The 576,716-nt window shown below is 41.7% G+C and overlaps 5 protein-coding genes and 1 pseudogene across 5 annotated transcripts; 3 read left to right on the forward strand and 3 right to left on the reverse strand.

The window, feature by feature from the left end:
* Nucleotides 1–21,903: 21,903 nt before the first annotated feature.
* On the forward strand, nucleotides 21,904–370,976 carry TENM1 (teneurin transmembrane protein 1). Its single transcript, XM_070952054.1, is given in 31 exon segments — nucleotides 21,904–22,120; nucleotides 94,656–94,916; nucleotides 155,337–155,574; nucleotides 185,224–185,462; nucleotides 197,804–197,956; nucleotides 204,479–204,684; nucleotides 210,066–210,276; nucleotides 213,098–213,199; nucleotides 214,466–214,660; nucleotides 216,629–216,829; nucleotides 229,366–229,551; nucleotides 241,256–241,402; nucleotides 252,876–253,092; nucleotides 260,934–261,053; nucleotides 264,562–264,823; nucleotides 267,743–268,010; nucleotides 287,282–287,425; nucleotides 301,625–301,874; nucleotides 302,821–302,841; nucleotides 307,707–307,939; nucleotides 316,048–316,202; nucleotides 325,556–325,922; nucleotides 330,124–330,634; nucleotides 337,698–337,870; nucleotides 345,946–346,181; nucleotides 358,261–358,557; nucleotides 360,843–361,230; nucleotides 362,838–364,058; nucleotides 367,599–367,741; nucleotides 370,217–370,570; nucleotides 370,572–370,976. Coding segments are annotated over 31 exon segments (8,121 nt in total).
* A 13,922-nt stretch (nucleotides 370,977–384,898) lies between these two features.
* On the forward strand, nucleotides 384,899–415,147 carry LOC139322602 (ras-related protein Rab-6B-like). Its single transcript, XM_070951749.1, has 8 exons — nucleotides 384,899–384,997; nucleotides 390,149–390,207; nucleotides 392,113–392,166; nucleotides 398,705–398,810; nucleotides 399,570–399,681; nucleotides 402,051–402,144; nucleotides 402,651–402,717; nucleotides 411,086–415,147. The coding sequence occupies exons 1-8, from the start codon at nucleotides 384,916–384,918 to the stop codon at nucleotides 411,148–411,150; spliced, it is 639 nt and encodes a 212-aa protein (XP_070807850.1). The 5' UTR covers nucleotides 384,899–384,915; the 3' UTR covers nucleotides 411,151–415,147.
* A 4,548-nt stretch (nucleotides 415,148–419,695) lies between these two features.
* Nucleotides 419,696–446,209, forward strand: LOC139322641 (START domain-containing protein 10-like). The gene is made up of 6 exons (XM_070951801.1): nucleotides 419,696–419,994; nucleotides 430,912–431,059; nucleotides 435,827–435,930; nucleotides 437,403–437,520; nucleotides 439,578–439,630; nucleotides 445,895–446,209. Exons 1-6 carry the CDS (start codon nucleotides 419,839–419,841, stop codon nucleotides 446,114–446,116), a joined length of 801 nt encoding a protein of 266 aa, XP_070807902.1. The 5' UTR covers nucleotides 419,696–419,838; the 3' UTR covers nucleotides 446,117–446,209.
* Nucleotides 446,210–451,075: 4,866 nt separating this feature from the next.
* LOC139322542 (fibronectin type-III domain-containing protein 3A-like) lies at nucleotides 451,076–522,670 on the reverse strand. Its single transcript, XM_070951669.1, has 26 exons — nucleotides 522,560–522,670; nucleotides 502,257–502,396; nucleotides 496,604–496,679; nucleotides 494,550–494,626; nucleotides 489,408–489,642; nucleotides 486,860–487,144; nucleotides 482,933–482,988; nucleotides 481,472–481,626; nucleotides 481,030–481,089; nucleotides 479,860–479,998; nucleotides 478,604–478,657; nucleotides 477,070–477,191; nucleotides 476,781–476,955; nucleotides 475,866–475,952; nucleotides 473,941–474,079; nucleotides 473,059–473,127; nucleotides 471,782–471,900; nucleotides 471,012–471,117; nucleotides 468,795–468,970; nucleotides 466,863–466,976; nucleotides 465,051–465,200; nucleotides 461,841–462,121; nucleotides 460,395–460,607; nucleotides 457,905–458,071; nucleotides 455,343–455,464; nucleotides 451,076–454,076 (listed from the first exon to the last, which is right to left on the reverse strand). The coding sequence occupies exons 2-26, from the start codon at nucleotides 502,350–502,352 to the stop codon at nucleotides 453,759–453,761; spliced, it is 3,591 nt and encodes a 1,196-aa protein (XP_070807770.1). The 5' UTR covers nucleotides 502,353–502,396; nucleotides 522,560–522,670; the 3' UTR covers nucleotides 451,076–453,758.
* A 20,998-nt stretch (nucleotides 522,671–543,668) lies between these two features.
* LOC139322746 (large ribosomal subunit protein eL6-like) lies at nucleotides 543,669–545,018 on the reverse strand (annotated as a pseudogene).
* A 27,234-nt stretch (nucleotides 545,019–572,252) lies between these two features.
* Nucleotides 572,253–573,263, reverse strand: CYSLTR1 (cysteinyl leukotriene receptor 1). The gene has a single exon (XM_070951955.1). The coding sequence runs from the start codon at nucleotides 573,261–573,263 to the stop codon at nucleotides 572,253–572,255; it is 1,011 nt and encodes a 336-aa protein (XP_070808056.1).
* Between the last annotated feature and the right edge of the window lie 3,453 nt (nucleotides 573,264–576,716).

Genomic DNA, 576,716 nt, shown 5'->3' on the forward strand with positions numbered 1-576,716 from the left:
TGCATTAACGTGCGCACATGCACGCTTTGGGCAGTCGGCACCAAAAAGATACTAAAACATGAAATGTTAATTCGAAAAGAGTTTGTTGGGGCATTGTCATTTCAAGGGACATAGATTTGTATTAAATATAATTTTATACTTGGTAGGAAAGGGAGAAGTCTACAAGGAAAGCTGACATGGAAAACATATACCTCTATCTTGCCATCATGAACATTTAGATTTAGTGAGGATAAAAATTCCTTTGTTAATCTGCTAGGCAGAGAAGAAATGCAATATAACCAAGGTAACTCCAGTAAGTGGCTATGTCCCAAGGACATCGTTTAATTGGTATTCAACTGATAGGGTACTTTCTCTTGACTGGGTTCATACATCAAAGTATGTTTTGGCTTGGTTTATCCATAATTAGTGAAATAGATCATGATGAATGGGTTTACATGTCATCCTAAACCATAAACAATGGTTTACAAATTGCACTAATTAGGTTTACATGTTATGTGATGATAAAACAAAGCAAGCTACATATTGAATGTGCAACCATGACTTAGCTTTTTTCTTTCTTTGATGGACTACAAGAAGAAGCATGAGTTGGTTAAAATGGGGAAAACTTAGAAGGTAGTTTTCCCAGATTTTATTAAGTCTCCCATGTCAATTCCCTATTATTTGAATCAGAGTTAATTCCTCATCAGTTGGGAGTCTCAAACATCTTCAACCCACTTACAGAGATTGGTTACTATACACTTTCTACTTGATCACGTTAATCTCTAGTTATGATTTGTGAAAGTTGACATTATTCCCCTGCCCAATGGAAAGCATAATTACATGAATAATTACCTTGATATTAAAATTTTCAACATAGACATTGGTTGGATTTACACATCACATTAAGCCAGGGATGGAACCACACTTTCTTGAACAAACCACAATAGCTTAATTCGCTCATTGTAGATGTCTCAGTGTAGGTTTGCACCATATGTCAACTCAGCTATTGACTTTGGATTTTGACAATGAAGAATGGCGTGTTACTTTCCAAAATCTGGAAACTCTACTTCTATTGATTCGGCCTTGAATTTTGTTTTCCTTTTTAGCAACCGCATCACATTACAGATCTATATTTGACTTGTAATTGACTACTCTTCTAAGATTTTTTTCACAGCACTTTTGTGAAACCAAGTGCCTCTTATTCTTTACTTGTGTTTAATTTATATTTCCTAAGTCAAGATTTTTACCTTTGTCTGTTAAATTTCATCTGATGCATTCAGCCCGTTTCTCTGTGATCAAAGTAATTGAGACATTTGTTTCTGTCTTCTAAGGTATTAACTATTCAACTCAACTATGTGCTTGTCTTTGCTTACTGAAATGTGACAATATCTAAAGTACTTTATTGGACTGGATGCAACTGTTGATTTATGTTAGTTTTCCTAGTCTACTTGTTAAGTGGGAACATTCAACTATGCTTGACAAGGTTTAATTTCCTACCCTTGCTTATAAAGTTGTTTTAGTGTAACATAAACTTGGGTGTAACAACATCAGCAAGTTTATAGTACCTGGTTGGTCACATTTGTTAGGTTGATGGCAAAACATCTCACTTGTTGTTCATTTTCTCAGTTGCAAAACCTTTTTCCATGGATAATATTATCCGAGGAGAAACCTCCCTTGTAGACAACATCTGATCTTGATCTGGGGTGAGGCTTAGATCAAACACTTGGATTTAAGTCTGTAAGAAGGACTGCCTCATCAAGGCTACCTGGTCACTCAGGTTAACGAGTTTTTAACTTCCCATTTCGTGTCTTGTTTTTTTCCAAACAGCAAAGAGTCTTTTGCTATTTAAAGAAAGCAGGGGTGTCAAACTCAATTTCATTGAGGGCTGCATCAGGGCTGTGGTTGACCTTGGGTGGGGGGGGCAGGGGGCGTGGCCAACTGGGTGGGTGCAGCCAGCTTGACGCCACTCCCCAAACGGCTGACATGTTTCCTCTTCGCATTGAGTGGGCTGGGCCGAAGCTACGTTGGCCCGATCTTTCCTCTGTGCACTGGGAAGACCAGGCTGAAGCCATGCTGGCTCAATCTTTCCTCTTTGCACTGGGTAGACCAGCCCAAAGCCACGCTGGCCTGATCTTTCTTCTTCACATTGGATAGACCAGGACAGCCTCGCGGGACAGATCTTACCACATTGCGGGCCACACATTTGTTACCTAAGGTACCATATTTTTCAGACTATGAGACGCACCTAAATTTAGAAGAGGAAAACAACAACAAAAAGTTTTTGGCCTCCCTTTTTAAGGGCCTTTTCCAGTCTTTTTTCGGCCTGTTCCTGTTGCTTTTTTATGGCCCATTTTCGAGGCTTTTTGTGACCCATTTTTGCGGCTTTTTTTGGGCCGTTTTCAAGGCTTTTACAACCCATTTTTGAGGCTTTTTTTGGCCCATTTTCGAGGCGTTTTTCAGCCCATTTTTAAAAAAAAACAGGCCAAAAAAAATGCCTCAAAAATGGGCCAAAAAAAAAAAAAAAGCTCTGAAAATGGGCCAAAAAAGCTCCCCAAACAGGGCCAAAAAGTCCCTAAAACAGGCCGAAAAAAGCCTCGCAAATGGGCCGAAAAAAGGCCCGAAAACAGGACGTGCAGAGGCCGAAAAAATGGCCAGCGGGTGGGCAGAGCTTTGGCAATATTCGGTCTATAAGATGTGCAGACATTTTTGCCCCCTTTTGGGAGACAAAAAAGTGTGTCTTATAGTCCAAAAAATATGGTACATCATAAAAGAAAAAAAACAAACAGAGATCCAAGGCCTTTGAAGGCCTTGTTTGCTAAGTTAACGCCGGTAGGATGCTCAAATGAGCATAATTTGCAACACAATTTAAAATATATTTTTCTGGTAGAAGACGTTTAATTATACTACCTGTCACGCTTACTGTTGTGGCTCCGTTACCTGAGCCTGTGTCATTGGCAGGAGAGGACTCCGAGAGTGAAGAAGAGGAGTTGGCTCTCCAGGACCCTCCTCTCTGGCAATGCCTTCGGTGTCTGCCGAAGGGCAAGAGATAGGGCCGGGGCCAAGCACGTCCATGCAGCCACAGATGGACAGTGGTGAGGGTAATGAGTCTTGGCTGGATCCACGCCAGTGTCGCAGAGATAAGCACGTGCAACAGAAGAAAAGGCGTGCCCGAGATTAGGCTGAGTCACTGGACCACACCCCACAGGATATAAAAGGGAGTGTGGTGGCCAGTCAAATCTTGTGACGAACAAAGCTGAAAGCTTCCACGCCATTCGGCATTGCTGGACTTTTGCTATAAGACTTAGCTGGACTATCTCTGGACTTGATTACCTCCGTAATTATTGAGCTGTTTCTTTTGATGTATCAGAAGTGGGGAGAAGTTATCTCTCCTCTTTGTAAATAATAAACTCTTGGCAGGCAGTCACTAGGTTGTTGCCAAGTTCCGTTATCTTAAGGAAAAGGATTTTGCCGGCTGGTTTGGTCTTTAACTCCTGAACATCTGTTGGTGTGTGTGCGTGTGGTTGGGGACAGAACACTTACACTGATAGGTACTGCTAAGCATTGGAGGGACAGGTGGTTATTGTGAGATGGTGGCGGGGATGCTAACATCAAAGCTTACCTTTGGAAAGGGCCTAAAAGGTTCTTTCTAATTCCTCCCATTGTTATATTTTTAGTTTCCCAAATTATACGACTAGTGCTTTAATAAAGACAGCGTATAAAGATAAATATCCTGTGCTATTTTATGTGTTTGTGGGTTGCATTGGTTAGGCTATAGTGAAATGCGGCAGTTGTCCAGAACTCGTAAATGTAATTGGCTTAAGTAGTTTCTGCCAATTTGACTTGGACAGTGTGGGAAATAGAGAGAACGTTTGGAGGAATTTTGCAAGACTTCCACCACTGATTAACTAACTGTTTACCAAGGCAGAGTATATGTCTGGTTTCTCATGAACCGCACTAAATTATAATCTGGCGTAGTATGTTGTGCACCACAGCTATAAATCATAATTTATGCTTTGAATTTATGTGTGAACTGGGACACCGTGGCTTGTTCAACAAACTGATGAGAACAAACTGTCATTCGGTTTGCAGCTGCCTTAGAAGCATGTCATGTAATCTGCTCACTATTTTATTGTTTAGCTGTTTTTGTTTAAAGGCGTGTTGTTTTCTCTGTGTTTGTTGTTTGGATTTCATATGCTGCCAAAGAGTCATACTGTTTGAATTGGGTGGTCCTGTAAAATCCCCTGAATAAATAAGTAAGTTGGAAGGTAACAGGTTGTGTAGTTGAGTTTCAACTCTTGTCCTAATTTTTAACTACATTGGATCTCCATGGAGCATTACAAATGGATTTTTGTTGTTACTAGTCAAAATGTTATTCCTTTCAGCTCAATGTTTTCTACAATCAGTAGCTTTGAAACGTCTCTGATGGCTTCTTTTCTAGTCCGACTTAATAGACCAGGAACTGAATTTGGGTTTGTTTGTTTTTTTGCATGCAAAGAATATAATCTACTTTTGAGCTAGGCCTGGATCAGCTAATACACAGGTAGTCCTCAACTTATAACAGTTCATTTAGTGACCGTTCAAAGTTACAACGTCACTGGAAAAAGTGACTTACGACCATTTTTCACACCTATGACCATTGTAGCATCCATATGGTCATGTGATTGAAATTCAGGCTCTTGGCAATTTATTCCTATTTGTGATGGTTGCTATGTCCCAAGGTCATGTCATCCCCTTTTGTGACCTTCTAATAAGCAAAGTCAATGTTGAGTGAAGCCATATTCACTCAACAACCATTTGAGTTGTTAGTAACCATTAGTAATTTAACAGCTGCAACAACTGCAACAACCATGTTAGTAACTTAATCGCTGCAGTAATTCACTTAACAACTGCGAAAGTGAAAGAAAGTTGTAAAATGGGACATTTGCTTAACAATGATTTCACTTAGCAACAGAAATGTGGGTCTCAATTATAGTCGTAAGTTGAGGACTACCAGAAGCCTTAAAATATTCTAACTCAAATCTGTTCTTAGATGTTTATTGTAATCTCATGCTCTCTTATATTTTCACTAAATTATCAAATGCTTTACCCAATTTGTAATAATTCTTCTGCCTCCGAAAGATCAAGATATAATTGTTTGCGTGGAGGAGAGGCTGTTCTTATTTTTATTTCAAGAAAAGTTCCAGATTCTCCCTTAGATGGTTGTTATAGGATGGAAAAGATTCTAGCTATTTCCTTTGTCACGACTGAATTTCTTCCTCCATTCTTTCCCCACCAAATTGGCCTTTCCCTGAAGCCAGACCTGGACTGAACACATTTCTGCCTGCTGAACTCAGCCTTCACCTCTAAGATATCATTAATTTAAAATCCATCATCTTTCATTCCGAAGTCTAGCTCTGTCAGACGTCTTGTGGTGAATTTGAAGATGCTGGTTTATAATGCTGCGTTTTGCAGCCTTCTGACATTTCTCTTCTTTTAGAGCCAATGTTCCATAAAATTGAAGTTTTCCATAAAATCTTAATAACATGATTTTTTTCCCCCTCTTTGGTTTTTCAGAAAGTTTCCCCAGGAGATACAGAATGACATATTTTTGGAGCACTGGAGAAAAGAGGTGCTACTAATACGTAGTTCACAATTACTTGAGAAAAGAAATAGCGATTTAATGAAGAGGGATATATATATATATATATATATATATATATATATATATATATATATATATATATATATATATATATATATAAATATTTTTCTGTTGAAGCACCTGGTCTATGGGAGCGAGCATACTGTTTCTCTTTTGCCTTTCAGCTCCAATCCAGGAGCCCTCAAGCAGTCGCATTCACGACAAACCATTTTATACCAAATTTATATTTGCTGATAAAGAAATAAAGAGGTTAATACAACTGCCTAATATGCAGGCAACCAAACTATTCTAAAAATACGAGTTCCAGGTATATTTGTAAAGAAAGAAACAGACATTCTGCGAACGCTGGAACTAAAATAATGAAAATTTTATTCTACTGAGCTTTCGTCAGCCATCTGCTGACATCGTCAGAGTATTAACTACCATTACAGAAATCTCTGCCTTTATATGCCATTAATCAGTTTGGCCATTGTGCGTGTCATAGGCCCTTCCAGCTGAACTGTTGGGCTCCAACTCTTAGCTCTTGCTCATCATGGTTGGAGATGATGGGTTTTGTTCTGAATACAGAATAGCAGAATTGGAAGTGACCTTTGATAGTCTTCTAGTCCAATCCTTTGCTTGAGCAGGAGGCCCTGGTCAACTGGCTGTCCAATCTCTTCTTTAAAACCTCCAGCGATGAAACACCCACAACTTCTGAACTCAAGCCATTCCATTAATTAATTGCTCTAATTGCGTCTTAGTATTTAACTGCTAGGGTTTCTCCTTAGTTTTAGGTTGCATCTCTCTTTGATGGGCTTCTGTCCATTACTTCTTGTCTTGCCCTCAGGCGCTTTGCAGAATAACTCAGTGCCCTCTTCTCTGTGTCAGCTGCTCAAATATTGGAAGACTGCTATCATGTCACCCCTAGTCCTTCTCTTCTCTTTTCTGCAGACAACTTCTAAGTACAGCCATTTTCCTACCCCTCACTTTCTTGAAACAGTTAAGAACCCATTGTTCTGTCCCGTCTCACACACGCACACAAACAGTCAGCAGGGGTTAAATAAAACTTGCAGACAATAAATTCCTTCGATAACAGGATTGGCAGCAACCCAGTAGCTGCTTGCCAAGAACTTTACTCACAGAGGGAGATGTTCCTCCTCCGTCAGATAAACCAAAACAAATACACAAAATCAAAGAATTGTCAAGTCCAGTCCATATTAAATCCAAGGCAGGCAGATAATATAGTTTCAGAGATACAATGTGACTCGCTAGTTGTTTAGTTTTGTCCGTCACAGAGCCTGAATGGCCACCACACCCCCTTTTATCCCCTGTGGGGTGTGGTCCAGTGACTCAGCTTAATCTCTGGCACGCCTCCTTTTCTGCTGCGTGCACTTGTCTCTCCGACGCTGGCTTGGATCCAGCCAAGACTTATCTCCGTCACTGTCCGACTGCGACTGCTCGGCGATACCTGGCTCCTGGCCAATCTCTTCTCCTTCGGGAGACATTTGAGGCATTGCCAGAGAGGAGGGTCCTGGAGAGGGAGGCCTGGCCAACTCCTCTCCTTCACTTTCGGAGCCTTCTCCCTCCGATAAGACGGGCTTGGGGGTTGGAGTCACAACACCCATGTGGGATATTACAGCATTGGAATAATATCTGGGGATTGCCAACCTCAAATCTGTTTTGGACTGGTATTTGAGATTATCTTGGATTCATACCCCTTAATTTCCCAGTCTAGCCTACTTTTCAGGTGTTTTAAAAAATAAGGGAGACAAACAGGATTGCTATTTTGCAGAAAGAGTGATACAGTGATATGACATCATTTTTGAACGGGATCAATACAAAATTAGTTGAGAGGTCCATTTTACCCAGACCCTCCTATAGCATCATAAGTAATTAGGATAGGAACAGATTTGTCCTTTCACTGTGATCTTAAGCAGTTTTTGACTGCTGTACGGCAAATTGTTACACATACTGCAACTGGACAAGTATTGTTTGTTTAATGATGTCCAACCTGCCTAAAGGAATTGCTTGTATATGGAATCCCAGTTGAAATAGAATGAGGCAGGTTTATTCCAAATATGTAGTCTAGAACGTGCTTGACAAAATAAAGGATAATAACTTCAAAGGTATATCCCCCACTTAATATTGTGATTTAAGCCATGGTGATGACATATCTTCTTTCAGGATTCTTGAAGCAACACAAATAAGACAATTTTCTATCCAAATATTGTTTACTTTTAAGACCTGCTTAGTTTTAATCTGTATTTCTACCCTGTCATCTACATCTCCAAGGACAGTTTGACATTTTAAAGAGGAAGTAATAGTAAGAAAAAAAGATTTTATCAGCTGGTAAGGCCAGTGAAACCTCTATTAATGTTTTGAAGTAGCAAACAATTCAGAAAAGACAGGCATTAGTAGAAGAGAATATTTGTAGTTTGGGATTGAAACGAGGGGTCTTTGGTGTTTTCTGAATTTGGTGGTTTTCCTGCAGAGGTTTCATTACCCAAACTAGGCAACAACCTTTTGGCTTGCCTGAACCTCATTTTCTTTTAATTTATCATTTTTATTTTATTATATAAAATACAGAAAAGAAAAGAAAATAGGAAATTAAGGGAGGGAAAGGGAATGGGGAAAAGGGGGTGTGAGATACAAGGGGAAAGAGAAAAAGAAAGAAAACTCTCCTTAGCATAAACACATTCGAACTTTTTGCTTTTAAACATTAATAACATTAAACTAGCCATTTCTATGACAAATCTTTCTGATCAACAAAACCAAGGTCAAAGTTTCTTTTTTTCTTCTTCACATGCACAAATTCCAGAAGTGATATCCAAATAAGAACATATTTTTCTCTTTGAATAAAATAATCAATTTAACCATTCCTGCTTTATCTTCCTTGCTATGGAAATCATGTGTGTTTCTATTTGCACCTAGTAATCTTTGTGAACTGTCACCATTTTTATTTACAAAATTTATTGTATTCTTTGGCCTTACTGAAAAAAGGGAAACCCCCCTTTTTCCCCACTTTTTTTTCCCTTCAAAGTACTAAACTTTAAAAAAAACCACCACTTTTTAAAAAATCAACACTTTCTAATACATCTTTTTCTTCGACTTCTTAACATACAAGCTTTAAACTTGTGTTTACTGCTTGCCTGGACCTCATTGAGCGTAGAGGAATTGTCTTGAGCCTCACTTAGCAATAGCACTTAGTCTTATATACCACTTCACAGTGCTTTACAGCCCTCTCTAAGCGGTTTACAAAATCAGTATATTGCCCCTAACAATCTGGGCCCTCACTTTACTGACCTCGGAAAGATGGAAGGCTGAGTCAGCCTTTAACCAATCATGATCAAACTCCAGGCTGTGGACAGAGTTTGCCTGCAATACTGTAGTGCGCTACCATGTCTCTTTTATATTATCTATTATATAAAATATATAATATAGATCAGTGATGGCTAACCTTTTTGTCAACACGTGCCAGGAGCGGGGGGGAAGGGGGTTGCACGTGCACGTGCCCACACCCATAATTCTATGCGCCCTGCCCCTGCGCATGAATGCGCAACCACCCCTGCTCCCCCCAACCTCTTTGCATGCGATAGCATGGTAGACCCATTTATTGCTCTCCCCTCCTTCAGAGCATTTCTAGGAATCTGGTGAGGGCGAAAACAGCCTCCCCCCCTCCCCCCGAAGGTGCTCTGGAGGCCGAAAATGGCCCATTTGCCAACTTCCAGTCCCATCCTAACCCTAGAAAGGCTCTGGAGGCTGGGGAAAGAGAAAACGGGTGTTCCCCACCCCAAGGTCCTCCGGAGGCAGGAAAAACAGCCTGTTTCCCTATTTCTGATGGGCCCAGAAGGCCCGAAAATCAGCTGGCAGAGCTGAGCTCGCGTGCCCACTGATATGGTTACACATGCCACCTGTGGCACGCGTGCCATAGGTTCGCCATCACAGATATAGATTTATAATACAAGTTCACATAATAATGTTAAAAGTTTACAATCTTTACAAGCCGCATTACTAGCTGTTCATGGCTGCATGTGGCCTTCAGATACGTTGGATACACCTGGTCAAGGACCTGACTCTTTAAGGGATTCTCCCACCTGTTATAAACTTCCTGTCTTAAGCTTACAAATGATGATGATGATGATGCTCTTCAAAGCCCCAACTTTCTGGTATGGTGTGAGGAAGGAAAGAGCACCTTTGCAAGTTGCATTTGTCCCCCTTTATCCTATCACCTAGACCAGACCCAGCTCTTCCCCCAGGTTTTAACAGATGTTAGGATTCCTGTAGGTCTTAATCTGTGTTTTTAATTTGTTATTTCCTGTTTTTGTATGGTTGGTTAGTTGCCTTGAATGTCCATGGACTAGAAAAGCAGGTAAATAACATTTTGTCTCCCAGACAAGACAGTTTGGGCAAAACAAGTGCTTCTCATTGTATTGTTAGTATTGTGAGGATGTTGGCCGGTTGAATTCTATACAAAAGGATTCTGATTTTCAAGAAGCGTTTTCCGTCTGCCTGTCTCTGTCTCTGTAGAATTCAGGGAACCAACCTGAATCTCTTTTATAACACTAAAGAGAAAAGGTGGCAGGCTGAATCCAAGCTAAATTACTTCAGCTTTCATCCCCCGGAAATCAGCACCGATAGAAATTACGAAGGGTTGGGAGATAGAGTCTTAATGGCACCATTAATTCAAGGGCACTTAAAACTCTGTTAACGGATGTCCTGATTAAAAAGTGTATTTCTTTTGGTGACAAAATCAATATCATATTGGGGGAAAGGCTGCTGAATCCCTAGCAGCCAAACTAGCATAACCAGTGGTGAGAGATTTGGGGAATTGCAGAGAAGCCAAAAGATAGAAGAGGGCAATAACCTCGTTCAGATGTGGCCTTTCCATCTTGCAACCCAGAGGTGCCAAACTCAATTTCATTGAGGGCCACATCAGGGTTGTGTTTGATCTCGGGGGGCCAGGGTGGGCATGGCCAGATGGACATCATTTGTGTTGGGGGTGCCTGTGGTGGCCCAAGCACCTCTGCCAGCAAAAACGGAGCTTGGGCACCGTGGGCCGGTCCTTCGCTGTTTCCAGGGCCACCCTGGGCCTTGAGTTGGACATCCCTGTTACAACCTGAAGGTTGCACATAAATAACTTGTGGTATTTGTGTGTTGATGTTATCTGACATGCTTTGTCATTGGATCCCAACCTCAAGGATGCTTAAGATGAAAGGTTCCTCTTTTCATTTACAGATAGCCCTCAAATCATTCGTTTAGTGACCATTTAAAGTTATAACGGCACTGAAAAAAGTGACTTGCGATAATTTTTCACATGACCATTGCAGCATCCCCATGGTTATAGGATCAAAATTTGAATGCTTGGCAATTAGCCTATGTTTATGACAGTTACAGTATCCCAGGATCATGTGATCACCTTTTGCGACCTTCTGACGAGCAAAGTCGTGGTGGCGCAGTGGTTAGAATGCAGTATTGCAGGTTAGCTTGCTGCTCATTGCCAGCAGTTCGATCCTGACCAGCTCCAGGTTGACTCAGCCTTCCATCCTTCTGAGGTTGGTAAAATGAGGAGCCAGATTGTTGGGGGCAATAGGCTGATTCTGTAAACATTTTTTAGAGAGGGCTGTAAAGCACTGTGAAGCAGTATATAAGTCTAAGTGTTATTGCTATTGCTACAAAGTCAAGGGGAAGCCAGTTTCACTTAACAACCTGTTATAACTGCAGTGATTCACATAAAAACTGTGGCAAGAAAGGTTGGGGCAAAGCTTGCTTAACCACAGTCTCACTTAGCAATATAAATTTTTGGCTGAATTGTGGTCATAAATCGAGGACTATGTTGAGAATTGTGGCTGTAAGTTAATAGCTAAGTTCAGTGGTGGGATTCAACATTTGTTACTACCGGTTCTGTGGGCATGCTTGGTAGGCATGGCATGGCTTGGTGGGCGTGGCTTGGTGGGCATGGCAGGGCAAGGATACTGTAAAATCTCCATTCCCACCCAACTCCAGGGGAAGGTTACTGCAAAATCCCCATTTCCTCCCGATCAGCTGGGACTCGGGAGGCAGAGAATAGATGGGAGTGGGGCCGGTCAGAGGTGGTATTTACCAGTTCTCCGAACTACTCAAAATTTCTGCTACCGGTTCTCCAGAACTAGTCAGAACCTGCTGAAACCCACCTCTGCTCAGTTCCAAACTCAGAAGGTTGAGAGTTTGATCCTAGGTAGCAGGAAATGTTTCTCTCCCAGGGCACAAAGAAAAAATATCTGCTGCTAACTTTGCATGGCATCAGGAAGGGCATCTGGCTAGTAAATGCTCAGCTCCATCCAGTCCTAACTTTAGCCTGAATTAAGGGATTACAGGGTCATAAACAGGGAGTTTTTAAATTTATTTTTTATTTATATCCCACCTCTATTATTTTTATATAATATTTTTATTATTACTCAAAATTTCTGCTACCAGTTCTCCAGAACTGGTTAGAACCTGCTGAATATCCCCTCTGGCTATGTTAAAAATGAGCAACTAGTTGTTTGGATATTGCTAAATTTACTAATATCCATCCATCACCATTTCCTGAGCTGAGTTAGGCTAACAGGAATTGTAGATGGCAGGATCACCATTTCCTTGTCTCCACCTGGCAATTAAAAGTTAGGCTTTCCGTCCCTTGTAATACAGTGATATAAAGAGGACCCCCTGTTTATCGCAAAGCTATTTGATTCTGCATTGCGACATTCAGAATGTATACACTATAAACATCTGGAACAATGTCCCAAATGTGCTTTTTTCCAAAAGTCTACTGAACTTTCTTGGTTTTTTTTCCTTTGAAAACATTTCGCTTCTCATCCAAGAAACTTCTTCAGTTTCTGAAGAACTAAACTGAACTTCTTCAGAACTGAAGAAGCTTCTGGGATGAGTAGCTAAACATTTTCAAGGGATAAAACCCAAAAAGGCCAGTTGCCTTTTTGGAAAAAAACATCCTTGGGACAACCATGACCTAGATGATTGAGAATCTCCATAGACATCCAGAATAATGACAGCTCTGAGGAAATGGTTTAAGGTTTATTTGGATTTATATACCGCCCTTCTCCCAAAGGACTCAAGGCGGTGAACAGCCAAAGATAAAACACATACAATATAAAGTTTAAAAAACAATTTAAAACATATTAAACAAATTTGGCCCATACTAATTAAAACACCCTTTTTTAAAAAAGCAAATTAAAATTAAGCAATTAAAAAGAGTTAGGCCAGCCCAGCTTGTTGGAATAAAAAAGTCTTGAGGGCACGGTGGAAAGTACGTAAATCTGGGATCCTCCGTATCTCCGAGGGGAGCTCGTTCCAAAGGGCAGATGCCCCCACAGAGAAAGCTCTCCCCCTGGGGGCCGCCAGTTGACACTGTTTGACCGATGGCACCCTGAGGAGCCCCTCTCTGTAGGAGTGTACTGGCCGGTGAGAGGCTACCGGTGGCAGAAGGCGGTCTCGTAGATACCCAGGTCCTAAGCCATGGAGCACTCTAAAGGTGGTAACCAATACCTTGAAGCACACCCAGAAAACCACTGGAGCCAGTGCAGCTCGCGCAGGAGAGGTGTTACATGGGAGCGCCATGTCGCTCCCATAATCACCCGCGTGGCCGCATTCTTTACCAGTTGGAGCCTCCAGGTGCTCCTCAAGAGGAGCCCCATGTAGAGAGCATTACAGTAGTCCAGGCGGGAAGTGACGAGGGCATGAGTGACTGTGCATAAGGAGTCCCGATCCAGAAAGGGACGCAACTGGTGAATCAGGCGAACCTGATAGAAAGTCCTCCTGGACACAGCCGTCAGATGTTCTTCTAAAGACAGCCGTGTATCCAGGAGGACACCCAAGTTGCGAGCCCTCTCCATGGGAGCCAACAACTCACCCCCAATAGTCAGTGATGGCACCAACTGGCTATACCGGGACGCCGGAAACCACAGCCACTCGGTCTTGGATGGGTTGAGCCTGAGTCTGTTTCTTCCCATCCAGATCCGCACGGCCTCCAGGCACCAGGACATCACTTCAAGGGCATCATTGGAGTGGCCTGGGGTGGGGATGTACAGCTGAGTGTCATCAGCATACTGGTGGTACTTCACCCCGAAACCACGGATGATCTCACCCAGCGGCTTCACATAAATTTATTATTATTTATTTATTATTTATTATTCAAATTTCTATACCGCCCTTCTCCTTTTGGACTCAGGGCGGTGAACAGCCAAAATAAAACATTTATACATAAAGTACAATTAAAAATAGATTTAAAATAATTAAATTTGGCCCATAGTTTAAAATTTATCAATTTAAAATCCATATCACAATTTAAAACCAACCATAAAATCATAAAATCAAGAGAGAGCGGCTAACTGAAAGAGATGAGTTTTTAGGACCCGACAAAAAGTCCGGAGGTCGGAGATCACTCGTATCTCTGGGGGTAGATTGTTCCAAAGGGTAGGTGCCACCACAGAGAAGGCTCTCCTCCTGGGGGTCGCCAGCCGGCATTGTCTAGCATTGTCTAGCATTGTTCAACATTGTCAAATGTTGAACAGAAGGGGCGAGAGGACCGACCCTTGTGGCACCCCAGGGCCTCGGGGTCGACCTCTGCCCCCCTGCCAACACAGACTGCGATCGGTCAGAGAGAAAGGAGGAGAACCACCACAGCACGGTGCCCTCCACCCCCAACTCTTCCAATTGGCACAGCATGATACCATGGTAGATGGTATCAAAAGCCGCTGAGAGGTCTAATAGGACCAGGACAGAGGAACAACCCCTGTCTCGAGCCCTCCAGAGATCATCAACCAACACGACCAATGCCGTTTCCGTGCTGTGCCCAGGTCTGAAACCCGACTGGAATGGATCTAGATAAAACGTTTCATCCAGGTACTGGGGAAGCTGTCGCGCCACCACACTCTCAGCAACCTTCACCACAAAGCGGAGGTTGGAGACTGGACGATAGTTTACTAACACTGCCGGGTCCAGGGAAGGCTTATTTGGTAATTTGAAATTTGCCTTTAAAGAGGTGCCGTTAAAATACCATCCTTGCCTTGTTAAATAAGATTGTCAGATCTATGTATATACGAAGTGCGTACAATAGATGCTAACATCTGCAGCTAGCATAACACAACATTAGCATCCTCCGCTGAATGGCTAGATTCAGAGAATTCCAACTATGAGCTTCTGCCTGGAGAACCCATAGGTTGAATTCACAGATGTCCTTTTCAGTTCGTTCAAAGATGTCCTAATTTAGACAGGAGTCTGCTTGTTTTGTCAATCCATTGTATGATTCCAAATTGTAGCAGTCAAATAAATAAGACATTGGCAAGATGTCAGGCAGTAGATGGCTGTATGTAACTTACAATCATATAACTGCTGGAAGAGACCACTCTCCCCAAAATAGGCAATGTATAAGGAAGGAATGAGTGCCAGAAACGAAATTTGATTACATTGAAACATGTTCAGACTGGACTGAAATCCAGTCATTTTAATTGCTCCTTAAATACTCCTTCTAGCCCATTTAAAATTGTGATTCGGCACCTGGCTACTGTATATGTCCTTTGGATTGCCCGACCCTAGTTTGATATGATTTTAATTTTTTTTCCTTAAAGCAGAACTAGAATTCACACTCTCCCAGTTTCTAGCCTGGCACCTAACCATTGACCAATCTGCCCTATGGATAAGTATGATACATGTTCGATTTTTATTTGACTGAATTCCTATTCAGTAGTAATTGCTTAATGGTGCCGCCATTTAAGGCTTGCCATATGGGATTGATCTGAACTCTGTACCTTATGCTTATGTTTAAAGTAAGTGTCAACCTTGCTAAGTATGTTCACTTTATAAAATAATTTATAGGGTTGACAATAATTACTGTAAACTGAGAGCTTGGCCACAACTAAATTCAGCAAAAATATATTTAGGATTTTGGCAACCTGGTCATATGCTACTTTCATATATCCTTAAAAAGAAAGCATTTCTACTTTTTACTCATTTTTGTGTGAGTCTGTTTCATTCTCTGGGATTTCTTTTCCAAATGCACTTGAATTAAAAGGAAGTCTGCTTTAATTCACCTATGAGCTAAAATTAAACTCCATCTTGGTTCCTTTCTTCCTGTTAGATGGTAGTTTAATATTAAAATAGAGGTTGTCTATCTTGCCTACCGTCAAGATAAAAAAAAAAATCTACATATGTGAATGTGTTATCCGCCTAGTGCTTTATGACTACGAACATCCTCCGAGGATAGTACGTCAAATCCATATTACATCTAAATGTTCTCTGTTTTTGTGTAACTGGTGTCATCAAAGTGTACTTAAGAATCCAAGCAACATATTTGCCATTTCATTTATGCATCATGTCTCAGTATTATGCATTCATTAATCCACCTCCAGGCAAGAATAATTCATTTAAAAAAAGAAGAAGTTTTTCAAGTTTTCTTGGTTGGCAGAAGTTACAAGTATCTGCAACATTAGCAGAATAATAAAAACCACCATGGATGCCAAGCTGCTTCCAGAATATTTTCTGTCTTATTTAATAGAGATGACCTACTGTATTTTTGGAGTGTAAGACACTCCTGAGTATAAGATGCATATTAATTTTTAGGGAGGAAAACAAGAAAAAAAAATTCTGCTTCTGCCTACCAGCATCCATTGGTATTCATCTGGCTAGTATCCTTGCAGCAAACAGCAGGTTATTGCAGCCTAATTTAGCATGAACAACTGACTGGCAGTTGGATCGGCCTCCCAGAATACCGCCAATCAGCTGTTCCAGGCTGCGGGGATCGCTAGAGCCCATCGCCGCCTCCACGCGTCTTATTTTTGGCCTCCACACATCACATTTTTGGTCTTTGCACACTCCATTTTAGACCCATTCCAGGCTGCGGGAATCACCACAGCACATCGCTGCCAATCGCTGCCTCCACGCGTCGTGTTTTTGCCCTCCGGACACCCCACTTTTGGCCTCTGTGCGTCGCATTTTCATCCGGTTCCAGGCAGCGGTGATTGCTGCTGCCGCCTATCCCCGCTGCCTGGAAGCAGACGAATATGTGATGCACAGAGGCCAGAAACGGGGTGTGCGGAAGCCGAAAATGTGACACACGGTGATGGGCAGTGATGTGAATGGATCTAAAATGGGGTGTGTGGAGGCCGAAAACATGATGCGTGGACAGCAAAAATGACCGAAGGGTGAGGGGCAGTGGGTGGGTGGGGCTTCGGCAACATTCCCCGTAATTTTCACCCACTTTTTTTGGCGGGGGAAAAGTACGTCTTACAATCCGAAAAGTACAGTATTTTGACCACATGTCCGTCTCCATCCCTCTGAACTCATGTTTCATCTCTCGTGGGTTCCCTGAAAGCTGGCCCTATAATCAGAGAGAGTAGGACACCCTACCTTAGATAGGTCCCCAATGCCAAGGCAACAGATTGCTGTTTAATATGCTATCATTTGTGCTTTTGCTGTAGGATTGGGGGAAATATTGGTGGACATTTCAGACTGATTGGGGTGCTGTGTTTTGTGTCATGGGCTGTGGTGTGTGTGTGGAGCATCATTTGCTGTTCTTCCTCCCCATCAAATAGCAAAATTCCTCATCTCAGCTTGCTCCTTTTTAAAACTGTGTCACCGTATCTATTCTTGGAAATATTTCAATTGATTCTTTGTCATATATTTTGTCTGTTGGAAACCACAGATTATCCCAGGCAAGGGGTTTGTTTCTGAGGTACCAAAGCACAAAATGTGCCAGTTTTAATCCTAAACTCATTAAAAAGAGTTAACAGGTTTGGGGAAGAAAATTGGGGCTAATTGTTTAGATGATTACGCCCCACTTGCTTTGATGATAGGCTGGAAAAAACTGAAGGAATAATTTTCTACTTAAACGCAGCGTCTTGCTTAGAACTGTCTTTAATTCTCCATCACTACCACTTTTGTATTCTCTTCAAGGGCTAATACCCAACTGCCATTTTTTAAATTAATAGGTCAATTCTAATTTCTGGAACCTGGAGTTTTGTGTCAAACTGTTCCAATGATAGAAGGGCTACGGCTTTTGTAATAAAATAAAATAAAATAAATAAATACACACAACAGTGAATTTTTGTGAAACGCACAAAATGCACTCTATAGGCAATGCCCATGTTAATTGTCAAAATATATTAAGAAGATTGGGAGTGGGTGTCATTCACTCTCAAGTTCCTAAATGTTTCTCTCAATCTCCACATATGGTTTGAGAAGGTGCAAGCCAATTGTGTATCTGCCTTTTTGTGATGAGTTGTTGTGCTCTGAAGTGAAACCCTCATATAAACCAAAAGCATCTTCACAGTCTATCTCTAAATCTCTAAACTAGCTGTAAATAACAGCCTAAATCAAGGAACCATCAAATCACTCCTACCAACACTGACAGGGCTAGTATATAAAAAGAAAGCAAACCCCATTCTCTTCTAGCACTGATGATGTTACCTAGTTTGGTAATAAAACGTCTGCAAGAAAAACCACTAAGCTCAGAGAGCACCAAGGACCCTGCTATCTCTAAATGTATGTTGGGGTGACATCCTGGGGTCCTCCAGATGTTTTTTTTTTTAGATTTTTTTTTTATTTTAAAACAAAACTTAAAACATAAAACATATCATCTATTACAATTATAGAAAGTGTATTGATTGGTTACAGATCTTTTGGGCTTAATCCCTTATCCAACATTTTCTTATTTGACAATTTATTACATTATTATTCTCATTTACCAATTATTTAACAATAACTTATCTCCCATAAAGAAAACAAAGAGAAAAACAAAATATTTCATTTCCATGCTTCGTTGTCTAGCCAGTGATAAAATAAATCCCATATCAAATAATAATGTTTATCTTCCTGTTCTCTAATTTCAAATGTCAATTTGCTCATTTCAGCACATTCCAAAATTTTCTTAATAATATCATCATCAGTAGGTATCTTCTCTCCTTTCCAGTTTTTGGCAAATACAATTCTAGCTGCCGTTAAAACATTCACAATTAAGTATTTCAGTTCTCTATTATATGTCTCTGGTACAATCCCTAATAAAAATATCTCTGGTTTAAAGTCAATATGTTTCTTTATCATTTTTTACAGCCATGTGTGGATTTTAGTCCAATATCTTTTAGCTTCTGCACATGTCCACCACATATGGTAATATGAACCTGGAATCTGATGACACTTCCAACACTTCTCTGATTTGTTCTTGAACATTCTGGCTATCAATGCTGGGGGTAGATGCCACCTGTAAAACATCTTAAACAAATTGTCCTTATATGCTGTTGACATTGTCATTTTATAGATGTTTTGTTTTATAATGCCAAGAAACTCAAGGTAGCAGGTCTAGAAAAAAGAACATTTGTCCCAAGTTTGTGAGTCATAATTTTCTAGTAAAGAATCAGATTTTTTTTTTCTGCTTTGCTTTGGCATTCCTTAAAGCTAATAGAGCCGTGATGGCAGACCTATGGCACGCGTGCCACAGGTGGCACGCGGAGCCATATCTGTGGGTACGCAAACATTGCCCTAGCTCAGCTCCAGCGTGCATGTGCACACCGGCCAACTTATTTTTGGGCCTTCTGGGCCCACCGGAACTTGGGAAACGGGCCTTTTCCAGACTCCAGAGGGCCTTCAGGGGGGTGAGGAAGGCTGTTTCCGTCCTCCCCAAGCTCCAAGAAAGCCTCTGGAGCCTGGGGAGGGTAAAAAATGGGCCTACCAGGCCCACCAGTAACATTTTTGCCATCGCGTGCCAAAAGTGAGGGGAATATGAAGTAGGGGGTCACACATGCATGTGTGGGGGGGGCGCAGGGGGAAATTGAATTATGGTGTGGGCACATGTGTGACCCCCCCTGCGCTCCTCCCACTTTGGGCACACGACGGCAAAAAAGTTAGCCATCACTGTGATACAGCATCAAAGAATTGGAAAGGCAATCTAATTTATCGAGTCCAAGTCCCTGCTCTATGTAGGAATATAATTAAAATGTCCAGAGAGGAGAAGAATTGAACTGTGGAGTCCTTGGTGCTCTTTGAGGTTGTTTGTTTTCTTGTAGTCCTTTCATTACCCAACTAGGTAACATCATCAATGCTGGAAGGGAGTGAGGTTTGCTGTCTCTTTATATACTAGTGGCTTGCTTTATCAGTGTTGGTGGGGGAGATGTTTTCTCCTTGGTAGTTCTTGGATTGAATTGTTGTTTACTGCTTGATTGCTTGTCTAAGTTGTTCCTTGATTAGGGTATTGTTTACTGCTTGATTGTTTGTCTGGTATTAACCCCTGCTTATCTGGGCATCCGCAACAGATGACTATCAGTTGAAGCTGATTCTTAAATCTTCTTGGCCAATGGTTCCACTATGGAAGTGATCTTATGGTTAGGAATTTTCTTGCCTAATATTCAACTGGAATTTGCTTTCCTCTCTTTTTCTTTTTGGCAACTACTGTATTGCACTTGGTTAATTTTTAGATTATAAACCAGGATTTCAAAAGGAAAAGAAGGTGCTGCAGTGCACTGATTTGATCTGGTAGATATATATCTTCCTTTGTCCCTCTCTCCTTCCTGGTTCCTTTTCTTTCTTTCTTTCTTTCTTTCTTTCTTTCTTTCTTTCTTTCTTTCTTTCTTTCTTTCTTCCTTCCTTCCTTCCTTCCTTCCTTCCTTCCTTCCTTCCTTCCTTCCTTCCTTCCTTTTCTCTCTTTCCTCTTTTCTTCCTTTCTCCTTCCCTTTCTCCTTCCGATCCTTTCCTTCCTTCCTTCCTTCCTTCCTTCCTTCCTTCCTTCCTTCCTTCCTTCCTTCCAACTTAAAAAAAAATATACTCCATAAAGAATCTTGCTTTCCCCTAATAATTTACATTTAGTGCAGGAATATGCAGGAGGGCCATTAAAATAATGCAAATTTTTCCAATGATTATGATAGATTAAAGTTTTTGCCCTTTATATAGATTAGGCTTTAAACTGAAATAGTATGATTTTTCTCCTTTTTTCTTGACACATATACTTTTTATTAGCAGTCAGAAAAAATGTATTATCAGTCACTGTTAATGTTCAGAAGATCACTCAGAAGAAGAAACTTGAACCAAAATTATTTCACTATCCATGCCTGTCCTCATTTTCTCAATACATTTAACCAAGCAAGTCTTTAGTATGATGTGTGCATAAGCCAATAGCAATTTATTCACTGAACTGTGGTTAAACAAGACATGTCTCTGGATATGTGAACATGGTGTGTGTGTGTGTGTGTGTGTGTGTGTGTGTGTGTGTGTGTGTGTGTGAGAGAGAGAGAGAGAGAGAGAGAGAGAGAGAGAGAGAGAGAGAGAGAGATTGACTATAAAATTAAAATTCACTAAGAATGTGAAGTAATTGAGAAAAACCATGTTACTTGATGTCACCTGATGTGAGTTATCTTTTTAATGTACTAAGTATTATAAATATGACTATTTATAAAATGGGAATCTGTATCTTTTGTTTCAATATGAACCGATTCCCTTCCCCCAGTGTCAAAATGAAGTTGATGCTGGTAATGTAGGAGAAGATTAGGCAGAGCTGGAGGAGTGGAGTTAAGCACGTCGTCAGCTTAGAGTCATTGTGTTCCCACAAGCGTTTCCATGGCCAACCCCTCTTGAATTTCATTGACCCTTATCTGATGCCAATTTAGTATGGGGTTTTAGTTGACCGGATTATTGTGTATAGGCTTGAATAAATCTTCCATCCTGAAACTTTATGAATAGTCCTGATTCTTCATACCTGACAGGTGCCACATAAATTACTTTGAGGATACAAACACTGCTAGAGAAACTCACTTTTGGTTCCATCAAAGATGGTTTAGGAAGCTTAGAATGGGAAACCTAAGTGGGCCATTATTGTTTTGCTATAACATTAATTCATTTTAGTCATTTCCTAGTGGAGGATGTCTTACTGATATTATTTCTTTCCTAATAATTAAAAGCTACATTATTTCTATGCACCGTTATCTTCTTGTATTTTCTTTAGCTGAATGGACAAGACAAATCACCTCTCATTTATCATTAGAAAAATCATGGAAACTACACCATTGGTTCTGCCAAGCTTTAGGATAAGATAGTTGCAGAGTGTCTGTGGTTTTGATTTTTTTTATTGGGATAGTATAATTTCCTGGTCATGATATATTCCACATATGCTTTCTATATATGTTGATTTTTAATTGCAAGCTGCCCGTAGTCATTTGAGGAGTTGGGCGGCCTCAAAATCGAATTAAATAAACAAAAATCGCTTGAGACTTACACTGTTTTTGTCTCTTCCAGGTGTATAACTTTAAGAAGCCTTACTCTGTTGTTTTCATGACCTTGCTGGATCAAAAATGGAGCAGATGGACTGTAAACCTTACCAGCCCCTATCCAAAGCTAAGCATGAAATGGATCTAGCTTATACGAGCTCTTCAGATGAAAGTGAAGATGGGAGAAAAGCAAGACAGTCCTACGAGTCGAGAGAAACCCTAAATGAATTTGGACAAGATCTCAGACTCAATTACAACAGCCATAATCGAACAGGAAAAGGAGTTGATGAATCCACTCAAGGTACATTGAACCATATGTTGTGACAAGTAGTATGTCCACATTAACCTCAGTAGTTTTTCTTCTTGTACAGTGGTACCTCAGTACTCATCAACTGGTTCCAGGAGGTACAATGAGTACCAAAAATGATGAATACCAAACAAATATTTCCCATAAGGAATAAAGTAGTGAGTCACAAGGCAGCCAACACCAACAAGTGCTTGTGTTGTCTATGTGTTGAATACTAAACAAACAATGAGTCCTCATCATCTTTTAATGACCCCATAATCCCTTGCAAGGTGGAGTCTGGGCAACTGAATGGAGCTGAGTGTTTACTGGCTGGATGCCTTTCCTGTCGCCAATGCAGAGTTATATTCAGCAGATATATACTCATTGTGCCCAGAGAGAGAAATATCTGTCTCTACCTATGATCGAACTCGCAGCCTCCTGATTGTGAGGCGAGAGCTCCACCTCTAGGCCACCGCACCACTCTAAACAAACAATGAGTACGGGACAAATTTCCACATTAAAATGCATTGAGTATCACATTTGATGAGTTTCAAAACAGTTGAGTACCTAGGTACCACTATATTTTACATGACCACCTGTGGAAATTGCTTTCTGTTCCAAATCATACTGAGCACCTGATTCAGTTTTATGCTAAAAGTTGCCAGCCTCTAGGGCTAAAGTTATATGCAAGAATGCTGCTACAGACCTCTGATAGTCCAATTGCATTTTTAGACAATGTTGCAGCTCAGGGCTTTCTTGGGAAGCATGGACATCTATCTAGAAAAACGGGAATGGAAGCTAGGGTGGCAAAGTTGAATCTCAGAGCTCAAGAATCTGGCAGGGATCATCTTTAGTAGTTTCCCTTCTGACAAACGTTCATTTTGATCGTTAGCCCTACCGTGCACATCAACCTTTTTGAGAATGGGCATCCCTTCTCCCTGCTTGATGATTTTGTGAGAACATCTACAGCCTGCTTACAAAACTCCTAATTTGCTTACTAATGTTCAATGGAAACCTTCCCTCCTGGATGTGTGGGTACGCCATCCATTGTCAAAAGTAGAGTGGACAACCATTTGACTTGGAGGGTATAAGGCTTCATGACTTGAGCAGGAGGTTGGACTGGAAGACCTCTGAAGTTCTTTCCAACCCCACGATTCCATGTTCTTTACTAGTCCTCAAGCCTTGTTATGTTAGTTAATTAGTTAATTAGCTAGCCTGACTAGGTGGTTCAGTGGCTAAGACGCTGAGCTTGTCGATCAGAAAGGTTGGCAGTTCAGCGGTTTGAATCTCTAGTACAGGTCTCCTGCATGAGCAGGGGGTTGGACTAGATGACCTCCAAGGTCCCTTCCAACTCTGTTACTGTTAACTGTTAGGATTAGAATCTTTCCAGTCATAGTATCCCATGGAAGGTCAGGCTGATTCAATCTTTATCATGTTCTCAAAGGAAATGAAAAATTCTATGAATTTGAAAACAATTCTGTATTTATTATTTTGTCTTGTTTGGATAATGTCTTGATTATTTTGTAATGTTGATTTTTACACCACTGGTTCAAACAATATCTTGTTTCAGAAAATCCTGGCAGGCAAAGAAAATTATGAATATATATAGGAATAGAATAGAATAGAATAGAATAGAATAGAATAGAATAGAATAGAATAGAATAGAATAGAATAGAATAGAATAGAATAGAACAGAACAGAACAGAACAGAACAGAACAGAACAGAACAGAACAGAATCTTTAATATAACTTTGAATGTACACCAAATTTGGCATACATTAAAATGAAATTTCATTGCATACAGCTCTCAAAGGGTCATCACCTCCAATACACTACATAACCATGACAGAATAAATAAATAAATAAATAAATAAATAAATAAATAGAAATTATGCATATACTCGATATATTATATGACCCAGAGGAACAACACAGTCTAGTTCAGATGTACATGGCGAGAAAAACAAATCTTGCGAGTTTACCAGATGGATGGCATAGGGAACAAAACTGTTACAGAATCCGGTAGTCCTGCTAGAAATACTTCGAAACTTCCTCCCAGAGGGCAGCAACAGAAACAGACTGTGAAGTGGGTGTGTGAGGTCTCTAACAATGCTTTGAGCTCTAAGCACGTAGCGCTTATAAGCAGCATCCTGAATAATGGGAAGAGAGCCTCCTATAATCTTCTCGGCTGTCCTTACCTCTCTCTGTATGGACTTTCTATCTGAGGCTCTGCTGCCACCAATATTGATATGCTTTTGGCATGATATTTTTCCACTAAAAGAAGGTGCAAAAATTCTATTTGATCTATACTCTCTACTTGAAAGAGATTTTTGTATCTCATCTTCTGTTTTGAGAAAACATTGAAATGTGTTTCTAAAAAGAGGATTGCTTTTTGTTTTCCTAGCTGATTTCTATCACATTGGTTTGTCAGCACCTTTTAAAAAAATGACACTGAATACAGAATAGATTTATTGGGAGACCATTATTTAAGTTAACATTCTATACAAGTGTTGCAGAAAATCAAATACTGGTTGTTGGTTTTTTTTTTTTGTTTTTTTTTTTCTGGAGTGCTCGATGCATGATAAATTGCAGCTCTGCAGAAGCTTTTGTTAGAAACTTATCACTATGAAGGAAACTAAGATTGAATTAATACAAATAAATGGGAAAAAAGAATTTTTCCTTTAAAATGTAAAAATTTTCCCAGGGTGATTTACAAGTAGCATTTAAAACTAGCCAAGCTAAATGTGTATACAATTATAAATGCCAATATAAACATTAAAAGAGTACCTTTGAACCACCAATCAAGCATTTAATGAAAGAGGATCACAATGTGTGTGTGTGTGTGTGTGTGTGTGTGTGTGTGTGTGTGTGTGTGGTCTTAACCCAAAGGATTTAAATTATCTCTGATTTCTTTCCTTTTTATCCTACCCAGAGCCTAAGACTGAAGCGTAGGTGGGATTTATATTATCATGACCTGGAATGCTGGAATGGGGTATTTGCAACCCAAACTATAACTAGTTACCTATGGGGGAAAGAAATGAAGATGACCATCACCCACTAAAACTGGCTATGACTTTTTTTTTCTTTTTACAACCTTGTAATCCTTGATTTGGGGTGGAGTTGGGGTGACTGGGTGGAGCTGAGCATTTACTGGCTGGATGCCCTTCCTGAAGCCTACACAAAATTCACAGCAGATATTATCTTTTTGTGCCCTGAGAGAGAAACATTTGCCAGTACCAAGGATTGAACTCTCAACCTTCCAAGTGGGAGGTGAGCATCTTCACCACTAGGCCCCCACACCACTAGGCCCCCACACCTCTAGCAGAATAAAACCCACAGGGACTCCATTACTATTCTTTTTTACATGAACAATACCAAATTGGAGAAGATTAATCTTTTCCTGTCTCTCATCTTGTTGTTACAACTTAAAGATAATTTCTGATAGAGGACATTGTTTGACAGTGAGATGTTTTGGACCCTTTATTGAAATCTTCCCTTCAATTCTGTTATTTTATGTTACTGGTGTCCAAAAGATTAAACTATATGATAACTACAGTAATTCTGGATTCTAGAAAGGGGAAAGAGAGAATACTGCCAAATTATAAGGTGACTATTGCTCTTAATGGCTCCCACTCCAATTACAGAGTGAATGTGAGTTTTATGGGTTTTAACCATGTAAGGGATGCAGTGGCTCAGTGGCTAAGATGCTGAGCTTGTCGATCGAAGGGTCAGCAGTTCAGTGGTTCAAATCCCTAGTGCTGCGTAATGGGGTGAGCCCCCGTTACTTGTCCCAGCTTCTGCCAACCTAGCAGTTTGAAAACACGTAAAAAATACAAGTAGAAAAATAGGGACCATCTTTGGTGGGAAGGTAACAGCGCTCCATGCGCCTTTGGCATTTAGTCATGCTGGCCACATGACCACGGAGACATCTTCGGACAGTGCTGGCTCTTCGGCTTTGAAACGGAGAGAGCACCGCCCCCTAGAGTTGGGAACGACTAGCACATATGTGTGAGGGGAACCTTTACCTTTACCTAACCATGTATGTGAGTTTAAATTCAGCCTTATGACCGAGGAAGGGAATTAGGACATGGTAAAACTGCAGCCAAATAGCAACTTTGGAAAAACCTCATTTTTGTTGATTTACTGAACAATGGAGGTTAGCTTTTCTTATCAGATTCGCATATTTTTTTTTGCAGTTTTTGAAGCCCACTCAAATCTGAGGACTCTGGGAGGCATATGACAGAATAGAAAAGAAAAGGAAGTCAGTTGAAAACAGTATATAAAAAGAAACATTCCTTGTAAATGGGGGTCACAGAACAATTTTTAATAAGGTTAAGAGGATTTACAAAGTTGTAGATAACTTTCTTTTTTTAATATCGTAATATGGGAACCAATAATGGAAGAAATATTTGGGTCCCCCCCCTTCAGTGTAGTGTTAATTTGATATCTTGAGCTGAGATACTGATCTAGCATTAATGAATGAATAAATAACAAAATAATTTGGAGCAGGCTGTAGAGGGAATGGATTTTGATATTATCAAATAATTATACACTGGAAGCATGTTATCCTGATGAAATTAATTCCATAATCTGACTTTTTTTTTTGTATTAGAGCACCAATGAATAGGAAAATTCTTGAGTAAGTGCACTTATGAATTGGCACTTTAAACAAAAGAATAATATATTAATGTGTATTTCAGTACATTGTTAAATTGAATAGTGGATAAGTAGCAGTATATAAAACAACAAACAGCAACAGCTGGGTAGTTTACTAATCAAGCTAATGAATACAGTGTTTGGAGGAATAAATAGAAGGGCCGTTGATTTTTTTTTGTATGTGTTATTTGTTTGTATTTGTATGTGAGCGAGCGAGAGAAAGAGAGAGAGAGAGGAGAGAGAAGAGGAGAGAGTACATACCTATTGATACAGAGCTAACGTTTAAATGGGTTATCTATAAAATTCACCAGGATTTAGGAGTGGCTGGTTCAGATAGCTAGTTCATTAATACAAAGCGAGCTGAGGAAAGAAGGCATAGTTGTAGATCAGACACATGGATGGTTATTCTGTCTCTTGGATTTGTGCATTTATCCAGAACTATACAGCATGATATAAAAGGGATGAGGTGGCTCAGTGGCTAAGATGCTGAGTTTGTCAATCAAAAGTTCGGCAGTTCAGCAATTCGAATCCCTAGTGCCGCGTAACAGGGTGAGCTCCCGTTACTTGTCCCAGCTTCTGCCAACCGAGCAATTCGAAAGCACGTAAAAAATGCAAGAAGAAAAATAGGGACCACCTTTGGTGGAAAGGTAACTGTTGTGGCCCCGCCCTCTGAGCCTATCTCATCAGAGGAAGAAGGCTCCGAACATGAGGGAGAGGAGTCAGCCAGGCCTCCCTCTCCAGGCCCCTCCCCTCTGGCACTGCCTCAGGTGCCGGCCGAGGAAGAGGAGATTGGCCAGGAGCCAGGTGTCTCTGATGAGGGCGAGGAAGGAGAGCCGTCGTTCCTGGATGCACGCCAACGAAGGCGTGATAAATGGTTGCAGCAGTTAAGGAGGCGTGCTAGGGATTATAGCTGAGTCACTGGACCACACCCCAGAGACTATATAAGAGAGGGTGGTGGCTGGTAAAACTCTGTGACGAACAAAAACTAACTCTGGCTAGTCACTTGAACAACGTCTGAAGCTGCCGAAGGGATATTGTTTTGCTGGACTATTTGCAATGCGTATGTAATTTTATGTTATCTGTTGCAGTAAAGCTCTTGGCAGACGGTGCTTATATTGTTGCCAAGTTTGAGATAACGACCTGTGTGCGTGCCAAGTACTTTCTTAACCCTCGGCTGGCTGTGTTTGTGTGTGTGAGTGTAGATGGGGACAGATCAGGTAACAGTGTTTCGTGCGCCTTTGTTGTTTGTTTAGTCATGCCGCCCACATGACCACAGAGACATCTTTGGACAGCGCTGGTTCTTCAGCTTTGAAACGGAGATGAGCACCGCCCCCTAGAGTCGGGAACGACTAGCACATATGTGCGAGGGGAACCTTTACATACAGCATGAAGTAATTCTGGATCCAAATCATAAGATCTATTGGAATAGGATGGAGAGTCCAGAGCTGCCTTCTAAAAGAAAGAAAATAAGATGGAGAACTCACACTCTTCTAAGAAGCCATAGTGGAACAGCCCTCAGATAGCACATGTAACACTCAAAAACTCTCTCACGCACATATTACAAATATTTAAGTCACACTGGATAACCAAATCCCATCCTCACCAGGTATTGTGACCCTCTCTTCAACCATTGAGCAATTGCCACTTGTAGTTGATAATTCTCTCCAAATTAGTAATAGAATGGTATGGAAAAGAGCTTTGTAGCATTTAGCCCCAAGTTCTTCTCTCTTCAGTTGAACCTTTCACCCAGCTAAAGCTTAAAATCTACACACACACACACCATCAGACATAGAAGGAAGCCTTCCAGACAGGTTGGGTTATCAAGAGGAGATCTGTTGTGTGTGTTAGAGAGGGAGAAAAGACAGTTCAACAGAACTAGCCAAGAAAGTATCCTGAACCAAGCTGGCTCGGTGAGGACATTGGAACTAGAGACAGATTTCAGAGGGAGGATGAAGGCACCAAAAAAGCAGGAGCTTTTTCAGAAGCTCATACAGGAAAACCAACCTAGAACTAAGGAGAAATTTCCTGACAGCGAGAACAATTACCCAGTGGAATGTCTGGCCTTCACAAGTTGTGGGTGGTCCATCACTGGAGGTTTTTAAGAAGAGATTGGACAGCTGTTTGTCTGAAATGGTATAAGGTCTCCTGCATATGCAGGGGTTGGACTAGAAGACCTCCAAAGTCCCTTCCAACTCTGTTATTCTGTTCCGTTATTCTAGTAGCTGGGAGCATCAGTAGTGCTAAGAGGTGAAACCAGGCACAGAGCCCCACATCATCACAGGTAGCCAGCCCACACTGTTTAATAACGTTGACTCTACCCAACGAGAAATTGAAAGAGAAGCCAAAGTTGCCACGGAGGATGAGATCAGAGGCAACAGATCCTGGCTGAAAACATTCTGAAATGCCAGCCAGCCAGCCACCGAGGGAGCTAACCTGAGTGGTTAGGCCTTTGGTCGAGGAGAAAGGAAGCTTCGTTTCTCTGCACTCCACAGTTGGGAGATCAACCTATGTTAGGGTTGGACAAGCTTTACTGCAGGGGTGGGAAGTCAGATCTACCTGTAGAAGGTACAATAGAGAGAAGAGGGGAAAAACCTAGGCTCCCACAGAAAGAAGATAAATTTCTACTGGTAGTCCTTGATTTAAGACCACAACCGAGCCCAAAATTTCTGTTGCTCAGTGAGACAAATGTTAAGTACGTTTCACACCATTGTATGACATTTCTTGCCACAGTGGTTAAATGAATCACTGTAAGTTATTAAGTTAGTATCATGGTTATTAACTGAATCTGGCTTCCCCATTGACTTTGCTTGTCAGAAGGTCGCAAAAGGGGATCACATGACCTCCCTGGACACTGCAACCGTCATAAGTATGAATCAGTTGCCAAGCATCTGAATTTTTGATCACATTACCATGAGGATGCTGCCACAGTCATAAATATTAAAAATGGTGAGAAGTCACTATTTTTCAATGCTGTTGTAACTTCGGTCACTAAATGAAGTGTTGTAAGTCGAGGACTAGCTGTATATTGCTATTGGAAGCTGAGAGAAGGGGTGAGAAACCCACAAAAGCCTGTAAGAGCAAGGTACATAATGTATAGAAATAAGATATAGAAAGCTTTAGAGAGAGAGAGAGAGAATATATCCCCACTCATAGATGCATCCCAAAGTAATACAGATGATTGATGTGTAAGTGAGAGCCATGCATATTTATAGGAAAAAACACCTGTGTTCCCATCCTCCATCCTAGAAAACAAATCTTTATTTTTGTACCATAAATCATCCCCTTCAACATAGGGAGGGGAAAAAAAATTCCTTGCTTTCTTGTCTGTACACTTTTCCAAAAGGAACCCATCGCAAGCAGGAAGTTAAATGATTGTGACAAGACAGGAAAACGTAGTCTTCACTTGGTGACCTCCTAGCTTTTTCCGCATCCTTTCAAATTCAAATTCAGAATACAGCTGGAAGGGACCTTGGAGGTCTTCTAGTCCAACCCCTTGCTGAAGCAGGAGACCCTATACCCGTGATGGCGAACCTATGGCACGCGTGACATCTGTGGCACATGGAGCCATATCAGTGGGCACGCGAGCATTGCCCTAGCTGAACTCCAGCACGCATGCGCGTGCTGGCCAACTGGGCCCACCGGAAGTCAGGAAACAGGCCATTTTCGGCCTCTAGGGGGTTGGGGAAGGCCATTTTTGCCCTCCCCAGGCTCCTAGAAAGCCTCTGGAGCTCGGGGAGGGTGAGAAATGGGCCCACTGTGCCATCACGTGCCAAAAGCAGGGGGAGCGCAGGGGGGGGGTTGCATGTGTAGGGGGGCATGGCACATTGAATTATGGGTCTGGGCACGGAAGCGCGTGACACCTCCCCCCCGTGCGACCCCCGCTTTTGGCAAGCGACGGCAAAAAGGTTAGCCATCACTGCCTTATACCATTTCAGATGAGTAGCTATCCTGTCTCTTCTTAAAAACCTCCAGTGATGAAGCCCCCACAATTTCTGAAGGCAAGCTGTTCCACTGGTTAATTGTCCTCATTGTTAGGAAGCTTCTACTTAATTCCAGGTTGCTTCTCTCTTTGATTAGTTTCCAACCATTGCTTCTTGTCCTGCCTTCTGATGCTTTGGAAAATAGGTTGACCCCCCCTCTTCTTTGTGGCAGCCCCTTAAATCCTGGAATACTGCTATCATGTCATCCCTAGTCCTTCATTTCTCTAGACTAGCCATACCCAAATCCTGCAACTGTTCGTCATACGTTTTAGTCTCCAGGCCTTTAATCATCTCAGTTGCTCTTCTTTGCACTCTTCTCTGCACTTCAAATAACAGTTAAGAGAAACTATGCTCATTTTCTAGGTAGTTTTAGCAACCTAAGTCCTATAACTTAGCATCTTTTTTCAAAGTCTTCCGAAGACTGTATTTGAAGTCTCCTTCTGGATTGTTGCCATTCTTAGATTAGAATTGAAGCAGGGGTCCCTCTCTTCTGCTCTGCAGTGGCCTTTAAGGAGCAAGCAAGAACCCTTCCTTCCTACTCAGGATGGAGCTGTAATGTTCTAAATTGAACGACCAAGCCACTCCGGGCTCCGTTCCAGGCAGTGGCGAGAATCAATAAGAAATGGCATCATTATTTTGATCTTAATAACACTCGAGTCCCTTTTACAATTCAGTTATACTTTGAAAACCATCAAACATGGAAACAGAACTGACTTTTCTGAATAAAGCAGTCCTTATTTAAAAGATGATGGGGAGGAAGGGAAGACGGTGGATCAATGCAAGAACAGATTTAGTGAAAGCGATTGGCAAGCTAGACGCTAAGCACAAAATGGACAGGTAATGTGCCGCATTACGATTACTGAAGATAACGGGAAATAAATTAAACCTGAAAGATATATACCAGACAAAAAAAAGGGGGGGGGGAAGGATTAATGGAAAAGACATGGAGGGTGGGAATTCTCCAAGCTGGTTAGATGGCGTGCAAGTTAAGTAGGATGCATGTATTATTTCCTAATGCAAAGGATTTAAAAAGTGACAGAAGAAATGAGCAAGAGTTTCTGAATTTTTAAAGAGGCAATTTGAAGTTGATGTTCAGAGTTTCTGACTAGCCTTAATACTCCTAAATTAACTCATTAATCTAAACAGATTGTTCTGATATATATATCTGGGCGGGTTTGAAAAGAAGATAAAAGAAACATTATAAAGAATTTGCTTGAATCTTATCTTCGTATTTTTTTAAAAAAAAAAGGTTAGCTTTTTGCATTTGGCATAGGTTTATTTTTAAAGCTAAAATTTATAACACCTTTAATCTGTAAAGAGAACAAAATGTTAGATAAATACTGATTCTAATTGACCCAAAACTTAATTAAATACAAATTAGAAAATATTACCCACAGTGGTTTTATCTCTGAAATAACCATGAAATATTTCCAATCAGATGAAGCAGGAGCTGTTTCTGAAAGGAAACATTTTGATAAGAGATGAAGAACAATTAAAATGATTAATAGGGAATGAGGGTCCCAGAACTATAGCTGGTTAATAACTGAATAAAGACCAATAAAAATGATACAAAAGAGGGATTTGGGTTTCCAAATTCTTCCAAATTCTTTTATCAAGAAAAAGGTTATAAAATGCAAAAGCCTGAGTAAAAACTGTAGGAAGAAATATCCATCTGGTTCAGTTCCAAGCCGGGAGAAAGGCACTGGAGACAAAATGGAGGATGGAGGCTGATTGGAAAGAGGATCCATTTATTGATGAACAGAAGGACATGTTTGTAGTTCTGGTGCAGTTGACCACATGGAGTTGCGAGTGGGGAGTATTTATACCTTCTCTTGGGCTTTGCACTTGAGCTTCCTGTTCCTGTACAAGAACATGTATTCTATTGGCTGTTGTCAGACTTCCATGGGGCCATGTACAAATCCTAGGAGTTTGTCTGAGCTACTTTTGGTTGAGGTTTGGGCTGATACAATGAAGGCTTGTGTTGGGCAATCCCTATTGTGGCTGAGGGCTAATCTTACCTTTGTTCAAAGCTTGCTGCAGGGAATTTCCTTTTGAATAGAGCTATCTATCTCTTTATCTATTAAATGCTGACATGCACAGAAAGGTGGGGGCTGCTTTCCAAGAGCATGTTTCTCCATTTCTCCCTTTAGGGAAATACAATATTCTGCCTTTTTAATATTTCTCAAAATATTCCATTCATTCATGAGCCATGGTGGTGCAGTGGTTAGAGTGCAGTACTGCAGGCTACTTCTGCTGACTGCCGACTGACTGCAATTTGGCAGTTCAAATCTCACCAGGCTCAAGGTTGACTCATCCTTCCATCCTTCCACGGTCGGTAAAATGAGGACCCAGATTGTTGGGGGCAATAGTGTGACTCTAAACTGCTTAGAGAGGGCTGAAAAGCACTGTGAAGTGGTATATAAATCTAAACGCTATTGCTATTCTTCTAGGAGAGTGGTGGGTGCTAACTTTCTACAAACCAAAAATAATTCCACAAAAAAGACTAGATATAATTCTGCTGTTCAGGTTCAATTCTAAGGAAGTTTTTGCATTTTGCAGCTATAGCTAAGGCACTTGGCACTGTAGAATGGCTTTGTTTCTTCATAACTGCTGTCCTTTCCCTCCTTCACAAGGCTCTCATTAGCAGCTGATCTATAGGTCGCTACCACCACAGCTCATTTAATTCGTCCAATATTATCTTTTTATGTTTTGGTTATCTATTTTGATTATCAACTACTGCAGGTAGTAGACTCCTGAGTCAGGAAAGATTCTGTCTACACGTGTGAAATAAAAAAAAATCATTTTACAAGAATAGCAATAACACTTATATACTGCTTCATAACACATTTACAGCCCTCTCTAAGCAATTTATAGAATCAGCATATTGCCCCCAACAATCTGGTCCTCATTTTACCGACCTTAGAAGGGTGGAAGGCTGAGTCAATCTTGAGCTGGTCAGGATCGAACTCCTGGCTGTGGGCAGAGTCAGCCTGAAATAGTGCGTTCTAACCATTGCACCACCACGGCTCCTAATGCAACATCCAATCAGTTACAGCACTAGCACTAGCACTTAGACTTATATACTGCTTCACAGTGCTTTTACAGCTCTCTCTAAGTGGTTTACCAAGTCAGCTTATTGCCCCCAACAATCTGGGTCTTCATTTTACCCACCTCGGAAGGATGGAAGGCTGGGTTAACCTTGAGCCAGTCAGCATCGAACTCCTGGCAATACTGCATTGTAACCACTGTGCTACCACGCCTCTTAAGAATCACCAGGTGTCATTCTTGGGTTTGGGGCAGGAGTAAAATCCAGCAGGTTCTGAAGAACCCGTAGCAGAAATTTTGAGTAGTTCGGAGAACAGGCAAATACCACCTCCGACTGGCCCCAGAGTGGGGTGGGAATGGAGATTTTGCAATATCCTTCCCCCAGGAGCGGGGAGGGAATGGGGATTTTGCAGTATCCTTCTGCCACACCCACCAAGCCACACCACGCCCACCAGGCCCCGCCCACAGAACCAGTAGTAAAATAATTTGGATTTCACCACTGGTTTGGGGTCTGACAGATAGTTATATTTAATTTAATTTATCTGAAGTCGTATTGATTTACACTTAGTTCAACTTAACTCTGCCACTTCTTCTCACCCGCTCCCCATTTATTTAATAACATTCCCCTTCTGTCATATTATAAGCTGCAGTCTCTCAGTAACTTTTGCCAAGTATGAAGTGGCGCTTCCAAGTCCATATTGAGGACTATGCAATGGCCTATGATCTTACAATGTGCTTCTCTATTACGAGAAAATGATGGCAAGGCTGTGTATATTGGAAAACATTATTAGATTCTGTATAATGGTTCCAGAGTAGATTTCACATAAAAGTGTGCTATGCCTTCTTTCCTTCTTTGGTGCTATGTTACTCAGGGTAACAAAATGTGCTTATTTACAGATGAATTTCCAGGAAATGTTAATCACTTTGAAAACTTTTCATTTATTCAATTGTACTAGGAAAACAGGACATTTTTTTTCTTTTGCAAATTAGGTAGCCAAACAACTTTGAGGTTTTCACGGAGATCCTCTGCTATATAATAGCTTTTTTAATTTGTTCCTTGTATTTCAGATGTATTTATTGAATTTATTTCTGGCTGCAGATATTTATTCTTCAGCACTAGGAAAGAGATGATGAGATCTCTTTTCAGAAAAACAGATCCAGGAAAAACATCATGTACTGCATGCAACATTAAGTATGGGAGAATTAGACATCTAATACACAAGTTGGAACAAAATAAAATAGAAGGGGTCTTTGGTGCTCTCTTGGTGTTTTCTTGCAGAAACATCATCAGTGCTAGTAAGGAGTGATGTTTGCTCTCAGTTTATATTCTGGTGGCTTGCCTGTCAGTGTTGGTGGGGGTAGTCCTAGATCAGGCCAAGTCCAAAAATCAGCCATTGGTATACACACAGACATTAAGAACATCTGTAGACTATGCAAAAAGAGATAATCAGCTAACCAAAAGGGAACAAAAAGGCACAAGAGCCTCTCCACCGGCAATCAGCACCCAGATCACCATAGATTAACTCCAAGGTCAACATCAGACCAACAATCAAGTAAACAAAACCCCAATCAAGGAACTGCCAAAGAGCCAACAGGAGACCAGTGGTGAAATCTAAAATTTGTTACTACCGGTTCTGTGGGCGTGGCTTGGTGGGGAGGGGGGGTAATGTGACTGGGTGGGCGTGGCCTTTTTTAAAAAACTTTTAAAACCATTTTTTCTACAACCTCTTCGGTGAAGAGACTGTAAAAAAATGCTTTCAAAAGGCTCTGACGATCCCAGCTGAGTTGCCTACTTGGCAGAGGCTTTTTTTCTTTTAAATGCCTCTGACGATCAGGCAACTCAGCTGGGATCGTCAGCGGCATTTAAAAGAAAAAAAAAGGTTTTTTTCTTTTAAAAGCCTTTGACAATCCCAGCTGAGCCGTGCGATCATCAGAGGCTTTTTTTTTTTTACTTTTAAAAGCATTTTTTTCGGCTGAAGAGGTTGTAGAAAAAATGCTTTTAAAAGTAAAAAAAAAAAAGCCTCTGATGATTGTGCGGCTCAGCTGGGCATGGGGGGTGGGGCAGGGATTTTTGCTACCGGTTCTCCGAACCACCCACCTCCATCGCTACTAGATTGGGCGATCCGGTTCAAACCGGGAGCATTTCACCCCTGCAGGAAACAGCTCAACCAAAGAACCTCTAAGACCGCCCCCCACTGACCCTGACAAGGCAAGACACCAGAATATAAACTGAGAGCAAACCCCACTCCTTACTAGCCCTGATGATGTTAGCTAGTTGGGTGATGAAACGTCTGCAAGAAAACAAACAAGCTAAGAGAACATAAAGGACCCCTCATTTCAACCCTGAGCTACAAGTATTCTCCTTTATTAATAAAATAGAACGTCTAACAGTTGAATTATTTGAGTTTCTCAATCAGAGTAAACACTGAATAGGGAGGGGCATATAATGTCTACATCTACCGTGTTTCCCCGAAAATAAGACTCCGTCTTATATTTTTTGAACCCCGAAATAAGCACTTGGCCTTATTTTGGGGCGTGTGGAGCAAGATGGGGCTCCTCTTGCCATCTTACCTGATTTCCAGCTCTGTGTTTAAATATTTTTGGGGAGGGCTTATTTTCGGAGGGAGGCTTATTTTAGCTCAAAAGCACAATTGGGCTTATTATCAAGGGATGTCTTATTTTCAGGGAAACAGGGTATCTAGAATGATATGAAGCACTTTCTGTTGCCAGAAATGTCCTTGTTATCCTTTCTGAACAAGGACATTCAATCTGCAGTGGTTTGCACACTAGTAACTCACTAGATTAGTGTAATACACATTGTGAGGAGCTTCATTAACTCATGGATTGGAAGTTATAGATGATGCAGAATGCACAAACCAGGTTATAAAAAAATATTTCTGATTTCTGATGGTTTATTGTTAATGAATCAGTAACATTTCCAGTCATCCACCCGACCAAAATCTTGTTCTGCTATGGACATCAAAGGCCCTAAAGAATTAGAAACTAAGATGGTCAGCAGGCTGTCTTCAGTGTTTTATCACTGGAATAATCTGGAAGGTTCTACTCCATTTTTTGAGACTGACAGCACCATTTTTGGATTACTTACAGTACATGGTTCTCTTTGTGGTGTCCCCTTCTCTGTGTTGCTGAATTTCCCCTGAAACTCATAAATTCTCTGCTATAGTATTTCTCCTCGGGACTTTTCATATGTAGTTTTATATTCTTATTCTCTCCTGTATTTTTCCTCTTCATCTAATTTTTATTTCTTTCATTATTTTTAATGAATTTAAACCATTTTTATTTTTAAAATCTCTTTGGGAATAGATGCAGTATAGAAATACATAAAAGAAGTAAAGATGAAAATTAGCTGATATAAACAAAAGAGGTTATTATGCTTATTAGATTAGGGATTAAATTGTTAGGAATACAAAAGGACCTTCTTTTTTTTTAAAGAGAAAAATTGAGATGAATTGAGGAAGCTAAACTGACTTTATTACAAATCAAGTGGTTTGAAATATTGTATTAATATCAATTGTTTATTAAACAAACATACAGTATACAATATACAAATATTGTACATTGATTTTTATAAGTATGTGTATGATAAGGAAATATTTACAACATAATGGTATCCCTTAATCCTGTAAAATCAATTCTAAAGAGGAGAAACATTATTTTTCTAAAACATTGTTGTGTTGTGTTTTGTTTTGTTTTGTTTTGCTTTTGCTAGATTGCTACACTGGCAAACCATATTGACATTTGTATTATGTATACCACCTGCTTAAAAAATTCCAGAGAAACTTCTTGGATTCTATCAGTTTCTTATATCTTGAGGTGTATTCAAGATAAAACAAATCCAGTTGTCATTTTTTTCCAGGTTCAAAAATAAGAGCATTGTGGACTGACTCAAGATTAGTTTTTATCTTTATAAATACCGTGAAGACATGGTATTAAACACCACTGAAAGTTAAATGTTCTAATGAATAAAATAAATAAAAGTGTAGGCAAGATAATATTAAAACTGGAGTTATTTGCAGATTGTATAAACGAGTGCCCTTTTGAAATTAATTTGTGAAGTTGGTGGCAATTTAAATTGCAGCATTTATTTAAGTGGAAATCAAGAGGGAATTTAAGTTGGATGCATCCCATAGTTTCCACAGGGTTTCCTGAGTTCATTAATACAATCCAGAAAATTCATTTATTTGTTCATTCGCTTGCAGTATTTACATATTGTGACTCCCTATAGGTTTGCAAGAGAGTGAACAGAGAACCCATAAAAAGAATTAAGATTAATAAAACATCATCATTTAATTTTAGTGTCCATATTAGGTAACCATATCGCAATGCATAATGGCTCCATGGTTAAAGACACTGAGCTTGTCAGCTGGAAAGCTGACAGCCTGGGTTTGAGACCTGAGCACCATGTGACAGGGTGATCTCCTGTTACCTGCTCCAACTCCTGCCCACCTAACAGTTCAAAAGCCTACAAATGTGAGTAGATTAATAGGCACCACTTTGGTGGGAAGGTAACTACATTCCATGCACCTTAATGTATAGTTGTGCTGACCACATGACCATGGAAGGGTCTTCTGACATCACTGGCTCATCTGACATCACTGGCTCATCTTCGTTTGCTAAGAAATGGAGATGAGTACCGCCCCGAGGGGCAGACATGACTGGACCAAACCTCTTTTTTGAAAATTTCCAGTGATGGAGCACCAACTTCTGAAAGCAACTAGCCCTTTTTGGCTAGCTGATTATCTCTTTTTGCACAGTCTATAGATGTTCTTAATGTCTGTGTCAGATTTCGAGGCCGTCTCAAATAAATTGCATTTCAAACAAAGTCTTTGATGAAAAACTCCCATTTATTAAGCACGACATTCTAACTCTGACTCCATCGTAGCCAACACTGACTTCCTGACCCAAAACCCTCCCTTTCCTTTCCCCACTCCTCTGCACTCATTGGCCATCTTCCAAGTCACTCTAGCCCAATCTACTGCTCCAGCTCAAAGGAATTTCCCCCCTCCCATCCCATCTCCTAGGGGATATTATCTCCAGGAAAAATAAGTAGGTGAAAAGTCAAACGTCCCTTTCCAGACGCCTCCGCTTCTCCTTCTTATGTCAGCACTAGAGTCAATGCAGCTTGAAGTGCTGACATCCTGTGTGTATATTGTTCCATTTGTTCATTTCTCTCACCATTAGGAAATTTCTCCTTAGTTCTGGGTTGCTTTCTCTCCTTGGTTAGATTCCATCCATTGTTTCTTGTCTTGCCTTTTGGTTCTTTGGAAGATAGTTTGACATCCCCCCCCTCTTTGTAGGAGCCCCTCAAATATTGGCACACACTCCCACAGTCCTTCTTTTCATTAGCAATAACACTTAGATTTATATACCACTTCACAGTGCTTTACAGCCCTCTCTAAACGGTTTACAGAGTCAGCCTATGGCCCCCAACAATCTCAGTCCTCATTTTACGGACCGCGGAAGGATGGAAGGCTGAGTCAACTTTGATCTTGGTGAGATTTGAACTGCCAAATTGCAGGCAGCCCGCAGGCAGCAGAAGTAGTCTGCAGTACTGCATTCTAACCACTACAGCACTGCAGCTCTAAACATACCTATTAGATTAAACATACCTATTTCCTGTAACTGTTCTTTGTATGTTTTAGGCTCCTGACCCTTTATCATTCTTGTTGCTTTTCTCTGTACTCTGTACTCTGTACCCTTTAGAGAGTCTCAACATCTTTTTTTATATTGTGGCGACCAGGACTAGATGCTGTATTCCATGCTGTATTGTTTCCCAAGTAAGCCGAATTAATGTCTGCATATAGTTCTTATTTTCTGGTAGAACGAGTGGAAGAAAAATAGTTAAAAGTGGGGTTTTTTTTCTCTCTCTCTCCTCTTCGGGCGATAATATTAATGTCATACATTGTTCATCATACTTGACAGTATCAGAGAAGCTGGCAAAGAATGATCAGTTCTATTTGCACAGGAAAAAAATAAGATTGATGGTTTTTCCGCATCTGAGGAAAATTCAGCAGGAGTTCTGAATGTACTATTGTATTAAGCAAAAACTGACACTCGAGATAATTCTGTGGATTGATATAGAGAGAAAGCAAGAGAAATGGAAAATGAATGTAAACTGAAGGATTAAATGTGCATAATCTATAAATGTCTCACAGAAGATGTTTTCTAACAGTTCTATAATGCGAGTATTCTATATTTTCCAACAAATGGACCATGAACCGCCTGGAGCTTTGTTTTTTGTTTTTCTTTTGGTCCCTGTCTGTAAATCCAGTAAGAATAAATAAGTTACAACTTAAATGAATGCATATTAGGCATGGTAACAGCAACAAAAAGGACAATGAAGCAACAATTTGAGATTTGCTATGGAATTTAATGCATGCAATAGACGTCAAAACCATTCTCTCTCTCTCTTTTTTTTTAAATTTTATTTATATGCCGCCCTTCTCCGGAGACTCAGGGCGGCTTACAATGCGTTAAGCAATAGCCTTCATACTTTTGTATATTTATACAAAGTCAGCTTATTGCCCCCACAACTGGGTCCTCAATTTACCTACCTTAGAAAGGATGGAAGGCTGAGTCAATCTTGAGCCTGGTGAGATTTGAACTTACAGTAATTGCAGACAGCTGGCATTAATCACAATGCTTTTAGTCTGCTGAGCCACCAGGCCCTTTTTTTCAATCCTAATCATATTCAATCAAATGTATTGACAAATTTTGATCTAGCCATTTCATAATGGAACCTTGTTGGTATTTCTTAAGGGAAATAATGGCATTTATTTATTTTTAAATGGAAATTTTAAATTCGGTCTTAAATTATTGGGGTTTTAAATTTTCAGCCAAATTATTTAATTCGTTTTATTTTATTTTAAATTTTGTATTCATATGTTTTATTCTATGGCTGTTCACCTCCCTGAGTCCTTCGGGAGTAGGGCGGTATACAAATTGAAATAATAAATAAATAAATAAATAATAAATATTCATTCATTCATTTATATATTTATGTATTTACTGCCTTTATTATTTTTATAAGTAACTCAAGGTAGAAAACATATCCAACACTCCTCCTATTTTCCCCACAACTACCCTGTGAGGTGGGTTGGGCAGAGAGAGAGGGACTGGTCAGCTTTCATGCCAAAGGCAGGACTAGAACTCACAGTCTCCTGGTTGCTAGGCCAGCACCTTCACCACTGTACTCCTCCTCTCAGTCTTCTCACTCAGTAAAATGCACAACAAATTAGTCATACTTAATGATTTTATATCCTATCTTCTTAGTATGTTTGCATCTATATATATGTACATCTCTATGTATGTGTCTGTGTGTATAAGTGAATTTTGCCTCATTTTACAACCCTTATTGCTACAGTTGTTAAGTGAATCACTGCAGTTGTTAAACTAGTGACTCAGTCGTTAAGTGAATCTGGCTTCACCATTGATTTTGCTTGTCAAAAGGTCACAGAAAATGACCTACAGATAGTCCTTGACACTGCAACCGTCATAAATATGAGTCAGTTATCAAGCATCCACGTTTTGATCACCTGATCACGGGGATGCTGCGAAGGTCGTGCTGTTATAACTTGGAACGGGCATTAAATGAATTGTTTTAAATCAAAGAATACCTGTATATTGTTTTCACTTTTGGGAGTACCAAACCAAAGTCAAAAATACACAGAGGGGCCAATTCGAGGATAAAGATAAAGTTATCATATTTTGAATATGAGCTTTGCACAGCGAAATGAAAATAGTTGAGAGGCGGCATTCCTCAAATGTGGGGACAGGGAAAATAACTCCCATTTACAAAACGGCTCCCAATTTTTGCCAAGCGTGAATGCCTTGTCAAGTTTGGGGGAAGGGGAAATTAACTTTCATTTTTGGATGCTTAAAGCTCTTTATTATGTAAAAAATTATAATGGTTTTTAGAGAGCTTAGATCCCACGAGAGCCCATTTGGGGGAACAAGAGTCATGAATGATGCAACGCGTAGTACAAGGTTGTCAGTTACTAAGCACAAAAGGCATATTTTGTGGCCTAAACATTAATGAAAAAAGGTGAAGAAAATTGAAGCGGAATGAATAGGAAATGGAAATGCTAATTGTTCTGAGACAGATAATTGACACATAAAGCTATAATGAGTCTTTGCTGAACTACTCAGGAAGCTTCAATAGAAGCTGGTTTTAAGGTTGTTACCAGGTTGGGTTGGGCTGAGAAAGCTGGATATGAACAAATGAAACTATAAGAAGGGATGAGACACTTAAGGCTGGAAGATTAAAGCAGACAATAAAAATAATTCAGAGTTGTTGCTTGAAAAATAAACTTCATGTTATCACCAAATTCTCACAGATCCCCTTCTGCTAAAGCAGGGGTGTCAATCTGGCCTGTGGGGTGCTTAGATCTGGCCCGCAGGTCCATCCTGGAAACAACGAAAGGCTGGCCTGCAGTGCCTCTGCCAGTGAAAACGGAGGTTGAGAGGGCTGCATGCGGCCCTCTGCCAGTGAAAATAGAATGTGGGGAGGCCGTGCACAGCATCTCCGAGCTCCATTACACTGACAGAGCCCTGCAGGAGGCTGGCAGAGCACTGCAGGAGGCTGTCGTAGCCGAAAACGGAGCCTCGACGAATGACATCGAGCTGGCCATGCTGCTGCACGCCCCCCCCCCAAACAAGGTAAAACACAACCCTGATGTGACCTTCAGTGAAATCGAGTTTCACACCCCTGTGCACTCTCCTGGCCTTCTGTAAAATGGGTCAAAATATGGCTGTGTGGCCTTGTGTGGAACTTGATAGATAATACTCACTTAAAACCATCTCATCTTCTTGGCCCTCTTATCCAGACTATATTCCAGGAAGAAATACCAGACTTTCTACTGTGCCATTAACAGAATAACAGAGAAGGAAGAGACCTTGGAGGTCTTCTAGTCCAGCCCCCTGCTCATGCGGGAAGATCCTATACCATACCTGACAAATGGTTGTCCAATCTCTTCTTAAAAACCTCCAGTATTGGAGCACTCACAATTTCTGGAGGCAAGTCGTTCCACTGATTAATAGTTCTGTCAGAAAAAGTTTTAACTATCAGAAAATCAGAACTCTTTCATTATTTCCGTGTCACAAAAATCAGTGTCGGTGTGAGTTTGGGAAGGTGAAAATAAAGTGGTCCATCTTCTAAGTTTTTATGTTGACCCTGGGAATTGCAGTTCTAACCTGGGGAATTCCTGTTTGGGATGGCAGGTTGATTTAACGTGATGATATTAATTCTCGTATTTAGGTTTATAGCCTCTAAAGATAGAACTCTTAGGCTGTGTTGGTTGGAGAACTTATAAATACATAATGAATAAAGTAAATGTGACTACATGCTGGGTATGATTATGTCTGATGCCATGACTGTGAATTTCCTCCAGCTTTTGTTATATCTTTGGACTGGCCTGAACTCTGAATTCTGCATGTAACAGCATCATGCCAAAGGAGACTTGACGTTTGCAAAAAGTCTCATTTCAGTCAAAAGGTAGAAACATGACATCCAGGCTTCTGTGCATATGAAAGGATTAATCTTACAATGCTTCTCCCTTTCCCATTCGATGTCTATGGAGATTCTCAGTCATCCAGGTCAGAGTTGCCCCAAAGGTGCTTTTTCAAAAGCCAACTGGGTTTTGTTTTTTCCTTGAAGATGTTTCACTTCTCATCCAAGAAGCTTCTTCACCTCTGAAGAAAAGCTGAAGAAGCTTTTTGGATGAAAAGTGAAACGTCTTCAAAGAAAAACCAGAAAGTCCAGCTGCCTCTTGAAAAAAACACCTTTGGGGTTTCCCATTTGATATTGCAGATAGCTGGAAAACCCTTGCACATCCCTAAGAAATTCAATAGCACAACACCTTAAACATCATTGTTTGAACACTTTAAACAAGATTCCAAAACAAATAAATAAGGAGGAGGAGGAGGAGAAATGAAGAGGGATAGAAAAACCGAGCTCTGTTTGTCTGCTTAACAAGATGGCATGGTATATTAACTAAATCTGGGAAACCACACACAAAAAATCCCATAGTGTATCTTTTTGACATGTGTGAACATTTTAGGCCTAGGATGGGTATTGTCAATTATTTTCACAGCTTTGTTTTCAAAGGAAGTTGGGTTTTAAAAGGCAGGGAGCTCCATAGCCAATTATTTTCACAGTTTTTCAAAGGATGGGTTCTCAGAAGATAAATTTAAAAACTAAAAAAATATTGGGTCACCTAGGAGAAACAGTCTTATTTATTACAGGGAATCCACCTGCATATTCTCAATAAGAATATACTCTTCGTTTCAAAGACACTCTCAAAAAGGACAAAATACCTTGATCAGATTGAAATTACAAGCTATTGTAAAGTTTTATTTTATGTCCCTTCACTGTACCTTACCTTATCTCATTTTATTGCATTTTACTGAGGCTGATACTCACGCTTTGATATGGCCAATTGATTAATCAATCAAATGTATTGTATGATATCAAGAGAGGGAGTTTCTGCCCAGCTAGATAGTGGGTGTCGTGCTTTGTGGGTGTACTGTGCATTATCTAATCGCTTGTAAATTAGACCATAATACGAAAAGTTAGCATGCAAATCAATTGTTATTACTCAGGTATTTTGCTTAGAGCTCATTTCTTTCTCTTTTCTAAATAGTTTCTTTCTTTTTTTAAATAGTGTTTATTAAACAATTTTTACCTTTAAAAACAAACAACAACAAAAACAGAAAAAACAATAAAAAACAAGACATACAGTCAGGTCCAGAAATATTGGGACATAGACACAATTCTAGCATCTTTGGCTCTATACACCACCACAATGGAGTTGGAATGAAACAAACACAATGTACGTTAACTGCAGACTGTCAGCTTTAATTTGAGGGTATGTACATCCAACTCAGGTGAACGGTGTAGGACTTACAGCATTTTGTTCATTTCTGTGAGTTCATTTCTTTTTCTTTTGCATGTCCAAAGCATATATTATACATTCCAGTCTTTAGGGGACATAGACTTGGTTGTACAAGTTGTTCTCCACTTACGACCACAGATTTCTGTTGTTAAGTGAGACATTTGTTAAGTGAGTTTTGCTCCATTTTACAACTTTGCTGCAGTTGTTAAGTGACTCACTGAAATTGATAAAGTAGTATCACAGTTCTTAAGTGAATCTGGCTTCCCCATTGATTTTGCTTGTCCAAAGGTTGTATGACACAGCAACGGTCATAAGTATGAACCATTTGCCAAGCATCTGAATTTTGATCACCTGACCATGAGGATGCTGCTGTGGTCATAAGTGTGAAAAATGGTCATAAATCACTTTTTTCAATGCCGTTGTAACTTTGAATGGCCACTAAATGAACTGTTGTAAATCAAGGACTACCCGTATTAGGATGAAGTCAGGAAATTCCTACTATTGTTTCATTTTGAACTCTTCTGCTTTGAATTACAACATTTTGGCTTATTTCTGGAATTATTTTTATTCCAGAATTGGAATAATTATTTTTATTGCCTCTATATTGCTTGCTTGCTTCGGCTGCCATTGTAATGGGGGGAGGGGGGAGCTGTCTGGGTAGTTGGGAGGGGGGAAGCGAGCTGGTGGAGATGTCTCGTAACAGGGAGTGAATTGGAGAAATTTTTCCTCAGCGCTTTCTCTGCAGTTGGGAGGCGTGCTGATAACCAGTCAAGGTCAACCGTCCTGGCATACCAGAAGGATGGAGCCATCTGAAGCTGCGTCCCACATGACACCTTGGGGGGATGTGGATTGGATAATTCTGACTGGACCCTTGGGGGGGGAGGGTTTTGGGGATGCTTTCTATATGTGATTTTCGTGCCTATTGCCTCAGACCTTGCTTTTCTTTGGTTGCATTCAGTTCATACTCAGTAAAAGTACCTTTCTCTATGAAAATGGAGTTGGGGTTTTTCCTTTCTTGAGTTCTGAAAGGAGGCATACCTGACAAATAGCCTCGTTTCATTCCATAAATGATCCCAAATGTCATAAAGATGCATATTTCAGTTTGAGCATGGACTATCCAAGACCATCTGTTCTGTGTAAACACTGTTTTTCTGCACAGCTCTCCTAACTACGAGAACATTCTGGCCAAATGTGTTGCTCACTTCACCTCAAGGGAAATGTGATTTATGGGTGGTGTTGCTTCAGACAGATTTCAGAATAATTTGTTAGATCTTTTTTGAATAGGATGAATATTGTGAATTTGTTGAGGGTTTTTTTTTTTTAAAGGCAGTCGTTAATGTTTGGAATTTTAGACAAAAATTACCTAGATGAATTCAGTTAATAAAAAGCTGAATGGTTCATCAGGGATCAGAAGACCATTTCAGCTGACTGGCAAGAAGTTCATGAACAAAAGCAACTTGGAATGACACGGAGGTGATAGCCTCTATTCCATAAAACATTACAAGCCATGCAACAACCATTTTGAGCAAATGTCAGCCCATTTTTAAATAATTCACTGTGTAGTTTTGCAAAGAAAATCTTTAGGCCGAATGACCCACGTATTTTGCTTTTAAGCTGTAGGTCATCACTACTGATAGCTACTGAATATAACCTAGCCCAGGGATCAGCAACCTGCGGCTCTGGAGTCGCATGCAGCTCTTTGGGCCCGCTGTTGTGGCTCCCTGTTAGGTGATCCCACCACTGGCTGGGCCCGCCCCTCGACCTCCCCTCCCAGTCACTCCTCGCCTAGCCTGAGAAGGGAGACGGTGGGGGATGGAGAAGTGGCCAGGTCAGACAGAGAGATACAGAGAGAGGGGGAGAAAGAGAGACATAGAGAGACAAGAGAGAGAGGGGGAGGGAGGGAGGGAGGGAGGGAGGGAGGGGAGAGATATGTCAAAAGGATTTTGTGGTTCCTGGTGTTTTTTAACAACTGGTTTTTTGCCCTAATGACCGGCTGGGTAGGCGTGGCTGGGGGGGGTATCATGTGACTGGTGGAAGTGAGTGACATTGAGTTGGCCACGCCCACTCAGGTTTTGTGGCTCCCGGTGTTTTCTTTTCTGTGGGAAACGGGTCCAAATGGCTCTTTGAGTATTTAAGGTTGCAGACCCCTGACCTAGCCTAACTATTCATGGGAAGCCAAAATGAAACATGATTCCAAATTCAAAGAAGGCTGTCATTCAAAAACTGGTGAATCTGTGTAGGCTGGTCCTTTAGATCAGCGGTCACCAACTGATAATCCGTGAACCACTGGTAATCCGTGAGAAAATTTTGGTGGTCCGCAGAAACATTATTTGCATTTTTTATATTGCACTAAATCAAGGGTCCTCAAACTATGGCCCCTGGGCCGTATATGTGCAATGAACGTTTGTGTTTCTGCAGAGAGTCTCCCCCTTCGGGGTCTTTTTGTGCGGGTCAGAGAGGGCAGAAATTCTGACTTGGGGTCTGTTTCAGCCTCCTGGTGTGGGGCTTTGGGCGAAGGCTGGAGGGAAGCACTGCTGGTGGCGAAGAGCCGGAGGGCCTTGTTCGAGTGGGACTGCCTCATGGCTTGGAACTGGGTGACCATCTCAGCCTGCTGAGCCTCCAGGCGCCAGTATCTGGCCTTGCACTTCCACAGGTCTTCCCTCTTCTTGGAAAGCCTATACTAGAAGTCCTCAGTGCGGTGCTTCTGCTGAGCCTCCTTCTCGATCTGATCCAATTTGAACTGAGCCAGCTGTTTTGCCAACTCTTTCTCATGGTGGCTGCTTAGCTCCAACAACTGCTTCCTGTTGGGGCCCTAAGGAGTCTGGGTGGGCAGGGGAGGAGGGGCTGGGAGGGGAGGGGCGAGTAGAGGCTGACACTCAATGTGAGTGACATCAAGTTGGCCACACCCTTCCAATCACATGACCACCTAGCCATGCCAACCCACCCAGTCATTAGGCAGATCATATTAGTGTTCCGCGGAATTTAAAATTATGAATTTGGTGGTCCCTGAGATCTGGCAGGTTGGTGACCCCTCCTTTAGATGACCAAATTTCAATCATCAGATTTTTCTATAACCTTTTTTTTTTTTTTAATTTAATTTATATGCCGCCCTTCTCCGGAGACTCAGGGCGGCTTACAATGCTTTAAGCAATAGCCTTCATACTTTTGTATATTTATACAAAGTCAGCTTATTGCCCCCACAAACTGGGTCCTCATTTCACCTAGCTTAGAAAGGATGGAAGGCTGAGTCAACCTTGAGCCTTGGAGAGATTCGAACCAGCAGAAATTGCAGGCAGCTGTGTTAATAACAGGGTGCACTAAACCCCTGTACTATCAAGGCTCTTCAAAGTTCAGTGTGAAAAGTCCTTTTATTTGTGCCTGGAGAATGAGGGTTTATTTTAAATTAAAGGAGGGGAAGGGAGGAGACCTTGAATTCATTGTAAATGAATTACACATATTTCTTCTCTTAAACTGATTTTATTTTCTCGTGCTACACTTCTGTACATGAAGAACACCTATAGAGGTGAAAGTTTGTGTATCTTTTGGAAATGACCTTTTCCTGCTCTGCCGTCATCCCTCCAAAAAACCCCCCCAACAAACAATTAAATAAAACAAGAATAATTTTCCAGTAGACCTTTCTCCTCACCTGTGAGGATGTCTGAGTCCTTTAAAATGTTGAAAAGATAGCTACAAAGTTTCTTCATTCCCATTTATGAGATTAAGATATTTTTATGATCTACATATTGTTTATATTGCTTTCATTTCTTTTCTTCTCACCCCAACATATAATGAAAGGACAGAATTCATAATTCAGTAGTGATGGCTAGACTGAGGACTAGTATTTATTAGTTTTAGATAGAATTTATAAAATTCTTTATTGGCCAAGTGTGATTGGACACACAAGGACTTTGTCTTTGGTGGATATGCTCTTGGTGTACATAAAAGAAAGAAAATACTTTCATCAAGAATCCTAAAATACAACACTTAGTGATAGTCATAGGTTACTAAATAAGCAATCAAATCATACTAGGAAACAAATAAAACAATATAAATCGTAGAGATACAAGCAACAAGGTTAAAACCATAAGTGGGAGGAGATAGCTAATAGGAAGGATGGAAGTTTTAAAGTTTTCCTATAATTTGATACAATGATTTTTCTATTCCTGAACACAGAACTGTAAACAATCACTTAATTCTCAGGTTTGTGGATAATATAAGAAAATAGATCTTTTTAAAATGGTTTTTTTTTTTTTTTTTTTTTGCCATTCTCAATAGATATTTCTCAATGTTTGCAGTAATAGCATCACTGTTTTTCAGGGAAGCCATGGAAATCATTCTTGGCAAAAAATAAAAATAAATAGAGGATATAAAAAAACAGTATTTCTTTGTCTAATGTTCTTTTGGAGCCAATGTAACTTAAGATTGTGTTTAACCCTAATTGATGATCACTGTGATATTTTGTTCTCTGGCTGAACCTCATATGGAGCTGATTTGTCTTCCAGGCAAGATCAATAGTCAATTGAATTTAAAGGAGTTAACTATATCTTTGGTAGACACTTTTAGCACCTTGTACACAATTTCTGATTAGTTCGTTGTCTACTTAAATAAAACTGGTAAGGCCACACTTGGAGTACTATGTCCACTTCTGGCTACCATGTTATAAAATATATGTTGAGGAGAACAACAACAAAGAAGATAAGGGGTCTGGAGGCTAAATCCTATGATGAATGGTTGTGGGAACTAGGTATGTCTAGTCTAATGAAGAGAAGGACTAGGAGTGACATGATAGCAGTCTTCCAATATTTATGGGACTGTCACAGAGAATAGCAGAACAATAATGGGTGAAAGATTGGTAAAGAGAGATCCAGCCTGGAATTAAGGAATTTTTTCCTGACCAGTTGGAAAACAATCAGTGGAAGGGTTTACCTCCAGAGGTGCTCCATCTCTGGAGGTTTTCAAAAAAGAGACTGAACAACAAGAGCCTTGGTAGTACAGGGGTTTAAGGCACCCTGTTATTAAGCTGGTTATTAAGACCAGCTGCCTGCAATTACTGCAGGGTTCGAATCTCGCCAAGGCTCAAGGTTGACTCAGCCTTCCATCCTTTCTAAGGTAGGTAAATTGAGGACCCAGTTGTGGGGGCAATAAGCTGACTTTGTATAAATATACAAAAGGATGAAGGCTATTGCTGAGCACATTGTAAGCCGCCCTGAGTCTCCGGAGAAGGGCGGCATATAAATCAAATTAAAAAAAAAAAAATTCTGAAATGGTATAGGGTCTCCTGTTCAAGCAGAGTTTGGACCAGTGGTGGGTTCCTCCCGGTTCGGCCCGGTTCCCCTGAGACGGTAGCGGTGACGATATGATGTTACCGAACCGGTTCTGCCCGCCCCACCCCCCCCACCCCCACGTTATTCTTACCTTTTATTTGGCCCCACCCCCAATCTATTGCTGCCTCCTGAGTCCCAGCTGATGGCTAGAGGGAAAAAAACTGTTTAAACTCTTGCCGCGGGGCTTCAAAGGGCCGCCCGACAGCTGATCAGTGTTAAAAGAAAACAAATGAGTAGACCAGTGCCTGCAAAAATACATGAGTAGATCAGTGCCTACAAAAAAACCTTGTTGTTCTGCCAGGCCGGGCTATCAATGTAAAGATTTTAATTGGTTTTAAATATGGGATTTTAAATTTGGGGGTTTTATAATTGAGCCAATTATTTAATAATTTCAATTATTTTAAAATTGTCTTTGTGCTTTTAATCAGGCTGTACACCGCCCTGAGTCCTTCGGGAGAAAGGCGGTATAGAAATAAAATTAATTAATAAATAAAATAAATAAAAAGAAATGGTAGACCAGTGCCTGCAAAAAATAAATGGGTAGATCGCTACAGCTCTGCAAGCAGTTAAAAGCCTGATAGACCAGTACCTCTGCTAAATCCTAAATAATTGTCACATGACCATCAAGCCACGCCCACAAAATAAGCCACGCTCACAGAACCAGGAGTAAAAAATTTTAGAACCCACCTCTGGTTTGGACTAGAGGACTTCCAAGGTCCCTTCTATGTGCTACTGAATGTTCTACGTGGTCTATCTCTGTTTATCTGGAAGTCGTTTAGAGAGGTGCGTTCCAATTTAGAGAGACAGTTTGATGTGGTAGTTAAGATGCCAGGCTAGAAAATGGGAGAGTGTAAATTCTAATCCAGCCTTGGTCATGAAGCCAGCTGGGGTTACCTAGGCAGTTTCTCTGAGCCCTCTAAGAAGTAGGTGATGGCAAACCCCATCTGAAAAGCCTTGCCAAGAAAACTGCAGGGACATGTCAAGGCAGTCTCCAAGAACTGAACACAAACAAATCCCAGAGCTGAGGTGGCACAGTGGTTAGAGTGCAGTACTGCAGCTACTTCAGCTGACTGCTAGTTCAGCAGATCAGTGGATCAAATCTTACCGGCTCAAGGTTGACTCAGCCTTCCATCCTTCCAAGGTGGGTAAAATGAGGACCCAGATTGTTAGGGGGCAATATGCTATTTAGTATACTGTCTTTGGTGTAAACCGCCCAGAGTCCTCGGAGAGTGGGCGGCATAGAAATATGACTAATAAATAAATAAATAAATTTAAATCTTGTTCATGGGACAAGAGTTATTTTAGCATGAATTTGGGTGATGGATCAGATAGCTGCATAGAACATATATGGAAAATAAGTGGTAGTGGTAGTGTAGATTGTTGGGGGTGAGATGCTGACTCTGTCAACTGCTTAGAGAGGGCTCTAAAGCGCTGTGAAGTGGTATATAAATCTAAGTGCTATTGCTATGTAGAAAATCTAATCATCTCCCTTCCTTCCCAGTTCATGTATTTTTTTCTCATGATCTTCCTTCCTTCCACCCTGAAGCAAGGACCTAAAAAACAAGGACACCCTTGCCATGCTGGGGGTTATATTAGATGGAAGCTATAGGTGAAGCCAGATCAAAATCTAAATTAAATGTTTAATTAAATATATTTTATAGGATGGTTTCCATCTGCAGATCAATTTGCCCCTTCTGTAATATTAAAATTGTAAATTAGGAATTAGACTTTCTTGTTTTTCTTTCAAGACATTTTGCTTCTCATCCAAGAAAAGAGCCTTGGTAGCACAGTGGACTAATGCACTGTTATTAACATCTGCTGCTTGCAATTACTGCAAGTTCAAATCCCACCAGGCTCAAGGTTGACTCAGCCTTCCATCCTTTCAAAGGTAGGTAAAATGAGGACCCAGATTGTGGGGGCCAATAAGCTGACTTTGTATAAATATACAAAAGTATGAAGGCTGTTGCTTAACGCATTGTAAGCCGCCCTGAGTCTCCGGAGAAGGGCGGCATATAAATTAAAGGGATGGGGGGGAAAGAAGCTTCTTCAGTTCCAACCTGGATGACTGAGAATCTTCATGGGCATGTAAATTAGGAAGCAATTCTGGGAGATATTTGTGAGGGGTGGCAGGCTGGGAAGGAACTGTAGCCATAGGAATACACAGATTGTCAGCAGTCAGCCTAGAATAAAGTAGGGACTGGTAGCCAATGAGTTTTGATTGCCAAGGTTTGTTTGTGGAGAGCTGAGGACCATGAAGTGAACAAGGCCAAATCAGATCATCTAGGGCTTAAAAAGAGGGTTTATGGAGTCATATGGACCTATAAATTCTGCCCCCCATTCAAACTTTCAGAAAATCTTCACACCATTTAAAAAGCATGTCCAGGCCAGGGGAAACTAAATCATATAAATTGAAAGGCAACTCGACATATCTTACCAGCCTGTCGTAGTTTAAAATTCTTTCAGTAACCTTCACCCACTTCCAAATGAGTCTCTCCAATAATCCTAATCTTGTGAACGGATGGGCTTGGAGCCAAACTGTACATCTTGGTTTAGAAAGTTTTCTCTGAGTTTGTCAGTGACCTCAGAAAATCTATAGTGTACCATTACTTAGCCAAAAAGTGTGCAGACATTTTGACACCTCTTAAGTGCTTTGGGAAGAGATGTCAGAATGAAAGAGGATGTCTGAAGTAATGTAAAAATAGAATGACAATGAACTAAGTAGTTCAGAGTGTCTAGACCATAGGGGGAAAAAAGGAGGAAAATGTTGGGTGCATTTTGTTCAATTACTTCACACATACTGAAGTGTGTGTCTAAAGTTAAATGTATGAAAGTTTCTCTTTTGTCAAAAGTCTGTGGACAAAGACGAGTGCAGACCTTTTCATGAAGCTTGGATGAAAAGCTGATGTGTTTATTCTGAGCATCACTTATGTAGCTGCACTTATTCTTCATTATGTAATTTCTGAGAAATTGGGTATTATCTGTTATTAGAGTTTTGCTAAAAAGGGGGGAAAACGTCCAGTTGAGCCTCTAAGTGCTCATAGGAAGAGTAGATTCATGTTTGTCAGCCCTCTTAAAATTCTCACCTGGATTTCAAAGACCATTGTTAATGGAATGACTCAGCCCAAATTGTTTATAAAAATGTCAGTATATTGTTCTGTCAAAAGACTAGATACAGAGTGTGTTGATGGATGAATCTCTGATGCTATCCTTTGAATTATCAAATATAAGTTGGCCATTGATTTAATTCCTAATAATACCAATAATAATTGCAATCTGAACATCTGGATGACTGTGCAAGAAACTATAATAAATGGTATTGACAAATTCACCATCAATCAATTGCAAAAAGCAACTTTACTTGGAACAGCTTACATCCTGTGATGATACCTTTAACTCATCAAACGACAACATCTGCCTGTCTCAGGTTCTTGGGAAGGATTCAGTAGGTGGAAAAAAAATACCCAATCCAGTCTGAACTTCTGGCTGAGTGTGCAACAAAAAACAATAATAATAACAGCAACATCTGCATACCACAATTATTCCAGATTCCTTAAGCTTAAAGTTATATTTTTTAAAAAAAGAGTAAAATTTTCTTGATAAGAAATGAGAAATTTAATCCATAATCCCAAATAATATCCTCAAACAATATACCCTAATAAACCAAATAAAATAGCAAGTATAAATGAATAAATATAATAAAGCTAATAGTGAAGAATCATTCAACAAAGTTCATCTTTAGTAACTTCTAGAAAGCCAGTACTGAAAGAGGCCAAATTTTGCCTGCAGGATATTCCAGAGCACTGATGTCTTAATAGATAAGCTTCACCTTCTTGTGTCAGCCTTTCTCACATCATGAAAGTGGAATACCATGAGCAGCATTTCTCGGAAAGTCTTCCTTGGATGAGTTGACTCTGGTTGGCGTATATAGTCCTATAGGTACCAAAGTGCCAAGCAATGTAGACTTTATAAGTCAAGACTAGCATTTAGAATTGCATTCAGAAGCTTAGTGGTTACCAATGCAGGGCCTGCAAAATAGATGTTATGTGATCATCATAATAAGCATCCTTCAAAAACAAGGCCACTGCATTTTGGAAAAATGTCAAGGACAATGGTCAAAAGAAGAGTAGGTTATCTTAAAGAGTGGATGATGGAGAATCATGTTTTCCAACATGTGAAGAGCTACCAAGGAAAGGGCCTGGTGGCTCAGCAGACTAAAAGCATTGTGATTAACACCAGCTGTCTGCAATTACTGTAAGTTCGAATCTCACCAGGCTCAAGGCTGACTCATCCTTCCATCCTTTCTAAGGTAGGTGAAATGAGGACCCAGTTTGTGGGGGCAATAAGCTGACTTTGTATAAATATACAAAAGTATGAAGGCTATTGCTTAACACATTGTAAGCCGCCCTGAGTCTCCGGAGAAGGGCGGCATATAAATCAAATTAAAAAAAAAAAAAAGGAAAGTGGGCATGGATTTACTCCCTGTAGTGCCTGAACATAGAAACTTGGTGTGGTAGTGAAGGCACAAGGCTAGAAACTTGGTCCAAATTCCAACTTTACATTTTCATTCACATTCAATTTTAAATCTTTAGTTGGGCTTTCCTATAGAGCGCTTGTCACTTCCGTAGTTTCTGTCCATTGTCTCCCCCGTCGCTATTTAGCCACTATTGCCACACCGGGGTAACTCTAAAATTTTCCAAATTTTCTTTTATTACCTGTGAGTTGGCCAATCACTCACCCAGTACCAGTACTCTGTCCAAATCTTCACTCCTGCACAACACTTATTCCAGATGCTCCGGCTTCATGGCGATTCACACTGATCGCCGCCCCCATCACCGGATCAAAGAGCTTTTCTCGGGCTTTCCAAGGAACTTGCCTGTTCCTCTTTAGCTACCGAGCTGCCTCTCCTTCTTCACTGTCCCTACAGGACAGATCCAGTCTGAAGACCCCCTGGCGATGGTTCGTCTGGCTGGGTTTCGCCAGGCTCATCGGAGCCTGGTATTTTCCCAATCAGTCACGCCGCGTCGCTTCCGGAAAACTCCCCAGGCTAGAAACTTGGTGACTGTGTATTCTAGTCCTTAGACTTGAATCCAGCTGTATGGCTTTGGACTAGTCACTGTCTCTAAGTCCTCAGAAGTCAATGGCAAACCACTTCCAAACTCTTGTCAAGAAAAGAGCAAGGGCTTTTATGGGCAGCCTCCAGGAGTCAACAATGAATTGAAGGCATAGGAATACAAAAACAATATATAAATAGGAAGATGCTTGAAGATAAGACAAGAATCAATGCATGGAACACATAATCATGAAATAAGAGGCAATTTCTTGACTGTGGAAACTATTAAATAGTAGAACAGCTTACCTCCTGGAGTTATGGGTACATCAGTGGAGGTTCTCAAATATTGGATAGCTAATTTTCTGGGATTGTCTGAAGATTCCTGCCCTCAGTAGGATTAGAAGACCCTTCCATTCCCCATTATCCTGTCAGAGCTGAAGAAACTACTCGGATGAGAAGCGAAACACCTTTAAAGAAAAAACAAGAAAGTCCAGTTGCCTCCTGAAAAAGCACCTTTGGGACAACCATGACCTGGATGACTGAGAATATCTACATACTTTAGGATTAGAAGACTTCCAAGATCCTTTTGTAATGGTACAATATACTATACCACCAAATGAATTCTTCATATGGGGGTTGTACAGGAGATGGAAGACAATCTTCTCCTGTAGGACTCTGGAAGTAGGCCAACTTTTCTCCCACCAGGAGAGTACAAATAGAATGAATGCAGAATGCTGTTCCCAAATGGAATATTGGGTCCCACAAGGAGTCCTGGAAGATACATGGTTGATGGTATGCCAAGATTTCTAGAAGGACCAAGAGAGGTGTGTTATCCATCTCACCCATCAAGTTGCCAGTTTATTGTCTGGGTATAAACCTTAATTATAGGGGTCTAGATAACCCATTTCCTCTGGAATGTTCAGTAACTGAATCCACAACAATAAGTTTTTCCTGGAATGGAAGGTTGCAGTCTGATGGGTAAAATATTAAATACTTTAGGATCCAGGGAAGGTGTCTTGAACTAGGGGCACATTGGAACGAGCTGCCCCCGGAGATACGGTGGATCCCGGATCTGCGCACTTTCCGCCGTACCCTAAATATGTTTCTGTTTCATCAAGCTGGGCTGACCCGACCTAACTTTTTTAAATTGTTTTAATTTTAAATTGTTAAACTATGGGTTTTAATATAGGGGTGTTTTAACTGTGGGCCAAATTAATTTAATTGGATTTTAATATTGTTTTAAATTTTGTATTTTTTGTATTTTATCTGCTGGCTGTTCACTGCCCTGAGTCCTTCAGGAGAAGGGTGGTATACAAATATAATAAACATAAACATAAACAAACACACAAAGTTTTCTTCCTGATTAGTATCACTAAACCCCAAGACCTAGATCATCACTACACAAAGGAACTGGGAGGATAGGGCATGGCATGAACTGGCAAGCGTCAAGGTAATACCCCATTTACCCGGATGAATGACACTTAATCACATCATGCCAACTTCTTCAGTTGAGTTCTTATCATCAAAATTCAGCCAAGATATGAACACTCCTCCAGGTAATGGTGCAGATCAGTGTACAGGTAGTCCTCAACTTATGACCACAATTGAGCCCAACATTTATGTTGTTAAGTGAGAAATTTGTTAAGTGAGCCTTGTCCTATTTTATAACTTTTCTTGCCACAATTGTTAAGTGAATCTGGTTTCCCCATTGACTTCGCTTGTCAGAAGGTCATATGACCCCGGGATACTGAGACTGTCATAAATGTGAGTCATTTGTCAAGCATCCAAATGTAAATCACCATGGAGATGCCACAATGGTCATAAAGTGTGAAAAACGATCTTAAGTCATCTTTTTTCAGGGATCATTGAACGGTCATTAAATGAGCTGTTGTAAGTTGAGGACTACCTGTAGTTGCATATCTGCAGATGGAAGATATAGTTCCATTTGGGAGCAACACTCTTTATCTTTTGAGAGGTACATCTCAAACCTATTAGTTGCATAACATGATCAATGCAATGTGTGAAATGATCCAGCAAAATAAATAAATAAAAAGATGATACATATTTCCATTGACTGTTTTATTCTCTGAGAATTCCCCCTCCCCCTTTTCCTGGCTGCTAGGTTATGCGATGTTGAAGTGAATAGTAAAAAGAGAATATCTAAAAATCTATCTCTGTTCCTGCTAAATTTCTGAAATCAATTCTTGCTACAGCTAACCTTTGTTACTGAGACAATTCCTGAATCACATCACACTGGCACCTACATTGCAATCCTAAATTGCCAATGTGAATTTGACTCTTTTTTTTTCTTTTACAGCATCTGAAATATAAAGTTTTGAAAGTCAAAATAATGTTCGTGACTTTTTTTCGCTTTTAAGTTCTTCAGATCCTTCAATACTTAACGCATTGTAAGCCATCCTGAGTCTCCAGAGAAGGGCGGGATATAAATCAAATTAAAAAATAAATAAATACTGGCTTTGTCTTTTCTATGGCCTCCTTAGCCAATTAGTTCAAGGGATGTGGTGGCTCAGTGGCTAAGATGCTGAGCTTGTCGATCGAAAGGTCGGCAGTTCAGCGGTTCAAATCCCTAGTGCTGCGTAACGGGGTGAGCTCCCGTTTCTTGTCCCAGCTTCTGCCAACCTAGCAGTTCGAAAGCACGTAAAAAAAAATGCAAGTAAAAAAATAGGGACCACCTTTGGTGGGAAGGTAACAGCGTTCCATGCGCCTTTGGCATTGAGTCATGCCGGCCACATGACCACGGAGACGTCTTCGGACAGCACTGGCTCTTCGGCTTTGAAACAACTAGCACATATGTTCGAGGGGAACCTTTACCTTTACCTAGCCAATTAGTAATTGGAGGTACACAACATAAAGACAACATTATACAATTAAAATAGGGGTTTTTTTTAGTTCCAGAATGTAATAATTAATGTTAATTATCAACTTGCTTCAAAATACAGCTTAATTTTACTTTTAGACAAAATACACATTTTCACTATTTTGAAATATTTTAACTTCTCACTGTAGTATTATTTATTTATTTATTTATTTATTGGTTCGATTTATATGCCGCCCTTCTCCGGAGACTCAGGGCGGCTTACAATGCGTTAAGCAATAGCCTTCATACTTTTGTATATACCTGCTTAGTAGGGCTTTTGGCCCCCCCCAAGCGGTGTTCTTCTTTATACAAAGTCATCTTATTGCCCCCACAATCCGGGTCCTCATTTTACCTACCTCGGAAGGATGGAAGGATGAGTCAACCTTGAGCCTGGTGAGATTTGAACTTGCAGTAATTGCAGGCAGCTGGTGCTACTTAACAGCACTTTAGTCTGCTGCACCACCAAGGCTCTTATTGGTATTAAGTTTCCAGACAGAAAACACAAAATTGCAAGACTTCTTTTCTCATCTTTTTAAAGGACTCCTAGACATGCAAATTTTGAAAATTGTGATGAACAGTCATTTATTGGTATGTTAATTTAAAGATGCACCAAATTTATTCCTAGCAGGTTTTTCCCTAATTATAAGGTTGAAAAATCTGATTGTATTTTCGCAGATGAGTTGTAGAAAATTACATTACATGGCTTCTTTTAGTCACATCCATTAATGTAAATAAACAACTTACTGTAAGAAGGATAATTTTAGCAGCTTTCGTTATCATAATCAACTTTCAAAAAAAAAGTTGCTTCAGGTATGCAGATGTGGATATATATAGCCTTTAGTTTTGACAAATGTCTGAAACAATCCATAGTAGCTTTATTGGGAATTCAACAATGTTTATGCCAAGGAAGGATGAATGAGGCCACACTTGGAATACTACATTCAGTTTTGGTCGCCACAATGTAAAAAAGATGTGGAGACTCTAGAAAGAGTGCAGAGAAGAGCAACCAAGATGATCAGGGGACTGGAGGCTAAAACATATGAAGAACGGTTGCAGGAACTAGATATGTCTAGTTTAATGAAAAAAAGGACTAGGGGAGACATGATAGCAGTGTTCCAATATCTCCGGGGCTGCCACAAAGAAGTGGGAGTCAAACTATTCTCCAAAGCCCCTGAGGGCAGGACAAGAAGCAATGGGTGGAAACTAATCAAGGAGAGAAGCAACCTAGAACTAAGGAGAAATTTCCTAACAGAACAATTAATCCGTGGAACAACTTGCTCTATTCTATTCTATTCTATTCTATTCTATTCTATTCTATTCTATTCTATTCTATTCTATTCTATTCTATTCTATTCTATTCTATTCCATTCCATTCCATTCCATTCCATTCCATTAATTCTAAGCTTGGTTAGATTTCCAGAGAATTCTATAATGTCTTTATTAAGAAAAAAAAAGCAAACAAACAAAAAAGCCATCCAGATCTTCTTTTCATATGCCCCTTTTGTCCAATTTAGGTGGCAATGCTATCTGAGCTTGCTTGATTTCATAAGCCAGAATTGGAGCTGGTTAGTTCTGGGTAGAAGTTCATCAAACGCTGAGTAACTCCTCTCATATGTATCTGCCTGGACTTAAAGAAGATTAACTAAAGCCCACTTCCAGGCCTCATCACTAAGAGAGGTCAGGTAAACCTCTACAAGAAGAGCTATTTCTGTGTTGGCAGCCAACTCAAGTTACCAGAATGCCCTCAAGTTACCTGAAGGAACACCTCCTCCAATATGTACCTACCTGGACTTTTAGACCTTCTAATGAGGCCAACCCATCAAAAGAAATGAGGTGGATAAGAATAAGAGGGAGAGATTTTTCTGGGCTGGCACCCCATTTAGGAAATGCCTTCCCCAGAAAACCTCAACAGGCATCCATCCAGGGGTGAAATCCAGCAGGTTCTGACAAGTTCTGGAGAACCAGTAGCGGAAATTTTGAGTAGTTTGGAGAACCGGCAAATATCACTTCTGGCTGGCCCCAGAGTGGAGTGGGAATGGAGATTTTGCAATATCCTTCCCCTGGAGTGGGGTGAGAATGCAGATTTTGCAGTATCCTTCCCCTGGAGTGGGGTGGGAATGCAGATTTTGCAGTATCCTTCCCCTGCCACACCCACCAAGCCATGCCTACTAAGCCACACGATGCCTATTAAGCCACGCCCACAGAACCGGTAGTAAAAAAAATTGGATTTCACCACTGCATCCATTTTAGCATATTTTGGCACCAGGTAAATATGTTTTTAATTGCATGCTTTTAATTCTAAGCCTTTGAATGACTACCATACCTAGTTTATAGGGCATTTTGATTTTTTTTTTCATTTTATTCAGCATGCCTATTACTTTAGATTGTATTTATTTAGTGTGCTTTATTATAAATTGCCCAGAAGGTGTTGGCTATTGGACAGTTTAATTCTTATTTTAATGTTTGTTTTATTTGTTTATTTCGTTTCAATTGTGGAAGTAAAAATAAAGAATCACACTGAGAGAATAAAATGAGATAAAAATAAAATTATTGACATAAAATTACAAACTTTAAAAATTACAACCCAGAAGAGAGTGACCTATAAAAATGGAATCAATTTTACAATCAATAGTCTGAATGCTATAAAGGGGCATTAGAAGTACTACTAGGTAGGATTTGTAAAATGCTATGTGAATGTAAAACTATACCAATTTATATTGAATCTAATACAGTGTGAAGCCAAACAAACCCTACAAGCTTTATAATTTTGTGTTAATAATTTTATTTTTACTTTAGTCTATCAATATTTTTTTTTAAAAAAATGCTTTTATTTTTTAAATATTTTTATTCAAAGAAAATGTTACATAAGGTTTTAACAACTACAAAAACAAAAAAGGAAAAGTGGAAAAAAAGAAATATGAAAGAATAAAAGACAAAATGAAAATAATAAAAGATATGAAAAGAAAGATATCTAAAAAAGTGACTTCTGATCTTTTTTTGCAAGTAGATACAAGCATAGTAATTACCATTTTATCCTTCCAAATTATTATAATTTTTAATTCTAATGTCATTAGATTTCTGCTGGTCTGCAATCAAAATAAAATCAGCATACTGCATTATTTTTATATCAAACAAACAATCATAAAATGAGCCCTGGTGGCCCAATGGTTAGAGTGCAGTACTGCAGGCTACTTCTGCTGCCTGCCGGCTGCCTGCAATTTGGCAGTTCAAATCTCATCAGGCTCAAGGTTGATTCAGCCTTCCAGAGTCGGTAAAATGAGGACCCAGATTGTTAGGGGCAATATGCTGACTCTGTAAACCGCTTAGAGAGGTCTATAGAGTACCGTAAAGCGGTATGTAAGTGTAAGTGCTATTGCTATAAAATTGCAAGCTAGGCTAAGGTGTCAAATATCCCAAGAGAGTGGTAAATTATTTTGCCAGCAAAACTGACATCTTCATTTAGTCCCGTTTAACTCAACTTTAAGCCTTTATCTCTTTATACAATTTCCCTAAAGGTTGCATTTTGCACCCAGCTTTCTATGCTTTCCGTATTGTTGTTTTAACCATTTAGTTGTGTTGAACTCTTGGCAACTTGGCAAGTGCTCTCCATGCTACCTTGTCAAGCACAGCTTCTTTTAGTGGTATGTTCAACTTGGCATCAGATTTGAATAATGGAATAAGAGTATAGGAAGGCACTTCAGAGGTCTTCTAGTCCAACCCCCTGCTGAAGCAGGAAACCCTATACCATGTCAGACAAATGGTGGTTCAATCTCTTCTTTAAAAAACTCCAGTGTTGGAACATCCACAAGTTCATTCTAGATGCAAATCATCCTATTGATTAATTGTCCTCACTGTTAGGAAATTTCTCCTTAGTTCTAGGTTGCTTCTCTCCTTGATTAGTTTCCATCCATTGCTTCTTGTCCTGCCTTCAGGTGCTTTGGGGAATAGGTTAATCCCCTCTTCTTTGTGGCAGCTTCTTAGATATTTGGCACATTGCTATCATGTCAATCCCTAGTCCTGTCTGCAAACTGTGTATAGCATTTTTATTCTTACCATGTATTTACATGAAAATGAGACCATTTGCACACACAACCCAGCTTGTCCAGCAATCAATTTTTAAAATGAAAGATGATTTAAATACAGTGAAAGTAACAATAAGGGGACCAGATTATTTACTTAGTTTCTGTTTAATCTTCTGCAGAATGTCCTTCATTTTAAATTATGGATCATCTTCATTTCAGATGAATAGGTGTACTCCCAGTGTTTCAAATTGAGTCAGTTCATTTAAAAGATAGACCCAACATTCATAATAATGAGCACCATTGTATATATGCCATCTCACCAAATTAAATTGATTTGCCAAATTGTGTCTTTCTATCTTCACTTCCCTACTTGGCTAAAGGACTAAAAAAAAAAAAAAAGGAAAGCTTTCTCACTGATTGGAAATGATTGCTGCAGAGTTCTTTAAACATTTAAAACAAATTAGAGGCAATGCATATAAATCTCTTCTCCCCTTTCCTCCCCTTCAAAGACATGTTCACAGATCAGATTAGCTGTGCCCTATTTAAAATGTTGAGTTCATTGAGATATTTCCAGCAAGGCAAACCTGTAATTTAATTTACATAAAATTGTAGGATTTAGTAAAGTGACAATGTATTTATTCATGACCCCACTCACACAGGGGGACACACTCTGGACTTAGTTTTTGTCTCTGGTCAGTGGTTGAGTGGCCTTGATATAGGGGATATAGTCATCGAACCCTTGTCATGGTCTGACCACTCGCTCCTTCGACTGGACTTTCTAACCGCTGCACCCTGCCGCAGGGAGGCGGGACCGACAAGGTGGTTCCGCCCCAGGCGCCTGATGGACCCTGACAGGTTCCAGATGGAGCTTGGGCCATTTCCTGAGATTCTGGCTCATGACTCGGCGGAAGACCTGGTGGCCGCCTGGGACAGTGCGGCTGCCGGGGCCTTGGACCGAGTCGTGCCTTTGCGGCCTCTGACCCGGCACCGAACTCACCTAGCTCCTTGGTTCTCCGAGGAGCTTAGAGAGATGAAGCGCCGGAAAAGACGCCTGGAGAGTAGCTGGAGGACCAGCCGCTCCGAATCTGACCGAACACGGGTGAGGTCTCATATTAAGACCTACCTAGTGGCGATAAAAGCGGCGAAAACTAGCTATTTTGCCGCTCTTATCGCGTCATCAGATAATCGCCCAGCCGCCCTGTTTAGGGTGACCCGCTCCCTCCTCCATCTGGAAGTGCGGGATGACCCCTTGCAGGGTCGAGCTGAGGATTTTGTGCAATATCTGTATGACAAAATCGCTCAGATTCGAGAGGGGCTGGCCTCTGACTGGGTATGTCCGGACGGGATGACTGAGGCAGGTCTTGAGAGTGTTATCTGGGGGGAGTTCGATCCTGTGACTCCCGAGGACATGGACAGGATCCTGGGACGGCTGAACGCGACCACATGTTTATTGGACCCGTGTCCCTCCTGGTTGGTACTGGCCTCCCGGGAGGTGACGCGAGGCTGGCTCCAGATGATTGTTAACGCTTCTTTGGGTGAGGGGGTCCTGCCGGCCGCTTTGAAAGAAGCGGTGGTGAGGCCCCTCCTCAAGAAGCCCTCTCTGGATCCGGCTGTTTTGGCTAACTATCGTCCAGTCTCCAACCTTCGCTTCGTTGCGAAGGTTGTTGAGAGTGTGGTGGCGCAACAGCTTCCCCGGTACCTGGATGAAGCTGTCTATCTAGACCCGCTCCAGTCCGGCTTCCGGCCTGGGCACAGCACGGAAACGGCATTGGTCGCATTGGTGGATGATCTCTGGAGGGCCCGGGATAGGGGTCATTCCTCTATCCTGGTCCTGTTAGACCTCTCAGCGGCTTTTGATACCATCGACCATGGTATCATGTTGCACCGGTTGGCGGGGTTGGGGGTGGGAGGCACCGTTTTGCGGTGGTTCTCCTCCTACCTCTCCGACCGGTCGCAATCTGTGTTGACAGGGGGGCAGCGGTCGACCCCGAGGCACCTTGCTTGTGGGGTGCCACAAGGGTCGGTACTCTCGCCCCTTCTGTTCAACATTTATGTAAAGCCGCTGGGTGAGATCATCCGTGGCTTCGGGGTGGAGTTCCATCAATACGCTGATGACACCCAGCTGTATATCTCCACCCCAGGCCACCCCAATGATGCCCTTGAAGTGTTGTCCCAGTGCCTGGAGGCCGTGCGGGCCTGGATGGGGAGAAACAGGCTCCAACTCAACCCCTCCAAGACCGAGTGGCTGTGGCTTCCGGCGTCCCGATATAGCCAGCTGACGCCATCGCTGACTATTGGGGGTGAATCACTCGCCCCCACGGAGAGGGCTCGCAACTTGGGCGTCCTCCTGGACGCACGGCTGTCCTTGGAAGATCATTTGACGGCCGTGGCCAGGGGGGCTTTTTATCAGGTTCGCCTGATACGCCAGTTGCGTCCCTTTCTAGATCGGGACTCCCTACGCACAGTCACTCAGGCCCTCGTCACCTCCCGCCTGGACTACTGCAACGCTCTCTACATGGGGCTCCCCCTGGGGTGCACCCGGAGGCTCCAGCTGGTCCAGAACGCGGCCGCGCGGGGGATCATGGGGGCGACGAGGCGCTCCCACGTGACACCTCTCCTGCGCGAGCTGCACTGGCTCCCGGTGGTCTTCCGGGTGCGCTTCAAGGTGTTGGTGACCACCTTTAAAGCGCTCCATGGCTTAGGGCCGGGGTACTTACGAGACCGCCTTCTGCCACCAATAGCCTCCCACCGGCCAGTACGCTCACACAGAGTGGGCCTCCTCAGGGTGCCGTCCGCCAGGCAATGTCGGCTGGCGACCCCCAGGGGGAGAGCCTTCTCTGTGGTGGCGCCTACCCTCTGGAACACCCTCCCCCCAGAATTACGCATAATAACAGACCTCCGGATTTTTCGTCGGGCCCTAAAAACTTATTTATTCCAACAAGCTGGGCTGGCTTGACCAAATTTTTTAATTTTTAAATTGATTTTAAATTGGAAATGGTTTTAATTCGGCCAAAACATTTAATTATTTTAAATAGTTTTTTTAGATTCACCATGTTTGTATATATGTCTTGTTTTTACCTTGGCTGTGCACCGCCCTGAGTCCTATTTTGGAGAAGGGCGGTATAAAAATTTAATTAAATAAATTAAATAAATAAAATAATAAATAAATAAATTTATGAACAGCTCGAGGGAGGAGGGGGATCTTACAAAAATATCAAATAACCTTCTGTCGAGTTTAGCCTTCTAACCAGCTCTCCTTGGCAAGCTCTCAAGAAGACAGTTTCCTATCACCTGGTCCTTTTATCTAGAGAGGCAGCAAATTAAGAGCATGTGATTGTATATTAGACTAAGTCATTTAAAAAAAAAACTGCCTGCCCCGCTACAACCAGCTACACATGAGTAGAATAATTTGTGGATTTAGCCATTTTACCTGGAAAATCAAGGTTGGTACTTGGTCCATCCCTGAGATAAATCTTCAAATCAGGCAGGATCTGCATCTAATGACATCAGAAGAAACAAGGGTGTTGGGATGGAAGTTAAGGTTGAAATTTCAATTTGGAAATGTCACTGGGAGATCACTAACCCCGCCCCAAATCTCCTAATCCAACATTTCACTGCTAAAATGTGACCGTTTTTCCAAATTTCATCAGCATCATTTAGGGGCCATTTGTGAGGCTAGAGGTTTGAAGGATTGAAATGGGAGTGGGTTTCTTCTTATGGACCTCTTGGTCCACCCTAACCCTAAGTTCAAAAATGGGGACAAGATAGGTTATGAGGTTCTACAAATGTGGTTCTGTGGATTGATTATTGCTATTTCCACTGGAAATCTTGGGTGTTTGTTGGGAATATGTTTTGTGTGTAAACTTGTGCTATGCTATGTTCTCTTTTTAAATTCTACTACTTCTGTTATGTACTTGGGAACAGTTCTCCATGAGTTATAATGGAAGGGTATTTCCCCCCCTCCCCACACACAAGCCAGTTATAGGCTAAGGAGAAGTTCTCTGAATGTAAGTGTGTATGTCTTGCACAGAGTGTGTTGATTGACCATTACTGTCTTAGTCTTATAAAAGTCCCCGTTGATTCTGGCAGAATAGAAAATGCACAGATTTGGATTCTGCTACTTTCAGGACCCTGGAGAGCTCACTGCAAGGTACTGTGCATAGACCATGTTAACCTCAGTTGAAAATCTATTGTTCTAGCATCTCTTTGGTCAACATAAACCTTAAAAAAAGGATTCAGTTAATATTTCCTAATCTAAGCTTCCAGATGCATGGACTTCAATTCCTGGAATTGTATAAATAGCAGGGTCATTGAAATTCTGGGATGTCTTGATACAGCCCAGGTTGTGAAATGCTGAATTAAGATGATTCCTCATCTTCATCTCTTGCTGCTTCTCTTTCTAGATTTAAAGAATTTGTTGCTGTTTCTGAAGCCTTAGACTTTTTGATAACTAGAATCCCTTAGAGGTTATAAAAGAATTATTTTAAGCCTGTGCATTCAGATGCAGAACAGTTAATTCTCATAGTCAGAAAGCGTAAAAGATAATGCTCAGTGCTTCCTTTGGATTAAAGGGATCAAGAATTCATCATAGATTCAGTCCAAATTAGTTTTGGCCCCAACTCTGCTACATTTCTTCTCCTCCAACATTGCATTCTTTAGGCTGAAAGAATTATATCAGCGTTTCTCACCCATTGAAAGCAGAACTCCGAGGCAGGTAGATTCTTCAAAGAACAGGTTTATTGGATACATGATATTGGCACAGCCGGTGAAAACCAACTGTGAAAGTTCCCACAGTTTTCACTTAATCAAAAGAGTAAAACTTCCCCCCTCCCAGATGTCATCAGTCATATTGTCCAATGAATACAGCTGGCAAGCTCCTCTCCTCCTTCATCAGCCACCTGTTACAGTGGCCTTGGTTTCCACAGGAAACACTTTTTATTTTAACTGTTAGCTGGGCTATCTACTTCCTCCCTTCCTTCCCTCTCTCAGGCTCCGTGGCAACTATGAGGCATCACAAAATGGCTTCAGCCAGGTTTGCTTCAGAGTTGACAATTGTTTTCATTGAAAAAAAATTGCATTAAAATATACTTCTGTATATGGTGGACAACTCAATCAATGTGGCTATCAAATTTCTTTTTTAGAGGCATCCTACAATCACACTTCTGAAATTTGGGTCAAAAACCTGCTGAAAATTAAAAGATTAGAAATACTGATCTATACAATTCAGAAAGTTTTATCTAAAAAATATGAACTCCCCCCTCCAACTAAAATATTTATCATCATCATTGACAACCTTTAAACCTCTAAGTAGAAACAATCCTTGACTCCATTGGTTGACAAAGGTATAGTTATATTGGAAGTCAAGTGCATTGCAGTAATGCATAGCCAGAAATGAGAATTGTGTGCCCAAATCCCTAAATTCAACTTGTTCCGCCCTTAACTGCCTCCCAATGCTTACCCCCTCGCCTATGACCAATCAGGTTCAAGCAAGATGTTTTCAGAATGGTCACTTCAAACATAGGTTGACATGCAGTTGCTTTTCTTTCCCAGCTGGTTGACCTTGAAGCAGCCTCCTGGGGAGATACAGCAGTACTTTCACTTTCCCCCAAGAATTGCCCCTCCCGTCCACCCACCCTAAAGTTCATGGCAGAGTGTCACCATACAGCAAAGCAGAAGCAAACATCAGGTGGTAACTGACATCATCATCATCATCATCATCATCCCTAAAGGCTAAAAATTCAATCCATGTTGCCCCATCCAAGTTGCTACCGTGTAAAATGAATAAAGTATTGCTGTCCCAGTTTATTCCATTGAACAATTTACTGTATGAATTAGGATTTTAAGTCTTCAGGTTGATATCTTATTAAAGCTTCTCATAGCTTTATTAGGAGAAATCTCCTGTGTCACATTATCAGTGGTAATGGGAAAACAAAGTTATTTAGACTCCTTGATGGAATGGGGTAATATTGCCAGCAAACACATAAACGTATCTCAACATTATTGTATGACAGCCTCAGAGAAAATTCAGAGTATAAACTTTATTTTTTTTTTAATGCATACTACATTTCTGAAAGTGGAAAAAAAGAGTAGTAAAGTTCCTTTGTGTAAATGGTGTGCTACCAAGATTAATAGGATCTATAAATTAAAAGGAATAGTAAAAGCAATGCCATTGCTAAACAGAGCTCAGTCGTCATATATGAAAAAGCTAGCAAGTCAATATAAACATAATCTAGCCAATTTATTATTTTCTTTGTTTGGAATTGTTTTGTGTGTTTGCTGAAAATCATAATCACAGTACTTTTGTATTTGATTCTTCTACCTTGCAAACGTTTATTGCAAATTTCCTCATATGTTTACAAAGCTTATTTTATTTACTGAAGCAAATGAGATAAATGTCCTTGTTAAAAAAAAATCTTAAAACTAAATGAAAGATACTTGGAAAGTGGAGAAAAAAGCATATAAAAACATCTGAAACTGTGTCTGAAGCAGATGATACAGGTAGTCCTCAAATTACAGCTGCTCGCTTAGTGACTGTTCTAACGTTCATTTACAGCCGTTTGCAGCATCCCTAGTCACATGACTGCATTTTACCATGTTTTGTCAAGAAGAGGCATTTAGTTCTGGTTTGCAGCAAAGCTGTTTTGACCCAGCTCCGAAAACCATGACAAACCTTCTGAAGTTAACTCAAAGATTCCTTTGTTAGGAGCGCCACCAGTCTCGGCAAAAACGTTTCTCTCTCACCGCAGGTAACAAGTCTTTCCGGCAGGGAGATGAATAGTTGTCAGCCACATTTATTCATGTCCACCCCTTGCCTTTTATCTTCAGATCTAGGGTGGGGCTTTGCTAGCAGTGATGGCTCTTCCTTCCCAAGGGTCGGCCCATAGATTTCCACTGCTCTCCTCTCCTCTCCTCTCCCTTCTGCACATACACGTCTCAGGCACTGGGCGCAGCTGTTCCTCCTCTTCCTCATCAGCCACCTCCAGACCTGGAGGCTGTTGACTCTCCATCTGAGGGCTGACAGAGGGCCCAGGTTCCGTCTCTCTCTCTCTCTCTGTCTCTGCCAGCTCCATTCCCTCTTCCCCCTCAGAGCTCTGAGGTTGCCTTGATGCTGATCCTGACTCCCACGCCTCCTCCTCCTCCTCTGATTCGGCTGCTGGAGGAGTTGGCAGCCGACAGGCCACAACAGAAGCCCATAGCAATCCATTGGTTTACTCAATGACTGCAGTTTTCACTGAATGACTGCAGTGGTCACTTTATAACTGTTGTATTTACTTAGTGTAGATACAAAAAAGGCAATAAAATCAGTGAGTGACCCACTTTATAACACTCATAACTTATGATTATGACTATCATTCACAAATTGAGACTATCCATTTAGCAATATAGGTAGTGGTTGACTTACAACAATTTGGTTTATTTGACCATTCAAAGTTACAACGGCACTGGAAAAGGGGGCTTATGACCATTTTTTAAACTCATAACCATTGCCGCATCCCCATGGTCACGTGATCAAAATTCAGATGCTTGGCAACTGACTCATGTTTATGACAGTTGCAGCTTCCTGGGGTCATGTGATCCCCTTTTGCAACCTTCTGACACGCAAAGTCAATAGGGAAGCCAGATTCACTGAGCAATTGTGTTGCTAATTTAACAGCTGCCGTAATTTACTTAACAGCTGTGGCCAGAAAGGTTGTAAAATGGAGCAAAACTCACTTTTTTAAAAAAAAAAATTTGATTTATATGCCGCCCTTCTCCGGAGACTCAGGGCGGCTTACAATGCGCTAAGCAATAGCCTTCATACTTTTGTATATTTATACAAAGTCAGCTTATTGCCCCCACAAACTGGGTCCTCAATTTACTTAACAAATGTTTTGCTTAGAAATTTTGGGCTCAATTGTGGTCGTAAGTTGAAGACTATCTGTAAAAGGTTATATTCTATCTTGTACTAGAAGGGAATCACAAAAATATTGCGATAAATTTCATAGATCTATGTGACTTTGTATTAGGCCACTTTTACAGACAATCGCTACTTTGGGCATTCAAAAATTGCATGGATGTTTTCACACAATGCAAGAACACACATCTCCTATCATAAAATGTGGCAAGCAGGGCCAGTCAAATTATTCATTCAAAGAAGAGAGAATTAGTGATATTTCTCTTCCTCTGCCAAGCAATAGCAATAGCACTTAGACTTATATACCACTTCACAGTGCTTTGCAGCCCTCTCTAAGCGGTTTACAGAGTCAGCATATTGCCTCCAACAATCTGGGTCCTCATGTTACCAACAATGGAAGTCAACCTTGAGCCGGTGAGACTTGAACTGCCAAACTGCAGGCAGCTGGCAGTCAGCAGAAGTAGCCTGCAGTACTGCATTCTAACCACTGATGTTTGAGAATCTCTATATACATCAATCAGGAAAGTGCCAGGTTGGTTGTCAGTATGCTCTGTTAACTCAACAATCTTCAGATTCAGTTCTACATCCATGTAGCAACAACAAATGTAGCAATAACAAAACAACACAAAAATATGTGTTATAGTTTTCAGAAGTCATACCTCTGCAGTGAAGATTGTGTCAACTTTCCCAGTCAAAGCTTTTGAGAGCCTTCTGCTCCAACTTAATACACATTTGCTCATCCTTATTAACAAAGGTCACTTTTGGAAGTGGCTTTGAAGTTCTTGGTGATCTCCAAGCATTCCTTCTCCCACAGATTCCCTTTGCTCATCACTCTTTAATTACATTTTGAAATCCCTTCAACGTCGCTATCTTCCCTTCTCAATTAGTTCACCTCCAGCTGTGTCAAATTTTTATGAGGCAGGACAAAATATTGCTCCTGATAACGAACTCTGGATTTTGCTTATCTGCTCACAGCAGACTGCCCTGCAGGCATGAATGAGCTCACAGGACCAGTACCGTTTAATTTGTTGGTAAGCTCTTCTACTCTTTTTGGTTCTGATTTATTTTCTTTGGAGGACCAACTTGGCTTGTCTGCTGCTCCAAGGAAGGAGATTAGCTCCCCATCTTGTATACGTGTGACAGTTGGACGTTTTATTGATTAAGGACGACTGTTGCTCAAGTTAGTTGTCCTATTTCTCTGTGTTTTTTTACTCTCTTGCAGGCCCAACATTAACACTTGATGTAGGAGTACAGCCACTTAAAGACAACATGATGGATTGGGACTTATTTCTTGGAGATTTAATGTTGTTTGACTTTTGTCACAATCAATTGTCCATCCCATGTTGTCCTTATTTGATAAATTCTAGGAAAACATAGTTCCTTTTTTTTTAACTCACCTTAAAGCAATTTCACTCTTACTCTTAAAGTTTTAAACTCGCTTTTCCATTTCCCATTCTACTTCAGTGGCGCTGGTGGCTGCTTTCAATCCTACCCAGCACTATGTTCCACCAAGGCAGCTGAATTTCTGAATGGCCAATTGAATGTTTTCAGAATATCTCCAAAGAAGACTAGACGTCAGTCTGCCATTTTCAGATTGAGAGTTTGGGAAGCATATCAGAGTGAGGTATTACGGGAAAATTGAAAACAGTGTCATGCAATGACATACTGTTGCCATTGGCATTAATCATGGTCACATTTATTGACCCCTTTTATGAAAACAAACTCAGTGTCAAGGTTCCGGCTAATGAGCCCAAGCAAATCAAAACTCCAATGCTGGAATCTTCCTCAAAGAACTTCTTGTTTGGGTACATCATATAGGCACACTCAAATGGAAAACCAACTCTAAATATTTCCCAGAGTTTCAGTATAATTAAAATAGAAAATGATTCCCCCCCCCCAGTGTCACAGGTCACATTGTCCAATTAAATTAATTGGCGGGCTCCTTAGGCACTCCCATCCTCCTTCATCCGATACCTGTGGAGATGACCTTGGTTCCCACGAGAAAGATTGTGTTGTGGCCCGCCAGCGGCCAGCGGAGCTGGTAGCAGATTTGGACAGTGAGGAGGTTGGGGAGGAGCATGGGCCAGTCCTGGAGTCTGGGGAAGGCTCTGATGAGGGCTCTGCATCACAGACAGAGAGGGGGCCAGAGCCGTATGCCAGTTATCAGCTTCCTTTGGAGTCAGACATCAGTGGGGCAGACAAACAGCTGGAGCCTGTTCCCAGTGTGCGCATGCGCAGAGTTGCCAGATGAAGGGAACAGCTAAAGAACAAGGGTCGACTTGGGAGTAAGACCACAGGTGGACAGTGAATGGTCCCTCCCAGAGGGAATAAAAGAGGAGCGAAAGGGGAGTGGAGTTTTCAGGAGACAATTAGTTCATTCCTGCATTCTTGCCAAGTATTGTGGCATCTGAAAGATATCGGCCTGGCCACTCTCCAAGCCTGATAAAGGTCGGTAATTGTGAACTACCTTGAAAGACTGTGGGAGAGGAAAGACTTTGCTGGAGAGGAATTCACTGTAAATTAAATAAAAGGGGTTTTTGTCGGGACAAGGACTCGGCTTCGTGCTGCTGGGGAAGCCTAGGTCAGAACAGATCGGTGTTGTGTCTGGCAATGCTTTCCAACCTCTTTCCCCTGCCCCAATAGTGTGTGGCAACTGAGAAGCAAGAAAATGGCTCCTGCCAGTTTCGGGTCGAAGTTGACACTCAGATGTTGCACACTACTGCATCTAAGGAATATAAAAATGCTATATGGAATTCTTCCCTTAGAATTGCAAGAAATTTAAAGCAGGGTATTTGCCTTCTTCCTAACATTATCTGGCCAGCAAAAAGTGCAAAAAGAGGAATCGAGCTGCTGGTGCCAGCAGCTTCCAGATGTTTGGCACCTGTCTATAGCTTCTGTGACTATTAGAACAGGTTGTCAGCACAGCTGGGATAAAAACCTCTCTGACTTTACCTGCTGACCGAAGGAGGTGGTATAAGATGCCTTGCAATTTAAGGATTACTGGATTAATCTCAGGAGTTTTCCAGGACTAAAATTTGGAAACAGGTCTGGGCTATAAAATTTTATTGCCTAAGGTAGAGCAACAAATTGCTTTTTAAACATGCCGGTCAAGCTAGTTTTTAATGCATAGAATAGAAACCCCCAAAGTTACCTCCTCATTTCCTGAATAGCAAACATGCAACAAGGGTGTTCATATTTTCTGCTTCTGACAGAGGCAGTGTAATGTTGTGGTGAAGATGTTGGACTAGGGGAGGTTCATGATTAGGGTTAGAAATGAAAGTTCATTTGAACTAGTCACTTTTATCAGACCACCTCAATTCACAGGGCTCAAAAATTGGAGAAATACTATGTAGAGATTCTCAGTCATCCAGGTCATGTTTGTCCAGAGGTGCCTTTTCAGGAGGCAACTGGACTTTCTTTTGAAAAACGAGAAAGTCCAGTTGCCTCCTGAAAAAGCACCTTTGGGACAAACATGACCTGGATGACTGAGAATCTCTACAGACTTTTAGCTATACAATTTGGGATGGACACCCTTTGAATGGTGTGGGAGTAGAATGGATTTCCAGAGAAAAATTGTAGACTACAGAAACCAGGAGTACTACTCAGGTAACCCTGAGGACACAGATAAACCTCCAAGTGCTTCAATGACCCACTAAAAGGATGCAAATGACCAGCTGTCTGCAAGGAATATCAATCCTTCCATTCCTCACTATTCTGTCAGAACTGAAGAAGCTTCTTGGATGAGAAGTGAAATGTCTTCAAAAGAAAAAAACAAGAAAGTCCAGTTGCCTCCTGAAAAAGCATCTTTGGAACAGAATGACCACAGGCAAACAAAACAGCAGTTGGAGTGGAAAACAGTGGTTCTCAGCTTCCTAATGCCGTGACCCTTTAATACAGTTCCTGAAATCTAACATTTGTTACTGCTGGTTCTGTGGGCATGGCTTGGGGGGGGGGGTAATGTGACTGGGTGGGCGTGGCCAACTTTTTAAAAAAAACTTTTAAAGGCATTTTTTTCCCTACAACCTCTTCGGCTGAAGAGGTTGCAGAAAAAATGCTTTTAAAAGCCTCTGATGATCAGGCAACTCAGCTGGGATTGCCAGGGGCTTTTAAAGGCATTTTTTTTTCTACAACCTCTTCAGCCAAAGAGGTTGCAGAAAAAAATGCTTTTGGAAGCCTCTGACGATCCCAGCTGAGCCACGTGATCGGACCCGCCTGGAGACGGATAGAGGAGTGGTGTCTCGGTTCCTAAGACCATCGAAAATATGTGTGAAACCCCTGTGAAAGGCTCGTTCGACCCCCAAAGGGGTCGCGACCCACAGGTTGAGAATCACTGCTCTAAAAGGATACAGATTACCAGCTGTCTGCAAGGAACATAAATCCTTCCATTCCCCACCATCCAGTCAGAGCTGAAGAAGCTTCTTGGATGAGAAGCGAAACGTCTTCAAAAGGGGGGGAAAAAACCACAAGAAAGTCCAGTTGCCTCCTGAAAAAGCATATTTGGGAGAAGTACTGTGTGTTCTGGCCGGAGAGAAGGTGGAACATGAATCTAACTCGCAAAGACATTTATGTTCCATTGTTCCTACAGGAGGTCAAGATAATGCACACAAACATGTATGCATAATGCACGAAATACAACTTCTCCAATCCCCCCCCACCAAAAAAACCCCCATCACGTGAGATAATTTAGGTAGAAATTATTGAACTTCCATGATTGAAATCTCCATGGTTGAAGGTAGATATTGACTTCGGTTCTTCCTCCTTGTCCAACACCTCTTCTACACAGTAATTATCCAGGAATAACCCGATCAAATAATTTGAAATGTATTGCCTTTCCTTTCAAATGTTTTGCACAACCACCAGTATTCTGTGTGCATCTTCCTCAATAGTCTCCAGGGGTGGTGTAGGTGATGATTGGTTTAATTTGCACCTCCTGCTCATTCTGGGATTTTTGCCAGGCTAAAGCAGTGACATTTTCTAGCTTTTGTTCCTACCTTACTCCGTACAACTATCCTGCTTTGAATCTCCTTATCTTTCTGACCATTTTTGTTCCAAGTAAGTTTAATCATAAGTAGAAGAACCCAGTGTTGAAATCTAAAATTTGTTACCTCCGGTTCTGTGGGCGTGGCTTGGTGGGGAGGGGAGTAATGTGACTGGATGGGCGTGGCCATTTTTTTTCCTTTTAAAACCATTTTTTCTACAACCTCTTCGGCGAAGAGGTTGTAAAAAAATGCTTTCAAAAGGCTCTGACGATCCAGGCTGAGTTGCCTGATTGGCAGAGGGTTTTTTTTCTTTTAAAAGCCTTTGCCGATCAGGCAATTCAGCTGGGATCGTCAGAGGCATTTAAAAGAAAAAAAAAACCTCTGCCGATCAGGCAACTCAGCTGAGATAATCAGCTGACGATCCCTTTGACGATCCCAGCTGAGCCGCACGATCATCAGAGGCTTTTTTTTTATTTTTAAAAGCATTTTTTCGGCCAAAGAGGTTGTAGAAAAAATGCTTTTAAAAATTAAAAGAAAAAGCCTCTGATGATTATGTGGCTCAGCTGGGCATGTGGGGGGGAGGCAGGGATTTTTGCTACCGGTTCTCTGAGCCACCCGCCTCCATCGCTGCTGGATCGGGCGATTCGGTCCGATCCAGGAGCATTTCACTCCTGGAAGAATCTCCAACAAGCCATCATTACAGGTATATATCTACATATGACAGGAACCGGAAATACCTCACAGACGCAGCTGAAGGCAACTCCTCGAGAGTCAGGGAATACATCTCAAACTAATCCTGCCAAGACTGCAGACATAACCCTTGTAACATCTTCCCTTTTTCATTAATACAACTATCACGTTTTAAAACATTAAAAAACCCCACTAACCCCATAAGCATTACATATATACATTAAAATGATATAAAACACTGGATTACTACAACACCACAAACACTATACTGTGAAACATGCCAAGTTCCGATGCAAGCAACTGTAACATCTTCCCTTCATCTTAACAAAACTATCACATAATAAAACATTATAAAACATTGTGAAACATGCAATGTTCCGATGCAAGCAACTGTAACAATTTTATTTTGATTCATTGCAATGTGCATGTTTGTGTGGATCTGTCTCTATTGTGTCTGTATTCCCCCAGTGAGAATGCATTAAATATCCCATAATAGATAATTTTAGAAAGCCACATTTAAAACAAATAAGCTAACTTATGGTAAAAAAAAAATCATTGCATTTGCCCATTATTTATATACTGGATATTTTGGAATAATATACTTAAGGATTTTTAATATAATAAATAAATGCTTTATGGCAAAATATTAAGTCAGTCCAAAGCACAGTATAAAATGAATATACCAGTATAGGAGAAAAAATGAATCGGGTAGTATAAAATGAGTATGAATATAAATACTTTCTTTTCTTCTTTTAAGGAGGTTTAATCACAGATGTTCCAGCCATATTTAAACTCTGTAGTGAGTTGTGTGATGCCACGGCCCTTCTATATGTTTGTGAAGTTCAGTTAGCCAAAATAGTGCATCATGTGGCAACAATTTTTGAATCGGAATACCTAAAATCTGTTAACTTAAAGAATGCATAGAAAAGCCAGGACCCATTGCTCCTGTGTAGCTGAAATTTCAAGGAACTTCCCACCAGTTGTATTTGAAAATGTGTGGCTAATGCATCACCACTTTGGTCATTTTTCTTCATGTGTGATTTACAATACTCCCCGCCAGCTTCCCACAAGCAAAGTCAATGGGGAAGCCTGCAGGAAGTCAGAAGTTATTTCCACTTCAACTGCTGTTTTGTTTGCCTGTGGGCATTCTGTCCCAAAGGTGCTTTTTTTCAGGAGGTAACTGGACTTTTTTTTTTTCTTTTGAAGTCATTTTGCTTCTCATCCAAGAAGCTTCTTCAGTTCTGACTGGATACTGGGGAATGGAAGGATTGATATTCCTTGCAGACAGCTGGTCCTTTGCATCCTTTTAGTGGATCGTTGAAACACTTGGAGGTTTATCTGTGTCCTCAGTGCTGAGGACTGAGTGGTGCTCCTGGTTCCTGTAGTCTACAATTTCCCTCTGGAAATCCATCCCTACTCCCACACCATTCAAAGGGTCTTCTTCCCAAATTGCATAGCTAAAAGTCTATAGACATTCTCAGTCATCCAGGTCATGGTTGTCCCAAAGGTGCTTTTTCAGGAGGCAACTGGACTTTCTGGTTTTTTCTTTTGAAGACATTTTGCTTCTCATCTAAGAAGATTCTTCAGCTCTGACAGGATAATGGTGAATGGAAGGGTGGTCATTCTGTGGTCATTCTGTTTATCTTTTTAGATAAGGAAATAATAACAAAGAATGATCCAATGGGTTGTACATTGTCTAGTAGTTCCTTAAGCCTAGAAGAAAGGAAAACTTTGAGTTACTAGTCTTATTCTACACTTGCAGATTGGACTCAATAAATTTGACTAGATGTGTGATATATCATTCCAAAATTCTGGACTTACCAGGAAAGTGCAGTCTCATCTGAATGAAATAATAAAAAATGAATGCAGTGTTCATATTTATGCACATTTTCGTATATGTATATATGCACTTCTTCATCGTCGTCATCATCATCATCATCATCATCATCATCATCATTGAATTGACTGAGGATTGACTACAATGATTTGGGTCCTTGCCAAAAACCTAAGAATCATAGAGATGCACCCATAAAATGTATGTGATTCCGAGAAGGATTGTGTTTTGCAGAATTAATGGTGCCCATTGTAGTAAGTGTAAAATTTCTAAATATTTGATGAATTCTTTTAGCATTTCACCAAGGGCTACAATTAAATTAAATTTACCGTGTTTTATACGATTAGCACTGTAATTGCATTAAGAATGGAAAATGTTTTCAGATAGACTGGAATGATATGAGATTTGTTTCATGTGTGTAAAAGCTCTTGCTGTTTATGGGCATCCTTGCATTACAGCTTGCTTCAAAGCGAATGATAGAGGAGGTCAAATGAAGAAATGTGTGTGGAATTAGGAACAGCATTTATAATCAGGGAGAGCTTTCCCAGGTTGTATTGTGAAAAGGGTTTTAAGTCAAAGGTGGACTTGATCCTTCCTTTTTCCTGTTGATTGACCCTCCCTAAAGTAAGGACTGTCATAGGCCAGCAGCCATTATAATGTCTTTGTCAACCCTGAAGCTGACCTAGCCGAAGCCATCTTGGAGTTTCAGTGCTGCCACACTGGAGTGAGGGATAGGGAGGGGGGATTACGGAGAGCTGGGATTGTGTAGTCAAAATAAAATACTTTCTCTTGGGAAGCAAGGACGTTCTCACACCTGGCCAGAGGAAGGAGGAGTGATGTCACCAGACCAGCAGATGCTGCCTTGATTGGGCCATGTGACCGATTGTTTGGGATTGGGGGGGGGCTTTTACTTTAATTAGGCGAAAACCACGGGGCCCCTCAGAGTTGGTTTTCACCAGATACGTGCCAATATGATATTTCCAATAAAGCTATTCTTTGAGGAATCCACCTGCCTCGGAGTTTTTGCTTGCAGTGGATGTATTACTTGGAATCCTGACAGTTTTATTTTGGTTGTGCACCACTCTGAGTCCAGCAGGAGAAAGGCGGTATACAAATTTAATAAAATAAAAAATAAAATAGTCTTATTGAAAGGAGAGTGTGATCTCCAACTGCAAGAAGATCTATCTACCCTTTCTGATCTAATAACAAATATTAATCAAAGATTGCTGACATGAGCAATTCATGTTATCGTAAAGAAAAGCTTTTTAAACGTGATGCATATTTTTCAAAATATGTTTATCAGATTTAACGCCGTCTGCTTCTCTGAAACTTAGTCCCCTCAGTTGGAAAATTGCAGCAGTGACCCACTGAAATTTCTTTTGTGCAATAACCACAGATCCCAACCAGACAGATAATGAACTAATTACGTTGTGGTAGAAGCTCAAATAGCATAAGGCTTCGTCTATAAATTTGCCTCTGTCTCTACACTTCGGAGAAAAATCTTCACTCTGTAATTAAAACAAAAGTATGAACATCCTTTTCTAATCAGGGCATTGGAAATTATGGCATATTATCTTTTTTTAACAAGTCTTTTGTTAAACTACTCAAAGACTTCATCCGGTCCAAAGTCAATAGTTAAATAGAGATTCCCAATGTTTGGGGACTAGAATACCAAGATATTGTCCTTTCTGTACAAAGGTTAAGTTCCTAAATACAGGTAGTCCTTGACTTATGACAACAGTTGGGCCCAAAATTTCTATTGCTAAGCAAGGCAGTTTTTAAGTGAGTTTTGCCCCATTTTACAAGGTTTTTTGCTACAGTTATTAAGTGAATCTCTGTCAGCTGGGAATGTGAATGGTAATGCCAGTTGTCAAAAAACATTCCAGCACCTGAACTTGATCACATGACCATGGGGAAGTTGCAGTGGTCATAAATGTGAAAAATGGTCATAAGTCTTTTTTTCAGTACCCTTGTAACTTTGAACAGTCACTAAATGAATGCTTGTAAGTCAAGAACTATCTGTAGTCAGGCAAGGATCAAGACAAGTTCAAGGCAAGGAACTTGAAAAACAGAGTATCAAAGAAGTTGTTCAGATGCTGAGGACTTTGTGGTGGAATCACTGGTTAAAGGGGGAAATATTTTTTTAGCATGGAATTCTTCCATGGGAGGGAATGACAGAGGATGACATTATTGAAACCTTTATTTGCATCCCATGAAGAGATTGCAATCAGTCTGGCCAGCTTCTTGTAAATAGGTGATTAGCAATAAAGAAACAGCTTAGGCCAGTGACGGCTAATCTTTTTCGGACCGAGTGCCCAAAGCGTGCATGCAAACCCCCAAAATACAATGTGTGCACAGACCCTGCACATGCGCCCCACCCATGCATGCACATGTGCCCCCCATATGCACCCTATCCCCCGTGCATGTGCACGTGGGCCCATGCATGCACCCCCCTGCATGCGTGGCAGAGATCCGCAGACCAGCTGGCCAGCAGGAGGCACACATCCATGCTCAGTGGAGCTGAGCTGGGGCGACAGCTCACGTGGCCATAGAGAGGGCTCTACGTGCTATTTCTGGCACGCATGCCATAGGTTCTCCACCACTGGCTTAGGCTTATTCATGGAGATGTTTTGGTTCCTTGTGCCTGCCACTTTTGTCCTGGAGATTCACAGACACACTCCAAAATATGGTCATCCTGATTAAAGATGGATTTTCCTCCTCCTTCTTTTCCCCCTCCTCCTCCTCCTTCTCCTCCACCTCCTCCTTCTCCTCCTCCTCCTCTTTTACCACTTCAAGTGTTGAGAGAGATAAAACAAATTCGGTTCTTGCACTTCTCGCGCCCTCAAACATTGTTATTTCTTGCTGCTGTAGTTGATGTAGAATTCCACCTCCTTCTGGGTCTGCCTCACGCTTCTTTCCTAACACTGACAGTCTTTAATTGCAAGTTTCCTTTCCAAGCATTTCTTGGCCTCTCTGTCTTTTCCCTGCATAGTTGAGTCTGAGCAGTGGAAGGAGAACTGATGAGCCAAGAATGGAATATCATCTATTCTGCTACAACTCTGGGGTTCGAGGCCAATTCCTCAGAATTGAGCCTGGGGATACTTCATCTGATCCTTGCTCCTTCTCCTTGGATGAAGAGCCACCTGAGAGGACCATGACAATGCCTTCCAATTTTATTCCCCTTTGTTCTGAGAGAATGAGAAAAGGCCGCTGGATCTACTAAAAGATCCATTTTCTCTAGCTTTCCGTTCCCAAGTGTACAAGGGGAAAACAAGCTGCAAATAAATGAAACAATCAGTCCCTCACTGCGGTAGCTTGAAGCTGAGCATGAAATCCTCTCTTGCAGATAATCAACTACATTATGAATGTATTTTGTGCATTATTTCAACACAAGGTTGGATTGTGTTTTTTAAAAGCCTATTTACACAAAAAACTGAGATCATTTTTTTTTCTTTTCCCAGATTACATGCATATAGGTTTTTTTGGAAAAGAGCTGCCATTCGGACGTGCAAATATTCCCATGCGAACTTTCAGATTCATGGGTTGAAAGGATTGGGCAAATTAATCTTTTTCTGTATGTTGCTGGCAATTGGAGGAATGGCAAAATCCTGATGCCTTCAACAAAGCATTTCTTGATTGGAAAAGAAGAAATGTATTTCTTATCTGAACTGTTAAGAATGGCACTTGAGCTTATTCAAGAAAGAGCCAATTTAGAATGAAGGAGAAATTTCCTGTCAGTGAGAACAACTAACCAGTGGAAGAGCTTATCTCCATAAATTGTGGAGATAATTGTGCTTGATCACTGGACGTTTTTAAGAAGAGATTGAACAGTCATTTGTCTGGAATGGTAACAAAATAACAGAGTTGGAAGGGACCTTAGAGGTCCTCTAGTCCAAACCCCTGCTCGAGCAGGAGGCCCTATGTCATTTCAGAGAAATGGCTGTCCAATCTCTTCTTAAAAGCCTCCAGTGATGGAGAACCCACAACTTCTGAAGGCAAGCCATTCCACTGATTAATTTTTCTCACTGTCAGGAAATTTCTCCTTAGTTCTAGGTTGGTTCTCTCCTTGGTTAGTTTCTATCCATTGTTTCTTATTTTGCCTTCTGGTGCTTTGGAGAATAGGTTGACACACACACCCCTCTTCTTTGTGGCAGCCCCTCAAATATTGGACCACTACTATCAAGTCAGCCGCATCCTTCTTTTCACTAGACTAGGCATACCCAATTCCTACAACCGGCCTTCATATATTTTAGTCTCTAGGCCCTTAATCATCTTTGTTGCATTTCTCTGTACTCTTTCTGGAGTCTCAACGGCTTTTTTTATAATGTGATTATGAAAACTGGATGCAGTATTCCAGGTGTGGTCTTACTAGAGCTAAGTGTGATATAGGGTTTCCTTCTGGAGATAGTTGGTCCTCTGATTAATTGTTCTTTCTGTCAGGAAATTTCTCCTTAGTTCTAGGTTGCTTCTCTCCTTGATTAGTTTCCACCCATTGCTTCTTGTCCTGCCTTCAGGTGCTTTGGAGAATAGCTTGACTCCCTCTTCTTTGTGGCAGCCCCTGAGATATTGGAAGACTGCTATCATGTCACTTCTAGTCCTTCTTTTCATCAGACTAGACATACCTAGTTTTGGGCAAGACATCCCAAGACTTTGGGAAAGTAACCTAATGTGTTACCCATCAGCAATTCAGCTGGGCAAAATCTCATTCTTGTTTTGAAGAGATAGTAAATATTTCATTCCTAATTAAAGCAAAAGCATTAGTTTGAAAGATGAGATTTCTTCTTCCCAAATGGAGTCACCCATATTTTATTTCTTTTCTTTCTCTGCAAAGTAGGAGACTCACAGTGCCGAGCAACTACTCACCCATATATTTTAGGGGTGATCAACCCCAACAATTGGCAATTCACGCTTAGCAGTGTGATTTCTGCACATTTGTTTTCTTTAAAAAAAAATTCAGCTTTCACGAAGGCACTTATTCCATATTTCTGTTTGGCAAATGCATTTATGCTTTTTTTTTTTCCCCAAACAGTGAAAACCACATTAAGTGTACAGTTAAATGCAAAATGGAATTAAATGCCAAGAAATGAGAAAATGCTGAACTGTGACATTGCTGTAATATCAGATAGTTAAAAAAAAAATTGTAGTTCACTCCAGGATTCATTAATTGGATGCTACATTTCGGTTCACAGCCACCTCTGGCTGGATAAAAATTTTATTGCTTGCTTTCTTACAACATATTCATTATGCTAAATATGGTTCCTTATTTTTACATCACCATACTGTGTGCGTGTGTGTGTGTGTGTGTGTGTGTGTGTGTGTGTTTAGATAGATTTAGGGCTCAGAGACGATGCCTAGAGAATGGGCAGATAAGAGGCAATATAGCCCATGACTGGGTAGTGGACAGGCTAAGGGTCCCCAAAGAGACCCTGGAGTAGACATATAAAATTGGGTGTCATCTCAATATTAATTATATCTTACCCCAAATGGATGGATCACCTCGTTTAATGGCCTCATGTAGATATTAAATAGGGGAGAGAGACCAAGCCCTTAGGCACTCCTCAAAGTATAGGTCGTAGTCTGGATCTCTCCTCGCCTATCAACATCAATTAAAATCAACCCCAGAGGAAGAAGGATATTGGTCTATCATCTGTCTATCTGTCTGTTTAGCTATCTAGCTATTATCTAGCTAGCTATCATCTGTCATCACCATCTATCTTCTGTCTATTATCTCTACCTATCTTCCTCTCTCTCTCTCTCATCTATCTTCTATTACCTGTCTACTATCTATCTCTACCTTCCTACTATCTCTCTGCTCTCCTTCCTTCCTTCCTTCCTTCCTTCCTTCCTTCCTTCCTTCCTCTTTTTTTTCTTTCTGGGTGAGGCCAAGACAGGCATCATGAGACACAGATGCCATATTGCTTACTCCTTTTCTAGTATCATCCATTTTGGGAGGAGTTTGCTTGAAAAACAGCTATTAATTGAACCAATGTCACAATGAAAGCATAACTGGAAGTTAGTTCAGATTAAGATTGAGCTGAAGTCCTTACTCCTAGCAATAGAGCCCTAGACCCTGCCTGTAACCTGAAGCACTGAAACATTCTATTTTTAAATATTGATAATGGAATTCTGAGAAGCTGCTAAAAATATTTATATGGAATCACTGTAGCAGGCAGGCCATGTTATTATCTGGTGTACTGGGTGAGTCATGGTAGGTGTGTGGAGGATGCAGATGTTTTCCACGTTGTTGGCATCTCAACACAAACATTTCCCAGCAGTGAAGGATTACCTATAATGAATTGGAGCAGGATCTTGCGCATATGCCTGAAACTAAAAGCAATTCCTTTCCTGACCAATTTTCACAGCGACGCTTTAGCAAGATTGATTAAGAAGAAAAGGACGTAGTTGCAACTTAACTCATTCTTACTAACTAAAATGAAATATATCTCCAAGTACATTGGACTGGAACCTCCTTGTCTGCTTTTTTGTGAACCATCAACATGGCAGATACAACATTGGCATTTGTAGCAGGGTGTTTCCTAAACCACTGCCCAAATCTTGATCAGATTGAGAACTGTCATATCTTGTACACCAGAGCAGGCTCATGGGAGTAAGAATCATACTGATTTCAATCAGGAGGCTTAATGGTACAAGTTATTGTAGAAACAAAAAAAAAATTATGGAAGTGGTACAAAATCTTGGAAGCTGAGATAGCAATAGCAATAGCACTTAGACTTATATACTGCTTCATAGTGCTTTATCACCCTCTCTAAGTGGCTTACAGAGTCAGCCTATTGCCCCCAACAATCTGGGTCCTCATTTTACCAACCTCGGAAGGATGGAAGGCTGAGTCAACCTTGAGCCCGTCAGGATCGAACTGCTGGCAATGGGCAGAGTTAACTATAGCAATAGCACTTAGACTTATATACCACTTCATAGTGCTTTATGGCCCTCTCTAAGTGGCTTACAGAGTCAGCCTATTGCCCCCAACAATCTGGGTCCTCATTTTACCAACCTTGGAAGGATGGAAGGCTGAGTCAACCTTGAGCTGGTCAGGATTGAATTGCTGGCAATGGACAGAGTTAACGATAGCAATAGCAATAGCAATAGCAATAGCAATAGCAATAGCAATAGCACTTAGACTTATATACCGCTTCATAGTGCTTTATCACCGTCTCTAAGTGGCTTACAGAGTCAGCCTATTGCCCCCAACAATCTGGGTCCTCATTTTACCAACCTCGGAAGGATGGAAGGCTGAGTCAACCTTGAGCCAGTCAGGATTGAAGGAGTCAAACTCCTGGAACTGAGCTTGCAATACTAACTTACGCAGAGGTAGGAACTTCGAGCTCTCTTTTATTAGCAGGGGTGAAAAAAATCTCTTTGGAAATTTCTCATCAGAGAAGTCCTATCAGTTTTGTCTTAATTGATGGGTCTTTGAATAAGGTTGAGGAGGAACAAAAGTAGACCTTCCCTCTCCACCCACCTGTATGAGAGCAAAGCACAGCATGGCCATTTTCTACTTTAACAAAAGTGCCACCTTGTGGCTGCTTTAGCCAAAAAAGGCCTTTTCACAGATTAGGCAAGTGAAGGATCTGACGTTCGTTGCAATGAAAGTTGAAGTTGGCGTGGTGGAAAACAAAGGGTGTCAGAACACACAAGACTGCTGTGTAAACCCAGTGCTGGGACTTTGCATGGTCCTGTCTGGAAGAAAAGCAACAGCAACAAAATCTGATATCATGAAAAGGTAGAATAACAGAATAACAGAGTTGGAAAGCACCTTGGAGTCTTCTAGACCAACCTTTTGCTCAGGCAGGGAACCCTCCACCATTTCAGACAAACGGTTGTCCATTCTCTTTTTTAAAAACTCCAGTGTTGGAGGACCCACAACTTCTGGAGGCAAGTCGTTCCACTCATTAATTGTTCTAATTGTGCCTTAGCATTTAAATGCTTGGTGGAGCAGCGAACTAAAGCACTGTTAAGTAGCATTTAGCTGCCAGCTGCTTGCAATTACTGCAAGTTCAAATCTCACCAGGCTCAAAGTTGACTCAGCCTTCCATCCTTCCGAGGTAGGTAAAATGAGGACCCAGATTGTGGGGGCAATAAGCTGACTTTGTATAAAAAAGAACACTGCTTGGGGGGGGGGGGGGAAAGCTCTACTATACAGGTATATACAAAAGTATGAACACTATTGTTTAAAAGCAGTGTAAGCCGCCCTGAGTCTCCGGAGAAGGGTGGCATATAAATCGAATCAATCAATCAATCAATCAATCAATCAATCAATCAATCAATCATAAGAATGAATGAATGAATGAATGAATGAATGAATGAATGAATGAATGAATGCATGCATGCTGGGGGTTCCACCACACACCCACAAATGTGAATGATTGGATTCCTGAATCATCAATGGATCTTCGGCATAAAGCTGATTTTTTTTTCTACTTTTGCAGCAAGTCTTTTTTCTAATGGATGAAGCCTTGAAGTTTCTTCTTGCTATGACATCTTTTAATTTTTGCATCTCCTTTTGTGATCTCTATTGCTGGGGTAGATTATGTCTTTCAGCTTGCTAGCTCAAAATCAAATAGTAGAAAACCTCACCCTTTACAATAATCCTACACTACAGGGTTTTTTTAAAAAAAATCAGGTTGCTGATAAAAGAGATTTGCCTCTTTCTGATATGGAGGAGTAGAAGGACTTGTCCCTGGAGTGGGAAGTGGTTCTCCTGATCCTGATGCAACCAGATTTTTTACAAAAGTTTACTTTTTCAGAGTTACTCAGCCACTTTAAAGATGTGTGGATTTTAATTCCATGGCTTTCCGGGGAGTTCTGAGAGTTAAATCCACACCTCCTAAAATTGCTGAATTTTAAAAATATGGATTGGCAGTTATCCTGTCCTGTCTTATTTTTAAAAAAGATATGGAAGACATGGCAACTCTTCCTTAAGGTGGCTGAGGTTTCCATGTGGTCTTCGTGGCTTTTGGGATGAGGGAAGCAACTTTCAATAGAAGTTTAACATTTTAATGTACATCCCTCAAGGAATTATCCTTTGCTAATGAAGAATATGACTCTCAGATCCTCTAGTGGTGCTCCTGTTGTAATTTTTGGGGTTAGGGGCTGTCAATCACAAGTTTGAACTCTGCATTGGCGACAGAAAGGGCATCTGGCCAGTAAACACTCAGCTCCCTTCAGTTGCCTTGACTCCACCCTGATGCAAGGGATTACGGGGTCATTAAAAGACAGAGATAATGGCTTGCATACAAGTTATCAGTTTTTCCAGCATTGCTCAGGTTTTTACTACACTGTCTATCCTAAATTCAAATGACTCTTAATCCTTATCTCTCCAAAACTCCCAAAAGTTCAGATGGGAACGACAAATCTTTATGGAAGATACCAGCTTAGATCACATTCAATTTTTGACTTGGGTTTGGTCTTAGATGCTAGGCAACCATTATCATTCAAGAAATGGAAGATGAGTTCTACTAAATTGTCTCCCTTTTGTTCCTAGAAGCTCTAAGAACTGCTTCCATATTCTAGCCTTAACTAGATACAGATACAGTGTCAGCACTCCAAGCTATATTCACTCCAGTGCTGACATAAGGAAGAGAAGAGGACACTTGACTCTTCACCTACTTATTTTCCCTGAAGATATTATCCCCTAGGAGATGGGATGGGAGGGGGGACATTCCTGTGAGCTGAAGTAGTAGATATGGGGAGAGTGACTTGGAAGATGGCCAATGAGACACAGAGAATTGGGAAACGGAAAGGGAGAGTTTGGGGTCAGAAGGTCAGTGCTGAGTACGATGGACTCGGGGACAGATTGTTGTCCTCAATAAATGAAAGATTTCAAACATAGACTATTTGTTTGGAAATGCAATTTATTTGAGACGACATCGTAACCTGACATACAGATTAACAGCGTTGGAAGGGACTTTGTAGGTCATCTAATCCAATCCCCACCCCAGCCCAAGCAGACCCTACATGATTTCAAAGCCTTCAGTGATGAAGCTCCCACAACTTCTGAAGGCAACTTCTGTTCCAGGGGTTGATTGTTCTCACTGTCAGATTACAAGAGACTCAACTTAATGCTTGTAGTTCTTACCATGTTAATCCATCATAGAAGAGGCCCCAGGCATCAATACTGCTTCTTTCATATTGGGAGAGAAGTATAGTTCGGATTGGGTTTTTTTTTTTTCTTCCAGTATTATTAGATGTGTGGACTTCTACTTATTCCATTGATTTGCTGAGTGCTAATGGTTAGGATGTCAGCAGAGAGCAGAAGTAATATTGATTACTCTTTGCTGGCCCAAGAGACCTTGGTTCACAGATCTGATTAACTGATAATGTCATAGAAAAGGTGTAGTTCCACAGTTATTGGATCTTCTGTTCCAGGAATAGTTTTCAACATCTGAATCTCAGATGGTTATTATTTCACACCTTGAGATCGTGTAGGGGCCAACCAGAATTATTATAAAATCTTTGCTCAACCTATACTTATCATCTTGCAGGAATTCATAGCCCATGGTTATTTGCTAATTTTATTTATTTATTTATTTATTTATTTATTATTAATTAATTAATTAATTAATTAATTAATAAAATTTATATGTCGCCCTATCTCCGAGGACTCAGGGCGGCTCACAACAATAAAACAACCAGTTAAAATTATAAAATACATAATGTATGTATATAATTTATATTAAAACCCCCAAAATCTAAAAAACCCTCTCAGTCCAGGCTGGGCAATGTGAACAACTACGTTTTTAATTCGCGGTGGAAGGTGCGAAGGTCAGGAGCCAACCGGAGCCCCAGGGGGAGTTGATTCCAAAGGGTGGGTGCAGCCACAGAGAAAGCTCTACCCCTGGGGGTCACCAGACGACACTGTCTAGCTGACGGCACCTGGAGCAGGCCCTCCCTGTGAGAACGCACCGGGCGATGGACAGCTGTTACTGGCAGCAGATGGTCCACCAAATATCCTGGGCCTAAGCCATGTAGGGCTTTATAGGTCATCACCAGCACCAGCAATTTTGCAGAGCTTTTGAGCTTGATATAAGTGGAAGGAATGCCTATTGTTTGGTTTAATAGGAACTTATTCTTAAGAGGAAGTCTTTGCTCTTTCCAGTGCTTTTGATGGTATTTTGGAGATCTCTGAAGCTTCCTATCCACATATTAAAAAGAGCTTTAAACCATGGTTGTGGATAGGTGACATCATGGGATTTGCAGTTGCCTTTTTGCATCTACTGCTTAAATCACTGCAGCCCTTTTGGTTTCTCTCCAAAAGTGGTTTGGTTTCTCTCAAGCACTTAAGCTGAAAAATAGCTGAAGGTGTCAGGTGAGGGAGTTTTTCAGGCTGAATGTCATAATGAAATACTTTTCAGATGTTACACCTTCATTCCAAAGGTAAATTCTTCATTCCACAGGAATCAGAACTGTATGTTTTTTTTTTCTTCCTGTTCAAAAACTCAAGAGACTATTAGAGAAAGAAGAGGAAAGAGCAATTATCTAGAACTCAGGAATAAAGATGAATAGTGTTCTTATTTGAATCTTTTAACCTTAAGTTATAAAGCTTTGTTGGGCATCCTTTCCAGATGGATCAGTGGACACATCTCTCTGGTTTATAAATCTCAGTCTATTGTGGTTAAGGCTGATATCATAATCTAGTTCATGGGGAATTTCTCCACTTCTTTAATGTCTCCACTAAAACTCCTCTGTAGGACTTCTGTAGGGTTCTCTATTTCAACTTTCAAAGGCAATATAGGCTGAAGGTCTCAAGGGCTTCCTTTGGCAAGGGAGATCTCCGACAAGATATTTCTTCTCAGTCATAGAATAGAATAGAATAGAGAATAGAGAATAGAGAATAGAGAATAGAGAATAGAGAATAGAGAATAGAGAATAGAACAGAACAGAACAGAACAGAACAGAACAGAACAGAACAGAACAGAATTCTTTATTGGCCAAGTGTGATTGGTGCATATGCTGTCAGTGTACATAAAAAGGCAAGATACATTTGTCAAGAATCATAAGGTACAACACTTAATGATAGTCATAAGGTACAAATAAGCAATCAAATCATATTAGGAAACAGTCAGTATAAATCGTAAGGATACCAGCAACAAGGTTACAGTCATACAGTCATAAGTGGAAGGAGATGGGTGATAGGAACGATGAGAAGATTAATAGCAATGCAGACTTAGTGAATAGTTTGACAGTTTTGAGGGAATTATTTGTTTAGCAGGGTGATGGCATTCGGGAAAAAACTGTCCTTGTGTCTAGTTGTTCTGGTGTGCAGTGCTCTATAGCGTCATTTTGAGGGTAGGAGTTGAAACAGTTTATGTCCAGGATGCAAGGGGTCTGTAAATATTTTCACAGCCCTCTTTTTGACTCGTGCAGTATACAGGTCCTCAATGGAAGGCAGGTTGGTAGCAATTGTTTTTTCTGCAGTTTTAATTATCTGTCTGTCTTGTTTGGTTGCAGAGCCAAACCAGACAGTTATGGATGTGCAGATGACAGACTCAATAATTCCTCTGTACAACTGGATCAGCAGCTCTTTGGGCAGTTTGAGCTTTCTGAGTTGGTGCAGAAGGAACATTCTTTGTTGAGCTATTTTGATGACATTTTTGATGTTAGGTGTCCATTTTAGGTCTTGAGATATGATAGAACCTAGAAATGTGAAGGTCTCTTCTGTTGATATTGTGTTGTCTAGTATTGTAAGAGGTGGTAGTATGGGAGGGTTTCTCCTAAAGTCTACCACCATTTCTATGGTTTTGAGTGTGTTCAGTTCCAGATTGTTCTGGTCGCACCACAAGTTTAGTTGTTCAGCCTCCCTTCTCAGTCTTAGTACATGTTTTTTCATCATTGAGGTATGAATGGCTATGTCTCCCTTAAAGTGTCCTTCACCATTACAAAATAGATCATTGGACTTAGTATGAGGGCTCCTTTTCAAGAGACAGAGAACACCCAGACCTCCTTCTTTTCTGATACTTGAATAATTAGGAAAGACGGAGTTTGTTCTTTTCTTTCCTGCTTTTTTTCCATTTTCTTTTTATTGGGACTCTACTTATCATGGCTTAGGACCAGGGTATTTACGAGACTGCCTTCTGCCACCAGTAGCCTCTCACAGACCAGTACGCTCCCACAGAGAAGGGCTCCTCAGGGTGCCGTCAGTCAAACAGTGTCAACTGGCGGCCCCCAGGGGGAGAGCCTTCTCTGTGGGGGCACCTGGCATCTGGAACGAGCTCCCCCCGGAGATACGGCGGATCCCGGATCTGCACGCTTTCCGCCGTGCCCTTAAAACTTTCCTTTTCCAGCAGGCTGGCCTGGCCTAACCTCTTTTTTAAATCATTTTAAATTTTAAATTTGTCTTATAAATTGGGATGTTTTAAATTTGTTTTCGGGCCATGGTTTTTAATATATTTTAAATGGTTTTTAACATTTGTATTATGTGTATTTTATCTTGGCTGTTCACCGCCCTGAGTAGGGCGGTATATAAATTTAATAAATAAATAAATAAATAAATAAATAAATAAATAAATAAATAAATAAATAAATAAATAATAATCTGGAATTGGAACTGGAACGTTGCTGCTCCCTTCCCATTAAAACTCAATGTTCTTTTTCTGCCTTATCATAAAATAGGAAGAGGGAATCAAGCTATTCTCCAAAGCACCTGAAGGCAGGACAAGAAGCAATGGATGGAAACTAGTCCAGGAGAGCTCCAACCTAGAATTAAGAAGAAATTTTCTGACTGTTAGAAAATCAGTAGAACAACTTGCCACCACAAGTTGGTGGGTTCTCCAACACTGGAGGTTTTAAGGAGAGATTGGACAACCATTTGTCTGAAAAGGTTTCCTGCTTGAACGGGGGGGGGGGGGGGGGGGTTGGATTAGAAGATTTCCAAAGTCCCTTCCAACTCTGTTATTCCTTTATTCTGTTAAGATGCAATCTGCTGTAAAATAAAATAGATCTCCGTGTTATGATAAATCCAGTGCTCCATTTTTACACATTGGCTAAACGCTGAGGATGAGAATAACTGAAGTTTAGAAATCACCACCCTTGCCACGTGAATCATAAAGTTCATATGTGTAATCTTGTCATCAGTCTGGAGACTCAGTCTGGGTTTTGCGTACGAGTATCTACGTGTATGTACAAAACAAGCGCCTAAATTACCAATGCAAAAACCTGCTTTGAGATGTCTCCCCTCTAGGGAATATTCGGGAGTGGAGCTAACAAGATTAGATGTGCATACTAAGCTCCACCATTTAGGCTACTTTGAGAGCTTCAGAGAAAACGCATCCAATTGGGAGTTGGAACACCACACTTAACAAGTGTTTGTGATGGAATGTTGTCGGGATTCCCAGGAGGGAGGCAGTCCATTTCAGAGTAGCAAAAGACAGTGTAGCTTTTATAGTTTGTGTGGGAGAAAAAGGGTGAAGATGGCTCCTCTCTAACAGTTCCACAGTTTGTGTGTTTTATGGTGCAAGTAGTTGGCTTTAATTTGGCAAGATTCCTGTCTATGGGTGAGGCAGAGTAGAGAAAAACTGTCTCAACGTGTCTTTCTTAATTTTTGGAGCCCAGCAGTGTTTCACAAAGGGAACACAAACGTACCATTTTGGAAGGCACGAGCATGTTGGATCACCCAGACAAGTTTGCAAAAGTGTTATTCACAAATGTACAGGCAATCTTTGACATAAGTTTAGTTTAGTTTACTTTATTGTCATTGCACATCGTACAATGAAATTAGAGCCTTGGTGGCGCAGCAGACTAAAGTGCTATTAACTAGCACCAGCTGCCTGCAATTACTGCAAATTCAAATCTCACCAGGCTCAAGGTTGACTCAGCCTTCCATCCTTTCGAGGTAGGTAAAACGAGGACCCGGATTGTGGGGTCAATAAGCTGACTTGGTATAAAAAAAAGGAACACCGCTTAGGGGGGGCCTAAAGCCCTACTAAGCAGGTATATACAAAAGTATGAAGGCTATTGCTTAACGCATTGTAAGCCGCCCTGAGTCTCCGGAAAAGGGCGGCATATAAAACAAATGAATGAATGAATGAATGAATGAATGAATGAATGAATGAATGAATGAATGAATGAATGCCATCTTCCGTGTACATTATAACTATAAAAATCAAAACACAAAAACACATCCTTCACATTCTATATCATTGAAAAGCCAATATTGCATTAATATTGCACTATACCGTAGAATTCAATATGGTTATTGCTCTGGGATAGAAGCTGTTTTTCAGCCTATTTGTCCTTGTTTTTATTATCCTGTACCGTCTGCCAGATGGTAATAGTTCAAAAAAAGGGTGCCCAGGATGAGATGGATCCTTAAGAATGTTTTGAAGTTTCTTAAGGCAGCGGGAGCTATAAAGCTCTTCCAAGGAGAGGAGAAGGCAACTGTTGATCCTCTGGGCAATGACGTTGACCCTCTGGAGTGCTGTCCTATCCGCCACTGTGCAATTGGCAAATTTGTTTAGCGTCCGTTCAAAGTTACAATAGCACTGAAAAAAGTAATTTCTGGCCGTATTTCGCACAACTGTTGGAGCATCCCCATGGTCATGTAATCAAAATTCAGGTGCTTGTCAGTTGACTCATATTTGTGACGATTGCAGAGTCCCAGGTCAGTGACCCCCTTTTGTGACCTTCTGACAAGCAAAATCAATGGGGAAGTCAGATTCACTTAATAACGGTTTGACTAACTTCACAATTGCAGTGATTCACTTAACAACTCTGGCAACGAAGGTCGTAAAATGGGGCAAAACTCACCAAAAATGTCTCGCTTAGCAACAGAAATTTTGGGCTCAATTGTGATCATAATTCGAGGACCATCTGTATCTGAAAATAGCAAATTGTAAAAATAAAAGTACAAATGGCTCACCACATGAATATGTGGAATATGATATCTTGGAATATGACATCAGGAGTCTGGAAGATGGTGAGATAAGATAGCAAGGGCTCCACCTTTTGCTTCTTGTCATCATCTACATTTTTAGCTCCAGAGTTAGTTTCCAAACTAAATAGGAAGAGAAGGTTGTTTAAATAATCTTAAAAATCATCATCATTAACATGATTCAAATGGAAAGGAGTAGTAATGTCCACGATAAAGTATAAAAATATTCAAATAGCAATGAGTTACTGGGGAAAAAAGATAGGAGAAAGAGAAAGAAAGAGAGGAAATACTTTATAATTTTGTTTTTAAAATGTGCATTATTTTTATTTGCTTTTTTCATTCCCCCCTGCCAAATCTGTTAAATATGCACATGCATTTTTGCTTTTCATTTTGCTGTTTCTTTTTGCACATTTTACTGAATCAATAGATTTTTTTTAGATTATATCCTTTTGGACAAGAGATAGTATTTCAGAAATGACCTTGTTGCATTGAGGTTGTGGGAGATGCAATGAAATTAATACTGTATTTGAATATATTGTACCATTTGGATAAGAAGCAATTACATGGATTAGCTCAACTTTGAGATTTAATGTTTTCAGAGGTTTATATTCTTTTGAAGTTGATCTCCATCACATGGGAGTTGACATGAGGACAAAAAAAAAAATAGACTTTCAGGAAAAAATGTTAATATTCAGTATAAGGAAGACAAATATGTGGCTCTCATTATTCAGTGGTTTGCAGAATTAATTTATATAGATCAGCTATAGACCACTGTACTGAATCATGACTCATTATATAGTGCTGATATATGTGTGTCTGTGAATATATATCCGTATCTTTTTGATTCCTACTTTATTTTTATTTTAGTGTTTTTATCTTTCCTTTATTTTTATAAATAACTCAAGGTGATGAATATTCCTAATTCTTCTCCTTTATTTTCCTCACAACAACTCTGTGAGATCACCCAGATTTTTGTGGCTAAGGCAGGACTAGAACTCCCAGTCTCCTGTGATTGGCCCACAGTCACCCAGTCAACTTTCATGCCTAAAGCAGAACTAGAACTCATAGTATACTCATGATTGGTCCAAAATCACCCAGCCAGCTTTCATGCCCAAAGCTGGACTAGAACTCACAGTCTCCTAGTTTCTACCTGGTGCCTTAACCACTAGACCAAACTGGCTCCACTTTAGCCTTTTTTTATATATATAATTGTATGTGTTTTTTTTCTTTGTTCTTTTCTTATATTGAGCTTATTTAAAATCAACACAATTCTAGAACATGGACGGAGAAGGGTATGTGGTCCATACCTATAACCACGGGGGGCATGAATCATGCTATGTGAAAATTTAAAAAACACACATCCTAACCATGTTCGGTTTTTTTTTTCAATATGTTACAGAGCTGGAATTCTGTGACTCTTCCCACATGTTGTGTGCTGGCTACCAGGGGGACCTGCATACAGTTTCTCAGCACGGCTATCCTATCGAGATGGGGTCGGATATGGATACCGAGACGGAAGGAGGTGCTTCACCAGATCAGGCCTTGAGGATGTGGATGTCGGGCATGAAATCCGAACACAGCTCCTGTTTATCAAGCCGTGCGAACTCAGCCTTGTCCCTCACCGATACCGATCACGAAAGGAAGTCTGACGGAGAGAACGGTAAAGAAGTAACCTTGGTGATCATTTTTAAGAGATCCAGATTGCTTTCCCTTTCAGTGTCCGAGTCCATAGACTTCTCCCAGCCATGGTTTCCTTGAATCTCAGTATGTTGAATAAACCATAGTTACTTGGCTTTATGCAGTGCACTAATCTTCAAACCATGCTTTATAATTCATAGTGGCGCAGTGGTTAGAGTGCAGTACTGCAGGCTACTTCTGCTGACTGCCAGCACTTTGGCAGTTCGAATCTCACCAGGTTCAAGGTTGACTCAGCCTTCCATCCTCCCGAGGTCGGTAAAATGAGGACCCAGATTGTTGGGGGCAAATATGCTACCTCTATAAACCGCTTAGAGAGGGCTGTAAAAGACTGTGGTATATAAATCTAAGTGCTATTGCTATAGTGGTTGTATCTCTACATGGCATTAATCATAAACAAACTGTAGTTTAGCTTAGAGCAGAATTCTCCAAAGTGGTCAATACTGACCTCCTAAGGGTCAGTCAATGCTGTTACTTGTAGCATCACAGGTAGTCCTCGGCATACAATAGTTCATTTAGCGACTGTTCAAAGTTACAACATCACTGAAAAAAGTGACTTATGTCTGTTTTTCACATTTACAACCATTAGAGCATCCCCATGGTCATATCATCAAAATTCAGATGCTTGGCAACTGACTCATATTTATGACGGTTGCAATGTCCTGGGCAGGGCCTTCTTAAGAGCATTATGGGCCCCGGGCAAAACAGTGTACTGGGGCCCCTATGAGAACTACTCACAGGAATAAAAATGTAAATGGTCGATAAAATTAAACATATATTTTCATGTTAGTATTAATTTAAAAAATGCAGTAAGATGTAATAAATACGTTGCTGTATTTATATGACACAAGGTGCATTGAAGGGTTAACAAACACAGATTAATATGGGCCCCCTATGCTTGTGGGGCCCATGGGCAAGTGCCCATCAGGGCCATGCGTTAAGACAGCCATGGTCCTGGGGTCATGTGATCCCCTTTTGCAACCTTCTGACAAAGAAAATAAATGGGGAATCTGGATTCATTTGACAACCCGTGGTACTAATTTAACCGTGGCTGTGATTCACTTAACAACTGTGGTGAGAAAGGTCGTAAAATGGGGCAAAACTCACTTAGCAAATGTTTCACTTAGGAACAGAAATTTTGGGCTCAGTTGCGGCCATAGGTCGAAGACTTATCTGTATTAGTGAAAATATTAATTTATTAGCTGCGCTCATCAGCCCCGCTTGCACTCATCTCATAAGTCCTTCTTCAAAGATCTGGAAGGCCTTGAAATCAGTGGTGAAATCCTCCGAGGTTTGCCACTGGTTTGCTGAGCGCGCTCATGGACATTGAACACCAAACGCATGCTGCGCATGGGTGCATGCACAGTGCACACCAAATGCACGCTTCACACAGAAAAAGGAGGCTTATGAAGGTAAGTAGAACAGTGTGGAGGGGGGGGGAATAGCTGTGCCGCGCAATTTAGATTTGCTAGAAAGCAGGATTTCCTGCTTTCTAGCAAATATAAATCATGTGGCACAGCTGATCGTTGGAAATACCAATTTGGACGAACCGGTAGCATTTTTAAAGGACCGGTTTGCCCGAACCGGTGCAAACCGGTAGCATTTCACCCCTGCTTGAAATCATGCCTTGGCCCCGTCTTCTTGGTCAGGCAAAAGTGGGTGCAGCTTGGGCAGAGAAATCAGCCTTTGTGTTGTGTCTTTGTACTGCCAAACCTTTGCAGTAAAAGAGGAAAGGGTTTGCCTTCTCAATCCCTTTTCCTTTCCAGTTCTCTTTTTTGAAAACAAAGTAGGCAGAAAGGGTCAATTAACTGGGTTTTCCCTGTAGCATTGCTAGCTTGGTAGAGTTAGGTTAAGCTCGCACACAATTGGGTTGACTTTGGGCTGTTAAATTATCCGGGAGGTTAATTGACTGGATTAATTCTTGTTATTTTCACAACACATTAATATACACACTCCATTAACCCAGTTAAGTGTTCTGTGGGAACCAGGCCTGTGCTCCTCTCGCTTTTCCTCATGCTTGCACACAATCAGTGTTTGAGGAAGAAGGGATGCTATAAACTTGAAACCAACATGCCTGAGAAAAAAGATGAAGGCTCAAGGGAATAAAGTCTGCGAGAGCGCAGAACATTCTAAGCGCAGTGGTGGCAAAAGAAAAGAAAAGAAACCGAAGATACCATTCTGCACGTAGATGTTTATTTCCAAAGCACAAGGTGTCAACCCCACCACAAGATCACCTCTACAGGGAGGCTAAAACTATATTTATTGAGATTGGCTGCAATAACAGAATCTTGCGGGTCTGATTGTGTTGTTCCTCCTCCTTCCTATTCTCCAGGGAATTAGTAACACATCTGCCTGAGCAACTTCTGAATAGTATTGTTCCTGACTGAAATGTATATGTATATCTCTTTACTGTATATCTATATATCTAATCTATATCTATACCTATTTATACCATCTATGTATCTATATCTATATCTATATATCTATATATTTCAAGCCCTTTTACCAATATTAATAGTTCATGCCTATTAGCATCAAGGTTATTTTCCTTAATGTCTACAGTTGGCGACTGAGAATGGATCAGATGAGAATGGATGAGATTATTGGGGACTAAAAAGGGTTTTAAAAGGCATTGGAAAGAATAAGACGACAATTACTTGAGCCCTGGTGGTGCAGTGGTTAGAATGCAGTATTGCAGGCCAGTGGTGGGTTTCAAATTTTTTTACTACCGGTTCTGTAGGTGTGGCTTGGTGGGCATGGCAGGGGAAGGATTCTGCAAAATCCCCATTCCCACCCCACTCCAGGGGAAGGATACTGCAAAATCCCTATTTCCTCCCGATCAGCTGGGACTTGGGAGGCAGAGAATAGATGGGGGCGGGGATAGTCAGAATTTTTACTACCGGTTCTCCGAACTACTCAAAATTTCCACTACCGGTTCTCCAGAACTGGTCAGAACCTGCTGAAACCCACCTCTGTTGCAGGCCCTCTCTGCCCACAGCCTCGAGTTTGATACTGATGGCAGTTCGAATCTCACCAGGCTCAAGGTTGGCTCAGCCTTCTATCCTTCCGAGGTCAGTAAAATGAGGACCAGATTGTTGGGGGCAATAGGCTGACACTGTAAACAGCTTAAAGAGGCACTGTGAACCAGTATATTAAGTCTAAGGGCTGTTGCTATTTTTTCTTCTTTTCTGTCTTTTTTCTTATATTCCTTTTCTTTTTTAAATACTTTTACTGCATTGCAAAATTCTAGTAAAATATTTAAGAGGGAGAGAGAAAATTAGATCATTTGGGAAATGAGAGGAATAGAAGGCAGATAGTTAATCTTTTCCACAACTACTGTTTTCTCCTCATAAGTGGCCACAATGATAACTTTCTTTTTACTGGTGAGGAAATGCCCAACCATTACTAGGAAGACTACACCAACCTCTGTTTACTCACTGAATTCCCCCCTGCAAACTTTCTTCCTCCCCATATTAACGTTTCAAATAAAACGTTGGTAGAAAAATGTATATTGCCTTTGCAAACAACTGTTCCATTCTTAGAGAGAAGATGACATAAAGAGGGATATAAAGAAAGGGTCTGGGGATGAATTGAAAACTTTTCAAAGAAAAATAATACACAACTTTAATAGCTTTTGCCATCCCTTAACTTCATTATTGTCCGAGGAGAGCTTTCAAAATTTAACTAGTACTGTATATAGTCAAATGCTTTGGAACTCTATATTTTGATGAATAGTTGAATAGCAATAGCACTTAGACTTATATACCGCTTCACAGTGCTTTTACAGCCCTCTTTAAGTGGTTTGCAGAGTCAGCCTCTTGCCCCCAACAATCTGGGTCTTCATTTTACCGACCTTGGAAGGATGGAAGGCTGAGTCAACCTTGAGTCAGTGAGAATCGAACTGCTGGCAGCCAGCAGTCAGCAGAATTAGCCTGCAGTATTGCACTCTAACCACTGTGCCACCATGACTCTTATTGGGATCCTATTGGGATAGTTTTAATGCGTAAGTGTAGGCTTCTCCAATGGATTTTGTTTCTTGTTTCTTCCCCCTGTTTACTGTCACAACTGTGAGAAGGATATCCATACAAACTGTTTTAAAAATGAAATGATTTGTTCCTGTTAGACATGCTGAACTTCGCAAATGGTAATATGGGGAAAAGCAAGGAAGCTAATTTAATGCAAAATCATAGAAGAAAAGATTTGGATGAATTGCTATTTACAGCATTAATGGAGAAACTAGTCCACATTTGTTTCTTGTCAGTTTCATCTTTTCCCCCATTTTTTGGGTGCTCCGGCCTATTCTGCAATTTATCTATGATTTATGCAAGGAAGCATGCATTATTTTAATGCCCTGCCGATAAAATACTTTTTTCCCCTCCAGTCTTTTATTCTTTAAAAAAAAAAAATCTCTGGCACATTTCCTCCTAAAATATGCATATGTGCTTATTTGAGCCTAAAATACAGCCTCATACACATCCTAGTGGCTTTCTTAATTAGCCAAAAACAGCTTTGCAAAATTCTCAGGAGGACACCTGAATATTCACAAGGATACACAAAATCTCATCAGCCTATTTCTGTGAAAAGCAATAAACAAATCCGCTTGCTTTGAAAAATTCACTTTTAAGACGAGTTCTGTTTTCAGTCCTTTTTCCCCAATCTGTAGCATAGACACTGTTTTGATAGAAGATAATATTTGTAGCTCAGGATTGAATGGTGTGGTTCTTAGTCCACTAAGAGCTTGGTTGTTTTCTTGCATGCACTGATGGCATTACCTAGTTTGGTAATGAAATGTCCGAAAAAAAACCACCAAGCTCAGAGAGCACCAAGGAGCTCAAAATTCACTATTTTGGTTTGGTTGAAATGGAAGAGTAAAAATGAACGCAACTAAAATAGAATTGTCAGAAGAAAAAAGGAAGAAACAAAAGAAAAAGCTCAAATGCAAAAAGAAAAAAAGCTAGAACAAAAATTGAAAAGAAAGAAAAGGTTGTAGATCTACCATTTTCTCTAAATTTCCGTGATCCTCTTCTTTCTAGACAATCTAATCGTCAAAACCATAGATCATAAGTTCATTTGTTTCTGTTTTATGCAAAAAAAGTCCATAAGGTACTGTGCATTTTCTTTCTGACGGCTTACAAAAACCCTTTTATCTTTAACATCTGTACATCTGCAGTCCTTTGTCTAACACAAATAGCTGGAGATTTTTAACGTTTTATCAGGGGTCAGAAAATGCCGTCGTGAGCTGAGCAAAAGACAATTTGATTTTTTTGCCTGAGCTTTGCCTACCGATTGTGGTGAGAAAACATTCCTCTCTCTTTGTTTCATAGTCTTGAGCTTAAGATAATTGTCTTAGATAATTAGTCTAAGATAATTTAATTGGTTCTTGAAAATTATTTTTGTCTGACTTTACAGAGGCGTGAAATGTGGTGGGGTTTTTTTTGAAAAGAAGGTTTCTACATGGTAAAATAAAGTACTTAATTCAGCTAAGCACAGAGAAGAAACTTACAGAATGATATTAATGATAAGTTTAGTTTAGTTTAGTTTAGTTTAGTTTAGTTTAGTTTAGTTTAGTTTAGTTTAGTTTAGTTTAGTTTAGTTTAGTTTATTGTCATTGCACCTGGTACAACAAAATTAAATGCTGTCTTCAGTGTACATTATAACTATAAAAATAAAAACATACATCCCTTACATTCTATATAATTGAAATTGAAAATCCGATATTGCACTATACCATAGAATTCAATATGGTTACTGCCCTGGGATAGAAGCTGTTTTTCAGCCTATTTGTCCTTGTTCTTATTGTCCTGTACCGGCTGCCAGATGGTAATAGTTCAAAAAAAAAAAAAAAGGATGCCCAGGATGAGATGGCTCTTTAAGGATGTTTTGAACTTTCTTAAGGCAGCGGGAGCTATAAAGCTCTTCCAAAGAGGGGAGAGGGCAACCGATGATCCTCTGGGCAATGACATTGACCCTCTGGAGCGCTGTCCTTTCTGCCACTCTGCAATTGGCAAACCATACACAGATGCAATAAGTTAAAATACTCTCTATGGTGCAGCAGTATAAGGCCACCAGCAGTTTTTCATTCAGTTGTTGTTTCCTGAGAAGTCTCAGGTAGTAGAATCTCTGCTGGGCCCTTTTAACCAGTGCTGCAATGTGAGCGTCCCAGCTCAGGTCCTCTTTTATGATAACACCCAGAAACTAAAACTAGCCACTTGCTCCACTCGGTCTCCATTGATAAGCAAGGGCTGGATGTCTGATCTATTCCTTCTATAGTCCACTTTAAGCTTTTTATAAGGCCTCTTGACAAGTGATGCAGATAACATGGGATTTACTGAGTAAATAAATGAAAGCATCAACACGTGCCCTTTTTAGTATGCTTACTGTATGCTATATTCTCAAGTGAATTTTCTTACTATTAAGCTGTACAGCAGCCCATAATATTCAACTTCCACATCAACATTTCTGATGTTGTCTCTTAGGCGATGTAAATTCCTTGAAGCCACAATGAAGCTCGATACCGCGTTATTTGAGGCAGGGGGATACTGCATACGGCTGAATTGTGCACACACATCATTAATCTCATAAATAACTATTATGCATGCAGAAATAATAACTGTATTTCCTGTAGTTTCTGCAGAGAGTTCCTTATAAATCTAGATAGTGGCTCTGAAATCAAGCTGAGAATATTTAGTAAAAAATACAGTACTGACTTCAGCTCCGTTGATTTGCATAATTAAAAAATCACAAGCTAGGACTTGCCGAATTGGACTTAAAGGTTGCTTCTTCCAGCATTTTCCTCTCCCTGTATGACTAGCTAACTTGTTTTTAGAAAGGTGACAATAAGCCATCTCTTTAACAACCGTTAATGAAAGGTGTGCTGCCTCTGAAAGAGGAGATTTTATTTGATATAGTTATTGTGGGCTCCTTAGTGCTCTCTGAGCTTGGTTGTTTTGGAGACATTTCATTACCCAAACCAGGTAACTGTCAGGTTCCAGAACGACATGAAATAACACACTTCAAACAGGTTTGCTGTGAAAGGTATTTATCCTGCGATCCGGCACGCTCTGACAATCACCCGTGAAAGTGAAACATTGTCAGCACTATTCACGCTGTGCTCCCCACCACCTTTTGAAGTTTCCCGCTTCGCTTCCCAGCTCCACCCCATTGCTCCACCCGTAGCCCAGTTTCCACCCCCCCCAACTGGCAATTATTCTTGGTTTGTCAGTCTCGACCGCCTGCAAGGGCGGAAGCTTTCACTCCCAATGGGCACCTGGCTCCGAACATCAGCTGTCCTTCCTCAGCTGTGAAGCAGCAGCGAAAATAGCGGTGCCCGCAGCAGCAACTCCACTGTCAGATCCTGGGGTTCACTGCGGCGACAGTGGCAGGCAACCTCCCAGAAAAAAGGTATCGGGGCTCCAGGGTATCACGCCGGTCCCACTGGTGGTCAGGATAGAAGCGGCCATGTTGGTGGCAGGTTCGGGGTAGCTAGGCTTGCGGGCTGGTAGTCTCCCCCTCCGGAATGGAAGCCCAGCGGATCGGAGCTGACAGTAACATCACCAGGGTTAGTGACTAACACTGATGAGGTTACTTAGATTGATAATGAAATGTCTGCAAGAAAAGCACCAAACTCAGAGAGCACCAAAGACTCCACAGTTCAAACCTGACCTACTTCTTATTTTCTGTCAATATAGTTATTCCTGAACTGGGTTCAGGTTAGCTTTTGACGGCTGGGTAATCTCCCAGTGGACCTAAAATTTCAATGGTCTTAATTAGGTACCAGCAAAATTTAACAGAATTTGCAGAAATTCTGGTAGTCTCCATGTAACATGGCATAAAACACCACAACCTAAATTTAAATGGATGGTAAAATGAACATTACACATAAGTAAATTAGATCAAGATAAAACCAAGGCAAGAAATTAAGAACTTCAAATGGCCACCTTTTAATAATAACAGAGCAGTAGTAGCCATCTGTCTGCTAACAGCTGGAAAGACATCTGCAAGAAGATAACTGAGTTACTGTATTCAAGTAATTTGGCCTTGATCTCATCATAAATGAGGCCCACTAGGTGATCAGAGACTACAGGGACTAAGACGCTTCTCAAGTTGCATTTACAAAATCTCCCTTCATGATATACTAAAGACGTATACGCTGGTCTGCAGCTTAAGGACCCCTTTTCAATAGGGCATTCCCGAAAATAAGCCCTACCCTGAAAATAAGCCCTAGCCTTTTTACATGTATGCCTAATATAAGCCGTACCCCCCAAAATAAGCCCTAGTGAGGGTGGGCGGGCATGGCCAGCATAGGAGGCAGCAAGTCTGCAGGGACCGATGGTGTCTGGCAACATAGGTGAGTTGAACACCTGTGCAGGCAGCAGATGGAAGCCGAGGTGGGGGGAGGCAGGTGATCCAGATGTGCTGTGCGGTCTGCGAGAAACCCGAGTGTTGGTGGGCTGGAGCAGCGGGTGGCTCATCTTTGCATCTCTCAGTTTACCTGCAACCCATGTGGTGCATCGAGATAACCTGCCTTCCGCTCTGTGCCTTCCTCTCTGCACAACCCCAGAGTGCACTAACCAAGGGACCAGTGGGCTGCAGTTGCTGCTGGATACCGTCAGTCCCCATATGCTTTCTAGCTCTTGTGTGTGCACCGGGGGGGGTAGGGGTGGGGCACCCATTCAGGCTGAAATCATGTTTCCCCAAATATAAACCCTAGTGCTTATTTTATGGCCCAAAGGAAAATAAGACCGGGTCTTATTTTCAGGTAAACACGGCATTAACTAGATAATAGGAAAAGCTTCTGTGTTTTTTATAATAATGATACCACACTGAAATTTTAGATGATTATATTACCATAACATCCTTATTGGTGTCCTTTTCAAGGAACCCATGTCCAATTTTTCTCTGTTCAAGGAACTGAGTTATTCTAAAGGGGTTAGGGAATACTCCAGTGGTGAAATCCACATTTTTTTAGTAGTAGTAACCGGTTCTGTGGGCGTGGCTTGGTGGGCATACTGGGCATGGCTTGGTGGGCGTGGCAGGGGAAGGATACTGCAAAATCTCCATTCCCACCCCACTCCAGGGGAAGGATACTGCAAAATCCCCATTCCCTCCCCACTCCAGGGGAAGGATATTGCAAAATTTCCATTCCCACCCCACTCTGGGGCCAGCCAGAGGTGTTATTTGCCAACTCTCCGAACTACTCAAAATTTCTGCTACCGGTTCTCCGGAACCTGTCAGAACCTGCTGGATTTCACCCCTGGAATACTCTCTGTCTGTCTGTCTATTTGCCTAGCTGTTTTCCTGATTCTCTATCTCTCTCTGTTATTCTCTGTGTCGTCGTCGTCCCCCGTTTCTCTCTCTCTCTCTGTTTCTCTTTCTGTTATGAAAAGTCATAACATGAGGCAAAACTCCTCACTTAGGAATATAAATTTTGGGCTCGATTGTGTTCGCAAGTCGAGGACTACCTATGCTTGCACACATATCTACACATGTATTTCTAATTCAGTACAGGAATATTACATTCCAACTAGGAGGATCTCCCAAACATTTATCTTCTCTTTTGAAAGATGCAGTGAAAAACAAATTGTGTGGCCAACCATATCCGGTCTTGGAAACCAAATGTATATTGGATGAGAGGCTGCCCAAGGGAAGTCAGAAGTCACCCTGTGAGATGCTTTCAAGGATGAACCACTTCCTTTGCTGTGGCTGTGTCCATGGAGGCACCAAGAATTGATTGTAACTTGAGGGGATCTTTACTTTCTGTCTTCAGAGAGTGAGAGAGAGAGAAAAAATCAGCTTTTTTTCACCCTAACCTGGATTCTCAGATAGAGACATTAAAGCCTCCAGTCCCTGTGCTTTTTCCCTTTGGCACAGATAGCTAATAAATCGTGTATTTATGCTCAATTGGTGCAGTGACAGAGAAGTTCAGTACTTCTGCAGCAAATAGCTGCTGGATCACATGTGTCCTTTGCCTACTGGTATAAATACTGGGTTTTGGGATTTTGTGTGTGTGTGTGAGAGAGAGAGAGACAGACAGACAGACAGACAGAGAGGAAGAGTTACGGAGAGAGAAGGAGACATTTCTTTAATCTGATGTTAAAACATCTTAAAATATTAAGATGTCCTTAATATTTCCCAAAGCACCAGAAGCAGGGGTGAAATCTACTTACCTTCCTTACCGGTTTGGAAGCGCACGCGCCCTGCGTGTGTCACATGTGCACGCAGACCTGCGCATGGGCAAAACTACCTGTGCATGCCTGCATGTGCAGAAGGTTTTACCTGTCGCATGACCTGCGACACCCAGGTAGGTGGACGGAGCTTCGCTCTGCTATCACTACCGGATCGCCGAACCACCAGCCGAGATTGCTACCGGATCGGGCAATCCGGTCCGATCCGGGAGCATTTCACTCCTGACCAGAAGGCAAGATAAGAAACAATGGATGGAAAGTAATCAAAGAGAGAAGCAACCTGGAATTAAGCAGAAATTTCCTAACAGTGACAACAGTTAAACCAGTGGAGCAAGTTGCCTTCAGAAGTTGTGGGTGCTTCATCACGGGGGGCTATTAAAGAGACTGGACAGCCCCTTGTCTCAAATTGTATAGGGCCATGATGGTGAACCTATGGCACGTGTGCCACAGGTGGCACGCGGAGCCATATTTGTAGGCACACGAGCGTTGCCCTAGCTCAGCTCCAGCGCGCATGCGTGCACCGGCCAGCTGATTTTTGGGGCTTCCGGGCCTACTGGAAGTTGGGAAACAGGCCATTTCTGGCCTCTGGCAGGCCATGGGGGATGTGTGGAGGAGGCTGTTTTCGCCCTCCCCAGGCTCCAAGAAAGCCTCCAGAGCTTGGGGAGAGTGAAAAACGGGCCTTCTGGGGCAGTGGTGAAATCTAAAATTTGTTACTACTGGTTCTGTGGGCGTGGCTTGGTGGGGGGGGGTAATTTGACTGGGTGGGCGTGGTCATTTTTTTTTTTTTTTACTTTTAAAACCATTTTTTCTACAACCTCTTCAGTGCTTGCTTTCAAAAGGCTCTGACGATCCCAGCTGAGTTGCCTGATCGGCAGAGGCTTTTTTTCTTTTAAAAGCCTCTGCCGATCAGGCAACTCAGCTGGGATCATCAGAGCCTTTTGAAAGCCTTTGATGATCCCAGCTGAGCCGTGCGATCATCAGAGGCTTTTTTTTTCTTTTAAAAGCATTTTTTCGGCTGAAGAGTTTGTAGAAAAAATGCTTTTAAAAATAAAAAAAAAGCCTCTGATGATTGCACGGCTCAGCTGGGCATGGGGGGGGGGAGGCAGGGATTTTTGCTACCAGTTCTCCGAACCACCGGTCGCCCTCGCTACCGGATCGGGCGATCCAGTCTGAACCGGGAGCATTTCACCCCTGTTCCGGGCCCACCGGTAACCTTTTTGCCGTCGTGTGCCAAAAGCGGGGGGAGCGCAGAGGGGAGTCACACGTGAATGCTTGGAGGGTGGGGTGCAGGGGGCATTGAATTATGGGTGTGAGCATGCTTGCGTGCGATCCCCCTACGCTCCCCCCGCTTTTGGCATGCGACAGCAAAAAGGTTAGCCATTACTGGTATAGGGTCTCCTGCTTCAGCAGGCAGTTGGATTAGAAGACCTCCAAAGTCCCTTCCAGCTCTATTCTGATTGAATATTAATCTGTTTATGACAACTTCTTTGTCATTGTTCCTTACATTTTGATTGCTTCTTCCATTTTTTGATGGATGATGATGATGATGATGATTGGACTGACAATTTTATTTCTATTTCCATTCCGAGGCTCGAAATGTTTCTCCATCTCAGTTTAGCTGGGTGTTTATCATTCTCTTTGCTGGATGGATTTCTCTGTAGGACCTAATGGAGTCCCTTTCTGTGTGTTGGTGTGTTGGCTTGTGCTTGTGTGTATGTTTAATAGACAGTCTTCTTTCCTCCAGCATGTTGTCTGATTAATGTACTGCAATTTGAATATTATTGAATCATTTTAGAGTATAATTTATTTCTGATCCTTAGTGCTTCTTAGCCACGGCTGAAACAGCCTCCATTACTTCAATCACTCGTTTTTGTTTACCTTTTTTCTTTCCCATCAGTTTCCTTTCTTTCCACTCCTCCCTACAGGTATTTTTTTAGTTTTCACGTCTATTCAATCTTGCAGCATCCAATTTTCTTTCTAATACAAAATAGCATATCATTTCAAACCTTTTAACTATATAGCCCATCTCCATCCCACTCTCCAAACCTGGTTTGATTATGGGATAAAGATTACATGCACTAGGTCTACTTAAGATTTAAAAAAAGAAAAAGGAAAAAAAAAGAGCTGTCCAGTGAATACATTAAAATTCCACAATTGTAAGTAATGTAGCAAAGATACATTTCTGTGAAATTGCATTTCACTGCTTTATACTGCGAGATACACATTGAAAAGACAAGAGGGGAATTCAGAATCAAGTCAGCCAACTAGGATAGGGTGAGTTGTATTTATAATGCACATTTCAGTTATCTGGAGATCTTTACTTTGTCTGCTTTCCCTAGTTTTATCCCTCAAGCCCATTTCCTAATAAACTCAGTGGTGGGTTGCTCCCGGTTCGGTCCGGTTCTATAGAACCGGTAGTAAAACCAGCTGGAGGGCCCGCCCACCCGCCACGACATCATCATGGGTGATCTGTGCATGTGCATTCCCGCTGCGAACCAGTAGTAAAGGTAAGTGGAACCCACCCAGTGGTGAAATGTAAAATTTGTTACTACCGGTTCTGTGGGCGTGGCTTAGTGGGGGGGAGTAATGTGACTGGGTGGGCGTGGCCAACTTTTTTTTTTTTACTTTAAAAAGCATTTTTTTTACAATCTCTTCGGCCGAATGCTTTTAAAAGGCTCTGACAATTTTTTTTTTTTTTTTACTTTTAAAAGCATCTTTTCGGCAAAAGAAAAAATGCTTTTAAAAGTAAAAAAAAAAGCCTCTGATGATCGTGCGGGTCAGCTGGGCATGGTGGTGGTGGGGGGGAAACAGGGATTTTTGCTACTGGTTCTCCGAACCACCTGCTGCCATTGCTACCAGATCGGGCGATCCGGTCCGAACCAAGAACATTTCACCCCTGAACCCACCCCTGAATAAGCTGTTAAGGTGCAGAGTTCAGAAATGTGAGGTGAAGCTAAATACCCTTCTTGCAGCCCTAATATTATGAAACTGGAATTCCTACCTCACTTTAAGGGAATTATTTTTACCTGGTGCAGGAGTAATGTTTGTAATTATAGACCAAGAATGCATTTCCTATTTTGGTACCATGAAGGTCTGCTTTGAAAGGAAGTAGTATGAGCATGGCATTCGGTGCTTGTGATGGCATGTGGGAACGGAATGGGATAACTTGGTGTGGCCAACTCAATGCAGGACAACTCGTTGGGACAATTCAATTTAAGTATTTAAAATAAAATTATTTTGATTTTTGTCATTCACATTTCATTTTGTCCCTCCATTTGCATTCTTTTTTAAATGGTTTTATTCCATTATATTAGTGTAACTGTTGTCCTGCGGCAAATTGTCCTGCAGAAAGTTGACCTTGGCATGTTGGCAGCAGCAAGTTGGCCATGGTGAGTTGGCCTAGAACCATGTGGGAGACGGGAGGGGAGACAGGAGGAAGAGTCACAGACTAGGCAAGGATCAGATGAGAGATAGCTGAGTCCACAGGGGGAATCAGGTTATAACAAATGTCTCATAAGGGACCATACATCCCAGAGTTTGTTGGACTGAGAGCAAGTGTGTGTGGGGGGCTTGAGAGGGGGGGGGGGAAATGTAGTTTAAGATTTGCAAGATTCTTGTTCTGACCTAGGCTTCCTTTATCTTCTTTGACACACTGCCAAAGACCTAATTGGCAATTATCTTGGCGAGGTCACACGGAAACACAGTCAAAAACGGAGCTTCAAAGTACAAACCGACACCATCCACAACGTTGCTTCCTGCAAAGGCCCACGTGCCTTTGCTCTTCCTTTATGTCTTATGGGAGGGGCCAATCATCTCCAAGCCTTACTCCTGAGTCGTCCCTTTTGTTTTAACTGTTCTTGCCTTCTGGCAGCTCTGCGCATACGCATACTGGGAACAGGCTCCCCTTGTTCCTCTGCCTCTCTGATATCTGACTCTGGAGGCTCTGGAGTCCGCACATAACTCCCAAATGGCCCTGGCCCCATCTCTGCCTCTGACGCAGAGCCCTCGTCCGAGCCTTCCCCAGACTCCAGGACTGGCCCGTTGTTCTCCCCAGACTCCTCACTGTCCGACTGCTGCCAGCTCTGCAGGCTGCTGGCAGACCACAACAATTCTGTTAATTTAACCTTGCCATAAAACTACAGCTTGTAAGGTAGTCTAGCAAGAAGCAAGCCCAGAAGTACTGGGTTACCTTACATGGCTGTCATAACAACTACGTTTACATTTATGCAAAAATGATAATTAACAAATCAACAGTTCCGGGGCACAGAATTTGTCCTAATGATTCTGGATTTCCTTACGCTTTTCTTTCTATTCATACATTACAAATGTAAAAGTTATGACATTTATAATGCAATATTTTTTTTAAAAAAGCAAATCTCACTAAAAACAATGCAAACAGTGTGGGAGCCTCAATATGGATGCTGCCTTATGTTAGTTCAGATTGTTTATTTAGTTCAGAATGAGATCTGGTTTTTGGCAAGTGCTTTCAGCATTTTGTTAGCCAATTCGCATTTTTCATAAAAATGGCAAAGACTAAAACTGAATAATACAATTTTTAATCTATTGAGAGGAAGCTGACAAATTGCAGCTGAAAACAAAGAATGATATTTGAGTTACCTACGTTTGTGTAGTCAGGCCCATCCAAGTTTCAGGCCCCCAATTTAAATCTATCTCAGCATCTACTTCTGTCCTACTATTGCAGCACCATTGAGAGTGCCCTGACATAGGGCATTCTTGCATGGTATGGGAGCAGCTCTGTAGCGGACAAAAAAGCTCTAAAGAGAACCATTAAAACTGCCCAGAATATCATCGGACTCCAGCTACCAGCCCTGAACGACATCTTCAAATCTCACTGTTTGAGAACCATAACATTCTGAGAGACTCTTCCCATCCTGCTTACAATCTTTTTGGATTGTTGCCTTCTGGCAGAAGATACAGAACAATTAAAACTCGGACCACACGTTTTCTGAATAGTTTTTATCCCAGAGCTATAATTACACTCAACAATGAACTAAAGGGCCACCATCAGTGAGCTGTTGGACAGCATTACTTGGTCTGTTGTGTGGATGTTTGGGTGGGTTAGGGGTGGAGAATTGTGGTGGGTGGGAGTGTTTTTGGGGATTGTTATGTGTGTTGGACCTGGTCTTTGGGTGTCAAGTAAATTTCGTTGTATGGGTATACTGTGTATACATGTACAATGACAATAAAGTTATTTATTTATTAAAGGGCATCAAAATACCACAATTGTCTTGGTACTGGAGGAATATCTGTCCAACACTTTTTTGGGGTTTCTACATAGCTATATCTCCAATGGTGTCTTTCCTCTGAAAGGTGATTGCCCCATCTCTCTATTGCAATCATGATACCTTCAGTTTCCTGTCAACCTTTCAAATATTTCATAAGTCAGGAGTCCTACTTAGCTTTGCAGTTCTTTACATCTGAACTGATTATGTCTACTCTAATGAAGAGAAGGGCTGGGATGACATGACAGCAGTCTTCCAATGTTTGAGGGGCTGTCACAGAGAAGAGGAGGTCAATCTAGTTGCCAAAAAACCTGAAGGCAGGACAAGAAACTAATCAAAGAGAGAACCGACCTAGAACTAATGAGAAATTTCCTGACAGTAAGAACAATTAACTAATGGAAAAACTTGCATCCAGAAGGTTTGGATGTTCCATCCTTAAAGGCTTTCAACAAAAGAGGGGATAGCAATTTCTCTGGAATGGTATAAGATCTCCTGCACATGGACAGGGGACTGGGCTCGAAGACTTCCAAGGTCCCATACAACTGTGTTATTTATTTATTTTAAGAAATGTATATTGCCGCCTATTCGGACATGGCAACGCAAGGTGACTTAAAAGGTGATGTGCTAGTCGTTCCCAACTCTAGGGGGCGGTACTCATCTCCGTTTCAAAGCTGAAGGGCCAGCGCTGTCCGAAGATGTCTCCGTGGTCATATGGCCGGCATGACTAAACGCCAAAAGCGCATGGAAGGCTGTTACCTTCCCACCAAAGGTGGTCCCTATGTTTCTACTTTCATTTTTTACGTGCTTTCGAACTGCTAGGTTGGCAGAAGCTGGGACAAGTAACGGGAGCTCACCCCGTTATGCGGCAGCACTAAGGATTCGAACCACTGAACTGCTGACCTTTCAATCGACAAGCTCAGCGTCTTAGCCACTGAGCCACCGCGTCCCTATTCAAGGGGGCTTACAAGAATATAAAAACCTCATATATAAAATAATAAAACTAATAATAGAGAATAATCATATAATAAAATAATAATAAAATAATATATTAAATAAGCCCCCGCCCCGGCAACAACACATCATACGAGCCATTTATATTTATGGGCTCCATGGCTTCATCCTGCCATGGGCTCCATCCCGCTCTATGTTCCCCAGGCCTGCTGGCAGAACCAGGTCTTCAGCACCTTCGATAAGAGTGTTAGAGTGGGGACCAATCTAATCTCTGGGGGATGATGTTCCAGAGAGAGGGAGCCACCACAGAGAAGGCCCTTCTTCTGGATCCCACCAAGTGTATCTCCCTAGGGCTGTGATGGCGAACCTACGGCACGCGTGTCACAAGTACCACGTGGAGCCATATCTGTGAGCACATGAGTATTGCCCTAGCTCAGCTCCAGCGCACATGCGCACACCGGCCAGCAGATTTTTGGACCTTCCAGGCCCAATGGAAGTTGGGAAATGGATTGTTTCTGGCCTCCGGAGGGGTGGGGAAGGCCGATTTTGCCCACCTCAGGCTCCAAGAAAGCCTCTGGAGCCTGTGGAGGGTGAAAAATGGGCCTACCAGGCACACCGTGCCATTACATGCCAAAAGCGGGTGGGAGAACAAGGAGTCACGCACGCATGTGCGGGGGGCAGGGCACATTGAATTATGGGTGTGGCCACGTGCATGCGTGACCACCACCATCCCACGCTCCCCCGCTTTTGGCACGTGATGGCAAAAAGGTTAGCCATCACTGCCCTAGGGGATGGGACTCGCAACATTCCTTGCCTCCCCTTGGTGGGTTGGGTAGATATAACCGGCAAGAGACGGTCTCTCAGATAACCTCATCCCAAGCCATGAAGGGCTTTAAAGGTGACAACCAGCACCTTGAATTGCTAGTTTATTCTGAAATTCCTTTCAATTATTACCAGATCTTTACATCTGAGTTCTATCTGATTTCTGCTCTTTCACCACTTCCTAGTGGCATTTGCTACGTGATAAGCATTTTCTGTACCAAGGGGACCACTGCGTACAGAGTCATGCTGTTGGATTATCTGTCTAATTTGCTACAGAAGTGCTTTCCAATCTGAGCAATTTCCACATGCATGGGCTACAGCTCCCAGAATTTTCTGGAACAGAAAGTATCGTCCCACAATTGATGTGGAGCAGTCATCAACTGCTCTATTTTTTTACTAGTTTTTTTTTTTAACTGCACTTTGGGACCATAATTTGAATTGGAGACTTTGTGCATGCAAAGCTGTAATCCATCCATAATTTCAGAATCAGCATCCAGCTGAAATACGTAGGTCTGATCCTGATTAATGGAGAAATTTTGAATTTCAGGGCTATAGATTGATTGAAAAAAATTAAAATAATTCCAGAAAGCGGCAGTGACAAGCCGCTTCTGCACTATGGCCAAGAAAACTGCCTGGATATATCCATATAGCCACTGGAAACAGAGCTTGACTTGAAGGCATCTTTTTAATAATTTTCGCCAAGCTCTGATCTCTCCAGACCCCTATTAGCTCCAAGGGCCCACATACTCTTTCAAATAAAATGATAAAAGAATTGCGCCGAATCAGCTCTATCTTATTCAGCACATAATTGCGCTCTTATTTCTATCTAATAGATATTTCACCTTCAGGAAGTACATTTTGGAAGTTATTTGATTCTGTATTCATGGCATACTTCCAGTTTGATAGCTATTTTCTCCCTCCTTATATGTTCTTGCAATGAAATCTGTCTTCCCTCCATTATCCACAGGTTCTTGTCCAGCACGTACAAATTTCTTTTATGTCCCCTGAATTTGTAGAAACTTGATGCTACGTCCACTTCTTTGATTTGTGGCAAATGCCCGCTATGAATATGAAGATGTGTTTTCCTCAACATGGCCGTATTATCTTCACATAATTCTCACCCATTAAAAATAATAATATTATATTGTGTCCTGTTTCTTACGGATTTTCAAATAGATTCATAGAAAGAGAACCTGCAGATCTAGGATCTGTATTAGGATTGGGCTAAGCAGGCATTTATTAAAGCCCAGATTTGTGTGTGGTTGTATATATATACACACACACACATACACATCAGTGATGGAATTCAATTTTTTACTACTGGTTCTGTGGGCGTGGCTTGGTGGGCGTGGCAGGAGAAGGATACTGCAAAATCTCCATTCCCTCCCCACTCCTGGGGGAAGGATATTGCAAAATCTCCATTCCCTCCCCACTCCTGGGGGAAGGATATTGCAAAATCTCCATTCCCACCCCATTGGGCCAGCCAGAGGTGGTATTTGTTGGTTCTCCGAACTACTCAAAATTTCCGCTACCAGTTTTCCAGAACCTGCTGAATAGCACCTCTGACACATACACGCAAGAACAAAGAACTAAAGAAGACATGGGAAAAATGTGCATTAAAAAAAGGCTCATACATATAAATTGTCCCCCCTAGTTGAATCCTGAATAAATATATTTCAGCAATAACAGTTTCCTCCCCCACCCCTTGTGAAACAGGGCCATAATATTATGAACTTCTACAACTCCGTTGTAGAACCAACCAATTTGACCTAACATCTATCTCCTATATATAGAAAAATAGTTAAGAGGCAAACTCAACAACAAAGTTAACGCTTCAAAGCCTCTGCTAACAATCTATTTATTTTATTTATTTATTTTATTTGTCAAACATGTAAAAGATAACAGGTATAAGCATAAACATAAATATGAACATAGTAAATGGGTACGAATAAATGGGGACACTAGGACAGGGACGGAAGGCACGCTGGTGCACTTATGCACGTCCCTTATAGACCTCTTAGGAATGGGGTGAGGTCCATGGTAGACAGTTTAAGGTTAAAGTTTTGGGAGTTTGGGGATGTAACCCCGGAGTCAGGTAGTACATTCCAGGCATTGACCATTCTGTTGCTGAAATCATATTTTCTGCAATCAAGTAGTAGTAGACTACTGCTGAAGTAGTCATTGACAGGTAGGACGTTGTAGCAGATAATTTTGTGTACTAAGCTTAGATCAGACCGAAGGCGGCATAGTTCTAAGTTGTCTAAGCCCAAAATTTCACATTATTTCATATAAAATTTCATATAAAATATTATTGTATTTAACTCGCAGAAATTCCACAATAGCTTCAAATTTACCACAAACATTATCCAGGATCAAATATCCTCTATTGTTTCTTAATTGTAAAACTTTTTCTTAGAATATTAACTGGGATCTTTCCCAACAGTTGCATCTCATGTCCCAAAGTCATAAATCTCCGTTGTAAATATCTCTGCAGCATTTGTTGTTCAACGAATCTTCCTACAACACAACTTTTCTTGGCAATTGTTTGAATTCTTCCCTTCTTTACAGCCTGCTCATTCCTTTTCTCTACCCAAAATCAGGACTATTTCATCATGGTTGGCTAGGTGTTGCCTCTTCCACACAAGAAATATGACCAGCAACAAAACTTCAAATCACCAGAATTCATATACCCCTTGCAGGAATAGGACTCTCCTGATAACTTAATATTTATATGGTAGATGGGCATACTTCCAAGCAAAGCACTGGACTTCAGCTTCCCATTATTTTTATTTTCCAATAAAGCCTGTGGGGTGCATTTGGAGGCCAGAAATATTCTTGCAAAGAAATATGATGCTGGAGGTCGTTCCTTCGCAGCATGCCAAATGTCTTAGGTTTTAAATTTGGAAATGATTATTTAAAAATGCACAATAAAAACAGGAAGCTAGGAGGCTTTAGTGGGCACCAAAGAGAGCTTGTCTGGGCCTATTGCTACCCCTGGGAGCCATACTGTGGATTCCAGATTTAGCTCTTAAGGCGGTTTATGTCTGCACTCAGAGACTGCCTGCCTGCCTGCCTTCCCATTTAAGGTCATTTTGAATGTGGTTTATGAAACATGGGTGGGATTAACCCATTTTTCAGAGAGCATGTAACTCCTGAATATAGAATCAGGAATGTGGAAGAGCTTCACCAGCAAGAGATTTCTGTTTTAGAGAATCCAGGTATACCTACGCAAAATTCTAACCATTCATTCATTCATTTCATTCATTCATTCATTCATTCAAATTTACAGTATATGCCACTATCTCGCTATGAAGCAACTTTGGGCCTGTCATCAGTTGAGGACTGCCTATACAAACCATTACTTTTCATAAGAATTGGCAGATTATAACAAAGTGTGTTTATCTGTGTGAATTGAATGTCAGTATTCCTAACCTGTCTTTTCTATCACGTGTCAGTATTTTCAGAGACAAATTAATGATACCGGCCATCGTAATTTATGAAGAGAATTTTGATGAACATTTAATATTAAATACATGCCAAATGTGATGTCTTTTTATAAATTCACCCTATTGAATTATTATTTCATCTTCTATCTCTGATTGCATGCCTTCTCTATGTTATGAAGTTTCCTTGGGAATTAGTCGAAAATGTTCTCTAAGGTCAACTTCGCTGGTCACCTAAAAAACAAATTCAGTAGGAAGATGACAGTAGTTTTGATTTCAAAAACAAGAATTTCATATTGTCATGCTATCCCTATACTTTCAAAATAGGCCTAGTTTTCTCTTGGAAACTTGGGAATTTTTCTACGAATTTCCCTGGCCTGGCAGTAATTTCAATAGTATTTCTTAATCCTCCTCCTCACTACTACTACTACTACTACTACTACTATTACTACTACTACTACCACCACCACCACCACCACTACTACTACTACTACATAGTTCCTCCTTTTTCTTCTCCCCTGATGGCAAACTTAAGACCCTTCTTATAGCCTCCAAAGATTTTCCTCTATATAAAGCGTACAAAAAGTTCCCTGCCTGTTGAAGTTAGAAACGCACAAAATTGATGTCAGGAAAACCCTTAGAAAAGAAAGCATGCTCATGAAAAAAAGTGTTTATTTTAATTACTAGAAAATAGAAATGTGACTCTTGGCCAGCTCCCAAAGATTAAATGCAAACTCCGTTTTCCTGTGTTCTGATTTTAAAAATAAAAACAGGCTGAAAGTGTTCCAGATCAAAAAATCTATCTCTAAAAAGTGTCCTATATAATGCAGAGCAGGCTTCGTTGATTTGCTTTGCTGGTGTATTTTTGCAAACATGTACAGCAAGAACGTTAGCAGAATGTATTGCCGTATATTTCAGTAACGCAGCATATGCATCATTACCTTCCTGCAGTCTAAATCACTTTGTGTGATTTTTGGAAGCTAAGAGTCTGTTATTGAAAAGGAAGGGCCATAGCTCAGAGAAGAGTACACGTTCTGCATGTTGAAAGCAACAGAATCAGTGCATGGTCTCTCCAGGCAGGGCTGGGAAGAAGGCTTCGTGCTTGTAACCTCTGCTGTTGATTGCTCTGCTTCCTCCATAGCAATAAACCAGAATTCCAGGCAATCCTGGCTTATTGTTAATGAGCAGGATGAAAATGTGTAGAGCACATCAAGTCATTATCAGTGATTCATTCTCTCCAATATTGGTGAATAAGTAAACCAGAAGGCAACAGGAAGAAGCTTATAAAAAGCTTACAGTTGTATAAATGCACTCAATTCTCCATTTTACAAAATAATCCAGAAACATAACTCCTTCCTTTCAGATGTTAATTCTACCACATCAGTAAGTGCATATAGGGTTTGCATAAGGGGGGAAAGCCCCACCCCCAAGTATAGCAATAGCAACAGCACTTAGACTTATATACCGCTTCACAGTGCTTTACAGCCCTCTCTAAGTGGTTTACAGAGTCAGCCTATTTCCCCCAACAATCTGGGTCTTCATTTTACCGACCTCGGAAGGATGATGGAAGTCTGAGTCAACCTTGAGCCTGGTGAGATTCGAAATACCAAATTGCAGGCAGTCGGCAGTCAGCAGAAGTAGCCTGCAGTACTGCACTCTAACCACTGCACTACCAGAGCTCCTAATAGCACTAGCAATAACATTTAGACTTATATATCGCTTTACAGTGCTTTGCAGCCCTCTCTAAGTGGTTTACAGAGTCAGCCTATTGCCCCCAACAATCTGGGTCCTCATTTTACTGACCTTGGAAGGATGGAAGGATGAGTCAACCTTGAGCCTGGTGAGATTTGAAATACCAAATTGTGGGCAGCCGGCAATCAGCAGAAGTAGCCTGCAGTACTGCACTGCACCACCGTGGCTTATAAAGTATGGAAGAGAAGGACCAGATTTTAGCCTCATTTCTTAAGCGAAGCATCAGTCCATCTGTTCCAGATGTTAGGGTTCCAAGTAACACACCCGTAGCGATCAAAACTCCGAGGCAGTTGGATTCCTCCAAGAATAGATTTATTGGATATGTCATATTGGCACAAGCTGGTGAAAACTGACTCTAAATGTTCCCGCGGTTTTCACCTAATTAAAACTAAAAGTTATTTCACTTTCTCCAAACGATCAGTCACATGGTCCAATCAGGATACAGTCCAGTTGTCAGATGGCTCCAGTCCCCTCCTTCTGGACACCTGATGGGAATGTCCTTGGTTCCCAAGAGAAAGCATTTTATTTTGGCTAAAGCACCCCAACTATCTCTAGTTCCCCCTCCCTTTCCCATAGCTCCAGTTGTGGCAGCACTGAAGTCCCAAAATGGTCAGCTTCAGGGTTGACACCAGAGATGATAAGAAAAAGACTCAAACAAGTCATAATATAACTACCGTATTTTTCAGAGTATAAGACACACCTTTTTCCCTCCTAAAAGGGGGTGAAAATTTAGGTGCGTCTTATACACCGAATGTAGCCGCGCCCATCCATTGGCCCCCACCCTTTGGCCTCTGCCTCCCAGCAGTTTACCGCCTTGCAGAAAGAAGAAACAGCTCATTTCAGCTTCAGCACAGCCTAATTAGCACAAGTTGATTGTTGAATCGGCCTCCTGACTCTCAGCTGTTTTGCACGGGCCTCTGCTGCTTGCTGCAAGGAGGTAAATTGCTGGGAGCAGATTTTTTTTTTTTCTTGTGTTAATCAAGCTATGCTGAAAACGAAAATGAAAGTAAAGCAGGCTGTTTGCTGCAACGAGGCAAAATTGCTGGGAGGCAGAGGCAGATTTCTTTTTCTTGTTTTCCTCACCAAAAAAGGTAGGTGTGTCTTATAGTATGGAGCATCTTATACTCCGAAAAATACGGTACTCATAAATTAAGAGATGGTGGCTTTCAAAAAGAGACGGGACAACCATTTGTGTGAAATGATATTGGGTCTTCTGCTTGAGCTGGGGGGGAGGTGAACTGGAAGACCCCTGAGGTCCCTTCCAACTCTATTATTCTGTTCTCCCTCCCTCTCTCTCTATTGCTCTCTCTCTCTGTATGTCTCTCTCTGTCTCTCTCCCTCCCTCTCTCTCCCTCCCTCTCTCGTGTCTCTCTCTCTCCCTCCCTCTCTCTCTCCCTCTCCCTCCCTCCCTCTCCCCCTCTCTCTCCCTCCCTTCCCCTCTCTCCCTCCCTACCTTCCTCCCTCCCTCTCTTTCTTTCTCTGTCTCTCTCTCCCTCCCTCCGTCTTTCTCTCTCTCTCTCTGTCTGTCTCTCCCTCCCTCCCTCTCTCTCTTACACCCCCACTTATCTCTCACATTTAGAAACTGCCCATCTCCCTCACAGAGGGACTCTGAGCAGTGTAGAAATAAAAGGTTAAAAATATAAAAATTGACTATAAATACTTAAAATAGACACAAAAATGTTTAAAATTTGATGATAAATATCAATTAAAGTTGAAAACTTCACCAGGATCAGACTGATCCGCTTTTTTTTTTTTTTAAATCTAGTCATCTCTTAAATTTCTTCTAACTCTGGGGGAAAGACCCAGAACCTCAGTTTTAAAATTTCCAGGCTACAGGTTAATTCTCCCGACTTAGCACAATGTGGAATCTAATACACTTTCTTTCTTTCGATCGTGGCTTGTCTAGCCCCACTTATCTAGCCAGGAGAGTCCCAGTATGACCGCGTCTGTCATTTGGGGGGCTATTACGAATCAAATTGCTTCCTAGTGATTCTTTAGCTGTAGCTTCACTGGTTCGGTCAGGTGGGTGGCATAGGCTCCTCCCAATAGGGACCCATCGACCTGTTCAAACCTGATCGGGTAGAGCCTTTTCGCTCTAATCCCCAGTTTCCGGACTGTGGTTAGGTTGATCAAGCATCTAGTGCAGCCTGACTGTATTAGGGCTTGAAAAGTCCCCTGGGTTCCTGTTTTTGGGGCCGCGAGACGTATTGGGAAAACAAAAGTGTGAACCGGTTCACTCACCATGTTACGGTAGCAGCAACCTGGGAATCCTAGTTTAACTTGACTGGAAGGATGAACACAGGAAGAAGGGAAGAAAAGAGGAGAAGCTGTTTAATCCTGCTAAAGGCAATTTTCCTCCGGGTTCTATTGCAACATGCAGATGGGACCAAAGTTGAGAAGAGTAGATAACACCCAGAAGTTTTTTGACATGGTAATACAACTGCTTTGTATGCCCTTTTTTTTCCTGACCCATAAAAATTCATCAGTTCAATAGAGAGATGTTTGGTGTAGAAGGGAGCTTTGCACTCTCTGATGTACGTCTGCCTTTGTCTGTCTATCTCTATGCTAATCTTTAACTTTCCTTTTGACATAAATTCAGTCTGAAAACTGCGACCTTTACTTTTCCAAAACCTTATGGGAGGAAAGAAAATCAAATGCTAATCTTCCCTGTCTGTGTTCTTCTCCCGCGTCTCTATGATCTGGCAGTGGAAGAATTTAAATCACCTTGAAACCAACACAGCAAATCAGATGCAGCTTTTGTTCTGCTCCGGGCTGGGGAAGTAAAACTCAAATGTGAAAGGGAAATGGCATATTAACAGCGCTGCGGCATATTAATGTTGAACTGAGTTTATACAAGTGACTGGAATACATCACTGGGCCATTTGTTCTTTTGATCTTCTTTGACCCGTCTGGGGTTTGCTTTTCTCTTAACTCTGGTGAGGCACTTAAGTCATTGGCAAGGAAACTTGTCAATGGAAGGTCTTCCTCAACTCCCTGAGCCCAGGTCAATTGTGCAGTTGAATGGCTTCCACGAACAACAGGATAAAATTCTCTGCTTGGAAAAAGTCTAGCAAAAACATGTTAGAGTATTTATTTGTTTACTCATTTTTTTTTAATTTGATTTATATGCGCCTTTCTCCGGAGACTCAGGCAGCTTACAATGTGCTAAGCAATAGCCTTCATACTTTTGTATATTTATACAAAGTCAGTTTATTGCCCCCACAAACTGGGTTCTCAATTTACCTACCTTAGAAAGGATGGAAGGCTGAGTCGACCTTGAGCCTTGGCGAGATTAGAACCTGCAGTAATTGCAGACAGCTGTTCTTAATAACAGGGTGCTTTAGACCACTGTACTACCAAGGTTCTACTCAAGTACTACCAAGTACTACTCAAGGCTTTATTTATATCCCACCATTATTATTTGTTATAAATATCTCAAAGCAACCAACATAGCTAATACTCCTTCCCTCTCCTATTTTCCCCACAATAACAAATCTGTGAGGTGGGTTGGACTGAGAAAGAGTGATTGGGCCTATCTATCTATCTATCTATCTATCTATCTATCTATCTATCTATCTAAATAACTTTATTGTCATTGTACGTGTATACACAGTATACCCATACAACGAAATTCACTTAACACCCAAAGACCAGGTCCAACACACATAACAATCCCCAAACACACTCCCACCCACCACAATTCTCCACCCCTAAACCACCCAAACATCCACACAACAGACCAAGTAGTTCTATCCAACAGCTCACTGATGGTGGCCCTTTAGTTCATTGTTGAGTGCAATTATAGCTCTGGGATAAAAACTATTCAGAAAATGTGTGGTCCGAGTTTTAATTGTTCTGTATCTTCTGCCAGAAGGCAACAGTCCAAAAAGATTGTAAGCAGGATGGGAAGAGTCTCGGAGAATGTTATGCAACTTCTTCAAACAGCGAGATTCGAAGATGTCGTCTAGGGCTGGTAGCTGGAGTCCGATGATATTTTAGGCAGTTTTAATGATTCTCTGTAGAGCTTTTTTGTCCACTACAGAGCTATCTGTAGATATCTATCTATCTATCAACTATCTATCTATCTATCTATCTATCTATCTATCTATCTATCTATCTATCTATCATCTATCTATCTATCTATCTATCATTATCTATCTATCATTATCTGTCTGTCATCTATCTATCTATCTATCTATCTATCTATCTATCTATCTATCATCTATCATCTAGCTAGCTAGCTAGCTAGCTATTTATGAAAATAAATTCAAGAGTATTATATTAATTGAACAAAATGTCTGCAAAATTGTATATGTTGAAAAAAAATCTATATTTGAGTAGAAATAGAAGGCACAGACACACTTTTCATACTTTTTCTTACAAAGGGGAAATTCAGGCGAAGGCAGAGAAAATAAGGAAACAATAATGCAGAATAAAAACAAATTAAGATACTCAAAAACTTAAGCTATTCAAATCATGAGATGGTATAAACAGTCCATTGTTCAGCACCTTCTTTTCATAACGACAGTTTTACTATGCAAGAATTCATAGCACAAATAACTTAAAACAATGATTGTTTCTTTTGATCTCCTCCCACCACCACCAACAGCTATAAATAGAGATTTATGCGTTGCCAAAGGATGCTTACTTACCAAAGATACCTTATCTTTATTGCAGAATCAAAAGAAAACATTTGATTTACTAGAGTTGTGCAAATCAGCCAAGTTACATTTCAGATTTTCGATTGGATGGGAAGAAAAAATTTGTAGAATCAAGTTTTTTTAATTTATTTATCTAACTAAAGAAGATTGGAGAAAATAGACTGGTGCATTTGAGATTATCCATATGACTTTCTAAAGGAAAAACAGAACGAAAAGGCAGTAATGATTGAGTAGACTTTGGTGACCTTCCTGGAAATCTTCATTCAAATGTTTGAATATAGAAAATGGACAGTTTCTATTTCTATCCCAGGAATGCAGCTAGTAAGACATAGGTAGCATATAAGGGCTGCCAACCACTTATCATAAAGGGGGCAATGGAATTAAAAAAAACAATACCAACCCAAACTTATACAGATATTTGATTCAAGCAAAAGGAATATGCACTAGTGCCAAAGTCCGAATCAATAATAGAATGGCACTCAACTTAATTTGATGCATCCAATCAAATTGATGGTAACCCTTTTGAATTGAAGCTTCATTTCTCCCTGTTAATTCTATACAAGACTGAAAGGAAGGGCAGATGGCATCACTAGTGTCCTCATGTCTCGCTTGTGGGCCTCTCTCTTCCATCTGCTTTGTTGTTAGGAGAACTAAATGCTGAACTAAAGAAATCTTTGGCTTGATCAAATAAACTCTATTTTCTATTTTTGTCTTCTCTGGTTTGTGTTCTTTTCACTTTGTTTTCAACAGTTCATTTAAAATATTCTAAGGTGATTTGGCTGATTACCCCTATAGTAGAGTCTATGCATTTTTTGGGGGGTTTTCATCTAAATTCTGCTTTTGAAATCAGTTTTATTGTCTAAACTCTTGCCTTGTATGTGCTATACCATATGTGCCCAAAGCATGTATTCCAGTAGACAGAAATTCCCTGAAGATGGGCTCCAGCATGAGTCCGAAAGCTCGGAAGAGTAAATCTGTGGTTCCTATCACCGACCCAAATTCGATCTCGCATCATTATCTTCCAGAAGTTGTGAATGTTCCAACACTGGAAGTTTTAAAGAAGAGATTAGAAAATTTGTATGAAATGGTATAGGGTTTCCTGCCTGAGCAGGGGGTTGGAGTAGAAGGTCCATTCCAACTCTTCTATTCTACTTCTACTTCTACTTCTACCTTCTTATTCTATTCTATTCTATTCTATTCTATTCTATTCTATTCTATTCTATTCTATTCTATTCTATTCTATTCTATTCTATTCTATTCTATTCTACTCTACCCTACCCTACCCTACCCTACCCTACCCTACCCTACCCTACCCTACCCTGCTCTATTATTTGCCTTCATTTTACATGCTATCTTTATACTACCCCAAAAGCTCCTAATTAAGGAGCAGGCAACAGTTCTGTACAGCTTTATGCAACTTCATTTTGTGTGCTAGTTGTGCCCTTTCCTAGACCAGAGAGCTCTGCTTATGGTCACTCATGCCTTAATCGTGCTGCAATTGGACTACTACAATGGTGTCTACATGGGGCTACCCTTGAAGAGCATCCAGAAACTCTAGCTGGTGAAGAATGCTTATTTTGGTCACTGTCCATAAATATAAAAGCATAAATATAAAAGCAGACCTCAAATACAATCAATCCAGCAATTGCAATGAACTTAGAAGCCTTTCTTCATATTTATCTATGTCTTTGCTAATAAAATCATCTTATGTCGAATCTTAACTCACTGCTTGAGAACACTTAGCAGCATTTAATGGTTCTGTATCATCTGATTAAAGATAGTTTACTTAAAATTTCTCCATCCCTCCTGGATAGCCCCTTCAGAAAATGAACACTGAGTACAAATGTCTTATTAGATGTTACAGAGCAATATTACATAACAGTGAATTGCCATTGTTCACTGAACATGTTTATTTGGAAATAAGACTCATTGGTTTTTAATAGGCCTCTTCCCCATTTTAGTGATGTGTGGAAAAATATCCAGAAACAATCTTTCATTTAGGACAAATAGTTGTGCAAATATAATGAAGTGAAAAGAAGCACGAAGGGTGACATGATAGCAGTTCCAATATTTGGGGGGTTGCCGCAAAGAAGAGGGGGTCAAGCTATTCTCCAAAGCACCTGGAGGCTGGGCAAGAAGCAATAGGTGGAAACTAATCAAGGAGAGAAGCAACTTAGAACTAAGGAGAAATTTCCTGACAGTGAGAACAATGAATCAGTGGAACAGCTTGCCTCCAGAAGTTGTGAATGCTCTAAACCTGGAAGTTTTTAAGAAGATTTGTCTGAAGTGGTGTAGTGTTTCCTGCCTAAACGGGGTTGGACTAGAAGACCTCCAAGGTCCCTTCCAACTCTGTTATTCTTTTATTCTGTTAAGTGTGATACTCCATTATTAGGGGTCAGGAATAAAGAATAGACGTATAACATTGTATTTATTCTGTGAGAGTTGCAGTTTTATGCAGTTAGCATTCCTGAAGTTTTCCTTTTCTTTAATAGTGTATTTTGCCTTAATACCTGCCATTAGCTTGAATTATTTAGGTAACTGAACAAGACCAATGATTCCCATAATGATTTCCTGAGCCTTGAAATAAAATTTGGAGACCTAGCCCATTGCCTGTGGGTGCTTTGGGGGCTAGAATTGCTGTTGGCTAGTTACTACATTCATTTCTCTAGCTGAAAATAGATTTTAGTGTCTTTTTAGCATATTTATGACCTTTCTAGGGAAGAATTCCTGGCCATCTATGAAGCCACGGCTGCTCTACTATTCAAAACCTCCACAAAGGTTGTATTTTGAGTAAGAGACTCTTAGAATATGAATTTGGAGTGAGAGAGAACCAGAGAATTCTCTGTATAGCCCAATAAATTGTCTGTGGCTTTCTTTAGTTAAAGAGTGTTGTATTTAATGTAGGAATGCTTACTTCAGTGAGGAAATATGGAATGGGGAAACCCTGGAAGAATGAAAGGAGAAACGGTGAGCAACATTGCATGCATGTCTCCATCTTGTTCAAGTGTCAACCACACTCACTTAAAATTCTAAATTATCCAGGTTGAGGATCCAGGTTGAGGATCTATTTCAGCTCATAATTTTACAACCCAAAGTACATTAACCTAGACCATTTCATTAGTATGGGAGATTGGTATTCTTGTATTTGGTTAGAATAACAGAGTTGGAAGGGATCTTGGAGGACTTCTAGTCCAACCCCCTGCTCAAACAGGAGACCCTGTACCCGCGATGGCGAATCTATGGCACACGTGCCACAGGTGGCACGCGGAGCCATATCGGTGGGCACGCGAGCTCAGCTGGCCAGTGCATGCGCGCACTGGCCAGCTGATTTTCAGGCCTTCTGGGCCCACCGGAAGTAGGGAAACAGGCTGTTTCCTGCCTCCAGAGGGCCTTGGGGGCTGAGGAAGGCCCGTTTTTTGCTCTCCCCAGGCTCCAGAGCCTTTCTAGGTGCCTGGGGAGGGCAGAAACACCCTTTCCCACCCCCCTGGAGGTCCTCCGGAGGCTGAAAATGGCCCATTTGCCAACTTCTGGTGGGACAGTTTGCCAACTTCTGGTGGGACACCCCCCCACACACACACTCCCCACGCTTTTAGCATGCTATGGCAAAAAAGTTAGCCATCACTGCCCTATATCATTCTGGATAAATGGCTGTCCAGTCTCTTCTTAGAAACCTCCAGTAATGCAGCAACCACAACTTCTGAAGGCAAGCTCTTCTACTGATTAATTGTTCTCACTGTTAGGAAATTTCTCCTTATTTCTAGATTGCTTCTCTCCTTGATTAGTTTTCATCCATTGTTTCTTATCCTGCCTTCAAGTGCTTTGGAAAATAGGTTCTTCCTTTCTTCTTTGGGGCAGCCCCTCAAATATGGAAACAATGCTATCATGTGCTCCCTGGTCCTTCATTTCACTAGTCTAGACATATCCAATTCCTGCAACCGTTCTCCATACTTTTTAGCCTCCAGCCCCTTAATCATCACAGTTGCTCTTCTCTGCACTTCAAATTACAGCTAGGAGAAAGTATGCTCATTTTCTAGGTAATTTTAGCAAAATGCTTCCCTATAGTATATCTACATTAAATAGTTATTCTGCTCTGCCCGTTCTCCATTTCAGAATCTTCAGAAACTCTATCATGAGTTCTCACCTATTTGGTATGAAACATTAAACACAAAACAGTCAAGAAATGAACCACTCCTGACTGATGATCCTTTCCCCACTTTTATCCACTGAAATAAACTTTCAACCGTTAATACTTTGTTTTAGGACAAATGTCTGTTCAGAAAAGCTGAAATATTTTGGGTGCAATGGTTGGGCAGGCAGGAAAGGACTATTTCTCTTTCTTACATGTAACTGCTCCTACTTTTATCTGTGACCTGTGGAAGAGAGTTATGGTTTTAGTGTCATTAGCATTGCATTTCTTATGATGTTTCATCCACAAAGGTATTATGAAGATACAGTAGTGGCCAAAATTGTGGAAACCTTTTGGGAAAAGTGTATTTTCAAAAACTAGCTAATAACACCACTTTTTTTCTTTCTGGAGTAGTACCAAGAACATTAGTATCAGTTACCACTGACGTTCAACTTTCTCTGATCACAAATCTGCATAAGTGGTATGAAAAAAACGTATGCTATTGCAAGTTGCACACAAACAAATGTATTTGTTTAAACGAAGCTTACATAGAGGAATTTACATTCGAGAAACTTGGATCAAAAAGATTAACACAGCAATGAATGAAAAAGGGTGAGTTGAATTGAGTTGTCATCAAAGCCTCCATAGGTTTCAAAATATCACAAATGTAAATGGTTACACATTTTTTCCCCTGTTGTTTTAATCTGGAGAGAGAGGGGGGGAAAACAGAAAAAGGTACTTTACTATAATAAAAAGTATATCAAAAATCCACAGATCCCTACTTTTAATCCCAGCTTTTGATATCTATGCTATAGTATAAAGGCAAAAAGAATGCCCTTTAAAGTTGACTTTACATACATCTTTGTTTTCTTTCCCTTTAATTATACCCGCCCTCCCAAAAAGTGAATTTAAATGATTTAAATCACCCACTGGTTGAGCCACACTGTAAACCATAATTACGGTGCTTAGGAAAATAGTTTAAAAAATTCATGCTGTTTGCATCTTTTATTATACATAGTGACTTCAATATTTTATTCTTTAAACAATAAAGGGAAAATGTACATACCTTGCAAAAGTGTAAGTGTTTATAATGGAGCAACATGGTAAAATGGCTTGTTAGAAGATCACAATACGGGTTGTTTATTTTTTTTTTTTAATTTGATTTATATGCTGCCCTTCTCCGGAGACTCAGGGCGGCTTACAATGCGTTAAGCAATAGCCTTCATCCTTTTGTATATTTATACAAAGTCAGCTTATTGCCCCCACAACTGGGTCCTCAATTTACCTACCTTAGAAAGGATGGAAGGCTGAGTCAACCTTGAGCCTGGCGAGATTTGAACCTGCAGTAATTGCAGGCAGCTGGTCTTAATAACAGGGTGCTTTAGAGCACTGTACTACCAAGGCTACACAGTAAGATGAAACAACTTGGATTAATCTTTGTTTCCCAAACTTCTGATAGCTAAAGTCACATTTTCCCCATCCATTTTAAAATGTGGAAGTCTACCACTAACTCTTACAGGTGTCTATATATTTCATATGTCAGGTACCATATCTATTGATTAGAAGGATAAACTTCTGGGGAATTCTGGGAGCTGAAGTTTTAAGGTTGTCGAGGTTGGAGAGTGCAGGGAGTCAACCCAGCAACCATGGACCATTTTCTGTCTATTAGGAAAAAAAGTGGAATGAGAATAACAGATTAACACAGTTGGAAGGGACCTTGTAGGTCATCTAATCCAACCCACCCAAACAGGAGACTCTACACCATTTCTGACAAATGGCAGTCCAGTCTCTTCTTGAAAGCTTCCCGTGTTGAAGCTCCCACAACTTCTGAAGGCAACTTCTGTTCCACTGGTTGATTGCTCTCACTGTCAGAAAATAAGCTATGTAGGAAGTTGACTTGGCTGATAAAAACATGACACAAAATAGTTGAGTATAAACTTGAGCATTTTTTTACAAGTACATTTGTATGCACTGATTAGACTGACCAAATGTTTTTCAGCTTGGTCAAAGAACAAGTTTTTCATTTATACAGATAGTCCTCGACTTATGACCACAATTGAGCTCAAGATTTCTCTTGCTAAGTGAAACATTTGTTACATGAATTTGTCCCATTTTACAACTTTTCTTGCCACAGTTGTTAAGTGAATCACTGCAATTATTCAGTTAGTAACACAGTTGTTAATATAATATAATTCTTATATTTGCTTATAAGACGGTTGCAAAAGGGGATCCCATGACCCCGGGACACTGCACCCGTCATAAATATGAACCAGTTGTCAAGCAGCTGAATGTTGATCATGTGACCATGGGGAGGCTGCAATGGTCTTAAGTGTGAAAAATGGTCATCCGTCATTTTTTTTCAGTGTTGTCGTAATTTTGAACAGTCACTAAATGAACTGTTGTAAGTCGAGGACTACCTGTGTATTGAGGGGTGGGGAATGCAATGAATTCCTTTATTTTTCACCCAGGATATCATTCCATGTTGCTGTGATAGGTTTGAGGACTATGCATTTTAGGGGATTGGAGGCTAAAACATATGAAGAACGGTTGCAGGAACTGGGTATGTCTAGTTTAATGAAAGGAAGGACCAGGGATGACATGATATCAGTGTTCCACTATCTCAGGGGTTGCCACAAAGAAGAGGGAGTCAAGCTATTCTCCAAAGCACCTGAAGGCAGGACAAGAAGCAATGGGTGGAAACTAATCAAGGAGAGAAGCAACTTAGAACTAAGGAGACATTTCCTGACAGTTAGAACAATTAATCAGTGGAACAACTTGCCTCCAGAAGTTGTGAATGCTACAACACTGGAAGTTTTTAAGAAGATGTTGGATAATTATTTGTCTGAAGTGGTGTAGGGTTTCCTGCCTAAGCAGGTGGTTTGATTAGAAGACCTCCAAGGTCCCTTCCAACTCTGTCATTCTAAATTCTAAATTCATTTTGCCAGTATCATCTAAGAAAAACAAGAAAGAAAATCCACCTTTTTCACTTCATGTTTAATGGCTTAGAATTGGAGATATTATCTTGTCATCTCTGAATGAGAGCCAGGGATTTTTTTTAGTGAATGAGCATAAGGGATGACTTGGTTCAAGGTAATAATGAAGAGACAGAGATGGGCAAGAAAACTTTTGCATATAAATGAAATTAAAGTGGCAATGGAGTTTCTCCTTTGTAGGGAGTTTTATCTGTAGTTTAAATTCAGGTTTTAAAATGTGTTTTTCAGATATTATCCGATGAATTCTGCTCCATTGTTTTCTCTGTACAATTGTTTAAAAAGTGCGATAGAGTTTCTTTACATTTTGAAGCTGGAAAAATACAGAACTTGTGATAGAAGCCTTATATGAGGATTTTTTTAATGCAATTAAAAGAAAAGAATTGTTTCCAAAACTTTGTGCCAAAAAATGGCATTTTTAAGTCCAAAGAGGAGCTTTAAATCAGTGACAGAAACATTATTCCCTTCCCACCAAAGGTGGTCCCTATTTTTCTACTTGCATTTTTTACGTGCTTTCGAACTGCTAGGTTGGCAGAAGCTGGGACAAGCAACGGGAACTCACCCCATTACGCGGCACTAGGGATTCGAACCGCTGAACTGCCGACCTTTCGATCGACAAGCTCAGCATCTTAACCACTGAGCCACTGCGTCCCTCACCTCACTTTATCTCACTGTAAAGAAGCATTTTCTGATCTTCTTTGCAGCACTTATAGGCATAATAATCTCCATTCTTCCAAATTACATATCTTAGTTCTTCTTATAAACAACCCCTTTCAATTCGGAAATTCCAAAATCCTCTTTATTTTTCCATTCAGTGGACATGACAACCTTCAGTGCACAATGATTTATTCTTCCTTTCTGTGCAGCTGTCCCAATATGTACCTATATTAACACGGAGTCCCCACTGAGAGCTAACAAGAATACTTGGCTCAAATGAAGGCGATCCAAAGTGAAGTCCTCCCTCAACATGAAAGAAAGTGGAACATTCTTCCTTTCAGCTCAACTACTTCTTGGGATTATTGCTATTCCTTAAAGTAATGATAGGATGTTGGTAGTGTAAGAATGACTTCATACAGTAAATTCTGTTTTTGAATTTTAATGCATTTTTATGCATTTCCCCCAGACGGGCACTGATTTTTGCAAAAAAATTCTTTTCAAGGCTGATGGATATTCTGTACTGTGAGACAACAGAGGCAGCTTTAGCAGATGGCCATTGCTTATCGTTAGAAAAAAGTGGCATGCTGTTATTATATCTTCACTCTGATACACACACACACACACACACACACACACACACACACACACACACACACAGAGTGTCAGGGTTCCAAGCAACACCCCCAACAAAAGAAAACTCCGAGGCTTGAGTTTCCTCAAAGTTCCATTTTATTAGAGATGCCCTGTTGGCACATCTGAGAAAACCCGAATCTGAAAGTTTCCAGGTTTTCCCCATCCAAAGGAAAATTCAAGTCCCTGCCCAACACCCAGATGCAGTGGTGGGATTCAGCCAGTTCGCACCACTTCGGGAGAACCGGTTGTTAACTTTCTGAGCAGTTTGGCAAACTGGTTTTTGGAAGAAATCACTAGGGCAGAGAACCAGTTGTTAAATTACTTGAATCCCACCACTGCCCAGATGTCCATCACATGTCCAATCCCAGCACAGTCCCAACTGGAGATGCCTCTCAGTTCCAGCCGTCCAGGTGGAGGGCAAGATGTCCTTGACTCTCTGAGAAAGGAATGTTATTATGACTATATATCACCCTGGCTCCATACAATCCCCCCTCCCAGTTTTCCACAGTAGTAAATGTGGCAGACCTGAAGATCCAACGAAAAAAGGCTTCCAGGTCTGACAGCAAGTCACCCCCTTTCTCTCTCTCTCCCCCTCTCTCTCTCTCTTTCTCTCTGTCTCTCTCTCCCCCTCTCTCTCTGTGTCTCTCTGTATACATACTGTACATGCATATATGTACAGTACACTGCATTCAGAAAGTATTCAGACCCCCTTTATTTTTGTCATTTTTCTTATGCTGCAGCCTGATTCTACAGTTGTCGAAATTCATTTTTTTCCTTATTAATCTACCCTCCGTACCCCATAATGACAGAATTTTAGAAATGTCTGTAAATTTATTAAAAAGAAAAACAAAACCCTCAAATATCACATTGGCATAAGTATTCAGATCTTTCACTCAGTACTTTGTTGAAGTCCCTTTGGCAGCAATTACAGACTCCAATCTTTGGGGGTATGATGCGACAAGCTTTGCACACCTGGGTTGAGAGATTTTCTGCCATTCTTCCTTGCAAATCCTCTCAACTCAGTCCAGTTGAATGGCAACTGTCAGTGGACAGCCATTCTCAGGTCCCTCCAGAGATGTTCAATAGGATTCAAGTCAGGACTCTGGCTGAGCCACTCTAGGACATTCACAGACTTGTTCCTAAGCCACTCCTGTGTTGACTTGGCTGTGTGCTTAGGATCATTGTCATGTTGGAAAGTGAACCTTTGGTCCAGCCTGAGGTCCTGAGCACTGTGGAACAGGTTTTCATTGATGATATACCTGTACTTTGCTCCATTCATCTTTCCCTCAACCCTGACCAATCTCCCAGTCCCTGCTGCTGAAAAACAGCCCCACGGCATGATGCTGCCACCACCATGCTTCACTGTTGGGATGATATTGAGTAGGTGATGAGTGCTGCCTGGTTTCGTCCAGCCATAATGTTTAGCATTGAGGCCAAATAGTTCAAACTTGGTTTCATCAAACCAGAGAATCTTGTTCCTCACAGTCTGAGAGTCATTCAGGTCAGGGGTAAAATGCTCCCAGTTTGGACCGGATTGCCCGATCCAGTAGTGATGGCAGCGGGTGGTTCAGAGAATCGGTAGCAAAAATCCCTGTGCCCACCCCACCCCCCATACCCAGCTTAGCTGCACAATCATCAGAGGCTTTTTTTTTTTAACTTTTAAAAGCACTTTTTCTACAACCTCTTCAGCCAAAAAAAAGCTTTTAAAAGTTAAAAAAAAAAGCAGCCTCTGATGATCGCGCGGCTCCACTGGGATCGTCAGAGGCTTTTCAAAGCATTTTTTCCTGCAACCTCTTGGCCGAAGAGATGGTAAAAAAAAAAAAGCTTTGAAAAGTCTCTGACGATTCCAGCTGAGTTGCCTGATCATCAGAGAGGCATTTTTTAAAAAGCCTCTCTGACGATCCCAGCTGAGTTGCCTGATCGTCAGAGGCTTTTCAAAGCATTAGAAAAAACTTTAAAAAACTTAACTTTGAAAAGTTAAACAAAAAAAAGAGTTGGCCACGCCCACCCAGTCACATTACCCCCCCAAGCCACGCCCACAGAACCGGTAGCAACAAATTTTACATTTCACCCCTGGTCTGAATACTTACACCAATGTAATATTACTGTTATTCTTTAAACGGTTAAACATCTGCTGCAAACTTTTACGTTTAACATATAACCAGTAGATTTAACGCTAAATCCTAGAGGGTTATTTGATCCTATATGACAGCTGACATTTAATCGTGTTTAGTATCTGATCACTTATGACAGATATTCAATAACATTTAGGGACTGACAATTGACAGTTGGTGGCTTTTTATCTTTGATGTGTGTCAAAAACAGTTAATTTTTATGACATGTATGCACCCTGAAACGATAGCCAGTCAAACGCCCAATTTCCTCTGTTCACAAGATTCTTGAATTACACCATTGTTTCTCCTATTCCCATCTACCTCCATCAGAGAGAAGTGAATAATATTCCCAATGATCACAAGTTATTCATGCAATTCTCCTAATTTCTTTGTTGCCCTCCCATCTCTTCAGCTTTCAGCTTTGCACAAATTGTTAAAGATCTGGGCTAGGCTAGGGTAAGCCCAGCAGGGACGTGGTGGCTCAGTGGCTAAGATGCTGAGCTTGTCTATCGAAAGGTCGGCAGTTCAGTGGTTCGAATCCCTAGTGCCACATAACGGGGTGAGCTCCCGTTACTTGTCCCAGCTTCTGCCAACCTAGCAGTTCGAAAGCACATTAAAAAATGCAAGTTGAAAAATAGGGACTATCATTGGTGGGAAGGTTTTCCCACCAATGATAGTCCCGTGCGCCTTTAGCGTTTAGTCATGCTGGCCACATGACCACGGAGACGTCTTCAGACAGCACTGGCTCTTCGGCTTTCAAACGGAGATGAGCACTGCCCCCTAGAGCCAGGAACAACTAGTACATATGTGCGAGGGGAACCTTAACCTTTACTTTTAGGGTAAGCCCCTGTGTGCATTTATGTGCTTGTGTTTGTGTGTGTTTTGGTTCGGCCTTCTGGTCAGCTATATTCCTTTCTCTGTGTTGTTTTCTTATACATTTCTTTTAATTGTTTTTCATGTGTAAGAGCTGTCCAAAATTGCTGTGGAATCAGGCAATCTTGAAATGAAATTAAATAATAAAACAACTATTGTCAGCTTATCTTTTTTTTTCCCCTACGAGATCTGTTGCAGGAACAACTCTCACTGTGTCAAATATTTTTTTTCCTTCCACCCATGACATTTTTCTTAAACTTCGGCCTTGTATATTTGTAATATTGCTTTTGTCAGGGTTGATTCCAAATTTTAAAAATAGCTTTCCGTGAATGGGGCAGGGAGCACTTTACTACATATCTGGTGGCTGAAATGTTGCGTTTTCCTCTTTCTGATTTGAGTCTGAAATATTTCCAGATAAAGTTATTTCCTTGGAGGGCTGAAATGTATTTATATACCTCAAAGAGTAAATTTCCAGAGAGCACTATGATTGATTACTGTAGCCTTCCATAAGAAATAAAACTACATATAGGACAGTGATGGCGGACATGTGCATCTGGGCCACAATCTGGAAGAGGAGCAGCCCAGCGCTCGAAAATGAACAAGCCCGAAAATGAACTTCCAGTTTCAGCTCCTGGACTTCTGGTTTAAGCCAGTTACTCTTCCGGGTTTCTGGCACACATGCGCACATGACGATCAGCTGGCCGGCGTGCATGCTCACGCAGGTAAATGGAAGACCAACTCTTCAAGTTTCTGGCACTGACGCATGCAAAATGGCTAGCTGATCATCGCACGTGCATGCGCGCCAGAAACCCAGAAGAGGAACTGGCGACACCGCGCTCTACCCCTGGACGTCGCCAGCTGACATTGTCTGGTCGATGGTACCCTGAGGAGGGCAGCCCTGTGTGAGCGGACAGGACGGTGGGAGGCGAGTAGGAGATGGTCCTGTAAATACCCCGGACCTAAGCCATGTTTAAGTCCGGGGTTAGCCTTGATTATTGTTTACTGAGTTGGTAGCTCAGATAGTAATAACTCAGACAATTAAACAACAACACTGACGGAGCAAGCCACTAATATATAAAAAGAGAGCAAACCCTACTCCCTTCTAGCACTGATGATGTTACCTAGTTGGGTAATGCAACATCTGCAAGAAAACAACCAGCTCAGAGAACACCAAGGACCCCACAGAACATGCTCAGTAGTACACCTTCATTCTTCAGGAATGGGATATTTTATCACTCCATTCCAGGATCATGCTGAAGAATGCATCTTCTCTTCGTTTGGCATTTCCCAGCTTTTTTATTCTTACCCTCCTCCTGACAGAATAGAAAAAATAGTTCTGGTCACAGGCCAAAAATAAAGTGATTTGATGATATTTGACTTGACTGATAGAAAAGCAGATAGATTGATGAAGGTTTCCAGGCTTCCTTCTCAGAAGGCTCATCAACCTTTTACTGCTCACTGTCCAAGGTGTACTGACAGTTCATTTTTCTGTCAGACAGACATGCTTGGACTTGATTGATTGCATTGTTCCCCCAACCTGGGTGTCCTCTAGAACTGTTGACTTCAACTCTTGAATAACCAGCAATGGTCATGCTGGTTAGAAGGGGGCTAGTTTTGGAAAATCAGAATTGGTGTGATAACTGAGGGCCCTGATGTGCTGAGATTATGATGCAAAACGGGATGCAGATATTTATTTATTTATTTAATTTATATCCCGTCTTCATTATTTTTACCAATAACTTAAGGCAACGAACATATCTAACACGCTTCCTATTTTCCCCACAACAACAACAATCCTGTGAGGTGAGTTGGGCTGAGAGAGAGGAACTGGCCCAAGGTCAACCCAGCTGGCTTTCATGGTGGGGCTTGAACTCATGGTCTCCTGGTTTCTAACTGGTGCCTTAACCGCTAGACAAAACTGGCTGTGATGAAGGCATAAATGATTTGATGTTGAGGAGAGTTCCAACTCTTTTTAAGTCAGTTTCTTGTAGATTAGTAGATTAGCTTATTTCTGTCAGGTTTCAAGTAATGTACCCATCGCAAACAGAACTCCGAGGCAAGTTGGTTCATCAAAGAACAGGTTTATTCAGAGACATCTTCTTGGCACAAACGGGTGGAAAGCCAGTTCTGAAGGTTCCTGTGCTTTCCACCACATTAAAAGTAAAACTTTCCTGTTTTCTCAAAACAACGAATCACATTGTCCAATCTGGATACTGGCTGGTTGCTTGGCAACTTCTCTCCGCCTCTGGCCGGCCAGCCATTGGAATGTGTCTGACTCATAAGAGAGCTATGTTGTATTTATTTATTTATTTATTTATTTATTTATTTATTTATTTATTTATTTATTTATTTATTTATTTATTATTTATTTATTTATTTATTTATTTATTATTTATTTATTATTTATTTATTTATTGAATTTGTATACCGCCCTACTCCCGAAGGACTCAGGGTGGTGAATAGCCAGATAAAATACATATAATACAAATGTTAAAAAAGCATTAAAATACAATTAAATAATTGGCCCGGAAAACGAAATTTAAAACACCCCAAATTCTTAAAAGAAATTTAAAATTAAAGAAGTTTAAAAGTTTAAAAGAGAGGTTAGGCCAGGCCGGCCTGCTGGAAAAGAAATGTTTTGATGGCATGGCGAAAAGCGCGCAGGTCCGGGATCCTCCGTATCTCCGGGGGGAGCTCGTTCCAGATGGCGGGTGCCCCCACAGAGAAGACTCTCCCCCTGGGGGCCGCCAGTCGACATTGTTTGGCCGATGGCACCCTGAGGAGCCCCTCTCTATGGGAGCATACTGGTTGGTGAGAGGCTACTGGTGACAGAAGGCGGTCTCGTAAATACCCCGGTCCTAAGCCATGGAGCGCTCTAAAGGTGGTAACCAAAACCTTGAAGCGCACCCGGAAGACCACCAGGAGCCAGTGCAGCTCGCGCAGGAGGGGGGTCATATGGGAGCGCCCCATCACTCCCATAACCACCCACGCAGCCGCATTCTGGACCAGCTGGAGCCTCCGGGTGCTCCTCAAGGGGAGCCCCATGTAGAGAGCATTGCAGTAGTCCAGGCGGGAAGTGACGAGGGCATGAGTGACCGTATTTAACGAGTCCCGATCCAGAAAGGGACGCAACTGGCGAATCAGGCGAACCTGATAAAACGCCCTCCCGGCCACAGCCATCAAGCGCTCTTCTAAAGACAGCTGTGAGTCCAGGAGGACTCCCAAGTTGTGAGCCCTCTCTGTGGGGGCCAATGACTCACCCCCAATAGTCAGTGATGGCACCAACTGACTATATCAGGATGTCAGAAACCACAGCCACTCGGTCTTGGATGGGTTGAGCCTGAGTCTGTTCCTCCCCATCCAGATCCATACAGCCTCCAGGCACCGGGACATCACTTCAAGGGCATCATTGGGGTGGTCCGGGGTGGAGATGTACAGCTGGGTGTCATCAGCGTACTGGTGGTACTTCACCCCAAAACCACGGATGATCTCACCCAGTAGCTTCACATAAATGTTGAACAGAAGAGGCGAGAGGACCGATCCTTGTGGCACCCCACATACAAGGGGCCTCGGGGTCGACCTCTGCCCCCCTGCCAACACTGACTGCGACCGGTCGGAGAGGAAGGAGGAGAACCACCGCAACACGGTGCCTCCCACCATGTGTTGGCTACAAAACCCCATCTATCTCTACTCTCCAACTCCAGACTGTGTCAACCTCATGTGAGAAGAAACCCCGATAGAAACAGAAGCCCCAAAGAAAAGGAAATGGCCATAGCCAGGTCAGCTTCAGGCTTGACAATTTCATGTTTTTCAAATCAAGGCATGAAATTGTTGTGGCCCACCAGTGGATCTGGCAGCAGATTTGGACAGTAAGGAGGTTGGGGAGGAGCATGGGCCAGTCCTGGAGTCTGGGGAAGGCTCTGATGAGGGCTCTGCATCAGAGGCAGAGAGGGGGCCAGGACCGTATGCCAGTTATCAGCTTCCTTTGGAGTCAGACATCAGTGAGGCAGACAAACAGCTGGAGCCTATTCCCAGTGTGCACATGCTCAGAGTTGCCAGACAAAGGGAACAGCTAAAGAACCAGGGTCAACTTGGGAGTAAGGCCACAGGTGGACAGTGAATGGCCCCTCCCAGAGGGAATAAAAGAGGAGCGAAAGGGGAGGGGAGTTTGCAGGAGACAATTAGTTCATTCCTGCATTCTTGCCAAATATTGCGGGCGTCTGAAAGATATCGGCCTGGCCACTCTCCAAGCCTGATAAAGGTCGGTAATTGTGAACTATCTTGAAAGACTGTGGGAGAGGAAAGATATTGCTGGAGAGGAATTCACTGTAAATTAAATAAAAGGGGTTTTTGTCAGGACAAGGACTCGGCTTCGTGTTGCTAGGGAAGCCTAGGTCAGAACAGAAATAAGAAAGATAAATAAGAAAAAACAACAACATTAAACTGCTGAAAGAGTTAAACTATTTCTTCTAATAGGAACGGAAATAATCATAGTCAAGACAATGTGTGCTCATCTTTTTCGTTTCACTAATGATGGTGATCTATTTTTTAAATTATTCTGTAAAACAAAACAACATCCTTCCCAGCTGAATAGTTCCTAGCGACTGGAAAGTAGCATCAGAGAGGGGAAAAAGAGAACGACTCAGATGTGGTTTATAGATGGGGATGAAAGTCATTAAAATTGATTTCTTGATGAACAGCACTAGGGAAGCCTTCATCTAGATGTTTTATCAATTTTCAATTACTTAGTTCCTTCAAGACACTTTCATGTTCTATTCTGAAACACCATGTTTCCCAAAAATAATTCATAAAGTAAATCAAACTCATTAGATGTAAGAGACCAGCAGCCAAAGGATGTGAAAAGCAACAACTAGAACAGGTTGGTGTACGCTTAGAATATTATATCCAGTTTTGATCACCATATCATAAAAAGGATGTAGAGACTCTGGAAAGAGTGTAGAGATGACAACAAAGACAATTATTATTATTATTATTTATTATTATTATTATTTATTAAATTTTTATACTGCCCTTCTCCCAAAGGACTCAGGGCGGTGTACATCCATATTAAAACAACATATACCCACAAAATTTAAAAACAGTTTAAAATATATTAAAAATTTGGCCCTTATATTAAAAAACTGCAAACACCCAATTAAAATTCATTTTCTAAATCAGCCCAGCCTGTTGTAAACAAAAGAGTCTTAAGGGCATGGCGAAAGGTACGTAGATCATGCGAATCTCCGGGGGCAGTTCATTCCAGAGGGCAGGTGCCCCCACAGAGAAGGCTCTTCCCCTGGGTGTCGCCAGTCAACATTGTTTGGCCGACGGCACCCTGAGGAGTCCCTCTCTGTGGGAGCGTATTGGCCGGTGGGAGGCTATCGGTGGCAGAAGGTGATCTCGTACATACCCAGGTCCTAATTATGGGGGTTGAAGGCTAAAAGATATGAAGAACAGTTGCAGGAACTGGATTTGTCTAGTGAAAAGAAAGACTAGGGGACACATGATAGCAATGTTCCAATGCAACAAAGAAGAGGGGGGTCAAATTATTCTCCAAAGCACCAGAAGGCAAGACAAGAAACAATGGATGGAAACTAATCAAAGGGAGAAGCAACGTAGAACCAAGGAGAAATTTCCTAACAGTGAGAACAATTAATTAGTGGAATGGCTTGCCTTCAGAAGCTCCATCACTGGAGACTTTTAAGAAGAGACTGGACAGCCATTTGTCTGAAATGATATAGGTCTCCTCTTGAGCAGAGGGTTGGACTAGAAGACTCCAAGGTGCGTTACAATTCTGTTATTCTGATACTGTCCTTTTGACTCAAAGGAAATAATTTATTAGGAACAGAGACATTCTGTTCTCATAGCAGAATTTACTTGGTTGAGGAAACTGCACCTCCTCAAACAAAATCTTTGGACTCTCATAGTTAACTCAGTTCTATTTGCTCTTTCATAGCCTACAGATCAAGCGTGAAAGTTACATTGTTGTTTCACACACCCAGGTCTGTTGCTGAAAACTTCAGAAAAAGTAATTAAAGGATGATATATATAGATAGATAGATAGATAGATAGATAGATAGATAGATAGATAGATAGATATGTAGATGTAGATGTAGATGTAGATGTAGATGTAGATGTAGATATATAGATATATAGATATAGATATAGATATATATAGATATATATAGATATATATAGACAGATTCAAATTAGATTTCTGAAAAAGTGAAGTTGGAGTGCTAAGAACATTTTTCTTTTCTGCATTGACACTTGAATTGAAATAAGATTTTCATTCATTCATTCATTCATGCATGCATGCATGCCTTCAATCTGTATGGCCGCCCATCTCAGAAGTGACTCTGGGCAGCGATCAATCATAAAATAAATTAAAAATCCATTTCCATCATAATGCAAAAAAATAAAATAAAATTAGAAAATGTTTTATAGCATTCATAAATGATATGGGGATTTCTCTGTGCAATTTTGATATTTCTCCTTGGTCCTACTTGAATAAATGGTGTAATTACAATCAGTTCTGTAGTTCCAGATTCTAAATATCATTCAAAAATTGCCCAAGGTACAAGAAGTTGCCTTATTGTCCTTCTATTATACAGTAGTCTGATTTGAAGGTTATTAAGGCTTGTATCAAAGGCATGGCTCCTGCATTCTGATTCTGTACAGAGGCTCAAATTTCATACATTATAGTAAAAAGGTTAGTGGAATGAAGGTAAACCATGCTGCCAAAATCTCTATAGGTCTCTTCGCTCTTATATTCAGGCAGCACACATTTTCCCAGTCAAGGACAAAATTGAAATTTCATGCAATTTCCATTTAATTGTAGTTAATGTAATTAGTATGATTACTCTCCAGCCATGAGTTTGACAATTCCATCCCTCAGATTAAAAAAAAAAGATTGGCAATTGGATAGACACACCCGGAGATTTTTTTGGATGCTGTTTACCAGGTTTTTCAGAGACCCAACGTAGCCATGAGAGTGATGTATTTACATAAATGCTAAGATTTGAAACAGGTTGATGAACACATGTATTTAAAAATCTTAAAACATTTTCTCAAAGTGAAAAATTCTAGTAAGATTGAGATTCCAACTTGTCAAGAGTCTTGTAGCTAAATGTGGATACAACTCTGCAGTCCTTAATATGACAGTTCTACCCAAGTGAATTCTGGAAGTTGTAGTCACAACATATCTGGGGATAACTGGTAGGGGAGTATTGGAGATCTACCAAAGGGAATAGTCTGGATTTGATTTAGTCTTCAGTAATCCACGTGTGGATCTTGAAATGAAATCAAGCATACATTTATCTCAATGAAGTTGGCATTCTGACAAGACAAAATAATTAAAGAGACATTACTGTAAACTGATGTTGGCCTGTAGTCTTTGCAGTCAACGGGAGAGTTGATGCTTGATGAACAGTCCAATTAAAACTAGCAACAAAAGAACTAAAATGTCAGCCAAATTGCTTTTTAATAGTCAATGCAAACATCACAATACATAAACATGAAATCTCTACAGAATTCTAGAGCTTCATGGTGAAACAATTATAGAAATAAATAATAATTACAATACCCTGGGAATTCTTTTAATAGATTCATGTTCATTATAAATATTTTCTTGGCTAATTTTTTTTTAAAAAAAACTGAATGTTTCCCTGGACATCTTGTTTATGCATTTGTTATCCCATTTGTGTTTGATATTGAATAGAAGAAACATCTAACATTTAATTGTATTTTTTAAAAAAGATTTGTAAGTTTGTTTCACTAATAGAAACTGCTTCAAGACCGTCAGGTTTTTATGGCATGGTGAGATGGTTCATTATAAATCATACTTGAATGGATCCCCAGGGTTATATTTTTATTTATTCAATTTATATCCCACCCTTCTCCTAGTGGACTCAGGGTGGTGCACAGCCAGAACTAAAACACATATCAATACAAAATTTAAAAATATGTCCTGGTGTGAGTGTTTGTATGTTTGCTTAATTCTTGTATACTACTCAGACACTTTAAATGGGTGACCATATAAATAATAAAAAGGAACGAAATACTTATATCTCCCGTCAAAAACTATAAGTTAACACTTAAATACTTAATTCAACAATCTCCCAGTAACTGGCAAGCAAGTTTACCATACAATTATCATCAGCATCCAGATAAATTTCTGTATTTAGGGCTGAAGTAAGAATGTTGGGGTGTTACAATTTGGTGTCTATGCCTCCAGTCTTGTAAAGCAGGCAGTCTGACAACCCCCTCTGTAATATATTTCACAAGTAATTGCTAGAGTAAAGAAATTCTCATCCAGATCTAAGAGTTTTAGGTTTGTTTTTTTTTAAATTACATGGCTTTGAAACTCTCCTTTAGAAATAGGTCATCAGGAATTGCTCACAGTCTGTTTGAGGATAAGCTATGCCAACACGGTAAATCAACTCTGATGTCTAAGTCAGTACATCCATAAGAGTGGAATAAAAAAAAAAGTAAAGCTATAGAATTTGTTTATTAAAGCATATCCAACATCGCAATTTCAACTTGTAAGAAACCATACGTCAGCATCGAAACCTGACACCATAATCTTTGACCACATATAAGCAATTACTCAACAAGAAGATTCTCAGTCTTAGATGATTATTTTTGATATAATTTAAATCTCATATAAATTTCTACAAATATAAATCTTGGAGGAAGGCAATTACAGACAAACACACAAAGCACAGCTCCACATGGATGTGTCCATTTGATCACCAGAGATCGAGCTTACATTGAGGGTTATGTTATACTTACAAAGTGATTTTCTGAGACTTCCCAACAAGATTACACTTTGCTCTTCACCCCTTGAAGGCAAATTAAGGGGGCTTTCTAAGGGGATGGTATTTGGCTCAAACTGACCAGTCATCTTACCTAGAAGAACTACTCAGGTATCTTTCAGGGGATTCCCCAAAGTACTTTTTAGCATAAAACAAGATCATTGGAAAATCAGCCTGGAGTAGAGATGCATATACTGTATGGTAACCCTCACATACTGGACATAAATTGTTTCAACTTCTACCCTCAAAAAGACGCAATAGGGCACTGCACACCAAAACAACTAGACACAAGGACAGTTTTATCCCGAATGCCATCCCTCTGCTTAACAACTAATTCCCACAACACTGTCAAACTATTTACTAAGACTGTATTACTATTATTCTTCTCTTCCTTACTAGTATCTATCTCTTCCCACTTATGACTATAACCATGTGTCTTTCAATTATATTGTTTTTATTTGTTTCCTAGTACGATTTGATAGCTTATTAGTAACCTTGACTATCACTAAGTGTGATATCTTTTTATTCTTGATGAATGTATTTTATCATTCTTATGTACACTGAGAGCATATACACCTAAGACAAATTCCTTGTGTTTCCAATCACACTTGGCCAATAAAGAATTCCATTCCATTCTATTCAATATGTACATCAATCTATCAGAACAGAGCTGGAAGGAACCTTGGAGGTCGTCTAGTCCAACCCCCCACTGCTGAAGCAGGAGATCCTGTACCATTTCAGACTGGTATAGGGTCTGAAGTGGCTGCCCAGTCTCTTCTTAAAAGTGTTGGAGCACCCACAAATTCTGAAGGCAAGCTGTTCCACTGGTTAATTGTTCTCACTGTTAGGAAGTTTCTCCCCTAATTTCAGGTTGTTTGTCTTCTTGATTAGTTTCCATCCATTGATTTTTGTCTTGTATTTGGTGCTTTGGAAAATAGGTTGAGGCCCTCTCCTTTGTGGCAGCCCCTCAAATACTGGAACACTACCATCATGTCACCCCTAGTCCTTCCTTTCTCTAGACTAGCCATATCCAATTCCTGCAGCCATTCTTCATATATTTTAGTCTCTAAGCCCTTAATCCTCTTAGCTGCTCTTCTCTGCACTTTTTCCAAAGTCTCAACTTCTTTTTTGTTTTTTATTTCCAATCCATGTTTCTTGATTAGAGGAAAGCCTCTCACATGAAAAAGACACGTTGCATCTCTAGATGTGCAGTCCTGTAAAAAAAAACTCTGCCATATTTTAGAACTGCTGTGATATTTGCTCTTAGGCATTCTGGCAAACGAAATAATAGCATTTGTCTAAGTGCACTAGATATTGCAAGAAATTTAAATGCAGTTCCAAGCCAACAGAGTGCCCGGGGGACGAGGTACAAGATTGGGAAGAATACTTGTTGCATCTCGGATGACATCCAAAAATGAAATAAAAATTATCTGTATCTATATCTATAGACACAAAGATGTGAACACTGCAATTGCACCAGCCTGTGAGACCTCGGGAGATTTTTGAGCTACTTGTGTGAAGTTTCATGAAAATTTGGCTGTGTTTAAAAACTGGAACCAACTGTGAACAGAATAATAGCAATTGTATTGATTGAGACCAGTTGGGCTCAAAAACCTGCTTTCTAAAAAACAGCCTTTGAGGAGAAGAAAATAAGAAGATTAGACTGACAGTGAATCGTTGATATAATTTTAAGTATAGCCATGACTTACTTTCTGCAGAATTTGCAGATCTCATAACAGCACTGAACAATTTTTAAAGCTACTTGAGCTCCAAAATTCCATAACATTTTATTAAACTTTTACAATGAGTATTAAACTCTTGATTTGCAACAATAAATGTAATAGTGAGAAATCTAGTGTCCCTTTAAGACACATTAAATTCCTCATTCCTGAAAACGGTTATTGTTTTTCATTAGCCACAATGTTTTATATCACCTTACCCCTAGAAAGAATTTGTCTTTAATTATAAGTACAGTTTGTAAATTTACCTTGTTTCAGCAAACCAATTTCCTTTTCTCTTTTATCTCTAAAATGTTACTCTTTTGAAGACTGTTTAAGATCTGTCTTAATTAGGCTATTTACATGCTCAGATGTTATTATTGGATTAGTTCTATGGAGAATTGCATATATTTAATGCCAAACTTTTTTTGTTTGAATCTGGAATGTTGGTTTTGATGTCGGAATAAAGGTGAGGATGAGTATACTTGGAAAAACAGATGATGTGACTAAATTTTCTTTCATCTGTTAAAATGTCATGGATCTGTATCTTTGCATCTCTGTCCTAAAATAATTTCGTGATAATATGTGAGGTGAGGCACGGATGAATCAGAGTAGTAGAAGAGTAGGGAAAATAGAATTTCTACAGAAAAGCTTGAAGCAATTAATAGTGTAATGGAGGCACTATGATTTCTGCAATACAAAGTTATTGTTCAAAGTTTATTGGAAATAGCTGAAGTTTGGTTCTTAAGAGAAAAAAAAAGATAATATCCTGCTCAGAGGAGCAATTATGATTTCTAACAATTGGTGTTATCAATTCTGTCCTCCTTTTATTGTATAGGGAATACTTCAATAACAGTTGGGAAACGGGTTCCAGTTCTGTATCAGAACATATTCAAATATGATTTTCATAGGGGATACCGATGTATTGTATTTACCATTTCACTGATTTGGGCCAAGGTGAAGAATCTTCTATCTGACATACGTGAAATGTTACAAAACATATATTATTATGTTTTATATAACTATTTAACCTTTTTGGGTACTTTTGACTTGGATGATTGAATCTTCATTTACATATTGCAATACATTTTGGGGAGAAACCCTTGCAGTTCATGTGGCAAGATTTAGTACATTCCAATGACTCTCTGACACTATTTTTTTATTATTATTATTATTTTGACTGTTGAAGTTACTTGGATGGGTAACTTCTCAGATTAACAGTTGCATGATTTAAACTTTTTAGTTATAAAAGTATCTAGAAATGGAACAGGAGAGAATAATTATTGGGCTATTATGGAGGTAGGGAATTCTGGATCTATTTGTTTAGAAATCTAAGTTCTAGGTTCTCCGCTGAAGAGTTATATAATTTTCTCAAGAGTAAGACTAAAAGAGCCTTGGTGGTGCAGCGGACTAAACTGCTGTTAAAGTAGCACTTAGCTGCCAGCTGCCTGCAATTACTGTAAGTTCAATTCTCACCAGGCTCAAGGTTGACTCAGCCTTCCATCCTTTCGAGGTAGGTAAAATGAGGACCGGGATTGTGGGGGCTATAAGCTGACTCCGTATAAAATAGAACACATCTTGGGGTGGCCAAAAAGCCCTACTAAGCAGGTATATACAAAAGTATGAAGGCTATTGCTTAATGCATTGTAAGCTGCCCTGAGTCTCCAGAGAAGGGCAGCATATAAATCAAACTAAGAAAGAAAGAAAGAAAGAAAGAAAGAAAGAAAGAAAGAAAGAAAGAAAGAAAGAAAGAAAGAAAGAAAGAAAGAAAGAAAGAAAGAAAGAAAGACGGACCAGGAAATGCTGCAGAAGAAGCCAAAACAAGATAGATTGAAAGATTCATGTATATCTATCTATTTATCTATCTATCTATCTATCTATCTATCTATCTATCTATCTATCTATCTATCTATCTAATAAGACGAGGTGTAACACTTAAAATTAATAATTTATCATATATTGGATGGGTTGATCCTAATTGGAAGAAGCACTCCTGAAGGTACCAAACAATCAAGCCATATAGGATTTGATAGATTAAATCTAGAGCTCAGAAACCTCCAATACACCAAATCCAGATTCACAAATCCAGATTTATTCACCAAAAGATAAGTCATCACATTTTGCACCAGCTTCTTAATAAAGGCAGCCCCATGTATGTTGCTATAGTCATGGTGGTACATGACACCGTGTGGCCAAGTGGGCCACAACTGATGTACCAGGTACAACTGTGCAATATTTCCTCCTTCCACTTGGCTATCTAGTAGTGATCCTAAGGGGACTGTCAAACATATGTTGTTTCAGGTAGAGTGCCGTTAAGATCCATAGTTAACTCAGAGTTTAAGCAGCATAAACAGTGAGCAAGCAGCAGCTTTGTCTTCTATGATTCTGTGTCAACCATCACCCCAGGGAGGTTCTAATACGGCAATGATACCACTATAATGACTCTCAGGAACTATGTATCACCAACATAGTGACAATTCCTTATTCTAAATGTATGGATGACCACTCCCAGCCTAATTCTCAATCCTATAGATCAGGGGTGTCAAACTCGATTTCAGTGAGGGCTGCATCAGGGTTGTGTTTGACCTCAGGAAGGGGGGGCGGTGTGTGCGTGTGGCCGGTAGAGCATGGCCAGCTCAACGTCACTTGTCGAGGCTCCATTTTCGGCTGTGATGGCCTCCTGCAGCCCTCTGCCAGCAAAAACGGAGCCTGGGGGGGCCGTGCACAGCCCGGCTAGCCTCTGTTTTTAGCCATGATGGCCTCCTGCAGCCCTCTGCCAGCAAAAACGGAACCTGGGGGGGACGTGCACAGCCCGGCTAGCTTCTGTTTTTAGCCGTGATGGCCTCCTGCAGCCCTCTGCCAGCAAAAACGGAGCTCGGGGAAGCCACACGTGGCCTGCCCGAGCTCCATTTTCAGCTGCGACAACCTCCTGCAGCCCTCTGCCTGTAAAAACGGAATTCAAGCTGGCTGGAAGACGGATGCAGGAACCCATCATGGCTTGGGCATGGCCTGGGCAGTCTGTGCGTGGCCTCCCTGAGCTTATTTTCTCTGGCAGAGGGCTGCAGGAGGCCATTACGGTCAAAAACGGAGCCTGGGAGGGCCATACGCAGGCCTCCCAAGCTTTGTTCTCGCTGGCAGAGGCACTGCGGGCTGATCCTTCACTGCGGGCCAGATCTAAGCACCCTGCGGGCTGCATCCGGCCCACAGGTCTTGAGTTTGACAGTCCTGCTATAGATCGTAAGAATGGATTTCCTCCATACTTTGAATCTAACTGCTCACCACTATCCTATCTTGATCTCAGAATGGGAACGGAATAGTGAAGATAGATGACAGATCTTCAAATGGAATTTGAGTTTCTGTGACCACAATAGACTGGTGAGTCTATATTAATACATTAGTCATACATTAATGGTAGAAATGTGAAAAGTAAGGTAATTTAGAATGCCAGGTTTTAAAGGGAACATGGATACATCAGACATTATGTCTGTTTGTGGGGGAAAGTAGCAATGAGTAGGACCGAAATGTTCTGAAGCGAAGTCATGTGATAATAGCATTCTGTCTGGCAAAGAAGACAATGCAATAAATTAAAAAAGAACAAACACACTTCCTGAAAGGTTTTGAGCAGTATCTGGAAAAATACATACTAGAGTACTAATGAATTTTGGAAGAAAAGAAGCTCTCCCAACCCAAGCAAACCCAACTCTGAAATGGAGGGGGTCACCTTACATTCCCTGTTAAGAATTGAAGAAATTATCAAAAACAAGGAAGTGGTTAAGAGATGCAAATGATTGCAAGCATGGCTTCTGAAAAGCTGTAGATATATTTGAAAATGAGCCTAGGTTTGTGAGAGAGAGGTTTGCTTTCTTCTGTTGTTGCTGTTGTTTGTTTTTATGTATACTGCTGTTGTATATGGAAATGAGGGCTGAAAATATGGAACTCCCTATAGAAGAAGGGAGGAGGAGGAGGAGGAGGGACAGAAAAAGGGAAGGGAAAAGGACAAGAAGAAGGAGGAGGAGGGAGAAGGAGAAATCCTACTCTCAGTAAACCAGATTATTTCATATTTTTTGAGTGTGGCTGAATCCAAAACCCAGTTCATATTGCAATTCGGTGCATTGCTTTGAATCCACTTGAGTTGCCAAATTGATTTGATTGGAAGAGTTATTTAAAAAGCATATGTTGACATATGGAAAAGTCCACTGGAATTTCTAATCCATTCCACAGCCCTCACTTTGCAATGATCTCATAAAACCAGCTGATAGTTCGGGGATTCAATCTGGAGAGGTAATTAGATTGCATTACTTTCCTTTTTTTTTTTAGTAATTTTTTTTAATTTTTTAAGACAAACAAACATTTAATACATCAATCCTCCCTTCCTTGTGACGTCTCAGTGTTATCTTCTAGGCTTCTTCTCCATCTTCCATAAGTTTCTTCTATCTTCATATTCATCCAAACCATTCTAACATTTCATTTCTAAATCAATATTATTATTAATAAAATTTTATTATATATTAGAAACATAAAACAGAATAAAGACTACAACGAAACACAATCACATACATACGGCTGAGATTGATTCAACCCCCATATATCTACAGTTTCTAAATAACATTACATATCATCATACTACAGCTTCAATTTGATTTATCATACTGCATCTTGCATTTGTTAATCTTATATCTAATATTCCCTTATTTATATTTAGCTTGCTGTTTATGTATCTGTGCTACATGCTTCCCTAACATCTACCTCATGACATTTTTACTTCTATTCATTGGTACCATTTATCCCAGCTTTGATTGAAAATTGATTCTTGTCTATCTTTAAGTATATATGTTAATCTATCACATTCTGCACACCACAAAATTTTGTTGATAATCATCTGATCCGATGGTATTTCCTTCCCTTTCCAAAGTTGCGCATATGCAATTCTAGCTGCAGTGGTAATGTGTATGAAAAGGTACCAGTCTGCTTTCCTTATGCCCCCAGGGTTTATTCCTAGCAAGTAGACCTCTGGTCTCAGTTGAAAACTGACTCTGTAATCTCCATGAGCCAAACTTTGATCTTACTCCAATAGTTTTGGGCTTGTAGACATGTCCACCATTGGTGGTAAAATGTACCCCTGGCTGACCCACATTTCCAACATTCTGCTGAGGTTCCAGAGAACATCTTTGCGATTCTTGCTGGTGGTATATGATTGCATCACTTTCCTATTGAAGCTTTGCGCGTGCCTCATAGTTTGAAAGAAAAGGAAAAAAAGTTCCAACTGAAAGCAGATCTTTAAAGGGAACAAATGAGCATGTTTCGTGGAGCCTTGCATGTTAAATACAAAATGTCTAAGCTTCATCACTTTTTAATGCATTGCTTTAAATGTGCAATTTCAGCAGCAAACAATATAGTACTACAGCGTTGTCAAAAAATGATGGAACAGTTTGATTATTTTCTCGTTTTGGGGATGGAGAACATACAGTAATTTGTAATTTCTTCAAATGTGCTATGGAAATGCTTCCATTTTAGCTTTAGCCAAGCTTACAAACATGTTTGCAGTCAACTAATAGCAAGGCAAGTGCAGAAGACTTATTTATGGACAAAATGACTCTTTTTCAGACTGTATATTAATATATATTTGGAGGTGGGTGAGTTCTGTTAGAGAGCCACTGTGTCCTGTTTATGCTGTTGGATATAATCAGTGGTGGGATTCAAATAATTTAACAACCGGTTCTCTGCCCTAATGACCAGCTGGGTGGGCGTGGCCATGGTGGGCGTGGCCATGGTGGGCGTGGCCAGGGGGTATGACAGGCAGCACTCGGCCTCCTGCACCCCTCTGGGAGAAAAAATGGGCCGGGGGGGTGCCGCCCCCTGTGCCCCTTTTTAGGCCTAGTAGACCTTCCTGAAGCCTCCTGGGAACAAAAACGGACCATGGGGGGGCACTGCACCCCCCCCTGTGCCCCATTTTGGGCCTAGTAGGTCTCCCTGCACTTACCTGAGAGCCAAAATGGGGCACGTGCGGACTCCTGGAAGATATGGGGAGGGGAGGGGTGCAGCCAGCCAGCAATTTAACTACCGGTTCGCCCAAACCAGCCCGAACTGGCTGAATCCCACCACTGGTAACTTTTATTGCCACAGCTGCAGTTATTAAGTTGGTAACACATTTGTCATGTGAATCTGGCTTCCCCATTGACTTTGCTTGTCAGAAGGTCGCAGAAGGTGATTTCAAGACCCCAAGATATTGCAAACGTCATAAACATTAGTCAGTTGCCAAGTGTCCGAATTTTGAATCACGTAACCATGGAGATGCTATAATGGTTATACATTTGAAAAACAGTTATAAGTCACTTTTTTTTCAGTACCATTGTAACTTCCAGCAGTCACTAAACAAACTGTTGGAAATCAAGACTACCTATATTTTATGATTATTACTCTAATATATTTTACGTTATTGTCACGATACTACTCTTAACAAATAGGGTTGGCTAATAAATATGATAAATAAAACAAAAAGATAAATAAGTAATTAAATCCTTAATTTTGAGAGAGACTGAGGTGTAAAAGAGGCTTCAAATGTTATAGAATCCTGCATTCCCATTCGAAGAATTTCACCCAGGACCTCATATGCTTTGGACTAATTTCTTTTTTTTCCTTGTTAACATTTTTATTGAGTTATAAGATAAAATAAGATACAAAATAGGAAAGAAAACAGGAAAACCATGGGGAGGAAGGGAGGAAGAGAAGAGAGGAAGGAAGGATAAAATATTCTGATTCCTCTCTTTCTTTAATTGTCAACGTCAATCTACTCATTTCTGCACAATCCAATATTTTCTTAATTACTTCTCCCTCTGTAGGGATTATCTCTGTTTTCCATCTTTGCGCAAATGCTATCCTCGCTGCAGTTATACTGTAACATGTATAATCAAATATATATTTTCTTTACTAAATTTCTCTGGTAAGATACCCAATAGGAGCAGTTCAGGTTTTAAATCTATATATTGTTGTATCATTTCTTCTAACCATGTTTTAATTTTAATCCAATAATTTTTCGCTTCTGGACAGGTCCACCACATATGATAATACAAACCTGGTATCTGATGACATTGCCATCATGACCTAGTTCAGAGGTCTTCAAACTTGGCAGCTTTAAGACTTGTGGACTTCAACTCCCAGAATTCCCCAGCCAACTACGCTGGTTTGGGGACTCCTGACCTAATTCTTCAGTTTTTTAATAGTTAAAATGTATATTCAGAAGACTCAGTAAAGTGGGAATATTGGGCATTTGTGCCTGGTGGTGGCAAAATCTTTCTGCCTCTTATCTTAGTTTTCATGTTTGTGACTTAAAAAGAGGATTTTAATTTTTCTTCTCCAATAGCTGTGGAAAGGATCCTGCTAATGCTTCCAGTTAATCTAATCTACCAGGTTCTGATTATACTGCTTATTATTATGCATTAATATTAATAGCTTCTCAAAGAACATCTTCCAAATTAATTTAGCCTGAGAAAGATTTCAATTTCTGATACCCACTTTCTCTTTTTTCCCATTCTCTTGGTCACTGATTCTCTTTCTCTCTCCTTCTCCCTCTCTTTCATTTTCAGAGAGAGAAAGAGACTGTGTGTCAGTAAAACTGTTCATTCATTCAAGAATGCATTCATTCCTGAAAAAAAGTTTCTTGGGAGGAAGGGTGTTTGCTAGAGCTAAATAGTTTCTCCTGTTCTATCTTAATTTTAAAGATATCGGTGTTTGCAACATGAATGTTCCTTTCACAGCTTGATTTCCCCCTCAATTAAATTCAGCGTTGGTGAAAGGAAGTGTTGGGTTGACTGAGTGGCAGCATACTCTCAGGTTATGACTAATTTGATAAAGCGTGGTGGCTTAATGATGCTAGAGTCTCAGCTGCAGAGGTTCCAGTCCTAGCATTGTGTGGCAGGGTGAGCTCCTGTCACTTGCTTCAACTTCTGTCCACCTAACAGTTTGAAAGTGTGTTCTATGCAAGTAGATACATAGTGCCACTTTGGTAGGGAGACGAGCTGGTGCTCTGTGAAGGCAGGCAGATTCCTGATGGCTCTGAACCTTCCAGGTTGTGGGGTCCACTTGTGAGGCAGCTTTAGGAAGGGAGGGAGTCTTGGGTGACACTTCAGGAAGAGCCACTCGTCTTTTTCTCTAGTGCGAAGCCAGCTCACCCTCCTTGGGAAGTGTACAAGTGTGTCCTATAACAGAGCTGGTACCTTGGAAAGCCAAATACTATTCTGCAATAGTATTGTGGTCTCCTGGCTACTGTAAGCATGCCATACAACAACAACAACAATAATAATTGATCTGATTTTATTCCAAAACCTAAACAATACCATAAAACCTTCAACAAACTCCACCATACATTTGATTATTGCGTTGATCCCTGTGGTTTGCTGTAAATTCAGATCCGAGCAAGATGGGTTGTTCTCCGCAGGTCTTTTTGGACCTTTTAACGGTACTCCTAAGCATCTTTGGTTATCTGCATGAGGTCATGTTTCAATAGAAACTCTAAGCCAGGTGTGTCCAACCTGCCCTGGACAACTAGTAATGTGACCCCAGAAGATCATAAAAAATTAACATTATGTGATTCATATACTTTAATATAGTATATATTTTATATGTGGCCCAACACGATTCTTCTTCACTCATTGCAGCCCAGGTGAGCCAAAAGCGTGGACACTCATATGCTCCTATTCTACTCCATCTACAAGGACTCTAAACAGACTTTCATTAATTTGATGCTAAGAAATTTCTGGGTAGGGAGCATGATTTTTGATTAAGGGTACATCTTTCAAAGAAGGACTCAAAAATGTGTCTTCCCACGTCACCCAGTTTTGTGCTGCCATTATACAAAATATGCCGTACCATTCATTCCGTTTGGAGCTTCTTACAATACCATTTTTATTCTGTTTTATTTTATGATATCTGTTATTGATTATTTTTAGATCTTAATATACTTACTACTTTTCTGTTGTGGAAAAATTGAAGAACTAGGAGTTCTACTACAGATAGTCCTTGTTTAAAGACTGGTTGCGTAATGACCATTTAAAGTTAAAGCTCCCCAGGGCTAATTAGGACCCAATTTCAAAATTCCGACAACCAGTCTCAGGCAGTCATGTGGTTGCATTTTGGGCACTTGAAAAGTAGCTCACATTTATAGCTGTTTATAGCATCCCAGCTTGTTTTTTTTTTGTTGTTGTTGTTGTTTTGTTTTGTTGTTTTTGCCAGTTTCTGGCAATTACTTTGAGTTTCTAGCAAAAACACATCTGTTGTGGGAAACTTAATGACCATGGTGTTTGCTTAACAATCATCACAAAAAAGGTCACAAAAGGACATGACTTACCACCATCATTCCAGGTTCAATTGTGATTGTAAATTTAAGGACTATCTATATTAGATATAAGGGACACGGTGGCTCAGTGGCTAAGATGCTGAGCTTGTTAATCGAAAGGTCGGCAGTTCAGCAGTTTGATCCCTAGTGCTGCATAATGGGGTGAGCTCCCGTTACTTGTCCCAGCTTCTGCCAACCTAGCAGTTCGAAAGCAGGTAAAAAATGCAAGTAGAAAAATAGGGATCACCTTTGGTGGGAAGGTAACAGCGTTCCGTGCGCCTTTGGTGTTGAGTCTTGCCAGCCACATGACCACAGAGACATCTTTGGACAGCGCTGGCTCTTCGGCTTTGAAATGGAGATGAGCACTGCCTCCTAGAGTTGGGAATGACTAGCACATATGTGCAAGGGGAACCTTTACCTTTACCTTTACCTTATATTAGATATCTTCTTGGGTCTTCCCTTAGTGCTGTAATAAGCTGATTTAATTTGATCCACGCAAGAAGAAACAAGGTTTCATAGGAATACATTTTGTGAGTGTTTCAATGGGAATTGAATTAAGCTCACAGATAGTTGGAGAGCCAGCTTGATCTAGTGGTTAAGGCACCGGGTTAGAAACAGGGAGACTGTGAGTTCTAGTCCTGCCTTAGTCATGAAAGCCAGCTGAGTGACCTTGAGCCAATTCTTCTATCTCAGCCCAACTCACCTCACAGGACTGTGTCAAGGTTCCGACTAATGAACCCAAACAAATCAGAACTCTGAGACTTGAATCCACCTCAAAGGTCTTCTTTATTGAGTACATCATATTGGCAGAGATTAAAGGAAAACCAACTCTAAATAATTCCTACGGTTTCAGTATAATTAAAAGAAGAAATAAACCCATCCCCAAAGTGTCTAGGGCGGCTGGATATTCCCGGCCATAGAAAATAGTGCCAGCCATGTTGAAGACTGGCTCCTTCAAATGTCAAAAGTCGTCTCTTTTGTAGGGTCATCCATTCTTTCACCCAAATCAAGTTCGCTGTTTGGTGATAGAGCTCCCAATTTGGGAGTCCAAATCCTCCTCTATTTTTGGGTTCTTGTAACATTTTAAGTCTAATCCGCGGCCTCTTTCCCTGTCAGATAAATTTAGATATATTCCTATCCAAATTTGTAAATAACTCTTTATTCAACCTTACCGGGGCTGTTTGGAATAGAAATAACCATTTGAGTAACACGCACATCTTAATGGTTGCCACCCTTCCCAAAATTGATAGCTGGAGATTTTTCCATCTTTCTAGACCTCTGAGCATCTGGTTGAAAAGAGGAAGACAGTTATCCTCCTTTATGGAGGAGCATCTGGCAGTCAACCATATACCCAGATAGTTAATTTTATTTGTTATTCTTAAACCCATTAACTGTTCCATCCCCAAGTGTCACAGGTCATGTTAGCCAATTGGCGGGCTTTCCAGGCACTCCTTCCCCAACCTTATCCTTCTCCATGGAGATGACCTTGGTTCCCATGAGAAAGTTCTTTGTTGTGTCTAATGAGGTATTCCAACCTCCTTCCCCGCTTCCCCTTCTGTGTGGCAACTGAAACAGTAAAATGGCTTCTGCCAGGTTCAGTTTGAAGTTGATAGACTGTTGGTGCGGGGAAAATAGGAGAAAGGTATGTTGGATATGTTTGTCACCTTATGTTATTTGCAAAAAAAAAAAAGGTAGGATGCAAATAAACAAAATGTGACATCTTTGATATATTGACTTAAATTTCCAGACAATGTTGTAATCCTATGGGACCAAGGCACTCTGTTCTTTGTTGCTTAAAATAACAGAATAACAGAGTTGAAGGGACCTTGGAGGTCTTCTAGTCCAACCCCTGCTCAAGCAGGAAACCCTATACCATTTCATACAAATGGTTGTCCAGTCTCTTCTTAAAAACTTCCAGTGTTGGAGCACGCACAACTTCTGGCTAATTGTTCTCACTGTCAGGAAATTTCTCCTTAGTTCTAGGTTGCTTCTCTCCTTGATTAGCTTCCATCCATTGCTGGAAAATAATAATTTGGCTTCTTTGTTTTGTTTGCTTTCTCCCTGAATGCAGAAATGCCAGGAAGCCCACGCAACCAGTTTACCTTCAGACCACTGCCACCTCCGCCGCCACCTCCCCATGCGTGCACCTGCAGCCGAAAGCCTCCTTCAGCAGCCAACTCCCTCCAAGCCAGATCGTTGACCACCCGCAGCCAGCCGAATCCAGCCGCCCCATCGCCCACAAATACCCAGGACTCTGTGCATCTTCATAACAGTTGGGTTCTGAACAGTAACATACCACTGGAGACCAGGTAAAGCATTTCAAAATCTGTCCTTGAACATGTCTGCAAGCTAAGAGTCGGCAGGAATCAAAGAAAGCAGCACAACAAGATAGAATAACAGAATAACTGTTCTGTCCCCGTCTCACACACGCACCCCCACAGACAGGCAACAGCTAAAGAACTCAGCCAACAACAGTTTTATCTGGTATCAGAATTGGCAGCAACCCAGTGGCTGGCTGCCAGGTATTCTTTACTCACGAGGGGGGAGTTTCTCCCTTCGTCCGGGAACAAAGCCAAAATACAATAATCAACAAAGTCCAGTAAATACAAAGAAGGTCGTCCGATATCCGTTTTTTGCTTGTCACAGAGCTGAACCGGACACCACACCCTCTTTTATACCCTGTGGGGTGTGGTCCAATGACTCAGCCTAATCCCTGGCACACCTCTTCTTCTGTTGCACGCACTTATCTCTGCAACGCTGCCGAGGATCCAGCCAAGACTCATCTCCTCATTACTGTCCACCTGTGGCTGCGTGGACGTGCTTGGCCCCGGGCCTATCTCTTGACCTTCGGCAGACACCGAAGGCATTGCCAGAGAGGAGAGTCCTGAAGAGGGAGGCCTTGCCAACTCCTCTCCTTCACTCTCGGAGCCCTCTCCTGCCAATAACACAGGCTCAGGTAACGGAGCCACAACACTAACAACATTGAAAGGGACCTTGGAGGTCTTCTAGCCCTACCTCCTGGTCAAGCAGGAGGCCTTGTACCATTTCTGACAAGTGGCTGTCTTGCCAGAACTTTTCTTGAAAGACTCCAGTGATGGAGCACCCATAACTTCTGAAGGAAAGCCATTCCACTGGCTAATTGTTCTCACTGTCAGAAAATATCTGCTTATTTTTAGGTTGAATCTCTCCTTGATCAGTTTCCATCCATTGTTCTTTGTCTGACCTTTGGTGCGTTGGAAAATAGCTTGACCCGTTCCTCTCTGTGGCTATCCCTCAAATATTAGAAAACTGCTATCATGTCTCCCCTGGTCCTCCTCTTCACTAGACTAGCCATGCCAAATTCTTGTAACCGTTCTTCAAATATATTTTAGCCTTCAGTCCCCTAATCACCTTTGATGCTCTTCTCTGCACTCTTTCTAGAGTCTCAACATCTTTTTTATTGTGTAGTGACCAACACTGGATGTATTTATGGTCTTCTGCAGCATCCTGCTGTCACATTACTGCATTTTATGACAGTTTTGCCAAAAACTGACCTTGATTTCTGTTTTTTTGGCAAAACTGTGCCAATAGTAAACCATTGGTTTGTTTAATGACCACAGTGTTCACTTAATGACTGTGGATTTGCTTAACAACTCTAATGATTTACTTAACGGCCATTGTGAACATGGTCATAAAATTGGGCTAGTCATGTGTCCAAACCATTTTACAACCATGATGGGCAGGATCCATTATGGCCATAAGTCGAGGACTACTTATAATTACAACCTTGTATTCCAGGCAGGGATACTGTATATGTCCCCCACTTTCTTAGCTTTTCTGGGCAAGTTTCAAAAATATAATAGATGATCATACAAACATGAAATGTAGACCAATGCAAACTAAAAAAAAAAAGGAATGGCTTCATATTATAATATTTTGAAAATCTAGGTGATTATGTTTTTAACCACTTTCTGGTTAACCACTTTAACCACTTTCTGGGATTCAGATGCTTCAGATCAATAGACAATTAGTTCCATGACCTGAGTTACATACAGAAAGCAGAATTAATTATTGATCTCAGACACATCTTTAGTTGTGGGATCAACCAAAGATGCCCCATTGATGGCTTAGTAAACCACAGGAAAGTAGACATTTCTTCTAATTAACTTAGGTGGCTGAGTGACTAGAACGCTGAGCTTGTCGATCAGAAAGGTCGGCAGTTCAAATCCCTAGTATAGGTCTCGCGCGTGAGCAAGGGGTTGAACTAGATGACCTCCAAGGTCCCTTCCAACTCTGTTACTGTTACTTTGAAAGAGGAGAAGGAATCAGTATTTAATATAATATAATAACAGAGTTGGAAGGGACCTTGGAGGTCTTCTAATCCAACCCCCTGTTTAGGCAGGAAACCCTACACCACTTCAGACAAATGGTTATCCAACATTTTCTTAAAAACTTCCAGTGTTGGAGCATTCACAACTTCTGGAGGCAAGTTGTTCCACTGATTAATTGTTCTAACTGTCAGGAAATTTCTCCTTAGTTCTAAGTTGCTTCTCTCCGTGATTAGTTTCCACCCATTGCTTCTTGTCCTGCCCTCAGGTGCTTTGTAGAATAGTTTGACTCCCTCTTCTTTGTGGCAGCCCCTGAGATATTGGAACACTGAAATCATGTCTCCCCTAGTCCTTCTTTTCACCAAAGTAGACATACCCAGTTTTTGCAACCATTCTTCATATATTTTAGCCTCCAGTCCCCTAATCATCTTTGTTGATCTTCTTTGCATTTGTATATGTTGTATCTCAAATACAGCAATATGCTGTCAACCTCTTACTTGTGTCAGTTTTATTTTCTTCAAAAACTTTGATAAGAAAGCATGTGTAAACCCAGGTCAATTTTTTTTCCTTCTCTTTTCTTCTTCTATGCGCTATAAAGAGTACTGTAAGCTTCTAATTTCCTTTTAAGCAGTTTACCAATCTCAAAACGTGATGTTTTGTTAAACCAGTGTTAAAAGAGATCAGTCAGATATCCTGAATCTGCATTTACTTAAAAGCCGCTACAATAAACATTTGTGTAATGGTTTTATACCTTCAAAATGAGTTGAAAGCTAATTGCAACTTGTACATTAGGGAAACAGTGCAGCTGTAAAAGTAACATATGGATAAGCTCCTCTGAAGTGTTCAGCAATCCTGGCTTCAGAAGAATTATCCTAATGCTGCTTAAAATAGCAAAAAAAAATCTGTCTCTTGGGTTTTGGAAAAGTAGATATAGTAACAAAGAATGGACAACATCTTTGAGCATAGAATTGTTGTTGTTGTTAGTTGCGAAGTCATGTCCAACCCATCGCAACCCCATGGACAATGTTCCTCCAGGCCTTCCTGTCCTCTACCATCCTCTGGAGTCCATTTAAGCTGACGCCGACTGCTTCAGTGACTCCATCCAGCCACCTCGTTCTCTGTCTTCCCCTTCTTCTTTTGCCCTCAATCTTTCCCAGCGTTAGGCTCTTCTCCAGTGAGTCCTTCCTTCTCACTAAGTGGCCAAAGTATTTGAGTTTCATCTTCAGGATCTGGCCTTCTAAAGAGCAGTCAGGGTTGATCTCCTCTAGGACTGATTGCCTTGTAGTCCAAGGGTTTGATCGCCTTGCAGTCCAAGGGACTCGCAGGAGTCTTCTCCAGCACCATAGTTCAAAGGCCTCAATTCTTTGGCGCTCAGCCTTTTTTATGGTCCAACTTTCACAGCCATACATTGCAACTGGGAAAACCATAGCCTTGACTATACTCACTTTTGTTGGCAGGCTGATGCCTCTGCATTTTAGTAAGCTATCTAGATTTGCCATAGCTTTCCTCCTCAGGAGCAAGTATCTTTTAATTTCTTGGCATAGAATAGAATATAGAATAACAGAGTTGGAAGGGACCTCGGAGGTCTTCTAGTCCAATCCCCTGTTTAAGCAGGAGACCCCCTTTCATTTCAGACAAATGGTTGGTTCTTAAAAGCCCCCAGTGATGGAGCACACACAACTTTTGGAGGCAAGCTATTCCATTGGTTAATTGCTCTCGCCATTATGAAATTTCTCTTTGATTCTAGATTGGTTCTTTCTTTGTTAAGTTTCTTTCCATTGCTTCTTGTCTTGCCTTTTGGTGCTTTGGAAAATAGTTTGACCCCCTCGTCTTTGTAGAGTCATGGTGTCATAGTGGTTAGAATGCAGTACTGCAGGCTACTTCTGCTGAGTGACAGCTAACGGCAGCTCGGCAGTTCGATTCTCACCGACTCAAGGTTGACTCAGCCTTCCATCCTTCTGAGGTCGGTAAAATGAGGACCCAGATTGTTGAGGGCAAGAGGCTGACTTTGTAAATCGCTTAGAGAGGCTGTAAAAGTATTATGAAGCGGTATATAAGTCTAAGTGCTATTGCTATATAAGAGCCGTAGTGATGTAGTGGTTAGAATGCAGTATTGCAGGCTAATTCTGCCAACGGCCAGGAGTTCAATTCTGACTGGCTCAAGGTTGACTCAGCCTTCCATCCTTCCAAGATTGGGGACCCCAAAATGATGGGGCAAACCCAGATTGTTGGGGGCAATGTGCTGACACTGAAAACCGCTTAGAGAGAGCTGTAAAGCACTGTGAAGCGCTATATAAGTTTAAGTGCTAAGTGCTAGGAGCCTCTCAAAGAGGGATGAGAAGAGGGATGCAACTCAATATGCAGAGGAATATTAAAATAATGTCCTGTGAAGAGATTGGAGAGCCATTTATCTGCCATATAGGGTCTCCTGCTTGAGCAGGGGGCTGGACTAGAAGATCCCTTCCAACTCTATTATTCTTTTATTCTGACATAAAGAGAAGGCAAAATTGTTTAAGATCTGTGGGCTGAAGGTTCTAAAAACATGACAATAAAACTGTGAATATACAACGTTGCGATGATTCCGGTGTATTTACCAAAATATACCATCTCAAGAAACAAAGATTGTAAACCCTGGTCTTCTCTTATCACCCATTAATTGACCTTTTAATTAGCATATTTGTTTGTTTGTTTTTTAGATGCTCATCCAGCTTTTATTACCTTGTAAGTAACTCAAGGAAGCAAACATGCATAAATCTCCTTCTGCCTCCTTTTTTCCCCCACAACAACCATTTAACATGAGTTGGGTTGGAAGAGAGTAACTCATCTAAGCTGATCAGCTTTCATGCTTAAGGCGAGACTAGAACTCATGGCCTCCTGCTGATTGGCCCAACATCACCTAACTGGCTTTCATGCCTAAGGTAGGACTAGAACTCACTGTCTCCTGGTGATTGGCCCAACGTTCCCCAGCCAGCTTTCATGCCAGAAGCAGGACTAGAACTCCCAATCGCCTGGTTTCTAGGCCAGTATCCTAACCACTATAACAAGCTAGCTAGAACATCACAAACAAAGTTAAAAATATGCAAATAAACTACCATCCACAGCTTGCAAGCAGCCAGGTGTGAATAAAAGTTATTTCTAATGGTTCTCAGCAAACAGCTTGTTGGAGTTTTATCTCCTGCACTTATGATGTTACTTAGTATGCTAGATAGATAAATATTCTTTATTACAGTCATTGATCAAGCAATATTTAGTATGGCAAGAAAGCCTTTGCAAACCCAAACCGCTAATTTGGAGAATTAAACTCTCCAACACATATTTTTAACTATTCTCTGTCATTGCCTTATCTTTGCCTAGATCATGACAATAACACCCATTTTTCGTACATTGAGTGACTTCGTAGAAATATTATACAGTGGATGTTTTAATAGGCAGGTGCTTACCAAATATCAGTAAACTGAGTGAAATGTTGATGTTACTTCTTTTCATTTACAAAAGCATGCAAATAACAAACCACATAATGTCTGAATGCAAAGATCTGTGGTTTATTGCAACTATAGTAGTAGGGGACAACCAGCTTATAGAGCTCAGGATAATTGGTGGGCAGTTACCATTTAATAATTTAAAAGAGGCTGTGGTGGCTTGTCGATCGAAAGGTCTGCAGTTCAACGGTTCGAATCCCTAGTGCCGCATAATGGGGTGAGCTCCCGTTACTTGTCCCAGCTTCTGCCAACCTAGCAGTTTAAAAGCACGTAAAAAATGCAAGTAGAAAAATAGGGACCACCTTTGGTGGGAAGGTAACAGCGTTCTGTGCGCCTTTGGCATTGAGTCATGCCGGCCACATGACCACGGAGACGTCTTTGGACAGCGCTGACTCTTCGGCTTTGAAATGGAGATGAGCCCTGCCCCCTAGAGTCGGGAACGATTAGCATATATGTGCGAAGAGAACCTTTACCTTTACCATCTTACCAATAAAGGAGAATATTTGTAGGGTTGAAATGAGGAGTAGTTGAAGACATTTCACTTCTCATCCAAGAAGCTTCTTAAGAACTTAAGTCCAGTTGCATTTTTTTTGGGGGGGGAAGCACCTTTGAAAGATTCTTGGTGGTCTCTGAGCTTGGTTGTTTTCTTGCAGATTTTTCATTATCAACCAAGCTCAGAGACCACCAAGAATCCTTCAAAGGTTCTTTTTTTTTTCCCCAAAAGGCAAACTGGACTTTGTTTTTCCTTGAAGACGTTTTGCTTCTCATCCAAGAAACTTCTTCAGTTCTTAAGTCCAGTTTGTCTTTTTTTTTAAAAAAGCACCTTTGGGCAACCATACCTGGATAATGGAGACTCTCCATCAGTTACCATCTTGCCCCATCTTCTGTTCCTTCCTTAAGGAAGGCACTTAACCTAATCATAAGTCTGGCCTTAAATTTAAGGCGGAAGAGACGATTGCCTTCTTCCATCGCAAACTCAGCTTCACATCAGGCCTCTGAGATGAATCAGACCAAGAGAGGCTGGTGGTTATCCAATACATTTTAGGTTTGTTTTGCAAAGATGAGATTGGCTTCCTTAAATCTAATCCAGGGGTTTGCAACCTTAAACACCCAAAGAGCCATTTGGACCCGTTTCCCACAAAAAAGAAAACACCGGGAGCCACAAAACCCTTCCCATGCCTGACTATTTCCTGAACGGCTACAAAACTAGCTTATGTAGTTGAATTAAAACATTCTGTTTTCTTCTGAAACTTTTCTTTTCTTGGATTTATCCATGGTTGGCCTACCGGGGGTTGAAAAACTCAATAAATCACATGCCGGCGGGTGTCGCACTTTGGTGGTTGTGACGCGTATTTTGAGTGACAGAGAGCCGCAGTAGAGGGGTGAAAGAGCCACATGCGGCTCCAGAGCCACAGGTTGCTGACTCCTGGTCTAATCCAACATTATAGAGCAAAAATAGCATTATCTATTACTTGATCATCTGAGTCACCTTAGATAACCTATAATCTCTTTCCAGAGGCTGCCTCTATAGTTTCTGCTTAAGCAGAATGCTTAGAGTGTGTTTGTGGGGGAGGTGGATGTTTTTTTTTTGTTTTTTTCTACTTGAACATAAACAAAGTTTTTTTTTTTTTATTTGATTTATATGCCGCCCTTCTCCGGAGACTCAGGGCGGCTTACAATGCGTTAAGCAATAGTCTCTCTTTTTTCTTCTAAAAATGATTAAATGAGACTCACCCTAACAATTGATCTGAAGACAGGTGTTTTTTCCCCCCTTTTGGATAGCTTTTTAACAGTAACACAGTTGGAAGGGACCTTTGGAGGTCATCTAGTCCAACCCCCTACTCACCCAGGAGACCTGTACTAGGGATTCGAACCGCCGAACTGAATGAAAAGGAAGAAAGGGAGGCTGGGGGAGGGGTGGGCAGGATCCTTACACCATCAGACACATGGGATGGCAGCTGTTTTACTGTTTTAAATCTCTGTTGTGTAATAAACTGAAATCTATCTAATAGCTATAAGCTGGGTATTTTTTTTTATTTTTTTTAGGGTCTGTTTGGATGATTTGTAATCTCAAAGAAGATTTAAAGGCATTTATTTCTGTCCCCCTCTTAATACAGAAGAGAGATAATTCAGAATGTACATGTTGTGTGCTCCTAGGGAACCAAATCTACTTCTTAAAACGGATTGGTTACCGTTAGCTTTAGATATATTAAAATATTAAATATTTATTTTTTAAAAAAATAAAATCAGGTCAGGGCTGTTTTTCTTCCAACTGATTTCATTTGTTTTTATAATCACTTTAATATGTTCCTACTCCATCCTACAGTTCTGATGATATTCAGCATGGCTCATGATATCTATCATTATTATTAAGTATTTTCACATGGTTTTATCACAAGGTATTATTTTTTTTAAAAGATCACATGTCTAAATAATTCCTGGACTAAATGGGTTATACTCTAATATAGATTCAAGGAAGTATTTATTTATTTATTTATTGGTTCGATTTATATGCCTCCCTTCTCCGGAGACTCAGGGCGGATTACAATGCATTAAGCAATAGCCTTCATACTTTTGTATATACCTGCTTAGTAGGGCTTTCGGGCCCCCCCAAGCGGTGTTCTTTTTTATGCAAAGTCAGCTTATTGCCCCCACAATGTCCTCATTTTACCTACCTCGAAAGGATGGAAGGCTGAGTCAACTGGTGAGTTGACTCAGTCTCACCAGTTGAGCCTGGTGAGATTTGAACTTGCAGTAATTGCAGGCAGCTGGTATTACTTAACAGTGCTTTAGTCTGCTGCGCCACCAAGTAGCAGAAAAAGAGGGAATTGACAGTAGGATAGGAAACAGAAAAAAAAAATACATCCACTATATATTAATCATCTTTGTTAGGGTAGGAAAATATTGTATCTAGGACAGACTGTATGATACTTGGTCCCTTCCAGCTTTATAAATCTATGATTTTTAACCATCAGAGTGAATTTGCAGGTTGATAATCTGTAGAGATTCTCAGTCATCCAGGTCATTTAACAGATTAACAGAGTTGGAAGGGACCTTGGAGGTCATCGAGTCCAACCCCCTGCCCAAGCAGCAGACCCTACATCTGCCTCTACCTAGGATCGAACTCACAACCTCCTGATTGTGAGGCAAGAGCTCCACCTCTAGGCCATCGGGTCTTGGTCCCAAAGGTGCTTTTTCAGGAGGCAACTGGACTTTCTTGTTTTTTCTTTGAAGATGTTTCGCTTCTCATCCAAGAAGCTTCTTCAGCTCTGACTGGATGGTGGGGAATGGAAGGATTTATATTCCTTGCAGACAGCTGGTCATTTGCATCCATTTAGAGAGTCATGGAAGCACTTGGAAGCTTATCTGTGTCCTCAGGGTCACCTGAGTAGTGCAAATGGTTCCTCTAGTCTGCAATTTTTTCCCTCTGGAAATCCATTCCTACTCCCACACCTGTTGTGGCCCGCCAGTGGCCTGCGTCGATTGTGGCTGATCCCGACGACGAGGAGGCTGGTGTGGTGTCTTGCCAGCAGCCTGCGCAGCCGGCACTCACATCGGACAGTGAGGAGGCTGAAGAGGATGTGGTGCCAGAGGCAGAGACTCAGCCTGGGCCTTCAGAACCTCCAGAGGCTCCTTCAAGTGGAGAGAGCGAAGTGGAGGAGCCTCTCCTCAATGCTCGAGCACGCAGGGCTGCCAAAAGGCAGGAGTGGCTACTCAGGAGGAGGAGGTCTCCTCGAGAGTAAGGCTTGAAGATAATTGGCCACTCCCTTAGCCTATTTAAGTCACACGCTGTTAGTAAGTTTCTTGCTGGAAACAACTTGTAATTATCATCAGAGCATTTTTGGAAAAGTCTTATCGTATCTTGTTTTCTGGGCTGGTTGCCAACCTTTGCCGGACTTTGGTTTATCCTTGCTACTTAATAAATTTGATAAGGACCGTTGGTGTGTGTCAATATCCTCGGGAATCTGGAGCTGGGGCAGAACACCACCATTCGAAGGGTGTTCATCACAAATTGTATAGTTAAAAGTCTGTAGAGATTCTCAGCCATCCAGGCCATGGTTGTCCCAAAGGTGCTTTTTCAGGAGGCAACTGGACTTCCTTGTTTTTTCTTTGAAGACGTTTCGCTTCTCATCCAAGAAGCTTCTTCAGCTCTGAGAGGATAGTGAGGAATGGAAGGATTTATATTCCTTGATATTGCTGTCTTTTAAAACCTCTGGAAGGCACCCACACCCACTTCTCTTGGTCTAGACCAGTGTTTTTCCACTTCGTCAACCTTAAGTTGTGTGGACTTCAACTCCCGGAGCTCATCAGGCATAATGTTTTAAGATATACGAGAGCCCATTTGGACTAGTGGTTAAAGCACCAGCTAGAAAGCAGGAGACTGTGAGTTCAGGTCCCACCTTAGCCATAAAAACCAGCTGGGCCAGTCACACACTCTCAGCCCCACCCAACTCACAGGGCTGTTGTTTTGGAGAAAAGAGGAGAAGGAAGGAATATTAAGTACGTTCGGCTGCCTTGAGTTATTTGTAAAAATAATAAAGGCGGGATACAAATTAAATAAGGTGTGGACTTCAGTTCCCTGATTATTCCAGAATTTGGAATTCGGGAGGCTGACGTCCACACATCTTAAAGTTGCCAAGTTAGGACAAATACACTGCTCAAAAAAATAAAGGGAACACAAGCAGAAGACATCCGAGATCTGAATGAATGAAATAGCCTTATTAAATACTTTGTTCGTTACATACAGTAGTTTTGTGTTCCCTTTGGGTGTTTGAGCAGTGTATAAACTACTGTATGTATGTCAGGTTTCGAGGTCGTCTCAAATAAATTGCATTTCAAACAAAGTCTTTGAAGGAAAACTCCTATTTATTAAGCACGACATTCTAAATCCGGCTTCCATCGAAGCCAAAACTGACTTCCAGACCCAAAACCCTCCCTTTCCATTCCCCACTCCCCTGCACTCATTGGCCATCATCCAAGTCATTCTACCCCTAATCTACTGCTCCAGCTCAAAGGAATTTCCCCCCTCCCATCCCATCTCCTAGGCCCTAGGGGATATTATCTCCAGGGAAAATAAGCAGGTGAAAAGTCAAACATCCCTTTCCAGACGCCTCCGCTTCTTCTTCTTATGTCAGCACTAGAGTGAATGCAGCTTGAAGTGCTGACATCGTAAAGAACAAAGTATTTAATAAGGCTATTTCATTCATTCAGATCCCGGATGCCTTCTGCTTGTGTTCCCTTTATTTTTTTTGAGCAGTATACCAGTTTAGAACTGTGTTTTCAGAGAAAACCCAAAACTGACTCTTTATAGAAGGAAAGATTTTGATGGTGCCCTTTCCATTTATTGTATAAAAGCCTCGGAATGGATGCTTGGTTTAGCATTAGTGATGAAGCAAGATCCTCCATTGCTTCAAAGATAACTGGCTAGCTTAGGGGATGGAGCATAAAAGGCATAATGCATAACATTCTCTTCCAGTTCTTTGCTGCCCATCATTTAACATTAGTAGCCTGCAGTAATTGTTTCTCTTTGCTTAATCATAACACTGGCTTCGCTGGCTCCCAACTCGTTTCGGGGAAAGCTGACTTTAGCCGAGTATTAAAAAGGAATTTGGAAGACGGAAGCGCTATCTTCTTATAGAGGCATAAGAAAGGGGAAACTGAAAACCTTGGTTTGTTTCAGGATGCAGGGAAGCTTTATCTCATGGACGATGGTTTTGAAGATAAGGGATATAAAGCCTTTTACAAGCTTTGAAATAGACAGGAAACCAATGCAAGGATTTAAAGAGGGGCACCAGGTGGTCAGGATAACAAGAGAAGGAAATCGTAGCATCGGGATAATCCTTAATAGCAAAGGTATTTTTTAAAAAAAAGATGCAAGGGAAATGGAAAAAAAAAATGTTAGCAGAGCAGATTTAAAAACTGTAACATCATAGCACATAAATACAGGCAGGCAGCATTAATGAACAAATACATGGAGAGCTTTTCTGTCCTTTGAACATTTGGGATAATAAAATGTGTTTAAACTAATACTTAAAGAGCGATAGAAAGTAGCCCATCTCTCTCCAGGTAGAAACGCATAAACAAGGTCCAGCAACAGAAAAAGCTCTAATTCAGCCATTATCCACCCTAACTTTGAAGACAATTAACATCCTGGAGCAAAGTCTTGCCTAACCTCTTCCAATCCTATTGATGATACCAAGACCATCTCGTTCTTAAACACAATGTCACAACTGTTTTAAGAAGATAACGATTGTGACAAGCTGCAGGGAGAATGTCAGACAATAAAGGATAAAGAAAAAGCTCAATTTTGCACGTTCTTCTTGCCACTTTATACAGGTAGTCCTCAATTTATGATCACAATTGAGCCCAAAATTTCTCCTGTTAAGTGAGACATAGGTTAAGGGAGTTTGGTCCCATTTTACAATATTTCTTGCCACAGTTGTTAAGCGAATCGTTACAGTTGATAAATTAATAATCTGGTTGTTAAGTGAATCTGGCTTTCCTATTGATTTTTGCGTCCAAAGGTGATCATATGACCCCAGGACATAAGTATGAACCAGTAGCCAAGCATCTGAAATTTGATCACATGATCATGGAGATGCTGCAAAGGTCATAACTGTGAAAAATGGTCATAAGTCACTTTCTTCAGTGCCGTTGTAACTTTGAATGGTCACTAAATGAACTATTGTAAGTTGAGGACTACCTGTATAAATTTATTCCCCCCCCACCCCACATGCTGTAGAACAAAGAACTCAGATTCTGTTGTCTCCATTCTCCTACGCATGTGTGGTTGGCACATATGATTTGCCTTGTTGTTCTGTCCCCATTCCACTTACGCACCCCCACAGACGGCCCAGAGTTAATAAGCCACACGACAAAATTCTTTGAAAATAAAGCTGGCAGCAACCCAGTGCCTAGCTGCCAATTCAGACTTTACTCACACAAAACAAAGATTAGACTGCCAGCATTCCGATAAAACAGGCAGAGTTTTCAACAATACAAGGATTAATCCAAATGCAGTCCGATAAAGCAGGCAAAGTCCAGTAACGCAGAGATCATGGATTATTTCTAGTTTTTGCTCGTCACAAACTGAACCAGCCACCACACCCACATTTATACCCTGTGGGGTGTGGTCCAGTGATTCAGCTAATCTCTGGCACGCCTTCCCCTCTGCTGCGCACGCTTCTCCCTGCGCCTCTGGCGAGGGTCCAGCCAGCACTTATCTCCTTCGTCGCTGTCCACCTGTGGCTGCAGGGACGTGCTTGGCTCTGAGCCTATCTTTTGGCCTTCGGTGTCCTCCGGAGGCATTGCCAGAGAGGAGGGTCCTGGAGAGGGAGGCCTTGCCAACTCCTCTTCCTCACTCTCAGAGTCTGCATCTGTCGATAGCCCAGGCTCAGGCAACGGAGCCACTCGTCCACTCTGGCTTATTGTCTTTATAGGATCTTTAAACCATCAGTTGTCACTGATTGTCATTCCATTTCCTTAGTCGCTAGCCAATTGCCTGGGAGAAACTCCTACAGAACAGTAAACCTTCTGTTCTGACCCAGTTTCCCAAACACGATAAACCCTCTGACATGAACTCAAAAGATTTCTTTATTAGGAGTGCTGGCAGCCCCGGCAAAAAGTTTCTCTCGCAGTCTAACAAGTCCGTTCGTCCGGGAGATGAATAGTTGTCTGCCACATCTATTCATCCCTGCCCCCTGCCTTTTATTCCCAGAGCTAGGGTGGGGCCTCGCTAGCAGTGGTGGCTCTTCCTTTCCAAGGATCGGCCCATAGATTTCCACTGCTCTCCTCTCCTCTACCTTCTGCGCATCCATGCATCAGCCACTGGACCCAGCTGTTCCTCCTCTTCCTCATCAGCCACGTCCACACCTGGGGGCTGTTGACTCTCCATCTGAGAGCTGATGGATAGCCCAGCCTCTGTCTCTCTCTTTGCCAGCTCCATTCCCTCTTCCCCCTTGGAGCTCCCAGGTTGACTTGATGCTGATCCTGGCTCCCACACCACCACCACCACCTCCTCCTCCTCCTCCTCCTCCTCTGATTCGGCTTCTGGAGGGGCCAGCGACCAACAGGCCACAACAACTTCCTTCTGAATGGAAGAGAATTGGATTGTATTTTGAAGACTTGTGTAGATGTAGTGCTAAAATATCCTTCAGAATTCTGACTTGCCAGTTATGGGCAAATGTGTTGACGACACAGGAAATCTTTAAGATAGCAATAGCCATGGGAATGGCTGAACCAATCAAGAATACTGTTCCTAGTTTTGCTATTGTGGTTTCAAATCAGTTGTACTTGAGGTGCTGAACTAGGAATTGGACAATCTGTGTTGTGTTCCTGCCTTTGGCCACGGAAGCCAACTGGATGACTTTGGGTCAGTCGCAGCTTCTCAGTGCGAGGCAGAAGGCAGCAACAAACCACTTGCAAAAATGTTGTCATGAAAATTGCAGGAACATGTCTTTATAGTTAGGACTAACTCAAAGCCATGCACACAAATGTGTGTGTGCACCCCCACCCCAAGGGGTGAAATGCTCCTGGTTCGGACCAGATCATCCGATCCGGTAGTGATGGTGGCAGGTGATTCAGAAAACCAGTAGCAAAAATCCCTGCCCCCCCCCCCCATGCCCAGCTGAGCTGCACAATCATCAGAGGCTTTTCTTTTTTTATTTTTAAAAGCATTTTTTTTACAACCTCTTTGGCCGAAGAGGTTGTAGAAAAAATGCTTTTAAAAGCCTCTGATGATCCCAGCTGAGTTGCCTGATTGTCAGAGGCTTTTAAAAGCATTTTTTTCTGCAACCTCTTCGGCTGAAAAGGTTGTAGAAAAAATGTTTCTTAAAAAAAAAAAAGCCTCTGCTGATCAGGCAAGTCAGCTGGGATCGCCACAGGCTTTTAAAAGCATTTTTTACAACCTCTTCAGCCGAAGAGGTTGTAGAAAAAATGGTTTTAAATGTAAAAAAAAAAAAAAAAGTTGGTCATGCCCACTCAATCATATTACCCCACCACCACCAAGCCACACCCACAGAACTGGTAGAAACAAATTTTACATTTCACCACTGCCCCACCCCCATTGACTTACTACATTTTTTTAAAAAAAATAACCATCAACATCTCGCCCATCATATTCTATGAGAGTCCTAATTCACTAGAGAAGTGGCCCAAGGTAAGTGCAGTTATATAAAACTATATATTTTATGCTTGACTGGGAATTATGTGATGGGTCTGATCTTCTCCAAAATCCATTGCCGTACCAGACTGATGGCCAGGATTGAGTGTATAAAATGAAACATCAAGTGATTTATTTCCTAGGGAAAATAAAACAACTTAGACAGTGGCAACACACTCCTGAACTAGAAATTTTGAAGGTAATTATCAGGCAGATGTGACACTTAATGAGTCGTTACTTTCCTATTTTGAAATAAAAATGATGGCGCTGCTTAATTTTGCACTGCTTTTGGCTCTATATGTGTTATTCTGACATGCTTCTCGTACGTGGCATTTTCTGTCTAATTAAACAATAACTCTAACCTCACTTGGGGCACATCACCTTTTTAAAAGGCATGCTGAGACTTAGAAGCTCCATCTGACAATCCTGGTATTGAGATTTTCATGGTGCCCCGTTGGAAGAAGGAGACTGAAAATAGTTCAGAAATCTCTACTCTAAAGCAGGACCATTAAACCTGATCATTACCCCGTCAAACTCATTTTTTTTTTTCAGTTGATAAATGTATTGGCTTTCCCTCTGACTTAAGCATTCATGCTAGAGCAAGTTGTCATTTGAGTAGTTCATTCTATTTATCTATTTGTCTTCTCTCTCTCTCTCTCCCTCCCTCCCCATCCCTCCATCCCTCCATCCATCTATCCATCCATCCATCTATCTATCTATCTATCTATCTATCTATCTATCTATCTATCTATCTATGTAACATTGATACCTATCTAGCACTGATGATGTTACCAAGTTTGGGTAATGAAATGTCTGCAAGGAAACATCCAAGCCCAGGAAGCACCAAGGAACACATCCATCTACCTACCTACCTACCTACCTATCACCTATCTATCATCTGTGAATCTGTCTGTCACTGATATCTGTCTGCAAGAAAACAACCAAGCTCAGGGAGCATCCATCCATCCATCCATCCATCCATCCATCCATCCATCCATATCTCTCTCCTATCTATCTATCTATCTATCTATCTATCTATCTATCTATCTATCATCTATCATCTATCTATCTAGTTATCCATCTCCCTCTATCTCTCTGTGTTTATTATCTGTCTCTCTATCATTTGTCTATTTCTTTTTCTTCTTCATCTTCTTCTTTTTTTTTTTAATTTGATTTATATATCTTCTACTACTACTACTACTACTACTACTACTACTACTACTATGAGGAGAAGGAGACTGTGGGAAAGAAATAGAGAGGAAAGCAAAGAGGCAAAAGAAATGGTCAGATCTGTGTATCTGCCATTCTTTGTGGAAGAAGGGGTGGGTGGGGATTTGGAGTTATCACATTTAGTTATTTTCCTATGTGTCCTAAGTATCCAATTTCCTGTCTGGTCTTCTTTGTATAAACTTTAACCTGATTTATAACTGTTGCCTGTAGCCAGGAATGCCTGGAGAATTCTCACACCTCGGGAAGTGAAAGGGAAGTGGGGAACGAGTGGATTGTAAGATGACCCTGAGAAGCTCTTCTTATCTGTTTCTCAGAGAGGCTGGTACAATTCATCTTCACAATGATGGATTGGTCAGAATCCACATCGGATGGTGGGGAGGGGGTTCCTAATTTCCTTTATCCTGAACTGCATGCCCTGAGGGACCCCAGAGCCTGCTTTGAGTTTTGACTTGCTTTCATCCCTTTCAATAAAAGGCTCCTTTTGAAACACAAAGTTCTCAAGAGTTCCGTACTTTCTTGGAAGGAGGGGCAGGGAGAAGCTGGTCCTTACCAAAACAGAGACTCACTTGATAGCTTTAGCTCATAAACAGGAACTTGGTCCACGGGATGAGATGTTTCTGGGAAGAAAGATTTCAGATCAATCAAAGAGACTCCATCTGAACAAATTCATTGTACATAAGAGTTGGAAATTGTTCTTGCAGTTTCCAGGTTTTTGTATTTATTCCCCAGACTAGCATGAAAGATATTTCACTGATGGTGTTCATGTGGTCATCAACATCATCATTTAGAGAGGTACAGGCTAGGAATAACACATATGTTAAGCTCAAACATAATTTGCTAATACATAAAAGCTTAAAGTTGGCTTGAACTGAAAACTGGAGTTCAGAGAAAAATATGCTTTAAAATTCCAACTGTTTCTGGCGTAATTATCTCTAAAGGAGGCAAAGGCATAAAGAGAGAAACTGTTGGTAAAATAATGCAGACAATTACTGAGACTTAAAACTGGAAATAAACAGTTCTCCATTGTCTTGTATGGTAGGTAAGAGAAAAGGTAGACTAACGTAGCACTGCTGTTTTCAATCAAATCCTTTCAAATTCATATACCTAGACCGGGTTTGACTTTTTAAAAAAACTACCTCCATTTTGTTACAAGGAAAACAAATCAACTCCACAGGTTTTTTTTTAGAGTCCTCAGTTATTCTTGTGTTACTTAGAAAATCCTTTCACAAGAAAACTACAATGAGAAAACAAAAGGCATACTATTGACGGCAGTTTAAAAGTAGCAACCATATCATTGCATTTTCATATACAAACTTATCAAACTGAAAATTGAAGAAGGAAAAATATTGTAAAAATAATATCTAAAACAAGCTAAGCTTTGGGTGAAACGTTACTTACAAAGTCAACACAGAACACATGGATTCTATGGATTGAGGATATGGTAATTTTACAAGAAATATCCCAGTAATTTTAAATACCTATTGATTTGTTTGCATTGGCAAAAGACTCCTGCATCTGACATGGTCAACCTTATAAATCTAATAAATAATTTCTTATTTTCTGTATAAAAAATGTACCTATGTTGTTGTTAGTTGTGAAGTCGTGTCCAACCCATCGTGACCCCATGGACAATGTTCCTCCAGGCCTTCCTGTCCTCTACCATCCTCTGGAGTCCATTTAAGCTCATGTCTACTGCTTCAGTGACTCCATCCAGCCACCTCGTTCTCTGTCGTCCCATTCTTCTTTTGCCCTCAATCGTTCCCAGCATTAGGCTCTTCTCCAGCGATCCTTCCTTCTCATTAGGTGGCCAAAGGATTTGAGTTTCATCTTCAGGATCTGGCCTTCTAAAAGAGCTGTCAGGGTTGATCTCCTCTAGGACTGACCGGTTTGATTGCCTTGCAGTCCAAGGGACTCGCAGGAGTCTTCTCCCACACCAGAGTTCAAATGCCTCAATTCCTCCTTATGGTCCAACTTTCACAACCATACATTGACTATACACATTTTTGTGGTCAGGGTGATGTCTCTGCTTTTTAGTAAGCTATCTTGATTTGCCACAGTTTCCTCCCTAAGAGCAAGTGTCTTTTAATTTTTTGGCTGTAGTCCCCATCTGTGGTGATCTTAGAGCCCAGGAAAATAAAATATGTCACTACCTCCATTTCTTCCCCGTCTATTTGCCAGGAATTGAGAGGGCCAGGAGCCATGATCTTAGTTTTCTTAATACATCCACCCATATATACACAGAGGGAGAGAGAGGTCATTCTTTCTATGAAGACAATACATATTTAGTTATTTACTCTTCGTTGTTTACTTATAATCTTCTGTGGGAAAGTTTATCTGAAACCCTTTGGAATAAGTAGAACTTTCAGGGTATGAAAAAAACCCATCATTTTGCTGGTTTTCCTGTGTTTATAGATGCTTTTGTCCCTTACTTCCTTGCATTCTCCACTTTTGGTGACAATGGACACAAAGCTACCATTTCTCCTCTTAAAGGAAGAGTCTCCTTCAAGTCAAGCTTGACTCTTGGACATGCCCTATGCTACAAAAGTCCATTTAATAGCCTTCTTCTGATATGTTTTTTGATGTCCTAGTCCTAGAATTTTCTATGGCCTCCAATTCAGGTACTAAACCAGTTGGACTTTGTTTAACTCCTGAGCCATGACAAGGTAACCTGATGCCACCATCTTCTGAGGCTTATTCCCACTGTCAACCTCAGCCCAAGGAGATGAATCAATGGACTGAAAATCTTTGAGATCACTTTTTTTTAATGAATTGCCAAATCACTCATTCCCCTTCCTGGGGCTTGCTTTCTGCTCCCTAACTTGGAAAATATTATTTATACCAGTGATGGAATTCAAAATTTTTTACTACTGGTTCTGTGGGCATGGCTTGGTGGGCGTGATGTGGCTTGGTAGGCATGGCAGGGGAAGGATACTGCAAAATCCCCATTCCCTCCCCACTCTTGGGGGAAGGATATTGCAAAATCTCCATTCCCACCCCACTCTAGGGCCAGCCAGAGTTGATATTTGCCGGTTCTCTGAACTTCTCAAAATTTCCGCTACCGGTTCTCCAGAACTTGCAGAATAGCACCCCTGATTTATACCTATTCTAGCCTCTGACAGATAGCAGTTGTTGCCAGTTGTTTGTCATCACAAGAATGATAAGTCCTGTAAAACCTGGAGTTATCATGATAACCATACCATACTCTTTAATAATTGATATGAATTAACTTAATTCTAGAGCCAAATAACTTTACTATTAGTCGCTTAATCATTAATAGCATTACTATCAGTTGCTGTTTATACTTATTTCTTTTGTAGATGTTTTAATTATAATTTTTGAATTGTAAACCACCCAGAGTCACCTGGTTGAGTTGAGTATATAGAAATTGAATGAATGAATGAATGAATGAATGAAATTGTTGCAAGAGGAATTGCAATTTTCTACAAAATATATATTTAAGCTCTGAAATAATAAAATATTGCAGAATTCCATTGTATTTAATGTGATAAATACTCTTCTGATTTGTTAAAAGAGCTTTTTTTTAAAAAAAAAATATTGGCATATGTTGCCAGAGTGGTGTGTAAGACTTATGGCTTGCCATAGCACAAACATTAAGAGCAATTAATTCACAAAAACAATGTTGAAGAGTTAAATACATCTGTTTCATGCCCAGATTGTCATGCTTAAGAGTTTCCTGCTATATATTCCTATGAGTGTCACTTCCTGCTCCCCTCATAACAGAATAACAAAATAATAGAGTTGGAAGGGATCTTTGAGGTCTTTTAGTCCAACCCCCTGCTCAGGAAAACCCTGCTCAGGAAACCTGCTGTCTCACTGCTCAGGAAATCCTATACCAGTGATGGCTAACCTTTTTGCCATCGCATACCAAAAGCGAGAGAAACACAGGGGTGTTGCGCGCATGTGTGCCTACACCTATAATTCAATGCCCTCTGCCGCCCCGCACATGCACGCGCGACCCCCCCCCCCCTTGCAACCCCTGCTTTTGTCATGCGATGGCACGGTGGGCCCAATAGGCCTGTTTTTTGCCCTCCCCAGGCTCTAGAGACTTTCTTGGAGCCTGGTGAGGGAAAAAATGGCCTTCCCCATCCCCCCTGAGGCCGGAAATGGCCCATTTCTCGACTTCTGGTGGGCCCAGAGGCACCTGTGGCACTCATACTATAGGTTCGCCATCATGGTCCTATACAATTTCATAGATAACAGATGGTTTAATCTCTTTGTAAAAACTTCCAGTGTTGGAATATTCACAACTTCTGGAGGCAAGTCATTCCACTGCTTAATTGTTCTGTCAGGAAATTTCTCCTTAGTCTAGGTTGCTTCTCTCCTTGATTAGTTTCCATCCATTGCTTCTTGTCCTGTCTTCAGGTGCTTTGGAGAATAGGTTGACCCCTTCTTCTTTGTGGCAGCCTCTTTGATATTGGAACACTGCTATCATGTCTCCCCCAGTCCTTCTTTTCACTAGACTAGCCATACCTAATTCCAGCAACTGTTCTTTATATGTTTTAGCCTCCAGTCTTCCAATCATCTTTGTTGCTCTTCTCTGCACTCTTTCTAGATCTAGAGTCTCCACATCTTTTTTACATCGTGGCAACCAAAACTGGATGCAGTATTCCAAGTGTGGCCTTATGAAGGCATTATAAAGTGGTATTAAATGGTATTAAATCAATGGCATTATAAAGTGGTATTAAATGGTATTAAATCAATGGTATTAAATATTTATAATATAAATTATAAAGTGATATTAAATTATGTTCTCATGTTTATCAGAGATTTCCAATTGCAATAACGAGCAACAGGGAGAAAGAAGGAAAAATAGCAGAAAAAAACACCCCTGTATTGGATTAGGGAATGCAAAGTTTTCTATCACGGTGTGTTGCTTCTTTATCTACCAATAGGTTATATTTGTAAACCATGGAAGAAGGGGGAAAAAAGGTTCCGTTGGATAAATTGGAATCTCTTCCCTTCCAGGCACTACTTGCAGGGAAAAAGTGTTGATTTTGTTATTCATTTTTGCTGCGTTTGTAGACTGTATATTTAAGTGTTCCAAGCTATGCTTACATATATAAACTCCTGAACTGCTATTTTCAGCATTTTTGCTCTTGTATAAAGATTGCCCCATTTTATCAGACAGATAGCAAAGGCATCATTGATGTGTTAAAATAGAGCTATCAACTCTGCATGTATTCATCCAGATTGATAAAGGTTGGATTTATGAGACTATTGTTACTATCTAAGCACCACCATTTTACAGCACTAATACTCAGAAAATAAATAACATTGTCCTGGCAAAGGAATGCTAATACTCTTGTTGAACTAGCAATTTAAAGCAAATTGTAACCAGCAGTTCCTTGAGAGGCCTTGCTTAATGACCATTTTAGCTTTTCTAAAAATAGTCCATTTGCCATTTCTTATCGACCCATTCAAAATCTCTGGTTTAAAAGGACAAATGGAACTGATTTCTGATTGACACACTTCCTTAGTCATTTTTACACTGCTTTTTTCTATGCCTGAACTGTTGTTGTTCAGTTCTGGATCATTCTGAATCAATTTTGTAATTATTGTTCGTTATTGCGTGCACACCTGAGTGGCAAATATATTCAGAATTTTGTGACTTCTTAAAAAAACACAACCTCTGATTAACATGTTTGATTGGTATGTGACTGGCAGCAATCTACTCTGGACATTTGTTAGCAGAAGAATAGGTATCCACATTTTGAAGAAAATGGGGAATAAAATCAAATTGCCATCTTTTCTCCAAAAAATTGTTAAGACAATTCTTGGAATGGGAAAGAAAGCCCAAACAAAATTTACCATAATCTCCTTTTTCCACATTCTGTTACTGGTGTTGGTTCCTTAAAGTGAGTGAGGGATTTGCTGGCTTTTTCTTTCAGAAATGCCTTCCATCAGATTTCAGGTCAACCATTTTTTCCCCATTGTGCCAAGTATTCCTCCACTTACAAATTTTCAGTTAGTGGCTATTTGAAGTTACAATAGCACCAAGAAAGTGACTTATGACCATTTTTCACACAATTGTTGCATCATCCCCATAGTCATATGACCAAACCTAGCATTTTGGCAACTGGCTCACATTTATGAGGGATAAAGTGTCATATGACAGTTGCATGATCTTTTGTAACCTTCCGACAAGCAAAGTCAATAGGGAAGCCAGATTCACTTAACAACCTACTAACTTAACAACTGCAGGGACTGACTTAACAAATATGGGAAGAAAGAAAGAAATGGGGCAAACTCACTTAACAAATGTCTCGCTTAGCCACAGAAGTGTTGGGTTCAATTGTGGTCATAACTTGAGGACTACCTGTAAGGTGAGATGGCCGGCGTAGAAATTTAATAAATAAAAATAAAACAGAACCGATGCAAACGAGAATCAAATTCTAGAATTGGCATTGCAAGCCCTCACAGCAGGCTCACTATTAACAATTAACGTGAACAATTAATAAGGGTTCAAGTGGTGAAAATCAAGAAGGAAATCCTTCAGATATAACAAAAGCTCTGACTACCGTATCTAAACCCCTCTTTTTGCAAAAGTCTGCTTTCAATATTGTTTCTGGAGAGCAGTTTTACATAAGAGTCTAGACCGGCCTTTATTTAATAGCTTCCAGGTATTTGAGACGGTCCCTGAAGATGAAGCCCAATGCTTCTGGAGAATACCAAATTGGAAATAGTTGTCCTAATTATTCAGCCTGAAAGCTTGAAACCTGAAGAGAAAGTTATATGGTGGAATGTAGTTGGAACCAGACCCGTGATAGGCTCTTTATCAGGGTTCCAAGTAACACCCCCAACGAAAGAAAAGGCTTGAGTTTCCTCAAAGTTCCATATTATTAGAGATGTCCTATTGGCACATCTGGGAAAACCCGAATCTGAAAGCTTCCAGGTTTTTCCCACCCAAAGGAAAGTTCAAGTCCCTGCCCAGCATCCACATGTCCATCACATGGTCCAATCTAAGCACCGTCCCAACTGGAGATGCCTCCCAGTTCCAGCCGTCCAGGTGCAGGACAAGATGTCCTTGACTCTCTGAGAAAGGAATGTTATTATGACTACATATCATCCCTGCTCCATACAATCTTGATGGTGATTTACATTTGGATGTTTGACAACTGACTCACATTTATGATGGTTGCAGTATGACCATTTTCACACTTACATCCGTTGCAGTATCCCCATGGTTATATGATCGAAATCCAGATCCTTGACAACTGGTTCATATTTATGACGGTGGCAGCGTCCCAGGGTCATGTGATCCCCTTTTGGGACCTTCTGACAAGCAACGTCAATGGGGACGCCAGATTCACTTAACAACCAGGTTACTAACTTAACTGTAATGGTTCACTTAACAACTGTGGTAAGAAAGGTCATAAAATGGGACAACACTCACTTAACAAATCTCTCTCGTAGCAAGATAAATTTTGGGCTCAATTGCAGTCGTCCATCAACTGTACTTTCATACTTGCAAGATTTTGGAAATGTAAGCTTACAATAAAGTAGAATGAGTTCATACAGATGCGCTTCTTTTCTGGAGAACATCACAAATCAGTATATTTCTGAATATATGCTTTTGCTAAAGGTTCAGAGAACAGAAATGTGTTAAGAATTCGTTCACACAGAAAAAAATATTTCAATCTAAAAGTCAAAATTACTTCTTTCCCTTATCTATTCACTGGTAGTTTATTAACCCATGAATGTCAGGCCCAAATCCAAGAATGATGGATGATGATTCTTCCAAACTGAGTTCTTTATTACTTCCCACCAATAGACAAAATTTTATCAGACTGAGGACTCTTATTCATATCTACAATGTATTCTGGGAATTACAGTATTAGGGTGTCTTCATCCTCTTTCTCTCGCACATAATATCTGGGCTGACTTGTCTCTTGCTCCTCTGGAATGGACTTCCTCCTCCTTCCTCGTAATCCACTTTGTTACTAATACAGATTAACAGAGTTGGAAGGGACCTTGTAGGTCATCTAGTCCAACCCCTCACCCAAGCAGGTAGCTACATCATTTCTGACAGATGGCAGTCCAGTCTCTTCTTAAAAGCTTCCAGTGATGAAGCTCCCACAACTTCTGAAGGCAATTTCTGTTCTATTGGTTGATTGCTCTCACTGTCAGAAAAGTTCTCCTTATTTCCAGATTGAATCTCTCCTTGGTCAGTTTCCATCCATTATTCCTTGTCTAGCCTTCAGGTGCTTTGGAAAATAGCTTGACCCCCTCCTCTCTGTAGCAGCCCCTCAAATATTGGAACGCTGCTATCATGTCTCCTCTGGTCCTTCTCTTCACTAGACTAGCCATGCCCAGTTCCTGTAACCGTTCTTCATATGTTTTAGCCTCTAGTTCCCTAATCATCTTGGTTGCTCTTCTCTGCACTTTTTCTAGGGTCTCAACATCTTTTTTATAGTGTGGTGACCAAAGCTGGATGCAGGATTCTTAGGCTTTATAGAGTGATATTAGTACCTCACTTGATCTTGATTGAACCCCCTCTGTTAATGCAATTTAGGATTGTGTTGGCTTTTTTGGCTGCCACCTCACACTGTTGGCTCATATTAATTGGTTATCCACTAAGACTCCAAGATCCCTCTCACAGTTACTGCTATTAAGCCTGGTTTCACCCAGTCTGTAAAGTATATTTACTTTTCTCTACATTGAATTTCAAAGGAAGCCTAAATAAAAACCTTTTGATCTAGGAATCAGTGATCAAAATCTTATGTCACATATTCCTGCTGTGTTAAGGAAGCCACCAAAATTACAAGCACCTCATCAACCTGGCCAAACTGTAGTTAATTTAATTATGCTATGCTGAATAAACCACAGTGTCTAGGTAATGGCTTACTGTGACTGTGGAACCCTGAATTACAGACCTGACCTACAATGTCTGTTTCAATGCTACATTCTGAGAATTTCTGAGTGACTTATCAAAGAAAATAACCACTTCTCAAGTTTTATTATATTAGCAGTGCCTCAATTTTTAAATCCATTCTCATGAAGCCATCATTACAACAAATCCCACATGGAATAAATGCTATTTGATCAATAGGTTCACTTTTGTATACTTTTATAAAGTTAACAGTATAGTTATATGCATTTGTGTTATATATGTTAATATATAGAGCTGTATCCTACAAAAATTAAGTAACTATGCACAAGAATATAGAATCACTAGCTGGATGCCCGTGCTTCGCTACGAAACTATGTGCTCGGGGTTGATAAATTGACACTTATAGCCTAAAACTTAATGTAGAATGTTTAACTCCGTAGCAACAGAGTGTGTTAATATAATGCAACTGGCAGTTGGAACAGAGGGGGAAGGGGAGTAGAATGTCCCAGCCCGCAGGCCAGATGAGTCACACGCTGGCCACGCCTGGTTTAGTGAAGGGGTAGCATCAGAGCGTGTTAATATAAGGCAATTGGCAGTTGGGACAGAGTTCCTTTCAGGTTGGGAGGGGGGAGTAGAATGTCTAGCTCCATAGCATCACAGTGTGTTAATATAATACTGTATATGAAATACTAATGATCTGATGGTCATTTCGAAATATCCTTTCTTAAAAATCTGCCTTTGTCTACCAGCATCCATGGGTATTCATCTGGCTAGTATCCTGTCAGTGTGTGAGAGAGTTGAGGGGTGTTTGGAAACTCAAACAATATTTGCTGTGTGAGCAAGAAGGAGACAGGAAGGAGGCTGGGCATGGTTTAGCTAAACTGTTCTGTAGTAAAGCTGCTTGCTGCTGTGAAAGTAAAACAGAGTGAAACTCCACTCCTCTGCTTGTGTTTTGCATTTGGAACAGATTTATTTTGAGGTGGGGAGGGGAAGTAGAACTTTTTAGCATCAGAGGGCTGTTTGGAAAGTGAAACAGTATTTGCTGTGTGAGCAAGAAGGAGACAGGAAGGAGTCTGGCCGTGGCTGAGCTTAACTGTTCTGTAGTAAATCTGCTTCCTGCTGTGAAAGTAAAACTGAAAGTGAAACTCCTCTCCTCTGCTTGTGTTTTTTATTTGAAACAGATTTTTTTTCAGATTGGGAGGGGAGTAGAATTTCTTAGCATCAGAGTGTGTTAATAATAATGTAGGAAATACTAATGCTCTGATGGTCACTTTGAGAAATCCTTTCTTAGTGAGCACCTAGAAGCGAAGAGGAACATACGTGGCAAATTTCAAGTTTGTAGGCTTTACGGTTCTGGAGATTTTGTGATTACGGTGTGAGTGGTTTTCGCTTTTATATATATAGTTTCCCCTGGGAATTACCATTATTAGTTAATATCTTTTTAAATAAATGTTTTAGGGTTGTAATATGAAGCATCTAATGCTTCGAAATGTTGAGATTTACTCTCCCCGAGAATGTGAGTTAGAGTATTTCAATAACTGTTAGGCATTTTTGTAGTTTTTGAACTATCCCGTGAAATATAAGGGAATATATAAAATTAATAAAGTATAAGGCATAATATAGCGGAAGTTAAGAACTTTTAAGTCTCGTTGATTAAAGTGGAACAGGTAAAAAGCAAAGGCTTGTGTTTTTCAACACATTGATATCTGCAGGTTTAAATTCTTTTTCATGGATTTTGAAAGAAAATTCATGTATTAAAATATGTAGATATTGACATTTCAATACCCAGATTCACTCTTTTAGTGTGTAAATGGATGTGTTGGTTTCAAAACTGCAAAGGTAATTGTTGAAAATATAGATTAAATCTTTATGCAATATTAACTTCTTCACACACACACAAACACCTCTACTGGGTAAATAATTAATCAAATAGCTGCAGTTAATATTCTGTTACATGTATTTCTCACACTTAAGTTCCCAGTAATTTCCTGTCCAAATTGTTGATGAGAACTTCCCCTTACAATGTTAGTAACATCTTGTGATCTCTCAGTAGATAATGATTCTATTTTTAATATTGCTTTAATTAACATTATCATGATTACATAATAACATTGTCATTATTATGAGTTATTATCTCACAATAATGGAATCCAAGACAAAATCTAGTTAGCCCTGTTTATAGGGCTATTCTAGATTTTAATACCTCTTTGATACATTTTGATGTAAATATGTAAACAAGCCAGAAAACTTTGAACATAATGTATATACTACTAAAACTCTTGTATCTATCATTTTAACTAGGGAAAACAGTGCATAATAGGGCAACAATTTTTGAACCAAAGTATCTCAAATGGGCTAATTTACAGAATGCAAACAAAATCCAGGTTCCATATGCCAGAGAGAATAAAGTTTGGGGAAATTACCGTACATTTGATTGATGAATATAAAAAAATAAAGTGGTAGCGACTTCAACTCTCCTGAGCTGCAGCTGCAGTTACGTGATGCTCAGTTTGATTGTTCTGTGACAGTTTCCCAGCCACTCTTGCAATCCCTTGCTCCCTCCATCCAGCAGCAGCCAGTTACCTGCTTGCTAGGAAGGGAAGGGAAATACCTTCATTATCTCCGAAGGTACTGTAAAGGTAGTCAGTGTTCTGCTTTAATTTTTTTTTAAAGAAATAGTAACTATTATAAATTATAAAACAAAGTATATACTTCTAGACATCCACAACATAATTTCAGAGAAACATGTTTAGAATAGAATTTCCTCCAGAATTTGGTGACTTCCAAATATGTTGGACTCCTTCAGAACTTAGCATCTATTATGCAATAATATTAAAAGGGATGTTGAAGCTGGCACTTGCTCGCATTCAAACTGTACCCCTGCAAATTGTCAACATGTTGTGTATGCCTAGAATTTGCATGCCCACAGATGCATATGTTCTCAAACTGATGAGATGCTTCTTACAGCATATTGATAATAAATCAGCATCTAAAAGTAAATCTAGCATGAAGCACAGCTGGAGTACCACCATGGAGATTAAGAAGCAGTTGGCATTTCTTCTGGGTGAAATCCAAAACTGCCCTGAGGATTAGATCACATCTGCAGATATATTGAATGGATTGTGCAGAAAGATATGATGAAATGTTACATGCTGTATAAATAAAGCACTTAATATTTCCTCACTGGTTTGATCAGTGCTATTCTCTTGCACCATTAGTGTCCTGCAAAAGAAAACCAACAGCAACCATCCTTTCTATTGTAAGATTTGTAATTGTTATTAATTCATCATTGGAAATGATTTGCGTTCATTGAATAAAGAGCATTCTGGAGTCTTGGTTTAGAGGTCAGTTAGCTTGTGGCACTTGAAAGGGACAGCGCACCCATGACGCTCTTAGAGAAAGGATTACAGAAGAAATCAGAAATTGGCAACGTTCTCTGTGATGTTCAGTGTTCTCATATGAGCTCTAGCAGGGCTTGATTAGATTTTATTTTTTTATTTTATTTTATTTTATTTTATTTATTTATTTATTTATTTATTTATTTATTTATTTATTTATTTATTTATTTATTTATTTATTTAATGGGACTTGTATGCCACCCTATCTCCACTGGACTCAGGGCGGCTCACAACAATTAAAACCGAACAAACAAACCATTAAAACAGAAGTCCAAGTTAAAATTAAGAAATTCAATAAAATGCAGTGGCGGAGTGGCTTAATGATGCTGGAAATAGCAGCCAGAAATGGCCTGCACTCCAGCAGTTTGAGTCCAGCTCTGCAAGATGGAGTGAGCACCCGTTGCTTGTTTCCTGGCTCCTGCCCACTCAGCAGTTTGAAAGCATATTGTGAGTAGATAAATGGGTACCACTTCGGTGGGAAAACCCTAGCTGCATTTGCGTGTGCAAGAGAGCGGAAGCCAGCTCTGGACCTGGCCCAGACAAGGCAAGATGAGACCGGCAGAGGAACTGAGAAGAGCCAGCAACCTGACCACCACTAGTGGTGTAAAGCTGATGTAAAGCTAGTTTGCTCCCTGTGGTGCAGCAAGGATAGGCGTGCAAATGCCAAACAAAATGAACTAGCAATTAGGTTATCAGGACTGCACAGAAATCTGACTTTTGTAGATTTCCCTATAGGCCATACATTAAATAAATAAATAAATAAAGGACTTGATTGCTAAAGTTTGATAAACAATTATTGTCTCTTGAAATTTGGAATTATTTTTCCATGGAGGAAATTACACTTGAGCTATCAAATATGAGATTGCCCAGTGTTTGAAGACTGTTCATCACTAGCCAGAAGGATCTGTCTCTTCCTATGGATGCATCGGAAGTTTTATAAATTCTAACACAGCCTTATGAAAATTTATTGAATGAAAGAGTCTACGGAATGTGAAATATGCATTTGGTCTAATGCCAGTTAAACAGATTTCTCAAAATCTAATTTAAAAAGAAAAGAGTAAAATGCATACTCAGTGTACATAGGCTGCAGCTTATGTTTATTAAAAAATACATAATGAATTGGAAAGGATGTGTTTTATACTTTAAAAAATGCAATCAGAAACAGATTTTTCTGTTAGTAAGCTCTATTGAATGGAATTAAATTAACTATTAAGGGAACATGTCTAGGAATGTGCAGTTCATATTCCCGTGCATTTTCTCTATGTGAAACCATTTGACCTGTGCAATGTATTTCCAGCACCATGGACAGCAAACTGGACCTAATAACATCATCATTTAAATGCTGTGATTATGAACTTGAATCTGCATTTCTGATTTGCATACCGAAGTCACAGCATTTGCACAACGATGTTGTCATTACACACGTTTCATTGTTGGCCGGCTCTGCAAATGCCCCCCGTATTTTTTCTGCCTTCCTCTATCTGCAAGTGAAACTGGTTTTTCCAACTTAGCTCTTGGTCTTCTTTTATCTAGACATTTCCTGTTTAAACATGGATCTGGATCTTCAGCCATCTTCAGTGCTGCCAGTCAGAACTATCCGCTGACTTCTAACACAGTTTACTCACCGCCTCCCAGACCACTTCCTAGAACGACTTTTTCACGACCGGCTTTTGCTTTCAACAAGCCTTATAGATGTTGCAACTGGAAGTGCACTGCCTTGAGTGCTACAGCAATCACAGTCACACTGGCCTTGTTGCTTGCTTATGTTATTGGTAAGTCCTGTTTAGCTTTATTACATCTCTCGTTCCCACTCCTGTTGATGAGATTTTGGAGGAAGAATTAGATGCTTAGCTCATTATTGAGAAGCAAATCTTATCAGCTGTGGTGGCGCAGTGGTTAGAATGTAGTACTGCAAGCTACTTTCTGCTGACTGCCGGCTGACTGCAATTTGGCAGTTCAAATCTCACCAGGCTCAAGGTTGACTCAGCCTTCCATCCTTCCGAGGTAGGTAAAATGAGGACCCAAATTTTGGGGGGCAATATGCTGACTCTTAGAGAGGGCTGTAAAGCACTGTAAAGCGGTATATAAGTGCTATTGCTATTGCCATCAATAATTGATAATGCAGTTGTGATGTTTTTCTTGCACTTATTGTTCCTTTTGCTTTAATGAGTGTTACCGAACTGTTTGTGTACTGATATGAATGTTATGTCCATAATGGCATGTGGCTTTAGGAGACAGGTCAAAGAGATACTACCAGTGGGATGGTCAGATAAAAGTAGTGGTGAAATGTAAAATTTGTTACTACCGGTTCTATGGGCGTGGCTTGGGGGGGTAATGTGACTGGGTGGGCGTGGCCATTTTTTTAAAAAAAATTTAAAAGCATTTCTTCTACAAGCTCTTTGGCCAAAAAAGTTGTAGAAAAAATGCTTTTAAAAGGCTCTGACGATCCCAGCTGAGCCACGTGATCATCAGAGGCTTTTTTTTTTACTTTTAAAAGCATTTTTTCGGCCGAAGAAAAAATGCTTTTAAAAGTAAAAAAAAAAAGCCTCTGATGATCGCGCGACTCAGCTGGGCATGGGGGGGGGAGCAGGGATTTTTGCTACCGGTTCTCTGAACCACCTGCCGCCATCGCTACCAGATTGGGCGATCCGGTCCAAACTGGGAGCATTTCACCCCGGATAAAAGTCAATTTAACCCACATCAGAAATGTGGACAGAGGAAGAAGCTCAGGGAACACCCTCCCTAGTTTCTTGGAATGTGTAGAGGATAGGCGAAAGATATACAGGTAGTCTTCAACTTACAACAGTTCATTTTATGACCATTTGAATTTACAACAGCACTGAAAAAAGTGACTTATGACCATTTTTCACACTTATGACCATGGCAGCATCCCCATGGTCATGTTATTTACATTTGGATGCTTGACAACCAGCAATACTTACAACAGTTGCAGTGTCCTGGAGTCATATGTGCAACCTTCTGACAAGCAAAGTCAATGGGAAATCCAGATTCACTTAACAACCATGTTACTAATTTAACAACTTCAGTGATTCATTTAACAAATGCGGCAAGAAAAGTCATAAAATGGGGGCAAAACTCAATAACATAAATGTTGGACTCAATTGTGGTCGTAAGTTGAGGACTACCTATACTTGCAGACTTGCAAGACTCATGTTAACTTTGTGAGATAGGCCAGAGAGGAGACTTAGCTTAATGAGCTAATTATAATTCGTGTAAAGTTGTAAGGTTTCAATAACAGAATCTTGTACTTCAGAAAGAACATTTTCTCCCATCTCTTTTACAGGAAGATTCAGCATCTGTTCGATTATAACCAGTTTAACATTCAATGACCTGGTAGATTTGTTTTATTTTATTTTTAAAGGATAGGGTCTACAACCAAGGACCAATCAATAAAACAAATACAAGGGCAGGGAAAAGTGATGATCTAAACACATGTCAGATAAAATATAGGCTTATATGTTGCAATTAGCATTATTGTTCTTTCTTCATTTTATTGATCCAATTTCCACTGACTCCAAGAACCTTTGTAGGAAACAAAAGTTTACACTAACAAGTAAGCAAAATCAATCCAAAATGTAACTTCTCTTTATGCAGAGAGTATTCAAGAGTTCAAAGAACATGTAATATCTACATATACTTTCAAGAGCCTTCTCTAACACCACAATTCAAAACAACCTCAATTGAAGAGGAATTGAGAGTGAACATGCTTGTCTTGAATTATCAAGACTATTGAGAGTGCCTTGGACCACAAGGAGATCCAATCTGTCAATTCTAAAGGGAATCAACATTGACTCTCCTTTGGAAGGTCAGATATTGAAGATGAAACTCAAATACTTTGGCCACCTAAGGAGAAGAGAGGATTCCTTGGAGAAGACCCTGATGTTGGAGAAGATGGAAGGCAAAAGGAGAAGAGGATGGCAGAAGATGAGATGATTAGATAGTGTCATCAGTGTGAGGGTTCCAATGGATGCCCTAATTAAATCATGAATCTCAAGTCAAGCTTCAAAAGAAATCCAGATATTTATTAGGAGCTTCATGTCGGCAGGTTCCCAAATGAAGCCAGCTCTACCCTATGTAATTTACGCTCCAATTATGACCCTGTTTTCCCCCTCCCCCCAGAGTGTGTCATCAATCACATTTGCCAACAGAGAAATTTTGTGGGTTGTAGAGGTCACTCCCCTCACTACTGTAAGTAACCCTGGGATACAGCCTTGAGAGAGATAAGCATGGAATGTTATGCTATGGTCCATGGGGTCAGACATGACTTAGCAACTGAATAACAAAAGCAACACTTATCTCGACAACCTTCATGAACAGATGGGAAGCTATAGAAGTCTGAATCCTAAACATTTACTAAGAATGGCGGTGAGAACATGAAAGGAAAGATAGGACTGAAGACCGTTCACTCATCTTCATTCCATGTGTTTGAAAAGGTCAAAGGCACATTGATTATCTGAAGAATAATCCATTCCCTGGATTATTTTTAATGAGTAATCCTTCCATTGGATGCTACAAAATCCAATGGGCCTGGTGGCTCAGCAGACTAATAGCATTGCGATTAACACCAGCTGTCTGCAATTACTGTAAGTTCGAATCTCACCAGGCTCAAGGTTGACTCAGCCTTCCATACTTTCTAAGGTAGGTAAATTGAGGACCCAGTTTGTGGGGGCAATAAACTGACTTTGTATAAATATACAAAAGTATGAAGGCTATTGCTTAATGCATTGTAAGCCACCCTGAGTCTCCGGAGAAGGGCGGCATATAAATCAATTTTTTTTAAAAAAAATAGCCATCGCCTTACAGGGCAAGATTCCAATTAAGGTCCAATTTACTAAAATACTTTGGGCATCATAAAGAAACTATAGCCAACTTTTTATTGGTTTCAGAAATCTCTAGGTAGCAAAAGATTTTCTTGCAAAAAAAAAAAAAAAGGCAATACAGAACTTGGCAGACACCAAACAAGTGATTTAAAAAAAAAAAAAGAAGAAGAAGTCATTTCAATCTGCCAATTATTTCCTGTCTGTTTCTCACTATTTTAATTAGGATCCCACTGTAGCTATTATTAATAGCTTCGGTATTATCTTTATCTTGGTTTGTATGCTTTAAAAGAAACTAGCCAAGATATAGTAGTTTTTAATATTAAATATTCCGCTTCCGCCATCCAGAGAACAAATCCTCATTAACACAACTTGAAGCATTGCAGATGAAAGAGGGAGGATGAAAAGGGAGTTGTGCTGTGTGAGACATTTACTGTCACCACACCAAAGAGTTTGTTTACCTAACTTTGATACACTTAACACTGATCCATTACTGTGTTTCCTTAGACCAGTGTTTCCCAAACTTTTGACATATGTGTACCCCTTCTATAATTTTCGTAACGCTGAGTACCCCTCATAAAAAACATATGGTACCCCTGGGGGTACGCGTACCACACTTTGGGAAACACTTAGATAACACTGCAATTCTCCGGCGTTTAAACAGCTCCGCGGCTCAACATCAACTGTTAATGTTCCCGCAGTTTAAAAATGGCTGAACCCGAGCTGCACGAAGGATGCGCAGAAGTTCCCGCCATAATGAGTTGCGATACGATGTACGATGGCCCCAGTTCCCGTGTAAAAACTGCGATACGCGCCTATTTCTTTCCTTGTTCTGTGGGCGCAGCTAAGCACGGTGCAGTGGATATTCCCACGTGATCCCCACCAAACTCCGGTGCAACGCGTACCCCCACCAAACTCTTCCCATACCCCTGGGGGTACGTGTACCACATTTTGGGAAACACTGCCTTAGACGGTTTTAGATCTGTCTTTCCTGAGGTTGATCTCAAAATCAGCTGATAGGTTTGGAAAATAAAAAGGGTGCTATTTTATCTATGTGATGTGACAAGGTTATTTATTTTATTGCGTAATTTATATCCTGTTCTTAATGAACATATTTATAGAGGAGGGAATGTCACATAAACTAAGCAATGAAAGCAGAAGAAAGAACTATATAGCAAAATGGTCCCTGGAAAGTACCTGAAGCTGGGTGGAAAAAAGAATTGTCACTATTTTAATTCATCCTTTAGAAATTAATAGTGACAATGAAACTAAAGAAGGTTATTTTCAGGTGCAAAAGGAGGATTTATTGCTTGCGCCTAGACACAAAAACCTAATCAGCTGATGAGCAACACTAAATAGGCACTAGATAAGGGTCAACAGAATTCAAGGGGGACTGGACTTGAATTGCTTGCAGCATTGTAATGATTCTAGACTCAGTGCCCTCTTGACTCCTTCCCCCAGGCTCTTCCTCTGTTCATGAAGCACTGTTCATTGCAAGACTACAGGTAGCAGCCATGGAGAAGGAGGGCACATCAGGATTATGCAGACAGGGTTTGATCCAGCTGCAAATCTTCTCAGTTCTATTTACATTGTCAAAGTTGCCTCCACTGGCATTGTTTCCCCCTCTTGATTGCAAGTTTGTGGATGATGTTCATTGAAGGTACAGCAGGGAAAAATAGTGAAACCTCCCATAATATTGTTATTCTCATAAAAGAAACCATTTGTCCTCTCCCCTCGAATCCAGACAGGCTCTTAAAAAGTATTTATGAAGCTTCAAGTGTCAGAATTAGAAAAAAAAACCATGCAATATTTTACAGATGAATCTTTTTGTTCAATTGGATTGCCAGGATGAAAAGAAGGCTAGCTAGTTAAGCCTTGGCATTCACAGAGTGGAATATTTTTTCTTTTGTTAGGCAGAGCGAAAGCCAAAGTTGTATATAAGTGATTAAAGTCAAATATTTAAGGATCAGTCAAAATGTGGCGTATAATCCCTACATATCCTTACATATAATTTAGTCCATTTGAATCTCATAACTGAGGATGGATTTCTTCAGCTGAAACCAATTTTTTTTTTATCCAAACTCTTCATAAAAGCGCTGAAGGGGGGGGAAAAAAAACCATTTGACATATTCACAGGCTTTTTTGCTCTGTATGGCTAACATCTCGTTTGATTAGAATGTTTGATCTAATCTGACGTTACTTCTCTATAGTTTAAATCCTTTTCATCTGTCTGCCTTGTAGCCGAAAGGAATTTATCTCTTTTGTGGAAATCTTTTAAATGATTTCACTCTCTGAATTTAACACCATCTTAAAAATCTGCCTTGGCTGATGGCAGCAATGCCTAGCTAGAGAAGGGAAATGCCATTTTACTAAAGCCTTTTGGTTAATCAAATACATCTGAACCAACTGATCAGTTGATCTTGAATGACTGATCAGTTGGGTGCATCAACATGCGTGATGTATATTAACATAATAATAAAAGTTTGAAAAATGAAAGTACAGTTTCCCTTTTCTCACTTCTTTTTTATGCATTACCAATGGCATTTTCCCTAAGATGGTACTTTTGTGGACTCTAATTGTAAATTTTGTATTAAATATATATATATATATATATATATATATATATATATATATATATATATATATATATATATATATATATATGAAAACTTTTTCTTCTGTTGACAGCTGGAAGCTCTCTTAACGTTTTTGACTTTGAAGTCATAACGAACAGGGTTGTAATGCAAAATGGCAAGGATTGGGATTTTGGGGAGAGGTACTTTTATATTATTCCATATTATTCTTATTTGTTTATTATTAAATTTATATGCCAACCATCCTATATCATTATTATTATGTATTTTTATTTACTTATTATCAAACTTATATGCCACCCATCTTGTTATTTGGGGTGACTCTAGATGTATGTTTGTGGCTTATGGTACAGGTTTTTAATGTTTCCAAGCAGGAAATTATGGCAAAGATTTTTTCAAGCTGTAGTTAGAGAGGGTTCAGAAGGACTCCTACCCATGAAATAGGACAGTCAGTGTAGTCTAGTGGTAAAGCTGCTGGACTAGGAGTTGGGAGCCCTGAGTTCTAGTATTCTCTCAACCATGGAAGATCCCTGAATGGCTTTGGGTCAGGCACCCCTGTCAGGTATAAGGAATCAGGAACCAGGTTGTTCAAATGACTACAAGTTTATTCCATGCTATCTCTAAATAAGAATCTGAACTACTACTAAATTGGCAGTAGATAAGAGTCAACATTCATGGAATTCATGGAGGGCTGGACTTAGAACTCTTGTTGGCATAAAGGGACTCAAGACTGATGACATGCTTGACCCCTTCATTGGCTCAACCTGGTCATCTCCTACAACCTTCTCTCAGTCCAAGAGCCAGTATGATGTCATGTTGAAGGTACTAGAATAGGAATGGAGAGATCCTGGGTTCTAGGCCCCATGGAGGCTTCATGATGGACTTCTCTCTCAATCCAGTATTCCTCTAGAAGGGAAAGTTCAGGGAAATAGCAATAGGGACTTGTCTATAGGCTGCCTTGAGTTCTATATGGAAAGGTGAGATAGAAATTTAACATATAAAAAAGGCAGCAATTCTTTGATATTGTAGAGCAGTCATGATGGAATCCATAGAAAGTGACTTCAGAACAAAGCGGCATAGTTCTATCCAATCAGATTTAAGGACAGGAAAGAGCGAGAAAGAAAATAATGAAAGCAAAAACCATAACTGCTAGTCATTAAGTCCCCTTAAGTATATATCATTAATCCCCATGCCTTGTACTTCTCCTCCTCCTCCTCCCCTCCCTCCCTCCCTCCCTCCCTCCCTCCTCCTTCTCCTCCTCCTTTCTTTCCATTTGAACTTTTAGGACCTCATCCTAATTTGACATTTCCCAATTATATTTCCTAAAGTTATGGGAAATTTAACTTTAGACTGACCAAACCAATCCATGAAAACGAAACACCCCCCCCCCCCCCAAAAAAAAACCCACCACACAACACGACCCAGATTTGTAAGCACTTCATTCTGGTTGTGCTTCCTTTATTCACCTGAAGGAGAAGCCATCTGGGTTTGATAAATATATATTGTAGAGGCTGTTATTATTCAATTCAGCGATCCACCACAGGGAGTCCCTTGTGTTTCAGCCAAGCGTTATATTTTGTTCTCTGCCAAAGTTTTCAAAGCAGAAGTTGACAGGCTGAGCCGACACAGAAGGTAGATAAGAATAAATTCAATTTCATCATTGGCTTTGTAGCAGATGGTGGGTTAATCCAGTTTATGAAATGTAATCTGAAAAATCATGCAAACATCCATTCAAAACTAAAATCCTTTTCAACCGATCCTTTCCCCAAGTATATCGCTCACAATGTAAGAGAAATAACCTATTATCTAGACATGATAAGGGAGGGGAATGATTAAAATAGAGAGAATGCCAGGTAGCACCACTTTTCTTAAATTGTCAAGCTGTAGTGCTGTCAATTCCAACTGCATTCCTCTATCATGTTAAAGGCAACACAAACTAAAATAACAGGTAGCATGGAAATAGAATTTTGCAGCATCTAGTTTCATTATTTCAGTAATGAAGAAATTAATGAAGGAGACTTGAGTCTGGGTTGTTGTTTTTTGTTTTTATTTTTTGTTGGTTTTTTGTTAGGTTTTTTTTTTTTTTGCATTCAGCCAATGTGCCAGTTTTCACAATTTTGGGGGGCTTTAATGGTTCAGAGTAGGAACATTAGATGTGTGACCTTCCAAAAATTTCTAATCCATAACTTCCAGCAATTTTATCTAGCTTGGTCAGCAATGACACTGCTGTATAGTGTCCTTCACCAGCAGTTTTCTACCTGTGCTTCAGAATAGCAATAGCACTTAGACTTAGACTTATATAACCCTCTCTGAGCAATTTACAATGTCAGCATATTGATCCCAACAAGTGAGTCTTGGAGGTGTCTTTGACCAGTAGGGTTGGCCACATCCCATAGTTTTAATCTTGTGGGGAGACACAACTCTTTAAATTCTTTCCTGAATCTCATGGTATTTGCCTTTCTGAGGTAATCTTCTAATTCTACAAAGACAGTTTTTCTCACCTGACGCTCTCTAGATGAGGCTCGATGGCAAATCTTAGAATTCCCTGTAACCATCCACCTCAACTTCTAGTATAATGTTATATTATAATTGTAGACCTCTGTATGACATAAATTATTACTCTCTTTTTTTCTAAACATAAGCGAACTCACATGTCACAATCTGTCCAAGGTTAATTGGGAGACTATGAGCCGGGAAACTGTTTTTACCAAATCTGTTGTTTTCTCATCAGATCCATATGGTTTCACACTGTTGGTGTCCATTTTATTTCAGTGTAGCTATTCAGAAAGCCAAACTATAGGTAATATGTTAACAAACAAGCTTTTGTTTTTGATAAACAGCCTTATTGTGTAATCAGATGCTGGTCGAAAAAGGCAAAGTGGGAAAAATGCCATTTTATTAGGGGAACAAAATATAAAGATGCTGAATAAAAACAGAAAGTGATCGTGATGGGAAACTGCACAAAGCAATAACAACTGAGAGCATGCAAGCTCTAAGTCTAAATTCATCCAAGAAAGAAATGGTAGAGATAAGTAAATGGTTTATTGAAAAGCTGAAGGCACCACAGTCACAAGAGCTGCTGTGTAAAACGGCATTTCTAAATGGCTGTTTAGAAATAGCAACTAGCCACACCTAATGCAAAGAGGGAAAGAGAGAATAAGAAAGTAGGATGCCTGAGTCATCCTTTTTATACCTCAGCAGGACTGCTAAAAATATTAATAGAAATAATGGCAACTGTTAAAGTCACACTTGTGTTACTCAAAAATTTGGATTTTTGATTAGCAAAGAACAGATCTGCTTTCTAAGGCAGAGCTGGGAGTATCTGTCTATTTCTGCCAACCTAGAACTACTGTAGCTTCTGGGGCATGCCAGGCTCTATGTGTATATCACAACTGTGTGTGCATCACAATTTCTGATGGCTTTTAATATAGTCCAATATTCCTATGTTGGAATCAGCTATGCAATCCCCAACCATTTGGAATAAAAACCTTCAAAATTTCCAGAGACTAAAGGATATGGCTATGTTTTTGTTATTTTCTGTTGTTGCTGTTGTTGTTTAATTTTTGAATTGCCCAGAATTGCAGAGAGTTGTGCAGTGGAATATATTCACATACTCTGTTTAATTTAAGTACTGCTATTACAATAAGCATTTTTGTAAAATTTATTCTTGGTTTGGCTCTTGAGTTTTCCTTGGTAAAGCAATGATATACACATCGACAATTACATCGTTATATTCTTCTGGACCTCTTTCAGATGTCCAGGTTTGTCCCTTATTTTTATCCAAGAAAGTGTGTTTACTGTATTCCCCCTTCCCAGACTGGAAACACAACTGGATGAGTTAGCTCTACTTTATTGTAAGGCTTGTCAGGCATGCAAAATCAGGGCCACACATTGACTTCCAATTAAACTGATTTATTGCTCATTCCTATGCACAGGAATCTAGTCAACTGACAGTCAGTACTATTTTGGCCCCAGATAAGGGTTAATGGAATTCAAGAGGAGTTGGACTTAGATCACTGTGGGACCGTAAAGATTCCAGGCTGATTCCCCTCTTGATGCTGTTCCCAGGTTCTGCCACTCCTTTCTCAGGGTTCCAAGTAATACACCTATAACAAATAGAACTCTGACGCAGGTAGATTCCTCAAATAATAGTTTCATTTGGACATATCATATTGGCACAGGCTGGTGAAAACCAACTCTGAGTGTTCCCATGGTTTTCACCTAATTAAAAGTTTTCTCCCTTCCCCAAACAATCAGTCACATGGTCCAATCAAGGTGTTGCCCGGTTGCCTGGTAACTTCACTCCTCCTCTCTCCAACCACCAGTGGAAATGTCCTTGGTTCCCAGAAGAAAGTATTTTGTTTTGGCTACAAAACCTCAGTTATCTCTATCCTCCCCTCCCTATCCCTCAGCTCCAGTGTGGCAACTATTTGTTAAACTATTTACCAAGTCTGCACTACTATTAATCTTCTCATCGTTCCTATCATCCATCTCCTTCCACTTATCTGTATGACTGTAACCTTATTGCTGGTATCCTTACGATTTATATTGATATTGTTTCCTGACTGCTTATTTGTAACCTATGACTATCATTAAGTGTTGTACCTTATGATTCTTGACGAATGTATCTTTTCTTTTATGTACTCCAAGAGCATATGCACCAAGACAAATTCCTTCTGTGTCCAATCATACTTGGCCAATAAAAATTCTATTCTATTTAATTCTGTTCTGAAGCCTCCAAATGGCCTTGGTCAGGTCAGCTTCAGGGTTGAAACTTCTCCTCTACAAAGCTACATAAAACAGAATCCTGCAAATCTGAAGCCACAAACTTCCCATCTCCACTTTTAGCTGCTTGATCCATGAGGGCAGATCCTTCCTAAATATCTTTCTCTGACTATTAAGAGACTGTGGGGGCTCCTACCTCTCTTATCTGATGGTTTCCTAGGCAGCATCTACTCTCCTCTGTCTTCAAGGTTATCCATGCATTCTATTACACTGCCGGCAATCATACAGCCAATGCAAAACATTAGGCTAGAGCATCATTCTGGCTTTCTAATTTTATGGCAAACAGCCTTTGCAGAATTGTGATGCTTCAGACCAGGAGACGTTTGCATCCATTTCCTTTCTGCTTAGCAATTCTGGGGAAATTGTTTGTGGAAATCGCTTCTTTCGCTTTGCTTCCTATTTATTCAGAAGACTGCCAGGGGAATATTTAGAGAAGGAGCAGCCAGTCTCTTGGGAATTAGCAGTAATGGATTGGTAGCTTTGTCACATGTCAGTGTATTGGAAATAATGCAAAATTAATATTGAAAATACTGAAGTCATCAGCTTTCAAGCGCTGTGTTAAGTTGCAGAAGAAACGATATACAAGGTTTTTGTCTGTGTGCCTTTTAAAAAAGGCTCCCTAATCCTGTATTAATTCTGAATATTTTATTCTCCAGAATTGTGTATAGTCCCCCAGAGTAGTTCACCACCCTTTTTTAACAAGCCCAAAAAGAAACAAAACATTAAATATATGTGGAATAATTGTATAAATTCCAATTATTTCACTTTGGTTTATTGCATTTAAAGCAAATATATTTATTTACATGTTGGATTTACGCCCTGCCCAATAACTACCTATTTTACCTCATGACACTAATGATGATAATTAGAAAAATAACTGGGCAGCAGTTAATTCTACATATTGTAAGGGATGTGGTGGCTCAGTGGCTAAGACGCTGAGCTTGTCCCCCAGGCCTTGAGTTTGGCACCCCTGGGGTAGAATATAAGGTGGAAGAAATTTATATCATAGTTATGCACCTGCCAAAGCTTCTTCAATGCAACTTATACCCCATTGGCTCCTATTCACTAAGGAAATGTAGTTATGGATGTACTAATATCCGCACAAAAGAAGATGGCACCTGGAAAGTTAAAAATAATGGGAGTAATTTTCATAAACATACGCTCTCAACATGGTGAGAAAATGGCTCCTCTCCTTTTTACGTTTCTCCATTCTTAACAGTAGATTCCAAGTTTCTCCTCTGTGCGGCTTCTCTAGGGCTCTGTTTGCACATTATATTAAACCATGGATTATTTAATTAGGAATTATTTGTTATTATTGTGTCCTTGGACAGATCTGTCCAAAATTTGTGATTTGTCTATCAGAATAATTGATTTTGTGCTCCGTGTTGGGCCCACCCTAGGTAGAACCCATCTTCTGTGCAGGAGAAGCACTAGATTTGAATGATGCAAAATTCAGGAACGATGTGTCTCTTTTCATTTTTACTTTCCCGTACAGTCGTCTTCTCACAAAGCCCTTGTCCTTTGAATTGCAAGCATTCCCGCTAACTGCTGAATAAAATTCATCATCCAGCATTGGCTGAGCTCCAAATGAAAATGAGGAAACTAATTACACATTTAGTTTAAGGTGAAATTAGCATACTTAGAATTTCAATTTCTTATAAACAGAGGCATGGGATAATTGACTTCTTCAAAGCTTTCTACTATCTTATTCTGGGTGGGTAATGAAGGTGGGCATAAATTAATAAGCTGAATCTCTCTTTCTCTCCCTCCCTCCCTTCCTCTCTCCTTCCTTTCTTTCTTTCTTTCTTTCTTTCTTTCTTTCTTTCTTTCTTTCTTTCTTTCTTTCTCTCCCTCTCTCTCCCTCTCTCTCTCTCTCTCACTCTCTCTCTTTAACAGCAGTACATTTATGTGGCCTGACTTGGCAGTTACAACCAGTTGATGGGCAGCTTTATGAAAATGGACTCAGTAAAGGAAACAGACTCACAGAATCTGTGGATACAACATACGCTCCCATTGGAGGCAAAGCGTCAGATAAAACAGAAAGGAAAGGTATCTCTTTTTCTATCTTTTTTCATCAAGTGTATAAAATCACCATGGAAGATGCACTGACATCACAGGAAAGGCCAGAAGTCTCAATGGTTTTGGGTAGCAAGGACATGCAATTAACCCAACTGATATCTATGGAGATTCTCCATCATCCAGGTCATGGTTGTCCCATGCTTTTTCAAAAGGCAACTGGACTTTCTGGTTTTTATTTATTTTATTTTTTTTCTATTTTATTTAATTTGATTTATATGCCGCCCTTCTTCGGAGACTCAGGACGGCTTACAATGCCTTAATTTCTGTTTTTTCTTTCTTTTTCCTTCATGTCATGGGCCCAGGGTACTTGCAGGATCACCTTCTGCCTGCCTCCAACCATCCAGTGCGCTCACATAGGATTGCCTTCCTCCGGGTGCCATCGGCCAGACAATGTTGGCTGATGGTGCCCAGGATGAGGGTCTTCTCTGTGGGCGCATCGACCCTCTGGAATGGTTTACCCACTGGGCTCCGGATGGCCCCCGACCTCCTCTCTTTCCGCGGTGACCTGAAGACATGGCTTTTCCAACAAATTTGCTGATCTGATGGGAGTTTTAACTAATCTTTTGGGGATTTTAATTGAGTATTTTAGTCGTAATTTTACTGTTTTATTGTTTTATCTTTGTGAGCCGCCCCGAGTCCTTCGGGAGAAGGGCGGCATATAAGTATAAATAAACTAAACTAAACTAAACTTTGAAGACGTTTCGCTTCTCATCCGAGAAGCTTCTTGAATGAGAAGCAAAATGTCTTCAAAGAAAAACCAGAAAGTCCAGTTGCCTCTTGAAAAAGCACCTTTGGGATGACCCAATTGATGTGCATGTTGCCCGAGTTAATATTATCGATTGATTTATTAGATTTTTATCCCGTGTTTATTACTTTGAAATGTATTTGATTATTATTTTGTATGTAACTCAAGGTGGTGAACATACCTAATGCTCCTTCTTCCTCCGATTTTACACACAGCAACAACCTTGTGAGGTGGGTTGGACTGACTGAGTGAGACCATCTCCTGGTGATTGGCCCAAAGTCAGCCAGTCAGCTTTCATACCTAGGGTGGGACTTGAACATGATTGCTTCAAAGCCATCTTGTCAGCTTTTTTTGTCTAAGGCAGGACTAGAACTCACTGTCTCCTGGTGATTGGCTCAATATCCCTCATTCAGCTTTCTTGCCTCAGGCGGGACTAGAACTCAACTTATCTCAGTTTCTGGGCTAGTGTCCTAACCACTAGGCCAAGCTGACTCTCCTATTGTATTTACTATATTGTAAGGGTAGAACAATGTTAGTCTATTTTAACCAAAAATCAGGAACCTGGGTGAGCCTAATACATTTTACTAAAAGATGTAAGCTTTTCTGAGCTACAGCTCACTTCATCTGATGCATGATGTTTCAGAAGATTGGTTTCAACAAGTCCTACTACATTCCTTCTAATACATGACTTAACCGTTTCATTTCGGCATGGTGGTAAGAATACCATTGCTGTCGTTCCAAGGATTTTTGCATAAATCTGGAGGTTGGAAACAGATCAGATCAAGATATGCTCTCATGTTAAATGGCTTGCTAAGTATTAACTGACATGGTGATCATTTTTGTATATCTCATTTTTTCTATGGTGGTCATTTTTGTATATCTCGTTTTTTTCTACGTGTTTCACTTTTCTTCTTTATACTGTAACTGCTATTCTAATAGCAAATCCTTCATAAAAGTTATTGCATTACATTCTTGATTAAATTATTTTTCCATTAATATATCATTTTATGGTACTACTCCCCCCAAAAAAGGTGGTGTTATTAGCTAGTTTTAGAAAATACACTTTTCCCAAAAGGTTTCCACACTTTTGGCCATTACTGTAAGCACATTTGGATTGAATCTCCTAATTGAATTGAATTTTTTTTCAATCAAATGAAAAAATTGAATTGAATCAGTTAATTCTGCACCAGGTTGGTTCTCAAACTGTGTCACCTCAGTACTATATCAAATACTTTAACCACTATCTCTTACAGGTTTTCTGGACCAGTGTTGGACTGGGAAATAAATGCTCAGGATCTTTTTATTTCCTCTCAGCTCTCATCCCATTGGACGAAATAAATGTTGGTTCTGAAATTTCTTTTAAAGAAAAAATGTCTTAGAAGAAATCCCTACATATCATGTGCCATTAAAGGAAGGGAATGTGGTTCGGAACAGGAAATATAGGTAGTCTTGGACTTACAACCACAATGGACCCCAAAATTTCTGTTGCTAAGTAATACATTTGTTAAGTGAATTTGGCCCCATTTCGTGACCTTTCTTGCCACAAAAGCTAAGTGAATCATTGCAGTTGTTAAGTTAGTAACACGGTTGTTAAGTGAATCTGGCTTCCCCATTCTGACTTTGCTTGTCAGAAGGTCTCAAAAGGTGATCACATGATGTACACTACAACTGTCATAAATGTGAGTCAGTTGCCAAGCATTTGAATTTTGAACACATGACTGTAGGGATGCTGCAATGGTCATAAGTGTGAAAAACAATCATAAGTCACTTTTTCCAGTGCCATTGTAACTTCCAACGGTCACTAAATGAACTGTTGTAAGTCAAGGATTACCTATACCAAGAGTCGGCAACCTTAAACACTCAAAGAGCCACAAAGGTCCTAACCGGAAGCCCCCGTTCAATTCTGGAGTTGACCGGAAGTCCGGTTCCCCCATCATAGTCTCCTCCTAGCACAGCATCCTTTTTCCTCTGCTGACCAGAAGTCTGGTTCCCCCACCATAGAGTCTCCTCCTAGGGCAGCATCCTTTTTCCTCTACCTGCCCTAACCGAAATCCCTATCAACTGTGGAGCCGACCAGCAACAGGGAGCCAGAGCAGAGGGATGAAAGAGCCACGTGTGGCTCCAGAGCCGCAGGTTGCTGACCCCTGACCTATACATTTGCAGCTGGCTGAGACTAGCTCATCTAAAACATTTTTGCCTTTCATTATACCATAGCAAAACTTAGAGTCAGTAAGGGATATTTCTGCCTAGAAGGAACATTTCTATAATGGGATTGTGTCACGTTGAAATTATATCTCCCAGTATAGTTTGGCATATGAATCCACACACGTTTATTCATTTCCCTGAAGACTGGGTCCTTCTGTTTTTGAAAAGTGACAAAGCAGTTGCATCCCATTTAAAAGTTATCCAGCTGGACCGACATTACATTCACTTTAAACATATACCTTGTATCTTTGACCTTAGAGTTCCTGCCCTCTACCCAGACAGTATAATCAGTATGATAACGAGACTATGTCGGTATCAGGAAAATGTTTTTAAACATCCTCTTGGCCTATTGGGCATTGGCTTATAAACAGTTCCAGACAATATCTGAAATGTCTTGTCATCTTTCAGCTTTTCTTGTGGCTCGAATTAAATTCTCTGAAGAGAAACACTGAAGTAATTTCAGACAGTGCTCGGGGGTGGGGGGGGAGAGAGAAACTGTTTACGAGCTGGTACTCTTAAAAATAACCATCAGTCTAAAACAGATGGGCTTAGCCAATTCTCTTGGACCTTTAATTCAGCCACCTAAATGTATCTTACACAGTTTAGGTGCTAGAACTAATCTTTGCTCTCCGGTCATAAATAGTTTATCCTAAAGGAAATCCCCCTTGACTGCAATTTGGAAGGACAGTTTTAGAAACTGAAGCTCAAATACTTTGGCCACCAAATGAGAAGAAAGGACTCACTGGGGAAGGTGGAAGACAAAAGGAGAAGGGGACAGCAGAGGATGAGATGGTTAGATAGTATCATCGACGCAATGAACATGAATTTGAGGAAATTCCAGAAGATGGGAGGACAAGGGAGCCTGGCATGCTGTGGTCCATGGAGTCGCGAAGAGTTGGACATGACTTACCAACTGGATAGGGATGTGGTGGCTCAGTGGGTAAGATGCTGAGCTTGTCGATCGAAAGGTCGGCAGTTCAGCAGTTTGAATCCCTAGTGCCGTGTAATGGGGTGAACTCCCGTTACTTGTCCCAGCTTCTGCCAACCTAGCAGTTTGAAAGCACGTAAAAAGTGCAAGTAGAAAAATAGGGACCTCTGTTGGTGGGAAGGTAACAGCGTTCCGTGCGCCTTTGGCGTTTAGTCATGAGGGCCACATGACCACGGAGACGTCTTTGGACAGCGCTGGCTCTTTGGCTTTGAGATGGAGATAAGCACCACCCCTAGAGTCGGGAACAACTAGCACATATGTGCAAGGGGAACCTTTACCTTTACCTTACCTTTTACCAACTGGATAAAAACAACATAAATAGTTCCTTTCATGGGGTCCTCAATGATCTCTGAGCTTAGTTATTTTCTTACAGATGTTTCATTACCCAGCTAGGCAACATCATCAGTGCTAGAAGGGAGTGGGGTTTGCTGTCTGTTTATATACAAGTTCCTTCCCTACCACCATTTCCCACTTCTCTGCTACTTTAGCAGAAGCAGCATTCCGTAGAAAATGCCCTAAAACTCCCAAATTCTGATTCTGAGATGAACAATAAGTGCCTCTGTTTTGCAGGCAGCTAATTACTCCCAAAGAATTAAAAAAATGTTTCCCAAAATATATCTTCTTTCCCTGTTCATTTACAGTATTAATCAGTGAACGTGTTCAGTCCTTTTCTCCCCTTTTTTCTTTGTTTCTTTCCTTGTTTTTATTTTATTTCAAAGGCTGATAACCCAGGACCAAGCTGGGTCAAGAATGTGATGTGGAGGAAAGGAAGTGTAAAGCTTAAGAGATGTGTTGGTATGAGAAGCACGATAGAAATGTGTTACATATATCAATAAGAAGGTATTTGTTGAGCCCAGTGAATTAATTAACATCTATATAGTGCTAAAAGTCCTTTGTCCTTGTTTAATCTCTGTGGAGTAATGTCAGAAGTCAACGCTAGCTTAGCTGTGTTGTTGTGAAATAAGACTCTTGCCCAGGGAAGAGTTTTCTAAAGCCAGTAGTGAAATATTCCTTTGCTAGATAGAACAGATTCATATTCACTGTGACTGTCAGTCTGTTGATCTGTCTGTGTGGATGTGGATTTGTGGGTGCGTGGGTGTAAGTGATGGGAGAAAGAGAGAATGAGAGAGAGAGAGAGAGAGAGAGAGAGAGAGAGAGAGAGAGAAACTGGTTCATTTGTGTAATACAGAATCTTATCTTTGGTTCTCTCTGAGCTTGGTTGTTTTCTTGCAGATGTTTCTTTACTCAGACTATCTAGCACCACCGGTCTAGCACTGATGATGTTACCTAGTTGGGTAATGAAACATCTGTAACCAAGTTCAGAGATCACCAAAGACACCTCATTTCAAATCTAAGCTACAAATATTTCCTTTTAAGGGTCTTTTCTTCCCAATCACTGACAATATTCAAAGCAGAAAAATGATCAGGGGAATGTAATTTAAAAAACATTAGATTGTGCAGAAATGGATAGATTAACACTTGCTATTAAGGATATAGAGCCTTGGTGGCGCAGCAGACTAAAGCACTGTTAAGGAACACCAGCTGCCTGCAATTACTGCAAGTTCAAATCTCACCAGGCTCAAGGTTGACTCAGCCTTCCATCCTTTCGAGGTAGGTAAAATGAGGACCTGGTTTGTGGGGGCAATAAGCTGACTTTGTTTAAAAAAGAATACCGCTTGGGGGGGGCCGAAAGCCCTACTAAGCAGGTATATACAAAAGTATGAAGGCTGTTGCTTAACGCATTGTAAGCCACCCTGAATCTCCAGAAAAGGGCGGCATATAAATCGAACCAATAAATAAATAAAGAAGAAACTGAATATTTTTTGATACGGGACGTATTCTATCCATGGCTAGATATCCATGGCAACAGAAGTTAGAAAGGAGGAGATATAAATGGAGGAAATGGGATAGAGGAGAGTTGTTAAAGATGAGGAGGTTAAATGTTAAGTATTAATGCGATGATATTATTGTATTATTAATAATATGATGGTGATGACTTATCACAATAAAGATGTATAAGTGTGACTATTTAAACATAATTGTACCCAGAACACACACTGTTTGATGAAAATTAAATGTTATATAAATAAAACAAATAAAACTTGACAATATTCAAAGCTATCCTTTAGGCCCGAGGTCCACAATCGCTGGGCTGTGATTTATTTGGTATCGGGCCACACAAGAGGCAGGCCGGTGTGCAGACTCACGCAGCTCCACTCATATGAGCGGTACCCCAAAGGCTTCTCTTCTCTCCATGAGTGGAACTGCATGTGTGTGCATACGCACCAGCCTACCACTCGCACAACCCAGTTCCCCTCTTTCCCTCCCCCAACTGGGCTGCCAAGCCGCAAAGATTTGGGACCGCCATTTTAGGCTGAAAAGATTCCTCCAGCTACCTGAGGTTTTGTATTATATGCCTCCAGTCAGTGCATTTTCCCTTTAAGAGGCAAATTTGTCTCGAATTGCAGGCTGCTCATTTCATGCCTTTTCAATGCCTTTGGAAAGCATGTTCTCTTCGTAACTTTTGTCTTTTTGTCCTTTTGTTTTTTTGGAGATATAGTATTTCAGAAAGGACAGGCAATAGACACGGGAGAAATTGAAATCGGAGATCAGGTGATGCAGACGATTCCACCGGGCCTCTTTTGGCGGTTCCAGATCACGATCCATCATCCATTGTACTTGAAATTCAATGTCTCCCTGGCAAAAGATTCCCTGCTTGGGATCTATGGCAGACGCAATATTCCTCCCACTCACACCCAGGTATTGTCGTTTTGTCTACCTTTTAAAAAGTTAGCTATTTCACAGTGCATTGTGCTCTCCAAAATAATAGCGAGGTTCACTCTTAAATGGCTTATTCAAGAACAACCTTGCTTTTCAGTTTCTTCTGAACTAATGGAGTCTTCTTTTTTATTATTCTTTATTAACAATTGAGATTTTTTTCCCCTTCATTTTATGTAAGCATGCAAGGAGGAAAAGTATTTTTCCAGAGCTATGAAGCACAGTAAACATTCGAACTATAATTTTATTAAACAGTAGACAGTCGCTTGATTTGAATTTCAATTCAGATAGAGGTGTAAGGGACCTTAGAGGTCTTCTAGTCCAACCCCCTGTTCAAGCAGGAGACCATATTCCATTTCAGATAGGCTCTTTTTAAAAGCCTCCAGTGATGAGCCTGGAACCCACAATTTCTGAAGGCAAGCCATTCCACTGGTTAATTGTCCTCAATATTAGGAAGTTTCTCCTTAATTCCACATTGCTTCCCTCCTTAATTAGTTTCCAACCATTGTTTCTTGTCCTGCCTTCAGATGCTCTGGAAAATAAGTTGAACCTCCTCTTCTTTGTGGCAGCCTCTCAAATACTGAAATACTGTTATCATGTCACCCCAATCCTTCTTTTCTCTATTTTTTTTCTTTACACTTTAGAGAAAAGTCTAAAGAAAAATTATTTTTGCTCCCATATTTAGAATACCTTATGATAGTTATCACTACCTGCTGGGGTGAATTGCAAACAGTCCCAGAAATATCTACAACCTAACTTTTGTTCATAGATAAACACATATAAACTTTCACCAGAGCAGTGAATCATCCTCATTTAATTAACACTTTTTGACAGCCTTTTGAAAGAATATCTCATAGCATTAAAAAGAAAAAGAGATTTGTCTTTGTTGTTTGTTTTTGTGTTAGAAATAAAGGATAAAGATTCATACCCATCTTTAGATTTGAACTCTCTGAGGGTGAGAAATCTTTGTTCCCTGAATATCTACATTTATCTTTTTGTGTCTTCATAAATAAATAGTTTCCATGTTGTCCTCCAGCTGCTTCTCCAAGACAATATGCTCTTCTGCCTTTTGGGCAGTATGTGTGCCCAAGAAAAATCACTTGATGTAAATTGTTAATTGCCAATTCCTTTTTTTCTGAAAAAATAGCCATGGAATGACAACAGTGATCAGGGAACAGTTTAAGGACATACAAGCTTTGAGCAAATTTCCCCAAAAATGTTTTTAAAATGAAACATCCTGGTTTTTCATGTTTTGCTTCTACGTTAGCAAGTAAAAAACGAGTCGAAGCTTCTGCCTGACTTAATCTGTCTATTTTTAGGAAATTAAACAAAAATTGGGGCACAACACAAATTGTCCTTGCTAAATCATCTCACTTTTCTCTTTATCCCAGCCCTACGGATGAAATGATAAGCAGTCTGGTGTTACATAAATGTTGTGGAAATTTGCTCATGGATTGTTATGCAAGCAATATCTGCCAGTTTGCATCTGGCCGTGTCTGCTGTGTTTTCTGGACTACAGTTTCTCAAAGAGAAATGCAAAGTTTCCAGAATGTTTGTGAACCTAAAGCGTTCAGCATGGAAAGTTCCAAGCTTTATTTCCTTCTAAGATAAGAGAGGAAATCAAATTGGTTTATTACCCCACTAAAGCCATATACAGCTAGTTTTTTAGGTTTTAACCCCTTAATGCAGTGATGGGATTCAAATAATTTAACAACCGGTTCCCTGCTCTAATGACTGGCTGGGTGGCCGTGGCCATGTTGGGTGTGGCCAGGAGATGTGACAGGCAACACTAGGCCTCCTGCACCCCCCTGGGAGCAAAAACGGGCCGGGGGGAACATGCCACTCCCCTACGCCCCGTTTTGGGCCTAATAGGCCTCTCTGAAGCCTCCTGGGAGCAAAAACGGGCTGCGGGGGGCACCCTCCCACACACCTGTTTTAGGCCTAGTAGGCCTCCCTGCACTTACCTGGGAGTCAAAACAAGGTGTGTGGGGCTCCTGGAAGGGGAGGGGAGGGGCCAGCCAGCAATTTAACTACCAGTTTGCCTGAACCGGCTGAATCCCACCATTGTCCTAATGGAATGGGAATTTCTGAACTGAACAGCAGGTGTCCGTGAGTCGGAAGCTGCTGAACCTTCATGATGCTTTGCAGGAAGAAGTGAGCAGAAGACATGCAAACCTTATCAATATTGGGCTTCCCTCCACTTCTCACTAAAGCTCTTTGAAACTATATTGTACATAATAGATCTGGAAGGGACCTTGGAGATCTTCCAGTCTAGCCCCCTGCTCCAGCAGGAGATCCTTTCAGACAAGTGACTCTCCAGGCTCTTCTTAAAAGCCTTCAGTGATGAAGCCCACAGGTTGGTTTTCCAGGAGCCTTTCCAACATGAGCTGCCAAGTATGTCCTGCACTTTTAGGAAGCCCTTGTGCATCTGCTTCCTCCAGTTCCACCATCACCCTGAACATCACTTCCTGTACCACCACCACCACCACCCGTAAGGCCCTGCCTCGCCAGTCTTCTCAAGAAAGCAGAACTCTTGAAACGAAATCCATTTCAAAAGAAAACTTTTATTAGAAGATTGTGACAGCAAGAGATCTTGGCAGGAAGTAACTTTTCCCGCTTAAAGCATTAGATTAAACCATTGCAGACAGAGCCCCTACCAAAGTCCAATACATCAATACATCATCGAGCCAATCCCAGTGAGTGAAGATGTTATGAGAAACTCAGGCCAGTAAGGTGATAGACGCCAGTCTCCAGGGCAACGCTGCTGCTCTTCTCCAGAGGTGAGATAAGGCAGCTGCTCAACGTAAAGCAATGCAAGAAATAGAAACAGAAACCCCATACAGAGACCCCTAAGCCCCTCCCCCTCACCAGAATGACAGTGTCCCGATAGGAATCTATGGGACCTGACACCACGTTTGCCAAGGTAGCCTCCACTCCTGCTTCAACTATCATCAGAATGCACTGTGCCTTGTCAGTCCATTCCCTTCTCCATGGTCTGCAGACTGTCCTTTCACCAACAGGAGAAAACAGGACTTCTCTACCCATCTTATCATAGAGTAACTATGGACGGCTTACAGTTACATATACAGTTAAAGCATAAAAAGACATTACAGATTTACAGATTAACAGAATTGGAAGGGACTTTGTAGGTCATCTAATCCAACCCCCCCACCCAAGCAGGAGACCCTACACCATTTCTGACAAATGGCAGTCCAGTCTCTTCTTGAAAGCCTCCAGTGATGAAGCTCCCACAACTTCAGAAGGCAACTTCTGTTGCTTTGGTTGATTGCTGTCACCGTCAGAAAATTTCTCCTTATTTCCAGGTTGAATCTCTCCTTGATCAGTTTCCATCCATTATTCCATTGTCTGGCCTTCAGGTGCCTTGGAAAATAGCTTGACCCCTTCCTCTCCATGGCAGCCCCTCAAATATGGGAACACACTGCTATCATGTTTCCCCTGATCCTTCTCTTCACTAGACTAGCCATGCCCAGTTCCTGCAACTGTTCTTCTTATGTTTTAGCCTCCAGTCCCCTAATCATCTTGGTTGCTCTTCTCTGCACTCTTTCCAGAGTCTCAACATCTATTTTATAGTGTGGTGACCAAAACTGGATGCAGTACTCTAGATGTGGTCTTACTAGGGCTTTATAGAGTGGTATTAGTACCTCACTTGATCTTGATTGTATCCCTCTGTTAATGCAGTTTAGGATTGCATTGGCTTTTTTGGCTGCCACCACACATTGTTGACTCACATTTAGCTGATTGTCCACTAAGACTCCAAGATCCCTCTCACAGTTAAAACCACATTAAAACCAATGATAAATGAAGGCTGGTCATGAAGCATCCAGATTTTTATCATGTGACCATGGGAACACTGCAGGGGTCCAAATTTCAAGAATTGGTTGCAACTACTCTTTGTTCAGCCCTGTCATAATTTTGAAAGATCCCTGAATAAATGGTTCTAACCTGAGGACTACCTATACAGTAAAATATCTAATGGTAGAACTGATACATAAAACAGAAATACAATGAGCAAAATGAGATCTAAAAATAAATGGGAACATAAGTCATAAAATAAAAATAGTCTTATTAAAAGTGACAAATAACTAAGTGCCCGAACTTAATTGATAGTGCGAAGGATTGTACAGATGGTAGCACAAAACTGGACAACTTGGGAGGATATTTTTGAGTTCGGATCTGAAAGAAGTAGAATAACAATAAGTAGAAATCACACCCCATGTTGGGAAACTTCTTCAAGACTGGATAAATGAATGTTTCTCTAGAATCCCTATGTAGAGAGCAGAATGTTAGAGTTAGATAAAAGAAGAGCTATGGTGGAGCAGTGGTTAGAATGCAGAATTGCAGGCTAACTCTGCCCATTGTCAGGAGTTCGGTTCTGATCAGCTCAAGGTTGACTCAGCCTTCCATCCTTCCAAGGTCAGTAAAATGAGCACCCAGATTGGTAGGGGCAATACGCAGACTCTGTAAACAGCTTCTAGATTAACAGAGTTGGAACGGACCTTGTAGGTCATCTAATCCAATCCCCCACCCAAGCAGGAGACCCTACCCCAGTGGTGAAATGCAAAAAAATTTGCTACCGGTTCTGAGGGCGTGGCTTGGTGGGAGAGTCATGTGACTGGGTGGGCATGGGCAACTTTTTTTTTTTTACTTTTTAAAGCATTTTTTACTACCTATTCGCCCAAAACGGTAGTAAAAAAATGCTTCAAAAAAGTTAAAAAAAGGGTTCCGACAATCGTGCGGCACAGCTTTGATCGCCCAAACCGGAGCGAACCAGTAGCATTTTACCCCTGCTGTACACCATTTCTGACAGATGGCAGCCCAGTCTCTTCTTGAAAGCTTCCAGGGATGAAGCTCCCACAACTTCTGAAGGCAACTTCTGTTCCATTGGTTGATTGCTCTCACTGTCAGAAAATTTCTCATTATTGATGGCTGCAATGCACTGTGAAGTGGTACAGTATATACTGTAAGTCTTAAGTGCTAGTTGATTGTAGAGCAAGAACCTTTATTGATGACCAGCACAGAAGGTTTGTACTTTCTGGTGGAGGATAATGTTCTATGCCCAAATCTGTCAGCTGATTACAATATTTGTACAAATACGTCCATGGTTCAATCAAAGTCAGGTCATTCGTCTCTAATTCACAAAGCACTAAAACAGCCTCTTTTTAATGGTCGTGGAAGGAATTGGTGAACTTAAACTAAGTTTAGCTTGGGTTTTGGAACTAACTTTGAAGAGGCAACGCTTTGTCAAGGAGAAAAGGAATGGAATATAAATAAATAAAGGATTCCTCTGAGATGAAAGGCAATAAGAATTCATTTGATCATTTCTGTAATCTGTGCTGTTTCAGTTTGACTTTGTAAAACTAATGGATGGAAAACAGCTAATTAAACAGGAACCAAGACATTTTGAAGAATCTCACCAGGGGCCCAGAAATCTAATTTTAATGTCCATGCAAGAAACCGGTTTCATAGAATATATGGACCAAGGAGCGTGGCACATGGCATTTTACAACGATGGCAAGAAAGTGGAGCAAGTGCTTATGCTGACCACAGCAATTGGTAAGAGGTCTTATATTGTTTTTTCTCATAGATTTGATGGAGACAGTAGGGTCTCAGCACATCCATGTTAGAAAGCATGAAACAAAGTCTTAGTCCCACAAAACCTCTTTTATTTATACGATTGTAAATTACTTTCATTTACAGTCCGCAAGGCTTGATAAACAGTCTATCAGGGGAGTGTTTACGAACACCCACCTTATCTCCCTTGGAATGCTGCCAGAGAACTAATTGACACACGCAGGACAAGGCCAAACTTAGCACAGAGTCAAACCGAACTTTCCCAGAGCTTTAGCAACCAGATGAACTAATTGCTTCCTGCAAAAACTCACATCTCTTTTGCTTCTCTTTTATGAGTTATGGAAGGGGCCAATCATCTCCAAGCCTTACTCCCAAGTCGACCCTGTTTTCTTAATTGTTCCTACCAGATGGCCTTGGCTCCCTCTCTGCCTTCAACTCAGAGCCCTCGTCCAAGCCTTCCCCAGTCTCCAGGACTAGCCCACGTTCCTCCCCAACCTCCTCATTGTCCGAATCTGCTGCCAGCTTTGCTGGCCACTGGTGGGCCACAACAATGTGTGTGATCATTATTTCATCAGCTCCACATATTTGGGATTTATTAGGTTGGGAAAGGCACTGAATCAGTTTATATAAACAAGATTAGCATGAATAATTACAGTTGGCAGGATTTATACTTTGACTAAACCAGATTGTTTTTAAAAAAACAAATTGAAATGACCTAGCATGATATATAAACTCGGTTACTTTTTCACAGAAGAAAGAGCCCACCTGCCACTCAGAATTTGATTTTCTTTCCAGATTAGTTGGGGACATGAAATTCTGAAATGCAATTATACAGTAGCATGGGAACATTCACATTTTTCTGGTGGTCTCAGTACCGTGGAGTTTAAGATTAATTTAAATAGGAATGCTTGGTTGCAAAGACAGCAGGATATGTTCAGATGAAATGTGAAGCTTCAATTCTTGATTATCTGCGCTTTCCATGAACAAGGATGCTTAAAATTTCAGTTGTATCTGAAAATCATGGATGGTGGCTCCCAAGCCAAGCAGAATTCATTATCCAAGAAATCCTGGTTTATGATTCTGGCTTGTAAAAGACCCCAATAATGTTACATGCTGTACCTGAACCACTGTAGTGAATCAAGCTGGCTTCCCAAACGTCTGGAGATTTGCAACTGTAGTCATTGTAGTGATATCATTAGAAAGTGCATAGGTGGGTTTCGTTGGCTTTTTGGAAAAGTGAGGTAGCTACTAGATCTTTGAAAGGCAAATTTCCAGTCTTAACCTCTGAAATTAATCTGAAATTCATTGGACTACTTCAGGGTATCAAACTCAAGCCTGCGGGTCTTTTCGAACAAAGAAAATAAGAAAATCAAAATGTGACATGGGTAATACGCACACCAGGCACTTATGCCTGTCCCTTTAGGGACCTCTTAAATATGGAGCGAGGACCGAAGTTAGGTTAGAATTAGAACTGCAAAAGTTAATGGCTGAGACAACCAAGCCATTATATGCAGGGGTGGGCTTCGAAAATTTTAGCAAGGGGCTCTCTTCCTGGTTGCTGGGTGGGCGTGACCATGGTGGGCGTGGCCTAGTCGGCCTCTTGCACCACAGTGGGAGAGGCATTTTTGCCCTCCCTGGGCTCTGGAGGCTTTTTTTGAGCCTCCAGGAGGGCAAAAATGGCCTCCCCAGATTCCGGAGGCCCTCTGGAGGCCAGAAACGGGCCCATTTCCGGCCTTCCCGAACTTCCGGTAGGCCCGTTTTTCATCATCCCTGAGCCTCCTTCCGCACCTTGCACTTACCTGCATCCAAAATGGGCTGTGTGGGGACTCCTGGGAGGGAACGGGTAGGCGGGGCCAGCCAGAAGTTGGATTTAGGAGTTCTCTGAACTGCACAGAATCTTAGCCAGAGGTTCTCCCGAACCCCTACGAACCCCCCAGCAGCCCATCCCTGATTATATGTTGAGACAATATATTTACCCATTGTTGGAGAGATACCTTAATTCAGCATTTCCCAACCTTTCTGGGTTGGTCAGAGAGGGAAGAGGAGATGCTTTTGTGTGAGGGGCAGGTGCCCACTGCTTGAGTGAGTTGGGCTGGGTGCTCCCGCCACTCATGCGGCCTAGTTGCGAATAGGCCCGGCCTGGTAGTGGATCACAGCCCGCAGGTGCGCATGCATGCATGTGAACAGCTTCATTTGTGTGAGCGGAGCTACGAGCATGTGTGCCCCCCGCTCACACAAGTGAGATTGTGAGCTTATGTGCCCGCCACTCTCCCATGCACCTGCCTCTCGCACAAGAGCCTTGATAGTACAGTGGTTTAGTGCACCCTGTTATTAACACAGCTGCCTGCAATTTCTGCTGGTTCGAATCTCTCCAAGGCTCAAGGTTGACTCAGCCTTCCATCCTTTCTAAGGTAGGTAAAATGAGGACCCAGATTATGGGGGCAATAAGATGACTTTGTATAAATATACAAAAGTATGAAGGCTATTGCTTAGCGCATTGTAAGACGCCCTGAGTCTCCGGAGAAGGGCGGCATATAAATCAAATTAAAAAAAAAAAAAAAAAGTGGGTCACCCACCATTCCTGCGGCCTAGTTGTAAACAGGCCACTGTTTGGTAGTGGGCTTCAGCCCACAGATTGGGGGCTGCCTGCCTTAATTTACAATGGTCCAGAGTACTAGGAATGACCATTGCCTGCCAAATGATTGTATGGTGTGCTATGCCTTGTTTGGGAAGATAGCTTTCACACCCAGTATGCATTTCTTATTTGTTTTGTTTTGTTTTGTTTTGGTCTTTCTGTGAACAGAAGTCATGGATGACTGTTCTACTAACTGCAATGGGAACGGAGAATGCATTTCTGGCCACTGCCACTGTTTCCCAGGATTCCTCGGTCCTGATTGTGCACGAGGTACGGCTCTGAAACTGAACACACTCACCCAAATACACAAACATTCCTACGTGTCTCTGGAGATGCTCCATCATCCCTGGATAGGAATAGAATTACCTCCGAATATAAGATTTATTCTATTAAGAATTAGAATAGAGGTAGAAACTAGAAAGGGGTAAAATATTATTATGCATAATATTTTAAAATTAATATGCAGATGTAAAGATTAGAAGTTGAAAGATGATTTTATTATGTATACTTAAATAATATTACTATGGTTATTAGTATTGTGTTATTAACATTTTGTTATTAACATATTGAATAATTAAATGATGAAGGATTATATACATGGTGAAGCAAATACTAACATGTTAATAACTTTAATTTTAATATCTATAATATTATTATAATTATGTGAGTACTCTGTTTCCCCAAAAATGAGACATCCCCGGATAATAAATCCAATCGGGCTTTTGAGCGCATGCGCTAAAATAAGCCCTCCCCAAAAATATTTAAATGTATGTGCAGCCAGTCCCCGCCATTTCCTCTGGTTAGGGTTAGGGAGACAGAGCTGGAAATCAGGTAAGATGGCACGAGAAGCCCCGTCTTGCACCATGCGCCTAAAAATAATAAGACCTCCTTGAAAATAAGGCCAACTGCTTATTTCGGGGTTCAAAAAAAATATAAGACAGGGTCTTATTTTCAGGGAAACATGATATGATTAATGTAACTATCAATATTATTTTGTGTCAAAACTAGCAATACCCAGATATCACACTGTTCATGTATTCAATACTTATGTATATTTATATATCATATACATATACATATACATATACATATACATATACATATACATATACATATACATATACATATACATATACGTGTGTGTGTGTGTGTGTGTGTGTGTGTGTTTTCTGAGGTTTTTTGCGGGTGTTTGTATGTAGGTCTTTGGTTATTTGGGTTTTCTTCCGCGTAAAATTGGAAGTGTCTTGGCGATGTTTCGACGAAGTCTCATTCGTCATCTTCAGGCTGGTGTCTTCGGCTTCGTGCTTCTAGAGGCAATTGCAATTGCTCCTAGAAGCACGAAGCCGAAGACACCAGCCTGAAGATGACAAATGAGACTTTGTCGAAACGTTGCCTAAGAAGGAGATGCGGTGGTTTATTTTTTTTTCCTTTGAAAATGTTTCGCTTCTCTGTGAAAGTTAGAATTGCAGAAGCTTCTTGGAGGAGGACATGATCTGATGCAGATGATTAACGTCGAGTTGCATCTTCCTTCCACAGATTCCTGCCCAGTTTTATGCAGCGGAAACGGGGAATACGAACAGGGTCACTGTGTTTGTCGCAATGGGTGGAAGGGAGCAGAATGTGATGTCCCAGAGGAGCAGTGCATCGACCCCACCTGCTTTGGTCATGGCACATGTATCATGGGAATCTGCATTTGCGTCCCAGGTTATAAAGGAGAGATATGCGAAGAAGGTTGGTCTCCTTTTTGTTCTTGGAACAAAAACTACTTATAAAAGTGTCAAAAGGATCAGTACTTAAAAAGCCATCTCGCTGAGGGCCAAAAGGGGTGTGCAAAAGGCTTTCCCATAGGATGTTCTTCAGCGGGGGTGTCAAACTTGATTTCATTGAGGGCCACATCAGGGTTGTGTTTGACCTCAGAGGGCCAGGGTGGGCGTGGCCAGACTGGGTGTGGCCAGCTCAACATCACTCATGTCGAGGGCACCTGTGGTGGCCTGAGCTCTCTACCAGTGAAAATAGAGCTTGCAAGGGCCACCTGCGGCCTTCCCATGCTCCATTTTCACTGGCAGAGGCACCGCGGGCCAGTCCTTCACCAGGGCGGCCCCTCAGGCCAGATCTAAGCACCCCGTGGGTCGAATCTGGCCCTTGGGCCTTGAATTCTACAGATAGTCCTTGACCTAAGACCACACTTGAGCCCAAAATTTATGTTGCTAAGCGAGAATTTGTTAAGTGAGTCTTGCCCCATTTAGTGACCTTTCCTGCCTCAGTGGTTAAGTGAATCACTGCACTTATTAAGTTAGTAACACTGTTCAGTGAATCTGGCTTCCCCAATGATTTTGCTTATCAGAAAGTCACAAAAAGTAATCACATGACTCCGGGACACTGCAACCATCGTAATTACGTGCAAGTTGTCAAGTATCCAAATTTTGATCACATGACCACGGGAATGCTACAATGGTCGTAAGTGTGAAAAATGGTCATAAGTCACTTTTTGCAGTGCCGTTGTAACTTTGGATGGCCACCAAATAAACTGTTGTAAGTCAAGGACTGCTTGTACCTCCCAAACATGCTATTCTGAATGTAGAATGATTCTTGCTGGAAACTTCTGCCCGCTGATAAAATCCAGCATCCTGTTCAATCGTGACTTTTACTGCCTTCCTTTTTTTCTTGTTCTTAAAGGAAAGAAAGTTAAACATTCACTCCACTTACATAGGATACAAAAAATGTTTGAAAAATGAATTAGCAGATAAAAATAAAAGCAATATTTGTTAATTTAATTTAATTTAATTTAATTTAATTTAATTTAATTTAATTTAATTTAATTTAATTTAATTTAATTTAATTTAATTTAATTTATGTATTAAATTTATTTGCTGTCCATCTCACCATGAGATGAATATAGCTAATATGGAGCCATTATTTATTTGGAATTAAACATGTTAATTCCAAAACTGTATGAGTGTTAAAATTCCTCTTGTATGATTTCCAGCAACAGAGAAAGTAATTTTCTAGCTGAAGAATTACTGTGTTTCTACTGATAGCAAAAACTTTACACAGATTAATCTGTTGGGTAAAAGACATCAGCAATCTTAGAAGCTGTTGTAATTCCTTCAGATCCACCCAACTGGGTGGGGTTTGTGAGAGTTAATGCTATGAAAGTTCTGACTGAATGTCTGGACCCTACTAAATACTGAAGGGTAGAGTAGAGTAGAGTAGAGTAGAGTAGAGTAGAGTAGAGTAGAATAGAATAGAATAGAATAGAATAGAATAGAATAGAATAGAATAGAATAGAATAGAATTTATTGTCACTTTGAATGTACACTAATCAGCATACTTTAAAATGAAATTTTGTTGCATACAGCTGTCAAAGAGTCAACAGCTCCAATATACACTACATAAACATGACAAAATAAATAAATACAAAATTATATATATATATATATATATATATATATATATATATATATATATATATATATATATATATATATATACTGTATATATATATATACAGAAGGTCTGGACTCTGCTAAACCTTCCTTTGTCCCTTAATTGTAACGTAGTTTGCTTTACAGTTTGACAATCTGAAGCTTCAAAGGAAGGGTGTGTTTGCCTTCAATCTTATCCTTGAAAACGTAAGAATATTTTTACTTGATTTCTGTTGGCTATTTCATGTCCTTGCTTCCCTATTTTATCTTCCAGAGGACTGCTTAGACCCTATGTGTTCTGGTCACGGAGTCTGTGTCCAGGGAGAATGCCACTGTTCCATGGGCTGGGGTGGAGTCAACTGTGAAACATCACTTCCCATCTGTCAAGAACAATGTTCCGGCCATGGCACGTTTGTCCTGGAGACAGGACTGTGTAGTTGTGACCCAAAGTGGACAGGCTCTGACTGCTCATCCGGTAAGGTTTCTTGGCTCTGATCCATCTCAAATGCATTAAACAGTTTACTTTTGGATAAAGGAGAGTAAAAAGGTAAAGGTTCCCCTTGCACATATATGCTAGTTGTTCCTTGCTCTAGGGGGCGGTGCTCATCTCCATTTCAAAGCCAAAGGGCCAGTGCTGTCCAAAGACGTCTCCATGGTCATGTGGACGGCATGACTCAATGCCAAAGGCGCCCAGAACGCTGTTACCTTCCCACCAAAGGTGGTCCCTATTTTTCTACTTGCATTTTTTTATGTGCTTTCGAACTGCTAGGTTGGCAGAAGCTGGGACAAGTAATAAGACCTCACCCCGTTACATAGCACTAGGGATTCGAACCGCTGAGCTGCCGACCTTTCGATCGACAAGCTCAGCAACTTAGCCACTGAGCCACCACGTTCCTCTAAAAGTAGAGTATTTTCCTCCAGATATGTGTGTTGCTAAAGTGGTCAACTTTCAGGGAAAGTTTAATAGTCTGATTCTGGATATATATAAAAAAAAAAAGGAACTGCAAAAGAAATTTACTTTCTCATCTGCACTGGCAAAATTTCTCTGACTCTCTCAAAGTTCCTGAGATTGAAGATTTCCTTGGAATCCAGGTGGTTCCCACTTGGATGGTGTTTCAGAGGGTCTTAAAAACCTGACTCTTCTCCCAAACTATGAGATAGAGTGATTGTAGCCCCTGTTTGGTTTATATGTGAGTGAGGGGTCCTTAATGTTCTCTGATAGCTGATGTCTAGTATTAGCACTGATGATGTTAGCTAGTTGGGTAATGAAACATCTGCAAGAAAACAAGCAAGCTCAGAGAGCACCAAGGACCCCTCATTTCAACCCTGAGCTATAAATATTCTCTGTCATTGGTATATGTTTTACTCTTTTTTATATATAAAGTTTTTTGTTTTTGATATATGTTTTACTCATTGATTTGGATCTGCTACCTGTTTATTTGTCATATTTTTAATGTTGCCTTGTAGACCATGGCGGCTTGAGTGGTTGGGAGGCTGGGCAGGCGATTAGCAAGCCCATGTTTGAGACCCAAGCATTGCCTTGGGGTGGGGTTGAGCTCTTGTCCTTCACTCCAGCTGGGGACATGAAAGGAAACCCTAACTGGGCGTTCCCAGGGCAACAGTGATGTCAATGGCTAATCCTTTCACAGAATAATAGTGCAAAATATTTTGCTTTGTATTGTGAGCTATCTAGAGTCCAGCTTGATTCAGGAGTTTAATTTAATTTAATTATTTCAATTTATATGCCGCCTTTCTCCGAAGACTCAGGGTGGCTTACAACACATTTAAAAACCATTATAAAAACATTTAAAAATTAAAAACATTAAAACTCATTCACACCATTCGTGGCCGGAGATCACATGATTGCAAGAGCGAGATCAACGGCCCCAGGCCTGCTGGAAAAGCCAGGTCTTCACCGCTTTTCGGAAGGCCAATAGGGTGGGGATGGTCCGGACCTCAGGAGGTAACTGGTTCCAGAGAGCTGGGGCAGCCACAGAGAAGGCCCTCCCCTGCAGGCGCGCCAGCTGGCATTGTTTAGCTGACGGGACCCGGAGGAGACCAACTCTGAGTTGGGTAGCACCTACTCTGAATGAATGAATGTTAAAATATAAAATTTTGTCTGGGTGTAAATATAGCTTCAGTATTGGCTCATTTTCACTGAGGTGGGAAATAAAAGAAGTAAGAAGAAGACAATCATATGAAGTCAGAATCTTTCATTTCCCTGGGCAATTAAGCACATGTACAAGATTGATAATCGGTATTGTTCTCTAAAACTTATTGATATAAAAGCACAAACGTACAACCATACATTCTATATCTACTGCAGTTAATGACATTGTAGATAACAAAAATGCAGATAGCATGGCAACCTAAAAGGGAATTGTTGGATGACACAGTTTTCCATCTCACTACAATAATGCATAAATTAACCAGCAGTGACTAATGTTATGAATTTAATTTATATAAAAATGTACTTTAGCAAATGTTTTGGTGGAGAGAGATCCTTATGTATGGATTATAAAATATTTAGCGTTAATTTTACTTTTCATATATTGCACAAGTCAGAAGTTATTAAGGGAAGAAATACCTTAGAGAACTGTGTTGGTTTAAGTAATTAAAATGAAGGATCCAAAGTGAATTCTTAATGCTTCTTAAATTAATGTAGGTTCAGTTGTCTCCTTTTGAGAAAAGGAGCAGAACAAACCAAGCAAGAACTCTTCAGAATCAATATTTATCACGGTGATAAAAATTAATCAGCTTCCAGAATTCAAATATATACGTGAAATCATAATGGAACGGCAGTAGAACATTCTGTTTTTGTACTTTCATGTCTGAACTTAAGTTAACTTTGAGAAGACTTTTTTTTCTTTCTCTCTTGGAAAAGAAAAATATATCTATGATGGCTCAATTTAAGTCATGCAGTGGAATAAATGCCTCTTGAGGATATACAGCTAATCCTCGATTTATGACCACAAAGGAGCCCAAAATTTCTGTTGTTAAGTGAGACATATTACAACCTTTCTTGCCTCGGTTCATAAGTTAGTAACCCGGTTGTTAAGTGAATCTGGCTTCCCCATTGACTTGCCTTGTTAGAAGGTCACAAAAGTGGATCACATGACCTTTGGACACAAAAATGGTCATAAGTATGAACCAGTTGCCAAGCATCTGAATTTTGATCCCGTGATCATGGGGATGCTACAAAGGTTGTAACTGTGAAAAACTGTCATAAATCACTTTTTTTCAGTACCACTGTTACTTTGGACGGTCACTAAATGAACTGCTGTAAGTCAAGGACTACCTGTTAACAGTCTCATAGTGTGAAAGGGGAAGAGCAGCAACAGAAGAGATTTTATGTGTTTATTGGTTCTTATTTATTTATTAGATTTATTTGCCGCACATCTCGCCACGAGGTTTACAAGGTTAAAAACAATAAAACAGATAGATAGATAGATAGATAGATAGATAGATAGATAGATAGATAGATAGATAGATAGATAGATGATAGGTAGATAGAAGATTAGATAGATAGATAGATAGATAGATAGATAGATAGATAGATAGGAGTGAGAGATGGTTGGATTGATGGATGGATAGATGGATGGGTGGATGGATGGATGGATGATAGGTAGATAGAAGGTTAGATAGATAGATAAATAGATGAGAGTGAGAGATGGATATGGAGGGATGGATGGAGGGATGGATGGGTAGATAGAAAGATAGATGATGAGAGAGAGATGGAGAGAGAGAGAGAAGAACCACAGCATGTCTGAGTCATGTAACTTATACTTTTTCCCTTCAAAATTGGGTCTTGTTTTAAATTTACAAGATTTGGTCCTTTAGGATCCCATCTTTCCCTCAACCATGCCAGTTTCCATGGCCAAGGAACTGTAGCCACCATGTCCCAGAGGTGTTTTTTTTTTTTTCAGGAGCCAACTGGACTTTCTGTTTTTTCCTTGAAGTCATTTCACTTCTCATCCAAGAAGCTTCTTCAGCTCTGACTGGATGGTGGGAAAGTCAGAGCTGAAGAAGCTTCTTGGATGAGAAGCGAAACATCTTCAAAGCAAAACCAGAAAGTCCAGTTCCCTTTTGGAAAAACAAAAAAAGCACCTTTGGGACAACCATGACCTGGATGACTGAGAATCTCCATAGACATGTAGCAACCATGATGTGGTTACAGGTTACCTGAGGAACTATCTTCTCCCAATGGGATTGGCCCAGCCCACCTGCTATCATTTTCTCTCCCCTCCCCAGGAGTGGGCTTCAAAAATTTTAGCAAGGGGTTCTCTGCCCGGTTGTTGGGTGGGTGTGGCCATGGTGGGTGTGGCCTAGTCAGCCTCCTGCACCACGGGGGGGGGGGCGCTTTTGCTCAAAGGCACCGGAAGCTTTCCTTGAGCCTTCAGGAGGGTGAAAACGGCCTCCCCAGGCTCTGGAGGCCCTCTGGAGGCTGCAAACGGGCCTATTTCTGGCTTTCCCAAACTTCCGGTAGGCCCGTTTTTCACCCTCCCTGAGCCTCTGCATGTGCCCTGCACTTATCTGCATCCAAAATGGGCCGCGTGGGGACTCCTGGGAGGGGAGGGGCAGGGTGGGTGGGGCCAGCTGGAGTGGGATTTGGGGGGTTCTCCAAACTGCACAGAATGTTAGCTAGAGGTTCTCTCGAACCCCTGCGAACCGCCAGCAGCCCACCCCTGCCCCTCCCCCAATGTCTTTTTTTTTTTTTTTTAATTTGATTTATATGCCGCCCTTCTCCGGAGACTCAGCGCGGCTTACAATGCTTTAAGCAATAGCCTTCATTCTTTTGTATATTTTATACAAAGTCAGCTTATTGCCCCCACAAACTGGGTCCTCATTTCACCTACCTTAGAAAGGATGGAAGGCTGAGTCAACCTTGAGCCTTGGAGAGATTCGAACCAGCAGAAATTGCAGGCAGCTGTGTTAATAACAGGGTGCACTAAACCCTTGTACTATCAAGGCTCTTTGAGGTCTATCTACCCACAATGTACTTTTGTTCCTACTGTAAGCACTAGAATGAAAATGGTTGCAGTTGCATTTCTTACTGGCAGGTGTCACTGAAGAAGAAATAATCAGGGAGTGGAGTTGCCAAATGTATAGGCGAGTGATGGCTAACCTTTTTGCCATCACATGCTAGGAATGGGGGGGGGTCGCACATGCGTGTTCCCACATCCATAATTCTATATAATTCTACATAAAAGTAGGCCTGTATTTTGCTCTCCACAGCCTCCAGAGCCTTTCTAGGAGTCTGGGGAGGGTGAACTCTGTACAACTCTGAACTCTCTTGTACACAATAACTATGCGACAGAAACTCTGCAGAAATTATTTCAGCAAATATCACCTCAATCTTTTTCTGACTTCTGAGGAAACAAATCCACTTTTCATCACCCATATCTTTCCTAAACTTGTTCCATAGCCATCCTGCCCTGAATACTAAAATGTGATAGTTAGCTAAGTTGGGAGAGAAATATTTGCCTCACTAACTTTCTGGTAGGAATAACCATTTTGCTCACCGAGCATATGACAGCAGTGGCTAGGGGGGCCTTCTATCAGGTTCGCCTGATATGCCAGTTGCGCCCCTTTCTGGATCGGGGCTCCCTACGCACGGTCACTCAAGCGCTCGTCACTTCTCGTCTGGACTATTGTAACGCTCTCTACATGGGGCTCCCCTTGGGGTGCACCCGGAGGCTCCAACTGGTGCAGAATGCAGCTGTGCGGGGGATTATGGGAGCGACGGGGCGCTCCCATGTGACTCCTCTCCTGCGCGAGCTGCATTGGCTCCTGGTGGACTTCCGGGTGCGCTTCAAGGTACTGGTGATCACCTTTAAAGCACTCCATGGCTTAGGGCCGGGGTACTTACGGGACCGTCTTCTGCCACCAATTGCCTCCCACCAGCCAATTCACTCCCACAGAGAGGGCCTCCTCAGGGTGCCGTCGACCAGGCAATGTCGGCTGGCGACCCCCAGGGGGAGGGCCTTCTCTGTGATAGCACCTACCCTCTGGAACAATCTACCCCCGGAGATACGAGTGATCCCAGACCTCCGGACTTTCCATCGGGCCCTTAAAACCTATTTCTTTCAGTTAGCCGGGCTGTCCTGAATTTTATGATTGGTTTTTAAATTTTTGATACTGATTTTAATTGAAATGTTTTAAATTTTGGGCCAAACCTTATTTAATTATTTTAAACCTATTTTAACTTTTGTGTACAAATATTTTATTTTGGCTGTTCACCACCCTGAGTCCGAAAGGAGAAATTTGAAAAATAAATAAATAAATAAATAAACAACGGCCTGGAAAGGATGCTTTATGGCCTGTAAAGCACTGCCAGCCATTGTAAAACGTGCTGTGCCCCCTCCCTATGGTCACACGGTCAGTTGTCAGGAGCTTGGCAGCCAGATCACATTTATAGCTGGTTGCGGCATCTCACATTCATATGAATGCGAGTCATGATGGTTTTTTTGCTGATTTTCAGCAAAAAAATGCTCATTTGGGACAATAGCATTGCATTTATGACTTCATGAAGTCATAAATTGTTCTCTTAACAATCATGTGTTTCACTTAATGGCCACCGTAAAAATGGTTGTAAAATCAGGTCTGCTCACATGGGTGCCTTTTCCCTTATCTTTCTTTCAATGCATTCAAAATGAATTTCTGGATTAATGTTCACCAAATTCAGAAGTCATGATAAAATATGTGCAAATGAAACCTTGGTGAGCAAAATGGTTATTCCTACCAGAAAGTTAGTGAGGCAAATATTTCTCTCCCAATTTAGCTAACTATCGCATTTTAGTATTCAGGGCAGGATGGCTATGGAACAAGTTTAGGAAAGATATGGATGATGAAAAGTGGATTTGTTTCCTCAGAAGTCAGAAAAAAGATTGAGGTGATATTTGCTGAAATAATTTCTGCAGAGTTTCTGTCGCACAGTTATTGTGTACAAGAGACTGTTTAACGAGTGAAGTTGTATATTCTAATACAGTATTCACACTTGGAATACAGCATCCAGTTTTGGTCACCACAGTCTAGAAAAGATGTTGAGAATAGAAAAAATGCAGAAAAGAGCAACAAAGATAATTAGAGGCTAAAACATATGAAGAAGGGTTGCTGGAATTGGGATGTTTAGTGAATGGAATGGAATGGAATGGAATGGAATGGAATGGAACGGAACGGAACGGAACGGAACGGAATGGAACGGAATGGAACGGAATGGAACAGGAGCTGAAAGGGTCCTTGGAGGTCTTCTAGACCCGTGATGGCAAAGCTATGGCACGCATGCCACAGGTGGCATGCGGAGCCATATCAGTGGGCATGCAAGCTCAGCTGATTTTCGGGCCTTCTGGGCCTACCAGAAGTAGGGAAACAGGCTGTTTCCTGCCTCCAGAGGGCCGTTTTCGCCCTCTCCAGGCTCCTAGAAAGGCTCTGAAGCCTGGAGAGAGAGAAAAACAGGCCTTCCTGGCCCACCGGAAGTTGGCAAATGGGCCATTTCTGGCCTCCGGAGGGCCTCAAGGGGGGTGGGGAAGGCCATTTTCACCGTCCCCAGGCTCCTAGAAAGCCTCTGGAGCCTGGGGAGGGCAAAAAATGGGCCCACCATGCCATCGCGTGCCAAAAGCGGGAGGAGTGCGGGGGGGGTCGCATGCACATGCACAGGGGGCGGGGCGCGTAGAATTATGGGTGTGGGCACACACGCGATCCCCCCCCTGCGCGACCCCCGCTTTTGGCACGCAATAGCACAAAGGTTAGCCATCACTGACCTATAGCATCTCAGGCAAGTGACTGTCCAGTCTCTTCTTAAAAAACTCCAGTGATGGAGCGCCCACAATTTCTGAAGGCAAGCTGGTTAATTGTCTTTACTGTTAGGACTAGGGAAGGCATGATAGCAGTGTTCCAATATCTCAGGGGCTGCCGCAAAGAAGAGGGAGTCAAGCTATTCTCCAAAGCACCTGAAGGCAGGACAAGAAGCAATGGATAGAAACTAATCAAGGAGAGAAGCAATCTAGAACTAAGGAGAAATTTCCTAACAGAATCAGTGGAATGGCTTGCCTTTAGAAGTTCTGGGTGCTCCATCACTGGAGACTTTTAAGAAGAGACTGGACAGCCATTCGTCTGAAGTGGTATAGAGTCTTCTGTTGAGCAGGGGGTTGGACTAGATGACCTCCAAGGTGCCTTCCAACTCTGTTATTCTGTTTCTGTGTTCACGGAAAGGAATGGCAAGAACGCTTTTATCTTCTGTATTTCCCCTTTTTACACAGTGAAATCACTGTACCTGCAGACAGGTGTCTTCCTTCTAGCCAAGCAACAACCAGCCAAGAGTGAAGCAGAGCCTAGCAACGCTTCATATGTTAGTACAGCAAACATTGCATTCCGTTAGTGCAGCAGGTGAAGGGAAAGGGTCTTACAAGTCAACAGCAAACTTGCTGACATAACCAAGATAGAAATCCAGAAAAAATGAAATCATTCTGTGTCAGGAAACAGGCAAGGTATGCTGATGCCGCATTCATTTCCTCAAGTTTCGAATTATAAAGATGGTATAGTCTGCTAACAGAAATGACTAATATAGGATGCATTTTTAAAAAGAGTAAATTTCCAGTCCTGTCCATGTTACTTCAAATAAAGTCCATGCTTAAGGTTAGTGTTTTCCTGTATTTGATTGCAGGTAATCCTTGATTTTCAACCATAATTGGGATCTGAATTTCTGTTGCTAAGCAGAATCGCACTTAGACCACTTCATAGTGCCCTAAGCGGTTTACAGAGTCAGCATATTGCCCCCAAACAATCTGGATCCTCATTTTACTGACCTCGGAAGGATGGAAGGCTGAGTTCCTTGAGCCAGCCAGGATCGAACTCCTGGCAGTGGACAAAGTTACCTGCAATACTGCATTCTAACCACCGCACCACAACAGTACTCACCAAAGTAGTTGCACCCAATTTTACAAGCTTTTTTGCCCTGGTTGTTAAACAAATCATTGCAGTTGTTAAGTGAATCATGTGGTCATTAAGCAAATCTGACTTTTCCCCCACTGATTTTGCTTCTCAGAAACTCACAGGACACTGCAAGCATTGTAAAAGCATAGCAGTTGTCAAGCACCTGTATTTTTATAATGTGAACATGGGGATATTACTATAGTCGTAAGTGCAAAGACCAGTTGTAAGTCACTTTTTTTCAGTGCTGTTGCAACTTCAAATGGTCACTAAATGAATGATTGTAAGTTGAGGACTAGCTGTACAGTGCATTATATTAATGCAGTTCTGAAATGACATTTATTTATTTTATTTTATTTAATGACATGAGGGATCTTGGAGTCCTAGTGGACAACCATTTAAATATGAGCCAGCCGTGTGCTGCAGCTGCCAAAAAAGCCAACACAGTCTTAGGCTGCATTAACAGAGGGATAGAATCAAGATCATGAAGTGTTAATACCACTTTATAATGTCTTGGTAAGGCCACACTTGGAGTACTGTATCCAGTTTTGGTCACCACAATGTAAAAAAGATGTGGGGACTCTAGAAAGAGTGCAGAGAAGAGCAAACAAGATGATTAGGGGACTGGGGGCTAAAACATATAAAGAACTGTTGCTGAAATTGAGTATGTCTAGTTTAAAGAAAAAAAGGGATGTGATGGCTCAGGGGCTAAAACACTGAGCTTGTCAATCGAAAGGTTGGCAGTTCAGTGGTTCAAATCCTTAGTGCCGCATAACGGGGTGAGCTCCTGTTACTTGTCCCAGCTTCTGCCAACCTAGCAGTTCGAAAGCAGGTAAAAAATGCAAGTAGAAAAATAGGGACCACCTTTGGTGGGAAGGTAACAGCGTTCTATGCCCCTTTGGCATTTAGTCATGCCGGCCCCATGACTACGGAGACGTCTTCGGACGGCGCTGGCTCTTCGGCTTTGAAACGGAGATGAGCACCACCCCCTAGAGTCGGGAACGACTAGCACATATGTGCGAGGGGAACCTTTGCCTTTACCTAGTTTAAAGAAAAGAAGTACTAGGGGTTCCATGATAGCAGTGTTCCAATATTTGAGGAGCTGCCACAAAGAAGAGAGAGGTCAACCTGTTCTCCAAAGCACCTGAAGATAGAACAAGAAGCAATGGATGGAAACTAATCAAGGAGAGAAGCAACCTAAAACTAAGGAGAAATTTCCTGACAGTGAGAACAATTAACCAGTGGAACGACTTGCCTCCAGAAGTTGTGGATGCTTCAACACTGGAGGTTTTTAAGAAGAGATTGGACAACCATTTGTCTGAAATGGTATACGGTTTCCTGCCTGAGCAGGAGGTTGGTCTAGAAGAGGACTATTCTGGTTGGACTATTCTGTTCCGTTCTGACATATCAAATGATATTTCTCAAGTTCAATTAATGTTGCTGCTTATGATCCCTAAAATCCAAATGAACCCCAGCGAAAGCTACAACTGTCAGCGTCTTAAATATCATTATCACTTTTCATTTGCTTTGCAATTGAGCTGCCTTGTTAAAAAAAAAAAAACTGCACCCGATAACAGGTTTTGTTGAAACATCTAACAACAAAGGGGTATGCATATGAGTTTTTGCTCATGTAAATGAGAAAACGTAATTGTGATCCCCTTTTTGATGAGAAGGAGAAAGTTCCTAGAAACTGCCTCTTGAAACTAACAGATGTTGTTTTTTTAGCTTGTGTTTTACAGCTGTATCTGAACATAGTTTTCTGACAGTTTAAAGTTTTAAAAAACCTGATAATTACTGGGAAATGAAGCTGAATTGTGCTGTGAAGCTTATTTAGGGTTGTTTACTTTATATTTAACATTGCATGCATTAAGCTTTAATCAGCTGGTTAATCAACTAAACATTTGCTTTCACTGATTAAAATACTGGATTCACCGACTCAGCCCCATCGCAAGAAGTTTTAGTACAGCAACTTGATCGATTTAAACCAGTGGTGAAATCCAATTTTTTTTTACTACCGGTTCTGTAGGCGTGGCTTGGTGGGCGTGGTGTGGCATGGTGGGTGTGGCAGGGGAAGGATATTGCAAAATCTCCATTCCCTCCCCACTCTGGGGCCAGTCAGAGGTGGTATTTGCCGGTTCTCCAAACTGCTCAAAATTTCCGCTATCGGAACCTGTCAGAACCTGCTGGATTTCCCCCCTGGTTTAAACCAAAAATATAACGTGCTCCGGGCTGCAACTTTATTCACCTCTCTTTCAGATAATGGGCAACCTAAAAAGTGGGCAATGCTTCTTTTTTTGAAGGGAAGGTTGTCTTTAAAACATTTTAGCTTGTTCCCTTTTAAGTAACAAAGAAGAATGGCCTCCAAAGTAAAACAGGAGGGCCCTTAATTCACAAACATCCAGACCAAATTGCCCCCTATTGATTAATCACTGTAAAGTTTTAATGGAATAATCAATCATTCAACCAATTAAAGCTTCCTACCATGCTAATAACACTGACAGGAACCCTACATGGTGGGATCCGAGTAGGCCTCCCAGAGGCAAAATAAATTAAATTTCAGGATCAGCGACTAGACTTACACCAACAAGGAGGTTGGCGAAAACAGATTTGTTTTTGAACATAAAGGATACATTTATGCTTCACCTTTTAAATTGTAATAGGGATTTTATATCCCACTGATTTTTCTGCAGGAAATGTTGCTCTGAAAAGGCCATGGATCTTGCAAATCTTTAAGTTAATCTTTATTTTTTTTAAGATATGTTTTTACCCCGCCTTTATTTTTTTTATATAAATATATTTATATAAATAATTCAAAGTGGCAAGCATACCCAAGATATCTTTTTCTCCCTGTCTTCCTCACAACAACATCCCTGTGTTGGGCAGAGAGGCAGTGACCCAAAATCATCCAATCAGCTTTCAGGCTTAAAGTGGGACTAGAACTCACCACCTCCTGGTGATTGGCCCAAATTCACCCAGCTGGCTTTGGTGCCTAAGGTGGGACTAGAACTCACCACCTCCTGGTAATTAGCCTAAAGTCACCCAGGTGGCTTTCATGTCTAAAGTGGCACCGGAACTCAGTTTCCTGGTTTCTAGCAAGGTAGCTTAACCACTAGACCAAATTTATTTCCTTGGAGGTTAGGACATCAGGCATTTACCAGCATTCTCATTTTAATAGTTCCATTACACCCAGTTTTTAGAAACGTGGGAGTCAGATTTTGGCTGGATTGTGCCCATAGATGGTTGAAAGTGTGTCTCATCTTGTCTGTTTGTTAGGATGTGAATGTGAATTGTTAGGATACAATTCACATTTACTGAAACAACTTCTTTATACAATTCCGATACGCAATTTAGTCAACACTTGACTAAATGGAGATCAAGGTTCGGTCCAGTATGTGTGATTTCTGTTCCTTCTCTCACTATCTGAACATGAAAATGTGTTAACATTGTTTCTTTTAAAAGTGTTTAAGACTGAGGTATGTAGAGTTCAATATAGTGACATTATTTTTGTTCCTGAGAATCCCAAGGTCTGTTAGATGAAAAACAGCTTCCTTGAGGCAGGTGAAAAGGGGGAAAACATAATGCAAATGTTCAAGAAGTAGGATTTTTTTTTCTGCTACAAAGTATGAATTATAAACTATAATAATTTGCTTATAGATGATGTTATCTGATTTTTGGTCACTCAAAGAATCCTATACAGATGTAAATTGACCTGTAGACCTCCTAGAGAGCTGGTTAAATGAATCAACTTCAGAAACATCCCATACTTGTTTTTCTTATTCCAAGGAAACAACCTATTCAATATTTTATTTATTAGATTTTTATCCCACCTTTTATTACTTCATAAGTAACTCAAAGTAGCAAACATATCTAATACTCCTTCCTCCTCCAATTTTTAACCACAACAATAACTCTGTCAGGTGGGCTGAGAGAGGGGGGCTGGCCCAAAGTCATCCAGTGTCTAAGGTGGAATTAGAATTTAGAGTCTCCTGGTACCTAAGCTAGCACCTAACTACTACACCAAACAGTCCCAATTTTTAAATATTTCTTTAAATAACTGGATCTCCTGTTTTGTCTTTCTCACAGAGCTCTGCACACTGGATTGCGGCGCCCACGGTGTTTGTGCGAAAGGAGTGTGCCAGTGTGAAGAAGGTTGGATAGGCCCCACTTGTGAAGAACGGACGTGCAACTCTCACTGCACGGAGCATGGAAAGTGCAAAGATGGAAAATGTGAATGCAGCCCTGGATGGGAAGGAGACCACTGTACCATAGGTGAGATCTGCGTGTACCTGACCCAAACTGGGATAGCTCAAGAAAGGAAATTACCCGAAAACAAGCTAGTAGCCACTCATGATTGCAAACTTGATGCATTTTTGCTCTATTCAGTCTGGTTTCAAGAACACTAAACTCTACCGCATTGAAAGCAAAAAGCTTCAGAGTTGCAATTAAATAGACAGTTTGACTTCTGCAAGATGGGGCATGATTATTTCATGGCTGTCAAACTATTCTCTCAGGCCTTCAGCCTAGAAGGAGCAGTGGATGTAATCAGGGCGAATCTCTTTGGGATACATCAAACTAAAGGCCTTTAAGCAAAGTCAGGACCATAGACAGCTCCCTGAAGTCTTGCTGGCTGCTGGACCGTTCAGCCTTTAATACCCCAAGAGAAGGAAGTTCTCTGAAGTCTTATGTAAGATGATGCTGTATTATAAATGACACAACTCCCTAAAGGAATTGGCTTAGTTGTTTGAAAGGCCTTCGCCTGATTTCATATCCATGCCCTTCTGAAAGCTAAAAGATGTGGTGGGTGCTCGCTCAAACAGCTTGCAAAACTGGAAGTGATAATAAGGCCAGTGAGGGAAATGGAGAAGATGTGTGAAAAATTTGATCCTCTTCTGAGTCTTTCTGGGGTGGGGGTGGGGAGCCATGGCACTGTAACTCAGCTTAGTTTCTCGTTACGCATCTGGAACTAACATGGCATTAAGAAGAGGAGGAAGTGTCTCAGATAAAGAACCACAGAACTGCAGAGTGGGAAGGGACTTCAAAGATGTTCTAGACTTCCAGCATTTTAACTAGTTTCCACATATTTCCCGAGTCTCAAACTCTTAACTAATTGGTGCCCATCACCTCTTCTAATTCCCTTACAATATAATTATCTATTTCATGTCAGTTTCCCAACATACTTTTTCAAATTGGTTCTCAATATGTTTCATGATAATCATTTCCAGCATATTTTAAATTAAATCACACTTCATTACTAAGATCTGTGTATCTTCTTGTTTCATTCAATAAAACCATAATTAAACATATTTACCAATCTAACATTGCTTACAAGTTAAAGTCAAAACATATTACATCAAACATTTATTTTTCTTAAAGTTTTCTCATATTTATATATATTCTTCTTTAATATTTTTAGCCACCTTTATCTCAATCCTCTGTTTTAATTACCATCTCTTATTTTCTATTTTTTTTACTCCAAAACCCCTCCAATTTTTATTTAAAAATCATTTATACCTTTAAACTTTTAAACATTACATTTCAATTTAATTACATTTAATTTTATTTTCTTTTTCCTTCCTTCTCCTTTCTGTCCAGTTGTTCCACTTCAAAAGTCTATCTGCTCAATTTAAAAAAATTATATGTGTCACTTTAATGCATTTTGAATGTCTGCTTCACATGTGATGCATCAACTTCCTGTCTTTGATCCTGCGCCGCACCCAATTTTTTTGCTAGGCTTGTTAAATTCCATTGTAAAAAGTCCAAAATATTTTTTCTTTCTTCATAGAATCTCCCAGGGACAGAGTAAGAATCTCTAAAATCCATAAATTTAGTGTTAATTTCAAAATAGTCCAAGGTATAAAGTCATTTACAATGTTTCTTTTCCAAACGAAAGGGAAATCTCTTTAATCCACTCTCCTGCTTAGTCACCACAGACTCCATGGCAATTATGTAGCCACCCATCTGTCACTCTTCATTAGCCTCGTTAACTTTCAAAAGGTATAAATTCCAAAAGAAACATTTCTCCAATCAACTCCAAATAAGTAAAAGAAGAAAAAATCCACTTTTAAAATTGTTAAATGCCAATTATTCCAAATCAAATTTCAAAGTCTATCATGGGTCTTTGTCTCCAAAAGTTTTTTTTTTTCTTTCCTTAATCTTCAAGCTCCGTAAATTTGCAGCCGCTGTTTAAGGCTTGGGGTCTTTTTTTTTTTTTCCAATCCATTTAATTCTGTTACTTTGCCTGGGTCGGTGTCACTCACCCAGCTTCAAGGTATTTCTCTCTCCTCTTCTCTCCAACACAATCTTTTTCCCAGTCCGCCGCAGCTTTGCGACAGCCGCCATGGCTGCCTACCCCCATCTCCGACTTAGAGGATTTCTTCTGGCCTCCGAGGAACTTGCCTGTTCCTCTTGGCCCAATGAGTTTTTTTTTTTTTAATTTGATTTATATGCCGCCCTTCTCCGAAGACTCAGGGCGGCTTACAATGTGCTCAGCAATAGGTGCTCCTCTTCTCCCCCCATCCCTACAGGATGGGGTCGGTCTAAGATCGGAGAATGGATCGTCAGTCGGAGTTTCCGCAGGCTCGTTAGAGCCCTCCATTCCCCCGACTGTGTCGCCGTGGTTCCAGACCGGAAGTCAAAGTTAAATAATATTAAAAACCAATTTCAAATCCCCAAATCCCCAAGTTCAAATCCATGGCAGATCAGGGAAGTTGCTGAAAGAGCCATGTCTTTAGGTCAGCGCGGAAGGTGTGGAGGTTGGGGGCCATCCGGAGCCCGGTGGGCAACCCATTCCAGAGGATCGGTGCGACCACAGAGAACGCCCTTATCCTGAGGACCGCCAGCCGACACTGTCTGGCTGAGGGGACCCGGAGGAGGGCAGCCCTATGTGAGCGCACTGGGCGGTGGGAGGCCGATAGGAGGTGATCCTGCAAATACCCCGGGCCCATGCCATGAAGGGCTTTATAGGTGAGTACCAGCACCTTGAAGCAGTGTATAGGAAAACCAATTGAAGTTTCAGTTGAAGTTGGCGAATTCAGCCTCTTACAAATCTTCAGAGATGCAGAACCCACAGCCTCCAGAGACAAAATGATCTGCAGCTATACAGATCTTAACAGTACCAAAAGTTTTTCCTTTATCATTTAACAAAATTTAGGTCACTGCAACTTGTACCCATAATTTCTACTTCCAGTTTCGAGGGCCATGAGAAAGAGTTCTTGATGAATCTCTCTGCTGTTTCTTTGTAAGTTTAGTAAATCAGTTTCTTTCAGAAACATTTGTTTCCTCTCTTAGCTGTCTATACTTCTGCGAATAAAATGTGTGTCTGATCATTGTGGATGAGAAGGTATTGGCTTTTACTTCCAAAACAAAATCAAATCCCCGTGAATTCAAATCATAAGGCGAGATGGCTGTGGAATGAGGAAAGAAGTTGAGCGGACCTGTTTCTTTAGAAGTCAGAAGATACCTGTGGAAAATAATTTCTGCAGAGCTTCTGTCACTTAGTTATTATGGCAAAGAGAATGTTTAATGGGTGAAGCTGCTCATGGAAAAGCATAGGAAGAAAACTTTCAACAACTAGGTTTACGCCCTTACGCCCCACAAAGAATCTGTGGCATTTGCAGAAAATTGTTTTCCTTCTAGCCAAACAACAACCATCCAGGTGTGAAGCAGAGTTCCAGCAACAGTTCAAAGATCAGCTGTAAAAATGTTTCATGTGTGAAAAGATTTAGGAGAAAGCAAAGTGAATCAAACAATGCAACGAAGATTCTAGCTGTTCCTCACAAGAGGACACAGAATGTTGCTTCCCACAGAAGGTCATCTCCACTGGCCAACTTTCAATCTCAGAGTTCAAGACTCTCTCCTAAACCACCGAATTGCATTGGTTCAGAAGGTCACAGAAGCTTCTGTTTTTAACCTTCTGAATATTTCGGCACTCTGGATCTTAACCTATTATCTTTCTCACAGAATTGAATGATACTCTGGAGTTACCCAGGTAAGATCTGGGATGCAGATTCCCTGCTTGGGGTTTTTTCCCTGCTTGGGGAAGCAGCTCCTGATCTCATCGGTCTCTTCTGCTATTGGTTCACTTTTGGAGAAAAAAAAATCCTCACTAGACATCCTGAAAATTAAATGCAGTAGCCTTGCTTTGTTCCAGATCAGCTTAAGTGAGCTGCTTTGATATAGTGAGTCCATACAAAATAATATCAAGAGAATAGCTAAAAAACATATATCAACTTTAAATTAATTTAAGGAAATGAAACAGTTTAAGTACACTAATTCTTATATTCTCTGCCTTGATAGGATTTAAATATTAGCCAAGTTATTAAAACTGTTCATTTATCTTTGTTTCCTTTATCCCCAAGGCTAATTTCTAATTATATTTCTAATACAAATCTAAAATTCTCAGATCTTTTCAGAAGGCATTCCTTAGCTGTGAAAATGCAATTGTTACATTTTAATGAAAAATAATATCTTTCTCTCAAGTCAGTTACTAGTAAGTCTTGGCAAATTGTTGTTCAGGAATTCCCAAAGTGTTTTTGTCCATAAATATTTTAATTGAATGCAGGAAACTTGGCTCTCTAATATAATAAGAACATGTCAGCTACGTACCAAAATTTTATCAAGAGAATGGAGTTTGCTCAGTTTAGTTTAAGGGACCTTTTTGGTTTAATTTCTGGATTTCCATTTTAAAAAAAGCCCTACATTTTCACTGCTTATCTTCTTGGTTCAATTTTAAACAGGTTATCAAATTTAGGTAATGTCCATCTCACACTGAGAGTGACTCTGACTGTGTACTGATCTTCTTCTTCTTGTGCCATATCCGACATTGGACATTGCCAATCATGTTGGCGAGCCTATTTTTATCAACAGCCACACGAAAAAGTGCTGTTGAGTTTTGCCCAAACCGGTCTCTTAGATTTTGAAGCCATGATGTTCTTCTTCTGCCTGGACCTCATTTGCCTTCAATCTTTCCTTGTACTGATAGAAGCACAAAAGCTTAAAACGATATAATATGGTTTCTTTCATGAGAAGCAGGATGCTGTCTGGTGTTTTCTGGCAGGGATCAGCAGTAAATTGGCATTAGATAAGAGTTAATGGAATTCAAGAGGGTTTCGACTTAGGCTGTTTGTGGGAATGTAATGACTCTAGGCTGATTCCTCTCTTGACTCCACCCCTCTCAAGGGTCTGCCTATCCTTCTCCTACATAGAGGGATCTCTGTTTGGTTCAACACTTATACATTCTGGTAGGCTTATGCCAAAAAAAAAAAAAAGGCTAATAATGCACAGACGTATAGAAGAATTGGAGCCCTTATATATCTGGAGCACAGTCTGTATTTCAAACTGACAATACAACACCCTTAGACAGATAACAATGATGATTAAAAACACTGTACTTATTGTTTCTACTGGAAACCCATTCTAATGGCTACTTTGGTAACAGGATTAGATTAATGGTAGCTTCCATTCATACACATCGTAAATAGCCTGTTTAAACCACAGCAGAAGCTCTTAATCTCAATCAGTTGAATGGCAAATTAATACAGAAAGGTTTATTTGTTTTCGTTTCAGTACATAAATGCAGTATGTCATTTTGCTTCCTTCTGTGTTAAATTCACCAATTGTTAAAAGGATGCTGTGAATGTGAGAGCTGCAAGGAAGAAAAGGCCAAGTGGAAGATATATTTCTTTCTCGCCTTTTCAGAGTTTCAAATCAGCAGTTGTAGAAGAGAGAGCCATACAGGTAGTCCTTGACTTACGACTACAACTGAGCCCAAAATTTCTGTTGTTAAGTAAAATATTTGTTAAGTGAGATTTGCCTCATTTTACGACCTTTCTTGCCACAGTTGTTAAGTAAATCACTGCAGTTGTTAAGGTGAAACAACACAGTTGTTAAGTGAATCTGGCTTCCTATTGACTTTGATGATCAGAAGGTCACAAAAGCGGATCACATGACCTCCCCCCCACTCGGGACACCTCATAAATATCAACCAGTTGCCAAGTGTCCATATTTTGATCTCCTGACCATGGAGATGCTGCAATGATATGAAAAACAGCAATAAATCACTTTTTTCAGTGCCATTGTAACTTCAACTTATTCACTAAATAAACTGTTGCAAATCAAGGACTACTTGTAATCTGAAACTTCCAAATTTGATGGTGCCCCCCCATGGAGTTCCTCTAAAAATCAGTCACCCAATCACAATGTTGATATGAAAGAAAGGGAGAATTAATGGGGGGGGGAGATTAATCTTACACACAAATTTTAAATTAACTTGATTGTCATTAAATTTCATTTGGATGCAACATGATTCAGATTAACAGAGTTGGAAGGGACTTTGTAGGTCATCTAGTCCAACCCCACCCACCCAAGCAGGGAATCCTACACCATTTCTGAAAGACAGCAGTCTAGTCTCTTCTTGAAAGCTTCCAGTGATGAAGCTCCCACAACTTCCGAAGGCAACTTCTGTTCCATGGGTTGATGGTTCTCACTGTCAGAAAATTTCTCCTTATTTCCAGGTTGAATCTCTCCTTCATGAGCTTCCATCCATTATTCCATGTCTGGCCTTCAAGTGCTTTGGAAAATATGTTGACCCCCTCCTCTCTGTTGCAGCCCCTCAAATATTGGAAGACTGCTATCATGTCTCCCCTGGTCCTTCTCTTCACTAGACTAGCCATGCCCAGTTCCTGCAACTGTTCATCGTATGTTTTAGCCTCCAGTCCCCTAATCATCTTGGTTGCTCTTCTCTGATCTTTTTCTAGAGTCTCAACATCTTTTTTTATAGTGTGGTGAAAAAAACTGGATGCAGGATTCTAGGTGTGGTCCTACTAAAACTTTACAGAGTGGTATTAGTACCTCACTTGATCTTGATTGTATCCCTCTGTTAATTTAGAATTGTGTTGGCTTTTTGGCTGTCGCCACACACTGTTGGCTCATATTTAATTGGTTGTCCACTAAGACTCCAAGATCCCTCTCAGAGTTCCTGCTATTAAGCCTGGTTTCACCCAATTTATATGTGTACTTTTGGTTTTTCTTGCCTAAATGTAAGATTTTACTTTTCTCTGCATTGAATTTCATTTTGTTAGAAAATTCATTGATTTGTTTCAACCACTCCAGGTCTGGGCATCTGTAACTGCCAACTTCAAGAAAAATTTGAAAGATTTGTTTCCTCCACCAAACTGTAACTGTGTTGAAGTTTTAGAACAGTTGAATATCATCATGTGTTCTTTTCTTCCCATGTAGCTTGGATTCTCTTTATATATATATATATATATATAAAGGCATAATGTATCTTTTTTCTTTTTTCATAGGCTTTTATGTGCATATTCTCTCTAGCCAGGCTTTACCTATGTAAACTTAGTTGTTCTTCAGCCCTAGGTTCTGTGAAATCTCATTCACAAGTTCCTGGGCCCAAACCGCAACCCAGGAAGCAACACAGAGTTGCGGTTTGTCAGCAGAAAAAGGGCCCAGGAACTTGTGAATGAGATTTCACAGAACCTAGGGCTGAAGAACAACTAAGTTTACATAGGTAAAGCCTGGCTAGAGAGAATATGCACATAAAAGCCTATGAAAAAAGAAAAAAGATATATATATATATATATATGCATATTCTCTCTAGCCAGGTTTTACCTATGTAAACTTAGTTGTTCTTCAGCCCTAGGTTCTGTGAAATCTCATTCACAAGTTCTTGGGCCCTTTTTCTGCTGACAAACTGCAACTCTGTGTTGCTTCCTGGGAGATATATATATATATATATATATATATATATATATATATATATATATATATATATATATATATATGTTTTATCATAGAAAATAAATTATAAAACAGTCGAACAAATGAACGAAATGAAACAAAACAAAAAGATACATTCATCCTTAACAGCAACAACAGCAAAGAGGGTACAAAAAAAGGAGGAAAAATTTTTCAGTTAATTGACCACGTAGTTTGGTTTCTCATCTGCTCCCAAATGAATTTGTGGGCCCATGTGAACTCACAACCTATTTAGAATGTGTATTTAAATTGTCACAACCAAAGGCGCTGCCAGATAAATTATTCATTCTAAGGTGTTTTTCAGGTTCAGAAGATATGAAACAAAGCCTCAGGTGCTTCTCACATTAGTGGGATGGTGAGAACAACATTCAGCACTCTTGAAAAATAAAGTTTACAGTTCCCCTCCTATAAACTCCATCATTGACCTTACAAACTGCTAGTGGGTATACAGTATATCCTTTGTCAATAATGAGGCATGCGCTAGCAAAATTTATGGTGCAGAAATGCAGTCTATTAATCACATATCCAGTTATTCTGTGCTTTGGTGTGTTGCAATTATGAGTCTGTCGGATTGAAACTATTATCATACAACTCTGGAAGGAGTACTATACTTTGAAATTGGATTGGATGTTGAAATTGAAATTGGATTCTTCTATTTATTTTTTTTTCCTACGAAAACAAAGAGGATGACTTTTAAACAATTGTGACCAAGCTTTTTTGAATTGTTCAGTTTCTAATAATTTCCAGGCCACTGTTTCCTTTTCTTTCTTTTTTTTTACTGCTATGCTTGTTTCATTATTGAGTTCATCTAGGAATGCTGTTGTGTGGATTTGCATTTTTATAGTTTAGATAGATAGATAGATAGATAGATAGATAGATAGATAGATAGATAGAGATAAATACTGTAGATAGATAGATAGATAGATAGATAGATAGATAGATAGATAGATACTGTAGATAGATAGATAGATAGATAGATAGATAGATAGATAGATAGATAGATATAGATATAGATATAGATATAGATATAGATATAGATATAGATATAGATATAGATAGATATGTTTATATATCATCCAGACCAGTAAATAACAGTACTCAGTGGTTTTAAACATTTATGTTCATAGCAACCCCTGCCCACTCCAGTTGTAATAAGAAATAGAATGGTATTCATTGTGTGTATGACATTCAAAATGAAGAAGAATACAGATGAAGAGGTTTTATCAAGTTGATTCAAAGTCTTTTGATTTCTAGATGTAGCCAAAAACCAAACCAATTCATAATACTAGAGAATTCCTGGAACTTTGGCATTCTGACAAATCAGCCATCAACAGACACATAGAGAGAAACCTACCTAGATACTGTAGAAAAGACAGAATCAAAAGTCAGAAAAAGGAAACACACAGAGCACATTCTCCCTAGCAAAAACACATGGAGAAGCAGGAAAAAGCACCAGATATCAAAGTACCATCAAGGAGGAATCCACACCTTCAATAGGATTGGCAGTGCAGACTATTACATATAAATTGGCAGCAAATGCCATTTTCACTCTCATCTTACTATATGATGATGGCCCAAAGGTGATTTTTCAAGAGGCAACTGGACTTTCTGGTTTTTCTTTGAAGAAGTTTCACTTCTCATCCAAGCAAAACTTCTTTTTAAAAAAAAAAAATGGCAGAAAGTCTAGTTGCCTCTTGAAAAAGCATCTTTGGGACAACCATGACCTGGATGACTGGGAATCTCCATAGACAGTTAGTTGGGTAACAAAACGTCTTCCAAAAAACTATGAAGCTCAGAAAACACCAACAGATGTATTTATTGGCTCAACACCAATCTCACAATGTTTTTTTCTATTTATATGATGTTTGGATCCTGCATATGCACCATATGGGGAAGGGAGGGGGAGGAGGAGGGGGAGGGGGAGGAGAAGAAAGAGGAGGAGGAGGAGGAGGAGGAGGAGGAGGAGGAGGAGGAGGAGGAGGAGGAGAAGAAGAAGAAGAAGAAGAAGAAGAAGAAGAAGAAGAAGAAGAAGAAGAAGAAGAAGAAGAAGAAGAAGAAGAAGAAGAAGAAGAAGAAGAAGAAGAAGAAGAAGAAGAAGAAGAAGAAGAAGAAGCTCTGCCATTTCACACAGAAAAAAACCCAGCAAAATTAAGGTGAAATCCTTGAGACGTTTCTAGGGCTGTTCTAGAGAAGTGATAGGAACAACTTTACCTAGTAAATGGGTGTTTTATGACTGGCCATTAGTAAGAAAATATTGGTAAGAGTGTTCAGACTTACTGTCTACTAGGATGAGGAACTGAGGAGTGCAGTAGGCATGCTAAAGTACATATTTTATTTTATTTTTATTTGCTTTTAGATGTAGCTGCTGACTCACAGTTTATTGTCAACATTCAGACATACTAATCAATATAGCATAATTAAGGGCCTTCCGAACACTACAAGCAACTCCTGTTTATATGCAGCTTCTTGAATTGAAAATCAGGCTGCAATGAGTATAAGATGGAAAAAGGAAAAAAAACAAAGCATTGAAATCATGCTTCCAAACTTAGCAGGCTGAAGATAGCTTAGAACTGCATGGCATCACTCAAAAATTTGCAGGCAGCATTGCCTGGGAATGTTTTTTCCCTTCCTTTTTATTGTGTTCTTATAAATGTTAATACATTGCATTGTTTAAATAGAATTATATTTATACAGGGAATTTTGGAAACTGTTCTTCGAAGGCGAAAGGTTGGAAAAAGGTAATTTCTACTATTGACATGCTTCCTTGAACACACAGATTATGGATCATGCAATTTGTATTAAAAAAATTGTAACCTACTTTTATCTGCGTGCACCGTCCATGATGGCTAAGAAAACTGGAAGCAGTAGAACATGTCAATAATTTTTAAAAAAACAAACAAAATAGAACTGAGCTACCAAAATATGAAGACGCTATGAAAAACAACAGATAATATAAGCAGAAATTTGTCTAGGAAATGAACTGCTTCATAGGCAGAAAAGTCATAGTTAATGAAGACACAACAGAGAAACAGGAAATGCTACAGTTTAAGTCAGGGGTGGGTTCTACTTACCTTTACTACGGGTTCACAACGGGTCTGCGCAGAAGCTTCCTGATGACGTTGGGATCAGTGGGCAGAGCCTTCCTCCAGTTGTACTACTGGTTCTATAGAACCGGTCCGAACGGGGGGCAACCCACTAGTGGTTTAAGTGCCAGAAATCCAGAACAGGTTCTGAGACTTTACTAAGTAATGATTTTACTAAGGCATTACTAAGGGAAGAATGTGTGAGAAACTCTTATTTGATTATTACAACCATTTTGATACATTTTTCATAAAAAGAAGTTTTTTGATATGGTGTGGGATATAATCCATTTTTCTAGATCTGTAAACCTCTAGGCATTCAGTGTTGGATTTTCATATCCAAAGAGTTAAATGAAAAGATTAGCTGGATCTCTAATGAAAGAAATGACTTTAAATCCCGTAAAAAAACAAACCTGAGCAGTGTCTGAAGACGCATTCTCAAGAAACCCTTAGATGCTGACACAAATATTTTAGATGATATCTTAGACCAGGGGTCAGCAACCTTAAACACTCAAAGAGCCACAAAGGTCCTAACCGGAAGCCCCCCATTTAATTCTGAAGCCGGCCTGAAGTCCAGTTCCCCCACCATAGAGACCCCTCCTAGTGTGGCATCCTTTCTCCTCTGCTGACCGGAAGTCCACTTCCCCCACCATAGAGTCTCCTCCTAGCACGGCATCCCTTTTCCTCTACCTGTCCTAACCAAAAGCCCTGTCAATTGTGGAGCCGACCAGCAACGGAGCCAGAGCAGAGGGATGAAAGAGCCACATGCGGCTCCAGAGCTGCAGGTTGCCGACCCCTGTCTTAGACAATTTGTGGCTTTAGGAAAAGCAGTTTAAGGGGCATTACATTCATGATGTATAGAAAGAAAAGGACTAGGAGAGAGAGAAAAAATCCTGTGAAATATTCTGGATAAATATACAGTTAATGGTATGGCAAAGGCCAGAGAGTTTTTGTTTTTCTTTGCGTATAAAATTCATGAACAGCCTTGAAGAATAGTGATCTCATTTTATCCAAAGAGAGGACCTAATGCAGTCGTTCCCATTGCAAAATCCCAATTGCCTGCTGGTGCATTGTTTTGCAGGACAGATAATGCACGATGCTTTCTTTATGTTGTGTCTTTGCAGATGGATGCCCTGGTCTCTGTTATGGAAATGGAAGGTGCACCCTTGACCAAAATGGATGGCACTGTGTCTGCCAAGTGGGCTGGAGCGGAATGGGATGCAACGTTGTTATGGAAATGCTTTGCGAAGATAACATCGATAATGATGGAGGTACGGAGACAGTTATTGCCCGAGAGTGTATATTTTTATTTATTATTTTTATTAGTCCAATTTATATGCTGCCCTTCTCCGTAGACTCAGGGAGGCTTACAATGCATTATAGCAATACCCTACATACCTTTTTGTATATACCTGCTTATTAGGGCTTTCGCCCCCCCCCCCAAAGCGGTGGTGTTCTATACAAAGTTGGCTTATTGCCCCCCACAATCCAGGTCCTCAATTTATCTACCTCGAAAGGATGGAAGGCTGAGTCAACCTTGAGCCTGGTGAGATTCGAACTTGCACTAATTGCAGGCAGCTGGCAGCTAAGTGCTAGCACTTAACAGCACTTTAATCCGCTGCACCACCGAGGCTCGTAATATGTCACTCTTGTGAATGAATGAATCTTCTATAGGGCTTCAGTTTCAATGGACTCTAAGCATCATACAGCAATATACATAATACAAATAGTCCTTGACTTTGTTTAATACATTGATAATAGCAATAGCACTTAGACTTATATACCTCTTCACTGGGCTTTATAGCTTTATATTTTTGTAAATGAATAAATGTTCTATTGGGCTTCAGTTGCAATGGACTCTAAGCAGCGTACAGCAATATGCACAATACAAATCGTCCTTGAGTTTAAATGATTTGTTTAGTAACTGTTGAAAGTTATAACAACACTGAAAAAAGTGACTTACAATTGGTCCTTACACTTAGAAACATCACAGCATCTTCATTTCCATATATATATGGTTTTTAAATGCATTGTAAGCCGCCTGGAGTCTTCAGAGAAAGGCGGCATACAAGTTGAACAAATAAAAAAATAAATAAATAAATTGCAGGGGTGAAATCCAGCAGGTTCTGACAGGTTCTGGAGAACCGGTAGCGGAAATTTTGAGCACTTCAGAGAATCAGTAGTGGAAATTTTGAGAAGTTTGGAGAACCGGCAAATACCACCTCTGGCTGGTCCCAGAGTGGGGTGGGAATGGAGATTTTGCAATATCCTTCCCCCAGGAGTGGGGAGGGAATGGGGATTTTGCAGCATCCTTCCCCTGGAGTGGGATGGGAATGGAGATTTTGCAGTATCCTTCCCCCAGGAATGGGGATTTTGCAGTATCCTTCCCCTGGAGTTGGATGGGAGTGGAAATTTTGCAGAATCCTTCCCCTGCCACTCCCACCAAGCCACACCCACAAAACCGGTAGTAAAGAAATTTGGATTTCACCACTGCTTCATTGTCACATGATCAGAATTTGGGGTCCTGGCAACTGACATGTATTTAGGGCAATTGCAGCATCCTACCACAACATAAGAGCCGTGGTGGCGCAGTGGTTAGGATGCAGTATTGCAGGCTAACTCTGTCGACTGCCAGCAGTTCAATCCTGACCAGCTCAAAGTTGACTCAGCCTTTCATCCTTCCGAGGTTGGTAAAACGAGGACCCAGATTGTTGAGGCCAATATGTAAACTCCTAACCACTCAGAGAAGTCTGTAAAAAACTGTGAAGCGGTATATAAGTCTAAGTGCTATTGCTGTTGCTATCCCAATGTCATGTGATTGTCATTGGCAACCTTCCCAGCCGGCTGGCTTCTGACCAGCAGAGTTAATGGGAGAAGCTAATTCACTTAACGATTGCATGATTCATTTAACAACTGCACTTAACAACCATGGTAAAAGAAGGTTATAAAATTGGGTGTGATCCACTTAAATAACCGTCTTGCTTAGCAACAGAAACTTTGGTCCCAGTTGTGATCAAGGATTGCCTGCAAATAGTACAGAATTCCAACAGTCCATCAAATACAATTTATTGTTGTTAGTCGCGAAGTCGTGTCCAACCCATCGCGACCCCATGGACAATGTTCCTCCAGGCCTTCCTGTCCTCTACCATCCTCTGGAGTCCATTGAAGCTCATGCCGACTGCTTCAGTGACTCCATCCAGCCACCTCGTTCTATGCCGTCCCCTTCTTCTTTTGCCCTCAATCTTTCCCAGCATTAGGCTCTTCTCCAGGGAGTCCTTCCTTCTCATTAGGTGGCCAAAGTAGTTGAGTTTCCTCTTCAGGATCTGGCCTTCTAAAGAGCAGTCAGGGTTGATCTCCTCTAGGACTGACTGGTTGGATCGCCTTGCAGTCCAAGGGACTCGCAGGAGGCTTCTCCAGCACCAGAGTTCAAAGGCCTCCATTCTTTGGCGCTCAGCCTTTCTTGTGGTCCAACTTTCACAGCCAGACATTGCAACTGGGAAAATACAATACATGGTGCCATATCTCACTCAGGTGACATTCTTATTCTAATCCCTTAAACCCATCTGGAGCATCCAGGTTTTAACAGGTTTCCAGTAAATTACAAGAGAAAGAGGCCATTCTCACCTCTTAAAAAATATTGCATAAAAGTAGTCCTACAGACAACATTCACCTCCTTGGCCCTCCCAACACAAATCCTGAAACCAGATAACTTACATCAGGAGTTTTCTGCTTAGATTTCATTGCACTGATAGATTCTACCCTCAACAGCTAGTATCAAAGATACCCAAGCTCTGAGCCACGTAGGGCTCTATAGCTGCCAACCCTTCAAGGTAGATCAGGCTAGCAATTCAATGTCATGTAGGCAAAAGTGGAATGGGACTTTTCGGCATGGTCTCTTCGCCTTGCCTGTTTCACCTTAAGGTTTTCACCTCTGGGTTATTAGCCACAAATTTTTCTCCTCGGCTGACCTGCCCCCAGTCTTTCGCCATGGCACATCAGCCACGGCCCCTCCATCCCAGTCCCTTCGCTGGAGCCCGATGGAGGGACCGTGGCTGATGTCCCGGGGTGAAAGACTGGGGGCAGGTCAACCAAGGAGAAAAGTTTGTGGCTAATAACGCAGAGGCAAAAACCTTAAGGTGAAACAGGCAAGGTGAAAAGACCGAGCCGAAAAGTCCTAGACCCGGGCAGAAGTGGTATTCAGCCGGTTCATACAGATTCAGGCGAACCGGTAGCGCCGACTGCGGACGTAATGCAGTCCTATTTAGCCACATCTTTGAGGCCGGGCACATGCGCGGAAGGTTGGGCGTATGTGTGAATGGTGCACATGTGAAGCAAGCGTGCACTCACATGGTGAACCAGTGATAAGAATATTGGAAACCGACCGCTGCATGTGGGCCAATATTACAGGCAGTCCTTGACTTACAAGCTGTGCTGCCCCATTGACACACAGTGGGGCAGCACAGCGTTGGTTTAGAGAGAGCTTTTTTTTTCTCCCCCCCCCTCCCCCAGCAATTCTGTTTCAGGTTTTCAGCTCACCCACAGCTGCCAGATTAGAGCAGCAATTTGGCTCGAGACCCAAGTAGATAACAAAAGGAATGAACTTACGGCAAACTCAAAACAGTCATGGAAATGCAGGCTTTGCCTGGGTAGTTTCAAAAAGGAGAAGCCAAAATCCCACCTGAGGTTTGGAGCCTCCCGTTAGGTTTGTCAGCCAGTCCAATGGTCAGAGTTACAGGGCTTAGAAGTAGAATTCACAGGAGTTCAGAGGGTCGTTTCCAAGGGAAGCCAGCCACAAACAAGCCCCAGACTAAACTTCCAGGCAATGGCCAATTAGTCCATCAAACAGATAACCAGCTGCTCAAATAGGGTCCAAAACACAAACGCAGAGTCTCCTGGCAACTTAAACTGCAGCGTCTCACAAACAAACATCTGGCCACGACCCGCACATATTGCTTGCAGCAACACCTCCTTCTCCCTGCCGTGTTAAATAGCTCCTGGTGCTATTTTAGAGGGGTGGGGCCTTTTCCCTAGCAATCTGGAAGACCTCCTGTCAGGCCTGGAATTCATCTTTTGCATTGGGCCTTCAGGCCTGCCACATTTACTACTGTGGAAAACTGGGAAGGGGGATTGTATGGAGCCAGGGTGATATATAGTCATAATAACATTCCTTTCTCAGAGAGTCAAGGACATCTTGCCCTGCACCTGGATGGCTGGAACTGGGAGGAATCTCCAGTTGGGAGGGTGCTTTGATTGGACCATGTGATGGACATGTGGGTGTTGGGCAGGGACCTGGAGTTTCCTTTGGGTGGGGAAAACCTGGAAGCTTTCAGATTCAGGTTTTCCCAGATGTGCCAATATGACATCTGTAATAAAATGGAACTTTGAGGAAATTCAAGCCTCGGAGTTTTGTTTCATTGGGGGTGTTACTTGGAACCCTGACACCTCCTCCTCTCTGCCCTGCATGCTCTGGGAGCTACCACAGCAGGCAGTTCCTCCCCGTCTTCCTCACTGGCCTGCAAGCTCTCTCCAGCTGAGGCCACTTCTGCTGGCAGTTCAGGGTCAGTAAATTCTGACATGCCAGGAATGATCTCCTTCTCCCTCGAGGCCTCTGAGGAAGAAGCGGAGGAGTCGTCAGTCCACAGGATACATCACACAAGCATTCATTCAGTGACCGTTCAAAGTTATAATGGCACTGAGAAAAGTGTCTTATGACTGTTTTTCACACTTATAACCAGAGATGGGTTTCAGCAGGTTCTGACCAGTTCTGGAAAACCAGTAGCGGAAATGTTGAGTAGTTCGGAGAACTGGTAAATACCACCTCTGACTGGCCCCGCCCCCATCTATTCTCTGCCTCCCGAGTCCCAGCTGATCAGGAGGAAATGAGGATTTTGCAGTAACTGTCAGGGTTCCAAGGAACACCCCCAACGAAATAAAGCTCTGAGGCCTGAGGTTCCTCAAAGTTCCAATTTATTAGAGATGTCATGTTGGCACATCTGGGAAAACCCGAATCTGAAAGCTTCCAGGTTTTCTTCACCCAGCTGACAGTTCGCAGCCCTGCCGCACACCCACAAGTTCATCACATTGTCCAATCAACTCTTCACACTCAACTGGATACAATCTTCAGGCAGTCTCCATCAGATGCAGGCAAAACTCTTTGAATACGGAATGTTGTTATGACTAACTTTCTACCGCTCCAACAACAACTCACTCCCAAATTTCTCAGCTAAAATATGTGGCAGTTAAGAAACAAAAAAAGAAAATTGTCTTCCAAAACTGACAGTAACCTTCCCCTGGAGTGGGGAGGTAATGGAGATTTTACAATATCCTTCCCCTGCCATGCCCACCAAGCTACACCCACCAAGCAATGCCACTCCCACCAAGCCACGCCCACAGAACCGTAAAACAATTTGAAACCTACCACTGCTTACGACCATAACTGCACCCCCATGGTCACGAGTTCAAAATTCAGGCACTTGGCAACTGACTCATATTTGTGACGGTTGTAGTGTCCCAAGGTCACTTTATCATCTTTTGCGATCTTCTGATAAGCAAAGTCAACGGGGAAGCCAGGTTCACTTAGCAACTTTGCTGCTAACTTAACAACTGCAATGATTCACTAGACAACTGCGACAAGAAAGGTCATAAAATGGGGCAGAACTCGCTTAGGAATTGTCACGCTTGGCAACAGAAATTTTGGGCCCAACCATGGTCGTAAGTCGAGGACTACCTGTATTTATATTATAACAGAATCTTGCGAGTCTGAATGGGCTTCCCTTCTCTCTCCCTTTATCTTTGTGAGAACTAAGGGAGGTCTTGTCTAAGACATTTTATTCCGGTTATATTTCTACTCCAGACTCCGTTCTCTTTTATTTGGCTGTTGTTTTGGTAGGATCTCTTCCTTCTGTCTCTCAAGGCCATTTTCTCCGCCTTCTAAAACCGAACTTTTATTTTTGTTCCTATATCCGCGGATCAGTACTCAGAAGTACTACTTCCTTTAATTCTTTAGTTTCAAAGTCTTACATATAAACCTTTTCCAATGTTCAAAGGATACTATCATGCTGTCAGGGCTCCAAGTAACACCCCCAACAAAATAAAACTCAGAGGCTTGAAGTTCCTCAAAGTTCCACTTTGTTAGAGATGTCCTATTGGCACATCTGGGAAAACCTGAATCTGAAGGCTTCCAGGTTTTCCCCTCCCAAAAGGAAGTCCAAGTCCCTGCTCAGCACCCACATGTCCATTACATGGTCCAATCAAAGCACCATCCCAACTGGAGATGCCTCCCAGTTCCAGCCGTCCAGGTGCAGGGCAAGATGTCCTTGACTCTCTGAGAAAGGAATGTTATTATGACTATATATATCACCCAAGTTCCATACAATCCCCCCTCCCAGTTTCCCACAGTAGTAAATGTGGCAGGCCTGAAGGCCCATTGCAAAAGATGGCTTCCAGGCCTGACACATGCTTCCCTTCACATCCCCATCAGTTCCTTCAACCTTTCTTCCCGTCCTTTGCTTTCCATTTCCAGACTGGACCCCAAAAGGTAACATAGATAGATACTAAGGAATTAATGAAATGGGCATCTCATGATCTACTTCAGGGCTATCTAACCTTGGCAACTTTTAAGACCTGTGGACTTCAACTCCCAGAATTCCCCAGCCAGCCCTGCTCTACACTTTTGGTTCCCGTTTGTTTTCTGAGGGACTGACTGCCTTTACCATTTGATCTCTGAGCTTCCTTCACCTTTCATATCACAGATGTCGTATTAAAGGCACATTTTGTCTGGCTGAAACGTCTCCTCGGCAGATGCAGCGCCACGGAGAGCTGATTTCAGCTTGTGGTGTCCATCTGTGCCAGCTTGGCAAGACTGAGCAGAACCAGCCATGTGATGTGTCAAATCCTCAGCAGATGCTGTTTCTCCTATACCGCTCACATTTTGTATTAAGATTGCCTCTGTCCCTTCTGCTGCGTTCCTCTTGCTTCATGGGGGTCTGCCTATTTCCATTCTTTCTTTCCTAGATGGCCTTTGGCTGATCTCAAAGAGCTCCAGGCTCCCCTTTTTTTTTCTCTCTCTCCCTCCCTCCCTCCCTCCCTCCCTCCCTCCCTCCCTCCCTCTCTCTCTCTCTCTCTCTCTCTCTCTTCTGCCCACCTATGGATCAAGAAGCATCAGCAATCAGTTGTTAGAGGAGACTGTGGGGGTGGTTTGCAACTCTCTAATTAAAGCTTTGGGGTACAGAATAACAAGGCAGCTTAAAATCCAACAGCAACGTAAGGATAAACTGCATATGGGCTGTGAGCGGGGATCATGTCACTCTCTCTGTCCCTTGCTGACTGAATGACATATCTGTGCCTCCAAGCAGAAGTGCGTTGCGCTTCTCTTTGTTTAGGCTGTGCCAAGTAGCTTCCAGTAAAATCTGAAGCATTCTAATTTGGTTCTCTACTCCAGTGCTGTTGATGCTGATGCTGATCTAACTGCAGACTCACAGCCTCATAACAAGAAGCTAGAAACCCACATATGCTTAGTCGATTGTCTTCTTGGGCATGTTTGAACATTTCCACCATAAGGACTGTGACCAAAATGATAGTCTTTATGATAGTCTTTTCTTTCAGGAAGCTGTCCTTTGGATTTATTTATTTTTCAAAAAAACTCACATTTGTCTTTTATTGAGACAAATATTTGACACATTTGTCTTTTAACTGAGCCTGGATAGCTCTGCAGACAAGGCACTGTAATTTAACACCAGCTGTCTGCAATTAAAGTAAGTTCGAATCTTGCCAGGCTCAAGGTTGACTCAGCCTTCCATCCTTTCTAAAGTAGGTAAATTGAGGACCCAGTTTGTGGGGGCAATAAGCTGACTTTGTATAAAATATACAAAAGTATGAAGGCTATTGCTTAACGCACTGTAAGCCACCCTGAGTCTCCGGAGAAGGGTGGCATATAAATCAACTAAAAAAAAAAAAAATTGGCCGAGTGAACTTAGGGTGTGCGATGGCCCAGCAGTTAAAGACACTGAGCTTGTCAGCTGGAAAGCAACAGGGTGAGATCCCGTTCCTTGCTCCAGCTCTTGCCCACCTAGCAGTTTGAAAGCATGCAAATGCGAGTAGATAAATAGGTACCACTTTGGTGGGAAGGTAACAGTGTTCCATGTGCCTTTGGCGCTTATAGCCATGCTGGCCACATGACCGTGGAAAGGATCTTGGGACAATGCTGGCTTCCTCGGTCAAGAAATGGATATGAGCACTGTGCCCTAGAATCAGACACGACTAGGCAGGGAAACCTTTACTTATCTTTTGCAGTATTTTGCATTCATGTAAAGAATACAGAAATGGAATCTTCTTTTTAAAATTAATTCAGAGGAGCACAGTTCTGATCTTGAGCCACTGTACTTAACCCCCGAACCAAATAATTCAAGAGTCTTCAGCCTTTGATTTCATGGTAATGATCCGTGTTTTGGTATTCCACAGACAGTCCTTTAAAGTTTCTGTTGATGGTCCTCTTTTCTGTCTTCCTCTCCCGATGTGCATTCAGATTTTTTTTTCTCCTTGTCTGGGCTCTTGTTTTTCCACTGATCGTCTCATCCTGCATTGTTACCTGGATCAAAGCTGGGATGTAATTTTTTACTCTTCTGCGCATTGATGATGTTACCTAGTTTGGTAATGAAACAGTTGCAAGAAAAATGCCAAGCTCAGAGAGCACCAACCACCAGGGGTGGGCTTCAAAAATTATAGCAGGGGATTCTCTGCCCAGTTGCTGGGTGAGCGTGGCCTAGTCGGCCTCCTGCAACATGGTGGGAGGGCGTTTTTGCCCTCCCCGGGCTCTGTAGGCTTTCCTCGAGCCTCCGGGAGGACGAAAACAACCTCCCCAGGCCTTCCCAAACTTCCGGTAGGCCTGTTTTTCACCCTCCCCGAGCCTCCGCACACGCCCTGCACTTAACCTGCATCCAAAACAGGCCATGCGGGGACTTCTGGGAGGGGCAGGGTGGGGTGGGAGGGGCCAGCCAGGAGTAGGATTTGGGGTTCTCCTAACTGTACAGAATCTTAGCTAGAGGTTCTCCCAAGCCTCTGTCCACCCCTGACCAACATCCTACGTTTATTCCTCTATCTTGAGTCAAGCATTGCCCTGCCTTTTAAACCCTTTTTCATTTCCTCTCTTTTTCCTTCCATTATTCTACTTGACCTTCCTTCCCTTATTTGTTTCCCTTGTTTCAAATGAAATTTTAATTTAGCTTAACAATTAGATCCATTCATACTGTTGTATTCGGTTACTTTCTGGTTTGCCTGTCCCGCACTGCTCACTGACTTTGCAGAACAATCCCAAAAATATTTCTATATAGAAAATGAAATGCTACTTTTTTTTCCTTCTCAAAGCCTTGCCTATTGTCTGCCTCATCTTTCACTTTCTTCCTTCTTGCATTTCCATTCTTCAAACTGAAACCCGATGGTTAAATCTTCTGTTCCATGCACAACCTTGGTGGTACAGGGGTTTAAAGCACCCTGTTATTAAGCTTATTAAGACCAGCTGCCTGCAATTACTGCAGGGTTCGAATCTCGCCAAGGCTCAAGGTTGACTCAGCCTTCCATCCTTTCTAAGGTAGGTGAAATGAGGACCCAGTTGTGGGGGCAATAAGCTGACTTTGTATAAATATACAAAAGGATGAAGGCTATTGCTGAGCACATTGTAAGCCGCCCTGAGTCTTCGGAGAAGAGCGGCATATAAATCAAATTAAAAAAAAAAAAAACCCTCGTTTTTCTTTTGTAAGGTCCCAAAATACACTTGAGTCACCAGAATGCTAAAGAGAGAGACTCAAGACGAGGCTTGCAAAAAAGCAGATTTTATTTATGGCCAAAAACAAAATACTGGGTGGAACTATATCCAGAACATACAGATACAATGCATGCGAGGAAATAGCCACACCTTGGGGAAGGTATGGCGTCCTTTTATACCCTCAGAGACGTCAGTTTAGTACCCAATTCTGGCCTCCTAATTTAAGTTTGTGTATTCCTTGTTGCCCTGCAAGGGGGAATAGAAACTTCCCAATTAGTTTTATCTTAAGCATTTCTTTGTTTACTCAATTGGCCACTTAGCCCCCTGGCTCTGGAAGACAGGAGTTTATCCAGATCAAACATAAATTAGGGCTGAGGTGTAAATTATCCCTTTGTTGATGGCTGTAGTTTCAACTGAGATACGTACCATGCTTTTAGATAGCACAGAAAGAAGATTGATATGAGTTCAGGTCAAATGGCAGGGACATACGTTTGACAAATACCAGATACATTACGGAGGCCTAATAACAATATGTTTGTAACAGGAGATACAAATATAAAGGCATAATATATGTGATACAAATACTAAGGCATATATGTATTACAGGAACCTAATGGTTACAAAATCTAGTATACCAGTATATCATATTCTAGTATTATTTAGTATATCCTTATTATTGTTTCCCTTCACTTTCTCTATCATACGCGTGGAATGCTTTGCCCATAATCTTGAAAATACTGCTATTGCAAAATATGCTTGCAGTTTCTCAAAGCTCTCTTCCCTTGGTACAGATACAGAATAGAATATAAAATAACAGAGTTGGGAGGGAGCTTGGAGGTCATCTTGTCCAACCCCCTGCTCAGACAGGAGACCCTATGCCATTCCAGACAAGTGGCTGTCCGGTCTCTTCTTAAAAGCCTCCAGTGATGAAGCACCCACAACCTCTGGTCTAGACTATGACCTTAATGAAGTTTTGATTTGATCTGAATTGAATTAGCATGTAACTGAAACACATTTAATTTTGTAAACTCAAGTTTAGGTCTCCGCATGTTGTGTTAATATAGGCAGTGTGAGTCATAGCATGGGCTTTGTGTTCTGCAGAAAATAATAGCAATAGCACAAGACTTATATACCGCTTCACAGTGCTTTACAGCCCTCTCTAAGCAGTTTACAGAGCCAGCCTCTTGCCCCCCAACAATCTGGGCCCTCAGTTTACCGACCACGGGAGGATGGAAGGCTGAGTCAACCTTGAGCCTGGTGGGATTCAAACTGCCAAACTTCAGTCAGCCGGCAGGCAGCAGAAGTAGCCTGCAGTACTCCACTCTAACCACTGCGCCACTGCAGCTCATATTGGTTCTAGTCTACCACTAAGATGAACATCTATGGATCTGACTACAGCGTAGTTTACACTTGCTGCAGCTTATTCATACTTGCTTCAAGATGGGAAAAGTCCATATCCTGTAATTAAGAATGTCTAAAAAGTTCAAAGAGGATGAGAAACAATTGCTGTAGATGGAGAGGTCAAGGGGATGTGTAGTGCAGAAATATTTTATGTCCTCCTGCTGGTTTTAATTTAATTTGAAGTGTTTGTCAGAATAACATCAAAGGAAAAAGCAGTTTTGGCGACATTCTCGTAGGTGGAGCCTGGTGTTCTTACACTTATTTAGCAATGAGATAGGCAGAGGTTGAATGTGAACAAGCTGACTTAAACCCCAAGAGCACATCCTTATTATGTGCCCTTTTCCAATAACACTCATCCCTAAGGGAAAGTCCTGCCTTTGAGAAATGGTTTAGATTTGATGCACAAATTTAGAAAGCCGTTCATGTCCAGCGGCTTGAATCTTCTCCTTGAACTTCATCCAGACACACAGACTTGCATTTTGCACACTTATCGTTTGATTAACAATTTTCTGGGTTACGTTTCCGAGCGTCCGAGCATTTTTATCTCTTCTGCAGCGTCTTTCTGATTTTCCCCCCTTTTGCAGATGGTTTGACAGACTGTGTTGATCCTGATTGCTGTCAGCAGAGTAATTGCTTCTCCAGCCCTCTCTGCCAAGGGTCCCCTGATCCTCTGGACCTCATTCAGCAAAGCCAACCTCCTTTCTTGCAGCACTCGCCCAGGCTCTTTTATGACAGGATCAAGTTTCTGATTGGCAAGGAGAGCACTCATGTCATTCAAGCCGATGTCTTATTTGAGAGCAGGTAAGTCTCACCTCCCTCCTTTCTTCCCTCCCTCTTATATCACTATTAGACATTCTTTTTCCTGGATTCTTAAATGGTACAGTTGATCATCTATGACAGGGATGTCAAACTGGATTTCTTTGAGGGACGGATCAGCATTGTAATTCTCCTCCATAGGCCAGCGGGGGGGGGGAAGTGGGGGGGAGGAGATGGGACAGACACCTCCTGCGGCACCCTGCCAGCCAAAACGGTACATGGGGGGCCGTGTGCAGCCCCCTGTGCCCCGTTTTCAGCCTGGACAATCTCCTGCAGCACTTTGCCAACCAAAACGGGGCACGGGGAAGTCCTGTGAGGTCCCCGCGCAGCCCGTTTTTGGCCTCCCCAACCATCTGCAGCACTCTGCAGGCCAAAACAAGACCATTTTGGCCGGCAGAGGCACCACATTCCAGTCCTTTGATATTTCCAGGCTGGCCCCGCGGGCCAAATTTAAGCACCCTGCGAGCCACATCTGACATCTGGCTTCAGTTTTGACACCCCTGATCTATGGAGATTCTCAGTCATCCAGATCATGGTTGTCCCAAAGGTGCTTTTCCAAAAAGGCACATGGACTTTCTTGGTTTCTTTTCTTTGAAAATATTTCACTTCTCATTGATGAAGCTTCTTCAGTTCTGACTGAATGGTGGGGATTAGAAGGATTTACATTCTTTGCAGTCATCTGCAAGAGCTGCGGTGGCGCAGTGGTTAGATGCAATATTGCAGGCTACTTCTGCTGATCACCAGCTGCCTGCAATTTGGCAATTCAAATCTCACCAGGCTCAAGGTTGACTCAGCCTTCCATCCTTCCAAAGTGGGTAAAATGAAGATCCAAATTGTTGGCGGCCATAGGCTGACTCTGTAAACTGCTTAGAGAGGGTTGTAAAGCACTGTGAAGCGGTATATAAGTCTAAGTGCTGTTGTTATTGCTATCTGGTCATTGTCCAGAATGTGAAGAGTGGTCCGCCGGTTTGACCATCTATCAAAGACCTAAAAGAAGCCATCTACTGAACCTTCTCTCAACAGAGGGGGAGGGATACGACATCACCTATCTCCTATCTACAGCAAAGTCCTTTCAACAATCCCAAGGAGGTTTCACACCTATTTGCACTGTGATTCAGGTGACCCTGAGAATACAGATAAAGCCCCAAGTGGCCTCGGAAAGCTAATGAATTTAAATCCTTCTATTCCCCACCATTCAGTCAGAACTGAAGCAGCATGTTGGATGAGAAGCCAAATGTTTTCAAAAACAAAACAAAACAAGAAAGTTTGGTTGCCTTTTTGAAAAGCATCTTTGGGATACAGTTGATCAAGATTTGTTCCTGTGTTGTTTCCCCCTTTGTGCTGTTGGTTCAGGGAGTCTTGGGAGCTGCTGTTCGCACATATCTGCCAGATGGAGAAAAAATGTTTTGACATTGTTATGTCTCTACATCTGTTTCACTTTCTTCCATACTGTGGATGTGCAGGAACTGTGCAATCTAGTTCAGTGCCCTAATATGGAACTTTGGTCATTACTTGACCCAGATTGCTAGAATGATAACCTGATCCAATTTGTTGCTTGGACTTAGGGCAAGATTTGGGGGGGGGAGTATTTTCTCCTCCTGTAACCTAGCACTAGAAAAATATAAATGCCTGTTTTTGTTTCTTTGCTTTGTTTTTCCAATTCATTCAGTTTCAGAGGATGTAGCGTTGAACGGAAGGGAAGGGAAGGGGAGGGGAGGGGAGGGGAGGGGAGGGGAGAGGAGAGGAGAGGAGAGGAGAAGAGAGGAAGAGAAGAGAAGAGAAGAGAAGAGAAGAGAAGAGAAGAGAAGAGAAGAGAAGAGAAGAGAAGAGAAGAGTCAAACTCACAGCCCGTGAGTGAGATGCGTCATGCGCTGGCCATGCCCATGCCCAGTTTATTGAAGGGGGGAAAGGTCCTGATTTGTCACATGATGCCACCGTGACAATACAAGTTTGACACCCCTGGAATAGAATATAGAAGAGAAGAGAGAAAAGAGAAGAGAAGAGAGAAAAGGATGCAGTCTTCATTGGCTTAGAGTAGAGTAGAGTAGAGTAGAGTAGAGTAGAGTAGAGTAGAGTAGAGTAGAATAGAATAGAATAGAATAGAATAGAATAGAATAGAATAGAATAGAATAGAATAGAATAGAATAGAATAGAATAGAATAGAATAATGTGTTTCAAACCAAATGTGGTGTTTTGACTTCTTTAAAATCTGAAGTTCTCTCAACTTTGAAATTATCTGTAGCCCCAAAACACCATGATGTGGTTATAATCCTTAGCATCACTTTGATTGTGAATATACCTTTCAGTTAGTCTTTCTTTTACTTCTCTACTAGTGATACATAAATGACAGGTATTGTTTGGTGCAACTGCCATGAAAATACTACTTCATACTTTCCCAAATCAAGACAAAACCCCTATTTTATGTGCACACAATAAAATTATAATGTTGAATAACTTATTCAAGGTAATATTCTTAACAAGAGAAAATGAACAAATATCACTAAAGCTCTTACCTTGAGTTTATCTGTCTGGAGTGGTTAATGCAGTAAATTATATGTTTTTAAGCAAAATGGTCTTGTGATAATTTCCCTACCAGAAGTGCACTTCAGAGATTAATATCTCTTCTCTTGATAGCTGATGAATGCTGGAAATGTGTTCGATATCAAACAATGAGCAAGACACTTTGAATGCCACACAGTAGAACTGGGGTGGGTGGATGGGTGGAGAAATGCATTAATAAAATTAATGCGTTACTACTAACAATAAATGAATAGACATAAACAAATAAATTGTGTGATTTGGCCAACACTAAATCACTTCATTTACCATGATTGCCACAAACCTGCATTTTCCATTCGTATTACAATCTACTCTGGAATGTGTTGGGCAGCTCTGTCTATGATATGAGGTCTTACTTTAGATAGTCCATCATATTATATTTTAAATGTTTGTACCAGCACCATCTGTATAAGACTCACATCTCCATCATTTTCTAATATGTTTTTTTTTCATGAAGAGGTCAAAATTTTGTAAGCTTGAGGGGAAAATTAGAAGGAATCTAACATAATTAGTCATAATTATATTGTGGTGACCAGTTGAGACTCTAGAAAGATATTGAGACTGTAGAAAGAGTACAGAGGAGATCAACAAAGTTGATTAAGGGACTGGAGGCTAAAACACACGAAGAACAGTTGCAAGAATTGAGTATGTCTATTGTGACAAAAAGAAGGACCAGGGGTGATATGATACCAGTCTTCCAATATTTGAGGGGCCACCCCAGAGAAGAGGGGGGTCAACCTGTTCTCCAAAGCACCTGAAGGCAGGACAAGAATTATTGAAATCAAGAATCAAGAAGAGAACCCATCTGGGATTAAGGAGAAACTTCCTAACAGTTAGAACAATTAACTAGTGGAACAGCTTGTCTTCAGAAGTTGTGGATGCTCCAACACAGGAGGTTTTTAAGAAGAATTAGACAACCATTTGTCTGAAAAGCTGTAGTTCCTGCCTAAGCAGGGAGGTTGGACTAGAAGACTTCCAAGGTCCCTTCCAACTCTGTTATTCCTTTGTAATATTTGAGGGTGGCAGCAAAGGAATCTTCCTTTCTCTCCCCTGGATTGCACTGCCCATTTGCAGGTTCAGGGGTGAAATTCAGCTCGTTCTGGAGAACCAGTAGTGTAAATTTGGAGTAGTTCAGAGAACTGGCAAATACCATCTCCGGCTGGCCCCAGAGTGGGGTAGGAATGGAGATTTTGCAATATCCTTCCCCCAGGAGTGGGGAGGGAATGGGGATTTTGCAGTATCCTTCCCCTGCCACGCCCACCAAGCCACACCCACAGAACCAGTAGTAAAAAAAATTTGAATTTCACCACTGTGCAGGTTTATTTATTTAGCATTTGATAACACATTTGTGGAGCTTGTAGGCACTTGGCTGAATTTCTCTGGCTGGCCCAGTTCTTCTTGACCTCTTTGTGATCTCTGAAACTTCATTGTTCTCATCCGCTCACTTACGGGACCATGGATGTGTTCTGCCTCTTCTTTTTCAACAAGATTTAAAGACATATATTTATAGTACCCTTCGCAGCCTATTTCCCAGGGTGGTTTTAAATGCAAATTAAAATGTGTTCTCCTGTATGTTTATGTAATTGTCTGTTTATTTATTGCTTCCCCACCATCTTTTTGCTAAAAGATATCAAGGCAGCATTCAAGGAAGCGAACAACAAATGATGAAGCGATGAGAGCCTCTAAAACGAGAACGCCGCCCAAAATATCAAGAAGGGAAATAAATACTGAGAGCTCTTAAATTGGCCAAGTTAAAAAAGATGTGCCTTGGTCCTTTCTAGAGAAGGGGATTTCAGAAGAGTGGGGGTCACACCACCTTTTGAGGTGGGATGGCTGAAAGGCAACCTTATAAAGCAAAACCAGTTATTGAAGGTAAAAGGTAAAGGTTCCCCTCGCACATATGTGCTAGTCATTCCTGACTCTAGGGGGCAGTGCTCATCACTGTTTCAAAGCCGAAGAGCCAGCGCTGTCTGAAAACGTCTCCGTGGTCATGTGGCTAGCATGGCTAAATGCCAAAGGTGCACGGAACGCTGTTACCTTCCCACATTTTTTTCTACTTGCATTTTTTACGTGCTTTCGAACTGCTAAATTGGCAGAAGCTGGGACAAGTAACGGGAGCTCACCCCGTTACGCGGCCCTAGGGATTCGAACCGCTGAACTGCTGACCTTTCAATCGACAAGCTCAGCGTCTTAGCCACTGAGACACCGCGTCCCTTAGTCACTGAAACATGGGCTTAAATAAGCCCTTTAAAAATCGAGAGCAAAAAACTTCCCACCATTTTAAATCCAACCTCCATCCAGCACTTAAAATAGAAACTTTTAAAGTACTAGAGAGAGTAGAAATTGCCTTAACTTGATCTATAAATGATGATCTACTGCATAAATATAAATTGAAGGTGAAAAATTTCATAAGCTTCCTGCATATTGGTTTTTTTATTCCTCCCAACGAGTTACCTGGTTTTGCCCTATTTCTAGCACTCTGCAGAAGCAGTCCGTGTCAGTTTGAAATGCTCATGTGTCAACTTGTACTTCGTATATACCCTATTAGACACCAACTTGTGATTTTTGTATAGGTGCATGGGTGGGTGTCTGGCTCAGCTGTGAATGCTACAGCAATCACGAGACAGAGAAAAAAAACAAGACAAAACTTACAGTTACCAGTTGCATTTTATGTATTTATATTTATAGTGGGAGACCAAATTTTCAAACAGGACAACTCTGTTCTTTTCAGAACCACAAACAAGGCAACTTTGACAGCAAGGTGTCAAAACTAAAACAGCAATAACCTTGTACAGAAAAGGCTGAAATAGTAATGTCAGGAACACACCAGGGGGCTTCTATAAGCCATGATTATTACTAGAAATGGCTGCCAATGATCCTGGTTCACAAAAGCAATTAAGCATTTTAATCATTAGCTTATAGGTTTTGTCCTTCATTTAGTGTAAGTGGACTCTCTAACAGAACATGAGAATTAGAACGTCTAGATATCCTTTTTGTAGATGCTGGTTTATTTGCCAGTTGTCACCCTAATAGTAATTGTGGTTTCCTAACAGGTACAATACGCACACCAATCCATTCTCAAAATCCTGCTTTAACTTCCAAATTGATAACACTGCATAGCTCCACTACCTATAACAATGACTTTGAGGCAGTGGTGAAATCCATTTTTTTTTACTACCGGTTCTGTGGGCGTGGCTTGGTGGGCGTTGCAGGGGAAGGATACTACAAAATCTCCATTCCCACCCCACTCCAGGAGAAGGATACTGCAAAATCCCCATTCCCTCCCCACTCCTGGGGGAAGGATATTGCAAAATCTCCATTCACACCCCACTCTGGGGCCAGCCAGAGGTGGCATTTGCCAGTTCTCTGAACTATTCAAAATTTCCGCTACTGGTTCTCCAGAACCTGTCAGAACCAGCTGGATTTCACTCCTGCTTTGAGGGATCTTTGGTGCTCACTGAGCTTGGTTGTTTTCTTGCAGACATTTCATTACCCCAGAAGGTAACATCATCAGCACTAAAAGGGAGTGGGGTTTGCTCTCTGTTTATATACAAGTAGTTTGCCTTGAATAAATAAGTAACTCTCCGATTCAGTCCCAGGTAAAAGGTCTTCTGTGTGAGATGTGTGAAGTATTAAAAAAATATCTGGAACTCAACCAAGGAAGGATATTTATTAACCTATGATGCAAATGACATACTCTGGGGTCTACCTGTTTAATGATCTTATGTTCCAAATCCTCTACTAGAGAAAAACTGTGATTTTTGTCAAATGCTGGAAAGGGAAAATCACAATGAGGCAAATTAAGATCCATTTGTCTTAAGAAGGACTGAAAAGTGTTATCTGACCAACAGCTCTTCCTAAAGTAAAAGTTGGATACCATGGTGATGAGAAATGAGCTGTTTTGGGAAGTTTGCAGAAAATCTATGGGTTAAAAAGAAACTTTGTTGTTAAAGAGAGAGATCTGTGGCCAGAAGAAGGAGAGAAAGCAAGAAATTGGAGAAGTGAAACATGGGATGAATCATGCCCCACTCATCATCATCATCATCATCATCATCATCATCATCATCATCATAGCCTTTATTGTCATTGTACATCATGTATACAATGAAATTGGTTTAGCCTCTACTGGTGCAATCTATAACAGAAAATACAAGAGAACATGAATAGTATAGAGAATAATCCTTACACAAGTAATTGGGAAGGGAAAAAAACTAGTATTACCAGGGGTGAAATTCACTGACCTTCCCTACCGGTTCGTAAATATGTGCACGCCATGCACATGCACACTTTGCTTGCATGTGCCATTGTCCACGCATGTGCAAATCCTGCGCATGCACAGAGGCTGAAAATAGTTGCAAAAAAGGGACCTCATGACGTCCATGCGGATGGGCAGGGATTCGCACAGTCAACCCTACCGGATTGCACGATCCGGATAGAACCAGCTGAATTTCACCCCTGAGTCATACGTTTCCAGATGTATGTGGAGTGATTGTGATTGTGATGTTTAGGAGTCTGACAGCCCATCGGTAGAAGCTGTTTTTAAACCTGTTTGTCCTGATACCGTGTTTCCCCATAAATAAGACCCTGTCTTATATATTTTTGAACCCTGAAATAAGCGCTTGGCCTTATTGCCATGCGCTCAAAAGCCCAACTGGGCTTATTATCAGGGGAGATCTTATTTTGGGGGAAACAGGATAGCTATACTTCAGTGTCTTCTGCCAGATGATAAAAGTGAAAAGAGACACTGGCCAGGGTGTGAATCAGTGGTGGGATTCAAAATTTTTTACTACCGGTTGTGTGGGCATGGCTTGGTGGGCGTGGTAGGGGAAGGTTACTGCAAAATCCCCATTTCCTCCCAATCAGCTGGGATTCGGGAAGCAGAGAATAAATGGGGGCGGGGCCAGTCAGAAGTGGTATTTACCGGTTCTCCGACTACTCAAAATTTCCGCTACCGATTCTCCAAAACTGGTCAGAACCTGCTGAATATCACCTCTTGTGTGAATCATCTCTAAGCATCTTCCTATGTCCTATTTTTTTAAAAAATCATTTTGTTGCATTTTGTCCTGAGCTTCCGTAGCTGACACCACTTTCAGAATTAGATGAAAAGAGAGGGTAGTCCAGGGAAGGACAAAAGTACTGTATGAGATGTGCTTCTTGTAGCCTTATAACATACTGATTGTGAAATATATTATACAGGTAAAGAGTGTGTCAGTTGTGACTATCTTAGTATCCTTCTTCATGGCCAACTCATTCTTTTATTCACCTAGACGTGCTTGTGTTATCCGTGGACAAGTGGTAGCAGTCGATGGAACCCCTCTGGTTGGAGTCAATGTGAGTTTCCAGCATCACAGTGATTACGGCTACACCATCAGCCGGCAGGATGGAAGGTAAACAATTGTTGCTTTCATATCTTCCTCTGATGTTTATTTTTGCAGATGAATTTTTTTTTTAATTGAAAAAGTTTTTCAAATACAGATTTTTCCCCCTTTTTTCCCCCCCTCCTCCCTAACCCCCCCTCCCCCTCCCCTCCCCCTGTGGCTTCTCCAGAATAAAACTCAAATTAATAACAGATTATATAATACTTTACCATCCTTTTTACTCCACCCCCCATATGCTGACCCTTTCTTTCTAACAATATTATTATATCCCCCTTATACTATACATTTCAAAGCAACATTCAGCTGTAAAATTATATAATAAATCCTAATTCTAATCCTAATTTCAACTCATAATCTATCCATTTCCTCCTCCCCCATACATATATCTCTTAATTCAAATCTTTTACGTATATTAATATAACATAACATCCCTTTTCCTAAACTAAACAATCAGTAAGCTAGCCTATCTCCACCCACTTTCCTGCAGGTCTACCATACATAATATTTTCAATATCTTTGTTCTTCTGCCCACACCACTAAAAAATATTTCCATATATAGATAAAATCCTCAAATGACTTTAAGCTTGTAGCAGATGAATTTTTTAATTGCGGAATTAGGGTAATAGGTTGAAAGTAAAGGGACGGGGTGAGATTGAAACCCAAGAATGCTTTGTTCATGAATTAAAAAGCCACCAAGAATCTGAATAATTCAATAGCACCACATACAACAACAACACTTGAACACCATCAGCACTGACAAAATCCTCATCAGTCAATTGCAAAAGGCAGCTTTACTTGGAACAGCTTATATCCTGTGATGACACCTGTAATATTACTAAAAGAAAAACCTGCCTCTTTCATCAGGAAGGACTTGATAGCTGGATAAAAATGCCAGATCCAATCTAAAAGTCTGGCTGATTGTGTGACCGACCATCATAACAATTATATTAAACTTGTGTGTAAATGAAACTTAAATTAAACTTATGCCACCTGATCTCTAAAGTGTCTGAATCATAATAATAATAGAGGACTCAATTGAATGGAACTGAATGAACTGATTAATGAATGGATTACATGTAAAAGATTCTGTACATCCAAAATTCAGTACTGTAAAATAGATAATAGAAGAGGAAGGAGGAGAAGGAGAAGAAGGAGGAGGAGGAGGAGGAGGAGACAGACAGACAGACAGACAGACAGACAGACAGACAGGGATGATGGATGGATGGATGGATGGATGGATGGATGGATGGATGGATAGATAGATATGGATGGATGGATGGATGGATAGATAGATAGATAGATAGATAGATAGATAGATAGATAGATAGATAGATAGATAGATAGGATGGACAGATGGATGACAGATAGAGAGGGGGAGATAAATAAGCAAACAGAGAGACAAACATGGAGTATAATAAGTGCAAATGACACCACAGCAGAATGAAAACCTCTTTAGGTTGTGGATTGTAATCTGTCAATCCAGTATTGTTAGATGGATGTTTTTGGACCACAAAGTCTAGGGCTGAGAGCCAGGGACATGCCCAAATTCATTCAACTGGCTTCTATGCCTAGCACGGAATAAAATTTGGTTTTCCCACTCCTAATCCAGCACCTTAACTGCTGCATCATATACATATACATAATTACACATGTGCATAGACATATATACACACACGTATGTATGCACACCTACAGAAGCATAGACATACATTTTAATAGACTGTTTTTCCTTCTTTCCCTTGTGCATTAATGCATCTGAACCAAAGGAAGTAAATAAAACCTCAACCCAGCCCTGAGATTAAAATTGGCTGATTAAAAGAGGGACCTACCAATTAATCAGTTCAACCAATTAAAGCTCACAGAAGCAGAAAAAGCTCATGTTCAGAAATTTCATGCTTTCGTTCCTGCTTATTGCAATGTAAATACTCTAAATCTGAGAGTAAAAAATTCATAGCAGTGATTGTAAGCAATGAAGCTAGTCTCTCTCTCTCTCTCCCCCCCGCCTTCCTCTCCCTCTCCCTCTCTCCCTCTGTCTTTCGCTCTGTGTGTGTGAGAGAGAGAGAGAGATTTTGAAGGATCTAAGTTGCAAGTAATCTTTTTGTTTTTATTCCTCACTGTATATAATCTATGTAATGTTTGAGAAATTTGGTGGATTATACATAATTAAGTCTAACTCCTTATCAGAATTCATTACCATGGAAGATTTCCATACAAAGTTCATCTAGTCATAAAGTAAAGAAATCTTATTTATGCCACCTTACTTTAAATGACAATATTAAAATTATAAGACAGTAGCTCTTTATCTGCTCTGTACTTTTTCTGGAATTCAGAAGACTTCTTTCTATCACTACCTACTGACCCTTAATAAAAGCAGAGTGCATTTATTCTTTTCTTTTTTTGCGTGTCTTGGTCATACAGTTTTGGCTCCACAAATAGCACTTATATATCGCTTCATGGTGCTTTACAGCCCTCTCTAAGCGGTTTACAAAGTCAGCCTCTTGCCCCCAAACATCTGGATCCTCATTTTACCAACCTCGGAAGGATGGAAGACGGAGTCAAACTTGAGCCAGTCAGGATCGAACTGCTGGCAATTGGCAGAATTAGCCTGCAATACTGCATTCTAACCACTGCGCCACCACATCGCCTATCCATGGAGGCATTCAGAGCCTGATCATCAAGAATATAAGAAATGACATGAAAAGTCATGGTTGAGATGATACAGGGAAAAGTCTCTTCCAATTTACCTTCAGGAATTAACCTCAAAACTATATAGCACAGAGTTCCCATTGATTTTTGCTATGCGAGCAGCCTACCAACTACTAAAAGGCAGAAGTTTACTACAAGTAGCACCAGACTTTCCTCATCAGCTTCTTCCCAGAATTGTTGGATTTAATTGCCTAAGTCAATTTTATTTTGATCAATACTCAAGAACTTGCGTTAAAACATAATTAGAAAAGAAAAAAAGCACTCAGGCTTACATCAGCCGTTGCCTCGCATTCATTGTGACAGCACAGAATTGGATATCTAAGAGAAGGAGGCTCACATAAACACTGTCTGTTCTTGAGTGATGATGCAGTAAAATGATATTCAAAAGGTCTTTTTAGAAATTACAATAGTATGTGACGAACTGTTTCTGTCCTCCTAGATCGTCTTAGTTAGTTATGCCCAACTAGTAGGGTGCAGAAAATATCTACGCAGACTTTCAGTCATCCAGGTCATGGTTGTCCCAAAAGTACCTCCCCGCCCCCAAAATAAAAGGCAACTGGACTTCTTTTTTTTTTTCTTGAAGACATTTCGCTTCTCATCCAAAAAGCTTCTTCAGTTCAGAACTGAAGAAGCTTCTTGGATGGGAAGCGAAATGTCTTCAAGGAAAAACAAAGAAAGTTCAATTGCCTTTTGAACAAAAAAAAAGCTCTTTTGGTACAGAAAAATACTTAATAGAAGAATTAAAATCATCATGGGATAATTTTGGTATCCAGCTAAATCAAAAGGTTTGTCTTCTTTTTTTTTTTTTTAGTTTCGATCTAGTGGCTGTCGGAGGCATCTCAGTCACCCTGATCTTTGATAGATCACCGTTTCTTCCCGTGAAAAGGACACTTTGGCTGGCCTGGAATCGATTTATTGTGGTCGACAAAGTGGTCATGCAAAGAACAGAGGCGGAACTGCCCACCTGTGATATCAGTAGCTTCATCAGCCCGAATCCAATTGTCATCCCTTTTCCTCTGACGACATTTGGAGGATCATGTCCTGAAAGGGGAACAGTCATACCTGAATTACAGGTAAGAGAGATGTAAACAGTGTTGTCATGTTATTGAGAAAAGAACAGAAATGGAGGCCCTTGGATGCTTTCTGAGCTTGGTTGTTTTCTTGTAGATGTTTCATTACTCATTGTCAGATCCCTATCCAGGGTGAAGGGAGGACCCTGGATATAGCATGTTTCCCTGAAAATAAGACCCTGTCTTAATTTTTTTTGAACCCCGAAATAAGCACTTGGCCTTATTTTTGTGAAGGTCTTTTTGTTTTGGGGTGCATGGAGGAAACCAGAGGAAATGGCAGGGACTGTCTGCGAATGTGTTTAAATATTTTCAGGGAGGGCTTATTTTCAGGGGAGGGCTTATTTTATGCATGCGCTCAAAAGCCCGATTGAGCTTATTATCAGAGGATGTCTTGTTTTAGAGGAAACAGGGTATTATTTAGTTTATTACTTTTTTCCTTATATCCCTCACACCCTGTACCCTATTGATTTATAACCTTTATCTTGGCACATAGGCGCCCTGTGATTTCCTCACCTTTTGGGGAATGTAAGGGGAGGGAGGGCCACTAATAATAATGTGGGTTGAATCACTTCGAAAGCCAGCAGAGGATAACCTTGAGAAAGTTCCCTTATCAAGTTCTCAGGATGGCCGTTACAATAACATCTCCATACCTGCAGATTGGCTGAATCCACGTTGGACTGAAGGAAGGGGTTTCTAATTCCTTTATCCTAATTGTATTACCTGAGGGAATTCAGAGTCTGCTTTTCTTTCGTCTTGCTATCACTCCAGTTTAATAAAAGGTTCCTTTTGAAATGCCAAAGTTTCAAGAGTCTTTACTTTCTTGAATGAGGAGGAGAGGCCGGACCTTACACTCATACTCGGTGACATCATCAGTGCTAGTGGGGAGTGGGGTTTGCTCTCAATTTATATTCTAGTGGTTTGCCTTGACGGTGTTTGTGGAAGTGGTCTTTATTGGAAGGAGTGGGAAAGTGTCGAGATAGGCTTCTTTATCTATCTAAAGTTTGTGTCTTATTATTTATTGATTAAAGTTATTTATTGATAACATTTAGATCCTGCCCATCTCACTTTCAGTGTGATTCTGAGTAGTGTGCAATTTAAAAAAAAGTTAATTCTTGACATTAATTAATCCATCGTAAAGGTTAATGAATTACTTTAGTGTCTTTAATATGTGCAGAAATATAGTTTGTTTATTTTATTTATTAATTAAATTTATATGCACCCATCTCATTGTATGAAGTGAGTCTGGATGGCTTCCAAAATTCCTAAATTCATCAGTTCTTAAAATGCTAGGTCAGTCAACCATAGCTATTCACTACTTATTGTTAGCACAATGTGATTTATTAAGTTCTTCTGATTGGAAGGCAGTTTGATCAAACCTCTGAATTGAATCCATTTAATCTGAAGATTCTGTGGACTTTTGTACGTGCAGACATGTGCTTTTATCAGGCTGACTTTCTCAAACAATTCAATTTCACAACTGCAGTTGCAAATCCAAACAGATCAGATCAACTCAATTTTAAATAAATTGCAAATCAGGATTTGGCTGCTTTCAATTGCCACAGAAATTATGGCTTGGAATTCTAGGAATTACAAGTAGTCCTTGACTTACAACAGTTTGTTTAGTGACGGTTCAAATTTACAATGGCACTTTAAAAGTGACTTATGACCTTTTTTCATGTTTACAGCTGTTGAAGAATCCCCTCGATCACATGATCAAAATTCAGATGCTGAGCAATCAACTCATTTTGATGACCGTTGCAGTGTCTCAAGGTCACATGATCCCTCTTGCGACCTTCTGACAATGGGGAAGCCAGGTTGACTTCACAACCGTGATGCTAACTTAACCACCTCAGTAATTCACAACTGGGGCTCGAAAAGTCGTAAAATGGGGCAAAAAATTCACTTAATAAATGTCCCGTTTAGGAACAGAAATTTTGGGTTCAATTGTGGTCGTAAATCGAGGATTAGATGTACAGTCCCAATTTATCTGGAAGATGCCAGATTAAATTAGAAATCTGGCCCAGAGCAGTAACTCCAAGCGGTTAGGATCTTCTGCATGAAAAGCCATAAAGCTTTTGGAAAGCAAAACTCTACTGCAGTGGTGAAATTTAAAATTTGTTACTACCAGTTCTGTGGGCGTGGCTTGGTGGGGATGGGGGTAATATGACTGAGTGGGCGTGGCCAGCTTTTTTTTTTTTTTTTTTTACTTTTAAAACCATTTTTTTCTACAACTTCTTAGGCTAAAGTGGTTGTTAAAAAATGCTTTTAAAGCCTCTGACGATCCCAGCTGACTTGCCTGATTGGCAGAGGCTTTCTTTTTTAAAAAAAAAAGCCTCTGGCGATCCCAGCTAACTTGCCTGATCAGCAGAGGCTTTTTTCCTTTTAAAAACATTTTTTCTATAACCTCTTCAGCCGAAGAGGTTGTAGAAAATATGCTTTTAAAAGCCTCTGATGATCCCAGCTGAGCCGCGCGATCATCAGAGGCTTTTTTTTTTTTTTTTTTACTTTTTAAAGCATTTTTTCGGCCAAAGAGGTTGTAGAAAAAATGCTTTTAAAAATTAAATATAAAAGCCTCTGATGATTGCGCGGCTCAGGTGGGCAGTGGGAGAGGGGCAGGGATTTTTGCTATCGGTTCTCCGAACCACCCGCCTCCATCGCTACCGGATGGGGCGATCTGGTCCGAATCGGGAGCATTTCACCCCTGCTCTACTGACTCCCAAGATTATTAACCATTGTTGAAACGTTTCCTGCATGGAATTGTCTAAACTATCTTTAAAGCTATCTGTGAACACAGCCTTCTTTATGGCAGTGAACTCCGTGTGTATGGACATTATCTCAGTCACCAGAGAAACCCGACATGGTAGATTCTGACAAGATTTGTTGTAATGTTAACATGCACAACTCTTTTTTTTTTTTCTTCAGGTGGTCCAGGAGGAAATATCATTTCCTTCCAGCTTTGTGAAGCTGAGTTACTTGAGCAGCAGAACCTCGGGATATAAAACTTTGCTGCGCATCATTTTGACACATTCTACGATCCCTCCCGGCATCACCAAAGTGCATCTCACTGTAACAATTGAAGGACGGCTGGCTCAGAAATGGTTTCCTGCTGCAATCAACCTCATCTATACTTTTGCATGGAATAAGACGGATATTTATGGCCAGAAAGTATCCGGCTTGGCAGAGGCAATAGGTATGGTCTGCTTTAACAATACTATTGTGGGTGTGCTATAGGAGTAAGAGCTAGCTCCGTTTTGATGCAAGTTATCCCTTCCAAACATTAATCATGTTCATTTCTATAGCCAATGTCAATATCAAGTGCGAGGAAATCAGGAAATCCAAGGAATTCAAATGAATGTATAGATTTATTGCAAGCTTAAGCTCTCTATTTAATAGATTAACTGAGTTGGAAGGGGCCTTGTCCAACCCCCCACCTAAGCAGATTCTCTACAAGAATCTGAGCTATTAACGGTCAAAGTGAATTGGCTGTAGCTAAGAGTCAATGGAATTCAACGTTGTTTGGACTTAGATTTCTTGTGGACATGAAGGGATTTGAATGTCAGACCCGCCAACCATTTAAACCTTTAAATAGAAATGATCCTTGGTTCCATTTGTTGAAAAAGGTATAGTTATATTAGAAGCTAATTCCATTGCAGTACAGCATAGCCAGAACTGAGAACCGTGTGCCAAAATCCCTAAATTCAACTTCTTCCCCCCCACTTAAATGCCTCCCATTGCTGTCCCCTCCCCGTGACCAATCAGGTTCAAGCAAGATGTTTTCAGAATGGTCAGTTCAAGGCTAGGTTAGTATGCAGCTGCCATCTTCTCTCAGCTGGGTGACCTTGAGGCAGCATCTTGGGGAGATTCAGAAGTTACTTTCGCTTTCCCCCAAGTATTCCCCCGTCCCATCCACCCTCCCCAGACTGTCACCGCATGGTAGCGAAGTGCAAGCAAGTGTAAGGTGGCAGCTGACATCGAGACTGATGATGCACGTGACCCCTCCCTCAGGCTCAGCCTGGTCAACTCCTACAGGTAGCATATCTAGATCACAACAGCACTGAAGATGAGGAACTCAAAACAGGGATTTGCACATTTGGAAAATAATCTCTCTCCCAGTTGTTTCAATTAACCTCTCATTCTAGCTCTTTCACATAAAAAGCAATGGGACCCCTGCAGCTGAGCACCAGAACACAAAGTCAGTTTTTGAAAGCAAATGAGGAAGCTTTGAGTTTGAAATATGTCCAGCCCCAAATGGATTGCTCTAGATTTACCAGTAGTGTTTGGAAATTATTCCAGAAAGGATCTGATGTGACCTTGCTTCAGTCTCAAAAGAGCACATTCAGAATGTCTGGGACAACCTTAGAATGCTACCGGTAAGACATCTGGTCCTTGACTTACAACTAGAACTGAGCCCAAAATTCCTAAACAAGACAGCTGTTAAGTGAGTTACACCTCATATTATGATATATATTTTTTGCCAAAATTGTTAAGCAAATTGTTGCTGTTGTTAAGTGAATCATACAGTCACTAAGCAAATCTGGACACCCCTATTGACTTTGCTTGTTGGAAGCTGGCAGGGAAGATTTCAAATGGTGATCACATGACTTCAGGACAGTGCATAAATGTCTGTCAAAAATACATTCCAGTTGCCAAATGCCCAAATTTTGATCACGTGACTATGGGAAGGCTGCAACGGTCATAAGTGTGAAAAATAGCCCTATGTCATTTTTTTTCAATGCCATTGTAACTCCAAATGGTCACTGAACAGAGAGACAATTGTAAGTCAAGGACTTCCTGTATTTTGAATTCAGACAGGGGAGGCCTAGATAGCATGCTTTCTGAAATCTTTTCTGACCCCTTCATAGGCAGTGACCCCTTAACAGGGGTGGGATTCAGTGGGTTCGGACCGGTTCGGGCGAGCCAGATGCTAATTTTACATCTGGTTTGCCGAACCGGTAGTTGCAAGGACTGGCTGGCCCTGCCCACCCCACCCCGCCCCTCCCAGGAGTCTCCACGTGGCCCGTTTTGGATGCCAGGTAAGTGCAGGGCCCATGCGGAGGCTCTGGGAAGGCAAAAAATGGGCCTCCCGGAAGTTCTGGAAGTCTGGAAATGGGTCTGGAGGGGCCTCCACAGCCTGGGGAAGGTTGTTTTTGCCCTCCCAGAGGCTCGAGGAAAGCCTCCCGGGCCTGGGGAGGATGAAAACACCCTCCCACCATAGTGCAAGAGGCCAAGTAGGCCACACCCACCATGGCCATGACCACCCAGCAACTGGGCAGAGAACCGGTTGCTAAAAATTTTTAATCCCACCCCTGCCCCTTAATATGTTTGTGTGTCTAGGGGGTGTACCAAGGAAACTCCAAACAGGCTGAATAGATTCTACTGTGGGTCACATGAGGGGAGAAGGGGCTTTAATACAGAAATCTGTGATTTTATAAGCTTCTGCCCAGTTTGTTTGTTTATTTATTTATTTATTTATTTATTTATTTATTTATTTATTTATTTATTTATTTATTTATTTATTTATTTATTTATTTATTTATTTATTGGTTCGATTTATATGCCGCCCTTCTCTGGAGACTCAGGGCGGCTTACAATGCGTTAAGCAATAGCCTTCATACTTTTGTTGATTATTCTATAGGGATGCATTAGAAAATTTGTTTCTGAAATGTTTTTCTTCTTAACTCCCAGCGAGATGTGGTTGCCTATTTTCAGCTTCTACGTTTCTTTTCCTGGGTTTTTCCATGATTTCAGAGTTTCTCACATTCTATTCAATTTTGGGAGAGTTTTCACATCAAGAAATAGACAGGCAGAGTTCCCAAGTCACTTTCTATCATTTTTCCAACATCCGTTGAGTTGCAAAAAGAAAGAAAGAAAGGAAGGAAAGGAAAGGAAAGGAAAGGAAAGGAAAGGAAAGGAAAGGGAGGGAGGGAGGGAGGGAGGGAGGGAGGGAGGGAGGGAGAGAGAGAGAGAGAGAGAGAGAGAGAGAGAGAGAGAGAGAGAGAGAGAGAGAGAGAGAGAAAGAAAGAAAGAAAGAAAGAAAGAAAGAAAGAAAGAAAGAAAGAAAGAAAGAAAGAAAGAAAGAAAGAAAGAAAGAAAGAAAGAAAGAGGATACTTAGAAACTGGAAAGGGAAATTTTGCGCTTAGAAATGTTCAATTTGATTGTTTGGGGCACCCTTCAGAAAGAGTCATTGCCCATGTGGGCAGCAGGAGACCGATTAATACTTCTTTAATATTTTATGCAATTTATTTTAATATTGCATGCATCTTCCACTGATTTTATGAAAGCTTCCCACTTCATCCTCATGATTTTTGTTGGTGTTGCCTCTCATCCATCACAGTAGTTGCCACCCTGTGAAATTATTATTGATCATAAGCACACCAAGCACTTTGTAAATGAAATGTTCCAATTTTGGATCTTAGCATAGCTGTCTCCAACTCTCAAAATGAATCTTTCTGATTCCACTCAATGTATTAGATCTATTCCATCGAACGGCCTGGTGGCCTAGAACTGGGGTTCTCACCTCACATTCAGGAGGCTGTGAGTTGGATCCTAGGTAGCGGCAGATATTTCTCTCTCTCAGCACAATAAGTAATTGTCTTCTGTGAACTCTGCGTAGGCATCAGAAAGGGCATCCAGCCAGTAAATACTCAAGGTCCTTGTCATGCCCCTTTTGGAGCCTGAATCTGTAGGGGAAGACAAGCTGGAACTGGAGCAGACAGAGATTGAGGGGGTGGCTTCGTTGGCTTTGGAGGAAAATGGGGAGGAGCGGGGCCTGTCAGGCCAGGGCCTTTCAGGATTAGGACAGTTTGTAGGAAGAGATGAATAGGGGCAGGATGACCAAGAGAAGCTAAGCAGTGAACATGAGAGACAGAGCTCAGGCAATGAGCAAGGACCACCCCCTCCTGATCCTCAAGCATGGAGAGGGGAGAGAAGGCGAGAATAGTACAGACTGAGCCAGCTACTCGGGAGGAGAGCGCCTGCCCCTCTTCACAAGGCACATCTGGGGACTGAGACATAAGGGGACGCTGTTGGGAAGGGCATTTGTCAGGAACAAACGCTGAATTCCTGGAGTGTTGAGTGCTAACAGTTGAACTTTCCTGGATTCCTTGCATTCTTTTTGGATTTTTGGATTACTTGCCATGCTCTCTTGCTTCCTGGACTCCTTGACTTGCCCTGCTGGATTTCTTGCTGTGCAGCCATGATGTTCATAGCGTTGGACTGGACTATTTGCAATCAGAGGCTGCTTGAGGTGTGTGTGGGTGTTTGTCATCACTTTGCTCTGGGACTTTCCAGAAGCATGGGAGCGTTTGGGGAAATTTGGAGCAATAAAGGGGCGGTTTGAACTGCCAGCTGCCTGTGTTATCTCTGTGCCGTGCCCTTTGTCATCACAGTCCTTTCACCTGTACTGACACCACCAAGGGATTAGAGGATGGTTAAAAGAAAAAAAAATAGATATATTCCATCATTGCACCTGGAAATAGAGGTTGGAATGCCTATGCCAAAGTAGGGTATTGTGAACACAATACATTTTACATACAGGTAGTCCTCGACTTACAACAGTTTGTTTAGTGACCGTTCAAAGTTACAACAGCACTGAAAAGAGTGACTTATGACATACGACTTTTTTTCATGTGTACAACCATTGCAGCATCCCCCATGTCACGTGATCAAAATTCAGATTCTTGGCAAATGATTCGTATTTATGACGGTTGCAGTGTGCCAGGGTTATTTAATCCCCTTTTGCAACCTTCTGTCAATGGGGAAGCCAGATTCACTTAACAACCATGTTAACTAACTTAACAATTGCAGTGATTCACTTAACAACTGTGGCAAGAAAGGTCGTGAAATGGAACACAATGCACTTAACAAATGCCTCGCTTAGCAACAGAAATTTGGGGCTCAATTGTGGTCATAAGTGGAAGACCACATATGCTTCCAATGCATGAGTACATATGCAAAAACACACACATACACATAAAATTCTCTTATAGCTGAGGTAAAGGTAAAGGTTCCTCTCGCACATATGTGCTAGTCGTTCCTGACTCTAGGGGTCGGTGCTCATCTCCATTTCAAAGCCGAAGAGCCAGCGCTGTCCGAAGACATTTCCGTGGTCATGTGGCCAGCATGACTCAATGCCAAAGGCTCACAGAACGCTGTTACCTTCCCACCAAAGGTGGTCCCTATTTTTCTACTTGCATTTTTTATGTGCTTTCGAACTGCTAGGTTGGCAGAAGCTGGGACAAGTCACGGGAGCTCACCCCATTACACAGCACTAGGGATTATATATATATATATAATATATATATATTAGACCCACGTCTAATTTGAAGTGAGTTGGATTGCTTTGATTTTCAGACAGGCTTCTCAGTTCAGTAGGTGCTCGACATAGTTTTCTCCATCTCTTCTCTTCAAACATCCCTGCATTGACGAGCAGATTTGATATCCAGCTGCTGAATGCCATTCTTCAGTTCCTTAGATTAACATTTCTAACTGGCAGCCAAAGTTATCGATGTCTGGAGAACACACACACGCAAATACACACACACACACACCCTCACCATGCTGTGCCTTGCAGTCTTATTTACCTGTTTCTTACCTTTGAATAAACACACTTCTTGACCTATATCTTAGAGGTATTTGAAAAACAGAATCAAGCGATATGCTGCCATCTGGGGGAGACTGCGGATAATTTCACAGGACCGTTTTGGAAAGCAATAACGGCAAGGAGGAAGGAAGTCAATCAGACCAGAGATGGAAGGGACCTTGAAGGACTTCTAATCCAACCCCCTGCTCAAGCAGGAGACCCTGCTTTCAGACAAGCGACTGTCCACTCTCTTCTTAAAAATCTCCAGGGATAAAGCACCTAAAACTTCTGAAGGCAAGGTGTTCCACTGGTTAATTGTTCTCACTGTTTGGAAGTTTCTCCTTAATTCCACGTTGCTTCTGTCCTTGATTAGTTTCCATCCTTGTTTCTTGTCCTGCCCTCTGGTGCTTGGGTAAATAAGTTGACCCTCTCCTGTTTGTGGCAACCTCTCAAATACTGCAATACTGCTATCGTGTCTCCCCTAGTCCTTCTGTTCTCTAGATTAGCCAAACTCAAATCCTGCAACCGCTCTTCATATGTTTCAGTCTCCAGGCCTTTAATCAACTCAGTTGTTCTTCTTTGCACTTTTTCCAAAGTCTCAACATCTTTTTTGCAATGTGGTGACCAGTGGTGGGATTCAGCCAGTTCGCACCTATTCGGGAGAACCGGTTGTTAACTTTCTAAGCAGTTCGGAGAACTGGTTGTTGGAAGAAATCTTTTTTTTTTTTTTTTGCTTTAATTTATATGCTGCCCTTCTCAGGGAGGCTTACAATGCGTTAAGCAATAGCCTTCATACTTTTGAATATTTTATACAAAGTCAGCTTATTGCCCCCACAATTTGGGTCCTCATTTTACCTACCTTTGAAAGGATGGAAGGCTGAGTCAACCTTGAGCCTGGTGAGATTCGAACTTGCAGTAATTGCAAGGAGCAGATGTTAATAACAGTCTGCTTTAGTCCACTGTACTACTAAGGCTTTTCCCACTTTACAGGGCTAATCCTGTAAGGAAGGCAGGAAGGAAACATTCTGGTGGTGTTTGTAGCCTAATCTTTATTGCCCTACTTACAGAAACTGCCTGTACGGTTAACCCTTATTACATTGTAACAGCTAAAATGAAGCGCCCATCGACATGAGTGACGTTGAGTTGGCCATGCCCACATGGTCACATGACCACCAAGCCATGTTACCCAACTGGTCATTAGGGCAGAGAACCGGTTGTTAAATTATTTGAATCCCATCACTGGTGGTGACCAAAACTGGATGCAGTGTTCCAGGTATGGCCTTATTTAAGGCTTTATCAAGCGCTACTAATACTTCACCTGATTTTGATTCTATGCCTCTGTTCATACAACCAAGGATCGTATTAGCTTTTCTGGCTGCTGCTGCACACAGCAGCAGCCAAATAATCATATTTAATACATTTGCTTGCTCTTTGCTTTTTTTCTTTTTTAAAAAAAGGAGAGCTTTTTTTCCTTCTCTGCTGCATCAACGACTATCAAGTTGTTGCAAATGGAGAAGGAAAGAAATGCAAAGCGAAACCAAGAATCCTTTACCCCAGTGTTTCCCAACCTGGAACCACTTTAAGCGGCGTGGACTTCAACTACCAGAAATCCCTAGCCAGCAGGCTGGGGAATTCTGGGAGTTAAAGTCCACCCCGCTTAAAGCGGTCGAAGTTGAGAAATACTATTTTACCACATTTTTCTTTCACTTTTTTCCCTTTGTTTATTTGTAATTACATCATGTTGTTTTATGTAACAGTCACAACACCACTATAAATGCTTTATATATCTCGAGTCCTTTCTTGCCACAGTTGTTATGGGAATCACTGCAGTTGTTAAGTTAGCAACACAATTGTTAAGGGAATCTGGCTTCCCCACTGACTTTATTTGTCAGAGGGTCATAAAAGGTGATCACCGTAACCGTCATAACTATGAACCAGTTGTCAAGTGCCCGAATTTTGATCATATGACCATGAGGAGGCTGCAATGGTCGTAGGTCTGAGAAATGATCAAAAGTCACTCTTTTCAGTGTCATTGTAACTTCCAAGGGTCACTAAATGAATGGTTGTAAGTCAAGGACTACCAGTGTAACCAAAATGGTTGCTCTACAACCGTGATGGCGAACCTATGGCACGCGTGCCATGGGTGGCACACAGAGCCATATCTGTGGGCACATGATCATTGTCCTTGCTCAGCTCCAGCGCGCATGTGTGTGCCGGCCAGCTGATTTTCGGGCCTTCCGGGCCTACCGGAAGTCGGGAAATGGGCTGTTTCTGGCCTCCAGAGGGCCTCTGGGGGGTGGGGAAGGCCGTTTTCACCCTCCCCAGGCTCCTAGAAAGCCTCTGGAGCCCGGGGAGGGTGAAAAATGGGCCTATCAGGCCTATGTGCCATCGTGTGCCAAAAGGGGGAGCACAGGGGGTGGGGCACATTGAATTATGTGTGTGGGCACGTGCACGTGCAACCCCCCCCCTGCACCCACTTTTGGCACGTGACAGGAAAAAGGTTACCCATCACTGCTCTACAACAACTCAGGTTGAGAGCCAGCCAAAATACAGACCATGTTCTAGATCAGGAAAGACACTGATGTATCCTCTTTCCAGGTTTCTCAATGAGCTTTTGACTTCAGTTGCTCCTTGTACTCATCTTCTGGTCCTCACAGTTGACATTTAATCAGTGCTTCCCACCAATGTGTCCTAATCCCAGGGGAATAAATTATAATTAGCCAGCTGCAATGTAGAGCTCTGATTGAATTAAGGAAGTTTTGACTCAGCACAGTCAGATTTCTAGTGCAGATGTGTGAGATTGTGGGAAAGCTGGAGGCAGATGAGTTGACAGATTAACTCATAAACAGCAATTCAGCCATCTGGAGAAAGTGTTCAGAGAAACCCCACCTTAATTAACTCATTATGAAAGAGGCTAAGAAAATTCTATCGCAGTTTGCAGGATTCTATATGTACACCAGAGTAGCGCTAAAAAGATAGATAGTAGATAGACAATGGATGGATGGAGAGGCAGACATGTATGTTAGCTAGATTCCTTCCTTCCTTCCTTCCTTCCTTCCTTCCTTCCTTCCTTCCTTCAAGACAGACGTTATATGCTAGCCAGATTCCTTCCTTCCTTCCTTACAGACAGACAGACATATGTTAGCTAGATTCCTTCCTTCCTTCCTTCCTTCCTTCCTTCCTTCCTTCCTGACAGACAGACAGACAGACAGACAGACATATATGCTAGCTAGATTCCTTCCTTCCTGCCTTACAAACAGACATATATGTTAACTATATTCCTTCCTTCCTTCCTTCCTTCCTTCCTTCCTTCCTTCCTTCCTGACAGACAGACAGACATATATGTTAGCTAGATTCCTTCCTTCCTTCCTTCCTTCCTTCCTTCCTTCCTTTTCCTTCCTTCCTTCCTTCCTTCCTTCCTTCAAGACAGACATATATGCTAGCTAGATTCCTTCCTTCCTGCCTTACAGACAGACATATATGTTAACTAGATTCCTTCCTTCCTTCCTGACAGACAGACATATATGTTAGCTAGATTCCTTCCTTCCTTCCTTCCTTCCTTCCTTCCTTCCTTCCTTCCTTCCTTCCTTCCTTCCTTCAAGACAGACATATATGCTAGCTAGATTCCTTCCTTCCTGCCTTACAGACAGACATATATGTTAACTAGATTCCTTCCTTCCTTCCTTCTAGACAGACAGACAGACAGACATATATGTTAGCTAGATTACTTCCTTCCTTCCTCCCTCCCTCCCTTCCTTCCTTCCTTCCACACAGGCTTTGAAAACAGCCTGTACATCTTTCCAATTCTTGTCTTCAGCTAAAATATCAGAGGACAGTATGTCAAACTTTACTGTGATTCAGTGAAGCAAGCCTATTTCCAAACGTTTCACAGCTAAGAGCGATTACCATTCTATGTTGAAGAGAGATAGGGAGTTAACCTAGAACAGAAATGAAATGTCTAATCCTCCTTTTTGTAACTGAACCAAAGGAGGGAAGAGCACCATAGACCCACAGCTGGTTATTTCTCATTTCAATAAAACTTACACTTGTTGCAATTTATGGGCTGATGGAAGAGATGTTTGACTGAAAAGGCAAAAACATAAATTGAATTAATAAGTAAATTAAGCACGACTAGATACTCTAGTTGCAGGATGGAAGGAGTGCACCCAGGGGTGGGCTCCTGGGGTTTCGCCAGGGTTCGGGAGATCCTCTAGCCAAGGATTGTGAACCCCCAAATGCCACCCCTGGCTGGCCACACCCTCCCTGCCCCTCCCCTCCCAGGAGTCTCCATGCGACCCATTCATCATTCCAGGTAAGTACAGGGGCCGCGCAGAGGGTCTGGGAGGGCAAAATACAGGCCTACCAGAGGTTCAGAAAGTCCAGAAATGAGCCTGTTTCAGCCTCCAGAGGCCTCCGGACCTCAGGGGTAGCTGTTTTCGCCCTCCCGGAGGCTCGAGAAAAGCCTCCAGAGCAGTGGTGGGTGGCCCCCGTTCACACTGATTCTATAGAACTGGTAGTAAAACCGGCAGGAGGCTCCGCCTACTGACCCCGATGTCACGAACCGGTAGTAAAGATAAGTAGAACCCACCCCTGCTCCGGAGCCTGGGGAAGGTGAAAAAGCCCCCCACCCCCGCTGTGTTGCAGGGAGCCGACTAGGCCACACCCACCATAACCACGCCCACCCAGCAACGGGGCAGCGAACCGTTGCTAAAGGATCTGAAGCCCACCCCTGAGTGCACCGAAAAACTGGGATGCACAGCAACCTTTCAATATTCATTTATAAATTAAGCTAGTGGAAAGCCTTCTTAAATTGCCCTCTCAGATTGACCAAGGTCTCTTTTTGCATGCAATAACCCTCACATTCAAGTTGAAGGCAGTTTTAAAAGTGCAAACACAATTAACTAAGCAAACATATTTTGCAGATGATGTGAGACATAAGCGAGAGCACAGACTCCTGTCTTAGATGCCAACTTTCATTTTTTTAATATCTTGAGCCAAAGTCTCAGGTTAGCCATCCGTGCCTCACACTAGAAATTGAATGATCTTGAGCGTGTACTCTGTGGAAACGTCTGCTGTGCCACTATCAGCTATATCGAACTGGGAGAAAATAGTCCGAAAAGGCCTCTATTCGTGAAGAAAATAATACTGAAAATTCTGTAAATATATTGTTGTTGTTAGTTGTGAACTCGTGTCCGACCCATTGCGACCCCATGGACAATGTTCCTCCAGGCCTTCCTGCCCTCTACCATCCTCTGGAGTCCATTTAAGCTCACACCTACTACTTCAGTGACTTCCATCCAGCCACCTCATTCTCTGCCGTACCCTTCTTCTTTTGCCCTCAATCGTTCCCAGCATTAGGCTCTTCTCCAGTGAGTCCTTCCTTCTCATTAGGTGGCCAAAGGATTTGAGTTTCATCTTCAGGATCTGGCCTTCTAAAGAGCAGTCAGGGTTGATCTCCTCTAGGACTGACCGGTTGGATCGCCTTGCAGTCCAAGGGACTCGCAGGAGTCTTCTCCCGCACCAGAGTTCAAAGTCCTCCATTCTTTGGCGCTCAGCCTTTCTTATGGTCCAACTTTCACAGCCAGACATTGCAACTGGGAAAACCATCGCCTTGACTATACGCACTTTTGTTGGCAGGGTGATGTCTCTGCTTTTTAGTATGCTGTCTAGATTTGCCATAGCTTTCCTCCCCAGGAGCAAGTGTCTTTTAATTTCTTGGCTGCAGTCCCCATCTGAGGTGATGGAGCCCAGGAAAATAAAATCTGTCTCTACCTCCATTTGTTCCCCATCTATTTGGCAGGAATTGAGAGGGCCGGGAGCCATGATCTTAGTTTTCTTAATGTTGAGTTTCAAGCCAACTTTTTCACTCTCCTTCTTCACCCGCATCAAGAGGCTCTTTAGTTCCGCTTTACTTTCTGCCATTCGAGTGGTATCATCTGCATATCTGAGGTTGTTGATATTTCTCCCGGCCATCTTAATTCCTTTGTAAATATAAGCCAAGTCTAAATATGGCTAGTCCTCAACGTACAATCATTTGTTTAGTGACTGTTTGAAGTTACAATTTGTACCTTTTGCAACCTTCTGACAAGCAAAATCAATGGGGAAGCCCGATTCACTTAACAACCATTTTACCCTTAACATCTGTGTCAAGAAAGGTTGTAAAATGGAGCAAAAATCACTTAATTGTCTTGCTTAGCTACAGAAATTTTGGGCTCATTTACAACTCTGTACTGGTAGTCCTTGAGACAAGGACTGCCAGTATAGAGCACCAGCTTCAGGCCAATTCTGGACCACTCTGAAATATTTGTGTACCACTTGGGGCCTTGTTTATGCCTTGCCATTTTTAAGGTCTTGTGCATGGTTATCGAAAGCCCCATTCCTCATTCTTTCATTCATTCTGCAACATGAACAATGAACTTGGCTTGTTTTTGAGTTTTCACTTAAATGTTTCACGCCAAGTATTGAGCGGGGCAAAAATTAAGTTAGTGATGAAAAGGTTTTTGTGGCCGGAGGAATGGGAACGAATATAATGGTGCTCAAAATCGGCTCCATTAAAATCTTGGAACTTTGTGGGCTTTTTTTACAGAAGCTCTTATTTCCCTACCTAAAGTCATTTAGATGACCTCTCTTGTGGATCAATGGATTTAGCATGACATACAGCCTGGTACTTGAGAGACTGCCTGTCTCCCAAACTATCTAGCCAACCAACTTGATCTTGAAGACTTGATGTGCTCTGATGTGCTTCACTTAAACAATGTCATTGTTGTTGACATGCCTTTTCTGCTGTAGACCCCGCCCTTTGGAGTAGCCTGCCTGCTTGCCTGCCTTCCTTCCTTTCTTCCTTCCTTCCTTCCTTCCTTCCTTCCTTCCTTCCTTCCTTCCTTCCTTCCTTCCTTCCGAGATTAGGGTGGCCCCAGTCCTTTTAGTCTTTCCTAAGGCTTTATAATGGTATGCGGTGACTCAGTGGCTAAGACACTGAGCTTGTCGATCAAAAGGTTGGCAGTTTAGCAGTTTGAATCCCTAGTGCCACGTAACGGGGTGAGCTCCCGTTACTTGTCCCAGCTTCTGCCAACCTAGCAGTTCGAAAGCACGTAAAAAATGCAAGTAGAAAAATAGGGACCACCTTTGGTGGGAAGGTAACAGCATTCCGTCCACCTTCGATATTTAGTCATGCTGGCCACATGACCACAGAGACGTCTTTGGAGAGCGCTGGCTCTTCGGCTTTGAAACGGAGATGAGCACCGCCCCCTAGAGTCAGGAATGACTAGCACATATGTAAGAGGGGAATCTTTACCTTTACCTTTAAGGCTTTATAAACCTGGTTATGGGCCTAGGCCTGGAGCCCTGAATGTGTTCAGGGCTGTATTTCTTGACTATACTGACTATTATTATTATTATTATTATTATTATTATTATTATTATTATTATTATTATTATTATTATTATTATTTTCTCAGCTGCTGTATATATTTTTCTGCTGTTTTCAATTATTTAAACTGTCACTGGGTTGAAGTGGGTAGCTGAAGAAACAATATAAATAAATAAATAAAATAATGCTTGTGTTGGATTGTTGTGATCCACCCAGATTCCTTTCACATCAGGTGGCATGCAAGTTTAATTTACATACAAGTTTAATGTAATGATGATGATCGCCAGTCACACAGTCAGCCAGAGGTTTAGATTGGATTTAGCATTTTGGTCCACCCATCAAGTCCTTCCCATCCCATCACAGGATGTCAGCTGCTCCAAGTAGAGCTGCCTTTTGCAATTGACTGATGAGGATTTTGTCAATGCCGTTGGGTTCAAGTGGTGCTCCAGATGTTTTGGGATTTCACCCAAGGTGGCTATTACTGTTGGTCTAGGTTGCCACATATTGTTCTACTTCTATTTGCAGGTGTTTGTATCTTGTGATTTTCTCCCATTGTTTTTCTTCTATTCTGCTTTTTCCAAGACTGCAACATCCACTATACATATATTTTTTTTGTCTTTCTTATCGACAATTGTTAGGTCTGGATTGTTATATTGCAGGTGCTTATTGTTCAGTTTCTAAAGGTGCCTTAGCTTTTTCATTTGCTGTTACTTTGTCTAGTTTATATTATTATTCAAGAAAGAAGGGGGCCAGGAGGGCCTTCCATTTATATATTTCCATACTTCTGTGTAAGTCTCAGGCAAGAGATTGAGAGAATTGTTTACATATGAACGTATATAAACATTTTCGTGCAGCCCAGAAGCCAATGTTCTCAATACTGGGTTAACAAGATTTTTAAAAATTGCAGGGCTCTTATTTATCTAAGCACTTTTCATGTCATCCAGTGTATTTTATGTTCAGGCTGATTCTTCTCTAAATGCTTTGGCTTAGGCTCCTGTCAAATACGCAGTTATTCATATTAGTTTCCTGAAGATATTTTCAGCTTTTACTGCCATCAGAAAAAGAAATAATTAACATTTTCAAAGAAAATTCCTCATGACTCTTCCCCCCTCCCCTATCTAAAAAGATACAGGACAATCATGTAATTCTATTACTGTTGAGGACTTCTGTTCTGCCCCAGCTCCGGATTTCCGAGGATATTGACACACACCAATGGTCCTTATCAAATTTATTAAGTAGCAAGAATAAACAAGACCGGCAAAGGTTGGCAACCAGCCCAGTAAACAAGATACGATAAACCAAAATACTCTGATCATAAATACGAGTTGTTTCCAGCAAGAAAGCACTAGCTGCGTGGGGCTTAAATAGGCTAAGGGAGTGGCCAATTATCCTCAAGCCCTACTCTTAAGGAGACCTCCTCCTCCTGAGTAGCCATTCCTGCCTTTTGGCAGCCCTGCGTGCTCGAGCATTGAGGAGAGGCTCCTCCACTTCGCTCTCTCCACTTGAAGGAGCCTCTGGAGGTTCTGAAGGACCTGTCTGAGTCTCTGCCTCTGGCACCACATCCTCTTCAGCCTCCTCGCTGTCCGACGTGAGCGCTGGCTGCGCAGGCTGCTGGCACGACACCACACCAGCCTCCTCTTCGTCGGGAGGCCGCTGGCAGATCCGGAGGCCGCTGGCAGGCCACAACAAGTTCATCCCAAAAATGAAATCCCTAATTTCCTGCCTAGTTTTATTCTTCTTCAAGGAGAGGGGTGGGTTTGTTTGTTTTTTTAAAAAATGGAGAATTATGTCACTTCTCTCTATTTACTTCCAGCGAGAGCTATTGACTTTACAGTGTTAAATTAGAGCACGGGTGTCAAACTGGATTGCGTTACGTGATGTATCGCAACGTATCGTGACATTTTTTTGCCTTTGCGGAGTCGGGGTGGGTGTTGCCTGCGCATGAGGCATCTGGCCCACGGGCCGCCAGTTTGACACCCCTGGATTAGAGCGAAGAAGGACGCAGGGGAGCTAGCTCTGTGACATAAATGAAACAGGAATTACAGAATAACAGAGTTGGAAGGGACCTTGGGGGTCTTCTAGTTCAACCCGCCTGCTCAAGCAGGAGATCCTGTATCATTCCAGACAAATGGCTCTCCAATCTTTTCTTAAAAACCTCCAGTGATGGAGCACCCATAATTTCTGGAGGCAAACCATTCCACTGACTAATTATTCTCACCATAAGGAAATTTCTCTTTAGTCCTAGGTTGGTTGTCTCCTTGATTAGTTTCCATCCATTGCTTCTTGTTCCGTCTTCAGCCTCTTTGGAGGATAGATTGACTCCCCCCACCTTCTTTGTGTCAGCTCCTCAAATATCAGGATGCTGCTATCATGTCACCCCAGTCCTTATTTTCATTAGACTAGACCAGGAGTGTCAAACTCAAGGTCTGTGGGCTGGATCTGACCCACAGGGTGCTTAAATCTGGCCTGCATGGCGGCCTGGAAATATGAAAGGACCAGCCCACGATGCCTCTGGTGGCTAAGATGGGCCGTGTGTGGGTCATCTCCCCCCCACCTCATTTTCACCCTCCATGGCCTCTTGCAGCACTCTGCTGGCTGAAACTGGGTCGAAAAATGGGTCAAAAACGGGATGCCCTGCGCACGGTCACTCATGCCCTCGTCACGTCATGTCTAGACTACTGTAACGCTCTCTACATGGGGCTCCCCTTGAAGAGCACTCGGAGGCTCCAACTGGTCCAGAATGCGGCCGCGTGGGTGGTTATGGGGGCGACTCGGCGCACCCATGTAACACCCCTCCTGCGCGAGCTGCACTGGCTCCCAGTGGTCTTCCGGGTGCGATTCAAGGTGTTGGTCACCACCTTTAAAGCGCTCCATGGCTTAGGACCGGGGTATTTACGAGACTGCCTTCTGCCACCAACAGCCTCCCACCGGCCAATAAGTCCCACAGAGAGGGGCTCCTCAGGGTGCCGTCGGCCAAACAGTGCCGACTGGCGACACCCAGGGGGAGAGCCTTCTCTGTGGGGGCACCAGCCCTCTGTAATGAGCTGCCCCTAGAAGTCCGTCTTAGCCCCGACCTGCGTACCTTTCGCCGCGCCTTGAAGACCCTTCTGTTCCAGCAAGCTGGGCTGGCCTAATACGAATTTTATAATGGGTGTATGTGTGTTTTAATTTGTGGGCCAAATTTTATATATTTGATTTTAATTGGTTTTAAATTTTGTAAATCTATGTGTTTTAATATGGCTGTACACCGTCCTGAGTCCTTCGGGAGAAGGGCGGTATAGAAATCTAATAAACTCAAACTCAAACCCAAAAACAGGCCAAAAAATGGGCCCAAAATAGTCCAAAAAAGGGCCCGACAATGGGCCATGCAGCCCATTTCTGGCCAGCAGAGTGCTGCAGGAGGCACCTGTCCCACCCACCTTGCTGCCCTGGCCACTGGCTCGCAGAGGAGAAGTACAATGCTTATCTGGCCCTCGAAAAAATCCAGTCTGACACCCTTGGACTAGACATACCCAATTCCTGCAACCTTCCATCATATCTAGTCCCCTAATCATCTTTGTTATTCTTCTCTGCACTCTTTCTAGAATCTCAACATCTTTTTTGCATTATGGTGACCAAAACTGAATGGGCAAAAGGCTTGGGGAAGACTAGTTTCATGGTCAACCATAACTGTTTTGGTGACCACAAAACTATCCTTCCCCAAATGTCTGTGGAGATTCTCAGTCATAATGTTGTCCCAAAGGTGCTTTTTCAAGAGGCAACTGGACTTCCTTGTTTTTCTTTGAAGACGTTTCGCTTCTCATCCAAGAAGCTTCTTCAGTATTGACTCGATGGTGGGGAATGGAAGGATTTATACTCCTTACAGACAGCTGGTCAATTGCATCCTTTTAGAGGGTCATTGAGGCCACTTAGGAGATTTATCTCTGTCCTCAGGGTCACCTGAGTAATGCAAATGGGTGTGGAGCCTTCTTGGCTGCAGGATGTTTTCTGCCCTGTGACCCTTCAGGCTGTTGGGGATGAGTCTGTGTTGTCTGCATCTCAAACTGAAGTTCAAATGGTTCCTGTAGTCTGCAATGTTTTGTGGAAATCCGTTCATACTCCCGCATCACTCGAAGGGTATTCATCCCAAAGTGCGTAGCTAAATGGCTATGGAGATTGTCAGTCAACCACAGTCATGGTTGTCCCAAAGGTGCTTTTTCAGGAGGCAACTGGACTTCCTTGGATGAGAAGCGAAACGTCTTCAAAGAAAAACGAGAAAGTCCAGTTGCCTCCTGAAAAAGCACCTTTGGGATATCCTTTCCCAAGTATTTATTTATTTATTTATTTATTTTATTTATTTAACTTTTTATACCGCCCTTCTCCCGAAGGACTCAGGGCGGTGTACAGCCATACTAAAACAACATATACCCATAAAATTAAAAACAGTTTAAAATATATTACAAATTTGGCCCTTATATTAAAAAGAACTACAAACACCCAATTAAAATGCATTTTCTAAGCCGGCCCAGCCTGTTGAAATAGTAAAGTCTTAAGGGCACGGCGAAAGGTACGTCGGTCGGGGATCATGCAATTCTCCGGGGGCAATTCATTCCAGAGGGCAGGTGCCCCCACAGAGAAGGCTCTCTCCCTGGGTGTCGCCAGTCGACATTGTTTGACCGATGGCACCCTGAGGAGTCCCTCTCTGTGAGAGCGTATTGGCCGATGGGAGGCTATCGGTGGCAGAAGGCGATCTCGTACATACCCAGGTCCTAAGCCATGGAGCGCTTTAAAGGTGGTGACCAACACCTTGAATCGCACCCGGAAGACCACCGGGAGCCAGTGCAGCTCGTGCAGGAGAGGTGTCACATGGGTGCGCCGTATGATGGACTGGACCTGGCCATTTGTTCTTTTAGCCTGCCACTATAATCACCCTGCTTCCAGAAGCAACAATGGGGCAGCATCCTGAACCTCTGGATGAGCACTGAGGTTTTCATCCAGGCATGCCTTTCTGCCTTTGCCCAGAGCGATGCTGTGTAAGTCCCCTGCCCTCAGGAAGACAGCACCGCTGTGACAATTTCAGAGCTGATACAAATTGGTGGGTAAAACAAGGAAAGAAACCTCAAAGCATCATTTACCCTCTTAAAGATGATTGCTAGATACCACTGAAACAACCTCTCTGTTCAGCGGAAGGAGGGCGGTGGAATCCCATCGTAGGCCATGAGTTTTGAGTACAAAATATCCAAGGTTCAATCTTTAGGATTTCCAAAATGATCAGGAGGAATGACTTCTGCCTTAAGTCCCAGGAGAGCCATTGCAAGTCAGAAAGCATTCATTTATCTTCGTAAGCCCAAGGTTGTTCCATTATTGTAATGTTTTCGGCGTGCGGTACAGTTCTTCCTTTTAAATTTGCTACCTCTGCCTTCCATGTCTGTCTTCCCAAGAAACATTTTTTATATTTACAACCCGAGCTGTTCCCTCCAGCAGCAGAGAGCAATTATATCTTTTAGTTGGGGAATTTTTTCCCCCTTCCTCCCTTCTCATATACTCTTGAGCCTCTGCATTGCCAGCAGGCACTCAGTGGTCGTCCCAGAGAATCCGGGAATCAGCTCCAGCGGCAAAAGAATTGACTGTATTTGTCATGATAATGAAACAGAGGAAAAATTGCCACTGCAAAAAGCTATTTTCTCCTCGTTGCTGTTGTTACTATGGCATGTTTTATGGCTTCTCCTGTTCCTGTTGACTTTTAAGGTTTGAAAGAGTTACTCTGAGTTATCTTTAAATTGCGGGGTTTAATCTCAGCCCCTTTAATAAGAATGTCATAGATTGAGTACCTGATTACCTGGTTCACTTTTTTTCATTTCTTTAAAAAGAAAGTAATCACCAACCAAATACGCTTACTCAGACTAAGCAGCAATGCAATTAAACTCTTGGGTGGTTATTTTGGGGGTAGGCGGTAGTGGTGGGGAGTCAAAGTTTAAAAGAGCTTGCTAGACCATGGCTTGATGTCATGATTAGCAGCCCTGCAACACAGAAGTTAACCTTCCTAAGTAACTTGGCATCTCCTCCTCGTATAAGAGCATAGGAGGCTCTTGTACTTAGGGTGCTGGGTTGGTTAGCAAGCTCACATTCGAGACCCGAGTGCTGCCTTGGAGCAGGGTGAGCTCCTGTACTTTGCTCCAGTTCTTGCCAGTGACATGAAAGTAACCCCCAATTGGGCATCATCCAGGCAACGATGATGCCACCGGTTAATCCTTTCAACCTGGAAGCGCCAACACAAGTGCAATGTGATCTCTTCCTCATCCTTCTAAGATGGCTTCTACTCCATTGCTACTAGACCAGGTCCTTCTCGAAAAGAATGGATGAAATATGAATCTTTTTTACCATATTCAAAATCGAATACGCAAAGACACTAATGTCGTAAGATGGTTTTCTTCTGGAGTACCACTTTGCTACCAGTTGCCTGCTCTTAGACCCACCCTAGGCCATGGATGAAGTAGTAGCTATGATCTGTTGTATTTTATCTCTCCACAGTCTCGGTAGGTTACGAATATGAGAGCTGTCCTGATTTGATTCTCTGGGAGAAAAGGACAGTGACGTTACAAGGATTTGAGTTGGATGCTTCAAATCTAGGAGGCTGGTCCTTGGACAAACACCATATTTTGAATACACAGAGTGGTGAGTATAATCTTTATTCCTTTTACTATTATTATTATTATTATTATTATTATTATTATTATTATTATTATTATTATTATTATTTTATTAGATTTTTATGGAGCTCAAAGCAGCTTACATGAGGATTATATGAGGATATATGAGGATTATATTGTGAGGTAAATTGGGCTCAGATTTACCTCACAGAAAATGACAACCCCAAACTTAGGTCTCAGGTTGGGTTTGAATCTGGTTTACAGATTAACAGAGTTGGAAGGGACCTTGTAGGTCATCTAGTCCAAACCTCCACCCAAGCAGGAGACCCTCCACCATTTCGAACAAATGGCAGTCCAATCTCTTCTTGAAAGTCTCAAGTGATGAAGCTCCCATAACTTCCGAAGGCAACTTCTGTTGCATTGGTCAAAAGAATTTTCCTCATTTCCAGGTTAAACTCTCCTTGTTCAGTTTCCATCCATTATTCCTTGCCTGGCCTACAGGTGCTTTTGAAAATAGCTTGACAACCCCCCCCCCCGTGGCAGCCCCTCAAATACTGGAAGACTGCTATCAAGTCTCTCCTGGTCCTTCCCTTCACTAGACTAGCCATGCCCAGTTCCTGTAACTGTTCTTCATATGTTTTAGTGTCCAGTCCCCTAATCATCCTGGTTGCTCTTCTCTGAACTTTTTCTAGAGACTCAACATCTTTTTTATAGAGTGGTGACCAAAACTGGTTGCAATATCCTAGGTGTGGTCTTACTAAGGCTTTATAGAGTGGCATTAGTACCTCACTTGATCTTGATTGTATCCCTCTGTTAATGCAATTTAGGATTGCATTGACTTTTCTGACTGCCACTTCACACTGCTGGCTCATATTTAGCTGGTTGTCCACTAAGACTCCAAGATCCCTCTCACAGTTACTGCTATTAAGCCTGGTTTCACCCAGTCTATATGTGTACTTTGGGTTTTTCTTGCCTAAGTGTAGGACTTTGAAGACAGCATTTAATTTCGTTGTACCATGTGCAATGACAATAAAGTAAACTAACTTTACTTTTCTCTACATTGAATTTCATTTTGTTAGATAGGGCCCAGTGTTCAAGTCTGTCAAGATCCATCAGGATCTTGAACCTGGCCCCAACCCTACTCTAAAGCTTTAGCATCTATGCCACACACAGAGGTGGATTCCCCCTCCCAGACAGAAATTATGACTGTTTATATATAGATTGTGCTAAATTATGATTGATTTTGAAGTCTTGTTTCAATGAGCTATGGAAATCAGTAGAAAACTGATACATCTGTATCAGTGGTGGGTTTCAAAATTTTTTACTACCTGTTCTGTGGATGTGACTTAGTGGGCATGGCATGGCTTGGTGGGCGTGCCAGGGGAAGGATACTGTAAAAACTCCATTCCCGCCCCTCTCCAGGGGAAGGATACTGTAAAATCCCCATTTCCTCCTGATCAGCTGGGACTTGGAAGGCAGAAAATAGATGGGGGTGGGGCCAGACAGAAATTTTACTACCGGTTCTCCAAACTACTCTAAATTTCTGCTACCAGTTCTCCAAAACTGGTCAGAACCTGCTGAAACCCACCTCTGATCTGCATGGTTTGAAATCTTGATTTTTAATCTCATCTTGAGAGTCCTAGCATTATAGTCTTGGGGAAAACCTTGAAAGCCTTTTACTCCAGCCCACATTTCCATGTACAGAATCTGCCTTTTGATGAAGGTCTGTTTAGTTTTTGCTTCAGCACTTTCAGGAAAGAACATATAGGACATCCCAAGGAATTTGCTGCAGTAGCAAACAAACCTTATTGGTTAAAAAAAAAAATCTTTCAATGATTATTCGAAACAAATTTTCTTACAATTTCTATCTCTGGGTTCAATGAAACAAATCGAATTGGAATTACTATGGAATTATGACATTTGAAGACATCTCTTTCATTTTATCAGAATAACAGAATTGGAAGGGACCTTGGAGGTCTTCTAGTCCAACCCCCAGACAAATGGTTGTCTGATCTCTTCTTTAAAATTATGAACCTCTTGAGGCAAGCGGTTCCACTGATTATTTGTTCTAACTGTCAGGAAATTTCTCCTTAGTTCCAGGTTGGTTCTCTTCTTGATTAGTTTCCATCCGTTGCTTCTTGTCCTGCCCTCAGGTGCTGTGGAGAACAGGTTGGCCCCCTCTTCATTGTGGCAGCCCCAAATTTTGATCATTTGATCTTCTGGTAAACATAACCTGGTTCTTCTAGCCATTGCTCACAGATCCTGCTTTCATTCTAGATGTCTCATCTATTCAAAATCTCACCCTCCTTTGGACATATTCCAAGTTATAGATATCTTGAAAGTGTGTTTTAGTTAGGTAACTCTTGCAACTTTGTCTCTCTCTGTTTTTTTCTTACCATTTTTAACAGGAATATCTCATTTCTGAAAGGAATTAAATATTTGCTCAGCAAGATTGAAATATTGCTGTGAGCACTTACCGAATAGAGTAAACCTAAGGCGGGGAAAATGAAGTGATGTAGTTGTGAAATAATTGAACCCATCATTTTTAGTTCCCAAAAGTGACTCCTACTTAAATTAGTTCAGAGAGACAATTCTGCTACTTTCTGCAATGCCCACCCTCAACTATTTTTTATATTAGGAAGAGGATATCAAAAGTTATAATCCTACCCAACTCTTCCCCCCTTAATTTGACCACAAGAAGTTCTTAAATTTCATTAGCTGAAAAGTCATGAATTATTCACTACTTAATCTGTTCTAAAAGAGCAAGGCAAAGTGAGGGAAAACAATCTTTTTTTTTTTATTGAAAAAGTTTTTCAAATACAAATTTTTCCCCCTTTTTCCCCCCCCTCCTCCCTAACCCCCTCACCCCCCCCTTCCCCTTTGACTTCTTCATAATAAAACCCAAATTCATAACAGATTATATCATACTTTGCTATCCACTTACTCCATCTCCATATACTGACCCTTTCTTTCTAATAAAATTATCATACCCCCCTTACACTATGCTGTAATATGCATTTCAAAGTGACATTCTATTATAACAATATCTAGTAATTCCTGATTTAACATAATGATATTATTATATCTCCCAATTTAACAATTTCCGCTCGTGATCTACCCTTTTACTACCCCCCATATGATATAACATTTCAAAGCATACTTCCACTCTAAAACTATTCAATAAATCCTAATTTAACACTTATTCAATTCAACTACCCATTTCCTTCCCCCCCTTCATTACATACATTCACATCTAAACATAATATCCCTTTTCTTTAAACTAAACAATCCGTAACCTATCCTATCTCCACCCACTTTCCTACAAAATTACCATAATTATTCTTAATATCTTTATTCTTCTGCCCATTCCCCTAGAGGAATATTCCCTTATGTAAATAAAATCCTAAAAGAAAAAAAAAACTTTTTGCTTGTAATCCATATAACATCTTCTGTAATATCCTTCAACTGGATGATAAATTCCATCACCCATGTTAGGGTAACATCGCATCCTTATTCCAACAGTATTTTCAGAATCTTCAATTACCATCTGCCCCCATCAGTAACGAATATCTTCATATTGGAAGAAAGAAACAAAAAAAGCCCCCAACAACCACCCGAGTGACTTTATAATTATATTCCGTATAATGTTTATGGAGGTGTCTTTTATCCAGATTATTAATTCCAACCATCGTAATAGGGTAACAACCAGATCTTCTGCGTGCCCCAATCCAGTAAATCTCTTGCCATATAACTCGACATACACGTAATATATTTATCCGGAAATCCAAAAATCAAACAAGATGTTTCCAACCATTCAATTTAAGGCCTTTTTCACATCCCAAAATAATTCAGAAAACAATCTGTTTTTGATCAATGCCGTGATTCCGGCTTTGAAAATATCACTGCATTTAAGTTAGGCTGACCCGTATTGACATGAAGGAATACATTCGACGTGATTTTTTTTTCAGTTGCAAACACTGGTGGGATTCAGCCAGTTCGCACCTATTCGGGAGAACCGGTTGTTAACTTTCTAAGCAGTTTGTAGAACTGCTTGTTGGAAGAAATCTTATTTTGTGTTTTTTCCACTTTACACGGCTAATCCTGTAAGAAGGCAAGAAGGAAACATTCTGGTGTTGCTTCTAGCCTAATCTTTATTGCCCTGCTCACAGAAACTCTGCTTAACCCTTATTACATTATAACAGCTAAGGTGAAGTGCCCATCGATGTGAGTGACGTTGAGTTGGCCACACCCACACAGTCACATGACCACCGAGCCACACCTACCCAGCTGGTCATTAGGGCAGAGATTAAATTAATTGAATTCAATTAATTGTTAAATTAATTGAATCCCACCACTGGTTGCAAATGTCCTTCCTTCCAAAGTTTTCAGCTGCTTTATCTAAACCAGTGTTTCTCAACCTTGGAAGCTTGAAGATGAAGACTTCAACTCCCAGAATCCCCCAGCCAGCGCTGATCTAAACGATTTCCTCTGTCAAGTATATACAGGTAGTCCTCAACTTACAATAGTTCAGTTTGTGACTGTTAGAAGTTTCAACTGACATGACCGTTTTTCACACAACGGTTGCAGCGTTCCCATGATCACGTGATCACAATTCAGACGCTTGACAACTAACTCATATTATGACAGTGTTCTGACCCAGCCTTAGCAGACGCAAGAAACAGACTCCTTGTCACGAAAAACCCCTCTTGTGAATTAATTGTATTTACCCACCAAAAAATCCAGGCAATAGTCCTTCAAAAAGTTAACGGCAGCAACAGACCTTATCAGTTCCTTGCGACAATTGCAGGGCTGTGAGCTCCCAACCAAAAGGCTGCAAATTAAGTTCTGGCAAGCAGTCTCTGTGGCACGAAACACGATGAGCAAAATCTTCAGAAATACAAACTGTTGTCTCCTACGACAACCATCCCCCTTTCCTTCTACTTATTCGCCAGCCAGGGAGGGGCCATTCAGCGTCCACATGTGCTTTGCTTCCCGAGTCAACTCCTTATTGTCCTGTTGTGGCCCGTCAGCGGCCTGTGCAGCTAGTAGCTGATTCAGACAGCGAGGAGGCTGGTGTGGTGCTGCGCCAACAGCCTCGACAGCTGGCACTCGAGTCAGACAATGAGGAGGCTGGAGAAGATGTGGTGTCAGAGGCGAGGATTCAGCCAGGGCCTTCAGAACCTCCAGAAGCTCCCTTAAGTGAAGAGGACGAAGAGGGGGAGCCTCTTCTCGATGCACAGGTGTGCAGAGCTGCCAAAAGGCAGGAGTGGCTCTTCAGGAAGAGGTCTCCTCGAGAGTAAGGCTTGGGGCTAATTGGCCACTTCCTTAACCTATTTAAGGAGGAACGCCGACTGAAGCAATTTGCAGGGAACAACTTAGTTCACATACCTTCGTGTTTTGTCTTGCTTATCTTATCAGCTTCCTGCAAATTGTTTCTGGGCATTCTGCCAACCATAGTAAGCTTTCAGTTATTACTCTTTGAATTCTTGGCGGCTGTTAATGCAGTTAATTAACAGCCGTTGTTGTAAAAGACTGGTTTATTTAGTAAACTAAGGTTTGAACGGCCTTTGTGCTGCGTTCTTTGGGATCCGTAGCTGAGGCAGAACATGTCCATTGTTCATCTCTCCTAACAGCTCTGCGCATACGTGCATCTGGAACAGGCCCCAGCTGTTCTTCCTCCTCACTCATATCAGCCTCCAAAGACAGCTGCCTCTCCTGTGGCTGGGAAATGTCAGATGGTGCTGGCTCTATCTCTGCGTCCGACACAGAGCATCCATCAGACCCTTCCCCAGACTCCAGAACTGGCCCAAGTTCCTCCGCAACCTCCTCATCATCTGAGTCTGCCACCAGCTCTGCCGGCAGCTGGTGGGCCACAACAGACAGTTAAAGTGTCCTGTGATCCCCTTTTGCAACCTTTTGACAAGCAAAATCAATGGGGAAACCAGATTCACTTAACAACCGTGTTACTAACTTAACTTAATGAGCCTTGGTAGTACAGTGGTCTAAGCACCCTGTTATTAACACAGCTGCCTGCAATTTCTGCAGGTTCGAATCTTACCAGGCTCAAGGTTGACTCAGCCTTCCATCCTTTCTAAGGTAGGTTAAATGAGGACCCAGTTTGTGGGGGCAATAAGCTGACTTTGTATAAATATACAAAAGTATGAAGGCTATAGCTTAACGCATTGTAAGCCGCCCTGAGTCTCCGGAGAAGGGCAGCATATAAATCAAATTTAAAAAAATAAATAAATAAATAAATAAAAACTTCAATGGTTCACTTAAAAAGTATGTCAAGAAAGGTCGTAAAATGGGGCAAAATTCATTTAACAACTGTTTCCCTTGGCAACAGAAATTTTGGGGCTCAGTCGTGGTCATAAGTCAAGGACTACCTGTAATTTCTAGGAAAAGAAGCTGAGAATGCCATCTTTGTTTGCAAACAAGAAATTTCCCCACAAAGTATTTTTGCAGTTTGCAAACAAATTGCTTATTTCATTTGGTCTTTAGTATCAAATGGAAGTTTTCCCCCATTTTATTGGCATTTGCCAGCTTTCGGGTCTCCTAATTATATGCTGTTATGGCTGAGACAAAAATAGAAATATCTTTATTCATGTAGCCATAGAGGACAGCCAACTGCTCCTATCATTTCTGTGGATTTTTTAGCACCAGGGAAGTGATCTCTGTCTAACTTAAGCACCCTGGCCTATTGCCAAGCTGCTCTTATACATTTGGAAGAAATTCCAAGAGGTGTACACTTTCTCCTTGTTACTCATCCATAAGTTGAAAACTTAATGTAAACACTTTAAACTTGATTGTAAAACAAAATAAATCAATTTTTAGAACAGAGTTGTCAAAATCTGGAATATCTTCCCCGGTTCAGTAGTTTCAGCTACTAACTTTCACAGTTTTAATTCTAGCTTAACTTCCGTGGACCCCCACTCATATTTAAGAGAGGGGGGGTGTAAATGCACTAACATGCCTGTTGTCCCTGTCACATTTATTTATTTATTTTTCATTTCATTTTATTTATTTTTTTATTTTTATTTATTTTATATGCCACCCTTCTCCAGAGACTCAGGGCGGCTTACAATGCGTTAAGCTAAAATGCATTATTTTGCTCCTTCGAATTTGTAATTTTCATTTGGTGAATAAATAAAATAAAATTATGTTATTTCTGCGTTTAGTTCTTTATCTCTGACGTTAAATGCCAGCCAGTCTGTAACTTTCAGGTATGATGAAGGCAACGACGGTGATGTATCTATAGGCTACAAAACAAGGAGCCGGCATTTTAAGTTTTCTGCAATGAAAACTTGATGTGCTTAAGAAGCAACTTGGGAGTTTAAAAGTTTTCAGAACTCCCTGTTTTCAGAACTTCTAGGCAGCTTTTCAAGACTTTTGGAGAGGCCCATGAAACATTCATAGTCCTAATTCATCAATGTTCCTGCAATGACAGTCCTAGTGTAAGACAATGATTGTGATAAGCCTAGAGAACGTTGATGCATCACTCGTCTGTAGCCTGCAAAAGCCACGGGCATATTATTGTGGAGATCCCTTGGGATTTCATGCTTTGGAGTTGAAACTATTCCTTGTTACCACTAGTTGAAAAGAAGAGCTAGGCAAGGCTCAGGTAAATAAATAATGCACCTTGCTGGTGAAATAATAGGGTACTTTACAGCTCTAAAGCTAATAAGCATGGTTCATCCATCCTTCTTAATGGCAAGGATGTACTGAAGGCAAAGCTACATCCTAACAATATATGTCAAGAATTTTTATATACCGTTCTTGTTACAAATTTTTGAGCTCTTTAAATACTAAGCAGTTTAGTGTCATACAGGCCTTTTGAGATATACGGGGAGTATAGGATTAGAAGGGGTGGGGGGGAAATGATGAAAAGTGGGAGAAAGTTTTATCTTAATAGCATAGTCATATTTACCTGTGATTACACACATTATTTGATGGAGAAGCTTTTTAATACGAGCCCTGCAATGGGAATCTTACTTTTTATTTCCCTCGTGAGAAATCTTCTAATGAGTTTAGAAGGAAATGGAAGATTTCTCACTGAGATTTTGGGTCTGGATTTTTTCAATCTGCAGTAGCCACAGTTCTGGATAAACTTTTCATAATTCTCATTAGCATTATGAGGGAGATAATTTGTAGTGCTGAAACAAAAGCAATATTTAGACAGCGAGCAGGACTTTTGATAGATGTTACACGGGCTTTTCTGTGGTCATATGTAATCGCTCAGGAGTGGATTCGATCAGTCGGGCTGCGAGAGGAGAATGAATGCAATTATTATCCCTCAGACTGTGAAGAGGAACAAAATATCAGATCAAAGGGTGTCTTTGTCAGCACTAGAGTAAATGCAGCTTCTGCATCAGATCTCGAAACCTGACAGTCTTTTTCCTCCAACGAGAATAGCCACAAGAATTAGGAGAGTAAATGCAATGAAAGAAGGGAAACCACTTGCAAGCCAACAAAAAAAGTAGAGTACAAAGCAAGCACATTGATAAAAAGAAGAAAAATTGTTGCATGTTAATCTTTTTGTCACAAGCACTGGAATTTCTTTCAGTTGGTTACCTTCATAAGGACAACCCATTGTTTTCATCTGGGACATAACCAGGATCACCAACCAGCATCTCCTACAAATGTTCAATTGGCTAGCTATTCTGACCATTCATTTCAAGTCCTTCCCAATCCCAATACGCAACAATCTCAATTCTTCTTCTTCTTCTTCTTCTTCTTCTTCTTCTTCTTCTTCTTCTTCTTCTTCTTCTTCTTCTTCTTCTTCTTCTTCTTCTTCTTCTTCTTCTTCTTCTTCTTCTCCTTCTCCTTCTCCTTCTCCTTCTCCTTCTCCTTCTCCTTCTTCTTCTTCTTTTTCTTCTTCTTCTTCTTCTTCTCCTCCTCCTCCCCCTCCTCCTTTCTTTCTTTCTTTTTCTCCTTCTCCTCTTCTTCTTCCCCTCTTCCTCCTCCTCCTTCTTTTTCTTTCTTTTTCTCCCCCTCCTCCTCCTCCTCCTCCTCATCTTCTTCTTCTTCTTTCTTTTTTCCTTTCTTTCTTTCTTTCTTTCTTTCTTTTTGTCTTCCTCTTCCTCCTCTTCTTCTTCTTCTCAGTCTCCTTTTTATCGGTCTCCTTTTTTTCCTTCTCCTCCTCCTCCGCCTCCCTCTCCCCGTAGTACCAATGACAGATACAAGTATGTTGTCACTTGCTTTGGAAGTGTTAGTCATACTGAAGATTTTTAATGGTGAGAAAATGGATTTTCCAGAATATTCTTTCCATCATGAACTGCAACCTTAGAAGATAAAGACTTTGAACAATAAAAACAAGAATTCCAGTATTTTCAAAAAAAAAAATGTTTTCTACTTCTCTCACTCACTAGTGAAAAGGGAGCACAATCGATCGGAGAATTGTTCATCCCAGAGATAAATACACTATAGGAGGTGTTGGAGTTTTCATTCACATCTGTCAGCTTTCATTCCACGATGAATATTGGATTTGTACTGCAGCTTATGGTCCTTTTCTGGAAAAAGCCAAATTAGAAAACGTCTCTATTTACTTCTGTTACAAAGAGCAATGTGTTCTCACCTTTCTTTTAAGATTGATTAGTTCTTAAGGTGCTTTTTTCACACAACATCCCCCCCACCAAATTAACCGCGCAAGTAGATTCCAGATAGGTGTTCTTTACTCATAGAGAAAGAACATTTTCTCTATGAGTAAAGGGGCCTGATGGCTCAGCAGACTGAAAGCATTGTGATTAGCACCAGCTGTCTGCAATTACTGTAAGTTCGAATCTCACCAGGCTCAAGGTTGACTCAGCCTTCCATCCTTTCTAAGGTAGGTAAATTGAGGACCCAGTTGTGGGGGCAATAAGCTGACTTTGTATAAATATACAAAAGTATGAAGGCTATTGCTTAATGCATTGTAAGCCGCCCGGAGTCTCCAGAGAAGGGCGGCATATAAATCAAATTAAAAAAAAAAATTAGCACCTTGAAGGATTATTTGCTAGCTGATTTTTTTTTAAAAAGCATAAAAATCAGTGTTAACCAGTGATTTTTCTAACTAGTCTTAGATAGGCATAATCCAGGGGTGAAATCCAGCAGGTTCTGACAGGTTCTGGAGAACCGGTAACAGATATTTTGAGTAGTTCGGAGAACTGGCAAATACCACCTCTGACTGGCCCTAGAGTGGGATGGGGATGGAGATTTTGCAATATCCTTCCCCCAGGAGTGGGGAGGAAATGGGGATTTTGCAGTATCCTTCCCCTGCCATGCCACCAACCCACACCACGCCCTCCAAGCCATGCCCACAGAACTGATAGTAAAAAAAATTGGATTTCACCACTGGCATAATCTATTTGGAAACGTACCCTGTTCAGACATCAGCTTCATGAATCAGTCCACGTGGAAGGGTTGAGATACCCTCGTCTCTCCAATGATGCCACAATGTAAAACAGATGTTGAGACTCTAGAAAGAGTGCAGAGAAGAGCAACAAAGATGATTAGGAGACTGGAGGCTAAAACATATGAAGAATGGTTGCAGGAATTGGGTATGTCTATTTTAATGAAATAAAGGACTAGGGGAGACAGGAAAGCAGTTTTGCAATATCTCAGGGGCTGCCACAAAGAAGAGGGAGTCAAGCTATTCTCCAAAGCACCTAAGGATAGAACAAGAAGCAATGGGTGGAAACTAATCAAGGAGAGAAGCAATTTAGAAACCAAGGAGAAATTTCCTGACAGAACAATCAATCAGTGGAACAACTTGCCTCCAGAAGTTGTGAATGCTCCAACACTGGAAGTTTTTAAGAAAATGTTGGATAACCATTTGTCTGAAGTAGTGTAGGGTTTCCTGCCTAAGCAGGGGATTGGACTAGAAGACCTCCAAGATCCCTTCCAACTCTGTTATTCTATATTCTAAATTCTTCTTCAAATGGCACTATAGAAGAAAGATCAAGAGAGAGATAACACAGGAATTGCAAAAACTATTGTATTGTTATAAGGTATTATAACAGAATCTTGAAAGCCTATCAAAATTTCGGACCCAGCTTTTATTAAACAAAATCAAAGTGAGGTTATTTTGAGTTTCTTTCTCACACTTCCTTCAATCTCTGGAGGGTTAAATCTCTTTATCCAAGTCTTCTTCAGCCATTTGTACCTTCTTTCTACCCCCAATTATTTTAACAGTTTTTTTTCATATCTTTACCAAGGTCAACTCTAAAGATCCTTACACCTTGCAGCCTGGTTATCTGCAGTGAAAAGCTTTCCACATTACAGGGGGGGAAAAACCATTCCCACGTAAGCCAAAACCTCAACCATCATTGGAGCATAAACCTGGAAAACATCTCTTCACTACATCACTAGTTCAACATGGAAGCCCAAAAGTGCTCATTCTTGTTCACACGTTTGATTTCTGGGCAAAGTTAATATCTGTGTTTGGTAGAATATCATCAATGCCTTTCTGGAATTAGCTCCACTACCGCCCTCAAAATAAAGTGTGATTTTTCTCTTAAGAGATCATGACAGGTAATGAAGCAAATGACCAATCAGCTCCAGCTTTTCAAATATCCCTCTAAATGTCTCCACTACAGGTAGTCCTCAACTTATAACACTTCATTTGGTGACTGCCTGAAGTTACAACGGCACTGAAAAAAGTGACTGTTTTTCACACTTATGGCTGTTGAATCATCCCTGTGGCAGGGGTGAAATGCTACCGGTTAGGGCCGGTTCGTGTGAACCGGTACTAATAAAAGCTACCAGTTCAGGTGGACCGGTAGTAAAAAATGCTGCGGGTTCCGGCGAACTGGTATTTCTGACGATCAACTGTGCCGCACAATTTTGATTCTCTAGAAAGCAGGAAATCCTGCTTTCTAGTGAATCTAAATTGTGCGGCACAGCTGTTTCCCCCCCACCCTTTGCTGTTCTATTTACCTTAGAAAAGGCTTCTTAAGCCTTCTTTTTTAGCGCTGTGCGGTAGCGCATGCAGTGCATGCAGTGCACATGCACATGAAGCGTGTGTTTGGCATGCACCGTGCATGCGTGTACGCAGCAAACCGGTAGCAGGCCGGATTTCACCACTGCCCTGTGGTCACGTGATCAAAATTCTGATGCTTGGCAACTGACTCGTATATATGACAGTTGCTGTGTCCCGGAGTCATGTGATCACTTTTTGCAACCTTCTGACAAGTAAAGTTAATGGGGAAACCCGACTCACTTAACAACCAGGTTGCTAGTTTAACAGCTGTAGTGATTCACTTAACAACAGTGGCAAGCAAGGTCGTAAAATGAGGCTTCCCCTTGACTTTGCTTGTCAGAACATTTCAAAAGGGGGTCACATGGTCATAAACATTAAAAACAGTCATAAGTCACTTTTTTCAGTGCTGGTGTAATTTCAGATAGTCACTAAAAAAAACTGTTGTAAGTCGAGGACTAGCTGGACCATGGAAGCTGAGATTTGGCCTGATCTTCTGTCAGCCTTTTAAAGTAGACCACCTCACAAACAAGACACCAAATTTTTAAAAAACCCTCCCTTTTTATGACCCTGTACTCCCTTAATTTGGAGTATTTTGAGTCGGAGTGATTGGATGGCGCTGAGCATTTACTGGCCGGATGCCCTTCCTGACTCCACGCAGAGTTCACAGCAGATATTTTCTCTTTGTGCTCTAGGAGAGAAACATCTGCCGCTATCTAGAATTGAATTCTCAACTTTCTGAGTGGGAAGTTATTATCTTTACCACTAGGCCACCATGCCGCTCTGTATCAAATGAGATACTAGAATTCAGTTCTAGTGATAATTGGCTGTAGTAACACAGTCTTGAAAACCTGACAACATTTCTCTTATTCCAGTTAGAGTCAAGATAGGGAAATCTGAAGTCTATTTTTCCTGCTTTCCTCTTTTTCCAAGCTAGGTTCATATTTTACTCACAGTTGCTGCTCATTTCTTCATTTCCACATCCTTCTACATTCCTTTGACTTTCTGGAAGCTAATTAAAATGGAGCTGTTCTGGAGGGCTTTTTTTAAAATAGTTAAGAAAGAGCTATATATTGCTTAAGCAAACTCGTGGTTTTTTATTGTTGTAATTACATTTATCGTAATGCCATGGATGTTTTGTTTTCTATAAACTGCCAAAATTCACAAAACTGAAGTGGGCCTCAAATCTAATGAATAAGCATGCAAATAAACAAGATGATCCTATTTAATTGTGTTGTAAAACTACAAGGAGTTTTGTGGCCTCTTAAAAACCGATTTATAACAACACAAATTCCTCTGGTAGTCTGGCTGTTCGGATAGATACACAACCAGGAGGTTTATTCATATTTAAAAGAATGCTCATAAAGCTCTTTCTGAGCTCTTCTTGTTCGTTGTGGGGTTCTGAGAGTGTGAGGCTATTTCACACCCCAAGATATAGGCGAAAACAACAACTTTTGTCAGGTCTCCCCAATTTGAACTCTGATATGGTCAAGCAAATGGCCATCTTTCATATCACTTGCTTTAGTTGTGCTTTTTTAAAAAGAAAACATTAATTCAGGTAGTCTTCAATTTACAACAGTTCATTCAGTGACCGGTCAAAGTTGAATGGCACTGAGAAAAGGAGTTTATGACTGTTTTTCATACTTACGACCGTTCCCTGCGGTCATGCGGTCAAAATTCAGATGTTTGGCAGCTAACTCATATTTATAACAGTTGCAATTTCCTGGGGTCACCCAAGCCCCTTTTGCAAATCTTCTGACCAGCAAAATCAATGGGGAAGCCAGATTCACTTAACAACCAGGTTACTCACTTAACAACTGCAGCAATTCACTTAACAAATGTGTCAAGAAAAGTCGTAAGGGCGGGGCAAAACTTGTCTTACTTAGCAACAGAAATTTGGGGTTCAATGATGGTCACAAGTTGAAGATTACCTGTAAAAGCCATGGTGGCGCAGTGGTTAGAGTGCAGTACTGCAGGCTACTTCTGCTGATCACTGGCTGCCTGAAATTTGGCAGTTCGAATCTCACCAGGCTCAAGATTCACTCAGACTTCCATCCTTCCAAGGTGAGTAAAATGAGGATCCAGATTGTTGGCGGCAATAGGCTGACTCTGTAAACCGCTTAGAGAGGGCTGTAAAGTACTGTGAAGCCGTATATAAGTCTAAATGCTATTGCTATTGCTATTTACTGCAGAAGGAATCAAATGAATTCTTATTGCACTGTCATGACAATGGGTCTATGCGTGTATCTTTATTTGTTTTGTAAATAACAGGGATTGTCCATAAAGGCAATGGAGAGAACATCTTCATCTCACAGCAACCAGCAGTCATCTCCACCGTCATGGGCAATGGGCACCAGAGGAGTGTCTCCTGTACCAATTGCAATGGCCCTTCTCACAGCAGTAAACTGTTTGCGCCTGTGGCCCTTGCATCCGGCACCGATGGGAGCATCTACATTGGCGATTTCAATTTTGTTCGAAGGCTTCTTCCTTCAGGAAACTCTATTAGCATCCTGGAACTAAGGTAAAAATATCACAGGACTGATGCAGTAAAATCCTCAGCAAGGGGTACAATAAGGTGTCTTTTGTATCATCTTTTCCCTTTTCCAAAGCAAAATAATAATAATAATAATAATCCTTGCATTCAGAAAGTAACAGGTCAAAACACTTGGCACCTTTTGCAACCTATACATTTAGCTGATTCCAGTTATGAACAGAATTGGAACAGAGTTGGAAGGAACTCCTGTTCAAACAGGAGACCCTATACCCGTGATGGTGAACCTATGGCATGCGTGCCAGAGGTGGCACATAGAGCCTTCTCTATGGGCGTGCACTGTCACCAGATGCTCTTCTGGTGCGCGCCAGCCAGCTGGCACTGGAGTGCCGGAAAATGGCCTGAAAACAGCCCAAAAAAACGCCAAAAAACCAGGCTGTTTTTCGGACCATTTTCCAGGCTGATTTTTGGGCCGTTTTTGGTTTCCAGCACTCCGGCACATGCATGTTTGGGCACTCTGTGCCGAAAAGGTTCGCCATCCCTGCCCTCTACCATTCGAGACAAATGGCTATCCAATCTCTTCTTAAGCACCTCCAGTGATGGAGCACCCACAACTGCTGGAGGCAAACTGGTTAATTGTTCCCCTGATTGATTATTAATAATATAATAATTACTCATGATTGTCACTTTTTTGCACATGTATTTAGCAAGATAAATGTGAATCACGACACAGAGAAATAAAACTAGGGCTTGTATTTAAATGCTCACCCTACTGTTTCCTTAGGAACTTTTTTTTTAAGTAGAATTTATTACAAAGTTAAGTTTATTATGCAGATTCAATAAGATGCATGATGGCAAATATGTCACTTGCCTAAATAAATATTTATGATCGTTCCTGTTAATACATTTATGTTATTGCATTTTCTTTCACCTTTTTTTTTTTTTACTTTTACCTCTGCGTGAATCTCCATTCAAGAAACAGAGACACCAGACACAGGTATGAAAATTATGATTTTATGACTGGGAATTGGAGTTATTTGGATAAATGCACAATTCTTCTCCTTCTTCTCCTTCTCCTTCTCCTTCTCCTTCTCCTTCTCCTTCTCCTTCTCCTTCTCCTTCTCCTTCTCCTTCTCCTTCTCCTTCTCCTCCTTCTCCTCCTTCTCCTTCTCCTTCTTCTCCTTCTCCTTCTCCTTCTCCTTCTCCTCCTTCTCCTTCTCCTTCTCCTTCTCCTTCTCCTTCTCCTCCTTCTCCTTCTCCTTCCTCTTCCTCTTCCTCTTCCTCTTCCTCTTCCTAGCGTATTCCCGCAGATGCAGGGTCCAGAAAGCAATCAAAATTATCACTATCTCTATTGAAAAACCATATAGCAATCTGCGTTATAAAAATGGCAATTTTTATAGGTGGCTTTCCATGCAACTCTTCTATAAAACTGATGATAATTTTGAATTATTTATAATTAGAATTTTACAAAATATACACAAATAAGATAGAAGGCAACTGAAAGTCACAGCATTTAAATTTGGAGAAAAAGATAAATTCATATATTGAGGGAAAGAGTTAATTGCTTTACTCTTTTAAAAAATGCATATAATTCTGGTTTGTTTGACTTGTTAATGATATGAAAGCTTGGTCCCCACCTTCTCCTAAAAAATACAAAACATGTCTAAAAAATACAAAACATGGACATTTCCATGTTAGAGAACATCTCTACCTATTGAAATTGTTCACTAGAAATGGATGAGAGCATTGGTCACTTACTTGTAAGACTGTGCTAAAGAAACTTTACAATTCTTCGTAAGTAGAATGATGAGAATTTGACAGTTAAAATAAATAAGTGTGGGAAAAAGCAAAATTGAAAACTTTTCCCCAGTTCTATCTTCAGGGGCTGATACAGCTGAATAAATCCTTAGATAAATGTGTGAAAGGCAACTTCTGAACAGAAGATTATAATTGGGTCTTCCCATTACCAGTAGAAGCAACAAAACACTTTCTCTGGCTGGCTATTTTCCAGCATAATTTTTCTTCAGAGTTTGACTCAGAAGCTTTAGCATCTGTTGCCTCATGGCAGTGTTTTTTTTAAAAAATGTATACTTAGTGGTGAATTCAGGGTTTTTTTTTTTCCAGTGGGGGACAAAAAGGGATGTGTAGAAAATGGAAATGAAAATAAGTGGAGGAATTCATTGTTCAAAAAAAAAAACCCAAACCCATTTTGAATTATACTCTTATCACAAAGTGGATTCTAGAGCATCTTGTAATACAGGGATGTGAAACCTGGGTAACTTTAAGACTTGTGGACTTCAGCTTCCAGAATTCCCCAGCCTAGTCTACCTTGACATCAGTTACTTTAAGACACAGCCTTCTCCTATTTGACCTCAGCTCTATTAAGATGTTTCCATGAAATTTGACTCTGAAGGTTCACTTAATACAGGGATGGGCAACTGTGGCCCTTTTACAACCTGTGGACTTCAAGTCGCTGGCTCAGGAATTCTGGGAGTTGAAGTCCACAGGTCATAAAGGGGCCATATTTGCCCACCCCTGACTTAATACAAGATACAGAAAGCATTGAATTTATAATTGATCAATATCTGCTGTGAGACCTCTAGCCTTTGAATTCCAAAATTGCAATACTCTGTTAAAAATGTATGGGTGTAGGCTTTCATAGGTGTCAAACTCTCGGCGTCACGTGACGTTTCGTGGCTTTTTTCCTCTTTGCGGAGCTGGAGTGGGCGTGGCCTGCGCATGACTCATCCGCCCCGCAGGCCGCCAGTTTGACACCCCTGGTCTAAATGATCATGGTCTACTTATCTAATATCTTTGAGGGCACTTTAAAAAAAAACAAAATCAAAACCTCATTACAATGTGTTATAAATATTTGGCCCTTGATTAATAATATTGTTCAAAATGGATAGATGAAACGGTCTCCACCTGGGTCAAATAAATATTCCATTGTCTTGCTTTCAGTAGAATCTCCTGCCCCTAATTATGATTGTGTTTTCCTGCCTATGAAGATTCTGAGTCATCCAGGTCATGATTGTCCCAAAAGTGCTCTTCAAAAGGCAACTGGACTCTTTTTGTTTTGTTTTTTTCCTTGAAGATGTTTTACTTCTCATGGCTTCTCATCCAAGAAGCTTCTTCAGAACTGTGGAAGCTTTTTAGATGAGAAGCGAAACGTCTTCAAAGAAAAAAACAAAGGAAGTCCAATTGCCTGTTGAAAAGCAAGTTTGGAACATAGTGTTTTCTTATTTTTTTGTCCCGCATTCGTTTCTACTCAGTCCAATCATGCCGTCAATGCCTGTCCCAGAGTAAAGTCACTTGTAACCAGCTACTTGAAGGTGCTATGATGTCAGTGGAAGATAATAGGCACCTTCCAATATCAGCCTCTAATTAGCAACTGATTAGCAACCTCCAAAGATTCATCTAATCCCTCTTCATTAAGAAAGTTCAGATTGGCTACCTGACCCTCTATTAAAACTCCCTTGGCAACCATATCAACTTACACACTGTCAAAAATAGCTGTAAGAGAACTTGAAGACCTCAAATAAAAACAACAGAAAGGAGTTTCTCACGTAAGCGATTCTTGGTAGACCTTCCTTTCTTCTTTTTTCAATCCCTAAAGGAATCAGTCTAGTGAGGAAAGGCCATCTAACTTTATTTGTTACTCGTTGATTAACACTAAGATCCCACGTGGATGAAATATGAATGTGCTTTTCAAGGACTGCATAAAGTAGATTCTCACAACATTTTTTAACTGCAAAGTGTTCAGGACTGCATTTACACATGCTAAACATGTAGTCTTAACCTTGGTTTGTTGGAGCTTTTTGTTCCATGGAAAGGCGCTTTGACATTTTCTTCTTACGTTTATCCTACAACTTGTCAACTCTCTAGCTTAATATGAGAGAGAGAGAAAGAGAGTGTGTGTTATCTTATTTATTTGCTTCCTTATTGTATCCTGCCTTAAATGTTGCTTCAGTTGTGAATTGCTCTAAGCAGCTTACATTCCAGTTACAGTAAACAGATCAGAACTTTACACGCGCACACACACAAAAAAAAAAAACCCAGTGGTAATCCTGTCACACCAAGAAGCAACCATCCAAAATCCGTTTGCTCGAGGCTTCCCAATCAGATCGTGCTCCAAAGGCTTGCTGGAATAAGCAGGTCTTAGTAGCTTTTCTAAATGGCAAAAATGTGGTCCAATCCTGAAGAAATGAGATTTCAGGCGGACATAAGGAGTGTCTTTGGGCCACACCCCTCACCTGACGTAGGTCACAGGGCTGCTGTGTGGAAAAAGATGGAGATCCTTTGAACTCTTGGAGGACAAACAATATAAACATAGAATCTGAAAGGTTTTCTAATCTAAGCCCCTGCTCACAGCAAGAGACTTTACACTATTCTGGTCAAATAGCTGTCCAGTCTATTTTTGAAAACCTCCAGCAATGGAGCATCCAGAACTCTGGGAGAAAAGCTATTCCATTGATTAATTCTTCTCACCGTCAGAAAATTTTCCCTTAGTTCTAGGTCTATCTTGAACAAGCTTTCACCCATTACTTCTTGTTCTGGCCTCATGGGCTTTGGAGAATCAATGTGACAGACCCTCAAGTACTGAAAGACCGCTATCATGTCACCTCTAGTCCTTCTCTTCACTAGACTGGACATACCTAGCTCCCTCAACCCTTCCTCATACGATTTAGCCTCCAGACCCCTTATCGTCTTGATTGCTCTTATCTGCACACTTTCTAGCATCTTCTTGTATCATAATAAACAGAACTGTATGCAGTATGTCCTCACTAGTGCAGTATAAAGCGGTATAATCACTTCTGAAGGGATGTGATGGCTCAATGGCTGAGCTTGTTGATCGAACAGTCGGCAGTTCAGCAGTTCGAATCCCGAGTGCCACATAACGGGGTGAGCTCCCATTAGTTGTCCCAGCTTCTGCCAACCTAGCAGTTCGAAAGCAGGTAAAAAATGCAAGTAGAAAAATAGGGACCACCTTTGGTGGGAAGGTAACAGCATTCGGTGCGCCTTTGGCATTGAGTCATGCCGGCCACATGACCACGAAGACATCTTTGGACAGCGCTGGCTCTTCGGCTTTGAAACAGAGATGAGCACCGCCCCCTAGAGTCGGAAACGACTAGCACATATGTGTGAGGGGAACCTTTACCTTTACCTTTTATCACTTCTCGTCATCTTGATATTCCAATGAATATTTTATTAGAATCCAAGTCCAGATCGTAAGTGTTAAATGACCACCTAAATTTTGAGAATGCAATGAAATGTCATTAATTAAATCACTGTCAGATCTTCCAGGTAGTCCAGACACAAAACCAAGACCGGAAGTACTAACACTACCTTTATTATAAAGTTAAAGTAATAAAATATTGCAAGTCTGAAAGCATTTTTCTCTCCCTTGCTTTTACTTTACTCTCCAAGGAACTAGGCGTCTTCTGATCCAAACCCATATTTCTGATTTTACCAAACAACAGTAACAAAGTTCTTTTAGAAGATACAACAGCAGAGTTGGACAGGACCTTGGAGGGCTTCTGATCCAACCCTTGCACAAGGAGGAGACCCTATACAATTTCAGACAAATGGCTGTTTCCACATCCTAATATTAGGGACGATGTGCAGGGAAAAAAAACATGGTTACACAGGTTTTTCCATGTGCATTGAGAATGTTTAGCATGTAGCAGATAATTGCTTTTATATGTGATGCATTTTATCTTGAATTATACCACTTGCATAAAACGACCACCTTTTTTTAAAGAAATTAGAATAACGTAGCAATTTGAGTCCACAGGAGAACAGATGAAGATTGCTTCGTCATCAGTTACTTTTATCCTGTCTTTCTCCTTTTCTGTTTTTTAGCACGAGTCCAGCACACAAGTATTATCTTGCCATGGATCCAGCCTCAGAATCCCTTTATTTGTCAGATACAAACACCAGAAGGGTCTACAAGGTGAAATCTCTCAGCGAAATCAAGGACTTGGCCAAAAACTATGAGGTTGTGGCAGGTACCGGGGACCAGTGCCTTCCGTTTGATCAAAGTCACTGTGGAGATGGAGGCCGGGCCTCTGAAGCAGCTCTTCACAGCCCACGAGGTAGGAAATATACAATAGAATAATAGTGGTGGTTATTGAACTACATCTGCTCCCTTTTGTTCATGTCACTACAAGAAATCCCAAAGAATAACAAAAAAAAAAGCACCTTTGGGATGACCATGTCCTGGATGACTGAGAATGTCCATAGAGACATTGCAAGAAATGTTTTAGGAGTTGTATGGCCTCAACTTACATGAGATACATCAATTTATCATGCATTAGTTCTCCTCAGACAGTTGTAGTATTGGATGCATATCAGGGGTGAAATTCAGAAGGTTCTTGAAAAACGGTAGTGGAAATTTTGAGCAGTTCTGAGAACCAGCAAATGCCACCTGAGAACCACCAAATGCCACTCTGTGGCTGGCCCCAGAGTGAGATGGGAATGGAGATTTTGTAATATCCTTCCCCCAGGAGTGGGGAGGGAATGGGGATTTTTGCAGTATCCTTCCCCTGGAGTAGGGTGGGAATGCAGATTTTTCAGTATCCTTCCTCTGCTACACCCACCAAGCCTCACCATGCCCACCAAGCCATGCTCACAGAACCAGTAGTAAAAAAAAAAAAAGAATTCCACCACTGGTGCATATACTCCTTTGGGTCATGGATTCATTTATTCATGGATTATCTGATGGGGCCATGTTAGAAATGACAAAGGCAGTGGGTGGGACCAGAGCCAAGGGTGAATGAAGACACTTTTCTCTCTTTTAATATCCTTCCTTCCTTCCTTCCTTCCTTCCTTCCTTCCTTCCTTCCTCCCTCCCTCCCTCCCTCCCTCCCTCCCTTCTTTCCTACTCACCTTCCTTCCTTCCCTCCCTCCCACTCTCTCACCCATCTTCCTTCCTTCCTTCTCTTCCCTTCCCCTCCCCTCCCCTCCCTCCCTCCCTCTCTTCCTTCCTTTCTTCCTTCCTTCGATCCACTTGTCATGTTTGGGATGCAAGGCTTTTGCTCTTATTTAGTTGGATACCCAATGTTTTATTACGTGGTCTTGCCTGTTAGGTCCTTGGCATTCCAATTCCATTCCATTCTGCAATGTTTTGCACTTATTTATTTATAAAGTGTCTGAGGGACACATATGAAAGTTTGTTTCTCATTAGAGAGAAAAAAAATCCCCCCTAGTTTCCCCCAGATCAGTCAAATCTCAAGAAAAAGCCACATTCAGAAACACTCCCAAGATAAATCGCAAAGGAGTTAGCAAGCTCTTTGAAGATAAACTAGAAAATAGGAGGGAAAGAAAATGTCTGTGAATTCCAAGGCACATTTTAGCACAGCATAACTGAACTAAAAAATGGGTTTGCATTAAGCTTTTTTGGGGGGGTTGTTTGTTTGTAATTTGTGCATCTTACAGCTTCAGAGAATCTGCAAAAAGAAACAAAACAAATCCTCACTCCCATATATAAAGCTAAGTCCACTGCCTGCAGATGCTGTGAAATACATTTTCTAAGAGATACTTGTGGAAGTTAAGATTTACGCAACTTGTTAGCAAAAGAAGCCAACTGCTCTTCCTGCAACTTGTTTGTGCTCCTGACTCTCCAGCAAACATGCCCACTTTCATCAAATAGATGTTGAAAGGTGTTAATTTTTATAGTCTGTGTCATTCACCTACATGCAAAGGGATGTTAATGTCATAAATGGAGCGTTGAAAATTTTGTTGTGACTCGATCCATCCTGAAAGCCAATTTTTAAAAAATCAAAACTGATAAACTCAGTTTTTAAACTCTAAATTAGTTGCATGTTATTTTTAAGTGTGCATTATGGAAGTGTATAAATATAACTAATTGCATAAAATTGCCTTAGCGGTTTCTACAGAGCAGTTTTAATTAAAAGGACCAAAGATAAATTTAAAAGTTTGGAATTAGATGGCAGGCAATTTTCTTTTCTTTTTTTTTTTTTGCAACCGTAACATTAACCAATTGAACTCACTCTTCCTTTTGGAAAAAAAAATGTAATGAAAAAGTGTGCAATATCTCCAAACACAGCTTTTCTTTTGATCAGATCTGTGCAGGAGTTACGAAGTGCGTTTAGGTGAACATTTTTGGAATGCATACATTTGTCAGTTAACTCACAAAGACTTCAAAAAATCATGGGGCAAATTTTGGCAGCAGATATACAAATAAATTATCTGTCAAAGACTGGACAAAGTCTTCAGAGCTTTTTTCCAGAGATATGAAGCAGGCAAAAAAAAAAAGAGGGGGGGGATATAAATTTGAAAGCTAATCCAAAGTAAAAGCGTTGTTTTGCTTATTGGTTTCCATTTCCATATATCAAGAGTTGGGAGGGTTAATGATACTTGCATGGAATTTAGTTTTTCTTGCTCCACAGTGAGGTCTGCAGAAGATACATAGGTAGTCCTCAATTTACAACAGTTCCTTTAGCAACCATTCAAAGTTACTGAACCATTGGAACCCCACTGGAAAAGGAAACTTACGACCCTTGTTCACACTTACGACTGTGTCTGCATCCCATGGTCAAGTGATCAAAATTCAGATGCTTGGCAACTGACTCATATTTATGACAGAGTGTCACGTGATCCCTTTTTGGGAACCCTCTGACAAGCAAAGTCAATGGGGAAGCCAGATTCAAAAAGTCAAAAAGATAAATATAAAAACAGTTATAATTAAGAAGTTTTACATCCTTATCCACCCTTTGGGAGAAAGCTGTTATAAGCCACGTGCCTATGTACATTTGTGTAAATCTGTAAATTGGTTTAAATTGAATAAAGACCTCAGAAGGAAAGAAGAAGTGACCTACTGACCCTTTCTCTCCTCCGATTGTACTTCTGCTGACCCTCGTGAACTCAATATTCGCTCCAGAGCAGATTACAATCCATGAGTCATGGTGGCACAGTGGTTAGACTGCAGTACTGCAGGCTGCTTCTGCTGGCTGCCTGCAATTTGGCAGTTCAAATCTGACCAGGGTCAAGGATGACTCAGCTTTCCATCCTTCCGAGGTGGGTAAAATGAGGACCCAGATTGTTGGGGGCAATATGCTGACCGCTTAGAGAGGGCTGTAAAGCACTGTAAAGCAGTATATAAGTCTAAGTGCTATTTCCATTGCTATTGCCCTTCCTTCCTTCCTTCCTTCCTTCCTTCCTTCCTTCCTTCCTTCCTTCCTTCCTTCCTTCCTTCCTTCCCTCCCTCCCTCCCTCCCTCCCTCCCTCCCTCCTTCCTTCCTCTCTTCTCCTTTTCTTCCTACTGAGCTGTGGTGGGGCAGTGATTAGAATGTAGTATTACAGGTTAATTGCCCAATGCCAGGAGTTCGATCTTGACCGGCTCAAGGTTGACTCAGCCTTCCATCCTTCCAAGATGGGTAAAACAAGGACCCAGATTGTTGGGGGGGGGGGCAATAGGCTGACTCTGTAAACCACTTAGAGAGGGCTATAAAACACTGTAAAGCGGTATATAAGTCTAAGTGCTATTGCTATTAATACCACCATGCCAAATTTAGCTCTCCCGTTAGGGAAGAGACGATATTGATTAGAATGTCAGTAGCAAAAAGAAAAAGAAAATTGTATCGGTATAAATTGTCTATTAGCACATGGGGATTAAAGGGGGAAAAAGGCAGCCCTGCCTGACGCTTTAGGCTGCACTTCATAAAACAATTGCACTTCTGTTGACTGAGAGAGCACATGGATAGCTTCGGGCAACGTTCCTACATTAAATACTTTATGGATTGCACTGCATACCTAAGTCAGGGAAATTTGTTTGACATCTCTTGGTGCTGAGCTTTATTTCATGTCGTGCTGTCTTCTTTTTAAAAAAAATCAAAGCAGTAAGCGTTCTGCCTAACATAAAGTGTTAGAGAAGGCCCCGTTTTTTGCAAATATTCTGCTACTATGAGGTCAACCTTGGGACCACTGCAGAGGTGGGTTTCAGCAGGTTCTGACCAGTTCTGGAGAACCGGTAGCGGAAATTTTGAGTAGTTCGGAGAACCGGTAGTAAAAATTCTGACTGGCCCCGCCCCCATCTATTCTCTGCCTCCCGAGTCCCAGCTGATTGGGAGGAAATGGCAATTTTGCAGTATCCTTCCCCTGCCATGCCCACCAAGCCACGCCCACCAAGCAATGCCATGTCCACCAAGCCACGCCCACAAAACTGGTAGTAAAAAAATTTGAAACCCACCACAAAAAGACTTAGATAAAGGGTGTTCCTTTTTAACACAGAGAAAGTACACATGCATATGCAACAAGAAATTGATGCCGGAGGCTTTATACGTTTCCATTCCTTATTGAATGCTTATTGATTCAAACATGTCTCTATCACGCTGGCCCTTAATTGCTAATAAAACATTGATCTGGCACTTGTGATTACCTTCTGCATGTCACCTCCTCTATGTTCTTAGCAATAGAAGTGTCTTTCTCACCATTTTTACATGAGATTGCAGACACTGAAATCTAAAGATAAAGTTGAGTGGCAGCCAAATTTGTTATTCTTTGTTCTTAAGGTCTCTTTCTAAGTTCATATCTTGAATTATTTTTGTCTATCATTTTTATATTTTGGTGTCATTCTAAATCCCTTGTGGTATCACACATTCAATGAATCCATATTTCAATTTATGACACTTTCTGGAATCTTCGTTTAAACCAGCGTTTTAGAAGACTATTATTGCTGAAATACTATGTACTTCTCATTATTCAACTAGGGGACAATATTTGGTTATGTTTTCTTTTTCTTTTCTTTTTCTTTTCTTTTCTTTTGTTTTTATGCACATTATTCTCAATTTTGTTTAGTATTGCTTTGTTGCTTTGTTCTTGTTTTCTTTTGAAGTTTGTATTTTAACTAAAACTAAAAAGTTAATGATAAAAAGGGAGGCTATGACTCCATTCGTTAAGGTTTGCTTCAGTAACAGATTCAGAGATGTTAAATGAAGACCTAGCCCTCTAAAGAAGTATTTAATGCTGAGAAAAGACAAAAAGAAATAAAAGGGAAGGATGACCAGCAGTTAGAATGATGATGGGTTCAGTGCTGGAACATCTGAAAGACGAGGTTAGGGACAGATCATCATGGAGGAAAATCTATCTTTTGGTCACTAGGAATTGATGGTGACTTGGTTAATTAATTAATTAATATAATTCTTTATTGGCCAAGTGTGATTGGACACACAAGAAAATTGTCTCCAGTGCATAAACTCTCAGTGTACATACAAGCAACAAAGTGATAACTCATAGATTGTAAATCATAAAATACAATCATAATCATGAAATGCAAACAATATGTGATAAATCATAAGATACCAATAGAAAAAGGTCGTAGGAAAGATGAGACGGTGAGAAAGATGAGAAGCTGAGAAGATGACAAGGATAACAGCAATATAGCCTACTACATGGGTAAATATCTTTAGAAGACAGTGTAGTAGTAGGTGTTTAGCAGAGCGATGACATGGGGAAGGAACCATCTTTGTGTCTAGTTTTTCAGCTTTCTAGAGAAGTTTTAATTCTCGGAAAGGTAGGAAAAAAAGAGAAGAGAAGGGTGACTAGAAGTTATAATCATGATAGGTGCAATTCTGGAAGATCTGAAAGACAAGGTTAGGGACAGCTCATCATGGACAAAATCTATTGTTTAGTCACTAGGAATTGACAGCGACTTGATGACACATAATCAATAATAACAAAACCTTGCAAATCTCATTGTGCTAAACCTCTTTCTCCATTTCATAGTTCGGTGAATAAGGGATATGTCTGAGCTATTTCTAAAAATTATCTGGATATTCTGGGTTTTAAAAAATGCTTTAGTTCTTGTTGCCTAGGAAACAGACCCTACATATCTCCGTCAAAGTCATCTTCTTTATTCTCTACACCTTCACATCTGGGACTCGAATGTTTGGGTTCATCAAGTTAAGCTCTTTTGACTTTTGTTGGTTGCTTCACATGTTCTCTGAACTCCTGTGTGAAGCTTGGCAAATAATAGTTTATGACTGTTATGCAGACTCAGTCAATGGTAATTTAAAAAAATAAATGATAGTTAAACAAACCATGCCTTAGTATAGTCGTATATGAACCATTGTAATCTATACTGCTTTAAAGAATTAGTATAATTCCAGTATAGCAGAATTTCATATATCAAGTAGATAATTGCCATATTTCTAAGCCATTCTGATGCTTTCAAGCTGAAAAAATGATTCTTTCTACCTATCATTTTCTTCTCAATATTATTTTATGTCACTTTCTGGGTCTATTTCTAAACCGTCTCAAGAGACAAAATAAAAATATATTTAAGGCAGATGGATGAAAGATTACACAATTTTCAGTCTCATTGGACCTAAAATGCGGTATGTATTTAGAAGTCAGCATGGAACGCATATTATTCTGTACTCACTTTTGGTAAAAGTGTATCAAATCTACATTTGTTAAATCAATATGGAAATCAGAATGCAGTTATCCTTCAGTATTTGATCTCCAGATTTGGAGATAACAGTTCTTTGCATCGAACGTGCATAATAGTGTAGATATTGGGGAAATTATATGCACTCAAAATTTTTGTACGATTGGAAAAGCGTATCAAAAAGAAATACTTGGAAATGGCTATGTGCTTTTTTATAGCATTTCTAGGCCTCACTTCCAACCGACAGTGTGCAGCAAACAATAAAACAATAGCAGCACAATTGAACAGTTACAATAGGATTCCTATAAAAAGCATCAGGATGCCTTCTATTCAATTAGGACCAAGGGCATGTTAGAATAAGACTGTTTTACAAATAAACCAATGGGGGTGCCCATTAGATGGAGCTTCAGAAAGAGAAAATTCCATAAATTTTCAGCAAGTACTGAAAAGGATGGTTACCTTGTCCATAACCCTCCAAAACTCAGAAGATGGGGAGGCTCTCAAAAACATCTTGTATTGGTTGGATCAACCAGGAACACTTATAAGCTGTTTTCTGACCAATACAAAACTGAACGTTTAAACTGTTTAAATCAAAGTTTGGATAGTTTTAGAAACATTTCAAACCCATTCCTGTTCAGTATTGTTGTTGTGTTGTGTTCTGTTTTGTTTTTTTCTACAAAAGACATCAGAGTGATAAAGAAATGGGGTGGAGTGAATTTGGAATCAGGCTCTTTTTAAAAAATGAGAAACTCAGAGTTGACAGACCCATCCATCGTTGTCCAGAAATAACTCCTCTTGACTTACTTCCTCAATCAGCTGATGTCCAAGTGCAGTTTAATCGACTAATGTCCAGTTTGTGAAATGTTTTGTTTTGACCTCTGCTCCTTCAGGGTTACTTCATACATTCTTCATGATGGTAAAAAATATTGATAAAAATCAAGAATGTTTACCGTGCATGACAGGCTCATACATTTAAAAGCACAGCAGACCAGTAAATCACAGTAAAAAACAAGGAAGGGCTTCAGAACCAAACTTACCACCTCCTCCTCCTCCTCCTCCTCCTCCTCCTCCTCCTCCTTCTTTCTCGAGATCAAAATTTAAACTGCCAGAATGAAGCCACTATTTAGCCTTATTGTTGGCCAAAAATAAGCCATTATCGGTACATGTTTCTGGTAGCAGCTGACATACAGAAGATGGGCCGGGCTCTGTGTCTCTCTGCATTCACGTAGCATGTTGTTATTCATTAAGACCAAGGATGAAACCCAGCAGCTTTTGACAGGTTCTGGAGAATCGGTAGCGGAAATTTTGAGTAGTTCAGAGAACCGGCAAATACCAACTCCGGCTGGCCCCCACGTGGGGTGGGAATGGAAATTTTGCAATATCCTTCTACCAGGAGTGGGGAAGGAATGGGGATTTTGCAGTATCCTTTCCCTGGAGTAAGGTGAGAATGGAGATTTTGTAGTATCTTTCCCCTGCCACACCCACCAAGCCACGCCCAGCAAGCCGCACCACACCCAGCAAGCCACGCCCACAGATACGGTAGGAAAAAAAATTGGATTTCACCACTGTCTAAGAGCCTCCACTTGAGCATATTGTTGTTGTTTTTTTTCATTTAGGCATTCCAACTCTCAACCTATTTAGGGTCTTCCAAGTAGTATAAGGGAGGTCAGATTCTTCAGCCATGTCCTCCGTTAATGTTATTCCTTGCTTGGTGGTCGCCTCCCTCCGTCTTGCATTTATAGTCCTATTCTCTCCTAGTCCTGCTGCTGAATTTTCTTTCCCTTTTCCCAACAGGTATCACCGTGGATAAGCATGGCTTCATTTACTTCGTAGACGGCACCATGATTCGTAAGATTGATGCAAGTGGGCAGATCACGACGTTAATAGGCTCAAATGGCCTCACGTCAACTCAACCTCTGCGCTGTGATGCCAGCATGGACATATCTCAGGTCACCACTCACTGTTTCCATACATCATTACTCTTCAGCCTGGAAACCGGTTCCATTTCGCATGACAAAATTAGGCATTAACAAATACTTCTGTCACATTGGCTCGCGGAGCTTACTTGGAGATTGTTTCTGATATCTCCCGAGCAAAGATGACAAAACTTTCACATGCATTTAGCAGCGTATTTTATGTATTGTACAGTGACTTCAGCTGAAATCTCCCAAGACTCAAAATAGGGCAGTAAAATCTTGCTTGGGATAAATCTGAAAGCAAGATAATTTTTCATTCTAATTAGTAATAAAGGAGAAGATTTGTAGCTCAGGGTTGACATGAGGGCTCCTTGGTGCTCCCTGAGCTTGCTTGTTTTCTTGCAGACATTCCATTACCCAAACTAGGTAACATAATCAGTGCTAATTCATCCTAATTCACTTTAATAAGATTATGGGAGAATTAAACTTTAGTAGAATTCTGAAGGTATTCCCTGAGCTTGGAAGCCATTCCGTAGCCGGTAAATTCACCTGAGAGACAGTGTAATAGCAGATTTAAAGGTTTTTCTGTAGGTATCCCATCTGTGAGTTTAGTATTCTTATTCTGAATACTGGGTATGTCTTGAATCTGCTGTAAAATATAGCTTGATGATAAAAGTTCTGACTCACAAGAGTTGTTCCAGAGTTGCCTCTGTCTGTATAAAATACTCCTTTGGGTGTATGTAGCCATAAAGGTAAAGATAAAGGTTCCCCTCGCACATATGTGCTGGTTGTTCCTGACTCTAGGAGGCAGTGCTCATCTCCGTTTCAAGGCCGAAGAGCCAGCGCTGTCCAAAGACGTCTCCATGGTCATGTGGGCGGCATGACTAAATGCCAAAGGCGCACGGAACGCTGTTACCTTCCCACCAAAGGTGGTCCCTATTTTTTCTACTTGCATTTTTTATGTACTTTCGAACTGCTAGGTTGGCAGAAGCTGGGATAAGTAACGGAAGCTCACCCCGTTACACAGCACTAGGGATTCGAACCGCTGAACTGCCGACCTTTTGATTGACAAGCTCAGTGTCTTAGCCACTGAGCCACCACGTCCCTCTACGTAGCCATAGAGAACATAATTATCCAGGTGGCAAAGTTATACGTTCATTTGAAATAGGGGAAAAAGTGAAAGTTGCATCCCAGGTCAAGAAAAAACAGAGCAAGGTACATCTACCCTGAGGACTTCTTAATGACCTGCTTCTTCACTCCAGAAATCTTTCCCAGTCTGGTACCCAATCTTGGACTTCAACTTTACAATTGTTGTGACCTAGGCCCAAGTAGGTGTTATCAGATGCAATCAGTTCTAAAGGAACAGACTTTATTAGAACAGCCGAGAATTAACTCATTCTCAGCGTAGTCCGAACGAAATTAAAACAAATTCTTCATAACACAATTCTTCAGCCTTATCACCAACCTTGGTCTAATTAGGAAACCTGCCGAAGGCTTCTCTTGGCAAAAGTTCAGAAGCAGAAGACGCTGACCAGAGATAAGTGCAGCAAGGCAAGAACAAGTCTATCAACGTTGTTTTTGGACAAAGAGCCCAAGAGCCGTTGCTGGTCTTTTAAGCCTTGTAGGAGGGACCAATCATCTCTTGGCCTTACTCCTTAGTCGTCCTTTTTGCTTTAGTTGCTCTTGCCTTCTGGCAGCTCTTCTCATACATGCACTAGGAACAGGCTCCTCCTGTTCCTCTGCCTCTCTGCTGTCAGCCTGGCCCCCTCTCTGCCTCCAACGCAGAGCCCTCATCCAGGCCTTCCCCAGCTTCCAGGACTGACCCATGTTCTTCCTCAGTCTCCTCACTGTCCAGCTCCGCTGCCAGCTCCGCAGGCTGCTGGTGGGCCACAACAACAATCATTCTTTCCATTGAACTTCTTTTTAGGACTCCTTGGTGTTCTCTCTGAGCTTAGTTCTTTTCTTGCACATGTTTCATTACCCAAATTAGATAATATCAGTGCTAGTAAGGAGTGAAGTTTGCGCCCGGTTTATATTCTAGTGGCTTGCCTTGGGGTCATCTTAGAGGTTCTTTGGTTGGGCTGTTTATTGTTGGCTTGTTTGGCAGTTCCTTGATTGGGGTCTTGTTACCAGATTAACATCAGACCAACAATCAGCTAAACTATTAGAATATAAACTGAGAGCAAATCTCATTCCTTACTAGCACTGATGAAGTTACTTAGTTTTGGTAATGAAATGTTTGCAAGAAAAGTTCCAAGCTCAGAGAGCACCAAGGACCCCTCTTAAGTGTCTGTCTGTCATCTATCCATCCATCCATCCATCCATCTATCCAGCCATCCACCCATCCATTCATCCATCCATCCATCCATCCATCTATCTATCATCAATCTATCCATCCATCTATCATCTATCTATCTATCTATCTATCTATCTATCTATCTATCTATCCATCCATCCATCCATCCATCCATCCATCCATTCATCCATCCATCCATCCATCTATCTATCATCAATCTATCCATACATCTATCATCTATCTATCATCAATCTATCCATACATCTATCATCTATCTATCTGTCTGTCTGTCTGTCTGTCCGTCCGTCCGTCCGTCCATCCATCTATCTATCTGACATTGATATCTATCTAGCACTGATGATATTACCTACCATGTTTCCCCGAAAATAAGTCCTCCCCGGATAATAAGCCCTCCCCTGAAAATAAGCCCTCCCCGAAAATATGTAACCACATGTGCAACCGGTCCCCGCCATTTCCTCTGGTTAGGGTTAGGGAGACAGAGCTGGGAATCAGGTAAGACAGCAAGAGGATCCCCGTCTTGCTCCACGCGCTCCAAAATAATAAGACTTTCCCAAAAATAAGGCCAAGCACTTATTTCGTGGTTCAAAAAAAATATAAGACAGTGTCTTATTTTTGGGGAAACATGGTAGTTAGGTAATGAAATGTCTGCAATAAAACAAGCAAGCTCAGAGAGCACCAAGGACCGCTCCCTGTCAACCTTGAGCTACAAATAGTCTCCTTTATTAGTTCTTTTTAGCTGGAAGAAAGGTCATCTTGAGCCTATGAAGATATAACATGTTATTCACTTTTTTTTTAACTGCAATTATAGTGTTGTTGTTGTTTTTTCTCAATTGTACTCAAAGCTACTCTTTTCTAACATAAATTTTGCTTAACCTTGAGTCAGGGAAGGAGAACTGGCGACCTTCACATGATGAGCTCTACATCCCATCATCTCTGACCACCAGCTATTCTGTCAGGGACTTGAATTCCAAAACCATCAAAAAGTACTCAACAGTTTACTCACACAGTTTTTTTTAAAATCCTGTTGTGCGTTTTCAGATATCGGCAGTCCTTGAAATTCAAGTGAGCTGACAAAACAGTTTAAAACCTTGTTCACACACCATAATGGGAATCTGTCCTTGGAACTTTGTTGTTAATAAAAAAAGGCCTTTTTTGTGTTCAGAACTCCAGTTTAGAGTTTATGCATGGAGTTATGTAGCACGGATATATTAACATTTGTACTACAGGTTTTCATTCCCTGCCTTCCCCCCCCCCCCCCCCCGGCTTCTCCATTTCTACCACATTGTCAGATTGGATTTAAGTTCCCTTGAGCATTTTCTTCTGTGAAATTTGTTTGAGCTTACTTGGTGGTTGCAAGGTGGCAGATGATGCTGGTGTGATTTGTTTTTATTTATTTATTTATTATTTATTTATTAATTCAATTTGTATACCGCCCCTCTCCGAAGACTCAGGACGGCTCACAATGCATTTAAAATCATTATAAGAAACATTTAAAAATTAAAAACATTAAAACTCATTCACACCATTCATGGCTGGATCTCGCCGGATCGCAAGGGCGAGATCAATGGCCCCAGGCCTGCCGGAAAAGTCAGGTCTTCACCGCTTTTCGGAAGGCCAATAGGGTGGAGATGGTCCGGACCTCAGGAGGTAACTGGTTCCAGAGAGCTGGGGCAGCCACAGAGAAGGCCCTCCCCCATGGGCCCACCAGCTGGCATTGTTTAGCTGACGGGACCCGGAGGAGACCAACTCTGTGGGATCTTACCGGTCGTTGGGAGTTATGCAGTAGAAGGCGTTCTCGAAGAGTTTTGGTTTTGACTTCGTCCTTCTCTTTGTCACTCCTACTTGGCTGCCCCCAAATCATTGTTGGGATCGTAATAATCATAATTGTTATCAGATGCAAGGAAAAGATTCCAACTTTATGGCACCCCTTGGGATTTGTGTGAAGAATTGGAAAATAGGAAAATCACAGAGAAGGAGAATTGTACAAAGGCAGAACACTCGCTGAGCTTGGTTGTTTGCTTGTAGACATTTCATTACTTGACTAGGTAACATCATCAGTGCAAGTTGCTCTTTATTATGTAAACAGGTAAACAGTAACAGAGTTGGAAGGGACCTTAGAGGTCATCTAGTCCAACCCCCTACTCACGCAGGAGACCTGTACACAGGATTCGAACTGCTGAACTGCCGACCTTTCTGATTGACAAGCTCAGCATCTTAGCTACTGAGCCACCTAGTCAGGCTCATGTACAGTAACTTGCACTCCCAGTTTAATGGAGGTGTGACTATCTCCTTGGTAGTTCCTTGATTAGGGTATTCTTATCTGTTTGATTGTTTGTCTGGTATTAATCTTTGTTTATCTGGGTGTTGGCTGTTGTTGGAGATAAGGTATTTTGGTCTTTTTGTTTTCTTCTTAGCTTTTTAATTATCTCTTTTGAACGGTGTGTAAATGTGGTTTATTTCTATGTGTCTATTGATGTATGATTTGACTGAATGCCAAGGTTCTGTGAATTCCTTTGCTTTTTTGGATTTAGCTTGGTCTTGGATACTCACAGTGTTCCCAGTGAAACTCTGGTTCATGTGTTGTGAGATTAATGAGTTTTTATTATGTCTTCTGATTGTTAGTTGGCGTTCATGAATGTGCTCTGCTAATCTTCTGCCTGTATGCCCTACATCATGGCTGTCATAGTCCATATGTTGTAGATGAACCTACAGTCGCTCACACTGATGATGTTACCTTGTTAGGTAATGAAATGTCTACCAACAAACAACTAAGCTCAGAGAGCACCATAAACTTCGCAATTTCACCCCTGAGTGACAGACATACCCTTCTATTGGCACAGGATCCTACCTTAAACTTGATATTTTTGTAATTGGGGACAGCACAAGAAGCCTAATTTTCTTATCACATCGAATTGCAGTTGTCAAAAGAATTATTGAATACATTTTCAGTTCTGGCTGAGCAAAAAAAAAAAAAAAAGCAGAAAACTCTGCCCCCCAACAGATTTTTACATCCGCCAAAGCAGTGGTGAAATCCTCCACAGTTTTCCACCAGTTCACTCCCCGTGCCTGCACAGTGCGCACCAAAGGCATGTTGCGTGTGCATGCATGCACAGTGCGCACCAAACCCATGTTGTGTATACACACATGCGCACTTTGCGCAGAAAAAGAAGGCTTAAGAATAGTGAGGGGGGGAACAGTTGTGCCGCGCAATTTAGAATATAAATCATGCAGCACAGCTGATTGTCGGAAATACCGACAATCAGCTGTGGCGCAGCTTTGCTTTTATTACTACCGGTTCACCCAAACCGGTGCGAACCGGTAGCATTTCACCCTTGTGCCAAAGCTTCCAGATTCTTATGACCAACAGCTCTGGAATGTATGCAATCAAATTCAAATGGCATTACTCTTATGCGGATGTGTGATTTGAAAATATCTGAGTTGCTGGTGTTCAGAAAGAAAAAATTTCATCAGTGTTAATTTGCAATTCAATCAGCCTCTTCTGTCACTCCTCACAGAAGGATGTGGTCTGGTTTGTTCTCTGGAGTTGGCAGCTAACCTCTCCCTCCCTATCCCCCCTCTACGTCTGAATCACTCCTCAAACGCATTATTACCAAATAATACATAGTTAATAAATGCTGGATGTTGCTAGAACCACAAATTACATTATAATAACTCGAGTGCGTTCTTGACCTATTTAAATAGCATAAAGTATGCAGATAAATGTCTAAATTTGCATCACGTTACAAGCCAGCAACTAAGTTTTACAAACAGCACTTTCCCTTCTGGAAAAATCTGCCAAGGGCTTCATTTGGCTATGCCACAAAATACATCAGAACTTTGAAAAACATGGCTTTTTTTTTCTCTAGAAGGACATTTCTGCAAAATTTCTGATTGAAAAAGAGGACAGGGCCCCACCAGAGTTGAAGGAAGAAGATATTTTTTTGGTCATGTTTGCCAATTCCTCTATTCTTGAAATATTAGTGCCACTTTATAAAACCCTTGTAAGACCACACCTGGAATACTGCAAACCAATTTTGGTCACGATACTACAAAAAGATATTGAGACTTTGGAAAAACTTCAGAGAAGAGCAACTAAGATGATCAAAGGCCTGGAGACTAAAACATGAAGAACGGCTGCAGGATTTGGGTTTGGCTAGTCTAAAGAAAAGAAGAATTAGGGGGTGGCATGATAGCAGTATTCCAGGATTTGAGGGGCTGCCACAAAGAAGAGGGGGTCAAATTATTCTCCAAAGCACCAGAGGGCAGGACAAGAAACTGTGGTTGGAAACTAATCAAAGAGAGAAGCAACCTGGAATTAAGGAGAAGCAATGAGGACAATTAACCAGTGGAATAGCTTGCCACCAGAAATTGTGGGTGCTCCATCACTGGAGGTCTTTAAGAAGAGAGTGAACAGCCACTTGTCTGAAATGGTATCCTGCTTGAGCAGAAGTCTGGACTAGAAGACCTTCAAGGTCCCTTCCAGCTCTTCTCTTCTCTTCTCTTCTCTTCTCTTCTCTTCTCTTCTCTTCTCTTCTCTTCTCTTCTCTTCTCTTCTCTTCTCTTCTCTTCTCTTCTCTTTTCTTCTCTAAACTAATGAAGACTGCATCCTTTTAGAATGAAAGAAAATAATCCCTACTGCCCCTGGGATCTTGGTGGGAGGCAAAAATCTTCCAATGTTTTAAGTTATGCATTTAAGCAAAGTTGAGCCTGCTTCATGGTTAATACTGGGTAGGAAGGTTAGGGTTGTTTATTTCATATTTAGAAGGAATGTGACTAGGTTCCTACCAGCTCTGCTTCTTCCCACCTGCAGCATTTCAAGAGTTTTGTTTTTGTGCATATAATAATTATGTTGCTTTCAAGCTGTGATTACCAGCAAGTATTCCTTAAGATGCCTTTTGGATAAGAGAGCTTGATGGCACTTTGAAACTAGCATGTCTGTATAACTAAGACATTAAGGGCCTCAAAGTCACAGGAGAACATGAGTTTAACTCCCACTTTAGCCATGAAAGCCAGCTAGGTGACTTTGGGCCAGTCATTCTCTCTCAGCCCAACTCACCTCACAAGATTGTTGTGAGGAAAATTGGAGGAGGAAGCTGTGATGGATTTGTTTGCCCACTTGAATTATTTGTAAAAAAAAAAAAAAGGAAAGGAAAGGAAAGAAAGAAAGAAAGAAAGAAAGAAAGAAAGAAAGAAAGAAAGAAAGAAAGAAAGAAAGAAAGAAAGGAAAGAAGGAGGGAGGGAGGGAGGGAGGGAGGGAGGGAGGGAGGAAGGAAGGAAGGAAGGAAGGAAGGAAGGAAGGAAGGAAGGAAGGAAGGAAGGAAGGAAGGAAGGGCTAATCCTTCAAGAGGAATTAATACCAGAGAAACAATCAAGCTGGAAACAAATGCTAATCATGGAATTATCAAGAACTCCACAGTTCAACCCTGAACTACATATCTGGATTTGGATATAAGAAATTATATGGAACTTTTGTTTGCTTCACTGCTTCCCAACTTATTAGTTTCATCTTCAATACTTCCATAGTATTATTGGATTATAAGAGAGTTGGATCTAAATTAAGGAAGAAAGCAAAATAAATGACCAAGGGCTTCAGAATGTCCCCAGATAAGTTCATCCTATCCATCTTCTCTGTACAAGAAGTCCGTTTCTTGCCACAGTGATGAATCCAGCCACATCCATCTTAATGCCAAATAGTCAAATATTTTTAGAAAAAAATGATTCAGTGAATCATATTTTCAGCTTTGTCACTCATTGATGCACACAGATCTGTTACCACTACATGGTGGTAACCATTTAATTTTTCCAAATTTGCCACATTAACTAGAGTTAATGTGGCAAATTAATTGCAGCATCTGACTAAGATAAACAGACCAAAAATCCATTTAATTTTGTAATGGCACTGAAGGGCTCCCTAAGCAGTTTTAAACCTAACTTTCTTAGTCTCCTTTTTATAAAATATATGAACATAACAATGGGTCACACTTTGTATTAGGTACCCAAAAGGTGCTTTGGAGAGCTCAGGAATATGAATGTAGCACATGTTTGCAACTCTTTAAAGCAGCTGCGTCTTTTCCTAGCAGCGAAAAATTTCTGATACTAAGAATTACAGTTCAAGATCATATTTGCTCCCCTCCAAGCTCTGAAACATATTTTGAAATTAAATCCAAGGCATTCCTCAGTCCTGGTAAGTACACATCATCTTGAAGAATAGATGGGCTGAAGATATTGTTTCTTCTTATGGAAACATTACATTATTTTCAGTGGATATATGCATAATGGTATGCTGATTAGTGTACATTTAAAGTGACAATAATTTTTTTGTTCTGTGCTGTGCTATGCTATCAGAGGTGGAATGCACATACTGTAGCAACCGGTTCACCCAGCAAATGTGTGTGATGTCAAACAACATGGCAATTTGCTCACGCACGCCTTCCACACATGCATGCAGCATCAAAAACACAGCGATATAGGATGGGATTGCGCCCGGGCGGGTGAGCACACCCGCAGGTCACCACTACCTGTTCACCTGAACTGGCTGAATACCATCTCTATGCTGTGCTATGCTACACTATGATGCACTATTCTACACTATACTGTTCTATTCTATTCTATTCTATTCTATTCTATTCTATTCTATTCTATTCTATTCCATTTTCTGTTCTATTCTATTCTACTCTATTCTATTCTAAGCTAGTCTAGTCTAGTCTAGTCTAGTAGTCTATTCCTATTCCTAATCCGATTCCAATTCTGATTCCTATTCCTACTTTATTGAACGCCAATCTCAGCATTTCTGGATGAGAAAACAGTGTTTGGCCCCTCAGACAAATTACAAAAACTCTTTCCTGAGACACCTCATGCCATGAATCAGTCTGAAGTCTGCAACAATACATAAAATATGTAACCATTAGGACCCTATTTGCTGTATTGCAATCGATAAAACAACTTAATTGTCTATTTAAAAATATCTATCCACAACCGCTTAAAGAATAATTGAATGAACGGGAAGGCAACATCATTCTTTTGTGCATAAAAATCATTTGAATATCTTTTATTCCTTTTCACATTGCAGGTTCGTTTAGAATGGCCCACAGATCTGGCCGTCAACCCCCTCGACAACTCCTTGTATGTGCTGGACAACAATATCGTCCTTCAAATCTCTCAGAACGGACGGGTTCGCATCATCGCAGGGCGCCCCATTCACTGCCAGGTTCCAGGCGTTGACCACGTGCTGGTCAGCAAAGTGGCCATCCATTCCACCCTCGAATCGGCCCGTGCTGTTGGCGTCTCTCACAGCGGCGTGTTGTACATTGCCGAGACGGACGAAAGGAAGATCAACCGCATCCAGCAGGTTACCACCAATGGAGAAATCTCGGTCATTGCTGGGGCACCGACAGATTGTGACTGTAAGATTGATCCCAACTGTGATTGCTTCTCAGGCAAGTGATGATGAATTCTCCTGTTCTGACCCAGACTTAGCAAGTAATGATAAGCCACTTACTCGTGAGTAAAAACAAACCCCTTTGCAAACCAGGGCAGGAACAGTCTTTTATTCGTGTGGATAAACAAAAATCAAGGAGCCTTGGTAGTACAGTGGTCTAAAGCATCCTGTTATTAAGACCAGCTGCCTGCAATTACTGCAGGTTCGAATCTCGCCAGGCTCAAGGTTGACTCAACCTTCCATCCTTTCTAAGGTAGGTAAATTGAAGACCCAGTTGTGGGGGCAATAAGCTGACTTTGTATAAATATACAAAAGAATGAAGGCTATTGCTTAGCACATTGTAAGCCGCCCTGAGTCTCTGGAGAAGGGCGGCATATAAATCAAATTTAAAAAAAAAAAAATGTAATTAGTCCCAACAGACTTGGCCAAGAAATCTGAATTGCTTGCTGTATTCTAGAAACAAAAAGTTGTCTGCGACAACCGGCCACTCCCCAAACCCCGCCTATTTATTTCCCAGCCAGAAAGGGGCTGACTAGTGCCTACATCTGTTTTTCCCTGAGAGCCAGCTTATTGCTTTCCTTTGCTGTCCTCTCCTCTCTATGCATACGCGCATCTGGCGCATGGGCCCCATCTGTTCCTCCCCCTCACTCAGTTCAGGCCCAGAAGACAACTGCCCCTCCATCTGGGCAGAGGACGGAAGGCCCCCGGCTCTGCCTCTGTCTCTAATCTCCTCCCCAGGGGTGGGTTCTACTTACCTTTACTACCGTTTCGGAATGGGATCGTGTGCACGCATGCGCAGAAGCTTCTGCACATGCACAGATCACCGATGATGACATCCGGGGCGGTGGGCGGGGCCTCCCGCCGGTTTGACTACCGGTTCTTGCGAACCGGTCTGAACCGGGGACAACCCACCGCTACTCCTCCCCGAATGTTAAACTTGTTTTTTGATGCCAGTTTAAGCCTCACTTTGGAATGGATGGAAGCATCCCACCCATGATCAAGCATCCTATTTTGAAACCGGGATGCCTGAAAACAAAAACGATGAGGTTTTCACAAAATCATGACTGTATATTCAATTTTACAGCTTGTAGAATGCAAGCTTTCACCCCTCCAAGTCCCTCTTGTCTACTCTTTGAATGCAAACGTTGCTCCTGGGTTTCTAGAGTTGGAAAGGACAGTTGTATTACCAACATTAATGTAGACTTCAGTTCCACCCAGGGCTGCTTTGCCTGGTAGGAGGGCAGAGGTCACGTGCTTTAAAAACAAGAAGGTGTGCCGGAATGAATGACATTATCTTAATTGCAAAATTGGCTTTTTTTTTTTTTTTCTAGAAGTGAAATAATTAGTCAGCTTGAGGATTGCTAGCATTTTGATTCTTCTATGTCAATGCAATGATTCTGCCCTGTGCGAGAAGAAATAGGGCAACTGTGTTCCATTATCAATAGGTGGTATAAGGACTCCTGCCTTGGACTAGAAGACCACTTTTACTTTTTACTTTACTTTTATTTGATTTATATACCGCCCTACTCCCGAAGGACTCATTGCGGTGAACAGCCAACAATAAAATACATATATACAAAATTTAAAAAGCAGAAATAAAATCGAATTAAATAGTTTGGCCCAGACAAATTAAAACCCCAATCAATTTAAAACAAATTTAAACTTTGAGTATTAAAAATATTAAAAAACATTAAAATTATTAAAATTGTTTAAAAAGAGGGAGAAAGTTAGGCCAGGCCCGCCTGGTGAAATAAAAAGAGCGCGGCGGAAGGTGCGCAGATCCGGGATCCTTCGCATCTCCGGGGGGAGCTCGTTCCAGATAGTAGGTGCCCCCACAGAGAAGGCTTTCCCCCTGGGGGCCACCAGTCGACATTGTTTGGCCGACGGCACCTGGAGGAGCCCTTCTCTATGAGAGCGTACCGGTCAGTGGGAGGCTATTGGTGGTAGTAGCGGTCCCGCAGGTACCCAGGTCCTGAGCCATGGAGTGCTTTAAAGATGAGAACCAAAACCTTGAAGCGCACCCGGAAGACCACCGGGAGCCAGTGCAGCTTGCGCAGGAGGGGTGTTACATGGGAGCGCCATGTCGCTCCCATTACCACCCACGCAGCCGCACTCTGTGCCAGTTGGAGCCTCTGGGTGTTCCTCAAGGGGAGCCCCATGTAGAGAGTGTTACAGTAGTCCAGGCGGGAGGTGACGAGGGCATGAGTGACTGTGCATAAGGAGTCCCGATCCAGAAAGGGACGCAACTGGCGAATCAGGCGAACCTGATAAAAAATCCTCCCGGTCACGGCCGTCAAGTCCTCCAAAGATCCCTTCCAACCCTATGATTTTATAATGCAAGTGATGAGGGAGACCCAGTGCTATTAATGCACTTAACAATTATGTGGAGGAAGCCCAGACAGGGGAAGTTAAAAAAAACATTCCAGCTGAAGAAGCTTCTTGAATGAGAAGCGAACCATCTTCAAAGAAAAAACAAGAAAGTCCAGTTGCCTCCTGAAAAAGCACCTTTGGGACAACCATTACCTGGATGACTGAGAATCTCTACAGAATTCCAGCTTTGAGTCCATTGAGTCCCATAATCTGGGTCCTCATTTTACCTACCTTGGAAGGATGGAAGGCTGAGTCAACCTTGAGCCTGGTGAGATTTGAACTCGCAGTAATTGCAGGCAGCTGGCAGTTAAGTGCTACCTTAACCGCACTTTAGTCCGCTGTGCCACCAAGTCTTCATGTTGTGTATGTGTGTGTGTGTGTGTGTGTGTGTGTGTGTGTGTGTGTATATATATATATATATATATATATATATATATATATATATATATATATATTAAAAATAATAATCTTAAATTATTCTGCTGTAAATGCTTAATTTTATTGATTAAATTGCACATCGCCCAGAGCGCCTCTCTGAGTAAGATGGGTGATTAAGAACCATGATAGATAAACAAACAAACATCAACTATGATACTTATCTAAACTTCCTGTTCGTATTAATCTAAATCAGAGGTCTCGAATGAAATACAATCATTTTAGCATATCTGTGTTCTCGACACTTACAGCATAAAAGGATTTTGACTCAACATGTCATTGCATTTCTGGATGACAGTGTAATGCTGCCAACGTAATGTTTTCTGCTGTGATTGTCGTTGTGTTTTTGTCAGCTTGGATTGTACGAGGTTCAAAAACAGCAGGGTTGTGCGTGCAACAATCAACATTCAAAGTTGGATGTAATAGTAAATCACAGCACAATCGTTTTGTTCGGCGCTTACCATGGGTCCTGTATCTACCCATTTCTGGGTTATTGTTCCATGGAGACCAAACTATTGTGGCATGTTTTAAGGATGGTTTGAAAAATCCCTGGCTCACCATCATGTGGGAATGCAACCAAGGACTAAATGAAGTTAGGAAAATATTTCCCAATACTAAAAATATTTAAAGAGTGAAACAGAGAGGTGGAGAACACTCTTCTTTGGAGCTGCTCAAGTGGGCTAGACAACTTGATTAGAAGGTTGTATTCAATGGCGGTGGCTCAGTGACTATGATGCTGAGCTTGTTGATCGAAAGGTCGGCAGTTCAGCAGTTCGAATCCCTAGTGCCACGTAACAGGATGAGTTCCTGTTACTTGTCCCAGCTTCTGCCAACCTAGCAGTTCCAAAGCACATAAAAATGCAAGTAGAAAAATAGGGACCATCTTTGGTGGGAAGGTAACAGCGTTCCATGCGCCTTTGGCGTTTAGTCATGCTGGCCACATGACCACGGAGACGCTGGCTCTTTGGCTTTGAAATGGAGATGAGCACTGCCCCCTAGAGTCGGGAACGACTAGCACATATGTGCAAGGGGATCCTTTACCTTTATTTGATGGTGACAATGTTTTTTTTTAACTTTGACTCCATAAAGTAGCATTTCTCAATCTTGTCAACTTTAACATAGCTTGCTGAGGAATTCTGGGAGTTGAAGTCCACACATCTTAAGGTTGCCAAGGTTGAGAAACAGTTCTATAAAGTATCAAACAGGACATCGCTACTATTCCCCTCGAGTCCCCTATGCATTCATACGCTGAATAAATTCATACTTTGAGGAAACTCCAGGCCTCAGAGTTTTGCTTGCGTTGGGTTTGTTATTAGGAACTGTGACACCTTCTTTATTTTGACTAGCCGTTGCAGATTTGCAATGGTCCACACTGTTCTCTTCCTATTTTTCAGGTGATGGTGGATACGCTAAAGACGCCAAGTTGAAAGCTCCCTCTTCCCTCGCTGTGTCTCCTGACGGTACTTTGTACATCGCCGACCTCGGGAACATCCGCATTCGTGCTGTGAGCCAAAATAAGCCTCATCTCAACGATGCCAATATTTACGAGATAGCCTCTCCGGCTGATCAGGAACTCTATCAATTCACGAACAATGGGACTCACCTGCACACCCTCAATCTGATCACGAGAGACTTTCTGTATAACTTCACGTATAACGGGGAAGGTGAACTGGGCACCGTTACCAGCAACAGCGGTCACTCGGTGCATATTCGCCGGGACGCCAGTGGCTTACCGCTTTGGATGGTGATGCCAGGAGGGCAAGTGTACTGGTTGACCATCAGTAGCAACGGCATTCTCAAAAGAGTTTATGCTCAGGGCTACAATTTAGCCCTAATGACCTATCCTGGCACCAGTGGACTTCTCGCCACCAAAAGTAACGAGTATGGATGGACAACAGTTTATGAGTAAGTGCTTTTACCAAACCTTGAAAAACCACTGCTTCGCTTATTAAATTATTTCCCCCTCATTCCATCACCAAAAATCCATCTGGTCCATAATACAGGTAGTCCTCGACGTACGACCCCCAATTTTATTTATTTATTTATTTATTTATTTTTCATATTTGTATACCGCCCTACTCCCGAAGGACTCAGGGCGGTGAACAGCCATAATAAATACAAATACATATAGAAGTTAAAAACTATTAAGAAACAGATTAAGTAATTTAGGCTCAAAGATTAAAAAAACATCCAAATTTATCTAAAGAGGTTTAAAACCCAATTTAAAAGCCAGTTTAAAAGCCAATTAAAAAGGGAGAGTTAGGCCAGACCAGCTTGTTGGAATAGAAATGTTTTCAGGGCACGGCGGAATATGCGTAAGTCTTGGATGTTTCGTAACTCCGGGGGAAGCCCGTTCCAGATGGTAGGTGCCCCCACATTGAGCCCCAAATTTCTGTTGCTAAGCGAGACAGGTGTTAAGTGAGTTCTGCCCTATTTTATGACCTTTCTTGTCACGGTTGTTAAGTGAATCATTGCAGTTGTTAGGTTAGTAACACAGTTGTTAAGTGAATCATTGCAGTTAAATTAGTAACACAGTTGTTAAGTGAATCATTGCAGTTGTTAGGTTAGTAACACGGTTGTTAAGTGAATTATTGCAGTTGTTAAGTTAGTAACACGGTGGTTAAGTGAATCTGGTTTTCCCCACTGACTTTGCTTATCAGAAGGTCCCAAAAGGGGATCACATGACACCCCCCCCAGGACACAACACAGCAACGGTCATAAGTACGAACCAGTTTCCAAGCATCTGAATTTTGATCATGTGACTTTGGGGATGTTGCAAATGGTCGTAAGTGTGAAAAATGTAAATGGCTTTTTTCAGTGCCATTGTAAGTTTGAATGGCTACTAAAGGAACTGATGTAAGACAAGGACCACCTGTACTTCCCAATTTGCAAGACGTGCGATATCATGTATTCATTCAGAAACCTTAAAACGCCTTGACTGAGTCTGCACGTCACGTTCAACCTTGTAAGGAATCCATCCATTCGAAAAGTTGATTTGATCTGGATTAGGCGTCCCTGCTCACCTAATCAGAAACCTCTGTTTTATGTCAGATATTTAATGCAATAGTTTTACCTGTTCATTTATTTATAAGATCTATATGGCCCCCTATCAGCTCCGTGTCTGTATCGAGGAATGCAGCTGTTATTTATTTATATATGCATTTATTTATTTATAAGATTTATATAGATACCCGTTTTATACGATGTAATCCTGGACAGTTCACAGCAAATACAAATAATATAAGAGTCTAAAAAGACCCCTTTTTATCAAAAAGACTGTCAAAATCGATTTTGCTGACTGCTTACAACCATCGTATTCTTCTCATGGACGGAAGCGGTAGGATGAAGCTAAAATAGCAAAATCAATTAGAGGGATCAGTTTGGTTACAAAATGGCAGATTCATTTATGACTTGTGCTTTTACTTTTTATTTATTTTAAAATCTTGCCCTCAAGGTGCAAGATGACCAGGAATGATTGTTCAGATATTTTTTTTTTAAAAGAGCTATATTAGCTAACAGAACATTGGAAATGATCAGACCAAAGCTATCCAGTGATATCTGTTGTTAGTTGCGAAGTCATGTCTGACCCATTGCGACCCCATGGACAACGTTCCTCCAGGCCTTCCTGTCCTCTACCATCCTCTGGAGTCCATTTAAGCTCACACCAACTGCTTCAGTGACTCCATCCAGCTACCTCATTCTCTGCCGTCCCCTTCTTCTTTTGCCCTCAATCCCTGTTTCCTCCCCACTCCTGGAGGAAGGATATTGCAAAATCTCCATTCCCACCCCACTCTGGGGCCAGCCAGAGGTGGTATTTCCGGTTCTCCAAACTGCTCAAAATTTCCACTACCAGTTCTCCAGAACCTGTCAGAACCTGCTGGATTTCGCCCCTGGTTTCCTCTCTATTTATTTACAATAGTTTGTCTTCTCAGTGTTGATGGGGTGATCGTTCTCCTTGGTAGTTCCTTGATTAGGGTATTGTTTACTGCTTGATTTTTGTCTGATGGTAATCCTGGATTAATTCCTGTTTATGTAAGTGTAGGGTGCTGGCAAGCAGGTGTTCTGGTTTTTTTGTTTCCTTCTTAGCTTTTTACTTGTCTCTTTTGTATAATGTGTAAATGTTGTTTATCTCTATGTGCCTGTTGATGGCTGCTTTGTCTGAATAACAGAGTTGGAAGGGATCTTGTAGGACTTCTAGTCCAACCCCCTGCCCAAGGAGGAGACCCTTGACATGGTCACTTTCCCCTAAAGTTCCCACAACTTCAGCCCCTTCCATCATTTCATCTGTCTTAGTAGCTATAGCAATAGCACTTAGATTTACATACCTCTTCCCAGTGCTTAATAGCCCCCTCTAAGCAGTTTCCAAGGTCAGCCTCTTCCCCCAACAATCTGGGTCCTCATTTTACCCATCTTGGAAGGATGGAAGGCTGAGTTAATCTTGAGCCTGGTGAGATTCGAACTGCCAAATTGCAGTCAGCCAGCAGTCAGCAGAAGTAGCCTGCAATACTACACTCTAACCACTGTGCCACCACGGCTCATAAGAATTATGAGTAAGAATTCCTCAGAGAACTGAGTGCCAATCTTCCAGGCATTCCCTAGCTTCTTGGATGTAACATGATCCAGTTGAAACTATGAGTAAATCTGCATATGTTATGAAATGAAGGAATTTTCACTGTGTCTTCTAACTGCTATGGGTAGCTGATATTCAAGGATGCCCTCTACTAATCTGCCTCTCTGTCCTATATAGTGGCTGTAGTAGTCTTCATACTATGTGTTGTAAACAATTCCTTTTTTTTTTTCTTAGACTACTGGCTCTTGTGATTTACTCAATATGTTTTGGAGGGCTTTAGCCAGTTTGTGTGTTACAGGGATGAAGTGTGGTTGTAATAATCGTGTTTCTGAGATGTTTTTTTTGATGTATGGCAGTGTTATCCTTTTCATATCCCATGTTGGTTGTTCTATAGTGGTTGTAGTGGTATGTATTTTTTGATAAATTGTATGGCTACTCATTTTGTGTGTCATCCTGAGAAAACATCCCTTGAATCTCAGGATGTTTTCTGCCTCTTAATGGCTTGTCTTGATCCTTTCCTGAGTCAGTGGACGTGAGCCGTGGTGGTGCAGTGGTTAGAATGCAGTATTACAGGTTACTTCTGCTAACTACCGACTGCCTGCAGTTCAATTCTCACCGGCTCAGCCTTCCATCCTTCTGACATTGGTAAAATGAGGACCCAGATGGTTGGGGGCAATAGGTTGACTCTGTAAATCGCTTAGTGAAGGGGTATATAAATCTAATATATTGGAGGAGGTCAGTTGTAATTTGAATGGCGATTAGTTATTAAGCAAGGGCTACCTATATTAGCAGACAGTTTATTATTTTGCTGTGCTCTCTTTTAAACTAAAAATAATCTCTTTATGCTCTAAATTACAGCACAGGTTTCAGTGTCATTTAATTTCTTTGGATGTCACACCTCTTGTTATGCATGCTGCATTTCTTTTCCTCGCTATTATTTTTCTTTTGATGTTACATCGTGCTGTTCCAATCCATGGTCACAGCAATAACTTTCTTTCTTATTAGATTGTTGGCCATATGCTGGCTCTGTAAACCTCTTAGAGAGGGCTGCAAAGCACGGAAGCGGTATATAAGTCTAAGTTCTACTGCTATTTTCCAACAAGATTCTAACCTGCTGCCGCTACTAGTTGGTTCTCTTGTTGTCAAGATGCTCAAGGGGTTCACATGGACCTACAAAAATGTCCTTGGAAACCAATGATACAAAAAGTGTCCTGGAGAACCTTCACAGGTAAAAGGGACCAAAGGTTTGTCCCTTCTAATGCATTCGGATGGAGGTGGGTTTTAAGCAGGGATGGGATTCAGCCGGTTTGAACCGGTTCGTGCGAACTAGATGTTAATTTTAATCTGGTTCGCCGAACCAGTTGTTCCAAGGACTGGCTGACTCCGCCCACCCCACCCCGCCCCTCCCAGGAGTCTCCACGTGCCCCATTTTGGATACGAGGTAAGTGCAGGGCCTGCGTGGAGGCCCTGGGAGGGTGAAAAAACGGGCCTCCAGAAGTCCGGAAATGGGCCTGTTTCCAGCCTCCGGTGCCCGGGAGAGGCCGTTTTTGCCCTCCTGGAGGCTTGAGGAAAGCCTCTGGAGCTTTGGAGGGCGAAAAATGGACCTACCAGAAGTCCGGAAATGGGCCCATTTCTGGCCTCTGGAGCTTGGGGGAGGCCATTTTTGCCCTCCTAGAGGCTCGAGGAAAGCCTCTGGAGCCTTACGAGGGCGAAAAACGGGCCTACCAGAAGTCCAGAAACAGGCTCATTTCCAGCCTCCAGAGGGCCTCTGGTGCCTGAGGGAAGACGTTTTTGCCCTTCTGGAGGCTTGAGGAAAGCCTCCGGAGCCTTGGGAGGGCAAAAATGCTCCCCATCCATGGTGCAGGAGGCTGAGTAGGCCACCCCCCCATGGCCACACCTATCCAGCAAGCGGACAGCAAACTGGTTGTTAATTTTTTCAATCCCATCACTGGTTTTAAGAGGTGAAATAGGTGCCTTAATCCTTGTAGCTGCCCAATGTATCTATCGCACCAATTCAAACACTCCAAATCTTGTCCGAAAACAAACCAACCCTATCCCTAACTGTTCTCGCAGTGCATTTCCAAATAAGACAGGGATGAAAAGCCCCCTTAAGCCAGACAACGTTGCACACTTTTCTCGAAAGCGAAGACTGGTCATTACTCAACGTAGTCAACTTCCCTTTGATGTGATTCCTCTGTTGAGGTCATCCCTGAGGTCAAGTGGGATGGAGAGCAGTCAGCCAAAACAGAAAGATCTGAAGGCCTCTAAATATACTCAACGGCATCCGCTTTGACAGCCTCTGGCTCAAAGGGAGTCATGTCTTCATGGAGAAATGAGTGCAGAATTGGGGAGGGAATTGCACAGAATCGCACAGAGTTACCTTCTGGCCTTGTTATCAAGGTATCAGCTGTTCCGATCAGCTCCTGGTAGACCAGTAAATGCTTGAATCCCCAGTTGTGGGGAGTGGGGGAAGCAGCTTTGGCAGCCTGGCTTTAAACCAACGGAATAGGAAGGGGGGACCCTGAACAGCTGGAAATAGACAGCTGGATTTCCCATTAGGAGGCACCGAAGAGCTGTCATCGCTTCTCATCAGTGCTGTGAAGGCATAAACCATGCCAGCAGCACACCCTAGACATGTAGAGCTGATGGGTCTGCAATGCTGCAGTTCATAAACCTGGATACTCCTGCATCTGGGGCATTGTCTAAAACCCTCAATATGTTTTTTGCAGCATTATGAAACCCGTAGAAAACGTTAAAACATTTTAGAGAAAAGAATGATACTGAGCTCCAGTAGCTCAGTTTTCTTTTAAATTCCCTTTTTTCTTAGTGCAGAGTGCCCTCTTGTGGCCATCTCTTAGGTCACATCAAACTCCAAGGTTTACTGTGCCATTACTTCGTGGCTGTCCATAAATTCATCATCATTATTCATGAATTACTTTTTATGTACCATGATTGCCTTCTCCCCAGTGAGTGAAGCAAGGTGGCTTATAAAACAAAGCATCAAAAGTGCCAATAAAATCTTGAAAGTTGCAACCAGGGTGTGTTAAATCTAAACCTAAATTGAATTGGCCCACAATGAGAAAGGGCTCTTTTAAAAAAAATAATAATCTTAAAGTACAGTTCTCTATACTTTTAATCAGTCCCTTGAACTCTGTGATCTTATTTATGTATAGAGATGCCCAGGGATGAAAAATGTCTTGAGTCAAACAGTGTGGCACACATTTCTCGAAAAGTGAAGAGGGTCACTAAATGAACTGTCCTAAGTCAAGGACTACCTGTGTTGCAAAGCAAAGCTATATGGCTTCTAACATCATCATGATTGCAAGTGGGCCTATGAGTCCATCTAGTATTGCGCTCTTCTAAAAAAAATGGCGAAAGCTTCATTTTTGGAAAGAGGTCTCTCTGGCTATAAAGAAATATAAAATTAAGCTGTGATGCTACAGAGCACACTGGGGTTAAAAAAACCCTTGCTTTCCAAAAGTATTTGTTTTGCAGTTGGCTGCACCAGCTGTGAAAAGCCTCCACAGGGCAACTTTAGTCCTGGGAATGCAAAGTGACTTTTTAATCACCGTATAAAGATTAGCCATTCAAAGTAGGAGGCACATTTTGACCCAGCTCTTCAGCCAAAACAGGATCCCAAAGCAGCTTGTAAAATGTCTTTTGGAAAGCCAAAGGCTTTATGATTGCAGGCAGCTGAAAACAGCAGGTAAGTGTAAATGCTATGAGCTTACTCTGGGCTAGCCAATCCAGACTCTCTTGATAGCTAGGGAAAGAATGGGTTGCTTTTCAGCGAAATTATCACTGGATGTCTCTCAAAAAGAGAACAAATACTGATTCGTGCCAGAATCTTTGTGTGTGTGTCTGTTTGTCGGTCTGTCTGTCTATATCTCTATTCCTCTGCCGATGAACATAATAAAATGTTGATTTGATATGGGTACGCTCAGTGGTGGGATTCAAATAATTTAACAACCGGTTCTCTGCCCTAATGACCAGCTGGGTAGGCATGGTTGTGCGGGCATGGCCAACTCAACATTACTCACGTCGATGGGCGCTTCGCCTTAGCTGTTACAATGTAATAAGGGTTAACCAGAGAGGCAGTTTCTGTAAGCAGGGCAATAAAGATTAGGCTAGAAACACCACCAGAATGTTTCCTTCCTGCCTTCCTTATAGGATTAGTCCTGTAAAGGGAAAAAAGGAGATTTCTTCCAACAACCGGTTCTCCGAACTGCTTAGAAAGTTAACAACCAGTTCTCCTGAATAGGTGCGAACTGGCTGAATCCCACCATTGGGTACACTTCCCTCCTTCTATTCCTCTTCCCTCCCTCCCTCCCTCCCTCCTTCTTTTTCAGTGCACTGCATTGTATATGCCATTTATCTGTGCTCTTTCTATTTTCCTAGGTATGATTCCGATGGTCATTTAACCAATGCAACTTTCCCCACTGGGGAAGTCAGCAGTTTCCATAGTGATGTTGAAAAACTGATGAGAATAGAAATTGACGCTTCAAATAGGGAAAATGTGATTACAGCAACTAACTTTTCAGCTACCTCAACTATTTATACTTTAAAACAAGGTAGGCAAAATGCATCCTCGTTGTTGTTGTTTTTTCCCGTGTTTGATCTCGTAGTTTTAACGTTCCTCTGAATATATTTTTCAAAGCCCTGCAACAAAGCGAGGTAGCTCATTATATTGGCTCCTACAGGTTACTCAAAAGATCTGATCAAGCAAGTTCAGAATAATAAGATGACAACTATAGGAAGCCTTGAGATCAGAAACGTATTTTTTTTTTTCTTTAAAAGCCAGCATAATCCAGTCAAACTTATTCTCTCCAGTGGGAGAGACTGAACCAAGTTGTGGTTTAGTTATCACTAAAACTGGCCTCTTTGGAAACTAACTGTGATGACACCACTTTTAAAACAAGAGACATAGAATGTTACAGACCATCAACCTAATGTTTGTCCCAGATAAGCCGAACAAGAGAAAGAATAATAAATTTATGAACAGCAATAGAGGGTAGCTCTACTATAATATCATTAAACTACCTTTTTATGACCCTGTAATCCCTTAATTCGGAGTACAGTCAGGGCAACTGGATAGACCTGAGCATTTACTGGCCGAACGCCCTTCCTGATGCCATGCAGAGTTCGCAGCAGATATTTCTTTTCTTTGCACCTTAGGAGAGAAACATCTGCCACTACCTAGGATTGAACCCTCAACCTTCCAAGTAGGAGGTGAGAGTCTTCACCACTAGGCCACCACAACGCTCAGCTCTAAAACATAATATCATTGAATGCCACAAACTAACCTGATACCAAAAACCAGAGACTACATTTTAACTTTGTTCAAGCCAACTAATACGGGGTAATTCAATAAACCATGTTTAAACCATGCTTGGCTTAGCATTTGGACCACCACACCAATTGTGACTACTTTGGCGTTTGTTGATCCCTTTGCATTTTCTCTTATGATATATATTGGCCAAGTGTGATTGGACACACAAGGAATTTGTCTTCGGTGCATAAGCTCTCAGTGTACGTAAAAGCTATGTGATAAATCATGATCATATAGCTTTGCCGATGTCAGAGCCCACACAGCTGCCAAGATCCAATGAAAGTGAGAATCCCATAAACTTTGGTGAACTGTCCTTTAATGATAAACTAGGGAATTTCCAAGCCAGCCTGCCTTGCTTGTTTTATTCATTTGCTTATTTATTATTTATTTATGGGATTTGTCGACTGCCATAGGATTCTAGGTAGCTACATAATTTACATGTAAAACCCGATGCAAGTCACTATAATAATTAATTAGAACAGTTGTGTAATTAAATCTCAGTTTAAATGAAGGCTAAAAGTAGTAAGTTAAATGTCTTGAATATAGCAATATTGGCTATAATTAATCCCCGAAGCCTTTCTGGATCAGCCGTGTTTCAGCATCCAAGCCTTAGGGAACAATTATTCTAAAGACGTAAGAACTGCTTCAGAGAATAACCACCAGTGGGGGCCATACTTTCTGATTCTTAACTAGCTGGTACTATCTAATGGTATGTCCTAGTTCTTTGAGTAGGACAAAGAGAAACTATTGCAGAAAAGCAGCTCCTAAATTATCCGATCGTGACTCTTTTGTAACTAGTGTCCAACATCTTAAATTGCCCTCAGAAACCTACCGTGTTTCCCCAAAAATAAGACCCAGTTTTACATTTTTTTGGCCACCAAAAAAGGCACCAGGTCTTATTTTCAGGAGATGTCTTCCACTGACTCACCTCGTGGCAGCAGCAAAGACAACCCTGCCCAACAGGAGCCCGCTGCCAGCCCACTTCTTCTGTGGCCGCTTGCCTCCGCTCACATGTGTTGCCCCCGGCCTCCTTTTTGCCATCAGAGGCCTTCAGGAAAGGCCTCTGCAGCCAAGAAATGAGCTCCGGATAAATCCAGCAAGGTGAGGCAGGTGTTGGGGTGTGCGAGGCCTGGCTGCACCTGTCTGAAAGTAAGCAGCTCCACCCACCCCCATCCCCACCCTCATTTGATTTTTACCCGTGCACCTCGCCCCACCCTGTGAAACCAGGTGCAATGGAGTGGGAGGTTCTTAACTAGGGCTTATTTTGTGGATAGGGATTATTTATTTTATTTTTATTTATTTTATTTTATTTCGAATTTATATACCACACCTTCTCCCGAGGGACTCAGGGCGGTGTACAGCCAGATAAAAAATACAATACAAACATTAAAAACAATTAAAAGAATATATACTAATTTGGCCCCAGCTTAAAATGACAAACCGATTAAAAATATTTTAAAAATATGTTAAAAAATATGTTAAACCAGCCCGGCTTGCTGAAAAAAGAAAGTTTTAAGGGCACGGCGGAAGGCACCGAGGTTTTGGATTCTCCTTATCTCTGGGGGCAGCTGATTCCAGAGGGTAGGTGCCCCCACAGAGAAGGCCCTCCCCCTGGGGGTCACCAGCCTACATTGTTTGGCTGATGGCACCCCGAGAGGCCCTCTCTGTGGGAGCGCACAGGTCGGTGGGAGGTCATCGGTAGCAGCAGGCGGTCTCGAAGATAACTAGGTCCTATTATATTGGGTGCACATGTAAAAATCAAGCTAGGGCTTATTTTTGGGATAGGTCTTATTTTGGGGGAGAACATGGTACTTATAACCAGTACAACTTTTGCAGTGAAGTGGGAAAACCCACTTTCCCAAAGGCAGGAGAAAAGACCACAAAAGTTGGAGAACACAGGTTTATTTGCTAGCAAAGGTTCGGAGCATTCACATGTCAGATTCCGAGGTGTACCCGAGGTGTATGCCCAAGGTGTACCTTTTATACATTTTGCAATTCTAGCCACGCCAGAGGCGTTACACGTCTGACTCTATTTCCATATATGGATACTATCTTACACAGTCCGTTACTTTCCGTGAACTCTTCTGCTAATATGTTTCTTAATATAAGTTCGTTACATGGATGATATAGAACATAGGTCATTAAACTCATCAGTACATTTAACAAGTTCCTTATTTCTGTTCCTTGTACGTTTCTGAAGTTTGCAACATAACTCCGCCGTGCCCTTAAAACTTTCTTTTTTCAGCAAGCCGGGCTGGCTTAACATATTTTTAAATATTTTTAATTTTTAATTGGTTTGTCATTTTAAACTGGGGCCAAATTAGTATATATTCTTTTAATTGTTTTTAATGTTTGTATTGTATGTTTTTATCTGGCTGTACACCGCCCTGAGTCCCTCGGGAGAAGGTGCGGTATATAAATCCGAAATAAAATAAAATAAAATAAAATAAATAAACTTCTGCTCCAACGTCAGTACCTCAGAAAACAATATAATACTGTGCATGATACAATACTTAGATTAATATGATTTATAGTATAAGACCCTTCTGTTTCAGCAGCAGAGTATACCATGGTAGTATCTTGACTGACCGTTAAATATGCCTCCAGATGCATTTCTGGACTACTTGAAATGGTCTTCAAGCACAGATCCATATACAGCAAGTTACAATAATTTGTGCTAGAGATGATAGTAAGGGAGGTGGCCTTGATGGAAGCATTCAATACCTGTTACCAAAAGGAGGAGGAGGAATATCTCCATCAGACTTAACAAGATTCTGCTATTGAATTCTGTCTCAATCAAAGTATTGTTAGCTTTCCTGCAGAGTTCATTTTCTGACCTAGTCTATCTAGCGGGGTGGGCAGGTTAACAATGACATGGCTGACCATCTTCAACACATCTGATTTCAAAGAGAGTTGCAGATGGCACACTGGCTAAAGCCATGAAAAGTCTTCCCTGCCCATAGCCCATGGAGCAGGAACTGCTTCCAGGTGGACCCCTAGATTCTGATTGTGTTTTTTCTGGGGAAAGCAGACCCCAAGAGTCAAAGATGGTGCAGCCTTGGAATCAGACAACTTCCACATCAACCGCCTATCCATCTGTCTGTGGCTGTTTTTCATGAGACCCTCCAGATAGGTGTCAGGATTTTCGTCGTATCGCCCAATGAGCCTAGAATGCCTGTTTCAAAAAGAATAAATTGGTTTATCCTACCCACTCATCCAAGGCATTGGATCCAGGAGTGGTTGGATCTGCTATTGTTCTGACTTAGGCTTCCTTAGACAGTAAAAAGCACAGAATTATTCCCCAAATCCCTCTTTTTATTTCAACGGCTGTGAATTCTGTTCATTCACAGCCTGTGATGAGTCACAAATAGTTTGTAAAGAGTCCGACAGAAGTCTGCCACAGTCCTTCAGGATAAGGCTGATAAGCACCCACCTTTATCTCCCTTGACACGCTGCCAAAGATCTAATTGGCAATTTGCAAGGCCACACGAAGTGCAGAGTCAAAACGGAGCTTCAGAATTTAAACCGACTAGAATGAACAAAGTTGCTTGCTGCAAAGGCTCACGTGCCTTTGCTCCTCCTTTATGTCTTATGGGAGGGGCCAATCATCTCCAAGCCTTACTCCAGAGTCGCCCCTTTTGTCTTAACTGTTCTTGCCTTCTGGCAGTTCTGCGCATGCATGCACTGGGAACAGGCGCCTCCTGTTCCTCTGCCTCATTGACGTCAGACTCTGGAGGCAGCACATAACTTCCAGATAGCCCTGGCCCCATCTCTGCCTCCGACACAGAGCCCTTATCTGAGCCTTCCCCAGACTCCAGGACTGGCCCATGGTCCTCCCCAGCCTCCTCACTGTCCAACTCTGCTGCCAGCTCCGCAGGCTGCCGGCAGACCACAACAGCTATATGACTGTTTTCTCCAATACTTCTCTTCACAGGCTGCTTTGTAGATTGCATTTTTTATATTTTATTCTATTACCTGCTTTCATTTTTAGTTATTTTTTTTTTAGGGGTGCGGTGGCCTAGAGGTGGAGCTCTCACCTCACAATCAAGAGGCTGTGAGTTCGATCCTAGGTAGACGCAGATATTTCTCTCTCTGGGCACACTGACAATATATCTTCTGAATAAAACTCCACATTGATGACAGGAAGAGAATCCTGCCAGTAAACACTCAGCTCCATTCAGTTGCCCAGACTCCATCCCTCAAGGGATTATGGGATCATTAAAAGAGGATGGTGATTTTTAGTTGTTGTTTTTTTATGTTGGTCATCCTGAGTCACATGCTAAGTGGAATATCCATATTTGTTGTTGTGTGGAAAATAAGAAGAGGTAGGAGTATTATGTATGTTCATCACCTTGAGTTCTTATAGTAATAAAGGCAGGATAAAACTCAAATAAATAAACAAAATAAATTTGATTGGGTATCATCTGTGTATTGATGATGCCCCATTTAAAACGGACAGATAATCTCTCCCAAGTTTTGTAGATCTGAATAGGATACAGCAAGGATTGAAACCAGAATAATTCCATACCGAAGGTTTTTTAGCGTTATAGACACCATCAATATTTGTGTGCCTGTTTGTGTGTTTTAATGATGAAGCTTGTGGAAATTTGCAAAACTGACAGATTGGACTCACTGTGATCCATATTCCTTTACGATATCACTACAAGATACTCTTCAGCTATTATAATAATTGCATTTATTTATTTAAGAAAACAGTAACATAGCTTTTATTTCAGCTGTGCATAAAAGCCAGAGATTTGGAGGAAGTGGGGGTGTTTCACCCTCAAAGAGGGAGAGAAAGATTTCCAGATGCTACAGAAAGTATTATTTTATTGCATTTCAAATACAAATATTTCCCTGGGGCTTAGAAAATAGAGAGAAAGACAATAAACAGAAAGACAAAACAAAACTTAAAGCTCTTTTATTTTCGGGGGGGGAGTGTTTTGCAGTAATTATTCCACACTTCAGCTTCTCTCTGTCATGCTAGTCAATTTTAGTTACATAATAAAATTAAGAACAAATTCAGGGCCCATATGCTAATAAACTCAATTGTCACAGGGTAAAAAGTCTGTTGAATAAAATCTTAACGAATGCCTAATTATAGCCAAGCAACTCAGCATAGATTTTGTTTTGTTTTGTTTTTTTAAAAAAAACTTGTTTACCAAACATTGATAACTATGTTTTGTTTTTCCAAAAAGTTCTCAAATGGATTTTCTCCATACAAGAGTCGGAGTTTTAAATCCTGTGGAAGCTTCAAGCCTTCGGGTGCTGCTTTTAATGAGCCAGATTGTGAATTTTTTAAAAAAGCAATATTTGCAGCGAGGATGCAGAATTCTTTTCTCCTGCACTTCAGGGTGCAATTGCTCCAGGGTTACAGTTCCCCATCCTGGACTAAAAAAATATAAGTTTGTACTTTAGCAGCAATTCTAGAGTACAAATTATTTTTTTACAACTGGGGATGACAATTCATTTCCTCTTTTAAGACCATAAGTTTCTTTTTCAACTTCCCACTCTAAGCAAAATTATTTAATGAGTATTCCTCGTTTGCAAAAAATAATAATAATAATAATGCAGATGTTAGCAAAAAAAAAAAAAACTAATTTTGCCTCTATGTTTTTAAGCGATTCAGTGCTCATTACAATAAAGAGAACATTGCTATATTATCGTTCTATTGTGGTCCTTCTGAGCTTATATAACTAAGTTTTGTGTGAGTATGTAGAGTGAAATCCATGTTTGTGTGGGATCAAAATCTGCACTATGGCAGACCAAGCCCTGCCCCTTAACACGCCTTAATAAAACAATTTATTGCAATCCTAAACTCACCATTCTATAATGAAGTAATCAAACTACCCTGTTTATTTTATTTTTTATTTTATTTTATTATTCATCTTTCTATGCCGCCCACTCTCCGAGGACTCTGAGCGGCTTACACCAAAGACAGTATACTAAATAGCATATTGCCCCCAACAATCTGGGTCCTCATTTTACCCACCTCGGAAGGATGGAAGGCTGAGTCAACCTTGAGCCAGTGAGATTTGATCCACTGATCTGCTGAACTAGCAGTCAGCTGAAGTAGCTGCAGTACTGCACTCTAAGCTCTGTGCCACCTCGGCTCAAAATAAGACATCCCCTGATAATAAGCCCAATCAGGTTTTTGAGCGCATGGCAATAAGGCCAAGAGTTTACTTCAGCATTCAAAAAAATATAAGACAGGGTCTTATTTTCGGGGAAACACGGTATAATCGGTAGTCAAACTATATTTTCAATAGCGCTGGGAATTCTTCCCTTTTCAGTGCTATTAGAATCATATCTTCCTTCAGTATTACTGTGGGAAATTCTTTTCTTTGGCATAGAGCAGGGGTATCAAACTCAAGGCCCAGGGGCGAGACCCGGCCTGCAGGGCATTTAAATCTGGCCTGTGGGGCCACCCTGGAGACAGTGAAGGACCAGCCCACAGTGCTTCTGCCAGCGAAAATGGATTCCCGAGCTCCGTTTTTGACTGTCAGGGCCTCCTGCAACCCTCTGCCAGTGAAAACGGAGCTCGGGAGGGCCGCATGCGGGAGCCCATTTTCACTGGTAGAGCGCTCAGGCCGCCACAGGTGCCCCTGACAGGAGTGATGTCGAGCTGGCTATGCCCACCCTGGCCACACCCATCCCAGTCCTTGAGGTCAAACACAACCCTGATGTAGCCCTCAATGAAATCGAGATTGACTCCCCTGGTATAGAGGATAATACTAATAAGATATATTGAGGTTTGAATCGGGTGAAATACTCCCGGTTCAGACCGGATCGCCCAATCTGGTAACGATGGAGGCGGGTGGTTCGGAGAACTGGTAGCAAAAATCCCTGCCCCCCCTCAATGCCCAGCTGAGCCATGCGATCATCAGTGGCTTTTTTTTCTTTTAAAAGCCTCTGCCGATCAGGCAACTCAGCTTGGATCGTCAGAGGCATTTTTCTTTTAAATGCCTCTGCCGATCAGGCAACTCAGCTTGGATCATCAGAGGCATTTTTCACCGAAGAGGTTGTAAAAAAAATGGTTTTAAAAGTAAAAAAAATAAAAAATAAAATTGGCTACGCCCCACCCAGTCACATTACCCCTTCCCCACCAAGCCACGATCACAGAACCAGTAGTAACAAATTTTAGATTTCACCACTGGTTTGAATGCAGTATCATTGCAACCCCCCCAGATGTTTCCAGTTGTGGAACCGCTGCAAATGCCATTCCAAGACTAGATCAGTAAAGCCTTCCCGCACACAACTATTAACTCACCAAGAAGAAAAGCTGAGCTCTTTCTCCTCTGTTTTGTGTGATGACAGACAATATTCAGAATATTTATCGGGTCAGTCCAGACGGGTCCCTCCGAGTCACCTTTGCGAGCGGAATGGAGCTGACGCTGAATGCTGAGACCCACATCCTGGCTGGTGTGGTGAACCCCACCTTAGGAAAATGTAATATCTCCTTGCCTGGGGAGCACAACTCCAACCTTATCGAGTGGAGGCAAAGGAAGGAACAAACTAAAGGCAATATTTCCACTTTTGAAAGAAGGTTACGGGTAAGTTTTCCCACTGAACAGACCTGTATTTCTGGCTCATATTGCAAATCTTCCAGCACAGTTCTGTTTGCATTGTCAATTTTGTCTTTATGTCTCTTTCAAAATGAGAGCCAGTTTGATGGTATTGGTTACGGTACCAGGCTAAATAAAGTCCCGCCAGAGGCACAAAGTTAGCTAGGGCCAGTCATTCTCTCTCAGCCCTAGAATAATGTAATGGCAAGCCATTTTTTAAAAAATCTTGCTTACAAACCTGCAGGGCCTGATATAAGCAGTTTGCAGAAGTCAAAAACTGACTTGAAGGGACACACACATATTTCAAAACAACGGGTGACATTCTTCTAAAACTAAAAAAAAAAAAATTGGCTGGGGGATGGGGGTGGGAATGGACACATTAGAAATTTTGACAATGAATTATAAGCATTCTTTCAAAATGGTTGCCTTAGTGAACAGCTTAATATCAATACCCGGGAAGATACTGGAAAAGATAATTAAAAAATAGATCTTCCAACATCTAGAAACGAGTAAAATACCATATTTTTCAGAGTATAAGACACACCGGAGTATAAGACACACCTACCTTTTTTGGTGAGGAAAAGAAGAAAAAGAAATCTCCCTCTGCCTCTGAGCAATTTTGCCTCATTGCAGCAAACAGCAAACAGCCTGCTTTACTTTCATTTTCGTTTTCAGCATAGCTTGATTAGCACAAGGGGGAAAAAATCTGCTCCAGCAATTTACCTCTTTGCAGCAAGCAGCAGAGCCCTGCGCAAAACAGCTGAGAGCAAATCAGTTGAGAGTCGGGAGGCCGATCCAATCAATGTGTGCTAATTAGGCTGTGCTGAAGCTGAAAGGAGCTGTTTTTTCTTGCTGTTTGCTTGTAAGGAGGTAACTGCTACGAGGAAGAGGCCAAAGGGTGGGGGCCAGTGGGTGGACAGGGCTACATTCGGTGTATAAGACGCACCTAAATTTTCATCCCCTTTTAGGGGGGAAAAAGGTGTGTCTTATACTCCAAAAAATATGGTAATAAGCAGTCAGCATGGGTTTCTTAAAAACAGATCATGCCAAACAATTTTATTTCATTTATTTCATTCTTCAACATAGTGACTAAATTAGTAGACCAGTGAAATACTGTGGACATAATATACTTAGACTTCAGCAAGGCATTTGACAAAGTAGATCGCAACCTGCTTCTTTGTAAGCTAGAAAAAGTGGGATAGATAGCATCACCACCAGATGGATTCGCAACTGGCTGACAAACCATACTCAACGAGTAGTCCTTAATGGGTCTACGTCTACATGGAGGGAAGTAAACAGGGTACCACAAGGTTCCTTCAGTACTCTTCAATATCTTCATAAACTACTTAGATGAGGGAATAGAAGGGGAATTTACCAAATTTGCAGATGACACTAAGCTGGCAGAAATAGCTAACGCCCTGGATATTAGGCTCAAGATCCAGATGGAACTTGGCAGACTGGGCCTTACCTAACAAAATGAAACTCAATGTAGAGAAAAGTAACGTTTTACACTTAGGCAAGAAAAACCAAAGTATACATATAGACTGGGTGAAATCAGGCTTAATAGCAGTAACTGTGAGAGGGATCTTGGAGTCTTAGTGGACAACCAGTTAAAAATGAGCCAGCAGTGTGCAGCGGCAGCCAAAAAAGTCAGTGCAATCCTAAATTGCATGAACAGAGGGATGCAATCAAGATCAAGTGAGGTACTAATACCACACTATAAAGCCTTCTTAGTAAGGCCACACCTAGAATATTGCATCCAATTTTGGTCACCACACTATAAAAAAGATGTTGAGACTCTAGAAAAAGCGCAGAGAAGAGCAACCAGAATGATTAGGGGGCTGGAGAGGCTAAAACATATGAAGAACAGTTGCAGGAACTGGGCATGTCTAGTCTAGTGAAGGGAAGGACCAGGGGAGACATGGCAGCAGTCTTCCAATATTGGAGGAGCTGCCACAGAGAGGAAGGTGTCAAGCTATTTTCAACCTGGATAGATTCAATCTGGATATAAGGAGAAATTTTCTGACATTGAGATCAATTAACCAATGGAACAGAAGTTGCCTTCGGAAGTTGTGCGAGTTTCATCACTGGATGCTTTTAAGAAGAGATTGGACTGAAATGGTGTAGGGTCTCCTGCTTGGGTGAGGGGTTGGACTAGATGACCTGCAAAGTCCCTTCCAACTCTGTTTATCTGAAACTATTCTGTAACATTTGGCTTTTTACAAAATGGAGGAGGGAGTATCCAGCTAGAAACTTTTCAAAAATGGCTAACCTAATGAGAAATAAAGTCATTGCTGTGACCATGGATTGGAACAGCACGATGTAACATCAAAAGAAAAATAATAGCGAGGAAAAGAAATGCAGCCTGCATATCAGGAGGTGTGATATTCAAAAAAATTAAATTAAAACCTGTGCTATAATTTTGAACATAAAGAGGTTCTTTTTTAATTTAAAAGAGAGCATAGCAAAATAACAAACTGCCTGCTAATACAGATAGTCCTTGCTTAATAATTGATCACCATTCAAATTACAACTGTCCCCTTCCAATATTTTACCAATAGCACTTAGATTTATATACCGCTTCACAGTGCTTTTACAGCCCTCTCTAAGCGCTTTACAGAGTCAGCCTATTGCCCTCAACAATTGGGGTCCTCATTTTACCGACATTGAAAGTTTGGAAGGTTTGTTCAGCCGGTCAAGATCGAACTCCCGACAGAGTGCAGAATTAGCCTGCAATCCTGCATTCTAATCACTGCGCCACCATGACTCTTATGACTTACGACTCCTTGGAGTTACCACCACTGTACAAACACACACGCACACACACACATAGTCACTCCATCGTATTTCATGCACTTGGCAACCATCTTGCCTTTACGACTATTTGTTGAGATCTATGGTCACTTTATTGCGATTTGTGATTATTTTTGCCGATAGTGACCTACTGTGGGTGTTACAGATTCTTTTAATTATGAGCTATTTTAAGGCAGCAGATAGACCAAGTTTGTCTCTGAAGATGAGAGGTACACTGCTGTGTTTCACATCGCTCAAGGCTTTAATTACAAGCCTTTCAGTCTCCATATTTCCAATGGTATTTCCAATCTCCGTGTTTTACTTGGAAACAAATAAACAGAAGAGGAAGATGAACCAAGCTAGTTATGATAAGCACAGCTGGAAGGCTGCCTGAAGTTCAGTTTTCATCACCAGGATTCCTGAGAAGACCCAACCTTCTGTAATGAAGAAAAAGATGGATTTTCCTATGTTTTAACTTAGTTATGAAGATTTGGCTACGGTCATCTGTGCCGCAAAAGGTCAAACACTATCGCGTGTCTGGGTACTGTCCATATTGTTAACTTATCCTTTAGTTTATATTTATACTTTTTCCAGACACGCAGTAGAGCATTTCTTAATATGTGTCTTTTAAAAGTCTTATCTACTTTCTTGTCATACAATAGATAAGCATGCCAGCCGTAGACCAGACCATATCCTTCAATATTCAGTATCTCTTCCTCCGTTAAATTTATCCAATCTGTAATTGCTGAGAGGGTAGCGGCTTCATAATACAGTCTTGAATTGGGCATTTTAAGACCACCTCTTTCTCGGGTGTCTTGCATTATCTTTTGATTAACTCGTGGTTTCTTCCCTGGCCACACAAACTTGTTTATGCCCTTCTGCCATTCCTTCAGATTTTCATCTTTTTTGAGTATAGGTATCATTTGAAAAAGAAATAAAAATCTTGGTAAGATATTCATTTTTACAGCGGCTATCCTACCCAGCAAAGACAGTTGCAATTTTTTCCAATTTTCCATCTCTTTCTGTATTTTTTACCATAACGGTTCATAATTATGTTGATATAATTTCGTATTTGCAGTCATAATATAAACCCCTAAATATTTAACCTTCTTAACTATTTCAAATCCTGTTAACCTTTCTATCTCTTCTTTCTGGCTTCTGTCCATATTTTTAGCTATTATCTTTGTTTTAGCTGTATTTATTTTAAAACCAGAATAAGTTTACATATAAGGAAGATAAGTTTACATATAAGGAACTCCTTTATAAGGAAGGAGTTAGATTACAATTAAAATCAATTAAGAGAATTAATTAAGCAATTAAGAGAAGAAGGAATTATTAAGACTTGGTTTCAGTATGGTCAGCTGCAGGCCAGATGGAGAGAGGATCAAAAAACTGGTATTTTGCAGCAGGATGAGAATTTGATAAAGCAAATAAGAGATAAAGGTCAAATGCATATTAAAAGGCTGTATAATGTATTAGTGGAAATAGATTCGGAAACAGAGCTAGTCAAGGATTATATGATAAAATGGGCACAAAATATAGGTGAACCAATAATGTTGGATACATGGGAAAAGATATGGGTTAGAAATGTAAGATTCATACAAGCTCAAAACTTAAGAGAGAGCTTTTACAAAATGTTTTATAGATGGCATTTAGACCCAAAAAAACTAGCCTGTATGTATCCAAATTTACAACCTAAGTGTTGGCAATGTGAGTGTGAAGATGCTACATATTTTCATATATGGTGGACATGTAAAAAAATTAAGGCTTTTTGGATAAAAATATGGTGGATTATTCAAAATATTTTAAGGAAAAAAATTAAATTTACACCACAGTTTTTTTTGTTGGGAATAGTCACGGATTGTACTGTAATAGAGACAAAGTTGGTTTTGAATTTAATAACAGCTGCCAGGTTACTGGTGGCACAGCACTGGAAGAAGGAAGATCCACCCACCATTGAGGAATGGACATTAAAAGTTGTGCATTTGGCGGAGATGGCAAAAATTTCATCATACCTTAAAGATCATTCAAATGAAAGATACATATCGGAATGGAGAAGATCGATTGACTATATACAAAAAAAGTATCTGAACAAGAAGATTCATATAGCTTATGAATGAAATATTTTTAAGTAGTTTATGTTTATAGTTTTTGAGTTATAAGGAGTTAAAGATTTAGGGAGAATATGAACGCAATAATTTGTTAGCATATTTTAGCTTTATGTTTGTGAATGCTATACCCTGTGCCTGTTCTGGGAAGTCTAGGGAGGGGGGTGGGGGGGGAAGGAGGGGAAAGGGGGGTGGGAGGGAGGGGGGTTGAGGGGGAAAGGGTGGGCGGGGAGAAAATGTTTGTATTTCCTATAAAACTTTTCAATAAAATAAAATAAAAAAAAGGTCAAACATAGACTTAGGCAGGAAATCCATAGATAAAGCTCTGAAATTCTCATGCTGTCCACTGGTTGTTTGGATTTTATTTTATTTTTTTTATTTTTTTTTGCATTACAGAAAGGTTGTCCTGCCCTTTTCCATTAGGTAGAGTAGAGTAGAGTAGAGTAGAGTAGAGTAGAGTAGAGTAGAGTAGAGTAGAGTAGATGAGATGAGTGTAGAAGAGAGTGTAGAAGAGAAGAGAAGAGAAGAGAAGAGAAGAGAAGAGAAGAGAAGAGAAGAGAAGAGAAGAGAATTCTTTATTGGCCAAGTGTGATTGGATACACAAGTAATTTGTCTTTGTGCATACACTCTCAGTATACATAAAAAGACAAGATACATTTGTCAAGAATCATAAGGTACAACACTTAATGATAGCCATAGAGAACAAATAAGCAATCAAATCATATTAGGAAACATTCAATATAAATTGTAAGGATACCAGCAACAAGGTAACAGTCAAGGTCTTAAGTGGGAGGAGATGGGTGATAGGAACGATGAGAAGATTAATAGTAGTGCAGACTTAGTAAATGGTTAGACAGTGTTGAGGGAATTATTTGTTTAGCAGAGTGATGGCGTTCAGGAAAAAAATTCTTGTGTCTAGTTGTTCTGGTGTGCAGTGCTCTATAGGGTCGTTTTGAGGGTAGGAGTTGATACAGTTTATGTCCAGGATGTGAGGGGTGTGTAAATATTTTCACAGCCCTCTTTTTGACTTGTGCAGTATACAGGTTCTCCATGGAAGGCAGGTTGGTAGTCATTGTTTTTTCTGCAGTTCTAATGATCCTCTGAAGTCTGTGTCTGTCTTGTTGGGTTGCAGAACCAAACCAGACAGTTATGGAGGTGCAGATGACAGACTCAATAATTCCTCTGTAGAACTGTATCAGCAGCTCCTTGAGCAGTTTGAGCTTTCTGAGTTGGTGCAGAAAGAACATTCTTTGCTGTGCTTTTTTGATGACGTTTTTGATGTTAGGTGTCCATTTTAGGTCTTGAGATTTGTTGAAGGCAAGGAGCAAGGAGTGCATGGCAAAAGCATGCTGTTTCCTTGCAGATCTCCGAGAGTGTACTTCTCTCCAATTTATTTTTATTTATTTATTTATTTTTATGCTGCTCATCTTCCGTATGGATGGTGATGTGGTGGCTCAGTGGTTAAGATGTTGGGCTTCTCAGCTGGAAAACCAGCAGCCCAGGTTCAAGACCTGAGCACCACACAACAGGGTGAGCTGCCGTCCTCGCCTCAGCTCCTGCCCACCTAGAGTTTGAAAGCATGACAATGAGAGTAGATAAATAGGTACCACTTTGGTGGGAAGGTAACAGTGCTCTGTGACATCACACTGGCCACGTGACTGTGGAAATTCTCTGGACAGCGCTACCTCAATGGCCTTGAAATGGAGATGAGCGCTGCCTCCTATAGTTGGCAACGAATAGTGGAGTAAAATCTGCAAGGACTCCTTTACCTTTACTTTTACAGTTATTGTTGTTAGTTGCGAAGTTGTGTCTGACCCATCGCGACCCCATGGACAAGGTTTCTTCAGGCCTTTCTGTCCTCTACCATCTCTCGGAGTCCATTTAAGTTCACGCCAACTGCTTCAGTGACTCCATCCAGCCACTTCATTCTCTGCCGTCCCCTTCTTCTTTTGCCCTCAATCTTTCCCAGCATTAGGCTCTTCTCCAGTGAGTCCTTCCTTCTCATTAGGTGGCCAAAGTAGTTGAGTTTCACCTTCAGGATCTGGCCTTCTAAAGAGCAGTCAGGGTTGTTTTCCTCTAGGACTGACCAGTTGGATCGCCTTCCAGTCCAAGGGACTCAGAGCAGGAGTCTTCTCCAGCACCAGAGTTCAAAGGCCTCAATTCTTTGACGCTCAGCATTTCTTACAATACATCTTACATCTTACAGTACATTTACAGTACATCTCCCCTATAAGGTGGGAGCTTATAACTCTGGGCAGCTTAAAGGTTATAAAACAAATAGTATAATTAAACTATATTAAAAATATTAAAACTGCATAGATTAAAATTTTAAAAACTCCACAGAAACCAAAACTAAGAAATGGATGGCACAAAGATAAAGTCTCCTTACTCTGCAAACCACCTCCACCTCCCTCAGGGCTCCAAGCCAGCTGGCAAAGCCAAGTTTTAGTACCTTTCTGGAAGGCCAAAAGGGAGAGGACAGTTCTCAGCTCTTGTGATAAAGAGTGTTCCACAAGGATGGGACCACTGTGGAAAAGGCCCTTTTCTTTGACCCCACCTGCTGGAATTCCTTAGCAGATGGTATCCATAGCACGCCTCGTCCACTGGCATGAATAGAGAGCGGGCAAATCCATTGGGCAGAGATAACTCTCCAGATCGCCTACCCTTTTGCTAAAGAGAGATGGATAGGAACTCTCCCTGAACATCTGGGCAGAGAAACAAATGTCAGTTTGTTACTCTGATGGAGGCCATGCTGCCTGCTTTCTTTCACAAGCCACTAACCACTATCAAACCATGTTACACAATCCCTCTGGCTCTGGTGCAAGCTCACACTGGGTATCTCTTCTCTCTAGTCTGTCTAGTCTAGGGGTCAGCAACCTGCGGCTCCAGAGCCGCATGTGGCTCTTTGGGCCCTCTGCTGTGGCTCCCTGTCAGGTGATACCACCATTGGCTAGCCCCGTCTCTCACCCTCCCCTCCCAGTCTCTCCTCGCCTAGCCTGAGAAGGGCGACGGCAGGGGATGGAGAAGCAGTGAGGGCAGACAGAGAGATGCAGAGAGAGGGGGAGGGAGAGAGAGAGAGAGAGAGACATAGAGAGACAAAAGAGAGTGGGGAGAGGGAGGGGGAGGGGGGAGGGGAGAGAGAGATATGTCAAAAGGATTTTGTGGTTCCTGGTGTTTTTTAACAACTGGTTCTTTGCCCTAATGACCGGCTGAGTAGGTGTGGCTAAGGGGTCATGTGACTGCTAGAAGTGAGTGACATCAAGTTGGCGACGCCCACTCAGGTTTTGTGGCTCTCGGTGTTTTATTTTCTGTGGGAAATAGATCCAAATGGCTCTTTGAGTATTTAAGGTTGCAAACCCCTGGTCTACTCACTCTGGCCTTCTCTCTGGACTGGGCCCATAACCTGTCAGAATATTTACAGCGTGACTACTATTTTGAGACAACCCAGGAGCAAAATACAGGACACAGAGGTTTCTCTTACAAACAGTGGTTTATATACAAGACTTCTATATACAGACATACAAGTGATAGGCATATACCAGGCAATCAATCAATCTTCAACTCTACACGGAGAACTACAATGCAGATAGAACACCACAAGGAGAAAGATACATGAGGAGAGAACGAGATGCCCTCTAATGGCCTCCCTTATATAGACAGCTTCTTAAAGGGCATGACTGCTGACTCATCCTCAGTCTTAAAGGGTTGGTCAGCTTTAAATCATCATTACCCTGACAACAAAGTGTAAGAGTCTGCCTTTCCTCTTCATTTAAGAAAGTAAAACTTTTGAAACAATTAACATTTCAAAAGGAACCTTTTATTGAAAGAAAGGGATTGCAGGACAAAAGAAGCAGGATCTGAGGTTCCCCGCGCAATTCACTTAGGATAAAGCAGTTAGAGACCTCTCCCCTCAGTCCTGCGTTGAATAAGCCAATAAGCCAGGTGTGAAGTTGTTTTGAGAACCGCAGGCTGAAAAGGATATAAGAAGAAAAGAATATATTAACCTCCCAACTTGTCAGATTAGTTTGGAGACAACTGGCCTGATTTACAGGTAGTCCTCAACTTACAACCATTTGTTTAGTGACTGTACGAAGTCACAATGGCACGGGAAAAAAGTAATGTATAGCTGGTCCACACACTTACAACCTTACAACACAGTTTACACACTTATAACCTTACAACACACTTACAACCTTAACAACTGGAGGCTTTCAAGAAGAGGCTGGACTGCCATTTGTCAGAAATGGTATAGGGTCTCCTGCTTGGGCAGAGGTTGGACTAGATGACCTACAAGGTCTCTTCCAACTCTGTTAATCTGTATCTAAATTGTTCTGAGGCATCTCTTGCTGGAGGCTTTGGAACTGAGACAAAACAGATGGCCCTCCCCCCACTTACATTCCCAAGAAGGTAAATCAAAGTACAGGATACATAGGCATCAGGAAAAAGATTATGAACTAAGGAATGCACCCAGGCCAGGGGTGAAATCCAGCAAGTTCTGACAGGTTCTGGAGAACCGGTAGCGGAAATTTTGAGCAATTTGGAGAACCAGTAGTGGAAATTTTGAGCAATTTGGAGAACCGGTAGCAGAAATTTTGATTAGTTCAGAGAACCGGTAGTGGAAATTTTGAGCAGTTTGGAGAACCGGTAGTGGAAATTTTGAGCAGTTTGGAGAACCGGTAGCGGAAATTTTGAGCAATTTGGAGAACCGGTAGCGGAAATTTTGAGCAGTTTGGAGAACCGGTAGCAGAAATTTTGAGCAGTTCGGAGAACCGGTAGCGGAAATTTTGAGCAGTTCAGAGAACTGGCAAATACCACCTCTGGCTGGCCCCAGAGTGGGGTGGGAATGGAGATTTTGCAGTATCCTTCCCCCAGGAGTGGGGAGGAAATGGAGATTTTGCAGTATCCTTCCCCTGCCATGCCCACCAAGCCACGCCCATCAAGCCACACCACACCCACCAAGCCACGTCCACAGAACCAGTAGTAAAAAAATGTGGATTTCACCACTGACCCAGACCGTCTCCCCACCAGAATGGCAGCACCCCGATAGGGATCTATGGGGCCTGACCCAAAGAGAGCCATGAAATTTAAGGAGTGATTAAGGGGCTGAGAGAGTGTTTTGCATACTGTGAGGGCTGCCATACAGGCAAGAAGGAAATCCTTGCCCTTGGCTGTGGTTCAGACTTTATTTCAGGCCAATAAACAACTCATCTCTCCTTCAAGATGGGATTTTGCCTGTCTTAGGAGTTCATTTTCAAAGCCACTTTTGGTCTCTCCAGTCCTGCATTTACACAGAATGATCCGCTGTCATTGTATCAGGTTGGCCTTTATGGCTTTCATTCAACAGGAGTATTAACAGATCCCTCTGGCAGGTGAGTCAATACTTCTTTCCCCCTCAACTCTCCTTAATTAACAGACTTGGGGTTTAAAAGCGAAGACGTCAATAAACTTACAGGGTGAAGAAACTCTGTAGGAAATCTGTTTTCAATTTGACGGAACTGCTCCTCGGGGAGGTCTTGATTAACAGGGTGCATTGAAACTAATGATCTTTTTTTAAAAAAAATGGCCTACAAACAGGGTAATCATTATAGATCTGTCAAATTTGATGGAAAATGGGAGAACAGAATATTCCAAGACTTTCTTCAAGCTACCACAGCAGATGGACAGCAACCATGGCTTGAGAATCCTAAGAAGGGTCACACCCAGTGATGGGATTCAGCCGGTTCGGTCCAGTTCAGGAGAACCGGTTGTTAAATTGCTAGCTGGCCCGAGTCTCCCCGCCCGGCCCCTTCCAGGAGTCCCTACACGGCTCATTTTGGCTCCCAGGTAAGTGCAGGGAGGCCTACTAGGCCCAAAAGGAGCACGGGGGAGGGGGGCAGCATGTCCCCCCGTAACCTATTTTTGCTCCCAGGAGGCTGCAGGGAGGCCTACTAAGGCCAAAATGGGGCACAGGGGTTGCAGCACCCACCCCCACCCCCCAGGGCCCGTTTTTGCTCCTAGGGGGTACAGGAGTCTGAGTGCTGCCTGTCACACCCCATGACCACGCCCACCATGGCCACGCCCACCCAGCCAGTCATCAGGGGAGAGAACCAGTTGTTAAATTATTTGAATCCCACCACTGGTTAGACTTGATTAGTAGTTGGTTGGGAGGCATACGGAAACCTTGCAGTTTTAAGATAGATTGAGAAGCAAAAGCCAAAAAAAAAAAAAAAAAAAAAAAAACCCATCCTGTAAGAAGATAATAGCAAATCACTTCCATATAATTGTCAACAAAATTACAAAGACATCTCCATGAAGTCACTAGGAATCAAGCTTGATTTGTCGAATTCCATTCCACTCATTTCTTTTACTGAGATTGTCATATTGAGTCCGAGTGGAGACTTGGATTCATCCATCATTTGGAACCAAGTTTAATTTGACCAGTTTAGAATGGAATTGAATATGGAATATGGAATAATGAATGGAATATGGAATGCAGTGGTGGGATTCAGCCGGTTCGCACACTTCGGGAGAACCGGTTGTTAACTTTCTGAGCAGTTTGGCAAACTGGTTGTTAGAAGAAATCATTAGGGCAGAGAACCGGTTGTTAAATTACTTGAATCCCACCACTGATGGAATGGAATGGAATATGGAATGGAATGGAATATGGAATATGGAATATGGAATATGGAATGGAATGGAATATGGAATGGAATATGGGATGGAATTAGGAAGGGAATAAAATGGAATACTTTATTTGGCTAAATGTTATTAGAGACAGGAGGAATTAGTTTCCAGTGCAGAAGCTCTCAGTGTACATGCAAAGCAACAGAGTAATAATAATAATAATACCAATAAGAGGGAGTAGTAAAGAAGGTAAGAAGCATAATAATATTACAGTGATACAATGTGGGTAAATATACTTAGACATAAGACAGTATAGAGAATTAGGTGTTCAGCAGAATGATGGCATGAGGGAAAAAACTGTCCCTGTGTCTAGTTATTTTGGCATGCAATGCCTTACAAAGGCATCCCAAGGGGTGAAGTTGAAGTTGAAACCTCTATAATTCTGTAACCAATTTTTTTTCTTGTGGTCATTGCAGCAGCACAGAATTTTGCCACTGCACACGTGTTAAACGGGTTTGAGTCCCGGAACTTATGTGCCATGCCTTTCTTCTTATGTTCTTTAGGCTCACAACAGGAACTTGTTGTCCATTGATTTTGACCACTTAACAAGAACAGGGAAGATCTACGATGACCATCGCAAGTTCACCCTTCGGATCCTCTATGACCAGGCAGGCCGTCCAATTCTTTGGTCGCCCATCAATAAATACAATGAAGTGAACATCACTTACTCCCATTCCGGATTAGTAACATACATCCAGAGAGGAACCTGGACTGAAAAAATGGAGTATGATCCAAATGGGAAGATTATCTCCAGAACGTGGGCGGATGGCAAAATATGGAGCTACACCTATCTAGAAAAGGTTATTAATTGTTGTAACTGGGGAGGAGTAGAGAAAGGAACGATAGCATTTTTGTGTGTTGATTAAGTCAAATGGTGGGGTTGTTCCAGAGGTGAAATTCAGCAGGTTCTGACAGGTTCTGTAGAACCGGTAGCGGAAATTTTGAGCAGTGTGGAGAACTGGCAAAATACCACCTCTGGCTGGCTCCAGAGTGGGGTGGGAACGGAGATTTTGCAATATCCTTCCCCCAGGAGTGAGGAGGAAATGGGGATTTTGCAGTATCCTTCCCCTGGAGTGGGGTGGGAATGGAGATTTTGCAGTATCCTTCCCCTGCCATGCCCAGCAAGCCACACCAGGCCCACCAAGCCATGCCCAGAGAACCGGTAGTAAAAAAAATTGAATTCCACCGCTGAGTTGTTCTCTCCTTTTAGAAATACTAATGAAATGGTTATTGAAAGGCAGAGAGTAGAGAAGGTTTAATTGTCGACATCTTGGTTTAAAATGATCAGGCGGTGGGAAAAGACCATTCTTTAAGATCACAGAGACCTTTTCCCAGTTAGGATTTCCATTAGCCTACAAAACAAGTATATTTAAATGTTTATGGAAATTCTCAGTCATCCAGGTCATAGTTTTCCCAAAGGTGCTTTTTCAAAACGCAACTGTTGTGGTCCGCTAGCAGTCTGCGGAGCTGGCAGCAGAGTCGGACAGTGAGGAGGCTGGGGAGGAACATGGGCCAGTCCTGGAATCTGGGGAAGACTTGGACGAGGGCTCTGTATCGGAGGCAGAGAAAGGGCCATCTGGGAGGTACATACTGCCTCTGGAGCCCAGAGTCAGACCTCAGTAAGGCAGAGCAACAGGGGGAGCCTATTCCCAGTGCACGCATGCGCAAAGCTGCCAGAAGGCAAGAACAGTTAAAACAAAAGGGACGACTCAGGAGTAGGGCTTGGAGATGAGTGGACCCTCCCATAAGACTTAAAAGAGGAGCAAAGGTACGTGGGCCTTTGCAGGAAGCAACATTGTTAATTCTGTGCAGTTTAAGGAATGAAGCTCTGTTTGATTCTGGACTCCGTGTGGCTTTGTCAATTAGGTCTTTGGCAGCGTGTCAAGGGAGATAATGGTGGGTGATTATCAGCCTTATCCTGAAGGACTCTTTACAACTATTTGGGATTCATCTGTGAATGAATAGAATTCACAGCTGTTAAAATAAAACAGATTTTTGGGACTACTCATGTGTTTTACTGACTCAGGAAGCCTAGCTCAGAACAGCAACTGGACTTTCTTTGTCTTTGAAGACATTTCACGTCTCATCCAAGAAGCTTATTCATTTCTGACTGAAGAATCTTCTTGGATGAGAAGCGAAACATCGTCAAGAAAAAACGAAGTCCAGTTGCCTTTTTGAAAAAGCATCTTTGGGACAGGAATGTTTAAAGCTACAGTTCCACCATATTTGGAAGATCCAGACTGGGATAGGTGGACACATTATTTACAATTGAAGCAATTCTTAGAAAAAAAGATACTCTCAACTGCATGCAATCTATAAATAAGCCATCAATATCCTGTAAACTCCAATATGATGTTTTGGTTATCACCTTTAGAGCGCTTCATGGCTTAGGACCTGGATACTTACGGGACCGCCTGCTACCATTAATAGCCTCCCACCGGCCGGTACACTCTCATAGAGAGGGGCTTCTTCAAGTGCCGTCAGCCAAACAATGTCGACTGGCGGCCCCCAGGGGGAGAGCCTTCTCTGTGGGGACACCTACTATCTGGAATGAGCTCCCCCCGGAGATACGGAGGATCTGCGCATCTTCCGTCGTGCTCTCAAGACTTTTTTATTCCATCAAGCCGGCCTGGCCTAAATCTTTCCTCTTTAAAATGTAAATTTTAATTTGTTTTTAAAATTATTGGGTGTTTTAAATTTGTCTTGGCCAAATTGTTTAATTCGGTTTTATTTTGTTTTTAAATTTTGTATTTATGTGTGGCTGTTCATCGCCCTGAGTCCTTCAGGAGTAGGGCGGTATACAAATCCAATAAATGAAATGAAAAAATGAAAATGAAATGTTCTCCCATATTCTCCTGGGAATATGATCACCCTGAGATCTCTTGATATATTCGATGAAATGTCTTACTTCAGTCTAGTTCCTTATCCTCTCTACACTATCTAAAAAAATGCATTTGTGTGCCCTCTTGAAGCAAATCCCCTGGTTGAAATGGCGTTTGCAGTGTAGGTATCCTGATTTATGCATCCCACCAAGGTCCCTGGAAAGGCTTATTTCCTAACGTTTTTGATTTTTTTTCCCTTTCAGTCTGTGATGCTTCTTCTGCATAGTCAGCGCCGCTACATCTTTGAACATGACCAGTCGGATTACCTGCTGTCTGTCACCATGCCAAGCATGGTCCGACACAGTTTTCAAACCATGCTCTCTGTTGGCTACTATCGAAATCTTTACTCTCCGCCAGACAGCAGTGCCTCCTTCGTCCAGGACTTTTCCAAAGATGGTCGGCTCTTGCAATCTTTCTATCCAGGAACAGGCCGCCGAGTTCTTTACCAATATACACCCCAGTCCAAGCTCTCCGAGATCCTTTACGATACCACACAGGTCTCCTTTACTTATGAAGAATCATCTGGCGTTATTAAAACCATACACTTGATGCATGATGGATTTATTTGCACCATCAGATACAGGCAAACAGGTGGGTTAAGATTAGGTTCCTACTAGGTTTCACTTGTTCTTGGCAACTATTCACCATTCTCATGAAGACCTGCTACCGTGAGGTTCAACTTTTCTTTTATACAAAGACGCTATTTTTAAAGCTTTTGGATAAATCTGTTCTGGATTCCATTTAGTTATCCATTAAACCTTTTTATTTGTTAGAGTGACTAAGTAAACAAATAACATAACGATAGTCTCCGGTGCCTATAGTCCCTGATGCAGTGTTGGAATTCAGCCAGTTTGGGCTGATTCGGGCCAGTTAACCGGTTGTTAAATTGCTGGCTGGCCATGCCCAGCCCCTTCCAGGAGCCCCCACGAACCCCATTTTGGCTCCTACTAGTCCCAAAACAGGGCACAGGGGGTGCGGTATGGCACATCCGTGCCCCATTTTTGCTCCCAGGAGGCTGCAGAGAGGCCTACTAGGCCCAAAATGGTGCACGGGGTGTGTGGTGCGGGCCCCTGCAACCCGTTTTTGCTCCCAGAAGGCTACAGAGATGCCTACTGGGCCCAAAACGGGGCACGGGGGTGGGAGGCGTGCCCCCGCTCCACAGGCCATTTTGGGCCTAGTAGGCCTCTCTGCAGCCTCCTGGGAGCAAAAACAGGCCGCGGGGGGGCACATCCCCCGCCACTCGTTTTTGCTCTCACGGGGGTGCAGGAGGCCGAGTGCTGCCTGACACACCCCATGGCCATGCCCACCATGGCCACACCCACCCAGCCAGTTATTAGGGCAGAGAACTGGTTGTTAAATTATTTGAATCCCACCACTGCCCTGATGTCTTCTGATTTGCCAGATCTTTGGACAACTACCTAAAGTATTTAATTTTGTAATGGGATAGGATTGGAAAATTATAGTGAAGCAATATTAGATGTATGTAAGTAGCTTAAAAAGATGTGTGTTTTTAATTTTTATTATAGCAGTGTCCTAGTATTTCAGAATTAAAACTCCAGAATTAAGAATGGTGACTGGAATTCTGTATGGCTAGAAGATGGTTTAAGATATCTGTTGCAATGTATATCCTGCTGTTTCACAAACCTATAAGTTATGCAATAATGGCATCCATCAAATTTAGTATAGGTTTGTTTGGGTAAGATACGGTTTAAACTGTATAATTTTAAAGCTAAAATACCTTTAAAAAGGTATTTTAATCTTCATCTGAGAAGATGAAGATTATGATAGTGTGTTGGATAGAATATGGTAGTACTGCCTCTTGTGTGGCACAATCATTTCATATAGTATCACTAAGAAATGCTTCCAAGAATATATGTAATATATATTAACTCTAACATAGTTAATAATTAAATTCTAAGTAATAATTCCAAAATCTATAGTGTCTTAACAAAGTTGTCCACTCCCCACAAAATGAACAACTTTTAAATGGTCTGAAGAACTTGAAAGTTTCCTGACAATTGTGCGGGTTTTTAATTAGGCATAATAAAGATACATCTTTATGATAATTTTTGAGATCTTTTTTCTCCTAGTGGATTCCCCCGGTTGCTAACTTGTTGGTTACCTAAATGTATGTGTCTCCCCCAGTATCCTTGGGCAGCTTTCTCTTCTTAACTACCCATTTTACTTTTTATCTATAGGACCACTAATTGGCCGACAGATATTCAGATTTAGTGAAGAAGGGCTCGTGAATGCCAGATTTGATTACAGCTACAACAACTTTCGGGTAACCAGCATGCAAGCAATGATCAATGAAACTCCACTCCCTATCGATCTGTACCGTTACGTGGACGTGTCTGGGAAAACAGAACAATTTGGGAAATTCAGCGTAATCAATTATGACTTAAATCAAGTGATTACCACCACCATGATGAAGCATACCAAAATTTTCAGTGCCAACGGCCAAGTGATAGAAGTGCAATATGAAATTCTGAAATTCATTGCCTACTGGATGACCATTCAGTATGACAACATGGGACGTATGGTGATATGTGACATCCGAGTAGGAGTAAACGCCAACATCACAAGGTACTTTTATGAATACGATGCTGATGGACAACTTCAGACTGTCTCTGTGAACGACAAAACTCAATGGCGCTACAGCTATGACCTCAATGGAAATATCAACTTACTCAGCCATGGGAACAGTGCACGGCTCACTCCTTTGAGGTACGACCTTCGGGACCGCATCACAAGGCTAGGAGATCTTCAGTACAAGGTGGATGAAGATGGCTTCCTTAAACAAAGAGGGAATGACATTTTTGAGTACAACTCCAATGGTTTCCTGAGCAGAGCTTACAACAGGGTTTCTGGTTGGACAGTCCAGTTTTGCTATGATGGTTTGGGACGACGAGTGGCCAGCAAGTCAAATCTAGGTCAACACTTGCAGTTCTTCTACGCAGATCTCTCCAATCCAGTAAGAATTACTCACTTGTACAACCACAGTAGTTCAGAAATCACATCCCTTTATTACGATCTCCAAGGTCACTTGATAGCTATGGAGTTAAGCAGTGGCGAAGAGTACTATGTAGCTTGTGACAACACAGGGACACCCTTAGCTGTCTTCAGCAGCCGAGGGCAAGTGATCAAAGAAATCCTTTACACGCCTTACGGTGAGATCTATCAGGATACCAACCCAGATTTTGAAGTTGTTATCGGTTTTCATGGTGGGCTGTATAATTCTTTGACTAAGTTGGTGCACTTGGGACAAAGAGATTATGATGTCATTGCTGGACGTTGGACAAGCCCAAACCATCGCATCTGGGAAGAACTGAAGAATGTCCCCAAACCATTTAATCTGTATGCATTTGAAAATAATTATCCAGCTGGCCAAATACAAGATGTGGCGAAATATACTACAGGTAAGACATGACTTAATTTTCTGGCTATTCATTTGGTTAAACTGAGGTTAGTGAGCTTCATTGTAGATTTCTGTAGACTGGCTATAGAGAGTCCCAATTGTCCATGAAGCTTGTTGGATGAGAAGTAAAACGTCTTCAAAGAAAAATCAGAAAGCCGGGTTGCCTCTTGAAAAAAGCACCTTTGGGATTTCTGTACACTGATCGAAGTGGATCTTCTCTGAATCTTTTGTTTCATACTTATATAGGTCACCGTTTCCCCTAAGGAGAACAAATCAGTTATCCATGCTGTTCTCATATGATAGTCATATGCACTGGGTTAGACTGGAAGAATGTTGCGTGCTCAATTGTATTCAGTTCCATTACCCAACTAGATGGCATCATCGGTGCTAACATCTGCTTGAAAATCATCAAACTCGGAGAGCCCACAGTTCGATCCTGAGCTACAAATGTTCAACCCTGAGCTACGCTGCACCAGAAAGAATGCAAAGAGCAACTAAGATGATTAGGGGACTGGAGGCTAAAACATATGATGAATGGTTGCAGGAACTGGGCATGGCTAGGGAAGAGAAGGACCAGGGGAGACAGGATAGCAGTCTTCCAATATTTGAGGGGCTGCTACAGAGAGGAAGGGGTCAAGCTATCTTCCAAAGCATGGAAGGCCAGAAAACGAATAATGGATGGAAACTGATCAAGGAAAGATTCAACCTGGAAATAAGGAGAAATTTTCTGACAGTGAGATCAATCAACCCATGGAACAGAAGCTGCCTTCAGAAGTTGTGGGATCTTCATCACTGGAAGCTTTCAAGAAGAGACTGGACTGCCATCTGTCAGAAATGGTGTAGGGTCTCCTGCTTTGGCGGGGAGTTGGACTAGATGACCTACAAGGTCCCTTCCAACTCTGTTAATTTGTATCTGTAAATATTCATTGGTTCTTAAAACATATCAGCAAACACATAAGTCTATAAAATATACTTTAAAACCCTGAAATCTCATGAGTTTTCTGGGATATTTGGCATTCTCACCTGAAGCCTGGTGAGATATATCCATGTTAAAAAAATTAATATAATTTGGAAAGGGTCAATTTATTGAGTAATGGTTATCTGGAGCCTAAAGAGGCTCTTTCCAGGGTCTCAACATCTTGATCTTGGTGACCAAAACTGGAGCAGGTATTCCCAGTGTGGTCTCACCAGCATGATATAAAGTGGTACGATCACTTCTTGTCCTTTCTTGGCACTGTCCTTCCATTGAAGACTATGATTGCAGTGGTTTTTTTGGCAGTTACAGCACACTGCTGGCTCATATTTAAGCGGTGATCCGCTAGGACAGTGATGGTGAACCTTTTCAGCACCGAGTGCCCATACTAGAACACACGTATGCCAGAGCGCTGGAAATCCAAAGATCAGCTGGCCGGTGCACATGCACCTAGTTTTTGGGCACACGCCGGCCAGTTGGTCTTTCCATGCGCCGGAGCGCCAGAAACCAGAAGACAGCTGGCCGGTGCACATGCACCTGGTCTTTGGGCGTGCGCCAGCCAGCTGGTCTTCATGTACGCTGGAGCACAGGAAGCCCGAAGATCAGCTGGCTGGTGCCGCATGCACACTGGCCAGATGGTCTTCGGGTTTCTGGCGCACACGAAGACCAGCTGACCAGTGTACATGAGTGCGCAGGAAATCAGAAGACCAGCCGGCGATGGCACGCATACCATAGGTTCACCATCACGGCACTAGGACATATAAATTCCTTTTGCAGTTACTTCTGTTGAGCCAAGTACCACCTATTTTATTCCTATGTGTTTGATTTTTCCTGCCTAAGTGAAGAATGTAAAATGAGGTGAAAAAGAAGACATTTGCTTATAGTTTCATCCTTTGCATATTATCTGGCTGTAGATCAGAGGAGTCCAATCTTGGCACCTTTAAGGCTTGTGGACTTCAACTCCCAGAATTCCCCAGCCCCCACGGAATTCTGGGAGTTGAAGTCCACAAATCTTAAAATGGCCAAGGTTGGAGACCCTACCTGTAGATCTTATTCAATTCAGTTAGTGCTGATCAAGACAGGTAGAGCGTGGGGGTATTTCAGCAGGGACGGGAGTGGCTGTTGAAGATTTTTAGGATCGTTGAGAAATTCCACTACTTCCTTTCCTCTTACGAAGGAGCTGAAATGGAAAGTAGGTAGCCCTGCCGTTTTCCAACTGAGAAGCAATCTTCTCCCTTTCTTTTCTAATAAAAGCCTCCTGCAGAATTAATAAAAGCACAGCACAAGAGTTGGAGCCGCCAGACTAATTATTTAGAAGTCATGATCCCAAAGGAAGAAGAGGTGAAGAAGGAAGATGAAAACAAATGTACCTGCACTTTTCTTAAAAAGTTTAAATAGTCGTGATGTCCTGCTGTACTTTTTAAATATTTTATCAACGTTACATAATTTAAAGAGGCAAGCAAAGGAAGAAATTGTACAGCGCAGGACGTATTCCATCCTTAGTACAGGTCAGGACAATTATTACAGGGGAGAGCTGCAGTTACGATGTGGGGGAACAGCCCTGGGAGACAATGAGGAAAGCAGCAGGCAGGGGAACAGGTAAGAGGCAGATGTGCCCACAGCAGGAATAGGACGTGGCAAACATCTCAAAAGGGACCTTCCCTAGTTTTTTTACTGTAAAGGTGAGGGGAAAGAAACATTCTTTCAGACCTGAAAGGTTCTGTTAAGGTAACTTTACGTTAAAGTAGAATTAGTTCATCTGTTAACAATCAACCCATGGAACAGAAGTTGCCTTCGGAAGTTGTGGGAGCTTCATCACTGGAAGCTTTCAAGAAGAGACTGGACTGCCATCTGTCAGAAGTGGTGTAGGGCAATGTTGGTGAACCTTTTTGGCACTGAGTGCCGAAATGGGAGTTTGTGCACGTATGGGAGAGACCGAAAGACCAGCTCCCTGGCGCGCGCACACGGGAGCACCGAAAATCAGAAGAGGAGCTTCCTGGCGCGCATGCGCGGGAACACCGGAAGAGGAGCTGACCCTCTGGTTTCCAGCATGTACATGTGCACCGGTCACCTGGTTTTCTGGTTTCTGGCACACATGTGCACACGAAGACCAGCTAGCCAGCATGCATGTGCACTGGAACCCGGAACAGCAACGAGCAACGTCTGGCGTGCCTGGAGAGATGGCCCTGTGTGCCACTTCTGGCACGTGTGCCATAGGTTCGCCATCACAGGTGTAGGGTCTCCTGCTTGGGTGGGGGGTTGGACTAGATGACCTACAAGGTCCCTTCCAACTCTGTTAATCTGGGCATGCTTCCTAATTGGACTACCTCACAAGGCTGATACTGCTGCCCACTCTTCCAAACATTTCTAGTCGGATTTTTCTCACTCCCCTCACTTCCCAAACAGAAATATTTAAGAGACTTTTAATATTTGGGAAAATTTGTTTCACCACAGTGTTTCCAGTATACGGGTTTCATAGAGATCTTAATCAAAGAAGATGCTTTTTTAATGTTCAGAAATTCTTTGCTGTTATACAGGTGTTTGTCCTCTTCTTGGTTTCCTTGATAGATATCGGAAGTTGGCTTGAACTGTTTGGGTTTCAGCTTCACAATGTGCTTCCTGGGTTCCCAAAGCCAGAGATGGATGCTGTGGACACAACCTATGAGCTTCTGCAGCTTCAAACCAAGACCCAAGAGTGGGATCCTGGAAAGGTAGGCCAAAGACTTCTGAAGAAATTAAGTTGGAGAAAGCTGATGACACCCAATGATAGGAGTAATAATATCACAAGCGGGAGAGGGAATTCACAGGGCAAATACAAATCTGTGCACAAATCACGTAGAGCTCTTTGTAGTCTTATGAAGCCAGAGTATTTCAGTAAAGATGGAGAAGATCGTTTTTTTTTGTTGTTCTTTCTCTGATGGAGAAAGGGTCTTGGCTGATGTCCCCTTCTTTGAGTGGGTTATTGATAGCAATAGCAACAGCACTTAGATTTATCTACCGCTTCACAGTGCTTTACAGCCCTCTCTAAGCAGTTTGCTCCCAACAATCTGGGTCCTCATTTTACCCACCTCGGAAGGATGGAAGGCTGAGTCAATCTTGAGCTGGTCAGGATTGAACTGCTGACAGTGGGCAGAATTAGCTTGCGATACTGCATTTTAACTAGAGGGAGGGAGGGAGGGAGGGAAGGAAGGGCAATACCAATAGCAGGTAGATTTATATACCACTTCACAGTGCTTTACAGCCCTCTCTAAGCAGTTTACAGAGTCAGCATATTGGGTTCCTCACGATGAGGATCCTCATTTTACTGACCTTGGATGGATTGAACCTTGAGCTGGTCAGGATTGAACTGCCGAACTGCTGGCACTCGGTAGAATTAGCCTGCAATACTGCATTCTAACCACTGTGCCACCACGGCTCTAGGTGTAGGAGATGAACAGGCTGAGCTCAAGAGAGGAGTCAAATGTGTCATCAGTCCCCTCGCACCCACAAGAGATCTAAGTTCAGTCTGTCGAAGCGTGAATCAGCCTCATTCCCCCCCTGGGGAAACTGTAATTAATTAGAGGTGAATGGATTTTGTTTTCCATGCTGTATACTTTTAAAGAAAGAAAACCCAAATGTATTCTAAGAAACGTTTTATTATAAAAGTAAAAAAACTAGCTAACTACATTTTTACCGGCAGTTATCTCAGAGATGAACAAAAAAAGTAGAAATCAGGAAGTTAGAAAAGAAAGAATGTAGACATGTGCAGTAGCTCAGAAATCACAAGACAGTCTTATCTCAGTTGCTACAGATAAATTCTCTGGCAGACTACCCTACTGCTCAGAATGGAAGCTCAGCTGGCAAACACTTAACGCAGTGACACAGCCCACCTTGAATTCCTTCTATCCTTAACTATCACCAATTTCCTTTGTCTGTTAGTAGTTCAGATTCTTGTCGAGAGCGTAATCTTGCAATAAATCTTTATGCCCACTTGAACTGCCTGGGTCTCCTGATTTCCCTGGTGCTTGACAATTGATTAAGGTTGGAAGTATGCAAAGATTCTGTGAATATAGTGTGTGGAATCTAGCAGGGCACTGCTTATCTTCCTTCCTTCCTTCCTTCCTTCCTTCCTTCCTTCCTTCCTTCCTTCCTTCCTTCCTTCTTTCCTTCCCTCCCTCCCTCCCTCCCTCCCTCCCTCCCTTTAAAACTTAATAGCACAACCAACCTAAACATAGTCCAAGTGCTCAGAGACACAATCTGTGCCTTCCAACCTGTAAGAAATGTAATACATTACATTGCCTTTTGGTTATGAAGAATTATTAATAGTAATAATTAATAATTGTAACCCCGTTTCTTCCAACCTGAAATATAGGAGGCAGAAGATTGCATTGAGCGACAGTGGGGCATTTTAAAATGTTTTAATCACATTCATACCAAACAAACCTTAAGTCAGGAATGGCCATCATCGGTAATTGGAAAGGGACACTCATTCTCAAGCACAGCTTCACTAAAATCTACAATTTCTGCATTATTTGTAGGAAATAATTCTCCTCCACTGTACAAAATGTTAAGTACCGGTAGGTGCAGACCAAGAAGTTCCATATCCAGTCAATAAAGTGACGGAAGGACAGATTTTAAGATCAGTTGTTCAGTTCTGGAAACTCACAAATATATCTCAAAGAGCAGGCATCTGGAAATGAGACTTCCAGTGCAATTTTGTTTTCTCATTTCATCAGTCTTGCAGAATATGCATCCACATCCACGCTCTCAAACTGTTACTCATGACAACTTTCCTGCACCAATGTTTGGAAATTCCCAGGCAGGGAATTCAATGAAAAGTTTGTATTGTGTTGTGTTGCTCTAATAAACTATTTTCACTTTTGATACTGTCTTCTTCCTTTCTTCTCCTTCCTTCCTTTCTTCTTTCCCTCCCTCTTTCCTTCCTTCCCCTGTTTTCCTTTCCTTTCCTTTCCTTTACGTTCCTTTCCTTTCCTTCCTTCCATCCTTCCTTCCCTCCCTGCCCTTCCTTCCTTCCTTCCTTCCTTTCCTTTCCTTTCCTTTCTTTCTTCCTTCCTTCCTTCCTTCCTTCCTTCCTTCCTTCCTTCCTTCCTTCCTTCCTTCCTTCCTTCCTTCCCTCCCTCCCTCCCTCCCTCCCTCCCTCCCTCTCTGCCCTTCCTTGCTTGCTTCCCTGCTTCCTTCCTTCCCAGACTATTCTTGGCATTCAGTGTGAACTACAGAAACAACTCCGGAACTTCATTTCCTTGGACCAGCTTCCCATGACCCCCAAATACAGTGACGGTCGATGTACAGAGCGGGCAAAACAACCCCAATTTGCTGCAGTTCCTTCAGTCTTTGGGAAGGGCATCAAATTCGCGATTAAAGATGGGCAGGTAACAGCAGACATTATCGGCGTAGCCATTGAGGACAGCCGACGCATCGCTGCCATCCTCAATGGCGCCCATTACCTGGAGAACCTCCATTTCACCATCGATGGACGAGACACGCACTACTTCATCAAACTCGGGTCTTTGGAAGAAGACCTCTCTCTCATAGGCAACACCGGGGGGGCGGCGGATCTTGGAGAACGGGGTCAACGTCACGGTGTCACAAATGACTTCGGTCATCAACGGGAGGACAAGACGATTTGCGGACATTCAACTCCAGCATGGTTTTTTGTGCTTTAACGTTCGATACGGAACGACCATTGAAGAAGAGAAAAACCACGTTTTGGAGATCGCCCGGCAAAGAGCTGTGCTACAAGCTTGGACTAAGGAACAAAAGCGACTGCAAGACGGTGAAGAAGGTACAAGGGCTTGGACAGAGGGGGAGAAGCAACAGCTTTTGAGCACTGGGAAAGTGCAGGGTTATGACGGATATTTTGTCTTATCTGTGGAGCAGTATCTAGAACTTGCAGACAGTGCCAACAATATTCACTTTATGAGACAGAGTGAAATAGGCAGAAGGTAACAGACCTACAAGCGACATGTTTCCTGCCTTCACATCACCAAAGACTGCCTGTTTTTAAATGAAGATGTTAAGTAACAGTTTATTGTATTGGTTTTTCTAGAGCAGAACTCTGTGTATATATAAATATAGAGGGGGAAAGAAAACATATCCTACTGCCTTTAAATGTGACAGAAGATGGTATTTTAATATAGTTTGTTTAAATGCTTTGGGAGATGGCAATGGTTCTTCGTTCTAAGGCGGTTATATTCAGTGTTTGGGTGCAGCACTTTCAGTGTTGAACGTCAATCAGAGAGAATCCAGATGAGCAAAATATTTAATATACTGTCTCCTTTCCTTTCTTCAGAATCAGCTTTTTGGTTTCTTAGCTTGCCCACAACATGTTAAAAAAAAACAACAACGATGGAGCCAAGCATGAATTGCTTGGTTTTGCTCATGACCCCTCTCAAAACCATCTTTGCAGACTACACTTTGGGTATCTCATTATATATATAACAAACTATTCTAAAAATACGAGTTCCAGGTATCTTAGTAAAGAAAGAAGCAGACATTCTGTGAGCTCCGGAACATAAAATTTTAAAATAATTTTGAAAAATTATTCTACTATGCCATTAATCAATTTGGCCATTGCGTGTGTAAAAGGCCCTTCCATCCATCTCCCACTTGTAATTAGCTGTGTTGTTTTTGCTGTCGTCATGCTGGATGATGGAGGCTTAATTCCTACTGTTTCCTGTTTAATGGCATATAAAGGCAGAGATCTCTGTAATGGTAGTTTAATACTCTGGTGATGTCAGCAGATGGCTGACGAAAGCTTAGTAGAATAAAATGTTTTAATTATTTTAAAATTTTAAGTTCTGGAGCTCGCAGAATGTCTGCTTCTTTCTTTATATATATGTAAAACTGTTTTGCCACAAGCCATTTAGTCCATTGAAAATAAACCAAATTTTAGTTGTTGCCTTATAAGAAAAGATTAAAACGAATTCCGCTTAGAATTCCGAGGTTAAAAAAAAGAAGAAGAAGTCATGTGTTGGTTCTAAGTTTGTGAACAGAATGGACACTAGTTAGGGATGAATGCCAATTACTGGGAATTTCCCTTTCCCCCCCCCCCATTTTTTTGTCAGGAATTAATTAAATAAATAAATAATAAAAAGAGCACTTGGATAGAAAAGCCGGTTGCGTTTACTTTAGTAACTTTGTGTTGCAGCCAATATACCATCTGTGTCAGGGGTCTCCAACCTTGGCAACTTTAAGACTTGTGGAATTCAACTCTCAGAGTTCCTCAGCCAGCTTTGCTGGCTGAGGAACTCTGTGAGTTGAAGTCCACAAGACTTAAAGTTGCCAAGGTTGGAGACCTCTGATCTATGTTATTCAATAATTTAAAATTTTAGGAAGTTTATAACAGTGCTAGTAGAGGTTTCTATTCTAGTACTTCCTGGAATGATCAGGCAACCACACTTATTTTGTGGTTGCGTGGCTAATTTTAAGGCTGCACAGAAAGCAGATATGAGTGTCAATGTTCTAAAAGAAAAATGTTGCAGACAAGATTGACAGGATCTCTTACCCATCTCACAAAGCTTCGAAAGGAAAATGCCGGCTCCCTCCATTTACAAGTTCGGTCCACGTAATTCTGTGGATCTTTAATTAGAAAATAAAATCAGACCAGAAATTTGCTAATCTATCCCTAAAATGGAGCAAATTTCCTTTGGACCATTAACCCTTTTTTTAAAAAAAAATAGATCTAGGTTTCCTTATAGGGGCAGTTAAAATATGAAGTCAAGATTGTAGAAATTGAAGAATTTCTAATGATCGGGCTGTCAGATATAATACTTTGAATACATTAAATGGAAAAGCATAAGGAGGGAATGTTCATCTAACATTCTTATTGCAATCTTGCAAGAAATTGAATAGCAGTTACCGTCTCTTTATTGCCTGGGTGGTTAGTACCGCTTGCAGTACTTCTGTCGAATGCAGCCTTCAAAATGTTTGCAGTTATAGCTCATTTTGAGCTCTCCAAAATGAGATTTCCCCGATCGTCAAATGCATGTCACAAGTTCTTGTTCATTGGACAAATATTGGTTCATGAAGAATTTGGGATCATGCGAACAAGACACCAATTGCTAATTGAAAGCTTCCTTTCGGTAAATTGCATAAACGCTAAGGAATTTGTTGTGTTGTAATCTGTGATTATCTAATGGGCTATATTGATGAACATTCTGGCCAGAGACAGCTGTTCCCTAGATCTTAAAAAACATTATGTCATGACCTGTTTCTTGAATCCATGACGGTTAGATTCTCAGTTTGATGGAGAAGCACCATTAGAGAAATAATGTTACGTTGAATGTTTCATTCTGTACCCACTGTTTCCTCCTGTCCATGTATAGGTAACCCTTTACTTAACAACCACAAATTTCAGTTTGCTAAGCAAAACTGTTGTTATGTGAATTTTGCCCAATTTTTCACCTTCCTTGCCACCGTTGTTAAGTGAATCACTGCAGTTGTTAAGCTAGTAACATGGTTGTTAAGCGAAGCTGTCTTCTCCATTGACTTTATCAGAAGGTCCCAAAAGGTGATTGCATGACCGTGGGACCCAGCAAGCGTCATAAATGGGAGCCAGTTGCCAAGCTTCTGAATTTTGATCACATGACTTTGGAGTTGCTGCATCGGTCGTAAGTGTGAAAAAGGGCCATGAGTTACTCTTTTCAGTGCCATTGTACCTTTGAACGGTCACTAAACGAATGGTTGTAAGTTGAGGACTACCTGTAGGCTGGAGCAAAATACTAGACGCACATGAGACAGAACGAGGGGGAAATTCTTCAGAAATCTACAACGTAGAGAAGTTCTAGTTGACTCATGGTAGACATGAGGTACCCAAACAGTCTGCCTATCACTTTCTCTCTACCATGCCACCCAGAAAAAAAAAAAGCTTCTTGCGTACTCACAATGGAGAAAAAAGAATTATTGTCATCTCAGGCAAAGATGTATCAATTTTAGGGTCTCAACTGGACCAAGAAATTATTCAGAGAAATAGGCAGTGGATGAAAATGTCCTTTTTCTTCTTCTGGATATTTTAAAAGGGGTACAAAGAAATGGGGGGGCTGGCTCTCAGGAATCAAAGATTTTTCAAACATCAGGGGCAGGATTTGGCAAAGTCTTTTAATAAATCCTCCACGAGGTTATGTCATCCCGATATAAATGATTGGCATGAATATTATGGACCATTTACAGGACAAATTGAAATGTTGAGCGTAGAATGGGTGGATGTTCGGAGGGAGCCTCTGTCATTTCTGTTCCTTCAAATATGTTGTTTGTAGCTTAATTAGTATTTATGTCAACAATTTGGGGGCAAATTGCTGGAAGATTTTTTCCCCCCCACTAATAATTTTATCTTGTGGGTTTACAGTGGGATTTATAAACAGCCTTTTATCACCAAGCATGTTGTGCCCAACCTGATTAATATCAGTAATAAATATGTTGAAGACTATACACATCAATAAAGAAAATCAGAAATCTAACAAAATAGCAGTAATAAAAGTGTTAGAGATTAAAGGCAGCTGAAGTCTGGCTTTGCCATGGCACAAGTGAATTGCAGATTCATGTCTCAGTGCCTTAGTAAGACATTTCAAAGTCCTATCTTTAAATATTAGGATGATTTCGTTTTAAAAGTAAAATCTACTTTGAGACAGATTCACCTGGTGATTTCATGGATATACTGTATCTGTATTTCCTTGGCAAAAGTGGTTTGCTGTTAATTCCTGACAAGATCTATCTATTATCTATCTATCTATCTATCTATCTATCTATCTATCTATCTATCTATCTATCTATTCCAAATCTAGCCTATAGCCATGGGATTTTCTAGTGATTAATCAGATAAAAAATCTACTCAGTAAAGTAGATTTAATCTACTCAATTAAGATGTTCTGGATCAGTGATCCCCAAACTCATGAACTCATTCATCTCTTCATGAAGTTTCAGATTGTTCATTGACACACACACCCAAACATTCATTATATGAACATAATGCAACAATTACTACTTTAATTAATGGTACTATTATTAGTAATAATTATAACACCTAACAATGACTAAGAGCAGGAAAACTGAAGAAAGAGATAGAGGGGCTAATTCTGGCTATACAAGATCAAGCCTTAAGAATAAATGCATACAAAGCCAGAATAGAGAAACAGCAACCATCTGCAAAGAAGCTGGAGAAAAAACCCCACAGTGGATCACACAGACTGACTGCAATCTATGGCATGACAAAGTAGCAACAATGATGCATTGGAAGATCGGCAAGAAATACCATTTGCCTATAGGCAAAAACTAGTGAGACCATAAAATAGGCAAAATAATAGAAAATGAAAAGAGACATGGTGGCTCAGTGGCTAAGATGCTGAACTTGTCGATCAAAAGGTCGGCAGTTCAGCAGTTCGAATCCCTAGTGCCGTGTAACGGGGTGAGCTCCCGTTACTTGTCCCAGCTTCCGCCAACCTAGCAGTTCGAAAGCACGTAAAAAATGCAAGTAGAAAAATAGGGACCACCTTTGGTGGGAAGGTAACAGCTTTCCGTGAGCCTTTAACATTGAGTCATGCCGGCCACATGACCACCGAGATGTCTTCGGACAGCGCTGGCTCTTCGGCTTTGAAACAGAGATGAGCACCGCCCCCTAGAGTCGGGAATGACTAGCATATATATGCAAGGGGAACTTTTACCTTTACCTAATAGAAAATGAAGACACTAAAGCACCCTGGGACTTTAGAATTCAAATAGATAAGCACCTGGCAAATAAGACCCCAGAGTAAACAATTGTTGATAACAAAGACAAAAAAAGTCTGGATAGTGGATGTGGCAGTACCTGGAGATAGCAGAAGAGAAGAGAAAGAACTGGAGAAGATAACAAAATACAAAGACCTGCAAATAGAAGTAGAAAGACTGCTGCAAAAGAAAGCAAAGGTAGTACCAGTATTAATAAAGCCCTTTGGATGAATCCCAAAACAACTGGAGAAGCACTTGAATACCATCAGCATTAACAAAACTATCAACAGTCAATTGCAGAAGGCAGCTTTACTTGGAACAGCTTATATACTGAGACAATACCTTTAACTCATCAGAGAAGAACATCTGTCTATCCCAGGTCTTTGGGAAGGACTCAATAGGTGTATAAAACACCAAGTTCCAGCTAAAGATCTGTGATGAACCATAATAGAGACAACTTAAGCCACTCTTGTTGGTGACTAACTATCCAACTCTGAGTAACACTGTCTTGGCACTAGCCACCTCACCTTCAGAACTTAGCAACTGTCATGGAGCTCTGTAGATACCCTCAATTGATCCCAATCAATCTTCCATCATTTATTGATCAGATATCGACTCCCAGACATATTCTGACCTCTTTTGACCCCCAGACATTTATCAAAATCTTGCATAGTCTCATCAACCCTTGAGGGTCAATATTGACCACTTCAGGGTCTTTTCATTTAGATGTTTCTACCTTCTGCGACTGACTCAACAACATGCAGCCAAGTATTTGGGCTGGTGTTCTTTTAATCTGTAAATGATAAAGGCAACAACAGAATGTTAAATGGCAGGAAATATTAGGATTTGGTGGAGAGAAAAAGAAGGAAATCACTCTAAGCTTAGTTAACAATGATTTTTAACTGAGTTTGCAAGCTACAATCACAGCATGTTAAGCCCAGTGCATTTTGGTTTAGCATGATGCACTATATGACTTCAACTACTGTGACCTTTGAATCATGATTTGTGGCTTATTATGTATGTACCAGATTGTTCTGGCTTGTTCAACAGACTATGGAAAATACACTGTGACATAGTATGTTGTGTGAGTCCAGATACTATCAACATGTTAGTTTGTCGGATGAAATGGTTCCATGTTATTTTGTGTACTATATAGCTATATCTTAATAGCCAAAACAGAAGAGGACGTTGAATAAATTGTTCACATTCAGAAAGCATAACGCTTGCTCGTTAAAATTGGCTAAAGCTCGAATGTGCGGCATGCTTTCAAAAGAAGATTGCTTATTTGGCTATATGGAACATATGATTCTTACCAATGACCTTGACTAATATCAACAGTTCTAAACTTATCAAGATTATCTCAGGTTGACTGAGATACCTGCATTTTATTGGCCTCTGACTGTTAAGAGATACAGTCACAAAGCAAAATGTTGAGAATTCACAGTGCCTCTGTTTGGATTCTCTTGTGAGCGAACACTGAACGGAAGATTTGAAAACATGTAGAGTGTATTCAACTGTATTCTTCTGATCAGTGGTCATTTCCCATGGACCAGGGTGAATCTCAAAAGCATCGTCAGATCTGTAGAGCCTGCACTTTTGAATTCACAGAAAATCATTTCTGGGCTTCATTTATGTAGAATGTTTATTGGTGAGGATGCTATTTAACAGTGATTTCAGATATCAATACGAGCCACTTTGCTTACCGTTTTTAAGCAAGTCTACTATTTGAAACTCGTGTGTCAAGGGATTTTCTCCCCCGCCCCCAAAGTTTTAAAATAACCAGAATTAAGAAATGTTTTGAATTAAATAGTGATTAGCTTGAACTGTGCATTTCTAGTATGTAATACATATTTTGTTAGCTTGTGCCTTGAGTTCTTTACAGTTATATTATTATATTATATTATATGCAGGAAATGCACTTTATATTAATGAACGTGGAGGGTTTTTTAATGCTGCCTTGAATGTCGTAGTCTTCATTTTTATGCCAAAAGTCCATGAAGTGAAATGGATTACATTAATTCCCCCTGCCTCTGTTGGGATTAACCAATGAATAAATAGAATTACCCAGGTGGTATATATTGTGTTATAAAATATGGACTAGAAAAAAAAATATTAAATAGATTCTGGTAGTGTAAGAAAAATGCTTTTTAAAATCCTGTCTGCTTCTGAAATTCAGGAAAAAAATAAAATATATATTATAATTTACAAGCCAGGGACCTCACCCTCCAAGCGTTGCTATAGGGTAGCCCTGGGTATGGAAGTGATGGATAGTTGTGCAGAATATCTGAATGTGTTTCACTTTAAATTCAGTGGTGAAATCCAAATTTTTTTACTACCGGTTCTGTGGGCGTGGCTTGGTGGGCGTGGCTTGGTGGGCATGGCAGGGGAAGGATACTGCAAAATCCCCATTCCCACCCCACTCCAGAGGAAGGATATTGCGAAATCTCCATTCACACCCCACTCTGGGGCCAGCCAGAGGTAGCATTTGCCAGTTCTCCGAACTACTCAAAATGTCCGCTACCGGTCCTCCAGAACCTGGATTTCACCCCTGTTTAAAATCACTTGTTTAAAACACTTATTAACTGTGCCTCTTTTGGACATTGTATTGTGCAGTCCAAATCAGCTTTGGGTCACTGTGGAAGTTATGGAGGTTGAAATCCAACATGTTTGAAATGATCTTGTTTTGGGAAAGTTTGGGCTAAATAATCATTCCAACATTTTGGTGCTCTGCTGTTCTGTACTGTGGATTCTAAAATTGCAAGGGATCACAAACTTCTGTTCTTTTTCATGCCGATGAAGAACTATAGCTATAGCACTGCTAAAATCTTGGCCATTCCAGCCAGGATCTAAACCACTCTAAAGAGAAACACGTCCAGCAGCTTTCAAAATAGTTTGTTCTATTCTTATTTGCCAAAAAGTAAACTCTAAAGAGTGACTGTCCCATCTAGGCAGTGTAGTGATTTGTTCATAGAGGTTTGTCTGCATTTAAGCTGGAACGCCAGAGATTCCCTTCCCTACAAATAAATGTTGTTTTTCATGTGGGGCGTCTTTGATTTCTGATTATTGTTATTGGAAGCATTCCAGTGGTATCTGGATTACCTGCCAAGCTGAGCAGATTCTGAACAGGAGGCTGAGCAGCTCCAGATGCTGAGCAGATGCTATAGAATCAACTTCTTCCAAACATTTTAGAAAGTGATTAAGAGAAGATATCCAGAAAACACAGGTATTGTCCCATGTTTAGTCTGTATCAGTCTGCAGGGTACGAGAGGTGCCACAGCTGGGACAATTAACAAAAGTATTCCAATTAATGAAAATGAATTTCTTCGAAACACAGATGCGGTCATTATGCCAGTATAAATAAGATTAGTGGAGCCTTTTGGAATGCATTTGAGAATGGGACTTGTGCAAAATAAACCAAAAATACCTTCGTTAAATTATACATTTGTTTCTTCAAAATCGAGACCATTTTATGTTATGTATCTAATAAGTTAATTTAAAATTACCATGTCTTAAAAAAAATTTTTTAAAGAATAAAAATGCGGATAAAAAAAAATAAGGGTAGTATTTATAAAGGAAAACGATGAGTGAAAAAGTGCAAAGAAAGAAATGAAGAAGAAAAGGAAAAGTAATAAGGAAGCTGCTTCCATTCGTTATAGTAGCTACAAGTATATTTTATTTTACACCCCCTCTCTCTTTCTGGGGTTACCACATAATTTCCTTCTTTCCATAGCCTTTCCCATCATCAGGTCTATCAATTGCTCTCTTTTTTTTTCCTTGTTTGGAGAAAAACTAAATGATTTCCAATCACTAAAAAAGGGGTCATTGTCCTTTCTCTAATCAATTTTGCCATCTCTGCTATTTCTGTCAGACCATTTTATGTTCTAAATAAAAAATAGCATGCTGTTAGTCGCTATGTGCTTTAAAATGCCTTTTTTGTTTTGTTTTAACCATCTCCAGCCATTTGAGAGAAGGAAGAAATTGTTTTCAAATGAGTGGGATGTTTACCTGCCATTGCCATCCTTGTGGCTTATTCCATGTATCATTGTGAAATCATGACTTGGGTTGAGGTAGAAATTTAATCACTCTGTGTCTCCCTCATTTATAAATCCTCATATGGATTTATAGAGGGGAGGAGTAGTTCACAAAGCTATCTAGATCTTTGAAAAAAAGGGGCAAAACCAACCAACACAGAATAGAAACCCCACAGGTAAGTTTCTAATAGCGGGCACAACGGTATCTTACACTAGAGAGAAATAAAAAAGCTGGACTGTATTTTACCATAAATTGGTAGAGGTCTACAATATTGGTTTAGGTAGTGTTCAATATTCTGCACTTCTATCACTGCCTTCTGAATTCGTGTTGGTTTCTGTGGACCTTAACTATGAGGTATTTTTTGTTTGTTTTGTTTTCAACATTTTGGGTCATTGGCCCAAGCAAATGTGTTTACCAATCTTTTCCTTAAGATTTTTGTGGTGAACGTTAGCCTCTTGATCAATGTTATTATCTGTCAAAGTGTATATTTTTAACATCATTTCACACACGGAACAAACCTCCATGACCGGATTCTAATTGACAAAGTGTTGATGATAAAAATCAGAGAAGCCAAACATACCTTGCTCCTTTTTGGAAAGTGATTTCTTTGGTTGCTCAGAAAAAAAAGTAATGATGTTTACAATGTATGCCAAGGGTTTCCATGCCTATCAAACGATAGCAGTTCTAATTTTACTCAAAATTGTAGTATAATGGCCTGAACCTTGTTGCTAGGACACAATAGACTTTGGTTTTATATTCCTGCCTTCACACTGGCTAGATACTGTACAGGTTTAGGTGAAATAACTGCGTTGAAATTGGTTGTCGCATTTTGCTCTGGGTTTCATACCAGAAGCATGTATTTTCTACCAGACCGTTACAACAACTTGCTGTAAATAGTCAAAGTTAATATATGATGTGTTGACATTTGAAAGACAAAGTACTTTGAATATTTCATTTTTAAAAAATAAAGTTGCAAACAATTAGTCAGCCTTGGGTTTTTTTTCTGTAGATTTTTCCCACGTTTGGGAAAAAGTGGGAGAATAACACAATTTGAAAAACTGTGATGTTGTGTGGGGGGTGGGGGGTGCACACTCATGCCATTTTGTGGAATCAGTGTTCACAACTTTATATATTCATTTCTTGTATAGTTCCTTGTGCCTTAATGATGGTCAAATGTAGTTCTAGGTTCGTGCCTCGGTATGCTGGACTCCCAATTTAAAATACCAGGAAAAGGAAGACCATTTAATTTATGATTTATTTAGAACATTCCAAGATAAAGAGAATTCCCGTTTACAAGGGAGAGAACCTGGAACATAGACTTGCTTTCATTTTATAGTTTGCACAATAAAGATACTTCAAAGTAAACATTGATTGAATTATAAAATCCAGTATTAAATAATAAACACTCCTGTGAGCCAGATTCAACTCCTGGCTGCTAAATAGGCAGATCTTTGGATATCTTGTAACAAAAAACAGTTTAACAGAGTTGGAAGGGGCCTTTTAGATCATCTAGTCAAACCCCCCGCCCAGGCAGGAGACCCTACACCATTTCTGACAGATGGCAGTCCAGTCTCTTCTTGAAAGCCTCCAGTGATGAAGCTCCTAAAACTTCTGAAGGCAACTTCTGTTCCATTGGTTGATTGTTCTCACTGTCAGAAAATTCCTCCTTATGATAGGGAAATGGTTGACATTTCCTCTACCTATCTACCTATCATCTATCTACCTATCATCTATCCATCCACCTATCTACCTATCATCTATCTTATCTACCTACCATCCATCCATCCATCCATCCATCCATCTATCTAATCTATCTACCTATCATCTATCTATCTATCTATCTATCTATCTATCTATCTATCTATCTATCTATCATCTATCTATCTATCTATCTATCTATCTATCTATCTATCTATCTACCTACCATCTACTTACCATCTATCTATCTATCTATCTATCTATCTATCTATCTATCTATTTATCTATCTATCTATCATCTACCTACCTACCTACCTACCTACCTATCATCTGCCTACTATCATCTGTCTGTCTGTCTGTCTATCTATCTTGGCTTCCCAATCTAACTTTCAGTCCAGAGATTCAGACCCAACCTTGCTTAGCCTTTTCAAGCATCTACAGCCTGCTTCTTAGCTAGACAAGATGAGTATTGTTCAACAGAGATTGATTTTTAGATAGGGAAAAGAACATTATGTAAGTTAATATAGGATTATATTGTCCACCAACCCTATTTGCTGAAGTGGGAATTCAGAATGGATCTATTCAATGGCATGAAGCCAGATTCAAACCAAGATTTCTGGTTTTTATCAAAGGTTTGAGTAGGAGAGTTACATCAGAAATAGCAAATCAAATCAAGTGGTCTCTTACATCATAAAATAGAATCTTGTAGATTATATTTTTCACCAATAATTTCCTTTTTAAACCACTACTACAAAATCCTCCTTACATTCCTAGGAGGAAAAAGAATGAAGTTACACAATCCACAAAAGAGAAGAAGAGGAAGAAAAGTAAACATCGCCAAAAATGGGGAAAGATAACAATAAAATTATATCATTTATTCCAAAAAAGCAATATTATACTTTCATATAGTGCTATTTTAACACAATAGCAATCGTGTACTTTATATACAATTAATAAATTAAAAACAAATTCTAGAATTTAGGATTGACCTAGGAAAGGTTATGAAGGCATCCACTAACAAGACAGCAGGCCCCCAGGGAGCAAGAATTCTCTGCCAGCTGAAAAGTAGCCATGAACTTCTGTGATCCCATGAAGTAAATTAGCTAATTTCTAAATCAGTGCTGTCTGCTTAAAAAAAAATGAAATGCCGAGACTCTGTAAATGGCATATTTGCAAGCACAACTGTTTCACCTGCTTGTTATCTGTAAAACAACAACAGTGTGCTGTTTATCAAAATAACATTTGATCCAGAAAGGTAGATTAATATCTCTTTTTTTATTTACACATAAGTAAAAAGACTCCACACACATACAGACAGGTATAGGGTGAAGAGCTCTTAAAAGGAAAGAAATCACTTTATATTATGTTTCTTAATAGTTTTTAACTTCTATATGTATTTGTATTTATTATGGCTGTTCACCGCCCTGAGTCCTTCGGGAGTAGGGCGGTATACAAATATGAAAAAAAATAAATAATAAAAAAATAAATAAAATAAATATACAAGTTCATATGCTGTATGTTGAGTTTGGAATGTATTGTTCAATTGGCCAACATCATTTGAGTTATGGAGCATTTAGTGAGCATGCTCCACAACTATATATGTACCATGTAACATATGTGGAGGATGGGGGGGCTAGCGTGCTATGGTCCATGGGTCACTAAGAGTCAGACACGACTTAGTGGCTGAACAACAACAAATAACCATGTAACAGTTCATAGAATCCTTATAATATTCTTAGCATTATCTTGTCCATACCTAATTGTATATTCAAGAGGTGTGTTTCCCACATTACAATGAGTTTTCAGATTATTAAAGTTCATTTCTTTGGGCAACTCTTGTCTCTGGCCAGTCTGAGCCGGTTCTTATCAGAATCCACATTCTTGCTTGTTAACTTCAAAGAAATAGAAACATTAATCAAAGGCCCTCCTTGTTACAGGAAACAATTACTCAATGGAGACCCTTTCCTGCTCCCACCATGCTTATCATCTTGCCTATGCAGGTTTTCGAGACTGGCAAACAAATGGGTAGGGGAAACAGGTGGGAAAATGAAAATCTCTTTCTGAAGGTCTCAGGAACCTGAAATGAGCATCATCCCTGTGGAAATTAAATGGAAAAATTCAGCAAAGTCTTTTGCAGAGAAAATGTTGCTCTGAAAAATCCAATTTTCTCAGCTTGGGAGTGTTGTCATTGCTATCTTCTAATTGCAGACTCCCAAATCTGTTATTTTACTGAAAGTGATAGGATTTATACAGCAGCCATATATTTATTATAAAACATTCCCTAGGGGAAAACAATAGGTTGCACGTTCTTGCTAGGTTCGTGTGAATTGTAGAAAGTGGATATTTTGATAAATCAATCATTGATAAAGTAAAATTTCGATTTCTTCCCCTGAGTCCTACGAGAGAATCCCCGCAGGAAAAGAAGAAGGATAGGAAGAAATTTCATTCATTCACAGTAATGCATTTCCAAACTGCATTTTTATCTCTTGGTCCGCCCATGGGATTTCAAGAGCCATTCTCTAGGGGGCGCTCTACCCCTCGCAGTCTATCTAGTTTCGTCTCAACCGGAAACAGGAAATAATGGTTTCTATGGCGCCTCACCCTGGCCACTTCCGTTTCAATGCCACTCAAGTGGCCGGTATCATAGAGATACAAATTATAGAGTGAAAGTAAAGTATGATTTTTTTTTGGTTAGAAAGTGGAATGTGGCCATTTTAGCAATATTATTCATAATGATGATCACATCGGTCATAATAATAAAGTATTTTTTTATATCGCTGGGCTCTTAGGGACTTTGGAGGGTTCTGAATTAACTCAAAGGTCTCCTTTGCCTCATTAACAGATTAATTGAGTTGGAAGGGACCTTGTAGGTCATCTAGTCCAACCCCCCGCCCAAGCAGGAGACCCTACACCATTTCTGACAGATGGCACGCCAGTCTCTTCTTGAAAGCCTCCAGTGACGAAGCTCCCACAACTTCTGTTCCATTGGTTGATTGTATAAAAAGTCCTTGCAATCAAACTGAATGAGAGAACGTCCCCTGGTCCAATCACAATCTCGGCCATTGAGTCCAATTTTATTATTTAAAAAAAACCGCCCCACAAAGTATTTTCCCTCTCTCACAACTCTATCCATTCATAGATCTACAAACATGCAGCGCCGCCTCTTCCCCCTCCTCCTCTTCCCCCGCCCCTTTCCCCGTGACGTCACGGCGCTCCCGCCTCGCCTCGCGTCGGGTGGGATGAGCTCATCTCCTTTTCCTCGGGAGGAAGGAGGGAGGGAGGGAGGAGCCGCCAGGCGGAAGTGACGCACGCAGGGGAGCCGGACCGGAAGCGACGCGAGGCGGCTGCCAGGCGGTGGAGCGCACCCGCTGAGGCGTCTCTCCTCTCTCTCTCTTTTTCTCCCTCTCTCTCTTTTCTCGGCCAGGCTTTGCTCCGCCGCCGTCCCCGCGCCAGAGCCATGTCGGCGCCCGGAGGAGCCGGCGGAGAATTCGGCAACCCGCTGCGCAAGTTCAAGCTGGTTTTCCTCGGCGAGCAAAGCGGTGAGGGAACCATCCTCCCCCCCCGCGCGCGCGTGGTGTGGGGGAGGAGCTGCCCCGCCACACACACACACACACACACACAAAAGGCCCCTTATTGGGGGGAAAGGGGCGAGGGGGGCGAAAATAGGGTATGAAATGCAGCGGGAAGGGGGAGGGGCGGCGACGCCCTCCCTTCTTTCCCCTCCCCCCTCAGCGTCGGGCTAGGATGTGGGGGGGGGGCTTGGAGGAGGTTTTGGTTTTATTTTATATTTTCTTTTTATGTCTTTTTTTTTTAATCTCCCTTTTTGAGGGATTGTTGTGAGGGGTGGGGGAAGGAGGAGGGCATTATGAATCCTAACAAATAGAGACATTAACGTTTAGGATAAAGAATAGAATAGAATAGAATTCTTTATTGGCCAAGTGTGATTGGACACACAAGGAATTTGTCTTTGGTGCATATGCTCTCAGTGTACATAAAAAGACAAGACACTGGTCAAGAATCACAAGGCACAACACCGGTGAAAGTCATACAGTAAAAATTATAAATCGTAAGGATACAAGCAACAAAGTTAAAGTCATGCAGTCATAAGTGGGAGGAGATGGGTGATAGGAATGATGAGAACAGAATAGAATTAGAATAGAAAGAATAGAATAGAATAGAATAGAATAGATTTTTTTATTGGCCAAGTGTGATTGGACACACAAGGAATTTGTCTTGGTGCATACGCTCTCAGTGTACATAAAAAGAAAAGATACATTCATCAAGAATCATAACACTTATTGATAGTCATAGAGTACCAAATAATCAGGAAACAATATCAGTATAAATCCTAAGGATACAAGCAACAAAGTTACATTCATACAGTCATAAGTGGAAGGAGATGGGTGGTGGGAACGATGAGAAGATCAACAGTAGTGCAGACTTAGTAAATAGTTTGACAGTGTTGAGAGAATTATTTGTTTAGCAGGGTGATGGCAAAGGACCCCTTGGGATCCTCCATATCAAGACAACTTACTTTTATGTGTGGCCAGAACCTGAAAACAGCATTGAACACAAAATGGTACTTAAGCAAATTGGTTTGGTTGAGATTTGCATACGTGGGACTGATTGAGTGTAGATATTTTGATGCCGAAATATAATTTTAGGCCATTTTGTTCTGTTATATATATATATATTTATGTATCAAATGATATTACATCTAATCCTGTGACTATTGTATTTTGCCCGACTTTTATTTTAAATTGATTGTAGGAGATTTTGATGGTGATACGTGTTTGGACCTTGTGCTTTTGATATGGCCTATAGCAGAGGTCCCCAATCTTGGCAGCTTTAAGACTTGTGGACTTCAACTCCCAGAATTCCCCAGCCAGAGGAATTCTGGGAATTGAAGTCCACAAGTCTTAAAGACTTAAGGTTGCCAAATTTGGAGACCCTTGCTATAGCTGGCTGGAGAATTTGGGAGTTGAAGTCCACAAGTCTTAAAGCTGCCAAGTTTGAAGACCTCTGACCTATAGGCTAATCAATAAAACTAACTTGAAGATGAGGAGAAGTTGCTGGGTGGCTGCACTTGCATCCTCCTGCCGGATCTTCTCCCCTCCCTCCCCCCCATCCATTTACTTTGCTTCGTTTTCAGATCATCCCTTTTTCATCCTGTCTTTTTATGCTTGTATTTTAAAAAAATGTTTATCATTTGTATTTGGTATATATGCCTTGGTATATATATATATATATATTGGGAGGAGGGAGGGAGGGCCGGTTTGGTTGTAGGGATTGAAAGGCACCTGGTTAGAAACTGGGAGAATGTGAATCAGAATAATAATAGAGCTTGGAAGGGACCTTGGAGGCCTTCTAGTCCAGCCCCTTGCTCAAGCAGGAGATACCTTTTCAGACAAGGCTCCTCTTCTTCTGAGTTCTAGTCCTGCCTTAGGTATGAAGCCACCTGAGTGATCTTGGGCCACTCACATAGCACTGGTGAGGTTACCTGGGTTTGGATAATGAAACCTCTGCAAAGTAAACAAGCTCAGAGAGCATTAAGGATCCCACAGTCCTCCTCCTCCTCCTCCCCCCTGCAAATCCCACACCCTTTGAGCACTGATGATGTTACCCCGGGTAGTAATGAAACATCTGCAAGAAAACAACCCAGCTCAGAGAGCACCAAGGACCCCACAGTTCAACCCTGAGCTACAAAGATTTGTCTTTATTGACACATTTCTCAATCTTGGGAAGGAAGCAGCAGCAAATCAATTTTTTAAAAAAACCTTTCCAAGAGAACTGCAGGGAGTTGCCCAGACAATTAGCCAAGAATCAAGAGTGACTTGAAGACACACACACACACACACACACCACACACACACCAAAAATTCCCACCAGCCAAGAAACTGTCAGCCAGTAATGCAGGTAGTTGCTAGGGGTCAAAACCTGATTTGAAGGTACCTAAATATGTATATATGTGTGTCAGCTCAGGGCAGCAAAAAAGGCCTAATACTGCTGCCTCTTATTTTTTCCATCACAACCACCCTGTCAGGTGGATTGGCCTGAAAGAGAGGGATTTATAGTTACCTAGTTGTGAAGTATGCTCTGTCCCATAATAGGGTAGATCAGGTTGCCCTGACAAAAAAACACTTAATTTTTCCCCTGGTATAGTCGACAAAGGGAAGAGAGGCTGTGGCTTAGAGGTTAATACATCTACCTAATATGCAAGTAGCCTGGGTTCGAATCCTAGAAGGGTTATAGCTAGCTGATGAGAGCTAAATAGCTTGAAATAGATCTATGCTAGTCTCCCTTTATTTCTTTGTCAATAAAACATAAATTCAACTCGCCTAGTCATGCTTAAGGCAAGACTAGAACTCAACATCTCCTGGTTGATTGGCCCAAAGTCACCCAGTTGGCTTTCATGTTTAAGGTGAGGCTGGAACTCACCATCTCCTGGTTTCTGGGCCAGCCCCTTCACCCTCACATCAAACTGGCTCTTAAATAAGTAGAGTTGCTGTGGTTAAGGTCCCCATGATCTTGAGCGTTGGCTTATTTTGAGAAGTTTATCTTCATTGATAGACTGGCTGGGGTTTGGGGCTTCAGGAGGGCCCACACAAGCCATGTTAAGGGCAGGCAGGGATGGGAGATCACCATTTATCATTTTTAATTTAGATGTCTAAGGCTGAGGACTCGGCACTGTAAAAACAAAAATGTTTTCAACAGGATTTTTAAAAAAGGAACAATACATTAAAGAACAGATTTGACAATGGTTTTTATTTGCCAGGATGTATTATGAAAAATAAGAGTAAAACATCTGAGAATTTCATATTCCCTACCTATTACATTATAGTTACTGCTGCAGTGTATCATTCTTAATTACCATATTTTTCGGAGTATAAGATGCACCGGACTATAAGATGCACCTACCTTTTTTGGTGAGGAAAACAAGAAAAAGAAATCTGCCTCTGCTCTCAGCAATTTTGTCTCATTACAGCAAACAGCCTGCTTTACTTTCGTTTTCATTTTCAGCATAGCTTGATTAGCACAAGGAAAAAGAAAAAAATCTGCTCCGGCAATTTACCTCCTTGCAGCAAGCAGCAGAGGCCTGCGCAAAACAGCTGAGAATGGGGAGGCCGATCCAATCAACTTGTGCTAATTAGGCTATGCTGAAGCTGAAAGGAGCTGTTTCTTCTTGCTGTTTGCTGCAAGGAGGTAACTGCTGGGAGGCAGAGGCCAAAGGGTGGGGGCCAGTGGGTGGGCAGGGCTACATTTGGTGTATAAGACGCACCTAAATTTTCACCCCCTTTTAGGGGGGAAAAAGGTGGATCATACTCTGAAAAATACAGTAGTTAATTATAATTACATCATGTTACATGTTGCAATTTTTTTTTTTTAATTTGATTTATATGCTGCCCTTCTCCGGAGACTCAGGGCGGCTTACAGTGCGTTAAGCAATAGCCTTCATACTTTTGTATATTTATACAAAGTCAGCTTATTGCCCCCACAAACTGGGTCCTCATTTAACCTACCTTAGAAAGGATGGAAGGCTGAGTCAACCTTGAGCCTTGGAGAGATTCGAACCAGCAGTAAATTGCAGGCAGCTGTGTTAATAACAGGGTGCTTTAGTACACTGTAGTACCAAGGCTCTTTTTTTTTTTTTTTTTAGGTAAGCAAAGGCAATTAATGGATATACAAGTTATGAAGCATTAATAGTATTATTTCATGATATTTTGCTTCCTCAGACTGATTTGAAAGTGGCGCTATTCTGATTTATACCAGACTGCTAATTTGTATTAAGGTGTGTGAAATTAGTCTTGCAGATAAGTTGGTTCAGTTGGCATAATTTTGGCACATGAACCCATTTATGCTTATGGAACCCCTCCTACCACAACTGATCACATGAAGGAATCCTTAACATCCCAGAGAGCCACTCCTAGATATGTATGCTAACAATAGCTATGTATAGTAGCATTTATACAATATGCTAACTATAACTATGCCTTTATTTGTACATGATTCTCATGTCCATTTTAAAAGGGGAGCAGACTGAGAGATAATTTTTTTGGCTTATGTTAGTAGATTCAATAATTTTATTAACTATAGAATAATTTTAAAAAAGAGAGATTTAGCTTTATTTTGAGATTAACAAATTCAAATAAATAAACTTTTGATTTACAAATGTACATGTGTGTAGCCAAGCTTCCAGGTTGTACCAATATTTTAAATAGAGCATAATAACTTTTTAGTGTGGTACCACTAAATTATGTCACACCATTGGTTCTGATGATCTTCAGTTAAGCTCTAGCAATGGCAGTTTAAAATTCACATTTTAACAGAGATCCTTGTTTACCTTTTTATATACTTATCAAACAGAACTCAGTCCACATGCGTCAGACACTTCTGGTTGTCAGAAAATATAAAATAATCTCTGTAACAACTTCTGAAAGTAACAGCAGATCCAAAAGTCCATGCAGATTTTACTAACGTATCTTATTTTTAAAGAATGGGATTACATTGTATGATGAACAAATCAAAGTTTCCTGATGGCTTGGTATTATTTGTTTCTTTAACAACATGCCTACTGTTTTATGTATTTTATTTTATTTGTATTCCACCTTTATTTTTACAAACAACTCAAATTAACTTATACGTATTAAATTAAACTTATGCATAAATAGTTGTGCTTCTTTTTTTTGTAGTTGGAAAAACCTCCTTAATCACTAGATTTATGTATGACAGTTTTGACAACACTTATCAGGTAAGAGTCAAAAAGATGATCCCTTGTACCATTTCAGATTGATTATCAGACTACTTTAATCATGAGAGACTATACATCTAGAAAGATAAGAGTTCACTGCACTCATATTTTTCCATTTGAGGAAAAGCATACTAAAGCATAACTAATTTCCAATCATTAAAATCATACAAAAGCTGTGAAAGTCACATTTTGTTCAGATTAAAATTGTAGATGAAACACAGCAAAGAGCGTAGTCACATGGCACTCAGTAAAGATTTGATTAAATCGAAGTTTTCCTGTTCCTGCTGCCTGACATGCGAAGGTAGTATCTGATCATTTATATCATCTGAAAAACTGCTTTCAAGTTTGCAAGTTTAACTTGCAAAACATAACTTTTATTCCGCTAACTACAGCTAACCTTCACTTTAACTATGGTAATTGGGACCAGGAAGTCTGCTGCTAAGCCACACAGTCACAGCTTGTGATGTCACATGACTGTGCCGACTTAATGATGGAACTTCCAGTTGTGATTAGGCAACTTCTGTGCGTCATTAGTTGCCATGCTGTACGATCATCATTTGCAACCTCCTGCCAGTTTCTCCATTGACTTTTCTTGTCAGAAGCCAGCAATGAAGGTCGCAAATGGTGATCCCATGGCTATGGCGCACTGGGATGGCCATAATTGCAAGACGGTTTCCAAATGTCCAAATTGTGACTCTGTGATCAAGTGAATGCTGCATCTGCAACTTCAAAGACGGTACAATAATTCTCCTTGTTCCTCTTATAAAGAAAATTTATACAAAACGTTTTATAGATGGCATTTACCACCTGCTAGGTTAGCTAAAATGTTTAAAAATATGTCTAGCAAATGTTGGAAATGTAATCAAAAAACGGGCACATTTTATCACGTGCTGGACTTGTGTCAAAGCAAAAAAAAATTTGGGTAAAGATACACAGGTGGCTAGAAAAGATGATAGGTAAACATGTAGATTTTAAACCTGAACTGTTTTTATTAGGTATAATAACAGAAAAGAATTGATAAGAAAAGTATGTATTTAATATTACATGTCTTAACAGCAGTGAGGATTATATTTGCACAATACTGGAAAAATGAAGAGATAGTCAGGAAGATACTAGATTGTGCAGAAATAGATTGATTGACATTGAAAATTAGAAAGAAGATATAGAATATTATCAAACATGGAATTTATTTTACCAATGGTTGGAAAAAAGTGGTAGAGATTAAGAATGTAAATTTGTATTGTTAAGAAAATTAAATATCCAGACAACACAATGTTTATTAAGCACTAAGAAATGTATTTAATGGAAAATAAATTAATTTTTTTAAAAAAAATAATAATTTCCTTGTTCAGCTCTATCATAACATGGAATAGTTGCTGAACATTAAAATAACCCCAAATTCTAAGTCAGAACCTAGCTAACTTTGTTTGAGCATCCTGTTTGATATAAATAGCACATGTACAGTTTCTTAGACTGTTTAAGATAAGTGCTTTTATGAGAGAGTCTACCCAACACCAAAGTGTATTTGCCATGCTTCCTTGGGGACAGTATAGAAGTAGTTTGTAGTTGCCTTTTTCAGAGAGATTTTTAGTCTCTGCATAAGAACAGAAATTAATGCAATTAATAAGAATTTAATCTCACACAAATCCATAACACTCTTAGTCTAAAACCTTCAGTGTAGTTTCAAAAATTGCTGATTCTCATCTATGAAATATCAGGGAAAGATATTTAATATTCTGTTACGGTTTGTGAACTATGAGTTGGATTTAAAATAATACTACATATGCCTATTATTATTTTGTGTTCAGTATTCTCTGATTTCCAACCTAATGTTCCCTGACGTGCTCTTTTTAAATAAAGAATGTTTTTTATGGTTCAAAAATGAATCTTTTCTCATTTTTCCAGGCCACCATCGGAATTGATTTCCTTTCAAAGACTATGTATTTAGAAGACCGCACGGTAAGTGGATTTATCTGTCTGATAAGGTTTGACTGATTCATCTCTCTCGCAATCCCATGTTACTTTCCCCATCAACATGATCTGTGGCTTGAATCTCCAGGTGGGAACCTAGGGGTACCAGTGTGCCCATAGATATTCTTGAATTCTCCTATGTTTTCTCCCCTGATTGCCTTTTACATTAAAAAAGTTAAAGTTTTCAAAAATGGAAGATGGCACATTTCATTCCATAAATACATTTACCCTTAGATTTCCAACTTTTGCCTGGATATCCTTCAACTTGCCCCAAGAAAAAACTAAGCATAGCATGGGAGGTAAATGAGTTATTTTGTAAATCGTTGTATCCTCTGGAAGCTGTGATTGAAGCCCACCTTCAATTCAGTAATCATTTTATGAAGGTTTCCTTAAACATGGTTTCAAAATAAACCTTCGCCCCAGTCTATAGGAAGAAAAAATTGGCAGATTGAGTATATTTCATTGACGCCCATTTTACAATCTGTGATTGGATACTGGCAGCTTGGTGTGGCAATTTCATTGCTTTATCATTGGTCCAGATTGCAGGTTTGATCTGAATCTCCTTTAAGGGTTCGAATCCCTAGTGCCGTGTAACGGGGTGAGCTCCCATTACTTGTCCCAGCTTCTGCCAACCTAGCAGTTCAAAAGCACATGAAAAATGCAAGTAGAAAAATAGGGACCACCTTTGGTGGGAAGGTATCAGTGTTCCGTGCACCTTTGGCATTTAGTCATGCTGGCCACATGACCATGGAGACGTCTTTGGACAGCGCTGGCTCTTCGGCTTTGAAACAGAGATGAGCACCGCTCCCTAGAGTCGGGAACGACTAGCACATATCTGCAAGGGGAACCTTTACCTTTACGATACTCTTTTGAGGAGGAGGAGAGAAAGGGCATGTAAGGTATCCATGCCTTAGATCAGATTCTATTAAGCTTGCAAATCAGACTAGCTACAATAGGGTCATTTTTCTCTCCAGCCTCATGGCACTGCCTTTTATTCTGTCTGGTGCATGGGCCAGTCTGCTGATTTTGGCAGCTTGAGGGAGACCAGTCTACCATCCTGTTGTTACAACAATACAAAAAGATTTTGAGGACCAACTATCCCTACAGATGAAGCCTAGATTGAGAATGCCTTTGTCATGCAGCAAATATGATGCCTGACAAGGGTACATCTCTTTGTCCAAATACTTATCCATGAGGTCAGAGTGCCCTTGTTTTATTCAGCCGACCTCTTACACAGTCTGAAGAAGCTGTACCTTGAATATTACTTCGTTGTTGTTGTTTTTAATTTTAAGGGATACCAGGAACATTGTAATTTGGGATGAGTTTTCATCTTAGCCAGAACACAGATTTTATACAGTTATATATGGAGGAAGTCAACTTTACAGGGCAAGATAATTCTTGTCTTAAGTTGTCGTCTGGACCAAACAATAGATTTTTTTACAATTGTGGATATTTTGAATGGTCAACAGTAGCCTCCATCCACCAACTCAGTAACTGCAGATATGTTGAAGTATCTTGAGCCACTTCCTGATTTACCGTAGGGTGAACAGCAGTTTTTCCTCAAGGAGTGCCTCTTGTCCGTGAGTGATGAGTTTTGTCTTCATGATTGACTTGCTTAGCACAGTAGAACCAGGACAGAAGTTATGCAACAGAAGCAATTCCATGATGGCCTGGATGGACTTGCAGTTCCTGAACCCAGAATAAAGCATAAGGAAAGATAATAATAGAAGGTTCAAGCCAAATGATTCATGGGATTGTTGGGGGTGGGAAAATAACGGCTACCAGGTCTTTCATAAAGAGTTCCATCTGGAGGAATAGATGACAAAAGCTTTTTTTTGTTTGCTTATTTAGGAAAAAAACATGACTTTTCATTTTTAGTTTTACGCTGCATTTTAGTTTCATTTTAACTTCCCTCTTATTTATTTGCATTGTTTCTTTTGAGTGTTGTCACTTTTTTTAATTTCACATGCGTTTTGCTTTATGTTTTTTTATTTTTGTCCATATTCCTGCTCTTCTCTTTCCTCCTCTCCACCCTTCCCTCCCCCCTCCCCTACATTTTCTCTTTTCCCAGATCAGGCTGCCGCTGTGGGCCAGGGGAGATTCCGCAGCCTCATTCCCAGCTACCTCCGGGACTCTGCTGAGGCTGCCATTGTCTTTGACCTGACAAGTAGGTATTGGGGTTGAAGCTCAGCAGGCCCCTTGCTCCGATTGAGGGGAGAACTGAGTTCTAGTTCTCAGAAAGCAGCCAGGACTCCGTTCACCCCTCCCAAAGAGAGGCAGTGTTCCATGACATTCAAGCCATGACAAGCAGTTGAATAGAATCTGTGGCCACGAATAAATGGGCAGGCCTGGCTTTTATTTTATTTATTTATTTTTTAATTTGGAAGGGACAATAAGATGAGCATATCTCTTCTGGACATACGGATTTTGTATCCCTCCCAAAAGTAATAGATCTTATTGGAATTTTGTGGTATATACCAGTTTCGATCAGAGCACATGAAGTCTCCTGCTTCCTAAGGAAGAGCTGAGATGAAGGCTAACTCTTCTCATTGAGTTCCTCTCCTACTTTTGAATATACCCCTGTATAACTCATAACGCTTTATAGCTCCATAAATTACAGGTAGTCCTTGACTTACGACCACAAATGAGCCCAAAATTTTTCTGGCTAAGCGAAATAATTGTTTTAAGTGAGTTTTGCCCCATTTTACGACCTTTCTTGCCACAGTTGTTAAGTGAATCACTACAGTTGTAAAGTTAGTAAGACAATTGTTAAGTGAAACAGGTTTCCCCGTTGACTTTGCTTGGCAAAAGGTCACAAGAAGTAATCACATGACCCTGGGACCCTGCAGCTGTCATGAGTCGGTTGGCAAGCATCCAAATTTTGGTCACGTGACCACAGGGATGCTGCAACAGTTGTAAGTGTGAAAAACGGTCATAAGTCAATTTTTTTCGCTGGGACTTTTTGTAACTTTTAATGGTCAGTCAAGGACTACCGGTACAGAAAAAATTCTCCCAAGGATTGTGTGGGAACAGTTAGCTTTGACATTTTAGTTGACTTTATTTGAAAGCTGAATTGTTTTCTCTTATTCTTCTGCTGTTGACAATTCTGTATACATCTTAATTTTTTTTCTGTATATTCCCACCTTTATTTGCTTATATATTTTGAGTCGCTCTTCATCAAAAGCTGTTTTAGTGCCGTTCATGCTAACTTGAGAATTGCAAAAAGAAAACTTACAAGTTTGTTGTAGGCAGAAAAAACATTGGTTAACTGAAAGTGATGAGCTCAGACCACTCCATTCCAACCTCAGATCCTTCTGTATATTCCAGAAGTCATCCAAATTGGCTTATTCTAAGTGATCTAGAACCAGGAATATTTTGATACTTCTACTAATAATAATAGCAATAGCACCTGGATTTATATACCTCTTCATAGTGTTTTACAGCCCTCTCTTAAGAGGTTTAAGTCAGCATATCGCCCCCAACAATCAGGCCCTCATTTTACCGACCTTGGAAGGATGGAAAGCTGAGTCAACTTTGAGCCGGTCAAAGGCTGTGGACAGAGTTAGCCTGCAATACCCCACATTCTAACCACTCTGCCACAGGAGCTCTCATAAGCCTATAAAATTCAAATGAAAGCCATACTTGTAAACTATTTAGACAGGCAAGAGTCAACTTAATATCATAGTTAAGGCAGAGGGAAGAAATTGGAAGACAGTGAATTCTAACTCCTGAATCACCAAACCAGTTGGGTGACTTTAGCCAGTCACTCTCTTTCAAGCTAGAATGACAATGGAAAGTCACTTCAAAAATCTTGCCAAAAAACACTACTTTAAAACTGCTCCACCCCCTCCAAAACTCTTACTATAATTAATAGGTTCATCTTGAGGATGTAAAAAGCTGATGCAAACAATGGTTCGTATAAAATGGTTCATGTTTCAGGAAGCAGACGACTGCTGTATCTGGAAGGTCTTTCGAGGCAAACCTTTTGTTTTTTTCCTCCCCTAATTATAAAGTCAGAGCAGTCTTAACAAGATAACTTCACCGTGTGTAGCTGCGTTTTAATTTTTATTGTTCCTGTAAATATTCAAAAATAAAACTTGTTGGTTACCATTGTAGAATATGCTTAAGGAGACATACTTTATTTTCTTATCTACCTGGAGAAATTGTTGACAAAGAAGCTTGGGTGTTGAAAATATTCCTGTGTTATATTTAAGGCTCCCTGGAAAATGGGCATTACTGGAAGACTTGGTGGGATATACCTTTTTATAGAGCCGTGATGGCAAACCTATGGCACATTCCAGAGGTGGCATGTAGAGCCCTCTCTGTGGGCGGGCACGCCGTCACCAGCTGCTCTTCTGGTTTCAGAAAATAGCCTGAAGACAGCCTGAAAAATGGCCAAAACGGCCAAAAAATAGTCATACAGCGCTGACCAGCTGGTCATCGGGTCTCCAGCACTCTGGCGCGCACACATGCTTACACGTGAATGTGCGTTCTGGTTTGGGCACTTGGTGCTGAAAAGGTTCGCCATCACTGCTCTAGAGCATTGATCATATTGGCATAAAATCTCCCACTAGAAATATCTCCCCCCAGTACATTTTTTTTGCAGTGATCCCACATAGTAGGGTCCCTGATAGATTAGCGTAATGCAGCTAATTTTCTTTTTCTCCATTCACCACCTATTTATACCGGAAACAAAAGATTATGGTAACAAATAAGTGTTGTTATTCTTATCTTAGGGTGATGTGCAAGCAAGCATCTCCTCCCTTTCTGGCTGTAGTTCATCTCTTAATTCTCCTTGTAGCATCTGTGCTGAGTTGCTTCCGCTACTAAATATTTCCCTTTATTTTTCTTCATTATCCCCATTCCCATTATTATATTTAATAATTATACAACTAGATGGGAGTCTTGTGATTTTGGCAATATACAAACTTAATAAATCAACAGCATTTTCTGCAAGCAGGTACTGAAGTTCGGGCCTGTTTTTAAAGTCATTCACTTTGTACCAGTAATTCATATTAAAATGATACGTTATTATGCCAGCCATTCTTGATTTGGGGCTTGCCTTGATGAATGTGTACTGGCTTTTAAAAAGAGACTGGACAGCCACCTGGCTGAAATGGTATAGGGTCTCCTGCTTGAGCAGGGGGTTGGACTAGAAGACCTCCAAGGTCCCTTCCAACTCTGTTATTCTGAGTAGAGCAGGTGACCATCTGACAGGCGTATTTTTTTCTCACCTTCATTTGTAGTTCAGTCCTTATTGACCGTGGGAGACTGCAGTGTTGTAATTGGGAGGCAGATGCTGAACACCCAGATTGTGATCATATGACATAAGGGACACACTGCGGTTGATGTAAGCTTAGGATCAGTCATAAGTACCGTTGTTCAGTGCTGTAAGAAGTTTAGTCACTAAATGGGTGGTTGTTAAGAGAGGACCATATGTATATGCTTATCTAGTGGTCCCACATAACCCCATAATATTATTTCCCATGCTTCATTAATCATATTGGTTGTGTTTTGGAAATAGCAGTAATATCTTCAGCCAGTGATAGTACTTGGCTCTCAAGCAAAACCATCAGCTTGAGTAATTAACTGGGATGATCTTCATTTGTAGGTTCAGCTAAGTGCTTTTTTTCCCCCACTCTAGTAGTTGTCAAGTATATCATGCCAACAACACAGGCCCAAACTGAAAGAGAAAATACAATTTTATTCATGGTGTCTCCTAAGTTGAAATGAATTTGTTTGTACTAAGTCAAATTACAGACAGTTATCACGCAAGCATTCTGACTTCTGAGGCTCATGGCTCTTGGGGCTGTCAGCTGAGGTTTTAAATTCTTATTGAGTGTGCATCCTCCAACAAGCTCAGTATGAGTAATGTTATCTCATACTTTTTTCATTTGGAAATCTTTATGGCTAAGCAGGGATTTTCTTTGTCTGGTTCTCTTATCATTATGCCCCTTCCATTATTACAGAAGTATACAGTATTGTGTGTTTTACAGGAAGAAACGTTTTCTGTATTGCATGCTCAAAAATAAGAAATTTGGTTACATTTTATATGGAAGGTTAACTTCTATGAATCTGTCAGATTTCTAGTGATTGTATGGAAAATCGAACATGCGATTCTGCAGTGTTACTTTCAACCCAAATGAAATAGATTTTCTAGGAAATAATGACTTTTTGAAGGAAGTTTTTCTCATATAACCCCCATTGTTTTATAGCATGCAAAGATCAAGTAGTCCATGACTCTGTAATTAATCTGTACCACTGGCATTCTCATTTGTCTTGATGGAGAGTTTTTGGAGTGAATTTATTAGATAGCAGAGAGCAGTAACCTGTGATGTGAAAATTTTCTGTATTTTTGATGCCCATGATACATTTTCTGATGAGATATTTGTATGCAATCCTATAGAATTCCTTCTAATGCATTGCCTTTTCTCTAAAGGACATTTTCTTTTCTTCTCCTCCTTCTTTTTCTTCTTCTTCTTCTGCCTTGTGTCTTTTTGTTTCTTCCCTGGGCTGGTACCAGCAGGTCCGACTTCAGCTTTGGGACACAGCAGGCCAGGAACGGTTCCGTAGCCTCATTCCCAGCTACATACGTGACTCAACAATTGCAGTGGTAGTCTATGACATTACAAGTGAGTGAGAGATTTGTGTCATGGGGTACCAAAACACTTTGCTCTAGGAGAAATCTGAGCCCAGAAGCCCTGAGTCATCCATGAAGGCTCAGTGGGCACAGCTCAGGTGAGGCCATGCTGACAAGCAGAAGGCCCTTAGGGCCTAGGCAAAGAACCAAGCTTTGTTTGTTTATCTGTTTGTTTGTTTATATGTCATATTTCTAACCCACCCATCTCCCTCAAAGAGGGCCTCTGGGCAGTGTACAATATTATATAACCAGTAAATAAAACAATGCATGAAAATTAACATCAGAAATTAGAGTTAAGCTTTTCAAAATTATAGAATAATGACGATTAAACATCAAAAGGGGGAAATCTTACAATGGCCATTTAACATTGGATTATTACCAGTGCGGGGAGGGGGGTGCTCTCAAGGGACTAGACAGCCCCAGTCTTGTAAGGTTCTCCGTGTTGCCACTCAAATCTGCAGAGCGAAGTGTTGACCGCTTTATGAAAAGCCAAGAGATTGGGGACTTTCCTTACCTCTGGGGAATGAGATGTTGCACAAAGTGGGGGCAGCGGCAGAGAAGGCTCTCTTCCTAGGCCCTGCCCGTCGAAATTCTTTGACTGGAGGGGTCTGTAGCATACCTTCCTTGCCTGGTCAAGTGAGACGGGCTGGTGAGGTAGGAGGAAGCCGCTTCTGTGGGTCTTAATATTCCATAGGTGTTAATTCTATTCTTTGACCCGACTGTAGTGCATTGAGCTACCTTCTCCTTGCAGATCTGAATTCCTTCCAGCAAACCTCCAAATGGATCGACGATGTGCGAACAGAAAGGGGAAGTGATGTCATCATCATGCTGGTGGGCAATAAAACTGACCTTGCAGATAAAAGGTAATTGTAGGGTTTGAAAAGAGAATGTTTGGGGCGGGGAAAGGGGACGATGTACTAGAAAATGTGTGGCTAATACTTGGAAGAGCCAAAGAAACTGCATTCCATCCAGAAGTTGCCCTTGGGTATTCTTTGCCCTTGGGTATCAGTTTGGGATTGTTGGGAGTATTGCAACAGCACATACATACTGCCTCACAGTGCTTTACAGTCCTCTCTAAGCAGTTTACAGAGTCAGCATATTGCCCCCAACCATCTGGGTTCTCGTTTTACCAATCTCAGAAGGATGGAAGGCTGAATTAATCAGGTCAGGATTGAACTCCTGGCAATGAGCAGAGTTACCCTGCACTCCTGCATTCTAACCACTGTGCCACCACATCTCAGCAATGCCTGGAAGACCACAGATTCTCTACTATTTGGCATGCAGAAAATGTCTTTTTCTTTCCCTTTTCATCAAAAGAGCAGAATTAAATATTGGAAAGGACTTGGCAATATCAGAGTCGATGCTGTAGTGAAATGGACACACTAATTTATTTCTTTTATCTCCAAGGTAGATTAAAAAAAAATTCTTGCAGTTTACTCTACTAGCACAAAAATATTATTCATGGACCTTAGTATCATACCTATTATTTTTCACATCTAACTTGAGTGTGTTTGCCTTATTCTTCCGCCAGTAAAACTCCTGGGGAGGCTTACATAGATCAGTGATAAATTCCCTCCAGCTTGTAATGCAAAATTCATGACACATTAGAAAAGCAGTAGGAAGAGGAGAAGAGGATGAGGTTGAGACACCATTGATGGAATGTAGCTGCCGCTGAGAGCTACAGTAGGGCAAAAGGCCTTACTTCTTTCCCCTAAGCTATGCTATTTTTTGGAAAAGCAGGATCAATTGTTCCTTGCTGTGCATCTTTTCATCTTTCTTATGTTGGCGTTTATATTGGAGATGATCTAATAGGGTCTGTCCCAACATGTTCTCAAGCTGTTTTTTGAATGGAGGAGGTGAAATTTCTGATCACGGCGCAGTAAAATCCTCACTAGGTCATTGTGTGTGTGTGTGTGTGTTTAGTGTCTTGTTAATTGGTATTCAGCAGAGGTACCTCTCTGTTGATCTTGCACGAATTCTTATTCACTGGAAGCTGCTTAAATAATAAGCTTGTTTTTGCACCCCAGAATTGAGCTCATGGAATAAGGGAGTTGGCTGGAATTCTTCCAGAGTAATACATTCCTTTTTTTTTTTTTTGACTCTGCTGATTATCTTTAAAGAGTGCAAAGTGTTGGGTTTTATTTTCTTTGTTTTTAAATAACTACCAGCCAACTGGGAAACAGGCCAGTCAAAGGACTTACTGCTAGAAAGATTCTGTTTGATGGATGCATTAAAAGACTTACAGAAATGTTTTGAGCTTCTGAGGTTGCTTCTACTTTCATGGCACATTATTTCACAATATAGGTACCACCTCAAAGCAACTTAAATGAATTTCTGATAGTCAAGAAATCAGACAAGAAGAGTGGTGCAGTGGCCTAGAGGTGCCTCACAATCAGGAGGCTGTGAGTTCGATCTAGGTAGAGGTAGATATTTCTCTCTGAGCACAATGAGAACATATCTGCTGAAGAAAGCTCTGTGTTGGTGACAGGAAAGGCATCCAGCCAGTAAACATCCTGCTAGCTCTATTCAGTTGCTCATACTCCATCCCGCAAGGGATTCTGGGGTCGTTAAAAGATGATGATGATGATGAAATCAGACAAGACCCATTAAGGATGTGCCTTTGGTAGACATCTGTACAGCATGGGTCAAATTGTATAGGAATGCAATAGGAAATCAAGTAATTGGGCCTGAACTGTTTTAAGACAGAATCCCATCCATTAGTTAATGTTCCTTTTCATTTCTGCAGAAGAGGGCTTGCAAAGAACATAAAAATTCAATAAAATAAACCAACAATAAAAGTTGGATTTACTATAGAAGTGGGTATGTATAGCTTGTTAGATTGCTGACAGATAGTTAATTCCTACAGAGCTGCGAGACAACCTTTTAGGCAATATGGAACTCAGTCCAGCAAAAGCTATTAAATCATGCAAAGCTGCCCTTTCTGATGTTTTTTTTTTTTTTTTTGCAGTCCCTTCCAGGAAACAAAAATAGGTTTAGCCAGTGCCATTGGCTAGCATTCATTCCTTAGAGCTTTGATTTAGTGGGACATAGAAATGCATAAAAATATGTTTTCATTACTGTAGGTCTGATGAATTTAGTTTGCCCACAGCCTTCAGCCAAACATCACATGCCCCCTTGAGCTAATTTTGAAAGCCTTCTTGGGAAACTGTTAGTTTATGCCTTTGGCAGGCTGGTTGCAAAGGCCTCAGAAGTCTCGCTTCTTACTTTCCAGGCAGATTACTACAGAAGAAGGTGAACAGAGAGCCAAAGAACTAAGCGTGATGTTCATTGAGACTAGCGCGAAGACGGGCTACAACGTGAAGCAGGTAATTTTAACTGCAAGTTTCCATAGAAATTGTTCCATCTGGTTTGAGATCCCCCTCCCCCTCCTTAGCACATGTGGGCTTCCTTTGCTTAACACCGACATCTTCTACAAGATGAGCTTTTCCAGCTTTAATTAATGTTTCGTTTTTAGTATCTTTAAAAAAGAGCTGCAACGTCACTTTATTTATTTATTTATTTATTAATTATTAATTCAATTTGTATGCTGCCCCTTTCCGAAGACTCAGGGTGGCTCACAATGCATTTAAAATCATTATAAAAAACATTTAAGAATTAAAAACATTAAAATTCATTCACACCATTCATGGCCGGATCTCGCCATTAAACCACTTCTGGTTTAAGGGCCTTTCATGCTAACTGCTGAAGGGCTTTTAGCTCTGTACATTGGATATGGAGATGTTTTAGCTCTTCCACGTCTATTCTCATGAGGGTAGACTTCATATTCCACTACATGCACTATGTTCACAAAGTTTGGGGTGTTATCTTTCAGCTTTTCCGCCGTGTTGCTGCTGCCTTACCTGGGATGGACAGCGCTCCCGAGAAGAGCAAAGATGACAGTATCCTTACCCTGCTGATCAGGAGCTTTGTACTGTATTTACAGACTTTTTCTGTCTACCGTGTCATTTTTAGAGAATTATTATTATTATTATTATTATTATTATTATTATTATTATTATTATTATTATTGAGATTTATATGCCGCCCTTTGGCAATTTACCTGTAAGATCACCGATGGAGGGGGGGGGGGGAAAGAACCAGCTAGATATGCCGTCGGCCAGACAGTGTCGACTGGCGGCTCCCAGGGGGAGAGCCTTCTCTGTGGGGGCACCTACCATCTGGAACGAGCTCCCCCCAGAGATACGGAGGATCCCGGACCTGCGCACGTTTCGCCGTGCTCTCAAAACTTTTCTATTTCAGCAGGCTGGCCTGGCCTAACTCTCCTCTTTTAAATTTTTTAATTCGTGATTTTATAAATTGGGTGTTTTAATCTGTGTTTCTGCCAAAATATTTAATAATTTTAAGGGATTTTTAATATTTGTATTATCTGTATTTTATCTTGGCTGTTCACCGCCCTGAGTCCTTCGGGAGTAGGGCAGTATAAAAATTTGATAAATCAATCAATCAATCAATCAATCAATCTCCAGCCAGACTCAGGGCGGCTCACAACAGTAAAAAAACATCTGATGAAAAAGTTAAAAAAAAATTAAATCCAAATCTCATAATTTAACAGTTAAAAGTGCAATTAAGACTAACAAGTTAAAAATTAAAACCCCATCAGTCCAGGCCAGCCAAACGAAACAGCCATGTTTTCAGGTCGCGACGGAAAGAGCGGAGGTCAGGGGCCACCAGGAGCTCCAGGGGCAGTTGATTCCAAAGGGTAGGTGCGCCCACAGAGAAAGCTCTCCCCCTGGGGGTCGCCAGCCGACACTGTCTGGCCGACGGCATATCTAGCTGGTTCTTTCCCCCCCCCCCCTCCATCGGTGATCTTACAGGCAAATTGCCAAAGTCAAGCAATTGGCCATCTCAACCTTCAGACCTGTCAATTTTCCAGAGTGCTGCTCCCACTGTCCATGGCTGGGATGTTCACTTCAGATCTTGACAATAACTGAGTGAGAGCTGTTAGACTCTCCCTGTTAGGGCACGCCTCCAGTCCCATGATCCTCCAGTCTATCACTCAGTTACTGGCAAGAACTGAAGTGAATTTCTGAGCTGTGCTATTTTAGGCCTGAATCTTTCAGATTTTGCTCTCTCCCTGTTTTTCTCCTCTCGTTAGGTTTTTATTTCTTTATTTTGATTATTTCCCTTTTTCGTGACTCCTGTTTCTTCTGGCTGCTGTTGCGTGTGGTGAGTCCGTTTCGGGCCGCCCACGCCTGGAGCGTCGCAGCCGCCGGATTCCGACTCTTCGGGGCGGATCCGGCAAGCCTCTGTGGCCGCGAGCGAGGGGCTGAGCGTGCAGGCTTGTCGCTCTCCCCACTGCCTCAGGACATCGGCGGCGGCTTCGGGGAAGCGTCACGCTGAGAGTGCGCTCCCCGTTACTTTGATTCCTGGCGGCGGCGTGAAGAGAGGCTTCGGCGCGCAGGCTTGCCGCCATTCCCGACTCGCCGCTTAGCTCTGCATTCGGAGGAGCGTCATCCTGAGGTGCGCCCTCCGCTCGACTGTGTCTCCATCGGCCAGGTCAGGAACGTTCCGGTGGGCTTCTTGGAGGCGAGTGGGCTACCTGGCTTTGGCCTGAAGACAGCAGCGGGCGCCATTTTGAAGGTCCAGTTGGGCGCCCGCCATTTTCCCTGAGTCTTCGAGCCCGCCATCCTGCTGTGGTTAGGAGGGCGGAGTTTGGCCTTTTCAGAGGTTTGAGGCCTTGCAGCAGGCAGTTTATGCCACCAACCTGGGACTGCAGTTTACTTTAGGCCTGCTCTTAGCCATCACTGGACTCCCTCATCCCTTCTGTATATAGTTATATTCCAAAAAAAAAAAAAAAAAAAAAAAAAGACAGTTTGAAATTAATTTGTTGCTGGCCTGCTTCTTGCATCGTTTGGCATAATCTTACATATTGACATTTCAAAAAAAAAAAAAAAAAAAAAAAAAAAAAAAAATCTGTATCAATAAATATATTTAAATAAACTTCAAGAAGGAGTCAGTTGGCATCTGAGCCTACCCTTGGGTCCCAGGCCTCTTCTACTTACCTGCCAGTTCCGTGCCTCCTTGGTCGGTCTGCGCAAATTGTCGACATGGCTGACAATGCATTATCCTCTGACTCTGAACCAGCCCACAGTCCGCCTCACAGTCCAGCTAAGCGGGCCAAAAAGGCGTCCAAGAAACGTTCCTTGCCTTCCAGCCACTCTTCTCGGAAGTCAAAAACTTCCAGGGGCTTGGACAGAGATGCCCAACGCCGCCACAATGCACTTGAGAAACAATGGGACAAAGCAAGGTTGGCGGCTGTGGCAGAAGTGGGCCTGGGCACAAGCGCATCTTCTCATGGCCCAGTCGTCCGGGACTATTTGTCTTCGGGTTCACCAACCTCATCTCCAGAGAGAAATGTCATCTCGACTGCGCATCAAGCCCAGCAGTTACACCTTGTCAAGGGTGTCTCTCAATCACTGCCAGATGTTTCTAGGGCAGGGATCACTCCCTCCCAGAGACCAGTCTGTCACCCGCCTGAGGCCACGTTTACCCCTACTGCAGCTGGGCTTCGGGGTCCCGATGGAGCGCTTGCCCCGTCACCTATGGACATGCAAGCCTTTTTCGCCTCTGCGTTCTCATCGTTCTTGGCTGCCGGAATGCAACAAGCGTCCATGCCTCCACCAGCCTCTTCCTCGGCTCAGCCCGCTCAACTGGGTCATCAGGTTGCCTCGACCCAAGCTAATAGAAAACAGTCTGCCTCCTCATCCAGGGCTGACTCTGACCAGGGTGAGGAATGCCCAGAGGATATCGAATTTTCGGACGATGAGGACTTGCCACCAGATTCCCCGGCTTTCACGGGGTTGTTCCGTCCTTCAATGTTTAAATCGCTACTGCACAAGGCTCGCCTTACCACCAATTTGAACACCCCTGGCGTGGATCCATCTGGTGCTACTGCGTCAGCGGGACCCCACGACGCCTTGTTTATGTCCGCTAAACAGGACAAGGAGGTGATTCCGTGTCCCCGCCTCTTTCTGGACGTTCTCCAGTCACCTTGGGGGCAACCTGGATCTCTGACTTCGCCCAGCACCCTGGACAGGAAGTTGTACTGTTCTGCACCCGAATTAGAGGATCTCCTGACCCTTCCCGCTGTAGATCCACCTGTGGCGTCTTTGGCCTCTAACTCCTTAGTATCTACTGACTCGCTAGATGGCCTTAAGTCTGAGGACCGCAGAGCTGAGCTGGCCTTCCGGAGGTCTCACCAAGCGGTCGCCTGGGCGATCAGGACGGCGACCGCTACTTCCTTCTTCAATAGGGCCACACTAATTTGGTTGAAACAACTCCAACAGAGGCTGCCTCCGGAAGAGACAAGGATACACCAGGACATTAATAAGATCGTGGCTGCAACCGAGTATTCAGCGGATGCCTCGCTTAACTCGGTGAAGTTCGCGTCCCGGGCCTTGGCTTCATCTATCTCTTCCAGACGTTTATTCTGGCTCCGACATTGGAGGGCGGACCTCAAGGCCAAATGGAGGCTGGCATCGGCTTCATATAAGGCACCAAATTTGTTTGGACCTGCTCTGGACCCGCTTCTGGTAGAGGATCGTGACAAGCGTAAGATCCTCCCGACGGCATACCGACGCACGGAGAGGAGGTACACTCCCTACAGCCAGCGCCCATCCTTTCGCTCCTTTCAAGGTTCGGGGGGCTCATTCTCACGCAGGCCCTCTTTCACCGGCCCTGACAGGGCACAGGGGAGGGACTCCTTTCGTGACCGGAGCAAGTTCCAGCCACAATCAAAACGCCCCTTTCGTGGATCCAACTTTAGGCAGTCTCGCAGGGGCAAATGACTCGCCCCTCACAGGGCCCATAGGAGGGAGACTTCAATTGTTCCATCACCAGTGGGCCCTTTCGACCAAGGACTCTTGGGTACTCCGTACCATCTCTTCTGGTCTCTCTATCGACTTTATCGGAGCTCCGCCGAGTCGCTTCGTCCCCTGCCCAGTTCCAGCGTCTGTGGAGCGGCACCAACTGATGCTGCAGGAGATAGCCCATCTGTTGAGCATCGATGCAATAGAACCGGTTCCCCATTCGGAACGAGGATCGGGTTTCTATTCGACTTTCTTTCTTGTCCCAAAGAACTCAGGGGGCTGGCGCGGTATCCTGAACTTAAAGCTCCTGAACCTGTCGGTGGAGTACCGCAGGTTCAAGATGCATTCACTTCGGTCGATACTAGCGGGGGTTCGATCTGGAGACTTGCTCCAATCGGTGGACCTGAAAGAAGCCTACCTACATGTTCCAGTTCACCCTCTCCAGAGACGCTTCCTGAGGTTCGAGTACGGCGGGAGGCACTTCCAATACCGGGCGATGCCGTTCGGCCTCTCCTCCGCCCCTCGCACCTTCACCAAACTCGTGGCTGTGGTGGCTGCCTCACTCCGTCTTCAATCGGTGCGAGTGATGTGCTATCTCGACGATGTCTTGATACTATCTTCATCTCCAGATCAAGCATCGCGCGACCGGGCCCTCGTCCTGGACACGTTCCAACGCCACGGGTTCTCGATAAATCTGGAGAAGAGCCACCTCGTGCCAGTTACCAGTCTGCTGCACCTCGGAGCCCTGATCGATTCGGTCAAAGGACAGGTTTTTCTTTCGCCAGACAGGGTTCAAAGCATCTCCGACCTGATCCGACAAATTCTACCACTGGAGAAGGTACCGCTCTCGCTCCTATCACAACTGCTGGGGAAAATGGTGTCCTGCTACAACGTCGTTCCGTGGGCACGCAGACACTCCCGGGCGTTACAGTGGTTTCTCCTGCCCTTCCAACGATCGGGCTCTGCCAACTCGAGTCTCCGGGTGTCCTTGCCTCCCCAGACACGCCTGTCGATGTCCTGGTGGATCTCACCTGCCATTCTACAGGGCTGCGACTTCACAGAGCCGGACAGGCTGACCTTAACGTCGGACGCCAGCCTACGAGGTTGGGGAGCACATCTGGGCAACCTTGTGACTCAGGGTCAGTGGTCCGCGATGGAGAGCCGCTGCAGCATAAATCTGCTCGAGCTAAGGGCAGTGAGGTTGGCGCTTTGTCACTTCCAGAAGTCGGTGGAGGGTCGACACATTTTGATCCTTACCGACAACACCGCGGCAAAGGCGCATATAAACAAGGAGGGAGGCACAAGGTCAAAGTCACTAATGTTCGAGGCGGAACATCTGTTCCACTGGGCGGAACGTCATCTACGGTCGATAAAGGCGGAACACATCTCGGGTGTGGACAATGTCCAAGCCGACTGGCTAAGCAGGGAACGGATAGACCCAGCGGAGTGGCAACTCCAACCCCGCCTGTTTCAAGAGATCTGCCAGAGGTTCGGCACTCCGATGATCGACTTGTTTGCCTCACGACTGAACGCTCAACTGCCACGCTTCATATCCCGCTACCCAGACCCGTCGGCGGAGGACCGCGACGCCCTGAGGTGCAAGTGGCCGGTAGGCCTCCTATACGCATTTCCCCCCATCCCTCTACTGTCACGAGTCGTGAGGAAATTGCTGAAGGAACAGGCGGACCTGATCCTGGTGGCTCCCAATTGGCCACGCAGGGCCTGGTACGCAGACCTTCTCTCTCTCTCCGTGTCTCCGCCCTGGGTGATTCCGCCCGCCCAAGTAGTCCTGCTCCAAGGGGCCGTCTGTCATCCGGAGCCCCAATGGCTCCACTTGGCCGTTTGGCGTTTGAGCGCGTGCTCCTAAAAAAGTCACATCTGTCAGACGGAGTCGTCAAGATTATTCAGGCTGCTAGACGACCGTCCACTTGCCGTATCTACGAGGCTTCCTGGAGATCCTTCTGCGCTTGGGGGGCTTCGAGGCATGTGGATCCCACCTCAGCGTCGGTGGAGGAGGTTTTAGAATTCCTGCATTCCGGCCTTCAGAAAGGTCTGGCCCCGGCGACTCTGAGGCGACAAACTGCGGCCTTGTCTACCGTCTTAAAGTGTCCTCCCTACGACTCTCTTTCACGACACCCGCTCATCAGGGGTTTCCTTCACGGCGCGACCAATCTCTGCCCGCCACAGGTCCACAGATACCCTTCCTGGGATCTCACTCTGGTGCTTCGGGCCCTGACAGTTCCTCCATTTGAACCTATTAGGACAGCTACGCTAAAACATCTGTCATTTAAGATAACATTCCTGTTGGCTATCACTTCCGCCCGTCGGGTGTCGGAGATCTCAGCGCTCTCTATTCGGGAGGACCTTTGTCTTTTCCGCGACAGTGTGGTGGTTCTCAGGCTTGACCCTACGTTCCTTCCGAAAGTAAATACTCCCTTTCACCGGGCCCAGGAATTATCCTTGCCTGACTTCTGTCCAGCTCCGAAGAACTCTGTGGAACGACGCTGGCATAAACTCGACGTTAAGCGGGCTCTGCGTATCTATCTACGTCGGACCTCATCATTTCGTAAAACGGAGGCCCTGCTGGTCTCCTTCCATCCTGCCTCGATGGGACAAAAGATCTCTGCGGCTACAGTCGGCAGGTGGCTCAAAGCGTGTATCTCATTGGCGTATGAGTTGTCGGGACGGCCTGTTCCAGGTAGGATCCTACCACACTCCACCCGCAGCGCGGCTACCTCCGCTGCGTGGGCGACACAAGCCTCGGTGGAAGAGATTTGCCGGGCTGCGACGTGGTCCTCTGTGTCACAGTTTATTCGTCACTATCGGATTGACTCATATGCTTCTTCGGACGCTGCCTTCGGGCGCCGAGTTCTACAGAGGGTAGCCTTGGACACGGGTTCGGGGCATCCAGTCTCCCACCCTGGTACTTGAGCTTGGGTATGTCCCAGCCATGGACAGTGGGAGCAGCACTCTGGAAAACGGACGTTGTCTTACCTGAACGTCCCTTTTAGGAGTGCTGCGACCACTGTCCATTCCCTCCCTTGTTTGTGTGTTAGTCTGCTGTTGCAGTTTCTTTCAGACTGTCTGCCGTGTTTCCAGTTCCCGTGTTTGGATTGACTGTTGGACCTTTCTCCTGGAGTCTTGCTGTGTCTTCGTGATAGACTGGAGGATCATGGGACTGGAGGCGTGCCCTAACAGGGAGAGTCTAACAGCTCTCACTCAGTTATTGTCAAGATCTGAAGTGAACATCCCAGCCATGGACAGTGGTCGCAGCACTCCTAAAAGGGACGTTCAGGTAAGACAACGTCCGTTTTGCATGTATCCAAAAGGACATTGAAAGGTTGTTAAGGTCCAACCTATTACTTCTGGAAGTAGAGTTGAGCCAGTTCACTTGTTTAGAAGAGGGGTCCCCAATCCCCGGGCCATGGGCCACTATCAAGCCACGGCCCCATTGGGAACCGGGCTGCCAAAACAGCAGGCAAGCGTGTGAAGTTTCATTTGTGCATGTGCGGGATTTAGGTTGCATGTGCAAAACTATCCCCCCCACACACACATCGTTGCTGTTGAAACCACTGAAGCCATTGCCGCTACTGCCAGTCCTCAGAATGAAAAAGGATAGGGGCCCCCACTTTAGAAGCTATTTCTGCTCTCTGAGCTTGTCTCCAACAACCTTTTACTTGGAGTTGGGTTTTTTTCTGGAATGCTGACAGTTTGATTGCTTTCTTGCAGATGTTTCAGAACCCAAACTAGGTTTGGATAATGAAACATCTGTAAGAAAACAAACAAGCTCAGAGAGCACCAAGGACCCCACGGTCATCGTCCTCTCTGCAAACCACCACCCCCCCCTACTAAGTAAGGACTCCTTACTAGCACTGATGATGTTACCTAGTTTGGATAATGAAACATCTGCAAGAAAACAACCAGGCTCAGAAAACACCAAGGACCTCTCAGAATTTAGTATTTCCAAAGGATAATTTAATCAAGATGGTCCAGTTTTCATCTGCATCCATCCCGTTAATGTTTTGGATAATACTTCCCAAATGCCAGTGGGAAGGACAAGGGCTGATTCCCTCAGTAGCAATAGCAATAGCGCTTAGACTTATATACCGCTTCACAGTGCTTTACAGCCCTCTCTAAGCGCTTTACAGAGTCAGCCTCTTGCCTCCAACAATCTGGGTCCTCATTTTACCCACCTCAGAAGGATAGAAGGCTGAGTCAACCTTGATCCCGGTGAGATTCAAACTGCCAAATTGCAAGCAGCCGGCAGGCAGCAGAAGTAGCCTGCAGTACTGCACTCTAACCACTGCGCCACCACAGCTCAAGCTCATTTGATGGGCTTTGTTGGATCAAAGAGATCTATTTGGGTTTTTGTGTGTGTGTGTTTTTCAGCTTGTTCTCCCACCATAGAGACGTGTTTTCCTTAACCTCTTCTCTCCAGTGATTGACATCAAACTAGAGAAACCTCCTGAGCAGCCTGTGACGGAGAACGGCTGTTCTTGTTAAATGTTCTCCAGCGTGGCAGCCCCCCCTTCCCAGTTAGCCAGTTCAGTCTCTCACCGAAGAGCTCCACTTCTTACTGACTACCAAAACACGACTTTTCCAAGGGCCGAAAAGGCCACTTTAATAGGCGATTGGAGTCATCCCGTCTCCTCCCCCCCCTCTCCCCGCGTCGTGTGGACCAGCCCCAGTTGCTCCCGTTTACTGCATGGTGTGAACCCTCCAATGCCTCTTGCCCTTCGTTGGTTGTTGCACTTTGGTGCTGCTGCGGCACTCTTCTTTGCTAGGTTTTCCTTGCTGGGTTGTCCTATGAATGTGCAAGGGAGGAATTTTGTCCATCTTTAAAAAAATAATAATAATACTGGTAAACTTACCGTAAAGGAGCTCATGCATTCTTCCCTTCTCCACCTCCCCCCACTTTTTCTTTTTTTTAAAAAAAAAACACCTTTCTACCGCTGCTTTTTTATTCATTTGCAAATCCTCTTGATTTAGCTAAGTCTTCGTTGATAGCAAGAAGAAACGCCTACTTAACGTTTCTGTTGTTCTTTCCTCACGGATGGTGCTAAGGAAGAGGGGAACCCCTCAGAGAGCATTGACGCACATTCTTCTCTCTCTTTCCAGATTACTTTAAGTATCTTTTTATCCCAAATGGACTGATTTATCCCTCCCCCCCCCCCTTGTCCATTGCTGGATATGTACAGAGATGGTAGGCAGAAATGGACCGGTGGGGGGAAGGGTCCTGAGCCTTTATGTGGGAAACCTGGTTCCTGCATAGTGCTGAGTTGGGGACTTTCCAAAATGGAGGATGCGTATTCTCCAGCAGTTTATTCCACCTTGCTCTCTTCCCTTCTCTTAATACTCTCAGGAAAAAAAAAAATCTTCTTCTTCGTGAGTTTCTGAAGTAGAGGGTAGCTGGATTAAACAGAGACTTCCCTAGGCTCAGACCAATGCCAGGAGCTGCTATTTTTACATAATTTATCACTCATGACTCATTTGAAATATGCAAAGTGCTTTACAATGGCCTCCACTTTTTGCTTCGTTCCTTGGTTTGTCATTTTGAATTATGTGTCTCTACATCAGTCTGCTCCAACTGCAGATGCGCCGAACTACTCTTTTCTATATTCCCTAGGCACTAAGGCCCAGGATTTGCAAATTTGGAAAGTGTTAGGTTGGGGAAAAGTTCCCATAGACGGCTATAAGAGTCCTGCTGAGTCCTTGTCTCACTGTTGGAAGGTCCTCATTTTGAATTCTAGGTCTTTAGTCCACTCCTTTACCCTGGCCTTCAAAACCTAGATATCTAGTTAAACATGGAGTTGTTTTTATTTCATGTACAGTGGAAGAAATGCTAATCCTTGTCAGATGTCTGCTGGTTCTACAAAGAATATTGTACGTATTTAAAAGAAAAAAAAAACTAGAGTTTTGCATAGATTTCTTAAGCTTCTGATTTAGCACAGAATTTATTTTCAGGTATTTGCTCTTTGACTGAATGCAAGTTGCACTAGCATGCAAACTAACATGGGAAGACAGGTAGAAGATGGCATGAACTGGATAATATTTTCTGATGATATTTGAATAACATGTTTTGTTTGTCTCCGTGTGATTGTTCTCCCGTAGATCAGCCTTCCTGAATTACAGCTCTTGAGTTCCTAATCTATGTGGCTACTGGCAGTAGGCCAGTATAGGCCAGTATTTCCTAACCTTGAGAAGTTTAAGATGTTTGGACTTCAACTCCCAGAATTCTGGGTGCTGAAGTCCACACATCTTAAATTTGCTGAGCTTGAGAATAGGCTGAAGATTGCTGGGATTTGTCATTTGAAACAAAAGATTACGGGAGTTGTGATCTGACTCATTTAAACAGTGCTCTGGAGAATGGGTCCTGTTGTGTTGGTCTTGCTTTTGAGTATAGTTTATAAGGATCTCTGCGCCTGTAATTTTACGACCAGGCGACGAGCTGATGCAAAATATATAACTCATCGAGGTTGGCGATGATAAGGTGATATTAACCATTTTCTTTTAACGTGATTTGTGGTGGAAGGATAGTAACACAAGATGTGGTCTTCTGTGATTTTTCTCACTTTTTCTGCTGAACGTGGCCTGAGCTCACCTGAAGCCAAAGTCACTTTTATCCTCTTCTGAAAGAATTTGGGAATTAGAACCAGAAACGTTATCCAAAATGCGTTCTGCCTATCCGACCCAGCATAAGCATTTCCTTTTTCCCATCTGAGGATTTCTTTGGTCTACCTTGCTTCTTTCACAGGGACTGAGCTGCAAACGATTGATTTTCTGCTTTGTCTATAATGGCCTCCTTCTCCCCGGCCTCACCCATTTGCCAACTCTTCTCTCAGAGTCCTGGGCAGCACAGTTGAGTCCTTCCCTTAAATTCACAGGAAACCATCAAACGGGAAACGCTTTACATCAAAGGATGCTAATCTTTACCCAAGCAGTACTGCTACAGCCACAGTTATCTGCAAGATACATCATGAAGTACCCAAAGAAGGCTCAAACTCAACTTTCTTGCTTGAGAAACCATCGAGATGAGCCAATCTTGTTTCAGTTTATCGATGCTGCAGGAAGTTCTTCTTAGCCCTTTGGTGTTTTGCTGGTACCCCCCTCGTCCCCAATCTAGAAGCCTCATGCATAAAGGAGGACAACAGTTATGCAGATGCATAGAATATTTGTATTAGGCCTCTGCACATCCACTCTCTTCCAGCACTCTTTCCTCTTGTCTCAAAGGTGCTTTTTCAAGAGGTCACCGGACTTGCATTTCGCTCCTCATCCAAGAAAGCGTCATCAGTTCTGACTCAGAACTGATGATGCTTTTTTGGATGAGAAGCAAAACGTTTTCTTCCTCAAAGGAAAAAAAAAACGTAGTCCGGTTGCCTCTTGAAAAAAGCACCGTTGAGACAACCTGGATGACAGGATCGCCATAGACCAGAGTTTTCAAACTTGGCAACTTTAAGACTTGTGGACTTCAACTCCCAGAATTCTCCAGCCAGCTGGCTGGAGAATTCTGGAAGTTAAAAGTCCACAAGTCTTAAAGCTGCCAAGTTTGAAGACCTCTGCCATAGACACTCCATCCTCCTGTTTTTGGAATTGAGAAAAAAATCAGACATAGGTCTACCTGCATTTAGAAATCGGTGCTTGTAAGGGCCAGCCTCTTAGCCCTGGCACCGAGACTTCCCATTGCTCAAAATTCCCGCTTTTTTGCTGCCTTTGAAGGCACCTGCAGCCTTGAAATCTTTGAAGAAGTAAGTGCGTTGAATTATTTCCAATTCTTAAAAGCACCACTGACCTCTTCCAGAACGTTGGCCACACCATATCAGGCTGCAGAGAGAATCAGTTCCCTTCTTCGATGTGCAAAGCTGCTCTGGCATCTTCCCACATGCCTTTTACCTGAACCCGGGTAGCCTGCGTTTATCCCTTTCCCTCTCCATCAGAATCAGCCAGCCTTGCAGAGCTTGGATCCCTGGATTTCAAAAGCAACCCCCCCCCCCTCCACACTCCCCTTTGCAAAAGGCCTGTTCCCAACCTGTATAGATAACTATATATAGATCTAGAGAAAGATATATACTCCCTATTGTGTGGGAATTGGCAATGTCCTGTCACGTGTCTGTTCCTTTCTCCGCAGTTAACTGGGGCTGCTGCTCTCTCTCTCTCTCCCTTTCTCCTCCGGCCACTGCTGTCGTGGTGTTCTTTGAAGATGCACTGGAAAACTACTCTCTCTGGAGATTAGGGATTTAAAAAAATAAAATAAGAAAAAAAATAGGGGAAAAAAAGCATCAATGTTTGTGGGTCGAGATGGTGGTTTTGGGGGAAAATAACCTTGTGAACGACACTGTTCGCTTTCCCCTGCCTTCTTCTCTGTGATTGTGTATAATACTTGAGTGTGTGTCTCGGGGTCTGCTGTCTCCTAGCTGTTAGCCAACTAAGTGACTCTTGATATATGAATATTGACTGTCAGACTGCAACTGTGTATCACACTAAATAAATTCAGTTCACCACAGTTTTCGGTGTCGTTGTGATGGGTTTTTAAGGAAACTCTTGCATCCGGTAATGCTCGCTTTCCAACTTTCGACGAGAGGCTGTTGAGCACATATTAAAAGAGCAAGAAATCCAGGAATCTAGCAGCAATTTTGTTTTTATTCAGGTCACAAAATTTATTCAAAGGCCAACGGACAGTTTTCATTCCCACTTTTTAATGGAAGCTAAATGGAGAAATGAAAGAAAGCACTGAACCTCTTAACTCGGCAGCCTTTTTTGCAAAGCTCTTCCGTAGCCACAAGGACCGAAAATTATTTTTCAAGTGAAGAGAGTCGCTTTAGCTCTGGGATTCTTCCATGAACTCTGCCTCCATTCATCATTTAAAGCAATTTGTCTGTTTTAAAAGGCAACACACGGGGGTCCTTGACACGCGCTGATCTTGATTTCTTGCAGATCTAGTGATATTGGGTAGAGAAAGCAAGTAAGCCACCAAGCTCAGAGAGCACCAAGGACCCCACTGCTCACTCCCGAGCTACAAATATTCTCTTCCATAAGCTTATAAGCTTCTTTTATTACTTCATCCTCTTGCAGATTTTGAGGCTAGGTAGTTCCCTGTAGCTTCAGAGCTGTAAACTGATACTGGAAAATTAACACTACCATCTGATAATAGATTGAATAAACAGTGCAAGATAAAATCCAACATTAACCCTTTTTTTTTTCCTGGAATAACCGTTTTTCTTCATGCACCGTGCTACCAGTAGTAGTCTCAGTTCCCTTGTCTCCTTTGTGGTTAATGTGAAAGTTGATTTCCCACAGCAGTGCAAGTGAACAAAAATACGATTGTATCTCCTTTTTTTAATCTGGAAGCCCTGTAATCGCGAACTACAAATCCATAATCCACTGTAGCTGCAGTTTTACGTGGGTGAGGCTTAGAATAAACATGCAGATGTGGGCTTTTGCTTGTCAAAAGAAGATATTTTATAGCTTTACAGTTATAATTTATACTCACCTGCCGTGGGTGCCTTCTTTTGCTTTTTGGGTTCGACACAAGAGTTTGGATAAATGTTGTGTAACGAATTCGCATCTCAATAGGCAGAAAAATTGGTTTGAACAACTTCGTAACCTTGTGTTATTCCCCCAGTTTGTCGCTATTAAAAGGTTTGGATGCTGACTGGCCTATCAGATGTGTGCAATTAAAGCATTAATGTGAATTATCTCAACAGGGCAGGCAAGTATAGTAAAATAAGTTTAGCCAAATGTATAACATCTGTAATTGGGCAATTAGGTTTATTGGACCAGGCAAAAATTGAAGAAAAGATAAATGAAAACGTGCACAGCCATGGTATTTTGTGTATGTGTGTTCTAAAAAACCCAGTGATGGTGTGAATTCCTGGCAGGCTTACCTTATTGTCCTTTTATTATTCAGGAGGGGTTTATATTATCCCTTTTTCAAGGTTGTACAAACAGCTCATGATCTCAGTATCAAGGGTGTTTTCAAGCAAATGAACTGCAATACTAGAAATGTGTCTTTGAAGCTTAAAAATTGGGGGCGGGCATGACAAACCTTGGGGTTAATTTAAATTATACAGCAATGTCATATTTGACAATCCCCATCAACCATCTCTCGGACAAATATGCCTAAGGAGAGGTCCAGAGCTGAGAGACCCATCGACGGAGCATCTTCTAATATAATATGTCATTGTATTTATTGATCAGCCCATCACCAGCAGATAAAGCTACCTAATTTTTAAGGGATTAATCCTTTCATTTAGAGCAGAGGTCTTCAAACATGGCAGCTTTAAGACTTGTAGGACTTCAATTCCTGTCTGGGGAATTCTGGAAGTTGAAGTCCACAAGTCTTAAAGCTGCCAAGTTTGGAGACCCCTGATTTAGAGACATCCAGAATTTGGTCCATGCATGGCATGCGGTTAAAGCTCCGATTCCTGGCTCAGTACTGACCCAAGACTTTTAAAAGCTTTTTTATACAATTTCATAGTTTGGATCTTGGTCTACCATATGGCAGTTTCTCAAATCTGAACCACTTTAAACCTTGTGGACTTCAACTCCCAGAATTCCTGGCTGGGGATTTCTGGGAGTTGAAGTCCACCCAGCTTAAGGTAGGAAATTGGCCTGGCCTGCACAAGGAAATCTGTGTCTGCGCTCATCATGCGGAAGGGTTAAATTCCCCCAAGCAAACACCCCCCCCCCCCCCACAGGCACTTCTTTGCATTTCACATGTTCTCTGTGTGGCCTTTTCCACCAGAAAAGCCTTCCTGGCTCAAACAAAAAGTTGTTCAAAAAAGAGCTTTTAAACAAGACAACCTTAAAGGTCCACCTCGTTTACACACAGCCCTCCTCCCAGGAGCAACTCCAAGAGGAATTAATCTTGGAATAATTTCTAGCAAAAACTCCTCATCTCCCAACGGCAGGTGGAACTATTTTCGCTTTTTTGCAAAACGTCTTTAAGTGCCTAGTTTGGTGGTGATTGGTTTTTCTCACGCCCACGTTCTCCGTCTCTGGAGTTGTGGGTAGATTTTTATGGTTTTTAAATCACAACTTGCATTTGCTTTTACGGCACAGGGACGAGTGCAGATGGCGAAACCAGACGGTGCATAAGCAGGGTGCATTTAAAAGAAGCCAATGTGCTTCGTAGCCCCAATTGAGAGTTGCAAGGGGGGGGAAATCTGGAGTTTTTCACCTCCTCCCTCTTTTGCTTTCAAAAAACCCCAAGAAATATTTTTACAGGCAGGCAAGAAGTTGCAGGTGAATATGGATGCTTTTTTTTCTCTTTTTTTTTTGAAACTATTTATTTTCTCTTATTTTTTCCAATGCTTTTGTACTGGAGACAAATTCCTTGTGTGTCTAACCACACCTATCCAAATAAAGATTCGCTTGTCACTAACTTAACAATTGCAATGATTCACTTAACAACAGTGGCAAAAGAAGTCAAAGTGGGGGTAAAACTCACTTAACAAATGTTGCACTTGGCAACAAAAATGTTGGGCTCAATTGTGGTTGTAAGTCAAGGACTACCTGTAATATTTCAGGCTTTTTTTTTTTTTTACTTTTTAATTGTCCTCCCACTCTCACTCATTTTTTCTTAAAAAAATATTTCTGGTCAGTTTTCCAAACTCTTTCTTTCTCTTTCTTTCTTTCTTTCTTTCTTTCTTTCTTTCTTTCTTTCTTTCTTTCTTTCTTTCTTTCTTTCTTTCTTTCTTTCTCTCCCTTCCTCCCTCTTTCTCTTCCTCCTTTCTTCCAACCCCTCTTCCCACCTCTTTCTCCCTTCCCCCCTTTCTCTCCCCCTTCTCCCTGTTTCTCTTCCTCCCTCTCACTCCCTCCCTTCCTCCCCCTCTTTCTCCCTCTTTCTCTCCCCCCCTTCTTCCCCCCTTCTCCCTCTTTCTCTTCCCCCCTTTCTCTCCCTTCCTCCCCCTCTCTCCCTCTTTCTCTCCCCTTCTTCCCCCCTTTCTCCCTCTTTCTCTTCCCCCTTTCTCTCCCTTCCTCTCTTTCTCTGCCCCCCGTCTCCCTCTTTCTCTTCCCCCCTTTCTCTCCCTTCCTCCTCCTCTCTCCCTCTTTCTCTCCCCCCCTTCTTCCCCCCTTTCTCCCTCTTTCTCTGCCCCCTTTCTCTCCCTCTCTTTCTCTGCCCCTTCTCCCCCTTTCTCTCCCTTCCTCTCTTTCTCTGCCCCCCGTCTCCCTCTTTCTCTTCCCCCCTTTCTCTCCCTTCCTCCTCCTCTCTCCCTCTTTCTCTCCCCCCCTTCTTCCCCCCTTTCTCCCTCTTTCTCTGCCCCCTTTCTCTCCCTCTCTTTCTCTGCCCCTTCTCCCCCTTTCTCTCCCTTCCTCTCTTTCTCTGCCCCCCGTCTCCCTCTTTCTCTTCCCCCCTTTCTCTCCCTTCCTCCTCCTCTCTCCCTCTTTCTCTCCCCCCCTTCTTCCCCCCTTTCTCCCTCTTTCTCTTCCCCCTTTCTCTCCCTCTCTTTCTCTGCCCCCCCTTCTCCCCCTTTCTCTCCCTTCCTCTCTTTCTCTGCCCCCCGTCTCCCTCTTTCTCTTCCCCCCTTTCTCTCCCTTCCTCCTCCTCTCTCCCTCTTTCTCTCCCCCCCTTCTTCCCCCCTTTCTCCCTCTTTCTCTTCCCCCTTTCTCTCCCTCTCTTTCTCTGCCCCCCCTTCTCCCCCTTTCTCTCCCTTCCTCCCCCCCTTCTGCCTCCCTTACTTTCTCTCTCTCTCTCTCTCTCTCTCCCTCTCCCTCCTTCCCTTCCTTCCTTCCTTCCTCCCTCGCGCGCGAGGCGGTTGCAGCGGGTCCTCCCGCCCGGCCGGGGCTTCCATCCCGGAACGCGCCCGACGGAGCGCCCGGCGTCTCAACAGTCCTCGGCGGAGCCCTTTCCCCGGCCGCCCTTTGAAACCTCGCCCGGCGCGGGGGCGGAGAGCCGCGGAGCCCCGGCGGGAGGCGGGAGGCGGGAGGCGGAGGCGGAGGCGGAGGCGGGCGGCCGGGCAAGCGGGCGCTCCCGGGCGCGGCCAATCAGCGCCTCACCTGCCCGCCGTGCGCTCCTTTGGCCCCGGCCGGGCTGGGAGCTGGCAGTCGTCCTGGGCGGCCGGGGAAGCCTCGGGCGGCGCCGCTGCTGCTGCTGCTGCTGCTTTGGCCACCTGCCCCGCCCGCCCGCCTGGGCTCACCTGGGCTCGCCTGGGCTGCTTCTCCGGCCGCGGCGGCTGAGACGGGGCGCCCCGCATGGAGCCCGTCCGGCTCCCCGACGAAGCCGCCTTCCGCGCCTTCCAGGCGGAGTGCGAGACGGAGCTGGGCTGGCTCAGCCGCTACAACCGGGATGGCATCGCCGTCTGGGGGCAGCTGCCTCCCCAGGGGGACGTCGCCGTGCACCGCGTCAAGGTGAGCCGGCAAGGGAAGCCGCCGTGGGAATGGGCCGACACGTGTTAGCGGGGAGGGAGAGCAACAAAACTCCCCCCCCAAAAAAAGACACCCCTCCCCACTTCTCTGCCAGCAGCGAAGCCTCTTAGCCTTCTTCCAAAACTTGCGGGTCGGTGGCTTGTGTGTATGTGTGTGTGTGTGTCTTGCGTGTCAGCTCTCGCCTGTCCCGAAGGGCGCATTCTTCCCATGTTTTCCCGAGTTGCGGGTTAGCCAAGCGGGTGTCCATGCGTTCACACGTGCCTCGGGGCTGCGTTCTGCGGAGTCCGCCATCCAGGAGGGACTCAGACTTTGCCTGCGTGATGCTCTCTTGGCCCAAACCTGGGTTAATCGAGGAAGCCATAGTTCAATGAACTATGAAGGGGAGAAAGTTGTAAACGCAGCCTTTCCCTTCCTGCACGTGTGAATCAAGGAAATCGGGGTCCCCCTCCTGTTTCTCAGCAGCGGCTGCCACATCCCTTCCGGGAGCTGAGGTTAATGACAAGCCAGGTGTGGCAGGAATGTAACAGAAACCTGACATTAAAAGCCAAATTAGCTGTAGGAACAGAATTTTCCCTGCGTTTTGTTATTCTTTTCTTCTTCTTCTTTTGATTCCTATTTATACTTCATTCCTGTTTATGCGAATTTGTCTCCCTTTAATTCTTTGTGTTTGGGATAGCTCTGAACTAATGCAGCCCAGGTCCTGGTTGGGATGTCGGTGAGGTAGAAAAGATTGGGGGAGATTCATAGACATTTTTTTTTTCAAATGTTTATTTCTTTTATTATATAAAATGCAAAGAAATAAACTAGGATATTAAGGGAAAGAAAAAGAGGGGGGGAAGGGGGTGTGAGATACAAGGGAGGAGAAAGGAGGGAAGGAGGAAAGAAGAAAGGAAGAGAGAGAAAGAAAGGGAAGGAAGGAAGGAAGGAAGGAAGGAAGAAAGAAAGAAAGAAAGAAAGAAAGAAAGAAAGAAAGAAAGAAGAAAGAAGAAGAAAGAAAGAAAGAAAGAAAGAAAGAAAGAAAGAAAGAAAGAAAGAAAGAAAGAAAGAAAGAAAGAAAGAAAGAAAGAAGAAAGAAAGAAAAAGAAAGAAAGAAGAGGCATTGACTTCCAACTCTTCTTAGCACAGTACAAGATAAAAACATTCCATCCTTAACTTTTTGCTTTTACACATTATATTAATGTGTAAAAAAAACTAATAGATAACTAGCCATTTCTATAATGACAAATCTTTCTGATCAACAAAACCAAAGTCAAAGTTTCATTTTTTTTTCATCACAAGCACAAAATCCAGAAGTGATATGCAAATGAGAATATAGTTTCCTCTTTGAATAAAATAATCGATTTAACCATTCCTGCTTTCTCTTCCTTGCTATGGAAATAGTATGTATGTCTATTTGCATCTTTGTGAACTGTCACCGTTTTTTATTAACAAGGTTCATTGTACTCTTTCAAATTCTTTGACCTTACTGAAAGAAAGATTCATTGACGTTTTAAAAGCTGTAATTCTTATCAGTTACTGGATTGTGAATCTCAATCCAACAGGGCAAGCTGGGAGGTATCTTAGGTTTGTTGTTGGGGGGGGGCTGTCCATCTCTAAGAATGCCCTGAGCCAAAGCCCCATGGTCCACAGCCAGCTGAGTGTCTGTGGATCACTTCAAATAAGGGGGGGAAATGCTGCAGTAGTTGGGTTGTTGAACAATTAGCTAAGAAGTTCTGAATGCTGGAGGCTTTTAAGAGGAGATTATTATTATTATTATTATTTATTGAATTTATATACCGCCCTTCTCCCCGAAGGGACTCAGGGCAGTGAACAGCCGAAAATTAAAATAACATACAATATAAAAGTTAAGATAACTAAAAATAAATTAAATTAATCGGCCTCCCAATTTAAAACCCCAAGCTATACAATTAAAAAACTAACCCATAAAACCTATTCAGGCCAGGCCGGCTTGCTGAAATAAAAACGTCTTCAGGGCCTTACGGAAAGTGCGGAGATCCGGGATCAGCCGTATTCCGGGAGGTAGCTCGTTCCAGAGGGCGGGTGCCCCCACAGAGAAGGCTCTCCCCCTGGGGGCCGCCAGCCAACATTGCTTGACCGACGGCACCCTGAGGAGGCCCTCTCTGTGAGAGCGTATTGGCCGGTGGGAGGTTATCGGTAGCAGCAGGCGGTCTTGTAAATACCCTGGCCCTAAGCCATGGAGCGCTTTAAAGGTGAGAACCAACACCTTGAAGCGCACCCGGAAGACCACCGGGAGCCAGTGCAGATTGGACAATCGTCCATCTGAAATGGTATAGGTCTCCTGCTTGACTAGAAGACCTTCAAACTCCCAACTCTTGTTATTCTGTTAAATTCAGTTCCTCAATTTCACCATCAGGGGTGTGACCTGGCCTACAATAATTGTTCTCTCTCAGAGATACTCTATTAGCTTCATGGAGTTGTGACCATGAAAAAGGAAGGAGAGCCCAGAATATAATCCTCTTGGCTTGAGCCCTGACTGGCAAAACTGTGACCGATAAAATATTTTCCTTTCTACCGATCACGGTCTTCGGTAATAGTTTCTCCTTTAATATCTGCTAGAAGCAGACGCTTCTTCTTGAGCAAGAAACTCAAAAGTTATTCATGTTAATCTAATGGGAGCCTCTGATTGGAAGTATGCCTTAATTAGAAGTTGGGCAGTAATGATGCTGAAATTACTAGGTACCGAGACATACCAAAACGTAATTTAAATTTTATTTGGGCAGACAGTCTTATCTTGTAGACTTAACAACTGCCTACCTGGCCTGAGCCACCAAGAAACCAAGATGCTGGTTTTGATTAGACTTCAAAGAGCTCTATCATATTTAGGACAATTTTATCTAACAGTTGTTTAGCTGTTTGGGTGGGGGATTTTTTTTGGGGGGGGAGTGGGTGTCTTCTGAAGGCCTAACCATTTTCACAAAGGATGCTTAAATAGACATTAATTAGTAGTCCCTTGATTTTTAGTTATTTCAATACTTGTGTTTCAAAAATAACTTATAGCACTTTAAATGAGAAAAAATAGTTTCTTTAGGCTTATAAGGCTGCCAAATTGGAGGTTGTGGCTTATAATTAAAAATAATAAGAGCAACAATCCAATACAGAATATAGACAAATCGTTTGGAAAAGTTCATAATATGATTTTTGAACCATCATTTATTGCTCAGCAAGATCTAAAGACATCTTGATCTGTGACTGGTCAAAAGATGGTTTTTCTTGATGAAAAAAAAAATATCTTGAATGAAAAATGGAAACTTCTCCAATATGGGCTTGAAAGTATTTGACATATATAAAAAAATTTAAAATGACCAGAAGCAATAACTCCAATATAAGAAACTGCAGTAAAATAAATCAGGGCACGCTTCTTTTTCATTGTTATTCAGCCTGCTGAACTTCTGGCCAGTAATTGCATTTTTTTTCCTCGACTTAAAATATCTCGGAACGGCAAAATTGATCTCAGTCTTCTTTTAATTTTCCAGCAACCCTTGAGGCCGTCTAGGTTGAAAGAATGGAAGGTTGTGGATTCTGCTGTTCATGGAGTGCTAATTTTCTTTGAGGTTTTGAAAGATTAGAAGGAACTGTAAAGTGTGGTTTACTGACTAAACGGTACATTCATGCACCTCCTCCCTTCCCTAAATTTATGCCAGATTTCCCTGATTTTATAATCTCCAAATGTGTTTGGAGAGTGGATTGCAACTCTGAAGGAGGCCCCATCTCAGAGGCAGCAAACCAAATAGAATTAATTGTGCATCCTAGCTTCTAAATGGGTTACAGATAGTCCTCGAATTACAACGATTCGTTTAGTGACCGTTCAAAATTACGACAACACTGGAAAAAGTGACTTGTGACCGTTTTTCACAGTTAACAACCTCTGTAGCATCCCCATGATCATGTGAATCAAAATTCAGATGCTTGGTAAATGTTTAATTTAGAATTTTATTAGGGAGTAATGCTGAAAAAGAAGGAAAGGATTTTAGTAACAAATGTGAAATGTGATAAGAGAATTTATAAAAGGAAGGTTGATGAATAATTTTTAAAAGAGGAGTTAAAGAGCGTGAGGGAGTTTTGAATCTTGTAGTAAGTTAGCATATTTTAGCTTATGTTTGTTAAATGTTATACCCTGTTTTTGCTCTGGGAAGTCGAGGGGGGGTTGAAGGTTGTGTGGGGATAAAATTGTTGTATAATTTTTAATAAAATAAAAAGATAGATAAATGTATTAATAGAGAAGTAAGAAATGTGGGGGAAATGTCATAATAAATGAAATGATAATATTAAGATATGATAAATACTGGAGGAGTAAGAAGAAGACACAAAAGATGTATTCAGATGATACACTGAATGATTGATTATGTATTGTTTGTTTGTTTATAAAATAAAAAAACTTTTTAAATAAAAAAAAAGAGAAAAAATAAAAATTCAGATGCTTGGGAATTGGTTCATACTTATGACCGTTGCTGTGTCCCAAGGTCATGTCCCAAGGCCCTTTTGAGACCTCAATGGGGTAACTGGATTCACTTAACAACCAGGTTGCTAAATTATCAACCGCAGTGATTCTACTTAACAGCTGCGGCAAAAAAAAAAAAAAGTCATAAAATGGGGCAAAACTCACTTAACAACAGAAATTTTGGGCTCAGTTGTGGTTGTAAGTCAAGAACTGCCTGTACTTGTTTTCTTGAAAACTCGTACAACTATAAGAAAGTACTGAATTTTCCCAAACTAAGATTGATTCCTTTCAAAGTTGTTACCAATCAAGGAGAAAATTCATAGCTCAGGGTTGAAGTGAGAGATCCTTGGTGCTCTCTGAGCTTGGTTGCTTTCTTGAAGCACTGATGAGGTTACCTAGTTTGGGTAATGAAACGTTTGCAAGAAAACAAAAACCCCTCCTGCACGAGCTGCACTGGCTCCCGGTGATCTTCCGGGTGCGCTTCAAGGTTTTGGTTACCACCTTTAAAGCGCTCCATGGCTCAGGACCTGGGTACTTGCGGGACCGCCTACTACCACCAATAGCCTCCCACTGGCCGGTATGCTCTCATAGAGAGGGGCTCCTCCGGGTGCCGTCGGCCAAACAATGTCGACTGGTGGCCCCCAGGGGGAGAGCCTTCTCTGTGGGGGCACCTACTATCTGGAACGAGCTCCCCCCGGAGATACGGAGGATCCCGGATCTGTGCACCTTCCACCGCGCTCTAAAGACCTTTTTATTTCACCAGGCGGGCCTGGCCTAACTTTCTCCCTCTTTTTAAACAATTTTAATATTTAAATATTTTTAAATATTTTTTATCCTCAAAGTTTAAATTTGTTTTAAATTGATTGGGGTTTTAATCTGTCTGGGCCAAACTATTTAATTCGATTTTATTTCTGCTTTTTAAATTTTGTATGTATGTATTTTATTGTTGGCTGTTCACCGCCCTGAGTCCTTCGGGAGTAGGGCGGTATACAAATCAAATAAAAGTAAAAAGTAAAAAAAGTAAAAAGCTCAGAGAGCACTAAGGACCCCTCAAAGTCATTGTTGGTTACAGGCAGCAGAGCTAAGCAGAGATCAATTCTGAAGTTAAAGCAGGATTTTGAGTAAGGATAGGTGTGCACTTTGTACCTGCTGGGAGGAATTTTCATGTTTGTTAAATAATTTTCATAGTGGAATGTAAACAATTGCAATAGAAAAAAAAATCAGTAGCAATTATACATTGAGAAAAGAATCTGTACGTTGTGGGTTCCCCAAGGGCCTTTTTCTTTTTGTCTTTTTTCTAAAAATACTGTTATTGTACTTTTTTCTTGCTTTTGCATTACGGTTTCAACTTTGCAACAGCGATATACTTTTTATTTTATTTTTTATTTTATTTATTAAATTTATATTTAATAAATATATTTAATATATTTAATAAAGACTCAGGGCGGCTCACAATACATTTTTAAAAAAACCATTCTAAAAACATTTAAAAGATTAAAAAACATTAAAAACCAAATCAAACTAAATCAAACACAAGGGGGAAAATATAATGTTTGCGTAATGCCGATACAGAATTCAATCCAATGTTTTCCACACCTTGTGAAAAACATATTGTTTCACCCTCTCTTCTATAGATCATATCTCAAATCCATTGCTTGATATTCAGGATAAAAGGCTTTCTGTTTATTACATAAATTATTTCTTTTCCAAAGATCTTCGTAGAAGGATGCAGTCCGTATTTTAGAAATAGAGTTTGACTTCGCATTTATATCTAGTCTATTTCTTTCCAAGATTGCATTTATACAGGTAGTCTTCAATTTATGGCCACAATTGAGCCCATAATTTATGCTGCTAAGTGAGAAGTTTGTTAAGTGAGTTTTGCCCCGTTCTATTACTTTTCTCACTATATTTGTTAAGCGAATCACTGCTGTTCTTAAATCAGTAACACGGTTGTTAAGTGAATCTGTTTTCCCCATTGACTTGTCAGAAGGTCGCAAAATCACAGGACCCCAGGCCACTGCAAACCGTCATAAATGTGACTCAGTTGTCAATCATCCGAATGTAAATCATGTGATCATGGAGATGCTGCAATGGTCATAAGTGTGAAAAACAATTATAAGTCACCTTTTTCAGTGCCATTGTAATTTTGAACCATCACTAAGGAAATTGTTGTATTTAGATGCAGATATAGATTAATGGAGTTGGAAGGGACCTTGTAGGTCATCTAGTCCAACCTCCTGCCCAAGCAGGAGACCCTACACCAGTGTTTCTCAACCTTGGAAGCTTGAAGATCGGTGGACTTCAACTCCCAGAATCCCCAGAATCTGGGGATTCTGGGAGTTGAAGTCCACCCATCTTCAAGCTTCCAAGGTTGAGAAACACTGCCCTACACCATTTCTGACAGATGGCAGTCCAGTCTCTTCTTGAAAGCCTCCAGTGATGAAGCTCCCACAACTTCTGAAGGCAACTTCTGTTCCATTAGTTGATTGTTCTCACTGTCAGCAAATTTCTCCTTATTTCCAGGTTGAATCTCTCCTTGTTCACTTTCTATCCATTATTCCTTGTCTGGCCTGCAGGTGCTTTGGAAAATAGGTTGTCCTCCTCCTCTCTGTGGCAGCCCCTCAAATATTGGAAGACTGCTATCATGTCTCCCCTGGTCCTTCTCTTCACTAGACTAGCCATGCCCAGTTCCTGCAACCGTTCATCATATGTTTTAGCCTCCAGTCCCCTAATCATCTTGGTTGCTCTTCTCTGAAAGCAAGTCAAGGACTTGTAAATCAAGGACTAGGATTGAAAGCAAGACAAGACCAAAACATTAATAAGAGCATCTTAAAGCAAATGTGTCTTTTTCTGGACTTGAAATCTATCTTTCATAGTTGGGATGAGATGTGTTGAATTTGGGGGCTTCTGGATACGTTCTATGCACCTGTTTTGAATCTCATTTTGCTCTTGGAATCCAGATTTCTGCACATCAGTAACAAGCAGAGCCTGTTAAGCCTCCAATTTCCTAATCTTCCCTTGTTCACTTACACTTGATTTACAGGAAAATCCAGTAAAAAAATCTCTTTGGAAGCAAGGACATAGTTCAGAAAGCAGAAAGTCGTAGATTACCCCTGACATAAAAATTCTCCTTTTTGCTGGCTTCTAATTCTAATAATTCCACAAAAAAGGAAAGAAAGAGATATTCCGTCTTTTCAGTGTCACTCTTGAATTCTTTTTAGATTACAATTAGGTGAGCCTGATGAGAAATGTCCTTGATGGGACATCACATCCCGGGTTGTTGAGTAATCCATGGGGAACCTAGGATTTGCTCCTTGCTCTGAAGCCAAACGAAGTCACTGTTTTACTAGTCAACCAGGAAGTTGGCCAACAGAGATCAATGATTTACAAAGGAGCAGTGGCGAAAGAGCTTCAGAGCTGCTATGGGAGTTTTTTCCTCAAAGTAGAGAAATAGTAAGATAAGCTGCTCCTTTTTCATTAGCAACAGGCCAGGTAAAAAGGGCAAAAATTAAGGGTGGGAATGGTGGCATTGTGGGTAGAAAGTTGGACTAACAATGAGGAAAGCTGAGTTCAAGTCTTCCTCTAGATAAGATTAATACAAGAGCAAGGAATAGAAATGTGTCTGTGAGCAAAGAATTGCATTGATAACTATGCTTTTTCAAGAAGAAAATAAACACGAATGCATTTCAGATGTAGAAAATCACTCCTTTAAAGAATAGAATAGAATAGAATAGAATAGAATAGAATAGAATAGAATAGAATAGAATAGAACAGAACAGAACAGAACAGAACAGAACAGAACAGAACAGAACAGAACAGAACAGAACAGAACAGAATAGAATAGAATAGAATAGAATAGAATAGAATAGAATTCTTTATTGGCCAAGTGTGATTGGACACACAAGGAATTTGTCTTTGGTTCATATGCTCTCAGTGTACATAAGGAGAATAAAATACATTCATCAAGAATAAAAAGATACAACACTTAGTGATAGTCAAGGTTACTAATAAGCTATCAAATCATACTAGGAAACAAATAAAAACAATATAATTGAAAGATACAAGCAACATAGTTATAGTCATAAGTGGGAAGAGATAGATACTAATAAGGAAGAGAAAAATAATAGTAATACAGACTTAGTAAATTATTTGACAGTGTTGTGGGAATTGGTTGTTAAGCAGATGGATGGCATTTGGGGAAAAAACTGTCCTTGTGCCTAGTTGTTCTGGTGTGCAGTGCCAGAAAATAACAATTTGCAATTAAAATGCAATCAAAAACCCCTTTGGGTTTCTGATTTTAGAGGTGTCCAAAGCAAGAGATGTAACTGTCATATTTACACATAAAATGAGGGAATATGTATGTCCCTATGGAGCGTTGCTTTCTTCAATCTGAAGCCCTCAAAATGTATAGGATTACAGTTAGTCCTTGATTTACAACCAGAGTTGAGCCCAAAATTTCTGTTCTTGAGCAAGACCGTTGCTAAGTGAGTTCTGTCCCGTTTCTTGCCAGAGTTGTTAACCGAATCATTGCAGTTGTTAAGTTAGTAGCACAGTTGTTAAGTAAATCTGGCCTCAATGTCTAAGATATAGTATGTTGTAATACTTAAAAGAGGATTGTTGTTGGCTTATAGCAGGAGGTAGAAATTATCCAGAGCGTGCCAATTTGGAGAGAGCACAATGGGTGTCAAAACATTTGTTTGCTAAGGGACAGAAAGTATTTTCCCAGCCCCATAATTGATTCAAGTGACTTACACTGGATTTCACTAGGTCAGGGGTCAGCAACCCACAGCTCTGGAGCCGCATGTGGCTCTTTCATCCCTCTGCTGCGGCTCCCTGTCGCCGGTCGGCTCCACAGTTGATAGGGCTTTTGGTTAGGACAGGTAGAGGAAAAAGGACGTCGAGCTAGGAGGAGACTCTATGGTGGGGGAACCAGACTTCTGGTCGACTCCAGAATTGAACAGGGGGATTCCGTTAGGACCTTTTTGGCTCTTTGCTTATTTAAGGTTGCCTACCCCTGCTCTAGGTCATCTCATGCATCCAGTCCAACCTGTTATTTTCCTAGATTGTGTGTGGGGGGAATCATTATGTTGGAATGTTTTCTACATCTACTCCTGTAGCCGTCATTAACAATACTGGTCCCTTGCCAGCCAAACTTTTATTACTTCTAAAGTCTATTCTGAAAATCCACAACTTGGATCTTTTATTATTCTTTCTTCCAATTAACATCTCGTTTGGGGTTTTTTTTTTCTCTGTTAATAGAACACTCAAGGTAGCCACCGACATTAAAATGCACAAAAATGCAAGATAGCTTTTCAAACATTTAAACCAAGAAATATGCCCATAATCTTTTGATTCTGAGTGTGACCCAAAGCTCTCCAAACCAACTGAGGATAAAACACTTGGTTGCCACTGATCCATCGGTTTTTCTTTTTCAAAGCCGTTTTAGATGGATCACTTTTCATGAAAAATGAAATTCTGACTTTCTGGTCAGAATTTGCTGATGATAGATTTCTTGTTATGGCAACGGCTAGTATAGGGAGCTCAACCAATCTCATTGTACATATGTTGTGCACTGACAATAAAGGAATTGAATTGAATTGAATTATATATTATGGTAGAAAAGTAAACAGTTGAGGTTGTAATGTTATTGTCTACTACTGTGCTAAAAAGAGTTGGAGGTCAACGCCTTTTCTTTTTCCCCTTCTACCCTCACTTTCTCTTTTTCCCTTTTCCCCTCGGCCTAGCTTCCCATTATTTTCATTTTTCTTTGTATTTTATACTCTGATAAAGCTAATAAAACCTTTTGATACACAGATTGATCACTTTTGCCACATCTGAGAGCAGAGGGGGGGGGGGGTGTAGCGATAGCACTTAGACTTATATACCGCTTTACAGTGCTTTATAAAAACACTCTTAAGCCAGGGGTCTCCAACCTTGGCAACGTTAAGCCTGGTGGACTTCAACTCCCAGAATTCCCCAGCCAGCCAGCTTTGCTTTGCTGGCTGGGGAATTCTGGGAGTTGAAGTCCATCAGGCTTAACGTTGCCAAGGTTGGAGACCCCTGCTCTAAGCAGTTTAGAGAATCAGCACATTGCCCCCAACAATCTGAATCCTCATTTTACCGACCTTGGGAGGATGGAAGGCTGAGTCAACCTTGAGCCGGTCAGGATTGAACTGCTGACAGCTTGCAGAGTTTTCCTGCAATACTGCATTCTAACCACTGCGCCTCTATGGTTTATTTGTACAGGGTTTATATCCTCATCATGTCTGCGAGAGCCTCTGTGTAAGAAATTATAGAGAAATTATAGAGACAGAACTCAAGATTCAAGACCATGAACTCAACCTAGAACAGCTTGACCTCAGCAAGCTGTTTAACGTGTCCCTCTACTCAGCACCGTCACGCCAGTGACTCTTCTGACATTGCCTCTCCTTTGATCACAGGGCCGTGTGAACATGCCAGACGTATCAGCGGAGACCGTATTTGATGTCCTCCATGACACCGAATACCGGAAGAAGTGGGACTTGAATGTTATAGAAACCCATGAGATCGCCCGGCTCTCTGACAACGCTGATGTGGGATACTATTCTTGTGAGTAAGGACCTAGAGAAGATTTCGTGATATTAGGTGCATATCGTTCTTAACAAGCAAGACAGTAGGATTTGATTCTTAGTTTTTGGCATCCAGATTAAAAACAGTCTAGACCAGTGATGGCTAAACTTTTTGCCATCGAGTGCCAAAAGCGGGGGTTGTGCGGGGGGGGGGGGTCGCACACGTGTGTGCCCACACCCATAATTCTATGTGCCCTGCCCCCCGCACGCCCCCCCTCCCCCTGCTTTTGGCACATGATGGCACAGTGGGACACCAGACTTCCGGTGGGACTCGAAATCGGGAAATGGACCATTTCCAGGCTCTGGAGGGCCTCTGGAGGGGTGGGGAAGGCCGTTTTCGCCCTCCCTCAGGCTCCTAGAAAGCCTCTGGAGCCTGGGGAAGGTGAAAAACAGGCCTTCCGGTCCAACCGGAAGTCAGGAAACGGGCTGTTTCTGGCCTCCAGAGGGTCTCCGTGGGAGTGGGGAAGGCCATTTTCGCCCTCCCCAGGCACCATAAAAGGCTCTGGAGCCTGGGGAGAGCGAAAAACAAGCCTTCCTCATCCCCCCACTCCCTGGAGGCCATCAAGAGGCCGGAAACTGTGTTTCTTGACTTCCGGTGGGCCCAGAAAACCCGAAAATCAGCTGGCCGGCACACGCATGAGCGCCAGAGCTCAGCTCCGCTTGCCACCCGTGGCATGTGTTCCATAGGTTCGCCATCACGGGTCTAGACAGTTTTGCATTTTGCATTTTTCTTGGCAAGGTGTTTTGGAAGTGGTTTGTTTGCCATTGCCTGTTTCCTAGGGCTGAGAGAGAGTGACTGGCCCAAGATCCCCCTGCTGACTTTGGGCCCAAGGCAAGACTCCATAGAACTCACTGTCTCCAGGTTTCTAGCCTGATGCCCTAACCACTATCCCAAAGTGACCCTCTCTCTTTAGGCCTAGGGCCCCAAATTACATGGTTCCCTGAATGCTATAATTAAAGTGGAACCAGATTTAGCTAATTTAGGCTTTGGGGATGACGCAGACCAGACTGAGATGGCCCTAGTAGACGCTTCTGGAATTTCTTCTGGAATTAGAAGAAGATCTTGCGATACCAGAAGTTGGCGACCTTCATTCGGAAGCCTTGTTCAAGACGCTTTCAGAAATTTTCATCTCTGGACCCCAGCCTGCTTAGCCAGACCTCACTAGGTCCTAAAGTGGCCAATATCTGCTGATATCTCAGATCCTTGGTAGTTAGAGAAGAGCATCTGCCTCCATGGAGAAATGTAAAATTTGTTACTACTGGTTCTGTGGGCGTGGCTTGGTGGTGGGGTAAAGTGACTGGGTGGGCGTGGTCAACTTTTTTTTTCCTCTTAAAAGTAGTTTTTCTACAACCTCTTCGGCCGAAAAGGTTGTTTAAAAAATGCTTTTAAAAGCCTCTGACGATCAGGCAACTCAGCTGGGATCATCAGAGGCTTTTTTTTTTCTTTTAAAAGCATTTGTAGAAAAAAATGCTTTTAAAAGTAAAAAAAAAAAGCCTTTGATGATTGCGCGGCTCAGCTGGGCATGAGGGGGGGCAGGGATTTCTGCTACCGGTTCTCCGAACCATCCACTGCCATCGCTACCGGATCGGGCGATCCGGTCTGAACCGGGAGCATTTCACCCCTGATCTGCCTTCTGTGTAGCTTATGGTTGTCCCTCTAGAACTAGCAAACCGTGTGGTGCGCATTATGCACAAAATATGCCGTAAGGTGCTTAGGGGCATGGACTAGAACAGTGATGGCTAACCTTTTTTCCTTGGGTGCCAAAAACGTGCACGCACAATAGCGTGCATACGCATGCCGACTCCCATAATGCAATTCCCCCATGCATGCCCTGCCCCCCTATGCATGCACATGAACCCCCCCCCCAACCTCTCCCTCACTCCCTCTCACGCATGCGCATGCAACCCGCCGTACCCTGTTTTGGGCCTGAAGCCTCCGGAGGCCAGAAACGGCGCGTTTTCCGACTTCCATTTTTCGCCCTTTACAGGCTCCGGAGCCTCCAGGAGGGTATAAACGGCCTCTCCCAGCCCTCCGGAGGCCCCTTTTTCGCCCTCCCAGAGCCTCTGTGCAAGCCCTGTACTCACCTGGCATCCAAAACACGCCACGTGGAGACTCCTGGGAGGGGCAGAGACCTGAAAATCAGCTGGCTGGCGGAGGCACGCGCACATGCGTGGTGGAGCTGATCTAGGGTGACGGCTCGTGTGCCTGCAGAAATGGCTCCAGGTTTGCCATCACAGGACTAGGATCAAAGCCAAAGTCTAGGCCGGGGGTGCCCAACCTTGGCAAATTTAAGACCTGTGAACTTCAACTCACAGAATTCCCCAGCTAGTCATGCTTGAAGTTGAAGTCCACAAGTCTTAAAGTTGCCAACCTGTTCCAGACTTCCTTCAGCTATGGAAGCTCGCTGATTAACTATGAGCTTTGAGCTGAAGGAAAGACAAGTTATCAACCTAATAAATAAATACAATATTCATGACAACAAGTGCAAGGGATGTTATCTTTTTTTAAAGCTTGGTGGTCTGATGTGCTACAGGTAGTCCTCGACTTAGAATGATTCATTTAATTTAATTCATTCATTCATTTAATGTTTGAAGTTGCATTGGCATTTTAAAAAGTGATTTACAATTGATCCTCATACTTATGACTCTCGCAGAACCCCCATGGGTATCTGATCAAAATTGGCAGCCAGCATCTATTTACAATGGGATCCTGTGATCACGTGATCATCATTTGCAAACTTCTCTAAGCTAACGTAATTATTATGTATACCATTAATATTACTATCAGTATATTTGTTACTTCATTTTCTTTTCTTTTTTTTTTCTTCTTCTGTAAAATGGAACAGCCAGACAACACACTGTATTCAAAATACGTATATATAAATTTAAAAAAACCTTGACTTTAAAAAAAACAAAAGAACAACCTGCCAAATTGCTAGATCAGCTGGCATGCAAATTGGGCGTCCCTGACATAGTCATGCCGGCATGCCAAAGAGGCCTCAAGTTGGCAAGCCTCACCTGGGTGATAAAAAAAGATTAACCTTTGTGGAATTATGGTTCTGAGCGCCACATACCCGGAGGGTTATTAACAGGTTAGAGAGGGTTTAGAGAAGGAAGGCATGCAAAGACGATAACAAGGACTGGAGGAGCTGCTTGTGAAGACAGGCTGAAGGCATTTGAGGAGTTCACCTGAAGAAAACCAGACTTAAGGGAAGCATGAGAATGGTGTGTTCAGATGCATAAAGCTGGTGCCATCGCTGACTATTGGGGGCGAATCACTGGCCCCCACGGATAGGGCTCGCAACTTGGGTGTCCTCCTGGATTCACGGCTGTCTTTAGAAGAGCATGTGACGGCTGTGACCGGGAGGATTTTTCATCAGGTTCGCCTGATCCGCCAGTTGCGTCCCTATCTAGATCGGGACTCCCTACACACAGTCACTCATGCCCTCGTTACCTCTCGTCTGGACTACTGCAACGCTCTCTACATGGGGCTCCCCTTGAGGTGCACTCGGAGGCTCCAACTGGCGCAGAGTGCGGCTGCGCGGGTGGTGATGGGAGCGACATGGAGCTCCCATGTAACACCTCTCCTGCGCGAGCTGCACTGGCTCCCGGTGGTCTTCCGAGTGCGCTTCAAGGTTCTGGTTATCACCTTTAAAGCGCTCCATGGCTTAGGACCTGGTTATTTACGGGACCGCCTGCTACCACCAATAGCCTCCCACCGGCCAGTACGCTCCCATAGAGAGGGGCTCCTCCGGGTGCCGTCGGCCAAACAATGTCGGCTGTCGGCCCCTAGTGGGAGAGCCTTCTCTGTGGGGGCACCTACGATCTGGAACGAGTTCCCCCCGGAGATACGTAGGATCCCGGATCTGCGCACCTTCCGCCGCGCGCTTAAGTCTTTTCTATTTTATCAAGCTGGCCTGGCCTAAATCTTCCCCATTTTTAAATGTGGAAATTTTAAATTTTAAATTTGTCTTATTAATAGGGTTATGGGTAAGGCGTTTTAAATTGGGGAGCCATTTTGGATTTAATTCTGTTTTAAATGTATTTTAATGTTTATATTGTATGTTTTTTAATTTTGGCTGTTCACCGCCCCGAGTCCTTCGGGAGAGGGGGCGGTATAAAAAAATCTAATAAAAAAATAAAATAAATAAAGAAAAAAAAACTACTGAGTTTTCCAAAAGGCTAGATTGGATGGTCTTTGTACTCCCTTCCAGCTCTACATTTCTGTGATTTCAATCAGGGGTCTCCAACCTTGGCAACTTTAAGCCTGGCGGACTTTAACTCCCAGAATTCCCCAGCCAGCAAAGCAAAGCAAAGCTGGCTGGGGAATTCTGGGAGTTGAAGTCCGCCAGGCTTAAAGTTACTAAGATTGGAGACCAGGGGTGAAATGCTACCGGTTCGGACCGGTTTGGTCGAATCGGTAGCGATGGCGGCGGGTGATTTGGAGAACCAGTAGCGGTGGCAGCACGAAGCTCCGCCCACCCACCCGGTCGTCGTTACTTCCTGGTTTTAACCAGAAAGTAACCTGTTTTTTAGCCTTTGTGCATGTGCAGAAGGGTTTGCGCATGCGCAGAGAGTCCAAGTGTGTGGGAGACGCGTGCACTTCCAAACCGGTAGGGAAGGTAAGTAGATTTCACCCCTGTTGGAGACCCCTGATTTAATTTATGTCTCCCCCTCCCCGCTTTTTCTTTGTATTTCAATCTCTGCCTACCAAATTGATGCACACCTTTTCTACCTTCTCGGCTAGGGAAGTGCCCCAAACCTTTAAAGAACCGAGATGTGGTCACCCTGAGGTCCTGGCGAGTCTTGGATAAGTCATATGTCATCCTCAATTTCTCTGTCAAGCACCAGGTAAGTGAGCCAAACGAACAGGTAAGAAGTCTTTTGCGGGTGGTTTATCAATACGGACGGCTTAATCAGATACAGGCAGTCCTCGGCTTATGACCACAATTGAGCCCAGAATTTTCTGCCGCTAAGTGAGACATAGGTTAAGTGAGTTTAGCCCAGTGGTGAAATTCAATTTTTTTTACTACCAGTTCTGTGGGCATGGTGTGGTGGGCGTGGTGTGGCTTGGTGGGCATGGCAGAGGAAGGATACTGCAAAATCCCCATTTCTTCCCCACTCCTGGGAGAAGGATATTGCAAAATCTCCATTTCCACCCCACTCTGGAACCAGCCAGAAGTGGTATTTGCCAGTTCTCTGAACCACTCAAAATTTCCGCTACCGGTTCTCCCGATCCTGTCAGAATCTGCTGAATTCCACCCCTGGTTTAGCCCCCATTTTACAACTTTCCTTGCCACCAGTTGTTAAGTGAATCCCTGCATGGTCGTTAAGTGAATCTGGCTTCCCCACTGACCTTGTCAGAAGGTTGCAAAAGGGATTCCATGACCCCAGCATACTGCAACCGACACAGTATGATTTGCAAAGCATGGTACGCTAGACTAAAACAGGCCTAGTAATTCTGGTTTCACCACGTTGTGGGAACTAACCTAGGCTAAAAATCATCCTATTGTTTGGGCATTGCATGCTGCCGTGATACAGTTTCTTTTCTTAACCCGGATTTGGTGGGTTGTGAGAAACCAGCACAATGTTTAGTTTAGCACTGGAAGTATTTGGTAGAGCTGCCCTCTGGTGGTAGATGTTCTTTTCTTCCACAACAGAGTCCCTAGTGGTCAGTGTTGGCTTTGCAGGTCCACAGCTATAAAAATCAGTTCAGTTAAGACAGTTCCGACCCAGCTCTCCAAACACGACAAACCTTCTGAAGTTAAAGATTCCTTTATGACGAGCATCACAAGTCTCGGCAAAAAAGTTTCTCTCTCACCGCAGGCTAACAAGTCCATCCGGCAGGGAGATGAATAGTTGTCTGCCACATCTATTCATGTCCACCCCTTGCCTTTTATCTTTAGAGCTAGGGTGGGACTTCGCTAGCAGCGGTGGCTCTTCCTTCCCAAGGATCGGCCCATAGATTTCCACTGCTCTCCTCTCCTCTGCCTTCTGTGCATCTGTGCATCAGGCACTGGACCCAGCTGTTCCTCCTCTTCCTCCTCAGCCACCTCCAGACCTGGGGGCTGTTGACTCTCCATCTGAGGACTGACGGATGGCTCAGGCTCCACCTCTGTTTCTCTCTCTGCCAGCTCCATTCCCTCTTCCCCCTCGGAGGTCTCAGGTTGCCTTGATGCTGATCCTGACTCCCACGCCTCCTCCTCCTCCTCTGATTCGGCTGCTGGAGGGGATCGGCAGCCAACAGGCCACAACAAAGACTGGTCCAAAGTCTCAGACCTAAAACTCAACCCCAACCCATTATTTGGCTTTCCTTTGTATAGAAATACCCTCCCCGCAAGGACCTCGTCAGAGCTGTGTCACTCTTAGCTGGATACCTGGTGCAACCAACAGGACCTAACAGCTGCTGCTTGACTTATTTGGCTCAGGTAGACCCAAAAGGTAAGGACCCATTTTACAGATAGATGTTGCCTTTATTTGGACACATGAAACATGTGAAAGGTGCTTTAGGCCCAGTGCTCTACTCATCACAGCACAGATGAGCACTCCCACAACGGATTTTATTTAAAATAATCAGCTGCTGCCAGGAAGTAGCCTGGGATGAGAGCCACTTCAAACATGGGAGTCTTGCCAAGGTAAACTGAATTGTATGTGCAAGATACCCCAACCTGCTTCAAGACCAGATCCTGAGCTGCTTATGTTGTCCTGGAAATTGCTGGGTCAACCATTCCAAGTTCTGGAGCAGGACCCCTAGTGGCACTGTGGTTAAACTGCAGCGTTAAACTCTGCCCACTGCCAACAGTTAGATCCTGACTGGTTGACTCAGCCTTCCATCCTTTCAAGGTTGATAAAACGAGGAGCCAGATTGTTGAGGGCAATGTGCAAATAATGCTCACATTGTAAACTGTCCAGAGATTGCTATTAATCACTGTAGGGCTGCCTGTAAGATTAAACGCTATTGCTGTTATTACTGTCTGAGTCAGAGCCCCATCCATCCACACCCACCCACTCACTCCATCGTTCAGTGTGGGAAGCTCATCAATTAACCGCTACATCCACAACAGTTAAGAGTGGTTTTCATCCATGTGGCGTAAGGTTTGCAGGAGGCATTGAACAAGTGTGGGAAGCATGTTAGAGTTCAAGAAATCAGCATGAGGAACAGACCTGATCTACCAAGGAACACCTGGGTAAAGTCTGTGTATCTTGGATCAGGGCCTCAACTAAAATATTAGTTGAGGCCCCGATCCAAGTGCTTTTTAAGTCTTGTAGTTTGGGGGGCACAATGTTTCTTGTTCTTATTATTTATTTACTTATTAAATGTATAGGCCATCCATTTTATCATCAAAGCCAAAGCTGTAGCTATTGTGGGATCTCAGTCACTGAAATAATTCTAGATTGTATTGAATGAGTTATTTTTCACTGCCCTGAATGTAAACAAAAGGATCCAATTCCAAATTGGGTAGGGGCCAGGACAATCCTCTCCTTCCCCACCACCTCCACCCCAGGCAAGGCCTGGTTCTGCAAATGTGCTTCTTCCTCCTGACCATGTTCTATGTATGAGCCGCGGTGGCGCAGTGGTCAGAGTGCAGTACTGCAGGCTACTTCTGCTGACTGCCAGCTGCCTGCAATTTGGCAGTTCGAATCTCATCAGGCTCAAGGATGACTCAGCCTTCCATCCTTCCGAGGTGGGTAAAATGAAGACCCAGATTGTTGGGGGCAAATATGCTATCTTTGTAAACCACTTAGAGAGGGCTGTAAAAGCACTATGAAGCGGTATATAAGTCTAAGTTCTATGACTATTTTCCTTCCTCCCCTCCCTTCCCCATCCATCCATCCCAGCTCAGGGTTGACTCAGCCTTCCATCTTTCCATGGTGGGTAAAATGAGGACCCAGATTGTTGGGGGCCATGTGTTGACTCTGTAAACCACTTAGAGAGGGCTGTAAAAGCACTATGAAGCAGTATATAAGTCTTAAGTGCTATTGCTAAGGAGGACATTCTGTTTTTTTCAATTATTTCATCGTAGTTGTCCTCCAAACCCTTTATGAATCCTCTTTTGGTGCAGGATTCTATAGCGGGATCCGCCAGCAAAGAGTTTTTGAGTGCTGGAGCAACTCCTCTAACCAAAACGCTTTCTAGGTGTAGGGTTTGAAGTCTAGAAACAGTTCATATCTTACTTCGATTCCTCTCCTCGACAGCTTTTTCCTAGAAATGTGTGTTCTTTCATGCTTTCTTCTTTCCCCTTCCTTATCTGCTTCGGCTTCTGTTCGCTGCCCTTTCCCAATCCTCTCTAGTTCCTTTGTGATGCTTTTTCTTCCTGTCTGGTTTTTGTCCACAAATATGCTGCTTAGAGGAATTTAACTTGAGCCGAGAGCTGAGCGTTCATTGTCCCAAAGGAGTGGAGGGACACTTTCCAGGTGGGAAAAGGAAAAGGGTGGGACGAGGATGTAATTAACCTTGACTGAAGCTGTGTATATTTTCCATCTCTTCTCCAATCCAGGATCCCTGCCTAAGTGGGTTGTGAATAAAGCTTCTCAGTACCTGGCACCAAAGGTGAGTGAGGCTTCGCTTGTTTGACTGAGCTGGTTCTCATCATGAGTCACAGTGGCTTTTCCCAGCACTTATATTGATTTAAATGAGACCAGGTAACGGAAAGCTACAGGTTGTGTTTATCTCCCTGGGGCAAGGTTAAGGTGGAGACATTGATGGGCAACTAGAGCAAAGGTAAGAAATGGAGGTAAAATTGTAAAGGATGCAGAGCAGAGCATAGTGCAGGGGAGTGCAGTGCAGGGGGGAGGAGGAGGGGAGAGAAGAGAAGAGAAGAGAAGAGAAGAGAAGAGAAGAGAAGAGAAGAGAAGAGAAGAGAAGAGAAGAGAAGAGAAGAGAAGAGAAGAGAAGAGAAGAGGAAGGAAAGGGAGGAGAAGAGAAGAAAAGAACAGGGAAGGGGGAGGAGAGGAGAAGAAAGGAGCAGGAGAGGGGGAGGCGAGGGGAGGAGAGGACACTGCCTTGAGTCCTACGGGAAAAAGGCGGTATAGAAATATAATAATAAATAAATAAATAAATAAATAAATAAATAAATAAATAAATAAATAAATAAATAAATAAATAGAGGAGGGGAGGGGAGGGGAGGGGATGAGAGGAGAAAAGAGAAGAGAGGAGAGGAGAGAAAAGAGGAGAGGAGAGGAGAGGAGAGGAGAAGAAGAAGAAGAAGAAGAGAAGAAGAAGAGACAGAGTTGGAAGGGACCTTGGAGGTCTTCTAGTCCAACCCCCTGCTTAGGGAGGAAACCCTACACCACTTCAGACAAATGGTTGTCCAATCTCTTCTTAAAAACCGCCAGTGATTGAGCATCCTTAACTTCTGGACAGAAGTTGTTCCACTGATTAATTGTTCTGTCAGGAAATTTCTTCTTCATTCTAGGTTGCTTCTGTCCTTGGTTAGTTTGAAGTATAGGTAGTCCTCAATTTACGACCACAACTGAGCCCATAATTTATGTTGCTAAGTGAGAAAACCATTAAGGGAGTTTTGTCCCAATTTATAATTTGCCTGCCACATTTGTTAAATGAATCGCTTCAGTTGTTCAATTAGTAACACAGTTGTTAAGTGAATCTGGCTTCTCCCCATTGACTTTGCTCGTTCAGATTGTTGCAAAAGGGGATCACATGATGCCTGGACACTGCGACCGTCAAAAATATGAACCAGTTGTCCAGCATCCAAGTGTAAGTCATGTGACCATGGGGATGCTGCAAAGGTCATAAGTGTGAAAAATGGTCATAAGTCCCTTTCTTTCAGTGCCGTTGTGACTTCGGTCACTAAATGAGCTGTTGTAAGTCGACGGCTACCTGCCTCTCCAACTCACTATTCTTTTTATAAGTAAATTTTATTAAAAAGAACATGAAAAATGGGAGGGTTTGCAATTCTTTTTTTCCTGGCTTATCCAAACTGCGTAAAGCTGTGGGGGTTGGAGACCAGAGGTGGGTTTCAGCAGGTTCTGACCAGTCTGGAGAACCGGTAGCGGAAATTTTGAATAGTTCGGAGAACCGGTAGTAAAAATTCTGACTGGCCCCGCCCCCATCTATTCTCTGCCTCCCGAGTCCCAGCTGATCAGGAAGAAATGGGGATTTTGCAGTAACCTTCCCCTGGAGTGAGGAGGGAATGGAGATTTTACCTGCCACGCCCACCAAGCCATGCCACACCCACAGAACCGGTAGTAAAATTTCTTGAAACCCACCACTGTTGGAGACGTATCACTTAACTGGCATGTGAGCTTTTATATTCCCCAAATGGGTCCTGTTAGCATCTGGCAAAGGAATAACAGAGTTGGAAGGGACCTTGGAGGTCTTCTAGTCCAGCCCCCTGCTCAAGCAGGAGAAACTATACCATTTCAGATAAGTGTCTGTCTAGACTCTTCTTAAAAACCTCCAGTGATGGAGCACCCACGATTTCTGGTGGCAAGTGGTTCCACCGGTTAATTGTCCTCACTGTTAGGAAGTTTCTCCTTGATTCCAGGTTGCTTCTCTCTTTGATTAGTTCTTGTCCTGCCCTCTGGTGCTTTGGAGAATAATTTGACCCCTCCTTCTTTGTGGCAGCCCCTCAAATATTGGAACACTGCTATCATGTTGCCCCTAATTCTTCTTTTCTTTAGACTAGCCAAACCCAAATCCTGCAGCCATTCTTCATATGTTTTAGTCTCCAGACCTTTGATCATCATAGTCAGGGCCGGATTTTCCTATAGGCTAACTAGGCTTCAGCCTAGGGCCTCAAGATCAAGAGGGGCCTACACAGTGGTGGGATTCTGGGGGTTCTAGGGGGTGCGGCCGAACCCTTTGTTAAATTGCTGGCTTGCCCGCCCCTCACCTCCCACCCACGCGGCACCAGCCTACCGTAGCCAAGGGTAGGCAATTGTGGCTCTTTTACAACCTGTGGCCTTCAACTTCCAGAATTCCTGAGACAGCTTGGCTGTCTCAGGAATTCTGGGAGTTGAAGGCCACAGGTTGTAAAAGAGCCACAATTGCCCACCCCTTCCCTAGCCTGAGTTCCGCTGCCTGGGATCCACGTGGGCTGCCACGTGGTTCCCCACCGGCTCCGGACGCAAGAGAGCAGGATGGAGAAAGCAGCTTCCACGCCTTCACTCACCCTCACTCTCTGCTCTGTTGGATCGCCGTCCGTTCGCTTACCCTGCCCACTCTCAATCTATTGCTGCCTCCGGAGTCCCAGCTGATGGCTAGAGGAAAAAAAAAACTTCAAATTCTTGCCGCGGGGCTTCAAAGGGCTGCCCTAGAGCCAGTGGTGCAGCTGAACCCTTTGTTAAATTGCTGGCTTGCCCCGCCCCTCCGCACCACTATTTATTGCCAATAAATAGTGGTGGGCGAGGGGCGGGGGAGCCAGCAATTTAACAAAGGGTTCGGTGGTTTTTTTGTAATTTTATTGGCCTACGGAGCTTCAGCATAGGCTAATTGGCCTCCCGGCTCTCAGCTGATTTGTCTCAGCTGTTTTGCTCAGGGCTCTTCTGCTTCCTTGCAAAGAGTGCTGATTTTTTTCCCCCTAGCTATGCTGAGAAACGAAACTGAAACTGCTTTGCTGTTGCTGCAAGGTTGGAAAATTAGGCAGTCAGAATTCTTTTCTTTTTCCTCACCAAAAAAGGTAGGTGCAAACAATGGGAAATTTAGGGAAAAAGAGGAGAGTTCAGGATTTTAAAACACACACACAAAAAAGCTCTATTTAACTAGGGAATTGTAATAATTGAGATACTATTAATTGTATATTTCTGAAAGCAGAAATGATTAAGTTGTGGTTTGGAGGAATATATGGGGGAAATTATTTGGTTTATTATTATTGGTAAATATAATTAATTGATTTGTAAGAAATTGGATTGCATGGAAATAATTGGAATATTCATGTTCATATTAATATACAAAAAAGGTAGTTATATAACTAATTGATTTATATTAAAATGTTGAATTTATATTAAACAACTAATATTACATAATTTACCAATGTGAGGATGGATATAAAAATAGATGACAATGGGAAGGGGTATAATATAGAATAGAAGGGAAAAATTGAATTTGATTAAGATTAGAGATGAGGATGAAGGGTAATATTGGTTTTTTACAAAAATAGATGAGGAATAAATATGGCAAAAAGGAAATATAGAAATTGTAAATTTAATTGAAATGACTAAACACTGTTTAAATTTGTGAACCGGCCAAATACTCTGTTCAAAGAAAATACATTGTATGTTTGTATGTATGTTTCTAATTATTGTTATTTATTCATATTTGTTCTCTTTTATTCTTTAAAGTTTAACAGTTCATTCTTTATCTTAATATCTTTATATTTGTTTGGGGTTGGCTTTCTTCCCTTTCATTTTTTTTATTGTACAGCAATCTTTCTCCTCAAACCTACCACCTCTCTCTTTTCTTTTCTTTCCTTCTTACTTTCTCTTCCTCCCCCTCTTCTCCTCCCTACTTCCTCTTCCTTTCTCCTTCTCCTCCTCTCTTCCTCCCTCTCTTACCCTCCCTCCTACTCTAATTTCCCTTCCCTTCCTTCATCCCTCTCTATTGCTGTATCCTTTTATGCATATGGACTACTCAGAGGGCTGAAAAAGTTATTTTTGACTGGCCCTCGCACTTTTGACCAGTCCTCAAACTTACGACTGTCCTCACATTTTACGTTTTTGCCCTATCTTGTCACCATGGTGAAGAGAAGCAATTGTGAAATGAGTGACATGGTTGTTAAGAAAGCTGCACGGGCATAAATGTGAGGATGGTCATAAGTGTGAGGACCGGTCAAAAGTGCGAGGCCCAGTCAGAAATGACTTTTTTCAGCCCTCTGAGTAGTCCCTATGCACATAGCCAGCCCACCCGGTCACATGACGAGCTACCCACGCCTACACAGTCACGTGACCAGCTAGCCACGCCCACCAAGTCACATGATTGCCAAGCCACACCCCCAACTAAGCCACGCCCACAGAACCTGTTGTTAAAAAAATTGAATCCCACCACTGGTGAAAGGGCCTCATAAGTGGAATAGCCTAGGGCCTCTTTTCATCTAAATCCAGCCCTGATCATAGTTGCTCTTCTCTAAACTTTTTCCAAAGTCTCAACATCTTTTTTGTAGTATGGTGACCAAAAGTGGTTGCAGTATTCCAGGTGTGGCCTTTACTAGGGTTTTATAAAGCGGTGCTACTACTTCGTGTGATCTTGATTCTATGCCTCTGTTTATGCAACCAAGGGTTGTATTAGCTTTTTTGGCGCACGGCTGTCTCCAGAGTTGGAAGGGATCTTGTCTCTTCTTAAAATCCTCCAGTGATGGACTACCCACATTGACATCTGGATTTTACCCAATGACATTTGGGCATTTTGTTTTATCCAATCCAACATTTTCTACCAACTGAAATTCCAAAAGTTTCCAGATTGGATTTCATTTAAATTTATGGAGTTTGTAAATATGTTAGTATTTGGCGTAGTAGGGGGCACCTACTATCTGGAACGAGCTCCCTCTGGAGATATGGAGGATCCCAGATCTGCGTACCTTCCGCCGCGCTTTAAAGACCTTTTTATTTCACCAGGCGGGCCTGGCCTAGCTTTCTCCCTCTTTTTAAACATTTTAAATATTTTTTAGTATTTTTAATATTCAAAGTTTAAATTTGTTTTAAATTGATTGGGTTTTAAATATGTCTGGGCCAAACTATTTAATTCGATTTTATCTCTGCTTTTTAAATTTTGTATGTATGTATTTTATTGTTGGCTGTTCATCGCCCTGAGTCCTTCGGGAGCAGGGCAGTATATAAATCAAATAAAAGTAAAGTAAAAGTAAAGTATAAAATCCTCTCCAGTGGTGCCTTTAAGAATGCCTGTTTTGAGCTGGACTTTTTTGCTTATATCTCATTTTAACACATCACTGCACGTGGGCAGGTGCATTTTGTCGTTTACGTGTGGGATGAAGAACTTCATTTAAATTTAGATTCTTATGAAAATGGAACAGCAGCAGCAAAAACGATGACAACAGAATTGAGAAAGATTAAAGTCATGTTTCCCTGTTCCCAGATTTTAAAAAAGCGTGTTAAAAGGTGATGGGAAATCTGGGAGAAGAAAGAAAGAGGGTGGAAAGGGGTAACGAAATAACAGAATATCAGAGTTGGGAGGGACCTTGGAGGTCTTCTAGTCCAGTTTGAGCTTTTAAATAGCAGGTGGAGCTTAGTGAAATGATGGTATTGTCTACCAAAGAACATTATGAGAAAGAGAAATGGACTTACACATTTTGCTCGCGGTTTTTTTTTAATTTATTATCTTGACCAGGGGTGAAATGCTCCTGGTTCGGACCGGATCGCCCGATCCAGTAGTGATGGCGGCGGGTGGTTCGGAGAACCAGTAGCAAAAATCCCTGCCCCCACCCCTATGCACAGCTGAGCCGCATGATCGAGGCTTTTTAATTTTATTTTTAAAAGCATTTTTTCTACAACCTCTTCGGTTGAAAAAATGCTTTTAAATGTAAAAAAAAAGCCTCTGATGATCGCGCGGCTCAGCTGGGATCGTCAGAGGCTTTTCAAAGCATTTTTTCTGCAACCTCTTGGCGGAAGAGGTGGTTAAAAAAAATGCTTTGAAAAGTCTCTGACAATCCCAGCTGAGCCGCGCGATCATCAGAGGCTTTTCAAAGCATTAGAAAAAATGCTTTGAAAAGTTAAAAAAAAAAATTGGCCACGCCCACCCAGTCACATTACACCCCTCCCCCCCCCCACCAAGAGTAACAAATTTTACATTTCACCCCTGAACTTGACCCCGGTTCTTTCCCCTTCTTCTCATCCCACGCTTCAGCTTATGAAGAAAATGTACAAAGCTTGTCTGAAGTATGCTTCCTGGAAGCAGCAACACAACGCAGGCAAAAAACCGTGGTTGCATCCGGAGCAGAGCCTTCTTCCCACGATGCCCCTGTCCGAACTGTCCCTCCAACATGCCTCCTCGCTGGAGAACATCGACGAGAGCAGTTTAATGGAAGCCAAGGAAGAGAAAGGAGACATCAGCGGTTCAGAGAATTGATGCCAATTTGACTTTTGCTCACTTTTGAGACTTAGCACTCGCCAGCCAGCTGGCTTACCCAGTTGGTTTTACAATAAAGGATAAAAAAAAAAATTCAGATGCATTTTTTTTTTTAAATTTCACAGCCGTTGCATGGCACTTATCTTTCCCAGCTCATGCAGGCAGTGTGGCTTAGAGAAGCTGGTTAGGTGGTGAATAAAATAAAGGTTAAAGGTTCCCCTCGCACATATGTGCTAGTCGTTCCCGACTCTAGAGGGCGGAGCTCATCTCCGTTTCAAAGCCGAAGAGCCAGCACTGTCCGAAGACGTCTCCATGGTCATGTGGCCGGCATGACTCAACGCCAAAGGCGCACGGAACGCCGTTCCCTTCTCACCAAAGGTGGTCTCTATTTTTCTACTGGCATTTTTTACGTGCTTTCAAACTGCTAGGTTGGCACAAGTAACGGGGGCTCACCCTGTTACGCGGCACTAGGGATTCGAACCGCTGAACTGCCGACCTTTTGATCGACAAACTTAGCGCCTTAGCCACTGAGCCACTGCGTCCCTTTTTAGGTAGTGAATAGTTGTTTCTATATATTCCAGGAGGAAACCATGTGATTTATTTTGAGGGAGCTAGAGATATGTTTAGCCTATCAAAGAGACGGAGTAGGAGTGATATGATATTCATCGGGGGTATTGAGGGGCTGTCACAGAGAAGAGGGGATTGACTTGTTCTCCCAAGCAACAGAGGGAAGAACAAGAAGTAATGGGTAGAAGCTTGTCAAAGAGAGACAAAACATTAAAGAAACGGTTCTGATTAATCAATGGAATAGCTTGCCTCCTGGAGTGGTGTGGCCTCCATCACTTGAGATTTTCAAAAAATAGACTGGACAACCATTTGACCGGAATGGTATAAGATCTCCTGCCTTGAGCAGAGGTTGGACTAGAAGACCTCCAAGGTCCCTTCGAACCCCATGATTCTATGTTCTGTGGTAAACTAAAAATGTACAAATATACTTTGCAATGGAATCAAAGCGTGCATTAGCAAATGCTATTTTTCTGATCAACTACTGGCTTGATTTCTTACTGGCTTGCTCCTCAAAGTAGCTTAGCTAAAACAAAGGCGGTGGGGAGCTTGAATTCCAAACTAAATTTGACTGAACTGTCAAATCAAATGGATCAAATATGTTTAATGATCCATTTATTTCTCCTTCCTGTTGTGTTGATAGTGATAACCCTGTAGTAACGTTTAGAGGATCTACAGCTATGCTGGCTGGAGAATTTTGGGAGTTGATGTCCACCAGTCTTAAAGCTGCCAAGTTTGAAGACCTCTGGTGTACAGCAAGGGTCTCCAAATTTGGCAACCTTAAGTCTTTAAGACTCGTGGGCTTCAATTCCCAGAATTCCTCTGGCTGGGGAATTCTGGGAGTTGAAGTCCACAAGTCTTAAAGTTGCCAAGTTTGGAGACTCCCCCTGATCTACAGGGAGCCCTTAAACCCCAGGTAGTATGATGCTGAAGTTCAGAATTTGGTTCTTCAGCCACAACAAGGATGATCAGGATGAGAGGCTACTTGGCTTGGTGCCGTTGATTGAGACAAGCTTGGAAAATTGGATCAGATGAGTGGAAAATGGTCCTATAACTACCCAAAGCGATTGCGCTGCCTTTTGACTAAAATTTTTAAATTTGTGCCACATTGTTGACCTCTTGGAAGGGACAATCTCCAGCGAAATGCTCTTGCTTGTCTAGTTTTAATGGAGGAAGATTTTGAACCAGATTTCCGGAATCTCCCATCCTCCTCTTAGGTAACGTTGGATGCTCTTTGCTCTCATGGATGAATCAACTATGGAGGATCAGAAAAGGCAGGCCCCCTGGCTTAAATGGCAGGATAGATGGATGGATGGAGGAAAATGGAAGGCAGGAGGATGTGATATTTTCCGGAGAGGGAGAGGGCTGTTTCGCCAACTGAGGTGGCACTTAAAAACCGTTTTCCTCTGCTTGGCTTTCAGCTTCTCAGCCAGCAAAGCGATGTGGTTCTTATTTCTGTTCTAACGGCTTTTCTTCCTTTAAAGAGCCCCGCTGCCAGATCTACTGGGGACCAGGTTTTACAGCTTCTGATACAAAACCCACCTATCTTTTTGAAGATCTGCAAATTGGCCACTTTTGCAAGTTGGAGGTAAGAAAGCGGTCTGGAATGGATGGGCTTCCTTAGCACTCTTTTTTTTATATATAATTTTTATTAATATATTCTATACACCAATACACAAATAAAATATACAATCCTGCCACCATGGTATAATGTGATTACATTGTCCATAAATATAAAGTCATTCCTTTATACATACATATTTGCCATCATATATATACATCATATATCTATTCTATCCCACCTTTTCTGGACCCAATCGTACCATAATTTCCAACTGTTATAAAATTGAATCGTTTTTACCATTGATCAATCTAGTTAATCTATCTGATTCCGCACACTCATTAATTTTATATATTATTTTCAAATCCATCGGTAAGTATTGATTTTTCCACTCCTGTGCATACGCTAATCTTGCTGCCTTAACACTCTTGATTGGGTGTGAGACGTGAAAACTGCAAAGGTTGTTGCTAAGCGGCTCCTCTTCCTGTTTCTTCTCCATTTAGGTTCTGTGTGTGAAAGACAACATTACCTAAAATGTGAAACACCGTAAACCAATTTTTTTTTTTTTTAAAAAAAAAAGGGTAACAATAAATCAGTGACACCCAGGATATTCAACCCGCTATTCTAGCGTAGAGCAGTGACTTCGGATCAAACTGGTGTCCGACCTAAAGGAAGCTACTCGAAACCACAACTTCAATCAATCAGAATAGAGCTGGAAGGGACATTTGAGGTCTTCTAGTCCAGCCTAGGAGACCTTATACCATTTCAGACCAGTGACTGTCCAATCTCTTTTTAAAAACCTCCAGTGGTGAAGCACCCACAACTTCTGAAGGTGAGCTGTTCCACTGGTTAATTGTCCTCACTGTTAGGAAGTTTCTCCTTAATTCCAAGTTCCTTCTCTCCTTGATCAGTTTCCATCCATTATTTCTTGTCCTGCCCTCAGGTGCTTTGGAAAATAAGTTGACCCCTTCCTCTTTGTGACAATCCCTCAAATACTGGCATACTGCTATCAGGTCCCCCAAGTCCTTCTTTTCTGTAGACTTCAGGTTGTCTGCTTCCAGACAATCTTTGTAAGTGGCGTATCCTCCCATCCTCACCCCCAAATCTCAATGAAGATTGCTTCTCTTGTAAAACATGGAAATTAGCTCTTATTTTTATCCTTCAAGAAAAGAAAAATACATTTGATTCTCTTCTCCATCCTTGCCCATCCTTCCATCTTAAAATATCAGTCGTATTTTTTCCCCCAGCTCTCCAGATAATTATTTATGAGTCTTTGTTTCTAATTAAGTAAATTAATCAGTTTAACACAGATCAGTTTAAGACTGTTATTTAATCAGCTTGACAGTGATATTCAGTCACATTTGTTTGTTTCAAATGCCATTTTTCCTCTTCAGCTCAATTTGTAGAGTGTTGTGTATCACAATTCTTTGGACGAGCAAACTGCCCATAGAATCATCATCAACATATAACTTTATCCCTTTCATTTGCCAATTTGGTTGCTTAAATTTTACTCTCACAACCCCTAATGCAGGGATCCTCAAACTTGGCAGCTTCAACTCCCAGAATTCTCCAGCCAGCCAGTTTTTATTTGCTCCTAGTTTAATGCTTCCTGTTTTAAATGTAGTAAGGAATATATTTTAAACCAAACAGAAAGTGAATGAATTTTCTTCCCCGTGTTTTAGGCTAGGTCTTTGGCTTTTCAAAAAATGCAGGTTCTTCTGGGAATAATAAACTGCGTCAGTGGATTCATGTGATTGTCTGAATTAATTTACCCACATCTGACGCAGACGCGTTTCAAAGGACATCAGCATCATGTTATATCCAGACTGGTTGATGCTACCTGGAGAGAAGTGTTCTGGGAGGTTAAAGGTCACCAAGTCCAGGTACCGTATTTTTCAGACTATAAGACACACTTTTTTTTTTGTCTCCCAAAAGGAGGTGAAAATGTCTGTGCGTATTATAGACCGAATATTGCCGAAGTCCTGCTCACCCACCAGCCATTTTTTGGCCTCTGCACGCCCCGTTTTCAGGCCTTTTTTCGGCCCATTTTTGAAGCTTTTTTTGGCCCGTTTTCTAGTTTTTTGCCCCATTTTCAAGGCTTTTTTGAGTCCATTTTTTGAAAAACAGGCTGAAAAAAAACCTTGAAAACGGGCCCAAAAAAAGGCCTTGAAAACGGGCTGAAAAAAGCCAAAAAAATGATCCGAAAAAAGCCTCAATAACGGGTCAAAAAAGCCTAGAAAAAGGGCCGAAAAAGCCTCAAAAAGGCTTTTTTTTTTGGCCTGTTTTTGAACCTTTTTTCAGTTTTTTTTTTTTTTTTTGAAAAAACGGGCCGAAAAAAGCCTTGAAACAGGCCGATAAAAGGGAGGCCAAAGTTTCTTTTGTTGTTTTCCTCTTCTAAATTTAAGTCCGTCTTATTCTGGTGCGATTTATAGTTCGAAAAATATGGTAGTTTGAGCGAAACTTTAGCAGTAGCTGGTTGAAAATATATCCCTGTTCAATCTTGATCACTGAATAATAAAGGCATATGAGTGCAAGGTGCAAGGATCTATCTTTACATGTCCCCCATGCGAAGATGAAAAGCATAAGATGTTGTTCTTTGTGGATGGTATTAAAAAGAACTAAAGTAGGATATAAAAAAATGTATGATCGATGGTTCTGGCCAATTCCTGTACACCACCGTTCTCCAAACTTGGCAACTTTTAAGACTTGTGGACTTCAGCTCCTAGAATTCTGGGAGTTGAAGTCCACAACTTTTAAAGTTGCCAAGTTTGGAGAGCCTGATTGTACACTGTTCAATATGTACGTGTGATAGATGAGACACAGCGACTCCACAATCCCAAATGTGAACATTTTTTTTTAATTTTTATTGGCCATATTAAATATATTATCTATTTGATAGTTACAATTTAGTAATACAATGCCTGGCAGGTTTAACATAAGTATGAAATACGGCAAAAATTACAATACAAGAGAAAAGGAGACCTAATACATTAATGCCACTAGGTACATCGATCTGGAATGTATAGCTGTAAATATAAAATTCTACATTATGCTTTCCAGGAAACTTCCTGGAAATATAATAAACATTTTGTGGCAATTACAAATACAAATTAAAGATTTAACTTTCTAGGAAGTCGTAATTTTGGTTAGTATTTTATTCAGAAAATCTAATTTTTTTTTAAAAATGTATTTCTCACACTGCTGCCAATTCGGTGAGATTTCTCTCTCCCCACCTATATATTTTTGTTTTGTTTTTTTGTCACTTTCGCAACAGAAATCTGCCGAAGACAAATCTATTTTATTTTATAAAAAAGTGAAGTATGAAACGAAATGAAGGAGAATAGGTTGTAAACATTCCTGCAAACTAAAGACACAAACATTTGTATAAAACTCTTTTCAACACTGAGCAGAGGCTTCCATTACAACAAATGATTAACTTAAAAAGTTCTGCTACAAGTAGAACAATACATTCAAACATACATTTTTCCAGAATTTCTTTTTCAAATCAAAATAAATAGATCACATAAAAGAGGAGAGTACATTTTATGGGGAAAAAAAAAAGATAAATTTCAGATTGCACCATAAATCTACTTTAAAGATAAGTAAGTGATATGATATCATTTACGTGTGTGTGTGTGTGTGTAGTTGTGTGTGAGTGTGTGTTTTCCCCCAGGTGTGAAATGCAAACACAATGCCACAAACCATAAGCTATCATGATGAATTAACAGCCAGTTGTGTTGTTTTGGAAACAGACATGTTTCAAGCTAAACATGAGTTTTACAAGTTACGTCCACTTTCCCATATACAAGTACAAAGCATTCGGATGTTTTGTAAGGTGGAACTTTTCCGTCCCTATCAATATGGAAAACTCAACAAAATGCCTACTCTTTTCTCTTTCTCTCTCTTTTTTGAATTTCTTCTTCCAAAGAACAAAATGGATGGTTTCCAAAGGTTTCAAAGTAGCATGACTGTTAAAGACAATGTTTAATTACTTTTATTTTACAGGTATTTGCTGCAGAGGCCTTACACAGAACAGTTCCTCTGTAGTGCATGATCTTCACCCTCCCACCTTCCCAACCCACCCAAATAAATGAAAGAAAATGTGAGTGACCCAAAGCCATGAGATATTACTGAAATTTCCATTACAAACGGAAAAGACTTGGAATCTCACAAGACCAAACAGTGGAACACGGAACTGCTATGGAAGAGGTGACAATTACATTAAAATTTAAGACCCAACTTTGGGGGAGGCAGGGGTGGAAGATGGGAGAGAAAGGAGGAGGGGGAAGTAATTTTCACACATGACTTAATCAAGCGGATGACGTTAGAAGGGCCCCCGAGAAACAAAACTAAACCAAAAAAAAAAAAAAAATCCCCCCGAGAGTCGACTTTTTAATTCCATGTTAAGAATAGTACAAAAAACATTTTTGCTCAGTTTGAGCCAAATAGTGAAACATTTATCATAAATGCACTTTTTTTTTTGTTCTCATTAAAGACAAAAAAAAATGCTGTGCTTTTTTTTTCCCTTGGAAAACAAAGAAAACCAACGCTGCAGCGGTTTAAATTTTTTTTTTTAAGTCAGAAGCACAGGGTGTTCTTAAGTCTCTCAGGCACAGAGAAGAGACGTTGAGTTGGGCCAACCGTTTTGTGGAGTTTTTTACTGACGAGAGAAAGCATCTCAATCAGAAACGGATGCTTCCGGAAGCAGGGGGTAGGGGAAGGGAGACCCTCTCGCCATATTTCAAGACCACCGCGAATCCCTCTGCATCCAGGTAAATTGGACACCTTGGACTCCGTGGATTAAAAACTCAAAAGGCTCACACCTGCCACGGCTGCTGCCATAGAAGGGATGGTGTGCCCCACTCCCACACACTCTCCCCCCCCCTTTAAAAGAACTGGAAAAATTAACTTTACGCTATCTCTAAAAGTTATTTGGGTAGGGAGTTTTTTATCTACAGCGTATCCGAGATGGTTTCCTCATGCTGCATCCTAGAATACAGGACTGTCTTGTTAAGCGTAATAAGCATCTTTGCTGCTACATCTCATGGTCCCCCAAAATGCTAGGGCTTGTCTCCTGCCCTCCCTTCTCTCTCTCTCTCGACTTGAGAATTCAGGACTTACTGTGAAAATTAAGTCAAAACTCTTGAGAATTAAGGCAGCTTTTTTTTTTTTTTTTTTTTGCTGTTTTCAACAGCTAACCCTGATTAGAAGATGCACCACCGTGCTGTAATAGGGATGTTTCTTCGCATCAGTCTGCCCTTCCTCCTCTCCTCCCCCTCCCCCGGGTTTTCTTCGTCCCCTGAAGGGGGAGGTGGTGACGGGGAGGAGAGGAGGGGGGAAGGCATCCTGTCCATCCAACCTGTTACTCAGCAGCAAAAATTGGAAATGTGTGTCTTTTATTCCATCATTCCCAGCTAGCATTTTAATTGGAATTTACATAAATACCCCAAGGCGTAAAACTTCCATATGAAAAATTATAAGCTGAGTGATGAAGTCCCACTTCTTGTGGCCACCGACTTACTTGATCACAAAGTACTGAATGATAACAGCAAACAAAATGGCAACCGTTGCGAAGATTACAAGGAGCAGAAACGCAAACTGTTCGTCGCTGAGGGCCTTCCGCTTGCTTTTCAGGAGCTCTGGAGCCGGGTCTGAACACGGAGAAAGCAGCTCCTGCTTTTGAGATGAGAAGGCGGTGCTCGGGCTATACGGGCCAAAGAGTTCTTGCCATCCAGTGGAGTCCTGATACTGGCGCCCAGCGCACACCCTGAATCGGTATTCACAGTTTGTTTGCACATTAGGGACGCGGTAGGAAGTCTCTGGTCCCTTGTAGATCTGAGGCAGGAGCAGGAGAAGACACACATCAGATTGGAGAACAAGGCAACCGAGTTCCACAAAAGCAGAAATCTTCCATCTTTGGGGGCCTACTGGAAATTCTGAGATGTTCTGGCCAGGTCCCCAAAACGGGTATGGACAGCTTTGGAACCCCCATTGAATGAAAAGAGATTGATAAGGTTGCTGATGGTCACTGCATTGCCCTCCTAGGTGCTCCTATCTAAGCTTCTCTCTGCTTTTGGGAGGACAGGTGGGCCATCCTTTCAAACCCACTCTGCACTGCAGTCATTGGAAAATATAAGCTATGCTTGGAATTGGCCCTTTGTTTTGTGGCAAATCACTTTTTAAAACATCAGACAGGTTGCACAGAACCTGGTTCTTGAAAGATCTGGACATGCATATCTTGGTACTCCTGGCTAACCTCTGCTGGGCACCCCTAAATATTGCCTTATTCTGACCTATAAGGCCTATGAATTCTATATCACTCACATTTACTAGCAGTGACTCTGGCCTTGAGGTTCAGACAGAAGGCCTTTCTGGTCCTTCCAGGAAATCTTAGGTCTACCACTAAGGAAAAGTCACATTTAATACAATGTTTGGCAATCTGGGCAACGTTCAAGAGCATAGACTTGAGTAATAAGTTACACAGCACCCCGTAAGCTGTGATTCAGCCCAACTGGACAGCTGCTTTGTCTGTAATCTGCTTGAGGGGTTGGACTGCAGGACCTCCAAGGTTCCTTCCAACTATTCTGATTACACTGTTATTCTGAGCGGCCGCCTGATGGTCTGATTGGGAAGAGGGGTTCATGTAGGAGATGACCAGGCTGAGTTCGAGAGAGGGGTCAAATGTGTCATCAGTCATGAGTCTCTTCACGCCCACGAGAGATCTAAGTCCAGCCCACCTTGAATTCCATTGAGTTATCTACCGCCAATTTCCTTTAACCATTAGTATTTCAGATTCTTGTCGAGAGCTTAAGCTTGCAAAAAATCTTTATATACATTTGAACTGCCTGGATGTCCCGATTTCCCTGGTGCTTGACCATTCTTGTGATAACGAGGACCCTTTATAACAAGGGTGTCCAACCTTGGCAATTTGAAGACTTGTGGACTTCAACTCCCAGAATTCCCCAGCTGACCAAGATCTTGAAAGTTGCCATGGTTGGATGTCCCTGCTTTATAATAATGCATTCAGAGTTACTGTATTGGGGGAGGGAGGGGGCTTTTCCCCATAATATCTGTTTAAAAAAAAGATCATTCTGGGATTACCTGATCCGCTTCCCTCCCAGTGGCAAGCTGCAATATGTAAACAATGGCATCGCGCTTCGTTGGCTGTAAAGGCTCCCAGGTGACTTCACAGACATTGTCTCCCAGCTGATGGACTTTGGGTGCTGCAATTTGGAACAAGTTGGAAGTTAATCATGCTATACTATATACTGTCCTCCTTTTAGCTAATGATAGTAAATAGCGTGCATCTCTCTCCCCTGAATGAATTTAAGCGACGGTTTAAAGTGCAACTTGGTTTAGGGCAGATGTCAGATCCCTAAAAGTGATACTGCCATTCAATTGGGAGAAGGGGGAGACTTGAATTCAATTTACTAGCATGGCCTGTGTCAACAGATATTTTACAACCTATATCCTGGCGCCAAAGAGCCCTGAGATCCTCTTAACATGGAGGAATGTTTATGATAGCCATGTGCGTTGCCTCACTTTAAAGTATAATGGTGGGAATGCATGTTTGTTCGGGTTCTCAGAGGAAATAGTAAAGAAAACAGCTTCACACTTGTGTATTGGCTAAAATCTGCATTCTGACTTAAAGGGAGGGGTCTCTACTGTTTTAATCCTACTTGTCTTACCTAAGGGTATTCAGATCGTGCTTTAGCTGGATGGCTTTCACTTCTGTTTAATAAAAGAATCCTTTGGAACAACCACGTTTCAAGAGTTCGTACTTTCTTAAGTTGGAAGGAGAGGCGATCCTTACAGCAGGGATCGGCAACCTTAAACACTCAAAGAGCCACAAAGGTCCTAACCGGAAGCCCCCGTTCAATTCTGGAGCCGACCGGAAGTCCGGTTCCCCCATCATAGTCTCCTCCTAGTGCAGAGTCCTTTTTCCTCTACCTGTCCTAACCAAAAGCCCTATCAATTGTGGAGCCATCCAGCAACAGGGAGCTGCAACAGAGGGATGAAAGAACCACATGTGGCTCCAGAGCCAAAGGTTGCTGACCCGATTTAGGGTCACTGAACCAAAATCTATTCCTCTCCCTCTTCTTCCATCCAAGTTGAGCTTCTTCTTGGGAGATTAATTTTACATTAGTTCTATTATTTCAATGCGCATTTGGTGGAAATAATTTAAGAATTTGCAGCTGAAATTAAGGCTTTGGAATACACCCCCCCCCCCTTTCTTAATACTGTCTCACTGGGTTACAGGTAGTCCTCGATTTACGACCAAAGTTGAGCCCAACATTTCTGTTGCTAAGCGAGAAATTGAGTTTTTGCTCCATTTTATGACTTTTCTTACTGCAGAATCACTGTCTTTGTTAAGTTAGTTACACGGTTGTATGTAAGTGAATCTGGCTCCTCCATTAATTTTTGCTTATCAGAAGGTCGCCAAAGGGAATCACATGACCTGGGCATGCAGCAACCCTGCCAGTTGCCAAGCATCCAAATTTTGATCATGTGACCAAGGGAATGCTGCAATGGTCATAAATGTGAAAAAACAGCCGTAAGTCCCTTTTTTCCTGTGCCGTTATAACTCTGGTCACTAACAAATGGTTGTTGAAATGGTAAGTCGAGAACTACCTGTATATTACTCTCTTTGGGAGGGATTAGAAAGAATACTGAAGCCTTTGAATCTGGGCGTGTATTACCCTAAATTGGGTAAAAGTGATTTTTCTTTGGGAAATGACACAAACCCATTACCCAATCCCAACGGGGGATATTTAAATAAGGATTTTCCAATAAGTGATTTTGGATAATTAAGGATAAGCTTTGGGAAGACTGATACATTCTGCATTTCAGTTCATTTTGCGCGCTTTATCCGAGGGCCATCTAATTTTTTTCTAAAGCAGTGACAGGAGAAACATCCTGCCTCTAACTAAACCAATCTAATTTCTTTCAAAACTACTGTATTTTTTGGAGTATAAGATGCACTTTTTTCCCCCCTAAAAGATGGTGAAAATTTAGGTGCATCTTATACACCGAATGTAGCGAAAAACGCGAGGCACAGAGGCGGCGATGGTCTGTGGCAATCCCTGCAGCCTGGAACAGCTGATTGGAGGTATTCCGGGAGGCCGATCCACCCGCCAATCAGCTGCTCATGCTAAATCAGACTGCAATAATGTGCTGAAGCTGACCTAGCTGTTTGCTATTTGCTGCAAGGACTGTCAAGAGTTTGCAGCAGCAAGCAAAACACAAGCAGAGGAGAGGAGTTTCAGTTTCAGTGTTAGTTTCAGAGATCAGCACAGTATGCAGCTTTAGAACAATTGACCTAAGCCACACCCAGGCTCCTTGCTGTCTCCTTCCTTGTTGCTCACACAGCAAATACTGTTTCAGTTTCCAAACAGTCGCACACACTGACAGGACGCTAGCCAGATGAATACCGATGAATGCTGGTAGGCAGAGGCAGAATTTTTTTTTCTTATTTTCCTCCCCCAAAACTAAAGTGCGTCTTATACTCCAGAGCATCTTATACTCCAAAAAATACGGTATATTGTCCCGCAATCCCCCCCTCCCACCCCCTGTTAAGTATCACTTATCAAAGCAGAAGCAAACAGTTATGCATTGAAGAACCTCTTGCTCCATTTATGAACACCGTTAATATGTGCCTCTCACCTTTCATGGCAGGCGGTGGCGATTTGGTTGTGGCAAATGCGTAAACTTCGGAAAAGTCCCCTTCCCCGGCATCATTGCATGCCTGGATTTTAAAATAGTATGTTGTAGACTCGCTAAGCCGTTGCACTTTATAGGTGTGGCAAGGTCCACTGTAGACAGTGATGAACCTGAAAAGGGACAAGAAAAGATCTGAAAAATACTCTGATCTCTCTAACCCTCCAATCCAAAAACAAAAGTCCAGTTGCCCTTTGAAAAATTGGACAACCCTCCAATCACGCAGGCAAATTTCTTTTAAAGACGAGATAGGCACCCTGAAAGGTTTGGAGTATCAAAGATAACATCCTTTAAATTCCAAAGCAGAGGTCTTCAAACTTGGCAGCTTTAAGACTTGTGGACTTCAACTCCCAGAATTCTGGGAGTTGAAGTCCACAAGTCTTAAAAAGCTGCCAAGTTTGAAGACCTCTGTTCCAAAGAGTGAAATACTTAAAGCACTGAAAGCACTGAAAGTTTCTTAAGCATCCCTGATTCAGCCAGTAAGCCCCAAAGTCAGTCACTTGCGGACTCCCGTTCATGTTCACAACATGGGCTAGAAGAGTCACTGTTGTCTGACAATATGTGACACATCACTACTGGCTTGGATTTGATCGGGACAGCGGTGGCCACCTTGCAAACCACAGGCAAACTTTATCTATTAGCGAATGGCAAAGATTGGAAAAACATTCCAAGCACAAAGATCTCTAAAGATCACGCTCCCGCAAGGCATGCACCATCCATGAAGGCCATGGATCCTCAATTAAATATTTGCTTTCATCCACTTGTCATAGTGTGGATAGATAGGATGTGAAGCAGGATTGGTTTTGTGTTTGTTTTTTTGTTAATCGAAAGTGGCAGAGAAATAAATCTCAAATAAGTGCACTTAAATCAGATCTTCGGGTTTTGATGTGCTGCATTTTGTTTCCCCTCAACTGAACACGCAAGAAGAAATTGGGCAGCTATTTGTATAAGGTGTCTCCTGACTGAGTAGGAAGGTTGGACTAGAAGATCTCCAAGGTTCCTCTGTTCCAACTCTGTTATTCTGTTATCTCCCGGATTACACCATTCAATGACTTTGGCACATCTAAGGAGTATAGTGCTAGGCATTCAATTAGATGATGGGAACCTCATAAAAATAGGGTTTTTTTTAGCATTATGCTGATGTAAGTAGTTATCCTGAGTTAAAGAAGAGAACAAATATGTCTTTTTATTGCTCTCCATGCCTGGGACAGTGATGGAATTCAATTGTTTTTACTACCAGTTCTGTGGGCATGGCTTGGTGGGCATGGTAGCATACTGCAAAATCTCCATTCCCACCCCACTCCGGGGGAAGGATGCTGTAAAATCTCCATTCCCTCCCCACTCCAGGGGAAGGTTAATGCAAAATCCCCATTTCCTCCCGATCAACTGGGACTCGGGAGGCAGAGAATAGATGGCGGTGGGGCCAGTCAGAGGTGGTATTTACCGGTTCTCCGAACTACTCAAAATTTCCGCTACCGGTTCTCCAGAACCGGTCAGAATCTGCTAAATAGCACCCCTGGCCTGGGAGATTGGGGTACATTTACCAGAACAACTAGACACAAGAACAGTTTTTTCCTGAACGCCATCACTCTGCTAAACAAATAATTCCCTCAACACTGTACTTTATCTAAATTAAATAGCTTGAAGATGGACATTATATGCCTACAAGAAGTACATATTAGAAAACAACATTTAAAATTATTACAATATCCAACGTTAGGAGTTCTATTTACATCATTGATACAACAAAGCAAAAGAGGAATGGCGTTGTATATCAAAGAAAAATTAGAACCTAAATTACTTTTTGAGGATGAAGATGGCAGGATTCTGATGGTGGAAATAAAAATGAACTTTAAACAAATACTTTTGATAGCAATATATGCACCAAATGAAAAACAAGAAGAATTTTATCGGAGATTACACAGAAAAATTTTAGAATTGGACTATGAAGATGTATGTATAATGGGTGATTTTAATGCTGTAAATGTGAATCTGGTCTATAAAACAATGAAGACAAACAAAAAATCCAGAAGAATATTGCTGAATACTGTCAAACTAGTTACTAAGTCTGCATTACTATTAATCTTCTCATCGTTGCTATCACCCATCCGACTGTATGACTATAACTTTGTTGCTGGTATCCTTAAGATTTATATTGACTGTTTCCCTATGACTCATTAAGTGTTGTACCTTGTGTTTCTTGACGAATGTATCTTTTCTTTTATATACTCCGAGAGTGTATGCACCAAGACAAATTCCTTATGTGTCCAGTCACACTTGGCCAATAATGAATTCAATTCAATTCAATTCAACTCAACTCAACTCGACTCTATTCTATTTATTGTTTCTGAGCTGCCACTTCAAAAAGAAACCTTCCCCCTCCATACCCTGAGCCCAGACGCGAAGAGGCCAAGGTATTCCCAAGTTTGATCTCACCTGCCCAGCCTGTCTTCCATCTGCAAATTGAACTGGGTGGGATTGGCAATTAAAGCCCTGCTAGGACCTTCCCCCCACTTCAGCTTAAGGCTCTGGTAACTGAAGACCACGCATTCCAGGTGCGGAGGATCTGGAGGTAAAGGCTTGGTTTTCGCTTTGATGGATGGACTGAAAGGACCAGTTCCAAGACTGTTGAAGGCCTGAATTCGGATTCTATCGGGGAGTGAAGCAGAGAAAAAGTTGATGTTAGAAGAAGATCACCACTTGTATGAGAGGAAAGCTGAAGACATTGAGTGACTAAATGAATGAATCTTTGCTCTGATTTAAAGGCAGCCCTCGACTTATGACTGCTGAGTCCCGGTCCACGGCTCGCCATATTTGGGGGTGGGGTGAAACAGGAGCAACGCGAGGCAGTGGCTCGCTGGCGGTGGCCCAACTTCCAGCAGCACCAAACAGCTGAGGTGTTCACTGCGGGACCCACGCTGCCCAGATGATCACTCCCGGCAGCCTTCCACAGCGGCTACGCGCCACCTGACGGGTCGTTCCGGGCAGCGAGGAGGACCATTGCAGCTGGATGGGCATCAGCCCAGGCAGCTACTGTGGCAGTCGACCATGCACAGCCCCGACACCGGTGGGCGTGGCTGACTGGATGTCCAATAGGCGGGGTCCAGAGACATTAACGGGCGCGGGGAGGCGAGTGCTCCCAGCGCTGACTTTGCAAGCGACATGTTTCCTACTCATTGTGTTATGAGGCTCCGGCCTGTTTGTGGGGAATAAAGCTGGGTTTTGCTGTGTTTTGCCACGTGTCTTGACTCCCTTTGTTCCTAGCCATGCTCGGCTTAGACCGGCTGAGAATGACCGCAATTGAGCCCAACACTTCTGCTGCTAAGCGAGACAGTTGTTAAGTGACTTTTGCCCCATTTTATGACCTATTTTGCAAAGTGGTGAAGTGAATCGCTGAAGCTGTTAAGTTAGCAACACGGCTATGAAGGGAATCTGGTTTCCCTGTTGACTTTGCTTAATAGGTGGTGGCCACATGACCCTGGTTCACTGCAACCGTCATAAACCTGAATCAGTTGCCAAGCATCTGATTTTTGATCGTGTGCCCATGGAGATGCAGTAATGGGAGATAAGTGTGAAAACCGGTCGTAAGTTACTTTTTTTTAGTGCCTTTGTAACTTTGAATGGTCGCTAAACGAACTGTTGCAAACTGAAGATTACCTGTGAAGATTTTTTTTTTTTTTAATTTGATTTATATGCCGCCCTTCTCCGAAGACTCAGGGCGGCTTACAATGTGCTCAGCAATAGTGCTCAACAATATTGTGTGCGTACCTAGAGTCACCTGACAAGTGAGATGGGCAGCACACAAATTTAATAAATGAAGTTCTCCAGACACAAGCTGGCGCCGCCCAACGACCCATACTGTGGTCAGAAATTGCCAATCACCTGTATAAAGTGTCAGGTTGCAGGTTCTCCAGAACATGGCTTGTGACTCTGTTGACCGTTAAGACCTGTTTCTCCCCATACTCTATGTGGTAGCCAATGATTTCTGCCCCATGGCAGCAAGGCTCCTCCCAGTGAAGAGCAAGGCACGTGGAGAAGGGAAGAGGACCTTCCAACTGATCTTCTTCAAGCAAGTTCAATACTGCCACCGCAGCTGGCACTGAAGCTGGCGTAGTCACTGTGCCGATTTCCCCAAATAGTCCAGGACCAGCCAGATTCACAGCCTGAAAAACAAAGGGAGAGAAGCGTGAAGAACAAGTGTGAAGTCTCAAGCACCAGCAGCTAGGCTCCTCCACACAATGTTCTCCAGAATTTCTGGTTTGGCTCTGCAACCCAACAAGACAGACACAGATTTCAGAGGATAATTGGAACTGCAGAAAAAACAATGGCTATCTACCTGCCTTCCGTTGAGGACCTGTATACTGCACGAGTCAAAAAGAGGGCTGTGAAAATATTTACAGACCCCTCACATCCTGGACATAAACTGTTTCAACTCCTAACCTCAAAACGATCCTATGGAGCACTGCACACCAGAACAACTAGACACAAGAACAGTTTTTTCCCAAACGCCATCACTCTGCCAGACAAATAATTCCCTCAACACTGTCAAACTATTTACTAAGTCTGTACTACTATTAATATTCTCATCGTTCCCACCACCCATCTCCTTCCACTTATGGTATGACTGTAATTTTGTTGCTTGTATCCTTATGATTTATATTGATATTGTTTCCGGATTGCTTACTTGTACCCTATGACTATCATTAAGTGTTGTACCTTATGATTCTTGATGAAGGTATCTTTTATGTACACTGAGAGCATATGCACCAAGACAAATTCCTTGTGTGTCCAATCACACTTGGCCAATAAAAAATTCTAATTCTAATGTTTTGGATTTTTTTTATAGATTAACAGAGTTGGAAGGTACCGTGTAGGTCATCTAGATCAATCCCCCGCCCAAGCAGGAGACCCTACACCATTTTTGACAGATGGCAGTCCAGTCTCTTATTGAAAGCTTCCAGTGATGGAGCTCCCACAACTTCTGAAGTTGCCAACTTCTGAAGGCAACTTCTGTTCCATTGGTTGATTGCTCCCACTCTCAGAAAATTTCCCCTTATTTCTAAATTTATTTCCATTTTAATTCCCATAATCCCAGCCTAGCAAACATGGAAACACCTGGATGTGCATTTAATCCTAAAGAACCAGACTAATAATAATAAGAAGCAATCATCCTAGAAAGAAGTTTAACCAACTGGCTAGAACGCTCATGTTCCTAGCCAAGCATGAGCAACTGAGATTGATCTAGGACATTGTTTCTCAAACTCTGCAACACGTGGACTTCAACTCCCAGAATTTTGCAAAAGCCATCAGCTTCTGGAAAATTCTGGAAGTTGAAGTCCACACATCTTCAAGTTACCGAGGTTGGGAAACATTGATCTAGGCCACAGAGAGAAGAAATATTACTTTCTGAGATTTAAAGGTTGTCCATAGAAGTTAAGAAATACAAATCACTATTTTTATCCTAATACTCATGAAGCTTTATTTAACTCTGAATTGGAATGGAGACATTGGGTGGTATTAACTTCACACCAGAACCAGTGAAAAAAAGTCCAAATGAAAGAAGTTGTCCAACCCTACTAAGATGACTGCAGAAGAGATCTGAAAATATAACAATAGTGTGAAAAACATTCTTTTCCAACTCCTTGGAGTTTTATGACAAACTGACATACCAAATTCCTCTTTGACTTAAGACACCTTTCTCTTAAATCAGAGGTCTTCAAACTTGGCAGCTTTAAGACTTCTGGACTTGAACTCCCAGAGTTGAAGTCCACAAGTCTTAAAGCTGCCAAGTCTGGGGACCCCTGTCTTAAATATTCCTATTCTGTAATAGTAAAAGTAGTAACAGTACATTTTTGCTACACAAGATGGCAGCACCTGACTGATTTTGACACAATAGGTTGCTGGTAAAAAAAAAGTTGTGCGTTCCCTTCAGTTGTTTGAGCAGTGTATAAACTACTGTATGTAAAGAACAAAGTATTTAATAAGGCTATTTCATTCATTCAGATCTCGGATGTCTTCTGCTTGTGTTCCCTTTATTTTTTTGAGCAGTATAAATAAGTATAAGCATGAATTGAATACATAAAATGAATACAATTAAAGGGAACATTAGGACAGGGACAGTAGGCACGTTGGTGCTCTTACACAAGCCCCTTACAGACCTCTTAGGAATGGGGTGAGGTCAACAGTAGCCAGTCTAAGATTAAAATTTTGGGGGTTTAAGTTTGTATCTGTTGTGTGCTCGTGTATTGTTGTGGTTGAAGCTTGGAGGTTTATCTGTGTTGTTGGGGTCAACCTGAGTGGTGCAAATGGGTGTGGAGCCTTCTTGGAACGGCTGCTGTAGACTGGATATGGATGATGTCGTATCCCTCCCCCTCTGTCGAGAGAGGGCTCTTCAATTTTGACATAGATGGCCTCTTTGACCCCTTTTTCAAACCAGCAAACCTCTCTGTCCAAAATGTGGACTTTGCTGTCTTCAAACGAGTGGCCTGTGTCTTTTAAATGCAGATGGACTGCTGAATCTAGTCCTGATGTGTTTGTTCCCCTATAAATCCTTCCATTCTCCGCCATTCAGTCCAAACTGAAGAAATGTCTTAGATGAGAGGTGAAACGTCTTCAAAGAAAAACAAGGAAGTCCAGTTGCCTCTTAAAAAAGCACCTTTGGGACAACCATGTCCTGGATCAGGAATCTCCAACCTTGGCAACTTTAAGACTTGTGGACTTCAACTCCTAGAGTTCCTCAGCCAGCTTTGCTGGCTGAGGAACTCTTGAGAGTTGAAGTCCACAAGTCTTAAAGTTGCCAAGGTTGGAGACCCCTGTCCTGGATGACTGAGAATCTCCATAGACATTCTTCAAAATTTGGAATTTGGCTACACTGCATTCCAAGAAATGTAAGCATGTATGATAAAAACAACAGAGTCCATTATTTTATTTTATTTTTTGCATAGCAACGAATCATTTGGGATGTTTCCACCAGCATTGAAAAAAATTCAGTTTATTTTCCCCACTAAATATAGCTCGGGGCCTTCACATAATGTGATGTTTTAAACTTTTGGAAAAAAAAGAATGCTGCTCTCCAAACCTACACGTACGTACCTGTACTCTGCAATAATAAGTAGTTGCAGGAGAAAGCCCCTTCACTTCGTAGCACAGCAAGGGGCCCGTGTAGACGATATGCATAGATCCTTCCATTTGCCCCCATTCTAGCCGGTATTCACTAACGTCTGCCCCATTACACGGCGGGCTCTTGGAGAAATTAGAAAGGAAGAGTTGAGAAGTTAACATTTGCATTTACAAACTGCAGGTGAATTTCGCAGAAGATCGCTGTGGCGCTTTTATTGATCGATGTGGGGTTGTAATTCAAACGTTTTGCAAAAAGGGGCCTGCTAGAAGAAAGTAGAAGGACACCCCTTTCTTTCAGGGAGGCCCTATCTTAACCTCCAGGGTTTAGGAAGGACCTCCAGGGTCTCTCCTGAGTCATCAGTTAGATAGGTTGACCATTGTATTTGGTCCTGAAGGCCAAATGTCTGATGGTTTTCTCCTCCAGTAAAGTCAATTTTGGGGTGTATTCTACCCTATTCAATCCACTTGGTAGTTACTGTATTTTTTGGAGTATAAGACCCACCGGAGTATAAGACGCACCTTAGTTTTTGGGGAGGAAAATAAGAAAAAAGCTGATTGGCAGGTAGATCAGCCTCCCTGAATACCCCCAATCAGCTGTTCCCAGAGGTGAATTTTAGCAATAGGTTCGTTGGTTGTGAGCTCTATTGGTTGTGAGCCTCTGAAATTCCGTTTCAGAAAAAACTTTTTTCTGCCTCTGAAAGCCTCCGAAACAGAGCTTCAGAAGAAAAGCCTCTGAAACTTTGTTTCAGAGGCTTTTTTTTCTGAAGATCTGTTTGGAGGCTTTTTTTCTGAAGCTTTTTTTCCCCTGAAGCTTCGTTTCTGAAGCTTTTTTCAGCCTCTAAACCCTCCGTTTTAGAGGCTGGGCAGGACTACATTCGGAGTATAAGACGCACCCAGATTTTCACCCTCTTTTTTGGGGGGGAAAGGTGCATCTTATACTCCGAAAAATATGGTATTTTGCAGTTTGGAGCTTCACTTAAGATTATTGTATCTACTGCTTTAAATACCTAGAAAATGCGAATCTAGCAAACCCTAAACCATAATCTTGACGTTTGGGGACATTCCTAAGGATCACAAATTCACAAAGGAGTAAGAAATATCACTGATGTCATTCAGAAGAAACTTCTTGGAAGTTTGGAAACTATCTTGTAAAAACAGATCTGGTATGGCTGTTAAGAAAGAATGCTAAAAGAGAAAGCAGGTCTTGCTCTCAAAATCTTAGCTGTGGAATTTATTTATTTTTTAAGAGTGCGGAGGCTCACGAGGTTAGAATGCTGGGTTGATTATTGTCGGGTTTGCGTTTGAGACCCGTTGCTGCCACAGGACAGGGTGAGCTCCATCACATGCTTCAGCTCTGTGCCAACCCAGCAGTTCGAAAGCAGGCAACCATTAGATTAGATAAATGGGTACCACTTCAGTGGGCAACCTCACAGGGACACAAAAGGAGTCCCCAATTGGGGGTTGCCCCCCTGGCAACAGGGATGTCACTGGCAAATCCTTTCACCATGAAAGTACTTCGGTGCTTCCAACACGAAAAAAGAAAAGAACAAAAGTTCTGGAATGTTCCAAAAGCATGTCAACCCCAGACACTGTGTAGAGTCCTTAGTTTTTGATTTATAGAATATTCTTCCAACAAAAATGTATTTATTGCAGAAGGAAGGAAGGAAGGAAGGAAGGAAGGAAGGAAGGAAGGAAGGAAGGAAGGAAGGAAGGAAGGAAGGAAGGAAGGGAAAGGAAAGGAAAGGAAAGGAAAGGAAAGGAAAGGAAAGGAAAAAAACCACCTACCTCCCATGTAGCTACTATACAAGTAGCAGTTTTGCACATTAAGAGGGGTGTGGAACATGGATCAGGGGGCCCTGGAGCTGTAGAGATCTCTGCCTTTTCTGAGTAAGGGCCGAGCTGCAGGGAAAAAGTATCTTAAAATTATAAAAATGCTGAGAGATGGACCAAGGCAATATATATCGAAGGACTGCAACCATTACAACATCAATGGCTTCCCAACAAATTATTCAGGATTGGTGAACAAAAAGGTTCTCCAGTCTTCAACAAACCCACCAAATTTAGTTTCTTGATTTAGGCTCAGTTTCATACGCCAGTTTCACAGTCCGGACACTGTTCCATGTTCAATCTTGTTCTGCTCCAATAATATTTGAAGGCATTAGGTCAAAGGAACACACCTTTTATCTGCAATTCCATCAGTCCAATTTTATTAGTGTATCACAGAATTAAAATATGTGGAAGAGAAAACTACGCTGGCTAGATTATTTGCAGAACCCCAAATCTGATCATTCTAGTGCTTCTTCCTGCTAGGTCCCTCTGACCTTGTGCTTCAGGAAGAAACCTTTAAGCCCATATCGAGATGAAAACTACTAAGGAACGTCCTGCTCAAATCTAAGGATGTTAATGTAATCGTTATCTGATGAATGCTGGTTCCATAAAGACCCATCCTTCATGCCTTTTTCTTCCATCAGCCAAATTGTTGGGAAAGGGGGGTGGGGAAGGAACCAAGAAGCCCATCTTTCTCTCCCACTATATTTCTTTCTTCTGTATAGGAGCTAAAATTTCCTCCTTTATCAGGCAAAACAAAATGAGGACTTCCTTAATAACAGTAGACTAAGGATGCGAGTCTTCTCTAAGACACTGAACCATGCTCAGCCTCTCCTTCCCTGAGAAGCTTTTAAAATTCTCCAGGATTCTAATTAAAAATGTTTGCAAAAAGCATTTACAAAATTGTGGAAACCTTTTGGGAAAAGTGTATTTTTGAGGTTTGATGGCTAATAACACTTTTTTTTTTTTTTGGAGTTTCAAGACAATCCTATACCGCTGCTGCAATGGCCTGGGAATAGCCCAGACCTTCACCCAATTGAAAATCTAGGGAGCCAACTAAAGAAATTTGTTAGTCAGAAGCGATCCAGCAATAAAACCCAGTTAAAAGAAGCCATCATTCAATCTTGGTTTCCCATTAGAACAGCTGCAGAACTAAAAGACTTGGTTTACTCCATGGGAAGACGTTGTAAGGCCATAATTCATGCTAACGGTTACCCAACTAAGTATTAACTGACGTGATGATTTTCGTATATCTCATTTTTTCTATGGTGATCATTTTTCTATGTGTTTGACTTTTCTTCTTTATACTGTAACTGCTATTCTAATAGTAAATCCTTCATAAAAGGTATTGCATTGCATTCTTGATTAAATTATCTTTCCATTGATATATAATTTTATGGTACTATTCCAAAAAAAGTGGTGTCATTAGCTAGTTTTAGAAAATACACTTTTCCCAAAAGGTTTCCACAATTTTGGCCACTATCTACTTCCACCCAGCCATTGAGAGTTCAAGACTTGGGTTCCCAGGTTGTTCTTGAACAGTCTGTAAGTTTTGTACTAGCAGATGCTTTAAAACCAGGGTTTTTCAAATTGGCAACTTTTAAGATGGGTGGGCTTCAACTCCTAGAACTCCCCAGTTAGTTGGGCCATTAGGCAGTTGAAGTCCACCCATCTTGAAGTTGTCAAGTTTGAAAAACATTGCTTTAAAGCAGTGTTTCTCAACCTTGGTAGCTTGAAGATGGGTGGACTTCAACTCCCAGAATCCCCCAGCCAGCGCTGCTGGCTGGGGGATTCTGGGAGTTGAAGTCCACCCATCTTCAAGCTACCAAGGTTGAGAAACACTGCTTTAAACAAACTATTTATTCTCTTAACAAGAACTCAAATGCATACCCCTGCTTTGTTGGCTGCCCGTATCCAGAAGCAGTATGTTCGCCCAGGAAGAAGACCATTCACGGTGCATTCCAAAGCTTGGCCACGGTAGGCTTGTCGGTGTTCTTCTTGGTCGCCGTTTGCCATTTCTAGAAGGTATTCCGATACCTCTGAGCCCCCATCTACTGAAGGAGGATCTGCAAAACAGGACGTGACCATGAACAAAATGCTTCTAGAGCAGGGGTGTCAAACTCAAGGCCTGGGGGCCGGATACAGCCCGCAGGGTGCTTAGAACTGGCCCGTAGGCCCTCCCTGGAAACAGCAAAGGACCGGCCCACGGTGTCTCTGCTAGTGAAAACAGAGATCGGGAGGACCCCCCGAGCTCCGTTTTCACTGGCAGGGAGCTGCAGGAGGCCGTCATGGTGGAAAACAGAGTCCGGCCAGGCTGCACGCGGCCTCCCCGAGCTCAGTTTTCAATGGCAGAAGGCTGCAGGAGGCCGTCGCGGCCAAAACGGATCCTCGATGAGTGATGTCGAGATGACCACGCCCACCCTGGCCACACACCCCAAGCACCCCAAAGTCAAACACAACCCTGATGCGTCCCTCAATGAAATAGAGTTTGACACCCCTGTTCCAGAGGATGCTACACCACACTGACTTCGTCTATGAAAAGTTCAGTCCGGAGGTGCCACCAATTTGTTGTTTCATTTCACGGGGTTATCTGTAAAAGAAGCTCTAATGTTGCTGGTTGGGGAATTCTGGGAGTTGGGAGTCCACACAGCTTAAAGTTGCCAAGTTTGAAAAACACGACCGCAATGGATCTGCACTGAGCAGGGAGCCAAGGATCCCACAGGTGGCTTTCTAACACCATTCTATGAACATCAGAAAAGGCTAAGAACATTTGGCTTTTCCAGGTTTGTTTTTCTCCCTTCTATCTTCTCTCTTTCTTCAAGGCCATGGACAAAGAAGTGTCCAAATCTGTTTTGAAAAACATTCCCATCAACTATGTTTCTTAACTAAATCTAATCCAAGATCTAATGACCTATCTGATCAACTCTTCTCCCAAATCAGCAAAGTTGACAGAATAGGTATATTCTTATGCAAAATAATTAGGAAGATTGTATTTAACCATGTAATAGAGAGGGATTATTTTGGCCTTATCTTTTATTTGTTGTTGCTCTGATTGTTGTTTTTTCCAGCAATTATAACAGTGAAGAAGAAGAAGAAGAAAATCATGAGGGGACAAATAATAATAATAATAATAATAATAATAATTTTATTTCTATACCGCCCTTCTCCCGAAGGACTCAGGGCGGTGTACAGCCTATTTAAAAACACAAACAAAACAATGATATAAAATTTAAAATAATTAAATAAATGGCTCAAATTTAAAACCCCAATAAATTTAAATACCCCAATTTAAAACTATTGTATTGATAGTCCGGCCTGGCGGAACAACAGGGTCTTCAATGCGCAGCGAAACACCCGGAGGTCAGATATCTTACGAATTTCCGGGGGCAGTTCATTCCACAGGGCTGGGGCTCCCACAGAGAAGGCCCTCCCCCTGGGCGTCGCCAGCCGACATAACTTGGCTGACGGCACCCTGAGGAGACCCTCTCTGTGGGAACGAACTGGTCGGTGGGAGGCTATTGGTGGCAGAAGACGGTCTCGGAGGTATCCGGGTCCTATGCCAAATGACCCCCGTTTCAAGGCAGAGCCCCAGAGATGCCCCCCTATCATAACTTTGGCTCAACTCACTGCCTCACTGCTCAACCAGCCTTGTAGCAATTCCGGAGAAAAAAGAGTTATGCCTTTTAATATGTTTATTTTTTGTAATGCTTATTTATGGTCCAGTTTGATTTTTGTGGCTCTGCTTAGAGCACCACTTAAATTTTATTGGGCCTGTCTAACTTTTCCCTGAACTATAGGATTTCACAGTGTTCTAAAACCTCTGGGGACAGAAATATTGCCGTTAAAATAGAATGAGCTGCATCTAGTCCCAGATTTATTGGAGAGAAAGAAGATTTGGGAATTCTTGAGGCAGTTCTATTTCCAGGGTGGAAAAATTGTATATTTTTAAATGGTGTTGAACTACAACCCCATTACTCTCTGGGTTGGTTGGATGGGACTCTGGGGAGTTAGTGCACCACTTCTGGGTTACGCAGCCATTTTATTCTAATTGAATTACTGCACTTATATATTTTTATATTCTGGTTTTCTTACGATTTGGGATCTTACCCCACTGCAGAGTAATTTCCTTAGGCTTGGCTTTGCCAGACAAGCACGGAGGACGACACGGCCCCGGGGGAACAGCGGAGGTCTGGACAGTGAGTACATCTGATGGCTAAAAAAGAAATCACACATTACTTGCTGATTTACTTCAGATGGCCACCCAATTCAAAAATATGCCACACCCCAAATACAATTACAGGTAGTCCTTGATTTATTACCTCAATTGAGCCCAAAATTTCTATTACTAAGCCAGACATTTATTAAGTGAATTTTCTTGTAACCGTTGTTAAGTGAATCACTGCAATTCTTAAGTTAGTAACATGGTTCTTAAATCAACCAGGCTTCCCCACTGACTTTGCCTCTCAAGAGGTCGTAAAAGAGGATCACATGACCCTGGGACACGGCAACCGCCATAAATGTGAATCAGTTGCCACGCATCTTAATTTTGATCATGTGACTGTGGGTATGCTGCAATATTTGCGAGTATGAAAAACATGTTTTACATCACTTTTTTCAGTGCCATTGTAACTTGAAATGAACTGTTGTAAGTCAAGGGCTACTGTAAAACTAATAAAGCAATTAACTGGCAAGAAGAGACTCAGATTTATTATATTCCACTATCTTACTCTGTACGTATGAAATCCTTGCATTCTCCTCCTTCCAATTTCGAACCGCAGCACAATCTTAAGTACAATGTGCAACTATGCCTTACAAATGCAAAACATAAACGCAGCTTGTATTTTTACCCCACCCCCCCAGACATTTTTTCCCCTCACCTGACTTTGTCCCCCTCTTCCAACACAGGAAACCTTCAGCCTGTAGGAAATGCCAGGCTTGAGATGGGCACATACATGTTCTCTCGTGGAACCTTTATAGGCGATTTCCCATTTACTGCCTACAAGGAAAAAAAGGAAGATCTGTTCACGACCCCATTCCTGGGAGAATGCGGGACAAAGAATTCTTCTTGCAACATCCCAGAAGAGACAAAAAGTTAATAGCAATAGCACTTAGACTTATATGCCACTTTATAGTGCTTTACAGCCCACTCTTAAGCGGTTTTACAGAGTCAGCATAATCCTGGCTATTCTCTCTCATACAATGTCTCTCTTTTTTCTCTTTGTTTCAACCTTTAAAAAGAAGCCTTGGTGGTGCAGCGGAGTAAAGTAGCACTTAGCTGCCAGCTGCCTGAAATTACTGCGAGATCAAATCTCACCAGGCTCAAGGTTGACTCAGCCTTCCATCCTTCCGAGGTAGGTAAAATGAGGACCTGGATTGTGGGGGCAATAAAATGACTTTGTATACAAAAGAACACTACTTAGGGGGCCCCGAAAGCCCTACTAAGCAGGTATATACAAACGTATGAAGGCTATTGCTTAACGCATTGTAAGCCACCCTGAGTCTCCGGAGAAGGGCAGCATATAAATCAAACCAATAAACCAATAAACCAATAAACCAACAAATAAATAAATAAATAAATAAATAAATAAATAAATAAATAAATAAATAAATAAATAAAAGATAGATAGATAGATAGATAGATAGATAGATAGATAGATAGATAGATAGATAGATAGATAGACTGGAGAAGATGACTCCGCTTCCCAGGAAGAAATGGCCAATCCCAAATTACAAGAATCTGGAGTAAGACTTTTTTTATAAAGGCAGACACCATGAAATCAGTGGGGTGTAGTAGTTATCATTAATACCAATAGAATAGCAATAGCGCTTATATACTGCTTCACAGTGCTTTACAGCCCTCTCTAAGCAGTTTACAGTGTCAGCGTATTGCCCCAACAATCTGGGTCCTCATTCTACTGACTTTGGACGGATGGGAGGCTGAGTCAACCTTGAGCCAGTGAGACTCGAACTGCTTGCAGTTGGCAGAATTAGTCTGCAATACTGCATTCTAGCCGCTGTGCCACCATGGCTCAGTGTGGCACAATGTTTAGAATGCAGTATTAACCTGTCCCAATTATTTGAACGGATCAATTCAAAGTGTGATTGATTCCATTTTTAAGAAATATACAGAGAAATGAAATATTCAGGTGCTTACCAGCAGAGGCTTCGGAAATCTCTAAGATATATGAAGAAATATCTGATCCTCCGGTATCTTTTGGTGGGTCTAGTTTAAGAAGAAATGCAGAAACAGTTTAGAACTGAAAGAAGACCAAAGTTTTAAATCAACAATAATTAGCTGCAATTACTGCACGGGCTGAAAAAATATTATTAAGAAAAGGTTGTCTTCGGCAATGCTTCTCTATATTTTCAAATAAAGAGCTGGGCTCAGAAAAGAAGTCTTGCAGTTGAACAGGATCAATTTAGCTCTCGTCTACAGAAAGCAATGCACTGCCTTTTATTTAATCTCAGATTAGTTCTGAAAACACTGGCAATTTGCTACACAACCAGAAAAAATATGCAATGTGAATGCGGTCACTCTCTTTCCATTTTATACAGCTAAAACAGGGGTGTCAAACTCAAAGTCCGCTGGCCAAATCTGGCCTGCGGGGAGCTTAGATCTGGCCTGTGCGTCCGCTCTGGAAACAGTGAAGGACCAGCCCATGGTGCCTCTGCCAGTGAAAACTGAGCTCCGTTTTCTATGTCAGAAGGTTGCAGGACGCTGTAGCGGCCGAAAACAGAGCTCACAAGGGCTGCGGGTGGCCTTCCTGAGCTCCGTTTTCGCTGGCAGAGGGTTGCAGGAGGCCATCGCGGCCGTGAGGCCGTTTTCACTGGCAGAGCGCTTAGGTCGCCACGACACGAGTGACGTCAAGCTGGCCACCCCACCCCAGCCACGCCCACCTGGTCCCATGAGGTCAAACACAACCTTGATGTGGCTCTCAGTGAAATCGAGTTGGAGACCCCCGAGCTAAGGATTGGGCAGGGCAGCAGAGGGGAGGGAACAAAGGAGAGCTTCAGCAAAGGAATGAAGTTTTCTTACCCCAAGTAACTTTCACATTGTGGGAATGGATTTTTCCCTTTACAGTCGGTTTACTAGGAGGTCCAGGCTTGTCAGGGCAGGTGCTATACTCCAGAACTTCACTGGGCCCACTTTTCCCTTCAGTGTTGTGAGCAAACAACTGTGCCATTGCGAAAGAGAACAAACTTAGTTATAATAATAATAATAATAATAACAACAACAACAACAACTTTTATTTGCGGTCACAGACCAAAATACAAATATAGTTACAAAAGAACATGGGGAAAGTAACATCATAAACAGAAACATCATAACATCATAAACCAGAAGCCTTGGCTGAGAGGAATTACAGCGTTCTCCTCTAATAATTACAGCTCTTAAAAAAAATTTAGAAACCTGAAAAGTAATGTGTGAGGAGCCAGCACCTAAACAATATAAAGTCAAATTACTAGCATTGGATCCAGAGAGATCTGTTTCTAGGAGAGACAGTAATTTAGTCCTGCCTGCGGAACAAACTTAGTTAAAAATGTGTTCATGGTTTTTCATTTTTTTTTTAAAAAAAAAAAATCAGAGCTTTTTATATGGTGAACAAAGAATCAAAACTCTTTCTCCACTAAACGTCTATGGAGGTTTTCGGTCATCTAGGTCATGGTTGTCCCAAAGGTGCTTTTTCAAAAGGCAGCTGGATTTTCTGTGTTTTTACTTGAAGATGTTTCGCTTCTCATCCAAGAAGCTTCTTCAGTTCTTCTTCAGTTTCTTGGGTGAGAAGCATTCTTTGTCTTCAAGGAAACAACAAAGTCCAGTTGCCTTTTGAAAAAACACCTCTGGAATGTCTTTCTCCACTAGACCATCTATATATTACTGGCCTATAGGTGCCACAAAAAAGCCTGAAATTCCGCACAATATTCTCTTAAGAATATATTTACATGTAGAGTAACCTCTCTCTCTCTTCATAACATGTGAAAATATTGATGAAGCTGAGCACAAAATAACCAGGAAGGGCTGTCACAGGAGACTTGCAAAACTTGGTGGTGAAAGGGGAAGTTGGAAGACCCAAGAATTCAAAGGAAGAGAATCTCTGCAGCTATGGTACCCGTGGTGCTTTCTGAGACTGGTTCTTTGCTTGTGGGTATTTCATTCTTCAACTATTCCATTATTTGGAATTCCAGTATTTGAAGAGCTGCCACAAAGAAGAGGGGGTCAACTTATTTTCCAAAGCACCAGAAGGCAAGACAAGAAACAATGGGTGGAAACGGATCAAGGAGAGACACAGCTTAGAATTAAGAAGAAACTTCTTAATTAACCAGTGCGTTTGCCTTCAGAAGTTCTAGATGCTTCATCACTGGAAGTTTTGAAGAAAAGACTGAACAATCTGAAATAGCATAGGCTCTCCTGCATGAACAGGGGGTTGGGCTAGAAGACCTCCAAGGTCCCTTCCAGCGCCGGTGCTCGTGTGCCAACCTAGTTGGGTAACACAACATCCTCAAGCAAACAACCAAGATCAGAGAGCACCAAGGACCAAGGACTCCACAGACCAGAGAATCTTCATGATTTTCCAATCAATGAACAAGATATTTGCAAGCTAATAAAGGATAGCTGAAGACAGGGGAGCATAGCGAGGTTCACAGAAGAGTCATACGTCAACGACACAAGCTTTGCCTAAAGAAAGTCTCAAATTCAATCCCTAGATAGAAATTAAAAAAAATAAAATCTTAAAAAGTTGCTGCTATTTAGGTTCCTTAGTATTGAACTAGACAGAACCAAAGAAGGATTTGATCAAATCATTTCCAAGGTCTTTAATGGAAGTCTAAACTTCTCCTAGAGCCTTGAAGGGGTCATATATTTCACCTAGTTTGTAGGAACAAGTCACTAGTCAGCAGTTTTCAGGGTAGAATAAGGGATTTCTCAGCACATGGATGTGTTGACTGTTTGGATTTGGCACCTACCCGAAATTTATAGGAAGTGTTTCTTCTAAGGTCACTTAAAGTGCAAGAAAGCTCATCTCCATTGTAACCTGCTTGGAAGCCATAATCCTGCATAAAGAAAAAATACGTCCAGTGTTCACATATTTCTTAGTAAACCTTCCACCTTATAGCCATGGATTATATAATGTGTACATTAATTGGCAAGAATCGTAATTTTTTTTTTAAAAAAAAAATCATAACTACCCCAGTAATTATTCAGAATGGATTTATGTTCCCAGTTAAAAGAATCTGCATTCATGGGGGAGGGGAGGAAAGATTGGGGTGGGGATGGAAGGAAATCTACCTTATATATATTTATCAATAGTCACTGGTTTGTTAATAATCACAGTACCATAATGTAACACAAGACAATGGTACAAAATATTCCAGAAGCTTTGTCGCACTAATAACAAACCGCTTCATCCTTTGATTATTACAAAATATCGCCTTTCTCAAAACAAGTAGATCACACGTTTCCAAAAACAATTTCTTAAAACTTCTGGAATAATAACAATTTCCCCATATTTTAATGGGTTTCTTATAGCCACCTCCCCATGCTGGACAGAGGATTATTCCTGATAAACAGTTCAGATGTCCTCCACTGTCATCCGAAACAATTTTTTTTCCTTCTCTCTGAATCCAAAGCATTATGCAACTCCACTGTTTACTGCGTTTGCCCCTTCTTCTAAGGGGAAGACTTCTGAGTAGCAACAATTTGACGTTAAATGACTCTCAGAAGGGTTGACTGACTACCAGATCCTCCGGGATGGGCCAACGGCACAGAACGCAATTATTCACTAGGCAACCTTCTAATCCGCCCCAGAGGGCAGCTGCTCTCTTCCAAGTCTTCTCTCTCCCTACTCTAAACTCAAGGATCTGGATTCAAAAGCTACTCACCGAACCTTCTTCTTCCATTTCTAAAATGTACGTCAGGGAGTCGTCCGAAGACATGCCGTTGGGAGGCCCCCATTTTAGTGACAACCAGTTCACGCCTGCCTTGCTTAGCTGGGGTGGGAGGGGCGGTGGTGGGACAACTCCGATGGTGAAGCAGACCAACGTCTCGCCGAACCCACTGGGGAGGGAGGGGGGGGACAAAAAATTGTGGGGTTAGGGAAGAAGCTGAGCCATCCAAGTCGTTGTGGAAACGATGAACTTACAACGCCTCTCACGCTTTTTTTTTTTTTACCTCATGCCAATGTCATTTTTGGCTGCTAGTCTGAATGCGTATTTGGTAGAGGGGGACAGCTTGGTGACTTTGTGCTGCTTTAGATGACCGTAGTAGCATTCTTTGAAGGCTCCGGTCTTCCCCTTTTCAAAGAAGAACACAATGACAGAGTTGGAGGGGACCTTGGAGGTCTTCTAGTCTAACCCCCTGCTCAAGCAGGAGAGAGCCTATACTGTTTCAGACAAATGGCTGTGCAGTCTCTTCTTATTAAAATTAAAATCAAGTCAGAAAGTACAGTAAAGTTCTCAAAGATCCAGTTAACCCTGATGCCTAAGCTAGAATATTTCATATTTGGAGGTGGAAGGCTTACGGGGCAGAGTTTTCCTTCTCCTCATTTTGATACACAAAAGCCATGAGGTCAGTGTCCCTCAATCTTGGCAACTTTAAGCATGGCTGGCTATTGAATTCTGGGAGTTGAAGTCCACCCATCTCAAAGTTGCCAAGGTTGAGAAACATTGCATTAAGCCTAAAGAAAGGAAGGCCTCTCTTAAGGGAGAACTAGAGTAGCGTTTAGACTCAGAAACAGGTCATCATCTTAGTAAGGGAGACCAGCTTTAGACCAACGATTCTTAGCTCAAAATCTAGAATAAAACTCTCCTCAATCAAGATTCCCTAGCCTAATCATAGCTTTGAATTGGGCCGTGAAAAGTGGAACGTTTCCACCCTGTTAATTTACTTGACAAGTTTACAGCCCATTCCATTCTCCAGATGTCATTGTTATGGTTCCCCAGGAATTGTGGTGGTTCAGCAATATCAGAGAGACAAAGCAACATTGTGAGATGCATGTTGTACTGTGCCATCAATTTTGGTAGCAAACATTAGGGAACTAAGTCCATAATCTCATACAATTTCTCCTTGACAAGCCAATTTTAATGTCATTATTTTATAATCCAAAATATCTTTTTTTAAAAAAGCAATGTAAGCGACAGTTCTGGTAATAAAACCATTGTGGTGCTAATCTTTTGGAGTTAGGTTTTTTTTTTTTTTGTTTAAAAAAAAACATCTTGTATTTGTTAGCAAGCACAGCGATGTAACATGTATTTCATAGGGACACAAGGCTACCTTGGTTAAGGCTTACACAGCCAGATTATGAATTAATCTTGGCAGGAATCAAATGGGACAATGTTACAACTAGCTATTATCCATTGATTCTGCCCATGCTGCTTTACAATTGTGAGAAATTGATGGTCTTCATACGAGACCTTGAAGGCATCCTTGCTTTTTTAAAATCCACCTGAAATCTTAACAAATACTAGTTTAAACTCCCAAAATCTTAAACAGAAGGTGCTGAAAACCCGTTTTGGAAGTTCTGTTTTTTGCCTTCCAGAAAAGTGGACTGGCTGGAAGATAAGATCTTCCTTCTGGAGTTGCAAGTTTGCAGCCATCTCTGGACGTTTGCATTGAAGGATGTTTTACACAAATGCAGACCAATGTCTTGATCAGAACACCAGAATTATGATGATTTATAATAATTCATTAAACACAGGAAACGTACCTCATCCCATTCTAAAAGGTAGCTAGTTATTTTGGACCCATTGTCATTGGAGGACTGTGAAAGGAAAGAAAGAAAAGTTAGGTTGCTAGGTTATTCAGAGAAGAAACTTCCTAATTTTAACCAATACTTCATTCCTACAGAAAACACACCTCTGTTCTCCAGCTATTAATAAAATGGTCTCTTTCATTCTGCAAGGGGAAGGAAGAAGAGGAGGAAACAGTCACTAAATGAACTGTTGTAAGGTGAGGACTGTATAGCCTCATTAAGCAACACCCCCAATAGTCTTGATCTGGGGGTGGAGGGGTGGTGTTTTTTTTAATGGATTTTACTATACGGTACCTGGAATCTCTTATGTGTGAGTTGGTTGGCTATATCAATGTAATAAATAAATGAAATATTTATTTCCAATAATGCTTTCAAGCCCTACAGTAGTGGCCAAAATTGTGGAAACCTTTTCGGAAAAGTGTATTTTTGAGGTTGGATGGCTAATAACACCACTTTTTTTTGGGGGGGGGAGTTTCAAGATAATCCTATTCCACTGCTGGAATGGCCTGGGAATAGCCCAGACCTTCACCCAATTGAAAATCTATGGAGCTCACTAAAGTAATTTGTTAGTCAGAAGCGACCCAGCAATAAAACCCAGTTAATAGAAGCCATCATTCAATCTTGGTTTCACATTGTAACAGCTGCAGAACTAAAAGACTTGGTTCACTCCATGGGAAGACATTGTAAGGCCATAATTTATGCTAAAGGTTGCCCAACTAAGTATTAACTGACATGGGGATAATTTCTGTATATCTCATTTTTTCTATGGTGATAATTTTTGTATATTTCGCTTTTCTTCTTTATACTGCAACTGCTATTCTAATAGCAAATCCTTCATAAACGTTATTGCATTACATTCTTGATCAAATTATCTTTCCATTGATATATAATTTCATGGTACCAGTCCCCCAAAAAGTGGTGTTATTAACTGTTTTTAGAAAATACACTTTTCCCAAAAGGTTTCCACAACTTGGGCCACTACTGTGTATCTCCCACCCTCACCTCCAAGCATGCATAAAAAAAACAAAAACAATATTTAAGTATTGCCCAGTGCCCGCACTACAAAACTGTGTGTGATGTAAGCTGAGTATGTTCAAAGGAAGTTGTCACTTCATAAGGAACATCATTACAAGGAGGGGGAGAAAAAAAAATCTGTATGTCTTTTGAAAACCCACAAAGAGGTCAGGAACTATTCTTGGCTTTGCTCTTACCTTCCACTGTAAAGTCAGGCTGTTTTTGGTTTTGTTAACTACTTTTGGTGCAGCTGGAGGATCCGGTTCACAACTCTCGGTAGTAAAACTCACCACCTCTGAAACAGATTCCTTTGTGGAATGGCCCGATGCTGAAACTCTGCATGAAGTCAACACAGACATAGATACAGCTATAAAAACAAAGCCTCGGTCTTATCCTGGTTTTCTAAATTCTGCCGTAACTCCTCATTGTATGTTCACTTTGAAGGTTCGTTGGAGATGGGAAAGTGTTTTGAAAGGGGGCATATATAAAGCGTTCAGTAAACTTAAGGACAAGTAATGCCAAACATACAATGAAGCAAAACAAACCAAGGAAGCTACCAACATACAATGACATTGAGAGCTGAAAAAAACAGACCATGGTTAACATAAGGCTCTGAGAAATAGCTATTTTGGGAGCTGGGTGGCCATGGCCATGGCCTAGTTGGCCTCCTGCACCATGGGGGGGGAGCGTTTTTGCCCTCCCCAGGCTCCAGAGGCTTTTCTCGAGCCTCCAGGAGGGCGAAAACGGCCTCCCCAGGCTTCGGAGGCCCTCTGGAGGCTGTAAACGGGCCCATTTCCGGCCTTCCCAAACTTCTGGTAAGCCCATTTTTTGTCTTTCCGAGCCTCCGTGCGTGCTCTGCACTTACCTGGATCCAAAACGGGCCACATCAGGATTCCTGGGAGGGGAGGGGTGGGTGGGGCCAGCCAGGAGTGGGACTTGGGGGTTCTCCGAACTGCACAGAATCTTAGCTAGAGGTTCTCCCGAATCCCTGAGAACCCCCAGCAGCCCACCCCTGAATACAGCCCTCTTATGGTAGAGGGCATTAGAAGAGACCCACAGCTCCAGATTCCTGTCTCCCCATTCTCAAGACCCAAATACCTACCTTAAACTCGCAATACCCTTTATACTTTCATTTTATTTGACAAGAAAATCCAACGTTCTCCAACAAGGGCCATGAGAAGGTTTAAAAGCAAACCCCCCAAAAAGTCCTTTATTGGCACTAATGCAATTTCCATGTCCCCCGTACTCCTTGATGGAAGGCTTCCCCTCCAAAAAAAAAAAAAAAAACCCCTCCCCTTCAAATTTAAAACATTGCGATCTTTATTTTATTGTCTTGCTATTGATAAACTTTTGCTTCCCAAGCTCACCTGACATGATAATCAGTTGCTGGTCGGAGTTCAGACAGAGTAAAAGTTACATCCTCACCACTGTAGGGGGGGGGGGGGGGAGAAAGATACCGTTAGATCATAACAACAACAAAAAGAATGAGCTACAAAATCCTTCTGCCTTTTGCAGAGGGGAAAACCCTAAAATAAAAACATGCTTACAATGACAAATCAGCTGGCGAATGCAGCTTGCAAGGACTAGGTATCAGGAAGGATGCCACAGGATAAAAATTAGGTTTGCAAGCTAATCTTAAAATTTACTTCTAGGATTTGGCACTCAAAGTTCAACAGTAGAAGCAAATATAAGCTCCACTTTTAAAATTATTTCCATGGAAACGAAGCTGAAAAAATAATCCTGATTGACAATGGCCATCAGGCGGCCAGCAAAGAAAGCTATGCCATTCAATTATGAAAATGGACTCACCTGTAAAGGGATTTAAATTTTCCATTTTTACCGCTATTCGAGATTGCGACTTCAAAAGTAAAGGCTTCAGGAGTGAGACTCTGCGTTTCTTCATTCTGGGCTGCAGCTGGAGCATTCCAAGAAATAACTGCTGAACGTGCCTGTATCTCAGAGACCTTTGGAAACCAAAGGGAAGATGGTTACCATTTACAATACAAATACGCAATAGGTGGTTGTTTTGCTGCTTCCCCCAAAATGATGACAGCTGCATTGTGCCATTACATCTGCCCCAACTGGATGGGCCTGGTGCATCATCATCATCAGCCCTGGTGGTGAAGTGCAGTATTGCAGGCTAACTCTGCCCACAGCCTGGAGTTCAATCCCAATGGGGCCCGAGGTTGACTCAAATCTTCCATCCTTCTGAGGTCGGTAAAAAGAGGACCAAGATTGTTGGGGGCAATATGCTGACTCTGTAAACCGCTTAGAAAGGGCTGTAAAGCACTGTGAAGTGGTATATAAGTCTAAGTGCACTTGCTATTGCAGGTTAATTCCGCTCACTGCCAAAAGATCGATCCTGACCAGCTCAAAGTTGACTCAGCCTTCCATCCTTCTGAGGTGGGTAAAATGAGGACCCAGATTGTTGGGGGGCAAGATGCTGACTCTGTAAACCGCTTAGAGAGGGCTGTAAAGCACTATGAAGCAGTATATAAGTCTTAAGTGCTATTGTTATTGCTATATAAGCCTAAATGCTATTGCTATAGGGCAGGGGTGTCAAACATCTGGCCCATTATGTGGTCGGATCCGGCCCAAAGGACTGTCCTGTAAAATGTAGGGGGTCAGCCCACATTGCTTCGCTCCGGTCTATCCGCGTTGCTTTGGCCCGGTCTACCCAATGCAAAGAGGAAACATCGGACCAACGTGGCTACGGCCCAGTCTACCCAGTGCAAAGAAGAAACATGCCAGCAGTTTCGGGAGTGGCGTCAAGCTGGCCATGCCCACCAAGTAAGCCACACATCCCCGGACCCCCCCAAAGGTCAACCACAACCCTGATGTGGCTCTCAATGAAAGTGAGTTTGACACCCCTGCTATAGGGTATAAGGTCTAACAGGGCATGATTGGCTCTATGACGCTACTTTCACCAGGCTGCCATCTTTGGAGCCATCTTGTGGGTGTTCCTGGTGTCATGTATTCTGCTGTCCTCATCTGCTGTCCCTATTTGAACTTAGAGGCTAAGCCAGTTCCATTTTCCACCCACTTCTTATTTTATTTAAACATCTGCACACGTGGATGAATTTGTCCTCAGAGTGCAGTTAAAGAGACTACAGACATGTTTCACTTGTAATATTTAAGATATAGAACTCTAAAACCGAATTTGATACAACTTTAAATATTTTCTCTCTTTGTTTGGTGTGAGAAGGTTAGAAGCCACACGCCCCCCCCCCACCCCCCCCCCCACCCCTGTGAACAGTTATTGCAACTTACGGTAGGCTTACTGAAGCTCAAGAGTTCTTCAGATTTTCTAGACTCCGTGTCAGATTCTAGGAGGAAAAACACAACAACACATTAAGCGAAGGGGAAACGGAACAAAAATCCCCAGTTAAATGTGTTGTTTTTTTTTAACTGCAGCGCCAACAGATAAAAGTTGTTAGAAGCAGCAAAACACAAGCTGAGCAAAGTTCACTGGCCTTATTTGTTTTGACCACCGAATCTGCCAAGCTTGCAAGTCTGCTCAGGAGGAGGGGAACATCACAGACTTCCTTTTAGCTTGCCCTGTGATGCCACCCAGAATTTGCACATATCTTGCATGGCCTTTGGCCAATTTTAAAATTCTAACATTTTAAAATCCGAACAGCAAGTTCTCTTTCACTTCAGAAATACAGTTATACAGAATATTTTCTTTCCTTTCATTAGAAAACTTTCCTAAAAAAGGGGTGGGGGAGGTCCAGTTTTTGAGATTACACACATACCAAATGATAAACAAATTTTCCTCAAAGGACGGGCTACCATTCCCTGCGCTGGGAGATGCTTGGGAACCTTTTGACGCATTTGTTAATTAAGATTAAAGTTTCGGCACTAGGAAGGCTAAAATGACTGAAAAGGGGAAAGATATGCCTGTTTCCAGATAATTTCATGTTCTTTTTTCTGCTTAAGACTTTCCGTGGCTCAAAGTTCAGAATGCTAATTAATGCAAAGGGTTGAATAAGCCAATGGAAACAAAGGAACCTGTGATTATGGATGTTTCTTTCTGGATGGCATATTTTTTTTCCCTCTTTTCTTTCACTGGAGAACTGGCTGTTTGTAGGGCAGTCATTAAGGCCAAATTATACGACGCCAATGACTTTGGCCCAGGGAACTCAGGTGCCCCACTTAATAATACCTTCGCTTCTATGCTGTCACAACAGGGTAGTTTCACCCAGCAGTGAAGCATTTCATCTTCCGAATAGGACACGTCTCCCAGTTGATGGGAAGACATATTGAGTTTGCCGCGCAGGCTGCACAGAGGTGTATAGTGAATTCTACTGAACTTATGAGCTGCTGTTTGAGAACAAGTTAAAAAAAAAAAAAAAGGCATGTACCGTATTTTTTGGACTATAAGACCCACTGGAGTATAAGTAAACCAGAAAAAAAAAGTTTTTGCCCTCCCCAGTCCCCAGGAGCACTCTGCAGACCTCCCAAGCCCTCTACGCATCCCGTTTTTTGCAAAAATGGGGCCTTTAAAAACGCAACACGTAGGGGGTTTGGGAGGACAAAAACGGGCCCATTTTTTGTGAAAACAGGCCCTTTTTTTTTTTTTTTTTGCAGAAAACGGGGCACGCAGAGTGTTTGGGAGGCCTCCAGAGTGCTCCTGGGGACTGGGGAGGGCAAAAACACCCCAGCCCGTTTTTGTGAAAAATGGGCCCGTTTTTGCCCTCCCCAGCCCCCTGGAGGCCTCCCAAACACTCTGCGTGCCCCATTTTTGCGAAAAATGGGCCTGCTTTTGGTGAAACGAGATGCGCAGGGCGGGGTTTCGGGAGGCTAAAAATGTCTGTAATCGGTGTATAAAACACACCAACATTTCCACCCTCTTTGGGTGTGTGTGTGTGGAAGTGAGTCTTATACTCCATTAAGTACGGTATATAGTCTGGCAACAGCAAAGCACTTTTGCTCATGTGAGGCCATTTCTCCTCCTTCTACATGTTAGGTGAAAGTTCTGTGAGAAACTGGACAAGCTATTTGAGAAGAAGTCTTAAGAAAGGATGGGTGAAAAAACGGTCTACTGCCCACTGACATCTGTCCCTGGTCCTCACGATAAAAAGTTTCTTATCTTCAAGGTACACAATTCTTTGTCTTTTGTGAACCTCTCTTCTGTCAGAACCGGCAAGTGGCAAGGGATTGCATTTGGGAATGAATTTGCCAAGCGAGTCCAACTGCACAATTGTCACTGGCTACACACACAGGCAAAAGTTGAAGAGCAAATCCAGCAGCCTCGGTCTTGTCTCCTAATTCTGCGTTCCCGATTGCCAGGATGAGGATTGAGCTCAGCTAAATTTCCCCCAAGAGAGAGGAAATATCTGTCACCAGGAAAAATAAAAGTAGTCCTTGATTTACGACAGTTCATTTAATGACCCCTCGAGGTTACAATGGCATTGAAAAATGACTTATAACCGTTTTTCACAGTTACAACCATTGCAAGCATCCCGCTTGGCAACTGACTCATATTTATGATGGTTGCTGTGTCCCAGGGGGGTCATGTGATCCCTCTTTGGCGACTTTCTAACAAGCAAAGTCAATGGGGAGAAGCCAGATTCACTTAGCAACCGTGTTACTAACTTATCAACTGCAGTGATTCACTTAACAACTATGGCAAAGAAGGTCATAAAGTGGAGCAAAATTGACTCAACAAATGTCTCATTTAGCTACAGAAATTTTGGGCTCCACTGAGGTCGTAAGTCAAGGACTACCTGTCTTAGCTAGATGACAAAGGTGGCAGTGATAAGCGGTGACAGCGCCAAGCCAACCTCAGGCCAAGCTGAATAAAAAACATCCTGAGCACTTTTGCTTCGTGCTAAGAAAGGGTAGGGATGCGTCAATGTGAGACCAGCAGGAATCAAGGCTGTCTGGAAGGAAAAATTTACTTTTTTAGTTGACCGTGGCAAATGCAAGACAAGAGTGAGAAGGAAAGCAGTCAAGATATCAGAGAAGAAAAAGCTGCCTGTAGGCATAAAAAGGTAAAATTTCCCCTTGCACATATATGCTAGTTGTTCCTGACTCTAGGGGGCAGTGCTCGTCTCCGTTTCAAAGCCAAAGAGCCAGCGGTGTCCGAAGACGTCTCTGTGGTCATGTGACTGGCATGACTCAATGCCAAAGGTGCACGGAACACTGTTACCTTCCCACCAAAGGTGGTCCCTGTTTTTCTACTTGCATTTTTTACGTGCCAGGTTGGCAGAAGCACCAATATACCTTCGGACCCGCCGAATGATGCTTGCCAAGAAGAAGCATAATCCAACCATCCCTGCTACCAAAACCCATTTGGAAAAAGGTATTTTTGAAAAGTCTTCTGCATCTAGTCTGTAAACCAGAGGTGGGGAACTATATGTTCTGACCCAGCTCCCCAAACGTGACAACCCTCTGAAGTTGACTCAAAGTTTCCTTTATTAGGCGTGCCAGCAGCCCCGGCAAAAAGTCTCTCTCACACCGCAGGCTAACAAGTCCGTCCATCCGGGAGATTAATAGTTGTCTGCCACATCTATTCATCGCCTCGCTAGCAGCGGTGGCTCTTCCGTCCCAAGGACCGGCCCATAGATTTCCACTGCTCTCCTCTCCTCTGCCTTCTGCGCAGCCACGCGTCAGGCACTGGACCCAGCTGTTCCTTCTCTTCCTCATCAGCCACTTCCAGACCTGGAGGCTGTTGATTCTCCATCTGAGGGCTGACAGACAGCCCATCCTCTGCCTCTGTCTCTCTCTCTCTCTCTGACAGCTCCATTTGCTCTTCCCCCTCAGAGCTCTCAGGTTGCCTTGATGCTGACCCTGACTCCCACACCTCCTCATCTGATTCAGCTGCTGGAGGGGCCGGCAGTGGACAGGCCACAACAATATAGCTCTTTTATGACTGGTGGAATTCAACTCCCAGAATTCCTGAGCCAGCACGACTGGCTCAGGGATTCTGGGAGTTGAAATCCGCCAGTCATAAAAGGGGCTAGAGTTCCCCACCCTTGCTGTAAACCACTTAAGGAAAATAGGAGTCTTTTCCTGGTGCCATATAGGAAGACGTCACCATTTCATGCAGGAAATGGACCTGTTGGTTTTACCAATTCAGAGGCAGCCGACTCCCACATAGCTCCACACAGCTTACGTGCACTTGATTAATGCATGCATCCATTTCTTCCCTCCTCCCCCCAAAGCCCCCCCCCACCGCAAAATGTTCTGTACCTCCCATTCCTGAATCGGCTGAAGGGATGGGGCTTCCCCGGGTTTTCCCTATATGCTTCTGTTTCATTTGCCCTACGGTGCCTGGCTGCCCCTTTCCGTAGCCGTTCTGAACGTTGGTGCCGGAAGAGCTGTTAGCTTTGTGAGGTGAGGCAGGGGGGCTGTTGGCCTTGTTATTCGTATGTCCGCTGGCCTGTCGGTCTTTTAGCCTCTTCTTCAGATGTTCTTGCATTTTGAGAGTCCTTTCGTCTCGCTGAACAAAGTTTGCTCTGCCGTGGGAACGGGACTCTAGAGTGACAAAGGCAAAAAAGAACCCATTAGATGGAACACCAACTGTTAAGAGAGTTGTGTTTAAATGCCTTCAAGGCTTAAGACAGACACGGAATCAAAAAGATAAATTACCTGCATATTGCTTCACGGCGCTAACAACCAGGCCCATTTTTGCAACTTACACAAATATACACAATTTGAGTGTATATATATGTATGACATTATATAAGAGAAAAAGAATATGAACAAGCACAAGAGTAGGGTAGGGTATAAAGTAAACCCTATACGGTTTTATTAAATGCCCATGCCATACAGGTAGTCCTCGCATTACAACAGTTCATTTAATGATTGTTCAAAGTTACAGCAGCACTGAAAAAAGTGACTTATGACCGTTTTTCACACTTATGACCATTGCAGCTTCCCCGTGGTCACGTGATCCCCTTTTGTGACCTGGCAAATGGGGAAGCCAGATTCACTTAACAACGGTGTTACTCGCTTAGCAACTGCGGGGATTCACTTAACAACGGTGGCAAGAAAGGTCGTAAAATTGGGCAGAATACACTTTACAACTGTATGAATACAGCTTTCCATCCTTCTGAGGTGGGTAAAATGAGGACCCAGATTGTTGGGGGCAAGAGGCTGACTCTATAAACCGCTTAGAGAGGGCTGGAAAGCACTGTGAAGCAGTATATAAGTCTAAGTGCTGTTGCTATTGCTAAAGGATTCACAAACTTTCTATCACCAATGCAAATTTAGGGCAATTATGTTAAATGCAACTCTACTGTCTGGAAGGGAGAGGAAAAAAAGAACGAAGCACTTAAGAAAATAGTAAAGATTATCTATCTTGCCTTCACTTTGTATACTCAAGGTGGCATAGAAAATGCTTCCTATAAAGGAGAATATTTGTAGCTAGGATTGAAATCTGGGGTCCTTGATGCTTTCTAAGCTTGGTGGTTTTCTTGCAGACATTTTATTACCCAATCTAGGTAACATGCTAGTAAGGAGTTCTTACTAGCACTGAAATGTCTGCAGGAAAACAAACAAGCTCAGAGAACACCAAGGACCCCTCATAATGCTTCCTCCTTCTGTTTTCCCTAGAGCAACTACCCTCTGAGGTGGGCTGGCTGAGAGAAAACCCTTGGCCCACAACAAGTTTTCTTACAAAGTTTTCTAAATTGCAGGACGCATGAGCTGATTTCTTTAAAAGCAGGCTTCAGTTATGGATTTGTTTTTCCCTCTACGGGGGAAGCTGACCCATACTTACGGAGTGAAATCAAGAAAAAGGAAGTTAAAAGTTCTCTGTTCACAGTACTAGCATGTCTGCAGCCACCTGTATTGGTTATATACCGTAACATAGGTGGTCCTCGACGTACGACCACAATTGAGCCCAAAATTTCTGTCTTTCAGCCTTGTGAACAACCTCTGAAAATAACCTCAGGAGCTGGCAATGAGGTACCTGCGTGCTCCAACATCTGTGATATTATAGGACGGCATCTAAAGAAATTCCCAATAAAACAATATGTACTTTCACGCTTTCCAAATGTGCGAAGACTCTAACTTCCAGATTTTACCAAGCTGGGAGTCAAAGCTACAATGCAAATGGAAAGTGCTTCAGATAAAGAGCTACTCAAGGAGCCCTGGTGATGCAGTGGTTAGAATGCAGTATTGCAGGCTAACTCTGCCCACAGCCTGGAGTTCAATGCTGACAGGACTCAAGCTTGACTCAGCCTGCCATCTTCTGAGGTCAATAAAAGGAGGAGCCAGATTGTTGGGCCTGCGTGCTGATGTAAACCACTCGGAGAGTGCTGTAAAGTGCTATGGAGCAGTATATAAGTCTAAATCAGAGGTGGGTTTCAGCGGGTTCTGACCAGTTCTGGAGAACTGGTAGTAGAAATTTTGAGTAGTTTGGAGAACCGGAAAATACCACCTCTGACTGGCCCCGCCCCATCTATTCTCTGTCTCCCGAGTTCCAGCTGATCGGGAGGAAATGGGGATTTTGCAGTAACCTTCCCCTGCCCCGCCCACCAAGCTCCGCCCACAAAACCAGTAGTAAAAATGTTTGAATCCCACCACTGGTCTAAATGCTATTGCCATTATTCCCATAAGGACTTAAGAAACCAACTGCAGAGGGAAAGTAAGTTTCAACACTGGTTCTGAAAATATCCAGGTACCAAACAGTCAAGGAAGCATCAAGCTCTGGCCCACCTAAGTGCAGGGGAGCTTGCTATAAGATTGCTTCCCCCCCTCCCCGCCGCCCCCTTCTTTCCAACTAACCCCTCACCTTGATCTTGGTAAAGATGAGGCGATGGTGGTGGTGGATGCTGATGAATGAACTGCGGTGGGATTTCTCCCGTTCCTGGAACCGGAGGGTACACAGGATGAGGGGGGTGGGGAAGCAAAGCAGGGTGGGGGTGAATATAATGGGGCACATGTGGAGGAGGTGGATGCATGGAGGGGTGAAATTCAGTCGAGTGTGGCATAACTATGACCTTCCGAACTCCATTCTCTTCAACCACCTGCAATAGAAAGTGAAAAAGAGCTATATGAGGGTTTTTTTTTTAAAAAAAAGATAATATACAATTATAATGAGAGCTAGTTTGGGCTAGTGGTTAAGAAAGCAAGAGGCTATGAGTTCAAGTCCCGTCTTAGCCACGAAAACCAGCTGGGGTGACTTTGGCCCAGTCCGTTCTCCCAGCCCATCCCACCTGGGTTATTGTTGTGGGGAAAACAGGAGGAGAAAGGTGTGTTGGATACGTTCACCGCCTTGAGTTATTTGTAAAAATAATAAAGGCAGGATACAAATAAATTTAAAAATGCTTTGGATTTTTCTACATAACAGATTGTTTTAATCTGGGACTTTGGGTACCAAACATTAAACCTACAGGCAGAGAGATAAACCCTAAATGCAAACACGGTTAATCATTCCTCAAATTAATATGTAGATGTAACAGAACCTAACCTAATACCCCAAGCAAAATGCAGGCAACCTTCTACTTTTTGCCGTCTCTTAATCTTAAATATTTAAATCAGAAGAAAATGAAGCACAATTCATTTTTTTTTTAACATGGATAGGAACTAAATGTACTTATTAGCTTTCGCTAACCTGGAACCCTTCAACTGAGCTGGGATTGGAACTCCCTAGAATGGCCGATGCCATTAAATAAGGCTGCAGAAATGCATTGTTGTGACTTTCTTTGTCAGCCACAGCTAAAGCTTACAGACTACAAATTCTGGGAACTGCTGCCTGGTTTTGGGAAGGAAGAGATAAAACTTTAGCAAAGACAAGATTAAATTCAATTGTGCAGCTTATACAACAAGTACGTAAGCAAAGAGAAGGACGTTATGTGTTTAATGTGGTTTATCGTAAGCCCTAGAGTGGAAATAAGGGATGAATTATACACTCAGAAGTGTACTGTTGGCATGTAACACAATACCAAAAGGGTTATTAAACAATCGACTGAAAGTATCCTATTGGCCACCAGCAAAATCTAGGCAGCTTATGTCTAGGACAAACAATGTCATAACTGACCAACCAAATATTTTATCCTTTGATAAATTATTCTGCTTGAAACTTGTTTAATTTAGCCAACCTGTTCTCACATTTCCTAGTCAGGTAAACAGGATTTGGGAGAGATTTGGCATCATTCAGTATTCCAAACATGTACACAACCATAGATTCCTAATTCAACGCAAGTCAGATTAGATGGGAAACCATTCTCTTCCAAAGGAGAAAAAAACCGATTATTGTTTGAAATGCGATTTGCAGACCACATTACAACTAAAGCACATTTAACTTCTGGCTACCCTATAACAACATTTAAAAGCAAGACTTCCTTCCTCATCCATAATATATATATAAAGCAAAGGCATCCACGGTGAAAAGCATTTATATAATATGCTGCGATGCAATCCTTTGCAAGAATGGTTTTGCTATCATAATGCTTTAACCCAACTGAATAATTTTTCCCTACTAACTGTTGAGAAAGCAAAAGCAATCTTTTCTTAGGTTCATTCAGAATTAGAGGAATTGAACCTTAATAAAAAAAACAGGCTGCTAACATAGCCATTATATTTAAGTCAAACAAATTACAGACATTAGCTTCAGATACTTGCAAGATTCTAGGATGAGATTATCAAAATTGTATGTTGTTATGAAATTTCAAATGGAATTGTTTGGCAGAAGGTATTTGAGGTATTTCATAAGATTTTGGACAGTGTCTGACGCCTGAAAAGCTTGCCAATTCCTAGACCAAAAGACTCAGACGCCTTCTTCTCCATCTGCCTAATATTTTAGATTTTAAAAGAGGAGGAGAGAGGACAGCAGAGTCTAATCTCATAGGGGGAAAAAAGCATGTTAAGTGTTCTTGAGAAAATGCTTAATGTTTCTCCTGTTAACTCAGTTTATTTCCTGCTTAATTAAATGCACACTGACTGTGGGATAAAGGATGAGCTTCCCAGTTTCTCAACCTTGATCTCTTAGAATATTTAGCCAATTCTAATACTTCTGGAGTTTCCAAATTAGGACAGGCTGATTAGCTATCATGAAAAAAAAAAAAAACCCAAAAACGAGAAAGATGAATCAGCAGAAGATATGATCCACTTCAAGTTCCTGTTAGCTGGTGCCTTGATCTCGTTATAAAGGCAAAAGGAGAAAAGATTTTTCGTGGGGATTTTTTGTTTCTCTAAACCGTGAACATTGTGATTCTGATGAGCATGGAACATTACAAGGCTGATACTGAAATTCAAGGCCTTCTCAAAGATTCCCTTTGAGATTGAAAAGGAGATGATAAGCTGGCTCCAGAATTGTCTGATTCAGCCCCATTGAAGCCCAACATTCAGAGAAGAATGCTTCTGAGTCATCCGTGCCAATCAGAAATTCCACCAACGCTACAATGTTCAAGAGCTAATGCCCTCCGCAAGAGCAGCGGAAGGATCACAGAAGAATCTAAGAAATCTGAAGTACCGTATTTTTCAGAGTATAAGATGCACCTTAGTTTTTGGGGAGGAAAATGGGGGGGGGGATTCTGCCTACCAGGTATTCATCTGGCTAGCGTCCTTAGCCTGGTCAGCTTCAGCACATTAGTTCGCTCGCTGGTTTTGAGGTTGGGGCTGGTTGAGGCTAAAAAACAGCTTCTAAAGCACAGCTGATCGTTGGAGGGAGCAGCAATTAGAAAAGCAGGCAAAGCGCAGAAGATCGCTTCGCTCGCAAGCGCCGCATTGGGGCTGAAAAACAGCTTCAAAAGCACAGCTGATCACTGGAGGGAGCACCAGTGACTAAAGCAGGTGAAGCACGGAAGGGGTAAAAGAAGGCAGCAGCTGTTCCAGGTAGCCATTTTGGGCACCGCGTGTCGCATTTTCAGCCTGTAAACGCATCGCGTTTTTGGCGGGCGGCGATGTGCTTTGGCAATCCCCGCAGCCTTGAAGGACTCTCAAATGGAGCATTTGGAGGCTGAAAACACGATGCACAGAGCCTAAAAACACAAGCCATTGTCGATGACAATTTCTGCAGACAGGAAGAGGATGTGCGGAGGCCGAAGGGTGGAGGCCGGTGGGTGGGCGGGGTTGCATTTGGAATATAAAACGCACCCAATTTTTAAGCTTCTTTTAAGAGGTGGGAAAATGTGTTTTATACTCCGAAAAATATGGTAATCAGGCACAGCTGTCTATAGCTCTTGCCAACACCAAGGAACAATTTGTATAAAGTTATAGGAAAACCTGAACTTACAAAAGGCATTAAAAAGGCATGTGAAATGCTGAATATAAAAAGAAAGATAAGGGACAGTCCACTCTTTAAAGCACCACTGTGATTGCTATTCTTCTACTACCAAAAATAAGACTGTTGAAAGGGCTACCATTAAGCAGAAGAATAGAAAATCAACTGAACATTTAAAAACCTCTTGCACTTTGAAATAATATAAAATACACCGTACTTCAGTTTTTAGCAATAGGCTCTTGTTAAAAGCTTGGTTTTGAACTGGATGCCAAACTAAGCTCCAGATGTTGGACTACACTCAAACAAGTATGAAAAACACATCCCAATCTCATTTATTCCTCAGATTTTGAGCCATTCTCATTTATATTCTTTCTCTCTCTTTCATAAAACCTCTTGAGCATTAACTACAATGTGGTGTATTTGGAGCAATGTTTTCAAATTCGGCATTAAAGACAACCTTACATTTTACGACTAAGCATTCTACACGTCTAGGGGGAACTGAAGAAGCTTCTTGGATATGAAGTGAAATATCTTCAAGCAAAAACAAATAAAAGTCCAGTTGCCTTTTGAAAAAGCACCTTTGGGATAACCATTGTACCCATATTGTTCTGCTGTTTATTGTTAAAAAAAGAATAATTCAATTACAATTTATAAGGTATAGTGAGAACAAGAACTCATATGTCAACTAACAGGCCCTCCTGATTTCTAATATGCCATGATCCCTTGAGCTGTTTCTCTAACACCTGGCTAAGGCTGTGAAAGCAAACTATTGACCATACAGTACTATTAAAGACTAATGCAATATTTGGATTACTTTCCTCAAACTGACTGTAGGCTAGTTTTGGCTCAATGCAAGGCTGTGTTGTTATAGCTGCAGATTTGAGATTTTAAAACAATCACCTTTTTTTAAAAAAATAGTAATTTAAGCAACAGTGTCTGGAGTCCTCTGTCTCTACTGTTCTCATCCCTACAGGCTGCTGACTCAAACCTTCTTGAACTTCCTTGCTATAAAACCTGGTTTTGCCTAATAGGCTTTATATTTGGCACCTGGTTTTCGGGTTCATGGTCCACCATGTGCTTAATTTGTAGCCTGTACAAGACAATATCCTTAGCGATTGGGCTGTATGTCCACTTTAGGATTATGGGAAATTATGGGTGACTAAAAGTGATTAAAGGGACGCAGTGGCTTAGTGGCTAAGATGCTGAGCTTGTCGATTGAAAGGTCAGCAGTTCGAATCCCTAGTGCCGCGTAACGGGATGAGCTCCCATTACTTGTCCCAGCTTCTGCCAACCTAGCAGTTCGAAAGCACGTAACAAAAGCAAGTAGAAAAAAAGGGACCACCTTTGGTGGGAAGGTAACAGTGTTCCGTGCGCCTTTGGGGTTTAGTTATGCCGGCAACATGACCACAGAGACATCTTTGAACAGTGCTGCCTTTTCGGATTTGAAACAGAGATAAGCACCGCCCCCTAGAGTTGGGAACGACTAGCACATATGTGCGAGGGGAACCTTTATCTTTACCTAATGGACTACCTCCATTAGTCACCTTAAAAGTGACTAATGGAATGAGAAAAGAAAAAGAGGAGATATTCAGGTTTTTTCTCTCACTTGTCACCCTTGTTACCTTTATGGATTATAAAAAGGGATAAATTCCCCACCACTCACTTGGAAAATCTCTCTTTTATAAGTGTTCAAAGGATCTGAATGATTACCTGAGAAACGTAACCAGGAGGCACAAATATTGGAGGGACAGAACCATTTGGTGACATCATAGGAACATGTGCTGGACCTGAAAGGAAACCAAGCAACACTGATTCATGACTCCTTGCAGAGTACTAAAACCAAGCACATTCACAGTTTATCTGACAAACATTATCATCGAATAGGCCACCATGCGTAGGCCCATCCATTTCATTCTTCCATCATACCATTTAGCAAAAAATGGGGAATGGGGTCAAATGGATACAGGTTTTTGGCTGGATATTTCAACCTTGGCAACTTTTAAGATGGGTGGACTTCAACTCCCCAAAATTCTCCAGCCAGCCTGGAAAAACAGTCCCATGCTGTTGAAAATCTCAGTGAAAGAGCCAAGTTCAGACAACAGATTTTTTTAAAAAAAAAGACCTCTAAAAAATGCTCAACAATCTAACATAGAAAACTACTGATCAGATCAACAAAGACCTTCATCTTAAATGATTTCTTTAAAGGCAAGTGTTTTATGAAGACCTTGAGGTTGGCCCATTAAAAAATTACAATGGACTCATGTACTCGATCTGTTTGACGAGGCCACAGATTGCTTTTTAGATCTGCAAGAAAGCTAGCCACTTTGAAGGAGAGCCTTCCTAGGCAAGTTCTTTATTTCTGCCACATTCAGAGTGAGTTTTATTTAAACTGAATACCTCTAGAAACAAAACCAAGTAGGTAAGCTATACCTCGACTCTTGCTTGAAAACTTTGGGGGGGGGGGGAAATGTCTTCTCTAGTGTGCCCCCCCGCCCCCTCTTTTTGCATTTTGGTGGCTCAACAGCTGCTAGTAGCTCACTAAGTTTCGGCACCAAAGAAGCAAGGCCTCTGATCCCTTCTCATGCGATATATTCTACATCAGGGGCGTCAAACTCGATTTCATTGAGGGCCACATCAAGGTTGTGTTTGACTTTGGAGGGGCCGGGGTGCGTGTAGCCAGGGTGGGCGTGGCCAGCTTGATGTCACGCGTGTCGGGGGCGCCTGCCAGAGAAAATGGGCTCCTGATCTACGTTTTCGGCTGGGATGGCCTCCTGCAACCCTCTGCCAGCAAAAATAGAGCTCGGGAGGGCCGGTTTTTGCTGGCAGAGGCACCACGAGCCAGTCCTTCGCTGTTTCCAGAGAGGCCCCGCGTGCCACATCTAAGCATCCAACGAGCCAGATCCAGCCTTGAGTTTGACACCCCTGTTCAATATCACCCATGCTAGGCAAAAAAAGGCAAGGTGGCAGAGAGGTCTCCAACCTCGAAGTTGGAGGTCCAGTAAAATATCCCTTTATGACATCAGACTGGATTAGTTTTGATCACGTTCGGCTTGTGACCACTCAAAATGCAGAAGCTGAGAATAGCTTTCACAGAATGACACTGTGGTTTTGAGATCTTTACCAGAAGCCTTAATCTTTCCTTGTGGCTATTATTTGGCCTTCGACATTAGAGTTAACTTCTTTGCCCTATAACTGGTCTTCTAGAGAGATGGCCAGCTCTTTACTGTGGTTATAAGAATAAGAATAATTTTATTTCTATACCGCCCTTCTCCCGAAGGACTCAGGGCGGTGTACAGTCTATTAAAAGCACAAGACAAACATCAATTAAAATAATTTAAAATTATTAAATAATTCGGCTCAATTTAAAACCCCAGAAATTTAAAACACCCAATTTAAAATTATTATGTTGATAGCCCAGCCTAGCAGAACAACAGGGTCTTGAGTGCACAGCGAAATGCCCAGAGGTCGGAGATTATAAAGGTTATGATGATTGCAAGATCATTCTGTGTAGGAAATGGACTTGACTCAATAACCTTCAACTTTCCTCAATCTGAGTTCCTTCTAAATGTACGGCCTTCAACTTCCAAAATTCTCAGAAGTAGAATTCAGAGGAATTCCTGCTGTTGGAGTCTAGATATCAGTAAAGTTGTTGTCTTGTTATGAACCTGCAGAATTATGATAAAGTCCTCTAGCCATGTTCATTTAATAGGCATGCAGTATCTGATATTAGTAATTTCAGAGTATACCCTTGTGGCATTGTTTACCTTGAATACACTGGATATGACCATCTTCAGTTCTTATTGTGAACGTCTCTCCTGGGTTTACTTGCACCAGAATAACCTAGGAATAAGAATATTAAGTCCTATTTTGAACTTCATCTGAAACCGACATATAACTTTGCAAAACTAAACACATCTGATTAGAAACATTAGTGATAGTAATCAGTAAAAATCAAACTGAAGTCACACGTGCATTTTTTAACCTTTTAAATGGGCATACAGTACAAAATTGTACCAGATTTGAAAATAAATCCAGCAAATTAGAGAATCCCTTCCCTGCTGCGCTTACAATTGTTTCCTCTGACTAACAACTAAACAAATAGTATTGCAGAAAATTTCCATTATTCTCCAATCACTAAATCATATAAAACCAATTATACAGAAAAAAAAATAATCCATGTTCTAATCTAATCCATGTTTGACTGTTCCCCTCAAATGATAATTGAGGTGCGTCCATTTTTTCTCATAAGTGGTTGCTCACATTTTTATGCTTTCTTTCTTCACTGATTTCCAAATAACTTAGTGGTTTTAATTACAATTTCATTGGAAATTACAGGTGGTCACTCTTTCTGCAACAGGGGTTTCTCAAAGACTAAGTGACCACAGACATTGCAAAAGAGACTTGGGTTATACAACCCAGAGGGCTTGGGGGGTGTGTGTTTTTTTGGGGGGGGGATGTTTACACCCGTCTCCCAGATAGTATACAGTATGCAACCATGTTTTACACCAGGGATGTCCAACCTTGGCAAATTTAAGACTTATGAACTTCAACTCCCAGAATTCCTCAGTCACCTTGGCTGGCCGGGGGATGCTGGGTATTGAAGTCCACAGGTCTTAAAAGTTGCCATGGGTGGACACCCCTGATTTTATAAACTTATTAATGTGTCTTGTACCACACTGTACCTCTTTTGCTACAGAAAGACAAGTGGACAAGGAAAATCTATGCAACTGTCGTTTTGGAGTTACTTAAAGGAAGAATGAAAAAGAAAACGTAAATAAGAAAAGAGGGAATATTATACATTTCTACACTTCGGTTCTTAAGACAACATTGCGTTTTGCAGAGAGGTAATCAGCCGAGGGATTGTATTGTTCCATAAGAACAGCTGGCGTACAATGCAATTCCTCAAGTAGGCCAACATATCAATTCTGGATTTACATTTGTACATAAAACAGAACAGTGTTTTTAAAAACACAAAAAACAAGTTAGCAAAACCACCAAAATGTTGATAAACATCTGTGTGTGTGTGTGTGTGTGTGTGTGTGTGTGTGTGTGTGTGTGTGTGTGTGTTAGAAATAAATGGCCATTGTGATTTCTAATTCTACTGCCAAATTCCTAGGATCTGGGACAAAAATTTCCCCAAAACATTTTCACATATAAATGAGATCTAAGTGAAGTCACTGCAATGATACCAACTACAGTGATACTGATATAGCAAAAGGCAGATTATTTAACCCAGGAGAGTCTGAAAATATTGCAATTCCTGGCAAACTGCAGTTGAACAGTAATAGCCAACATTCTGTATTTCTTCTGGCAATTAAGACGATATTTGAATAGAAATATAACAATGGTCTGATTTATCTACCACCTCTTCTGGTCTTGTGCTTGAAGAAGTAGAAAGTTTCCCCCTCGCCCCCCCAAAATTAAATGGTATTAGCTTGACTGCGCTTCTTAATCCATAATAGTAACAGAACTACAGACCAAGGAAGTACAATTTTATATGCAATTTCTCAAGAACTTTCTTTGCTTGAATTCAGGAATTGCAGTACTGGCAGTCCTCGACTTACAACCACAGTTCATTTAGTGACCGTTCGAAGTTTACAACGGCACTGAAAAAAGGGACTTATGACCCTTTTTCACACTTATGACCGTTGCAGCATCCCCATGGTCCTGTGATTTATATTCCGATGCTTGACAACTGATTCAGATTTATGACAGTCGCAGTGTCCTGGGGTCATGTGGTCACCTTTTGCGACCTTCTTACAAGCCAAGTTAGTGGGGAAACCAAGTTCACTTAACAACCATGAATGATTCAGTTAACAAATGCGACAAGAAAAGTCGCAAAATGGGGCTAACACACTTAACAAATGTTTCACTTAGCAACATAAATGTTGGGCTCAACTGTGGTCATAACTTGAGGACTACCTCAGTGGTGGGATTTACATTTTTTTACTACCGGTTCTGTGGGCGTGGCCTGGTGGGTGTGGCAGGGGAAGCATACTGTAAAATCTCCATTCCCACCCCACTCCAGGGGGAAGGATACTGTAAAATCTCCATTCCCACCCCACTCCAGGGCAAAGATACTGTAAAATCTCAATTCCCTCCCCACTCCAGGGGGAAGGCTACTGTAAAATCTCCATTCCCTCCCCACTCCAGGGGGAAGGCTACTGTAAAATCTCCATTCCCTCCCCACTCCAGGGGGAAGGATACTGTAAAATCTCCATTCCCTCCCCACTCCAGGGGGAAGGATACTATAAAATCTCCATTCCCTCCCCACTCCAGAGGGAAGGATACTGTAAAATCTCCATTCCCTCCCCACTCCAGGGGGAAGGATACTATAAAATCTCCATTCCCTCCCCACTCCAGGGGGAAAGATACTGTAAAATCTCCATTCCCTCCCCACTCCAGGGGAAGGATACTGTAAAATCTCCATTCCCTCCCGATCAGCTGGAGGCAGAGAATAGATGGGGGCGGGGCCAGTCAGAGGTGGTATTTACCAGTCCTCCGAACTACTCAAAATTTCTGCTACCGGTTCTCCAGAACCTGCTGAATACCACCTCTGGACTACCTGTATAAAACCCTTCACTGCTTTTCCTCAGAAGGGAAAATACCCTTTAAAAGGCCTTATTAAAACTATCTGGGAAGGAGCTACGAAGAGAACAGTTGTTAGTAATTTGTGACATCCTTCTGAAATGGGGAGAGCCACAGCTGAGCAATACGTCATGCGCTTTGCAAAGAGGAATGCACAAGTTAACTCTATGACAATTCTGAGCAGGGCTGGAACAGATTCTTGGTTGAAGCCATTATGATCATGATACAAGGCTCCTTTTAAAGTTCTTGTGATTTTTAAAAATTCAAAGCTTTCCTCAACCCCCAACCCTTCTGGGGTTTTAAACAAGCCAGCAGCTTTCTGACTATAAACTACTTTTATTTTTATTCAGCGTTATTACAGCCCACTGAAGCAAATGTTTTCCTGCTATTCTGATCCAAATGTACCTTTTTGTAAACAGTTTTCTTAAAACTTTGCATTGTTGCCACCAGCCTTTCGATAAGGAGCATTTTTTTTTTTTACTGAATAAAAATCCAAATTGTTCCAGACTGAACAATTCTGATGTTATTTTACTTAGCGATGGTCACAATTCTAAGTCTAAAATCGAAGTCTTTTTCATTTGAGAAACATCGTAAATTTAATAAGATGTACATTCTCAGTAAATGAAAAATAAAAAGGCCAAGTTGGTTTATACGTAGAACAGATAACATAAAGGGGGAATTAAATAATGGCCTAATACCAGCACAGCCAAGCCTTTTGCTTCTTGCTGGGAAGACTTTTTTCCCTCCTATAAGAAATCAAATAGGCCGTATTTTTCAAAACTCCTGACCCGATTTCCCAAGGCTGAATTGGTTAAATATTTTAGATTGTAATAGAAGGCTTTTTGAGACAAGTTATGACTCCCTTCTGACCAAGGAGAGGTACATTTTTATCTCAACTCTTTTCATTAAAAGGTCATGTGCGTAATATCTAGGACATAGTATTCGGTGGCTGTATCTCAGCAGGTCAAAGGGAGATAATTTCTCACTAAACAACCTTCAGAAGCCTATATTTTATCTGCAGCTGTTCTAGCAAAAAGTTCTGGGAGGAAAAAAATGCAAGAAAGATATGGGAACCTACCCGAAGGCACTAATCTTCATAACAAGTGTGATATCTGCAATGATTTTGAGCAGAAGCTTACAAAGATGCTTACCTTCACATTCATTTCCACAAATATATTGATTCTGCAGGTTTTGCTTTAAATTGCCCCGTGTTTAGAATTATTTTGCAAGCTTCAAAAAGCTGGAGCCCACCCTCAAGCTTCAAATTATATCAGAATAGATTTACAACAAGGTGAAAGTGATTATTAAATGTCAGCTAATCTGGATTTCTATAGTTGTGTCTTAAGAACTGAACAATTTGCAAGGCTACTGATAACTTGGCTCCTGGAAAATAAAACAAAACCTTCAAGGGCTCCCTCACCCAGAAACGTAAGACAAGAAGTTTAAAAACATACTGGTCAATGTGGAGCCAACAGAGTGAAAACAAAGATTTCCTGAAGTTTTAATTGTGTGTGATAAATCTGGTCATGCAAGTCCTTGAATTAATCTAATAAAACTTCCAGGGCATCTAAAATGTTTGGGTCCTTCATAGATTTTTCAACTGCACTAGAATGCTTTGCTTAGAAAACTCTCGCATTTCTTGCAATATTTATCTCAAACCAATTAGCTGGGCAGTAGCTCTGAGCTCTTTCCAAGCTAACTCTGAACGCACATAGAACTTCTTTTGTGCAATTTTTAACATGAGTGCTGAATCACGCACCTGATTTACATAAATCAATACATCTTTTTCTTCAAAAGGGACCAATATATTTGACAACATGGATCCTACAAGGGTTGACCATCACATAAACTAATAGGGATTCTCAGTTCCACGTGATAATCTTTTTAAACAATTATAAGAAGTTCAAATCTGCAACATGGCTTCAAAAAATCTACTATTCAAGGAAAAATCCTCCGGACATCCTTAAAGCAAGGCCTGGGATCTAAATTCTTGCATTAGATTATAAAGATAATCTTAATTGAGGATCTTCACATTATTACCCCTTACTGTAAACACTATTATTAAAACTGATTCACCAGATAAAAGAAGGAAATATATCAACACTCCATTGCACAATGCAACTCATTGTAAGATGTAAGAAGCAATATAAGTCTTTCCTAAAAGAAAGAAAAGAAAAGTAAAGAAAAATGATCGGCCAACAAAAGCTATTTTAGAACATCACAGCATGGATACTTTAGATTTGCATGTATGGGAGATTCTGTATGTATCTAGACAGAAATACCATTTTACATCTGGCATAAACAGCTTCGTATATTTTCGGTTCCTTAAACTAACACTCATAGTTTTAGAAAATCACATGACAATATGATTCTTCCTGTCCTTAAGGCACTGAATTTATAAAACAGAATATTCTCCATTTAATGGCAATAGTTCAATTATAGTTAATCACAGACTTCTACAGAATGGCCATTTTCCCACTGTTTTTAAATTAAGATTATATCTGATTGACATCTAGTTAATTTTTCAGAGTTAACAAGCACACAGCGGAGGAATGAAACCGATACTGCTAAACATAATGACAATGATCTTGGATCTTGGAACTTGTTATCCAATTTTAATAAAATCAAATATGTTCCAAAGATTCCAAGGGGATTGTTAAGCCATGGCTTGCTTAAACATCCTTTGCTAAAGAAACTGTAATCAGAGGAGCTTAATCATGTTAAGCCATTATCTACAAACTGAAGTGACACAGAAGATGTGATCATCCCTTCTAAGCATTTGCAGAAGGGAACACTTTGAAGATTCCCATCTTATGCAGGTCAACTTACCTGTTGTGTGGTGTCCCCATTGACCATATGAGGTAGAAGTGGCACTTCATTCAAAATAGGTGTGGCTTCTAATGGAGGTGGCTGGTCTGCCATCATAACTGAAAGGACCGATCATCAATGATTTCTCTCAGATCGGCTACCTGGGAAAACAGAAATGCGGTCTCAGATGTCAACAAGTTCTTATTATGATACGGAATTAATTATCTCTGGGGCTTTGGGCTCTGAAAAATCACCCACCTACTCAGAAAAATCCCAAAGCAAAAAGTTCAAATATCAGTAATAGAAAAGGACCAGCATCTTACCGGCAACATCCAGCATAGAACAAGAATCAGCAACTCGCCTAGGTATCAAAGATGCTGCTGTCTAGCTTTCCCCGACTTTAAACACAGCATCTTCGATGATTCTTTCCAGAGTTGGTGCAAAAAACTGGTACTCACTTCTATTATGACAAGCAATTTTGTCAATAGTGAAATAAAAAGGTGATTTTCCAAAAGCCACACCCTTTATCAAAAAATGTGGCTTCTCAGACTCTTCTTTCAATAAAACCTACTTCAACCCTCCACCAGCATATTGAAAAGAGAGAGAAAAAAACAGCACAAATCAAGGAAAGTCCTCCGGGAGCTAACCAAGCATTCAAATTACTGGTTTAAAAATATAACCGGCTGTGAAAAACATGCCTGAAACATTTGAGATACAGGTGGCAGTTTGGAGGACTGGAAGGAGAAGTCAGGTGGTGTGCAGTCTCTATTTCCATATTTGAGGTTTCTAAGCACATTATATGGCACTCTTGCATGAAGAAGGCTTTTCTAAAAAGCAAATGATTTGTTGGACACACAAGAGAAAAAATAGGATGCTGCATTACTTATTTAGATTTATAGCACGGTTTCTAAACCAGCCTCTGGAGTTATTACAGAAGCTCTATACAGTCTTCACCATATGAGAGAAAGGGAGAAGTGAACTGCAAAGGCTGGGAGCAGATAAGCCATTTACAAGTGGCCCGTTCCCATAAGAATTTAATCAGATCTTTAAAAATACCATGTCAAGGTTTCCAACAACCATTCCAGAGAAAAATTTAGACATAAGAGATTTCTTCAAAAACATTATTATGTTTGCTTTGGACCTCACATCCAAAGACTAAGAATGCAGTCAGTCTGTTGCAAGAGTCATCTTAGCCAAAGGCAGATCTGTGTGTGAGGTCCTTAGTGCACTCTGAGCTTGGTTGTTTTCTTGTGGACATTTCACAACCCAACTAGGTAACATCATCAGGGCTTGGTCCCCCCCCCTCTCTCTCTGTGTGTGTGTGTGTGTGTGTGTATGACATCTTTTCCAAAAAAGGCTCAGGACAGCTATCAGTGTCAAAATAAAACATCACCAATGCAAAAATTCAAGTGCATGTAAAAATATTTTTTTTTGAAAAACTGAAAAATATGTATCATGCACCCACATAATCACCTTTACTCTCTCCCACTGGGTGAAGCAGAAGAGGTTGGTCTTTTAATACTTCAAAGCTGGTCAGACTGTTATTTTGGAGGTGAGGGGGCAAAAAGTGAGGGCAGCTACTGAAAACTGACCCCTAGCCATAGCTGCCACCCGCCCTTCAAGTAGGAATCTAAATATAAGAGAACCCCAAAATACAGACCACTCCCAGGTGAGATAGTCTGACTCGACTCAAAGGAAAAGATGGCATTTCCCTAGAATTGTTAAGAGCTGTCTTTGATGGTCTCAGTTACAGTCTGCTCCTCCCCACTCTGACCAGATGTACTCCAGGCACTGGATCAATGCTTTCATTACCGCAACTATTTTGCCATAGACTGAGATGTATAGCTGTGGTGGCGCAGTGGTTAGAATGCAGTACTGCTGGCTACTTCTGCTGATTGCCAGCTGCCAGCAGTTTGAGTCTCACCGGGCTCAAGGTTGACTCAGCCTTCCATCCTTCCAAGGTGGGTAAAATGAGGACCCAGATTGTTGGGGAAAATATTCTGACACTGTAAACCGCTTAGAGAGGGCTGCCAAGCACTGTGAAGCGGTATGTAAGTCTAAGTGCTACTGCTATAGATGGATATAATAAACTTTTTGATGATACTGAACCTCACATCAGATACAACTTCATCTGCCCTCTCCCGCTATCACTCATTGGAACTGTTCCTTCAGGGAGATGGAGAACATTGCAAGATGCTGGCCCCCATTCCAAAGCCTTAGAGATCGCCCAGGATAACGTGGTCTAGTGGTTCTCAACCTTTTCTTTCACCACAGACCCCCTTTAAATATGTTTTGTGGCCACGGACCACCAAGGCTGAACTCAAGATTTAAATCATGAGATTTCTTTAAGCCTTCACGGGCCCCCTGTGACAACATCATCGCCCTGTGGACCACAGGTTGAGAACAGCTGCCATAGTCAATGACACTGAAAGCTATTGAGAAATCAAGGACAACCGAGAACATATGCCTCTGGCCCAACCTCTGCTCAGGTCACATCAAGATATGACCAAGGTAGTTTCTGTGTAATACACCAGCCTGAAACATGACTGCTTGAAGTCCCCCCCAAAAAGTATTTCTTCTAAGACCCTTTGCAGTTCCCTTCTGGATGCAGTTTCAAAATTACTGTGATAACAAATAGTGTGTCACCAATTGAGTTAAGGATTAATAACCAAAATGATTTTCAATCATTCAAAACAGAATAACAGTGCCTCTAAGGAAAGCAAAATACTTTCCCATTTACCACGGGTATCAGACTAATCCACTCACCACATTAAGAAGGGCTAATTGCACAGACAGTGCTGCTCCCTATAAATTTCATCTCTTTCTAAAAATTAAAGAAATTCCTTTGGCAAGTCCCACAGAAAGCAGGTTTTTAAAACAGGTTTAAAACATTCTGGAAAGTGCATCTTTCTTTCTCACTTAGGAAATCTACTCAAGATCTTCACTGCAGAATGATCAGTTCCATGATAGGTAATATTTTATTTATTTTTTACTTTTTAATCATCCTCTAAGCTGGTAGGGAAGCTCCACAGCCCATAACCAAAATTTGATGCAGAAAGTGGAACTGAGAATCAGAGAGAGAGAGAGAGAGAGAGAGAAATGCAAAGCAGGAGGAATAAATGAAGCAACTCTGCAGGGAACTTCAAGGAATTTCTGAAATCACCCCGCCTGCTCTATCTTTTCCTATTAAGGAACGGCTTCTTGCTGTTACTTCTAAAAAAATCAACTAGCAATCAGATTGAAACTGCAGGAACCAGTTGGTTCCAAGAGAAAGGAAATACTTTTCCAGATAAACAGAAACTGAAATGCCGATCAGCTTCAACGAAAGTATGAAAACAAAAAAACCCTATTTCCTCCCAAATACAGGTAGTCCTCAACTTACAACAGTTCATTTAGTGACCATTCAAAGTTACAACAGCAGTGCAAAAAGTGGCTTACGACCATTTTTCGCACTTGCGACCACTGCAGTATCTCCAGGGTCACATGATCAAAATTCAGATGCTTGGCAACCAACTCATATTTATGACGGTTGCAGTGTCCCGTGGTCAGGTGATCACACCTTTTGCGACCGTCTGACAAGCAAAGTCCACGGGGAAGCCAGATTCACTTAACAACCCTGTTACTGACTTAACACCTGCTAGGATTCACTTAACAACTGTGGCACAAAAAAAAAGGTGGTGAAACAGGGCTAAATTTACTTAACTAATGTTTCGCTTAGCAACAAAAATTCGGGGCTCAATTGTGGTCGTAAATTGAGGACTACCTGTATATTTCATGGCAACTTTTCCAAAGCACCCGAAGGCCAGACAAGGAATAATGGATGGAAACTGATCAAGGAGAGATTCAACCTGGAAATAAAGGAGAAATTTTCTGACAGTGAGAACCATCAACTCATGGAACCGAAGTTGCCTTCGGGAGTTGTGGGAGCTTCATCACTGGAGGTTTTCAAGAAGAGATTGAACCGCCATTTGTCAGAAATGGTGTAGGGACTCCTGCTTGGGTGGGGGGTTGGACTAGATGACCTCCAAGGTCCCTTCCAACTCTGTTAATCTGTTATCTGTTATTATTAACTTAATTTTGTTGAAGTAAAGCACCCATTTCCCTGAGAATTCTTGGCAAGATCCACTACTTTGTCACCTCAGACACTGGCAAGTGAGTTTGATCAAAACTGGTAATACCAGCTTTCATTATAGAACTTTTGAAAGAACTAGGTGCCAGGTATGCAAAAACAATCCCAGGTGCTATTCAAAGGCTAAATGTGATCCTTGTTCCCAGAATGCAACACTTCTCAAAACTGGCCTGTTTAAGATACAGTCACCTTAAAATGAATGTTGTGACTGCCATAATGTAAAACATCTAAGATCTGGCAATGAATTGCTTATTAAATCCACACCAAACAAGCTTTGAGTTTGAGCTCTGATTCTAAAGTAATATATGACCCCAAGAATATTTCCAGGAAAAGGAGGGGGGGGAGAGGAATTTAAAGGAGATGAAAGGGTATAAATTGCCTAAAATCGCCTCTAAATGAGATGGATGGTAAAACAAACAAACAAACAAATAACTTGGAGTCATGTTCCTGAATACAGAAGGTTATTTATTTTGGATTTTTTGTTTATTAATCGCAATAGTGGCTGACAAAAGAATATACAATAAACTATAAAAGATAAACATGGGACAAATATGATCCTAAACACAGTGTATGGAATTAGTCCTTCAGAAAAGCCATTGGACATCCCTAGAGACAGATACATTTCCAACAGCTCTTGTCAATGAAAAACAATGTTTATGCCATTTCTATATATGCCATCATCAAATCTGGGAAACAAACCTTCATTTGTGTATTTTGTGAGGCATGGCTATTTCTTCTTTCTTTCTTAACGGTACTTAATATTTTACAAAGCTTTTCTAATATTAATGTTTCATATACTGGATTTGTTGACAGATCTTGAACAGACATGAAGGTGAGTTTACCAAATATTTACCAGCTTAGTAAGCACTAATCCATTATAAAATTTTGACACTTGGGCTGTAACCAAAGCCTATTTGTAAATCTGAAGGTGTGTGTGTATATGTATGTATACAGACACACACAAACAGAGAGAGAGAGAGAGAGAGAGAGAGAGAGAGAGAGAGAGAGAGAGAGAGAGAGAGCAAAATAACTCAAGGATGAAATGCCTAGTCTTTTAAGCAATGACCAGTATAGTTCACGTTTAAAAGCTGCTAGAATATATCCAACTGGAAGATAGCTTTACTCATCCAATTAGTGTTTGATAACCAGAACAACCAACAAAGTCAAAATGTCAATCTCTAGTACCAATCATTAAAAATATGCCTTTTAAAATAACTGCAAAGTTCGATGAAGTTGAAAAAAAATTTAGTCACCAATGAGAACAGTGATTTTAAAAAGCTGTGACAAGTTTTCTGTTATTTCACTTCAAAACACATAGACTTAAGCAAGGCTTTGAAAGTTGCCATTTGATATCAAATTGAATTTGAAGTAGTACTTAATTTAAATTAAACTGTTCTGAAGCACATTGAGGAAGGAAAAATCAAGGATTCCAAATATCTACAATTTAGAACTGGATTTCTTCTCTGTAGTGGTCTTTGCATCTTTACTTCCAATGTTCAAATTTCAAATTTCACTTTAGGAAATGAGACCTGGTATGAATTTGGATTAAGTCCTCAGTTCACAAGATGGCCTTGAAGAATGTGTATCATGGATAGTCAAGTTCAAGGAAAAAGAATTGTATGTTTCACTCCGAAATTAATTTTAGTGAAAATATTTGGAACCTTATGACATTTTTCCTTCTTTCCTAGAAATGGTTCAATAAACACAATAGATAACTGATTGTCCATCATCACCGGTTTAAATAGTAAAGAATATTGAGGTATTACTATTTCTTACAGTTAGTAGAAATTTTAAAAACTATGGTCAACGATCAGGAGTTAATTACTACTACTGTAAAGTTATTGAAGCCAAGGAACAAGTCCAAGGCACGTAGAGGTGAGATTTCACATGAAGTGTTAATACCACTTTATAATGCCTTTGTAAGGCCACACTTGGAATATTGCATCCAGTTTTAGTCGCCATGATGTAAAAAAAATTTGGAGACTCTAGAAAGAGTGCAGAGAAGAACAACAAAGATGATTAGGGGGCTGGAGGCTAAAACATATGAAGAATGGCTGCAGGAACTAGGTATGTCTAGTTTAATGAAAAGAAGGACTAGGAGAGACATGATAGCAGTCTTCCAATATTTGAGGGGCTGCCTCAAAGAAGAGGGAGTCAAGCTATTCTCCAAAGCACCTGAGGGTAGGACAAGAAGCAATGGATGGAAACTAATCAAGGAGAGAAGCAACTTAGAACTAAGGAGAAATATCCTGACAGTTAGAACAACTAATCTGTGGAACAACTTGCCTCCAGAAGTTGTGAATACTCCAATACTGGAAGTTTTAAAGAAGAGATTGGACAACCATTTGTCTGAAATAGTATAGGGTTTCCTACCTGAGCAGGGGATTGGACTAGAAGACCTCCAAGGTCCCTTCCAACTCTGTTATTCTGTATTCAAGGAGAAGTTCTACAGCTCATAGAAGGAAATTTCTTTACATTGTGCTATGATTTCCTGGAGATGTGAAGTTATTTCAGGATTATGAAGGAAATTATGAACCACCAAAATCCCCTGAACATACTCAAGGTAGCAACTCTTCAGACAGCCACACTGGAGAATGGAGAAGGAATCAACACAGAACTGTTTAAGAAAAACTGGATGACAGGCAGCCAAACTCTACTGTCTAAAGGAAAGTGGGAACGGATCTAAATATTTAAAATGTGTTAGTAACTTTTTCAGGTGCCTGCAATAGTAATCAATGAACTATTAGAACAGGAATAATATCGAAATATATTCTTTAATTTCAATTACCAGAGAAGGACAGAGATCACAGGAGATCCTATACCATTTCAGCCATTTGTCTGAAGTGATATAGGGTCTCCTGCTTGAACAGGGGGTTGCCTAGAAGACCTCCAAGGCCCCTTCCAACTCTGTTATTCTAGGTTCCATTTTCTATTAGAAACATTCTCAGTAATTCTAGAACTGACATTCTTGTAACGCTGGCAATTCAACTAGTCTGGGATTTAATGAGGACATCTGTGGTTTGCAAAAGCCAAATTACATGTTCACATTCATTTTTAGGTAAATAACTCATGGAATTTTGTAATTTCATCTCCAGTCCGTCAAGGAACGGATGGTAGGAACCCAGACAAAGCATCTAAGCATACAACCCACATACTAGCTGCCAGTTCCTTATTTGCACAAATAACTACAGAGAGCAATTTATTAATACCTCTAGACCCTTTAATGAAGACTGGATGACTTGGTCTCACCCGAGTCTCAATATGGTGCTGTGGTTAAAATATTGGATTTGGACTGAGAAGGCATCCAAATTGAAAGCAATGCTTTAAATGCTTAGAAAACACCTTCATGGGAATCTTGGCTTATGTCAATTGGGGTGGGAGAGTTAGTGTAAGTAGTATCCAAAACATTGGCTTGTTGTACATTGCCAATTCATTATTCATTAATCGATAATTCAGCTATCATTCACCGGAGGGACATGCTGACAATGAACTCAAAGCCAAAGTCTTTGAACGTCATGGTACACTAGTGGTTAAGGCATGGTACACTAGTGGTTTGGTATGGTGGTTAAGGCATCAGGCAAGAAACCAGGAGATCATGAGTTCTAGCTGGGTGGCCTTGGGCCAGTCATTCTCTCTCAGCCCCAGAAAAGAGGTAAAGGTAAAACACTTCCAAACTCTTGTAAGAAAAATGTAGGGACTTGCCCAGGCAATCGCCAGAAGTCAATAAAACTAACCAGAAGGCACACACACAAAAATCTAACACTCAACCAAATAAAACTTGGATCTGACTTGATCTAGCCCAGCTTGAAGAAAAGATTGTCCTCAATCTGTTGGATATTGAGATGGTTCAAAGTTTGTTGTGGGATTCATATCTACATTTTGTCCCTGCCAGCTAGTATGATACAAATTATAAATGGAGGGAACATTATTTAAGCAGCATCCCACCGTTCTCCAAACATAGGAATGCACATTATAAGGTTGTCTAAAGCTTACTTTGGAATGTGAAAACAACACTTGTAATATTTGTTAATTTATGAACAGAATCAGTACCACAACTCAATCACTTCTTTACTATTTCATGCCCACTTTCTGGTAATCTCATTTTATCAGATTATTCTCGAAAGATTTTCTCGCATTACAAGGGAGACCACACAGAAGCATTTCAGGCAAAATGATTTACATATTCCAAATTTCAAAAAAGGTCAGACAAATAACTGTCTTTTGACAAGAACCTAGTTATAACTTAACTTTTCAGAGGCAGAGATGGCAAGGCCACATACTTTCCATAACAGCAATCTGTTCATAACTGGAGGCATGTTTTTTTTTTTAATTAAACCATTAGAAATAATTTTAAATATTCCCCAGGAGACCTTATATGCACTCTCTTTTGTGTATAATATTTGGCTTCTATCCAGAAAGTGCCATTGGGTTGCAAATAATCATTAAAAATGTTTCTTAAGTTTCGCTCCAAAAGCAAATGTAGTCAAAGAAATTGTGTAAGGGCAGATGCAAAATACACACATAAATTAATATGTCTTAAAATTCTGCCTTTGGTGGGGAGATTAACCAAAGGTTAATCAAACTTTTTATCAAACAAACCAAAGGTTATTAAAACTTTTTAATTCCTGAAAACACAAATGCGCTCTCTCTCTTGAAGAAATTTCAATATATTTCTCCCTGGATATTTATCACTGTATCAAAGTAATACCAAACTTGATATACAGTATGATTGCAATCAGAAATATTTCATGGCATTTTTACATCATTGGATAATATCACAGCTTTGAATTACAGTATTTATTTGTATCCCACCTTTATTATTCTTACAAATAAGCGGCAAACATACCTAATATTCTTTCCTTCTCCAATTTCCCAGAACAGTAGCCATGCGAGATGGATGGGGCTGAGAGAGAATAACTCGCCAAAAGTCAACCAGCCAAATTTCATGCCTAAGGCGGGACTAGAATTTACAGGTTCCTGGTGATTGGCCCGTCACCCAGCCAGCTTTCATGCCTAGGGCGGGACTAGAACTCACAGTCTCCTGGTGATTGGCCCAAAATCCTCCAGTCAGCTTTTATGTCGAAGGCGGGACCAGAACTCGCAGTAGCCTTTATCATAAGACCACAATTTTTTAACGAAGCTCTGCATGAATTCAACATTCCTCTACTCCCTTCAATTTTCCATTGTCATAACTTGGGGACCATAGATTGGGGACCAATCTATTTTTCACTATAAAATCATGGATGTTTCTTATAAAAGAGTAAGACAGAGCTAGGACATACGGTATTTAGCGATATTGTACGGCATAGTCCAGGGGAAAGAATTATGCCAGGGTTTTATGGAGTAATTGTGGTAAAGGTTGGCAAAATCATTCACAAGATTACACCATCTAACCTAGAAGAAGAGAGGAAAGTGAAAACGTATCATGAAGGGAAGTATGATCTGTTTACTCAGATCTATGATTCTGTACGTGATCTATACATATACAGTACATAGACTAAGGAACTTGAACACAAACTCAACAACTAATCAAGATCAAAATACCATATGTTTTGGAGGGTAAGATGCACCGGAATATAAGACGCACCTACCTTTTTTGGTGAGGAAAAAAAGAAAGAAATCTGCCTCTGCCTCTGAGCAATTTTGCCTTGTTGCAGCAAACAGCCTGCTTTACTTTCATTTTCGTTTTCAGCATAGCTTGATTAGCACAAGGAAAAAAAAAATCTGCTCCAGCAATTTACCTCTTTGCAGCAAGCAGCAGAGCCCTGAACAAAACAGCTGAGAGCAAATCAGCTGAGAGTCGGGAGGCGGATCCAATCAACTTGTGCTAATTAGGCTGTGCTGAAGCTGAAAGGAGCTGTTTTTTCTTGCTGTTTGCTTGCAAAGAGGTAACTGCTGCGAGGCAGAGGCCAAAGGGTGGGGGCCAGTGGGTGGGCGGGGCTACATTCGGTGTATAAGATGCACCTATTCACCCCCTTTTAGGAAGTGCGTCTCCGAAAAATACGGTACACTATAACTTTAGAGAGTCAATGGCAGTGTCGCATAGGCATCAATTCACATTAGATCAATAGGAAGTACTTGGGCCAGAGTACTTTGTGTGTGCTGCGTTCTTTAGGGTCTGTAGCTGGGGCAGAACACTATGAATCAAAATCAGGAAAGGTACAAAGTGCTTTCTCCCTCCCTCCATCTACTTACCTATCCACCTACCTACACTGGTTGAGATTACCTGCAAACCCTGAAGAGGGAAGATAAACATGAGAGCAGATGAAGAGGTGAAAAAGGTAGAGATTAAATATTTCCACAGCATGGTTTAGTGTCTTTCCTGCAGTTCCACAGCACAAGCCAGCATCGTAAACATCTCAATATTTATTTCCTTCTTTACAGAGATCGTGCTGGCATTACTAAAAGATGTATTTATTTATTTATTTTTATATCGAATTTATATACCGCCCTTCTCCCTGAGGACTCAGGGCAGTGTACAGCCAAAGTAAAAACATAAACTACAAACATTAAAATACAATTAAAAAGATATATATATATTTGGCCCCATGATTAAAAGCAATGACAAAACAATTAAAAACATTTAAAAAAAGTATTAGGCCAGCCCGGCTTGCTGAAAAAAGGAAGTTTTAAGGGCAGGGCGGAAGGCACCGAGGTCTTGGATTCTTCTTATCTCTGGGGGCAGCTGATTATGAAGTAACATGGACAATACTTTTTTTTTTGAAAAGTCTGAAATATAAGGGGCAGCTGGGCTTAGATCATGATGGATTTTTTTAGGATTGGAAGAATTGAATCGTAGAAGGTATTCTAGATATTTATTTTATTTTAGGAAATTTATATTGCCGCCTATTCGCACATGACGACTCAAGATATGCAGAAGATTCAATGCCGAGTATCTGCGGTTATGAAGAATTCTAATAAGATGGCCTAGAAAAAGTCTCGTTTTAGGAATCTTGTAGCATAAGCAAAATAAGCCAGTTAAATTAGAGTTGTTGAATTCCAACCAGGGTGGATAAAAATCAATGATTTTTTTAAAAAAAAATAAAAAAAAATCAGATTTTTTTGATTTAAATCGGATTTTTTTGATTTTTATCGAATTTATTTTAATAAAAAACTTTTGGGGTAAAAATCTGTCGTAAGTTAGTTTTCTATTTAAGATACATAAATAATTTAGTTTATTCAGCATGAAATGGAGCTTAGTTATGTAGCATGAGGCTGTATATTCTGCAACACTGGGACTATCGGTGAGTCAACAGCGGGTCAAAGGAGTAGCAGAGATGACAGTTGCTCTTTAAAAATTATGATTTAAACGAGTTGATTTAAATCAAGCCTTTTTACTAGTGATTTAAATCATGATTTAAATTGTGATTTAAATCAACTCGATTTAAATCAAATCCACCCTGATTCCAACTGAGTTTCACAACTGTTAATCCACTACACATACAAATAAGGAAACTCTTTGTGTCTTAACATAAGATATCAGGGTCCAGAAATCAAAAATCTTTTCTATTCTCTGCCTGTAATCAGAGGGAAGCATTTTTTTAAAACTTAAGTGAAACCAAAGGGGGGAAAACCTATCCTATTCTTGTACTGTAATTCTCATCAGCAGAGCTTTTAGGTACTTCCAAACACTGGATTCTAAATCAGTGTTTCCTCTCTGCATTGTAAGGCAAATCAATCTTATTTACAGGTGAAAGTTGGAGGGTACCTTAAAATCAAATATACTTCTAGAACAACCCCTGTAGTATGGCTCAAACAGTCTGACACTCCTCTATAGTGAGCACGTTTTTATTCTATTTATTTGTATTCTGCCTTTTTTTTTTTTTACACAAATAATTCAAGGTGGCAAACACATCCAAACTTAGCTTTCTTCTTCTTGTTTTCCCCAGAATTATATGCCTGTGAGGTGAGTTGGGCTGTGTATGTTTGGTCCAAGGTCAGCCAGACCTTATGTATATGGTGAGTCTAGAACTTAAAGCCTCCTGGTGATTGGCCCAAAGTTCCCGAGCTGGCTTTCATGTCTGAGACAGAACTAGAACTCACATTTTCCTAGTGATTGGCTCAAAGTCACCCAGCCAGATTTCATGCCTAAAGCAGAACTAGAACTCACAGTATTCTCGTGATTGGTCCAAAGTCACCCATCTGGCTTTCATGCTTAAGGCAGGACTAGAACTCACTGTCTCCTACTTTCTAGCCAGGTGCCTTAACCACTAAACCAGGAGTCAGCAACCTGGGGCTCCAGAGCCACATGCAGCTCTTTGGGCTCTCTGCTGTGGCTGCCTGTCAGGTGATCCCACGACTGGCTAGCCCCACCCCTCGCCCTCCCCATCCAGTCACTCCTCGCCTGGCCTGAGAAGGTAAGGGTGATGGCGGGGGATGGAAAAGCGGCCAGGGCAGAGACAGAGAGATACAGAGAGAGGGGAAGAAAGAGAGACATACAGAGAGAGGGGGAGAGAGAGAGAGACAGAGAGAGAGAGAGAGAGGGGGAGGGAGGGAGGGAGGGGAGAGAGAGATGTCAAAAGGGTTTTGTGGTTCCCCATGTTTTTTAACAACTGGTTCTCTGCCCTAATGACCGGCTGGGTAGGCGTGGCTGGGGGGGGGGTCATGTGATTGGTGGAAGTGAGTGACATCAAGTTGGCCACGCCCACCCAGGTTTTGTGGCTCCCGGTGTTTTCTTTTCTGTGGGAAACGGGTCCAAACAGCTCTTTGAGTGCTTAAGGTTGCAGACCCCTGCACTAGACCAAACTGGCTCTCAAATGACGGATCAACACTCAATAAATAACTATGAAATCCACAACACTCCAAACTGTAATCAAGTTTAAAATCAATTTAAAAAAATACTTACTCAGAAGAATACATTAATTGAAATGTGTTCCTTGGAAATATACTTATGTTACATATTATTAAAGTAAACTTAATATTTAATTAGAGGAGATGAAAATGTGTTTTTTTTTCCCCTGCCATTCCTGCTCCCATGCATCTAGTATGTAGTGACAGACTATTATCATGCCGGAAGAGATTAAATTGCATTTGCCATTTAGTGATCTAAGCATTGTTGGAAGAGATCTCTTTGGAGCTCTTCACAATTCCCTTATGTCTTAGTTTAAATGATTGTGTCATCTGTCAATTTTGTCACTTAATTGGAAATGTCTTGACTAACTCATTTATTAACAAGTTGAACATGGGCCCAAACCAGATCCTTAGGGGACTTTGTACTTTCCTCCAATGTGAAAAACTGCTAATTTATTCTGTTCCGTGTTTTCCATAGTTGTCAGTCTCAAGCAGAGTTGGCCATCACAAAATGTAAGAACCGGTTTGCTCAGAACCGAACACGTGAGCGTGCGAGTGTGAATGCAGCTTCAAACACACGGCAATTATATAGGATGGGATAGCGCCTGGGCAGGTGGGTGGGCCTTGCCGCTGGTTGGAACTACCGGTTCACCCGAACTGGCAGCAGCCCAACTCTGGTCGCAAGCAATCAGATCCATGTGTGTTGAGTTCCAGCTAACCACTTTGTGTTTTGTCCATAATACAAAAATCTCCCCAGACTGCGGATGGTCCTGGATCTCTTAAAATTCAAGGCTAATTCCCTGCTTGCTGCCTCCACCCTGCCTGGCTGAACAATAGCTCAACTAATCACTGATCCATGGGAGGACTTTTCCTGAAATCCTAGGACTAGTTTACTCAAGAGTCTTTCACAATGACCTTTGTCAAAAAATCTTTTGAACACAAGTGTAGGACCACCTCCATTCATGCACCTGCTGACGCCTGCAAAACACCTGAACAAGTTTTTGAGGCAGGATCTACCCCCAGAGAAGCCATGCAAGTTCTCTCAGCAAGCTGTGCTCTCACTCAGTGCTTCATAATTTTATCTTTGTTTTCTACCAGTCTTCCCAATATCATCCTCCATCCTGCTGTTAGGCAACACATTCTCTTCGTGTCTACTCTATCCTTCCCTATCGTGTATGCATTCTTTTCATGTCTACTATCCTCTTCCTCTCCCATCCAAGTACTGAAAAGGAAAAATAAAATTCTTTTCATTTTATGCGTTCATGAAATGTAAGCATGGACCTTTTTTTTAATCATTAGGTGAAGGTAAAGGTTCCCCCCGCACATATGTGCTAGTCGTTCCCGACTCTATGGGGCGGTGCTAATTTCCATTTCAAAGCCGAAGAGCCAGCGCTGTCCGAAGACGTCTCCGTGGTCATGTGGCCGGCATGACTCAACGCCAAAGGTGCACGGAACGCTGTTCCCTTCCCACCAAAGGTGGTCCCTATTTTTCTACTTGCATTTTTTACCTGCTTTCGAACTGCTAGGTTGGCAGAAGCTGGGACAAGTAACGGGAGCTCACCCTGTTATGCAGCACCAGGGATTTGATCCGCTGAACTGCTGACCTTTCGATCGACAAGCTCAGCATCTTAACCAGAGTCACTGTGTCCCTTTTTTAAAAATCATTACAAAAGCTAAAATAATGTTGGGGAAACTGAGGAGGAGTGCTTCCTCGAGGCCATTCTACACTGTGCAGATTGTGTGACTAGATGTCCTTCAGACTTCAAGTTCATTTCTGGCATTATATGTAGACGATCGTGGCGATAAGTTGCATACTTCTTAAAGGGAACGATCACTTGAGTCATAGGACAGTTTTGATCGCTCAGATATGATAAGTCTATCTTAATGAGCACACTAATCCAGCTTTATTATAGATATTTATTCCAAGGAAATAGTGTAGTTGGAACTGCCTGCCACACAGGCTGCCATACCATGTATTCCTTGAGCAGCATATTTATTAAGAATCTGGCTCCTATCAGCCACAATTTCCCAACTCTGGGAGATTCAAGGAAACATGGGAAACCTATAACACAATATATTAAAACCAAGAGGATTTTGTGTGTGTATGCTTAATGGCATTCAAACATATAACAAGCCAATCAATCACCCCAATACAGCTGTTCTTGTAGTAATAAAACATAGATGCATAAAGGTTAGAGAAAATTTCACTAACAATGGGAACAAAGAGGCTAAGTTCTTAATTAGATTCAATTTTTCCTTTAAGAGGAAAATGATCTAGCATCAAACTCTAGTACTAAATTATTTTGCATTTTCACTTTCAGGTAAAACTTTGGCAAAGCATTATCTTCAGAATGGATTGATTAATCTAGGATAAAAAATTAATTATGCTATCTCTAAATATTAAACAAATTTACATCCCACATCAGATGTACCCAAAGCACTGATACTCTACTTAAGTTCAGGGGAGTGAGAGGTCACGTATGCCATCCCACTTCTCTCTTCTTCCTAGAATTTTTCCCAGAAGTGTAGGGCCCCCTATTTTTTTTTAATCAACCAATTATTGACCCATTGGTTGCAACAGGAATTAACCGACTTGCTTGTCGCCCAAGCCTGATGTCATGGGATGAGAGAGAATGACTGGCCCAAAGTCACCTAGCCAGTTTTCATGCCTAAATCAGAATTCAAACTCTAAACCTGTAGCACAGAACGTTCTCCACCTATGAACATTCACGATAGAGTCAGTATCAGTAAATTATCACACTTTGCAAAACCCTAAATGAAAAAGGGCTTCAGGTGAGTCCTAATCCAGGAAAGGCCATTTGCAGGATCATTGTGTGCACTTTGGCAATGATCCAATGAGCTGCAGTTATTATGCCATAGTGGCTCTCGTTTCATCAGAAAAATCCACAGGAAGATTTGTCGACAATAGTTTTGCACAACACAGGTAGTCCTCGACTTATGACCAAAATTAAGCCCAAAATTTCTCTTGCTAAGTGAGACATTTCTTAAGTTGAGTTTTGCCCCATTTTACGACTTTTCAGGCCACAGTTGTTAAATGAATCACTGCAGTTATTAAGTTAGCAACGTAGTTGTTAAATGAATCTGGCCTCCCCATTGATTTTGCTTGTCAGAAGGTCGCAAAAGGGGGTCACATGATCCCAGGACGCTGCGACCATCCTAAATATGAGCCAGTTGCCAAACGTCTTAATTTTGATCAGGGGGCCATGGGGATGTTACAAAGGCCGTAAGTTTGAAAAATGGTCATCTGTCACTTTTTTTCAGTGCCGTTGACTCCAAGCGGTAAATGAACTGTTGTAAGTCGAGGACCACCTTGGGGGGGTGGGGGGGGGACACGCAACACAGGATTATGTTCTCTGGTCATTCCATGGCTGCTGATGGAGGAAGAGAGGAAAGAGGAACATGCAGAGTCCTTAGCATTCCTAATCAATTCTGCTTATCAATACACGTGGCCCCTTTAAGGCTTTTCTGTTTCTGTGCCAAAGTAAATGTTTGTTCAGATGCAGGTGAAAGGCCCAAACCTGGGAGAGCATTTGTGCGCAATATTTGTGAATCCTGGAAGCTCCAATGCTGCTGGGTTTTGTTTGTTTTTCCGAGTGACCGAGCTACTGGATCACCAGGAAATATAGACAAGAAAGCTTAGGTTAATATAAAAGAGAGAGATCTCTTGCTTATCTCCACCACAATGAGTCCTTCTAGAAGATGAGATAGAGCTCAATCTGTTTTGTTTTTTTTTATTCAGGAATCCAAGACTTCTGCTCTGCAAAAGAGATAAGAGCTGAAAAATCCACTATCTCAACCTTCGCAAATTAAAATATAACTTTTGTGCCATACAAGAATGCAGGTGAAAGGGAAAACAAGATATATAAAGGCCTATTTCAAGAGTAAGCTTGTACAAAATTAAAACAATATTATATTAAAAAGAACATCACAAACAGAATTTGGAGGAAAGAACTACAGTGATATTTCAAATGGCAAGAAAGGAAAAATGGAGATTTTATTTTATTTGGTGATCACCAACTTAACCAGAACAGGTAACTGCCCTTAACAATATTTTAGCATAAGGCAATATTATTTTCCCAAGTTTTCAAAAAAAAACAGTATATTTTTTTACTTCTATTTAATTCTAAGAGTTGTTATAGAAATACTCCTAGAAGAGTAAAATCAAAATACTGTGTACTAATTCCCTCTTTTTTTCTGTTCTTATTTTTAAGTATTTGACGACAAGTGAGTGAACTTGGGCCATACAACTCCATAAGCTACTTTGAAGTTTTGCAAGGCTTCAGATATTGTCCTGGGCTCCACAGAAGAAACATGAAAAATAAAAAAAAAAAAAGATGCTTACAGCACATTTTCTAAATAAAAAAAAGTTATATAAATTATTTCATTTATTATTACAACCCACATATAAGTCAGATCCTGGTGATAGGTATGTTACCAACATGGCTGAAAAAGGAAGACCAGCATAAAGTAGACACTTTTCAAAGTGATTATGGCCAAGACGTAATTTCTCATCTGAAAACTGATTATGCCAGAATCACAAATCTTTCCAGGCTGACAAATTTGACATTTCAGAAAAATGTCACGAATACCATTGCATAATGGCTGCTGTAGCAAGTACAACTGGTCTTAAAACACCTCTATCACAGATACCACCAGTAATCGTTTAAGAATCAAACTACAGCACTAGCTGGAATACTTGTCCATTTCTGTTACCCTTTTAAGTTTTAAACTACAGTTTGCCATCCCTATCCATGACGATATATTTATCAGCATAAATGCATGAATAATCGAACACAGGTTTCCCCAACAAAAATAGATATGCTTTTCCATAATTCATCTATCTAAAGCAAACACCGGTTTAAAAACGAAAAAAAAACAACAGATAAAAAATATGAAATAGATTCCATTAACACCGATGACTAAAAAAAGCTGGAAAGGAGTACAAACAGGAAACATACAATGAACTAAAGTACACCTGCCAGTATTTGCGTCATTGGCGGCCAGTTGGCAAGATTATAATAACACACACTATTTGCCATATGTTGAGGAAAGGATCTTGTAAAGGGGGCGGGGGGAAGGTGGTCTTCTTAATCCCAAAACAGAGGTTTCCATCATCTGAATTACCTTCCCCCCACCCACCCCCCAGCCTGTGATCACAGCTGCAAAAGACATGACCGAAACCTTCCTTGGCACCTACTAACATCTTTGCAATTAAGCAGGAGCCTGGACATCGGTTACAAATTCCGCGCCCCCCGCCCTCTCTTTTTCCCTAAAGGAAGGGATCCAGAAGGGATTCAAAAGACAGGCCGATAGGAAAGCTGCCGCTGATTAACAGCACCTACCTTTAGCTCAGGAGAAACGCTGTGGGAGAGTATCTACTACGCTTGCTATGCACTCAGTCAAAAGGCCGGGGAAGGCAAGGCGACGTGGCATTCAGATAGACAGCATTGAAGGGGAAAAGGGGTGGAGAAGAACGAAGGGGAAAGCATCCCCCCTCCCTTCCTCCACCCCCTTTCCCCTCTTTTCAAAATAATTAGCCTCAGCGGATCCTCAAGAGGAAAAGAGCCACCTAGAGTCGAAAACCTTTAAAAGGGAGTATCAGTCGGACCCATCACCTCTGCTTTGCTGGGAAGGGGGGGGAGGGCTGGCATTCCTAGGAATCTTTCTTTCTCCCCCTTCCCAAAGGGAACTTCCTGCCACTTAAAAGAAACCCACATCCACAAAGCAGGTGGAAGCAAAACTGGGGCATGTCGCTGCCCCCCTAAATATGTATGTGTGTGTGTGTGCATATATATATATATATATATATATATATATATATATATATATAGAGAGAGAGAGAGAGAGAGAGAGAGAGAGAGAGAGAGAGAAAGAGAGAGAGAGAGAAGGAAAGAAGGAAGGAAGGAAGGAAGGAAGGAAGGAAGGAAGGAAGGAAGGAAGGAAGGAAGGAAAGAAAGAAAGAAAGAAAGAAAGAAAGAAAGAAAGAAAGAAAGAAAGAAAGAAAGAAAGAAAGAAAGAAAGAACCAAAACATTTCGGTCTCTTTAAGTACCTTTCCACAGGCACCTTGAAGTTTCTTATACCTTTGGCCTTGCATTTCCAGATGTTTCGAGCATAAGCCACAATCCTGGAGCATTAGGCATTAGGGTTCCCTCCGCCAAACTCTACTAAACTTTGCAACCCAGCTTTTGAACCCACATCCTCTTTGTATGCATCCTTGCACACCACACAAACCCCCTATCACACACACACACACCCTTTGGCCTAAACCCCTCTCCACAACCTCTCCCCCTTTCTTGCAGATCCAATTCTCTTCATCTGGGTTCCATACCAACTTTCCTGCCCGGCTGTGGTTACCTCTCCCCCTCCCCATTTCCCCCCCCTCCATTTCCCCAAGTTTGGGAAGCACACCCCCCACACACAAAACCCCCTCCCCCAACCCACCCCCTCCATTCCTCCAAATGCAAGGTCCCCTTCTCCCCGAATCCATTTTCCAACCCCAAGGATTAACAGCAAGCCCTCCAAATCCCCCCCCCAAATCCCTCAATCCCAGCCTCAGCAAATCCAAAACCTCCCCTTCTTCATCTTTCCAAGCCTCTCTTCCCTTCTGACCCCCCCCCCACTATTCCCCCCCACCCTCCAAAAAAAGTGGGAGCAGAACCAGAGATTGGTTGGAAAAAGGTGGAGGCTCTGGAAATACAGTTAAAAAAAAAAAAAAAGATCAGCTGGAGGAAGGGGGCGGGTTTTTGGTGGGTTTTTTTTTTTCTTTCCCTTTTCCCGGAATAATAAGTCAAGATGGGAATGTGAGGCTGGCTGGTTGGCAGGCAAGGGAAGAGTGGAGAAGGCCCTGGAAAATTTAAGGAAATGGGCATTTTTTTTTAAAAAAAAATTAAAATAATAAAAATAAAAAGACTTGGTCCTTGGGAGGGAGGGAGGGAGGGGGGGCTGTTGCGAGGGGGCGTGGAGGAAACAACCAGAATATTTTTTTTTAAATAAAAATAAAAATGCAAAACTGGGGCTGCAAAGCTCCTGGTTTGCAACGGGGGGGAGAATGGAAATCAGCACTTTTTTTTTTTTTGCAAAATCCTGGAATTATTCTGGAATGGGAGGGGGGGACAAATCAGGTGTGGGGATGGAAAGGGGGGGGCTGTTGCTGGGCGAAGGAGGGGAGGGGGGGTGAAAGTGGGGTCAGCCTCTTCACCCCCTCCCTCTCCTCGCTCCGGTATTTCCGGGGGGGGCATATCCCGCTTTCTCCCCCCCCACTCGGTGCGACCCCCCCCCTTTTTTATCCCCCCCTCCTCCTCCTCCCCCCCCCGGCCGCTGCCCCGCCCTGGTGGCCCGCTGAGGGGAGCCTCTCCCGGCCGGAAGGGGAGCCTCGACACTCACCGCGCGGGGGGACCGGAGGAGAAGGCGGCGAGCGCCGGGAAGGGAAGACGCTCCAGCCGCCGCCTCAGGCTCGGCGCCACGAAGCCTCGCCGCGGCAGGAGAGAAAGTCGGACGGCTCCGCCATGATGGAATGCAGGCTGCGGCGCATGCGCGGTTACCGCAGACGGGAGGGGGGGAAGAGGGGGCGCGCGGCCGGGCGCGCCAACCACAATGCGGTCTCGCTCGCCTCCTGCTCTCTCTCTCGCTCTCTCTCTCTCTCTCATAAATTTCCTCGTGCCCAGCCGGCTCTGCGCAAAGACCTTGTGTGCTAAGGAGAAAGGAAAGCTGTCGAAATAGGCTCGGGAGGTCAGACATTTGCTTTTTTTTTTTTCCCCTTCCTCTCCCTGCGACTTTTAAGAGGGATGCGGGCTTCTGAGTCCTGCAGAGCTCTTCGTCAAGACCGAGTTAAGGGGAAGGGAGACCTGCACAGAGAGAAGAAAGGGAAGGAAGAAGGAATGCATGAAGGACTTGGGAGTTGGGACTGGAATCGGGGTGCTTCCTTTCCCTGGGTGTCGGGTGGCAGACAAATTTAATAAATTATTATGGTTGGTTTGCACAGTCAGCCAGATGTTCGGGCTGTGTTTGGCGTTGTTGCCCAATGATCGAGGCCTTCCCAAGGACCTGGGAGAGGCAGAGGTGGGTATTTGGTGGTGTTTAAAGGTATTGTCGCAGGATGTAAGCTGCTCCCAAGTAAAGCTGCCTTTTGCAATTGACTGATTGGGGATTCCGTCAATACCGTTGGTGTTCAAGTGATGTTCCATTGTTTTGGGATTGCACCAAGGGTGCATATTATTATTATTATTTCTACTATTTGATTTGATTTGATTTTTATACCGCCCTTCTCCAACAGGACTCAGGGCGGTAAACAGCCGAGATAAAACATAACATATAAAATTTAAAAACAAACAATGTCGACTGGCGGCCCCCAGGGGGAGAGCCTTCTCTGTGGGGGCACCTACTATCTGGAACGAGCTCCCCCCCGAGATACGGAGGATTCCGGATCTGCGCACCTTCCGTCGCACGCTTAAGACGTTTCTATTCCAGCAAGCCGGCCTGACTTAAACTTCTCCGTTTTTAAATGGGAATTTTAAATTCGGTTTTAAATTATTGGGGTTTTAAATATGGTTTAGCCAAATTTATTTAATTTGTTTTATCTCTATTTTAAATTTTGTATTTATATGTTTTATTTTTATGGCTGTTCACCGCCCTGAGTCCTTCGGGAGTAGGGCGGTATACAAATTCAATAAAAACAAAAACAAAAACAAAAAACAGTTTAAAAGACATTAAATAATTTCGCCCCACAATTTAAAACAACCCAGTTAAAATCAATTCCAAATTAAAACCGAAAGGATGGGATCAAGCCAGCCTTTTGCTTTCTTTTGCCAGTGTCATTCTCCTTCAATTTGCAGATCAGGTCGGGACTAGAACTCACCAACTCCTGGTGATTGGTCCAAAATTACCCATCTGCTTTCATTGCTAAGGTGGAACTAGAACTCACCAACTCCTGGTGATTGGTCCAAAATTACCCAGTCTGCTTTCATTGCTAAGGTGGAACTAGAACTCACCAACTCCTGGTGATTGGTCCAAAATTACCCATCTGCTTTCATTGCTAAGGTGGAACTAGAACTCACCAACTCCTGGTGATTGGCCCAAAGTCACGCAGTCTGCTTTCATAGTTAAATCTGGAGTAAAATTCATGGACTGCTTGTAATTGGCCCAAGTCACCCAGTTGGCTTTCATTCCTAAGGTGGGTCGGTCCTTTCTGTGTCTCCCAAATATTTTTGGTAGCAACTGGATGTTTGTGTAGAAGACGAAAGCATAAGTAAAGAAGCGCAGTCTTATGAGTAAAATATGTATTAAGTTTCAAGCTGCTTTGTAAAATTCCCTGGTTGGGTTCAGATGTTATTGTTAGGAAGAAGACACCTGACTTTTCAGCATTGGAAAATATACCCTTGAGCGCGGACAAAGAGATAAGAATCCGTTCTACCAGTCTGGAATGCAAAATATGCCAAACTCCTTTAGGTTCCAGTGCTGTGTGAAAAGATTTAGTGAAGATATTACAATTTATTATAATTCAACTATAACATGCAATCAATAAACAGAGCTTCCAGGCAGAGTTGACATTTGGATGGCATTTGCGAGCATTGATCACCTCTGACACGCAGCTGTAATTCCTGAAACGCAGCAGCAAATCTTCTGCCCGAGTCCAAGTACCACAACACCAAAAACTTATCAACTGTCTTTGGTGCCCAAAGCAATAAATTCCTTGTAACACCTCTCCTAAGCCCTTAGAACCGTATCAAATTAAACAACTTGGTTTCTCCAAAATCCTTATTGTTCAACCCCACCAGATGTGTTGTATTTAGTAAGATGGCTTGCCTTAAGCCATGAGCGTAGGGAAGAAATGACCCATGAACTGCTTGGCTTTCGGATTCCTAATGCAGTCTTTGGAGCCGTTACAATGGGTGAAAAGTTGAGGTAGAGGAAGAGTTCTCCAAACTTGACAACTTTTTAAGATTTGTTCCCAGAATTATTCAACCAACCTTGCTGGCTAGGGAATTCTGGGAGTTGAAGTCCACCAGTCTTAAAAGTCACCAAGGTTGGACATTGCTGATGTGGAGGATCTATTACAGGGGTGTCCAACTCGATTTCATTGAGGGCCGCATCAGGGTTGTGTTTGACCTGGGGGGGCGCGTGACTAGCTCAACATCACTTGTTTTGGGAGCGCCGGTGGGGGCCTGAGCGCTCTGCCAGTGAAAACGGGCTCCCAAGCTCCGTTTTTTGGCTGTGATGGCCACCTGCAACCCTCTGCAAGCGAAAATGGAGCTCGGGAGGGCCACACACGGCCCTCCCGAGCTCCATTTTCACTGGAAGAGGCACCGCAGGCCGGTCCTTTGCTGTTTCCAGGTGGCCCCACGGGCCGGATCTAAGCAGCCCACAGGTTGGATCCAGCCTGCGGTCCTTAAGTTTGACACCCATGATCCAGGGGTGAAATCCAGCAGGTTCTGGAGAACCAGTAGCGGAAATTTTGAGTAGTTCGGAGAACCGGCAAATGCCACCTCTGGCTGGCCCCAGAGTGGGATGGGAATGGAGATTTTGCAATATCCTTCCCTCAGGAGAGGAGGGAATGGAGATTTTGTAATATTCTTCCCCCAGGAGAGGAGGGAATGGAGATTTTGCAATATCCTTCTCCCAAGAGGGGTGGGAATGGAGATTTTTTTAAAATTTTAATTTGATTTATATGCTGCCCTTCTCCGGAGACTCAGGGTGGCTTACAATGCATTAAGCAATAGCCTTCATACTTTTGTATATTTTTTACAAAGTCAGCTTATGCCCCCACAAACTGGGTCCTCAATTTACCTACCTTAGAAAGGATGGAAGGCTGAGTCAACCTTGAGCCTGGCAAGATTCGAACTTACTAATTGCAGACAGCTGGAGTTATATTACAATGCATTAGTCTGCTGAGCTATCCAGGCTCTATCCTTTCCCTGCCACGCCCACCAAGCCACGCCCACAGAACCAGTAGGGAAAAAAAATGGATTTCATCCCTGCCCTGATCTATTATTGTCAGATGTAAATGCCTTATTCTCTATTGTGTAAATAATGTATATATGGAACATCAGGGGTTAACTTATTACTTGAGCTTTAATGTATTCATATTTTACCACTCCCATTCCTGGCTCCGCCCCTTGTATATAAAAGGAGCCATCCTCCCCATTTTCCTTGCTTCTATCTTGAATATTCAGCGAATATAGAATGCCTATTATGATTAAAGAGAATTATATTTAAACCTATAACTTCTATTATCTTTATTGAGTCTGATCCTGAAAATATTGCAACAAGCTGGTAGCAGAGGATGGTTAATTGACTCAATAAGTAATTAAAAATGTCCAAGAAAGATAGGCCCAACACCAGGGCCTACAGCAAAGAAATAGAAACTGACCAAGAGATGATCAACGAATCCACTAATGCGATTTCGAGAGAATCCGAAGAATACACCACTGAAGAAGAAGAACTGATGAGTGAAAATAACGACCAGGAAGAAATCGAGATAGAAAATAACGAACTCAGGTCAGAAATATTAAAAATACTAAAAAGCCAAAAGAATGATGAAAGCCTCATCGCGGACCTCCAGGAGATGCTGAGGAACAGCGGAGCAGCGAGAGAGAAAAACGTCATTAAAGAAAAACCCAAAGATCAAAAAACTGTGAGTGAAATGACTACTGAGAAAATAGTTGTAAAAAAGAAAAGATGTGACCCCGCGCGAAATTTTGAACGGCAGCCATCTTGGTTTCAACGAACTTCAAAAGAGAGTGAAGCAGAGCCAATCAAAACGCTCAGTTCAAAATTTCTGGCGCGAAAAACACTATCAGACGAAGAAAGTGAAAAAGAAGTCTCAAACTCTTCAGATGAACCAAAATCAGAAAGTGAAGACGATTTAACAAAGTCTCAAGTAAAGTCAGCAATGAAAACACTTTTTGCTGCTTTTGGGCCAAGATTGAAAATCTCCAAGACATCGACGAAGAAGCAAGAAATCAAACCGACAACTCAAGACCTGCACGCTCCCATCCTGACTTCGAAAACGACGACACCCGAGCCCAGAGAGCCATGCCGATTCCGCCCTACACCGCAGACAGAATCGAGTGCCAGCACACACAAGAGAAAGAGAAGAACCGCCGCCATCACCAAAGCCCCAAAAACCGAGCCAGAGACCGACTCATCTGAAGAGGAGCGGATCGAGAGAGCTGAAATGGAGAGAACCTTCCACAACGGCGCCAAAGAAGAAATGAGCAACGCGCATGTGCAAAACTACGTAGACGGCCCCGAAAGACTTGAACTGGCCAGAGAACCGCGCAGACTCGTTACAAGCATCCCAATGCCGTTCTGTAATTTCCTGCACTTGAGAGACCACGGACTGCCTCAGGTTGTAAGTAATGGACAAAATAATGTGGGGAACTTACCCAGTGACTTCCCAAAACTTAGAGTTGATGGCATTAATTTACAAGAGTGGTACCAACAGCTTCAGGTTATTTTTATGAAAGAAAATTTACTATTCTTTATAACTAGTCCTCCAAGAAGACCTTGGACTTTAAAAATAGACTGTTTACATCATAGAGCATTTTTCATAATAATTTCTAGCGTGTCTCCTGCAATGTATCATAGCATCAAACCAAACCTAACTGTATCAGAAATAATTCAATGCATGTTTAATCTATTTCACAGCGATAGCGTAGCCACAACCACAAGAATGTCTAAGGATTTCTTTTCTTCTAGAGTGAAACCAGGGGTTTCTATAAGTGAACATTTGATAAATCTAAACAAAATAAGAGCTGAGCTGCAATTGAGGGGGGAAGTGATTTCAGATCAAACTATGAAAAGTGTTATTATCAATTCACTTGATCCATCATGGGATATCTTTATGTCACACTTAGATACCATTAATTTGGGATATTTATCAATAGAAAGTCTATCTAACAAATTGATAGCAGAAGACAATTCAAGAAAAAATCGTTCCAGTAACCAAACAGAACACAAATCTTTTAGGAAAGTAGTCTTTCAAGATAAATATAATGAAGCCTTTAGATGCCACAATTGTGGATCCAGGGAACACAGTAGAAGAGACTGTCCCAAAGTCCCAAGGGAGAGACATAGGCCAGAATATAGGAGCAAATACAATTACAGACAATCTTCCACAGATAGACACAAATATAGAAGTCCACCAAACTACAGAGAAAGTAGAGGGGGTAGAGAAAATTCAAAAGAGAGAAAATCTGGGTCACTAAATGGGCTAAATAAACAAGACAGCACCAAAACACAACAAGATGAGAACAATAATTGGCTTATTGATTCTGGTGCAACAAATCACACCACTAATAACAAAAGTATATTATCTTCATTTACAGAAGATAAGTTTGTGATAAAGGTAGCTAATCAAGAAAAGGTTCAAGTATTAGGCAGAGGAAATGTGACCTTGCCTGGTTTAGGGAAAATAGAGGGGGTATTATTAATCCCAGAAATACCTCACAACATACTAAGTGCTATAAAACTAAGCAGAGAATCTGACATCAATATAGTTTTCTCAAAGGGGAAAGCAACTATAGAAAAGAACAAAACAAATGTAGGCACTGTGATGATAAAAGGGGGTCTACCCTATCTGATAACCAAAGAAAGATGGTTACATAACATTGATTCAAATATGGAAGATTGTATTGAAGCAGATGATGAAAATGTCAGTAACAGTGACAATGATGAATGTAAATTAACTCATGATAACAAAAATACACACAATGAGAAGAAACCAAAAATAGGTAAACCAATTCATGATGAGTGTGCTCATATCTTACATAGGAAGTTAGGACATGCTAGCTTTCCTGTAGTACAAAAAATGACTGAACACGCAGAAGGTGTAAAAATAAAAAATTGTGAAAATTATTTAGAATGCTCAGTATGTAAATCCACCAAACTAAAAACCAGTCCTAGACCAAAAAAATCTAACAGATCAACTAACAATATTTTTGATTTGGTACATATGGACTTAGTTGGTCCATTAACTCCATCAATTACCTATAGAAAACGTTACTTCCTAACAATAGTGGATGATTACAGTCGCTATGGTTTTGTTTACACATTAAAGCACAAGGATGAAACCTTTCAGAAATTTAAGGAATTCTACAAACGCGTAGAAACACAACATAATATCAGAATAAAACAAATTATGACAGATAGGGGATGTGAATTCATGTCTAAAGAATTCTCCCAATGGTTAAAGGATAGAGGGATGCTACATTTCACGTCCAATCCATTTTCTGCCTTTCAAAATGGGATTGCAGAGAGAAAGAACTCCACACTACAAACCATGATTAGATGCACATTAGAGGATGCTGGTTTAGGCAAACAATTTTGGTCAGAAGCCTTACATTATTCAAATTACACTCAAAATAGAACATGGTCCAGTATTGTGAATAAGACACCATATGAGGTGATGTACAATAGAAAACCTAAATTAGCACACATGCACATATTTGGAGTTACTGCAGACGTGCACATACCTAAACAATTGAGGAGAAAGGGAGAAAACGTATCCAGGAGATTAAGATTCATGGGATACGAAACTGGAACCAAAGGGTACAGATTCATCGATAATAATAACAAATTTATAGTATCCAGAACAGCTGTGTTTCATGAGCAGGCCAATTGGTCTAAGTTGCACCTTAATGAAATTTTTCCTAATAAAAGCAAAGATAATATATCTTGCGAGGAAGGAACAACAGAAAATCAAAATATTAACAAAAGTAAGAACAAAACCAAAACTTGGACAAATAGTCAGCATAAAATAAAGACAGACACATTAACAAAAAAGGAAGCCAGATATTTGCATGACAACCATAGCAAACCTGAAAGAAATATTAGAAATAATAGAAACCAAATACCAAATAAATACAAAGATTATATTATGCATATGGATGGAGAACAAATAACACCTAATACATATGAGGAAGTATTGAAACTTCCCCGTGAAGAAAGAGAAAAATGGGAACTAGCTATGGAAAAAGAAATGAAAAGTTTACAAGGATTAAATGTATTCACACCTGCGATCGCACCTAAGGATAAAACAATTATAGGTACCAGGTGGATTTATAAAATTAAGAATTTAGAAGGAGGTAATACCTTATACAAGGCCAGACTAGTTGCACAAGGTTATGCACAAAAATATCCAGAAGACTATACTGACACATATTCACCCACTGTGAGAACAGAGAGTGTCAAAACAGCTCTTGTAGTAGCATCTGCACTCAATCTAGACGTGTTTCAATATGACATACAGACTGCATACTTACATGCAAAATTAGATAAGGAAATATATGTAAGAGCACCACACAGTCAATACACTAATAAGAACGAAATTTGGTTACTAAATAAGAGTCTGTACGGATTGAAGCAATCTGGCAAAAGATGGTACGATTGTTTGGTAAAGGTACTAAAGACCATGGATTTCAACGCCACCACTGCTGATAACTGTTTCTTTGTAAAAAAGAGTAATGATCATATTGAATTTGTATTAATTTATGTGGATGATATTTTATATATTGGAAAGCATAAAGAGAGCAGGGAAATCTTTGTAAATAAGTTAAACGAACACTTCTCATTGAAATCACTAGGTAGAGTGAATAAATACCTTGGTGTACAAATTAACAAAACAAAAAGGGGATTCAAACTTACTCAAAAAGATAAAATCATTGAACTCCTAAACAAATGTAACTTAAATAATGCCAAAACATGTGACACACCTATGCAAACTGATTTTCTTAGAAACAATGGTGAATCTTCCCCTGAGTTTAAAGACAACACATTTTACAGATCAGTTATAGGTTCACTCCTTTATATATCTAATTGGACTAGGCCAGATATTGCATTACCTCTCAATTTATTGTCAAGATATGTTAGCAAACCAACCTTGTATCATTGGGAAGCTGTCAAAAGAATTTTAAGATATCTGAAAAGTACATTAGATTTTTGTTTAATATTGGAACCCAATAATGACAAAGAACCAAAAATTACTTGTTATGCTGATGCAGATTGGGCTGGTGATACATCATGCAGAAAGAGTACCTCTGGTTATGTTTTTCTATTGAACGATTGTCCAGTTTACTGGTATACTGGTAAACAAGAACTGGTAGCCACCTCTACCACAGAAGCAGAATATGTTTGCTTGTCTAAAGCTGCAAATAACCTTGTATGGTTCAATGATTTGATCACAGATGTTTGGAAGAAACCTACTTTACCATTTATTATGCATGAAGATAATAAAGCGGCCATTGAAATTTCTAGATCCGATGCAATTGGACAAAGGTCCAGGCATATTGATATAAAATTTAAGCACGTGAGACAACTATCTCAAGACGGATTCATCAAAGCAATACATTGTGATACTTCTGAACAATTAGCTGACATATTAACAAAACCCTTACCTTCTAAACAACACAAATATTTAACTTCTAAATTATATGTATTATATTGTCCTGAATCTGAATGTAATTGGTGTTGTATAACGAACCGGCATTTAGAGGGGGATTTGTCAGATGTAAATGCCTTATTCTCTATTGTGTAAATAATGTATATATGGAACATCAGGGGTTAACTTATTACTTGAGCTTTAATGTATTCATATTTTACCACTCCCATTCCTGGCTCCGCCCCTTGTATATAAAAGGAGCCATCCTCCCCATTTTCCTTGCTTCTATCTTGAATATTCAGCGAATATAGAATGCCTATTATGATTAAAGAGAATTATATTTAAACCTATAACTTCTATTATCTTTATTGAGTCTGATCCTGAAAATATTGCAACAATTATATTGCTCCCTATGGAAGAAGCCTGAAATAACACACTCCTGGGTAGTTTGATATATTAGAACAGATGCTGAGGCTGGAAGGATTTGAGATCATTCATCAGCAGGAATCCTAGGATTCAGGGAGCCTTGAGTACGGTATCCCAATCCTGGTATTTCTTCTTTTTCTCATTTCAACCTTCCAATACTCCCCACATCCTTCAATGTGCAGCCTTGATCTATTCCTTTTCCTTCCTCTCAAGGCAGTGTTTCTGGCAACTTTCAGAAGTCTGGACTTCAACTCCCAGAATTCCCCAGCCAGAAGTCTACGCTGGCTAGGGAATTCTGGGAGTTGAAGCCCAGACCTCTTAAAACTGCCAACCTTGAGAAACAGTGCTTTAAGGGGGAGCTGTACAGAGCAAAGCAAAGCTGGCGTTTCCCCCCCACCCCAAGTGTTGACCCTTCTGTTGTGGGCCGGTGGCGGCCAGCAGAGCTGGCAGCAAAGTCAGATAGTGAGGAGGTTGGGGAGGAACTTGGGCCAGGGGTGGGTTCTACTTACCTTTACCACCGATTCGCAATGAGATTGTGTACGCACGCTTTGCTTCTGCGCATGCGCAGATCGCTGATGACAACATCCGGGGTGGTGGGCGGGGCCTCCTGCCGGTTTTACTATCGGTTCTTGCGAACCAGTCCGAACCAGGGGCAACCCACCACTGGGCTGGGGAAAGCTCAGACGAAGGCTCTGCATTGGAGGAAGAGAGGGAGCTAGACAGCAGTGAGGCAGAGGAACAGCTGGAGCCCGTTCCCAGTGTGCGCATGTGCAGAGTTGCCAGAAGACAAGAACAATTAAGAAAGCAGGGTAGATTCGGGAGTAAAGCCACACCTTGGAGATGATTGGCCCCTCCCATAGGACAGAAAAGAGGAGCGAACGGGACGTGGGCTTTTGCAGGAAGCAATTAGTTTTATTTATTTATTTAATTTGTTTAATTTATTTATTAATTTATTATTTATTAATTTAATTTGTATACCGCCCTTCTCCAACGGGACACAGGGCGGTGAACAGCCATGGTAAAAACACAACGTATAAAATTTAAAAGCAGTTTAAAAACATTAAATAATTTTGGCCATCAATTTAAAATAACCCAGTTAAAACCAATTTCAAATTAAAACCGAAAGGATGGGATCAAGCCAGCCTGGCCAGATGAAATAATGTGTTTTCAGGGCCTGACGAAAAGTCTGGAGGTCTGGTATCGTGCGTATCTCTGGGGGTAGGTCGTTCCAGAGGGCAGGTGCCGCCACAGAGAAGGGTCTCCCCCTGGGGGTCGCCAGCCGACATTGTCTGGCCGACGGCAACCTGAGGAGGCCCTCTCTGTGTGAGCGAACTGGCCGGTGGGAGGCTATTGGCGGCAGAAGGCGGTCTCGTAGATACCCCGGCCCTAAGCCATGGAGCGCTTTAAAGGTGGTCACCAACACCTTGAAGCGCACCCGGAAGACCACAGGAAGCCAATGCAGCTCGCGCAGGAGAGGTGTCACATGGGAGCGCCCCGTCGTTCATCTCATTTCAAGATTGGAAAGTTCTGTTCGTGACTCTAATAGACTCGGTGCCAAGTTTGGCCTTGCTCTGCATTTGGAAATTGGTTCTCTGGCAGCGTTCCAAGTGAGATAAGGTGGGGGTTGATAAACATTCCTCTGAAAGACTGTTTGCCAAAGCCTTGTGGACTGAATGAACGGAATTCACAGTCGTTTTGAATAAAAGAAGTTTTACCGGGATTAAGACTTTGCTTCATGCTTTCTAAGGAAGCCTAGATCAGAACACCTTCTCCAGAAGTTATGACAGGAGTTGTAGAGAGTCACCCAACTGGGATTAGGACAGAATTGTTGTTGTTGTTGTTGTTGTTTAACAAAATGTGGGCGAGATTGACCATGCACACAAGACGGGGAATTGAGAGCCAACCCTAATGGCAACAACTACAGGCAGATCATGTGAAGGGGTTGGGTGTTTGCTAAGAACTCTCTCCTTGAGTCTGGGGGTCAACCAACTGCCTCATTGCCCTTTAGAGCAGGGATCTCCAACCTTGGCCACTTTAAGCCTGTCGGACTTCAACTCCCAGAATTCCCTAGCCAGCTTTGCAAAGCTGAAGGAGGACTGCTGAAGGAGAGCATATTTTGAGAGTGGGGGCAAGTCACTTTGCCCAGCCATTCCTTGTTCTCAAGACCAGACAGCAGTTTTTTTTATGAGTCAGAATCTACCCCTTGCAGATTACATTTGGAAGGAGGAGTCTGAGAATTACAGGAAACCCAACGGATGATTGCAAGTGATGCAGTGGGGTGAACCTATTGCTCCTTATTTCGGCCCCAGGACTAATGGAAAATTTTGCCCTGCCAAAAATGAACCCCATTTGTACGAGTGTTTGGGGAGGTGACAAAGGCAGGACAGTCCCACAAACTCCACCGCTGCCCACCTTCAATCCAGATGTTTCTCTTCCTCTCCTCATTTCTCTGTCAGGTTGGTTAGGCTAAGAAGCCAATGTCTTTGGCTTATACAGATAGTCATTTAGATTTTTCATTTAGTGACTGTTCAAAGTTACGACATGTGACCGTAGGACACTAGTCTACAACCGTCATAAATATGAGTCGGTGGCCAAGCATCTGAATTCTGATCACATGATTCACGGGAATGCTGCAACAGCAGTGAAAAAAAAAGTGAATTTAGGAACATTTTGCATACAACCGTTGCAGCATTCCCGTGAAACATGTGATCAAAATTCAGATGCTTGGCCACCGACTCACATTTACGACGGTTGTAGTGTCATACGGTCAGGGGTTCCACTTTTGCGACCTTCTGACAAAGTCAATGGGGAAGCCTTAACAATTCTGTTACTAACTTAACAACTGCAGCGATTCACTTAACAACTGTGGCAAGAAAGGTCGTAAAATGGGGCAAAAAACTCATTTAACAAATGTCTCACTTAGTAACAGAAATTCTGGGCCCAATTGTGGTCGTAAGCCAAGTATTACCTGTATTTCTTGCTATATTTTTTCCTCCTCCCTCCCTCCCTCCCTCCCTCCCTCTCTCTCTCTCTCTCTCTCTCTCTCTCTCTCTCTCTTTCAGGAAATGATAGAATGACTATGCAGGAATTTTTAAATAGGCAGCCGGAAGCACCGTTAATAAAGCAGATTAACATACAGGATGCACTTGTTGACCAGGAAAAAGAAAAACTCTGTAATCATTTCACCTTAGAGAGCGTTCTTGAAATCAAACAGGCTCTGTAATCGTGGCCAAACATTTTCTTTTAATCTTTCATCATTGTGTTCTTTTTGGCGAGTTTTGATAAAGAAAACATACAATCTGCAAAAAAAAAAAAAAAAAAAAAAGTGACACCTTTTATGCAGAAACTGCCCAGATACCTTCTGGAGAAGGTGGAAAAGATTTCTTTGCATTGTGTTCACACATTATGATAAACCACGATTTTCCTACCGTAATATGTCCATTATTGAATAAGCCACAGTTAACCGGCTTTTTTTTTTAATCATGTGAATCCATCACGGTATGACTTCCTTGCTTCTTCCAGCTTCAATTATTTCCAAAATCATCATCATCATCGCCATCCACGAAGGAGAAAAAGATCAGCCACTGTAGCACACCTGATTGAAACAAGAGGTTTATTCTTGACATGAATTTCAGCTCATTGCCTATCGTAGCTATTCTTTTCGCTGTTATTTTTCTGGCAAAGGATGTACCTTTTGGGGAACAATTAGCCATCTGTTTAATGACTGCGTGATTCATGTCACAATGGCAGCGATTTGCTTAACATCTGTAGCAAAGAATTCAGCCGCTTGGCCACTGACTCATATTTACGACAGTTGCAATGTCCCGGGGTCATGTGATCTCCTTTTGCGACCTTCTGACAAGAAACTGAGGGGCTGCCACAGAGAGGAAGGGGTCAATCTATTTTCCAAGGCACCTGAAGGCCAGACAAGGAATAATGGATGGAAACTGAACAAGGAGAGATTCAACCTGGAAACAAGGAGAAATTTTCTTGTAAAACAGGGCAACACTCACTTAACTGTTTCCCATAGTAACAGAAATTTGGAGCTCAGTTGTAGTTGTAAGTCAATGACTATCTGTACAGCTATGGCCACCTACACCCCCCCGTTTTCAACTCTAAAGCTTTCTGCCTGGAATGCATTTTGGGAAAGTATCCCCTGAGGTTCAGTGGTGGGATTCAAATAATTTAACAACTGATTCTCTGCCCTAATGACCAGCTGGGTAGGTGTGGCTCGGTGGTCATGTGACTGTATGGGCATGGCCAACTCAACGTCACTCACATCGATGGGCGCTTCACCTTACCTGTTACAATGTACAATAACGGTTAACCAGAGAGGCAGTTTCTGTAAGCAGGGTAATAAAGATTAGGCTAGAAACACCACCAGAATGTTTCCTTCCTGCCTTCCTTACAGGATTAGCCCTGTAAAGTAGAAAAAAACAAAATAAGATTTCTTCCAATAACCGGTTCTCTGAACTGCTTAGAAAGTTAACAATCGGTTCTCCAGAATAGGTGCGAACTGGCTGAATCCCACCACTGCTGAGGTTGGTATGGCAGGAGCTGGTACATTCCAACGACTGGTTGCCGAACCACCTTATGCTGACTGAGGATGCTGCCTGAATAGATAGTAAAACGTTTCTGAAATTAAAACATAGTCCAGTTGCAATAATTCTCCAGACATCCTTTAGGCTTCTGCCCAGAAATATTCAGAGGTCCTCTCCTTGCAGCTTGCTGGGTTGGAATTGAAAAGAATTTACTGTTTGTCCCAAGAGGAGAATTCAGTGGTCTCCTCGCTTGCAACTCCCACATATTTCCTCTCGCACATCTCTTCTCTAGGGGCAACAACGCTGCTATTCACCCTCACCTCGGAAAATTTGTGCCCGCCCTGTACAAACAGAGTCCTGAAGGAGTCCATCATCTCTGAGACACTTACTGTGAAGTGGCAGCAACTGTTTCTACAGGCAAAGGCTACCATCGTCTCGAAGCTCCAAAGATGAAAGAGGTTTATTTTGGACATTTGTTGCCTATCGTAGCTATTGTTTCCACCGTTACTTTTCTGACAAAGGACGTACCTTTTGGGGAACAATTAGTTGTTCATTTAATGACTCCATGATTCATTTAACAACTGCACTGATTTGCTTAACATCCGTAACAAAAAAATCCAGATTGCTTCTATATGAAAGAAGATGGAGTTGAAAAGGCTGTAGGTGGCCATAGCTGTACCTGTGGTCATTGACTTACAACTACAATTGAGCTCCAAATTTCTGTTCCTATGAAAGACAGTTAAGTGAGTTTTGCCCCGTTTTACAACTTTTTTTTTGCCCTGGTTGTTAAGTGAATCACTGCAGTTGTTAAGCTAGTAACACGGTTCTTAAGTCAACTTGGCTTCCCTTTTGACTTTGCTTGTCAGAAGGGCACAAAAGGACCCACAGCCGTCATAAATGTACCTCAGGGTCTGAATTTTGCCAAGTGCATGAATTTTGATCACATGACCATCAGATTACAGATTAACAGAGTTGGAAAGGACCTTGTAGGTCATCTCAAGCAGGAAAATGGAAAACCAGCTCTTCCAGTTTCTGGCACTGCCGCATGCAAAAAGCCCAGCTGATCGTTGCATGCGCATGTGCGCCAGAAACCCAAAAGGGGAACGGGTGACGCCGTGCGGGCGACATGACTCCGCGTGCTACTTCGGGCACATGTGCCATAGGTTCGACATTCGGCTGTTGTGACCCAGGCCCAAGTAGTTAGTGTTAAATACAAACAGTTCGAAAACAAACAGACTTTATTAGAACATCTGAGAATTAATTCATTCTCAGCGTAGTCCCAACTAAATTAAAGCAAATTCTTCAAAACACCATTCCTCAGTTTATCACCGACCTTGGGATAATTAGGCAAACTGCCAAAGGCTTCTCTTGGCAAAAGTTTAAAAGCAGAAGACGCAGACAAGAAATAAATGCAGCAAGACAAGAAACAAATCTATCAACGTTGTTCTCCGACAAAGAGCCCAAGAGCCGTTGCTGATCTTTTAAGCCTTATGGGAGGGGCCAATCACCTCTTGGCCTTACTCCCGAGTTGTCCTTTTTTGCTTTAGTTGCTCTTGCCTTCTGGCAGCTCTTCTCATATGTGCACTAGGAACAGGCTCCTCCTGTTCCTTTGCCTTTCTACTGTCAGCCTCTGGAGGCTCCGAAGTCCGCACATCACTCCCAGATGGCCCCGGCCCCATCTCTGCCTCCGATGCAGAGCCCTCATCCGGGCCTCCCCCAGCCTCCAGGACTGGCCCATGTTCTTCCTCAGCATCATCGCTGTCCGACTCCACTGCCAGCTCTGCAGGCTGCAGGCGGACCACAAAAGCCCTACACCATTTCTGTTTTACAAATACAAATTTTTCCCCCTTTCCCCCCCCCCCCTTTCCCTCCCTAACCCTCCCTTACCCTCCCCTCCCCCCATGGCTTCCCCAGAATGAAATCCAATTATACATTTCTTCCTGACATTCTAGTATACTATCCCCTGTAAACTATACATTTCTAGACAACATTCATCTAAAAATTATCTAATACTTCTTAGTTTAGTATTTTTTTCTATACATAATCTATCCTTATCCTCCACTCCCTTACTACCTGCACTGTAGTTTACAGATTAACGGAGTTGGAAGGGACCTTGGAGGTCATCTAGTCCAACCCCCCGCCCAAGCAGGAGATCCTACACCATTTCTGACAGAGGGCAGTCCAGTCTCTTCTTGAAAGCTTCCAGTGATGAAACTCCCACAACTTCCAAAGGCAACTTCTGTTCCATGGGTTGATTGCTCTCACTGTCAGAAAATTTCTCCTTATTTCCAGGTTGAATCTCTCCTTGTTCAGTTTCCATCCATTATTCCTTGTCTGGCCTTCAGGTGGCTTGGAATGCTGCAGTGGTCATAACTGTGAAAAATGGGTCCTACCTGACTTTTCAGTGCCATTTGATCAGTCAGTAAATGAACTGTTGTAAGTCGAGGACTAGGCCTGTATGTTACTAAGGAACCCTCATTGTTATCTCCTTTCTTCCTTTTTAGCCCAAATGCCTCTTCCCAGTGGCGAAGTCTTGTTTGCCAAAGGTTCACCTCCTTGAGTCTGCTGCTGGGGTTATCTGTCAGCTTCCAAGAATCTCACACACAATGTGCTCCTTTGTCAATCTTACATAATCTGCCATTACTGAATGCGATCTGCATGTGAGCAAGACACAATAAAGCTTTCAAGGAAATGTTAGAGAAGCGGGAATGCCAAGCAGCATGTAAATGACATTCATTCATAAATACATGTCTATTATGAACGAAGACGGGGCAACAGCTGGGATGTTGGAAAATTGCAAGCACTATCTCCATGACTCCCCTTCCTCTATATTGGCACTATATTATAGCTTTTAAACATCTATGTCACAAATGATGCTTGCATTAGGTGTACAGTGCAAAGCATTTTATTTTAGACTCTGGACTTTATTTTAAAAAGACGTTGCAGATTGCAAATTGCAGGTAGTCCTCAATGTACGACCACAACTGAGCCCAAAATTGCTAAGCGAGACAGTGTTGAGTGAGTTTTGTCCCATTTTACGACCTTTCTGGCCACAGGTATTACGTGAATTACTGCAGTTGTTAAGTTAGTTACAAAGATGTTAAGTGAATCTGGTCAGAGGTCTGCAAGAGATGATCACATGGCCATGGAACACTGCAACTGTCATAAATATGATTTTTTTGATCACATGACCATAGGGAAGCTGCAACGGTCGTAAGTGTGAGAAATGGTCATAAGTCACTTTTTTCAGTGCCATTGTAACTTCGAACTGTCCCTAAATGAACTGTTATAAGTCAATCTATTACACATGCAAGCTGCATTCATACACTTCACCTGGTCACCAAATTGTTAGATATACAGAAAACCACTTTGTGTGTTGGTTAAGGCATCGGGCTAGAAACCAGGAGATTGTGAGTTCTAGTCCTGCCTTAGGCACATGGCCAGCTGGGTGACCTTGGGTCTTGTCACTCATTCAGCCCTAGGAAGGAGGAAATGCAAAATACTTCTGAAAAACTTTGGCAAGAAAACTGCAGGGACCTGTCTAGGCAGTTATCTGGAATCAACATTGACTTCAATGTTCACACACTCTCCACCCTTTCCTATAAAGGTTCAATGTGATGTACACATTTTCTGGATTAACACAATATACTTCGGTTTGGTTCAGACAGGGTGCTCAGACACAGGCCCACGTAACCAAGATGTAAATTAGCCAAAGGTATTCCCCTATGGATGAAACTGAACTCTGAACTAGACAAGTGTTTGGTGACCAAAACAGCTCAAGTGTTCTGTTTTGTTTAGTTAGATTACTTCGAAGGAAGAACAGTTACAGGAATTGGGTATGTCTAGTTTAGTGAATTTGCAGATGGAGACTGTAGCCAAGAAATTAAAAGATGCTCCTGGGAAGGAAAGCTATGTCAAATCTAGACAGCACACTAAAAAGCAGAGACATCCCCCTGCCAACAAAAGTGTGTATAGTCAAGGCGATGGTTTTCTCAGTTGCAATGTATGGCTGTGAAAGTTGGACCATAAGAAAGGCTGAACACCAAAGAATGGAGGCCTTTGAACTCTGGTGCTGGAGAAGACTCCTGCTCTGAGTCCCTTGGACTGCAAGGCGATCCAACCGGTCAGTCCTAGAGGAGATCAACCCTGACTGCTCTTTAGAAGGCCAGATCCTGAAGATGAAACTCAAATACTTTGGCCACCTAATGAGAAAGAAGAATTAACTGGAGAAGAGCCTGATGCTGGGAAAGATTGAGGGCAAAAGAAGAAGGGGATGGCAGAGAACAAGGTGGCTGGATGGAGTCACTGAAGCAGTCGGCGTGAGCTTAAATGGACTCCAGAGGAAGGTAGAGGACAGGAAGGCCTGGAGGAATGTTGTCCATGGGGTCGCAATGGGTTGGACACGACTTCGCAACTAACAACAACAAGAAGAAGTTTAGTGAAAAGAAGGACTAGGGGTGACATGATAGCAGTGTTCCAATATCTAAGGGGCTGCCACAAAGAAGAGGAGGTCAACCTATTCTCCAAAGCACCTGAAGGCAAGACAAGAAACAATGGATGGAAACTAAAAAGGAAGGTACTAGTTAAAACTGCAGAAAGAACAATTGCAACCAAGTTGCCTTCCCTAGAAGACCTGTATATTGTACAGGTCAGAAGGAAGGCTGAGAAAATATCTACTGATCCGATATATCCTGGACATAAACTCTTTCAATTCCTTCCCTCAGGTCTCTGGTACAGGACATTGCATGCCAAAACAACTAGACACAGGGACAGTTTTTTCCCTCATGCCACCACTCTGCTTGAATCCCTAATCCTCACAGTATTGTCTTATCTCTAAGGAAATTTACCCATGTTGTATAACTGTGGTATTATTATTATCCCTCTCATCTTCTCCACTCTCCCCTCTTATTGGTATCATCATTATAATTATTAATGCTCTGTTGGTTTGCATGTGCATTGAGAAGTTTTTGCACAAGAGACAAATTTCTTGTGTGTCTAATCACACTTAGCCAATAAAGCTATTCTATTCTATTCTATTCTATTCTATTCTATTCTATTCTATTCTATTCTATTCTATTCTATTCTATTCTATTCTATTCTATTCTATTCCATTCTACCCTAACCCTAACCCTAACCCTAACCCTAACCCTAACCCTACCCTAACCCTAACCCTAACCCTACCCTACCCTACCCTACCCTACTCTACTCTACTCTACCCTACTCTATTCTAATAAAGGAGAGAAGCAATGTAGAACTACGGAGAATTTCCAGACAGAATAATTAATCAGTGGAATGATTTGCCTCCAAAAGTTGTGGGTGTTCCATCATGGGAGGTTTTTAAGAAGAGATTGGACAACAATTTGTCTGAAATGGTTGGACTCGAAGACCTTCATGGTCCTTTCCACTTCTGTTATTCTCTTAAGTATTCTATTAATTGTTTGTTGTGTGAAGGAGAAGAAAACCTGCTATGCCATGAGAACATTTCAGGTTCATTCTCTAGTATGTCCAGCATGGTGGGAAAGACAGGTTGAAAATCCTGCAAAGCCACTACCTGTTCGTGTAGCTTAGTGTTTCTCAACCTTGGCAACTTTAAGCTGCGTAGACGTCAACTCCCAAATTTCCCAGCCAGCCATGAAGAATACAAGCAACAGCTTGATGGAGCAACGATCTGACTTTCTGTAGGACAAGGCTCAATGGTTTCTAAGGTCTTTATAGCTATGACATCATTATTAGAATAGAATAACAGAGTTAGAAGGGACCTTATAGTTCATCTTGTCCAACCCACTGCCCAAGCTGGAGACCCTACACCATTTCTGACAGAGGGCAGTCCAGTCTCTTCTTGAAAGACTCCAGTGATGGAACTCCCATAACTTCCGAAGGCAACTTCTGTTCCGTTGGTTGATTGCTCTTACTGTCAGAAAATTGCTCCTTATTTCTAGGTTGAATCTCTCCTTAATCAGTTTCCATTTGTTCTATTAGAAGTCATTTCCTTACTAGTGATTTAAAGGATGTTGTACAGTAGTGGCCAAAATTGTGGAAACCTTTTGGGAAAAGTATATTTTCTAAAACTAGCTAATAACACCACTTTTTTTTTTTTGGAGTAATATCATAAAATTATATATCAATGGAAAGATAATTTAATCAAGAATGTAATGCAATAACTTTTATGAAGGATTTGCTATTCGAATAGCAGTTACTGTATAAAGAAGAAAAATGAAACACGTAGAAAAAACGAGATATACAAAAATTATCACATCAGTTAATACTTAGTTGGGTAACCTTTAGCGTGAATTACGGCCTTACAACGTCTTCCCAAGTTTTTTAGTTCTGCAGCTGTTATAATGTGAAACTAAGATTGATTGAAGGATTGCTTCTATTAACTGGGTTTTATTGCTGGATCGCTTCTGACTAACAAGTTTCTTTAGTCGGCTCCCTAGATTTTCAATTGGGTTAAGGTCTGGGCTATTCTGAGGCCATTCCAAGAGTGGAATATGATTATCTTGAAACTCCAAAAAACCCCTGGTGTTATTAGCTATCAAACCTCAAAAATACACTTTTCCCAAAAGGTTTCCACAATTTTGGCATTACTATTTATTTATTTATTTATTTATTTATTTATTTATTTATTTATTTCATGTATTTATATGCCCCCCTTCTCCAGAAGGACTCAGGGAGGCGAACACAAGTTAAAGACATGTACAACAATATCTCATTTTAAACCAAATTAACTAATAAATAATAAATAATAAAACCCAGAATCAGAGTCAGCCTATTTGCTTGAACAGCCAAGTCTTCAGGTCCCGACGGACTATAGCATCATTCAACCACCATCACACTGATAGAACAGTGTTGAGGATAGGTTTTATGTTGCCTCAGATCCAAATTGTCTGGGTGACGCTATAAAGACCCCATCAAGTCACCAGTGAGAAAGAAGACTTAGAAAAAATTATTCCATTGGAAGCTTCCCCCAGTTCTTCCTTAGCAGCAAACCCTAACAGAACAGCCGCAGAGATGGACATGAAAAAAAATTGTCCCTCGGATCCAGTGGCTTTTCTTCAATTGTTGCCATTCAGTCTGTTCAATAGAAGACCATTGTTGTGGTTGTTTTATTCCCCCCCCCACAACTTTTACTGTGGTATTTTCGGACTATTCAGAAGACCAATTTGTGGGGATAAATTCCATTGGAGAGTGAAAAGGTAGAACATAGGTAGCCCTGGAGCTGAGGAACCTTCTTGATGACGGGCAGAAGCTGGGAGTCCACAATCTTCTGGTCTGCCTTGCACTGATCTGCAATCTGATCTGCAATCTGGCTTGCACTGATCTGCAAACGGGCCTGGTAGCTCAGCAGACTAAAAAAAGCATTGTGATTAACACCAGCTGTCTGCAATTACTGTAAGTTCGAATCTCACCAGGCTCAAGGTTGACTCAGCCTTCCATCCTTTCTAAGGTAGGTTAAATGAGGACCCAGTTTGTGGGGGCAATAAGCTGACTTTGTATAAATATACAAAAGTATGAAGGCTATTGCTTAATGCATTGTAAGCCGCCCTGAGTCTCCAGAGAAGGGTGGCATATAAATTAAAAAAAAAAATCTCATATTTCGCTTTCTCAGTATCAAAAATTTCGCCCTCTTGATGTTTGGGCTTACGCAGCTTCTTCTTCTTCTTCTTGAAATAAACGTCACTGAGATGTTTTGGAACTTTGACCCCCGAGATATGAACCTTAGTCGACGTGGCAATGACAAACTTTTGGTGAGCTCTGCACAGAGGGACACAGTTGATTGCCAGGGGCCCTGTCCAGTGGGTGTGGCTTGGTGGGCGTAGCATGGCTTGGTGGGCGTGGCAGGGGAAGGATACTGTAAAATCTCCATTCCATCCCCACTCCAGGGGAAGGTTGCTGCAAAATCCCCATTTCTTCCCGATCAGCTGGGACTCGGGAGGCGGAGAATAGATGGGGGCGGGGCCAGTCAGAGGTGGTATTTACCGGTTCTCTGAACTACTCAAAATTTCTGCTACCAGTTCTTCAGAACTGGTCAGAACCTGCTGAAACCAACCTCTGGCTCTGTCACAAGCAACAGTCCACTTCCAAACTACTTCAACAAAATCACCCACTTGTCCCTGTGGCAGCCAATGAGAAGGATCACCCCCGTTCCTGGGGAAATCGAAGCCCGCAGCTGCCTCTTGTGGAGGGCAAAAGTTTTTTTGCCATGGCTCAGGAGTTTGCGGAGAATGTCCTCCGTGGGGTAGTATCTGGGCATCTTGCGAAGTTTGACCACCCGGGTGCCTCCGTTCTTATCACCCCCAAAGGGCTTTGTAACAATGACTGCCTCCTTCTCTTTCTTCTTTTTGTCTATCTTTGTCTCTGGCACGTTGTACTTCCGCTTGTACATGGCCTTCCATGCATATATGGCCAACCAGGAATATCCCCCGATCCCTTGGGCCAGCACCGGATTGCAGCTGGCATGGACCTTCTGGACCCTCGTGGTTTTCTTCTCACCTGCCATCTTGGGCAAAAGGAACAAGACCATTGTTATTCCTAAAAAAAAAAACTCCGGTTCTTAACCTTGCTTCTTTTTTATCTCTTCCCTCTTTGTCCCTTTTCTTTTGCCATTGTGTCTTTTAAGTAATAAGGCTCCGGAAAAAGATTTTTATTTTTTATTTTTTTTGGCTGGAAGACTCAAGCATTATGGCAAGCTTTCTAAACTGCTGATGGAGTGACAGCCCAAAAACATTTCCAGGAATCAGGCATGGTGACATTATATAATTGGCATTGCAAAAGAAATCAGGCATTGTAATAAACAAACATGTCAAAATTTTTGGGCCTGCAGCAGTTGTGAAATTCAATTTTTCTTTTTTACTACTGGTTCTGTGGGCATGGCAGGGGAAGGATACTGCAAAATCTCCATTCCCACGCCACTCTGGGGCCAGCCAGAGGTGGCATTTGTGTTCTGGTCCGCCAGCAGCCTGTGGAGCTGGCAGCGGAGTCAGACAGCGATGAGGCTGAGGAAGAACATGGGCCAATCCTGAAGGCTGGGGAAGGCCCGGATGAGGGCTCTGCGTCGGAGGCAGAGATGGGGCCAGGGCCATCGAGGAGTGATGCACGGACTTCGGAGCCTCCAGAGGCTGACAGTAAAGAGGCAGAGAAGGAGCCTGTTACTAATGCACGCATGAGAAGAGCTGCCAGAAGGCAAGAACAACTAAAGCAAAGAGGAAGACTCGGGAATAGGGCCAAGAGATGATTGGCCCCTCCCATAAGGCTTAAAAGACCAGCAACGGCTCTTGGGCTCTTTGTCGGAAACAACGTTGATAGTATTGCTGCACTTATCTCTTGTTGGCGTCTTCTGCTTTTGAACTTTTGCCAAGAGAAGTCTTTGGTAGTTTGCCTAATTATCCCAAGGTCAGGTGATAAACTGAGGAATGGTGTTTTGAAGAATTTGCTTTAATTTAATTTGGACTACACTGAGAATGAGTTAATTCTCAGCTGTTCTAATAAAGTTTGTTTGTTTTCGAACTGTTTGTATTTAATATTAACTACTTGGGCCTGCGTCACAACAATTTGCCAGTTCTCCAAACTACTCAAAATTTCCGCTACCAGTTCTCCAGAACCTGCTGGATTTCACCCCTGGCCTGCAGTGTTAGTTTAAAACAGGAATTAAAATACTTCTCAGTGGTACCAGTAGTCCTCAACTTAGGGCCACAATTGAGCCCGAAATTTATGTTGCAAAGCGAGAATGTGTTAAGTGAGTTTTGCCCCCCTTTACAACTTTCCTTGCCACCATTGACACTCTAGGAGTCTCTGGAGGCTGGGGACAGCAAAAAACGTCATTTCCTGTCCAACTGGGAGTTGGGAACTGGGCCATTTCAGGCCTCTGGAGGGCCTCCGAGAGGTGAGGAAGGCTGTTTTCACCCTCCCCAGATGCAAATAGAGGATCTGGAGCCAGGTGAGAAAGAAAAACAGGCCTTCCCCACCCCCTCCATGCCCTCCGGAGGAAGGAAACAGCCTGGTTCCCTACTTCTGGTGGTCCCAGAAGGCCCAAAAATCAGATGGCCGGCACGCGCATGCACGCCAGAGCTGAGCTGGCGTGCCCACTGATATGGCTACGCATGCCACCTGTGGCACGCGTGCCACAGGTTCCCCATCATGGCCCTATACTATTTCAGACAAATGGTTATCCAATCTCTTCTTAAAAACTTTCAGTGTTTAAGCATTCACAACTTCTGGAGGCAAGTTGTTCTACTGATTAATTGTTCTAACCGTCAGGAAATGTCTCCTTAGTTCTAGGTTGCTTCTCTGCTTGATTAGTTTCCACCCATTGCTTCTTGCCTTCCTGCCCTCAGGTGCTTTGGAGAATAGCTTGACTCCCTCTTCTTTGTGGCAGCCCCTAGCTTACTGCTTTTTTTTTTTTTTTTTGTCTTATTATTTTCCAGGTTTACAATAGCAAATATCACCTGCTATAAAACCTAGCTTTTTGCTGTTTTTCTACAAAACCTACTTTTTGTCTGTTGGTTTAAGTGGCACTCACCTATTTCCAGAATGGTCTCACCAAACATTTCATTTAGTTTTCTTCCAAACAGCACTTGATTGGCAGTTGCGAGAAAGAGAGAGTTTGCTTGTGTCCTTAAGAACTGGTAAGATGAGGCTGTCAAGATTTTCTTTCGGGAGCACAAAAGGTTCTTTATCCATTTCCAGATTACATAGCAGTGAGCTCATAAAAGAAAAAAACATACAGAATTGGCATTTGAAACACCAATAGGTTAGGAACGAGCTGTGATACCTTTTCAGGGTAGGGTGCATATACCAGAGGTGAAATGCTCCCGGTTCGGACCGATCCGGTAGCGAAGAGGGCGGGTGGTTCGGAGAACTGGTAGCAAAAATCCCTGTCCCCCCCCATGCCCAGCTGAGCTACGCGATCATTAGAGGCTTTTTTTTTTAAAGCATTTTTTCTACAAATTCTTCGGCTGAAAAAATGCTTTTAAAAGTTAAAAACAAAAGCCTCTGATGATTGCGCGGCTTGGCTGGGATCGTCAGAGGCTTTTAAAAACATTTTTTCTACAACCTCTTCAGCTGAAGAGGTTGTAGAAAAAATGGTTTTAAAAGTTAAAAAAAAAAAAAGTTGGCCACATCCACTCAGTCACATCCCCCCCACACACACACACACAAAGCCATGCCCACAGAACCGGTAGTAACAAATTTTACATTTCACCACTGGTGCATACTGTCCTATATGGCATGTATTATGATCACTAAATGCACCATTATTTCCCCCCAAAAATTGAACTTTAGACTGGAGTCAGGGGTAACTAATCTTAAAATGTTTGGATCAATTCAAGACAGTTAAAATTTAAGATACAAGGACTTCCTTGTGCTCAGACCCCTGAACTCTGTAGTTCTCATCCTGGTATATACATTGTATTAAGCCAGTGGTGGCGAACCTTTTACTCACCGAGTGCCAAACAGGTACGCGCTTCGAGCGTGTGTGTGCTATCTGTGCTAACGCATGGCTCCTCCCCCGTGAGCTACGTGTGCCCCCGTGTGCTGTGCACGCAACCGCACTAACTGCTCATGCACGTGGCTTTTGCTCACCCCCATGCACTGTGCACGCAACCGCACCATCTGCACATGTGTGCAGGTTTCATGCAGCTCCCCCGGGCGCTGCGCATGTACTTGCACCATCTGTGCATGCGTGCGGTTTTCATGTACACAATGCACATGTGTGAACATTACGCACGTGCGTGCTGTGTGCAAATACTCTCGCACGCATGCACAAATGTGCGTGCATGCGCAGGAGAGCTCTGAAGACCATCTGGGCCTCCTGAATTGCGCACCTGCGCACCGGAGGCCTGAACACCAGCTGGGCATGCGTGCATGCACAAGTGCAGGTGAGTTGGGTGACAGCTTGCGCACCCAGAAAGATGGCTCTGCGTGCCACCTCGGGCACACGTGCCATAGGTTCGACATCACGACATTAAGCCATGGTTTATTGAGTATGTTACAATTGGAATTATTTACACAACATACAATGCACACCACCACTTTTCATGTTATTGGCATCTAGCCAGAAATTAGCAGGGAATTTTCAGGATTCGGGGTGAGAGGGTTGTGTTTTTGTTTTGTTTTACTCATACCTGGGTGTGTTTCAGAGCTGGGTTTCAGCAGGTTCTGACCAGTTCTGGAGAACCGGTAGCAGAAATTTTGAGTAGTTCAGAGAACCAGTAGTAAAAATTCTGACTGGCCCCGCCCCCATCTATTCTCTCCCTCCCAAGTCCCATCTGATCAGGAGGAAATGGGGATTTTTCAGTAACCTTCCCCTGGATTGGGGAGGGAATGGAGATTTTACAGTGTCCTTCCCCTGTCACACCCACCAAGCCATGCCACGTCCACCAAGCCACACCCATAGAACTGGTAGTAAAATTTTTGAAACCCAGCACTGGTGCGAAAGAAAAAATTCTCGTGAAGTTGGAATTGATTGAGTGAACTTTTTCACTTGCGCACTTCACAATGGGGGAGATGGGATCCCGTCCTCCTCCTGAAGCCCATTACGATGCCACAATGCAACCCTGCATTCAGCTCAGCAAAAAAAAAAAAAAAAAAAGCAGTTTCTTTTCCTACGGAGCTGCCGGTGTTGGGATGCCATGCCTCTCTGCCAGCCAGCTGAGCATGGCGTGCTGATCCTGGGCTCATCGGCCTTCAGGCATCATTCCCACCACCCAGCACCAGTTTTAGGTGCCCCCCCATGGGGGGGGAAGGAAGAAAGAGAAAGAGAGGAAGGGAGGGAGGGAAAGAGAGAGAGAAAAACAGAGAGGGGGGAGGGAAAGAAAGAGAGAGAAAGAGAAGGAGGGAAAGAGAGAGAAACAGGGGAAGAAAGAGAGAGAAAGAGAGAGGGAGGGAGGGAAAGAGAGAGAGAAAAACAGAGAGGGGGAGGGAAAGAGAGAGAAAGAGAAGGAGGGGAAGAAAGGTGGGGGAAGAAAGAGAAAGCAGGAGGGAGGGAAAGAGAAAGAGAGAAGGAGGGAAAGAGAAACGGGGGAAGAAAGAGAAAGAGAGAGGGGGAGGGAAAGAAAGAGAGAAGGAGAGAGAAAGAGGGAAAGAGAAACGGGGAAGAAAGAGAATAAGAGAGGGAGGGAGGGAAAGAGAGAGAAACAGGGAGGGGGAGAGAAAGAAAGAGAGAGGGAGGGAAATAAACAGAGGGGGAGGGAAAGAAAGAGAGAGAGAGAGAGAGAGAGAGAGAGAGGAAATGAAAGAGAAATGATATTACAAAAGTTTTTTCTTTTTTATTGTTGCTAAACGTAATATCTCAAAAGCAGAAAAAAAATGAAGGGGCATAAAAGTGCGTTTATCACGTTTTTCTAAGAACAGTTAGCTGAACTCTGTGTTATTTATCATTATTTTAGGTAGCAAATCCTCATTGTTCAGGTTAAATTGCCGTGTTGGCATTTTTGCGATAAATAAGTGGGTTTTGGGTTGCAGTTTGGGCACTCGGTCTCTCAAAGGTTCCGCCATCGCTGCTGTAAGTGGTCCATAACCCCTTTATTAGAAAACATTTCTTTGTATTTTCATGTGTGAGACCTTTGAATTTTCTCATCGGAGTATCCCCTGCTGCCAAGGAGGGTCAATCATCAGGATGAGATGAATCCTGGAAAAACAGAGAAGAAAAGGGGAGGAGGGGAATGAGAAGAATGTCAAAAGGGGCCTTCTGTCATGAGAGCTTTCAACACGTTTTCTTAGTCCCTGGCTTCAAGTAAAAGGTTACACTGTGGATTTTTTAAAGCTTTTTTTTTTTTTCTGTTGGGGGAAAAAATGCTAATAATTTTTGTGCTTGTTTGGAGGAGCTGTTATAAAAATGAATGCTGCTCTCTTTTGTATTCATAACATGAAAATTGGAGGGTGAACTTTCTTGTCAATAATGGATTCTGTTCTGTTCTGTTCTGTTCTGTTCTGTTCTGTTCTGTTCTGTTCTGTTCTGTTCCATTCCATTCCATTCCGTTCCATTCCATTCCATTCTACTATATATTTTCTATTCCATTTTCTATTCCATTCCATTCCATTCCATTCTATTCCTTTCCCTTCCCTTCCCTTCCCTTCCCTTCCCTTCCCTTCCCTTCCCTTCCATTCCATTCCATTCCATTCTATATTTTCTATTCCATTTTCTATTCCATTCCATTCCTTTCCTTTCCATTCCATTCCATTCCATTCCATTCCATTCCATTCCATTCCATTCCATTCCATTCCATTCTACTATATATTTTCTATTCCATTTTCCATTCCATTCCATTCCATTCCATTCTATTCTATTCCTTTCCCTTCCCTTCCCTTCCCTTCCCTTCCCTTCCCTTCCCTTCCCTTCCCTTCCCTTCCCTTCCATTCCATTCCATTCTATATTTTCTATTCCATTTTCTATTCCATTCCATTCCTTTCCTTTCCATTCCTTTCCATTCCATTCCATTCCATTCCATTCCATTCCATTCCATTCCATTCCATTCCATTCCATTCTATATTTTCTATTCCATTTTCCATTCCATTCCATTCCATTCCATTCCATTCCATTCCATTCCATTCTGTTCTATGCTGTTTTTTTAAAAAAATTGATTCAATGCAGAATTTAATTGCAGGATGCATATTTTAAATCAGTTTGCAAAACTGATTCATTCTTTATAAGTGCTCTCGTGCATGCTAAGATTCAAAACTGATGTAATTTATAAGGCTGGCAGGAAAGCACGCAGAGTATGGCTCCATGTTAAGAAATACATTTTAAGTAAAAGCATTTTGACAATGAAACTAATAATATAGGGGAATTGTGAACTCCTCCGTGTCTGCTGCCTTTAAACAGCTGGCTTTGCAACACCCTTTTTTGAAAAAATAAGGGATATATAAAATTATATTCACTTTCCCCCCCATCTGCTCTCTTATTTAGTTAAGGTGAAATCTCACCATTAACTTTCAATGTATAAAATGTGACTGCCCATAGAGTACCTGTAAGAAAACATCTGGCGAGACACAGATGATAACCGCAGCTATTTTTAACCCTCAGATCTTGAACTAAGAAAACAAAAGCAACATTTTTGTAGGCAACGCTGAGACTCAATTTAATTCCAGCCAAGGTTGTCTGGGGGGCGGGGGGGGGGGGTTGCGGGGGCGGAAACAAACAGAAATTCTTTTCATCTATGTGATTTCTGCATTTCTCCAGAATTGGAAGCTGCCATTCCAACATTTTAGTAATGGTAGAATGGGAGGAAGCCCAATGGCTTGGGGGGGGGTGGGCTACAGGTTATTGTTTCCCCCTACAGAAGAGCCAAGCTGGCTGAGAAGGAAGAGGGTTATAATACAAGGACATTTAAAGCCCATTACGTTGAGAAAACATCTTGGGATAGATGCTTGAAGAAGCATTCCCAATTAGAAGAATTAACATATAAGGATTAATTGGCACATGTATAGTAGAAGAAAACAGCAACGGAGAACTAATCTGTGTTATCAGATCTAAACTCTGAGCTATCATGCCTTCTGCCTTTGACCTTGTCTGCTGTCTGTTATTGATTGATTGATTGATGATGTGTCATTAATTTAGTATTGGAGAGTCAGCTTGGTGTAGTGCAGGGGTCGGCAACCTTAAACACTCAAAGAGCCACAAAGGTCCTAACCGGAAGCTCCCCGTTCAACTCTGGAGCCAACCGGAAGTCTGGTTCCCCCACCATAGAGTCTCCTTCTAGCATGGGGTCCTTTTTCCTATGCTGACCAGAAGTCCAGTTCCCCCACCATAGAGTCTCCTCCTAGCGCACCATCCTTTTTCCTCTACCTGTCCTAACCAAAAGCCCTATCAATTGTGGAGCCAACTGGTAACAAGGAGCCGCAGCAGAGGGATGAAAGAGCCACATACGGCTCCAGAGCCGCGGGTTGCTGACCCCTGGTGTAGTGGTTAAGGCACCAAATTTAGAAGCAGACTAGAAACCACGAGACTGTGAGGTGTTCTAGTCCCACCTTAGACAAGAAGCCACCTTAAGCCTGGTTCTTTCTCTCAGCCCTAGGAAAAGGACAATGGCAAATCACCTCCAAAACCTTACCAAGAAAACTTCAGGGACCTGTCCAGGGATGGGTTCTACTTATCTTTACTACTGGTTTGCAACGGGGCTGCGTGCCAGTGCAGAAGCTTCTGAGCATGCACAGAAGCATTTTGATGACATCGGGGTCAGTGGGCGGAGCCTCCCGTCGGTTTTGCTACCGGTTCTATAGAACCAGTGCGAACCGGGGGCAACCCACCACTGGACTTGTCCAGATAGTCTCAGGAGGTCAACACTGGCTGGATGACACACACAAACACTCACAGAAACGTTAATGTTGACTCTTATTGGCCACATAAATAGACTTTTTCCAGAATGATTTGCTCAGATGTAGGAGATAACCAGGCTGTGCTCAAGAGTAGGGTCAAACATGTCATCAGTTTGGAGTCTCTGCGTTCCCCTAAGAGATCTAAGTCCACTCTCCCCCACTTGACTCTGACCTGGTGCCAATTCACCTTGACCATTAGTAGCTCAGATTCCTGTGTATAGGTAGCTTAAAATAAACTTGTACTATTTTTGAATGCTATCCTGGTTCCTGACTTTTTGCACCTGGCATCAGGTCTTCTAATACCACTGAAATCTGACCCATCCACTGTGCTGCTATAATTCCCTTCTCCTTCTTTTTTTCTTTCCCAGAATTATAGATTCCTCAAGACCGTTCGATCTTCACCTAATGTGTCCAAAATCATTTGTATCTTAAGTGACTGCTCTGGATTGATTTGTTCGAAAGTGCATTGTTTTCTGATTTCTTGGCTATCCATGGTATTCTCAGGAGTATTTTCTGACATCAACAGTTCCAAAGCTTCAGTAGATTTTCTATCCTGTGTCCAACCTTTGCTTCCATGGAGTGTTGACTGGTATACTGTAGTGGCTTAAATATATAAATGTCCCAGGTTCATATTAGAGTCTTTATGCAAGTTCCTTCCTTGCAAATGTTGGAAAACAACAAAACTGGGGTAGCTGCAGTGAAGAAAATTCCAACTATAAGAACATAGAGAGCTTATTTGTAACCTAGGTCCTGTTCTCCTTCTTTACTCTTGCCTCATTTTGGAATGGAATAGGAAGGGATGGGAAGGGAAAGGATGGGATCAGGGGTGGGATTCAGCCAGTTCAGACCGGTTTGGAAAAACCGGATGCTAATTTTACATCTGGTTCACCAAACCGGTAGTTGCAAGGACTGGCTGGCTCTGCCCACCCCTCCCCTCCCCTCCCAGGAGTCTCAACGCGGCCCATTTTTGATGCGAGGTAAGTGCAGAACCCACATGCAGGCTGTGGGAAGGTGAAAAAGAGGCATCCCGGAAGTTCCAGAAATCCAGAAACAAGCCCGTTTCTGGTCTCCGGAGGGCCTCCGGAGCCCGGGGGAGGCAGTTTTCGCCCTCTCAGAGGCTCGAGGAAAACCTCCGGAGCTTGGGAGGGCAAAAATGCCCTCCCCCTATGGTGCAGGAAGCCGAATAGGCCATGCCCACTATGGCCATGCCCACCAAGCAGCCGGGCAGAGAACTGGTTGCTAAAATTTTTGAATCCCATCCTTGGATGGGATGGAAGGGAGGAGAGGAGAGGAGAGGAGAGGAATAGGTCAGGAATGGAATGGAATGGAATGGAATGGAATGGAATAGAATAGAATAGAATAGAATAGAATAGAATAGAATAGAATAGAATAGAATAGAATAGAATAGAATAGAATAGCATTATTTGGCCAATCCAAAAGCATTTTGTCCAAAGACATTTTTATGGAAGCGACCATTGTTGGAACAAAAGACAGGGGTGCCACCATTTAAAAATAAAAACCAAAATTGTTCTCCGGAAAGCAGAAATGTTTTGCAAGGGGAAGTTGCATTTGCAGCCCCGAAAAGATGTTGAAGATGGTATTCTTATTTCCCAGGTGTTACTTTCATAAGCTCAGCCTGAAACCAACTCAGGAGCAAGATGCGCTAAGTTTCTCAGGAAGAGTGTGGGGAGAAAATTTCTTAAATAAAAAAAATCTAGATTTATCTTATTTATTTATACAAATGCAATGCTATCCATCTCTTTAGCAATCTGGGGAGGCTTATCAAGTCCAGTAAAAAAAAACATTATTAATATCCATTTAAAATGAGTCATTAAAAAGAAAGAAGAAACATTACATTAATGTAAAAACATGATAAATACTCATAATAATTTAGGCGGTGTGAGTTTTCACCTCTAGGGCCTGGCTTATAAATCCAGCTGATGATGAGAGTCTTAGATTTGCAGTATCAGTTTAACAATCAAAATATTTTAAAAATACTTGGTGACTGTTCCATTATGTCAAGTGAAACCTGCCTAACTGATGACATAGCCCAACAGACGCTAAACGAAATGCAGCTGTATTTGACACTGGTTGACATTTGAGATAAAAATCTTGTCTGCTTGCTAAGCCTTTCAGAAGATACATGATTAAAATGACACATAAATTCCTCTCGAAATTAGAACAATAATTATCACACCGCAGAGTTAAAACATTGGTATTAAAAGGCCGAAGTAGGAGAAGAAATGGCAGAACTGGGGGCAGAGTCAAAAGAGGAATCAGCTTGGAGTCTCCACATAGTCACAAGCCGTCTAAGTCCAACCCCCTTCGAATTCCATTAACCCTTATCTAGTGCCAAAATAATGCTACCCGTTAGCTGAGTAGATTCCTGTGCATAGGCACAAGCAAGGAATCAGTTTAATGGGAACTTCACCTGTGGTCCTGACCTGCCGAGCCTGACAGCCTTGGAAAATAAATATGTTTTGAAACTCCTCTTCATAAGGTGGGCCAGGGACAATTTATCCTACGACATGGCCAAACTAGGAAATTAAACTCACTTCTACAGAAAAAAATATTACTTGGTAGGCAAATCTTACAATCAGTGACACTATCATTTTGAGGGATTTTGCATCTGGGGCTAATTTAATCTGCACTGGGTGCCTCCTTTCAGGATTTGAGGCAGAAAATCTCACAAGGCCCTCACCCTACTTTCCTAATAGAAAAAATTCAAGAATTGTAAATCACAATATAAACCCTTCACTCTTCTTTTCTCTCTCTCGCTCTAATCTATCTATCTATCTATCTATCTATCTATCTATCTATCCATCCATCCATCCATCCATCCATCCATATCTCTCTCTATCTATCTATCTATCTATCTATCTATCTATCTATCTATCTATCTATCTATCTATCTATCTATCTATCTATCTATCTATCTATCTTCTCTCTCTCTCCCTCCTTCAATCCATCTCTCTCTCATCTATCTATCTATCTATCTATCTATCTATCTATCTATCTATCTATCTATCTATCTATCATCTCTTCTCTCTCTTTCATCTCTCATCTCCCTCAATCTGTTCCCCAATCTCTAAAATACAGTCCAGTCCAGTGCAAGGGGATAAAAATGCCACGTAGTAAATGACAAGTGGTTCTACTTGCAAAGCAGCACCCTCTAGCTTCATGACGGAGTAGTGGACACCTTTTTTGAGGGGAATTGACAAAACAACTCAGAAGATAGGCAGACCGGATTTCCTTCCTTCACTTCTAAGCACAATTTACAAATGAGCACTATTTTCATGAAAGAGCTGAATCTCAGTGAGTAGGGGTGGGGGACGGACAGATGGACAAGATGGGTCTTTTATTCATTCTGAATTAGGTGCCTTCACCAGTTAGAATGCTGTGGCCATTCTTTTTCCTGAGCACCTACTAACTATGGGCAATGAGCCGGCTATCTTCAGAACTGGACATCTGCATGCATATTAAATATATGAAGGTTGTGTGGATGGTTTTAAAATGGGAAGAAGGAAGAAGATAAGAGTGAAAGAGACTGGATGAAACACCATCTTTCTAAATTAGTGTTGGGTGGGAAAATTCCCTCCCACTTTTTCCCACCCTTTGAAAGAGAATTGATTTTGTAGATGTCTCCCCGAGAAGAAAAGAATTTAAATGAAATTCAGTTAGTAGAGTGGCAAGCAGCAGGGGTGTCAACCTCACTGCCCGGGGGCCAGATCCGGCCTGCAGGATGCTTAGATCTGGCTCATGGGGCCACCCTGGAAACAGCGAAGGACTGGCCCGTGGTGCACGGGTGGGTTCCAAAATTTTTTACTACCGGTTCTGTGGGCGTGGCTTATTTCGTGGGCATGGCTTGATGGTCATGTGACAATTCTTCAGGATTTAGCAGAGGTACTGGTCTACCAGGCTTTTAACTGCTTGCAGAACTGTACCGGTCTGCCCATTTGTTTTTGGAGGCCTCGGTCTACCCATTTGTTTTTGGAGGCACCGGTCTACTCATTTGTTTTTGGAGACACCGGTCTACCACCACACTGCCTTTTAACACTGATCAGCTGTAGGGTGGCCCTTTGAAGCCCCGCGGCAAGAGTTTAAACAGTTTTTTTCCTTCTAGCTGATCAGCTGGGACTTGGGAGGCAGCAATAGATTGGGGGTGGGGCCAAATAAAAGGTAAGAATAACGAGGGGGGCAGGAGGGCCCAGTTTCCAAACAAAGAGAACCGGTTCGGTTCTCTTTGTTCGATAGTGGTGTCATATCGTCACCGCTACCAGCTCGGCCGAACCGGGCCGAACCGGGAGGAACCCACCACTGCTGTGGTGCCTCTGCCAGCAAAAACAGAGGGCGGAGGCCAGTGATGGGATTCAAATTATTTAAAAACTGGTTCTCTGCCCTAATGACTGGCTGGGTGGATGTGGCCATGGTGGGCGTGGCCAGGGGGTGTGACAGGCAGCACTTGGCCTCCCTGCAGCCTCCTGGGAGCAAAAACGGGCCACAGGGTGGCCGCACCACACCCCCCCCCCGCTCTCTGTTTTGGGCCTAGTAGACTTCCCTGCACTTACCTGGGAGCCAAAACAAGGTGCGTGGGGACTCCTGGAAGGGGCGGGGCAAGGAAGGGCAGGGCCAGCCAGAAATTTGACAACCAGTTCCCCCAAACCAGCCTGAACTGGCCCGAATCTGCTGAATCCCACCTCTGGGCAGCCCTCCGGAGCTCCGTTTTTACTAGCTGAGGGTTGAAAGAAGCCAGCGCAGCCAAAAACGGAGCTCGGGAGTTTCCTCCTTACTTTCTACTTTTCAGTTATTTCCTATCATTCACTGAAGAACGTTTTAATTCCTATTATGAATCACTATTGGCTGGCCTCTATAAATCTCCCACTCTCAAATATTTCAGCAATAATCTGTTTAACAGATCCAAGTCCTAGTTAGGAGCACCGTCAAAGTTCTCCAGATGTTTCCCCCCCCTACTTTCTTCAGCCTTAACCAGTATGGTAATGGCAAATTGTCCAAGTTGTAATCTAGAAAATCTGGAGGTTATTAGATCGCCTGTCATAAAGTTTGTTATAGCTTAATGAAAATATGTCCTAATCCAATTAACATTTTGCGATAATCAGAGTAAGCAAGACTGGGTGAAGCAATGATGGAAGAATATTTTATATTTTGTGAGTGGAAAGTTTCTGCTTTAAAATTATTTTAGTGCTGTGGAGTGGTATCTAACTGGCTGAGCTGAAGTGATGCAAATTGGTAATCTCTCTTTCTCTCTCACAGACACACAGACACACACACACACACACAGAGAGAGAGACACACACATAAACACGGCTTATTCTGCTGCTGACTGTATGGGCACATTCCAGGCTGCTGAGCACTGTGCCTCCCACAACCTCTTCTTTCAACAATCATCCTCATAATGGGAGACCATCACCGTGCTGCTTGGAATAATTGACCTTTTACCAGGTCGCAAAAGGGCTTCCATTCTCCGTATGAAGTTAGTTCTCACACAGCCAGTAAAAACTAACGTAACAAATATGACCAGGGAGGAGGAGGAGGAGGAGGAGGAGGAGGTGGTAGAGGAAAGCTACTTGTTCTTGAAATATAGCAGTCATGGGAATTCTTCAGCTATGGCTTCCTAACTTTCTTTTATAATGATTACTTATCTGAAGTTCTTTAATATCTCATGAACTTCCTAACTGATCCATCCCTGATTGTAGCAGGAGGACATATGACAGTGTGGAATTGCTTGGGAAGAGAATAAGCTAGTCTGTTCTCTTGCTTGTGGTGGGGGAAAGTGAGAAGATAGGAACAAATAGAGGAATTATCATTGGTACAGCTTGTTGCTGAATTTTGATAATACCCATGGAACCACCACTGCCATTAGCACTCAATGATAGCAGTTAATTTGTGGTTCGCAGCACATAAAAGTGATCTGGAGATCTTAGATTGTCAAATTCTGTTTAAAAAAGCATGAGCTTTTTTTACATTAGAAGAACTTATTTATACGAGGTCATATCACATGACCTACCGATAGCGTTTATTCTATGTGTCTTCTCCAACTTAATTGTGCTATCAAGAAAGAATGCAAAAGCAGATGAAGGGTAGAGTTTATCATGACCAGACATTAGCCAAGGGCATTTCAGTCCTCTTCCCTGTAATTTATTTGTCATTTGAAGAGAGAACTTTCCATTCAGGGAGGTTTTCTTCCAATGATATCCACAAGAAGACATGATATATTATAAATATTAAAAAATTATCTTGTGAGAATGTCTCTGTAAGTCACCATCGTTCTTTGCCATGGATGGTGTTCTCACATTCTTTGTTTATTCAGTAGTTCAGATGTTACCGTGGGATACACTGATTGGAATAAAAAAAAACCATAATATTCGTATACAGAAAATAAAGCCAAAAGGAGATATGGGAAAATGTCACATATTTTCAGAATCTCTTTTCTTATTCATTTGATAACCTATACTGAGCACTTTGTCCTGAGTTCTTAAGATTGTTTGTATCTAGAACGCCAAAGCGTCAATGGTGCAGGAAATTGATGTGAAAAGTGTACCACAAACTCATTCTGGGAATACCGATTTGGGTCAAGTGCCTCGCTTCTGTTTCTCATACTCAAGTCTCCAACAGTGTGGTTGTGTTTGCATGCTTATCTTATCCCAGAACGTTGCAAATGTAGCAACTGAATTTTTTTTTTTTTTTAATTTGATTTATATGCCGCCCTTCTCCGGAGACTCAGGGCGGCTTACAATGCGTTAAGCAATAGCCTTCATGCTTTTGTGTATTTATACAAAGTCAGCTTATTGCCCCCACAAACTGGGTCCTCATTTCACCTACCTTAGAAAGGATGGAAGGCTGAGTCAACCTTGAGCCTGGTAATATTCGAACCTGCAGAAATTGCAGGCAGCTGTGTTAATAACAGGGTGCATTAAACCACTGTACTACCAAGGCTGTTATTAATAAGAATAACAGAATAACAGAGTTGGAAGGGGCCTTGGAGGTCTTTTAGTCCAACCCTCTGCTCAGGCAGGAAACCCTATACCCGTGGCATGCGAAGTCGTATCTGTGGGCCCGCGAGTGTTGCTCTAGCTCAGCTCCAGTATGCATGTACGTGCCGTCCACCTGATTTTCGGCCCTAGCAGGCCCACTGGAAGTCAGGAAATGGGCTATTTCCAGCCTCTGGAGGGCCTCTGGGGGCACGGGGAAGGCAGTTTTCGCCCTCCCCAGGCTCCTAGAAAGCCTCTGGAGCCTGGGGACGGCGAAAAATGGGCCTACGGGCCCTCCATGCCATCACATGCCAAAAGTGGGGGGAGCACGGAGGGAGTCACACACACATGTGCAGGGGGGAGGGGCACATTGAATTATGGGTATGAGCACGCAAACCCCCTGCGCTCCCCCCACTTTTGGCACGTGACGGCAAAAAGGTTAGCCATCACTGCCCTATACTATTTCAGACAAATGGTTGTCCAATCTCTTCTTAAAAACTTCCAGTGTTGGAGCATTCACAACTTCTGGAGGCAAGTTGTTCCACTGGTTAATTGTTCCAACTGTCAAGAAATTTCTCCTTAGTTCTAGGTTGCTTCTCTCCTTAATTAGTTTCTATCCACTGCAGAGATATTCACTTACTTTTTTTTTTTAAATTTGATTTATATGCCGCCCTTCTCCGGAGACTCAGGGCGGCTTACAGTGCGTTAAGCAATAGCCTTCATACTTTTGTATATTTATACAAAGTCAGCTTATTGCCCCCATAAACTGGGTCCTCATTTAACCTACCTTAGAAAGGATGGAAGGCTGAGTCAACCTTGAGCCTTGGAGAGATTCGAACCAGCAGTAATTGCAGACAGCTGTGTTAATAACAGGGTGCTTAGACCACTGTACTATCAAGGCTCTTACTTTATTGTGCATGTAGACAATATTGTCCAAATGTAGAAAAATGAATTATTTCAACAATTTTATGGAGTGTGTTAGGTGAAATCCAGAAAATATATGCGGCTCAGGAAAAGAGAGCATAGGTCCGTAGTCTCCTTGACTCAAAGTTACAATGCCACTGAAAAGAATGACTCATGACCATTTTTCACACTTACGACCATTGCAGCATCTCCATGGTCACGTGATCAAAATTCAGACTCTTGGCAACTGGTTCATATTTATGACACTTGCCGTGTCCCGGGGTCACGTGATCCCCTTTTGGGACCTTATGAAAACCAAAGTCAATGGGGAAGCCAGATTCACTTAACAACCATGTTATTAACTTAACAAGTACAGAGATCCACTTAACAGCGGTGGCAAGAAAGGTTGTAAAATGGGGGCAGAATTCACCGATCAGCTGTCTCACTTAGCAACAGAAAGTTTGGGCTCAGTTGTGGTCATACGTCAAGGACTACCTGTACTAGTTATCTGAATACCGATCATATCCTATAACAGTGATGGCTAACCTTTCTGCCGTCGCGTGCCAAAAGCATGGGGAGTGTGGGGGGGGGTCACACACACGTGTGCCTACACCCATAATTCAATGTGCCTCGCCCCCCTACACATGCACGCACAACCCCCCACACTCCCCCCTGTCGAGCCGTTCCCCGCTCGCCACCATGGGGAATCATTTCCACAGCAGAACTCACCAGATGAGCCGTCGCGTTCTGAAAACCATGGTTGTGGGCTGCGAGAGGGAGGGGGCGTGTTATCAATTGTGTTATCAATCCTTGAACTCAGCTTTGATCCCTGTGAACCTGGCGACTGAATAAACCAGACACCTGTTTAAAGCAGATATCGTGCAGCGTGGTTTGTGAGTGCCCAGGATTCGTAGCAGGGTCTGAGAGAAAGTCGGCGTTTTCCTACTTTCCGCCGCCCTGAGTAGCCACGACGCAGACGGGATGGCGGAGGGTGTAACGGCGGAGGTGCCGGTCGCTGCGGGTGAAGGAGAGGATACCACCGCCGTCCTGGAGACGCTGGGCGTGCAGAGCAGCAGCGGGACGCCGGTAGTCCGTCCGAAGGAGGTGAAGCCGCAGTCGGCGAGCTCGGGTGAGGCGCAAGACCCCGAGACGAAGAGTGTGGCAGGTGACTGGTGGCAGAGCTCGGCTATTACCGGCTCAGCTACCCCCGGCTCGCAACCCCCTCTCAAAGCCCCAACTCCTTAAAGTTTTTGGTATGCGATGGCATAGTGTGCCCGGTAGGCCCATTTTTTGCCCTCCCCAGGCTCCAGAGGCTTTCTTGGAGCCTGGGGAGGGCGAAAATGGTCTTCCCCAACCCCCCAGAGGCACTCCAGAGGCCGGAAACGGCCCATTTGCTGACTTCTGATGGGACCGGAAGGCCCAAAAATCAGCTGACCAGCGCACGCATGTGCACTGGAGCTGAGCTAGGGCGACGTTTGCGTGCCCACCAATATGGCTCCGCGTGTCACCTGTGGCACGTGTTCCATAGGTTCGCCATCACAGTCCTATAATCTTATGACTGAGAGAGATCCCATCAGTCTAATCCCCTATATCAGGGGTGTCAAACTCGATTTCATTGAGGGCCACATCAGGGTTGTGTTTGACCTCAGGAGGGCTGGGGAGCAGAGGTGGAATTCAGCCGGTTCGGATTGGTTCAGGCAAAGTGGTAGCTCTGACGATCAGCTAGCCCCGCCCATCCGCCCCCACCCTATCATGTCCTTTATTTCCTGCTTTCTAGCTCATTCAATTGTGCAGCACAGCTGATTCCCCCTCCCCTCTTGCTGTTCTACTTACTGTTGCTGACTTGGAAGGTATGCAGCTGAGCTTCTAAATGCTCCATTTTCAGCGTAAAACATGCGCTCACCAAACCAGTTGTTAAACCGGCAGCATTCCACCACTGGCTGGGGGGGCATGGCCAGGGGGCATGGCCAGCTTAACATCCTTGTGTCAGGGGCACCTGTGGTAGCACTCAGCCAGCGAAAACAGTCTCCCGAGCTCCGTTTCCAGCTGCGATGGCCTCCTGCAACTCTCTGCCAGCTAAAACGGAGCTCGGGAGAGCAGCACAAGGCCCTCTTGAGCTCCATTTTCACTGGCAGAGGCACTGTGGGCCAGTCCTTCACTTTTCCAGGGCGGCCCCGTGAGCCGCATCTGGCCCACGGCCTTGAGTTTGACACCCCTGTCGTATATAAAGCACGATGTGCAATGAACAACACAACCGCAGTAGAAAGATAGACATTAAGCTTCTCCTTAAATAGCTATGAGAATCCACCAGCTTTTCAGTAAGGTGTCTATGGAGATTCTCAGTCTTCCAGGTCATGGTTGTCCCAAAGGTGCTTTTTTCAAGAAGCCACTGGATGTTCTGGTTTTTCTTTGAAGACGTTTCACTTCTCACCCAAGAAGCTTCTTCAGCTCTGATAATGAGCTCATGGATGAGAAGCGAAACGTCTTCAAAGAAAAATCAGAAAGTTTAGTGGCCTCTTTTCTAAGTAAGGTCAGTGGTGGGATTCAGCCAGTTTGCTCCACTTCGGGAGAATCGGTTGTTAACTTTCTGAACAGTTTGGTGAACTGATTGTTGGAAGAAATCATTAGGGCAGAGAACCGGTTATTAAATTATTTGAATCCCACCACTGAGTAAGGTGTTCAATTTTTATTCATTCAAGAGAAAACAAAAGAGATGAGACTCCTGATAACTACATCCACAAATATTTTGTTTGGTAGAATTATAGAAGCAGATTGCCACTACCTCCCTAAGATTTTGTTAAATATCCCAACAGCCCTGGAATTCATAGACAATACTCCACTCCATCAGTGTTCTATCGAGGCCCAACATTACTTAATTTCTGAGACCAGTTTTGATCAGCTAAATGCTGCCACCTGCAGAAGCATTTAATTTCGGAAGTTCTTCCCAATCTTTAATCTCCCACTCGCTTTTATCCTGACCTCTGAGAGCAGCAGAAAGGAAATCTGCACCAGAAATTTGCTAATACAAAACTCGCCAATCACCCTTCTCAGGTCCTGGCCTATGTTGTTATTCTTCTTAAAATGTCAAATTCCAAACGAGGCAGGAGATCTAATCAATACAAAATGGAGCTGTTTTCTAGAGATGATGTATTCTTTGCTGTTATAGTAACTTGGAGAGGATAGTTATGTATATACTGTACTGTCTTCCACAGACATCTTGACATATTAACGATTTGGCGAATATCTAAGAGGCTGCTACAAAGAAGATGGAGATCAACTTATTCTCCAAAGGACCTCAGAGCATGGCAAGGAGCAATGGATGGAAACAAATCAAGGAGGGAAGCAACCTGGAATTGAGGAGAACTTCCTAACAGTGAGAACAATTAACCAGTGGAACGACTTGCCTCCAGAAGTTGTGAATGCTCTATCACTGGAGGTTTTTAAGAAGGGATTGGACAGCCATTTGTCTGAAATGATATAGGCAGTGGTGGGATTCAGCCGGTTCGCACCACTTCGGGAGAACCGGTTGTTAACTTTCTGAGCAGTTTGGCAAACCGGTTGTTGGAAGAATCATTAGGACAGAGAACCGGTTGTTAAATTACTTGAATCCCACCACTGGGTATAGGGTCTCCTGCTTGGGCAGGGGGCTGGACTAGAAGACCTCCAAGGTCCCCTCCAGCTCTATTCTATTCTAATCAAGGAGAGAAGGAACAGAGAATTGAAGAGAAAGTTCCTCATAGTGAGAACATCACTGGAGGTTTTTAAGAAGAGATTGGAGAGCCTTTGTCTGAAATGGTATAGGGTCTCCTCAGTGGTGGGTTTCAAAATTTTTTACTACCGGTTCTGTGGGCATGGCTTGGTGGGCGTGGTGTGACTTGGTGGACGTGGCTTGGTGGACGTGGCAGGGGAAGGATATTGTAAAATCTCCATTCCCTCCCCAATCCAGGGGAAGGTTACTGCAAAATCCCCATTTCCTTCTGATCAGCTGGGACTTGGAAGGCAGAGAATAGATGGGGCGGGGCCAGTCAGAATTTTTACTACCGGTTCTCCAAACTACTCAAAATTTCCACTACCGGTTCTCCAGAACTGATCAGAACCTGCTGAAACCCACCTCTGGGTCTCCTGCTTGAGCAGGAGGTTGGACTAGAAGACCTCAAAAGTCCCTTCCAACTCTGTTATTCTGAATAGAAGTACATTTCTTCTGCCATCTTATCAACTGTTGATAAGAGTGATTTGGAAAGATTTGAAAGGTATGGATAAGGTGCAGCACCTGTGCTTTTCACATTTTCATTTTATTCTTTTGTAAGTCATCAAATGGATCACTACACAGCCAGCTTCTCTAACCTGCTGCTCCTTGGATACATTAACACCCAGCTACTTTCCTTGCCATTCATCATAGCCAATGGCCATGCCGGATGGGGAAGATGGACAATGATGCCCAGCACATGTGAACAACTCAGCAATATGTGTCTATCACAATGGGATATCGTGAGTCTCCAGATGCACTGTCTGCCCTAGGCAGCATTCAACAGCAGACAGCAATTCTACAACAAAATACATCTTTTTATTTTAATTTTTTTTAATGCAACCCAATTTCATAACATGGCAAGAACAAAAAAATAACAACTCTATACATAGCATCAACAGGTTTATAATTTGCATTCATTATATGGAAGGAGGGAGGAAGGAAATAGAAGGGAGAGAAAAGGAAAGAAGAAAGGAGGGAAGGAGGGAGGAAAGAAGGAAGGAAATAGAAGGGAGGGAAAAGGAAAGGAAAGAAGGAAGGAGGGAGGGAGGGAAGAGAAGGAGAGAGGAAGGGAGTGAAGAAAAAGGAAAGGAAAGAAGAAAGGAGGGAGGGAGGGAGGAAAGAAGGAAGGAAATAGAAGGGAGAGAAAAGGAAAGGAAAGAAGGAAGGAGGGAGGGAGGGAAGGAAGAGAAGGAGAGAGGGAGTGAAGAAAAAGGAAAGGAAAAGAAAGGAGGGAGGGAGGGAGGGAGGAAAGAAGGAAGGAAATAGAAGGGAGGGAAAAGGAAAGAAGAAGGGAGGGAGGGAGGGAGAGAAGGGAGGGAGGGAGAGAAGGAAGGAAGGAAGGAAGGAAGGAAGGAAGGAAGGAAGGAAGGAAGGAAGGAAAGAAATGCTACATATATTCAGCCAACATCATAACAAAATAATTGGTACCGCACATGGGTACTTACATATTACATTCAAGGAAGTACATTATAACACAACATTGTTTGCAACCACATGGACAATTGGGGAAGGAGAATCCCTTTGGTACATAACATGTGAAACCTCTCTTCTGGTTGGGCTAATCTACTCAGTTTTCTTGGAAGGAAGGATAGCAAGCATTTAGCTGGCAAACTGGATTCCGTGGAGCTGAGCGTAGCTTAGATCTCCACAGAGCATCACCGGACAATGACTTAGCTCGTACAACTCGCACAGCATACAAGGGTTGACATGTTTTATTAGCTTCCGTGCAACTCCAAAACCCATGCTCTTTGAGGATTCTCTCCACACCCTCCTGCTACTTCTCTCGTTTGCAGAAGCTCTGCCGATTCCCACCATGGCAAATGTTTGCGTTTCCCACTAGCAGGGCAATTAATAACGTCTTGAAAGTTTGCCGAAAGCCCTTCTTGCTGAGCGACTCCAAGGCTGTTGACATTAGTTCCTCAGCAGGCTACATTTTCTGAGGCTGAGCCACTGTCCCCTTTGAAGGAATGTGTTGTGTGCTTTCCCACTGCTCACATTTATTTCAGCCTCTGTTTATCTCCCCCCCTCCCCTTTCCCTCACCCTGGGCCACAGTTCTTGGGATCTTGAAAAGAGGTCGATCCGGCTGCTGAAAAAACCAGAAACCTCAGATTGTGGGAAGCCATGGGGGTTATGGCTTTGTGCAGCCGACATGATTGGAGTTTGGATGAGGGGGGAAAAAATCCCCCTCAGTCAGTTGACACCATCACTGACTATTGGGGGCGAGTCTTTGGCCCCCATGGAGAGGGCTCACAATTTGGGCGTCCTCCTGGATACGCAGCTGTCCTTGGAGGAACATCTGACGGCTGTAGCCAGCGGGACTTTTTATCAGGTTCGCCTGATCTGCCAGTTGCGGCCCTTCCTAGATCGGGATTCCTTGTGGACAGTCACTCATGCCCTCATCACCTCTCACCTGGACTACGGCAATGCTCTCTACATGGGGCTCCCCTTGAAGAGCACTCGAAGGCTCCAACTGGTCCAGAATGCGGCCGCGCGGGTAGTTACGGGAGCTGTGTGGCGCTCCAACATAACACCTCTCCTGCGTGAGCTGCACTGGCTCCCAGTGGTCTTCTGGGTGTGCTTCAAGGTGTTGGTTATCATCTTTAAAGCACTCCATGGCATAGGACCTGGATATCTTCGAGACCACCTGCTGCTACCAATGGCCTCCCACCGACCTGTGCGCTCCCACAGAGAAGGCCTCCTCAGGGTGCCATCGGCCAAACAATGTAGACTGGTGGCCCCCAGGGGGAGGGCCTTTTCTGTGGGGGCATCTGCCCTCTGGAATCAGCTGCCCCCAGAGATACGAAGAATCCAAGACCTCGGTGCCTTCCGCCGTGCCCTGAAGACCTTTCTTTTTCAGCAAGCTGGGCTGGCTTAACACATTTTTAAATGTTTTTAATAGGTTTGTTATTGTTTTTTAATTATGGGGCCAAACGCATATATATCTTTTTAACTGTATTTTAATGTTTGTATTTATGTTTTTACTTTGGCTGTGCACCGCCCTGAGTCCTCCGGGAGAAGGGCGGTATATAAATCTGATAATAAATAAATAAAAAATAATAAAAGGCTGGTTATTTTTTAAGGTTCACCCACCGCGTCCCCACTTCTAGTCTCCAAGCTCTTCTCAGCCGCCCTGTCAAAAAAAGTTGCAGAAAATCATGACCTAAAGCTCATTTTGTCACTGAGTTGGCTGCAGATTTACACTGGTGTGACCAGGATATTAAATCATATCCAGTTCCCAGAAGGACATCCCAGCTTTGACTGAATCACCATGGCAACTTGTCAACCCAATGCTACTGAAAATATATATATATATATATGGCCCAATGGAGCAGTTTTGTGATTTTGTATGTGGGATTTAATTGCCTTAGGAGAGCTCTTATCTCTTTGAGGTAATGGTAATGTAAAAGATTAAGTTTACATTACATTCACTTGAGTTGAATTAGCCAGGGATTAGAGTTTTGCCTAGGATTACATAAACTCCTGCTGGTCATCCGCTAAAACTGTTGACTGTAGAATTAACTAACCCTTACATCTACCAAGATAGAAGTCCTAGAGAAACATAGGGCCTCTCTAGGCACTCTATCTCTATGGGTATTTTGCTTTCACACATCTCCTCCCCAACCAAAAATAAATATATTGGCTGGGAGGAAGTGGATAGGAAATGGGATGTATGCCTATTATTCCATTTCTCCAATATACAGTAGTGGCCACAATTGTGGAAACCTTTTGGGAAAAGTGTATTTTCTAAAACTAGCTAGTAACACCACTTTTTTTGGGAGTACTACCATAAAATTATATATCAATGGAAAGATAATTTAATCAAGAATGTAATGTAATAACCTTTATGAAGGATTTGCTAATTTGCTATTAGAATAGCGGTTACAGTATAAAGAAGAAAAGTGAAACAAGGTATGCAAAAATGATCACCATAGAAAATGCGAAATGTACAAAAATTATCACCATGTCAGTTAACACTTAGTTGGGTAACCTTTAGCATGAACGACAGCCTTACAATGTCTTCCCATGGAGTGAACCAAGTCTTTTAGTTCTGCAGCTGTTATAATGTGAAACCAAGATTGAATGATTGCTTCTATTAACTGAGTTTTATTACTGGGTCGCTTCTGACTAACAAGTTTCTTTAGTCGGCTCCATAGATTTCAATTGGGTGAAGGTCTGGGCTATTCCCAGGCCATTCCAGCAGTGGAATAGGATTATCTTGAAACTCTAAAAAAAAAAAGTGGTGTTATTAGCCATCAAACCTCAAAAATACACTTTTCCGAAAAGGTTTCCACAATTTTGGCCATTACTGTACAGAGCTATTTCTGCACGAAAGAAAAGAAGTCCATTTTTCTTTCCATTCTCTTTATTGGGCTACAGTTATTGTTGCTATATAAATCATGGCCCATGTTAGCTAGATATGGCTGGCCTACACAGGTAGTCCTTGACTTATGACCACAATTGAGCCCAACTAAACAAAACATTTGCTATGTGAATTTTGCCCTATTTTACCACCTTTCTTGCCATAATTGTTAAGGGAACTCCTGCAGTTGTTAAGTTAGGGACACGGTTGTTATGCGAATCTGGCTTCCCCATTGACTTTGTTCATCAGAAGGTCGCCGAAGGTGATCACATGATCTCAGGACAGTGCCACCATCATAAATATGAATCAGTTGTCAAGCTTCTGAATTATGACCACATGATCACAAGCATCCATTTCAGGGATGCTGCAATGGTTATAAGTGTGAAAAATGGTCGAAAGTCACTTTTTTCAGAGCCATTGTAACTTTGAAAAGTCACTAAATGAATTGTTATAAGTCGAGGACTACCTGTACTGGAAACCTCAAGTTTCCCAGTCATATGTCAAACAATACTCCTCTCTTCTCCTGGAAATAGATTTGCTCTTTGCTCCTGTGCAGTCCTTAAAACTGGAATTAGATTGCCGTCCAAAATGTAATATTCATTTACTATTACATAGTGTTACATAGTTTAAAAAAATACCTTTTCCTCTATTCTACTCTTCCTGAAAGTTGAACAACAGCTTTATTTCGGTTTTTACCTGAAGACTAGGGCAAAAGGCAATATTTCATAATAGATTCTCCTTCTTTCTTCAAAATCTCACTGTCCCACATCTCCTTTTCTTTGGTTTATATTTTTAGCTCTCTCTGCCATAATTGCCTCTTCCTTTAATAGCAGATTGCAACTCCCAGTTTAAAATAAGAAGCTCAATTTCCTTTTCCATGTCAAAGAAAGAAAAGCTTGCTTTTAGGATGAAAGAGAAAAGTCTCCCATTATCAAGAGGATATCCTCAAGATGACTCAGCCGAATATTCCTCATTCAACAGTTCTTTACCAAAAAGGGAAAACTCATTTTTTTAAAATAACTATCAGTGTGGAGCCTTAATTAACCTTAGTTTTTTCCCAATTCAGTATTCTCCTCAACACATTATACCAAAAATTACTAGAATCTCTAACCAGCACAAAGGATTCCAGAACTTTAAAAAGTCCAATTCATCAGGAGATTCCCAGGTTAGGAAAATATGGCTTTTTGAACCAGTGGGGGAATTCAATTTTTTTTACTACCAGTTCTGTGGGCGTGGCGGTGGGTGTGGCATAGCTTGGTGGGCGTGGCTTGGTGGACGTGGCAGGGGAAGGATACTGCAAAATCCCCATTCCCTACCCACTCCTGGGGGAAGGATATTGCAAAATCTCCATTCCCACCCCACTCTGGGGCCAGCCAGAGGTGGCATTTGCTGGTTCTCCGAACTACTCAAAATGTCCGCAACCGGTTCTCCAGAACCTGTCAGAACCTGCTGAATAGCACCCCTGGCTTTTTCCCCATATAGTTCATCTCAGCAATCCATATATGCTCGACCAGGGAATAGTCAGGTACTTGTTGGAGTTGAGAATATCACAACAAGGGTAGGCAGCCATAATATCACATTAGACATCAATTCAATTCTGACTAGAGCTGGAAGGGGCCTTCGAGGTCTTCTAGCCCAACCCCCTGCTCAAGCAAATGACCCTATACCACGGGTGTCAAACTTGCTATGTCACGTTGATGTCACATGACGTATCATGACGGTTTTTTGCCTTTCCCGAGCTGGGGTGGCCATGGCCTGCGCGTAATGTGTCCGGCCCATGGGCCACCAGTTTGACACCCCTGCCCTATACCATTTAAGACAATTGGCTGTCCAGTCTCTTCTTAACCCCACCTCCCCAGTGATAAAGCACAACTTCACAAGGCAAGCTGTTCCATTGGTTAATTGTTCTCACTTTGAGGAAGTTTCTTCTTAATTCCAGGTTGGTTCTCTCCTGGATTAGTTTCCATGCATCATTTCTTGTCCTGCTTTCAGATGCTTTGGAAAATAAGTTGGCCCCCCTCTTCTTTGGGGCAGCCCCTCAAACACTGAAGAATTGCTATCATGTCATCCCTAGTCCTTCTTTTCTCTAGACTAGACATACCCAATTCCTGCCACCGTTCTTCGTCCGTTAAGTCTCCTTAAATCATCTTACTTGCTCTTCTCTGCGCTTGTTCCAAAGTCTCAACATCCTTTTTGTAATGTGGTGACCAAAACCAGATGCAGTATTCCAGGTGTGGCCTTACTAAGGATTTACAAAGCAGTAGTAATACAACCAAAGATATTCAACTTGCTCTTCCATGTATGGGCAAAAAGACGGAAGAGATTTGTATCGGATAAGCGTGGCATGCAGAGAGGTGTTCAAGCGCAAACAGTCTTGGGCTTCAGAGAAGAAAAAGCAAAGCGTTATTATGAAATCGAGTTGTCTGGTTTAGAGCAGAAATCCCCAAGGTTTGGGGCGGTCATTGGATCCTTTTGGTGTCTTGAAAATCTTGATTGCAAAACGTCTTCTGGAGGAGGAAATTGTCTATTTGCAAAATAGCTTACTAGGGGACATAACCAGTTCTTTATATTATATCTCATCTTTATTATTTTTAACAAATAAGGTGTGCATATGTCCAATACACTTTCTTCCTCCTATTCTTCCTATCCCCCCACAATAACAACTCTGTGAGGTGGGTTGGGGAGAGAGAAAGAGGCACTGGCCCAAAGTCACTCAGTCACCTTTCATGCCTAAGGTGGGACTAGAATTCACCGTCTCCTGGTGATTGACCCATAGTCACCCAGCTGACTTTCATAGCTGAGACGGGACTTGAACTCATAATCTCCCACTTTCTAGCCTGGTGCCTTAACCACTAGACCAAACTGGCTATTACAAGGCATCAGCTTCAAAGCTACTTACAATTCCTTTAGTCCCTTCTCTTGCCCTATTCCCTTGCTTATCACTGCCTTTTTTTTTTGAGCAAGTTTTTTTTTTGAGCACAGTTCCAAACAAAGCATTGGATTGATTTCATCATCGTCTTTATGTCTTAAATTATCTTTTAAGTTTCATTCAGGTCCCAGAGACATTTTGGAAATACAGTTGAAGCAAGGAATCTGGTGGTGGCCAAGCGAATGTCTATATCAGAGGTCTTCAAACTTGGCAGCTTTAAGACTCCACAAGTCTTAAAGCTGCCAAGTTTGAAGACCTCTGGTCTATATACACACACTTGCTCCTCTGGGCACCATTTTGAGAAACTAGATAAACCACTGACGCACAATAACCAGCAACTCAGGTTGGCATCTGTTAGGAGGGAGTTGGTATAATGGCAAGGGCATTGCTCACACCAACTCATAGTTCGAGTTTTACAGGTTGCTAGACCTACAGTCTTCCCATCACTTCCAAAATGTATGTTTTTGATGAGGAACAGATGAAAAGACCCTTACAAGTTCCTGTGTAGCACAGCGTTTCCATTCACGGCTTCCTCCATCTTTGACATCTTCCGCTGATGAGAACTGGAAATAGAGCCCCTTTGGAAAGTGGAAAGTCTCCTACGGAAATTACCTCCAGAAAAGTAATAGAGAAGTGGGTTGAAGCAACAGTTGAAGGCTGCAAGGGAGTAGGTTATCACCACGGATTTCTGCATGTAAAGACTCTTCTCGCAGGAAGTCTTGTCTTTCATGAAGTGGAGGTGGACTGTGCGCTGGACATGATATGGGGTGAAGCTCACGAGGAAGACGACGGTCACAATCACAATCATCCAGATGGCTTTTCTACGAGTGCCTTCTTTCTTATGCATGGAATTCTTCAGGAGCTTGTTTAGGATCATGGCGTAACAGATGGTGATGGTGATGAAAGGAAAGATGAAACCCACGAACAGTGAAATGTAGTGGAGAATCATCAGCTTCCTCACATCTTTGTTCCTCGGTGGCTCAAAGCATTTGGTTATATTTTCATCAGATAACTGGACACTTTTCTGCAAAAACGGAGTCGTGGTCACGATTACAAAAAACCAAATGCCAACGCAGACGATGATGGCCTTCTTCCGGGAGATAAATTGGATATTCCAGATGGGGAAAACAATGGCAATGCAACGGAAGAAACTCATCGCCGTCATGAACAGGATGCTACAGTATAAGTTGACATACATGGCATAGGAGCTGATCCGGCACAAAAAGTCACCAAAGAACCAGTTGCCGTTATAGAGGTAATAGACCACTCGTAGGGGCAGAGTGCATACGAAGAGAAGATCTGCAATGGCAAGGTTGAACATGTATATCTGGAAAGCTGTCTTCTCCTGGCAGGTCCTGATGAGGACACACAACACGAAGCCATTTCCCATAAATCCCAGGATTGAGATGATGGAGTATGTCACAGGATACACCTGACTCCGGAACTCATCAATGGTGGCATTGCATGACATGTTTTGCGTTGTGTTTGCAGGAAAAGCCATGGGAACACACTCATTTCCTAGGGAGCAAAAAAAAAAAAAAGGTGGGGGGAGAGAAGATATAAGACACTCAGAATGAGATTCAAACATAAGGATGCTACCAATCAAGAAGCTTGAAAAATGAATTTTTTTTGATTAAAAAAATGTCAGAATCTGGAGGTGGCGTGAAAAGAGGGCTCATCCTAGAATCCTTATGTAGCCACAAGTGATCTAAGGCCAACCTCACTTGAGTGCCATAGACCCTTATTTAATTCCAAGCAGGTGCTAACCATTAGTTGAGAAGACTGATTCAATTTAATTGAACCTTCATGGTGACGCAGTGGTTAGAATGCAGTATTGCAGGCTAACTCATTGCTCACTGCCAGGAGTTCAATCCTCACTGGCTCATGGTTGACTCAGCCTTCCATCCTTCCAAGGTTGGTAAAATGAGGACCCAGATTGTTGGGGGCAAGGGGCTGACTCTGTAAACTGCTTAGAGAGGGCTGTAAAAGCACTGTGAAGCAGTATATAAGTCTAAGTGCTATTGCTATTGCTATTGCTATTGATGTGTGGATCTGGTCTTTCGTGGACAATCATAAACACAAAAAGTGCGGTTCCAAGAATTTCTTATTCAGTTTAATGAAGAAGAATTGGCACTTGATGTTATGTTCAAAGATGTTTCTCTCTTAGGGTGCTAAGAAAAAAAAATCTGCAAACTCCATTTGGCATCAGGAAGGGCATGTGGCCAGTAAAGGGCCTGGTGGCTCAGCAGATTGAGCATTGTGATTAACACCAGCTATCTGCAATTACTGTAAGTTCGAATCTCACCAGGCTCAAGGTTGACTCAGCCTTCCATCCTTTTTAAGGTAGGTAAATTGAGGACCCAGTTTGTGGGGGCAATAAGTTGACTTTGTATAAATATACAAAAGTATGAAGGTTATTGCCAGTGAGACTTTTAATTTATTTCTATTGAAGACAATATAATGAGATAACCAGAAGGGGGCAATCCTGGTTAAAAAGGATTAGACTACATGGCTAAGTAGAAGAACTAGTAACGCTCTCAGTCGGATCTCAGCGAAAAGGCAATTGGTGCAGTATTAAATAGAAAAAGTGAGAATAGTCCTACAAATAAATATATATATATAGTGTGATGTGCCAGACTGGAAGGATGTACATTTTTCTCTGATTCATTAAAATCTCATGTTTGCTTTTTGGAATAATCCTCCATGGAATTGAAATGACCTTGTTTTGGGTACCCCTGGAATCTAGAAAGCAGTGGTGAAATTCTTTTTCTTTTTAGTATCGGTTCTGTGGACGTTGCTTGGTGGGCGTGTTGTGGCTTGGTGGGCATGGCAGGGGAAGGATACTGCAAAATCTCCATTCCCACCCCACTCTGGGCCCAGCCAGAAATGGTATTTGCTGGTTCTCCAGACTACACAAAATTTCCGCTACTGGTTCTCCAAAACTGGTCAGAACCTGCTAAATTTCACCCCTGCTAGAAAGTGGTGTTTGATGTCCTGAAACACCATCAATTGATGGAAAGTTAATTGCAAAGCCCAAGTTTTGTAGCAAGAAAATCCAGACTCTTCCTTTGCATCTCCAGCTAAAGCCAAAAAAGATTTATGTTAAAACCCAGGAGGTGGTGTAAACAATGCCACACTGGATGAACCAATGCTCCTCACTTTCCTTCCCTCCTAAATGTGCAGCTTATCGAAATAAAATATTTATTTCTTTCAAAGATAATGGATTAAATTGAAGATGCAGAAGAAATTGAAAACATAACGCCCCATTAGAAAAAACGAAAAGCATTCTTCATTTGAGGAAAACCTCAAAGAGTACATCCCAAATTGCTATATTACTTAGCAAGGAATCAAATAGTTTAATGAATAAGTTTCCAGATCATTTCAAGTAGCTGTATTGTGTAGAAAAATTGGGCATATTAAACCTACATTTGATTATTCAGATATATCTTCACTGAAACCATTTATCCCAGTTAAGTGTATCTCCTGTTTCAGACTCCCTCAAATTCTATTAGGGTAAGGTAAAGGTAAAGGTTCCCCTCGCACATATGTACTAGTCACTCCCTAGTACTCCCTCTAGGGGAGGGAGCTCATCTCCGTTTCAAAGCTGAAGAGCCAGTGCTGTCCGAAGATGTCTCCGTGGTCATGTGGCCGGCATTACTAAACACCAGAGGCACACAGAACGCTGTTACCTTCCCACCAAAGGTAGTTCCTATTTTTCTACTTGCATTTTAAATGTACTTTTGAACTGCTAGGTTGGCAGAAGCTGGGACAAGTAACGGGAGCCCACCCCGTTATGCAGCACTAGGGATTCGAACCACTGAACTGCCAACTTTTCGATCAACAAGCTCAGCGTCTTAGCCACTTAACCACGTCCCAAATCCTATTAACTGCCAATTCATGGCCCTAAATTCCATAAATGTATATACTATTAAAACTCTCACTGCCATGACCTTTAACTGGGCAACAATTTTTGAATCAAACTACCTTAAATGGGCTAATGTATCCAAAATCTGGGATCCATGACTCCAGAAGGAAAGAAACTTTGGAAAGTTTTGGTTGCTTCAGGAGTATTGGCTGCCACTGTGCTGCTGCTGCAGCCATGAGATCTTCATTTCAATGTTCCATGACAGTTTCCAAGCCACTCTCACAATCCCTCGCTCCCTCTCTTATCTAGCAGCAGCCACTTCTTTTCCTTTGATTTTTAGAGTTAACCTATCCATTTCTGCACATTCCAGATTTTTTTTTATTATATTATCATCTGTAGGGGTTTCTAGATTTTTCCAGTATTGTGCATATACAATCTTGGCTGCTGTTAAAACATGTAAAATTAAATATGTGTTACCCTTATTATTTTCCTGGAAGCATGCTCAACAGAAATGTCTCAGGTTTCAAATCTATGTGTTGTTTTGTCAAAATTTCCAGCCATATGTGTATTTTCTTGCAATATTTTTTTGCTTTGGGACATGTCCACCATATATGATAATATGAGCTTGGTATTTGGTTGCATTTCCAATATTTAACAGATTTATTTTTATACATATTCACTAATCTTGCAGGTGAATAATGCCATCTATAAAACATTTTATAGAGATTTTCTTTCCCAAAAGGAAACTCAATGAGAAAGCCAGCAAGAAATCAGAAGTTTCTCCTGCTCCCACTACTTTTTTTTTTGCCTGCCTGTGGTCATTCTGTTTCTCTGTTTAAGTAAGGAAATATCTCTGACATGGTCACCCAATGGGGCACAGATTGTCTCATCTCAACTATTTGGCACACCGGGTGTGACGTCTTGAAACTAGAGCATGCATCCAAAGATTACCCAACATTGTTTCTTTCACAAAATATCAGATTGTCCATGCTTCCCTTTGCACCTATAAAAAGATGGTTGGGGAACCTAGCTGAAGTGCCAATGGAGGCATTGATTTAAATCCAAGGATTGAGGTAGCCATGGACAAAT

This window comes from Pituophis catenifer, unplaced genomic scaffold, assembly GCF_029215685.1.
Source record: "Pituophis catenifer annectens isolate HBS135680 unplaced genomic scaffold, rPitCat1.0.hap2 SCAF_11, whole genome shotgun sequence".
In the NCBI taxonomy this organism is placed as follows: domain Eukaryota; kingdom Metazoa; phylum Chordata; class Lepidosauria; order Squamata; family Colubridae; genus Pituophis; species Pituophis catenifer.

Bases quoted from the DNA above. Each gene is read 5' to 3' on its own strand.
- LOC139322602 (XM_070951749.1), top strand. From the start codon at position 384,916: ATGTCGGCGCCCGGAGGAGCCGGCGGAGAATTCGGCAACCCGCTGCGC. The intron at 384,998-390,148 runs GTGAGGGAACCA...TTTTTTTTGTAG, and splicing joins TTTCCTCGGCGAGCAAAGCG to TTGGAAAAACCTCCTTAATC. The intron at 390,208-392,112 runs GTAAGAGTCAAA...TCATTTTTCCAG, and splicing joins GTTTTGACAACACTTATCAG to GCCACCATCGGAATTGATTT.
- LOC139322542 (XM_070951669.1), bottom strand. From the start codon at position 502,352: ATGATGGCAGACCAGCCACCTCCATTAGAAGCCACACCTATTTTGAAT. The intron at 496,680-502,256 runs GTAAGTTGACCT...TCTTATTCCTAG, and splicing joins ATGGGGACACCACACAACAG to GTTATTCTGGTGCAAGTAAA. The intron at 455,465-457,904 runs GTGAGAGGCACA...TCCAAATTGCAG, and splicing joins GCCACCGCCTGCCATGAAAG to CACCCAAAGTCCATCAGCTG.
- LOC139322641 (XM_070951801.1), top strand. From the start codon at position 419,839: ATGGAGCCCGTCCGGCTCCCCGACGAAGCCGCCTTCCGCGCCTTCCAG. The intron at 419,995-430,911 runs GTGAGCCGGCAA...CTTTGATCACAG, and splicing joins TCGCCGTGCACCGCGTCAAG to GGCCGTGTGAACATGCCAGA. The intron at 439,631-445,894 runs GTGAGTGAGGCT...CCCACGCTTCAG, and splicing joins CTCAGTACCTGGCACCAAAG to CTTATGAAGAAAATGTACAA.
- CYSLTR1 (XM_070951955.1), bottom strand. From the start codon at position 573,263: ATGGCTTTTCCTGCAAACACAACGCAAAACATGTCATGCAATGCCACC.